The sequence below is a fragment of the Rhinoraja longicauda genome, chromosome 21 (genome assembly GCF_053455715.1).
Source record: "Rhinoraja longicauda isolate Sanriku21f chromosome 21, sRhiLon1.1, whole genome shotgun sequence".
Lineage (NCBI taxonomy): Eukaryota > Metazoa > Chordata > Chondrichthyes > Rajiformes > Arhynchobatidae > Rhinoraja > Rhinoraja longicauda.
The window spans coordinates 205,206-781,921 of record NC_135973.1 but is presented as its reverse complement, the minus strand read 5'-3'; the positions used below and the strand labels follow the sequence as shown (position 1 = coordinate 781,921).

The window sequence follows — 576,716 nt, the reverse complement described above, 5'->3', positions numbered from 1 at the left end:
ACTCTGCGTTTGTCTTTAGTATAAACCAGCATCTGCAGTTCTTTGTTTCTACATCACACAAACCAACCTCCCTCCCACCCACTCCATCTACACCTCGCGCTGCCTCGGCAAGGCCAGCAGCATAATCAAGGACCAGTCTCACCCCGGCCACTCCCTCTTCTCCCATCTCCCATCGGGCAAGAGGTACAGAAGTGTGAAAACGCACACCTCCTGATTCAGGGACAGTTTCTTTCCAGCTGTCATCAGGCAACTGACCCATTCTACCACACCCAGAGAGCAGTCCTGACCTCCCATCTACCTCATTGGGGCCCACTGGTCTATCTTTAAGCAGACATTATCTTGCACTAAATATTGCATTGTGGGCAGCTAGTATACAGTTTGGTAGACAGTTGTCTTTCTACGGACTGGTTAACACACAAAAGCTTTTCACTGCACCTCGGTACACGTGACAATAACAAACCAAACTCCAGAACATATCTATGGGGATATGGGCATCCTGGACAATACAGCTCACCCCCTCCATGACACACTGGTCCACCTGAGGAGTACCTTCAGCAACAGACTGGTCCCACCAAGATGCAGCACACAACCCCACAGGAGATCCTTCTGCCCTGTGGCTATCAAAGTGTACCACTCCTCCCCTTCTGTCCTGGGCAGCACTGGGAGAATGTGGCTGCCATTGCGATTTTACATTCACTCACAGCTGTGTGGAAGATGCAGTTTTGTCTGGGCCATTATTCAGCATCACAAATACCTGCCAACATTGTAAACTCATACCGTCCATGTACTCTGGTACTAAAGTGTCCCACAAAGACTTGGACATCAACCTCAGCACTTGGGAGTCTCTTGCTCTGGACCGTCCAACCTGGCGTAGCAAGCTCACCACAGGAGCCCGTGCAGAGAACAGACGCACTGCAGAGGCCCAGAGGAAATGCACCACGCTCAAGGCCCGGGCTACCTCCACTCCCACTGCAGCACCCATCCACTTGTGTCCTACGTGTGGGCGTGCCTTCCAGGCCCGGATTGGCCTCATCAGTCACTTCCGGACCCACAGTCACCAATCCTCCAACTGAAAGTGAAGTCATGGTCATCTTCCAACCCAAAGGACCAACAACAACTCTGGGACGATGCACATCACTGAAGCATTGGGTCTCGGGGAAAATTGCTGATGTACCTTTCTCACTGAGATTAACGAGACCATGGAATTCTGCAGGGAGAGGGTTTCTGAACATTGAGGCAAAGTCGTGAGGAGTGCGTAGGAAGGAACTGCAGATGCTGGTTTAAACCAATAAAGACACAAAGTGCTGGAGTAACTCTGAAGAAGAGTCTCGATCCAAAACGTCACCTATCCATGTTCTCCAGAGATGCTGCCTGACCCGCTGAGTTACTCCAGCACTCTGTGAAACGTCACCTATCCACGTTCTCCACAGATGCTGCCTGACCCGCTGAGTTACACCAGCACTCTGTGAAACGTCACCTATCCATGTTCTCCAGAGATGCTGCCTGACCCGCTGAGTTACTCCAGCACTCTGTCTTTTCTTGTCGACCAACATTCAGTTCCTGATATCTAATATTTTCCTCTTGCATTCTCCGCCTTTGCCATTACAGTCAGTATATTCCCCTCACACAGTTACCTTTGCTGCTACATTTAGATATTCACAGACAAATGTCTATGTCTCAGTATATCGACCTAAACATGGGTCTTCAGTAAAGCTTACGTGGAAATTCTGTGGAAAGATCGCAGTGCAAGATAACAACACCACTTGCTCTTCTGCTGTGAGTCTTGCTTATTTGGCAGTAAACCTCGCTTTACATTGCTATTCATTAGCATGAGTTCTCACACGTAGGAATTCAAAAACAATTTTGTCAGAGCCTCAGGCATCTTCTTTGAATGGTGTGCATCACACAGCCTAAAGCAGCCTTGGGGCCTAACACAAAACATCACCTATCCATGTTCTCCACAGATGCTGCCTGAAAAGATGAGGTACGAGGGTAAACTAGCCAATAATATAAAGGAGGATAGCAAAAGTTTTTTTAGGTACGTGAAGAGAAAAAAAACAGTCAAGGCAAATGTGGGTCCCTTGAAGACAGAAACAGGGGAATTTATTATGGGGAACAACGAAATGGCAGACGAGTTAAACCGTTACTTTGGATCTGTCTTCACTGAGGAGGATACACACAATCTCCCAAATGTTCTAGGGGCCGGAGAACCTAGGGTGATGGAGGAACTGAAGGAAATCCACATTAGGCAGGAAATGGTTTTGGGTAGACTGATGGGACTGAAGGCTGATAAATCCCCAGGGCCTGATGGTCTGCATCCCAGGGTACTTAAGGAGGTGGCTCTAGAAATAGTGGAAGCATTGGAGATCATTTTTCAATGTTCTATAGATTCAGGATCAGTTCCTGTGGATTGGAGGATAGCAAATGTTATCCCACTTTTTAAGAAAGGAGGGAGAGAGAAAACGGGTAATTATAGACCAGTTAGTCTGACATCAGTGGTGGGGAAGATGCTGGAGTCAATTATAAAAGACGAAATTGCTGAGCATTTGGATAGCAGTAACGGGATCATTCCGAGTCAGCATGGATTTACGAAGGGGAAATCATGCTTGACAAATCTACTGGAATTTTTTGAGGATGTAACTAGGAAAATTGACAGGGGAGAGTCAGTGGATGTGGTGTACCTCGACTTTCAGAAAGCCTTCGACAAGGTCCCACATAGGAGATTAGTGGGCAAAATTAGGGCACATGGTATTGGGGGAAGGGTACTGACATGGATAGAAAATTGGTTGACAGACAGAAAGCAAAGAGTGGGGATAAATGGGTCCCTTTCGGAATGGGAGGCAGTGACCAGTGGGGTACCGCAAGGTTCGGTGCTGGGACCCCAGCTATTTACGATATACATTAATGACTTAGACGAAGGGATTAAAAGTACCATTAGCAAATTTGCAGATGATACTAAGCTGGGGGGTAGTGTGAATTGTGAGGAAGATGCAATAAGGCTGCAGGGTGACTTGGACAGGTTGTGTGAGTGGGCGGATACATGGCAGATGCAGTTTAATGTAGATAAGTGTGAGGTTATTCACTTTGGAAGTAAGAATAGAAAGGCAGATTATTATCTGAATGGTGTCAAGTTAGGAGGAGGGGGAGTTCAACGAGATCTGGGTGTCCTAGTGCATCAGTCAATGAAAGGAAGCATGCAGGTACAGCAGGCAGTGAAGAAAGCCAATGGAATGTTGGCCTTCGTAACAAGAGGAGTTGAGTATAGGAGCAAAGAGGTCCTTCTACAGTTGTACCGGGCCCTGGTGAGACCGCACCTGGAGTACTGTGTGCAGTTTTGGTCTCCAAATTTGAGGAAGGATATTCTTGCTATGGAGGGCGTGCAGCGTAGGTTCACTAGGTTAATTCCCGGAATGGCGGGACTGTCGTATGTTGAAAGGCTGGAGCGATTGGGCTTGTATACACTGGAATTTAGAAGGATGAGGGGGGATCTTATTGAAACATATAAGATAATTAGGGGATTGGACACATTAGAGGCAGGAAACATGTTCCCAATGTTGGGGGAGTCCAGAACAAGGGGCCACAGTTTAAGAATAAGGGGTAGGCCATTTAGAACGGAGATGAGGAAGAACTTTTTCAGTCAGAGAGTGGTGAAGGTGTGGAATTCTCTGCCTCAGAAGGCAGTGGAGGCCAGTTCGTTGGATGCTTTCAAGAGAGAGCTGGATAGAGCTCTTAAGGATAGCGGAGTGAGAGGGTATGGGGAGAAGGCAGGAACGGGGTACTGATTGAGAGTGATCAGCCATGATCGCATTGAATGGCGGTGCTGGCTCGAAGGGCTGAATGGCCTCCTCCTGCACCTATTGTCTATTGAAGTGTGCAAGAGAGCCTCCTCATTCACCAATAACTGGCAGAATGTCACTGTAAAGTGTTGCATGAGGCGGTGTACCCACAACGCTGCCCATCATGTCTGGGTCTGGTCGTGACTCTAGACGCTGTGCCCGGCCACCGATGACCAAAGACCAGACTTTACAGATTAAAAGATTAAAATGGATCAAGTGAACATGGTCGAAGATTATTACTGGATAAATGATGTTATCATGGAGAGCGATTAGACTGAGGCAGCAACACCTTGGCAACGCGTGGAGATTGGGTGGGGGGTGGGGGCAGTGTGGGGTGGGGGGGGTAGTGTGTGGGGGGTCAGTGTGTGGGGGGGTCAGTGTGGGGGGGGTCAGTGTGTGGGGGGGTCAGTGTGTGGGGGGGGCAGTGTGTGGGGGGGGGTTAGTGTGGGGATGAAGTGGGGTCAGTGTGGGGGGGTCAGTGTGTGGGGGGGGTCAGTGTGGGGGGGTCAGTGTGTGGGGTGGGGGGGTCAGTGTGGGGGGTGGGGGGGGTCAGTGTGTAGGGGGGGTCAGTGTGTGGGGGGGTCAGTGTGTGGGGGGGGTCAGTGTGTAGGGGGGGCAGTGTGTGGGGGGGTCAATGTGTGGGGGGGGTCAATGTGTGGGGGGGTCAGTGTGTGGGGGGGGTCAGTGTGTGGGGGGGTCAGTGTGTGGGGGGGGTCAGTGTGTGGGGGGGGTCAGTGTGTGGGGTAGGGGGGGTCAGTGTGTGTGTGGGGGGGTCAGTGTGGGGGGGGTCAGTGTGTGGGGGGGGTCAGTGTGTGGGGGGGGTCAGTGTGTGGGGGGGTCAGTGTGTGGGGGGGGGTCAGTGTGTGGGGGGGGTCAGTGTGTGGGGGGGGTCAGTGTGTGGGGGGGTCAGTGTGTGGGGGGGTCAGTGTGTGGGGGGTCAGTGTGTGGGGGGGGTCAGTGTGTGGGGTGGGGGGGTCAGTGTGTGGGGGGGGTCAGTGTGTGTGGGGGGTCAGTGTGGGGGGGGTCAGTGTGTGGGGGGGGTCAGTGTGGGGGGGTCAGTGTGTGGGGGGGTCAGTGTGTGGGGGGGGTCAGTGTGTGGGGGGGGTCAGTATGTGGGGGGGTCAGTGTGTGGGTTGGGGGGGTCAGTGTGGGGGGTGGGGGGGTCAGTGTGGGGGGGTCAGTGTGGGGGGGGGGTCAGTGTGTGGGGGGGGTCAGTGTGTAGGGGGGTCAGTGTGTGGGGGGGTCAGTGTGTGGGGTGGGGGGGGTCAGTGCGTGGGGTGGGTCAGTGTGGGGGGGGGTCAGTGTGTGGGGTGGGGGGGGTCAGTGTGTGGGGGGGTCAGTGTGGGGGGGGTCAGTGTGGGGGGGGGGGTCAGTGTGTGGGGGGGGTCAGTGTGTGGGGGGGTCAGTGTGTGGGGGGGTGGTCAGTGTGTGGGGGGGGTCAGTGTGTGGGGGGGGGGTCAGTGTGTGGGGTGGGGGGGTCAGTGGGGGGGGGTCAGTGTGTGGGGGGGTCAGTGTGTGGGGTGGGGGAGGGTCAGTGTGTGGGGGGGGGGTCAGGTCCATACAGGAAGCGAGTGACTGCCATAACAGCCGGGCGTAGACAGTCGGGTGACCAGTTGGTGACAATCTGCGTTGTTTCATTACTGGCGATATCTTCCCTGCTGTGGAGAAGCTTTGATTAAATTGCCTTTTCATATTTTGTTAAAGATTGCCTTTGAAAGGAATTAAACCACAATAATCACAGTGATTTCTCCTTGCGTTTCGTCTCCTGGGTTGAGACTGCCCACACTCAGTGCTGAGCACTAAACTAACCTGAACTAAAGTGGACTAGACCTGTCTGCCCGCCATACATTGCTGCAACATCACACCACGGGGACTTGAGGCCAGACCGGGGATGTGAAGCCCGTGCTCCACGCAGCGATGCAGACTGACATCACAGAGAGACCTGGCTCATCACACACACGTGGACAGGTGCATCACACACACACGGACAGGTGCATCACACACATGTGGACAGGTGCATCACACACACACGGACAGGTGCATCACACACATGTGGACAGGTGCATCACACACACACGGACAGGTACATCACACAGCGGACAGGTGCATCACACACGTGGACAGGTGCATCACACACACGTGGACAGGTGCATCACACAGCGGACAGGTGCATCACACACGGACAGGTACATGTGAGTGTGTGCGTGCATGTGTGTGTGGCAGTTGTGTGTGTGTGTGAGTGTGTGTGTGGCAGTTGTGTGTGTGTGTGTTGGGGTGTGTGTATGTGTGTGGCAGGTGTGTGTGTGTGTGTGTGGCAGGTGAGTGTGTGTGTGTGTGTGTGGCAGGTGAGTGTGTGTGTGGCAGGTGTGTGTGTGTGTGTGGGGGGGGGTGTGTGGCAGGTGAGTGTGTGTGTGTGTGTGTGTGGCAGGTGTGTGTGTGTGTGTGTGTGTGGCAGGTGTGTGTGTATGTGTGTGTTGGGGTGTGTGTGTGTGGCAGGTGTGTGTGTGTGTGTGTGTGTGTGGCAGGTGTGTGTGTGTGTGTGTGTGTGTGTGTGTGTGTGCGGTACACATTCACAGCAGTGTGTGACTGTGAATGACTGGTGTCAGGATGCTGATTGTGGCAATGAATTCAGTGCGACATCGAGACAAATATCAGAAGCTCTCAAACAGGAAGCGGTGTCTGCTGCCGCAACATTATTCATTCATCACAAGTTCAACATGGCCCGATGTAAAACTGCTTTGGTGAATTTAAACTCAACGTGACATTTGTCACGGACTTTCCCTCCCTCTGCTTTGCCCGGTCACAGTCAGAATGACACCATTCACAACCGTCCCCAGTGGCTGACACAACATTGGGTCTCCACCTGGAATGTCTCCTATCCATGTTCTCCACAGATGCTGCCTGACCCGCTGAGTTACTGCAGCTTTTTGTGGCCCAGTTTACCATCTTAGTCCTACATGGCCTCCCCCCTTATTCTAAAACTGTCCCCCCCCCCCCCCCCCCTGGTTCTGGACGCCCCCAAACACGGTGATATAGTGTTTAACGGTTTACCGTTGAAGAATATTTGTTGGGTAATTGGGTGATTTTGTATCATGTGGAGGTGTGTTTGGTGTTTTGTATTGTATATATTATTGCAATAATCGATGACATTTATTTTTGTTAACCCCCCCATCCCCAATAAAGGGAGGCGTTCTACAGTGGGGAGTGGGGGGTGGGGAGTGGGAGAGTGGGGAGTGGGAGAGTGGGGAGTGGGGGGTGGGAGAGTGGGGAGTGGGAGAGTGGGGAGTGGGGGGTGGGAGAGTGGGGAGTGGGCATTGGGTTAGGGGCGTTGGGTGTTGGGCAGTGGGTGTGGTCAATGTAACCTGGCAGGGTGGGCAATGGGCAAAGTCTGGGCCAACACACCTCAGCACAACCCCACCAACTAATAACCCGTTTCCAAGAGTCAGCCTGATGATCACTGATAGTAAAGGACGGTGTTGCAGAGATCAGACGGCGGCTCAGCCCGGTATCATTGGCCCAGTCCACAAAGCGGGACCTTGTTACGTGTGGCCGTGGAGACCCCACTCAGTCTGAGGAAGGGTGTCGACACGAACCCCCAGAGATGCCGCCCGCCCGCCCGCCCGCCCGCCTGCCTGCCTGTCCCGCTGAGTTACTCCAGCTGTTTGTGTCTGTGGTCTGCAGATGTGTGAGAGATACCTGTCCGTGACAGCGCGTTGCCAACGCGGCAAGTCAGTATTTGTCTTTCAATTACGAATATTTTGATTCATTCAAACCGTCCGATTCACATTGACCCCGACATTAGATGTCTCTCAGGCCCAGAGTACTGTGGCTATGGATGGTTCTTCTATACGGCTGCTTATCCTATATGGACGAATGATTGTTCTATAGGTCCAGTTATTCTATATGAACGGCTGATTGTTCTATACGTCAGGCTATTCTATATGAACGTCTGTCTGTTCTATAGGTCTCGTTATTCTATATGAACGGCTGATTGTTCTATAGGTCCAGTTATTCTATCTACGTCTGTCTGTCCTGTGATCAGGCTCCATACAGGGGGGGGGGGGGGGGAGGTAGTTTCTCATCGTCTCCGCTCCGCGTCACCACAGTATTTCACGCTCACATTCTCCACACATTGATTGCATGGACAGGTAAGGCAGGGTAAGGGTAAGGGTAAGGGTAAGGGTAAGGGTAAGGGTAAGGGTAAGGGTAAGGGTAAGGGTAAGGGTAAGGCTGGGTAAGGCAGGGTAAGGCAGGGTAAGGCAGGGTAAGGGTAAGGGTAAGGGTAAGGGTAAGGGTAAGGGTAACGGTAAGGGTAAGGGTAAGGGTAAGGGTAAGGGTAAGGGTAAGGGTAAGGGTAAGGGTAAGGCAGGGTAAGGGTAGGGGTAAGGGTAAGGGTAAGGCAGGGTAAGGCAGGGTAAGGCAGGGCAGGGTAAGGGTAAGGCAGGGTAAGGGTAAGGCAGGGTAAGGCAGGGTAAGGCAGGGTAAGGCAGGGTAAGGCAGGGTAAGGCAGGGCAGGGTAAGGGTAAGGCAGGGTAAGGCAGGGCAGGGTAAGGCAGGGCAGGGTAAGGGTAAGGCAGGGTAAGGGTAAGGGTAAGGCAGGGCAGGGTAAGGCAGGGCAGGGTAAGGGTAAGGCAGGGTAAGGCAGGGCAGGGTAAGGCAGGGCAGGGCAGGGTAAGGCAGGGCAGGGTAAGGGTAAGGCAGGGTAAGGCAGGGCAGGGTAAGGCAGGGCAGGGTAAGGGTAAGGCAGGGTAAGGGTAAGGCAGGGTAAGGGTAAGGCAGGGCAGGGTAAGGCTGGGTAAGGGTAAGGCAGGGTAAGGCAGGGCAGGGTAAGGGTAAGGCAGGGTAAGGGTAAGGCAGGGTAAGGGTAAGGCAGGGTAAGGGTAAGGCAGGGTAAGGGTAAGGCAGGGTAAGGGTAAGGCAGGGTAAGGCAGGGTAAGGGTAAGGCAGGGTAAGGGTAAGGCAGGGTAAGGGTAAGGCAGGGTAAGGCAGGGTAAGGCAGTGTAAGGCTGGGTAAGGCAGTGTAAGGCTGGGTAAGGCTGGGCAAGGCACACACACAGTGACACTTGACAGAACTCCCTGCTGCTCTGGGCGACGTACCACAGCCCGACAATCTGCAAAAAGAGTTATTTTATTTCACTCCTTTTAAGTCAAACTGGTTCTTGTGTTATAGACATAGTGCCCACTCCACTGCCTGAAGGTAAGTGCTTCACATTACAGCGTTTGCAGCAACAAAGGGAATGAATGAGCAGCCTTTTCCTCTCGCTGTGCGGTGCAATGTTGTGAGCTGCCGGGCACTTAGTGTAAAGCTCAATCTCCACAGATGCACGCCCCAAGGTGGCTGCACAACATCAAATGTTAATGTATTAATTTACCTACTTTAATGATACTTCAGCGCGGTTCATGTAAGAACAAGGCAGCTTATTCATTGCTGATTATGCCATCCTTCAGCGAGCAGCAGGGGACAGGCAGGTGGGGAAGGAAGGAAGGAAGGAGAGAGAGAGAGGTGGTTGGTCACTGCATCAGCAAGAGATAGTGTTGGCATCCCTGTCCTCGCTCACCCCCAGCCTGCGCCAGACCTCCAGCCCACCAGACCACCAGCCCAGCACCAGCCCGCCAGACCACCAGACCTCCAGACCACCGGCCAGCACCAGACCATCAGCCAAGTCCATGGAGCACAATCACATATTTACCCTCAACAGCTCGATCCCGGCCCACAACGGGAACCAGCGCGGCTGCGGTTTGGAATATATCCGTCTGGTATACTACAGTTTGCTGCTCTGTCTGGGTTTGCCAGGTGAGTCCACATCTCCATCTGATTGGGGAGACAATCTCTGCTGAAGAAGCTTCCTCTGTAACGTGGTAACCCTGTGCTGACACTTCTGTGAATGATGGCAATTATGAATTCATTATTTTACAGTGGATATCAAGGTCTCGGTAGATGGTAGATGTCTAATGCACGGTTTGTCAATCTCTATTTATTTTCTAAAATGCAAAGGCGTTATTTAAATTGGAAATCATTCTGTGGGTAATGTTCGGAAAATAATTTGCCACGTTTTTAATTGAATGGGATGTGAATAATACAGAGGACCAGGGCAGGTCCAACTCAATGGCAGGAGGTTCCTGCAAAACCTCTCTACATCAAAAATCTCTGCTTGATTTAAATGTCCATTGATTGGTGAATATTTTTTGCTTCCAACATTAGAATGATTGTTCTGAAACAATGGAATGGGTGAGTGAGTGACTGAGAACGTGACATAACTAGCTGGGCAGTTGTTGGCTGACCACTCGACCATTCATTCTGTTGTAATAATCATTGATACTAAAATCATTAATACTTGCCACAATGCTGGGCATTTCTCGAGGGCCCGCTTACACACACAGGGGAAGCAACAAATGTAAAAGTGGTTTTATATTTGCTGAAGGTCTGTGCGTGGATGCAGAGGGTGGAAGTGTAAGTGTTGCTGACCACAGATCACCCCAGCAATACATCTACCCTTCCCCTCAGTGAAAACCAGAGTTGAGATGTCATGAACATCATTTTGTTGATAAGCTGGTGTTCCCATAACACTGGGTGATATGCGGGGAGTGTAAGGAAATAACTGCAGATGCTGGTACAAATCAAAGGTATTTATTCACAAAAAGCTAGAGTAACTCAGCAGGTCAGGCAGCGTCTCAGGATTCCTTCTCTCCGGAGATGCTGCCTGACCTGCTGCGTTACTCCAGCATTTTGTGAATAAATACCTTCGTGATGTGTGGGGAACACTTTTGGCTTTATTTAAGGTGAGACTTCACTGCAGAGGAAGGTCAGTGGACAATTAACGCTCGATTTGCATTTCCCTCCGTGGCAAGTCATTAATTCTACAGCGGGGAGCGATCCTGCTCTGTAGTGAAAGGCTATCCTTGGCAGGTGGGCACCCTGCAGTTCAGGGAAGTATATCTCAGTCTGACAGCAAGGCCGGCTAATCTAGTCAGTGGCAGGAGCTGGGAATTCCTCCTTGCACAAGTATTCTGGATTCAGAAGGGAATGGTGGGTGGGACAGAGAATGCAGATTGAGTGGGACCTTCCATGAGGTAGAGGTCAGCCAGTCCAAGGTGAACAGCAACTGCAGGGCGTGAGGAAGCAAGGCAGAGTAAATGGGAGCGGCCGCAGGGGCTAGTACGGAACTGATGGGCTGAATGGTGCCCTGCAATGCTGCGTTATCGAAGGTCATAAGGTCATAGGTGATACGAGCAGAATTAGGCCATTCGGCCCATCAAGTCTACTCCGCCATTCAATCACTGGTGACCTATCTCTCCCTCCTAACCCCATTCCCCATAACCCCTGACACCCGCACTAATCAACAATCTATCTCTCTCTGCCTTAAAAAATATCCACTGCCTTGGCCTCCACAGCCGTCTGTGGCAAAGAATCCCACAGATTCACCACATTGCATCAGCCAGCTCAGGCCACAGGGCACTTGGCTCAACACAAGAGCAATCCTGGTAACCACACGTACACAAGCATGTGCCACTCTCAGTGGGCAAGTGCAGGTCCCTCTAGAAGGGCAGTCACACTGGGACACCTTTGCACTGGGAGGGGGTGGGGGGAAGGGGGGCAGGAGAATTGTGTCAAGGGTTATGGGGAGAAGGCAGGAAAATGGAATTAGGAGGCAGAGATCAGCCATGATTGAATGGCGGAGTGGACTCGATGGGCCAAATGGCCTAATACTACCACGATAATGTGTGAACTTGGGAATTGCTGAAGCACCTTTGGACAGGGGAGGTGTGGGGGGAGGGGACAGGAATCGCTGGGTCACCTCTTCTATAACGTTGGATCTGAGAGATGTAGGGCCCACACTACTCCAGTACAGAGAATGGGCCATATATATCATTGTGTGTAGGGCCCACACTACTCCAGTACAGAGAATGGGCCATATATATCATTGTGTGTAGGGCCCACACTACTCCAGTACAGAGAATGGGCCATATATATCATTGTGTGTAGGGCCCACACTACTCCAGTACAGAGAATGGGCCATATATATCATTGTGTGTAGGGCCCACACTACTCCAGTACAGAGAATGGGCCATATATATCATTGTGTGTAGGGCCCACACTACTCCAGTACAGAGAATGGGCCATATATATCATTGTGTGTAGGGCCCACACTACAGTACATAGGCTGATCCATACTGTGGATGGATATACTGAGGTACACAATGATTAAATACTGTTTGAGAGCGCTGCAAATCCAATCCTGGTCTCCCTCGATTCCTCTGTCTTACTGCTAATTACAAACAAGTTGTAAGGAAAAGATTTCCTAACTTTGCTTGTCCAACATCTGCACAGATGATCCAGTTGGCATTAGTCTGTTCTAATCTACAGATGACATATGTACAATGTGTATCACAAAATGCAGGAGTAACTCAGCGGGTCAGGTACCATCTAGGACAGAGAGATGCTGCCTGACCCGCTGAGTTACTCCAGCATTTTGTGATACCTTCGATTTGTACCAGCATCTGCAGGTATTTTCCGATGTACAACGTGTAGTTGTTACAGGTTAATATTCTGGTGCAGCAGCCACCTAGGCACCAAGTGTGAGGTTGAAAATCATATTGTTTTCCCAGTGGTTTGACTGACATTCAGTCATGTATTAATGGGCGTGTGACTTGCCCCACGAGACAGGATATTTCTCAATGCTCCCACACAAATATGGATATGGTTTGCAAAGCTTTTCCAAGGTTGAGACAAGTATAATTTTGCTTGGTTGTTCAAAAGACTCTGAAATCTTTAGAGAATTGCATCCACTAATGTCTGGTAGGATTTTAATAATTTCTACCTGAACATTCTCTCAGTTTGTGAACCCTCCATTCACCTGTAACCTTGGGTTGAATCTCGACATTGAACATTCACTTGGAATAAACTGCTCCAGCACCAATATCTGAGCTCAGGGAATCTCCCATTGGAGCTGACGGGCAGGTGGACAGGCAGAGGCTTGGAACCACTGATGGACAGAGAGGTCCTGACTTCCCCCAACACTGGGCCTGGCCTGGACAGGGACGAAAGGTCACTGGATGGACAGGGGTGAAAGGTCACTGGATGGACAGGGGTGAAAGGTCACTGGATGGACAGGGGTGAAAGGTCACTGGATGGACAGAGGTGAAAAGTCAATAGATGGACAGGGGTAAAAGGTCACTGGATGGACAGAGGTTGAAGGTCACTGGATGGACAGAGGTGGAAGGTCAATGGATGGATGGACGGAGGTTAAAGGTCACTGGATGGTTGGATGGAGGTGAAAGGTCACGGGTTAGACAGAGGCGAAAGGTCACTGGATGGACAGGGGTGAAAGGACACTGGATGAATGGACAGAGGTGAAAGGTCACTGGATGTTGGACAGAGGTGAAAGGTGACAGGTTGGATGGAGGTGAGGCAGCATCTGTGGAGAACATGGATAGGTGACGTTTGACAGAGTGCTGGAGTAACTCAGCGGGTCGGGCGGCATCTGTGGAGCATGGGTGGGTGGGAGTGGAAGTGGGATGTGACTCCATGCCAGTATTCTACAGAGAATTCCTCAGCCGTAGTTGTCACGGTAACTTCACAGAAATAAAACCAATCTTTTCCCGAGTTGTGCACCAGATGGAGGGGTCATGATTCAGGTGCTTTTACGGAAATAATGATGTAAAATAACTTCACTGCCAACGTGCAATGACAAACACTAGATCCACCAGAAGCCACAGAGATAAATGATTGGATGTGTTCAGAGATAGCAGCGGAGGGCAGCAAGTGGAACAAAATGTCAGAGCATAGAGCCAGCAGCTGGGGGCTGTAAACACTGGGAGTGTGGAGAATGCAGGTGCAAGCAGACTACTCACATTAACCTTTGATCACAGCACGAGGAAGGTTGCATGCAAAACCGCCCGGCTTCAAAGGGCCAACAGGCAGAGGTGTGTGTGGTCAGAGAGTCGGGCAACTGGAGAACGCTGGAGGCACTACAGGTCGATCATCTTCAGAAGACCATGATGAATGTCAGATCCACACAGTGATTGAAGGTATCGACCTTTAGAAGGATGAGAGGGGATCTTATCGAAACGTATAAGATTATTAAGGGGTTGGACACGTTAGAGGCAGGAAACATGTTCCCAATGTTGGGGGAGTCCAGAACAAGGGGCCACAGTTTAAGAATAAGGGGTAGGCCATTTAGAACGGAGATGAGGAAAAACGTTTTCAGTCAGAGAGTTGTAAATCTGTGGAATTCTCTGCCTCAGAAGGCAGTGGAGGCCAATTCTCTGAATGCATTCAAGAGAGAGCTAGATAGAGCTCTTACAGATAGCGGAGTCAGGGGGTATGGGGAGAAGGCAGGAACGGGGTACTGATTGAGAATGATCAGCCATGATCACATTGAATGGCGGTGCTGGCTCAAAGGGCCAAATGGCCTCCACCTGCACCTATTGTCTATTGTCTATTGTATGACAAAATGCTGGAGTAACTCAGCAGGACAGGCAGCATCTAGGAGAGAGGGAATGGGTGACGTTTCGGGTCGAGACCCTTCTTCAGACTGAACACAGTGATTGAAGTCTATGAGAACAATATAATCGTATGCACACATATTGATTAGGTTTGGATCACCAGGGTTACATGCCTGTGAGGCGGCTGGGAGGTGTTCACCTGTAACACAGCCAGGTGCAGGTGAGGTGTTCACCTGTAACACAGCCAGGTGCAGGTGAGGTGTTCACCTGTAACACAGCCAGGTGCAGGTGAGGTGGATACCTGTAACACAACCAGGTGCAAGTGAGGTGGTCACCTATAACACAGCCAGGTGCAGGTGAGGTGGTCACCTGTAACTCAGCCAGGTGCAGGTGAGGTGGTCACCTGTAACATATCATTGTGTGTAGGGCCCACACTACAGTACATAGGCTGATCCATACTGTGGATGGATATACTGAGGTACACAATGATTAAAAACTGTTTGAGAGCGCTGCAAATCCAACCTTGGTCTGCCTCGATTCCTCTGTCTTACTGCTAATTACAAACAGGTTGTAAGGAAAAGATTTCCTAACTTTGCTTGTCCAACATCTGCACAGATGATCCAGTTGGCATTAGTCTGTTCTAATCTACAGATGACATATGTACAATGTGTATCACAAAATGCAGGAGTAACTCAGCGGGTCAGGTACCATCTAGGACAGAGAGATGCTGCCTGACCCGCTGAGTTACTCCAGCATTTTGTGATACCTTCGATTTGTACCAGCATCTGCAGGTATTTTCCGATGTACAACGTGTAGTTGTTACAGGTTAATATTCTGGTGCAGCAGCCACCCAGGCACCAAGTGTGAGGTTGAAAATCATATTGTTTTCCCAGTGGTTTGACTGACATTCAGTCATGTATTAATGGGCGTGTGACTTGCCCCACGAGACAGGATATTTCTCAATGCTCCCACACAAATATGGATATGGTTTGCAAAGCTTTTCCAAGGTTGAGACAAGTATAATTTTGCTTGGTTGTTCAAAAGACTCTGAAATCTTTAGAGAATTGCATCCACTAATGTCTGGTAGGATTTTAATAATTTCTACCTGAACATTCTCTCAGTTTGTGAACCCTCCATTCACCTGTAACCTTGGGTTGAATCTCGACATTGAACATTCACTTGGAATAAACTGCTCCAGCACCAATATCTGAGCTCAGGGAATCTCCCATTGGAGCTGACGGGCAGGTGGACAGGCAGAGGCTTGGAACCACTGATGGACAGAGAGGTCCTGACTTCCCCCAACACTGGGCCTGGCCTGGACAGGGACGAAAGGTCACTGGATGGACAGGGGTGAAAGGTCACTGGATGGACAGAGGTGGAAGGTCACTGGATGGACAGGGGTGAAAGGTCACTGGATGGACAGGGGTGGAAGGTCACTGGATGGACAGGGGTGAAAGGTCACTGGATGGACAGAGGTGAAAGGTCACTGGATGGACAGAGGTGGAAGGTCAATGGATGGTTGGACGGAGGTTAAAGGTCACTGGATGGTTGGACGGAGGTGAAAGGTCACGGGTTAGACAGAGGTGAAAGGTGACAGGTTGGATGGAGGTGAGGCAGCATCTGTGGAGAACATGGATAGGTGACGTTTGACAGAGTGCTGGAGTAACTCAGTGGGTCGGGCAGCATCTGTGGAGCATGGGTGGGTGGGAGTGGAAGTGGGATGTGACTCCATGCCAGTATTCTACAGAGAATTCCTCAGCCGTAGTTGTCACGGTAACTTCACAGAAATAAAACCAATCTTTTCCAGAGTTGTGCACCAGATGGAGGGGTCATGATTCAGGTGCTTTTACGGAAATAATGATGTAAAATAACTTCACTGCCAACGTGCAATGACAAACACTAGATCCACCAGAAGCCACAGAGATAGCAGCGGAGGGCAGCAAGTGGAACAAAATGTCAGAGCATAGAGCCAGCGGCTGGAGGCTGTAAACACTGGGAGTGTGGAGAATGCAGGTGCAAGCAGGCTACTCACATTAACCTTTGATCACAGCACGAGGAAGGTTGCATGCAAAACCGCCCGGCTTCAAAGGGCCAACAGGCAGAGGTGTGTGTGGTCAGAGAGTCGGGCAACTGGAGAACGCTGGAGGCACCACAGGTCGATCATCTTCAGAAGACCATGATGAATGTCAGATCCACACAGTGATTGACGTCTATTAGAACAATATAATCGTATGCACACATATTGATTAGGTTTGGATCACCAGGGTTACACACCTGTGAGGCAGCTGGGAGGTGGTCACCTGTAACACAGCCAGGTGCAGGTGAGGTGGTCACCTGTAGCCAGGTGCATGTTGATGCTGAAGGTGATGCTGTTGGAGAAAGTCAGATTTAAATTGTTTTCATTGTAGTTTTGTTAATGGATCTCAGGAAATAAAAAGCTTTCATTCAGAAGGGACCAGTCATCGAGCTGGTCCTGTTCAGCACCTCATCGTGCATCCTGCCCCAATGTGGTCAACGTGGTGTACACACACCACCACATCTCACCCCACCCCCACCACACTCCCTGACCCCCTCACACCACCCACTGACCCCTTCTCCATCTACCCCCCCACCCCCAACCCGCCCGCCAACCCTAACCCCATCTACATCACCACCTCTCCCCCCCTCTCCCCCCTCTCCCCGGTTGTCCCTTCCTCTCCCCTCCCTTCCCCTACTATCCCCTCCCCGCCTCTCCCCTCCTCCCCTACTGATGCTGCCCACATCCAAAACCAGCACCACCACATTGGCATGGTTACCCCTCTGCTGTAATATTGCCCCACTGACCATGAACGGCCCAGAGTATCGCCAGTGCTGCCATCGCTGTGGCCCCGCCCCCTCTAATGCCCCCTCTAATGCCCCCTCTAATGCCCCATCTAATGCCCCTTCTAATGCGCCCTCTAATGCCCCCTCTAATGCCCCCCTCCAATGCCCCCCTCTAATGCCCCTAATGCCCCCTCTAATGCGCCCCTCTAATGCACCCTCTAATGCCTCTAATTTCCACTTCCTGGAAGAGCCGACCTCTCTCCACAGCCCCCCCACCCTTCCCCCCACCCTTTCCCCCCACCCTTCCCCCCCACCCTTTCCCCCCACCCTTCCCCCCCACCCTTTCCCCCCACCCTTTCCCCCCACCCCTTCCCCCCACCCCTTCCCCCCACCCCTTCCCCCCACCCCTTCCCCCCACCCTTTCCCCCCACCCTTTCCCCCCACCCTTTCCCCCCACCCTTTCCCCCCACCCTTTCCCCCACCCTTTCCCCTTCCCCCCCCCACCCTGCCCCCCCCCACCCTGCCCCCCCACCCTGCCCCCCCCACCCTGCCCCCCCACCCTGCCCCCCCCACCCTGCCCCCCCACCCTGCCCCCCACACCCTGCCCCCCCACCCTGCCCCCCACACCCTGCCCCCCACCCTTTCCCCCCACCCTGCCCCCCCCCATCCTGCCCCCCAACCCTGCCCCCCCCCACCCTTTCCCCCCACCCTGCCCCCCCACCCTGCCCCCCACCCTGCCCCCCCACCCTTTCCCCCCACCCTTTCCCCCCCACCCTGCCCCCCCCACCCTGCCCCCCCCACCCTGCCCCCGCCACCCTGCCCCCCACCCTGCCCCCCACCCTTCCCCCCCACACTGCCCCCCAACCCTGCCCCCCCACCCTGCCCCCCAACCCTGCCCCCCCCAACCCTGCCCCCCCAACCCTGCCCCCCCACCGTCACCACAACACGTGTGGCCGTCCGTGGCTGGTGGCTGCTGCTGATCATCAGCATCTTAGAAACATAGACAATAGGTGCAGGAGGAGGCCATTCAGCCCTTCGAGCCAGCACCGCCATTCACTGTGATCATGGCTGATCATCCACAATCAGTAACCCGTGCCTGACTTCTCCCCATATACCTTGATTCCACTAGCCCCTAGAGCTCTATCTAACTCTCTCTTAAACCCATCCAGTGATTTGGCCTCCACTGCCCTCTGTGGCAGAGAATCCCACAAATTCACAACTCTCCGGGTGGGAAAGATTTTTCTCACCTCAGTTTTAAACGGCCTCCTCTTTATTCTTAGACTGTGGCCCCTGGTTCTGGACTCCCTCAACATTGTGAACATTTTTCCTGCATCTAGCTTGTCCAGTCCTTTTATAATTTTATTTGTTTCTATAAGATCCCCTCTCATCCTTCTAAACTCCCTTGAATACAAGCCTAGTCTTTTCAATCTTTCCTCATATGACAGTCCCGTCATCCCAGGGATTAACCTGGTGAACCTACGCTGCACTGCCTCAATAGCAAGGATGCCCTTCCTCAAATTAGGAGACCAAAACTGTACACAATACTCCAGAGGTGGTCTTACCAGGGCCCTGTACAACTGCAGAAGAACCTCTTTACTCCTATACTGAAATGTTCTTGTTATGAAGGCCAACATGCCATTAGCTTTCTTCACTGCCTGCTGTACCTGCACGCCAACTTTCAGTGACTGATGTACAAGGACCTGCACCTCCCCCTTACCTAACCTAACACCATTGAGATAATAATCTGTCTCCTTATTTCGGCCGCCTAACCTCACATTTATCTGCATTATACCGCATCTGCCCACTCACTCAGTAATGGACACAGGATGTGTGCCCTTGTACAGAGTCTACGTGGGAATGCACAGCTCAGGCAAGGACCTGACACACAACACTTTCTCTTGTCATATTGCTGACACAGGCAGGCTGGCAGGATGCCTGAGCTGTGCTAGATAAATGTGAGGTTATCCACTTTGGACGATCAGAGCAATAAGAATGGTTCCTCTTCCCCCTTCAAATGAGTGAATTATTCAGTCTGCAGAACGGTCTCGACACAACACGTCACCTATCCATGTTCACCACAGATGCTGCCTGACCCGCTGAGTTACTCCAGCACTCTGTGAAACGTCACCTATCCATGTTCTCCACAGATGCTGCCTGACCCGCTGAGTTACTCCAGCACTCTGTGAAACGTCACCTATCCATGTTCTCCACAGATGCTGCCTGACCCGCTGAGTTACTCCAGCACTCTGTGAAACGTCACCTATCCATGTTCTCCACAGATGCTGCCTGACCCGCTGAGTTACTCCAGCATATTATGTCTACCTTCGATTTCAACCAGCATCTGCAGTTCTTTTCCCACACAGGATATTTCACACACTGACTGATGGGCTCAAGATTTTAACCAGTTGTGGAACCAAGCCAGACGCAATCCAGAACAGATCAAGTTATTTAAAACGTGTGAAAGGAAGGAGGTGCAACATTGAAATCATGACTTTATTACTTATTCTCTGAAGATGAATCAACATTAAAAAGTTATTGAATGAATACTTTATTCTGAGATGAATTATAAACTATCAATGTGAGTGGATATCCTCTCCTGATGGGGAGGAGGCTGGATTAAATGTGCCAACATTCAATTGCCCAGTTGGATGCTTTGTCCTGGAGATATAGTTGCTCTGAGTCGGTCCTGCTGAGAGCCCCCCATCATCTGTCTCTGCCCCCAGGGTCATCTGGCATAACTGATCGTGCGTCAACCTTCTTTTGTTGCATTTTACCTTGTTCCCCTTTTTCATTTTCTTTCCCACCCACCCCCTTTTGTTGTTCTCGTTCACCATGATTTATTTATTTATATATTTGATTTGATAGCATCGATATGGAAACGACAATCAACATCTCGTTGTAGTTGTACAATGACCTGCTCTCCTCACAGTCCACTTGTGCAGGTTGCACTGGAATTAGCATGCAACGTCGCTGATAGATTAATCACCATGATAATCACTGTAGCTCTTTTACTACTTGTCCAGCAGGCGGCGCCCCCTCGGCCTTTTGGCTAAGATCAAGTGTAGTATCTGTTCTGGCACAATCTAATGTTCTTATAAGAACAGGGTAAGTATAAGAGCAGTATTTGCATTAGATCATCGACGAGGAGCGGAGGTCAGGAGCACGTGTCTGGTTTAGGGGTGGATCCATGCTGGTTGGGTAACCAACCTAACACCCTTATCCAGGTGGGATGGCAGTAGCAAGTGGAGCTGGAGGGCAGGGTATCCGGAATACCCTGCGAGTATCGGTGAAGGACCTCAAGGAGGGGAACCCTTTCTCAAGGGATCTCTTCATCAAGAAGGTGCTGCTGGAGGCTTGTGGATTCAAGGCCGGGGACATCTTCTGCCTCCAGGATTTCCCAGGTAACGGATACTTCGACGTTACCTTCCAGAACCCGTCGGGATGGCAGAAGTTGCTGCAGGACTTCCGGGAGAAGGGGAATGAAGCCCCGCTGTCGCTCCTGAAGGTGCAGCCGCTCTTCACCCTCCCCACCCAGAGGGAACGGATGATCACGGTGCACATGTTTAACCCACATGTGCCCGCCGTGGATGTCCTCACCTTCCTTGCGCGCTACGTCGAAGGGGCCGGAAACTGCGTGGACATAAAGGACTTGTTCGGGATCTGGACGAGCAAGAGGCAGGTAAAGGTGAAGCTGAGGGTGGACAGGAAGGGATTCATTGTCCACCCTCCCTCGGTGTTCGCTATCGGAGGGAACCGGGGCTACATGACGTACGTGGGGCAGCCCAGGGTGTGCAGGAAATGCAACAAACCTGGGCACGTGGCGGCAGAATGCAGGACAGTCGTCTGCAGAAACTGCAAGTTAGAAGGCCACGAGACAAGGGATTGTAAAGAGAGTAAGAGCTGCAACCTGTGTGGGGAGGCAGGCCACCTTTACAGGGCCTGCCCTAAAAGAGCAAGCACTTATGCACAGGCGATAAGAGGGGCCGCTGCCAGCACCCCCAGGGTGGACGAGACGCCTCCTACCACGGAAAAAGCCCAAAAAGGAAAGGAGAGCAGGGGCGAGGACAACGCGACCACCAGGAGCCCCCAACCGCAGGACAGAGCACCCCAGGCCCCTCCCCACGAGGGTGAGTCGATGGAAGAGGGGGAACAGGAAGAGGAGGAATGGAAGGTGGTACAGTCGAGGAAAACGTTGAAGGCTGTGCGCACGGAGAAAAAGGCGGAGGGGGCAAGCAAGTCCCAAAAAAGAGTCCTCTCCCAGGACGAGGCCAGCAGCCTCTCCGCATCGGAGGATGAGACGACCGGGAGGAGCCGACAACGGAGGCAGAGGCAGAGGAAGGAAACGGGGGAGGAGGAAGGTAAGAGAAAGAACATGTCTGTTGCCCCCCAGCCCCAGGAGACTGGGAGCAGTGCCAATGGGCCCCAGCCCCAGGAGACCGTGAGCGGCACAACGGCCAATGGGCCCCTGCTCCAGGAGACTGGGAGCAGTGCCAATGGGCCCCAGCTCCGGGAGACTGGGAGCAGTGCCAATGGGCCCCAGCCCCAGGAGACTGGGAGCAGTGCCAATGGGCCCCTGCCCCAGGAGACTGGGAGCAGTGCCAATGGGCCCCAGCCCCAGGAGACCGTGAGCGGCACAACGGCCAATGGGCCCCTGCTCCGGGAGACCGTGAGCGGCACAACGGCCAATGGGCCCCTGCTCCGGGAGACCGGGAGCGGCACAATGGCCAATGGGCCCCTGCTCCGGGAGACCGGGAGCGGCACAATGGCCAATGGGCCCCAGCTCCGGGAGACCGGGAGCAGTGCAGTGGCCAATGGGCCCCAGCTCCGGGAGACCGGGAGCGGCACAATGGCCAATAGGCCCCAGCTCCGGGAGACCGGGAGCAGTGCAGTGGCCAATGGGCCCCAGCTCCGGGAGACCGGGAGCAGTGCAGTGGCCAATGGGCCCCAGCTCCAGGACACTGGGAGCAGCGCAGTGGCTTCGCCAGAAAATACACCCTGTGCTGAGGAAGCCACCAACCTGTACCACTACCTGTGCGACAAAAATGTGCAGGAACTGAGCCAGATGATTGGCATGCGGGAGGATCGCCTGGGACAATAAAGGACAATGGAGCTGAAACTGGCATCCTTAAACGTGCGCAGTGTGAAGAGCACTGTGCGATGTGTATCCGCCTTGCAGTACCTGGCCAAGGTAAAGGCGGATGTGACTTTTTTACAGGAGTGCGGGCTGCCACACCTTCGCTGCTATCGGAGGTGGTCGCGATGGTGGCCCCACGGACTGTCGGTATGGTCGGGGGGAAATGATTGTCGTGCGTCCGGTCTGGGGATCTTGCTGCGGGGAGGGGGCTTCACCATCACTGAGGTAAGGGAAGTGGTGGGGGGTCGTCTCTTGGTGGTGGATGTAATGTACCGTGGTTCTCCGCTCCGGCTGATAAATGTGTATGCCTCACCCAGGTGGAGCGAGCGGGTGGCCGTCCTCCAGCAGCTCCCACCGCTGCTGGCCACGTCTAGACCGCTCGTTCTGGCCGGTGACTTCAACTGCATCATCGATGCGGCTGGACGATCCGGCAGTGCCAACCACAGACTGGACGGCACCTCCAAACTCCTGGTGGAAACGGTCAAAGATGCAAAGCTGCGCGACGCCTTCAGTGACCCTGCAGGCGGAGTCCAGCCACGGTTCACCTGGTCAGGACCAAACGGTTCAGCCCAGTCCCGGATAGACTTCCTCTTCACATCGAGGGCCGTCACGGTCAGACACACCGACCTCGCCCCGGTGTTCTTCTCTGACCACTGCCTCCTTCAGGCCACCTGTCACCTACAGGAGGACCGGAAGGCGGGCAGAGGGACGTGGAAGCTAAACGTGGAGCTGTTGACCCCGGAGAACGTTAAGGAGCTAAAGAGGGACTACGCATGTTGGAGAACTGTGAGGCCCCTCTTTGACTCCCAGACACTCTGGTGGGAGGCAACAAAGGAGAACATCAAGAAGTTCTTCGTCTCAAAAGGTGTTCAGAGAGCAAGACAGGGTAAGAGGGAACTGTGTCAACTCCAGACAGATTTGCAGCAGCTACTCCTTCTGCAGAGGAGAGGGGTGGATGTGAGGGAGGAACTGAGAGAGTTGAAGGGCCGGCAAGCTCGGCTCTTTACCTCTGAATCCTCCAAGATCATCTTCCGGTCCAGGGTCCGCCATGTTGAGCAGGATGAGACGTGCTCACGTTACTTCTTCCATAAGGTTCACAGGGGGAGCTCTGTGATCAAAAGCCTTAGGGAGGAGGACGGCTCGGTAACATCCTCGCAGACAGACATGCTCAAGATCTGCAGATCCTTTTATAAGGATCTGTACGATGTAAAGACCACAGACAGCACCGCCTCCCAGAACTTCCTGTCCTCCATCACGGTAGTCTTGGACGACAGCAAGCGGGAGAGTCTGGACCAACCACTGACCCTGGAGGAGCTGACTGGCTCCATCCGTTCCTTTGACTCGAGTAAAACTCCCGGAGGCGATGGCTTACCGGCAGAGTTGTACTCGGCTCTGTGGGACTGGGTGGGCCCGGACCTGCTGGAAGTGTACAACGATATACTCCTAGCAGGCAGCATGTCAGACTCTATGAGGAAGGGCAACATCACCCTGATCTACAAGCAGAAGGGGGAGATGAATGACTTAAGGAATTGGAGACCCATCACATTGTTGAATGTAGACTACAAGATCCTGTCTAAGGCCATCGCCAACCGGGTCAAGTCTGCTCTGGGACAGGTGATCCACCCGGACCAAACCTGTGCTGTACCTGGCAGGAAAATCTCAGACAGCCTGGTGCTGCTGAGAGATACCATTGCCTACGTGCAGGACAGACGGGTGGATGCCTGCCTGGTCAGCTTGGACCAGGAGAAGGCCTTCGACAGGATATCGCACACGTACATGAGGGACGTGCTCTCCAAAATGGGCTTTGGGGAGGGAATCAGGAAGTGGATACAACTGCTCTACTCCGATATCTGTAGTGCAGTCCAAATTAATGGGTGGGAATCAGACAGCTTCCCCGTCAGGTCTGGAGTCAGGCAGGGTTGCCCTCTTTCCCCTGTCTTGTTCGTCTGTTGCATTGAACCCTTTGCCGAATCCATCAGGAAGGATGCGAGCATAAGAGGAGTGACATTGCCAGGCAGTGGGGGCACTCAGGTCAAGGCCTCCCTGTACATGAACGATGTCGCCGTCTTCTGCTCGGATCCAGGGTCGGTCCGCAGACTGATCAGCGTCTGCGACCAGTTTGAGTCGGCCACGGGGGCCAGGGTAAACCGCAGGAAGAGCGAGGCCATGCTCTTTGGCAACTGGCCCGACCGATCTTCCATCCCCTTCACCATCAAGCCTGACTTCCTGAAGGTGCTGGGGATCTGGTTCGGGAAGGCTGAGGCGTGTAACAAAAATTGGCTGGAGTGGATAGCCAAGGTGGGGAAGAAGCTGGAGCTGTGGAAGCAGCGTTCCCTCTCCATCACGGGGAAAAACCTGGTCATCAGGTGTGAGGTGCTCTCGGGGCTGCTGTACTTGGCGCAAGTGTGGCCCGTCCCTCCCTCCTACGCCAAGGGGATCACCCGGGCCGTCTTCCGTTTCATCTGGGGGTCGGCGATGGACCGGGTGCGACGGGCCACAATGCACAAGTCGGCAGACAACGGGGGTAAAGACGTGCCCAACGTCGCCCTCATTCTGATGGCCACCTTCGTGTGTGGCTGCATCAGGCGGAGCATAGAGCCAAGGCACGTGGGCACCAAATGCCACTACCTGCTGAGGTTCTACCTGTCCCCGGTGTTGCGAAGGATGGGCCTGGCGCAGATGCCACGCAATGTGCCAGTCAGCTGGACATTGCCGAACCATCTGTCGTTTGTGGACAGGTTCTTCCGGACCAACACCTTTGACCACAAGTCCATCGGGCAGTGGTCAGCACGGAACGTCCTGCAGGCACTGCAGGGGAATGACTCCATGGATCCTGTGGCGTGGTTCCCAGAACAGACTGCCCAGCTTGTCTGGCAAAATGCCTCATCGCCAGAACTCACCAACAAGCACCAAGACCTGGCTTGGCTGGCGGTGAGGGGAGCCCTCCCAGTCAGATCCTTCCTGCACCGCCGGAACCTCACTACCAGCGCACGCTGCCCTCGGGACGGCTGCTACGGTGAGGAGACGGTGGCCCACCTCTTCAAAGAGTGTGGATTTGCCAGGAGAGTCTGGAGAGGTCTGCAGGGGTCCCTGTCACGATTCATTCCGAGCAGCTCCGTCACAGAGGACTCTGTGCTCTACGGACTGTTCCCAGGGACGCATTCCGAGACTGACATCGAGTGTTGCTGGAAGGTCATCAACTCGGTGAAAGACGCTCTTTGGTCTGCCCGATCCTTGTTGACCTCCCAGCGGAGCGAGCTGTCCGTCAAGGAATGTTGCCGACTGGCTCACTGCAGACTGCAGGAGTACGTGCTGAGGGACGCTCTGAAGCTCGGTGCAGCCAACGCCAAGGCCCTGTGGGGGAGGACCACAGTCTAGGGCCCTTCCGCTGCTGGACATGGGGGGCAGGGTGTGGTGGAGAGAGACGCCCCTCCAAATAAGGGATATGTATGTAAATGTATGTAAGTGTCTAAGTAAATGCCTGTATTGAATATGTAACCTCCGGAAATGTCGGATGGGTTTGTTTAAAAATGATGTTTTGTAAATGATATTTATTACTTGAATAAAGTATTTTTTGATATAAAAAAATAATCACTGAAATATTTCAAATGACCACTTAATGCAAGGAGGTCTTGTTGACCTTTCCAGCATCAGCCAGCTTGCTCTGTTCCAATCTGTATTCTGACTGGCTGCCATTACCATTAGCCAAGGTCCAGTTGACACCCCCCCCCTCACCCCCATCGGGAAGTCTAAGTCCCTGTACACACTAAGTCCCTGTACACACTAAGTCCCTGTACACACTAAGTCCCTGTACACACTAAGTCCGGGTACACACACTAAGTCCCTGTACACACTAAGTCCCTGTACACACTAAGTCCCTGTACACACTAAGTCCCTGTACACACTAAGTCCCTGTACACACTAAGTCCGTGTACACACACTAAGTCCCTGTACACACTAAGTCCCTGTACACACTAAGTCCCTGTACACACTAAGTCCGTGTACACACACTAAGTCCCTGTACACACACTAAGTCCCTGTACACACTAAGTCCGTGTACACACACTAAGTCCTTGTACACACACTAAGTCCCTGTACACACACTAAGTCCCTGTACACACACTAAGTCCCTGTACACACACTAAGTCCCTGTACACACACTAAGACCTTGTACACACACTAAGTCCCTGTACACACTAAGTCCGTGTACACACACTAAGTCCCTGTACACACACTAAGTCCCTGTACACACCAAGTCCGTGTACACACACTAAGTCCTTGTACACACACTAAGTCCCTGTACACACACTAAGTCCCTGTACACACACTAAGTCCCTGTACACACACTGTCCCTGTACACACACTAAGTCCCTGTACACACACTAAGTCCCTGTACACACACTAAGTCCCTGTACACACACTAAGTCCCTGTGCACACTAAGTCCATGTACACACGAAGTCCATGTACACACTAAGTCCCTGTACACACTAAGTCTGTAATGGCAGTTTCTTAGTGTCCGTGTACACACAAAGTCCCTGTACACACTAAGTCCGTGTACACACTCCGTCCCTGTACACACTAAGTCCCTGTACAAACTAAGTCCCTGTACACACTAAGTCCATCTACACACTAAGTCCATGTACACACTCCGTCCCTGTACACACTAAGTCCCTGTACAAACTAAGTCCCTGTACACACTAAGTCCATCTACACACTAAGTCCATGTACACACTCCGTCCCTGTACACACTAAGTCCCTGTACTCACTAAGTCCGTGTACACCCACTTTGGAATCCTTTGGTTCTCTGTGCGTGGATGTGGGTGTGTTGTGTGGTGGAGATGTTTCGTTTGATGTGTATTAAACTGAGATCATGACCACTGCACAAGGACATGTAATGTCCCAATACACTCGACCTCATCGCCAGCATTTAGTCACAGAGTCACTGAGAGTCACAGAGACCCACAGAGATACAGAGACACAGAGACACAGAGACACAGAGACACAGAGACACAGAGACACAGAGTCACAGAGACACAGAGACACAGAGACACAGAGTCACAGAGACACAGAGGCACAGAGACACAGAGACACAGAGTCACAGAGACACAGAGACACAGACACAGAGTCACAGAGACACAGAGACACAGAGACACAGAGTCACAGAGACACAGAGAGACACAGAGACACAGAGACACAGAGTCACAGAGACACAGTCACAGAGACACAGAGAGACACAGAGTCACAGAGACACAGAGACACAGAGTCACAGAGTCAGAGACACAGAGAGACACAGAGACACAGAGACACAGAGTCACAGAGACACAGAGACACAGAGTCACAGACACAGAGACACAGAGACACAGACACACAGAGTCACAGAGACACAGAGACACAGAGAGACAGAGACACAGAGACACAGAGACACAGAGACACAGAGACAGAGACACAGAGACACAGAGACCCACAGAGACACAGAGACACAGAGACACAGAGACACAGAGTCACAGAGACCCACAGAGACACAGAGACACAGAGACACAGAGTCACAGAGTCACAGAGACACAGAGACACAGAGAGACAGAGACACAGAGACACAGAGACACAGAGACACAGAGACAGAGACACAGAGACACAGAGACCCACAGAGACACAGAGACACAGAGACACAGAGACACAGAGTCACAGAGACCCACAGAGACACAGAGACACAGAGACACAGAGTCACAGAGACCCACAGAGACACAGAGACAGAGACACAGAGACACAGAGACCCACAGAGACACAGAGAGTCACAGAGACCCACAGAGACACAGAGACACAGAGACACAGAGTCACAGAGACCCACAGAGACACAGAGACACAGAGACACAGAGTCACAGAGACCCACAGAGACACAGAGACACAGAGACACAGAGACCCACAGAGACACAGAGACACAGAGACACAGAGTCACAGAGACCCACAGAGACATAGTGAGTCACAGAGACACACAGAGTCACAGAGTCACAGAGAGACACAGTCACAGAGACATAGTGAGACACAGAGTCACAGAGTCACAGAGAGACACAGAGTCACAGAGACATAGTGAGACACAGAGACACAGAGACACAGAGACACAGAGTCACAGAGAGACATAGAGACATAGAGTCACAGAGACACAGAGACATAGTGAGACACAGTCACAGTCACAGAGACACACAGAGACACAGAGACACAGAGTCACAGAGACATAGTGAGACACAGAGTCACAGAGTCACAGAGAGACACAGAGTCACAGAGAGTCACAGAGTCACAGAGTCACAGAGTCACAGAGTCACAGAGAGACATAGAGTCGCAGAGAGACACAGAGAGACACAGAGTCACAGAGAGACACAGAGAGACACAGAGTCACAGAGAGTCACAGAGTCACAGAGACACAGAGACACAGAGACATAGTGAGACACAGAGTCACAGAGTCACAGAGAGACACAGAGAGACACAGAGTCACAGAGTCACAGAGAGACACAGAGTCACAGAGTCACAGAGAGACATAGAGTCGCAGAGAGACACAGAGTCACAGAGTCACAGAGAGACATAGAGTCGCAGAGAGACACAGAGTCACAGAGTCACAGAGAGACACAGAGTCACAGAGAGACACAGAGTCACAGAGAGACACAGAGTCACAGAGAGACACAGAGTCACAGAGTCACAGAGAGACATAGAGTCGCAGAGAGACACAGAGTCACATAGAGACATAGAGTCACAGAGACACACAGAGACATAGAGTCGCAGAGAGACACAGAGTCACAGAGTCACAGAGAGACACAGAGTCACAGAGAGACACAGAGTCACAGAGAGACACAGAGTCACAGAGTCACAGAGAGACATAGAGTCGCAGAGTGATACAGCAGGGAAACAGGCCCTTCAGCTTAACATGCCCACACCGGCCAACATGTCCCAGCTACACTAGTCCCACTTGCCTACGTTTGGTCCATGCCCCTCCAAACCTGTCCTATCCATGTACCTGTCTAGCTGTTTCTTAAGCGTTGTGATAGTCCGTGTGACCATGTGGGTTCCTCTCCATATATACGTGTGGGAAAGATATACAGGCAAATGGAGGCAGCACAATATGCCAACTTGGTCAGCATGGACAAGGCCGGCCGAAGGGCCTGTTTCCCTGCTGTACAGCTCTATGACTATGAATATTTAACTAACTGAATAGAATATAACATTCCCTGTGCTCCATTTATCCTTCAGAACAACTTGTTCTGAAATAAAAAACAGAAGAAAGCAAAAATGTCAACATTTGAAATGGAAAATATTATACCGATGCAATGGGATTAGCATGTTAATTAATCCGGTTTCATCCCACACTCCAAAGACGCGCAGGTTTGTAGATGAATTGGCTTCGGTAAAGTTGTAAATTGCCCCTAGTGTGTGTAGGATAGTGTTAGTGTGTGGGGATCGCTGGTCGGTGTGGACTCGGTGGGCCGAAGGGCCTGCTTCCGCGCTGTATCTCTAAACTAAACTAATGGAGTCTGAAGAAGGGTCTCGGCCCGAAACACCACCCACTCCATCTCTCTGTGAAACGTCACCTATCCATGTTCCCCACAGATGCTACCTGACCTGCTGAGTTACTCCAGCACTCTGTGAAACGTCACCTATCCATGTTCTCCACAGATGCTACCTGACCTGCTGAGTTACTCCAGCTTTTTGTGTCCATCTAATGGAGGTGATTGGATCGCTTGGTTGGCGGTGGAGTTGGGAGATTGAGCAGTCTGATTATTGATCCGGGCCGCAGCACACAAGGGCTGGCAGTGAGAGGCATGTGTGAGGGACTGGTGCATGGGCTAGCGTACAGAGCACACACACGCTGCACGCTGCACGCTGCACGCTGCACGCTGCACGCTGCCCATCAGTCTGTCCGTGTCCTGCTGGGGGGGGGCAGCATTGTGTTCCCGGCCCATGGGCTAGCGTACAGAGCACACACACGCTGCACGCTGCACGCTGCACGCTGCACGCTGCACGCTGCACGCTGCACGCTGCCCATCAGTCTGTCCGTGTCCTGCTGGGGGGGGGCAGCATTGTGTTCCCGGCCTGTGTTTACCCAGTCCAGTTGTGGAGAGTTCCTGGCCCATGTTTACCCAATCCATCTGATGGACTTCCGGAGGTCATACCTGGCTGCCTTGTAGGCCTTGAGGTCGCCTGAGTTAAAGGCAGTCGTCCGTGCTTTAAGTTTAGCACGGATTTCCCGTCCGACCCAGGGTTCCTGATTTGGGTAAGTGCAGATGGTGGCTTTTGGAACCACATCATCGATGCACTTACTTATGTAGCCGAAGACAGAGTCTGTGTATCGTTGATATTGCCTTCTGCTGCGTCTTTAAACATCTGCCAGTCAGTTGTGTCAAAGCAGTCCTGTAAGGCCTCATCAACCTTATTGTTCCATTCATATATCACCCTGGACACCGGCTTTTCCTGTTTTAGTTTCTGCCTGTATGCAGGCAGCAGTAGAATGGGCCCGTGGCTAGATCGCCTCTCCCTGTGTGTACACATGCAGCTCTGCATGGGCCCGTGGCTAGATCGCCTCTCCCTGTGTGTACACATGCAGCAGCTCTGCATGGGCCCGTGGCTAGATCGCCTCTCCCTGTGTGTACACATGCAGCTCTGCATGGGCCCGTGGCTAGATCGCCTCTCCCTGTATGTACACATGCAGCAGCTCTGCATGGGCCCGTGGCTAGATCGCCTCTCCCATCAGCAGCTCTGCAGAAGCTGCATGGACCCGTGGCTGGATCTTGTCTAGTTTCTCCTGTGTCCTATTCCCCACCAATGTGCTCAGAGCGATGGCCATGTTACCAGCATTTCCTCAGGGTCACACCAAGCCCACAGTGACTGCAGCAGGGGCAGGTATATGGACAGCACACCTGGGACGTGAACCGTGCAGAGCCCTGCTGCAGGTGAATGTCTCAGCGCCGTGATTTATGAGCCTTGGGGAACAGCTCATTCAAGCTGCTGCCTATAGATCCATCACCCTCCCTGCCTGGCTGCAAATCATCGCAAGCACTTTGTTCCACACTGCCTTGACGTTTTTATGGAACCGTTTTGCAGCAGTTGGCAATTAGGTTCAGCTGGCAGCTTATCTGTCCGTGTCTGCATTCTCCACCCACATCCATTCAACATAATCCCAGTACAAAAGCAGAAAACGCTGGAAGCTGCAGGTCAGGCCGCATCTGTGGAAGAGAAACAGGTCCAACACTCGTCAGTTGGGAAGGAGAGAATAGAAAGGAGAGGATATTCTGGCTTGATGCAGTGTTACAGGCCCAATAAACAATTGTGCAATCACCTCCAGTGACCACAACAGCACCACAACCATTCCAACAGATGGTCCTAAACCAGTACTAAACTAGTACCAAACCAGTACCAAACCAGTACTAAACCAGTACCAAACCAGTACCAAACCAGTACCAAACCAGTACCAAACCAGTACCAAACCAGTACCAAACCAGTACCAAACCAGTACCAAACCAGTACCAAACCAGTACTAAACCAGTATTAAACCAGCACCTTCATTGAGCATGGACTACACGGAACTGCCTGCCACTGTTGACATAACATGGCAGAGAGGGTGGAGGATGGGGGATGACCTTAGCATCCTCTGTGATGGAGGGTGACCAATAATCCCTCTGGAGAGTAACGAGTTCACATTACGAGCTTGCTCTACACTAAACCGGCAAACATATCTCCACTTCTGAAATGGACTTTACAGAAGCAAAGTTAAGTGTGTTACGTGACAACACCCTGGGTTTAATGCCCATGTTAAACTCTCCTACCCCTATCATTCCTCCTCAGTTAGAGTTACTCAGCATGAAACAGGCCCTTCAGCCCAACCGGTCCATGCTAACCCATCTATGCTTGTCCCATTTGCTGTGAAGAGTAATCAGGGTGGGGGAACCTGTTGAGATAATGCTTTGTGTTGCAGCATGTCAACGTCTAAATGACCTTGTGTTTGTGTCACCAGCTAACATCCTGACGGTCATCATCCTGTCCCGCCTGGTAGCCCGGAGGCAGAAGTCCTCATACAACTATCTCCTAGCCCTGGCTGCTGCCGACATCTTCATCCTTGTCTTCATTGTCTTTCTGGATTTCCTGCTGGAAGACTTCGTCCTGGGCCGGCAGATGCCCCAGGTTCTGGATAAGATTATTGGAGTGCTGGAGTTCTCATCCAATCACACATCCATCTGGATCACAGTCCCATTAACCATAGACAGGTACATCGCAGTATGCCACCCCCTGAAATACCACACTGTGTCCTACCCCACACGCACACGCAGGGTAATCATGAGTGTGTACGTCACCTGCCTGGTCACCAGCATCCCGTACTACTGGTGGCCAAACATATGGACTGAGAACTACTCAAGTACTTCCATGCATCAGCTTCTGATCTGGGTTCACTGTTTCACCGTCTACCTGGTGCCATGTTCAATATTCTTTGTTTTGAATTCAATCATTATCCACAAACTGAAGAGGAAAAGCAGCTTCTGTATGCGCGGCTACTCCAGGGGGAAAACCACAGCCATCCTTCTCACCATCACCACCATCTTTGCAATCCTCTGGGCTCCCAGGATGGTGATGATTCTCTACCACCTGTACGGTTTGCCCGTCAACAACGGCCAGCTGGTGCACGTGGTCTCAGACGTGGCCAACATGCTCGCCTTCCTCAACACCGCCATCAACTTCTTCCTGTACTGCTTCATCAGCAAGCGTTTCCGCACAATGGCAGTGGCAACACTGAAAGCCTTCGTCAAATGCCAGAAGCAACCCGTGCAGTTTTCCACCAACCACAACTTCTCCATCACCAGCAGCCCCTGGATCTCACCGGCCAACTCACACTGCATCAAGATGCTGGTGTATCAATACGACAAGGATGGAAAGCCTCTGAAGATATCCCCCTGAACTGGAGGGTCCATGAAGATATCTCCCTGGGATGGAGGTGAAGATATCTCCCTGGGATGGAGGGTGAAGATATCTCCCTAGGATGGAAGGTGAAGATATCTCCCTAGGATGGAAGGTGAAGATTTCTCCCTGTGGAAAGCCTCTGCCAAAGTGGAAAGGCTACTCCACTGTGTCATCTGAAGGTGATCTTGCCAATCATTTAGCATCCAAATGATTGCACATTTTAATGTCTACCTCTTCCACCATTTGCACATGGCTCTGTGCATTTTTGAGCTGTACATCACTTCTACACATAGGGCATTAATAAGGCCTTTTCCAAGAGCCAGTTGGCATTGACAGCCAGCCACTGTGAGACCTTTGCATGCGTGAAAGGGCAGAACAGAGATGAGTGGAAGAGGTGGCGTAAACACTTGGAAAAACCATAATAGACTGCATCTAATAAAGTTACTTAGATCTGAGCTTATAAACATATACCAAAAGATTCTATGCTATGTATTCTCTAGGTTTTATAGTACGGTTTAAAACTGATCCAAGTTGTCGAGATCTTACAGTGCAGATTTAAGAGAATGCTCTGCAGTCTTACTCTAGAGTTACTTTATTATGTTTTGTGAATCACTTAGAGATGCGCTCAGGTGAAATATTTGAGTACATTTAAATGTGTTGCGTTTGGAATGTTTGAAGGTGTATGTTCTGCAGATTGAGGGGGATTTGCTGCAAGCACTGATGATATAAAGGCAGGTTGCACAGCTAGCTTTACAATTTGTGTTGGGAAAGGTTGAACTCATTAGTAACAGTTGACAGCTTGCCCTGGAGTTGCAAACAGCAATTTATTCAACCCCACCACACAAAGAGAACAGACTCAGGCCTGGAGAATGCATTTCACACCTCGTGAGCACTTTGTAGGCAGAAGCAGTGAGGTTGTCTTTGATTGTTTATCCTGAATATGGGAGTTTATTGAACGTTTTGTGACAATCAATGAGGAAGAGTTTGTGGGCAGAAGGATCGCATGCTGAAGTCTTTAGGCGTGACTGTTCTGTTAGCATCACCTGAGGGATGACTGAGCACACGCATTGTAAGTGTGTGTCAGTAACACAACTGTGACGTGGAATTGCTGGTTTAACGATGAGCCAACAAGAGAGCAGAACATTGATTTCCGTTTGCTGCAAGCAACACCCTCCTCTGTTCTCCATTCAAACCACAAGTCACATCTTATCTTTAAGGTTGAAGTTGTGCAGAATGAATATTGAAAAGATCATATTTTATCCCTTACATCGTGCAGACAATGCGAATAAGATTTTAAACACTTGCTTGTAACAAAGTACATAATGGTTGTGTTGTGAATGCATTGTGATTGGTGAACACTATTTTTCCTGCTCGTGAGAATTTGCACAATCATTTTGAGATGATGCCAGCTGAAAGATTTTATACATTCACTGAATGTCCAAGTTTTACCCAGAGGCTAATATTAGTCAATTGAATGCTTTTATTGCCTTCATTATAAACTATTTTCATCTGGAAATGTCATGATATCTCATGATCTCGTGAGTTACTGGTTGCAGCTCCACAGAGCACGCCCAGTCAGAATTCACCACCTCTAGATTTCACCCACGTTTATATCTAATCCAAAGTAAATCTCTTCACTTTGTGTTTGGAGTTCTATCATTCTATTCCAGCTGGCATCCAAACTTGTTCACAGTTGAACACGTGCCTGTACTCTGACCTGGCTATTAAGTTTATCCGGGTGGGTGGTTTTTCAGGATTAGTGTGGAGTTTTAAAGATCTGTCATTTGGGTCTCTCCATGCCGCGGGTCACCAAATGATAGCACAGGTGGCATTCGTCTCTGACTGACTAAAATGCTTTGTTTAAAATTCCATTTCTTCATGGGATGCAATGCAGTATCAAGCCTTCTCTCCTGAGATGCTGCCTGACCTGCTGAGTTACTCCAGCATTTTGTGAATAATCACGCCTTGGTCTAATGGTTTGCCATATTTGATACAATGGAACCAATGTGGATACCCCTAGCATTTTACTGCGGAATTTCTAAGCACTAAAACGATGAACAAAGGTCTTTCCAGTTGTTGTCAAAAGAGTTTATTAAAAAATAAAATATTGCAAAAATATGATTGTGAACATCTTCAGCAGAAATTCAGCTGCAGAGAGGATCTGAGTAATAACACTAGTGCTTACACCAGCTGATGCCTGTACATATTCTAGTAGATGAAGAAAATGCCGACACACAGAGCAATTAAACATTATTCCCTTTATCCTGTGTCTGACACTGTGGACGGCTCGATTGTAATCATGTATTGTCTTTCCACTGACAGGTTAGCGCGCAACAAAAGCTTTTCACTGTACCTCAGTACATGTGACAACAAACTAGACTCAACAGTTATCAACAATTTTTCCATCAATATGCTCCCCAATTCTGTTCTGATTTTGTGCTCAATCAACTAATTGAATAAAGCAATCACTATAAAGTAAATTGAAAGAGTGAAGGTTTGAGCCTGGCGGTTTGACCAATGTACAGGTGCCTCAGCCCAAGCTGGCACTGAAGCAGTGAGCTCCAGCCAGACACAACAATGATATCCACACATACAAACATTCGCCATGCTCCACACCTCAGTGATGGGGCGTGAAGAGGAAGGGCCACAACAAGGCAATGGAATGGCCACCTCTGCTTCACCTGCATTATAGAAACACAGGAAAGAATAGGTGCGGGAGGAGGCCATTCGGCCCTTCGAGGCAGCACCGCCATTCAATGTGATCATGGCTGATCATCCACAATCAGTACCCCATCCCTGCCTTCCCCCCATATCCCTTGATTCCCTTGGCCCTAAAAGCTAAATCTAACTCTCTCTTCTGTGGCAGAGAATTCCACAGATTCACAACTCTCTGGGTGAAGAAGTTTCTCCTCATCTCAGTCCTAAATGGCCTACCCCTTATTCTTAAACTGTGTGACCGCTGGTTCTGGACTCACCCAACATCGGGAACATTTTTCCTGCATCTAGCCTGTCCAATCCTTTAAGAATGTTATATGTTTCTGTAAATTCCACTCTGTGGGCCAGACCGGCATTTTACAAACATTAGTCTTTCAATCAGATTACCATGACATCGTTACCACATAATGTTCTGAACAAAACCACACAAAACTGCATCAAGTGAAATTCTGTCAGGTGACTATCTAAGATATGGGGCTTCTGCATTAAACAGAATGTATCAACATTTAATATTGAATTGATCTAAATTATGAATAATATATTTGACGGCTGCATATGTCATTAATCTTCTGTATTTTACAGTGTAGAATATATGGATATTGTTTTTATAAAAAATAAAGTGTTGGAAAGGAAGAATGGACTTGGCTCTTTGTGGACTTACTGTTTCAGGAATGAGTGGGTTTACCTACGATGAGCGTTTGTTGGCACTGGGCCTGTACTCACTGGAGTTTAGAAGGATGAGGGGGGGGACGGACCTCATTGAAACGTACAGAATAGTGAGCGGCCTGGACAGAGTGGATGTGGAGAGGATGTTTCCACTGGTGGGAGAGTCTAGGACCAGAGGGCACAGCCTCAGAATTAAAGGGCGCTCTTTTAGAAAGGAGGTGAGGAGGAACTTCTTTAGTCAGAGGGTGGTGAATCTGTGGAACTCATTGCCACAGACAGCTGTGGAGGCCAAGTCAGTGGATATTCTTAAGGCAGAGAATATTCTTAAGACAAATTCTTAATTAGATCGGGTTATGGGGAGAAGGCAGGAAAATGGGGTTAGGAGGCAGAGATCAGCCTTGATTGAATGGCAGAGTGACTCGATGGGCTGAATGGCCTAATTAGAAACATAGAAACAGAAAATAGGTGCAGGATGAGGCCATTTGGCCCTTCGAGCCAGCACCGCCATTCATTGTGATCATGGCTGATCATCCACAATCAGTAACCCGTGCCTGCCTTCTCCCCATACCCCCTGATTCCACTAGCCCCTAGAGCTCTATCTAACTCTCTTGTTTGAACACATCCAGTGAATCGGCCTCCACTGCCCTCTGTGGCAGAGAATCCCACACATTCTACTCCTGTCACTTGTGAACTAGTTACCGTCTCAGGGCACCCGGAGCAGGTGACCACTGAGCTGGGGTTTAGTGGCCAGGGTAATGTGAACTGTGAGTGTGAACACACCAGGCCGTTGTGGGCCTGCGAGTGTGAACACACCAGGCCGTGGTGGGCCTGTGAGTGTGAACACACCGGGCCGTGGGGGAACTGTGAGTGTGAACACACCAGGCTGTGGTGGGCCTGTGAGTGTGAACACACAAGGCTGTGGTGGGCCTGTGAGTGTGAACACCAGGTCCATGTTGGAACTGTGAGTGTGAACACACCAGGCCGTGGTGGGCCTGTGAGTGTGAACACACCAGGCCGTGGTGGGCCTGTGAGTGTGAACACACTGGGCCATGGTGGAACTGTGAGTGTGAACACACTGGGCCATGGTGGAACTGTGAGTGTGAACACACCAGGTCCATGTTGGAACTGTGAGTGTGAACACACCGGGCTGTGGTGGGCCTGTGAGCGTGAACACACCAGGTCTGTGGTGGGCCTGTGAGTGTGAACACACCGGGCCGTGGGGGAACTGTGAGTGTAAACACACCAGGTCTGTGGTAGGCCTGTGAGTGTGAACACCAGGTCCATGGTGGGCCTGTGAGTGTGAACACACCTGGTCCGTGATGGGCCTGTGAGTGTGAACACACCAGGTCTTAGGTGGGCCTGTGAGTGTGAACACACCTGGTCCGTGATGGGCCTGTGAGTGTGAACACACCAGGCTGTGGTGGGCCTGTGAGTGTGAACACCAGGTCCATGGTGGGCCTATGAGTGTGAACACACCAGGCCGTGGTGAGCCGTTGTCCGGCACGCCGTCTCCTTCAGGACGAAGGACCATGCTCAGTGGGCAGCTACAACCCAATTGTGTTCTTGCCCCCCGACCTCCCACGACTGGGGATGTTTGTCACACTTGTCGTGACGTTGTGAATGGGCAATCATCGGCCAGACCCTGTACAGACTCAGTGACCGTTTCACCAAACACTTGCTCTGTCTGCCAGGGCCCACTGCACCTCCCGGCTGCTGACCGCTAAATCCCTTCCCATCCCCACACTGACCTCTCCGGCCTGGGCCTCCTCCATTGCCGGAGTGAGACCACACACAGACTGGAGGAACAGCACCTCGTGTTCTGCATGGGCAGCTTACACCCCAGCAGTATCAACATTGACCCCTCCAACTCCAGGTACCTACACTACTGAAAACCTTCATCTTTCTACAACCCCCCCCGTGCTCCCCCCCCACCCCCCCCGTGCTCCCCCCCCCGTGCTCCCCCCCCGTGCTCCCCCACCCCCGTGCCCCCCCACCCCTCCCCACTCCGGTGCCCTGCATGGATCGACACTCATCTCCTCTGGCTTCACAAGCACAGCCTCTTCTGTCTCACACTTTCACTTTCCACATCTGGCCTTTGTCCACCCATCTGCCAATCAAAACTCCTCTCACCTGCATCCACCTATCACTCACCAGGCGTGCCCCTCCTCCCCTCCAGCATCCCCCCCCACAATCAGTCTGAAGAAGGGTCCCGACCCAAAACACCACCTGTCCACGTTCTCCACAGATGCTGCCTGACCCGCTGAGTTACTCCAGCACTCTGGGTCTTTTACTATCCACAGTGTTGTGCTGAGGATTGACACAGTGATGTCCAGCTTTGACCCAGGCGCTGGGATCACATGATCAGGAGGTGCCACTGCGTGTATCGTGTGATGTGGAGAGGCAGAGTGGAGATTCCACATTGGTGACTGTGACAACTGTATTGACAGCCAGGTACAGGCCAGGAGACTCAATGTGGACGATTGTAGAACTGAAATACATTATTGGAAATCACCTTTTGAAATGAAAATGAGATTGTGACTCCACGTTAGTGATTCATGGTGCCTCCATTCACAAGACATTCCAGGTCAGTGTGGTTATATTGAACATTCATCATCCTGACACTCTGATTCAGCTGTCTGAGAGATTAACCCATTCTCACCTGCAGACATGCATCTTAACGCATGAGTCCAACGTGGTTGCTATTGAGGCAGTGCAGCTTAGGTTCACCAGGTTCATCCCCGGGATGGTGGGACTGACATACGATGAAAGAATGGGTCGACTGGGCTTGTATTCACTGGAATTTAGAAGGGATCTTTAGAAACATATAAAATTCTTAAGGGAAGGGACACGTTAGAGGCAGGAAACATGTTCCCGGTGTTGGGGGAGTCCAGAACCAGGGGTCACAGTTTAAGAATAAAGGGTAGGCCATTTAGGACTGAGATGCGAAAAACCTTTTCACCCACAGATTGCTGCAACATTTGGAATGACTCAGGGAATTAGGCAGCATCCGTGATGGGAATGAACAGACAATGTTTCAGGACAGGACCCTCTTCAGACTGGACATACAAAGCTTCGGCAATGGGGCCCTTCTTCACACTGACTGTCCATCCCCTCCAGAGATGTTGCCTGACCCGCTGAGTTACTCCAGCACTCTGTGAAACGTCACCTATCCATGTTGTCCACAGATGCTGCCTGACCCGCTGAGTTACTCTAGTATTTCGGGTTTGTATCGGGTCCTCCAGCAACTGCGACGTTGCTGTTTTGGAAGAGTCGGGGGTTATGGATCATCGTGGTTGTGGTCACGTCAGGGATGGATTTGCACTGCTGCACCTGGATGGCCAGAAACACAGTGTCGTCACTTGTCAATTAGACCGGTGATGTAGTATGGCGCAGTACAGCATGGGAACAGGCCCTTCAGCATTTGCCCATTTGCAGCTTTGCTGCATTGGCCTGCATGCGGAGAATCAACCTGAAACGGTATTTGATTATCTGCCAAGCACTCTGCAATATCCTGGCCCTGTGTGAGTGAGGTTGACGATGCAGGCATACTCCATCTGCTACTCCCACTCATAATGGCAGTGTCTGATTACAGAACAAGCAGAGTTTATATGTGCACGACCAATAACCTGCCTCCTGATCCCATCGATTCTCAATATTAAAGGAAATGAAACGGGAAACGGTCTGGTTATTTGAATCACATATCAATCTTCACCAGTGGCAAGACTCAACTCCCCTTCCTAACTTACCGCTACATTCCCACTGCCGACACACAAACTCTATCCCACTGGTGAATCTACACTCCAACATCAGGTGTAGTTTAGAGATGCAGTGCGGAAACAGGCCCTTCGGCCCACCGAGTCCGTGCCGACCAGCGATCCTCCTGTTCACACCAGTGTGGTCAAACACACTATTGACAATTTACAGAAGCCAATTAACCGACAAACCTGCACGTCTTTGGGATGTGGGAGGAAACCGGTGCACCTGGAGAAAACCCACACAGTCGCAGGGAGAACGTGCAAACTCCATACAGACAGCACCCGTAGTCAGGACCAAACCCAATCCTGGGATCTCAAGCAAAACACAGCGGGGAGGAAGGAGCTGCAGATGCCGCCTTACACGCAAGATAGATACAGAGTGCTGGAGTAACTCAGCGGGTCAGGCAGCATCTGTGGAGAACATGGATAGGTGACGTTTCACAGAGTGCTGGAGTAACTCAGCGGGTCAGGCAGCATCTGTGGAGAGAAGGAATGGGTGACGTTTCAGGTCGAGACCCTTCTTCAGACTGAGAGTCAGGGGAGGGGTGAACGAGAGATATAGACGGTGATGTGGGGAAATAAAGATCAATGAATGAAAGATATGCAATAAAGTAACGATGATAAAGGAAACAGACCATTGTTAGCTGTTTGTCGGGTGAGAACGAGAAGCTGGTGCGACTTGGGTGGGTGGGGGAGGGATGGAGAGAGAGGGAATGCCGGGGCTACCTGGTCACCTGTTCCAGCAATGATTGAGTTACTGTGTGCAGTGCGTTATTTATTTACACTTCTTGCCCAGTGTTGGGTCAATGTGGCCACTCCACTTGACCATGACGGCACTGGACATACTAACTGCAGACGCTGCCAGGCACTGGGCCAGGTATCTCAGCTCTTCATCAGCTCTTCAATTCCAATTTCCTCTGCGCTGCACTGCTGGGCATAATAACTGTGTCAATGACTACCTGCGTGGTCCGGTCCACACATCTATCTGTGTGCAGGCTCACGGCTCCTTCAGCTCTTTAATCAGGATCTCTTAGAGTCATCTCTAACAGGCCTATCGCAGAATCTCTCTCACTCATCTTCTCCCCAGAGAGTACTTCCCTGGATTCATGTTTTAAATGGGCAGGTTATTCGAGGTAGAATTGCTGCATAATGATTTTACATCCAACTTCAATTAAAGACTGCTGCCATTTTATTCACAGGGAAATTAATGGCTTTGCTCATTTTTGATGTTTCCAGTTTTTTTTTTTTTAAAAGGGGTTCTCACGCAAGAGACTAATTTTTAAATCACAGCCTCGTAAAATGTCGGCACGATCCCATCGATTTTCATTTCTGCAGAAGTAGCTTTCTGAGTCTGCAGAAAAAACCCCTTGATTCAGTTCATCTTGTGAAGAAATGAGAAGCAGTGTTGGGCCAGCTGCCAGCTGCCAGCTCTCTGGAGTGATGATCAGCAGAGGTTCATTGGTCTGATGTTCACCTGCAATGAGAGATGCTGACCAAGGATTATGATGGAGTTGAGTGAAGAGTTGCTCTCTGTCCGTGTTGGAGGCTTCCTGAGGGATGAGGGATGTAGACATATTGTGTAGCCAATCGGTCATGTAGTATGGCGCGGTACAGCATGGGAACAGGCCCTTCGGCCCATTGAGTCCAGGCTGACCAGCGATCATCCGCTCACACTAGTTTCACGTTATCCCACTTTCCCATCCACTGCCGACACACACTAGGGGCAAGTTTACAGCGGGCCGATTATCCTGCAAATCCGCAAGTCTTTGGGACGTGGGAGGAAACCGGAGCGCCCGGAGAAAACCCACACAAACTACAGGGAGAACGTGCAAACTCCACACAGATAGCACACAAGATCAGGATGGAACCCTGTCTCTGACGCTGTGAGGCAGCAGCTCTACCTGGTAAGAATAGGAAGGCAGATTATTATCTGAATGGTGTCAAGTTAGGAAAAGGGGACGTACAACGAGATCTGGGTGTCCTAGTGCATCAGTCACTGAAAGGAAGCATGCAGGTACAGCAGGCAGTGAAGAAAGCCAATGGAATGTTGGCCTTCATAACAAGAGGAGTTGAGTATAGGAGCAAAGAGGTCCTTCTGCAGTTGTACAGGGCCCTAGTGAGACCGCACCTGGAGTACTGTGTGCAGTTTTGGTCTCCAAATTTGAGGAAGGATATTCTTGCTATTGAGGGCGTGCAGCGTAGGTTTACTAGGTTAATTCCTGGAATGGCGGGACTGTCGTACGTTAAAAGACTGGAGCGACTAGGCTTGTATACACTGGAATTTAGAAGGATGAGAGGGGATCTTATTGAAACATATAAGATCATTAAGCGATTGGACACGCTAGAGGCAGTAAACATGTTCCCAATGTTGGGGGAGTCCAGAACAAGGGGTCACAGTTTAAGAATAAGGGGTCGGCCATTTAGAACGGAGATGAGGAAAAACATTTTCACTCAGAGAGTTGTGAATCTGTGGAATTCTCTGCCTCAGAAGGTAGTGGAGGCCAATTCTCCAGATCCTTTCAAGAGAGAGTTAGATAGAGCTCTTAATGATAGCGGAGTCAAGGGGTATGGGGAGAAGGCAGGAACAGGGTACTGATTGTGGATGATCAGCCATGATCACATTGAATGGTGGTGCTGGCTCGAAGGGCCGAATGGCCTCCTCCTGCACCTATTGTCTATTGTCTACCCGCTGCAACACCATGCTGCCCTAACACTGATTTTATCCTTGATCCTTAACTCGAGAACGTACAAACTCCGTACAGACAGCACCTGTAGTCGGGATCGAAACCGGGTCTCCAACGCTGCAAGCGCTGTAAGACAGCAACACTACCGCTGTGTCACCCTGCAGCAACTCTATCACTGCACCACCCTGCAGCAACACTACCGCTGTGTCACCCTGCAGCAACACTATCACTGTGTCACCCTGCAGCAACACTGTCACTGCACCACCCTGCAGCAACACTACCGCTGCACCACCCTGCAGCAACACTACCGCTGCACCACCCTGCAGCAACTCTATCACTGCACCACCCTGCAACACCACTACCGCTGCACCACCCTGCAGCAACACTACCGCTGTGTCACCGTGCAGCAACACTACCGCTGTGTCACCCTGCAGCAACACTACCGCTGTGCCACCCTGCAGCAACACTACCGCTGTGTCACCGTGCAGCAACACTACCGCTGTGTCACCGTGCAGCAACACTACCGCTGTGCCACCCTGCAGCAACACTACCGCTGTGTCACCGTGCAGCAACACTACCGCTGTGTCACCGTGCAGCAACACTACCGCTGTGTCACCGTGCAGCAACACTACCGCTGTGTCACCCTGCAGCAACACTAACGCTGTGTCACCCTGCAGCAACACTATCACTGCACCACCCTGCAGCAACACTATCACTGCACCAACCTGCAGCAACACTATCACTGTGTCACCCTGCAGCAACACTACCGCTGTGTCACCCATAGTTAGTTCTCCCCTAAATCTCTTTTCCATTCTATGATAAGAACCAATTAATTTAAAACTAAAGCATCCCAGTTTCTTGAATGCGAGGTTTGTGCTGCATTTTCCTGGGTTTGTGGCCTTGCGTCGTTGAAGAGCCCGTACTGAGATGGGGACAGCCATGAGCTGTAAGTGTGGCCGCTTATTTCACAGGGGACACCATGTGGTCTGGGCCTACTGGCTTGGGCTGAGTTGGGCCTACCGGGTGGGCCGGGCCTAGTGGGTGGGTTGTGCCTAACGGACAGTCTGGGCATACTGGGTCGGGCCTACTGTGTGGTCTGGACCTACTGGACATGCCCTGGTCAGTAGCGCAGGTTCACTGCCGCGGCAGGTGAGGCCCCGGTCACCGGCAGGCGAGCTGGACCTTCCACGCCACACGGGACATCATACGTGTCTCTGGCCAGAGAGTGGGGGTCAACCACAGTGGAACACGTATGTAACAGACGCACGCGCCATGCTTATTATTCGCTTATGTCATCAATAATTCCAAACTCTGTGTGGGTGTTTTCCAGAAAACAAGCACCAGGACTGGGGATGTAAATGATGTGTTTGACAGGTTGTTGCCAAGCTGCAGTGTGAAAGGCAACTACAAAGCAGGCCGGTTAATTCTCAGCCTGGACCATGCTCTTTGTTACTGAATCACAGGCTCATCTTGTTTCAATTTAGCAAACCTATCATGTGGAAAATAGTCACGCTAGGCAAGACTTTCAAATGCAGACGAGAGGTATCGACTTCAACTGAGAATAATCTGCCTAATGAGTGTCCCTGGGGAATCATTGGCTGGTGATTCCTGCAGCAATCTGCAGTGAGACACAACAGGGATTGTGTGTGGGGGTCCCACTGTACGATGTGCAAATGACGGCTTTGTAAAGAATCCCGTCTAATTACCAGTGATGCACACACAATCTCCCAGGAATGCCAAATCAATGGCAACACATCTATTATATAAATAATGGCTGTCGGCCTTTCAAGAGGCAACAGAGTAAAAGTATCGAAGATAGACACAAAATGCTGGACTAGATCAGTGGGACAGGCAGCATCACTGGACAGAAGGAATGGCTGACGCTTTGGGCCGAGACCCTTCTTCACACTGGGTAGGGATAAGGGAAACCAATAATCAATAACACAATAATTTGATCATCAGTACTGAGGTAACTAGAATAGTGCAAAGCCAGTTGCTGGTGCCATTGCCATGGGTACTCTAGACTGGGATATAAACTGTGACCACAGCATCTAGACTGTGATCACAGCACCTACAGTGTGGACCACAGCATCTAGACTGTGACCACAGCATCTAGTGTGGACCACAGCATCTAGTGTGGACCACAGCATCTAGACTGTGACCACAGCACCTACAGTGTGGATCACAGCATCTAGACTGTGACCACAGCATCTACAGTGTGGACCACAGCACCTACAATGTGGATCACAGCATCTACAGTGTGGATCACAGCATCTAGTGTGGACCACAGCATCTAGTGTGGACCACAGCATCTACAGTGTGGACCACAGCATCTAGTGTGGACCACAGCACCTACAATGTGGATCACAGCATCTACAGTGTGGATCACAGCATCTAGTGTGGACCACAGCATCTAGTGTGGACCACAGCATCTACAGTGTGGATCACAGCATCTAGACAGTGACCACAGCATCTAGACAGTGACCACAGCATCTACAGTGTGGACCACAGCATCTACAGTGTGGATCACAGCATGTGGATTGGAGGTTAGCTAATGTTATCCCACTTTTTAAGAAAGGAGGGAGAGAGAAAACGGGAAATTATAGACCATTTAGTCTGACATCAGTGGTGGGGAAGATGCTGGAGTCAATTATAAAAGACGAAATTGCGGAGCATTTGGATAGCAGTAACAGGATCATTCCGAGTCAGCATGGGTTTACGAAGGGGAAATCATGCTTGACAAATCTTCTGGAATTTTTTGAGGATGTAAATTGACAGGAGAGAGCCGGTGGATGTGGTGTACCTCGACTTTCAGAAAGCCTTCGACAAGGTCCCACATAGGAGATTAGTGGGCAAAATTAGAGCGCATGGTATTAGGGGTAGGGTACTGACATGGATAGAAAATTGGTTGACAGATAGAAAGCAACGAGTGGGGATAAATGGGTCCCTTTCAGAATGGCAGGCAGTGACTAGTGGGGTACCGCAAGGCTCAGTGCTGGGACCGCAGCTATTTACAATGTACATTAATGACTTGGATGAAGGGATTAAAAGTACCATTATGAGTATAGGAGCAAAGAGGTCCTTCTGCAGTTGTACAGGGGCCTAGTGAGACCGCACCTGGAGTACTGTGTGCAGTTTTGGTCTCAAAATTTGAGGAAGGATATTCTTGTTAGTGAGGGCGTGCAGCGTAGGTTTACTAGGTTAATTCCCGGAATGGCGGGACTGTCGTATGTTGAAAGGCTGGAGTGACTAGGCTTGTATACACTGGAATTTAGAAGGATGAGAGGGGATCTTATCGAAACGTATAAGATTATTAAGGGGTTGGACATGTTAGAGGCAGGAAACATGTTCCCAATGTTGGGGGAGTCCAGAACCAGGGGCCACAGTTTAAGAATAAGGGGTAGGCCATTTAGAACTGAGATGAGGAAAAACTTTTTCAGTCAGAGAGTTGTGAATCTGTGGAATTCTCTGATTCAGAAGGCAGTGGAGGCCAATTCTCTGAATGGATTCAAGAGAGAGCTAGATAGAGCCCTTAAGGATAGCGGAGTCAGGGGGTATGGGGAGAAGGCAGGAACGGAGTACTGATTGAGAATGATCAGCCATGATCACATTGAATGGCGGTGCTGGCTCGAAGGGCCGAATGGCCTCCTCCTGCATCTATTGTCTATTGTCTATTAAAGATAGCGGAGTCAGGGGGTATGGGGAGAAGGCAGGAACGGGGTACTGATCAGCCATGATCACATTGAATAGCGATGCTGGCTCAAGGGGCCGAATAGCCTGCTCCTGCACCTATTGTCTATTGTCTATTATGTAGACTGATCCACAGCATCTACAGTGTGGACCACAGCATCTAGACTGTGATCCACAGCAGCTAGACTGGAGACCACACCATCCAACCTCCTGTGGCTTCTTTAACTCGAAGCCATCGAGTAAATCCATCACTGAAAGCTTCAGGCTTCAGAAAGTAAATTAATATTAACAACATTTTAATTCTGAATAGAAAAATGATAATCAGAAAAATTTCCGCCGGGCTGGCTGCTGCATATTTTACATCTCACCACCTTTCCAACATCTATCAAGTCACAAAATCTGACGTGAAGATTACAACAAATATTAATATTTAAAACCAGCTGAACATTCCCTGGCTGCCGATTCGTTGCCCACAGCCGTGAACTATACTGCAGACTAAACTAACACTTGGCACAGGGTGCTTGCTTCCAATCACATTCTAATCCGTCTTCAAAACTGGTTTTCAGACTGCAATGGAAATGAGTTCATGTTTGTAAAATAAAAAGGCACTGATTCAGAGTGGAACTGCAAACCAGGGTAAGACATTCAGAAAACCAGATTGTATTACAAAATTAAAATTTTAAATCATGCTTTGAATGCAAAGATTTCTCCCGAAAAGACAGGAATTGGTTGCTCATAACAACATAATAAGGTGCTTTATGATGTAAAATGTATGGACTCTTTCACAATGCAGCTCCACAATTTACACCTTCATTCTCTGGATCTCTGCACTGCTGAAGGTCGCACAATGTCACCCAGTGAACAACGAGACTCACTCAGTATCTCCTCAAACAGAAGATGCATAGAGAGATGAGATTATTATTGTCGTGTGTACAGAGGTACATGAGCAGCTTGTTCTGCGTGCTGCCCCGTCCCGTCCCACCCCACCCCGTCCCACCCCACCCCGTCCCACCCCACCCCGACCCACCCCACCCCGTCCCACCCCACCCCGTCCCACCCCACCCCGTCCCACCCCACCCCGACCCACCCCACGCCGTCCCACCCCATCCCACCCCACCCCGTCCCACCCCACCCCGTCCCACCCCACCCCGTCCCGTCCCACCCCATCCCACCCCACCCCGTCCCACCCCACCCCGTCCCGTCCCACCCCATCCCACCCCACCCCGTCCCACCCCACCCCATGCTGTCCCATCCCACCCCGTCCCGTCCCACCCCGTCCCGCCCCATCCCACCCCACCCCGTCCCGTCCCACCCCGTTCCACCCCACCCCATCCCACCCCACTCCATCCCACCCCGTCCCACCCCGTCCCATCCCGTCCCGTGCTGTCCCGTCCCACCCCACCCCACCCCACCCCACCCCGTCCCACCCCGTCCCACCCCACCCCGTACCACCCCACCCCATGCTGTCCCATCCCACTTTACGTGAGGACAATAGATCCTCTTCTGGGCCGGCACACAGAGACGCGCCACATCCCAGCGCCACCTTACAACGTCCACGTCTCTGAAACGTCTGATCTTGGCCCAAGGAGATGAGCGCTCCCTTATCCCCGCACGTTAAGGCCGGGTGTGGTGGCGGCACGGGGTGGGGGGAGCAGGGGTGGCCCGTGCCTGACCTCGGCTCCTTCCACCGCCGCCCCGCGCAACTGCTGCAGGTCGCGCTCCACCCGCCCACTCGCTCACCCACCTGCCCACTCGCTCACCCACCCACCCACCCACTCACCCACCAGCCCACCCACCCAACCACCCACCCACTCACCCACTCGCCCACCCACTCACCCACACACCCATTCACTGACCCACCCGCCCGCTCACTCACCCACTCACCCACTCACCCACTCACCCACCCACTCACCCACCCACCCATCCACCCACCCACTCACCCACTCACCCACTCACCCACTCACTCACCCACCCACCCGTCTGCAGCATCAAATGCCATTACAACGACAGCTGGGCAGGGCCAGGCATTCCACACACTGTTCATCCACTGGGCAGTGCCAGCCATGCCACACAGTGTTCATCCTCCCCCACTTTGTAATCCTTCCGTACAACAGTGCCCAGCTTGGATCAATAACGCACAGCAAGAGTGTTGGCAAATTCAGGTGAACTCTGAACGTCTGCCACACCTGTACCGTCGGCACCACTATGAAGATGGTACACGTCTCAGTCTGAAGAAAGATCTCGACCCAAAACGCCACCCATTCCTTTTCTCTAGAGATGCTGCCTGACCTGCTGAGTTACTCCAGCACTATGTGAAATGTCAATAGACAATAGACAATAGGTGCAGGAGGAGGCCATTCGGCCCTTTGAGTCAGCACCACCATTCAATGTGATCATGGCTGATCATTCTCAATCAGTACCCCATGTTCCTGCCTTCTCCCCATACCCCCTGACTCCACTATCCTTAAGAGCTCTATCTAGCTCTCTCTTGAATGCATTCAGAGAATTGGCCTCCACTGCCTTCTGAGGCAGAGAATTCCACAGATTCACAACTCTCTGACTGAAAAAGTTTTTTCTCATCTCAGTTCTAAATGGCCTACCCCTTATTCTTAAACTGTGGCCCCTTGTTCTGGACTCCCCCAACATTGGGAACATGTTTCCTGCCTCTAACGTGTCCAACCCCTTAATAATCTTATACGTTTCGATAAGATCCCCTCTCATCCTTCTAAATTCCAGTGTATAGTCACCTATCTATGTTCTCCACAGATGCTGCCTGACCCGCTGAGTTACTCCAGCACTCTGTGAAACGTCACCTATCCATGTTCTCCACAGATGCTGCCTGACCCGCTGAGTTACTCCAGCACTCTGTGAAACGTCACCTATCCATGTTCTCCACAGATGCTGCCTGACCCGCTGAGTTACTCCAGCACTCTGTGAAACGTCACCTATCCATGTTCTCCACAGATGCTGCCTGACCCACTGAGTTACTCCAGCACTCTGTGTCTATCTTGCGTATAAGGCGGCATCTGCAGCTCCTTCCTCCCCGCTGTGGTACAATGTTCACACCCAGTCATGTTGTGTTCTGACGGTAAAGAATAGTTTCATTATCATGTTAGTTCAAGCATTCCTGTGGGAAATAAACCCAGCTCTTTCATCAATGGCCATTTTTAAGTTCTGGTAGCACAAAATCAATTTGCTAAAAAACCTTTCATATCTTTTCATTATTTTGCTGTCGAGCAGAAAATATAAGAAGGCGTTTGAACGATGTGGGTGTAATTAAGCAGATCAGAATGGGGAATTATTCATTCCATCCCATCTGCAAAGTCAGCTGTGATCAATATTTATTTACGTTTCCACATTGCGTTGTGTGGCACATTCTCCCTGCTCTCAGTCACCCTGCAGCTTAGTGACTACACGCCAATATTAAAATGCACTAACATGTCACAGTCATGATGGACTGAACACATTTCTTGCAGCACTGGAAACATTACTAGATACTGTCTGATAACAAGTCACCCCCAGCCCCAGGCTCTCAGTGAGGCAGCCCTCAGGAACCAATGGAGATAGATTCTTATCCACACATTCTCACCACCCTCACTATTCTCCAGGAGGCTCGGCTATCCCACCAGCTCCTCACGACAGGGAGAGACGAGCTTCCCTGGGCCAAACGCAGACAAATGGAACTGGCCCATTGGGCCAACGTGGTCAGGGCAGCTAGATATTCACAGGAGAGAGTTAGATTTAGCTCGCAGAGCTAACGGGATCAAGGGATACGGGGAGAAAGCAAGAACGGGGTACTGATTCTGGATGATCAGCCATGATCATATTGAATGGCGGTGCTGGCTCGAAGGGCTGAATGGCCTCCTCCTGCACCTATTTTCTATGTTTCTATGGGCCTGTTTCCTAGCTGTACAACTCTGTGACCAATTACTGGGTGAACAAGCCACGTTACAAAACTGAGCCTCAGCAGAAACACACTGCAAAATGAGCAAAATATCATTCCCGATGATCCATTTCTTTCATCAGCCACTGGAAACCCATGTGGGACCACACATCAGCACGAGCCCTGCTCTAACTGAGGTGGAACGAGTTGTGTTTAACATGTTGTGGTGAGCAGTCACATAAACCCTTGTGGTTTACGCTGGGCCTGGTGTTTAAAGAGACGGTCACATCTTCCCACAGGTGCCCCGAGCCCAGCGATCAAGGAGCAGCAGCTTCATTCCCAGCACCGGCTTCACACACACATTAAACCAAGCACCGGAGGGAGACCACCATGGGGGCTTCACTGTGGAATGGAGAACATGCACACGCACACGCACATGCACACGCACAATCGGGCACATGCATGCGGACACGCACATGCACACGCACACACAAACGGGCACATGCATGCGGACACGCACACATGCACAGGCACACATGCACACGCACACAGACACATGCATGTACACATGCACACACGCACATACATGCGCACACACACACAGGTACATGCATGCACACATGCACACACAGGTACATGCATGCACACACGCACATGCACGCAAGGCCACATGCATACATACATGCACACGCTCCTCTGGTCCATGCAAGGAATAGCTGGTGCATTAGTTAAACACGCATCTTTGCCACTTTGACTGAGAGACTGGTTGTGGCACGTTGTAATCTGTTGGGGTATGTCAACACCATCTGTACTACCTTTAAACTGCTGGTTTAAAATAACAGTTTCAATGACAGTAGCTTAAATAGAGTCTTACAGCATGGAAACAGGCCCTTCAGCCCAACTTGCCCACGCCGCCCATGATATCCCATCGACACTAGTCCCACCTGCCTGCGTTTGGCCCAGAACCCTCTAAAACTTTCCCATCCATGTACCTGTCCAAATGGCATAATAGTCCCTGCCTCAACTACCTCCTCTGGCAGCTTGGTCCATACACCCAACACCCTGTGTGGAAAATGGTGCCCCTCAGGTTCCTGTTCAATCTTTCCCCTCTCACCTTAAACCTGTCCTCTGGTTCTTGATCCCACTACCTTGGGTAGAAAGGTCTGTGCGTTATGCTGCCTGTCCCGCTGAGTTACTCCAGCATTCTGTGTCTAAACCTGCATCTGCAGTTCCGCCCTACTTATGTATTCCCCTCATGATTTTACACAGCTCTGTGATTTTACACAGCTCTGTGATTTTACACAGCTCTGTGATTTTACACAGCTCTGTGCAATCACTCATCAGCCTCCTTCTTTCCAAGGAGTAGAGCCCCAGCCTGCCCAGCCTTTTTAGATTTTAAATGCAAAAGGCTACAACGAAAAGCAATCTAGCATCAGCTGCCCTTAAAGTCACCGCTCAGACGATAGGTTTGTAAACTCAAGGTGAACATCTACTGCCACTGGAAGAGGCCACAGCCAGTTTGTTTCAGGAAAGTGACCGACGTTCTCAGGTATAAACCAGGGAGGTGATTTATTTTGACTCAGGATTGTTATCAATTCATTTGCATAACTCTCAATAATATTGTTGCAAGTCACAGGTAATGTCAGGATATCAAAAAAAATCCAATTATTATTATAATCCTAAAAACAGAAGAGCATTCAACATATAAATATAGAAGAGTATGTGGGCCTTGTGTTCAACCATCGCTGACGGCCGTTCACACGTCCAAGGCTGTGAATCCGCTCACAGCAACTGTTCTGTGTTGATCCTCGTACTCTAGAATACAACAAAACTCTGGAGTTTGTAATTATCACAAAGGCCTGTGGTTTGTAGAGTGGGGTACAATATTGTAGAGGGCCGGACACTTCACCATTCCAGCCTGTGTTCACAAGTGTAAAGCCCAGGTCTCCATCTCACTCCTGCCCAGAGGATCAGGCCAAAGGAAAGGTTACCATCACACACACACACCTAGCCAGGTGTCAGTGCCCACCTGTCCAGACAGAGCACACACACACCTAGCCAGGTGTCAGTGCCCACCTGTCCAGACAGAGCACACACACACCTAGCCAGGTGTCAGTGCCCACCTGTCCAGACAGAGCACACACACACCTAGCCAGGTGTCAGTGCCCACCTGTCCAGACAGAGCACACACACACCTAGCCAGGTGTCAGTGTCCACCTGTCCAGACGGAGGAACAAAGGAAGGTTCCCATCACACACACACCCAGTATTGTATTGTCCAGTGTTGGTGCAGGATTGCAGAAGCCCAGACACTTTACCGTTCCAGGCCGTGTTCACAAGTGTAAAGTCCTTGTGGGGAAATCCAATCAGTGAAGCCCGGCCGAGTCTCTATCCAATTTGCACCGTCTAATAGCTGTGGACAGCACGTCTGTAGTGAAGGATCTGCTTGTACAGGTCCTGTACCTGGGCAGCACAGGGTGCTAATCAATTCAACATCCAAACTGTCACAGCTCAATTACACTAATCACAATTCGTTCCTCCAGAGCCGCGCACAAAGGACACGGGGTTTGGACGGAATTAATCACGAGCAGCGGGCAGGGAACATTCAACCAAAGGATATTGGAACCAGTCCCATCCTCAGCTGCAGAGGGGCAGCTTTGGGTCAGTGGGAGCCAGGGTTCACTGGCACATTCCCATCACTCACTCCGACCAGGTGCCAGTGGCCAGCAACCCAGAGAGAGGACCAGGGCAAAGAGACATCCATCGCTGGGACCTTGTCCACACTAACCCCCCACACACACACACTAACCCCCCACACACACACACTAACCCCCCCCACACACACCAACCCCCCCCCCCACACACACACTACCCCCACACCCACGCACACACACACTAACCCCCCCCACACACACTAACCCCCCCCACACACACACTAACCCCCCACACACACACACTAACCCCCCCCCACACACACACTAACCCCCCACACACACACTAACCCCCCACACCCACGCTAACCCCCCCACACACACACACTAACCCCCCCCCCCCACACACACTAACCCCCCCACACACACACACTAACCCCCCCCCCACACACACTAACCCCCCCACACACACACACTAACCCCCCCCACACACACTAACCCCCCCCCACACACACACTAACCCCCCCCACACACACACACACACTAACCCCCCCCACACACACTAACCCCCCCCACACACACACACTAACCCCCCCACACACACACACTAACCCCCCCACACACACACACTAACCCCCCCCACACACACTAACCCCCCCCACACACACACTAACCCCCCCCACACACACACACACTAACCCCCCCCACACACACTAACCCCCCCCACACACACACTACCCCCCCCACACACACACTAACCCCCCACACCCACGCTAACCCCCCCACACACACACTAACCCCACACACACACACACTAACCCCCCCCACACACACACTAACCCCCCCCCACACACACACTAACCCCCCCACACACACACTAACCCCCCCACACACACTAACCCCCCACACACACACACACACTACCCCCCCCCACACACACTACCCCCCCCCACACACACACACTACCCCCCCCCACACACACACACACTACCCCCCACACACACACACACACTACCCCCCACACACACACACTACCCCCCACACACACACACTACCCCCACACACACACACTACCCCCACACACACACACACACACACACACAACCCCCCACACACACACACACACACACACATACTACCCCCCCGCACACACACACACACTACCCCACACACACACACACTACCCCCACACACACACACACACTACCCCCACACACACACACACACACACTACCCCCCCCCACACACACACACACACACACACACACCCCCCACACACACACACACACTACCCCCCACACACACACACACACTACCCCCCCACACACACACACACACACTACCCCCCACACACACACACACCCCCCCACACACACACACACTACCCCCCCACACACACACACACACACTACCCCCCACACACACACACACACACTACCACCCCACACACACTACACACCCCACACACACACACACTACACAACCCCCTCACACCACACTACCCCCCACACACACACACTACCCCCCACACACACACACACTACCCCCCCAACTACCCCCCCCACACACACACACACACTAACCCCCCCCCCCACACACACACACACACACACTAACCCCCCCCACACACACTAACCCCCCCATACACACACACACTAACCCCCCCCCACACACACTAACCCCCCCCCACACACACTAACCCCCCCACACACACTACCCCCCCCACACACACACACACACTACCCCCCCCCACACACACACACACTAACCCCCCCCACACACACACACACTAACCCCCCCCCACACACACACACTAACCCCCCCGCACACACTACCCCCCCCACACACACACACACACACTACCCCCCACACACACTAACCCCCCCCCCCACACACACACACAATAACCCCCCCCCACACACCAACCCCCCCCACACACACACACACACTAACCCCCCCCCCCACACTAACCCCCCCCACACACACACTAACCCCCCCCCACACACACACTAACCCCCCCCCACACACACACTAACCCCCCCCACACACACACTAACCCCCCCACACACACTAACCCCCCCCCACACACACACACACACTAACCCCCCCCACACACACTAACCCCCCCCCACACACACACACTAACCCCCCCACACACACTAACCCCCCCCCACACACACACACTAACCCCCCCCACACACCACTAACCCCCCCCACACACACTAACCCCCCCCCCACACACACACACACTAACCCCCCCCACACACACTAACCCCCCCCACACACACACACTTACCCCCCCCACACACACACTAACCCCCCCCCCACACACTAACCCCCCCCCCCCCACACACACACACTAACCCCCCCCCCACACACACTAACCCCCCCCCACACACACTAACCCCCCCCCACACACACTAACCCCCCCCCACACACACACACACTAACCCCCCCCACACACACACTAACCCCCCCCCACACACACTAACCCCCCCCCCCACACACTAACCCCCCCCCCCACACACACACACACTAACCCCCCCCCCCCACACACACACACACTAACCCCCCCCCACACACACTAACCCCCCCCCACACACACACACACTAACCCCCCCCCACACACACACACACACTAACCCCCCCCCCCCACACACACACTAACCCCCCCCCCACACACACACACACTACCCCCCCCACACACACTAACCCCCCCCCACACTAACCCCCCCCCACACACACTAACCCCCCCCACACACACACACACACTAACCCCCCCCACACACACTAACCCCCCCAACACACACACACACTAACCCCCCCCCACACACACTAACCCCCCCCCCCACACACACACTAACCCCCCCACACACACTAACCCCCCCCCCACACACACTAACCCCCCCCACACACACTAACCCCCCCCCCCACACACACACACTAACCCCCCCCACACACACTAACCCCCCCCACACACACACACACACACTAACCCCCCCCCACACACACACACACACACTAACCCCCCCCCCACACACACACACACGAACCCCCCCCCCACACACACTAACCCCCCCCACACACACTAACCCCCCACACACACACTAACCCCCCCCACACACACACTAACCCCCACACACACACTAACCCCCCACACACACACTACCCCCCCCCCCACACACACACACTAACCCCCCCACACACACTAACCCCCCCCCCACACACACACACACACACTAAACACCCCCACACACACTAACCCCCCCCACACACACACACACACTAACCCCCCCCCCCCACACACACACACACTAACCCCCCCCACACACACTAACCCCCCCCCACACACACTAACCCCCCCCCCACACACACACACACACTAACCCCCCCCACACACACACACACACACTAACCCCCCCCACACACACTAACCCCCCACACACACACTAACCCCCCCCCACACACACACACACACTAACCCCCCCCACACACACTAACCCTCCCACACACACACACACACACACTAACCCCCCCACACACACTAACCCCCCCCCCCACACACACACACACACACTAACCCCCCCCCACACACACACTAACCCCCCCCCACACACACGCACACACTAACCCCCCCCACACACACTAACCCCCCCCACACACACTAACCCCCCCCCACACACACTAACCCCCCCCCCCCACACACACACTAACCCCCCCCCACACACACTAACCCCCCCCACACACACTAACCCCCCCCCCACACACACACACACTAACCCCCCCCACACACACTAACCCCCCCCACACACACTAACCCCCCCCCACACACACTAACCCCCCCCCCACACACACACACACTAACCCCCCCACACACACACTAACCCCCCCCACACACACACTAACCCCCCCCACACACACTAACCCCCCCCCCACACACACTAACCCCCCCCCACACACACACACACTAACCCCCCCCCCCCACACACACACACACTAACCCCCCCCCACACACACTAACCCCCCCCCCACACACACACACACTAACCCCCCCCACACACACACACACACACTAACCCCCCCACACACACACACACACTAACCCCCCCCCCCACACACACACACACACTAACCCCCCCCACACACACTAACCCCCCCCACACACACACACACTAACCCCCCCACACACACACTAACCCCCCCCCACACACACAATCACTAACCCCCCCACACACACACACTAACCCCCCCACACACACACACTAACCCCCCCCCCCCACACACACTAACCCCCCCACACACACACACTAACCCCCACACACACACACACACACTAACCCCCCCCCCCACACATTAACCCCACCCTGAACACAGACCCCCCTGTACAGGTAACAAAGGCCTCTCCGAATGTACAGGTACAAAGCCTTTTCACTGTACCTCGGTACACGTGACAAGAAACTACTCCACTCATACTGCCCCCCCGCCCACAAAGACAGGTGGGGAGGGGGGGGGGGGGTATAAAAGCATCAGCACCTCTTATCTTTGGGAACCACAGCTGGGGCGTGGGTTTCCGGGTTCCCCGACAGTCATCCTGTGACTCCATCTGTTTTCAATTCAACATCCCAACGTGGACCAAATGCCCAGAGTATTCAAGACAAGGTATTCAAGATAAAGTATTCAAGATAAAGTATTCAAGATAAAGTATTCAAGATAAAAGCATCTTGTTCATCTACCAAAGAAACAAACTATTTAACTGAAAGTTGACACCAGTAAACGTGGCAAATGGAGACTATTATTTTCTATGAATACATAATAATCATGAGTGTAAACAGCAAACAACGGGTAATGTGTGAACAGAGAGTGGGGTTCTGGAATGTCTAACCTCAGCATTCACTGCACGCTGTCTGTCTCTCTCTCACGGCAGAGTTCCCCCACACAAGGCATCCAATGGGATTAAAATCACCTAGATAAATTATGCAACTCCAATGGGAAGTGTCTTCCTATGGGGACAGGCAAGCCTTGGTGTGGAGCCCAATACCACAAATATTATACAGATTCAGCAGCTTGAAAACATGCTCCTCCAGATTCAGGAACATCCTCCAGAAACTTGCTCCTCCAGATTCAGGAACATCCTCCAGAAACTTGCTCCTCCAGAAACTTGCTCCTCCAGATTCAGGAACGTCCTCCAGAAACTTGCTCCTCCAGAAACTTGCTCCTCCAGATTCAGGAACGTCCTCCAGAAACTTGCTCCTCCAGGTTCAGGAACGTCCTCCAGAAACTTGCTCCTCCAGGTTCAGGAACGTCCTCCAGAACCTTGCTCCTCCAGGTTCAGGAACGTCCTCCAGAAACTTGCTCCTCCAGGTTCAGGAACGTCCTCCAGAAACTTGCTCCTCCAGGTTCAGGAACGTCCTCCAGAAACTTGCTCCTCCAGGTTCAGGAACGTCCTCCAGAAACTTGCTCCTCCAGGTTCAGGAACGTCCTCCAGAAACTTGCTCCTCCAGGTTCAGGAACGTCCTCCAGAAACTTGCTCCTCCAGGTTCAGGAACGTCCTCCAGAAACTTGCTCCTCCAGGTTCAGGAACGTCCTCCAGAAACTTGCTCCTCCAGGTTCAGGAACGTCCTCCAGAAACTTGCTCCTCCAGGTTCAGGAACGTCCTCCAGAAACTTGCTCCTCCAGGTTCAGGAACGTCCTCCAGAAACTTGCTCCTCCAGGTTCAGGAACGTCCTCCAGAAACTTGCTCCTCCAGGTTCAGGAACGTCCTCCAGAACCTTGCTCCTCCAGGTTCAGGAACGTCCTCCAGAAACTTGCTCCTCCAGGTTCAGGAACGTCCTCCAGAAACTTGCTCCTCCAGGTTCAGGAACGTCCTCCAGAAACTTGCTCCTCCAGGTTCAGGAACGTCCTCCAGAAACTTGCTCCTCCAGGTTCAGGAACGTCCTCCAGAAACTTGCTCCTCCAGGTTCAGGAACGTCCTCCAGAAACTTGCTCCTCCAGGTTCAGGAACGTCCTCCAGAAACTTGCTCCTCCAGGTTCAGGAACGTCCTCCAGAAACTTGCTCCTCCAGGTTCAGGAACGTCCTCCAGAAACTTGCTCCTCCAGGTTCAGGAACGTCCTCCAGAAACTTGCTCCTCCAGGTTCAGGAACGCCCTCCAGAAACTTGCTCCTCCAGGTTCAGGAACGCCCTCCAGAAACTTGCTCCTCCAGGTTCAGGAACGCCCTCCAGTAACTTGCTCCTCCAGGTTCAGGAACGTCCTCCAGAAACTTGCTCCTCCAGGTTCAGGAACGTCCTCCAGAAACTTGCTCCTCCAGGTTCAGGAACGTCCTCCAGAAACTTGCTCCTCCAGGTTCAGGAACGTCCTCCAGAAACTTGCTCCTCCAGATTCAGGAACGTCCTCCAGAAACTTGCTCCTCCAGATTCAGGAACGTCCTCCAGAAACTTGCTCCTCCAGATTCAGGAACGTCCTCCAGAAACTTGCTCCTCCAGATTCAGGAACGTCCTCCAGAAACTTGCTCCTCCAGATTCAGGAACGTCCTCCAGAAACTTGCTCCTCCAGATTCAGGAACGTCCTCCAGTAACTTGCTCCTCCAGATTCAGGAACGTCCTCCAGAAACTTGCTCCTCCAGATTCAGGAACGTCCTCCAGAAACTTGCTCCTCCAGATTCAGGAACGTCCTCCAGAAACTTGCTCCTCCAGATTCAGGAACGTCCTCCAGAAACTTGCTCCTCCAGATTCAGGAACATAATCCAGAAACTTGCTCCTCCAGATTCAGGAACATAATCCAGAAACTTGCTCCTCCAGATTCAGGAACGTCCTCCAGAAACTTGCTCCTCCAGATTCAGGAACGTCCTCCAGAAACTTGCTCCTCCAGATTCAGGAACGTCCTCCAGAAACTTGCTCCTCCAGATTCAGGAACGTCCTCCAGAAACTTGCTCCTCCAGATTCAGGAACGTCCTCCAGAAACTTGCTCCTCCAGATTCAGGAACGTCCTCCAGAAACTTGCTCCTCCAGATTCAGGAACGTCCTCCAGAAACTTGCTCCTCCAGATTCAGGAACGTCCTCCAGAAACTTGCTCCTCCAGATTCAGGAACGTCCTCCAGAAACTTGCTCCTCCAGATTCAGGAACGTCCTCCAGAAACTTGCTCCTCCAGATTCAGGAACGTCCTCCAGAAACTTGCTCCTCCAGATTCAGGAACGTCCTCCAGAAACTTGCTCCTCCAGATTCAGGAACGTCCTCCAGAAACTTGCTTCGCCAGATTCAGGAACGTCCTCCAGAAACTTGCTCCTCCAGATTCAGGAACATCCTCCAGAAACTTGCTCCTCCAGATTCAGGAACGGCTTCTTCCCTGCGGTTATCAGGCAACTGAAACAGACATCCCATAAACAAGGAGTGTAGTCCCGATCTTCCAACCCACCCCATTGCGGACACTGGATCTTGTCTCTGGAACTGCAACCCTCTGCTCTGCACGCGGGCACTGTTGTACATGTGCACGGCTTGGTTGTATTCATGTACAGTACGGTGTGATTTGACAGGATCGCACACACACAAACATCTCACTGACATAGTACACAAGGCCCATTCAATACCCATCAATACCCATTCGGTAAATCAAACTAGAAACCATAATGCAAGGTGTAAAACAAATAACTCAAAGCCAGAAAATAATCTTTCTTTCTTCCACAATTTGATTTTATTAATTGATCTTTAAAGTTAAAATCTGTGACATGACAATTGCAAACATCTTTGGTGTGGGCTTGGCAACGTAACTCGGGCACATCTGGTTTCACGGGACATTGTACACCAGGCACAACTGTTGTTGCAGTTTAACAAATCCAGTTTATGATTATTCAGGAGAATGACAAAGACCAACTGTTGCCTAAACGCATCCAATGAGAAGTTCACGTCATCAGAACCTTCTCTCTGTTCACGAGGCTTCGTCTTGGGAGAAGCAGGGAAGTCTTTGATGAAACAGCCATGGCAACAAATCAAGGAGTGTGTCTGCACCAACACCATCACCCACAAGATCACGTTCAGGAGGAAGCACTCAGGGGCGAACAGCTGGTTTAAAAAAGGACATGTTTAAAACAATGGAAACATGCTTGTTGCATGTGAGGGGCAGTTATTACAGGTAACACAGGTGGCATGAAATGGTTACACAATTCTGCAACGTGTCATTCAACATTGCTCTTGCAATATTTCTTGGGATTGTTCTGTAGGAAAATAACTGGAGATGCTGGTTCAAATCGAAGGTGCCACAAAATACTGGAGTAACTCAGCAGGTCAGGCAGCATCTCAGGAGAGAAGGAATGGGGTTCAGTCTGAAGAAGGGTCTCGACCCGAAACGTCACCCATTTCTTCTCTCCTGAGATGCTGCCTGACCTGCTGAGTTACTCCAGCATTTTGTGACTACCTTTCTTGGGATTGTTAATCTCTTTCAGTGTGTTGTCAATGAGTCAAGTTGCAGTTTAGTAGACCTGACATTTCCATGTGCTTGCAACACGTGCAGAAACACGTAGTACACGTGACATTTCCATGTGCTTGCAACACGTGCAGAAACACATAGTGCACGTGACATTTCCATGTGCTTGCAACACGTGCAGAAACACGTAGTTGACGTGACATTTCCATGTGCTTGCAACAGCTCCTGAGATGAAACACGGGCAGGAACATGGAGTGAAGGCGATGGACATGATTGAAATGTCAGCGTTCACAGCATCAAAGGGAATCTGATTTTGGATTAAATGAGAGTAAATAGACAGCAGGGAGGGCAAGTTCGATTTGCTAAAAGCTAGCTCATTAAAAGATATTTGCAGTGAGTTACAGCTGGAAAATGTCACCTTTGAAACTGCTTCAGCATTAATTTCCCTTAAAATAACTATTGTGCTGTTTGATGAATCATCTGGCATTATCAGGGGCATCTCCAATGGCGTGGAGAGAATCGACGATGGTTCTCTCTCCCACTCTGCACAAGATGAGTGACCCGTCAAATGGTAAACATGCCTCGCTTTCCAAATCACTCTAGAACATTGTCTGGGAGCTCTGTGGGTGGTAGCTCAGCTCCAAACCCACAGATCCTGGGCACCACCTTCTCCTCTCCTATTCTCTAGAAGTGGCCGTGTAAGTAGCCCTGCCCTTTCTATCATCAGTCACCCAGCACGGAAACAGGCCCTTCAGCCTAAAGCCCATGCTGATCACCATCTACACTAGTCCCACCTGCCCGCGTTTGGCCCATATCTCTGTTACAGTCCCAGCCTCAACTACCTCCTCTGGCAGCTTGTTCCATACACCCACCACCCTCAGTGTGGAAAAGTTGCCCCTCAGGTTCCTATTAAATCTTTCCCCTCTCATGTTAAACCCATGTCCCCTGGTTCTTGATTCCCCTGCTCACAGATCGCAGAGACATGGCTACAAGAGGACCAGGGCTGGGAACTGAATATTCAGGGGTACACAATGTATAGAAAAGACAGACAGGTGGGCAGAGGGGGTGGGGTCGCTCTGTTGGTGAGGAATAATATTTAGTCCCTTGCAAGGGGTGACATAGAATCAGGAGATGTAGAATCAGTAAGGATAGAAATGAGGAATTGTAAGGGTAAAAAGACCCTAATGGGAGTTATCTATAGGCCCCCAAACAGTAGCCTCGACATAGGGGGCAAGTTGAATCAAGAGCTAAAATTAGCATGTCACAAATGTAATGCTACGGTGGTTATGGGAGATTTCAACATGCAGGTAGACTGGGAAAATCAGGTTGGTAATGGACCCCAGGAAAGAGAGTTTGTGGAGTGTCTCCGAGATGGATTCTTAGAACAGCTTGTACTGGAGCCTACCAGGGAGAAGGCAATTCTGGATTTAGTGTTGTGTAATGAACCTAATCTGATAAGGGGACTCGAGGTAAAAGAGCCATTAGGAGGCAGTGACCACAATATGATAAGTTTTACTCTACAAATTGAGAGGGAGAAGGGAAAATTGGAAGTGTCAGTATTACAGTATAGCAAAGGGGATTACAGAGGCATGAGGCAGGAGCTGGCCAGATTTGACTGGAAGGAGGCCCTAGCAGGGAAGACGGTGGAACAGCAATGGCAGGTATTCCTGGGAACAATGCAGAAGTTGCAGGATCAATTTATCCCAAAGAGGTGGAAAGACTCTAAGGGGAGTAAGAGACACCTGTGGCTGACGAGGGAAGTCAGGGACAGCATAAAAATAAAAGAGAAGTATAACATAGCAAAGAAGAGTGGGAAGCCAGAGGATTGGGACTCTTTTAAAGAGCAACAGAAGATAACTAAAAAGGCAATAATATAAAGGAGGATAGTAAAAGCTTTTTTAGGTACGTGAAGAAGAAAAAAATAGTCAAGGCAAATGTGGGTCCCTTGAAGACAGAAGCAGGGGAATTTATTATGGGGAACAAGGAAATGACAGACGAGTTGAACCGGTACTTTGGATCTGTCTTCATTAAGGAAGATACAAACAATCTCCCAGGTGTTCTAGTGGCCAGAGATCCTAGGGTGACGGAGGAACTGAAGGAAATCCACATTAGGCAGGAAATGGTGTTGGGTAGACTGATGGAACTGAAGACTGATAAATCCCCAGGGCATGATGGTCTGCATCCCAGAGTACTTAAGGAGGTGGCTCTAGAAATTGTGGACGCATTGGTGATAATTTTCCAATGTTCTATAGATTCAGGATCAGTACCTGTGGATTGGAGGGTAGCTAATGTTATCCCACTTTTTAAGAAAGGAGGGAGAGAGAAAACAGGAAATTATAGACCATTTAGTCTGACATCAGTGGTGGGGAAGATGCTGGAGTCAATTATAAAAGACGAAATTGCGGAGCATTTGGATAGTAGTAACAGGATTGTTCCGAGTCAGCATGGATTTACGAAGGGGAAATCATGCTTGACTAATCTTCTAGAATTCTTTGAGGAAGTAACTAGGAAAATTGACAAGGGAGAGTCAGTGGATGTGGTGTACCTTGACTTTCAGAAAGCCTTCGACAAGGTCCCACATAGGAGATTAGTGGGCAAAATTAGAGCACATGGTATTGGGGGTAGGGTACTGACATGGATAGAAAATTGGTTGACAGACAGAAAGCAAAGAGTGGGGATAAATGGGTCCCTTTCAGAATGGCAGGCAGTGACTAGTGGGGTACCGCAAGGCTCGGTGCTGGGACCGCAGCTATTTACAATATACATTAATGACTTGGATGAAGGGATTAAAAGTACCATTAGCAAATTTGCAGATGATACAAAGCTGGGTGGTAGTGTGAGCTGTGAGGAAGATGCTATGAGGTTGCAGGGTGACTTGGACAGGTTGTGTGAGTGGGCGGATGCATGGCAGATGCAGTTTAATGTGGATAAGTGTGAGGTTATCCACTTTGGTGGTAAGAATAAGAAGGCAGATTATTATCTGAATGGTGTCAAGTTAGGAAAAGGGGACGTACAACGAGATCTGGGTGTCCTAGTGCATCAGTCACCGAAAGGAAGCATGCAGGTACAGCAGGCAGTGAAGAAAGCCAATGGAATGTTGGCCTTCATAACAAGAGGAGTTGAGTATAGGAGTAAAGAGGTCCTTGTGCAGTTGTTCAGGGGCCTAGTGAGACCGCACCTGGAGTACTGTGTGCAGTTTTGGTCTCCAAATTTGAGAAAGGATATTCTTGCTATTGAGGGCGTGCAGCGTAGGTTTACTAGGTTAATTCCCGGAATGGCGGTACGTTGAAAGACTGGAGCGACTAGGCTTGTATACACTAGAATTTAGAAGGATGAGAGGGAATCTTATTGAAACATATAAGATTATTAAGGGGTTGGACACGTTTGAGGCAGGAAACATGTTCCCAATGTTGGGGGAGTCCAGAACCAGGGGCCACAGTTTAAGAATAAGGGGTAGGCCATTTAAAACATAGATGAGGAAAAACTTCTTCAGTCAGAGAGTTGTGAATCTGTGGAATTCTCTGCCTCAGAAGGCAGTGGAGGCCAATTCTCTGAATGCATTCAAGAGAGAGCTGGATAGAGCTCTTAAGGATAGCGGAGTCAGGGGGTATGGGGAGAAGGCAGGAACGGGGTACTGATTGAGAATGATCAGCCATGATCACATTGAATGGCGGTGCTGGCTCGAAGGGCCGAATGGCCTCCTCTGCACCAATTGTCTATTGTCTATTGTCTATTGTCTATTGTCTATTGCTCTGGGTAAAAGACTGTGCATTCACCCTATCTGCCCCCTTCATGATTTTATACACCTCAACATGATCTCCTCATCCTCCTGTGCTCCAGGGAATGAAGTCCTAGCCTGCCCAAGCGCTCCCTGTAGCCCAGATACCCGCGCACCCTGGTAACCTCATATATAGTCTCGGCTCTTCCCGCTTAAAGACACCCTTCCTCCAGCAGAGTGCCCACAATTGTACCCAATCCTCCGAAAAACGGCCTCGCCAACATCTTGTACAACTGTCACATAACATCACAACTTCCATACTGAAAAACCTATACTGACCGATGAAATCCAATGTACCAAAATCCTTCTTGACCACGCTATCTACCTGTGACACCACCTTCAAGGAACGATGTACCTGGACTCCTGGACCCTCTGCTCTACAACACTCCCCAGAGCCCTGCCGTTCACTCTGAAGGTCCTGCCCTGGTTTGACCTCACACCTGTGGCTGAAGAAGGGGCAGATATCTCCCTGTCCTGACCCTGGCATCTGATGAATGGCCTCTCGTGCTTTCCCCTTTAAATGGCCACAAAGCCAGCAGTCCCACTACAGTCTGATCCTCGCATTGTGTGCAGAGACTGCCCTCTGCTGGACACACAAAGCATGAAACACCAACCCGAGTCAAACAAGGACACCAGACATGAACCTCACGGACACATCTCCCCACAGAGGCTGGAGACAGAACGAGTCGGGGCAGGCGGGCAACACTAGCAGTCTGCTAATGGACCCCCCCCCCCCCCACTGACACCCCCCCCCCCCACTGACACCCCCCATTGACCCACCCCACCCCCCCCATTGACCCCCCACCACCACCCACCCTGATGAGCTCAATGCTTTCTCCAGCCACAATCAACAGGAGGTCAGTGGAGAAATGTCCCCGCCTCAGTCAGTCTCAGGTCCGCCTGGACCAACGCCCACGGAGGCAAGACCAGCCCTAGTCTGCAGTGAATCCGCACAGGGTCCCAGCACAGGGTCCCAGCACAGGGTCCCAGCACAGAGTCCCAGCACAGGAACCCAGCACGGAGACCCAGCACAGGGTCCCAGCACAGGGACCCAGCACAGGGTCCCAGCACAGTGACCCAGCACAGGGTCCCAGCACAGGGTCCCAGCACAGGGTCCCAGCACAGGGTCCCAGCACAGGAACCCAGCACGGAGACCCAGCACAGGGTCCCAGCACAGGGTCCCAGCACAGGGTCCCAGCACAGGGTCCCAGCACAGGGGCCCAGCACAGGGTCCCAGCACAGGAACCCAGCACAGAGACCCAGCACAGGAACCCAGCACGGAGACCCAGCACAGGGTCCCAGCACAGGGACCCAGCACAGTGACCCAGCACAGTGTCCTCAGGACCTGCACGATCAGCGGCGGGTGATCACGGACACCAGTCCAGTCCAAGGGCCCCATCCACTTCACACAGACTACATCATCCTGGTGTCAAAGATAAGCAAGATAGCCTGTCTTAGTGACCACCGTGCCCCACTAACCTGCCCCCCACAGACCCACCCACTGACCCCTCTCCCACTGACCCCTCTCCCACTGACCCCTCTCCCACTGACCCCTCTCCCACTGACCCCTCTCCCACTGACCCCTCTCCCACTGACCCCTCTCCCACTGACCCCTCTCCCACTGACCCCTCTCCCACTGACTCTTCTCCCACTGACCCCTCTCCCACTGACCCCTCTCCCACTGACCCCTCTCCCACTGACCCCTCTCCCACTGACCCCTCTCCCACTGACCCCTCTCCCACTGACCCCTCTCCCACTGACCCCCCCCTGCTGACCACCCCCCACTGACCACCCCCACACCACCATCCGCAACTGGCCGCCCCCCCCCCCAGACCAGCCCCTCCCCCCCCCCCAGACCAGACCCCCCAGTGGAGAATGCGTCTGAGTGCTGTGCATTTATTTATTATCTGTTTCGGCTGCGTGGATCTTATCAAATCACGACCTGTACGCATGCCCATTACACACCGGACAGGTTACAATGCAAAAGAACACGGCGCAAGTATATTGAAGTGATTTATACAATCACAAGATGATAACTGGACATTACAATGTCAAATACTGATCACAATTATCCAATCAGCAAGACATGATTAGCCAGGAGACTCGTGACTACGTGGTGTTCGACAACTTTACTGACACACGTACATGCAGAACTCATTCACAGGTCAACAAACCTGCACACAGCCCCATGGACTGGTGTAGTAACAGGTGAAAACCCACAAATACTTTCCATATTATCTACTGATAGTGATACAAATCATACATTTCATTTCATTCTCCCCCCAAAACAAAAACAATAAAAGATGGTTGTTATAAATCGTCACGATCTCGCTCACTCACCAAAGAGGGCCAAGCAAGTCACCAACCAAAATCATCGTAGTTTTGTACAAATTGACCATAAATACACCCCATTAATAGTTTTGAAAACAGTATTTTCTTACCTCGAAGCAAAACTGGGAAATACAATAGACAATAGGTGCAGGAGGAGGCCATTCGTCCCTTCGAGCCAGCACCACCATTCAATGTGATTATGGCTGATCATTCTCAATCAGTACCCCCGTTCCTGCCTTCTCCCCATACCCCCTGACTCCGCTATCCTTAAGAGCTCTATCTAACTCTTTCTTGAATGCATTCAGAGAATTGGCCTCCACTGCCTTCTGAGGCAGAGAATTCCACAGATTCACAACTCTCTGACTGAAAATGTTTTTCCTCATCTCCCTTCTAAATGGCCTACCCCTTATTCTTAAACAGTGGCCCATGGTTCTGAACTCCCCCAACATTGGGAACATGTTTCCTGCCTCTAACGTGTCCAACCGCTTAATAATCTTATACCTTAGAAGCGGTCCATCAGTGACTGTAGTTCCTGCTGGGTGTGGAACACAACTGCTGTTTCATCGGTGAACAACATGTCTCTGATGAGAGCTTCAGGTACTTTTGTCTTGGCTCGGAGGCGGGTGAGGTTGAAGAGCCTGCCGTCTGATCTAGTACGCAGGTAGATCGCCTCTGTTGCGGTGCTGAAGGCATGTTTCAGGAACAGAGCGAAGAAAATCCCAAAGTGTGTGGGAGCGAGGATACAGCCTTGTGTGACGCCACTGCAGATGTCAAAGGGCTCCAAGAAACTGCCATTGAACTGCATTGTCCCCTTCGTGTTGATGTGGAAGGATTCTATCATGCTCTGCAGTTTTGGTGGGCAGCCAATCTTTGGGAGAGCCTTGAATAGGCCATCTCTGCTGACAAAGTCAAACGCCTTGGTGAGGTCAATGAAAGCAATATACAGGGGCATCCGCTGTTCTCTGCACTTCTCCTGGAGCTGGCGAAGGGAGAAGACCATGTCTACTGTTGACCTTCCAGCTCGGAAACCGTACTGTGACTCTGGGTAGACACGTTCTGCCAGCTTCTGCAGGCGGATCAAGATGACCCGAGCAAAGACGTTGCCAACGATGTTGAGGAGGGAGATGCCTCTGTAGTTGTTGCAGTCGCTTCTCTCGCCCTTGTTCTTGTCGAGGGTAATGATCGTGGCATCCCTCATCTCCTGTGGTACAGCTCCTTCTTGCCAGCACTGGCAGATGACTTCATGTAAAGGAAGCAGTAAGTTAGTCTTGCAGTGCTTGATCAGGTCAGGGGGAATCCCATCACTGCCTGGGGCCTTGCCTGAGGCCAGGCTGTCAATGGCCTTGCTGAGCTCTTCTACCGTCAGCTCTCCATCTAACTCATCCATGGTCGGCAGGCACTCGATGGCGTCAAGGACTGAGGAGCACACAGTGTTCTCTCTCGAGTAGAGGTCGGAGTAGTGTTCCACCCATCTCTCCATCTGCTGGCATTTGTCTGTGGTTACTTCCCCAGTGGAGGGTTTGAGGGGGGCTGTCTTACTCTGGACTGGTCCTACCTAGTGCCTTCTTAATGCCATTGTACATTCCCCTGATGTTCCCTGTTATGGCGGCCGTCTGGATGTCCTCACCTTTTGTGATATGACAGCGCTGCCCCAGCAGCTACGGCTCGCCTGCAGTCCGTTTGTCTTTGTGTTTTTTGTCTTGATTGTAGTGTGTAGATGTGATGTAGTGTTTTTTGTGGTTGTGCACTATGTGGGGGGGAGGGGAAACTAAAATTGTCTCTTCTGTACGAAGACGCGACCTTTGTTTTCTGGGTCGTGTCTCCGTTCCCGCTGTGGCCTACCATCGGCCAAACACCTGGAGCTGGCGGCCTCCAGCTGGGACCACCTGGGGCTCTGGTTCGCAGAGCCCGCGGCCCGAACTGTACTCACCACCTGCGGAGCTGTGGTGGCGCCGCGGGAGCGGCTACGACTCGCCTCCGGGGGCTTTGGCTGGATATCGGAAGCCCGCAGGCCCTGCTCTGGGTGGGGGTCGACATCAGGAGCTCCAGCAGCAGCAGTAGCGTCTTTGCCCGCCCCGGATCGCGGGGCTTGGGTCGGCCCGCTGCGGACCTTTCACCGTCCGGCGCGGCCTGGAACGTGGCAACGGCACCAGCCTGACCGCGGGAGAAGACGGCAGGGGAAGAGAGAAGACATTCTGGCCTTCCATCACAGTGAGGAGGGGACTGGAGGAGACTCACTGTGATGGATGGTTCTTTGTTTTGTGTTTTGTGTTGGTTTGCGATTGTGTGTGTTATTGCTTATTTTTATTGCTCTTATTGTTGGACTGTGGGTGACGAAATCTCGTCCAAAACACTTGTTTTCTTTTATGACAATAAAGGTTATTCTGATTCTGATTCTAAGCTGTGTCCAGTACTCATTGGCACAACGCCTGACAGTCTGCTGACCCTTGCTCCTGGCAGCTCTGAGGATCTGCAGGTTCTTCTCGTTGGCTGACCGCTTGTACTCGGCTAGGGCGGGCGTTTGGCTTCGATGACGGGAGTCATCTCGGTCGACTTGGCCTCAAACCAGTCGTATGTCTTCGAGATCTTCTTCCCAAAGCTGGCCAATGCTGTGTGGTGCATGGTGTCCCACAGAGTTTCCCACTTCTCTGTTGCAGAGTCTCCAGGACGCGAGGTGCCAAGTTCTCTCTCAAAAGCCTCTGCAAACTGTGGCACGAGGTGTGGATGGGGCATCTTGCTGACACCGATCCGGGGTTTCTCCTGCTTCTTGGTATGGTAGAACCTCTTTGGTTGCAGCCTGATCTTGCAACACACTAAGGAGTGGTCTGTGTGGCAGTCCGCACTGTGGTGGGAGTGTGTGGTCTGTGTGGCAGTGCGCACTGTGGTAGGAGCGTGTGTGGTCTGTGTGGCAGTGCGCACTGTGGTAGGAGCGTGTGTGGTCTGTGTGGCAGTCCGCACTGTGGTAGGAGTGTGTGTGGTCTGTGTGGCAGTGCGCACTGTGGTGGGAGCGTGTGTGGAGAACGTTCTTGAGGGCAGCACGTCTGACTAGGATCAGATCCAGTTGATGCCAGTGCTTTGAGCGTGGGTGCCTCCAGGAAACCTTGTGCTGGGGCTGTGTCTGGAAGTACGAGTTGGCGATGCACAGGTCATGGTAAGTGCACAGCTCGAGCAGTCGCTGTCCGTTCTCATTCATTTTGCCCACACCAAACTGCCCAAGGCAGGAAGACCATTTTTGGACTGACCATCAGCCTGAAGAAGATGAACGTCCTGGGACAGGATACAGAGGCACCGCCAGTCATCATCAACGACGACTACGAACTCGATGCCGTCCATCAGTTCACGTAGCTCGGCTCCACCATCACCGACAACCTCTCCTTGGACACAGAGATTGACAAGAGGATCGGGAAGGCAGCTACAACTCTCGCTCGCCTCATAACTCGAGTGTGGACCAATCCAAAGCTGACAGTGAAGACAAAGATATCAGTCTACAACGCCTGTGTCAACAGCACACTGCTGTACGGCAGTGAGACATGGACTACATATGCCAGACTGGAGAGAAGACTCAACACCTTCCACCTTAGAAGCATCTGCCGTATCCTGGGTATATCCTGGCAAGACAGAGTCCAACGCCAAGATTCTGTCTGGCGCTGGCCTTCCGAGTATGTACACTCTACTCAGGCAGCGCAGGCTGCAGTGGCTGGGCCATGTCCACCGCATGGAGGATGGCCGTATTCCAAAAGACATCCTCTATGGAGAGCTGACATCTGGGAGGTGAACCATCGGCCGCCCCCAGCTGCGTTACAAGGATGGCTGCAAGAGAGATTTGAAGGTGCTCGACATCGATGTGGAGTCCTGGGAGAGCCTTGCAGCTGACCGTATGAGGTGGAGAGGTATCCTGAACCAACATCTCAAAACGGGGGAAGAGAAACTGATGAATGCAGCGGCAGACAAGCGGGCATGCAGAAAGGAGCGCAGCAACTTCAACAGACCAGAGACCACACACAAATGTGACCTTTGCGACAGAAACTGTCACTCCCGCATTGGTCTCTTCAGCCACAAGCGACGCTGCTCTAGCCGAGGTGTGGAGCAAGCAGCCAACTAGGATGCATCACCCATGGTCAGCCATGACCCAGGGGGCCAAAGAAGAAGAAGAAGTCAAGCATGATTTCCCCTTCGTAAATCCATGCTGACTCGGAACGATCCTGTTACTGCTATCCAAATGCTCCGACATTAATCTTTAATAATTGACTCCAGCATCTTCCCCACCACTGATGTCAGACGAACTGGTCTATAATTCCCTGCTTTCCCTCTCCCTCCTTTCTTAAAACATTAGCTACCCTCCAATCCACAGGAACTGATCCTGAATCTATAGAACATTGGAAAATTATCACCAATGCGTCCACAATTTCTAGAGCCACCTCCTTAAGTACCCTGGGATGCAGACCATCAGGCCCTGGGGATTTATCAGCCTTGAGTCCCATCAGTCCATCCAAAACACCATTTCCTACCTAATGTGAATCTCCTTCAGTTCCTCGTCACACTAGGATCTCTGGCCACTAGAACATCTGGGAGATTGTTTGTATCCTCCTTAGTGAAGACAGATCCAAAGTACCGGCTCAACTCGTCTGCCAGTTCCTTGTTCCCCATAATAAATTCCCCTGTTTCCGTCAGGGGGGTGGTGGGGAGCGGGGCAGCCGGGGGGGGGGGGGGGGGCGCGGCGGGGGGGGGGGGCAGCTTTGGCCGAGATTTTATATCAAATCATGAAAACCTCAGTCCCGTGAATATTCTCAGCGACGGTCACTATTGGCGACAATACTCCGTTGCTTGATTTGCACGTGTGTGTTGAACGCGGGGCGCGGGGGGGGGTCGGTGGGGTTGTGTGGAGGGGGGGAGGGGAGGGAGTGGGGGGGGGAGTGGGGAGTGGGGGGGGAGCGGGGAGTGGGGGGGGGGGAGCGGGGGGTGGGGAGCGGGGGGGTGGGGGAGCGGGGGGGGGAGTGGAGCGGGGGGGTCGGTGGGGTTGAGGGGGGTGGGGAGCGAGGGGGGAGGGGTGGGGAGCAGAGGGGAGTGGAGCGGGGGGGGGGAGCGTGGGGGGGTGGGGAGCGGGGGGGAGGGGGTGTGTCGGTGGGGAGCGGGGGGGGGGGGGAAGCGGGGGGGGGGAAGCGGGGGGGGGGGGAGCGGGGGGTGTCGGTGGGGAGCGGGGGGGGGGGAGCGGGGGGTGTCGGTGGGGAGCGGGGGGGGGGGAGCGGGGGGGGGGGGAGCGGGGGGTGTCGGTGGGGAGCGGGGGGGGAGCGGGGGGGGGGAGCGGGGGGTGTCGGTGGGGAGCGGGGGGGGGGGAGCGGGGGGGTGGGGGGAGCGGGGGGGGAGCGGGGGGGGGGGGGAGCGGGGGGGTGGGGGGAGCGGGGGGGGGGAGCGGGGGGGGGGAGCGGGGGGGGGGGAGCGGGGGGGGGGGAGCGGGGGGGGGGGAGCGGGGGGGGGGGAGCGGGGGGTGTCGGTGGGGAGCGGGGGGGAAGCGGGGGGGGGGAGCGGGGGTGTCGGTGGGGAGCGGGGGGGGGGGGGGGGGGGTCGCTGTGTGCGAGGCGTCGGTTCAGTCGCGGGACAAAAGGAATGAACTTCTCGCTGTCCGCGGGCGCCGGGAACCTGCCCGGGGTTTGCAGCGGATGCGGGAGGTTGGCGCGGCGAGTGTGTGTGAGTGTGAGTGTGAGTGTGAGGGTGAGTGTGAGTGTGAGTGTGAGGGTGAGTGTGAGTGTGAGTGTGAGCAAGCAGGGGAGCGAGGCCGCGGCTGTCAGCGCCGGAGCGAATCTCAGTCCGGTCCCACAGCCAAGCGTCGCCCAGCGGGTGCGAACCGCGCCAGGTCAGCACCGCACACAGGGGGGGGAGGGAGAGGGGGAGAGGGAGGGGAGGGAGATGGGGAGGGAGAGGGGGGAGGGAGAGGGGGGAGGGAGAGGGGGAGGGGGGAGGGAGAGGGGGAGAGGGAGGGGAGGGAGAGGGGGAGAGGGAGGGGAGGAGGAGGGGGAGGGGAGGGAGAGGGGGAGAGGGAGGGGAGGGGAGGGAGAGGGGGAGGGGAGGGAGAGGGGGAGAGGGAGGGGAGGGAGAGGGGGGAGGGAGAGGGGGAGGGAGGGGGGGAGGGAGAGGGGGGGGAGGGGGGAGGGAGAGAGGGAGGGGGGGGAGGGGGGAGGGAGGGGGGAGGGAGAGGGGGGGAGGGGGAGGGGGGGAGGGAGAGGGGGGGGAGAGGGGGGGGAGGGGGGAGGGAGGGAGAGGGAGAGGGGGGGAGAGGGGGGAGGGGGGAGGGAGGGGGGAGGGAGAGGGGGAGGGAGAGGGGGGGGGAGAGGGGGAGGGGGGAGGGGGAAGGGGAGGGGAGAGGGGGGGAGGAGGAGAGGGGCGGGGCGTGGAGGGGGATAAGGGGGGAGTGGAGAGGGGGAGGGGAGGGGGGAGAGGGGGAGGGAGGGGGGAGGGGGGAGGAGAGAGGAGGAGGGGAGAGGAGGAGAGGGGGAGAGGGGGGGAGGAGGAGAGGGCGGGGCGTGAGTGGGATAGGGGGGGAGTGGAGAGGGGGAGGGAGGGAGGGGGGGGGAGGAGACGGAGACGGAGACGGGTCCCGCAATCTGGCGCCGCAGTCGGAGCGGGTTCTCGGGATCTCGGAGTCGCGACGTCGCTGCTGGTTTGGTTTTTGTTTTGTTTTCGGGGCAGTTTGTAAAGCGGCGACAATGTGCTGTTTGTGAACCGGGAGCGTTGGATCAAGGTAACGGCGCCCGGTCCCCGGTAACACGGCGACAGGACAGGACAGACTGAGCCCAGTGAGTGGCGGAGACCCCACGTCTCCGCTCTGGGCCCGGCACCGGTTACTGTGTCAGACCACGGGGCAAGAGGGGGGGGGGGGGTGTGGGTGTGTGTGTGTGTGTGGGTGTGTGTGTGTGTGTGTGGGGGGGTGTGTGTGTGGGGGGGGGGGTTGTGTGTGGGGGGGGGTTGTGTGTGGGGTGTGTGTGTGTGGGGGTGTGTGTGTGTGGGGGTGTGTGTGTGTGGGGGTGTGTGTGTGTGGGGTGTGTGTGTGTGTGTGTGGGGGGGTGTGTGTGTGTGGGGGGTGTGTGTGGGGGGTGTGTGTGTGGGGGGGGGGTGGGGTGTGTGGGGGGGGGGGGTGTGTGGGGTGTGTGGGGGGGGGGTGTGTGTGTGGGGGTGTGTGTGTGTGGGGGGGTGTGTGTGTGTGTGTGTGGGGTGTGTGTGTGTGTGTGTGTGGGGTGTGTGTGTGTGTGTGTGGGTGTGTGTGTGTGATGGGGTGTGTGTGTGGGGGTGGGGTGTGGTGTGTGTGTGGGTGTGGGGGTGGGGTGTGTGGGTGTGTGTGTGTGGTGTGTGTGTGGGGTGTGTGTGGGGGTGTGGGGTGGGTGTGTGTGGTGTGTGGGGGGGGTTGTGGGGTGTGTGTGTGTGGGGGTGTGTGTGTGGGGGGTGTGTGTGTGTGGGGGGGGTGTGTGTGGGGGGGGTATGTGTGGGGGGGTGTGTGTGTGTGGGGGGGGTGTGTGTGGGGGGGGTGGTATGTGTGGGGTATGTGTGGGTGTGTGTGTGTGTGGGGGGGGGGGGTGTGTGTGGGGGGGGGGGGGGTGAGCGGCCGCTTTAATCCGCTGCCGGTGCCGGGGTGAGACTGTCCAGTGTGAGCTCGGGTTATCACAGGGTGCGATGTGTTTGGACCCCTGTCCCCGTGTCCGGCTCGCTGGCCCGCTGGTTCACTCTGGCCCGCTGGTTCACTCTGGCCCGCTGGTTCACTCTGGCCCGCTGGTTCACTCTGGCCCGCTGGTTCACTCTGGCCCGCTGGTTCACTCTGGCCCGCTGGTTCACTCTGGCCCGCTGGTTCACACCGTTCACAGCCGTGTGTGTCTCGCCGTCCACTCGCCAAACCCAATGTTGGGATCACAGATGTGATGCCTCTCACTCACACAACGCGGTTACCGTTTCTTCGTCCCGGCTCCAATGGACCTGTTTGTGTTTGTAACAGTTTGTGATGCACTTTCCGTCCAAACCCCTCCAATATTCCCGCTCCTGAAACCAAAACCGGGGCAATTGTGAAGTAACTCGGCAGCTGGGAGAGAGATTGGGGGTCGCCTATCTTCATCTTGTTCTAGGGTGGGGGGAGGAGGAGGGGGGGGAGGGGGGAGAGAAGGGGGGGAGGACGAGGGGGGGGAGGGGGGGGGAGGAGGGGGGAGAGAGGGGGAGAGGAGGGGGGGAGAGGAGGAGGGGGGGGAGGAGGGGGAGAGGAGGGGGCGGGGGGGGCACTGGCTCTGACACACATGTCCCAATATTCCCACATCCCTTCTGTCCAAGTCTCTCTCCTCAACCCCCCTGTCCGTGTTGTTGTAACTCATTTAAACTCCACCACCCATATCTGCTGCCGAACCAAACAAAGGTGCTGGAGGAACTCAGCGGGTCGGGCAGCGTCTGTGGAGGGGATGGACAGGCAACCTTTCCGACCGGACCTTGTCTTTTTCAACCTTCAGCAAAATCCCAAGCAGTTGTTTATTTGACATTTCTTGTCTTGTTTGTGAAGAGAGACGATGTGCAACGTAGGTTTGAATGCAGCTTCCCGAGACCCTACCCGAGACCCCCACCCGAGACCCACCCGAGACCATACCCGAGACCCCCACCCGAGACCCCCACCCGAGACCCTGTCGGCCACAGACAGACCCTCTACCTTAGAGTCGATTTGAGTTTAGGAGCAAGGAGGTCCTACTGCAGTTGTACAGGGCCCTGGTGAGACCGCACCTGGAGTATTGTGTGCAGTTTTGGTCTCCTAGTTTGAGGAAGGACATTATTACTATTGAGGGAGTGCAGCGTAGGTTCACCAGGTTAATTCCCCGGATGGCGGGACTGTCATATGATGAAACAATGGATCGACTGGGCTTGTGTTCACTGGAATTTAGAAGCATGAGACGGAATCTTAGAGAAACATATAAGATTCTTAAGGGATTGGACAGGCTAGATGCAGGAAACATGTTCCCAATGTTGGGGGAGTCCAGAACCAGGGGCTACAGTTTAAGAATAAGGGGTAGGCCATTTAGGACTGAGATGAGGAAAAACATTTTCACCCAAAGAGTTGTGAATCCGTGGAATTCTCTGCCGCAGAGGGCAGTGGAGGCCGATTCACTGGATATTTTCAAGAGAGTTAGATTTAGCTCTTCGGGTTAAAGGAATCAAGGGATACGGGGAGAAGGCAGGAACGGGGCACTGATTGAGAATGATCAGCCATGATCACATTGAATGGCGGTGCTGGCTCGAAGGGCTGAATGGCCTCCTCCTGCACCTACTTTCTATGTTTACCTAAACACGGACTGGTGCTGGCAACAGCAAGCCACGAGCAGATAATGACCCCCTGGGCAAATGGCTGTCCGTCTGAACAGAGGTGGCATTGATAGTAGCTTCTGTTCTGCCCTAAATCCCCCCTCGTGACATTAGGGAGGGAATATTGGGGCAGTTCGCCGGCCTCACTGGGATGGACAAACATAGCATAGGACAGAGGGAGATGGTGGGGGGAGATCAGGGTGTATCTGGTCGTGGTGGTTGTGGTTGGGCTTCCCTCGCTGTGGTGGACGGACACTCGTATCCAGCAACATCCACGGCATCTCGGCCCAGGCCCCATCACCAGACTGTGGGGGAATGGGCCAGGTGTACATGTGTGCTGGCCAGTATAGGCACGGTGGGCCGAAGGCCCTGTTACTGTGCTACATCTACGGTTGAACTGCCCTGTGATGTTTAGCCGCAGATCCATAACATAATTCACATAATAAATGGGTAGATTCTGTGCACCGTGAGATGTGGGATGTTTGTAACGTTGGATGTATGACGCTCGGTGACACGGGGCTCACAGTCTCTGCCACCTTCTCTTTATCTTGTTCTCCTACCACCGTCTGAAAAACAAGTTGCACGCCAGCTAAACAAACCTTGGTCCCAGAACTGCCTCCAAGTTAATCTTCAAACAATGTAGGCAATTCGAAACCTCTCTCTGAGACACCAGCGTTTCAGACAGACAGACAGTCAGGGATTAGCACACTTGCACACATTTACACTCACTTGTGCAATATCGTCATTCATGTGGTCATGCCAATGTCATGGGTCACATGCCTGGATGATCACATGTAGTGCATGTTGTTCACCTGTCTCCGTTCTCCCTTTCCCTGCCTGTGCTCGGGGTTGTGTGAGGTGCATGTTGTTCACCTGTCTCTGTTGTTCTCCCTCTCTTTGCCTGTGCACGGGGTTAGTACCCATCGTGGTGTCAGGTCGACTGCCACTGAACCCTATCTTTATATTCCTGTCTAATTGTGATATGAACAATGTCCATTCAAATATTTAGAGATGAAAATTCGTCCTCGCAGCAACAAAGGAAGTCTGAATATTTAGCAGCCAATTAGTTTGTTAGTATTTGACAAAGTAATTGCACTAATTAAAGTGTTTGTTGAAATTGCAACTGTGTCTCCTTCCTATCGGCTAATTTTTGCGGAATGATAGTGATTGAACAGGCAGATTATTCCCTCTGCAAACGCCAAGATTCTTCATTCCTGGAACATGGACTGTTGGAAATCACAGGCAGGTGTCAGGGGTTATGGGGAGAAGGCAGGAGAATGAGGTTAGGAGGGAGAGATAGAACAGTCATCATTGAATAACCATTATTGATGGGCCGAATGGCCTAATTCTGCTGCTATCACTCATGAACATGATCTCATGATAAAAATCACCAGTCTCAAAGATCTGATGATTTGCTTGGCAGGGTTTACTGAAGGAGGTGGTATTTCAGCCAGTGCATGTTTACACTATTATTTACCAGAGTTCTGGACTTGCTGCTGTGTTGATTATGGGTGATGTACGTTGGGAATTGGGGATTAGACAGAGAGCAAAGAGTGGGGCTAGCCGGATAGTTCTTGCTTGGGCGGGTTACAATGAGCGGCTGTTGCAGGAGTCCATGTGAGTGAGGCCTGGGGAAATCAAGTGTTTTTGTGCAAAACCAATCTTTGGATTTCTGGATATTCAGGGACTTGAGCGACAGAGGTGGAAGATTAGACCTGATCGTGGTGGATCTCTGTAACCATCTCTTGTTACTGGGTTAGAGAGAAACAGAGAGAGAGAAACAGAGCTAACAATCCAGTGAATGGCCTTTCCCTCAGTCTGAAGAAAGGTCCCAACCTGAAACGTCATTTTTCCATTCCCTCCACAGATGCTGCCTGACCCACTGAGCAGCCCCAGCACTTTGATTCCAGCATCTGTAGTTTCTCGGGTCTCACTGTTCTATTACATGGTCGTTATAAAGCTAAAGAAAATAATCTCATTGTGTATTGTGCAGACGTTACTAACTAATTACAACCCAGTTAAAACACAGAATTGTTCATGAGGAACATTCCATGATTATGTTCCAGAAAGTCTTGTCTCATTCTAACGTTTGTCTCTTCGTGATGCATGCCATTCCAATCAGCAAAACCTTACATTTTGTCGTTTTCACCATTTAGAAACATAAATATCTTTGTGGGTTATCACCTGAAACTGACAGTGTTTCTCCCTCCACTCCCCATGTCTAATCCAGCGGGCACAATGAGGACACTTCCAGCCGCCTCCTTCATTCTACTCTCGTCCATCAATTATGGATTTTCACAGAACTCCAGCAACCCTGTTGCAGACAGAGGGTGTGGACTGAACCTCCTCCCCCACTACCTCAACCTGTGCAGCCTGGATGTGATCTGGGGGATCGTTGTGGAGGCCGTGGCCGGGGCTGGCGTGCTGACGGCATTCTTACTGATGCTGATTCTCCTGGTGAAGTTGCCGTTCATTAAAGACAAGGAAAAGAAGAGTCCCCTGGGAATCCAGTTCCTGTTCCTGTTTGGCACCCTTGGCCTGTTCGGACTGTCCTTTGCCTTCATCATCCCTGAAGATGAGAGAACGTGTCCCACGAGAAGGTTCCTCTGGGGAGTTCTGTTTGCGCTCTGCTTCTCCTGCCTGTTGGTCCAGTCCTGGAGGCTGCGGCAGTTAGTGCAGCAAGGCAAGGGGCCGAATGGACTCCTGCTGGCAGGGGCCGTGGCTGGCCTAGTGCTGGTGCAGGTCATCATCGCTGTGGAGTGGCTGATCCTCACCATTGTCAGGGAGCAGAAACCTGCCTGCAAGTACGAACAGATGGACTTCGTCATGGCCTCCATTTACGTTATGTTCCTGATGGCGATAACCTTCTCTCTTTCCTTCTTCACCCTGTGCGGAAAGTTCAAGAAGTGGAAGAAGAACGGCAGGTGGATTATTCTCACCATGCTCTTCTCCACCCTGATTTGGGTGGCGTGGATCGCAATGTACCTCCACGGCAACAGGGAACTGAACAAGCAGCCTTCCTGGGATGACCCTGCCCTCTCCATCGCTCTCGTCTCCAATGGATGGATATTCCTCATCTTCCATGCCATCCCTGAGGTCCACTGCTCAATTATTCCATCAAAGCAAAACACGCCCGATTACTTCGATGCCGTTCAGCCGAGAACCCGCGAGACTAACTTTGAGGAGGAATTGCAACTTCCACGCACTTACATGGAAAACAAGGCATTCTCCCTGGATGAATCTGGAGCAGGTAGGCACCACCTGTGGGTGAATCTGGAGCAGGTAGGCACCACCTGTGGGTGAATCTGGAGCAGGTAGGCACCACCTGTGGGGAATCTGGACCAGGTAGGCACCACCTGTGGGTGAATCTGGACCAGGTAGGCACCACCTGCGGGTGAACCTGGACCAGGTAGGCACCACCTGTGGGGAATCTGGAGCAGGTAGGCACCACCTGTGAGGAATCTGGACCAGGTAGGCACCACCTGTGGGGAATCTGGAGCTGGTAGGCACTAGTGGTTGAATCTGGAGCAGGTAGGCACCACCTGTGGGGAATTTGGAGCAGGTAGGCACCAGTTATGGGACCTTGTAACAATGTCTGAGTTGCTGATTATCATTTCGTTTTGTTCTTGAAAATTTATTTTCCTATTCTTTACTCGTGCCCTTTGTCCATTGCAGAAACAATTAGACCTAAATGGTGTGGCACACGTGGGTAACAATTTGTACAAGACATTGATGAGGCTGGACTTGGAGTATCGTGTTCAGTTTTGGTCACCCTGCTGTAAGGAAGATTAAGCTGGAAAGAGTGCAGAGGAGATTTATGAGGATGTTGCCAGGACTCAAGAGGCTGAGCTCAAGGGAAAGGTTGGGCAGGCTAGGACTTTATTCCTTGGAGTGCAAGAGCCTAAGGGGTGGTCTTGGGGATATAAAATCATTAGGGAAATCGGTGGGGTAAATGTGCAGAGTCCTTTACCAGGGATTGGAGAATCACCAATTAGAGTGCATTGGTTGAAGGTGGGAGGGGAAATTATTTAACAGGAGCAACCTTTTCACACAGATGGTGGCTAAATGCAACGAGTGGCCAGAGGAGGTACAACAACAACATAAAAGGATTGGACAAGCTGGATGCAGGAAAAATGTTTCCAATGTTGGGGGAGTCCAGAACCAGGGGCCACAGTCTTAGAATAAAGGGGAGGCCATTTAAAACTGAGGTGAGAAAAAACTTTTTCACCCAGAGAGTTGTGAATTTGTGGAATTCTCTGCCACAGAGGGCAGCGGAGGCCAAATCACTGAATGGATTTAAGAGAGAGTTAGATAGAGCTCTAGGGGCTAGTGGAATCAAGGGATATGGGGAGAAGGCAGGCACAGGTTATTGATTAGGGACGATCAGCCAAGATCACAATGAATGGCGGTGCTGGCTCGAAGGGCTAAATGGCCTCGTCCTGCACCTATTATCTATGTTTCTATGTAACATTTAAAAGACATTTGGACAGTGACATGGATAGGAATGGCTTAGAGGAATATTGGCAAAACACAGTCAAATGGGATTATCTTAGGTGGAGCATCTTGGTTGGCTTGTACAAGTTGGGCTGAAGGGCATGTTTCCACACTCTGTGACTCTATCAACTTAATTTAGTTTATTTTTATAGGAAAAACTGTTAAATACTTGACTGTTGTTAAAGTTTTTTAAACACTGGCTGGGCACATTGGCCTCCTGTGCCATTAATATTCCATGACTATTCTTTATAGAAAATGTTTTCCAAATGCTAAGCTGTTAACAGAGGCCAACATAGCTGGCTCGTTCAGTCGGAGTTGTGCAACAAAAGGTTTTCCGCATTACGTTTAAATGTGTGACAGATGTTCAGGGTTGAAGATAGGTTGTATTCTTCTTGCCTTGGTTTTGAGTCTGGGCAAACGGTATTTTCTCTCCTGCCTTCCCTGTGCAGCCTTTAAGTCTGGGTTTCGCAATGGGAGCCTGGGGCACAGGCCCAACATTCAGCTGCGCAGTAATGTTTACCAACCCACCGAGATGGCAGTGGTGCTCAATGGCGGAAATGTAAGTCGTTGATTCTTCTGCATTTTGCAGGCATTCAGTATTCCGAATTCTAATTGAAAATGTCTATTTTTATATAAAATAAGGTCATACGTTTTTCAAGAGAGAGTTAGAATGAGCTCTTAGGGCTAAAAGAATCAAGGGTAATGGGGAATAATATAATAATATAATATATTCCTTTATTCGTCCCACCCCGGGGAAATTTACAGTGTTACAGCAGCAAAGTGGATAGCAAGACATCATTCATTATAAATAAAAGATACATAAATTGTCATCAGTTTTCTGTGTGAAAAAGCAGGAACGGGGTACTGATTTTGGATGATCAGCCATGATCATATTGAATGGCGGTGCTGGCTCGAAGGGCCGAATGGCCTACTCCTGCTCCTATTTTCTATGTTTCCATAAAGTCATAAGGTCATAAGTGATAGGTGTGTAATGAGGACATTCGGCCCATCAAGTCCACTCCGCCATTCAATCACGGCTGATCTATCTCTCCCTCCTAACCCCATTCTCCTGCCTTCTCCCCATAACCCCTGACACCCGTACTAATCAAGAATCTATCTAACTCTGCCTTAAATATATCCACTGACTTGTGGCCTCCACAGCCGTCTGTGGCAATGAATTCCACAGATTCACCGCCCTCTGACTAAAGAAATTCCTCCTCATCTCCTTCATAATGGAATGTTTGAGTTTATTCAAAGTATGAATAAATAAGTTGACCAGACATTCCCTTGAGCCTGTTTGAAATTCAGTAAGATCATGACTAATCTTCTAACCCATCCACTTTCTTGCCAAAAGATAACTGAAAACATTCCCACTACTGTGAGGGATGGGCCAGCCTGTCTAATTTATGTGGAATACACGAACAACAATGCGACTCATCTTTTAAAATAGTCTTCCAATAAGAATACTTGTAATTCCAAAAGTTGAGTGGAAGCAAAAACTTTAAAGATAACTTTGAAATGGTCTGGATTTTATCGATAAATCAGGCAGTTTTAATCACCCAGCTTTTTTAAGGCTGCTACGCTCAATTTTACAAATAGTTTTAGCTTTGAGAAATCTTGATGTCCTTCAAAACAAGATTCAATTAAGCCACCATCAAAGAGCGTTTAAAATGAACAACTATTTTAGAGGCAGGCAGTTTCAATGTCGTGGAGGCACAAGAGACGGCAGATGCTAGAATCTGTAGCAATAAGGGGAAGCAGTGGGTCAGGCAGCATTGTGTGTGAAATGGGCAGTGAAGTGTGTAGTAGGAATCTAGATGAAGGGCCTCAACCTGAAACGTCATCTGTCCACTCCTTCTACAGATGTTGCCTGACCCGTTGACTTCCTCCACTTACTCTCGTAGTGCCGCAGTAGGGTTCTTTCCCCCTGGCTTTCAAATTGAACCAATGTGTGCATTCTCTCGTCCCCTGCATGTAATCTGCACCACAAGGCAGCAGCTCCACATCGGTGGATGCAGGTGAAGCGAATGGCAACGTGCCATGTCCACTGGATTAGCAGCAGAGTCAGGCAACTTCAGGGGAATGGTATTACTCCACCAACTACCCCTTGGCATGCTGCCACGTCATCATGCCTATAAATAATGTCAGCAGTAAGCTCGCTGTGACTTTGAAATACAAAATGCCATCTTGTGTTTCACTATTTTGCAAATTTACCTTTTAACTGTGCAGTTCTACAGAAATATTTCCTCTATTGCTACAATAATCTTGATTTAATTTTTGTGCTCAGTTTGATTAGTAATGTAAAAAGTCCTGGATAGAGTAGATGTGGAGAGGATGTTTCCACTAGTGGGAGAGTCTAGAACCAGAGAGAACAGCCTCAGAATTAAAGTACGTACTTTTAGAAAGGAGATGAGGAATTTCTTTAGCCAGAGGGCGGTGAATCTGTGGAATTCATTGCCACAGACGGCTGTGGAGGCCAAGTCATGGGGTATTTTTAAAGCGGAGATTGACAGGTTCTTGGTTAAGCATTGGTTAAGGGCGTCCAGCATTACGATGTCAAGGCAGGAGGATGGGGTAGAGCGATCAGCCATGATTGAATGGCAGAGTGGACATGATGGGGCCGATTGGTCCAATTCTGCTCCTGTGACATGAGCTGTGAACATTTGCCCCACGGTTGCATGTTGGCACAGCAGTTAGTACTGGAGCCGCACTCCAAAAACTCACCTCCTGACCACAGGTGTCATGGAATAGTTCCCCAGGCCAAGGATTCCTCCCACATCCCAAAGACAAGCTGGGAAGAGAACAGAGTTTTATGAGGATGTTGCCAGAAATCAGAAGCCTGAGCTGTCAGAAGAAGTTGGGCAGGCTAGAGAGGCTATGACTTTATTCCTGGGCTGTGCAGAAGGCTGTGGAGTGATCTTATAGATGTGTATAAAATAAAGAGGGAAATAGCTGGAGTGAATGTACAGAATAGGAGAAGCAAGAACTAGAGGGAACAGGTGAGAGGGGAAAGAATTAATAGGAACCTGAGAGGCACCGTTTTCCACGCAGAGGGCGGGAGATATATGGAACGAGCCGCTAGAGGAGGTAGTTGAGGCAGGTATAATAATATTTAGAAGACAAAAAAAAAGATACAAAGTGCTGAAGTAACTCTGGGTCAGGCAGTGTAGGAAAATAACTGCAGATGCTGGTACAAATCAAAGGTATCAAAAAATGCTGGAGTAACTCAGCAGGTCAGGCAGCATCTCAGGAGAGAAGGAATGGGTGACGTTTCGGGTCGAGACCCTTCTTCAGACTGAAGAAGGGTCTTGAACCGAAACGTCACCCATTCCTTCCCTCCTGTGATGCTGCCTGACTTGCTGAGTTACTCCAGCATTTTGTGATACCTTCTGGGTCAGGCAACATCTCTGGAGAACATGGATAGGAGACTGTTCTAAAGACTGTGGAAAGCTGGAAAAGGGGAGAGGCAGGACAAAGCTTGGCATGAAGAACATGGATAGGTGATGTTTCAGGTCAAGATCCTTCTTCAGAAGCTCTGAGTCTGAAGATGGGTCCTGACCTAAAACATTACTTATCCATAGCCACTGAGTTACTCCAGCATTTTGTCTTTTTTGGTAAACCAGAATCTGTAGTTCCTTGTGTCAATATTGAAGAGACACTTGGACTATAACATGGATGGAGTGGTGGTTAGAGTGATATGGGCCAAACACAGGCAGGTGTGACTAGCGTAGATGGGGTATCTTGGTTAGCATGAAAGTGTTTGGCCAAAGACCCTGTTTCCACACTGTATGACTCTAGACCAGGAGGTTAATTGGTGATTAAATGACCCTCAATGCAACTTCACCAGGAGAATCAGCACATTAATGTCCAGCAGAATCAATGAGGAGTTGATGGGCATGCGAGAGGGGAGGAAGACGAGGCTGAGTGGGATCCCACCGTGAGATGGTGTGTGTGGACCAAAGATACTAGAGGAACAAGATGGACCACTCCGTTGAAATCGCCTATACTGAAGTGTAGTACGCAAAGGAGCATAACGTCCGCCATTTTAGTAGGCAAAACCCGCCGTTCGCAGTGTAATCAGTGTTTTGGGGGAACAGTGTGTGTGATGATACCATTAAAATGCAGAATATATCTCATCTATTAATCCACAGATTTTTGTTATTTTTCTTTTAAAATGTTTCTGCAAGTTTCTGCCGACTAAAATGGTGCCGTGACACACTACGGTTATTGGGGTCGAGTGGTCTATCTTGCTTCTCTAGTATCTTTGGTGTGGACCCAGTGGACCGGGTGCTTGGGTGTCATTATCCGTCGTCCAACTGTGTATTGTATAACTCGCGTTATGTACAACTACCAATTGCCAAACTTAGCTTCAGAGTGGCGCTCCGCTGGTCATGACTCTAATGTTCATCGTGTTCTGCAGAGTGGCGCTACCCTGGTCATGCCCATGTTCATCGTGTCCTGCAGAGTGGCGCTACCCTGTTCATGGCTGTTCATCGTGTCCTGCAGAGTGGCGCTACCCTGTTCATGACTCTAATGTTCATCGTGTCCTGCAGAGTGGCGCTACCCTGTTCATGGCTGTTCATCGTGTCCTGCAGAGTGGCGCTACCCTGTTCATGGCTGTTCATCGTGTCCTGCAGAGTGGCGCTCCCCTGTACATCGTGTCCTGCAGAGTGGCGCTCCCCTGTTCATGACTCTAATGTTCATCGTGTCCTGCAGAGTGGCGCTCCCCTGTTCATGACTCTAATGTTCATCGTGTCCTGCAGAGTGGCGCTCCCCTGTTCATCGTGTCCTGCAGAGTAGCGCTCCCCTGTACATCGTGTCCTGCAGAGTGGCGCTCCCCTGTTCATCGTGTTCTGCAGAGTGGCGCTACCATGTTCATGACTCTAATGTTCATCGTGTTCTGCAGATTCCATCTGCTCCTCCCAACTATACAGGAAGACACCTCTGGTGAAGGCACGGCTGATGATGCTGTGAGCAAACTGCAGCTGGGCGATGGACAGGCTGCAGTCCGAGTGGAAGCTGGTGGTGTGAAACCACTACAGGCTGCTTGAAGCCCAGCCACATGGAAGTTTATTCACAACTGACCTTTTTAAATAGGGGTGTACAGTGAAGCTAGTAGGCTGTACACGCCAAGTACTCTTTCCTTTAAAGCTGCGAGCCTTTAAATGAAAACCACCAGAATGATGCTGAAGGAATCATTTGTGTTGATGTAAATAAATATAGAGTGCTTTACATTTAATAAATTATGGCAGTGTGTAACTTTCAACATTGCTTCTTTTCTGCAAAACCAATATCCAACAGTTAAACTCCCTGGAGGAGATGAGGGTAACTTGTTTATCTTTGATATGAATTAACTGCAGCAGCAGTAATGTGTGTGGTAGTGGGGACGAGCTCATTGCAAAAGAACATAACTTCAGTATTTCTATATGTTTTGGCATTTCACATTATCCAACAGAAAAGCCACAATATAAATAAAAATATATCAATTTACTGTTTCAAGTGTAGCTTTTTCTATAAATGAGTAAACAGTAATATTTTTCCTTGGCATTGAAGATTCAGTGTGTGGTGCATGTGTGCTGTATACTGGAAGAAAGTCAGACAGGGATGTTTTAATAATTAAAACACCGGTAGGCTTTGTATGCAAGCAGTTTTGTTAATCCCATACCTCTGGTCACAAGGTGGGAGAAAAGATTACGATCGTGTAAATGTTATAAGTTTGTGTAAATGTCTTCCTCAATTATCACATGAATCCACTTGGGTAAAATGTCACCACCCAAAACCCACAGGTGATTCATCAGATTACTAGATCACGTATATAATGTACATTTAAGTTTAGTATATTATGACTTTAAACTCCTTGGTGAAAAATACACTTCATTGCTACACAGCTTTACAGATAATGTTCACAAAATGTCAGCATTTTGTGTCTATCTTTTTTAAAAATAGTTGTTTGCTCTTTTGCAATAATGATGCAAAGCCTATATTTAATTTTGTGCCTGTCTCTGGTACAACTGCAGATTTTATTTAAAACTCAGATGACCGGCCAATGTGTTGACATGTCTGTTCCAAACTGTTTTCTAAACTGGATATAATGCAAACATAGTGCATGCATGCCAGAATATCTCTGACAATCACTCTGTGCCAGTACTCTGTTTAGTGTGTATGTGTGAAATGGGCAAGTTATACATTGACCATATTTAAGGCATGTACAAAAGTTTTATTTTCAAAATGGTATTAAAATGCAATTACTGTGAGGTCAGATCTCCACTGTCTGATTTGAAATGTAAAGTACCTCACCAAGAAAGGAAGAGTGTTGGCCCTTTAAGTACAGTCCTTTCTGATTTTCAGGAGTATCTCATACGGGGTGAGCTTTCTAATGGGCTCCTCGGCAGGGCTGGGTGGTGGAACCTCCCCCACCTCTTCCTCCATTGATTGCCCCACTGTAAAGTCAAACAAAAGCAAGTTGTAACCATACATTAATTTCTGAAATATTGACCGTAATGTTTTCTGTATTGCTGGGCAATGAGTAAAAATAGAATTTATGTCTTAAAACATGAATGAGTGCAGGAACATCCACAATGTGCTGAACATGATGTCAAGATAAAGGAATCTCTTCTGCCTGCGCATGCTCCATATCTCTCCATTCCCAGCATATCCATGTACCTTACCTCTAATGTACCTGCTACCATCAACAGTGCATTTACAGCTCCATGTAAACAAAACTGCCCCACACATTCCCTTCAATCTATCTCTCTCATCTTAAACTTCTGTCTTAAGAAGTTTAAGATGGTGACCAGAGAGAGGTGAGCAGAGAGAGAGGTGAGCAGAGAGAGAGGTGAGCAGAGATAGAGAGCAGAGACAGGCGTGCAGAGAGAGAGGTGAGCAGAGATAGAGAGCAGACAGGCGTGCAGAGAGAGGCGTGCAGAGAGAGGTGAGCAGAGAGAGAGGTGAGCAGAGATAGAGAGCAGAGACAGGCATGCAGAGAGAGGCATGCAGAGAGAGGCATGCAGAGAGAGGCATGCAGAGAGAGAGGTGAGCAGAGAGAGAGGTGAGCAGAGAGGCGTGCAGAGAGAGGCGTGCAGAGAGAGAGGCGTGCAGAGCGGTGAGCGGGCGTGCTCAGTGGTGAAGTGTGGTGAGCAGGCGTGCTCAGTGGTGAACAGTGCGGTGAGCAGGCGTGCTCAGTGGTGAACAGTGGGGTGAGCAGGTGTGCACAGTGGTGAGGGTGACAACAGATCTGGACAGCAGTCACCCTCCATCTAAAGGACAACTGGGGTGACCAATAAATAGTCGCGTTACTCTAGGATCACAGCAGTGAGGAATTTAAAAAATCTTGTCAAAGTATTCAGATCTCTAAAAGCGAAATGAACACAGCCATGCAAGCACGTAACCGTACCCTGTCCTTGAAGAATCGCTAATACATGGATTTAGAACAGGGTCTGACTCAGTGAAACCTGAACTCTGACTTTCACCAGATATTTAATACAACAGCTGAAAATAGCAGCTGACACGAGTTCTCAGTGAGACTGCTGTGCGCTTTATGCAGAAAGGCCACACACACCAACAGCACAGAGGACATGAAGGCAGGTTGCACTGATAGTATTTAACTGGAATAGGTTATTATAAAAACTGAAAATCATAGCTTCTCTCCCAGGTTAAACATACACAGAAATCTCTGGTACAATCCCAAAACCAGGCAATAATGAACAAATGGTCATGTTGGAAGAACTTTATGAAGGCATACAAGCCTGGAAACTAGATTGGAGGGAAACCTAGTTTCCATTCAATAACATGAAAGAGGCAATGTTGGGCAAGTTTAAGTGATTCTGGTCTTTTCCTGATGGGGTTTGTTTTGTGATGGGCTTCGTTACTTCTGATGGGGTTTGTTTTGTGATGGGCTTCGTTACTCCTGATGGGGTTTGTTTTGTGATGGGCTTCGTTACTCCTGATGGGGTTTGTTTTGTGATGGGCTTCGTTACTCCTGATGGGGTTTGTTTTGTGATGGGCTTCGTTACTCCTGATGGGGTTTGTTTTGTGATGGGCTTCGTTACTTCTGTCAGTTTGGCTTGTGGAGGGCTCCAGATGGCATCACATGCTTCTCGGCCTCGCCATTAGCAGCAGCGTCCTCTGTGTACAACTACCTCACCCGCAGCTCACTGTTCCATCAGGACTACACTGCTTTGGTTTGTTGGTGACCCAGGGACTTGAAAGGACACTCAGGGCAGGTGTCATGTGTCGGAACTGCAGATGCTGGTTTACACTGAAGATAGACAAAAAATGCTGGAGTGACTCAACAGGACAGGCAGTACCTCTGGAGAGAAGGAATGTGTGGCTTTTTGGGTCGAGACCCTTCTTCAGACAGGCGACATGATGTCTGCAGACTGTCTACACGGTATTCAGTCACCTCCCTCAGCCCAGACTGCTACAACATTCAGCAAGTGTTTTACAATCCAGCAGTGCCCACATTCTACAACCAATTCATATTGAAGGCAGCGCAATGGCGAGTCCTGATGCAGAGTTGTGATCCAAAACGTCAACCATTCCTCTGCCTCTACAGATGCTGCCTGACAAACTGAACCATTCCGCTGCCTCCACAGATGCTGCCTGACCAACTGAGTTTCTCCTCCAGCTTGTTTTCTGCTCCAGATCGCAGCATCTGCAATCCCGTGTCTCCATTGACTGGCTGTGCCAGGAGGTCAGGAAACATTGGCCATCCTTTCCTGGGCCTCTCTGAAGAATAAACAAATGTAGAAGAGGGGTGGAGTGGGCTTGGTGCAGCCGCCTTGGCACCATTTCAATTTTCTTTGGGTCCTTGGTGTTTACAAAAACGCTCAAATAAATATTCAGCAGCCACTAAGCCTGTTAAATAGATGTACTTGAATTGACCTGTGCACTGAAGTATATTGATCCTGTGCCACACTAAAATTCCAATATCAGAAGCTGAGTGATCAAGCCAATCACAAACTCGTGGCAACATTCTCTGTGACCACCGCTTTCAGGGAACCATGAAGAGCTCGTGTAATTTTCAGTCCCATTGGAGAAACCTCCAATTCTTACTCCTTTAGCTTGAGGATCTGGGAGAAGTCCACACGGAGCTACAATGACATTGCATCAATGACAAGCCGCCAGGTTTGACTGGGATTCTTTATTGCTAATGAATGCTAATGTACATTTGTGTTTGGATTTTTATCTTCTGTAAATCTCAGAAGGTTGCCTTAAAGAATGGACCACTGTGTGCTTTTCCCACTCGGAAGTCCAGGGCAATCATATTTCCCATATATTGTGTCCAGGATGTACCATCACTTGGTATCTGATGAGCCCATCGTGTTGAACGATACACTCGCATTTGAATGTGTGGCTTTTCATGATACTCATTAGAAAAAGATACAAACTCATCTTACCTTTCGATTCCTGATCAGCCCAAAATTTCATGATCTTTCTCATGTATCCTCGTTTCCCTTCTCTCAGCTGTCTCTGCCACTGGCGTAGTTCTTGTATCTCAGCGTCACAGCGAACCTGGAATCATAAAACCCACATTACAATGTCAAACCTAGCAGTGCACGGCTTATTTCAGGCTTATTTGAAAGCAAGCTCTGATCTACTCTGACGCGTCTCCATTACTGCCTTAATTTATAGCACATACCCAGAAACTGGAAATCAGGAACTGCAGGTGCTGCAAATCTAGAATAAAGCAAAAAATGCTGGAAATATTCAGCAGGGCAGGCAGCATCATTGAAAAGGAAAAGAGTTAAATTTGAAGTCCTAGACCATTTGTCAGAACTGGATAGGGAGCAAGCAGAATAGTTTTCATTGCAGAGATGATGGGGCAGGGATGAGCAGAACAAAGGGAACATCTCTGACAGTTAGACCAAATGACATAACATGGTGGCTGCAAGCTGGTTTGTTTGTTTGGGCTTTGTAACAGCAAGCCTGTGGGACGCAGCAAGCCTCCGTCCCTCCCTGTGACCACCTATCACTCACCAAGCTTCGTCCTGCCTCTCCTCTCTTCCAGCTTTCTCCCTTCCTCCCTCCCTCCCCACCACCACAATCATCTGGTCTCGACCCAAAACGTCACCTATCTATGTTCTCCACAGATGCTGTCTGACCTGCTGAGATACTTCTGCACTTTGTGTCTTTTTTTCTATGAAAGTAATTGCTGAATTTGAGTTTAGTTTATTGTCACGTGTATCAAGGTATTAATATTGTGTATTAAACAAAATGTTGATATTCTGCTGCACCAATTAACCAGAAACAATGAATAAATTGTCCACTGCAGGTAAAACCTATTATGAAAAGCAGTTTAAAAAAAAATCAATCTGTTATTTAAAAACGCAATGATGGACACTCCAACCATGATAACGGATGCTGACAGTATGAAGACTGCAGTAAAACTTCAAACAGAAATCTGAATGCAGCGAGCGCAGGTACACTGCAGTTACTTCAATGTCACAGCTGACTTACATAATGCTCAATGGGACATTGGAAGCTGCACCAGCCCCAGCCTGTGTGGTGCATCAGACTGCACTGATAGCTGGGGCCACTGTTCCAGACCCAGCCTGCGTGGTGCATCAGACTGCACTGATAGCTGGGGCCACTGTTCCAGACCCAGCCTGTGTGGTGCATCAGACTGCACTGATAGCTGGGGCCACTGCTCCAGCCTGCGTTGTGCATCAGACTGCACTGATAGCTGGGGCCACTGCTCCAGCCTGCGTTGTGCATCAGACTGCACTGATACCGAGCCACTGTTCCAGACCCAGCCTGTGTTCTGCATCAGACTGCACTGATAGCTGGGGCCACTGTTCCAGACCCAGCCTGTGTGGTGCATCAGACTGCACTGATAGCTGGGGCCACTGTTCCAGACCCAGCCTGTGTGGTGCATCAGACTGCACTGATAGCTGGGGCCACTGCTCCAGCCTGCGCTGTGCATCAGACTGCACTGATACCGAGCCACTGTTCCAGACCCAGCCTGTGTTCTGCATCAGACTGCACTGATAGCTGGGGCCACTGCTCCAGCCTGCGTTGTGCATCAGACTGCACTGATAGCTGGGGCCACACCACCCACAGCCCAGGAGTCTACTTTCTCACGATTGACTCACAATATTGTTTTATTTCACTTTTGTTTACATTATTTGTGCTTTCTCACTTAATCTGTGTACATTTTACCTTGAACTATTCTAAAATAACTTTCATCTTTCTGCCTTTCCCAATACAGATGGGCTGGCGTTAAGGGGACAGTGTGTTTGAGAAAAGTCTGCATCACGGTTTTCTCTGTGCACGCGTCAAGAAATGAGAGTTGAAAAAGAGTAAAGTTTGTAGTTATTTAGATTTTTTCATATCAATTCTATCAGAGTGAATTTTATTCCAAAATACAAATGTTTGGGTACTGATTTGTGAATTCTGCAAGGGTGAATTTCTGTTTTACCAACAGCTTCAAGCAAGACTTTCACTATACTTCACCATACTAATGCACATGACAGGTTTCAGAGGTAAAGCATACAGAAAATTGGAAATAAACGCCTATTAATGAGCGTTAAACTAGTTTAACATATGGATATAAGGGAGCACCTGGTGGTTTGAGCAAGATCTCCAGCCAGTGATATTCTGTTAAATGTGCTCCACGACACGGTGCACTGTGGGCCAGCTAAAAAAAAGGTGCAAAGTGCTGGAGTAACTCAGCGGGTCAGGCAGCATCTGTGGGGAACATGGATAGGTGACGTTTCACAGAGTGCTGGAGTAACTCAGCGGGTCAGGCATCATCTGTGGAGAACATGGATAGGTGACGTTTCATACCTCTGCAGTTCCTTGTGACCCGATCTGAAACAACACCTCTCCATGTTCTCCAGAGTTGCTGCCTCAGTAACTGAGTTACTATGGAACTTTGTGTCTTTTTTTGTAAACAAGCATCTGTAATTCCTCGTGGGGCAGCTCAAATAGTTTCAGTTATTCTGGTGAAACTAGTTTATAAACCAGGGCACAAAGGATGAGAGAGAAAGTAAGAGTTGAGAGTCGAGATAGCTCGGTGCTTCTTGAGTCGTTGGTGATTTTAGTTTTTACATTCAGCTGAGAGGGGAGAAATAGTTTTAGTTTAAATTCACAGCCTAAATAATCTCTGAATATTCAACTCCATCCTACTGTTTAATTGGTGTTCATTAAGAAACCATTCCTTGAATGAGGACTGGAACTGCCTACTGGCTGAGAGCAGACGGTAAATGTACACACAATCCGTCTTTGCAAAATGGTAAATATTACATGACCTAAAAGTATATGACAGTAACTTTACAGTCTATGGGAATTGAGGAAAGCAAAGCCCCCTCACGGAGATCCAAAAGAAAGCATGAGGCGAAGGACATTACCCGATATCCTCTCCAGAAAGACTGAATGATCAGGGCTGCTTCCTCTTCTGACAATGTAAGAGACAGAGGGATTGGCGGCCTAGGGCTGAAGCAAAATGAAACAAACTTATTAAAGGCATAGATCATACAACATGGAAACGGGCCCTTCACGCCCACCGCTACAGCACAGGAACGCATGTCTATGCCAAACATGATCTCCTCTGCCTGCACGTGATTCACGTCCCTCCACTTCCCACACTTCCCAGTGCCTCTTAAACGCCATTATTGTATCTGCCTCCACCACCACCACCCCTATCAGCACGTTCCAGGCACCCACCACCCTCTGTGTAAAAAAACCTGCCCTACATAACTTTATACTATGTCCCTCTAAACACTGTGAACGGCTCGATTGTAATCATGTATTGTCTTTCCGCAGACCAGTTAGCACGCAACAAAAGCTTTTCACTGTACCTCGGTACATGTAGCAATAAACTAAACTGTAACTGTAACTCTTACCTGAAAGCAATGCCCTCTAGTCTTATTTCCACCCCTGGGAGAAAGGTTCTGACTGTTTGCCCTATCTATGCCTCATCATTTTATAGCCTTTCCTTCATTCTGTTGTGGTTTTGATATTCTGTCCGCTCTCTGAGCTGTCATCTCTCTTTGTAGAATGATATGTTTCTCTTTCAGTTGGTATCAGTTTTAACGATATTAACTTGTCAGACAGTGGGTCCTCCCGGTGGAATCTGTCTTTCTTGCAGCAAGCATTGCTGACAATGTCATCTCCAGCCACCACTGTGACTTCAATGTCAGTGATGGAGGCCCAACATCAGCGAGTCCTGATGCCGGGTTTGAACCAAAACCTCACCCTGTACCTCTATAAACAATAGATAATAGGTGCAGGAGGAGGCCATTCGGCTCTTCGAGCCAGCACCGCCATTCAATGTGATCATGGCTGATCATTCTCAATCAGTACCCCGTTCCTGCCTTCTCCCCATACCCCCTGACTCCGCTATCCTTAAGAGCTCTATCTAGCTCTCTCTTGAATGCATTCAGAGAATTGGCCTCCACTGCCTTCTGAGGCAGAGAATTCCACAGATTCACAACTCTCTGACTGAAAAAGTTTTTCCTCATCTCAGTTCTAAATGGCCTACCCCTTATTCTTAAACTGTGGCCCTTTGTCCTGGACTCCCCCAACATTGGGAATATGTTTCCTGCCTCTAACGTGTCCAACCCCTTAATAATCTGCCTCACTGAAGCTCTTCACCTGTTCAGTCCTTCCAGCATTCTGCAGACTCTTGATTGCAGTCTTCACACTGTTCAGTTATGTACATAATATCATTGCACCAAAGAGCAATGTAGAATTGCCAATCCACCTTTAATTACGTTACTTCCACATGATGCTTCTATGGATGTGATCTGGTTACACTGCAAGGGTTTCAGGCCAGTACCTGGATCCAGCATGCCATCAGGTGGTGCCCATCAATACTTTATAATTAGACTACTTATGCCAGCATGCCTTGGATGTAAAGAATGTCACGCCAAGTGCAAGGTGAGGTAGTAACCTTATACTGGCAATCAATTTGCTGCCTCTAAACTTGGATCTTATACAAGGACCAAAGTGTAACACTAAACTTCCAAGAGGCTGCCTGGGACAAGGACATTCTCTCCTCAGGCTGACAAATGGATTATTTTCTGTGAATGTTGTTGGAAAGATACATTACGGCTAAAAGTAAAGTTGAGAAAGAAGGAGGAAAGAAGAGAAATACTGGATTTAGGGAGGAAGATAAAAGAGGCAAATAGGAAAAAGTTTTCTTTTAAAGTTTGCAGCAGTTTTTAAAATCTGAAAGGAAGAGACTCCATTTTTGTGAAAGCTTCTTATCGACCATTAGACACACTGAAATAGCAACCATCCTATTACGTGTATCAGTAAGTACAGTGGCCTCATGAACCATCAATGTACACGCTCTGCTCTGCTCTGCTCCACATGCACGATCCATGGGACATCCATTAATAAAGGTGAGCACTGTCGGCCTTGCCATTATTTATCCTTTAACAGTTAACAGAAAAACTGTCCAATTACTGAATGAAAGGGATATATTTATCAATGTAACTAAGAACACAAGGAAGAATGTTTTTTTCCCCCTTATTTAATTGATACAGTATGGAAACAGGCCATTCAACCCACAGAGTCCACGCCGACCATCGATCACCCATTCACACTATTTCTATGTTATCCCACTTTCCCATCCACTCCCTACACACCAGGGGCAATTTACAGAGGGACGATTAACCTACAAACCCGCACGTGTTTGAAATACGGGAGGAGACTGGAGCACCCGGAGGAGATTCAAGCAGTCACAGGGAGAACATGCAAACTCCACACAGACAGCACGAGATCATGATCAAACCGGGGTCTCCAGCACTTTGAAGCAGTGGCTCTACTGTTTAATTAGTGAAACAATTATTTTTAAACTAAAATATTTCCTAATTATATTTCACCATCTTTATCATTTATTAAACACTACTTATTTCAATTTATAGTGATTTGGCAGAATTTGCATGTTACAAGTAGATAATACTATGGGATATATATTAAGTATATTCTGTAAAGTCACTTAGATGTATGTGCATCACACAACATAATATCAACTAATTAACCAAATTCCAAGTTGGAATGTTGCAGATCTCATTTAGTTAATAACTGGTAGAAACATCACTGAAGTCTTCTTATTACATGTCTTCTTCTGTAAGCTACACATGCCTCATATTAAATATATAAGTATAATTGCTTGTAAGAGGAATTCTGTAACTAGTCTTTAAATTTACATTTGAAGATGAATGAAAGATCAGTGTAAATGGTGAAGAAGCACTGAAAATCGTACACAGAAAATGCCATCTCCCAAGGCAAAACAAAGCCTCTGCCTTGAGAGACGGTCAAAGCCATCAATCATTTTGAAAAGACACTATTACGGATGGAAAATTGATCTTCTTCAATATGTGAATATCTAGCTTTTTATAAATAGAACATTGATGGATCGATGTCATTGACAAGGAGCAAGGTCTTCACATTCCTGGACCTTTACTGATAGAGTATTTGGGAAAAGTATTTACATATTTCAGCACAACAGTCTGAAGAAACATTGGATATTCCACAATCCTTTCTATCCTGAGTGATTTTCACATAAATCTACTTCACTGGCAGGTTGCAGAACACTAGCGGTGAGTCACGTTGTATACACATGGAATTTCCACAATCCCGCGTGCAAGATTACTGGCTTATGCTGGAGCCCGGTTCTTACCTCCCACTTCGCCAGGACTACAGCACCATGCAGCCTCTGCTAAATGCACTCGACAACAGGCTCCCCAGGAGCTTTGCAATTTAAGCTAGTCCTATTGAATGCAAGGACACTAATAGATATATTTTAAATCCATCAGAATTTTAATTAAAAATTGTCTTTCTTCTTTCTATCTTCTTACTGCACTCTCAACTGTCCAGAGCCAAGCAAGTTTAATTATTCCCCAGCAACAGATTCACTAAATTCTTACTTGCTGCATCTTTACGGGCCAATTAATAACAGGAACATAAATAAATATACAATTTCCTCTATATAATTCTTATTGCTGCAAGTAAGTATTTCATCGTTCCATATAACAATAAAACATGTTTGACTCTCTCTTGACTCAATTATAATCAATAATACTAGGGAATTGGATCATAATGTGCAAAAATAACAAAGTCCTTGGTGCGACCAAAACAAGGTCCATAGTTGATTATAGTTGTTGAGGTCGGGTTGTAATCATGTTGTGCAGTGTTCCAGAGCCTGATTATTGCTGGGAAGATGCTGGCCCTGAACCTGAGGGTCATGTTGCAGGCTCCTTCCTATACCTTCTTCTCCATGGAGATGGCATGGCAAGAGTGTGCCATCCATCATGGTGGGGTCTTTGGTAATGTTTACTGCCTTTTGGAGGCAGTACTCCTGTAGATCCTTATGATATTGGGGCGGTTAATATCGGGGTTATTGGGGCAATGTCTACTGCTTTCTGCAGCATGCTTTGATCCTGGGCATTCAAGTTACTGAACCAACCAGTCAGTATGTTCTCTATCTGTTGAAGTTCGATAGAGTATTCAGATATAGTGTCGGTGACACACCAACTCTTCTGAGGAAGTAGAGGCATTGATGAGTTTTCTTTCTGATTGCACAAATGCGCTGGGCCAGGGCAGATATTCAGCCATATGTATACCCAGGAACATGAAGCAGTTCCCGTCGATGAACACAGGCTCATGGATCCTTCAGTCTGAAGAAGTGGATCCCAGAAGTTAACTCTTTCACTGCTGTCCCATCAATGAAGATAGGTTCATGGACCCCTGGCTCTCCCCTCCTGATTCCAAATTCCAATTAATCACAAGTTTTGCTGAATTCAACCTGCTTACAGCGGGATGCATCTGAACAAGATTCATGTCGTCACCAAGCACACTGAACTTTTCTGACCAAGTCTTCATGCTTTAATGCAGCTGGTGGTAACTGAACGTAAGCCACCCCATCGCTGCTCTTCAACTCAAACTCCCTCAACCATCTCGTCAAACAATCTTTAGTTGAATTGAAACAAAAAATGTTATTGCTTCTAATCTTTCCCTCCCAAATCAGTACCTGTTTCCTTTCACATATTTGTAATGTGCCTTCAAACATTCCTTAATTACATGCAATACATTAAGGCAAATTGTTTTGATTATGCCCTGGGCAGCTGGCCAATTTTGGACTTCGAGGAGTATCCATTGTATAGTACAGCATTTTATTGCATGATGAATACATAAAACTGTCAGTCGCACAATATTTATTTAAGCAATTTGTATTGAAAGGCACTTGCAATTATTGTAGTTGCAGTTTCTTTAGACCAAAATATTTAAAAGCCGATAGGCAGTGATGAGAAACACAAAGTGTGTGTTCATTTTGCAGATGGTGAATTAGCCGACGGTCAACAAGACACACAGAAACAGATATTTGGCAGCCATTAGAGAGAAGCAATAAGGACAGGATAATTGTACTGGGAGATTTTAATTCCCCAAATATTAGCTGGGATTTCCGTAGTGTTAAAGGCCCAGAGGAGGCAGAATGTTTTAGAAGAGTCAAGAAAGATTTTTGACACAGTTTGTAGATAGATCCATGAGGAAGGGGCACTAGCTTTTTGACACAGTTTGTAGATAGATCCATGAGGAAGGGGCACTAGCTTTTTGACACAGTTTGTAGATAGATCCATGAGGAAGGGGCACTAGCTTTTTGACACAGTTTGTAGATAGATCCATGAGGAAGGGGCACTAGATTTTTGACACAGTTTGTAGATAGATCCATGAGGAAGGGGCACTAGCTTTTTGACACAGTTTGTAGATAGATCCATGAGGAAGGGGCACTAGCTTTTTGACACAGTCTAGATAGATCCATGAGGAAGGGGCACTAGCTTTTTGACACAGTTTGTAGATAGATCCATGAGGAAGGAGCACTAGCTTTTTGACACAGTCTAGATAGATCCATGAGGAAGGGGCACTAGCTTTTTGACACAGTTTGTAGATAGATCCATGAGGAAGGAGCACTAGCTTTTTGACACAGTCTAGATAGATCCATGAGGAAGGGGCACTAGCTTGGGGAATGAAGCCGGTCAAACTCGGAGGGAGTGTCAGTGGAGGAGTATTTTGGGAATAGTGACCATATATTCTAAAGTGGTTCTGGCAAATAATAAATCTCCAGTAATAAAGGTGTAAAATTGGTGGAAGGCCGATTTTATTACATTAGGACCTATCTAATGTTTTCTGAGGTAGTTCTGCTATAACGGTTATTTTTGCTTCAGTAATAAAGGCTGTGTGTTGCGTGGTTTCACAGAGTATGCTTGCACAAATATCGACAGAGTGAGTGAATGTCTATCTCAATGTCCTCCTGGGGTGAACATAGCTGTGTTCTTCACAGACAACCATGTCTGATTACTGCGGGGAACGGAAACATGCAAACAGCTTGGTTTTTATCCCATATTGCTTAAATCCAAGACAGTTTTATGTTCTGATGATCTATTTCCAAAATAACCTTTAAATAACCTGAAATTGGTTATAACCCTCGTTCAGACTGAAGAAGAGTCTCGACCCGAAATGTCACCCATTCCTTCTCTCCAGAAATGCTGCCTGTCTCGTTGAGTTACTCCAGCATTTTGTGTCTACCTTCGATTTAAACCAGCATCTGCAGTTCTTTCCTACACATTATAACCATTTTGACTTGCTTAATGCACGGAGGTTCCTGAATTCATCACTGGCATTGTATAAATGAGTGTCATGCAAACATGCATTTTAGCAACGCTACCTGTACTTGCATGAAAGCCCATATCTGCACAGTGGGAAACACTTCAAGGAGAAATAGTAAGAAAAAGTCTGAAGAAGGGTCTCAACCCTAAACGTCACCCATTCCTTCTCTCCAGAGATGCTGCCTGTCCCGCTGAGTTACTCCAGCTTTTTGTGTCTGTCTTTAGTAAGAAATAAGGGTTATCGTGTTCCTGCAAAGACAGGGAACCCTGGATGTCGAAGATCATTGAGAGTTGGATAAAGAGAGAAAAGGGAAACCTGTGGCAGGTAGAAGGAATTAAAGACAGGTGAGGCCTGGCAGGAGCAGAAGAGATGGAGAGCATGTGCTTAGAGTAGTCACGACAGATCACTGGCCATGTAGGAGGTCAGTACAACTGGATAAAACATCCAATGTTTAAAGGTTGCAAACAGATGGCATCAGCTCTGCAATATTCTGTAGTCATGATTCTCACAAGTCCAGTTCCACCGGATTTCCCAAAGCCCATGATTGTTAATCCACTTAGAGAGAGTGCATGATGAGTAGACTTGCCTCCATCCACGGAGCACACTGTATATAACTGCATAGGGAAGATATTAATACAACAGCTCATGAGAACTGGCAGTAGTATTGGAAATTAATTAATGCACATGGGCTGCAAGATCCCTAGTCAAGGTCGTGTGTGCTTTCAATGCAATGCAGAAAAATCATATACTGTGTGATTCAATTTCCAGGCTGAAATATTTTGAGATCTTTCTATTATCAACCAAAAATAATAAAGTTATTTTGGGGAAATCATTTTTGACTCTTGTTATTATCTACATATTACGAGGTAACTGTTGTGTCAATGCCTGCTGGCTTTAGAAGAGCCTGTCATATACAAATGGAAAGATGCCTCTCGTTAATCGGCTGAATAAGTACTTACTGATCCTTGAGCCAATATTTAACAAAGGGGATTTCATTGAAGGCAGTGAATTTCTTGTCAGCCCTCCTTTTATTCTTGCTATGAAATGAAAAGAATTAATTTAAATTATATTTTTTCCTTTCATCTTTAAATGGGCAATACTATACTTTACTAGAAACAGATGTACAATATGAGCAAGTAAAGGACACCACATGCTAAACTACTGTTTACATCTCTGGTGAACAGGATATGGCATGTATATCACTTTCAATTTAACATGAAACAGATTGAAAGGGAACAGCCGAAACACCAGCACTTACTTGTACAACCATTCTGCCAGGAAGTCACAGGCATTGAACTTGCTCCTTTTCCTCTGTAAACAAAAGTTAAAGTGAGACTTCAACATTAATTTACTGATGTGCAATTAATTAAGCATTGTTGAAATTTGAAAGATGGCCATTCGCACAAACATATTACGGATCGATAGAGTTTAAAACAGAGAAACAAGTTCCCCCTCTCTCCTCTCCTTACCAACAGTTGGGAGACACAGAGGTATTTAGAGCGGTGGTGGAGAATATAGCATTCTCTCCTGGAATGGTGAAGCCTTTATAGTACCCACGCTGCAGCATGTACCCCAGTTAAATATGACTTGGGCATGATTGTAGGTGAACGATTATCATCCAACACTGAATGATGCACCATCTTTCAGAAATATCCTGATTTTTCTGAGAGGAAGCATTCCTCTGCAGTTGTACAGCGAATTTTCATTCAAATTGATGCCAGGACTTCATATTAGCAGTTTACTTCAATGGAAATTTCAAGAGAGATATAAGATGTGGCCATAGCCCAGCCTCTGTAGGACACATGTTCTGGACATGTCCCTCTCTCAACAGCTACTGGGGGAAATATATTTGAGGTATTCTCCCATATCTGCAGACAGACTATAAATCCTGATTTGCACACAGCTATCTTTGGAATACCACCCCCAAACTGTAAGTTTACACATTTACAAACAAATGCTTCAGCACTCGCTCGCATCGTCGCTTGCTCGCAGGCTTATTCTTTTTAACTGGAAGTCAAAAAAAGCTCCATCCTTTTTGCAGCGGTTAAAGGAGGTGCTCTCCTTTTTACCCCTGGAAAAGATCAGGTATAAACGGTGCAAGGCCCGTGGAAACTTCGCTCTGACCTGGAACCCTTTCATAGATTTTATTAAAGATTTTTCCTTTAACTGAAAATATTGTCTACACAGTCATAATCATTTATTTATATTTGTATGCTGCTGCGGCTAACAGGTAACATTTGAACACAAAGACTTGCTTTTTTTTTAGCTTTGGGGGTGGGGAGGGGGGTATATATGTCTTGTACTGTCCTGTATTGTCTGTTGGTGTCCTGTGTAAATTTGTGTAAAATTAATTTTTTTTAAAGAAAAAAAAGAAATATCCTGATTTTTCTGAAAGGAAGCATTCCTCTGCAGTTGTACAGCGAATTTTCACTCAAATTGATGCAAGTACTTCATATTAGCAGTTTACTTCAATGGAAAATTCAAGAGATATAAATTGCTTTTCATTTGTTAGTGTCCATTTTCCCCAACGATAAGTTAAAATTATCTAAAATTTAAAAGGAATAAGGAAAATTGGGCTATTCCTGTGACAAGCATAGGAATCGTGCTTGGATAAATGGCGCCTGTGTATCTGAATACCTCATCTCAGTCGGAAATAAAAACTGGCAATGAGGCAAAAATTAAAGGAAATATCTGCAGTGTATAGACATTGTTGTTTCCAGATTGCTAACTCAGATTAAATGAAAGGGAAACAGTTGCGTAAGCATTCAAGGTTTGAAAAACTGACACAAAGGAAGCACTACAAATACTCAGTGTGGAGGAAGGAACTGCAGGTGCTGGATTAAATCAAAGGTAGACACAAAATGCTGGAGTAACTCAGCGGGACAGGCAGCATCTCTGGACAGAAGGAATGGCTGACGTTTTGGGTCGAGACCCTTTCATCAGTCTGAAGAAGGGTCTCAACCCAAAACGTCACCCATTCCTACTCTCCAGAGATGCTGCCTGTCCCGCTGAGTTACTCCAGCACTCTGTGAAACGTCACCCATTCCTTCTCTCCAGAGATGCTGCCTGACCCACTGAGTTACTCCAGCACTCTGTGAAACATCACCCATTCCTTCTCTCCAGAGATGCTGCCTGTCCCGCTGAGTTACTCCAGCACTCTGTGAAATGTCACCCATTCCTTCTCTCCAGAGATGGTGCCTGACCCGCTTAGTTACTCCAGCACTGTGTGTCCACCTCTACAAATACTCTGGCTATTACTTTTTAAATAAAAGCCCAAGGGTTTGGATATGGGAATTGCTGGTCAGACATTTTAAATATTGCTGTCATTGGAAAGTTAATTTATAAAGATTGACAACTTATCAATTTCTTTCATGTGGAGACTACGTTTAATTAGAAATGCCAACCGGTAGACGACAGTTGTTGAGTGCGAGCCAAAAATATAGTAAATCACTGAGGCAAGGCTCCAAGCAACTCAATTAATTTCCATTAAGAAGGGAATTCCATCAGTAATTTAGACCAGTAGTGGAATATGCAAGTGAAATTGTAACATTTCCTTCATAGGAGAGTGGAAACAGTGGAATTTGACTTCTCCCTCTGTGCTGAAACTGTACTTCCTATTGGCATGAACCATGCAGAAGGCAAGCTGCAAGCTGAATCACACAATGAGAGGCCTGGAAGGGTAGAGTGAGAATACTAACTCCAGTGCGCTGTAGCCATAGAGAAGGAAGGCACATGGATGGAAAGCTGGAAAGCTGCTGAGGTAAAGTTGCTGGGTTTTAAACAGGCAATGGTTACAGGGCTTGTTTTATTCCTCTATCTGACGAGTCTACATTAAATAAAAATAGAAACAGTGAACTACAAAACTGGACTGTAACCATTCAACTAAAAAGTGAATCCATAGAATTTGCAACCCAACATAGAGGTATGAAATTATCTTGCATTTATGTGCAAAAGTTTTATATAAGGATAAAACTAACATATGTAAATTAGTGGGAGAATGGACCGCTGACTCCTGACCAGGGACACAAGCTCAGCAAAAGCAACATGTTTTGAGCAAGGATGACAACAATGTCAGGGGTTATGGGGAGAAGGCAGGAACATGGGTTAAGAGGGAAAGATAGATCAGCTATGATTGAATGGCGGAGGAGACTTGATGGGCCGAATGGGTGAATTCTGCACTGATCACTTATGAATGGAAACACTGAATGGCATCACTTATGTGCATTCATGTTGCAGAGCAGTGTTCAAAGTTCAGCGTTCACTGGCCCCTGGTTGAGGAACTAAGACAGGAAATGTATCTTGGGAAAGATGGCATTAACTTCCAAATTCACTCACCAAAAATATCAAACGTTTAAGCAGCACTGACCTCGAAACATTTCTCATGTTTAGCGTGGGCAAGGGTCTCAAATAATCCTGGCAGAAGCACGGGGAATATGTAGTGTTCCAGATATTGACTCGGAGAACCTTCACAAATTATAAAAAAGGAACAGAGAAGGTGATATAAATCAGAATAGTTTAATACAATGAGCTGTTTAAAAAGGATCTAAACATTGGATGTAATTAAACATTTAATTAGCTACTTTTGATGAAACGATCACAGGGTATGCTCTGGCTTTAGTGATAATAAAACTTAGCAGGTCACTGCAGGTTAGTCAAGGAAATTGATTCAAACAATAACGCTAATCAATATTTTATTCCAGTCCAATTGTTGAGCATTAAGACAGGAAGTATAGGAGTGAGGGCACTGCATGGTGAGGGAAAGAGAAACTAGATTTTTTTTCTCTCAGAAGTGTTTTGAAACCAAGGCAAGAACTTGTACTTGACTGGGCATGAACGGTGGCATGAACGGTGGGGAGGGGGTTTAATTCAGACTTCCTCGTACACTGTCACCCAGGCATCTGCCAGTAGAGTCATAGACATGGGCTCTCAGCATGTGGGCAGCCTCACAACTCAAACTGATGACTACTTCTTTGCCTCCACAGATGCTGCTGCTTGACTCACAGACTTTCTCCAGTAGTTTGTTTCTTTTGCTCCAGATTCCATTTTCTGCAGTCACTTGCACCTCTAACATTTATTCTGACCATTGGAAAGGTTTGGGGGGGGGGGGGGGTGGTGTTACAGCGACAGGAAGTATTAAAGAGGAAATGTTTACCTATTTTGAAGCTCTTACAATCGTGCAACATGCCTACACCATCACATTACAAATAGTTCAGGCTATTTTAACTCTTCTGTTAACATATAGTCAGGGTGGCAGGAGTTGTACTGAATAGAAAGTGCAATTATCTGCTTGGCTCAGTGGAAACATTCTTATTTCTAAACCTGATTTTTGTTGATCTAAAACTCAATTCAATTGCTTTAATGTGGAAAGAAAAAAGCATTAGGAAACAATAATCGATTCCAACCACAGGACGAATTGGGGCAGATAATCAAAAGCTTGATTGGAAAGGTGGACTTTACAGGAAAGGTTGGAAGAGAATGGAAGATGCGGAGGGGAAGGAAGAAGGAAGGAGGAAAAGAAAGAAGATAAAAGGGGGAAAGGGAAGAAATAGGGGGAGTTTAAAGAGGGTAATTCCTGAGATGGGGTTCTCGGCAGCCGAAGGCAGTTGGTGATGGTGGAATTGTTAAATTTGGACACAATCAAGATGTGAGAATTAGAAGGCTAGTTCTGTATCGTAGAGCTGATTCTGCTGGAATATCAATGACATCCAGGGATTGTGGCCAAGAATGCTTTAAATCAAAGCACTGCTTAACTTAGTACCAATGTAAGTCAGTAGGCAGAGGTGACGGTGAGTGGGATTTGGTGCAAGTTAGGACATGAAAAACTGGCATTTGCATAACAAATTTCTACATAATTCAGTAATGAATGCAGCCAAAGGCACAATAGCATAACCAAATTTAGATGAAACAAACGGTTTCAGCGGAAGATGTGGCAAGACTGATGTGGACTGATGTGAGGGAAGTGGAAATAGGTAGTCACGCTGGTATCATTGTTATTTAAAGCTTATCTTGGCCAAATGTAATACCAGGTTACAAACTGTCTGGTTCGGTTATCCATCTGACAAGCATTTGCACTGCCACGGTCTCGTAGTGTAGACACAGTACTGGTAAATGGGACTGGTATAGACACATGATGCGTAGGAAAAAAAACTCCAGAACGGTCTCGACCCGAAACGTCACCCATTCCTTCTCTCCCGAGATGCTGCCTGACCTGCTGTATTACTCCAGCATTTTGTGTCTACCTATAGATGTATGATGGTGGGGAGTCTGATATGGTGCTGTATGACCTTGTAAGTTAAAGTTGGGCATCGTTCCAGGAACGATGGCAGCCTTCATTTAGGCTTTAAACGGAAAGAGGGCGAATATCAGCAAGCTGTTCATTATGAGAACACCGTGTTTAAGGTAGATGTTAGAAAGTGTTTAAATGTTTAATTGCCTGGAATGGATACAGTATCAAGGAGCTTGCTCTATCCTGGACAAGACCATGTGGTCTTTCAATTTGATTAATGGTTGAGGTATCCCAGATACGAGGAGGAGAGAAAGGAAGCATTTGAATAAACATGGATTGCTGGACAAACTGGATATGTTAAATCAGTTCCATAATAGGTGGAGGTTGCAATGAGTATTCCATTTTGGAGATACTTTGATGGGTCAATTTAAGTGTGACATTCTGAAATTGGTCATATTTTCAAATCGTCTCTTTGGGTCTGAATCTTTATTTTTGGGCAAGAGAAATGAAACTACACTTTGTGTTTCAATAATAAATCAGTGCATGAAGAATTAAGCTTTGCATGTCCCAAAGCTGGGACATATTTTGATCATCGTTTCCCATTGTTAATGATATGTGGAGGCATTGATGTGAGACAGCAAAGAAAGCAATGGGCAAGAACTACATTTCATGTGAGATAATGTGAAAATATAAATCTGTTGCCGATCCAAACGTCAAAAACACAATCTCAGTATCCAGGTCATGAAAGGGAAGATTTATAGCAAATGGGCTCTGCTCAAAATCTTCAGGAAAAAATGTTTTAATACATCCGAGGACAGAAAAAACAAACTAAACTATATTAAATTGGAAACCTGCCCAAGCATAAACAAAGTGCTGGTTCCTCATCCTTTGTTCACAATTAAGTGCAATGATTGCAGGTTCAGAATATCCATCATGTACTGTACAAACTATACCACGTAGGAATTTTAAGGTTAGGTCAAAAAGGAAATCAGTATAATCTCAGAACAATAACTGCTCTAAAATAAGCACAGGCTTATATTATCTAAATGAGAAACCTATAAATAGCTTGAACTATTAAATCATTTCCCCCATGCTTAACAGAAGGAGGAGCTGTACACTCGATGCAGATAGAGACCTGATTCACTTACAATTCTTTGGTAGAGGTGGTGGAGAAGGTGGAGGAGGGCTTGGAATCACAGATGGAGGAGGTTTCTGAACAAGTGCATGACCTAACAATGCAGGATGTGAATATTCTGCATTGAAGTGCTCCAACAATGAAGTATCCACTGAAACCTAGAGGGAGAGAGAATAAAGTTTATTTCTTGCTAATCATTATTTAATGAATAAAAGGCAAAGTAAAAGAACGACAGGTAGAAAGAGACAAGGTGTATGAAAGATAATTCAAGTTTAAAAAACTCCAGATGCTGGAAATCTGACTTTTCAAGATGAGAGAGGATTTTCTCTGGAAGTTCAGATGTTGTGGGGAGGCCTGATAGAAGTATATAAAATTATGAGAGGCATAGATAGGGTAGACAGTCAGTTTTTCCCAGGGTGGAAATGTCCAACACTAGAGGGCGTACTAGAAGGTGAGAGGGGAGAGCGGAGGGTGCCTGGAACGCATTGCCAGGGGCAGTGGTGGAGGCAGATACGATCATGGTGTTTAAGAGGCTGTTAGATAGGCACATGGAAGTGCAGGAATGCAGGCATATGGATCACGTGCAAGCAGATGACATTAGTTTAACTGTTCAGCAAAGACACTGCGGCCGACGGGCCTGTTCCTGTGCAGTGCTGTTCTATGTTTCTATGTTCTGCTGACTGGAACAAGCAAATTAACATGAGAAACACTTTAAGAATATAAAGAATATCTGGCTTCAAAAATATTGAGTCTAAAAGCAGGAAGTTGTGTTAAATGTTTATAAATCATTGGTTATTATTGACAGTGGGGCATTTTGGGGGTAGGTGAAGATTCAGCAATCTCTTGCATTGACACCACTGTGTCAAGGAGATTCAGCAGATGGTTATAGACAGAGGAACTGTGCAAATACAGCAAGGAAACTGGCACTTTGGTCCAACTCATCCTTGTCTAACCAAGCTGGTCCCACTTGCTGGTGCTGGCCAGTATCTCCCCAACGCTGGTGGTCCAATGGTCTTTAGTCCTCAACCCCTTTTAAATCATTGCCCCCTCACCTTACCCTGTGCCCTCTCATTTTATGTGCCTCTGCCACAGGGAAAAGACTGTGACTGTTCATGTTATTTATGCTCAGTGTAGTTCTCAATAGGACAGTGAAATTAATGAAATAACTTTCACAGGGTGAACACAAGAATGCCTCAAATGGGTGCAATAACTCTTTCACGGGGTGAACACAAGAATGCTTCAAACGGGTGCAATAACTCTTTCACGGGGTGAACACAAGAATGCCTCAAATGAGTGCAATCCCCAATTTCTACCCATGCAGATGTAGAGATCTCCACCACTAGGAACTGTGGGTGGAACTGCCAACACCGTTTGTTCCACATTCCCGCAAACCTGCCATTACTCTACCTTTATTTCCTCCTTTAAGATATTTCTGTCATCTGGCCTAATATCACGGTGGCATCTAATGCAGGACTTCAGGCTTTTGTTTTGTTTGCACTGATGTTTTTTTAAAATGTATTTAACTTTTTGTTTGTTTTTGTTATATTATCTATTGTGTACTGTGCTTACAGACCGGTTATGTTACTGTAAGAAATAATTTCATTGTTCCATTGCAATACACTTGACAATTCAACACTCTTGACTCTTGCCTCATTAACTGAAGGCTTTTGCAAGTGCAGCTTTCAGCCCAAATGACCTCTGGTCAGCTAAATGCGAAAGCTTCCAACAATGTTTATTTACGCTTTGCAAAGAAAATGGAACAGTGGATATGTTCATGAGATACTGCGCCAGTATTTGCACTTCACAAAATCTAAAGAATGATGTTGCATGCAGGCACCTGCAGGATGAACATCAACCACACTGAGAATCCTAACTTCTTCAATCTGAAGAAGGGTCTCGACCTGAAACGTCACCCATACCTTCTCTCCTAGATGCTGCCTGACCTGCTGAGTTACTCCAGCATTTTGTGATACCTTCCATTTGTACCAGCATATGGAGTTATTGTCCGACACTGAGAATCCTAACTGTCATTTCACAATTCCAAAAGATCTGAAAATGAAAGTAAAAGTGGTTGTGCTTGACTGGCCAGGACCAGCCGGGCTTCCTCACATCGATCAATGGTAATTGTGATTGATCTGATCATTCTACAGCTGACTGACACAGCAATAAACTAATGCGCTGAGGTTACATCAAGCAGAACCATATTGAAGACACTGCTCATTGGTCACCGGTCATGTAATAATTTCCACAGCTACTCATTGGTTCAAGTGATAAATGTCACAGCAAAATGTAATTTCAGGGCCGCATGAAGAAATGGCAACATGGCGACAAGTGGCATCAGGACAGCTTCAGCTAAGTCATCTTGGTTATAAAATATAAAAGGACTGACTAATGATAAAGTCTCTGGCCTGCATCATCAATTAACTTAACACTATCGATGAGACTGCATTGTGGCACTTGATTTAATTCCAGTGGTTAGTGACATAATCATACTTGATTTAATTCTAGTGGTTAGTGACATAAACTCTTTTATAGTTTTAACAAGCACGAGTAAGTCATTGTTGAAAATGCCACATAAATCCACATAAATCCAAATAAGACCAAAGAAAGGTTCAGTGGTTTCATCCCTATTAGTAGAAAACTACGTGAACAGACACCACTGACATTTGGCATTCACATTAAGGTATACCCGGGACTTCCACACATGAGCTGTGGACTTGCCCCGATTCCTCAACAAGACCAAGGCTGAATTTGCTGCAGATTTCACCATTCCAGTCTCTGATCTCAGTACCAGGAGGTCTGTTTTCAGATTTAAAAATATGTAATGCCTGTTTGCCTGCACTAAAGGCCTGCTTTCAGCGGCCTGCTGAGATTTGAGTTATAAGAAGCTGGATGGGTTGGGTCTTTTCTCCCTGAAGAGTAGGAAGCCTATGGGGGTGACCTTATAGTTATATAAAATAATGGGGGCCCTAGATACCGTGAAGAGCCATAGTCTTTTCCCAAGGATAGGGGAGTCTAATATTGGAGGATATAGATAAACATGAGAGAGAAGAAATTTAAAAGGGACCCGAGGGGCAACTTTTTCATACAGAAGGTGGTGCATGTATGAAACAAGGTGCTATAGGATGTGGTAGAAACAAGTACAATTACAGCATTTAAAAGACAGTTGGACAGGTACATGGATAGGCAGGATTTGTGGGGATATGGTCTATGCACAGAGAAGTGGGACGAGTTCAGTTAGACAACTTGGTTAGCATGCAAGTGTCTGTTTCCATGCTGTATAACTCTATGACTGAAAGAGTTGTTGGTTTTTCCTGCATATCTAATTGTGGGGTACAGGTGCTCCCCAGCTTACGATGCTTCTACCTGTGATATTTCAACTTTGCGATGGTGCAAACGGCAGTGACCCGTAGCGAGCCACGTGATTGCGTGTATTAAATGCATTTCGACTTATAATATTTTCAGTTTCCGATGGGTTTCTCGGAACATAACCCCATGGTAAGCTGAGGAGCGCCTGTATGTAATAGTGTATATAACGGTAACTGCAACTTTAAGAACTGAGTACCAGAATATTTGTGTCATGTGATATATTCAATATCTTATCAGTCTTGTGAATATGTGTGAGTACGCGCAGTGTACTTTTGTAAAATAGAGAAGACCCACACTGGCACCAGCGTGTACTGAAAACCTGTGCTTTGTTTCTATCTACATGCTAAAGCCATAATATCTTACAATGGCGACGAGGATCAGATAGAGTTTGTGAATTCAACCTTTAAATTCAGTGCAGGACTGTTTTGCAATATACCGTACTTTTAACATTTTAAACAGCAAATACAGAGTTGTTGTGTCTACATCCTTGGGATACATCGGCCAACTGGGGACTTTCAACAAGAACCCTGAAAGCTTTACCTCATACTGTGAGCAAATAGAAATTTTAAAAATGCAAATTACATTATTGAAGCTGAAGAAACAGAGGATGGTGAACAATGCAGATGAGCACTAAAAAAGGCCACATGGGAACGCAAAACACCCATTCTACTAACAGAAATTGGTCCTGAGGTTTATGAAACTTTCACCAACATCCTAACCCTAGAGAAAGCAAGGAATTTTTCATTTTGTTCTCAAGTTTCAAGTTTTCAAGTTGTTTCAAAACTTGATGCTCGTTTAACGCTAAGCCCATGGAGATTGCAGAGTTATAAATTTCACACAAGAAACCAGAAGTCTGGTGAGACTGTGAGTGAGTACATTATCTCATTGAAGACGTTATATCTGCACTACAATTTTCGGACATTACTGAATCAAGCTTTTCCTGGTAGATTTGTATGTGGATTGCTGGATGAGCAAATAAAATCTAAATTACTGAACACATCAGCCCTTACCTTTGATTTGGCATGCAAAGCTGCCTTGGCCATGGAGGTGGCATCTCAAAGTATGCTGAACTTGCAGGTTCCAATGTATTTTCTAAGCTAGATCTATCGCATGCATATGCTCAGCTAAATGTTGATCGTAAGAACCAGCAGAACCTCACGATAAACACACACATGGGGCTGTACTCATACACAAAACTGCCCTCTGGCACCAAAAGTCTTTCAGGCTACAATGGACAAGATTCTGCAAGGAACATGACATTGTTTGAGCGATCAAGATGACTTGCTGATTGCGACTGTTACTGAGGAGGGGAATCTGGAGATACTCGGTAAAGCGTTGAAACGGCGTGATGATCACAATGTAAAGTTGAAAAGAAGCAAATGTGCATTCTTACAGTCCGAAGTAGTGTATCTTGGTTTAAAAGTGGATCAATGTGGACTACAGGCAGTGAAGGTAAAGATTGAAGCTGTAGCAAAGGCAATACGAGGAGAAAAGATAAAATACGAAGGTAAGCTGGTCAATTATGTAAAAGAGGACAGCAAGAATTTCTTCAGTTATATAAAGAGTAGTAAGAAAGAGGAAAGAGTGGACATTGGACAGCTGGAGAATGATGCAGGAGATGTGATAATGGGGAATAAAGAAATGGCAGAGGAATTGAATCACTTTTTTGCATCAGTCTTTACAGTGGAAGACACAAGCAACGTGCCTGAAATTCAAGAGAGTCGGGGGTTGTATGTTATTGGATGGCTATTACTAAGGTGCTTGGGAAGCTGAAAGGGCTGAAGGTGGATAAGTCACCTGGGTCGGATGGACTGCACCCTCGAGTTCTGAAAGAGGTGGCTTTGGATATTGTGGAGGCATTAATAATAACATTTCAAGAATCACTAGAGTCAGGAGTGGTTCCAGTAGATTGGAAAATTGACAATATTATCCCGCTGCACGAGAAGGGAGCAAAGCTGAATCGTGAAAACTATAGGCCGATTAGTCTGACTTCAGTGGTTGGTAAGATTTTAGAGTTGTTATAAAGGATGAGGTTACGGGGTACTTAGAAGTTCATGATAAAACAGGCCAAAGTCAGCATGGTTTTGTGAAGGGGAGATCTTGCCTGACGAATCTGTTAGAATGCTTTGAAGAAGTAAATAGCAGGACAGACAGAGAGTCAGTGATGTTGGTTACCTAGATTTTCAGAAAGCCTTTGATAAGGTGCCACACGTGAGGCTGCTAAGGAAGATGAGATCCCATGGTATCAAAGGGCAGATTGGCAGTGGAGGTCAAGGCAGTGGAGGCCAATTCTCTGAATGCATTCAAGAGAGAGCTAGATAGAGCTCTTAAGGATAGCGGAGTCAGGGGGTATGGGGAGAAGGCAGAAACAGGGTGCTGATTGAGAATGATCAGCCATGACCGCATTGAATGGTGGTGCTGGCTCGAAGGGCCGAATGGCCTACTCCTGCACCTATTGTCTATTGTCAGATACTAGCATGGATAGAAATAAAGGGAGCTTTTTCTGGTTGGCTACCAGTGAGCCAAACAGAACCGTTGACTCTCGGGCCTAATATTCTACACTAATGAGTGTTCTATAATTTCTGGACATATTTCTAGATTTCCACATAAAGAATATTAGAAGATTAATCTAATCACATTCAGTTCACTAGAAGTACTATACTGTTCATCTAGCAACTCAGTGAATAAAAGTGAAATGATCTTAACAGTTTTATACATTTTAATGAAAGCTTTAAATAAATATAGTCCATTTTTTATTGTACAGTGAAGAAAAATTCTAAAAAAAATGGCAATCATGAAGAAAGTTTTAATTTGTTTCAATGAAACAGAAGTTTACACGATTTTATGAACTGCATACTGCATATTGCAATTTCTGCTAGTATTTCTGATATCTAGCTAAACACATATAAAATGTATGAATGCCTTCTGCAATAAATACCTGAGCTACCATATGACCATAAAAGACTGGAGAATGTTTGGTGGCATCGTACTGAGAAATCTCTGTAGATACAGAAGCTGCATCGAGTTTGGAGTCCTCTAAAATGCGAGAGCTGGTTGCTTCAAACTCTGTAAAATGTGGAGATAAAGGATATCTCTAAACATAACACATTACCTGAAGGATATAAAAGTTTATACGCACAAATAATCCCAAAAGACTTTCCAGTATTTTAATCAATGCTCTTTGCACAAGTTTTATATTCTCACATACTTTTTTTTTTGTTTTTGCCTATCCTAAATCATTCCCCAAACTGGTAAACATGGAGCTTCTCCAATGGCCACAATCACTGCAATGACATTTCTCCCACAATGCTATTCCAGGATTTTGAGCCAGCGAACGACAAAAGATCAGCTGCAAATCTCTAAAACACCACATAGAACCAAAGTGTGCAAGCACCCAGTGTCACTACGTGTAAAGGTTTTACCTCTCCCCGATGTTGTGCAGAATGGTCTGGCCTCCACTCACCAACACTTTTAACCACGTCCACTGGGCAGTGGTCAGCATAGGACATCCTGCAGACACTGGACATCACAGAATGGGCCCCTATGGAACTGTCAAACCATTTGGCAGAATGCCTCATTGCTGGAACCCAGCTATAAGCCCAGAGACTGCACTTAGCTGGCATTGAGAAGAGCCAGGGAGATTGAAAGATCAATACAATGGCAAGTTAAACAGGTGACATTGTAGGACGAGAAAAGAAAATAGGATTGGGAATGTACACATAATGAAAATTTAAAAATCTGGTTAGGGGTGGAGATGATAATAGAAAACTACCAATTAAATCTGGAACATTTGAAACAAAGCATTAATTTGGAGCAGTAAACAATCTCTAGATGCAGGAAATCTTAACATTAAAACAGAAGATGCTTGGAATATGCAACAGACTGGGCAATGTCTGCGAAGGGAATGGACGGGAGATGTGCGGGGCCGGGTCTGTTCTTCAAACTGAAGATCGGGAGTCTTGAAATGATTCAGTCTGAAGAAGCGTCGCCTGAAACGGCGCCTGTCCTCCCTCCCCCCCCCCCCCCTTCCCCCCCCCTCCCCCCCCCCCCCCCCCCCTTCCCCCCCCCTCCCCCCCCCCCCTTCCCCCCCCCCCTTCCCCCCCCCCTTCCCCCCCCCCCCCTCCCCCCCCCTTCCCCCCCCCCCCCTCCCCCCCCCCTCCCCCCCCCCTCCCCCCCCCCCTCCCCCCCCCCCCTCCCCCTCCCCCCCCCTCCCCCCCCTCCCCCCCCCTCCTCCTCCCCCCCCCCTCCTCCTCCCCCCCCCTCCCCCTCCCCGGACACTGCCCGGCCGCTGGACAGTTACTCCAGCGCTGTGTTTCTGTCCCCTTCCCACAGCGAACAGGGCAGGGAGTGTCGGGACCCCCGCGGCCCGCTCTCCCCCCCCCCCCCGGTACCGGCGCAGATGTCCCCACCCCCCCCCCCCCCCCCCCCCCCTGGTACCGGCGCAGATGTCCCCGCCCCCACCCCGCCCCCGGCGCAGATGTCCCCACCCCCGCCCCCCGGTACCGGCGCAGATGTCCTCCCACAGGTTCCTCTCGGTCGGTTTCCCCCCCACCACCGCCGCCATCTTTGCCCCGTTGCCAGGAGACGCCGCGCCGACCCAGAGGGCAACGCGCGTCCAGTTCCGGTTCCGGTGTCCGGCTGCGGGAGCGCGTGGGGCCGCGTCGGCCCGCTCCCGCCTCAGGTCAGGCCTCACCCGCTCACCCCCCCCCCCCCCCTCACACCCGCACCCCACCCGCTCACCCCCCCCCCCCCTCACACCCCAACCCCACCCACCACCCCACCCGCTCACCCCCCCCCTCACACCCCCACCCCACCCGCTCACCCCCCCCCCCTCACACCCCCACCCCACCCGCTCACCCCCCCCCCTCACACCCCCACCCCACCCGCTCACCCCCCCCCTCACACCCCCCACCCCACCCCCCCTTCACCCCCACCCACCCCTCACCCTCCCCCGCTCACCCCCCATCTCCACCCCCGCCCCCCCCCCCCCACCTTCCCCCACCCCTCACCTCCACCCCCCATCATCACCCCCTCACCCTCCCCCCCCCTCACACCCCCACCCCACCCGCCACCCCACCCGCTCACCCCCCCCCTCACACCCCCACCCCACCCGCTCACCCCCCCCCCTCACACCCCCACCCCACCCCCCCCTTCACCACCACCACCCTTCACCCTCCCCCCGCTCACCCCCCATCTCCACCCGCGCCCCCTCACCCCACCTTCCCCCACCCACCCCTCACCTCCACCCCCCATCATCACCCCCTCACCCCCCCCCCCACCCCATGAACGTGATGCGCCTGAATAATCAAATTATTTAAAATTAAGTTCTTTCATCTTATTTATGGATTATGTTAATAAAACTAATTGTGGCCTTAATATATATTTCATATTTTTAGAATGTTCAAAAATGACATTGCAGCTACTCCATCAAAATCAGGAAAGAGGAAAAAACACATTGAAGTGAGTGCCTCAAACATCCAGTGCACAGAATTCAGCAAGAAACACAAACCTGAGGAGAAGAAAAGGAAAAAGCGTAAAGTGAAAACTATTCTAAACCAACCAAATGAATCTGAGCTTTCGTCACACCCTGAAGTGCCCAGGGATCTACAGACAGTTAAGAAAAAGAAAAGCAAATCTAAAAGCTCAAGCATTCTTGTAGAGGATCAAAGATCCAAGACTGAGGAACATGTGGCAAAGAAAGAGAACCCACCAGAAAGAGAAATTGGGAAGAGTGTATGTGGCGGTTTAAAAAAGAAAAAGAAAAAAAAATGCAAACAGGAGGATGATTGCAGCTCTCAAACCATTAGTGAGGATGAAGCAACCAGGGTTGGGACTGAAACCAAATGTAATGTTAAGAGAATGAGAAAAGCTGGTGTCAAACACGAGGATGTGGAAGAAGGCCAAGCTGAAAGCACTGAGACTTCAGAAGGGTCTGCGATCGCAATGATTGATGTATCATGTGTCGTTGAGACCAAAAGTGCAAAGAGAAAGAAGAAGCGGCCACACAAAGAGAATATGGAAACACATGAAGGTGAAAAATCAGCAAAGAAGCACAAGGGAGACAAGCACTCTGGCGAAGTTCACTCTGGGAATGCCAAATTCACCCAAACATGTACATGGAAACTAAAAGAGGAAATCATGGAGAGTCAGATTAGTGAAACTGACAGAAAATTTACAAAAAAGAAAAAGAGCGAGAAGCTCCATTCCAAAAAGCAGAGGTCAGGAAAAGAAGCGAAGCAGAGAGAGGGGGAGCGGAAAGGATTGTGGCAAAGGGAAAGTGCCACTGAATGCATTACAAAGCCGAAAAAGAAGAAAAGGAAAAGATCGGCGAGGGCTGAAGGAGAAGAGACGGAGAAATTGGACACGGAGAGAATTAAAGTTGTCGACACGAGTAACGTTTGTAAATTCCAGAGTTCCCCATCCAAGGTGGCTGCAAACGAGAAAAAGCCACTGCATGTCCCTGAAGAAAGTGTGAAAAAGAAAAAGAAAACTAAAAGGAAAAGAAAAGACCTCTCGTCTGAGACCCCAGTTTTTCAAGTAAAGCAAAAATAATTTTCCTACTGTTTAAACTAAAGTATTTTAAAGGAATTAGCTCTGCAACCTTTTGTTGCTGAACCATGAAGCCATGGCCTCTTCAAGCAGCATTTCTGTCTCAAAGCAGCCGAACAGTAATTTGTTTTTTAACATCAAACCTTTATTTGTCTTTTTGTGTTCAGATGTGCGATAAAGTGAAATGTTACCGAATTTTGTTATTTCAGGTAAAAACAGAGCAGTGCGACAGTGATGATTTGCAGTTTGTATCTGAAAAAAAAGGAAATGTATTTGAAGTGACAATAGACAAGGTACAGACATGCATTGAACATGTGTTCATTGTAAGAGATAGGCACAGGTCAGCATTGAGGACAGGCTGCATAAGTGGGCTACACAGGCAACAGCAGTAGAGGGCTAGCATTCATTCCCACCCCACTGCCGAGTAACCCCAATAACTGATCGTGAAACAAGGAGAATTTGTGTCCTTTTCACGGGAAAATATGCAGAGAAGACGGATTTCTGATTGACATTTTGTCAGAACTCTGAATTAGATAAAATGCCAGACACAAAATGGTGGAGTAACTCAGCGAGACAGGCAGCATCTCTGGAGAGAAGGAATGGGTGACGTTTCGGGTCAAGACCCTTCTTCAGATCTTCAGTCACTTGTAGAAGCAGGAGCACTAGTCTTGGTGGTAAAATGAAGAGGAAATTGCATTTGTACAATGTCTTGCATATTCGTAAGGGAGTTTTTTTGAAGTAAATAGTTTTGTTTATAAGTAAATAGAACCAGTTTCTGTGCACTGTTTCTTCAAAAGGTAACTGAGATAATTACCATGGTATCTGTTCGTTTGAGGGACAAAAGTTGCTGAGAAAACAGAACTTTCCATAACTTTTAACAAAACCATTGTGTCTTTTCGATTCACTTAATTGTACAGAAGGTATTGACCTGGATTAGACTTGAATCTGTGACTGTGAGGCAAAATGCTACCCAAAAGGGTGTACGGCGGCTCTGCATGAATGCAATATTTGTAAATCACTTCAAGTTCATTGTCAAAACATGGTCGTAGAGTAGGAGGGCAGGAGGAATCGGAGGGGGAGCAGCGAGAGAGCATGTTTCTAAACTCCTTTCGAAGAGAGGAGGAGAACTTCTTCAAAGTAGACATACCTTGAGGAGAAATCGCAGTGGAGCGACGTGTAGGAAAATAACTGCAGATGCTGGTACAAATCGAAGGTATCACAAAATGCTGGAGTAACGCAGCGGGTCAGGCAGCATCTCTGGAGAGAAGGAATGGGTGACGTTTCGGGTCGAGACCCTTCGTCAAGTTCATTGTCCTCTTCGGTCAGTCTACAACTAAACACTGGCAAAATATTTTGCTGTATCGTTTACAACCTGGATAGGTGTAGAGATAGATGCGCGGCAGAAGAATGGAAAGTCATTTTATGCAGATTGCCGCTGAACATAATCATGTTTGAACGTTACTCCTTGCTCATATCCACTCACCAATCGTAAATCATCAATTCAAACTCTGCATTAATGGGCAGAAATGTAACATCTTGCAGGCACTGGGCCGTAATCGGTTAAATTACCTCAACATTTACTGCTTGTCGTGTCTCACTGTTTTTTAACTAATATTTTTTAACACAACAATATGGTTGAAATCTAATAATGTAACAAAAGTGGGATTCCTGTCCAATGGGCATATTTTGCAGAAGTTACCAGATGCAATATTGATGGGAACACCGTACAAGAACTTTGATTGTACTCTGATTAATCAGTTAAAGATTTATAAAGAATGTCACTCTAAATTGAAGTCTGAAAAAGGGTCCCGACCGGACGCATTGTCTGTTCATTCCTGCCACAGACGCTGCCTGACCCACTGAGTTCCTTCTGCACTGTGTGTTTTGCCCAGGTTTCACAGACGCTGCCTGACCCACTGAGTTCCTCCAGCACTGTGTGTTTTGCCCAGGTTTCACAGACGCTGCCTGACCCACTGAGTTCCTCCAGCACTGTGTGTTTTGCCCAGGTTTCCAGCATCTGCAGTGTTTTAGGGCTCCATTCTTTATTTGTTGTTTTTGGATTGTAAGTGTGCATCATGGGGATCCTCGCCTCCCAGGAAGATTACTGCCAGAGAAGATATTTTTAGCCACCGACAGGCAGAGCCACCATGGGGTTCGTAAGCCAAGAGTTAGTTTCATGGATGTTTCTCGACGCCACAACTACTTATGCATTTATTCACAAAATGCTGGAGTAACTCAGCAGGTCAGGCAGCATCTCGGGAGAGAAGGAATGGGTGAAGTTTCGGGTCGAGACCCTTCTTCAGACTGATACTACTTATACTACTTATGCATTCCTCTGTTCGATCTATTTCTGCGTGCATTCTGTAAGATATTGTGTGATTGGATTGTGCCCTTGGTCACAGACACTTAACACAGGATGTAATAGCAAGTGTGGATTGTCCTCCCGTTTCCAAAACTGATTCCAGCGACTCGTGTCTGAAGCACATTCACTGCTGATGCATTTACAAAATGCCACCCAGGTCAGAATTCTTCCCCTGCCACCGTGTTCTTCCCCTTCATGGTAACGTGGCCGCATCTGTTAATGGGTCATGGATTTCCAGTGAAATACATGAGATGAAAGATTTCAAACCCCTGAGGTTTGCATTCTTCCACATGGTTAATTGAAAGAAAAGGTTAAATTGAAATACAGAGCAAAAAACAAAGTGCTGGAGGAACTCTGGGTCAGGTAGCATCCGTGTAGGGAATGGAGAGAATACGTTTCGGATCAGTACTCTTCAGACTGAGTTTCCGCGTTACTTCTTTTGCTCCAGATTCCAGCATCTGCAGTCTGGGATCTCAAAATGTATCACTCCCTTGTCACCATTTCTATAATCATGTTTACTTATTTATTTGTATAAATCACGAGTATTGAATGGAAAAATCCATGAACGTTGTGTTGATATTTTATTTCAGGCCAGACGGCAGGCTTTACAAGAGGAAGTGGACAGAGAATCTCGTAAAACAGACACCCCAGAGGCAAGAGCTTGTTCTCAAATCAGGCCTGTGGTGAGTAAGTGCGGATTATTTGGTGGCAAAAAGCACCAGGCAAACCATCAGCCTGGGCATCAGTGCAAGTTTGCTGTGAAATACAACTTCAGGTTCACATGGGGAAGCCTTCAGATTCCACTTGGGTTCCTCAGCTGCAGTTTAAAGCTTTTAGTAAATCATTCAAGTAGCCACGAGAAACCTCATAGCTACATCAGGAGCCGGTACCAGTTTCAGGTTTGAACCATTCTTACAAGCAGCCCAAAACTGCAGGTGTTGGACAGCCACCAAGCAGGTCTGGGTGTTTGGGGAGCGGGGAGGTAGAAGGGCCAGGCGGTTCTTCCCTGGTCACGTAACAGTGAGGAGATACCAGGGGCATGGAGGACTGCCATTTGGACTGTACACCGAGCGTATTAATGGTTATAATGTTTTGTGCTTTACAGAGAAGAGAGTAGTTAAATCAGTACAAACAGTGGTAGACACAAAATGCTGGAGTAACTCCGGGTCAGGCAGCATCTCTGGAGAGAAGGAATGGGTGACGTTTCGGGTTGAGACCCTTCTTCAGACTGATGTCAGGGGAGGGGGCGGGACAAAGATAAGATATAGTCGGAGACAGGAAGACTAATGGGAGAAGGGGGAGGGGATAGAGAGGGGAAGCAGGGACTACCTGAAGTTAGAGAAGTCAATGTTCATACCGCTGGGGTGTAAACTGCCCAAGCGAAATATGAGTGTAAGAAAATAACTGCAGATGCTGGTACAAATCGAAGATATTTATTTCACAAAATGCTGCAGTAACTCAGCAGGTCAGGCAGCATCTCAGGAGAGAAGCGAAATATAAGGTGCTGTTCCTCCAATTTGCGCTGGGCCTCACTCTGACAATGGAGGAGGCCCAGGACAGGAAGGTCAAACAGTGGGACTAGTTTAGGCGAGGCATTTTTGTTCAGCGTGGAGATGTTGAGCCAAAAGGCCAGTTTCCATGCTGGATGACTTAAATACAAAATGCCTACTGTGATAGATGATATACTGGGCAAGTTGCAGGCTTGTAACTTTGGAACCTTTTCCTTCCCCCTGCAGTGCACAGGTACGCAGTGGGACTCCGCCACGTTTGGCAGTGTGGATCAGAAAAACAAATTCTTAAGACTTATGGGTGGATTGAAATCATCAAATCAACCCCAATCAACTGGACATACTTCTGGGAAGCCAAACATGGCACTCAACAAGAAAGAAGAACAAAACTTTAACAGTATTCTGCAAAAGGAGTTTGATAAAGCATTGAATCTTCGCCAGAATCGAGGCATCGGCCTGGGGTTCCAACCCCCTTCAGATCGGCCAGCCCCTGGAATGTTTTTTATAGATAAGCACGCCTCAAAATCAATGAAGTTTGACAATGACTAAAAACAATTTCAAAATGCTGGAGTAACTCAGCAGGTCAGGCAGCATCTTAGGAGAGAGGGAATGGGTGACGTTTCGGGTCGAGACCCTTCTTCAGACTGATGTCAGGGGGGCGGGACAAAGGAAGGGTATAGGTGGAGACAGGAAGATAGAGGGAGATCTTAGGAGGTGGAGGGGAAGAGAGGGACAGAGGAACTATCTAAAGTTGGAGAAGTCAATGTTCATAACACTGGACTGCAAGCTGCCCAGGGGAAATATGAGGCGCTGTTCCTCCAATTTCCGGCGGGCCTCACTATGGCAATGGAGGTAGCCCATGACAGAAAGGTAAGACATCGGCGAAACCAAACGCAGGCTCGGCGATCGTTTCGCTTAACACCTTCGCTCAGTCCGCCTTAACCAACCTGATCTCCCGGTGGCTGAGCACTTCAACTCCCACTCCCAGTCTGACCTTTCTGTCATGGGCCTCCTCCAGTGCCATAATGAGGCCCACCGGAAATTGGAGGAACAGCACCTCAAATTTCGCTTGGGCAGCTTGCAGCCCAGCGGTATGAACATTGACTTCTCCAACTTTAGATAGTTCCTCTGTCCCTCTCTTCCCCCCCTCCCCCTTCCCAGTTCTCCCACTGTCTTCCTGTCTCCACCTATATCCTTCCTTTGTCCCGCCCCCGACATCAGTCTGAAGAAGGGTCTCGACCCGAAACGTCACCCATTCCCTCTCTCCTGAGATGCTGCCTGACCTGCTGAGTTACTCCAGCATTTTGTGAATAAATACCTTCTATTTGTGCCAGCATCTGCAGTTATTTTCCTACAAAAACAGTTTCACTGCAGGTTAGTTTCAAGACGTGACGTACTGTAGCTAATTCCAAAGCATTTGATGCTGTCCTTTACTAATTCTCCAACGAGTTACATGTTGATGTCACAATGAGTTCAGCTCCTTGCTTCTCACACATGCCTGTTAAGTTGTACTAACGTGAAACACAACAATTACATTCATGGTTTACAGTGCAGCTGGAAGCTCAAGCCAGCCACTTCCGTTAAGTATTGGAGTCCGTCTTGATGGTAGATTTGGAACTGTCCTGAGGTGCCTGGATCCAGGTTGGCAGCCCTTCAATTTCTAGCTGGAAGTAGGTCACTTCATTCTCTCCTCATTAATTTTTTTATCTGGTCAATAAACTCCAAAGCTTAAAAACAGTGTGGTGTAGTTCAGTGTATGATTTATTTGTAGTCTGTAAAGAAAATGTTAGTATTTCAATACAATGAATATCAGTAATGGAATTAATTAGTATTTTGTAATGGATAAATACTTTGTTCCAACGGATGACGGAAGCTATTTGAGCATCGAAATGTCAGCTCTTTATATAAATTATTTTAATTATTTTAGTTCCCAATCTAGTCTTTCTTTTCTGATCAATTGTTCAAAAAAGTATCTGTGAAAGATTGAGCCCTGTTTCATCCACCTGCGTGATAATAAATGGGTGCTTCATGTAACTTGCAGTGTTCAGTGGTGTGGACAAAGGGAGACTGAATCACACGTCGCACAAGTGTGGTTTGGGCAACGTTTATGAAGGCTGGGTTTCAGAATTCCTGTCCGAGCTGCTTTATTAAATGTAGTTCCCTCAATATGCTTCCTGCTCTGACATGCAAAGAACCAAGAGCAATGTGCAGCAACTCAGCAGCAGTGCAGCAGCAATGCAACAGGAATGTGGAGCAACTCAGCAGCAGTGTGCAGCAACTCAGCAGCAACTCAGCAGCAGTGTGCAGCAGCAATGCAACGAGTGTGGAGCAGCTCGGCAGCAGCACAAGTGCAGTGTGGAGCAACTCAGCAGGTCAGGCAGCATCTTGAGGTGGGAAATGAACAGTTGATGTTTGAGATTGGGGTCTTTCATCTGCACTGAAAGAGTCGAGGGAAGATAGACAATGTAGAGGTGGAGGAGAGGAATGGGGCAAGAGTTAGCAAGTGGCAGGTGGATACAGGTGAGGGGGATGTTTGATCAGGTGGGGAGAGGTTGACGATGATGAGTGGGGAAAAACAAAGCGACAGGTTCTGGAAGCGAATGGAAAAGGAATGTGTGAGGGGTGGTGGTGGATGGGAGTAGACGGACGGGGGGGGGTGGGGTTTGGTGTTCAGGGTACAAGACCTGGACAACTTCGGGCATGGGTGGGTGGGAGCAGACCCCAACCCTTCCCAATTTAGTGGAAAATTTCCGTTTTCTTATTTCATTTCTGCCTTTCCGATTTCGCCACACGTTTCCGCAAAACGCATTCCTCGCCGGGCCTGGCCTCCTCGCACCTCGCCTCGCTCAGCCGCTCGCCGGGCCTGGCCTCCTCGCACCTCGCCCCTCGTTCCATTAAGCACCATATTATGAATTTTGACGTAAAATTCTGAATTTTGACATCAAAATTATGAATTAGTAAAATCAAATGTTGGGAGGTCTGGAAATGTTGGGAGGTAAACCCAATCGTATGAATATTCTACTTTTGTGGGCAAGTAGACATTTGGTATCCTTTAGCAAATGATCCAAACCTCTCAGGAACGTGGTTATGATTGCAAAAACACTGAGGCAGTTTGCCAGCACCGAGAACAATCTGATTACTGTATTGCTGCACACTGTTGGCACATTGTGTTTCTCACCCACAAAATGCAGTCCAACAACTCTGGTCTTCAACATTACCTCCACATCTTCATTCTCAACCTTTCAGGAAGACAAAGGCAGGAGGTGCTGAAATCTGCCAGCTTCAAGCCCTTCTCCAAGGTACAACCATCCTCACTCGAAGGAACGGTCCTGACCTGAAGTGTTGTCTGTCCACTCTGTCCACTCCCTCCACAGATGCTGCCTGACCTGCTAAGTTCCTCCCGAAGGTATCACAAAATGCTGGAGTAACTCAGCGGATCAGGCAGCATCTCAGGAGAGTGGGAATGGGTCGAGACCCGTTCTTCAGTGCTGAGTTCCTCCAGCACTTTGTGTTTTGCTCAAGGTTCTGGCATCTGCAGTTCCTTGCGTCTCGGTCTCACCTGGAAGTGTGCTGCCTGCCTTCACTGCTGGAACTCCCTGTACCAGTTTGGTGGGAATCGCTTCACTTCTGCAGCAGGCGTACAATGTTTGACTGCTGACATGCCACGGGTGGGGAATAAATCCTGGACCTGACGCCAGCAGTCCTTGGCTTCCATTCTTCTTCAGTTTGTACAGATGCACACTGTTGTAATCGCAATACCATCTGAGTGCCATTTCCCAGATTTATAGACTTAGTAAAACCTGCCTTTGGTACCCATCACAAACTCCATATTTTGGCAACTGATTCTATCTTGCTTTATTACTGGAGCTAAGCATTTGAAAAGACGTTGACAGATGATTGAATTACGTGGGAGGTGAGGGATGTGGAGAGGGGATGTGGTGTTGAGGCCAAGGTTAGGTTAATAATGATCTCTGAATTGCAGAGCAGACTCCAGCAATCTATCCTGGTTTTAATGTTCTACACTATCCTCTTCACTTTTAATATACCATTTGACTTCAAGTTGTGATATAATTTCTACTGCATACAGCAACGATCAAAACATTTAATTTTAGTATAATATTAGTCAGTCATCTCTCTAGTACGAGTATCACATACAATTGAACATCACAACAATCTTAAAATAACTTTTGGTTTTAATTCTAATGATGGGTTGGATAAAAGATCCACTTCTAAAAAGTTTTCAGGAAATTACACACTATCGTGAAATTTAATACCAGGACTTAGTCTGCTAATTCAGTACAGTTCAAAAATCTATGCTAATATGTCCAAGTTGTTTCCTCTCTTTTTCACAAGCCCGCTTCCTGAGCGGCAGTTTGTCTTGACTGTTGAGACATTTTACCAAGAGCAATTTCAGTCAAGTCCATTACTGTCACTCTCTAATCACTTTCAATCTAGGTTATGTGGCTGTCAAAATCATTCTCTCCAATGGTGACATTGACCTGTTTCTCCTCGATCTTTGACACTCGATTCTTTCTGACGATGGCTTTTATTGCATGGTGACAGCCTCCTTCGTCTGACTCACTGCTGGTTTATTGTGCCTCAAGTGCGATCTAATGGACTGCACTGACACATCTACGAGTTGTGGATTGTGGGCTTAAAATTACACATTTCCCTTCCAATTCTGCTGCTGCCAAACCATAATTCAGGACCCTGTTAATAATATATATTTTACTTCGTCCTTGCAACATCTTAAAGTTAAAAATATCAATCTATTATGTTGTATTAAATTGTTCTCCACACTGTTTTGAACCGGATAAACATTCGTTACTGATCATAAGAGGTAAAAAAAGGGTTAGCATGCAACTCATTAACCAATAGTCCTTCTCAGATCTACACTGTGATTTAACACTGGAGGTACATTCTTAGACCTTGTATAATTCGTGCCTTCCATTTCCAAGCTCAATTCTAAGTGTTGCCGTTCCATTTTCATCTGCAGTGAATTATTTAGCATGTCAAGTATTAGAGTTGAGAGTCCCATTCCTGGGGGGTAATTCCTCAGCTGAGAACTGCATTTAGAGAACCATCATCAGTTGCACAAAACTACAGAAATAACTGGGGATAAATATTTACAAGCAGATCTTATTTAACTTTTTTAAATTTTGGGGAAATGCCATTTCTAAACGGGGGAACTTCCAGTCACGGTACAATCTGCAACATGTCAGTACTTGGATTGCTCCATATCTTTGCCTCCTCCCTCCGCCTGTTACTGGTTCAAACCCAGGTATTGGTTTCACTGGAACAGTCCAGGCTGGATGGAGAATGGGTCACTTATGAGCCGATAGGTCTTTCAAGATTTCAGATATTTCACTAATTGTGCCTAAGTACATAGAAGCTCTAAATTATATTCACAATTGTCAACTGGCATCAGAACTCAGATGAAAGAATCGCAGATTAATCCAGTGTAACGTTGATATATATGTGAATTTCCTTCAAGATTCGTGTTGAAGACTTGTTTCATTTCATGTTTTTCACAATTAAACGACAGGCCCAAAGAAATTGTAACTTCAAACCGGTTGGATTGCATCCAGTGTGATATGTTTTGTATGTAAAGTTAAAGAAAAGTTGGGTCTAATTTTTAATTTGTCAAACTCCACATATACTTGACTCTTTCTTCGTTCAGCCTCTCTGACTTCAGATCAAACCGCACTCCCAGTTCCCTGATCCCAACTGAAGGAACATAGTTCAAACCAGGCATCATCTCCCCACCCACCGCACAGATGATTGAGATGCACCCAGACCAACAAAGCTGCTTGCGGCAATATTTCCAGCTGACATTCTTGGCCGCTGCCCAGTTGCTCTAACCTCCTCCAGCTATTCCTTCACAGATTGATCTCTGTCTAAAATCTTCTCAGCAGCTCCAACAACTTGCTCCAATAATCTGTATAAAGTGCTTTCTCATCAATCTAAATCTGTGACCTTGCAACACCCATAAGAAATAGTTTATCCATGGAGCCACAAGACTGGAGATGCTGGAATCTGGAGCAAAAAAAACCCAAGTGCTGGAGGAACTCAGCGGGTCTGGCAGCATCTGTGGAGAATATGGACAAGCAATGATTTCAGGTTGGGATAGAGTAGAGGGGAGGATAGCAGTAATAAAGAGGTGAAGGGGGGGGGGGGGGGAAGGAAGAGGTGACCAGGGATGGGTGAGTTTATTGCTTGCTAGCTCTTGTCCAAGCTCTCCCTCCTTCACCTTTCCTGACCAACTCCCCTTTCCTTAGTCCAGATGAATGGTCTCAAACTGAAATGTCCTGTCCGTTTCCCTCCACAGATGCTGACTGATCCATCAAGTTCCTCCAACAGTTTTTTGCAATAGATTTTCCACATTCATTCTTTCAAATCCCCTAATGATTTTAGGAATTCTTATTACGTTTTGCCATCTGTCCGGTTGAAACCACTTCACCATCTCAACTCATACAATAGTTTCCTGGCATTCTGATGAATCTATGTTCTTGACTTCAACAACGATTTAATAATAGAGGATTCAGACTATTCACAGGGTAACTTGACCTCATTTTGCTTTGTATAAATTCATCATTAATTCGCTTTGTAGTGTGCCTTATTTATGAAACATCAAGATTGATTTAGAAAGTAAAGTGCCTATATTTTTAAAAACCCACATTGACTAATTAGGAACAGGGATTATAAAATGAGAAAACATCAAAGTGATCCAGTTTCCCTTTGCCAGTCACGCCTTTACAAATGGCATTTCATCAAAGATATCAGAGAGGAAATTGAATATCACAGTCCCAGAGAGCAGGCAACGAGTGAGAGCATTGTGAGGATAAAGTCCTGAAGATAAGTCAAGTCAAGTCAAGTCAATTTTATTTGTATAGCACATTTAAAAACAACCCACGTTGACCAAAGTGCTGCACATCTGATTAGGGAAAAAAAAAAAGAAACATATAGTGGCAGGCAGCCAGACACAACGGCGCGGCCATCTTGAACAAAATGTAAGGAAGGTAGACACAAAATGCTGGAGTAACTCAGCGGGACAGGCAGCATCTATGGAGTCAAGGAATGGGTGACGTTTAGGATCTAGACCCTTCTTCAGAAAGGATATTAGTGCAAATTTGTTAAGTACTAATTTATTGGTGCTTTATAAATGAAGCACCAATTATAAATTTAAAAGAGTTAGATGGAGCTCTTGGGGCTAGTGGAATCAAGGGATATGGGGAGAAGGCAGGCACAGGTTACTGATTGTGGATGATCAGCCATGATCACAATGAATGGCGGTGCTGGCTCAAAGGGCCAAATGGCCTCCTCCTGCACCTATTTTCTATGTTTCACCAATTGATGGTCATGGTGGGCTGACCCAGAACCTTAAGATGCATGGCACCCACAGTGACGGACGTTTGGACTCAGAGCTGGCTTACCCATAGACCATGGTGGAAGTGTACCATCCTGGCTGGAAGCTTGTGACCAGCGGAGATCAGCAGGAGTCTCTGCCGAGACTTCTGTTTGTGATATACAGGTGGGTTTGCAGACAACACCAACATTGGTGAAGTTGCAAACAATGAAGAAGGCTGTCAAAGGAAATAGTTCACTTACAGATATGGGCAGAGAAATGGCAGATGGAGTTAAGTCCAAATAAATCAGAGATGTTGCACTTTGAGAGCTCAAATGAAAGGGGAAAGTATTCAGTCAAAAGCAGGAGCCTTAGCGGCATTGAGTTACAGAGGGATGTTGGGTTCTAAGTCCGTGGCTCCCTGAGAATGGCAACACTCAGTGTTAAAGGCAGCATATTGTATCCTTGCTTTCAGAGGTCAGGGCACTGAGTATAAGAGTTAGGGTATCATGTTGCAACTTTATAAAACCTTGTTCAGGCTGCATTTAGAAATATCGTCTGCAGTTCCAGTTGCCCGATTACAGGAAGGAAGTGGTGACTTTGGATAAGGTGCAGAAGAGGTTGGACAAACATAGATTGTTTTCTCTGGAACGTCAGAGGTTGTGAAGCAACTTGTTATAAGTGTATAAAATTACCACAGCCATAGATAGTTATACCATCTTCCCCAGGGTGGAAATGTCAAAGACTAGAGGATATACGTTTCGGGTCGAGACCCTTCTTCAGACTGAAGTATGGAAGTACCTGTACCACAAAATCTACATCCGGTGTCACGCACCTGACTTTCAAGGTGACGTCCTTCATCCATCCGACTCTGGGTTGTGATTGTGGTACGTCTGCTGATCTCCCACCTGCTGATTACTCAGTTGTACGTCTGGTGCTTAAGGCTTCCTGCACTCCTGCTGTTTTGCAACTCATGATTTGGATTTATTTTGGATTTTCCATCATTTAATAGGCAATACAGTTCTTTTTCATTATCTAATATAATATCTTTGAGTAACGACGAAAAACACACTAAGATTTATAATAGTAGCCCAGGCAAATGTAGCTATAACACCATTGGGTGGATCAACTGCAGTTGTGGACAATTCTGTTCAACCTTACTCATAACTTCAGAGATTGAGATGAGACCTGCTGCAGTAATTGCCCCATCGCAAACTCTTGTAAAGTTGGACATAGCTTAAGAACAGAAAAGATCTCAAGAGATGAGGCTGAGCAAATTAAAATTAGTATCAATAAAGAAATAATACCAGAGAAATTAATGGGATTCAACACTGACTAATCCCTTGGAGCCAGTGACCTACATACACTTTTAACACAGCCACCACAAGAGTGGCTCGTCAATTTTAATCTTGCGTCTGCTAGATTTTGAAAGGATTCTCTCAGGTTGCAAAGTAAGTGCATTGCTGGTGTTCAGGAAAGGCAAGAAACTGTCTGGTAACTAGTAACTAGTGAAGTTGTGTGGGGTCAGTACTCAGCTGTTTACCATCTACACTAATCTCTGAGGAAAGGGATGTCACAAAGTCTCCCACCTGCTGATTACACAACGCTGGTGACAAATAAAGGCATGGGAGTGACCAGGTTCAGATGTGATGCAGACGGGAAACGAGAATGGGTCAGGTGGGAGATGGAGTCATGGGATGCCAGGTTCAGCCATGATTACATTGAATGGCGGTGCTGGCTCGAAGGGCTGAATGGCCTACTCCTGCACCTATTGTCTATTGTCTTTTGCTACACTGACCTGCTACAGTCCGAGTTGTTTGTATACATTAGTTAGTTAAGTGATTCTGGATCCAGACAATTTGTGACACTATTCAAAAAGAACCCTGGCCATTCATGTGTGTGTGCACATTGTGTCAAAGTGAGCTGGCCTTGATGTGACAAGGAGTGACAGTCCCTCCTCCAGGGAGTCTCCGGCCTAGCTACTGTGTCACCTCACATTTGTGTAGAGCTCCTAACCAAGACAAACATCCCAAGGCAGTTCACAAAAGCACAGACACTGATCGAGAGGAGGTATCAGCCTGGATGCCCACAGGCTTGGACAACGAGGTCATTATTAAGGACAAGCTTAAAGGAGAAGATACAAGGAGGAGGAAGAATGACAAAGTACCAGTCTCTGGACAGCGGGTTCAGAGGAAGGGGTGTCAGGGTAGGTGGAATGCATCCTTAATAAGGATGGAGAAATACTTATTTAAGAATATTTGTTTTACTTGTACTATGGTGGTGGGTTTTGTTTTGAATTATTTAGTATTGCAAATTCTTGAATAAATCTATTTTTGGTTTAAACAAAATGGTGAGACGGTAAAATAGGGAGATGGCCATTGAGGAAATTAAATAAGAATGATCATTTGCACAAGTAGGTCGAAGATACCATTGCCTGTCAGCGTTTCTAGCTGGGGCAGTGAAGCCACACATCCACTCTCGAGCACTGGAGGTTGGTTTGCTGGAAGGGTCGTAATTATGACCTGTCCTCCTTTACATTAACGAACTCTGACCACCTCACCCACAGCACCCTCCCATCGAGCACTGGGAGGTCCCATTATTCTACAAGCCAGACAACCTGATAACATACACTCCAATGCCTACAACTCCCCCAACTGTGGAGTCAATAGACAATAGGTGCAGGAGGAGGCCATTCGGCCCTTCGAGCCAGCACCACCATTCAATGTGATCATGGCTGATCATTCTCAATCAGTACCCCGTTCCTGCCTTTTCCCCATACCCCCTGACTCCGCTATCCTTAAGAGCTCTATCTAGCTCTCTCTTGAATGCATTCAGAGAATTGGCTCCACTGCCTTCTGAGGCAGAGAATTCCACAGATTCACAACTCTCTAACTCCACAGATTCCTCATGTCCGTTCTAAATGGCCTACCCCTTATTCTTAAACTGTGGCCCCTGGTTCTGGACTCCGCCAACATTGGGAACATGTTTCCTGCCTCTAACGTGTCCAACCCCTTAATAATCTTATATGTTTCGATAAGATCCCCTCTCATCCTTCTAAACTCCAGTGTATACAAGCCTAGTCGCTCCAGTCTTTCAACATACGACGGTCCCGCCATTCCGGGAATTAACCTAGTAAACCTATGCTGCAAGCCCTCAATAGCAAGAATATCCTTCCTCAAATTTGGAGACCAAACCTGCACACAGTACTCCAGGTGCGGTCTCACTAGGGCCCTGTACAACTGCAGAAGGACCTCTTTGCTCCTATACTCAACTCCTCTTGTTATGAAGGCTAACATTCCATTGGCTTTCTTCACTGCCTGCTGTACCTGCATGCTTCCTTTGTGACTGATGCACTAGGACACCCAGATCTCGTTGTACATCCCCTTTTCCTAACTTGACACCATTCAGATAATAATCTGCCTTCCTATTCTTAACATCACACTTATCCACATTAAACTGCATCTGCCATGCATCCTTCCACTCACACAACCTGTCCAAGTCATCCTGCAACCTCATAGCATCTTCCTCACAGTTCACACTACCACCCAGCTTTGTATCATCTGCAAATTTGCTAATGGTACTTTTAATCCCTTCACCCAAGTCATTAATGTATATTGTAAATAGCTGCAGTCCCAGCACCGAGCCTTGCGGTACCCCACTAGTCACTGCCTGCCATTCTGAAAGGGACCCATTTATCCCCACTCTTTGCTTTCTGTCTGTCAACCAATTTTCTCTCCATGTCAGTACCCTACCTCCAATACCATATGCTCTAATTTTGCCCACTAATATCCTATGTGGGATCTTGTCGAAGGCTTTCTGAAAGTCGAGGTACACCACATCCACCGGCTTTCCCCTGTCTATTTTCCTAGTTACATTCTCAAAAAATTCCAGAAGATTAGTCAAGCATGATTTCCCCTTTATAAATCCATGCTGACTCGGAACGATCCTGTTACTGCTATCCAAATGCTCCGCAATTTCGTCTTTTATAATTAACTCCAGCATCTTCCCCACCACTGATGTCAGACTAACTGGTCTATAATTTCCCATTTTCTCTCTCCCTCCTTTCTTAAAAAGTGGGATAACATTAGCTATCCTCCAATCCACAGGAACTGATCCTGAATCTATAGAACATTGGAAAATGATCAATGTTTAAAATAAAAGCAGGGATACAACAGATTAGGTTGACATAAAATTATAACTCATTTAGATTGTTCTCTGTTGTATTTATTTACCAAGTTAAACAAAGAATGCATGTCGAGTGTAATAGTCTCCCAGTCTGTACATAACTGGTGGTTACTTCACAGATCAGATGGACATCCTACCTTCCTTTGACCAGTCTGACACATCTGCATTAAACCATTCATTTCCACTGCCACAAAGATACAAGACATGGTTTGTATTTGCTTTAGATCAGTCTAAAATGCAAATTCAGGGGTTTGGCTGGGGTGAATTTAGCAGTTTTAGTTGGTAATGTAGGCATTAAGCAACAATTCCTGGAGTTAGGGCAAGAAAATAAACAAAAATATTTGCTACATTGAAGACTGCTAAATATGTTTCCGAAAATATACTTTACAGATATCTGCAATTACAAATGTATTTTCAAACTCTTGCATTTATCTGTGAAAATGTTCTCATATCTGCCCCTTAATGAGTTCTGAACATTTCCTGTTCCCAATTTGTCATGAAATTGTGGGCTGGTAATTTAAAAAAATCAAAACCTCAAAGTAAATGTACTCAGAATGTTTCCAATTAATTATAGCCCAAAGAAAATGTGGTCCAGTAACTGGTCATTATAATCGTGCATAGGCACCATAAATGCACATCCCTCTGCTGCTCATAATTCAGACGTATCAGTGAATGTTTCTTAGCTGAGGCACGAGTTGGGATACTGAGGGCAACCATGGGCCAAGCATCCACTGGTTTCAAAGGGAAATACAACAACGTGCAATCTCCATCTCTCTGAAAAGATCCCCCTCTATCTCCCCTCACCTGGAACAAAGCAGTAAACGTCACCACCTACTGCAGAGCCTGAGTTCCAGACCAAACTCTGACCCACACACTGAATGTCTCGGAGGGGAAACTTCCAGTGAGTGTTCTGAATGGTTAGATGGTAGCACTGTACAATGGAATCGCATGGTTGTGCCATTCCAACCTTAAATAAATGTGCCTCGGTCTGAATGATATTCAGGCCCCAGGTGGTGAGAGCTTCCAATGTTACATATCATCATGGACTCTCCAAGTCCATCCATTCTTCTCATTTTCTTGGGTCATTGGACTGCTGGAGCAACAGAAACATAGCAGATGTCTTGTGCAGATCTGATATAGATCATTGGAAACACAAACAGGGAGACAGGTTAGTTCCCCGACTGTACTGATCCAGCAAGTCTTCAGCTTATCCAGCTGTCACATCTTCATTGTGAGCATTGCTGTCTTCCTTCTACCTCTAAATATATGCTCTCAGCAGAAGCAGACACGCCAGTCATTTACAGAGCATGAAGTTAGTTAGGACCATAGTTTGAAGAGCCGTCTCTCATTGGCAGCTGCACGTTTGCACTGCAGTGTTATGTTCGTGACTGCAGGGGAAGTCTCAGTGACAGATCTGCTAAATGACTCATGTTCGGCTGTTGGCTCTGCCGTTTGATATGTTCCAATGTCCTCACCTTAAAAAAATGCACAAAACATGTATCAGAAGTGCAGAGAGATCACAGTAAAAATAAGTGAAGGTGATTAAAAATTGTCCTTTGCAAATATCTACAAAATGTACTGCATTGGAACAAAATGTGTTTATCCACGACTCATTTTTAAATCAAGAATCCTGTGGTGAAGGCAACACCTATCCCTGATATTTAGCACAGCTCTGCTCTTAATACCAACGACAAAACAAAGTCCAATACAAACATAAAGCGCTGTAAATACTCAGCGGAACAGGCAGCATCTGTGGAGGGAGACGGGTCAATATTTCAGGCCAGACAACCTTTATCAGAACTGATTGAACTGACTACACGTCTTTGGCTCAAACATTAATTCTGCTTCCCTTTCCACAGATGCTGCCCGAACTGCTGAGTATTATAAACCAAGAGCTGGGACTTAGCTGATATCATGAAAGGTGCTGGCAATGGGATTCCCTCAAGCACTCACCCCTAGGTTGTGTCCCACTAATAGTGGGCCTTTAACCCAATGTACAATGCCCAATCCCACAGAACTAGGCCGTAAAATGGAAGAATCTTTGCATTTTTCTCTTCCAAACATAACATTGAAATATTCTTGGAAAAATGTTAGAATGATATCCCATCCTAGTTCGTTACTCATCTTGTTGTGTGAGGTTTTTGCGTCATTGCAACAACAAAGCAATGACTGTGTCGGAAGGAACTGCAGATGCCGTTTAAATCCGAAAATAGATACAAAACGCTGGAGTAACTCAGCGGGACAGGCAGCATCTCTGAAGAGAAGGAATGGGTGACGTCTCGGGTTGGGTCGAAATGAGTCTGAAGAAGGGTCTCGATCCGAGACGTCACCCATTCCTTCTCTCCAGAGATGCTGCCTGTCCAACAAAGACAATGATGTGCCTTATTTCTCAATAAATATTCTATTGATCTGGTATCGAGTTCTGGTCACCATTTTACAGGAAGGATTTGAAGGTACTGGAGATCTCTAGAATGACTCTTTGGACCAGGGATCAGGGTTAGATAGAAAGGTCGAAGAGGCTGGGTGACTCCCTTGAAGTGGAGCCTCAGGATTAGACACTCGTGTGTCAAATGTAGAGGGACCGGGGAGAGGGTGGATGTTGGGAGTCTGTCCCCAGAGGCGGAGGGATCAAGGACTGGTCTAAAGTAAATTAATAGTGACATGAGGAAGATGAACATTTACAAAACACATGGCTGAAATCTGGAATACTAGGCCTGATCCGTCAACCGTGACGGTGGCAGGTTGCATTCCGATCGTCAGCCATGAACTCGATAAACAAGAGATTAAACTGCAAGGCCGCAGAGAATAAACTGCAAGACCGCAGAGATTAAACTGCACGACAGCAGAGATTAAACTGCACGACAGCAGAGATTGAACTGCACGACTGCAGAGATTAAACTGCATGACTGCAGAGAAAGGGCTAATGGTTGGAGCCAGCTGCTTGCCCCAGTAGAGAGCCAGTGTGAACACGATGGGCTGAATGGCAGCAACATGCACACTAACTGATTTATGACTATATCTTCAAACAAACTATTTTGTGCCGCTATAAATATTCTCTTCATTTACATTCAAATTAAGTAAGTTTGCCAAAGGAAAATCATTAAAAATCACTTTAAATAATTCAAGTAGAATAGTAACCTGGGATACAATAATCTGTTCAGCCCATTGTAAAACACAATACGACTCACTGAAAAAGTCAATTATACAGAACAAGGTTATAAATAGAACCGTTGGGACATTTTTAGTCCAAATAAATAAATCTGTCAAAAACCTTTGCTATAATTTAGTTTAGTTTAGTCAAGAGAGACAGCGCAGAAACAGGCCCTTCGGCCCACCGGGTCCGCGCCGACCAGCGATCCCCGCACACTAACACCATCCTACACCCACTAGGGACAATTTCCTTATTTTACCAAGTCTGTTAGCCGACAAACCTGCACGTCTTTGGAGCATGGGAGGAAAATGGAATACATGGAGAAAACCCACGCAGGTCACGGGGAGAACGTGCAAACTCCGTACAGACAGCACCCGTAGTCAGGATCAAACCCAGGTCTTTGGCGCTGTGAGGCAGCAGCTTTACTGCTGCACCACCGTGCCACCCTAATTCTAGACCAAATTTCACTCCACCTCTCACGTTCCCCTACTTCCTCCCAACAATGATTACGTTTTGCAGCCCCCATACAAATTCACCAGCAATTGTACACAAAATATCTAACAATGCGTATATTCTCTTCTCTTCTATCTTTGTCTCACATTTGTCTTTTTATTTCTGGCCTTTGTCCAACCATCGGCCCATCAGGAACCCTCCTCACCTGTATCCATCGATCCCTCACCAGGCTTTGTCCTGCCCTTCCTCTCTTCCTCCTCTGCTACCACAATTAGTCTGAAGAAGGGTCATCTACCCATGTTCCCTGAGCCACTGAGTTACTCCGACACTCTGTGAAACGTCACCTATCCATGTTCTCCACAGATGCTGCCTGACCCGCTGAGTTACTCCAGCACTTTGTGTCCATTTTGTAAACCAGTATTTGTGTCTTGTGTCTAACAATTGGAGGATTGTTGCATTTATATCCTCTGCTGCTGCATGAGGTACAGTTGGTGTAAAGGTGCAGTGAGGATTCACAGCTGTGGCACTGTCTTCTTACCATGGTTTTAGTATCAGCATACCCATGCTTTTGAGCAAGATTGTACAGATTTATTGTCAGCTGGTGAAGTTTGTTGTTCCTCAGGTCTCCATGGATGAGGATGCTGTTAAATAAGGACAAACTCAAGGTACTCTGTCGCTTCAATGTCTGTAAAATAAACACCATTTTTCATGGCACGTAATGCACATAAATATTATTTATACCAGACATGGATCAGAAATAAATGATTATTAAACCAGGGCTACCATAGACAGGAGATAAAACGCTGCCACGCACTGTTTCAAAGTGCAATGGTCTTCTTGGCACTTGGACAGTTCCTAACTCAATGAGACCAAACAGATTTCCTGGGGGGTAAGTGAAGATAACATCTTGAATGAGGTTAGGGAGGGGTTTGGGGAAGTGGTAGACACAGTTAATGCAAGCACACGGACAGGGCTGAAGATGTTTCACAGGAATGGAGAAAAATGAGAGCAAACGGCAAATGCAAAGTGTGACAGCTGATTAGATGTAAGCAAAATGTCTTTCACTTCAGTGCCCTGAGTAAATTATATATATATATATTTATTATGTAGATAAATTTAAGAAACACCCTTCAAGGTTCATTTAATTTCTAGAACATCGCTAATAATTGTGGCGTCAACCCCCATCGTTCTTCCAAGGCTAGACCTTAAGATCAAAAGGTCATGAGGAGCAGAATTAGGCCATTCAGCCCATCGAGTCTACTCTGCCATTCAATCATAGGTGATCTCTCTCTCCCTCCTAACCCCATTCTCCTGCCTTCACCCCATAACCTCTGACACCTGTACTAATCAAGAATCTATAAAATATAATATAATTGTGAAAGTCAAGTAACAGGGAATGGCCATCAAGTTTGAAAGTGCTCGATGCAACCAAAATATATTGACACATTCATCTTTTCAGGATACTTTAAAAGAAAAATATTTAGAGTAGAAGCCTAAAACGAAGACATGTGTTCTTTCCCAGCCCAATGAGCAGTGGCAATTCTGGTCCATATCCCAAGGTAGTGGTAGCGCAACGGTAGAGTTGCTGCTTTACAGCGAATGCAGCGGCGGAGACTCAGGTTCGATCCTGACTACGGGTGCTGCACTGTAAGGAGTTTGTACGTTCTCCCCGTGACCTGCGTGGGTTTTCTCCGAGATCTTCGGTTTCCTCCCACACTCCAAAGACGTACAGGTATGTAGGTTAATTGGCTGGGTAAATGTAAAAATTGTCCCTAGTGGGTGTAGGATAGTGTTAATGTACGGGGATCGCTGGGCGGCACGGACTTGGAGGGCCGAAAAGGCCTGTTTCCGGCTGTATATATATATGATATGAAGGACAAGTGTTTTCCATGGAAGGTTACCACTGAAAGAAACATTCGATAAACATCCTGCTCCATGGAGCTGTTGATAATAGCTGATCTTTAGTGGTGATCATCCACTAAGTGTACAGCATTACTACAAAGCCTGGCTCCATGGAATGTAGTAAACACAGAAAAGATCAGATATTTTCCTCGATTGGACATCTCTCAGGAGTATACACAAGTCCAATTTCCCTGGTTCTCTGATCTATGTCATACATAGTCTGAGCATGGATTGAAAAATATGAAAAATATGAAAAGATTTAATCTTGTACATCATTCATCTCTAACTAAATATATTCCAACCAAATTCTGAAATATTCCATGTTTTATATAAACTCCTTGGCCTCTACAATGAAACATTAATGTCAGCTACTTTTCTGACAGACTGGAGATAACATATCAAAACCGGAGTGTTAACATTAGACAATTAATGCCATACCTCCTCTTTCCCAAGAGTCTTGAGATGGTCCAGGATTTGTCCAATGAGGGTTTCAGCAAGTTTATTGATTTCAGACAAGAATTTAGGGTCACTCCCGTACAGATTATCGTTGGAATCCACTGCAAGATAAGCATTTACGGATGAGGATTATAACGTGATGTTGATCGTTATTTGATGGTCATGTCTACTGTTGGCACTGAGCTATGAACAAGGCAGCAACATTTTACAGGGAGTGCAGTCAGAGAGGCAATGGACGGCTCACAAAACATCCCCAGCTTCATTCAGTGCCATTCATCATTCTCACACAGTTAGAGCCCGTCTTTACTCCTAGTGCCCGGTCGGTGCCCACTGTGTGACAACACAGCCCACACAGTTAGAGCCCGTCTTTACTCCTAGTGCCCGGTCGGTGCCCACTGTGTGACAACACAGCCCACACAGTTAGAGCCCGTCTTTACTCCTAGTGCCCGGTCGGTGCCCACTGTGTGACAACACAGCCCACACAGTTAGAGCCCGTCTTTACTCCTAGTGCCCGGTCGGTGCCCACTGTGTGACAACACAGCCCACACAGTTAGAGCCCGTCTTTACTCCTAGTGCCCGGTCGGTGCCCACTGTGTGACAACACAGCCCACACAGTTAGAGCCCGTCTTTACTCCTAGTGCCCGGTCGGTGCCCACTGTGTGACAACACAACCTGCTGATGTGACAGTAAATTGCAGTGACTGGAGTCTGTGCCTTTCACAAGTAAATCTTTTCAATTTCTCCAAAGTGAAATAGGTTAATGAACACTCTGATGAAATTTGATTCAAATGATAATGTATTTTGCTGTACGGTGGAATGGAATGTGCAGCAACTGATGTGGTCGGAGTTGATTCCAACAATTGAAATAACTTGGCTTTGAGCAGAGTTATAATAGAATGAATGCACACAACTAGAGTGGAGCCGGCCGGCTAAATCACATTGAAAAGGAGTGGCCTCAGCACCCGGCAACGGCCCAGAGCAAAACCACTCACCCTGCTTGGACCCCTTCCCCGGGACCTTCCACACATACAGCTGTGCTGGAACATGTAAACACGTAACACGCTTCGCACGTACAGCTGTGCTGGAACATGTGAACACGTAACACGCTTCACACGTACAGCTCTGCTGTAACATGTAAACACGTAACATGCTTCACACGTACAGCTGTGCTGGAACATGTGAACACGTAACACGCTTCACACGTACAGCTCTGCTGTAACATGTAAACATGTAACATGCTTCACACGTACAGCTCTGCTGGAACATGTAACATGCTTCACATGTACAGCTGTGCTGTAACACTACGATTGCACAGTTTGGGGGGTGATCACATGTACTTCGTGTTGTGTGATACAGCACAGAAACAGGCCCTTCGGCCCAGGTTCTCCGGGCTGACCAGCCATCCCCAGCAGGTTAAGTGCTGGTGTAATCACCCCATTCCTGCCTGGTTTCTGCTCTTCCATTTCTTTCCCAAAGTCGTCACTGCGGAGACATGGGATTGGTCAGCAGACTGTGTCTGCATTTTGAAGGTGACTTGCAGCATTCTGAAAGCAAAGTGATTTTGTACATTGTCTCTTATCTGTAGCACAGATCTTTCTTCAGGATAATAACTTATTCTCTTCTTCAGTTTTGAATGGTTAAAATCAAAAATTCATCCCATTACAAACACCACCGTTCATTGTTGACATCCGCTGGCAGCGTGGAAGAGAAATCTCACCATCTCTGGAGGAACAGTCGCATTTCTGAATGATCCCCCACATTGACACCTCACGCTGCCTCGGCAAGACCAGCAGCATAATCAAGGACCAGTCTCACCCCGGCCACTCTCTCTTCTCCCCTCTCCCATCAGGCAATAGCTATAGAAGTGTGAAAACGCACACCTCCAGATTCAGGGACAGTTTCTTCACAGCTGTTACCAGGCAACTGAACCATCCTACCACAACCAGAGAGCAATGCTGAACTACTATCTACCTCATTGGTGACCCTCAGACTATCCTTGATCGGACTTTGCTGGCTTTACCTTGCACTAAACATTATTTCTTTATCATGTATCCGTACACTGTGGATGGCTCGATTGTAATCATGTATTGTCTTTCCGCTGACTGGTTAGCACGCAACAAAAGCTTTTCACTGTACCTCGGTACACGTGACAATAAACTAGACTGAACTGCCATTTCAGAATGCCCCACACACACGGGTGATTTCTTTACCGCCGTCACAGCACTTAGCGTCTGACTATGGGATGGATGTACAGCAATCGTTCTGTTGCAAAGCAAGCTGCTACCACCCCTATCGGCAGTACACCCTTACCTTTATCCACGTGGTAGAGGTAAGTTTCCTGACTAGCCGCAGCCAGTAAATGCAAAACGTTTATGTAGATCCGTACTTTAGTATCGGCATGGTCTTCCCAAATGTAATCCTGGATGACGTTTAAAAGGCCTCGCACTAAGTAAAGAACACCTTGATCTGGATGATCCTATTGAAACGGTGTAGAGGAGGAGAGCAGGTTAATACTCAGTGAGCTGAGCACTGACAAAGCTATTTCACCTGGAGGAGACTTGTACTGTACCAAAGGACCCATGTCATTGCAAGCTGTTTGTGTAACAGGATCATATTAATTGAAAGGTTTAAAAAGAACAGGATTGTAAGCTATGACTTTAAAGCTTGAATTGCAAAGATCAATGTTGGTGCAGCTATCCATACTCTCCAATACAACCTCACATCGACATCGCACCTGATTGTGGCCATCCGGCACAAAGGTACAAGGACAAGGATGCCGTTCCATCGTTTGATGGGACAACAACTTCATTTATATAGCAACTTGAACAAAGCTAAGTTTCAATAGACAATAGACAATAGGTGCAGGAGTAGGCCATTTAGCCCTTCGAGCCAGCACCGCCATTCAATGCGATCATGGCTGATCACTCTCAATCAGTACCCCGTTCCTGCCTTCTCCCCATACCCTCTCACTCCGCTATCCTTAAGAGCTCTATCCAGTTCTCTCTTGAAAGCATCCAACGAACTGGCCTCCACTGCCTTCTGAGGCAGAGAATTCCACACCTTCACCACTCTCTGACTGAAAAAGTTCTTCCTCATCTCCGTTCTAAATGGCCTACCCCTTATTCTTAAACTGTGGCCCCTTGTTCTGGACTCCCCCAACATTGGGAACATGTTATCTGCCTCTAATGTGTCCAATCCCCTAATTATCTTATATGTTTCAATAAGATCCCCCCTCATCCTTCTAAATTCCAGTGTATACAAGCCCAATCGCTCCAGCCTTTCAACATACGACAATCCCGACATTCCGGGAATTAACCTAGTGAACCTACGCTGCACGCCCTCCATAGCAAGAATATCCTTCCTCAAATTTGGTGACCAAAACTGCACACAGTACTCCAGGTGCGGTCTCACCAGGGCCCGGTACAACTGTAGAAGGACCTCTTTGCTCCTATACTCAACTCCTCTTGTTACGAAGGCCAACATTCCATTGGCTTTCTTCACTGCCTGCTGTACCTGCATGCTTCCTTTCATTGACTGATGCACTAGGACACCCAGATCTCGTTGAACTCCCCCTCCTCCTAACTTGACACCATTCAGATAATAATCTGTCTTTCTATTCTTACTTCCCAAGTGAATAACCTCACACTTATCTACATTAAACTGCATCTGCCATGTATCCGCCCACTCACACAACCTGTCCAAGTCACCCTGCAGCCTTATTGCATCTTCCTCACAATTCACACTACCCCCCAACATAGTATCATCTGCAAATTTGCTAATGGTACTTTTAATCCCCTCGTCTAAGTCATTAATGTATATCGTAAATAGCTGGGGTCCCAGCACCGAACCTTGCGGTACCCCACTGGTCACTGCCTGCCATTCCGAAAGGGACCCATTTATCCCCACTCTTTGCTTTCTGTCTGTCAACCAATTTTCTATCCATGTCAGTACCCTACCTCCAATACCATGTGCCCTAATTTTGCCCACTAATCTCCTATGTGGGACCTTGTCGAAGGCTTTCTGAAAGTCGAGGTACACCACATCCACTGACTCTCCCTTGTCAATTTTCCTAGTTACATCCTCAAACGTCTTTTCAAAGAAACAATATCCATCCAATGTGAGACCAAGGCACTTGAGGCAGGCTCGCTGAAGAGGAACCTCTAAAGGGCCTGTCCCAGTTAGGCGATGTTTAAGGCGACTGCCGGCAACTAGGGGTGTCGTGGGCATGATCGTGAGCAGTCCCCGATGAGTCGTAGCAGATCTCGGCTCATCGCAGAAAAATCAAACTGTTCGGAATTTTCGGCGATCTGTTACGACTTTGACAGTTGCCGGCAGTCGCCTTAAAAACCGCGTAACTGGGACAGGCCGTTTAGTGAGGGCGAGGAAAGATTCAATGAGGGATCCTGGAGCTCAAGGTCCAGGCAGAAAACCGCTGCGGTCGGGGAAGAAGTTAAACTTTAGAGATCCACAGGACTGGATACTCGACGTGTTGGACATGGCAGATATGGGGTTAGAGCACATAGAAGTATTTGAGATCAGTGTGGGGCAGCACAGTGACCACACACACTTTCTTGTTGCCAGACTTTATTGAAAGCATTCAGAAGGTGCAAATACACCACCATTCCCTCCCCCTCCCCCACCTCATCTGCTGGCCCCTCCTCCCACACCTCCCCTCTCTCCTTCACCCCTCCTGCCCCTCCCCACCCCTCTCCTACGCCCCACCCGCCGCCCCCCCCTCTCACACCCCCCTCCTACACCCATCCTTCCCCTTCCACACCCCTCTCCTACGCCCCCCCTCTCACACCCCTCTCCTACACCCCTCCTTCCCCTCCCCCCCGCCTCCCCTCCACATCCCCCCCTCCCCTTCCCTCCACACCCCCCCCTTCCCTCCACACCCCCCCCTTCCTTCCACACCCCCCACCTCCCCGCCTCCCCTTCCCTCCACACCCCCCCCCTTCCCTCCACACCCCCCCTTCCTTCCACACCCCCCCGCCTCCCCTTCCCTCCACATCCCCCCCGCCTCCCCCTTCCCTCCACATCCTCCACCTCACCCCTGTCCCCCTCTCCTCCTTCCACTCCCTCCCCCCCTCCTATGCCCACCCCCCCCTCCCCGCCACCCCCTTCCCTCCACATCCCCGCCTCCCCCTCTCCTCATTAGCGATCCCCTAACTGAATGGGACAGTTCTGCAGTCTGAGGAACCCATGCAGCCACTGTTTCTGGGCCCCTGTGGACCATCGTATCCTGAGGGTTCCTCACGCTTTGCATCCTTCACCCCACTGCTCACCTTATGGCAGCTGCTGGTCTCTGACACACAGCCAGCTCTGCCAGAGGGGTCTACATCAAGTGAAGTGGGCTACGTGACTAAAGATACTTACAGGCACAATCAACAGTGTGGAAAAGAAGTTATTGAGGAACTCAAGGAGATATCCTTCTGAACTTCTCATCTTCCCATCAATGTTTATCATCTTTGGAACTTCTGCTACAAGGCTGATTGCGGCTTTAAAGAAGGCGTCAGCTGGTAAAGAAAAAGGGCAATCAATGAATTAATACATTCCCTACAAAGTAAATGATTACCTCTCCCTCTATGATTCCTTTCACTGATCATTGATATGCTACAACACGCTGGTACATTAATAGCTCTGCCAAAGTTGCAGTTATGCCGTGGTCTGTTCATTCTGTATGTTCTCACCACCGTTAAAAATGACCATTTGTCACAAACACTTTTCATCACAAGAACTGTGGACATCAGTCTGAAGAAGGGTCTCGACCCGAAACATCACCCATTCCTTCTCTCCTGAGATGCTGCCTGACCTGCTGAGTTACTCCAGCATTTTGTGAAACAAGAACTGTGGAGGTCTTTAATCATCATCATTGTTGCAAACACACCACACCATCGTCCCTGCAGCATCCTGTAACTCCCCCGTGGTGGGGAAGGCCAAGCAGAGCCATGCAGTTACATGGTTTGGCTCACCCTTCCATTCTCTTCCCATTCATCTCCGGTTTTAATGCAACTTGTGTCTCGTTAACGACTGGCATTGCAACTTGTTCCATTTGTCACCTGGATCTCCAGCAACCATTTCTGCAATAATGCGGATTCCAAGGACATATTACTCTGCAGAAATGACAGGATTCAGCACGTTTTCACAAATAAAGAAAATTCCTTATTTGACCCTGGAGAGGAGAGTGTTTGGCCAGGCTCACCACTGCCCCAGGCTCGCTCACAGTGACCTGCCCTGGATCAGTCAGAACTGCCAGCACGCACTAAAATCCTCAGACACTGAGATCCACAGTGGCACTCTGTAGCACGGAGCCACCCACCGGGATACAGCCTGAGCTGCTTGTCTGAAAAGACCAACATCTGGATGTCTGCAACCACAAATGCCCTGGATAAAAAATAACCGTTTGCTGATCATTATTTTAGACCTACAATGGCATCAACATTACAAATGCTAATTATTTAATTCAATCAATTTACTTTAGAATAGGTGGTGGACAGGCAGGTGGGACTAGCTAGGACATGTTGGCCGGTGTGGGCAAGTTGGGCCGAAGGGCCTGTTTCCACATTGTATCACTCTGTGACTCTATGAAGGGCCTGTTTCCACACTGTATCACTCTGTGACTCTATGACAGTTTGAATAAACAAATGTTTTGCCAACACATACTCCTCTCTTGGTGAAACGATGATGGACAACAGATAGATTATTGGAGAACTCTTGAACATGCCCAGTAGAGACTGGATGAGTCAGAAGCAAGTTGACGCAACCCACCAGGGTTATCCAAAACATAAATCGATACGCTCCAACAAAACAATTTTCTACAATTAATCAAAAAAACAAATGTTGGACAACAATTAAGAGATGTTGGTGCAGTGAATATTAATGTTGACATAAGATAATAATTTGAATGCTTTATCCGTACAAACAATGGTGCTTGTATTTGCAGCTGTGTACCTTTAGACATGATGAGCCAGAAATGCAAACATCACCGTAGCAACAACTCACGTCAGAGGCGATCACGAACCAGTGCTTTACTGATTTTGCGATGGACCCTACTACAGTACAACATTTCTGGCTCTTGTTAATCCTGTGAGCATTCAGCATTTGGCTAATCCATAACATCCTTTTGTAACTCTGCCACTATTTGCTTAATCAGTGAAATGTTTAATCCTTGTTCAGTCAACAGTGTGTGGCTGTCACTGGCAGCATTCCCTGTCCCAGAGCAGATAGGTAGAGCGCGCCAGGACAATGACACAACAGTGTATACCCCATCCCAGCGCACAATGACACAACAGTGTATACCCCACCCCAGCACACCAGGACAATGACACAACAGTGTATACCCCATCCCAGCGCACAATGACACAACAGTGTATACCCCACCCCAGCACACAATGATACAACAGTGTATACCCCACCCCAGCACACAATGATACAACAGTGTATACCCCACCCCAGCACACCAGGACAATGATACAACAGTGTATACCCCACCCCAGCGCGCCAGGACAATGATACAACAGTGTATACCCCACCCCAGCACACCAGGACAATGACACAACAGTGTATACCCCACCCCAGCACACCAGGACAATGACACAACAAACAACAGTGGTGCATTCCCCGTCCCAGTGCTGATAGGTAGAGTGCGTCAGGACAATGACACAACAAACAACAGTGCTACATACCCCATCCCGGCGCCCCAGCACAATGACACAACAGTGTATACCCCACCCCAGTGCCGCCTGGACAATGAAACAACAAACAACAGTGCTACATTCCCCGTCCCAGCGCACTAGCACAATGACACAACAGTTGGTGCATTTCCAAACTGATGCACCAGCTGAAGGGAAGCTGCGGTTTGGCCCAGGGGCCATTGTCCTTGCTCTTGGCAGTCGAGGATGTGGACTGGACATGCTGTTGAGAAACTCTACACCTTCCTGCAGTTCTTTGTGTACACTGTATGGCATGCTGGGTGTGGGGCTAAACAGTGTACCTTACAATGCTGGGTGTGGGGCTAAACAGTGTACACTATGGCATGCTGTGGTGTGGGGCTAAACAGTGTACACTGTATGGCATGCTGTGGTGTGGGGCTAAACAGTGTACACTGTATGGCATGCTGGGTGTGGGGCTAAACAGTGTACACTGTATGGCATGCTGGGTGTGGGGCTACAGTGTACACTGTATGGCATGCTGGGTGTGGGGCTAAACAGTGTACACTGTATGGCATGCTGTGGTGTGGGGCTACAGTGTACACTGTATGGCATGCTGGGTGTGGGGCTAAACAGTGTACACTGTCTGGCAGGCTGTGGTGTGGGGCTAAACAGTGTACACTGTATGGCATGCTGGGTGTGGGGCTACAGTGTACACTGTATGGCATGCTGGGTGTGGGGCTAAACAGTGTACACTGTATGGCATGCTGGGTGTGGGGCTACAGTGTACACTGTATGGCATGCTGGGTGTGGGGCTAAACAGTGTACACTGTATGGCATGCTGGGTGTGGGGCTAAACAGTGTACACTGTATGGCATGCTGTGGTGTGGGGCTACAGTGTACACTGTATGGCATGCTGGGTGTGGGGCTAAACAGTGTACACTGTATGGCATGCTGGGTGTGGGGCTACAGTGTACACTGTATGGCATGCTGGGTGTGGGGCTAAACAGTGTACACTGTATGGCATGCTGGGTGTGGGGCTAAACAGTGCACACTGTATGGCATGCTGGGTGTGGGGCTACACAGTGTACATTGTCTGGCAGGCTGTGGTGTGGGGCTAAACAGTGTACACTGTATGGCATGCTGGGCGTGGGGCTAAACAGTGTACCTTACAATGCTGGGTGTGGAGCAAAAGACATGAGATGGTGGGTGGTGTCTTCACAACGGATGGATGGTTTTACCAAGTGTAGGTGTCACCTCACCAAGCTGAGTGGGAGGTATATCATTACTGCCTGACTGATGGCTTGTAGAAGGTGGAAAGGCTTTGGATGTCAGGGAGGGGGTCAGCTACACGGAGCCCCAATCTCTCAGGTGTTGCTGCAGCCCGTGATAAGATGATGGTGTTGGTTTTTACATTGATTTATTCACAACCTGCCTGTCGGCCAGCCTAAGACTGTTCGGGACCGGGCCATTCCAGCTCGGTACAATCTCTTCACTTTCGGTGATGGGTTTGGAAGTGTCCTTACCACCCTGTGTGGAAGGGCCAAGCCGCGTTCAATGTTGAGGAATCCTGACTCAGCGCAGTGGGGGCCCGAAGCATTTTCCATGAGCCTAGATCTGATGCTTCAGAGCTCAAGCTGAAAATTCCCAGCACCTTTCCTTCCTGACCATTCATTTGGTGGCAGGCACTGGGGAATGAAGGAGCAGAAATCTCGCCTGATGCACTGAAATACTGAGGATGAAGAAGGGTCTTGACCCGAAACGTCACCCATTCCTACTCTCCAGAAATGCTGCCTGACCCGCTGAGTTACTCCAGCACTATGTGAAACGTCACCTATCCATGTTCTCCAGATGCTGCCTGACCCGCTGAGTTACTCCAGCACTATGTGAAACGTCACCTATCCATGTTCTCCACAGATGCTGCCTGACCCGCTGAGTTACTCCAGCACTATGTGAAACGTCACCTATCCATGTCCTCCACAGATGCTGCCTGACTTGCTGAGTTACTCCAGCACTTTGTGAAACGTCACCTATCCATGTTCTCCACAGATGCTGCCTGACCCGCTGAGTTACTCCAGCACTCTGTGAAACATCACCTATCCATGTTCTCCACAGATGCTGCCTGACCCGCTGAGTTACTCCAGCATTTTGTGTCTACCTATGAGGATGACTTGTCCAGTTGCTGAATGAACAGAAAATCAACATTGGAATATCCTCAGGTGATGTTAGGAAGTACCTTGCAGGGTTCACTGGTGAGATCAGAGATTAATAGTGTGTATGAATCCAATGGTTTGTATCCTGTGGGGCCACTAGAGACGGCAGATGCTGGAATCTCGAACACAAACCAAACTGCTGATGTGATCCAGCAGGTCAGGCAGCATCTGTGGGGGAAAGGGATACTCGACATTTTGGGTCAAGACCCTGGACCAGGCCCGAGAGTGTAGAGGGAAGATAACTAGTAGAAAGATGAGGGAGAGGTGATGCTGGGGCAGGCAAGGGATAGGTGGAAGCAGGTGGGGAGGGGGCAGGTGGAAGCAGGTGGGGAAGGGGAGGGGTACTGACTGGTGGTGATGGGTAGGGACAGATAAGAAAATAGGGGGAAAAAATAATTAAAAAGTGGGCCATTGTGCCAGGTTGGGGGGGTGAGAGGAGCAGAAGATGGGCAGAGGAATTAGGTGGGAGGACTGAACATGAGTGATGGAACGAGGGTGGAGCAAGGAGCACAGGGAATAAGGGTTACCTGGTCAGAATACTCAATGTTCATGCACTGGTTGCACACTACCCAAGTGGAATAAGAGGACCTGTTCTTCTAGTTTGCTTCTGCCATCACCTGAGGTGTGGAGAGGCCGAGGACTGATGGAGCAGTGTGTTGGTGACAATCTGCTCGTTTCACGGCCACCTTAACTAATAATAGATGCTGTGTGAACTGATTTTACATTCCTCAGCTAATTGGATTGAAATTAATCTCCATATCATTACTTCACACCTCTGGATTATGAGCCCAGCGTTGACCTCTGTGCCACGCATTCTGAGATCATTACCGGCAACATTAAAAACGAACGTTACATAAAATGAATATTCTTCATGGAGAAATACAGGTCTTTCAATAACAATACATTCAAAGGGCATCATCACCTATCCATGTTCTCCACAGATGCTGCCTGACCCGCTGAGTTACTCCAGCACTCTGTGAAACATCACCTACCCATGTTCTCCACAGGTGCTGCCTGACCCACTGAGTTACTCCAGCACTCTGTGAAACGTCACCTATCCATGTTCTCCAGAGAACCGTAAACACTGATGCAACAGGACTACATAGAAAGTATAAAAGTTACAGGATGCAACTCCTCAAGCAGAGGGAGGTAGAAGGCTGCTTCGGGAAGCAGATAATCGTGCTTCATGTCCACAACCTCTGGTCAGAACAGAAACAGGAATTACAGATGCTGGGAAGGAGGGGCAGAACTGGGAACAGTTTGTGATAAGAGGTAGAAGGTGCAAGATAAAGGGATCAGGCGGACAGGTAGAGGGGACAGGAGAAGGTGCAGAGGGCAGTGGTAGACTATTCCTAGCACTTCTATCAGGAAATAAGGAAGTGCTGTTTACGTTATGGGATGACTGAACACATTGTCGGAGTTGCAGCTGTGTACAGCTTCAGTCAAGCACAGTGCTGCTTCCCAAGCTGCCGCCATTCATCACAGCTTTCCCACAGCCCTTCAGCAGGGAGTACCACCTTCCTCATCTCCCGAGTCCCATCGTCCATCCCGACTCTGCCGGCCCTTCAGCAGGGAGTACCACCTTCCTCATCTCCCGAGTCCCATCGTCCATCCCGACTCTGCCGGCCCTTCAGCAGGGAGTTTACCTTCCTCTTCTCCCGAATCCCATCATCCATCCCGACTCTGCCAGCCTTCAGCAGGTCGTGTATGAACTCGATGACCCGATGTCGCTGGTGCCAGCTTCCCTTCATACACAGTACCGGAGAGGTGCAGAAGATACAAGATACACTTTGTTTCTTCCCAAGCCACTCTAAAGTCCCAGAAACACACCCTCAGAGGCTGTATGGACAGAGTAGGCTTTGCATTTCATCTTTCTATTTCAGATTTCCAGTATTTGGAATGTGTTGCTTACATTGATACAAGTTGGAGCCTATCCCAAGATTAGGCTTGGAAACAAAATAAATAAGGATAGTGATGGGGGAAGGAAACCAAACGGAGATGTTTTGGTCTGAATGTTTTCTGTAGATGAAGGAGAAAAGCTTTTAACTTCCAGGAAAGTGTTAGAATTACTTGCAAAGCCAATCGTCCAACATTAAACCAAGAACTGTCTTAGTTTGTGAAGATGGTGAGATTGTTGCCACAGTATGTTTTCTGCAGTGGAACTCCTGGGGGGAAATGTAGCGTGTAATTATTTTCACACCTATTCCAATTTACAAACAATTAAATATCTAAGGTGAGGGTGAGATGCTGTGGAAACCAGCAATTCACAACCTCATCTTTATGGGCCACAGAATCTGTACTCTGGGGAAAGAACGCAAACTGTGGCTGACAGTGGGAGTGTGATGTGTTGGGAGGGGAAGAGTAGAATAATCATCTAAATCTGGTCTGGTTGAAAATGGGGCCATTGCTGGGGCAATGGGGATGGGCCATTGCTGGGACAATCCTCATCGTGGAGATGTACAGTAACATCTTGTTTTCACATAACTATCTTGCAAAAAAAAATCATGGTTTAAACTATTTTTTTGTAACTGTCTAACTTTTCTATGACCAGCTGAACTTTGGCTTCAGAGCAAGGCCCACTATGAACATCTTGTGAATAGAATGGGGAATTAATGTGCTGAAAGCTAAATGGCACACACTTTCCCCACCCGCCCTCTCCAACACACACACACACACACTTTCCCCGCCCTCTCCAACACACACACACACACTTTCCCCGCCCTCTCCAACACACACACACACACTTTCCCCCCCCTCTCCAACACACACACACACACTTTCCATTCCCTCTCCAACACGCACACACTTTCCCCTCCCTCTCCAACACACACAAATGGGAAACGGTTCACAAATCCCCGTTCCCATGCCTAAAATAACTCTTTGCCAATGAGTGCAGGGGAAGGCTTGGTTTAGATTTTGAGGAAGAGAATCAATGAGGATATTGTGTGGTCAGGTTAATGGGGTTGAGGTGAAGGTCGGGCATTGCCTGATTAAATGGAGCAGGAGCCCAAGGGGTGAATAAGTTCCTCTTCTTTCCATCTCCCTACAACTGAACAAACGAGGCTGGAGAATCTCGTATGTGTTTGTGCTGGAAACGGGGCGTGGGCAGAACACACATTGCAGCCTGGCCATGATGTCCTGTCCCACCAGAATCACCCGGTAACACTCACACAGATGAGGAAGGGTAGTTGTCCTTGTGTGAGAGTGACTTCACAACCCTTGGGGTCTCAGCAAGGTCCACCTCCTGCTTCCATGGCACCAGAACAACATCTCCAACACCAAAAGTGTGAGAAGGCTTTGCAGTACTGTTCATTCAGTGCAGTTTGTACCCATCGTTCATTCATGCTGGCTCAAGCTCACAATGTTAACAATAGACAATAGACAATAGGTGCAGGAGGAGGCCATTCGGCCCTTCGAGCCAGCACCGCCATTCAATGTGATCATGGCTGATCATTCTCAATCAGTACCCCGTTCCTGCCTTCTCCCCATACACCCTGACTCCGCTATCCTTAAGAGCTCTATCCAGCTCTCTCTTGAATGCATTCAGAGAATTGGCCTCCACTGCCTTCTGAGGCAGAGAATTCCACAGATTCACAACTCTCTGACTGAAAAAGTTTTTCCTCATCTCAGTTCTAAATGGCCTACCCCTTATTCTTAAACTGTGGCCCCTGGTTCTGGACTCCCCCAACATTGGGAACATGTTTCCTGCCTCTAACGTGTCCAACCCCTTAATAATCTTATAAGTTTCGATAAGATCTCCTCTCATCCTTCTACATTCTAGTGTACACAAGCCTAATCGCTCCAGTCTTTCAACATATGATAGTCCCGCCATTCCGGGAATTAACCTAGTAAACCTACGCTGCACGCCCTCAATAGCAAGAATATCCTTCCTCAAATTTGGAGACCAAAACTGCACACAGTACTCCAGGTGCGGTTTCACTAGGGCCCTGTACAACTGCAGAAGGACCTCTTTGCTCCTATACTCAACTCCTCTTGTTATGAAGGCCAACATTCCATTGGCTTTCTTCACTGCCTGCTGTACCTGCATGCTTCCTTTCAGTGACTGATGCACTAGGACACCCAGATCTCGTTGTACGTCCCCTGTTCCTAACTTCTAATCCTAATCCTTTAACGTCTGTGTAACTTTTAAATGAATACACAAAGGGAAAGTAAGGACAAGAGGGGAGATGGCAAGAGGACTTGGGGACTTGGGCTTGCTTTACTTTGAAAGTTCTTCAAGGACTTACAAGGCTAAGTGTGGGGATGATGTTTATCCTGCTAAAGACCAGGGGACTAGGGCACACTTTCAGAACAAGGGAAGATCATTTCGACTGAGGTGAAGAGAAATGTCTTCCCTCAGGGGATAGTTGTCATAAGTATTCCCTCTGTTGTAAGGGTGTCAGGGTTCCCTGTGTTGTCAGGGTTTCCTGTGTTGTCAGGGTTCCCTGTGGTGTCAGGGTGTAGGGGTTTCCTGTGTTGTCAGGGTTTCCTGTGTTGTCAGGGTGCAGGGGTTTCCTGTGTTAATAGACAATAGACAATAGGTGCAGGAGGGGGCCATTCAGCCCTTCGAGCCAGCACCGCCATTCAATGCGATCATGGTTGATCACTCTCAATCAGTACCCTGTTCCTGCCTTCTCCCCATACCCCCTCACTCCGCTATCCTTAAGAGCTCTATCCAGCTCTCTCCTGAAAGCATCCAACGAACTGGCCTCCACTGCCTTCTGAGGCAGAGAATTCCACACCTTCACCACTCTCTGACTGAAAAAGTTCTTCCTCACCTCCGTTCTAAATGGCCTACCCCTTATTCTTAAACTGTGGCCCCTTGTTCTGGACTCCCCCAACATTGGGAACATGTTTCCTGCCTCTAATGTGTCCAATCCCCTAATTATCTTATATGTTTCAATAAGATCCCCCCTCATCCTTCTAAATTCCAGTGTATACAAGCCTAATTGCTCCAGCCTTTCAACATACGACAGTCCCGCCATTCCGGGAATTAACCTAGTGAACCTACGCTGCACGCCCTCAATAGCAAGAATATCCTTCCTCAAATTTGGAGACCAAAACTGCACACAGTACTCCAGGTGCGGTCTCACCAGGGCCCGGTACAACTGTAGAAGGACCTCTTTGCTCCTATACTCAACTCCTCTTGTTATGAAGGCCAACATTCCATTGGCTTTCTTCACTGCCTGCTGTACCTGCATGCTTCCTTTCAGTGACTGATGCACTAGGACACCCAGATCTCGTTGAACATCCCCTCTTCCTAACTTGACACCATTCAGATAATAATCTGCCTTTCTATTCTTACTTCCAAAGTGAATAACCTCACACTTATCTACATTAAACTGCATCTGCCATGTATCCGCCCACTCACACAACCTGTCCAAGTCACCCTGCAGCCTTATTGCATCTTCCTCACAATTCACACTACCCCCCAGCTTAGTATCATCTGCAAATTTGCTAATGGTACTTTTAATCCCTTCATCTAAGTCATTAATGTATATCGTAAATAGCTGGGGTCCCAGCACCGAACCTTGCGGTACCCCACTGGTCACTGCCTGCCATTCCGAAAGTGTTGTCGGGGTTCCCTGTGGTGTCAGGGTGTCGGGGTTCCTGTGTTGTCAGGGTTTCCTGTGTTGTCAGGGTGTAGGGGTTTCCTGTGTTGTCAAGGTGTAGGGGTTTCTTGTGTTGTCAGGGTGTAGGGGTTTCCTGTGTTGTCAGGGTGTAGGGGTTTCCTGTGTTGTCAGGGTGTAGGGGTTTCCTGTGTTGTCAGGGTGTCGGGGTTCCTGTGGTGTCAGGGTTTCCTGTGTTGTCAGGGTGTAGGGGTTTCCTGTGTTGTCAAGGTGTAGGGGTTTCCTGTGTTGTCAAGGTGTAGGGGTTTCTTGTGTTGTCAGGGTGTAGGGGTTTCCTGTGTTGTCAGGGTGTAGGGGTTTCCTGTGTTGTCAAGGTGTAGGGGTTTCCTGTGTTGTCAAGGTGTAGGGGTTTCCTGTGTTGTCAGGGTGTAGGGGTTTCCTGTGTTGTCAGGGTGTAGGGGTTTCCTGTGTTGTCAGGGTGTCAACGTTTCCTCTATTGCCAGGGTGGTTGTGGACAAATGGTCGCATGGAGGGGTAAGGTCCAAGCATTACCACTGCAATGATGAGTAAGATGACAGCACTCTAAAACATACGTTGCACAATCCGTCATTTCTGGCTGACATAGATATGCACAATTACAGCTGACTGAAGCAGCATTTAGGTTGTTACAAAGTAGGACTGTTAATTTCCCACATGGCTTGTTCTGAATTTTAGCTGAACTATTAAAAGGATAAAAAAATAAAACTTCAAGGCAAAGGGTCAATCCTTGCCATTTTCCAACGTCTTTTAATAGATTAATTTTAGTAAATAAACGCCTCAAATTAAACTTAATTTTCAAGGTGAAAGAGAGTCTCTGTTTGGATTTATTTCACAATTGAACTGCGATGCTGCACTACCGACTGATAATCACTGCTAAATGATGGTGATTCAACTGGAAACAATGTCTGCCTCCACTGGGAAGAGTATGACAGGGAAGAAGACTATTGCCAACACAAACAAACCTCCCTTCAACATTGCTGATCGTTTCTGCTGCTTGATTTTTGAAAACCAGAAGAGAAACTGAACCAAATTTCTGATTGTGGTATTGACTATTTGTCAACTTGTGCCCATCTCCGGTTCCATGTTCCCCTTCGGGATATCTCCCAATGTATCTGCACAACCCACAATCTCTCTCGCATCTTCAATTGCAATGTTTATTCTTCCCTTTAGTTTGAAGCCTCAGCTGTCAACGACCTCATGCCATTTCTGCCATTTCTGCCATATCACTGAAGTAATCTTGTGAGGTCACAAATGACTTCTGCCGACTCCGTTAGTGGTGTTCCTCACCTTTAACACCATTAACTTTGCCACCCTCCATCAAAGCCCTTGTTTTGATTGGCCATCCTAAACTACGCTGCCTGTACCTTATACCAAGACTTATTTTTCCATCGCCCTTGCCTTTACAGTCCTACATTTGACTCAAACATCACAGAAACAGGCCTTTAGCCCATCCCATCCACTTAGGTCTACCTTCTCTGGCAGCTCGTTCTATATATCCACCACCCTCTGTGTGAAAAAAACGCCCCTCAGGATCCTGTTAAATCTTGCCTCTCCCACCTCTAATGTCTCTAATTCTTGATTCCTCTACCCACGCAAAGAAAATGTCTGCAATGGCCCCATCTATTCCCTTCATGATTTTATACACCTCTTTAAGATCCTCCTAACCGGTTCCTTTTTTAAAATCCATATTTTTGACCAAGCCCCCAACTTCTAGCCATATATCCTCCAATAGATTTGTGCAGCTCAGAGCTTTGCATTACTAAAGAAACAAAATAAATGTAGAATCTTATTATTGTTAAACAGAAAGGACATCAAAATAGTGCAGTCTTAGGGCACAACAGGGAAGTTAGTTATTACACCAGATTTCAGGAATAAAATCATGGAGAGATTGGACTGCCAGACACAAACAAATCGTGCAACATAAGCAGGTTGTTCTAGCTCAAAATGACACCGACACCTTTAGTGTTGACAACCCACTTTGTGTTGAATCCAAATTAATCTAGTTCATGCAAGGACTCTATAGATGACAAAAAAAAGTATTCAAAGGTTTTGAATCACAAATTAATGGTCCAATAAATCTCCAAGTTGTCAAGTACTGAATTACACCATAATCAACCTGCAGGCTTTGTAAAGCAGTGTTGAAACTCCAAATATTCTCACGATAGTAACAAGTGAATACAGGTGCATGTACACAAAAGAATAGACGGATCAGATTATATATTTTAAAATGCATTGGTGAATATGTAGAAACTAGGTACAATAGTACTTAGTTCACTGCTTGGTCAATGTCGTATCATTTCACCAGAAGTCATAGGATTAGAATTAGACCATTCAGCCCATTGAGTCTAATCCACCGTTCAATCATGACTGATCCATTTTTCCCTCTCAACCCCATTCTCCTGCTTTCTCCTTGTAACTTTTGATGCCCTTCCTAATCAAGAGCCTATCAATCTCCACTTGAAAAATATCCAAGGCCTTGGCCTCCACAGCCGCCTGTGGCAATGAATTCCAGATTCACCACCTTCTGAATCTGAAATTCCTCATCTCCTTTAATTCCTCATCTACGTCCTTTAATTCTGAGGCTGTGCCCTCTTTATCTGTAATGCTTTCATGCTCCTCACATTTCTATTTGCTGTTTTCAATCTGACAGAACCCTAAGATACTACCAAAGAACACCTACAATAAATTAGATCAGAGAAAGATAAGAAAATTGAACATATGTGCCGAATCTTCGAGAGTTAAATGAATGATTATTTAATCGTTCATAAGAGTCAACATGTATGATATCTGATAACCCTTGACATACTGGTACAGATTCAGCTGGCTTTATGATATGGAGCGAAGGCAGAGAGAAGGTTCTACTCCCCACTGATAAAATATACTTTACATTTAGATTTACCGTGGCATAATGTTTTATAGCCACCTACAAAACTCCGCTGCCCGTCTACTCACCTACTCCCCGATCCGTGACCATATCACCCCCGTCCTTTACAAACCACTGGCTCCCCATCCCCCAGAGAATCCAATACAAAATCCTCCTCATGACCTACAAAGCCCTCCATAACCTGGCCCCATCCTACCTGACCGACCTCCTCCACAGGCACACTCCCACCTGCACCCTCCGCTCTGCTGCTGCCAATCTCCTGTCCCCCCCCATCCGGACCAAACTCAGATCCTGGGGGGACAGGGCTTTCTCCATCGCTGCTCCCACCCTCTGGAACTCACTACCCCAAACCGTCAGAGACTCCTCCTCACTCACCACATTCAAAACATCACTGAAGTCTCACCTCTTCAGCACTGCCTTCAACCACTGAAGGTCACCTCATCTTTTGTCTCCTTTCTCTGTTCGTTTACTTATTTATCTATTTATTCACTTCTCTATGTTCTAGAAATCCCTGTAAAGCGTCTTTGAGTGTTTGAAAAGCGCTATATAAATGTAATGCATTATTATTTGTTATTATTACTGTAACAGGAGAGGATTTCATCCCATCAGACTGGATTTATATTCAGCTGGTCATCACAAGATACCAGCAACCATGCCCTGAGTTATCTTCAATTGCTTTGAATACAGATGCACATGATCAGTCTGCTTCCACCAGATTATTTTGTACATATATTTCAGCAGAAGATAAGCTATTCAGATATGATGGACTAAATGGCTTTATGCTTATTTAACTAACTGATGTTAAGGTCAGGAGAACTACAATGTAGAAGGAAAATAATATTTCAGTCAATTTTACATACATAAAGGGGAGCTTTAAAATTATGTTCATTTATTTAGATCTCATTGACTTCTGAAAAATGGCGATGTCACAGTTTAAGAACATTAAGATTTTGAAAAAGGTAAAATTAAATAAAATGGTAGAAAGGAAATTAACTAATATGGTATCAGGGATGTGGGACTTTCAATTTGTGCAGAGAACACAGAATTTGAGACTATTCTTCTCAAAGAGAAGATTTCAAACATAAATTTTTAAACTACGTCCCGAGAATGGGTATCAGGGGTTATGGGGAGAAGGCATGAGAATGGGGTTGAGAGGGAAAGATAGATCAACCGTGATTGAATGCTGCAGTAGACCTGATGGGCCGAATGGCCTTATTCTGCTCCTAGAAGTTATGAACTTGGGAAATGATTTTAATTTACAGGAAAGTCAGTGACCAGGAAGGACAGGTGGAATGTTATCAGCAACAGAATCTTGTGATTTGTGTATCACAGCCATTTCTGATGGTTAAGGATTCACTGACCAAAGAAGTGATGATATCTGAGAAAAGGGAAATCAGTGCAGGCTTATGAAGAGCAGGAGGAGAGTGGCACATTGAGATAGCACAGGTGGGACGGACTGAAAAGCCATTGGGTTTTCAGTGATATCTTGGATGCGCAATTTCCAAATTAAGGCAAAGCAATACGTTTTCTGTAAAGCAGAAAGCAAATGAGGCAAATGTTGCAGAGGCTCGTCTGCTTGGCAGCATCTATACAAACACGGAAGAAACATTGGAACGAGGTCGTTTGTGGTCTCGAGATGGTTGGATTGAGATGCTCAGATGTTTAATAACATAAAGGATATTCCTGTCACCTTCAAATGTAAAATCTAAACTGCAGTCAGAGAAAGTATCCAACAACTCTCACTGGACTAAATTTAACTTTACTGGAAAAACATCTCATAGTGTTCCACAGATACAAAATAATCTTTCTTCAAATCTAACTATTTCAATTCATGAACCAAATCCTAATATATTCTTAAATTGAATTTCCCTTTTGAATTCTTGTTCTTTGTGACAAAAGTGTAATTGGCAAGGTGTTATGAAAATCTGAAATCAACCTTTCACAACTCTACCTTGAAAGCATAAAAGACTTTAAAGTGTACTTTATAGTGTTCTGTATTAAATTATTCTATTGTTGTGCAACCATACTTTTATAATATCACGAATCTACAAAAAATGTAGGAGGCAACTTTACGAATTCAACTTCTTTGCTGCAGAATGTAACCAGTCATGGCACAGTAGGTCCATGTGGGTAAATATGAGTAACTACTCCACTCATTGTCCAAAGACCGACTTTGCCGTCGATTATCTCAACACTGACGTGATATACAATAGAACAATAGAACAAAACAAAGCTACTCAGATGCACACAAATAATCCCGACCCCATGGAGTGCATTTTGGACAGTGTTGTGAACAAAAGAGTTGAACAATGAGCTCCGGGGCTCACTCCTACATCAGCATTTCCACATTCAGCTGTAAATGAGCTGACATCTACACAGCACCAGAAGCTGGGCAGAAAGCACAAACATGACTCACATTTTAACCCACATAACACGCCAGTCAAGTCAGTTTAACATCTGAATTTTCAGTCGGTGGAATGTGATCTACGTTAAAATTTACTTTAAAGATTCGGCTGTGTGTGTTAAGGCTTCAACCTGCCATTACAACCACAAAGCCAGCCTGCAAACACAGACGGAAATGGGTCGTGTAGACACTGCACGTACGTATAAAAGATCCACCAGATACAGTTAAAGACTTCCTGACTGCTATCTGTAGCAGAGTTAAACAACGTTCTTCATACACCAACTCTAAGAGTGACATTTTTGCATAAGGACAGATATATCCACGGTACAACACAAGGCACCTTGATGCTGTGGGTCATTTACTAGAGTGCTCTGCTGGAGGCCCAGACAATGCATGTGGAGATACACATCTGAATCCGTTGCACTCAGACAGATTTACGCTCAAATAATTAAATAAATCTGGAATTCAAAAGGTATGATCAGCAGTGGTGATCACAAAACTGTCAGATTTTTGTAAATACTCTTCTGGTTTAGTCTGGAAAGAGGCTCTTCGGCCTAAATGGTCCATGCGGTCCAAGATACCCCATCAACAATAGTCCCACCTGCCCACATTTGGCCAATATCCCTCTAAATCTTTCCTGCCCATATACCTGACCGACCAAGTATCTTTTAAATGCTGTTATTGTGCCAGCCTCAACTACCTCCTCTGGCAGCTCGTACCATACGCCCACCACACTCTGTGTGAAAAAAAAGTTGCCCCTCAGGTTCTTATTCAATCTTTCCCCTCTCACTTATAACCAATGTCCTGTGGTTCTTGATTCCCCTACTCTGGGAAAAAGACTGTGCATTCACTGTCACTTTCCCTTTAGATAGTTGTATATCGCAGACCCTCGAGTCCTGGCAACATCCTCAAACCTCTACACACGTTCCAGCTTAATAACACCCTTGCTGTAGCAGAGTGACCAAAACCACAAATGAGGCCTCACCAACACCTTGTACAACTACAACATAATGTCCCTGCTCCTATACCCAACGCCCAACATAACCCAACATAATGTCCCTGCTCCTATACCCAACGCCCTGACTGCTAAAGTGAGGCCTCACCAACACCTTGTACAACTACAACATAATGTCCCTGCTCCTATACCCAACGCCCTGACTGCTAAAGTGAGGCCTCACCAACACCTTGTACAACTACAACATAATGTCCCTGCTCCTATACCCAACGCCCTGACTGCTGAAGTGCAGATGCTCAACACGCACATATACTAAAGACTAATGACCAGAAACAGTGACTGTAACTGGCATGGATACTGGGGATGACTCGAGCTGATTCCAAGCCACAATCTGTGATTTCATTTATAAAACCATGTATTTGGTTGGAAACTGTAAACTTAAGAACGCGACGTTAGATAAATGAGATACGTAGTGTTGTAAGATGACAAAGAGTGCAGATGGGAACAGCTGAGAACAAGAATTCACCACTTGGAGACAGAGACATGAAGGCAGCTTTGCCTACTTGGGTCACACCCCTGTAATCAGAGGAGCGAGAGACTGGAATGAGTTCAGAATGAGCTTACTTGGCAGGAGATTTCTATTAGAAGGGCCCCAAAGAGCTTTCTTACTCATACGTGCTTTCATCTTTGTTTTGGCAGGGCTATGATTTTTCCATGTCTGGGTCACTTCATAATGTCCAAATCAAACAGACCCATCAGAGATATTAGGTACAAAAAAAGTACATCATGTCTACTTCCCTTTCTGAGAAATCCTTTAGCAGACAGTTATATTAGTGAAGTCTGTAAACTGTAAAGAGTAATTCATAGGATAGTTGTGAATTCTAATGTGATACACAGAAACGTTTTAATCCAACATTCTTGAGAACATAGTTGAGCACAGCACTGAACAGATTCACAGCTGCATCAACCTTCATGTGCTCAACACAGAATTCATTCAATTTTACTCTCCTGGCCAATACAATAAATTGCACATCGAACAAATAGCCAAAAAAGATACAAAGGCACTGAAGAACTCAGCTGCTCAAACAGTTTCAGTGGAGGCAAGTGGAATCAGTCGACATTTGGATTCAGACCCTGCTTCAAGGTAGCAGCTTAAACTTCTTTTGCCTTTTCAATGGTTTTGCTAATATTTTATAGACCCAAGAATTACAAATAAATCAATTCAAGAACTTAAGAATTACAAATAAATAAATTCATATTAGTATTACTTCAGAAATGTTAAACATCTGTGTTTGCACAGTTACTATTTGGCTTGAGATGATATAATCAAATATATTAATCCAACAAAAAAAAACGCTGAAGATTTTTCATACAACTAATGAGGCCCATATACTGTGTAAAATTGCCAGACAGGTGTCAGGGGTTATGGGGAGCAGGCAGGAAAATGGAATTAAGAGGCAGAGATCACCCATGATTGAATGGCGGAGTGGACTCGATGGGCCGAATGGCCACATTCTTGTGAATTGCAAAGATGGTCCACAATAACATTTTCATGTAAATCTATTTTTCTATTCGTTTGAACTCTGTGTTTGAATAAACTTATTTGGTGTTGACTTGTCTGATTGGTTTAACACTTATTGTAACAGATTGATTGTTAAACAATGGACAATATCCTTGTACTGTGACTAGATGATAAAATTCAATTAAAATACTAGTTCACTTGGAATCCAGTTTTACATCAGCCATTCCCTGCAGGGAAAATTATATTGAAATAAATAACATCCCTGAACAGCACACTCAGCACCTAAATGTGCACAATTAGCACACGTTAAATCAATTTCATTATCAATTAATATGGTTACTTCCCTGCTGATAATCATGAACCCGAGTTACAATCTCCCATCGATGAAGAAGTAACACAATGAAGGTTTCCCAGCAGTGGAATAACTTCAGTGGCATTAAGATGCAGGATTACAGGCATTCCACTTTAAAAAATAGAAGTTTTAAATGCAGTTTATAAAGCTGCAAGTATAGCTCGTGTCTGACCCACATATGCTGAGTACATCAAAAGTAGTTTTTGGCTCAGGAATCACATGTCATGGTGAAGCAGCAATCCCAGGGCTCAGATATTCACCCTGCAGTCCCCACACTCCACACTGAAAGGAATTCATAGTTACAATGTCATCCTAAAGATTCCCTCCCACTGACGAAACTTTACTTGCCCACCTGAAATCACCTCACTTTGTGTGAAGTTCTTCAAAACCACAGTAAGGTAAAACAACAATCCCAGAAATGCGTAAGAAGGGATTGCTGATGCTGGTTTAAACCGAAGATACATACAAAAAGCTGGAGTAACTCATCGGGACAGGCAGCATCTCCGGAGAGGAGGAATGGGTGGCGTTCGGGGTCGAGACCCTTCTTTAGACTGGTTTTAGACTATGTCCCAGAACTACGCGGGATTTATCGTTACACTGTGCTGGAGAACTCGCCAGGGCCCAGAGATAATGACGCATTACTGCACTCACACACACACACACCTGTGGCCACACCTGTTATTTCTCCCATCTCACCTTGTGACAGGCACTGGTTTGCCAGAGCAATTTGTCCAGAATGCAGGTACAGATTGAGTCGTGCAAAGATGTTGGTCAGGGAGGGGATGGTAATGAAACTATATGCAGCACAAGCCTGTGGGTCAACGAAATAAAACTATTATTACACAGCGCAATTGAGCAGTAACATGATCATTAGCACTTTCACAATTTTCACTCATTTCCATGTATAAAATTCCTAAAAAAGACAGTGCTGGAGTAACTCAGCTGGTCAGTCTGCATCTGTGGAGAACATGGATAGGTGACGTTTCACAGAGTGCTGGAGTAACTCAGCGGGTCAGGCAGCATCTGTGGAGAACATGGATTGGTGAAGTTTCACAGAGTGCTGGAGTAACTCAGCAGGTCAGGCAGCATCTCTGAAGAACATGGATAAGCAATGTTTCAGCTCAATTGTAGTAGGGAGAAAGCTGGAAAAGAGGTGAGGGGCAGGACAAAGCCTGGCAAGTGATAGGTGGATACAGGTGAGGGGAGTTTCGATTGGCAGATGGGTGGACAAAGGCCAGAGATGAAGAGAGGATACACGGATGTAAGATAAGGAGAAGAGGGGTGAAATGTGAAGCCAGAGGAAGGGATATGGGTGGAAGAGGACAGAGGGGAAGGGAAAGAGGAGGTGGGTTTGTGAGAGAAATGGGCCACACGGAAGAGAGGGGGGTTAAAAAGGAAGTGGGGGGGAGGGGAGGGATGGGGAGGGGATTGAGAGGGGAGGGATGGGAAGGGGAGGGATGGGGAGGGGAGGGATGGGGAGGGGAGGGAGGTGGAGGGGAAGGAGGGAGGGGAGGTATTGACTAGATATTACCTATTCAACGTGGTGCTATATTACAATTGAATGTTGATACCACTGCATTGTAGCTACCAATGTAGAATATGCTGGTCCTCCAGTCTGTGTGTGGCCTCATTCTGGCAATGGAGGAGCCCCAGGACAGAAAAGTCAGTGTGGGATTGGGAAGGGGAGTTAAAGTGGTTAGCATAGACAGATTTGGAATTAATGCAGCCAAATGGGATTAGTAACTGTGGACATGATGGTCAGCATAGACACAATGGGCGGAAGGGCCTGTTTCAATGCAGAATAACTATTGTTCAAATAACAATTCCAAATTCTTGAGAGATGTTAGGTTTCTTTAAAATTAGCAAAAGATACTTTTTCTATAGATCAAAAGCAAATGGAAGACGGTGTGTAAATCACAACCTTAGATAGAGCAATTACAATTCAAAACACATTAAATGCATGTAAACAACATTAAAGTGAAGATGAATGCTTTCTCAGTGCTACTAACTCCTACCTCCCCCAGCTTCACTCTAGCACTGCACCTGAGGTGCGTTTATAGGACCTCAAGGTCACCCTATTACTTTGCCAGAGATGGCAACAAGATTATTAATTTACTACTGCATCGTGAAATAGCTTGAGGCTGCAAAGAGGGGGAGATGGGGGCTGGAGAGACGGGACTGCACAGCTGCTTGAACGATACCAAGGCAGGTGCCGCAGCGTCTCTGCCATCGGTTTGGAATACTCCTCGAGGAAGGAAGGAAGGAAGGAAGGAAGGAAGGAAGGAAGGAAAGCAATCTCTTGCCCTCAGTAATCCACCAGGTTTGATGCCGAGCATGTAACAAGCTTATATCTCTCAGGAAAGCAAAATGGCTGCAAGAAATGAACTCAGAACCACTGTTGTTCTTCTTCCTGCACCCCAGAATCATTCAGTGGAGACTGTGATTCTGCCGATCCCTCGGGGAATGTGGCTGCCAGGCAGATGGACAGATCTCAGCTGTGACTGTGTGCACCTTTGACAGAGAGATGTGGACAAGAACCAGGCAAATAAATGAAGATTATATACAAAGAAATAACTAAAACATGTAAATCGCTGAATGCGAGATTTGTATAGACAAAGGGATGTGCTCCAGTTAATACAACAGCCCACAGCTCGTGTTTCCGAGCAACATTTAAACCATCAATATTCCTGCAAGCAGTAATTATATTTGACACTGACCCTGACAAACGCAGCGGTTTTTCTGGAGTGATTGCCGCGCACCACTTTCTTTGTTTCCATCGCAAGTCGGTTCACCCTCTGCACAGACAAGATAGACAAGCGTTATGTTACAACACACCTCTATTCTTTACTAGTGGTTATCTCAGTAACATCCAGTATTTAAAATCTACCAATTCACAATACAGTTTCTCCACACTTATAGAATTATAAAATTACAATAGGAGTCCTTCTGTTTAATTTATCTGTCATACAATTAAGGTTTTTCATTTGGTTCAAATATGAATACATTTAGACATAGACAATAGGTGCAGGAGTAGGCCATTCGGCCCTTCGAATTCAGCACCACCATTCAATGTGATCATGGCTGATCATTCTCAATCAGTACCCCGTTCCTGCCTTCTCCCCATACCCCCTGACTCCGCTATCCTTAAGAGCTCTATCTAGCTCTCTCTTGAATGCATTCAGAGAACTGGCCTCCACTTCCTTCTGAGGCAGAAAATTCCACAGATTTACAACTCTCTGACTGAAAAAGTTTTTCCTCATCTCCGTTCTAAATGGCCTACCCCTTATTCTTAAACTGTGGCCTCTGGTTCTGGACTCCCCCAACATTGGGAACATGTTTCCTGCCTCTAACGTGTCCAACCCCTTAATAATCTTTCGATACATGTTTCGATAAGATCCCCTCTCATCCTTCTAAATTCTAGTGTATACAAGCCTAGTCGCTCCAGTCTTTCAACATATGACAGTCCCGCCATTCCGGGAATTAACTTAGTAAACCTACGCTGCATGCCCACAATAGCAAGAATATCCTTCCTCAAATTTGGAGACCAAAACTGCACACAGTACTCCAGGTGCGGTCTCACTAGGGCCCTGTACAACTGCAGAAGGACCTCTTTGCTCCTATACTCAACTCCTCTTCTTATGACATTCCATTGGCTTTCTTCACTGCCTGTTGTACCTGCATGCTTCCTTTCAGTGACTGATGCACTAGGACACCCAGATCTCGTTGTACGTCCCCCCTTCCTAACTTGACATAGTTCTATTTGAAATAGAAATTGTTAATTGAATTGAATTTATAATTGGCAACATTTCTGCAGCATTCGGCACGGTAGCGCAGCGGTAGAGTTGCTGCTTTACAGCGAATGCAGCGCCGGAGACTCAGGTTCGATCCTGACTACGGGTGCTGCACTGTAAGGAGTTTGTGCATTCTCCCCGTGACCTGCGTGGGTTTTCTCCGAGATCTTCGGTTTCCTCCCACACTCCAAAGATGTCCCTAGTGGGTGTAGGATAGTGTTAATGTATGGGGATCACTGGGTGGCGCGGACTTGGTGGGCCGAAAAGGCCTGTTTCCGGCTGTATATATATGATATGATATGATATGATTTAGAGGCATTGATTTTCAGTGAATGAAGCTGTTTTTGGTCGATATGAATCGGAATAGCTGACCAACAGCACCCCCTGCTGCAGCACATTGAGTGGTGCAAGCACCATGCAAACTTGCAGCTATAATACATCAGCTTCTATCCTGTAACCTGAGCTGACATTGGGGTCAGTGCGAACCCAAGCACAAGTTTTGAAATGTAATGGTGGTCACACCGGCTCAGCTAGATCACAGATGTTGTCCACTTACATGGATCAGTTGGATCAGAACCGGCTCCAAGTTGCAGAAAGTTGCTCTGGCTTCCACGTAAAAACTTAGCTGCTGCTCAAAGTCCCGGCCGAAGGAAACCTGCAAGGGAAAGTATGCTCAGTTGTGTCTGTTTAAACGTGCCTGTCTGTGGAATGCTGCGGTCCTTGAGAATGGGTACTTCAGAGGTAGATGTCATTCACAATTAATTATTTGGTAGAATTAATCTGACTAATACATTTCCTCGGTTATAAATTCCTGTGAATAGGAACAACAGTAGCAATTTAATAATAATATATTCCTTTATTTGTCCCACAACGGGGAAATTTACAATTTGCAAGGAAGTGTGGCAAAAGAGTTTTATGGAACATTTGAGACAAACATTGCATGAGACAGTCTAAATACATCTTCAAAATTCAAATGATGCATATTCTTAAACTGTTACAGATGTCACTCTACATGTGGATTGCAACAATAATAAAGGTTTTTGTCTGCATCTTTCTGCACCCAGACCAACAGCAGACGAACACCTTTCGCGTGTAGAGTGAGTGGGGCGGCAATGACCCATGGTGACTAACAAACATCTTCAACGTTGGTCTGGCCAGCAGCACCCACAGCCAGCACATTAACATCAACCACTCACCATTCTGATGAATCCATTTATTAACACAGCAAGGCTCCTTTTCTCATCTTCCAGTGTTAAAGCGCTGTGAAAAATATTGTACACAACACTTAGTCCTAGTAACTATCACCACTGATTCACAACGTACTAGCTGGATAAAATAAGCAATATAAATAGCATCACAAAAGATTCTCCCTTAAACCAAGATGCCGATTAAAACAAAATAAAATATTCCCGTGACACCTGATCATAAAATTTAGAAAACATTTAATTACTAATAAGCCCTTTAATTGAAAAAGTAATTCAATATTGTAGTTCAGAAATGAAAAGCAAATAGCTAAACTGTGAATGTGCTACACGTGACCATCATCAAGCAATTCACAGTGAATGACAATTAGAATATCTGCTGGGTCCTTCAATGCATCGTGGCATCATTATAATGCTGCATCTGCCCAGCACAATCTAGTACCAACATTATTGCCATCTATAATAATGGTATAGATTAATTATTAATCCAAGATTAAACACTTGTTTACCAACTTGCAGGAAGATTAATTACTACCTGTGCAACAATATTACATTCTGCTTATGATTAAACATTTTATAAATGACGATAGTTTAAGGAGGGAATTCCCTTTCCAGCATTGTACACAGAACTGCATCTTACTTGACAGAGTCATGCATTGTCTTGCAAATATGCATCAGAGCGTTAAGTATGACAGGGTCACGTGTTAGCTCTTGTTGTTGCCTGGAATACAAAAAAACCCAATTACAAATGTGCTTTACAAGCTGCACTGAAGAGCAGCTTGTTGGAATACTAATTCACCAATGCTGGAGATTATTTAGCAAGCCAAAGTGCTTCTCTGGAGGGAACATTAGCATTTCAGGTCACTGAGCCACAACAGGCAAATACTAGGAAGTGTGAAGGGAAGATCTTTGTGAAGGCTTTTGACACCAGTATGATTGATTGAAGGTCGTGCTCCATAGTTAGAAACATAGAAACATAGAAAATAGGTGCAGGAGTAGGCCATTTGGCCCTTCAAGCCTGCACCGCCATTCAATATGATCATGGCTGATCATCCAACTCAGTATCCCGTACCTGCCTTCTCTCCATACCCCCTGATCCCTTTAGCCACAAGGGCCACATCTAACTCTTAAATATAGCCAATGAACTGGCCTCAACTACCTTCTGTGGCAGAGAATTCCACAGATTCACCACTCTGTGTGAAAAAAAACGTTCTCATCTCGGTCCTAAAAAACTTCCCCCTTATCCTTAAACTGTGACCCCCTGTTCTGGACTTCCCCAACATCGGGAACAATCTTCCTGCATCTAGCCTGCCCAACCCCTTAAGAATTTTGTAAGTTTCTATAAGATCCCCCCTCAATCTGTTCCTGTCCAACTGAGCAATATGATCTGAATATTTTCTTTAAATACCTTAGAGGTTAGAATTTAGAAAGATGGAGCAATGTTCACAAATTCACAAGCTATAGGAATAGAATTAGGCCATTTGGCCCATCGAGTCTACTCCGCCATTCAATCATGGCTGATCTCTGCCTCCTAACCCCATTTTCCTGCCTTCTCCCCATAACCCTTAACACCCGTTCTAATCTAGAATTTATCTTTCTTTGCCTTAAAAATATCCACTGACTTGAGCTCCACAGCCCTCTGAGGCAATGAGTTCCACAGATTAACTACCCCCTGACTCAACATAGTTCTTCATGTTTCTATTACTCTTTATTGGCAGATCTTCAGCAAAGTGCAATCTGCAACTGGTCTTCCCAATGTAGAGATCGATGCCTATAACACAAATAACAAACACATCAAACTGAATGACTGTTTCATCTGGAAACATCATGTACAATGTAGGAAGGGTGGTGGAGAAAGTTCAGCCACCACATTGCCTGCACTTGTACAAAGTTGACAGAAGGCACACCATCGCCTCTACTTCCTGAGGAGACAAAGGAAAGGCAGTCTCTCTCCAATGACACTTCAAAACGTCTACAGATTCACCAAAGCATTCCATTGGGTTGCATCACAGATTGGTTTGGCAACAGCTCTGCCCAAGACCGCAAGACATTGCAGAGATTTGTAGATGTAACCCAGTCCATCACAGACCGCACTTCCTATCATTGACTCTATCTTCACTTCATTCTGCCTCAGAAAAGTAGCCAACATCATTACAGAATGACCCCACCCCGGTTATTCCTCCTTCTCCTCGCTCCTGTTGGGCAAAAGGGATGGAAGCCTGAAAGCATGCACTGCCAGACTCAGGAAAAGCTTCATCCCCTTCTGAAGGGTCCTTCCATAACCTATGTTACTAACCGATTCACCTCTACCCCATTGACGACTTTGGACTGTGTCTATGGAACTGAAGCACTACAATGCTGAGAACAATATTCCCTGTACCTTGGTACACGTGACAATAATAAACCTAAACCTTTGTTTGCGTGCATTGCAGCACGTTATACATCTGATCTAAATAGTTTGGGCAACTTGACTGGGCTGCAGCAAGTAGCATTAAACACCTAGTTCTTTCATAGTCACGCTGTTGATCTCTCAAACATCATTCTGAAATACACGTAGGATGTTGGCATCTAAAATGCACTTGTATTTCTACATTCTCAAATGAATAGTTTAAAACTAGGCACTTTGATTTAAAATATTAAATATAAATGGGTTGTATTATTCCTTTTCCTTAAAGTAGCCAAGGAAGATGAAGGATGGAGTACTACATTAAAGCACATTCAGACTGCCGACTTGTCATATTTTTCGTGTGTACCTGATAAAGGTTTCCATAATGGATCTGCAGACCCCCACTCTGACACTCTCCTTTTGGAACATGTCCAGAAAAGGTAGGAACTTATCCTGAGAACAGAGCACACGGGACGGGATATCAACAAAGTGTTTGTGATGCACAGCATGTTATAGACAATGTTTATTTACATTGTGCCATTTCTTCCTCACAATTTTTCAATGTACAATTAAAAAAATAGCTGTATTATTATGAATTATAGCTTTGTTTTAACAAACATCTTATAACATAGAAACATAGAAAATAGGTGCAGGAGTCGGCCATTCGGCCCTTCGAGCCAGCACCGCCATTCAATGTGATCATGGCTGATCATCCAGAATCAGTACCCCGTTCCGGCTTTTTCCCCATATCCCTTGATTCCCTTACCCAAAGAGCTAAATCTAACACTCTCTTGAAAACACTGCAAACCTGCAGCTAGTTCAAAACAATAACACTGAGTACAAACTTAAATGATTCTGTCACAGCAGAATATAATGAGCGATGCCAGGGGTCCTGGGAACTCCAGCTTATACCTCACATGCATGTACAGAGTACACCTGAGTCCCAGAAACTCCAGCTTATACCTCACATGCATGTACAGAGTACATCTGAGTCCTGGGAACTCCAGCTTATACCTCACATGCATGTAGAGTACACCTGAGTCCTGGGAACTCCAGCTTATACCTTACATGCAGGTACAGAGTACACCTGAGTCCCAGAAACTCCAGCTTATACCTCACATGCATGTACAGAGTACACCTGTCCTGGGAACTCCAGCTTATACCTTACATGCAGGTACAGAGTACACGTGACAGGGTGGAGCAAGCTGAGGTAGAGCACAGACGTGTGTCAGCATCACAGCAACCACACCAGCAACATGGCACAATGTATCCCAACAAAATGAAAGCCACATTGTTGGCACATTCATGATCAGAGTATCCCTGCAGCTTTACAGAGAAGCATACCTTGCAGAGTCATTCCGACCCCATGTCAACCTCGTGGTTGCCCGAGACCTCAGAGCTGGGCTCAGGACCATGGTCAGAGACAGCTAGTGGCATCGAAAACACCTCCCCCTAGCATCCACACTGGGCAGCTAGCAAGAAACCACAAATGGATCCGTGCATATTGGTCTGCCAATGATTCTCTAATCACTGTTGACATCAGCGCTGAAGCACATATGGCCAGTCGGCAAGTAATCGAGAGTGGCAAAGAGACAGAAAGCACCAAAAAAAGAAACAACTTCACGATAAGTTGAGGAGAAGGTAATGCAAATGTTAATGCAAACGCAGAAGGACTGTATTCTATTTAAATTATCAATCACTAATACCCAGTTTACAAGATTTTCCCAACAATACACCATGATTTAATCACTCAAATAAGCATAGTGTTCATATAAACAAGATGGGTGATAAAAGGCACATGCAGTCCAGTACTTTGTTCAGCTGTTGAGTTTTCCAATCTACACAGCATGACATATTTTAGTAGGGCACCCAAAAACATCTACCTTTCTATATTTAACTGACCTAATAATTCTTGTCTAATGCCCTATTTTGAAGTTTTCTATCACACAGAAAAATGAAACAGTGTATGAAAACATAACACTTGTTCCATTGTCCAAGCACAGTGAGTGCATTTGAATAGTTTAATTTCTTAAAACAAAGTTTGTGCTTTGGATAAATACTCTTGATCAAAAGGACTTTCAAATGAGGTAGTAGTTCAAATTTCCAATTACACCCATTCGCAGTGACAAATCTAAAGGCCAGGGATTTGAAAGAACACAAAGGCAATGTGTGAGTGTAAGGCTAACATGACCCTCACCCTTACCTGACCCAACATGACCCCTTGCCCTTACCTGAGCCAACATTACCCTCACCCTTACCTGACCCAACATTACCCTCACTGATGTCCATCAATGGTGTGGATGTGCAGTTTACCAGGGAGTACAATACCTGGGAGTGTACCTGAACAGTAAACTGGACAGGTCCAGGAACGCTGAGGCTCTGTACAAGGGACAGAGCCGGCTGTACTTTTTGAGAAGGCTCCGCTCCTTCAACATCTGCAGTAAGATGCTGCAGATGTTCTACCAATCAGTGATAGCCAGTGCCATCTTCTTCGCTGCCATGTGCTGGGGCAACAGGGCGAAGGCTGCGGACGCCAATAGGATCAACAAACTCATCAGGAAGTTTGGCTCCGTCCTGGGGGCGGTGTTGGAGTTGGGTTCACGGGAGGTAGTCTTGGAGGTGGTCCAGGATGCTCCTCAAACTGCGGAGTTCACCCCCTCCGTGACACACTGGTCAACCTGAGTACCTTCAGCAACAGACTGGTCCCACCAAGATGCAGCACAGAACGCCATAGGAGATCCTTCTTCTCTGTGGCTATCAAACTGTACAACTCCTCCCCCTTCTGTCATGGGGTAGACTGAGACTGAGACCCCCCCACCCCCCTCCCCCCTCCCCCCCACCTCCTCAGTCAATCTTTGCACATCCTCAAAGCCTTACCACTCATCACTTTATTTTCATGCTTCATGTTTCATGTATTTTGTGTTTTTTATGACTGTTGGCAAATTAATTTCTCTCCTGGGATCAACAAAGTTCTATCGTATTGTGCCATATCGTACAATATCAGCGTGTCATCTCCATGCATGCAAAGTCAAACGATTGGTCACTGGGAAGTAGGTTGAGTTCAACCTCAGAGATCCATTTAGGACCAGCAACTTGGGCCAAGTGTCTCACATTTGCATTGTAGATTCACTGGAGAACTCTGCCCTAGATCCAAGGAGATGCACGGTGAATCCTCGTTTTGATTGTCGTAGTCATTCAGCATGGAAACACGCCTATGGCCCTATCCGTGCATGCTGATCAAGATGCTTTATCTGGACTGTTCCAATTTGCCTGCGTTTAGTCCACACCATTCTAAACCCTTCCTTTCCATGGAATGGAATGATGTGGAGTCTTCAGATTAAAGTTTGGGTAATTTTAAATACTATTAGCGAGGTTATTAGTTACAAAACATGGAGGCCAATGTACTGGATGTTTTCAAGAGAGAGTTAGATATAGCTCGTCGGGCTAACGGAATCAGGGGATATGGGGAGAAAGCAGGAACGGGGTACTGATTGTGGATGATCAGCCATGATCATATTGAATGGTGGTGCTGGCTCGAAGGGCAGAATAGCCTACTCCTGCACCTATTTTCTATGTTTCTATTTTTAAATCATCACAAGGATTTTTATTTCTCATGGATTGATAAATTGCAACATGTAAAAAAGGAATCCAAAGTGAATTAGGTTTTATAAAACTCAAGTTCTTCAGATTTGTTTCACCGATAAGTTCTTCAGATTTGTTTTTCCCGTTAAGTTTTCTATGACTTCAATCTCTGATAAATATTTATACAGTCTTTAAAAGGTTTAGGAATTTGACAATTCCATCATAGTCTGGCAGCCATTATTTAGCGGCCTGTCAAGTGTTGCCTTAATTATCCCCACGCTGCTCCCGATGATGCAGAAAGCCCTTCAACATGTAGGTCTTGTCCAGGGGGAGTTGCCCCAGCGGTTCCTGCAGCTTCCCTCTGGCACTGACAACGGCGACGCTGTCATGTGTTTTAAACCAGGACCATCACGTCACAGGTTTATTCCCTATCATAAACTGCACTTACGACAGCATTAAATCCCAATGTGGTTCTCATCCTTGCGTTCTAATACTTATTAATATTAGACCCCTTGGAACTTCATTAAAATGGATTCGGTACAAAATAAATTCAAAGCCATGTCCATCATGTGAACAAGTACATTTTAAGAAATAAGAGAAATAATTTAAAAAAATTAAAATAGTCTTGCATGAACTGTTGTCATGTAAATATATATTTTAAAATGGTACCATTTTTATAACTAGTTTGTTCAAGCATGTGAAAGGTGGTGATTGATCATAAGATTGTAGCTGTTGGTCCAGTCTGTGTCACTGCAACTGTTGTCTGCAGAACTGAAGTCCAAGATGACAGTTGATCACACCTACTCAACACAACTGGAGAAACTTGGTTGTGCCTCACTGAGATTACACTCAAGTTTCTGAGATCTGGGCTGTCGTATTTGCAGGAAAAGTGTTCAAACATTGATGCTGGTGCTCCAAAGCTTCCAGTTTGATAACTCATGGTGGCACAAGAATTGGAAGATGACAATTCTCTTCTGCCTTTGACAACACCCTTACATCTGGTGGTCCTGGTGTCTCTCCTTGAGCCGACGATTGAATGTTTGAGTAAAGCCTGGTGTCTGCCCTGAACCATCCAGCTGCCATCCAAGGCAAGATGAACAATTCTTCAGCTCTTATTTATAGCAAGAGCAACTAGCAAAATCATTTTAAAATGTTCTTAATATAAAATGTTCTGCAATGATTAAGGAAGTTTTGATAGGGTGCAGAAGTAGTGAGTAACCCCTGCTCAATCTCAGCAACACAACGGCAGTGAGTACCCCCTGCTCAACTTCAGCAAAACGGCAGTGCGTACCCCCTGCTCAACCTCAGCAACACAACGGCAGTGAGTACCCCCTGCTCAACTTCAGCAAAACGGCAGTGAGTACCCCCTGCTCAACCTCAGCAAAACGGCAGTGCGTACCCCCTGCTCAATCTCAGCAACACAACGGCAGTGCGTACCCCCTGCTCAATCTCAGCAACACAACGGCAGTGAGTACCCCCTGCTCAACCTCAGCAACACAACGGCAGTGAGTACCCCCTGCTCAACCTCAGCAAAACGGCAGTGAGTACCCCCTGCTCAACTACCCCATGCTCAACTACAGCAAAACGGCAGTGAGTACCCCCTGCTCAACTACAGCAAAACGGCAGTGAGTACCCCCTGCTCAACCTCAGCAAAACGGCAGTGAGTACCCCCTGCTCAACTACCCCCTGCTCAACTACAGCAAAACGGCAGTGAGTACCCCCTGCTCAACTACAGCAAAACGGCAGTGAGTACCCCCTGCTCAACCTCAGCAAAACGACAGTGAGTACCCCCAATGGCAGCGAGTACCCCCTGCTCAACTACAGCACAACGGCAGTGAGTACCCCCTGCTCAACTACCCCCTGCTCAACTACCCCCTGCTCAACTACCCCCTGCTCAACTACCCCCTGCTCAACTACCCCCTGCTCAACTACCCCCTGCTCAACTACCCCCTGCTCAACTACCCCCTGCTCAACTTTAGCAACACAACGGCAGTGTACCCCCTGCTCAACTTCAGCAACACAACGAGAGCCCTAAACAGGACACCCAGCAAACCTTAACCAGGTATTTCAGCTTTGCTTGTTTGATTCATTCATTTTAATAATGTGTATATTGGTAATAAGCACAATTATGATTCTTGATCCTGAGAGAAAGCAAACTGAAAGATTTCCATCAACTTACCATCGAAAACAAAACCGCAAAGTCATGGAATTGATCGAGTATTTTTGTTATAATTGATTGAAGCTGTAAACAAAACAAGAGTGTCAGCCGAAGACAGGCATACAAATAAGAATCATACATTTCTCAAAATGTTTATAATAGTTTCATCCTTTCTCATTACACATTTGGGTAAAGTTGATACCATAAAATGTATGTTATGTGGCGGTCGGTGGTGACGAGCCACGTGTGGTGCGAACCCTCGACTCAGGGGGTGGGGTCACAGAACTTGGAATGGGGAGGAGACACAGTTGGTAGTGGAGTTCCAGGAGGAGTTGAACTGGTTGGGGGTTTGGGGAACTGTATGGTGTTTGAGGAATAAAGAACACTTTGCTTGACACGTGTCCCGCTTCATTGGCTTTGCTTGACACTCGTGTCCCGCTTCACGTACTTAAAAAGTCCAGGCAAAGATATGCCAATTGATGCAATTGAGAGCAGGAAAGGATGGGCGTCATGGACTAAGATGGTACAACTTGGACACAGCAGACAGCAAGAAACTAGTTCCAAGAAGGGGGAGGTCAGCACACACACAACTCAGAAAATTGTCTAAACAACCAGTGGGGAGAAAACTAATTTTGTTGCAGAGTTAGAATCTGAATGCACTGCTAAATGGGCATTAATATTTGAAAAGATTAAACATTTGCAAAGTATTGTGGAGAAGCGAGAAACTTTAAAACTGTCACCAATCTCTATTTGTATTTGCCAATCTCTTACTATCATAGGGAGGGGATCAGACCGAACGAGACAGGTGATCAAGGTTGTTACATTGTGATATGGCATTAGATTTTATAATCTGATACCAAAATTAACAAGAAGCCTATCATTAAGGCATTATGTTCATCTGAACCCTGCAGACATAACAAATTGTACACTAAAAAAAATTTAAACTGCAGATGCTGGAAATATGCAATAACATCTAAAAATGCTGGAAACATTTAACAGGTCAGACAGCACCTGTGAAATGAGAAACACAAGATGCTTTGTTTCCAGTCTGAGGAAGGGTCACAACCCCAAATGTCAACTGTCCAATTCCATCTACAGATACTGCCTAACCTGCTGAGTACCTCCAGAAGTTCGATTTTTACTCAAGTTTCCAGCATCTGCAGTCTCTTGATTAATTAAATGATTTCAGTTAGGATAAAATTTAGAGGGACCACAATTAACTCCAGTTCGCACAAATTAACAACAAAAAAAGGAAAGAGTGAAAATAATAGAAAACAATAACTTGTATTATCTCAGCCATTTAACTCTAATCATCTTTACTACAATTTTACACAAATTTATAGTTTTTTTGGTGAAAAGTGTTTTGTAGGCACCTCTGGAATAAGTCTTCAAAGAAGGAATCCCAACCCTTAGAGAAGTAAAACTCAGATGGCTTAAATTTCAATAAATGAAAAGTTAACTGAAGTCCGGGAAAGAGGTTGGCCAGACTTCTGCAGACGTGTCAAGCGGTGCTGGCTCGAGGGGCCAAATGGCCTCCTCCTGCACCTATTTTCTATCCCGCCTTATACCAAATCACTCTTGTTATAGTGGGAAAAAAAGATGAAAATTGTTGGATAATTTAATAGAATGGTATAATGTAAATAAAGACAAGAAACTAAGTTTCCCTTTTCTGTTTTTCACCCCAGAATTGTTTGCCCATTACCTGTGGATAAGCATCTTCAAAAGCCCGGTCTGGAGTCAGATGTTTAATCACGTCTGCCAGCACAGTGTTGACATCGCGTTTCTGGCAAAGAAAGTTTTGCATTCGTGTTATTCCAGATAAACTGCTGACTTGAAAACTCCAAACAGTGTGGTGCACGAAGTGCTACTTACTGCAAAGTGCCTGCATATGTAATCTATCCAAACCTCAGCACTGTTAATGTAATCCTGAATAACAAAATAAAATAACATTAATTTCAAAAGAAACAATGGTGCAATGTTACCATGCATTTTCCAGCATTGGAAGGTTTACTCAAGTTTACAAACAAGAAAATTTACAGAGTTAGGATGAACATGGAACAGTACAGCACAAGAACAGGCGCTTCGGCCCATAGGATCTGTGCTGAACCTGATGACAAGGCCAACTCTTATCTACCTGCACACTACCAGATCCCTAGCTTATCCATGTGCCTATCCAAAAGTATATCATATTTAGGGAGATCCAGTTGATGTGAAAATTCACCTGTATCTGCAAATAATCAGGGCTCATACTTCCTTGGTGTGTGAATGATCGCAACACTGAGCTCTGGGTTTGGGGAAGAGGACACACTCACATACATTGCTGGGGAAATGTCTTTCCTTATCTGATGGACACCCTGAGTGGACAACTGACCTGGGGATTCTTCAGTTTGGTGATAACTTTCCACGCCACGTTAAGTATCTGCAGCTTGTCGTTCTCAGGGGGGTCAGCCCATGCCAAGTTCAACCCAAGGGATTGGAAAAGAAGATGCTAGAATATGAAACATTTCAAAAACAAGCTCTTTAAAACTCAAAACAAAACATTAAATTATCTTAACTTATTTTCATACTATCTTGACATACAAAGTTTAGAACTCCAAGTGCAATAACAAAAATGGATACAATTATATATTATATGTTATAATCTTGAAGTCCAAAAGTACTTTCCAGTTATTAACAAGTACTTGTAATACAAGTTACTGGTATCATGCAGGAAATGTCCACATCAAGATTCCACGACCATTAACTCCAAAATGTCCAGAAAGTTCACTTTTTGTCATGTCATGGCTCGAAGGGCCAAATGGCCTCCTCCCGCACCTATTTTCTATGTCATTGCACTGTTACAGACTACCCTACGATCACTGTTTGGCAAGTGTTGCATCTATCATTACTGTCAGTACACTGTTTACTCCGTGTGTCTCGGATGACCAAGAAGTGTCATTGGTGTAAATGGCAATAAACTAATGTGAAAGTGCCTGGTTTAATAGATGAAACAAAGCTCACAGCAGAAAGGAGTCGGTGTTGCTCATACTGCCCACTGTCCTACCTTGGGAAAACCAGACTCCTCACAGTCTTTGATCATGCCAATGAAATCCAGAGATCTTGTGGCAATAAATTCCGGTTTAAATGCTGACATTACAGAGTTCAACAGCAAAGCACTATAGAAATAACAGAATGAAAGTCAAAACACACAAGGAAAGGAAGCAGGCAGGTTTTATAATTCAGACAAGAGACAAACCAATAAATATTCCGGTTTGCTTACTTGTTTCCAAGTTTCTTGCACCTGTCCATCATTTCTGTAAGTAAAGCCTGTAAACAGCCACAATATTTTTAGTCTCGGAGTAGATATTTGCTGAAGAAGATACAACATTTCAGGGCGATATTTTAATGTTCCTTGTTCAAAATTACATCATCCACTATTGTGCACAACTTCATAAAACAACGTAACTGAGACTGAAGAAACATAAACATAGATGCACAAACATTACATTCCCATCACTCACTGACAGACAAGAGATTAGAATACATCGTAACATCATCCACTGAGCACAATTTGTACATGCTGTGAATTTTTTTAAAGTAGAAAAAGCCCTAGAAATTTTAGATGAATTAGCTGGTCAATTGTAGAAAATACAATGGAACCATTACTCAAAGGAGACACAAGAGACTGCAGATGCTGGCATCTTGAGCAAAGCACGGAGTGCTGGAGGAACGTGGCAGGTCAGGCAGCATCTGTCGAGAGAATGGGATGGACAATATTTCAGATCGGGACAGCATTTTTGGCAGAGGTTCTGGGCCAAAGAGCCTGTTCCTGTGCGTTTTATGTTCTAGGACTAGGAAAGGATGAGTAAGGATGGTGAAGATCTAGAAGTGCACGAGGGGAGGGGAGCAGGTAGGTGATAGGTGAAGCCAGATGATCAGGGAAATAATGAACGGATTAGGACAGATGGGCATCATTGGAGAACACGGATAGGTGATGTTTTGGGACTGACTGGGGGGGGGGGGCGGGGGGGTAGAGTGTTAAGCTGGAGGACGGGAGGTAATGCCAAAGTCTGGCAGGCAATGGGTGGATAAAGGGGAGGAAAGGCTTTGATATGCAGATCATTGGGCAAAGACAAGTTCACGTTATAGGAATTGAATTATGCCATTCGGCCCATCGAGTCCGCTCTGCCATTCAATCATGACTGATCTCTGCCTCCTAATCCCAATTTCTTGCCTTCTGCCCATAACCCTTGACACCCATTCTAATCAAGAATCTGTCTACCTCTGTCTTAAAAATATCCACTGACTTGGCCTCCACAGCCCTCTGTGGCAATGAGTTCCACAGATTCACCACCCTCTGACTAATGAAGTTCCTCCTCACCTCCTTTTAATTCTGAGGCTGTGACCTCTGGCCCTAGACTCTCCCACCAGTGGAAACATCCTCTCCACATCCACTCTATCTGTGCCTTTCATTATTCTGTAAGTTTCAATGAGGTCCCCCCTCAAGCTTCTAAACTCCAGCGAGTACAGGCCCAGTGCTGTCAAACGCTCATCATGGGCAAACCCACTCATTCCTGGGATCGTTCTTGTCCAAGGCCGGAGATGAAAAGACAGAAGGCGTGAGTGTCGTCTGATCTGCAACCAGAATCTTGTGGCCGTGAGAAGAGGGCAGAGTCCTTGGAAGGGAGAGGTGGGAAAATAAGGTCGTTTAACATAGTTAACATCCTAGTTATGTATTCAAAAATAGAAATTTAAGTGGTTGCATTTAATTATAAACCAGGCAAAAACTTCCCGTCATATTTGTCAGTTTGGGATCATGTTGCATAGCACAAGTCTGATCAGGAAAAATCATCTGTACAACTGCACACCATAGTACCGGTTTGAAACAGAATGCTGCAAAGATTGTTGACAGGCAATGGTTCACAGGCAGCAGTGAAGAGCGAGAATGGCAGCTGTGACATTTGAGCAATGTGAAGCACAACATGATTTTATTGCAAAAATTACAAGACTTGCAAGACAACCTGAAAACAGATATGCTATTATTATGTTGTTTTTAAAATGGTAATAATAAAATTAAAATGAACCTCAGGTGCTCTGTATGCAATGCACTGGAGAATCCAGTCAATGGCAGGAGAATACAAGGTGAGGTAAGTTGGAATCTCCACGCGCTGCACAGCAAGCTGGTTCTGCACGGTCTCTCCATGGATCTGCACGGAATAAAACAATGGTTCGCAATGAATTACATTACTATACCTAAACATCGTTGCTATCTTAAAGATTAAAGTTTATGGAAACGGTCCATTAACTCTGCGTAAGAAACTGCAGATGCTGGTTTAAATCAAATCATTAAGTCTCTAATTTTTTGATTAGTACAGGTATTAGAGGTTATGGGGAGAAGGCAGGAGAATGGGGTTAGGAGGGAGAGATAGATCAGCCATGATTGATTGGCGGAGTAGACTTGATGGGCCGAATGGCCTAAAACTACTCCTATTTCTTATAACCTTATCTGATTTTCCTTAGAGATACATGAACACCCAATTCATGCCAAAGTCACGTTTAATCAATCATTCATTCACTGTATTAACGTAAGATGGCCCTTCATCAGTTTCCATCAATCCCTGTGAACTGAAATGATTCTAGACTGGACAATCGTGGAGGCTGAAAACCTGAAGATATGCCCTGTAGCTTCCACACTACTTTACAGGAACAGCTGCAAAGGAATTGTTTCTGGATGGCTGATACAGAAGCCCACATACAGAAGCTGCAATCCCAGCAGAGTCATTGAGGAAAGCACAAGATGCAAAAGAAAGGAGTTGCTAGAGGAACTCAGCGGGTCAGGCAGCATCTGTGGAGAACATGGATAGGTGACGTTTCACAGAGTGCTGGAGTAACTCAGCGGGTCAGGCTGTATCTGTGGAGAACATGGATAGGTGACGTTTCACAGAGTGCTGGAGTAACAGCGACTCAGGCAGCATCTCCGGAGAACATGGATCAGTGACGTCACCTACCCATGTTCTCCAGAGATGCAGCCTGCCCTGCTGAATTACTCCAGCACTCTGTGCCTTTTTTTCTATTCTAGCAATAGACATCCTAAATTATGAGTGTATGCCGGCAAGAGAGTTTTAATGTATTGATGAGAAAGTTTCCAGGTCTCTGCTCCTGGGAAGATGTGAAATGGGAAAAGGTTGGTGTACAGTTTTACATTCTCCCAACACATGCATTGCCAGACTGTGGAACAGTTCACTCTGATACATCAGGAGTTGTTATACTGAGAAGCTCAGAGGTCCGTGGCCACCTTTCAACATGCTGGGGGCTGAGGGGTGAATAATGCTCTATATATAATGCAACAATTACTTCCTAAACTACTTTCATACCTGTTTAAACGTGGAGAGGAAATCAAAAAAATTCTTGTTCAAGTTGTCTTTCAGGTGGGGGGCCACTTCCATTCCAACCTGTTGGGGAAAGCGGAAGCAAACGATGAACACAGAGTTGGGAGGAGGGTATCAATTCTCCAAAACACTGGGTTGCAAGTTACTGAACAAAGTTTAAGGACATAGTGCCTTACCCTGCAAAGATAGGCTCTGGCATAAACAGCAACCAACGGATCACCAATGCCTCTGATCATCAACGTCAGGCGTGGGAGAGTCTCAGAGATACCACTGCAACAAGTAACATTATGCCACTTGACAAGGATGTACTCAGCATGTAACGAAAACCAAAGCAAATTATTGACAAGCTTCAAGTAAATAATTTCACCACAATATTTTGATTAAGGTTTTTGCACAAGTTAGAAACAGATTTCACCAGGAGGGACTAAAATCGGAAAATGTGGAGAATAAAATTCCAGCACACTTACGTTTTGGAAAGGAATGTATTACATTTTAATATGGCCACCTCCACGTAACTAAGATGATTTTAAGGAAAATAGATTTTCCACCACATGAAAAGCAGTAACAGGTTAACTTGATATATAACCACAAGATGATATTTAAATGTTGCCCATTCTTTTATCCATTTTCTCTCTGGTTTGATTCAATGAAACTTTCTCCTGCCCGTCTCGGCACTGCCACCCTGGTGCAGCCTTGCCTCTGATCCTACAACTGCAAGTTGCCTCTCTCTCCGGCCCCACTCTCCCTCAACTCCTCGCGTCTCTCCTTTGAGCTTCCACTCCCAATCATCCTTCCCCAATTTTTTTTCTATGTCCACCTCTGCTTTCCGCCACCTCTCCTCTAAACAATAATTCTCTGCTCACTGAAACCTCGTGTAAGCCCATCCAAAGCCCAATTACGTGTCAGTTTCCTACCGCCCTCACCACCCCCCCCCCCAAGACTTCAGTCCCTCTCCCAGCAGGACTGCCCACTCCCATCCTGATCCCTGCCCATCTCTGTCAAAGCCCCATCTCCTCCATCAGGCGACCTTATTTCCCATTTTCCAGTGCTTACGCCAACCCCTGGTTCTGTGTAGTTAGAGCCAGCACGCCCCCCCCCCCCCTTCAGGCCCCATTCACCGGTATTCCCTCTCTGCCAAAGCCCCCATTACTCACTCTCCCTCTCACCCACCTGTGGCCCAATCTCTGCCAATACACATCCCGAATGCCAGTTCCCACTTTCCTTCCTCTGCTACAGCATTTTGCAAAATATTCATTCCTCAGTCTCTAAGCACCCAATTCCAGATTCCCCTCGCCCTCTGCCACCCTCCGTCCCACTTTCCTCCACTTCCTACTCTTGCACTATCTCCCACGCTGCCATTCCCCAATCCTCTTCCCTACCCCAGCCCCTCTTCTGAACTCCTGCCCACCCCCAGGCAGGTCCTCTCGAACAATGAAATGGAGATAAACAGAAGAATTGCCTGGGTAATCCACAGTAACTGGCAATTTTAATTCTGTTGACTGGAACATTATATAATTTACTGACACATATTCAAACAGACTTAGGAAGTTAAGGAACATTTTTTGTTTCCATTTTGTTATAAATAAAGAGGCTGCAAGAGGTTTTCTGCCATCACCTCTGGTGGGCTCGACACTGCATTTCCCCAAGCACGCCGTTATTACTCTACTGGTTGCGTGCACAGCCCAATATGTGCAAGGATACAATCTGGAAATGAGCTCTCTAATCGAGGCAATCTTGAAGAACCAGTTCAGGCAGGTTTCTTTTGCAGTTTCATTCACTTCATCCTGACCAAAGTTATCTGCATCACAAATATAATATTTACCACCGAAAATATAAAAATATTGAACTGTAATCCACATGTTTCTATTTCCAACAAATAAGTTACATTTTATTTTTGTTCAAATCACTCTTACAATTTCCTGTGGAAGAATCTTTGCCACAGGAATATCATCACAAAAACCAGAACTAGAATGTCTATTTTACTAATGCATTAACTGAAGGAGGTCAAACATCCCCACAACATCGAATGCCTTTGCGTAAATGACCTGACATGGCGTTGGCAGCAAGGGGAATCCGACTCCTGGTGCACATAGACAAAATGCGCTCGTGCACTAGTTTACCTGAAATAAAATAAAGAGAGAAACAATCATTCATTTAACATTTTTCCCCACAAATGTCGTGACAAATGCAGACTGATCACTGTGATCAGAATTGTTCAAAAGGCAATATTTACTTGGAATGCATATGGCAAGAAGTTAGGGTTAGAGATTGGTAATTGGTTGAGATTGGAGGCATCCCGGGATAGGCAGACAAGGAACAAACTCCAATTTGCACAGTGTGAGGCACGGCGGCAGCATTTCTCAGGGATCTCAATTTACCACAATATCTTAAAGAGACGTACAGTTCTGGGTGCCATTAACTTAAATAGCACACTAAATTGTGTGGATACATAGCTACAAAGATAGTGAGCATGACTGTGTTTGATTCACTGCACAAAATGCCCACAGAGCCAACCCCAAGTTCAGCCCACTCTGCTTTACACTGAGTAGGAACAAAAACTTCAGATGCTGTTTTAAATCCAAGGTAGACACAAAATGCTGGAGTAACTCAGCGGGAATGCGTGATGTTTCGGGTCGAGACCCTTCTTCAGAGTGATGTCTGAAGAAGGGTCTCGACCCGATACGTCACCCATTCCTTCTCTCCTGAGATGCTGCCTGACCCAACATTTTGTGTCTACCTGCTGAGTTACTCCAACATTTTGTGTCTACCTGCTTTACACTGTGACAGCTGGTTTATATTCAAGACTAGTACTAATATGGAGCAAAATCCTGCTGCACAATGCTGAATGTGCTTAAATGCAAAAGGTATCACTGTTTAATTATTCGTCCTGAAAGATAACCACTCTAGGAATGCTGACCACAGTAGTAGACACAACATAACTGTTCAAATGCATAACTTTTAAAAGTGATAATGTTAAATATTGAATCTGAAACATTCCCCAGTAACTGGGGACGGTGAAGTGATTACACGTTTGGAATGTTAGATTGCAAAGTCACTTCAAGGCACAGCAACAACATTGAGCTGGTTCATCATAATGAATAAATATCCTGATTCAAATAATGTTTGAAAAAGGTACAGTTTTGTAAACACAAGGGCATTTAATTCCATATTAATCAATGTCCTGGTGAGAGTGATTACTGAAGTAACATCAGTGTCCAACCAGTTCCCACCAACTCAGTCGGCATCAAAATGCAGTGCCTTTCACGAGGTGCAGAGGCTTAAGGGTAGATTTCACAGAAGCTTTTTCTAATAAATAAAACTGCCATTTACTGATCAAGGCCATCAACTTCAATTCTTTACATGTAGTCTTCAGGGAATGATTTTCCCTGCATTTTACCCTTGTTTTTGTCCCCATAACACATCAACTGTGAAGAACACTCATATCCAGGGAGCACATTTTGCATGATATTTTTGTACAGTACTTTCTGCTTTTTATTTAAAAACTCTAAAGAGGTTTGTCAGCATTAAAAACAATGTGATGGACGTTTCTCAATTGCCATCTTACCAAAAGTATCCAAAATATCAGTGATCAAGACAAACTTGCTTGGATAAAACTGGATCACGCTGGTGTCAGAGAGCAGCTTGGAACACTATAAACAGAACAAAGTCTAATGTTAAAACTCTAAAGGGTAACAGAATACAATTAGAAGATCATCTCCCAAGAAAAAAATAAATACTGAAGTAGTTAATATTTGGACTGAAAAAGTTGATACATTTTTTAGACATTAATTTCCAAGATCTGGCACCACTGACAAGGCTGGATATGTTGCCATCTCTACCCACCCTTGCTGGAGGGGAACTGCCCTGTGGAACATCGTGGGTGGGAGTATGGAGCGAGCTGCCACACAAAGCTGTACAGGCGATGCAATTACAATCTTTAAGAGACATTCCGTAGGTTCATAGATGGGAAAGTTTTAGATGCACAGGGGCAACAAAAACTCAGGCAAATGTGACCAACTCTGGCAGATAACTCCGTCAATGTGGACAGGTTGAGCCAAAGAGCTTGTTTCCATGTTGTCTAAATCTGGAATAAATATACTGACTCAAACCATAATACCAACCACATTTTTGGATCACAAGTATTCAACAAAATAGTACATCAGAGCTGTACCACATGGTAAAACTTAGTGCCAAGTATTTGAATTGCTTTTGAATATTTACATTATTGTGTTATACAAGTGACCCAATGCTGCCTTGAACAAATGAAAAGTAGTTATTTGCTGCATTACCACCCAACAGGGAGAACAATAAGAACATGCTTAGTTTTAACATAATACAAATAAAAGTTCCTTGCTTGTTTGAAGCTGACCTGAATAACTATTTTCAGTGCTTTGACTTTCTGATCTGTGGCCCATGAGTCCTTCAGTGACTGGTTTAGCTCTTCAATCCGGTTTATATAATCCTGCTGGGTCAAGTTTAGAAGCTCTTTTTGTGAACCCTTGCACAAAATAAAAAGAATACCAATTAACAAAAATGAAATGTATAAATTTACAAAAAAAAATCACTAATAATTATATTCAAAACCTATAATAATAAATTTCAGATTATATAGTTCCTGCAAAACATTGACACAAGAAAACAGATTTACATTTGCAGATGTGCAAACGAGAAGAATAATTGCATAAAATAATTGCTGGGCTCCCCCTGTGATATCACAATAGTCATTTATAGCACACACAGTGCCCTCCATAATGTTCGGGACAAAGACCCATCATTTATTTAGTTGCCTCTATACTCCACAATTTGAGATTTGCAATAGAAAAAAATCACATGTGGTTAAAGTTCACATTGTCAGATTTTAATAAAAACCATTTTTGTACATTTTGGTTTCACCACGTAGAAATGACAGCTGTGTTTATACATAGTCCCCCCATTTCAGGGCACCATAATGTTTGGGACACGTGGTTTCACAGGTGTCTGTAATTGCTCAGGTGTGTTTAATTGCCTCCTTAATGCAGGTCTAAGAGAGCTCTCAGCACCGAGTCTTTTCATCAACTTTGGAAACTTTTATTGCTGTTTATCAACACGAGGACCAAAGTTGTGCCAATGAAAGTCAATGAAGCCATTATGAGACTGAGAAACAAGAATAAAACTGTTGGACATCAGGCAAACCTTAGGCTTACCAAAATCAACTGTTTGGAACATCATTAAGAAGAAAGAGAGCACTGGTGAGCTTACTAATCTGACAGTGTGCACTTTAACCGCATGTGATTTATTTCTATTACAAATCTTAAAATTGTGGAGTACAGAGGCAAATAAATAAGTGAGGGGTCTTTGTCCCAAACATTATGGAGGGTACTGTATTGTGCACTTTGCCCCTCAAGCCATTTATACAGTGGACCACACAGTGTACACAATTAAAGGTGAATCTTTGACCTACATTTATACAGTGGACCACACAGTGTACACAATTAAAGGTGAATCTTTGACCTACATTTACTTCATTTTCAGACTGAACGTGAAGAATAGCTGCTTCATTTGAAGAACTCTATATACTGTGCTCTTTGGTACAAATTAGTTTTATTACCTGGTAAACTTGGTTAGACTCTTTAAAGTACTTTTTTTTCCCAGTGGAAATCACAAAACAATTAGCCAACGATAGTGCTGCAATCCAAGACAACCAATTCAATCAAGATTTTAATTATGATTTACGGTTGCATTTGTTGACTTAACGTTTACTTTTCCTTTAAATGAGGGAGCATATTCCTGTGAAATCAACTCCAGAGTAACAACAAACATTCCTCACTCAGAAACTTCCCAACGTCAGCCACGAGAGAGAAAGACCAGGATGATGAACACAGAAACCAAAGACAAGCAGTTCGATGTCCAGGTGCAGAATTAAATTCTGTGGCTGCCTCTCAGCAACTGTTAATGTGTTTTCTTTCAACTAAACGTAAGACAAATCTTTCTCTTTTCTTTCAATAGACTAAACTTCAATGCAATTAGAGATTTCCTTAAGATATTCAAAATAATCAGATTCCAAAGTTAAGTATCTCATGATTGCATTGGACAAGGGATACATAACTTTGAAATTATGTGCCCATATCTAATCGTTTCAGAAATGATGGCCCCTCCACTGAGCCAAATAACTTAAAAAAGTTAAAATTATTTAAAAGACCTATAAAATGCAAACAACAAGCATTTAAAATGTGCAGATTTCCATGGTCAAAATATAAATAAGCTCCCTTCAATCATTATTCTCACTGTCCAATTGCTTTTTGCTGATATTTACTAATTCGTGAAAAGAAAACCATAATTCTCTTCTTGAGAACAAGTCTTAATATTTTCCATTTGAAACAACTCTCAGTTACCTCCTCTAGGTCGTCTAACTCTTCTAAACGAGTCCTCACTTTTTCAGAAACAGCTGACCCAGGACCTGCGGCTTTACCTGTGAGAGAAGACAATATATATAGCAGAATTGTAGCAGAACTACTGTGTATTTAAAAAAAGTGAAATATTTGAATGCAGCTGGAAAAACTAAGCGTTTCAACAAACTGACTCCAGCCACTTACCTTTTTCAGAGCCCATGAATAAATTCTGTAAAGGAAAAACAGGCAAGATCAAAATTTATTGCAAAATATGACAAGACTATTGAACTGTAGAAAACAAAGCAAACGCAGTACTCAATGCTCATCGGCTCCTGGCAGTGTGAGCTTGAACACTGCAGGGATATTGAAAACTAAGAGTAAAGGTTACAGAGGCGACACAAACATTTGCTCTCCTCATGTTGCCCCATGTGGGAAAAAAATTATACTGTACAAGAAACTCACACATTGCAAGCCTCTACTGCAAATCCCAATCATTTAAAGCTTTCTTTTCTACAATGAAATTTTCTGCAAAGAGCTGTTGATAAAACCATAAACAAGACTTAAGATAAATTAGTACAAATTGATTTATGGACTGTATCTTTGGTTGGTCTGAAGAAGGGTCTCGACCCGAAACGTCACCCATTCCTTCTCTCCAGAGATGCTGCGTGACCCGCTGAGTTACTCCAGCACTCTGTGAAATGTCACCTATACATGTTCTCCACAGATGCTGCCTGACCCGCTGAGTTGCTCCAGCATTCTGGGAAACGTCACCTATCCATGTTCTCCACAGATGCTGCCTGCCCGTTGAGTTACTCCAGCCTTTTGTGTCTATCTTTGGTTGCAATATGGACTTAGGATTTTCTACACGTATTATGGTTATTTATTGATTTTTTAATTATTATATTTACGTGTGTATTACATATGTAGGACTGTCTAGCTGCTACGAGTGAGAATTTCATTGTTCTGTTCTCAATGGCAATTACACATTCTTCACTCTTGAAATATAACTCATTCCACCCACATCCTTCACCACTGAGCGCCTGGATCAATATGCTGTGACTACATTAGTTACTGTTTGTATCAACTATTGTTATAGACAATAGATAATAGGTGCAGGAGGCCATTCGGCCCTTCGAGCCAGCACCACCATTCATTGTGATCATGGCTGATCATTCTCAATCAGTACCCCGCAATGCATCCAAACATTATTACAGAAAATGGAGAGTTGTTTAGAATACGCTTACTATGGACAGCTTCTCTGTGGTTGTGTATCGTGTGAGTATATAACTCCGCTTCCCGGACCACAGATCAAAGTCGGCCCCGACTCCAGCATCCTCCTGCTTGTCTCGCTGCTTTATACCAGGAGCCCATGTAAAACAATGGGGAGAATGAGAATCAAACAAGGACAAGCATTTCACTTACATGCAAGTTCTGAAAAGGCTGGTCTTTGAGAAAAGAGATTAATATGAACACAATGAAAACAAATGTACAACTGGGTCAGTAACACAAACAAGTTTTCCAGCATAAGTCTGTTTTAAAAATAAACTCGCATTTCTGGCAATACCTTAAAGCACATTATAGATACGTAAAGCAAAAAAACTAGATGCTGGAAATTTGAAATGAAAAAACAATGGTGGAAACACTCAGCAGATCAGACAGCATCTATGGAAAGAGGTAATATTGCAGGTCCAAAACCCTATGTCAGAACTGGGAAAGATAAACTAAATTAGTTTTCAGAGTAAGAGGTGGTGTTGGGAGGGATGGGTAGAACAAAGGGTAGATTCTCATCGGTGTGGGCTGGTGAGGTAAAATGACAGTGAGAGCGAGAGTGGGAGTTAGAAGCACAACACACTTGCCTGCCTGTGTAACGTATTACATGTGGCAATGACAGAGAGTGGAAGCACAACACGCTTGCCTATCTGTGTAATGTGTTACACATGGCAATGACAGTGAGAGTTAGAAGCATAACAAGCTTGTCTATCAGTGTAACGTTACATGTGGCAATGACAGTGAGAGTGGATGCGCAACACGCGTGTCTGTCTGGATAACGTGTTACGTGTGGCAATGACAGTGAGAGTGGAAGCACAACATACTTGTCTGTCTGTGTAACGTGTTACACATGGCAATGACAGTGAGAGTTAGAAGCATAACACGCTTGTCTATCAGTGTAACATGTTACAAGTGGCAATGACAGTGAGAGTGGAAGCGCAACACGCTTGTCTATCAGTGTAACATGTTACATGTGGCAATGACAGTGAGAGTGGAAGCACAACATACTTGTCTGTCTGTGTAACGTGTTGCACATGGCAACGACTAAGAGAGGAGCTAGAAGCACAACACGCTTGCCTGTTCGTGTAACACATGGTAAAGTTGTGTACATGTGCAGACCTAGCGGGAAACGAACTGAACCAAAAACAACACATGCTGAAATGGCTTGCTCTGATAGAGAAACAAATGGCAAGTTACCCAAAGTGGGAGTTTTGTGGCCTACAGATTTATCTAACTGCTACATTAGTTCGTTTGATTTCCCCAATCAGAGATATTCCCTTTGTTCTCTTCATCCCTCCTCCATCAACTGAAAACTGAACTTGTTTTCAGTAGATGTTGCCAGAGGTTGACCAGGCTGGGTCCCTATTCCTTGGAGCACAGGAGGATGAGGGGTGATCTTATTGAGATGTATAAAATCATACAAGGAATAGATCGGGTAGATGCACAGTGTCTCTTGCCCAGAGTAGGAGAATCGAGGACCAGAGGACATAGGTTTAAGGTGAAGGGGAAAAGATTTCATAGTGATCTGAAGGGAAACTTTTTCACACAAAGGGTGGTGGGTAATGGAACAAGCTGCCAGAAGTAGTTAAGGCTGGGACTAGCCCAACATTTAAGAAACAGTTAAGACAGGAAAGAACTGCAGATGCTGGTTTAAATTGAAGGTAGACACAAAATGCTGGAGTAACTCAGCGGGACAGGCAGCATCTCTGGAGAGAAGGAATGGATGACGTTTCGGGGCGAGAGGACAGGTTTGGAGGGATATGGACCAAACGCGGGCTGGTGGGACTAGTGTAGCTGGGACATGTTGGCCGGTGTGAGCAAGTTGGGCCGAAGGACCTGTTTCCACACTGTATCACTCTACGACTTTATAACAATTTTACCATTGATCCCAAGGTAGTCAGCCTTGACTGGCTCACAAATAACTACTTAAAGTAGCATTAGCTAGAGCAAACTGTACAGTAGACAACAATGTCCATACAGTAAAACGCCATTGTATGTTAAAGATATCACAGTACAAACGCATTCGCAGGGCGCCATGCTGAAAATGCCATGTATGTTAAAGATACCGCGGTACAAACACGTTCTAAGAACACGGTGCTGACATTGCTTTTCCCAGCGGGCCCGGCCACAGCTGAGAGAGGATCTGTGGTTGCAGCAAACAGTGACAAAGGGTCGTTGCCGTCCAGCATGCTGCTCAGAGGGTCCACAACCGAGCTGCTCGAGGACGATGAGGTGGATGAAGTGCTTCCTTTACGAGCAACTTTCTTTGCCTTTGATTCAGTGACCTGCAGAGAATCACCAAATACATACGTTACTTTTTTATGTGAATTATCAACAGATATTTTGAACTTCCTCATTAGTATTGGCATGTAGGTTTAAGGGGTACATTATAATAAGGAAAACTTGAGACATTTACTAATTATTTCATAAGCATTGAAACTAAAAGGGGTGTGCACATTTAGCTTGCTTTGCCCAAACAGGTATATTAGCTTTCACACTTATTGTATTTTCTTAAACGTAGTTAACTTCCAAATAGTTTTAAACTTTGGATATACCTTTCTTACATTTTCATGCATAAAGTGGCAACACGAATTTATGCCAAGATTATATTAAATGAAAGAATCTGTGGCATGTAGGCTAATGTCATAAAACTAATTTGCTGCTTATATGGTTCATGTTTGGTTCTGCCATTCATTAATAAATGCAGGTGATTAGTAGATGACAGTGATGAACGTACAGTAATCAGCTTCAGTGGATGGAAGTCTCCAAATTCCAACGGTCCTGCCTCCAGACGACATGCTTCCAATTCAGCTTTGTAATTCCTCTCTCTGGAATGCCTGAAGGCAAAATATTTAAAAAAACAAAGAGTGCAATGTTCAGCTTTCACTTAATTCTTGCTTTGATGCTTCTTTTACCCAATCCAAGCAGAACCATTCCTCTCACCCAAACCAAACTTCTCTTTTTAAACAGGGACTTCTTTTTCTCCTCAGTCTTCAAACAAACTAGAGACAATTTGCCTTGTGTCCAACTACTAGAAATTGTTTGTCATTATCTGGATAATAGGATATTTTAAGTGCAAGTTTTCTTTTAAAAAGACATTTACATATCTCAGATTAAGAAAAGCACAACTGCTGTATTTGCAAAAAATAGAATCTAACTGAGGCGCTAGACCAGGGCATGAAACTTGGGCGTTAGTGACGGTGCTGAGGGCCTTGGAAAGGATGCCGGTTTGTTTACACTTCCTGTGAATGTGGGGCATTTTGCAGAGACACCATTGGTGGGGTTTGTCCAGTGTCTTGAGATACCTGTTGTATTTACTCCAGGACACGGAGGCATAGAGGAGGCCAGGTACCACTACTGCACAGTAGATCAGGAGCTTTAAGCCAGGCCTGAAGTCTTGATCTTTAGAGGGATCTGGGCCAAATGCAGGCAGGTGGGACTAGTGTAGATGGGGCATGTTGATTGGCATGGGCAAGTTGAGCCAAAGAGCCTGTTTCCATGCTGTATGACTCTATATCCTTTTCCTCAATTTATCTAAAGGTTGTGCTGGGCATTCACACAGCAATGAATTTCACCCGAGAGGCTTGCCTTTACAGAGGTGTATGGCAAGATAGGGGATGTGGTGCACATTCTCTTGGGTCTCACCATCAACCTTTATTTTCAGAAAGTAAGGTGATGTATTGGGAGCAAGCTGCTAGAGGTATGTGGCATTGATTATTGTGTATACAGCATGTGTAAACACACATGCTCTCTACACAACAGCAGTGACATCAGTTCCCATCAGTTCTGAAGGACATTAATTTCACTTCTGCAGGACGTTCATTGGAGTGAGGTGCAACAATGGGTCGAGAGAGATGAAGCAGCAATTGGGGCAAAGACAGAGCCTTGTTTGACACTGATCTTCAGTGAGACCGGAATGCTGTTCTGTTGTAATAGTTGGATCGTTTGCTGTCAATATTTCTGCACCAAATGAGACATGGTTTATAGGATGTGGCTAGTTTACAGAACAAAGCCGTGGATGCAACTTCTGCTGGAAGGGCAAACAGAAGAACAAAGCTAAGCTATCTTCATGGAGTGAGCTCGTCTGGTGTCTCTTCTCCCCCTGAAGCTTGACCATGTGCAGGCACCAACACTGAACTGAAAGACCATGGACATCTGTGCAGATACACCTCATGCTGGAAGGAACAACCCAAAGTCCTCCTCAACTACACCTCATTGTGATCTGAACACCGTTGACTCTATTCCAAAGCAACCTATTGGCCAGCCTTGCCACTACCGCTGGAAAGAAAACGAAATGAAAGCCAATTCCAATGAAAAAACAACATTGTCTCAGGAGTGGACTATACACACCCCAGGCCGCGGGCACCCCGGGGTGCGGGCACCCCCCGGGAATCTTATCGAAACGTATAAGATTATTAAGGGGTTGGACACGTTAGAGGCAGGAAACATGTTCCCAATGTTGGGGGAGTCCAGAACCAGGGGCCACAGTTTAAGAATAAGGGGTCGGCCATTTAGAACGGAGATGAGGAAAAACTTTTTCAGTCAGAGAGTTGTGAATCTGTGGAATTCTCTGCCTCAGAAGGCAGTGGAGGCCAATTCTCTGAATGCATTCAAGAGAGAGCTAGATAGAGCTCTTAAGGATAGAGGAGTCAGGGGGTATGGGGAGAAGGCAGGAACGGGGTACCGATTGAGAATGATCAGCCATGATCACATTGAATGGCGGTGCGTACAGGCTCGAAGGGCCGAATGGCCTCCTCCTGCACCTATTGTCTGTTGTCGGTTGACCCCCCCCCCCCCCCCCCCGGGTAGAGGCGAGCAGTAGACTGGATCACTTCAGGTAGGAAGTCAACGCCGGGGGGGGGGGGGGGGGGGCAGTTACTCCAAGGAGAGGAGCCCAGCTCCCGGGGGGGGGGGGGGGGGTTGCACTAGACCCGCCGCTTGGTGTCCGTGTCCGTGTCGCACGGGGTCGGTGCTGCGCGGCTCCTTACCACTGCACGGCCGCCATCTTCCTGCGCCAGCTCACGTGACACACCGCACGTCACCTGTCAACGCGTCACGTCCACGACAGCCGCCATGTTTGTGCGGGGCAGAGACCCCGCGGCGGCTCCACACTGCCCCCCAATGGCTCCACACTGCCCCGCAGCGGCGGCGGCTCCACACTGCCCCGCAGCTGCGGCGGCTCCACACTGCCCCGCAGCGGCGGCGGCGGCTCCACACTGCCCCCCAATGGCTCTACACTGCCCCGCAGCGGCGGCTCCTCCGCACTGCCCCGCAGTGGTGCCCCTCGCATACTACCTCAACAATGTATGGGTCTCCTTTCTCACCTAGTCCTTTCAAATGTAAGTCTCATTAGATCGTTCCCTCAGCCTTTTCTTCTCTGTGATTTTGACAGCTAAAATTAGATCCGAAACAAGCAGAAACAATGTTTGCACTCTGCCTCAATTTTTCTTCAGAACTACACACGTGTTAAACATAATAATATTCATTTATTGTCATTGCAACGAGTACAACGAAATTAAAAAATAGCCAATCCTGACGGTGCGTACAAACATATATGCAATAAATGCAAAAACAAATAAATACAATTATATTAAGTACAAAGATTTTTTTTAACAGTGTTGCGTAGTGCAGAAGGTAGTGTTCAGTTCTCGTGTGGCCCTGGGGTAAAAACTGTTCTTAAGTCTGTTCGGGATTTGATCGACCTGAAACGTCGACCAGAGGGCAGATGAACAAACAGACGGTGGCCGGGGTGGGATGGATCTTTTATTATTTTGCCTGCTCTACTGAGGCAGCGCAGGCTGAACAGGTGCTCCAGGGAGGGCAGTGAGCAGCCGATGATCTTCTGGGCCGTCGTGATGACCCTCTGAAGGGCCTTCCTGTCCTTTTCTGAGCAGCTGGCATACCATGTGGTTATACAGTATGCCAGCACACTCTCGATGGAGCAGCGATAGAAGGACATCATGAGCTTCTCCTGCAGGTTGGTTTTCCTGAGGATCCTCATGAAGTGGAGTCTCTGCTGTGCCTTCTTTACTGTGGTGATGGTGTTGGTAGACCAGGTAAGATCCTCTGCGATGTGCGTACCCAGGAACCTGAAAGCGGGTACCCTTTCCACACAGACCCCATTGATGTAGAGTGGGTCGTAAACAATGTATCACCTAAACAAAGTAATTTTATTCATATCATGTGGGCTAAGCTTATCAGACCCCTTATTATAAATGCAACACACCTTCGATTTACAACAGTCATAATGGGCTGGCAAAGGCAAGTCATGGTCAAAGTCATGCTATTGACCAATATAGATAGTCAGTATTTGAATGAAGTCGTCAAGTCAATTTTATTTGTATAGCACATTTAAAAACAACCCACGTTGACCAAAGTGCTGTACATCAGTTCAGGTACTAAGAAACGAACATACAATGGCACACAAACATAACAGCACATACATAAATAGTTCACAGCACCCCCTCAGAGGGCCTCAAACGCTAGGGAGCAGAAATAGGTTTTGAACCTGGACTTAAAGGAGTCGATGGAGGGGGCAGTTCTGATGGGGAGAGGGATGCTGTTCCAGTCTCGGAGCTGCAACCACAAAAGCCCTGTGGAACCCCGCAGGAGAGGCTAGCTGGGGAAGAGGAATAATTGCCTATGTTGATGGAGAAACACCTATTTGTGAGGTAGGAAACAAACCAGCTCAGGGCAGTGCCATCAACGCCAACCCCGTACCGAAGACGGTCAATAAGGATGGTGTGGTCCACTGTATCGAACGCTGCGCTGAGGTCGAGAAGGAGCAAGATTGCACAGTCGCCGGTGTCGATGGCGAGAAGCAGGTCATTGTGTACCTTCAACAAGGCAGACTCTGTGCTGTGGTGGGCCCTGAAACCTGACTGGAAACTTTCCAGGATGGTATTTTGGTGTAGGTAAGGCAGTATTTAACAAACCATTCATGCCCAAAAGTAAATACGGAAGCAAAATGAAAAGCTTAATACCTAGGATGATATCTAATGTCAGATTTTGAACACTGCTAAAGGCAATAGAATTGCAGAGAAGAGAAAGAAAACGTTCAAAGTGGACAGCTGAGTCACATTTCAGTTGAAATGCTTTTGTAGGTGAAGAATCATCTCATCAGATCCACAATAGTATCAGGATTAATTAACTAGAATTTAACTTGTTTCAGTCGGTTAATGAAAAATATGTTGTCTAGATGGATTACAATTAAAAGTTAGTAGACTAAACAATGTGATGTTCGCCCATTAATTGATGCTGTTGCATGATAGTTGCAGGTATCCAGGTTTGTTCCTGAGCTCAGATGCTGTCTGTATGGAGTTCGCAAGTGCTGTGAATGTGGTTTCATCCAATCTTCCCCCACCTCCTCCCCAAACCCTCCATCAAGTTATGTGCAGGTAGGTTATATAAATGGAACACAAAAAGCTGGAGTACCTCAGTAGGACAGGCAGCATCTCTGGAGAAGAAATGGGTGACGTTTCGGGTTGAAACGTCTCGACCTGAAACGTCACCCATTCCTTCTCCCCAGAGATGCTGCCTGCCCCACTGAGTTACTCCAGCTTTTTGTGGATATCTTCAATTTAAACCAGCATCTGCAGTTCCTTCCTACACATTATGTAAATGGAATTGGTTAATGGCAAAAGAATCAAAGAGAATAATTAGCAGTAGCACAGGGAACTAACGAGGGGTATTGGAACTAATGAGGGGTATTGCTGCCGAGCAGCTAGCATGGACCAGACCCTCACGCAAAAGTCTTCAAGGAGGAGGTTCAGGCCCAGATTAAACAATCCCATGACAAAGAAAGGAAAGCCATTGAAAGCATCAAACATAGAGATTAAAATGAAACTTAAAAAGTAGGTTAATGATAAATGTAACAAAGGACTTGAGGAAATTCACATGAAGCCAAGAGTGCAGAACAGGAAAAAGAATGAGGGGTAAAATTTGCAGTCTATGCAAGATGAGTAAATTTATGCGAAAGATTAGAGGCACATTTGTACCCAATGCAGGAAAACCAGGGTTTCAAATTCCAACCAAAAACAGCCATAGCTGGAAATATTCAGGTCAGGCTGCATCTGCCAGGAGGGAAACAGCTGGCATTTCAGGTTGTAGACCCTCCATAAGAACTGGAAAGGAGCCAAAAGCAGCTTGTAAAGTTGCATGGAAAGGGGATGGGGGATGTCTCTGATCAGGTCAAAGCAGGGATAAGCGATAACCAAGGTTATCTGGTCTCACAAAATGCTGGAGTAACTCAGCCGGTCAGGCAGCATTACAGGAGAGAAGGAATGGGTGACGTTTCAGGTCAAGACCCTTCTTCAGACTGATGTCAGGGGAGGGGGCGGGACAAAGATAGGATGTAGTGGGAGACAGGAAGACAGTGGGAGAACTGGAAGGGGGAGGGGAAAGGGAGGGACAGAGGAACTATCTGAAGTTGGAAAAATCTATGTTCATACTGCTGGGGTGTAAGCTGCCCAAACAAAATATGAGATGCTGTTTCTCCAATGTGGGCTATGACAATGGAGAAGGCCCATGACAGAAAGGTCGGAGTGCGAGGGGGAGTTGAAGTGCTGAGCCACCAGGAGATCAGGTTGGTCAAGGCGGACTGAGTGAAGGGGTTAAGGCGGACTGAGCAAAGGATTTTCCTACACAAGGTTATCTGGTCAGTCAGTGAATCGGAGCAGTTAGAGGTCGAGAACACAGACAAAAAGAGTGAAAAAACTGCCAATGCTGGAAGAGTGGAATGATACGAGGAATTTAACGTAGCAGGCACCAGGAACCTCCACCAACGTGAAGCCAACACTCAATCTGCATGATTTTCTGAATCAGATTTGCCACATCATCTTGGTTCATAACAGCCATCCATTTGATACCCATCAAATGGAAATACTTGTGTCAGTAAAAGCCACGAGCTGAACATTCACAAGTCTTACATTCCACATGTATTCTCCAGAAAGATTCACTGTTGGGTTTACAGAATGAGAAACCCTCACTGGTTGTGGCCATCTTGACACAGGCATCGGTCAGCTCGCTATTTTCCAATCACTGCCAACAGGTACAGACCAAATGCAAGATCTTCTTTTCTGTACAGTACTCTATTAAAATATAACTTATTTTTACTGCCATCAAATGCAAGTCTAACAATTAACTACCAAAATTACACCATCATAAAACCATCAAGTCTATATTCAAACATGTCCTTGCAAAAGTTGGGAGCTTTTGGCTGAAGCTTTGTTTCTTTAAATGTTACCTGTGGACACCTGTGAATGGTGATTATAGAAACAAATTAAATCAGCTGAATCTGAAGACTTAAAAAGATTCAAATATCTCAGTATTTTATTGCAAAGTAAAAGATATCAATAATGCAAATAATATTCAAACAGTTTATTTTGCAACATGCACAACATAAATACTTAATTGAAACATTATAAAAATAAAATTATTGGCACAAACAATGTGATTTAAACATAAATAATAGGCTGTTTATATAAGCAAGAAAAATTCATTGGCATTGACTGGAAATGGCATCTGTTGAACTCAAGGCCTTTCAGTTATCAAGGGGACAATTCAGCACATTGCTTCAGAAAACAATTACAGGATTTTCTAAAATGCATGCTTTGATAAAGGTAAAGTTAGTAAGTTACAATAGAACATTTTGCAGAGTTTGGCTGAAAGTTAATACTTAAATGCAGCAATGCATTTCACAAGTCAATTCTTCTTGTAATAGCTGCATTGTAAAACCAAAGAAAGATTCTACATTTAGTTTACAGACAGTACAGAAAACTCAATATTTTAGATATATTTCCTGCAGTCCCTTTTCACACAAATATATAAAATCAGTGCAAGAAACAACTAGAGCAATCAGCTGTTAACAGATGCACTTTGAAGTCCTTGGAGTGCATGCTATTTTCAGTTTGAGGTACGGAATTGTTAATATTTATGCAAAGAGAATTTAGAAAGTTTGACACTTGCAAAGTTTCTTTCAATAGACTCTCGATGTTTCATTTCGGTATTTTTTATTGAAAGGCTGATCTTTGAATGTCAGGCATCTCTGCGGCATCTTTCATCCAATGGAGTGTTGCTTCCTCAGTGTGTCGTAACGCTTCACTTTGTTTTCAGCGCTCTTCCTGGACATACTCCTTTACAAAATCAGAATCACAAAAACGATTTTGAATTAGCAAGCCAAATCCTGAATTTTTGAAGTTAAAATGCAGAGAAACATTAAGGTTTAAGACCAGCTGGATCCTGCAATAATGAGTGATAACCAGCAGATGGCAGTATTAAAGGATCTAAGAGAGATCAATTACATATAATTAACAAGAGCATGGAAATGTAAAACTACCAATGCATCAGAACAAAATGTCTTTGTGTCAGAGACAATCCATAAGTTGTTTTGTTCTTAAGTTCATAAGTCATAGGAGTATTAGGTCATTCAGTCCACCGCCATTCAAGCATGGCTGATCTATCTTCCCCACTCAAACCCATTCTCCTGCCTTCTCCCCAAAATCATTGACGTGCTTTCTAATCAAGAACTCTGCAACTGTTTAATCAATCAAAAATAATTGCAATAATCTAGCAAAGGCTAAAGTAATATTTTTACTGATGTTGATTACTGATCTACAGGAGAGAGAAAATAAGTTAATTAAAAGTAGCAGACAGGGGGGGATAAAGAGCTGGCTGTAGAGATGGTGTTGGTTGGGGGGGGGGGGGGGGGTGAGGGAGGGGGCAATGGCCAGGATCAATGGTGAGCCCAGAGGTGGTGAGGGAGGGAGTGTTTTGCAATAGGTTAATGGGGGCAGTGAGAGAGACAGGAAATGAATAAACTGAGAGAACCGAGAGGGAGGATACAAAAGGATCATGCAGACAATTTGATCACCCCACTGATCGAGACAAACCTGATGCAGATGCTTCGAATGGTAGGGTTAGTAAAGCATGCGTAGACTTATGTAGGATTCACAGGTTGCCCGACAGTAACATACTCTCACTAACAGTTCCAATCTTTCTCTCGCCTACACTCCCTTCACAACTATCCTATTTCATCCTATTTTATTGACATAAGTATTTCATCTTTTCCACAATCATTCTTAATTTCTAAGCTTTCAACACAAAACGTTCTTTACTAATCCCACAAGATCAATGACAAAACATACAGGGAAAGAGCAACATGTTCTGATAAATAACTTCAATTTTAAAAGCCTACCTGTGGAGAGCACAACTCAATTGTAAAGGTACAAGTTCTCCATAAATATTCAAAACTGGGGAACATCTTTCTACTCTCGTCTCTCCAATTACAATTAGAATGCATGCCTTGGTTTCTTTCCGAATGTGGCAAAAATAAAGTACAATTTTACTTTTATTAAATACATTTTTATCATGATTGGATATTAGTTAACAAGGTTCTGCAGAATCTATATTAGGAATGCTATACCTGATGTGGGGAAAGGTTCAGAGAACTGGCTTGCTGATCCCCAGTAAACAATTTGACAATTCATAACTGCAGCCACATGGTAATTCTATTTGCAATTATGCCCTTAGTATTTTTGGTTAAACATCAAAATATTCATGCAGAAAATCCAAAAATGCAGTTAAAATTTTTTTGTCATATACAACGGAAATGTTAAGCAGATTGACATGCAAATTCCTGAAGTAATTATTTCAAGGTGGAACTATTTTCACATCGCCATTTGTAATTCCTTAGAGCCAGACGTGGAATGAAAAAAGATTTAAGAAAAAAACAAAAGTGATAAACTTGTGCTATGGATAGTTGCAATAAAAAAACAGGCAAGTTCCCACTTAAAGGCATCCTAGACAATCTAGTTGCAGCATTCCACAAAATATATTTTTTAATGAAATTCAAATTTAAGGCAGACAAATGACAAAGTATAGGAAACGTGCAAACAGCAAAATGTTTTAAGAAATACAAGAAAGTCAACTTGAATGTAGTAATGACTGCACTGCACTGCACGCACACGGGTGATACAAACAAATTGGCTGGAATGTAGTAATGACTGCACACACACGGGTGATACAAACAAATCGGCTGGAATGTAGTAATGACTGCACACACGCACACACACGGGTGATACAAGCAAATTGGCTGGAATGTAGTAATGACTGCACACACACACACGGGTGATACAAGCAAATTGGCTGGAATGTGGTCACATGCATGCATGCACAACACACCTGGGACAGTCGTCCTAGGATATCTGCTCTCTATTATATTCAACCCCCTTTTCAGAAGTGTGGACTCTGATCAAATAAAGAAAATATATGAGCAGATACGATAAATACACCTCAATCTTTACAAAGAGCTAGAATGGTTGTCAATGAAGTTATCACTCCATTGTACCATTACATAATATTCTTGGGAGTAATAATCAACTTGGAGCAGATAGAAACATACAAACATAGAAAATAGATGCAGGAATAGGCCATTTGGCCCTTCAATATGATCATGGCTGATCATCAAAAATCAGTACCTCGTTCCTATTTTCTCCCCATATCCCTCGATTCCATTAGCCCTCGGAGCTCTATCTACCTCTCTCTTGAAAACATCCAGTGAATCGGCCTCCACTGCCATCTGTGGCAGAGAATTCCACAGATTCACAACTCTCTGGATGATCTAGAAATTCTGGCAGTTAATAGCAACTTTTTCACAACATGGCACTGCAGTTTTATTAAAATTTACTGACCTTTCAATAATTGCTATTGAGTGTAAACCTTAGTGACAACATGCAAAGTAGAGAACGGAGAGTGCTGGCACATTATGTTCCTCGTTTTAGACCGGGCCACCAATGATGAATAATGTGTGATCCAAGAGATGTTTACATTGCTATCTGAAAGGTGCAATGAGCCCCCTGTACTGGAGGAGTTGTGACAAATGAGCAAAGTTTGTATTTTTTCCCAATTATCGAGATCTACAGATATTTGGAAATTAAGTTAATTTATATTTATATGTAGGTTGCAATTTGTCCTCGATTCCCATTGTACTCATACTTTTGCAACCTTACTTAAAACTGAACTTCGAGGGGCTGGGTAATAATAATAATAATAATACATTACATTTATATAGCGCTTTTCATATACTCAAAGACGCTTTACAGGGATTTAGAGAACATAGGGAAGTGAATAAATAGATAAATAAGTAAACGAACAGAGTAAGGAGACAGAAAGAGTAATCAGAGTGCAAGGGAAACAGACACATGATCCGCACACACCAGACTCAAAATGGCCAGCAAAAGATACTCCAGCATCGTACCCTTTTTTTTCGATTGACACCATTCCACTTCTAAACTCCGAATAGATCTAGAAACCACACATGCAGCTGTATTTTAAAGTAAAGAAAGTAGCTAAGGCATGACTTAAAGTAATGATAAAGAAATTCAATGTTTTTGCACAAGTAAGAATGTCCACCAATTAACATTTAAATCCATTAATCATCAAGTTCATGTACTAACTAGCTAACCATCTTGAACAGATGGGTAGATGATCAGAGATGCTACCTGTCCCACTGAGTTACTCCAGCATTTTGTGTCTATCAGCGGTTTAAACCAGCATCTGCAGTTCCTTCCTACACATCTAGAACACGTGGTATTTTAATAAACTTTATTTCAGTGATGAAGAATAAAATAGCTGTAATGCAGTCTGTCTCTTACCCTTGTCTGTGGAGTAGTCTTAGAATAAAATAGCTGTAATGTTACCCGTGTCTGTGGAGTAGTCTTAGAATAAAATAGCTGTGATGCAGTCTGTCTTACCCTTGTCTGTGGAGTAGTCTTTGTGCTGGTGCGTTCTGCCCCTGACTTGGTTGAAGAATCCTGTAAATAGGCAGCAAGACAAATGTGTGCTTTTGTTTTACACAGCAAATAGATTTTCTAGTTATCTATTTTTCCTCTTACCTGGTTTCACATGGAGTCTTTTGTTTTGCTTGTGACTTTTGTTTACTGGTTATTCCTATTTCAGCAGCCCTTGAAAATATAAAAACAAAACAGATAAAATTCTGTCAGTCTCCAAATTAACTCCTTGGTCTTTATCTTCAAGTGGGGCGCTGTAGGCAAAAATGACAGCATATTTTTCCATCAATGCTCACGAATCTAAATGTTTCACCCATTTAGAATTATTTATATAATTACTGGTTCTGCAATGCTGCCACTTACTTAATTTGCCTTTTCCTGTCTAAAGATTTCTGAGTTGCTACCGAAAGGGATATTCTTTCTTTAGGACTCTTCCATTTCTCCTACAGATTAATGGGAAAACAAATCAATGAATGACGAAGACAAAAAGTAAAGTAAAGAGTACATATAAACCTTATTAATCATGTACATGCGATTCATTGTCATGGCAGAGACCCATACATGCACAGTGCCAAACTCCACTGCTGTTGCAACTCGGCTTCTACTGAAACCGTGGTCCAAGAGCCTCCAAATACAAACATCCCTTATTCTACTTCAATTCTTTTTCCCATTTCCCAATTTACATTACCCCATTCACACATTGGCTCTTCATTCAACAAGCCTATGGATAAACTTCAACAATCTGCAGGAGAAACTCAGCGGGTTGAGCAGCATCTGTGGATGGGTGACTGTCAACGCTTCAGGTTGAAATCCTGTGTCAGGAAATGCTGCTCGACTCAGAGTTCCTCCACTGGATTGTCTTGCTCCAGACTAGAGTATCTGTGATCACTTGTCTCCATTAAAAATACTCACTTATTTTCAAATCCTCTATTATCTCATCCTTCCCACCACCACCCCCAACCTCCTTCATCCTTAATGTACTTTGGAATATCTGCATTGATCCAATTCTGGCCTTTGAGCCCCTTTAGTAAACTACTGAATTTGGTCATTTCAGTACTTGCGGCTGCACCTTCAGGTTCCAGTGTTAATCACTGGAATTCCCCGTCAGCCGAGCAGTCCCATCACTCCCGTTCCCCTCGCCTTGTTCCCTCTGAAACAGCAATTTATTTTCTCTCATGCCCACCAAATTCCCCTGACAAAGACTCATTAAAAGTAATTAAAGATTTTAATGACCTGCTAGGGTAATTTTAACATCTTCCTTGCTTTTCCATCTCTAGTTTTAATCTATGTTTTAATTTGTTTAAAAGGGCAAATGGATATCATGAAAACGATATGCTTGAAATGTTTTAATACGTTAACATACAAAAAAAATAATGTTGATAAATGGATGCTTCACTGACTCAGAGAAAGTTACCATTTCTCTCAGCTGTTTTTCTTTGCGAATTTCACGATCTTGAGATAGGATCTGCATTCTCTCATTCGGAGTTAATACAAAGAAGATGTCATGTATCTCGTAAAGTGCAGCTCGCAACTGAAAAAAAATTTATAAGTTAAACAATCTGTTCTTTACACAAGTTTATTCCTCTCACGTGTTACCAATACTGTTAAATACCTGAGCAACAACTCTTTCCTGCAGTGAAATATCTTGTGACGATACAGCACCTCTTTTCAAGGGTGCTTCTGGCTGGAAGCTATTGATGAACTCCATGGTATCCTTCAACAAATAAACATATACAAAGCTTTTAAATAATCAGTACAGTCACAAAGGTTGATATTTGAGAAATTGTTCTTAAAGTTTAATTCCAACTGCATTTGACAATTTCAAAAGGGATCTAAAGGGATCTAAATGTTACAGTAATGGGAGAGAGCTGGGAAAGGGGACAAATTGGACATTCATTTCAAGGGCAGGGACACACATTTTAAATCAACCAATAATTTATTTGAATATGATTTCTTATTTGCAATCCAAAGATTGTGCACATTTTAACTGCTTACTTTTACAGTTTGCTGAAACTGTTTTAGTTTCACTGTCTTCATCAGTCTGCGAGTTAAAAATCCTTTTGCCAGAGCCGTAATCTTATGAAATTTTTGTTGGATTTCTGGTGTATTCATCTGCAAGACAGTTATTTCATATCGATGGTATTACATTTCTACTCTGCTAAATTTCTCAAATTTATCCTTTTAATTTACTCAAAATGATAGCCACATACAAGCTCTTCCTCACACACACGCCTGTAGCCACAGCCAGCAATGAGAAATACTGAAAATTAGATAGTCATGTCCAGTAGTACTAATTGTACATACAAATTTCCTTTAGTGAATCAAGTTCCATAAAATATAAAGTATACATTCTGGACTGGTGCACAGAGCCCAACATATTTTAAGGCATTGACAAATTGATAAAAGTTGAAACTTAGCACCAAGCTCAGGTCATAGCCTCAGAATTAAAGGATGTTCTTTTAGGAAGGAGATGAGAACTTTCTTTCATCAGAGGGTGGTGAATCTGTGCAATTCTTTGCCACAGAAGACTGTGGAGGCCAAGTCAGTGGATATTTTTACGGCCGAGATAGATTTGTGATGAGTATAGGTGTCAGAGGTTACGGGGAGAAGGCAGGAGAATGGGATTAGGAGGGAGAGATAGATCAGCCATGATTGAATGGTGGAGTAGATTTTTTAGATTTCGATTTTTTTAGATTTAGAGATACAGCGCAGAAACAGTCCCTTCGGCCCACCAAGTCCGCGCCGCCCGGCGATCCCCGCACACTAACACTATCCTACACACACTAGGGACAATTTTTACATTTACCCAGTCAATTAACCTACATACCTGCACGTCTTTGGAGTGTGGGAGGAAACCGAAGATCTCGGAGAAAACCTACGCAGGTCACGGGGAGAACGTACAAACTCCGTGCAGACGGCGCCCGTAGTCAGGATCGAATCCGAGTCTCCGGCGCTGCATTCGCTGTAAGGTAGCAACTCTACCGTTGCGCCACCGTACCGCCCCTAACTTAATGACTTGATGGGCCGATTGGCCTAATTCTACACCTATCACATGACCAAGCTGCTCAAAACACGGCAGATTTGGATATTTTGGAATGATCACAGTGGAGAAATGAGGTCCAAAGTTATAATTTGAATCTCACTCCAGTTTTGGAATAATTTAAATTTAAAGCGTGCACACTTGGTTTTCCAAGGCTAGTAGAGGCAGGAGTTGGAAAATCCACCAAGCTTTTCCCGAGAGTCAGGAGCAAGGATTCTGTCCCCTTCCCCCAAAGCACCAGCTCTTGTGTGTCATGCATTTCAGTCTCATTGTAAGCCCTTTCACCTTCAAAGGAGATTTACTGCTAAATAAATTAGGCACAACATTTAATATCTGCAAATGAAAACCTACACATTGCTCACTTAATTCATATACTGATTTTCATGGATAGGAAAGGTTTTGCGTATATCAAAACTGCTTTAATTGAGATTTGACCCAATTATAAACTAAAGGTGCTCCAATACGAGGGAAAACCTGAATGTGATTTGCTCACTGCCCCTCCCACTACATTGCCAAACTTCTAGCAATCTGAGTGGGCAGCAGTGAACTCGTCCTTGCCTTCTTACCTGCGACCGTCTCGTCCTCAGCCTGCTGATGAAACCGGGTGACTGCACTTCCTGGAGTCCATCATCCTTAACTGCCCATCGACTGAACGAACACTCGGGGCTGATTGATTTGCTGGTGAGCACTGGAAAAAAGGTTAGATATCATGCAATGCAAAATATCAGGGAAAGGAAACAGTTTTCACATTTTATCAATTTGTACTCCAGCGTAATTAAGTATTTATAGAAGCAACTAATCAACTCTTCCTAAATTAACAGGGAAGTTTGACAAAAATAGCACTTTTCATCTATTTGTACATTCAAGGAAAAAATGCAGCAAATTTCACATTTCTGAGAGCCCTGCTGTTTATGAATTATTTAAATACTACACCCCACCATTTAGAGTGGTTATGTGTCCTGCAAAACCACCTGTATCGCAATTGTCCATTATGCAAACCCTTAAACATTGGAAAAATTGTGTTTCTTTTGCATATTGTTATTCAGTTATTTTCTCTTCACGTATTCTGCAAGAACAAATTTTTATTCTGTATCTCAAATTGTTTGGTGTGACTTGCAAATTCCATAAGTGCCATTTCTGTTAGCTGAACTGCAGCAATACAGCGGTGCACTATGCTATTTATTTTGTAGGTAGACACACAAAACATTCAGCGCACAAGAGGCTCCACAGAGTGAAAGTGTGACAATGTAATTTTTTAATATACAGAAAATAGAATGGGCAGAGGTGGATAGCTGTATGTCCGTAGGAGACCGAGTCCTTGTTATCCACCAACTCTATCTACAGATCAGCATGCTCACAACTCTACCTACAGATCAACATGCTCACAACTATCTACAGATCAGCATGCTCACAACTATCTACAGATCAGCATGCTCACAACTATCTACAGATCAGCATGCTCACAACTATCTACAGATCAGCATGCTCACAACTATCTACAGGTCAGCATGCTCACAAGGCCAGTGTATCATTGGGAGGGTTGGTAACTGTACTGCATTCTTCCTGAGCCTTTTCCTGTGGGTGTCTAGCAAATTTTATTGGATGGTATTTAATGTCTTTTGTTGAAAGCAGTGAATATCAATGGTCAATGTGTGAGTGGACCAGAGGTTGGAAACAGAGGGGCAGGAGCATGGACAAGTTTGTGGCCAAAGCCTCGGTCCAGAGTACATGGTGAAAGTGACATGGTGGTTATGTCCATGGAGAGCCAAGCACAATGTCATTACTGTTTCAGTGTCCCTGCCAGTAGCCTTGGTAATTCCCACAATATTGTGTTATCCATGAGAAACCCACGAGCCTATCCCTTGCGAATAATAGTTCATAGATTAGACTTGTTAGCAGAGAAGGGTAGAGGTCACAGAGGGAACTGAAGTGGATACACAGATGATAATTTCAAAATCAGGACATTGCTTTAAAGTGTGCCTGATACATCAATAAACACTAATGATAGGGGAACAAGATTTGGTAGAAGGGATGAGCGAGGGGTGTTTGTATGTCCTGTGATTTGTAGGTAGAAGGAATTGATCAGCCAAGTACAAATTTGAATAGACTATTTAGTACATGGTTGAGAAGAGGCAGAGTTGGGCAATAGTAAGAGTGGACACATGGAGGAAAGGAAATGGTTGACAAGAACAGTTGATGTAGAGACCAGGAAGAATTGTTGAATGCACAGATTTGAGAGACCAGGACTAAAAGGAACAGGAAAAAACAAAATCCTGAAGTAACTCAGAGTGTCAGGCAGCAAATCTGGAGAAAATGGATAGGTAAGTTATCAGGTCTGAAGCCTTCTTCGGACACGTCACCTACCCATTTTCCAGACTTGAAAAGAAACATTTGCAGTTCCTTTTTATTTCTAGGAACAGCAGTCTGGTTTCAAGGGCAAGATAGTCATGAAGAAAGCAGGGGATTCAAAGGGTATTTTATTGTCACGTGTACCAATTAAGGTACAGTGAAACTCGATTTACCATACAGCCATACTAAAAAAAGCAAGGTACACAACTACATAAAAGTTAACGTAAACATCCACCACAGTGGATTCCCCACATTCCTCACTGTGATCGAAGGCAATAAAGTCTAATCTTCTTTCCTCTTTATTCTTCCGATTCAAAAGTGAAATTAGGAAAAGATATCTGTTCTGGTCAAGAAAAGGTGGTAAGTATGGTCGATTGTCCCAAGGACAGTGTGGGGCAGCGGAGGTTGCCGATTAGACAGTGTGGGGCAGCGGAGGTAGATTGTCCCAAGGACAGTGTGGGGCAGCGGAGGTAGATTGTCCCAAGGACAGTGTGGGGCAGCGGAGGTAGTGGGGCAGCGGAGGTAGTGGGGCAGCGGAGGTAGTGGGGCAGCGGAGGTAGTGGGGCAGCGTAGGTAGTGGGGCAGCGGAGGTAGTGGGGCAGCGGAGGTAGTGGGGCAGCGGAGGTAGTGGGGCAGCGGAGGTAGTGGGGCAGGGGAGGTAGTGGGGCAGCGGAGGTAGTGGGGCAGCGGAGGTAGTGGGGCAGCGGAGGTAGTGGGGCAGCGGAGGTAGTGGGGCAGCGGAGGTAGTGGGGCAGCGGAGGTAGTGGGGCAGCGGAGGTAGTGGGGCAGCGGAGGTAGTGGGGCAGCGGAGGTAGTGGGGCAGCGGAGGTAGTGGGGCAGCGGAGGTAGTGGGGCAGCGGAGGTAGTGGGGCAGCGGAGGTAGTGGGGCAGCGGAGGTAGCCGATTAGATGGTTTTAATCTTGATGACAACTCCTTGCACTTCTTGATTGAGACGAGGGAATGTAGGCCTCTTGACTTACTATCTTATTCAAACGATCCAACTTTCTCCCATTATTAAAGTGTAGGATCAATTGCACCACACAAGATATTCAAGTGCTTGTGACTCGTGGACTCAATGTTAGCAACCAAGTCAAGCTGAAATTTTAAAGAAACTGCAATACTTACAATACAAATATATAATCAACAATTTGACATAATTTTTGCTTTAATGCAAGATTGATCAATAGTTTAAACTTAGGCAAGATACATAGTCATTTTTGCTTAAAAATGTATCAGATATTTTGGTTGAAATTCACAAGACCCTTTAAAGTATTAAAGAATTACACAACTGCTAGTCAATATCCATGCAACATGGGAAACTAATGTGTGATTAAATTTCCTGCAATGTACTTTTCTATGTCTCTTGAAAATTACTTACAAGAGTGACTGCCATCCACTCGATTGGTCAGGGAAGGCACAACATAGCTTCCATTTATTCTCTTCCAATCTAAAGAGGTTTCTTTACTTGAACAACTTTCAGACGAAACCCTCACAGAATTGGTTTGCTCTCTCAGTCGCCTTTCTTGTTCTTCTATTTCCTAAAGATGAAGAGATTAAATCAACAATACAAAATATCCTCTCTTTCTAAAACCCAAAATGAAGCAACTCTGAAGGTCTTCAGAAAGTAAGGCCTGCTTTGTGAAAAGGCAGGCAGATAGGAGACCACACCTAAACAGACACAGCCAAGAAACATTTCCAATGCTTCCTTGTCTTTCATTTGTGAACTGAAGTTAAATTAGTGCACTCATGGGATACCCACAAGACTCTATTGACATGCCAATTATCGTCAGCTGGTCAAGATTCTGTTACACATCTTGCCAAATGGAAGTCGGGAATTCCACAGGCTCACTGAAGATCACGTACAGCAGTATGTCATCAGGAAGAACAGGCCAATGTAGCTAACTTTATTCAGCATGTTTCTGCAGCTTGTTTATGGAAAGAAAAGCACCTGGTTATCAGATGAGAGTCAAAAAGGTGTACTCCAAATCATGGGACTTTGGGCAGAAACAGAACACCAACAGAACACCACAAGTCAAGCAGTATCTATGGAGATGAAATGTGTAAGTCACCGTTTGTAACCTCAAACAGAACCCTTGCTTCCACAGATCTGCTTGACCCACTAAGATCTTCCAGCATTTTTTGTTCTAGATTCCAGCATCTGCAATTTATTTTGTCTTCATAGATTTTAGGCAGCTTATTAAAAGGAAAAATTGATAATGCTGAACCAAAGACATGATACCAAAGACATAATACCAAAACCAAAGATATGAAAATTTGGTTCAGGGGGAAACAGCATGAATCACAAAGTGACAGTTACACAAAGAAGAACAAAAGTTAAAGTAGGGCGTGATGAAAGTCGGCCATGTATCATATAAACTATTTTCCACTGTCATGTTCTCTGTAATATAGATTTCAGTTTTAGACATAGATCTAAACATAACAGAATGCAAACTGCAATTGCCAACATTTAATGATTGTTTTTGTAAAAATAATGTTTTATGAATAAAACTGAAGGATAAATCTCAGTGAAATGGCTGAGGTGCTATCCCTACCTTCCGCAGTTTCTCTTGTTCTTTCTCTTGTTCAGCTATGAGCAGAGAGAGTTGCAAGGTATGTTGTTCCTCCAGCTGCCTCCGCATTTCTACCAATGCCAACATCTGTTTTGTGATAAGCTCTTCATCTGTAAGATTAATAATATGTATCAAGGAAAAAAAAATCAAAGAGCCCGTCTCCGTTTTCAATTTAATAAAAAGATTGCACGTAAAGGGAAACTTCAGCCAGGCATAGTGGACATGTTTAGGCTGTCCTCCTGCCCATTGTGTGTTGATCTTGCTCCATGACAAACTCATTTTACGCGCAGAATTTGCCTGAGGATCAGGTCCACTCCAGAACCAAGAGCATCTCAACTCCATTCAGAGCTAGGCGTTCACACAAACCGATCAGATCCAATTTGTGCACACTACCATATCTAGTTGTGAATGCTTTCACATTGATCTGAAAATTGAACATAACACAAGCTTCATTGACTAATTACATGCAGAACTATAACTAGAATTTTGCACATCGTGCATTTAAAAGGACATCTAAATCCCTCTGCACTTGTGTTCTGCATTCTCTCCCCATTTAGATAACTGTTTTCTTTCTTTCCGCCAAAACGGGAAGTCCAATCTTCTCACGTTATAAACCATTTGCCAGATCTATGTTCATTCGATCTATAATTGCTGCATCGCTAACATTCTCTTTACAACTGGTCCATGTTTTCCCTTTGACCAACCCTCGTTGTCTTTGTCTAATTATCCAGAAGATTTCCAAGTGCCCTGCTTCAAATTGCCAACTTTGTCTCTCTCTTTTTCAAATGGAACTCTTGCTTAATGTATATCACATAATTACATTATGTAATGTATTAACTATTTTGTCTGTCATTTTTAGGACCCTAGGATAAATGTAACAGGACTCATGGTCTGGACAGTTCACAACTCTACCAGTTACAGCTCAGCAGCACAATCCCTGGCAACCATTACACAACCCCCCCACCCGAAGCAATCCTTCCAGTTCCTCTCACTCTCTCTTCAGCATCCTCATGAAACATGCAGACCACAAATTAATTACATTTTAATCATTGTACAGAACCAAAATATTTACTCTGAATTAAAGGCAGAATTAGAACTTTTTTTTAAAGTAACATTTCATTGTTGGAAAAATCCTTATAAAATTAAAAGTTTGAAGTCTAAAGTTGTTCAGCAGAAATCTTCACTGAATAAACGATTACACATGTGCCTGAATTACCTTAACTATCAGATAGAACCAGTGGCTACAACATCCCCATTACTTTATAGAAAATTATCAAATGGCAAACTAAATGAGGAGCTATTATGCAAATAGTACTCCTCTGCTGGACTTCAGAGCACCCTTACACTGAGAAACAGCATCAGGTATCCAGTATTGTTTTACAGAGGATGATTTAATATTACTTATCGTCATGGATACGAGGAAGAAATGTCCTTACCTACTGGCTTAGTATGGCTATTTAAGAGCACTTCATTTTCACTCCTGATTATAGGAACTCTTTGATGCCTTTCTTGAATCCACCTGCTCATCTCCTGGACAGATGAAGCTGGAGTTTTAACAGTCGACTGTTTGTTTTCTTTGGTATTTAGAATACCCAGATCTAACTTACGTTTGGCTTTAATTTCCATGTTGCTTTGTGGACTCTTTTCACTTTCAGAAGGTGTCACCAAGAAATCAGTTTGTTGCCTTGTACTTTGAGCTTGCAACAGCACTGGAGATGGATGAATGACATCATAGGATTTGTTCAGCACAACAGGTGAGCCTTGTTTAGTCTTTTCAATCAGGCTGCTGGTCTTCCAGTCACCGAGCTCAAGTTCAATTGGGGTTTCTAATAGCTGGCAGATGTTTTGTTTACTTGTAACCAGTGGAGAAGTTCGTTCCAAATCACATGACTCTTTGTGAATTAAGCTCCTTATTGGCATCTGAACTTCAGTATCAACTGTGGTTCCAATCAAGTTTATTTTAGGCTTTCCAGAAAGTTCAGAGATGGTAAATTGTGAATTATTTTTTGACATAATGTCACTCATCTTTCCCAAGGACGATGAAAGATCTTGCAGTTTCCCAGCAGGTTTTTCAATTTCTTCTTGATTGATAATTACTGAAAGCTCATTTGGAATGGCTCTCCTTACATCAAGACTATCAATGTTTATTTGACATGTGCTGGGCCCATCTAGGCCACTAAATCTATCTTTTGGGCTCAGCTCATATGCATTCACTGGGTTATTAATAACAATATTGGTTGTTGTTCTGGGGCGTCTTTGGTGTATTTTGGGACTTCGACTTGGTTCAGGATTGGGCAGTTTAGCATAGGATCCAGTTAGACTTTTAAGCAAATTACTTTCATATTCAGTTGCCGAGCTGTTTATCCAATCGTCATCTGACTCAGATTCTTTAGATGAGCCGTTTATTGACTTTTCTGCAAAGTCTAAATTTGGAGTACATAAAACTGAAGTGGACATGTTAAGTGCTATTTTATCATGCAATTCAAAACTTTCATTGATCACAGAAGCAACTTGTGATTGCAAAGATGACCTTGAACTGCATGATTTATCAACTATCACAGGACTAGAACTTTGACTTCTGTTAGAAACTTTGTTTCGTTCGTTTTGCCAGTCATCAACTTTAACACCTTCATTTTCTTTATCTGAATGGCTTTCATATGCCCCTTCCTTGGAAACAGTTTTCCCATTACGTCGGTTTTGTTCTTTCTCTATGTATTCCCTTGACTTTTTAAGCAAATTCTGGAGACTCATTGTGTAAGGATCAGAATATTCCTTTGCAGGTGGCAGTACATCAGTTTTTGAATCTCTTTTAGGGTTCACAAATACTGAACTAGTATTAGTTTGGATGTTACCAGTAGATTTGGGCAGCTCGCTCATTTGAGAAGAAAAGCCACATCTTTCATCAGAGTTTTCATTGGAAATCTTTTCCTTCAATTTCAACAGCGGTCTAGATAACAGAATAAGGTCCTCGGAGTTTTCAGTACATGTTGGCGAAAGCGAAGAATGGTTAGAATGTTGTATTGTTGTGAACTCATTTGCTGGAAGTTGCGTAACAGGATCTTTTGCACATTTAGTACTTGGCACTTTACATACCTTGAAAAGAAAATGGTTTTTTTTAAACATCAAGCTTGCCTTGTAGTTACTGCACAGTTTACCCCTCTTCACTATTGAAAACATTTTCAGTTGTACCAATACATTGAACATTTTATAATGTTCAATGTATATATTATGATGAATAGGAATTGAAAACATGCCTTTTAAAGTAAAATCAAAGTCCTAGCCTTTTCAAAAATTCCACTATCTTAATATATATTAAAAGCATCAACTCCATGAGATATTCAGAAACTGCAGGAGGTCCATTGGAAGTGAAGCATAACACTTAAATGTTTGTTGGTAACCAAATAGTGTTGTAACCTGACAAAATCCCATTATGTTGTGTTTGCTTTTGGTATCCATGTGCACAGTTGTAAACAAGACAAAGCATCTACCAAGGCTGCAATATGCATGTCTTTCTGCAAGCTTCCATCATTACAGTTTGAGTCACTATCTTGGCTACAAGTTATGTTAAAATTAATTACACATTTGTGATAAAAATAAAATCTCTGGTAATATGTCTGTTGTCAAGGCTACAGAATATTTGATTTCCTGAACCTACTAGCTGCTGCACCTGTGATTTTAGACACAAAAAGTTGGAATAACTCATCAGACTGAAGGGTCTTGACCCGAAAAGTCACCCATTGCTTCTCTCCAGAGATGCTGCCTGTCTCGCTGAGTTACTCCAGCTTTTTGTGTCTATCTTCGATTTAAACCAGCATCTGTAATTGCTTCTTACGCACTTGTGATTTTTTTATTTTTTTTATTGAATTCTCTTAAGAATGTTGTAACACTCTAGTTATGAAATTCTCCAATACAAAGATGCAAAATAAATATTAGCTAGAATGCAATTGGATTGGGTCTCCACAGCCCTTTTCACCATTGCCGAAGTTTAGGGTTCAACTCATGTATTTTCTTTTCATGGAGATGTTAAATGAAGTGGGAGTGGCAGGAAGACTTTCTCCATTTTAGACAGGGTACATTGTTGTAATAATGAACACAATTACAAGTTCCTCTGCAGCAGTTTGAGAATGTGGAAATCAATCGGAGATTTAAAAAATGGTAACAGCAGGACAAAATATTATTAAAGATCAATTGCTGCATTAATTCCACAGGAAGCAAACCATGAATTGACTTATACATTTGATTCTACCACTTTTTTTTTCAATTGTGTACATTGGTTCCTTCAGTTTAATATCATCCTTCACTTTTTGTTAGTTGATTTGGGATTGTCCAATTACAACAACAGGACAGAGCAAAGAGATGATATTGGGGGAAATGGGGAGGGAAATCAGCAAGACAACAACAACTCATTGGTACAGTGGTTTCCTGCTTATCAACTCCCACCACCCTCCCTCAGCTGATGAATCAGAATCCTTCATAATGTACAGCTCACCAAAACACTGCTGACTTCCATCTTCATGCAGAATTTATTCTAGGTGGAGAATTTTGAATGTTATCATGAATTGCTTAAGTACCAGCACTGCCGACTGAACTCGTCTCGATGGATGTAGCTTTATTAAAGATGAATCATGTGATGAAAGATCCAATGTAACGATAAATCACCGTTATTACATTTTTTTAAGCTACTTGTTAAAAATCTATCTGCCCATGACAGTATTTATTGGAATAACCACTGCATGTTTCTTGTGTAGACTAAGTGCCAATTTTAGCTCTTAGGATATCTTCAATTTTGTCATATTACACAACTCATAAGTTCATAAATGATAGGGGCAGAATTAGGCCATTCGGCCCATCATGTCTACTCTGCCATTCAATCATGGCTGATCTATCTCTCCCTCTTAACCCCGTTCTGCCTTCTCCCCTTAACCCCTGGCACCCGTACAAATCAAGAATCTATCTCTGTCTTAAAAATATCCATAGACTTGGCCTCCACAGCCTTCTGTGTTCACAACTCGGGTTAAATGAAAGATTTGGAACAGCTTTAGCAGCTCAAAAGCTGGGCATCCATGAGCTTTTGTTTAAATTCAGTTTTGGATACGGGCACTGCTGGCAAAGCCTTGCGTATGCTCCCCCCTCTCATTGCCATTCAGAAGGTGGTGGTAAAAGCCGCCACACTCAGTGCTGGTGGGTGCGAGGTTCCAGGGTTGGGCCTTGCTGACAATGAACGACTGGCAAGTCCAAGCCGAATTGAACATCGCCTTAATAGGAACCGCAAGAGATGTCTTTTTGCCCATCTACATTAATCACGTTTGCCTGCATTAGTTCCACATCCTGGAACCGGTAGTGGAAATTACCTGCACTGTACTCAGGTAACACGAACGCTATTTTCAGTTTCCAACACAATATAAATCTAATTGCAGCCTTTATTTCAAGTGTGAACACAAGCCCAATTCCAAAAGCAAAGTGACAATGAGTACTATTGAAATCAATATTTGAGTGAATGAAGTAGTAAAATGTGCAAAATAAAAGTGGAGCACATGGAGATCAAAGGAAAATACTCCATTGACCAGTGACATATTTGGCATGAAGAAACCGCTGATGAATGACCATTATGCACAGAGTGATGCTGTGCACATTGACCAGCTTCACTAACAATTCCTCAGAAACTGATTTACTAATAATTGTCCGTGGGATAAAAACTGGACAAAGAGCTGGGATTGATTAAATGCAAGTATCCTTTAAGCCATGCAAGTACTTCTCAGTCAACACCCACAACAAAGCAATCTATACAATGAACTGCCATAATCAACACCACAACTTTGGTTCTTATTTCCCAGCATCTCACTAGGAAGGACACTATTACATGACTGAAAACTTTCCAACGTCCGGACGTGTTACCCCAAAACACAAGCTTCTTGATACGATCCAGAATAAGGAATCAAGGGATATAGGGGAAAAGCAGGAAAGGGGTACTGATTTTAGATGATCAGCCATGATCATATTGAATGGCGGTGCTGGCTCGAAGGGCCTACTCCTGCACCATTTTTCTATATTTCTAGAATAAATAATCCCCTTGATTAGCACTTCATCCACAGATCTAAGGATTCACCTCTTCCATCATGGCCTGTAGAGTTACATGATTCTAATTCAACAATGTTTCTCCAATAGTAAGTTCGCAATCTGTACTACTTTCAGATGTTGCGAGTGAGCATGACGATGGAAGGTGTCTTTGCACAAGTCTGGGGCCTCAGCTTTGCTGCATAACAGGGAACTTGCACAAGACTCGCAAAAGGCCTCTACACTTTGCTAATTTGATGCACTTCTTCCTCCAATGTCAAGAAATTTGTAGGGTCATTTGTTAGTAGGCGATATACCATTTGCAGGTTGTTCAGGAATAGTTGAGATCTGAAGGCACATTTGTTTATTGTTGAATTACCTACTAATTACCGACTGAGTCAATGAATCCTGCCCATTGTCCCCACAGAAAGCTAAATTCTGGTCTTCATTTTGACATTGATAACAACGGTGTCATTTATAAAATGCCTCCAATGGCACCTCACAGAATCAGACAACACTTAGAGCCTCAGGGGGCAGGAGGACACGTCAAAGATCTATGTTTCAAGCAGCACTGTTATGTTGTAACACCGTTGAGATTTTATAACCTGCATTTTATTCTGGTTTAATATCCAATTGCCGTATCAATATTTCATATTCTTCAAGTAAAACTTAGAAATTTTAAAACTGCAGAAAATTTCAACCTTCCAAAAACACACAGATATAGTGCGATAAGATTCCAACAATCTGAGTTGCAGATTTTTAAAAAGTAATGTTGACAATAAAATGCATAATGCTCAATTAATATATTCACTGGTGCAAGTTATTGTCCTCAGCACCATCGTAGTCTGCTATCCTGTGCTCCCCACATCTTGTAATTACACACAACTTATTATTGCACTGAAAGAACATGTTCAATACCAAGCATAAAGCAACTATTTAAAAACAAATCAACAAAATCAGTCAAATTATGTGCCACTATGAAATAAATGATCAGATAATCTACATTGCTTCAGAGTTAAAAGAAAAGGATAAGACACCAGAACTAAAAAAAACACACCATCTTTTGAATCCAAAAGAATTGAGACCAACACCTTATTCAAAGAGCCAGCAAGTCTCCTCAGCACCACATTGCATTGAAGTTTACATGACACAAACAAGAGTGAACTCACGACTTTCACCAGTTATTTCCACCATGCAACATTATTCACAAATGCTGCAAAACATTTACTTGTGGAGAAAATGCTAGCAATGTCAGAATTCCCACAGCCAATTAGTTTGAAATTAAATGTGTCGGAAAGAACTGCAGATGCTGGTTTAAATCAAAGTTAGACACAAAATGCTGGAGTAACTCAGCGGGACAGGCAGTATCTCTGGAGAGAAGGAATGGGCCTTGACCCGAAACATTACCCATTCCTTCTCTCCAGAGATGCTGCCTGTCCCGCTGAGTTACTCCAGCATTTTGTGTCTACCTTAGTTTGAAATGAAATCTACACAACCTCCTGATTTTGAGCTGGCATTTTAAATTCAATTTAAAATTCATTGCCAGAAACAGAAGCAAAATAACCAACCTGTACGTTTTCAATAATTTCTTCCACACGGGTAAGCAAGGCACTTTTTCTTGCTTTGTACCGATCAACCTCCAATTCCACAGCTTTCTGTCTGTATTGCTGCATCTCCAGTTTTCTTTCAGTATTCATCTAGAAAAACAACACTAGCTTAATTCAACTGGGCATTTTACAAGCAGTTTACAGCAGAGCGAAACCTCACTAGAATAATGCACTTACCAATACAGGCAGCTTGTATTGTGATAACAACGTATTCAGTCCGTTTGTTGGGTGATGAGTAACTTGAAGCTGAGGCAAGGTGATCAAATAACCAGCCTAACCTCAACAGCCAATGAGTCCCTCAAAAGCTTATGATTAACTATTGTGCAGAAGGCGTTTAATGCTTAAAGACGCCATGCTCACAAAGCGCTCGGACAAATAAATACAACACATTAGACATCATGTGATCTTTAGGATTTGTAAGCATTTTATCCACTAGTAAACAAACGCAGTGGCGCTTATGTTTGGTCAAAATGCATTGGGTTGGATCATCCTGGATCTATTGTCAGGCCTTTGGTGCCCAGCCTCACCAACCTGACCTGGAAGCAGAGGGGCAGACGAGCCTTTCCGCTAAATATCATATCATATATCATATATATACAGCGCGGAAACAGGCCTTTTCGGCCCACCAAGTCCGTGCCGCCCAGCGATCCCCGTACATTAACACTATCCTACACCCACTAGGGACAATTTTTACATTTACCCAGCCAATTAACCTACATATCTGTACGTCTTTGGAGTGTGGGAGGAAACCGAAGATCTCGGAGAAAACCCACGCAGGTCACGGGGAGAACGTACAAACTCCTTACAGTGCAGCACCCGTAGTCAGGATCGAACCTGAGTCTCCGGCGCTGCATTCGCTGTAAAGCAGCAACTCTACTGCTGCGCTACCGTGCCGCCCTACACAGAGCTACAACAGCATCCTTGCACTCCTTCAATGTCTATGTTAGGTATTCTTTAGCCATCACCAAACATGCATTCCAAAAGACCATTCCTTCTTAAACACTTTGGTCCACTCTTCAATCACCCGTGATCAGCTGCCATAATAGTCACTATGCAAGTACACCTACCTTTCCCCCCCTTCCTTCCCTTGAACAGAGTCTTGGTACAGGAGAAACAGTAATTTATTGCTTTCAGTGTCGTCTCTGCCACCCTGGGCAATCCAAATCTTCATTGCCTTTTAACCTTCATCTTCCTTCCTACACAAACCTCTGTCCTTAGCTTTCAATGGTTTTCTAAAAAAGCTCCATGACAAGATGGTCAGATGCATAATGCACAGAAACAAGACCTGTGGCACCTCAGCTTTCAACCAAACAATTTACAGTCATCCAGACTCAACATCTAACCCATAGAATAATTCTTAATCACTCTCCCCCTTTAAAGATTTTAAAGTCACAAGAAAGTCAAAGATAAATTAATTTTTCCAAGATATTTTTTGACAATAGAAGTGTTCATTGCTTTAATAATAAAATCACCTATAAAAAGGTTGTGAATACTATTTTGGGCAGAAAGTGTTTTAAGATCATTCAGCGCTAACATTGTGCTCATAGCCCCACTGCCAAAGGTTTCCTAAGCTGCCCTGGAAAATTAATAACACAAGTGGCGATTCAGCTACCATGTCCATGACAAAGGGCGACTTTGCCCAATCCCACCTTCTTGCGCTAGTCCTGGAGGCCAAGGACTTTGTGATGAGGACTTCACTTTTCACTCATCCAGCAGTAAAAAATTCCAGTTGCTTGGTATCAACTCATGTCCAAAGCCACACTCAATTAAAATATTTGATGCATTTAAACACCACAAAACAATTAGTAACAAACTAATATTGTGAACAGGTAAAAGCTTAGATTGAGCAATTAACGCCCTAGAGAACTCAAAATATAATGAACACATTATTTGTTTTATATAACCCATGATATCTAATCTATTTAGTGTCTCTTGCCCCACCTCCCCGTCTCCAGGGTATAAAAAGCTGACTTACCAGAGGAGAGAGTACAGCTACCCCATGGAAGCAGATGACAGAGATGCTTTCTTGGCAAACAGATGGTGGAACCTCATTTTTTACTATCTTAGACTGAATCCTGACTAAATGCTTCTTACAGAACTCTTCATAATCTTCCATTGTTACCCACTAATTGTTTGTGCAACAGCTGTGAAGAGAAATAAATTACAGGTTACAAAGATTCTAACCATCATCCAAATAAACCAGCAATACAGCACTAATAGACCGTAGCTAGAATTAACGAGACCTTATGCTAAAGGATAATTTACAAAAAGCAACAGCTTGAAAATAAAGGCATACCGTTACTATGAAAGTTGAAAATATGAAGTTTATTTTTGAAAAAACTTTGCAAACAGAATAATTTATAAATATCCGAATTCTACTTTTGCAAGATGGATTCACAGTTTATTGCTTTTGAATAATGTTTTAAAACTGAGGTTGCTATCAGGCCAACAACCAAGTGACACTAAGTAAAACTTCAATTTTATATTTAAATATAAATACTTACTATGTTACAAATTCTAAGCTTTGTTTAGTTTGTGCCTTGTCCGGCAGGTTTACATTTGCTACATCCCAATCTATTGGAACTATGATAAGTTCTAATTCTGTGAATTCAAAACCAATGCATCTAACATCTCTCAAAGCCAAGACATATGTCATCAAATTTCAAGGGATCAGCCAGCCACCTTTCAGTCCTGTAAACTTCATCTCCATTTGTTTTCATTAATATTAATATCATTCTCCACACTTTCCTATTAATAATAACTTGTATAATGGAGACAATATACAGCATTTCTTCAAAGTACTAATATTTTTTATTCTCCCTTAAAATTTCTCCTGTCACCGCTTCTAAAAGCATTCATATTTATTGCCATTACTATAAGTAACTGTGAGCCACAGCACAGATATTCAAAAGAAAGCAAGAGAAAAATAGGAAAGAAATTAATGGAGCCTGAAGTAGCAGTGCAGGGATGTGTAAGAATACGACACAAGACACAGCCAGTCAACCAAACACACTTCACTCCAGTTTCCTGTACTTGACCCATGGCACAGCAGATTACAACTCTTTAAATGATTGACATTCTTAGTACATTTAAAAAATATCTCTTCCACCACCACTCTTTTATTCAGCGAGTACTAGAAAACTGACCACACAGTTTAAATAAATATATCAGCTCCTATCAAATTCTACTTCCAATCAACTTCAATTAACGCATCTTATTATTTCAATTAGCTGAGAGTTTAGGTTCTTCCTTTTAATTTGTCCAGTCCTCTTAACTGACCAAATTCAATCCTCAACCCTTTTATTCCACAGAAAACCCACCGAGACTCTCCACATATGTTTTATTCTCCGTCTTTCCAGCTTCTTCTGCATCCTCTCCAGCACTGGTACATAGTTCCTGCTATACATTAACGTGCAGTGAATTGGAACATGTTGTTGCCAAGATGCTTTGAGTGCAGATGGTTCCTAATAACTCTGTTTTAAAAAGATGGTACATTAACCACAAACAGGAGACAAGATTCACCAGATATTAAATAGAATGTTTTAAGAACATAGGACAGGACAGCACAGGAACAGGCCCTTCAGTGCACAATGCCTGCACTGAACATGGTGTCAAGTTAATCTCCCCTGCCTTTTGATAATGCATATCCATCCCTACATTTCCTGCATTTCCAAAAGCCTCTTAAACGCCACTATTGTACCTCCTCCTCCTGGTAGCACATTCCTGGCACCTGCCGCTGTGTAAAAAAACCCTTTTCAAACACATTTCTCCTTTAAACTTTGCCCCTCCCACCTTAAACCTATGCCATAAAGTTTTTGATTTATGGTGAAGGTTCTTACTGTCTATCCCTCTCAATGTTATATACTTCATCTGGTTCCACTCAACCTCCAACTCTCCAGAGAAAACAATCTAGGTTTATCCACCTTTTCTTTTTAGTTAATACCCTCTAATTCAGGCAGCATTCTGGTAACCTCTTCTGCATCCCCTCCAAATCCTCCACACCCTTCCTGTAATGGGGCGACCAGAACTGCTCAAAATGCTCCAAATGCAGTCTAACCAAAGTCTTATCAGCATTGCACAACTCCCTGACTCTTATACACTACGTCCCAACTGATGAAGCCAACCTACACAAAGGACCTTTCAGTCCTGGGGCTCTTCCATTGCCAGCGAGGCTCCGTACAAACTGGAGGAACCGCACCTCATGTTCCACTTGGGTAGCTTACAACCCAGCAGTACCAACCTATACCATAATGCCTTCTTTAGCACTATCTACATGGGTTGCCATTTTCAGGGAGCAACGTACTTGTTTTGAGATCCCTCCATTAGCATGCTGAGAATCATAAGATGAGAGGTTAGAGCAGAAAAATAGCTTTCAGATTAAAGAAATAATAATGAACGGAAATACAGACACAAACAACTGAATGACATACACCTGTGCTGTACAAAATAAATGTACATAACATCACAAATATAAAATGACACGTTTAGCAAACTAGTGAGGAATGACATCTACTGCTTTATTTACAGGCAGACATGTTTACCCCATCTGTAAATCTCACACGGAGCAAAGAACAACTGGCAATCTTCATCAACTAAACCTTTCTTAAAATAAAGAGGAAACTTTTCCTAAAATAGAGACAATGGATTGACTGGGATCCAAGGGGAGGCAGCTGAATGGATAGAAATTGGCTTCATGGAAAGAAACAAAGGGTAACGGTGAAAGGTTGTTTTTCAGTCTGACGATCTGTGACCATTCAGTGCTGGGGCCATTACTGTTGGTCATCTATATCAAAGAGAATTGGTTGATAAGAGTTTAATACAAAATATGTGAGGTGTTGCAATTGGGAAGTCTAACATGGACAGAACCTACACAGTGAATGGTAGGGCTCTGGGAATTGTTGTGGAGCAGAGGGATCTAGGAGTGCAGGTACATAGTTCCTTGAAATGGCATCACAGGTAGATAGGGTGGTTTTTGGCACATTGTCTGCATCAGTCAGAGTACTGAGAACGGAATTTGGGAGGTCATGTTGCAGTTGTACATGACGTTGGTGAGGCCGCATTTAGAGTTTTTTTGTGTTCAGTTTTGGGCACCATGTTATAGGAAAGATGTTGGTTGTCAAGCTAGCAAGGGTGCAGAGAAGATTTACGAGATGTTGCCAGGGCTCAAGGCCCTGAGTTATAGGGAGAGGTTGAGCAGGCGAGGACTTTATTCCTTGGAGTGTAGGAGGATGAGGGGTGATCTTTACAGCAGGCAGTGAAGAAAGCTAATGGCATGTTGGCCTTCATTGCGAGAGGATTTAAGTTTAGGAGCAAGGAGGTCCTACTGCAGATGTACAGGGCTCTAGTGAAACCGCACCTGGAGTATTGTGTGCAATTTTGGTCTCCTAATTTGAGGAAGGACATTATTGCTATTGTGGGAGTGCAGTGTAGGTTCACCAGGTTAATTCCCGGTATTTATTTCACAAAATGCTGGAGTAACTCAGCGGGTCAGGCAGCATCGCAGGAAAGAAGGAATGGGTGACGTTTCGGGTCGAAACACTTCTTCAGACTGATGTCGGGGGTGGGACAAAGGAAGGATATAGGTGGAGACAGGAAGATAGAGGGAGAACTGGGAAGGGGGAGGGGAAGAGAGGGACAGAGGAACTATTTAAAGTTGGAGACGTCAATGTTCATACCGCTGGGCTGCAAGCGACTCCAATTTCCGGTGGGCCTCACTATGGCACTGGAGGAGGCCCATGACAGAAAGGTCAAACTGGGAGTGGAAGGGAGAGTTGAAATGCTCAGCCACCGGGAGATCAGGTTGGTTAAGGCGAACTGAGCGCAGGTGTTGAGCGAATCGATCGCTGAGCCTGCGTTTGGTTTCGCCGATGTAAAGAAGTTGACATCTAGAGCAGCGGATGCAATAGATGAGGTTGGAGGTTAATTCCTGGGATATCGGGACTGACAATGGGCCGACTGGGCTTGTATTCACTGGAATTTAGAAGAATAAGAGGGGATCTTATAGAAACATAAAATTCTTAAAGGATTGGACAGGCTAGATGTAGAAAAAAAATTCCCGATGTTGAGGGAGTCCAGCGTCACAGTTTAAGAATACGGGTTAGGACTGAGATGAGGAAAAACTTTTTCACCCAGAGAGTTGTGAATCTGTGGAATTCTCTGCCACAGAAGGCAGTTGAGGCCAATTCACTGGATGTTTTCAATTGAGAGTAAGATTAGCTCTTAGGGCTAAAGGAATCAAGGGATATGGGGGGAAAAAAACAGGGACGGAGTACTGATTTTAGATGATCAGCCATGATTATATTGAATGGCGGTGCTGGCTCGGAGGGCCGAATGGCCCACTCCTGCACCTGTTTTTCTATCTTATAGAGGTGCACAAAATCATGAGAGGAATACATCGAGTAAACACACTTAGTCTTTTGCACAGAGTTGGGGAAATCAAGAACCAAAGGATATAGGTTTAAGGGGGGAGGGGGGAGGGGGGGGAGATATGATAGGAACATGTGGGGTAACTTTTTTTTCCATTCAAAGCCTGGTGGGTGCATGGAACAGGCTGTCAGAGGAGCTAGTTGAGGCAGGTATTATCGCAACCTCTAAGCAGCATTTGGACAGCTACATTGATAGGACAGGTTTAGAGGGATGTGGGCCAAACGCGGGCAGGTGGGACTAGTACAGGTGGGACATTGTTGGTCGGTGTGGGCCCAAAGGCCAGTGTCCACGCTGTGTGACTCTGAGGAGCGGCCTGACACACACACACAGAGGAGCTGCGCTGCGGGTGTAGGCCCGGGGTCAGCGTGAAGAGAGCACCGCAGACTTAAGGAGGCTGAGGCCGGCAGCGGGCCCGTGAGTGGACTCACCGATCTCGGCTATCGTGTGGCGCTCGCAGCCGGGCCCGACCGCCTGCCAGCCGTGCCGGGTCCGGGCCTCGATTAGCCTCCCCTCAGGCGCGGGCCCCGGTCAGTGCCGCTCAGCCCCGGCCCCGCTCCCTCAGTCCAAGTCAGCCCCGGCCCCGGCCCCGGCCCCGCTCAGTGTCCCGCAGACTGTCCCGGCCGCGCTCTCACCTCAGGTCCCTCCCCTCAGTCCCGGTCCGTCTCCTCTCGGCCCCGCTCCCCTCTCCCAGCCCCAGGCTCGGGCCCCGCTCTGTCCCGCACTAGGGCCCCGCTCTGTCCCCGCTCTGTCCCACACTAGGGCCCCGCACTATGTCCCCGCTCTGTCCCCGCTCTGTCCCACACTAGGGCCCCGCTCTGTCCCCGCTCTGTCCCACACTAGGGCCCCGCTCTGTCCCCGCTCTGTCCCACACTAGGGCCCCGCTCTGTCCCACACTAGGGCCCCGCTCTGTCCCCGCTCTGTCCCACACTAGGGCCCCGCTCTGTCCCACACTAGGGCCCCGCTCTGTCCCCGCTCTGTCCCGCACTAGGGCCCCGCTCTGTCCCACACTAGGGCCCCGCTCTGTCCCACACTAGGGCCCCGCTCTGTCCCACACTAGGGCCCCGCTCTGTCCCACACTAGGGCCCCGCTCTGTCCCACACTAGGGCCCCGCTCTGTCCCACACTAGGGCCCCGCTCTGTCCCCGCTCTGTCCCGCACTAGGGCCCCGCTCTGTCCCCGCTCTGTCCCGCACTATGTCCCCGCTCTGTCCCCGCTCTGTCCCCGCTCTGTCCCGCACTAGGGCCCCGCTCTGTCCCCGCTCTGTCCCGCACTATGTCCCCGCTCTGTCCCGCACTAGGGCCCCGCTCTCTCCCCCAGTCCCGCCATCGCCGCCGCTCAAGCCGCCCCACGTCACCTGGCAACCAGCGCCGCCTCCCATTGGCTGTCGCTCACGAACACACTTCCGGGGTCGCGGGCGGGACGGGGCCTGGCGGCCGTTACCCTGGAAACCCCCAGCCCGACCCGGCTCGTTACTCTGGCAACCACCGAACCCGGCCTGGCCAGGGACCCGCCTCCCACTGGTCACAAGTCCGGCCCCGGGGATGACCCACGGCCCCAGGCCCACCGCCGCCTCCACCACCCGCGGCCAGGCAGAGCCAACACGTCAGGCTCTGAGGGACAGGCCCATCGGCCCGGTACACCCTGCACAGTCCTGGCTGCCATGAAGACCTAACCTGTGAGACAAGGACAAGGGCGGCGCCCAGAGCTGCAGCATTGCCCGCTCCCCATTCACTGAGCATGTCCCCTTGCCATGATGGTGGTCGTGTTTCCCAGCCGGGGTGGAGACCGAGCCAAGCATGAGGCATCGAGCGCCTGCCGTGAGTAACCAACACTGCGCTTCCAGGTGATTTATGTCAATGGCCAACGCACAAAGCATCACAAGTGTGAACTGTTGTACAAGTTTGCAGAGACCACCGCGTTTTTAAAATACAATGATTGTATCTCAATGAAAATCAATTTGATGGGGTTAATAACCACACGTTGGACCAGTAAGGCAATGTTTCAAGGCACCCTGCGATGCTGTCATTAAACTGAACAGGAGCTGACTGAATGTACACTGAACAACTAAGGTCTCGACCCTGAAACGTCACCCATTCCTTCTCTCCAAAGATGCTGCCTGTCCCACTGAGTGACTCCAGCACTTTGTGTCTGTCTTCTGTTTCTGGGCAACTTGATCTCCCAGTAGAAAGAACAGATGGACCTAGAATACAAGTACACTTTGAGAGTAGTGCGGTAGGTAGGTAGGATGTTCAAGAAGGCTTTTGGCACACTGTCCTTCATCAGAAAGTGAATTGGTACATTATGTTACAGTTGTACCAGTCGTTGGTGAGGCCACACTTGGACTATTGTGTCAGTTTTGGTCACCCTGCTCTTGGAAAGATGCCATTCAGTTGGAAAGAGTGCAAAGAGTTGTACAAGGATGTTGCCAAGACTTGAGGGCATGAGCTACAGGAAAACTGGGCAAGCTAGGACTTTATTCCTCAGAGTGCAGGAGAATGAGGGGTGATATTAGAGAGGTGGTTTACAGGAGGATTGGGTAAATATGCACATTGTCTTTCACCCAGGATATGAGAATGAAGAACCAAGGGACAATATTACACAGCGCTTGGTTTGTACCTTGGGGTGAAGACTAGTTAAATGTACCAGAAATCATCACATGCAGAAGAAATATGGAGGTTATTATAAGGCAAGAGAGAGATTAACGGGATCATTTCATGCTCATTATCATGGACATTGTGGATGACAGGTGCAAAAATTATCTGGAAATGGAAATCTGAGAAAAACATTTCAAATGTGGGGATATTTCAGCATTTACGGGAGAACTTGATTAGAACGGGTGCCAAGGGTTATGGGGAGAAGGCAGGAAAATGGGATTAGGAGGCAGAGATCAGCCATGATTGAATGGCAGAGTGGACTTAATGGGCCGAATGGCCTAATTCTACTCCTGTAACTTGTGAACTATAATGAAAAAAGGCACAGGCAGGTTAAAGAGATTAAATTTGAATAGTGAATATGCACATAATGTGGTTGTGGACATGATAATGTATGGGAAGGGGAAGTGGTAGAATAGTTATTAACTACAGTACATTAGACAGGAGAAGCAGCTAATTACTTTAGAATTGTTTGTTGTAATCACAAAGACAATGTAATGGATCGCCATATCTGGGGAAATAAATGTTCCTCCATAATCTACCAAAAAGCTGTAGAAACACCAAAAATTGATGTGATTATCATTGTGCCATTTGTCTGGAGTTTCACTGACATTATGGCAGAGAACAGGACATCAAGTTTCATCACTTGGCGAAAGTTAAGTTAGGAGATCCTGAGATTGATGGTCCTCAGGAGGTTCCACGGCTGGGCAAAGTTTAGGGAACAATAGACAATAGGTGTTGGAGGAGGCCATTCGGCCCTTCGAGCCAGCACCGCCATTCAATGTGATCATGGCTGATCATTCTCAATCAGTACCCCATTCCTGCCTTCTCCCCATACCCCCTGACTCCGCTATCCTTAAGAGCTCTATCTAGCTCTCTTTTGAATGCATTCATTCAGAGAACTGGCCTCCACTGCCTTCTGAGGCAGAGAATTCCACAGATTCACAACTCTCTGACTGAAAAAGTTTTTCCTCATCTCAGTTCTAAATGGCCTACCCCTTATTCTTAAACTGTGGCACCTTGTTCTGGACTCCCCCAACATTGGGGACATTGGGCAGTTCTGGTTATTGTACCTTGGGGGATGTGCTGGCTTTGGAAAGGACAAAGAGTAAGATTGCCAGATTCCTGTATAACCAGTGACACACCATGTTTAAATGGAGAATAGGGAGCCCCATACTAACCAATGGCACAGTCGGATCTCTGCATATTTGTCCCAGATCAAACCCTGTTAAGTCCTGAAAGTTGCAAGAAATACCCTTGCCATGAACATGTAACCACTGTTCATTACTATTGTCAACAAAATGGGACTGGGTTAGTTTGGCCTGCTGAGAAAGACGTCTTTTATTTTTGAAACAGTGATGACAATTTAGATTTCCTTGACGTTATTGCAAAGTACTGAGTCACACTTTGGTAAGGATGCCAAGACCTTGGAGCGGAGGCAGAGGGCATTCGGAACAATGGTACCAATGATTAAATTATCCAGTTAAACAGGGAAATAAAAACCTGGAATTGTTCTCCTCGGCTCATGAGGCCGTCGATCAACTGAACAGAAAAGCTTTTTATCATCAGATCCAGCTGCAATAGGTCGTGATTACCACAGCGTAGGAGTGGAGCTCCGGGCAATCGCAACACTGCAGGCGGTGAAAATCTGAAATAAAAGAAACAGATTGTGCAGGTTGGACAGACAGCACTAGTTGGAAAAGGGGCAGGTACGGTCTCACTGCAGAGTAGAAACCAAAGCGTTGGTGGAACTCTGCGGACCAGGCAACATCTGTGGAGGGGATGGACTGCGGATGGTCAGGACTTTAATTCAGTCCCATCCCAACCTGAAACTTTTGAAATTAATTAAGATTTGCGCTCGAACCGCTGTGCTGGGAGTCCAAGTGCTGATAAATGGGATTCGCGTGGATGATTAGCGTGGATGTTCGGTGCCATAGTCACAGAGCTGTCCAGCACGAAAACAGGCCTTGCCAGTTTGGTTCCATTTTGGCCCATTTCCCTCTAAACCCTTCCTATCCATATATCTGTCCGGAGAGAGGAGCAGGACTTCTTCAAAGTAGACATACCATGAGGAGATTTCGCAGTGGAGCGGACAAAATGTGAAGGAAAGAACTGCAGGTGCTGGTTTAAATCGAAGGTAGACACAAAATGCTGGAGTAACTCAGAGGGACCAGCAGCATCTGTGGAGAGAAGGGTTGGGTTCGAGACGCTTCTTCAGACTATCCAGATATCTGTCCAGATGTCTTTTAAAGTATTTATTGTATCCGCGACTACACACACCTTCCTCGAGCAGATCGACACGGACTACCCTCCGAATGAAAAAGTTACCTCTGGGGTTCTTTTGAAACCCCCCCCTCTCACCTTAAACCGGTGCCTTCTAGTTTTAGAATCCCCTGTCCTGGGTACAAGACTAAGCGTTCACTTTATCCGTGCCCCACATGACATTGTCCACCTCAACAAGGTCACCCCTCAGCCTCCGACACTACAAGGGAAGAGGTCCCAGCCTCTCCAACATCTCGCTGTACATCCTGGTACATGAGCCTAGTACATCTCTCCGACTGAATACCAGTCTGGTGTAGCAGGGTACCGGGCGCTGTGAGCGGGCTCTAACACCGAGCACAACGCTACCTGTCCCGCTGGTCGCTGCAGCGAGTGGAGTCTGGAGTGTGAAGTCTGCAGTGAGTGTGGAGTGGATCCGCTCCGACACCCCCCGGGACCCGCATTGTTTGCGTTGCCGCCCTTTGTTGCGGCGAGTGACGTGAGGCTCATCCCGGGCACCCGGACCCACCCCGACCCCAGCGGCACCCAGCACCTCGACCCCCGCACCTCGACCCCAGCACCCAACACCCAGCACCTCGACCCCAACACCCAACACCCAGCACCTCGACCCCAGCACCCCCGGCACTCAGCACCCACCCTGTCCCCACCCAAGTGCCACTGGCACCCGGCACCCAGCGGCACTAGCACCCCAGCCCCCGGCACTCAGCACCCCAGCCCCTGGCACCCAGCACCCCACTCCCACCCCCACCCCAGTGCCACTCGCACCCGCCCGCCCCCCAGGCCGGATCCCGCCCCTCCCCGCCCGGCTCCGCTCGGCTCCGCTGCTCCGTTACCCAGACACAGGAGCGCCACTCCCCGCGGGGCCGGGCCGGGCCGGGCCAGGCCAGGCCGGGCTGTGGGCGCCATGGAGCTGGCCGTGCTGTACGGCCTGTCTGCGGTGTTGATGCTGCTGGGGGCCGCTGCCTGTAGCCTGGGCCGCCCTCTGTCCGGGCCGGCCACAGCCCTGGCGCTGCTCGCCGCCCTACACCTGCTCCGCTACCCGCCCGTCCCTCCAGAGCTCGCCCATAGGGTGCTCAGGCCCTGCGGCCGCGTCTCCGTCATCGCCCACCGCGGCGGCGGCTTCGATGCCCCCGAGAACACACTGGCCGCCTTCATACAGGTCAGTGCCCGGCCCGACACACACACACACCCCCCACACACACACACCCCACACACGCACGCACACACACCCCACACACACACACACACCCCACACACACCCCACACACACCCCACACACACACACCCCACACACACACACACCCCACACACACACACCCCACACACACACACACCCCACACACACACACACCCCACACACACACACCCCACACACATACACACACACACCCCACACACACACACCGCCCACTCACACCCCACACACACACACACCCCACACACACACCGCCCACACACACCCCACACACACACACACACCCCACACACACACCACACACACCCCCCCCCCACACACACACACCCCACACACACACACACCCCACACACACACACACACACCCCACACACACACACCCCACACACACACACACACACACACCCCACACACACACACACCCCACACACACTCACATCCCACACACACACCGCCCACACACACATCCCACACACACACACACACACACACACACTGGCCGCCTTGAAACGTCACCCATTCCTTCTCTCCTGAGATGCTGCCTGACCTGCTGAGTTACTCCAGCATTTTGTGAATAAATACCTTCGATTTGTACCAGCATTTGCAGTTATTTTCTTACACTGCCTTGAAACAGGTCAGTGCCTGGCACGAAGATAGATACAGAGTGCAGGAGTAACTCAGCGGGACAGGCAGCATCTCTGGAGAGAAGGAATGGGCGACCTTTTGGGTCGAGACCCTTCTTCAGACCCGAAACGCCACCCATTCCTTCTCTCCAGCGATGCTGCCTGTCCCGCTGAGTTACTCCAGCACTCTGTGTCTATATTCGGTTTAAACCACCACCTGCAGTTCCTTCCTACACAGTGCCCGGCCCGGCTCTCCACAGCTCAGTGCCTGGCACGGCATGGCCCGGCTCTCCACAGCTCGGCTCGGGTCTCCCGACCTCTGACTCAGCCTGTGTCAATTGTAACTTTAAATGGAAGGCTCCTGGACCTGGTCCCGACCTCCTGCCCTGCGCCAGCGGCACTGACTGGTGTGTGAATGTGGCCGGGCGGTAGGGCATTGTAGCAGCATCTTCCAAGTGCAAAATCATCAGTCTCTGACTTGCAATTGTTCCTTCATGTTGACGTTAATGAGAAGCAAATGGCCCCACGGTTTACGCGGAGTGGCTGCTGTGCCCTCCCCTCCCCTGCCCTGTAGTACCCTACCCTCCCCTCCCCTACCCTCTCCTCCCCTGCCCTCCCCTCCCCTGCCCTGTAGTACCCTACCCTCCCCTCCCCTACCCTCCCCTCCCCTCCCCTACCCTCCCCTCCCCTACCCTCCCCTACCCTGCCCTCCCCTACCCTGCCCTGTCCTACCCTGCCCTGTCCTACCCTGCCCTCTCCTCCCCTGCCCTCCCCTACCCTGCCCTCCCCTACCCTGCCCTCCCCTACCCTGCCCTCTCCTCCCCTGCCCTCTCCTCCCCTGCCCTCCCCTACCCTGCCCTCCCCTGCCCTGTCCTGCCCTCCCCTGCCCTATCCTACCCTGCCCTCCCCTGCCCTCCCCTACCCTCCCCTACCCTGCCCTCCCCTACCCTCCCCTACCCTGCCCTCCCCTACCCTGCCCTCCCCTGCCCTGTCCTGCCCTCCCCTACCCTGTCCTACCCTCCCCTGCCCTGCCCTATCCTACCCTGCCCTGTCCTACCCTGCCCTGTCCTACCCTGCCCTCCCCTGCCCTGTCCTGCCCTCCCCTACCCTCCCCTACCCTGCCCTCCCCTACCCTGCCCTGTCCTACCCTCCCCTGCCCTGCCCTCCCCTACCCTGCCCTCCCCTACCCTGCCCTGTCCTACCCTGCCCTGTCCTACCCTGCCCTGTCCTACCCTGCCCTCTCCTCCCCTGCCCTCCCCTACCCTGCCCTCCCCTACCCTGCCCTCCCCTACCCTGCCCTGTCCTACCCTCCCCTGCCCTGCCCTATCCTACCCTGCCCTATCCTACCCTGCCCTCCCCTGCCCTGTCCTACCCTCCCCTGCCCTGCCCTATCCTACCCTGCTGTGCCCTGCCCGTCCCTGCTCTACCCTCCCCTCCCCTGCCCTATCCTGCCCTGCCCTATCCTACCCTACCCTGCCCTGCCCTATCCTACCCTACCCTGCCCTGCCCTGCCCTATCCTACCCTGCTGTGCCCTATCCTACCCTGCTGTGCCCTGCCCTGCCCTATCTTACCCTGCCCTCCCCTGGCTGTGCCCTGCCCTGCATTGCCCTGCCCGTCCCTTCCCTGCCCTGCCCTACCCTGCCCTCCCCTGGCTGTGCCCTGCCCTGCATTGCCCTGCCCTGCTGTGCCCTGCCCGTCCCTGCTCTGCCCTGCCCGTCCCTGCTCTGCCCTGCCCTGCCCTATCCTACCCTGCTGTGCCCTGCCCTGCCCGTCCCTGCTGTGCCCTGCGCTGCCCTATCCTACCCTGCCCTATCCTACCCTGCCCTGCCCTATCCTACCCTGCCCTGCCCGTCCCTGCCCTGCCCTCCCCTGGCTGTGCCCTGCCCTGCATTGCCCTGCCCTGCCCTTTCCTACCCTGCTGTGCCCTGCCCGTCCCTGCTCTGCCCTGCCCTATCCTACCCTGCTGTGCCCTGCCCTGCCCGTCCCTGCTGTGCCCTGCGCTGCCCTATCCTACCCTGCCCTATCCTACCCTGCCCTGCCCGTCCCTGCCCTGCCCTCCCCTGGCTGTGCCCTGCCCGTCCCTGCCCTACCCTGCCCTGCCCTCCCCTGGCTGTGCCCTGCCCTGCCTTGCCCTGCCCTGCATTGCCCTGCCCTCCCCTGGCTGTGCCCTGCCCGTCCCTGCCCTCCCCTCCCCTGCCCTGGCCTGCCCTGCCCTCCCCTGGCCTGCCTTGCCCTGCATTGCCCTGCCCGTCCCTGCCCTACCCTGCCCTCCCCTCCCCTGCTGTGGGCTGGGACCTTGAACACACGAGTCGGCACTGTGCTGTCCTGAAGTGGGTGAGGCAGTGACCGACCTTCATATTCACAACAAATGTCCTCTCTCTGGGCCGGTGGGCAAATGCAACGCTGTGTTTACATTTGTTAACCTTCCCCAGATACCTCAGAATTTATTTTAGGATTAAAATAAACATTAACGTCAAGTTGTTTATGAAAAACAGTTGTTTGTAAGACAGCTTTAAGGGGAAAGGTGGAGAGTGCGATTGTCATGTACCGACGGAGCGATGAAATGCTAACTTGCAGCTTTCCGGGCCCATAAACGTAATTACAGAGATAGTAAATAATAATCAATGCAATAAATCGACAATCAGAACACTGGGTAAGCAAGCAGAAGAGTGCAAAACCAAAGTCCAACAAATGACCACAGTTGCTCAGGTTAGTGTTGTGTTCGAGGCTGGTGGTTGCAGGGCGATGAAGGGAACCGTGGGTGTGGTGGTGATGTGGGTTGGAATGCGAGCTAGTTCAGCAGCAGCAAGGAGTTTCTTTCTGAGGTACTCCATCAAGGTAGCTGCCACCCCCATTCTGTGACTTCTCAGGTGGTTAATGAGGCCAGTGTGGGCCCACAGTGGGTGCCACGGGTTAACTGAGACGTGGTGGTGAAGGGAGGTGGTGCACTGTGTTTGCATCTGCAGCCGGACCTACGAGGGTCTCGGGGTCCTCCGCATTGAGCAGACACGGGCCAGAGATACCCACAAGCCAGTCGGGATGGCACACTATTTTAAGGAAAAGTAGAGAAAATCCTGGTGTGGGTCTCTCAGCTGGTGATCTGTTGGCGTGACGGGGCGGAGAGAAGGGTCTCTGCTTCGGGTGTCTGGTGTGTCTGTGAGTGAGGTGACCTGCCCATTGGGGCGAGTGAGGTCAGAAGGGATAGGAGTAGAATTAGGCCATTCGGCCCATCAAGTCTCCGCCATTCAATCATGGCTGATCTATCTCTCCCTCCTAACCCCATTCTCCTGGCTTCTCCCCATAACCTCTGACATCCGCACTAATCAAAAATCTATCTATCTCCGCCTTAAAAATATCCACTGACTTGGCCTCCACAGCCTTCTGTGGCAATGAATTCCACAGATTCACCATCCTCTGACTAAAGAAATTTCTCCTCATCTCTTTCCTAAAAGAATGTCCTTTAATTCTGAGACTATGACCTGTAGTCCTAGACTCTCCCACCAGTGGAAACATCCTCTCCACATCCACTTTATCCAAGCCTTTCATTATTCTGTATGTTTCAATGAAGTTCCCCCCTCCCTGTGACCAGCGCCTTGTACAGCCTCAGCATTACACCCCTGTGACCGGCGCCTTGTACAGCCTCAGCATTATATCCCTGTGACCAGCGCCTTGTACAGCCTCAGTATTATATCCCTGTGACCAGCGCCTTGTACAGCCTCAGCATTACCCCCCTGTGACCAGCGCCTTGTACAGCCTCAGCATTACACACACCCCTGTGACCAGCGCCTTGTACAGCCTCAGCATTACACACACCCCTGTGACCAGCGCCTTGTAGGCCTCAGCATTATATCCCTGTGACCAGCGCCTTGTACAGCCTCAGCATTGCACACACCCCTGTGACCAGCGCCTTGTACAGCCTCAGCATTACACACACCCCTGTGACCAGCGCCTTGTAGGCCTCAGCATTATATCCCTGTGACCAGCGCCTTCTACAGCCTCAGCATTACACACACCCCTGTGACCAGCGCCTTGTACAGCCTCAGCATTACACACACCCCTGTGACCAGCGCCTTGTACAGCCTCAGCATTACACACACCCCTGTGTCCAGCGCCTTGTAGGCCTCAGCATTATATCCCTGTGACCAGCGCCTTGTACAGCCTCAGCATTACACACACCCCTGTGACCAGCGCCTTGTACAGCCTCAGCATTACACACACCCCTGTGACCAGCGCCTTGTACAGCCTCAGCATTACACACACCCCTGTGTCCAGCGCCTTGTAGGCCTCAGCATTATATCCCTGTGACCAGCGCCTTGTACAGCCTCAGCATTACACACACCCCTGTGACCAGCGCCTTGTACAGCCTCAGCATTACACACACCCCTGTGACCAGCGCCTTGTACAGCCTCAGCATTACACACACCCCTGTGACCAGCGCCTTGTACAGCCTCAGCATTACACACAGCCCTGTGACCAGCGCCTTGTAGGCCTCAGCATTACCCCCCTGTGACCAGCGCCTTGTACAGCCTCAGCATTACACACACCCCTGTGACCAGCGCCTTGTAGGCCTCAGCATTATATCCCTGTTTTTGTATACAAGCCCCTTTGAAATAAATAAGTGAGTTTGCTTTCTGACCATTGACTTGACTTGCAGATTAACATTTTGGGAATCCTGCACCAGCACTCCCAAGTCCCTTTGCACCTGCCCCCTGGGGTGAGTGAAGTGGCCTGCCCACTGGGGGCCACGTTGGAGCCTCTATGCTGGGGATTTAGCCCAGGAGTGAATGCAGGCGTTCTAGTGCTGGGTGTGGGGGATGTTACAGGGACCGCACCTCTCCAGTGTGCTGAGGATGCCCAGTAGACAATGAGGCATTGGATTGGATTTGAAGTCCTGATCTTCAAAGATCCTTTTCATAAGTGATAGGAGCAGAATTAGGCCATTCCGCCCATCATCTACTCCGCCATTCAGTCATGGCTGATCTATCTTTCCCTCTTAATCCCATTCTCCTGCCTTCTCCCCATGAGCCCTGACACCAGTACTATAAAAATATCCACTGACTTGGCATGGACAGCCTTCTGTGTCAATGAATTCCAGATTCACCATCTTCTGACCAAAGAAATTCTTCCTCATCTCCTTCTTGAAGGCACGTTCTTTAATTCGGAGGCTGTGCCCTCTGGTCCTAGACTCTCCCACTAGTAGAAACATCCTCTCCACATCCATTCTATCCAGGCCTTTCACTATTCGGTAAGTATCAATGAAGTCCCAAGAAACCAAAGGTGGTGATGAATCTTCATGTGTTTGTTGTGATGAGGCAGTGTTGTTTGGTGCAGATTGGCACTGGTGCAGATTGGTCTGGCTGCAAAGCCTGTTCTCAACAGGGATGTGGACCTGGCCTCTGAATTAGTGCATTCCAAGCACCTTCTGCCTTCTGCAGCTTAACAATGGAGGCTGGAATGGACGGTTCTGGAGTGAGCCTAACATAATGGTCCTGTAGAGGTGGAGAGGAATGTCGGCTGATGGTGATCTGTACCTATAAATTAGACGGGCTGATGGAGAAGGGGGTCATACAATGCACTGACAGACTGCAATCCTTTTCAGGCACAAAATCCTCAATTTCTCAACCAAATTAACTGGGACAATTGGTTTCTGGTTGCTTGGCTTTGTTTTATTTCCAATAAGTTGCTCTTTAAATTTAAGGAACATTTTGATCAGGAAGATAGACACACAGGGAGTGCTGGAGTAACTCAGCTGGTCAGGCAGCATCTCTGGAGAAAAAGGATAGGTGACGTTTCAGGTAGGGGCCCTTCTTTAGTCAAAAGAAGGGTCCCAACCTGAAACATAACCCATTCCTTCTCTCCAGAGATGCTGCCAGACCCGCTGAGTTACTCCAGCACTTTGTGTCGAACTTTGGTATATACCAGCATCTGCAGTTCCTTTATACATATTTCGATCAGGAGTCCAATTAAAATAAATGCATTGAAAGTCTTAAATTAGTTTTGAAATTACCATTCAAAGTTTCCAGTGAAAGGTGTTACAATGTCCAGTTAAGTATTAAATTATTTTATCGAAATTATTTAGTTAAAACTGTATCTCCACTTAAGAAACAATGGAATTTACAAGGTAAAATTTACATTCTTGGCAGTTTCAATATTACAATACTTCCTCATTGATCGCAGCGCTGCATGTATGACCTAATGAATACCCTGAGACGTACTGTTCTTACTCCTTATCTAGGCTGCTGAAAATAACGCTACTGGTGTGGAGTTCGATGTGGAGTTCACTGCAGATGGGGTTCCTATTCTGATGCACGATCACACTGTGGACCGCACAACGGATGGTACCGGCTCTCTGGATCACTTGACCTTCGAAGATATCCGGAAACTGGACCCAGCAGCCAAGCACAGACTACAGTACGTAATCACACAGACTGCAGTCTGTAATCAGAATGTAATCACACAGAGTACAGTCTGTAATCAGAATGTAACCACACAGCCTACAGTCTGTAATCAGAGTGTAATCACACAGAGTACAGTCTGTAATCAGATTGTAATCACAGCCTACAGTCTGTAATCAGAGTGTAATCACAGACTACAGTACATAATCAGTGTACTCACACACCACAGTACGTAGTAAGTGTAATCACACAGACTACAATCTGTAATACAATACAATATATCTTTATTGTCATTGTACAGGGGTACAACGAGATTGGGAATGTGCCTCCCATATGATGCACATCAGAGTGTAATCACACAAACTACAGTCTGTAATCACTGCCGTCACAGATACCACTTTACATTCAGGGGCCAAAATCAGTGACAACAACATTACATTCTTTTATTCGAATGCAATATTATTTTAATAATAATATTGTTATTATCGACAATATTAATGATTTAAATTATTTTAAAATACTTAACTGGATTGCAGGCACTTAAAAGAAGCCTTAAGATTTTTAAAAAAATCCTATTCCATGCCATGCAACATCTTAGAAGAGTTACAGTGAATGATGTGGGTTGTGTAACTGTAATCAGGAGGTTGTGTGGTTATAGTCTGGTGTTGGCTCACATGAGGCATCTTGCAGACATGAGTTTGTCTGGAAGAGTCTGGAACTCTGCTGCACAGCTCCTGCCACTCTGGTGCACTGCCCCTGCCACTCTGCTGCACAGCTCCTGCCACTCTACTCTGCTGCACAGCTCCTGCCACTCTACTCTGGTGCACAGCTCCTGCCACTCTGCTGCACAGCTCCTGCCACTCTACTCTGCTGCACAGCTCCTGCCACTCTACTCTGCTGCACAGCTCCTGCCACTCTGGTGCACAGCTCCTGCCACTCTACTCTGGTGCACAGCTCCTGCCGCTCTGCTGCACAGCTCCTGCCACTCTGCTGCACAGCTCCTGCCACTCTGGTGCACAGCTCCTGCCACTGGTGACATTTATATTGCCAAACAGCTCCAATCTTGATTCCAAATGCCATCACCAACTTTTGCAGACCAACCGTAGAAAGCATTTTATCGGGATGCATCACAGCTTGGTTTGGGAACAGCTCCATCCAAGATCGTACGAAATTGCAGAGAAATGTGGACGCAGCCCAGGCCATCACACAAACCAACCTCCCATTGACTCCATCTACACCTCACGCTGCCTCGGCAAGGCCAGCAGCCCAGACCATCACACACACCAACCTCCCATCCATTGACTCCATTTATACCTCGCGCTGCCTCAGCAAGACCAGCAGCATAATCAAGGACAGATTGTACCCCGGCCACTCCCTCTTCTCCCCTCTCCCATCAGGCAAAAGGTATAGAAGTGTGAAAACGCACACCTCCAGATTTAGGGACAGTTTCTTTCCAGCTGTTATCAGGCAACTGAATCATCCCACCACAACCAGAGAGCAGTCCTGAACTACTATCTACCTCAATGGTGACCCTCGGACTATTTTTGATTGGACTTTACTGGCTTTATCTTGCACTAAACATTATTCCCTTATCAAGTACTCTACAGTGAAAATGGTTTGATTGTAATCATGTGTTGTCTTTCCACTGACTGGTTAGCGCACAACAAAAGCTTTTCACTGTACCTCAGTACATGTGACAATAAACTAAACTGAACTGTATGAGTGGACTTCAGGGCACCTCCCTGGCACCTCCCTGGCACCTCCCTGGCACCTCCCTGGCACCTCCCTGGCACCTCCGGGCTTTGGGAGCAGACAACGCACACGACCACAGTCTAGATTTCTTTCAAAGGATCCAATGCCTTTGGGATCCTTTGAATACTTAGTAGACCTGTTCCAAACCTGTTCAATAGTGTGAAGATTGCCGGTAAGCTAGCAATACATTAAAAAATAAGAGTTGTGTAGGCCACAACTCAATGTTGTGACTCAATCCAATGTGACTCAATCCAATCACTGTTGTACAGATGTAGGCAAAGATCTCAGATTGGCACCCCCATCCCCATCCCAACACGTATCACAAGTCATTTATGTTTATATTGCATAAGGTGAATCATGAAAACTGAAAATAAGAAATTATTTTTCATATAATAATTATTGCACAATTTGATATTATAATTATATTCTCAATGCCCAGATGATTTTTGTTCTAAACAAATCTCTGAGTAGAAGAAACATTGTATTTAAAGCCGCTTAAACAAGATTTTTCTAATTATTTTCCATTCTGTCATTGTTGACATGCCTATTGGACATATTGAAAATATTGTAATATTGTTAACTCTCTTTATAAGATAATTAAACTGATAGCATGCCTTGGTTTTGGCAATGAGTTTGCCAAATTCAGAATAAAGTCACGCAATTCAGTGTTTATTTCCTGTTAATTATTCAGGTGTTTATTTGGACCTTTGTTTTGCAGCAAGAAGTTTCTAGGTGAGAAGGTCCCAACTCTGAGAGAAGCTCTCATAGAAATTCTCAAAACCAACATGACAATTTACTTTGATGTCAAAGGTCACCCAGCTCAGGTATAATGTCTTTTTATGTTTGATTTTAGAGAGATAAACAGTACCGAAAAAACTCCTTCAATCCCTTTCTCTATGCCAATCTTTATGCCTTTCTATACTTATCCCATTCGCCTGTTTTCTTGGTTCTCAATTCCATATTCTTCCACATACTATTCATTTAGGTACTATCCAGCTGTCTCTTAAATGTTGTTATTGTTCCCATCTCGATCACCTTCTGCGGCAGTTCATTCAAAAGAGGACCAGCCACAGGATACTGTGTAAATCTGTTGGTCCCCTTTATGTGGTGACTCTTTGCATAACTTGGGTATGCAAGCAAAGAATATCACTGTGACTTGCACATGTGACAAAGTATTCATTCATTCATTCATTCAAATGGAGTTTATTGTCATGTGTACAAGTCCATTAAGGTATAGGTACAATGAGAATCTCTTGCAGCAACATTAGAGACTCACAGACTCAGACAACACACAAATACATGAATTAGTAATAAATTATAAATTCTACAAGATAGTGAAAAAGATACAGTGCAAAAATACACGTTAAAGAAAGTCCAAAGATGCTATCAATAGGCATGTGGATGTGCAAGGAAAAAAGGGGTATGAATTATGTTCAGGCAGATGACATTCATTTATTTTGGCATCACGTTTGGCATACACGTTGTGGGCTTCGGCCATCTGTGCTGCGCTGTTCTATGTTCTGTAGTGGTGCTAGAAGTGGGCTGCAGAGATTGCTTTTTGAAATAAGATTAGGGCTGTGTAGGACTGTTCAAGATCCTAACAATTGTAGGAAATAGCTGTTCCTTAACCTGCGGAACGTTAGGCTTCCGCACCTCCTGCCCGATGATTGCAGTGAGAAGAGGCATGGCCCAGATGAAACATAGAAACATAGAAAATAGGTGCAGAAGTAGGCCGTTCAGTCCTTCGAGCCAGCACTGCCATTCAATATGATCATGGCTGATCATCCTAAATCAGTACCCCGTTGTTGCTTTCTCCCCATATCCCTTGATTCCGTTAGCCCTAGGAGCTATATCTAACTCTCTCTTGAAAACATCCAGTGAATTGGCCTCCACTGCCTTCTGTGGCAGAGAAATCCACAGATTCACAATTCTCTGGGTGAAGAAGTTTTTCCTCATCTCAGTCCTAAATGGCCCACCCCTTATTCTTAAATTGTGACCCCTGATTCTGCACTCCCCCAACATCGGGAACATTTTTCCTGCATCTAGCCTGTCTAATCCTTTAAGAATTTTATATGTTTCTATGAGATCCCCTCCCATCCTTCTAAATTTCAGTGAATACAAGCCCAGTTGACGCATTCTTTCATCATTTGTCAGTACCGCCATCCCGGGAATTAACCTGGTGAACCTACGCTGCACTCCCTCAATACCAATAATGTCGTTCCTCAAAATTGGAAACCAAAACTGCACACAATACTCCAGGTGCGGTCTCACCAGAACCCTGTACAACTGCCGTAGGACCTCCTTGCTCCAAAACTCAAATCCTCTCGCAATGAAGGCCAACATGCCATTAGATTTCTTCACTGCCTGCTGTACCTGCATGCTTACTTTCAGTGACTGATGTACAAGCACACCTAGGTCTCGTTGCACCTCCCCTTTTCCTAATCTGACACCATTCAGATAATAATCTGCCTTCCTGTTCTTGCCACCAAAATGCGTAACCTCATATTTATCCACATTATACTGCATCTGCCATGCTTCTGCCCACTCACCCAACCTATCCAAGTCACCATGCAGCCTCATAGCATCCTCCTTGCAGCTCCCACTCCCACCCAGCTTTGTGTCATCCGCAAACATGGAGATGTTACATTTAATTCCCTCGTCTAAATCGTTAATATATATTGCAAATAACTGGTGACCCAGCACCGAGCCTTGTGACACCCCACTAGTCACTGCCTGCCATTCTGAAAAGGACCCGTTAATTCCTACTCTGTGCTTCTGTCTGCCAACCAGTTCTCAATCAATGTCAATACCCCCAAAACCTTGTGCTTTAATTTTGCACATTAATCTCTTGTGTGGGACCTTGTCATGGTGGGGATAATAGATGCCAGATATTAACTGGATGGTGTGAAAAATGTACTCTTCTCACTTTAAACCTATGCCCTCTAGTTTTAGATATCCCAATGATACAAAAGAGACAGGAGCTCTCCACTCTATCTTTTCCTCTCATATTATATACACCTCTCAGTCTCATTCACTCCAGGGAAAACGGATACAGCCTATCAAATCTCTCCTGATAACATAAACACTCCAGTCCAGACACCCTTGTGAATCTTGTCTGCATCCACACTAACATAATCACATCCTTTCTGCCGGGTGGTGACCAGAACTGCACACAATACTCCGTGCCACCTAATCAGCCTTCGATACAACGGAAATATGATGTCCCAACTCTTGCACTTAGTCAATGAAGGCAAGCTTCCGTATGCTTCTTCACCACCCAATCTAATCACCACCCCGAGGTTCCTCTGTTCATCAACACTCCCAGGCACTGCGCTGGTTTAATGTCCCAAAATGCATCCCTTTTCTTTGAGTTAAATTCTGCCTGCCATTCCCTTGCCCACATTCTCAGTTGAACAATATAATCTCATATTTTACAACCTGCTTCGCGGTCCACGATAACAACATGTGCAAATGCACTCCCCATGCCACCTGCACACTTAGCCAAATCATTAGCATGGCTGCAGATCAAGTGGGGGCCGAACACGGATCCCTACAGCACATCAGTGATCAAAGGCCCCCAGTCTGAGAAACAACCCTCCCTCCTGCCAGGTGCAGTTCCACAGGTCAGGCGGGTGGGAGAGAGGTATTTATTCACAAAATGCTGGAGTAACTCAGCAGGTCAGGCAGCATCTCGGGAGAGAAGGAATGGGTGACATGGGAGAGAGGTGTTCTGTAGATTTTTTTTTAGATTTAGAGATACAGCGCAGAAACAGGCCCTTCGGCCCACCGGGTCCGCGCCGCCCAGCGATCCCCGCACACTAACACTATCCTACACCCACTAGGGACAATTTTTACATTTGCCCAGCCAATTAACCTACAAACCTGTATGTCTTTGGAGTGTGGGAGGAAACGGAAGATTTTGGAGAAAACCCACGCATGTCACGGGGAGAACGTACAAACTCCATACAGACTAGCACAATATGTCTATCAACATGAATGAGTAGTGTACCCCTGCCTCCCAGGCACTTTCTACTTCTGCTGCCCCACTTTTCTTTCTCTCGTTACCTAAATCCATCCATCCTGCTCTATTTCCTCTAGGTTTGTCACTTCTTTTCCTCTCTTTAAAATCATTGTCACACAAATACCTCAGTGCATTTCCCTGGGTCACTGTTGCTACTGATCTCTGCCTGTCCTAGTACGGCAATCCCCAATCACTTCCTTTGTGGCTGAGTAAATGTCAGAATTGAAATAATGTTTCAATCATAGATATGACATGACTGCAGAATTGTAAGCGAGTGTCTGATTTGTTTGTTTTTCAGGCTTCTACTGCCTTGAAAGAGATGTACAAAGAGTTTCCTGAACTGTACAACAGGAGTGTTGTGTGCTCCTTTGAAATAATGGTCATTTTCAAGGTATTAAAATGTTTAATCTCCATCATAGCAACTTATTGTTAGTTCTGTAATAGCACTTGGAAGTTGTGGAGGATTAAACAAAGCTGTCACGGATATTTTTACATGCAAATTGGTTGATTTTGCATTTGAAATCATGCACAAATGAATTGATGCGTACGAAAAATAACTAGATGCTGGGGTTTAAATCGAAGGTAGTCACAAAACACTGGACTAATTCAGTCTGAAGAAGGCTTGACCCGAAACGTCACCCATTCCTTCTCTCCTGAGATGTTGCCTGACCCGCTGAGTTACTCCAGCATTTTGTGTCTACAAATGAATTGATGATATATTTGTTTCTTTCACGCACAATTGCAGATGAGGCAGGCTGACCGGAATGTGATCACAGCCCTGACCCATCGACCCTGGACTCTGAGTTACTATGGGACCGGGAAACCCAAATATGATGGCTACAAGCAATACGTGTACATGTTTCTGGATGTGGTTCTGGACTGGTCCATCCACGCCTTCTTGTGGAAACTGCTTGGTGTTTCTGCATTTTTAATGCAGAAGAATTTCATATCATTGTAAGTATCAGAACATTTTTACTGTTTCTTTAAAAACATATTTAGTTGCTCATGGAGTTTTAATAGTACCCTCTGAATCATTTAATTAAAATTACCCCGTGAGAAATGTAAAAAAGCCTGATAGCACATTTTGATTTGAGTCTGTTTGTGATGAGGTAATGAGATTATTAAAATCAATCCTTTGCGTTGATGGGGATAAAAGTTGTACCCAAATATGGGCACCGTGTTATGGGAAACATGATGTCAAGTTTGAAAGGGCACAGAGAAGATTTACCAGGATGCTGCCAGAATATGAGAGCCTGAGCTACAGGGAGAGGTTGGGCTCTATTCCTTGGAGCACAGGAGGATGAGGGGTGATCTCATAGAGGTGTACAAAATCACATGAGGAATAGATTGGGTAAATGCACAGTCTTTTGCCCAGAGTAGGGGAATCGAGAACCATAGGACATAGGTTTAAAGTGGGGGGGAGGGGAGGGGGGGGGGATATTTAATAGGAACCTGAGAGAAAATAGGTGGAGGAGCAGGTATTGTCAAGAAAGCAGGGACCCTGCAAAAGAACGTGGACAGGTTGGGAGAGTGGGCAGAGAAGTGGCAGATGGAATACAGTGTAGAAAGTGTGGCGTCATGCATTGTGGTAGTAGGAATAAAAGCATAGGCTATTCTCCAAATGGGGAGAGAATCCATAAGCAAACACCCATAGTCTCTCTCAGGTGGAGGATTCTATAAGTAGAGGCCATAGACCTGAGGTGAGAGATTTAAAAGAGAAACTTCTTCATCACAGGATAGTCTATATGTGGAATGAGTAGCCAGAGGAACCTATAGAAGCAGATATAATTATGACTTTTAAAATACATTTTAAAAGACAGGTGCATGAGTAGGGAATGAACAGATAATGTTTCCGGTTGGGACCATTTTTTCAAACAGATAGAGTTGGGGCTAGGATAAAGCCAGGTAAGTGATGGGTGGATACAGGTGAAAGGAATGATTGATAGATGGGTGCAGTAAGTGACAAAAGCTGGAGGTGAACAGGACAAAAGGGGGGTGCCAGATACTGCCAGAGGGAGGGATATGGGCAGAAGGGGACGGAGAGGTGAAGGAGTGGAATGAAAGGGAAAAGGAGGGTGGGAAATAAGTGAAAGGTGGTGAAACGGCAACAGAGTGGGAGGGGTGGTGGACTCCATCCAATGTGTTGATCCTTTACATGGATAAGTCAGCTAGCTTATTACACTTCCACAATAGTTGTAAAATATCAGTTATCAAAGACTTATTACATTTAATTCTGTTGGAGAAAAGAAGTTCTTCCAAACATTTTGTGACTAGTTTAAAGGCCAGCTCAACAGAGCCTCCATTTGCACTTATCCAAATGTCTTTTAAATGTGTTATGGCATCACATCACCTGACAAATCATTAGGTCAGATGGAAGTGACAAGAGTTTCACACCAGTAACGTTACATGTGGATACACCTAAACATTTTGTGGGGGGTCATTAGATCTTTGCAACCTAGTATTGTACATATTTCCTCCAAATATCTGACAATGGGCAATTTTGGACCATTATATATATCCAAGTCAACATCTGGCATGTTATTGTACAGTACTCTTAGTATGTTTAACTACCATTGGACACACTGTTAATTGAAAATACGATACAATATGATAGAATTTGTTTTATCCCAGAGGGAAATTGATCTGCCAACAGTCATAGAACACAAACACAAAATACATGGAACGTGAAATTAAAGTGATGAGTGGAAAGGATTGGGATATGTGCAAAGATTGGGGAGGGGGAGGGGGGGTTCAGTCTCAGTCTCAGTCTCAGTCGACCCCACGACAGAAGGGGGAGGAGTTGTACAGTTTGATAGCCACAGGGAAGAAGGATCTCCTGTGGCGTTCTGTGCTGCATCTTGGTGGAACCAGGCTGTTGCTGAAGGTCCTCAGGTTGACCAGTGTGTCACAGAGGGGGTGAGCTGTATTGTCCAAGATGCTCCGCAGTTTGAGGAACATCCTCCCCTCTAAGACAACCTCCCATGAATCCAACTCCACCCCAGGACAGATCCAGCCTTCCTGATGAGTCTGTTAATAAGTATGCAATTTTTATTCCCCAAATATTCCTGCCCTTTTCCGCAACTATTGATATCTAAAATATTTGGATAAATTCCTCCAATTTTCTTAATGTATAGAAAATTAAAACACTTACCTCAGGGAGTCCAACTGCTATTTGCATATCCTGTTCCAAACTGTTGACAGCATGTCCTCATAAATTCAATTGTGAAACTGGCGTAGACCGATCAAACAAGATCTTCACAGGTCATGGCTTTGTTTAGGTCTGAAGAAGGGTCCCGACCTGAAACCTCACCTATCCATGTTCTCCAGAGATGTTGCCTGACCCACTGAGTTACTCCAGCACTCTGTGAAACGTCACCTATCCATGTTCCCCACAGATGCTGCCTGACCCACTGACTCCAGCACTCTGTGAAACGTCACCTATCCATGTTCTCCACAGATGCTGCCTGACCCACTGAGTTACTCCAGCACTCTGTGAAACGTCACCTATCCATGTTCTCCACAGATGCTGCCTGACCCGCTGTTACTCTAGCATTTTGCGTTATTTTGTGTAAACCAGCATCTGCAGTTCCTTGTGTCTGAGATTTTTTTTAAAATCTACTCAAATCTTTGTCAACTGGGGTGCAACAATTGAGCCAGATTTCATCAGGCCTTTTAAAAAATACAATCACTTAAAAATAACTTGTTTTAAAGTGAGGTTGCCAATTATTGTTCTTCCAGTGTTGGGACTTGCACTTAGATCTGGCCTTGTGCCAGTTGACAAATTCTGATGGGATGTTCGTCGCATTCGTAGAAAGTTATGTCACATGGCTAGTTTCTGAAATGACTTGTGAACTATATTACTTGTGGATGATCAGCCGTGATCACAATGAATGGCGGTGCTGGCTCGAATGGCCGAATGGCCTCCTCCTGCACCTATTGTCTATTGTCTATAAAACACTGTGCAGCATGTTGAGAAACCTGGGTCTTTGATATTCCATTCCATCTTGATCTGCTGCAAGATGTTTGATTCAGCAAGTTACCCAACTAGAGCCAAAAGGATTGAGCTCCAGAGATGGTCTTCGTTGTATGTAGTGAGGAAAGTTGAATGCAGGAGATTGTGGGCGATCTGATGGAGGTATTGAAGATTGAAGTTGAAAGGACCAGTCTCACTCCCTCAGGCAAGAGGTACAGAAGTTTGAAAACACGTACCTCCAGATTCGGGGATAGTTTCTTCCCAGCAATTATCAGGCAACTGAATGATCCTCTCATCGGTTAGAGAGCAGTCCTGACCTCCCATCTACCTCATTGGAGACCTTTGAACTATTTTCAATCAAACTTTATTGGACTTCAATGTTATATCTTGCACTAAATATTGTACCCTTTACCTGTATACTGTGAACAGCTTGCTTGTTTTCATGTACAGTCTTTTCTTTGACTGGATAGCATGCAAGCAAAAGCTTTTACTGTACTTCAGTAAACATGACAATAATAAACTAAACTATAGTGAAGGAATAGATAATTCCGTCACCTGAGAAAATAATATTAAAAAACGGGATGTGAACTTAAAGCTGAATAATTTGGGTACGATCTCAGAAAGTGCTTTCCTGTAAAAAAGGTTCTGGAAGCCTGAAAAGCTGTGCTTTCTATTAAATGATTGAACAGATTTTTTTTACAGATATTCCTGCTCCAGATTTTTAACGTTACATTTAATTTGGGGGTGATGGGGCGGGAACCTAACAATGTGCTCAGAACAAGTTCTTAATAATCTGTCTATAATTGCACCTATTATGAGGTCATGGTCGAAATAAATACGTTTGTACCTATAACAACCACAAATCAGATATGTCTCCATTCCATTTCATAAGACAGGACTTATCGGGTTCCTTACAAAATACACTTGGCAGCCTTCCCTGCTCACTAACTGAACGTGAATTGAGTGGCACTGACATCAGGAGGAGTGCAGAAAGTGATTAGTAGAGGAATATATGGAGGCATAACCTCCAGTTATGGAAAGGTGGAAAAGAATTAAAGGTTGCAATAGAATGGAGAAAAAAAAATATTGTTTTGAAATAGCAGTTTATTCTAAACATTGCGTGTTCACTTTCCACAGAGACTATGCTCGGTTTTGGGCTGACAGAGGGGTCGATTTGATTGCCTGGACAGTAAATTATGCAGATGAAAAACGATACTATGAAAATATCCTCCAGTGTCATTACATTACAGACACCCTTATTGAAAATTGTTCACCTCCCTGAAATTGGTATACATTTAATGGCCTAATTGTACTAGGGTTTAAACAGGTTATTAGTCTCTTTATTTGTATTTTGATCATGAGAAAGCTGACGAGTTTTGAGTTTGATAAAAATTCTTCAATAATGTGTTAATGATGCAGTCCATTGAACACAATGTCAGCGTTAAATAATGGCAGCAAGAACTAAACTTCTATTTCTTTCAACTTTTGTTTATCATTCCATCAGGGGATTAAATGGGCATTTGATGTAAATTGCACGGTTAAAGGGATTTTGATTCAGTGCACATGAATTTTATGGAGAATTCCTTCTCAGATCTCCTCTCACTAGATGCCATTTGGGTAATCAGTTTTGGATAGGCAGATGGTTGGTAGTGTGCAGATGAGAATGTGGAGTTAAAGGACCCTCTGCATTCTCTCTCACCAAACCGAGGTCAGCAATTACATTTTATATAGCTGCCCAGCATCCAAGAGATTAAAATCCACCGTTTATTTGTTCTGTTTGTCATCATTTCACACACTATTGATATTCAATATTACTTTAAAACAATTGTTTTAGGATGCTTAAAATAGTTAAATGATCAAAGGAGGCAAAAAAATACTTGCACTATTTCCAAATGAATGGGCAGTTTTAAAAGTTATGTAACTTGCTCAATTATACCCTTGATTGTGCGTGAAATTCTCCCATAACTTTTCATGTCAACACACTCCTGTACCTTTTTTTGCAATGAGCCTTCAATGGACGGGCAACAGACGGGCACAATTATTTACTCCCCTAATTCTGGAAATATTCCAAGCCGTTATCACGGATCGTGTAACTATATTTGTTGACCTTGATCAAACTGCACCAACGGTTATTCCTGAAGCTTTAAGCTTTGTGGGTTGGTTGTTTTACTGAGTTACCTATTCCGTTCGGCAGTGAAGGGAACTGCTAATGCACTATTTGCTCATCCGTACACTTTCTACCTCCGGAAAAATGGCAGACGTTCATCTTGCAGCTGTGGGCTGTACGTTTGTATTTCCTTTGATAGCAAACTCGGTGCATTAGATTGGCAACCATTATCTGCAAACTTTGCGGATGATAAAGCTCTTCTCAGGGTTGTATTTTAAATTATTTTTTAGGTGCTCATTTAAAAAATATCACTGCTTACTGTATGAATAAATATCTATGGTATCCAAACAGTTTGTGTTTCTTCAAAATTAAACAAGAAAAGCAATGTGTTTTAAGTTGTCAGGTTAATCTGCAGTGCCATGGTATGCCTGAATCTGGGAACTGAGGAATAGTGTATGTCTAACAACATGCTGAGGGTTAAGTACTGAAACATAAACGGGAGAATGTACTGAACCAATGTTCTAGTTCTAACATATTTGCTACAAACAAGATCGTGCAGAAACGTCATTAACTTGATAATTGGCTTCCACTAAAATTCCTAGTTTTAACAAGAAAATAATTAAAATACAGTTTTGCACTTTGTTCTACAAAATGACTGTAACATATGCACACAACTGGCTCAAAATGTTACTTGTATTATTTCACTGTCATTGGCAATTGTTGGACAGATTGGCTTGCTGTATGCTGATTACGTAACATGGGTAGATTTGATCATTTAGTGCTTTGTCCTATGAAAGAAGTCAATTTATCAGGAATTGATTTGGAAATAAAGGCTGATATGTTTAATTAAGCCTTATTTTTGCATTACTCAAAGTGCAGCAAAATATTGTTCATATTTGAACACTTCATGTATCCAGCAGTGGTTAAACGATTTGATCAATTCCTGGAGGGACCTCTCTTGAGATAATCACATTCCCTCTACATGGGCAGGCAACAAGCGTAGAAATCTGGATGTGCTTGTAATATTACTTGACAATGCGTACATCAGGTGTCAAGGTGAAATCACAATGATGGAGTTCTACTAGGAAGGCAAAGTAAAGAAAAATGATTCTTGCCTGTTCTCTCCCACAACACCCTTCCATTGATACAACAGGATGACATGGACAAGATAATCTTTAACTTATTATATGTTTAGGTTCTCTGACCAGACAATAATGGCTAAAACATTTCAGTGTTTTCAATGAGTAACTATTCTGCTACTTTAGAGAATTGTACTGAAGAATTTTACTTTTTTTTAATCCTTTATTACCTGGGAAATGTTCACATAATTGAGAAAACTGGTGAGAATATTAGACCACAGGAAGCAAACATGTAGATGCCTCCAGAAATAAAGGTTAATAACAGTAACTCATAAAAAAATACCAAGATAACATCTTAGAAACAGAGAAAAATAGATGGAATATGCCATTCGGCCTTTCGAGCCAGCACCGCCATTCAATATGATCATGGCTGATCATCTAAAATCAGTACCCCGTTCCTACTTTCTCCCCATATCCCTTGAAAACTTTAGCCCCAAGAGCTAAATCTACCTCTCTCTTGAAAAAGTCCAGTGAACTGGCCTCCACTGCCTTCTGTGGCAGAGAATTCCACAGATTCACAACTCTCTGGGTGAATTAATTTTTCCTTATCTCAGTCCTAAATGGCCTACCCCTTATTCTTAAACTGTGACCCCTGGTTCTGGACTCCCCCAACATAGGAAACATTTTTCCTGCATCTAGCTTGTCCAATCCTTTTAAGAATTTTATATGTTTCTATAAGATCCTCTTTCATTCTTCTAAATTCCAATGAATAAAAGCCCAGTCGACCCATTCTTTCATCATATGTTAGTCCCGCCTTCCTGGGAATTAACTGAGGAATCTACGCTCCAGTCCCTCAATAGCAATAATGTCCTTCCTCAAATTAGGAGACCAAAATTGCATACAATGCTCCAGGTCCGGTCTCACCAGGGCCTTGTAAAACTGCAGTAGGACCCCCTTGCTCCTAAACTCAAATCCTCTTGTAAAAGTTTAATGTATAGAGAAAAAAGGGGCTTAGTCATAAACTGCAGGAGCATCATTTTTTTACCCAGACGTATCTTCATTTCATTTTCAATGCACGTTGAGGATTGGGAAGTCGGGCCGTTAACAAGAAGCTTGCAGGCCTGGTGGAATGGGGTGTGTTGCAAGGACAGTGGATGAAGTCACATGTGAACTAGATGAGGCAAGACTAGTTTCCGTGCCAAAAAACACTGTTGGAATGGTTTGGGTTTTCACATGAGCTGCTACTTGCTTTATTTCCTAATTCAATTTCTCACACAATCATATACTCTGTGCCACTGATCTTATAAAAGGAATTGATGATGAAATGAACAAACAAATACTGTACACATTGAGGCCTGTTTCTTGAACACTCCACAGCCGCAGGTCCAGACAGTACACTGCGTATATGTTTTCTGGGTCAGGCTCAGCTGTGGTTTTGCCTGACCCTGATAAACAAAACTAAAGACAGCACCAGAGCTACAGAGCTGAGATTATCCTCTCCCCGCATCACGTGATCAGCCTCAGAGGAATCCCCCGTGACAATGGCCTTGCAACACTACCTGCACGAGGCTGATGTTCATCCTGAGGATGGAAGCCATGTGGATGGGATTAAAATTACACAAGTCTCATTAAATCAGTGACAGACGGCTGTTCACGTCAATGGTTTTAATTTGCTTAAGCATTTGTATCGAACCATTGAATACCCAACATTTTGATCGTGTCCTTAAAGGTCACACTGCTTTGCGAGAATAGTGTAAATTACTCCTGTAATACTGGTAGCAAGGTACCATGGATTAAATACCACTCGGAGTTCAATGTGTGCACAGCAGTGGTTTCAGAAGTATAAAATATGGAAACAACACATGATTATAAACATTGCCACAATATTTATTGCACAGATGAGATCGATCATCTTGCCTCATTATGTGATCAGTTCTATCAATCCAACCTGTCTCCATATTTTTTTACATGGAACAAACAATGGTAAATCAACATATTTAAATTCACTAACACTGTAAATCAAATGTGTGTGAAACATACCACTGGTCGTAAGTACGGCCTTGCCTTTTGCCTGTTAGCTGTGATCAGCATATCAATGACAAGCATCTAATAGTTTGGTCTCATCAACACTTTTTTAAAATCAGAAATGGCCTCTGATAATTGTAAGTTGTTTTTGCTCCATGTATTTTAGACCAAGAAAATTATACAAAAAAAAGAATCTCGCTGTGTAGACACAGCAATTATTTTCACCACTTTTCCATTTAAACATTGTTGCATGAATCTTTATACACATGAGGTCAGGGAGCATGTAACGAGTCAAACATTGATCCTGTTAGGAAACGCCACAGCATAGCTTCGCTGAAGGGACAGATGCACCATACCTGGCCCCTCACCAACACCACTCACAGCTGGAGTACTGGGTACATTCAAGTGGAGTTACTGACCTTCACTGTAGAAGTGTGAAACGATTGCTTCAATCTTAACTAGTATTACTGTTTACAGTTCACTTGCATAATTTGAATAATTTAAAATAAAATGTATTTTCTCAAAAGCTTCTACATTTCCAATCATTTGTATTTCCAAAGTCTCTGATCACGGGAATGGATGATGGTGTGTACAGGGCCCATGTTTGCCCAGTCTGAGGCCAGGGATGGGTGGGAGCCAGCAGCCCCAAAAGGCCTATCAGGGGAGTAGTGCCTCAGGTGATAACATTAACTGAGCTGAAACCTTTCACCACAGGTGCTGCCTGACCTACTGAACATTTCCAGCATCTTGCTCTTTTCAGATTTCCAGCATCTACTTTTCATAACTGAAACGTCATTCTCACCATAACTTTGAGCAGGAAAGCTTGACCTAAGCCAGAAGATATTGTGCAGAAGAAAACCAGAAGTGTTTGTGATTTAATTCGTTGATCATTTTCAAGGGGACTCAGCTTAAATCCAGCTCAGATCGAGTAATGAAAGTCCCACACTCGTGCTTATGAGAGGTATGTGCAAAATGCTTTTGGTAGCATGAGAACAAAACCAACAACAATTTGGCACAATTTCATCGTCAGATTACAAAACAAATGCAGCAGAATGAGGTGAAGGTGCAGCGTATGGCAGCGTATGGCAGCGTATGGCGCTGCCTGATGTACCCAGTGGGATGGACAACATCTGCAGGAGCTCTCCCCCACTCTGCTGCAGCCTCAGTGGCAGAATAGCAGCTTGGAGGAAAGGCACAACTTGCCCAGTTCTCCCCAAAGTTACAGCAGGACAACAGCTTCCAACAAAACATCAGCATTCAGGTGCCAAATCAGCAGGAATGTCGAAATGATCCACTTTAGAACAAGGCACAAACATTGACCACAATGTGAACGGACAAAGGTTGTGTGATTGACGGAGGTAAACCAGAAGCACAGAGAAATGTATTGGATTTTATAAATTAATTGTTAACCATTATTGAATTGCCAATTTAAATAGGAATAATCTGTAGTTTACTAAAACAAATGTCGATGTTACTTTTGAGTCATTTCCCAATATAATATTCTTAAAGTATTGATTATGTTACTTTATAATATTTTTCCTTTGTAAGTGGAGGTAGCCTAGAAATGTGTGTACTTTAAAGGATGCATTGGGAATATACAAACAAGCTGGAGCAGGGACAGTTTTAGTGAATCCCAGTGTTTCAAACCATTGCAGAGGCCTCAACGTGAAGTCACTGGGCCTCATGTATTCTTGACCGTAAACTGTGTTGCCCAACATTCTTCTCCCTTGGCCAAACTTTGTGGGTTGACCAAAGGGCCAGTTGGGCATGGGATGGAAGGAGAGTGGCTGGGAGAGGCCGGCATCAGGGTGGTGGAGAGTTGTCAGAAGTGGCATTGAGGGGGGTCTCCTGCTTTCTGCAGTTCACCTAAGCTGTAAGACCTGTAATGTGCCATGCTGGTGTCCCAAAGCAACAAGGTCCAAAATCTCTGCTTTAAACAAACAATGGTTTTGACACAGAAACTGCATTGGTGTGTACTAGGGTGACATAGGTGTACATTGGTGTGTACTAGGGTGACATAGGTGTACATTGGTGTGTTCTAGGTTGACATAGGTGTGTACTAGGGTGACTTACGAACAGTTTCTCCTCCCTAGTCAAATTCTCCATTGATATAATACGACTTAGAAATGGTTGTAAATGTGATTAATCCCTGGTAGAATTGATTTTAATCCCACAGCACCAAACAACAGGTTAGGTGATCCAGATTTCATATAACGTCATTGGGTTAGCTTATGTAATTTACATTTTTAGTGATGCATCGTGAAACATGGAGTCATATTTATTAGCATGGACAACCATTGAAAATGCTCCTGAGCCAATGGACCAGCAAAGTCTGCAAAGGACATGTGTTAACGTTGCAAAGTTGGCAGTGATCCGGTGGATGTATGAAAGTACCTGGGCAGTGCCATCAAGAGCTCAGCTGTCGTCAGTGACTGAGTGAGTGGCAAGCATGCCTGCAATCTGTGAGAGTCTTTCATCGGTTAAGGGGATGGTAAGTCCTCTTGTGGGGAATCCTGGGGTGACACAGCGCGCTGGGAACTGCCTTGGGAATAGTTATTGCGGGCGCTTCTGCTCTGCCTGATGCTTGGCAGCTAACGCCAGTGCCAGAGGGGAGCCTGACTCTATTCTTGAGCCACGATCCTGGTCTTCTGCAAGAGAGAAAATATTTCCATCAGCCTGCCGGACCGAAAGGTTCACGGACACCACACAACACTAACCTTAGCAATCATGATCTTCCATGGACTATGTCTTTGGTCTGCACTATAGTTATTAGTGCAACTGTTATTCATATATTTTTTATTGATTATTGTATATTTATCTGTGTGGTATTGTGTTTATGGGCCTGTTAAGCTGCAGCAAGCATTCTTCTGTTGCAGGTACACATGAGAGTTATACACTCTTGACTTGAAGTTTTATGTGAGTCATCACATAAATGAAAGGCTGGAGCAATTAGGCTTGTATACACTGGAATTTAGAAGGATGAGGGGGGAATCTTATTGAAACATATAAGATAATTAGGGGATTGGACACATTAGAGGCAGGAAACATGTTCCCAATGTTGGGGGAGTCCAGAACAAGGGGCCACAGTTTAAGAATAAGGGGTAGGCCATTTAGAACGGAGATGAGGAAGAACTTTTTCAGTCAGAGAGTGGTGAAGGTGTGGAATTCTCTGCCTCAGAAGGCAGTGGAGGCCAGTTCGTTGGATGCTTTCAAGAGAGAGCTGGATAGAGCTCTTAAGGATAGCGGAGTGAGGGGGTATGGGGAGAAGGCAGGAACGGGGTACTGATTGAGAGTGATCAGCCATGATCGCATTGAATGGCGGTGCTGGCTCGAAGGGCTGATTGGCCTACTCCTGCACCTATTGTCTATTGTCTATTGTCTATTATCACGACTAACGAACCTAATGCATAAAGCAAACACTTGTAAGATATCTAGACAGCGGATAGTAACTCAGCATGATTGTACAGATATTTGCTGTAGATGCAAAGGGTGTACTCAGTTAATCATGTTTTCCTTCTCCCCATGAGATGCCACTAACGCTTCCTAATTCTTGGATAAGCTTGGTCATAATTTGCTATACAGTTCCAGTAACCCGGATTCCGCACAGACCTGAGGAGCTGCCTTTGCGAAGTTGCTTGTTCTCGCCATGACCACATGGGTTTCCCCTGGGTGCTCTGGTTTGCTTCCACATCCTAAAGATGCGTTAGTTGGTGGATTTATTGTGTGGTGTAAACTCCCCTTAAACAGGTTTGGCAAGAAAATCAGAGGGGTGGGGGGGAGGGGGGGGAGGGTGTATTAATGGTCACTGGAGAGAGACTAGATTACAGAGAAAAATATCTGGGGAAATGGTGTAGAGAGGAACTGCAGATGCTGGTTTTAAACTGAAGGCAGACACAAAAAGCAGGAGTAACTCAGCGGGTCAAGCAACATCTCTGAAGAAAAGTAATAGGTGATGTTTCGGGTTGAGATCCTTCTTCAGACTGAGAGCCAGGGGAAAGGGGAACAAGAGATATACCGTAAATGGTACTTAGGATAAATGAATGAAAGTTATGCAGAAAGGAACAATAATCAAGGAAATGTGTTGCCCACAATGGTCCATTGTTGGCTGTGGGATAGGTGTAAACGAGTTAATACAGACAGTGAAACGCAACAGGATGCCAGTAAACTAGTACAATGACTAGGGTGGGAAAGGGACGGAGAGAGAGGGGATGCAAAGGTTTCTTGAAGATAGAGAAATCAATATACTGCTAAGTTGTAAGCTGCCTAAGTGAAATATGAGGTGCTGTTCCTCCAATTTACGTTTGGCCTCACTCTGACAATGGAGGAGGCCCAGGACAGAGATGTCAGTGTGGGAATGGGAAGGGGAGTTAATGTGTTTGGCAACCGGGAAATGGAACTGATGAGATTGGTCTCCTGTGTGGTGAGCAATCTGAGAATGTCCACAGATAATGTGAGCCTTAGACCCCAGCAGCGGCATAGATAAGGACGGGCTCCCTTTGACCAATGCCAAAGCAGGACGATGCATACTCTGTAAGACTGTGCACCTGGCAGTCTCTGAACATGCGTGACATTCCTGTGCAATGCCCCAAGAATGCTGAATTTTACCAAAATTGGGGTTTTAACAAAATTCAGTCATCTCGCACACAATTCTCTAATTCATAAGTTCTATGAGCAGAATTAGGCCATTCGGCCCATCAAGCCAACTCTGCCATTCAATCATGGCTGATCTATCTTTCCCTCTCAACCCCATTCTCCTACCTTCTCCCCAGCACCCTTACTAATCAAGAATCTGTCAATCTCTGCCTTAAACATATGCATTAACTTGGCCTCCACAGCCACAACTCATGGCTGAATAAGACTTTAATATCAGCTCTGAATATTAAATACCACTTTCACGTTCACTGATCACAGTGTAAGCTTCCATGTTGCTGGTTGATAGAGCATCTTCAGCAGATCCTGAAAGAGTAAAGTCAATAATAAGTTTACATTATACACATTTAACTCATTCTCAGCCTCCAAACAAGTCTGAACATCTCAGTTCATGACCATCAAGTAGTTGGTTTGACGTAACCCTTCAAATCTTGCAGATGATTATTGCATCATCAAATTCCCATTTCAAATTGTGAAATACCAATTAATACTAAATTTTTGTTTATTTCCAAACGTCAGTATTGCTTGACACCTCCTGGATTGGGATAGAAACATAGAAAAATAGGTGCAGGAGGAGGCCATTCAGCCCTTCGAGCCATCACCGCCATTCAATATGATCATGGCTGATCATCTAAAATCAGTACCCCATTCCTGCTTTTTCCCCATATCTCTTGATTCCTTTACCCCCAAGAGCTAAATTTAACTCTCTCTTGAAAAAAATCCAGTATATTGGCCTCCACTGCCTTCTGTGGCAGAGAATTCCACAGATTCACAACTCTCTGGGTGAAGAGGTTTTTCCTCATCTCGGTCCTAAATGGCCTCCCCCTCATTCTAAAACTGTGACCCCAGGTTCTGGACTCACCCAACATCGGGAACATTTTTCCTGAATCTAGCCTGTCCAATCCTTTAAGAATTTTATATGTTTCTATAAGATCCCCTCTCATCCTTCTAAATTCCAGTGAATATAAGCCCAGTCGACCCATTCTTTCACTATATGTCAGTCCCGCCATCCCGGGAATTAACCTGGTAAACCTACGCTGCACTCCCTCAATAGCAATAATGTCCTTCCTCAAATTAGGAAACCAAAATTGCACACAATACTCCAGGTGCGATCTCACCAAGGCCCTGTACAACTGCAGGAGGCCCTCCTTGCTCCTAAACTCAAATTCTCTCGCCATGAAGGCCAACATGCCATTAGCTTTCTTCACTACCTGCTGTACCTGCATGCTTACTTTCAGTGACTGGTGTACAAGCACACACAGGTCTCGTTGCACCTCCCCTTTCCTTAATCTGACACCATTGAGAAAAAAAGCTGTCTTCCTGTTCTTGCCATCAAAGTGGATAACCTCACATTTATCCACATTAAATGAATTCCAGAACAATTATTGGAACAGAAACGCAGAAGTTGAGAGTTCAGTTCTGACCAAGCTGGCCAGTAACAATGTCAGGGTGACGTATAGACCTGGATGATTCTTCGGGACAGTAACATAACCTGCTCTGGATCTGCTGTGGGATCAGTATTATGCTATTCAAGGGAGAAACTAATATTGGGTTTGGAAAACCCCATCTTTATATTTAACCAATAGGTCGTGTTTACTTTGGTCCCCAGAAGACAAAAACATGGAAGTACGGAACATTTGAAAGAAATGAAGAAGGAAAGTTAAATCAATATTGAAAAAAATCATAAGCTCCAATTGAATGACAAATATCATTCTGACAAATGTAATATTTTCATGAACTCTTTCCTGCTTTGACACACTTTAACATTATTAACATGGATGACATACCTGCCAACAGGTGGGTATAGATTTCGAGACAAGGGCTTGCTGAATACTGTGCATTAGACAACCATCTAAATGTCATCCAGAAAATGCAAGGTTCTTAACAGTTACAGGCATCTCCCCAATACACACAATCATGTTCAGCTCATTAACCTTCCAGGAACTGGAAGCCGAGAGATTTTAAAACGTGCACATTGTTATTTCTATAGCAACTTATCAAATGTTAGTTTCTCCTAACTTCCAGAATTTAGAAGACTGAGCGGGGATCTTATAGAAACATATAAAATTCTTAAGGGGTTGGAGAGGCTAGATGCGGGAAGATTGTTCCCGATGTTGGGGAAGTCCAGAACCAGGGGTCACAGCTTAAGGATAAGGGGGAAGTCTTTTAGGACCGAGATGAGGAAACATTTCTTCACACAGAGAGTGGTGAGTCTGTGGAATTCTCTGCCACAGAAGGTAGTTGAGGCCAGTTCATTGGCTATATTTAAGAGGGAGTTAGATATGGCCCTTGTGGCTAAAGGGATCAGGGGGTATGGAGTGAAGGCAGGTACAGGTTACTGAGCTGGATGATCAGCCATGATCATATTGAATGGCGGTGCAGGCTCGAAGGGCCGAATGGCCTGCTCCTGCACCTATTTTCTATGTTTCCAATGATAAACATTAAATAAAATGCAGGGAATATGTAATATTGTAATAATTTTTTTTGCCATCTCCTATTTTCTCAGACCTGTCCCAGTGCTGAGTTGGAGCTCGGTTGCAGTTCCCAGAAGGTTAAGTCACCCTCTTCTAGTTGCGATTCCCAACAGATGAGGCAAGGCACCATTATTGACCAATGCACCATTCATTTTAGTTCAGTTTAGTTTAGAGATACAGCGCGGAAACAGGCCCTTCGGCCCACCGGGTCCGCGCCAACCAGTGATCCCCGCACATTAACACTATCCTACACACACTAGGGACAATGTTTACATTTACCAAGCCAATTAACCTACAAACGTGCATGTCGTTGGACTGTGGGAGGAAACCGGAGCACCCGGAGAAAACCCACACGGTCACGGGGAGACCGTGCAAACTCCATAAAGACAGCACCCATGGTCAGGATCGAACCCAGGACTCCGGCGCTGCATTCACTATAAGGCAGCACCTCTACTGCTGCACCACCGTGACCGCCTTATTCCACTAAACACCAGACAAAATCACCGCTTGTTCAGTACGTTCAAAGATTAGACACAAGCTGGAGACTGCAAGTAATTTCATGGCACAGACAGCGCCTGGACTGTGAATACCTGGATACACTTTGTTACTCTTCCATCCGGACCTAACGCCAGACTAGTCTCTAATGCCTAAAGAAATAAAGCTTTCAGGTTAGAAGGTGAAGAGCTGTTATGAATGGTTATTACCAGGGACACCTCTGTGTAGATGAGATACACAGTTTCTTCGTAGGTGGTCACAGCAGCTCGTCCAGTTTTGTGGCGGAGTTCTATTCTATACCCTCCCTGGTTTACGCAGGAGAGCTGTGTGCCATGGTACTTTGTCAGCTGAATGGCTCAACGCTCAGCCCCTTCTTCAGCGGTCAAGCCGTTGCCATCTACTCCCCTATCACAGCAAAGGCACTAAACCAGGCTACCACTTTGATCACACACACACTAATGCTGAATACCCCTGCACTGCATGTATCAGTGATGAGGCCACAACTAGTGGCCTTGATTCTGTTCACAATGGTAGAAGAATGGAGACTTATTAAATCACACTGAAAGTGACAGGTCAGTATGTTATTTTTTCTTTCCACAGGCACCACTTATCTGATCAGTATTGGGGAATCGTAACATCAACATGACTATTGCGCAGAAACATTTCTCCTTTTCAGAGTACATAGTTTAACTGGCAAGTTTGACACTAAACAAGAGACAGCTCACAGCCAGCTGTGTTAATCAGGAATCAATACATCAGCAAAATGGCATTCAGTCGACATTAGACTTACTTTGTTTGAGGTATTTAGTTTGCCTTCCTCCCCCAATCTGCTGATTAGACTAAATATAATTAGAAAAATAAATGTTAAAATGCTTGCACTTTGATTTTGTTTGGCACTGTAAGAAAGGTTAAAAAAAAAAAGTTTAATTTGGTCATCTTTCCTGTTGGTGTAACGCAATATAATTGGATAATAGATTTACACATAATGATGCCTCAATGACCTGATTTCAGAAGCAAGCAATAACACAAAGGCTGCTCACTGCCATGTTTTATTAATGTAGTCTGTAGAGAGATTTTGTTTGGGATTGCCGGGAGATGGTCACAGACTGCCCTGTCAGTGCTCTCACAGTTTAACAAAATGATTTTTATGTCCATTGCATGACACCCCAAGGGGTTTTAGAGCTCTCAATGGAAACGTCGCTGCCAATTCTGTCACAGGAAACATGTATGTGCAAGCTGCACTAGTAACACTGATTGGGAAAGGTTTCTGGTCCAGGAGGTGAGGAAAACTCCCCACCTTTTCTTTGATGCATTGCCACAGTACGTTTTATTTCCACTCTACAGTATATCTCCAGGTTCATTTTCAGGCTCCAGCTCTGGGTTCTACCCAAGTCTTACACCTAGAATTTTTTGCTCAAGATTCTGAAATGGGATTTGAAGCCAGAACCTTCTGACAGAAGCCAAAGTTCGACCAAATAAATGTGTCACAACAACAAATTGGAACTCAAAAATAGACACAAAGTGCTGGAGTACCTCAGTAGATTAGGCAGCATCTCTGGAGAACATGAATAGGTGACGTTTTGAGTTGAGGTATGACCAAACTGGAACTCATCTAAATTACTCAAGAGAATAGTGTCGTAACCATTTCAACTGTGCAGAATCAGTTCCTGAGCTGCCCACTCATTGTGCTTTTACACGATATGATACGATACGAAATGATATCACTTTATTTATCCCAGGAGGGAAATTCAAACACCTCCTAACCATTCCATACCTCCAAATAATTTTCCCTGTTCAATGATCAGATTATTCTTCTGCACAGCCTGGAAGTGAGCTCTTGTAACTTTAAATCGTTATTGTTTGTTTAAAAAAAGAATCTTGCCTTTAAAACCTCGTGCACAATTTTCCTTAGACAGAGCTACAGTTTCTCAACCTGATAACATCTCTTGCAGTTTTAAAATAATTCAGGAACGTATGGGTGATTATTGGTGACTACCGGAGAATTGGATTCAGTGGCCCATGCTCATCTGCCACCCACATCCTCAACAATCTTTTGATTCTTTTGCCTCTTACCTGCACTAAAGTAATTTACAGAAACTGCATAACTGCCAGCAAGTCTGTTGGTCACTAAACAGGTGCTTGAGCTTCTGATAAAATAGACAAGTGCATATTCCAAACAAGCTCAAATTTACCATGTGCTGAACAGGTATTGTTCTTGATTTACCTAGAACACAAAGTGTGGAGGTACTCAGTGGGTCAGGCAACATGTATGGAGGACATCCAGCTGAGTTACCCCAGCACTTTGTGTTCCACGCAAGATCCCAGCACGTGCAGTTGCTTGCATCTCCACTTGTTGCTTTTCAGGAAGCAAATGTTCCAAAGTGCTTCACAGAAACACTACCAAGGGGAATTTGGCACAGCCATAGGAAGGGGTGAGAGCGCACCATCCATAGTCAATGCAGGCAGAGAATGTCAGGGAGAGTGCCCGAACCAAGACAGTTAAAGCAAGGCAGTGACTGGGGAGTGATTGAATACAATGATGAGCAGACAACAGAATTGGAAGCACTAAGATTTCTTGGAGAGATTAGGAGTGGAAGTAATTGGATAGATCATGGGGAGATTTGTAAACAAGGAAGGAGAATTTTAATACTGAAGGAAACATGGGGCTGAGGGGTGGAACATTGATGTGAGACAGGGCAATATAGAGGGAATCATAGAAAGGATTAAATAACATATGAATCAGCAGTGTTTGCCTGTTGTCTCAAGATAGTCAAGGATTTGAAATAGCTAAACAAGCAGTGCAGTGGGAAAGAAATAACAAGGTCTGCTCCCTAGGCAGGAGGTCCCAGAAGGAATGTGAGAGAGAGGCAATAGGTTTGCTGTAAAGGTAATAGAGCATGATGTCTCCAAGGTGCCCAACGATGGATGACACAGGGAGCATGATATCAGACGTGGCTGAACATGCACCTTCCTGTGTGAGTGGTTGAGGTGACGACTGAACCCTCTATTGCTACACCTCATTTTCAAAAGGTGTACAAAGATGACAAACTTCATACAATTAAGCCAAGTTTGTGGACTACACATACAAGGCAATTGGCTTCTTAAATTTTCACCATACCCATACCTCATCATACTCATGCATGTAACAATAAACTTGAAAACACACATTTGATTGATTTGACCCGCTGAGTTACTCCAGCATTTTGTGTCTACATTTGATTGGAAAAATGTATTGAAGATGTTGATCATATTTTCAAATGTTGCATTTGATTTTGGATTCTTAAAACAGACTTTTGACTTCTTAAAAATGCACACAATATAACACTATGGATTTATTGCATTGTTGGACTTGCTTAAATCACAACCGTTGTGAATAGGTGTGCATGGATGTGAACTGGTGGGTGTGCACAGATGTGAGCAGTTAGATGGGTGTCCACAGATGTGAGCAGATGGGTGTGCACAGATGTGAGCAGATGGGTGTGCACAGATGTGAGCAGATGGGTGTGCACAGATGTGAACTGGTGCATCACCTCTACTTAGCCTGCCTTGGGGAAGAGCGTGTGAACATGAGGGGGGGATAAACGGGAGAAGGGTTGACAGACAACTGCCACGACAGTTGAAAACTGCAGAGTTCCCAGTAATTTCTATGAGTAATGACCTGGTGGAGGAAGGTGGGAGTCTGCCAGATAGGATGTATCACGGGGCCCAGATTACCCCCAAGAATGGGGGCAAAGTGGGCTAATGGGGCAGAGTTATACATCCAATTGTACCGGTGATTCTGAAGCTAACGCTGCCAGCACATTGTACTGCAGGTTTTATTGCTGTCCTCCAGGGGGCAGTGGCCACCACAGTTATCAATGCACAGAATGATTTGTGACTTCTGATCAAAGCAAATGTCGGAACATCTCAAGTTAAAAGAAGAATGGGAGGGATGGAGAGAGGGGGGATGCAAGGGGGGTTAACCCTAACCCTAACTTCAAGTAACCCTTGCACCCCTCCTCTCTTCATCCCTCCCACACCCAAGTCGTAGCGGCTTCAAAGTGGTCTTGTTGAGACCAGGCCAACCCTCCTTCATCCATCCACTGCCACCAGGACATCCAGCCTCACTGTGAGGAAATAAGAGACTCTGTGATCTATGGACTGTTCCCAGGGATGCATTAAGAGGCTGACATCGAGCAGGAAGGTCATCAACTTGGTGAAAGACGCTCTTTGGTCTTCCTGAGCTTTGTTGACCTCCCAGCGGAGCGAGCTGTCCGTCGGGGAATGTTGCCAACTGGCCCGCTGCAGACTGCAGGAGTACGTGCTGAGGGATGCAATGAAGCTCGGTGCAGCCACCGCCAAGGCTCTGTGGGGGAGGACCACAGTCTAGAGTCCTTCCGCTGCTGGACATGGGGGGCAGGGTGTGGTGGAGACGCCCCTCCTAATAAGGGATTCTATGTAAATTTGGAAATTAATATCTGCATTGAATGTGTAACGTCTGCAAATGTCGGATGGGGTTTTTGAAAAGAAGATGTTTTGTAAATATTTATTACTTGAATAAAGTATTTTTTTATATTAAAAAAACCATCTCCTTGGGCCAAGATCAGACTTTTCAGCGTTGTGGAAATTGCAAGATAGCGCTGGAGTTTGCTGTTCCAGAAGAGGATCTATTGTCCTCATGTACAGTGGGATTGGACTGGATAGCACATATAACAAGCTGCTCTCTGAACAGGGTGCAGGCAGATTAGGCAAGTGTCAATCTGCCTGCACCACCTATGTGTGGCTTCATCTGGCCCAGGATGTGTGGTGGGGATCTGCTGCTCAGTCCATGGGTGGCATGGAGAAGACCGTTCACCTCTAGCGCGCTCACAACTTTACTGGTGCTAGACCAGCATATTCACAGTTATATTGTTAATATCCCATCAATTTTTAATTCACCTTTTTGAAACTACGTTGCACCATAACGCCTAAGTGAACCTGGAAAGTTTCAGGGAAGTATAGGAACCGGAGCCCTGGTGAGGGGACAGGGAGAGCAGGAAGCACAAGAATCCCGACTGGCCCCATACCATCTACCAGAGATATATTTGTCTATCCATGGTGGATGCCTTCAGATAATTTTATATTTCATTTGTGCTCCTACAATCTGAGTTTTGATCAGTCAACCAAATTCCCAAAAGTTAAAAGATTATGGCTCACCTCCTTAACAGATGAAATTTTCTTCATCCTCCCTTCATTATCTTCCTTTATTCTCAAGGCAGTGAGTTTTTGAAGTAAATATGTTTTGTCTTTTCCTTCCTAAAATGAAAAATACCTTTAGCCAACCAACAAATTGCATCTCACCAGCGCACAGTCTCTGGTTGAAGAAAACCAGTCCACTGAAGATGCTACAAACCAACAGAAAGGCAGAAACTCCTGGAACCATTGGGGAGCTCAATCTACAGTTGTACAAGCTGTTGGTGAGACCACATTTGGAGTTTTGTGATCAGTTTTAGTAAACCCTACCATATGAAGGAAGTCAATAAGCTGGAAAGAGTGCAGGGAAGATTTACTCTGATGTTGCCAGGACTCAGGGGCTTGAGGTAAAGGGAGAGGTTGGGCAAACTAGAAATCTATTCCTTGGAGCACAGGAGAAGGAGGGATGATCTTATATAGATATATGAAATCATGAAGACAATAGATAAGGTGAATGTACAGCATCCTTTCCCCAGATTAGGGGAATTAAGAAGCAGAAGACATTGGTTTCAGGTGAGAGGGGAAAGATTTAATAGGATTCAGAAGGGTACATTTTCACTCAAAGGATTATGATTACATGGGGAGCAGCTAGAGGAAATAACAGGTCCAATAGCAGCATTTAAGAGGCACATGGAAAGGTACTTGGATAGGAAAGGTTAAGGGGGAAATGGGCCTAATGTAGGCAAACAGGATGCCTTAGATAGTCAGCATGGACGAGTTAGGCTGACGGGCCTGTTTTTGTGCTGGATGACTCCATGACTAAGGTCAAGCAGCATCAGATCCATTCCAAATCCATACAATAATTTCAAATACACATCTTTTTTTTCCCTAGGCATTGAGATTTTGAATTAAAAAGTTTCACATCTGCTGGCGAATAGTCATCCCATTACAATTTTCAAGTATCGACTTTTCATTTCTCTGCAGCATTGGTTATCCTCTAAGATACCAAACAAGCAAGAAAGGTCTAAAAGGGAATAAGCAACAAAACATTGATCTCTGAATACTTCTCCACTGATCACATGTAGTATTTTCAATGTAAGGCAAACTAAAAAGGTAGTAACCTAAGTATTTGAGACTTGTTGTTTGCCATATCAGTGTAGAGTTGTATTGTGGTGGTTTTATAGTCCTTAACTGATCAGCATTCTCAATAATTTTACTTAATTCAATTGTGGATTTTTAATGTAGATTTTGAATCACCAATGAAAATGACCCCAAATAAAAATGAACGAGTTAATATGAACCCCAGCAGCAGTCAATAGGGAGAAAATAGAATATTAAAAACATGGTTAGATTGGTAATTTTTGCAGAAAATTATTGTAACTGGAAGGACGCAGGGTTTGATTTGCAGTCAGCATTGAAGTAAATAAAAATAGTTTAACAATGCAATATTGGATCTGCTCTGGGCCTTGTGATATGTGGAACATTTCTGCCAGGCAACTACTCTGAACCAAGCTGATGACCATGGCTGGACCTCACATCTGCTATTTTTGGAACAGGGCTCATCTTTCTACCTCCCAATGTTGCATAGCCACTAATATTCATTATCAAACCTTATATGTGAATAATGACCAATTGGGCAGTGTACTGGGGAAAACTGACCCCACTGGAATCCAGCACCTTTAGGAGAGTAGAGAACAGAGTTTAAATCACAGCTCAGAGTCCATCTGACGCTGAGATTCCATGCATGGCTTCCTGATGTGTTTGGCGTCTATTTCTCTTGCATATCAAGAAAACATACTGACATTACTTCAATACTGCCTAATATAAAGATACTTAACTGGTAATGAAAACAGTGGAACATTTTAATTATAAATGATGGCTTAGAAAGCAAAAGTACAGAAATGAATGCAATAAAGTCTCATACTTACACTGATAATGTGCTCTTGCAAGAGTTTTACCATCAATTTACGCCCATCTATAATTTGCCAATACAGGTAGATAAAAACACTTGAGAAAAAGAAAAATATATATTAGCAGTGTTACTTAAATGTAATTTTTTTATGTTACATATATAGTTGTTTTATGTCTGGGTGATGCCTTGGTGTAGTATAAAAGTCACCATTGGTTGCAAGTGGTGTGTAATGGGGCACCATATTAGAGATGCTTTGACAGAGAGAGGTATGTTGTTGATTCAGCCATGCAAACATGAAACTGCACTTTAGAAGTCAGGAAGTAATCAGAATACTGTGCACACTGCAAACAAACATGAATCGTGTGGTAATGCACCAGAAAGGACCAGCAAATACTTTTGAAACTATTACACAGTGTTTCAGGAAAAATAAATTGACAACAATCCAGTGGGCTTCTCTCGGTATTAAATCTGGCCACAAAAGCAGTGTTATTTACTTGTGCAGGTACAAAGCAGATGGTCGTTGTTCCAGTGTGTGCACGAGTCATTTGTATTGCACTCTACTGGCCTGAGACCAATATCTCAAAATGAAATGCAGAATAACAGCGTGTTCCATAACACGGAACGGTATGCAAATTATATGACTATAATCTAATAATTATTGTTCCTGGTTAGGTTGGGTGAAATTTGTTGCTGTGGTGTACACAAGCAAAAACCGGTCAATACACGACTAATTTGTAAACCAAAGATGGACACAAAAAGCTGGAGTAACTCAACGGGTCAGGCAGCACTCTGACCCACTGAGTTACTCCTGCTTTTTGTGTCTTTCTTCGGTTTGAACCAGCATCGGCAGTTCCTTCCTACACAAAATTTGTATCCCATCTACACTGAGTCGCACAGAGAAACAAATCCTTTATCGAGTCTGAAAGCAGAGAATCTGATCAAAGGCTTATTTTTTCATCACTTTGGATGAAAGTGGCAAGTTGCATCCACATTAGTTCCAAACTGCCTCGTGCTCATCCTTTTCGTGCTCGGCCCCCATCCCACCCAATCACCGATGCTATAGCTGCCTCCTGGCCTCCTCCGATATGCTGCTCTTCACAGCATCCTTGGAACAATCTTGTCTGCTTCATACCTTGATCATAATCCAGGACTCTGCACATTGAGCAGTTAATTTGCCTCTAATCTAACAACACACCATTTGATGGCTTTACAATAGCATTTAAGGTTCTGCATATCTTTTCAATTTAATGTCAGCAGGAATAAAATAAGACTTTTGTTGCAGTATCTGTGCCAACTATCTCCTCTGGTGGCAAGGTCATATACCCACCACCCTTCATGTGAAAAAATTGCCCCTCAGCTTCCTATTAAATCTTTCCCCACTGATCATAAATCACATTTTGCATTGGAATTACTCAATGCAGGTCGGGGGGGGGGGGGGGGGGGGGGGGGTTGATAGGCAGATGGTAGACAGAGATGAAAATTCCAGAAGTGTGAGACAAAGGGATTGAAGAGTTGCAAATTGTGAAGTTAGAGGAAGGAATGTCAGTGGAAAGGAAGGGGGAGGGGAGAAATAGTTGCAAGTACAGGTGGGGCACAGTCCATTAAAAGACCCTTGGACGTGTAAATTAATATGAAAGGTTTGGAGGGATATGGGCCAAATGCGGGCAGGTAAGACTATCTTAGATGGAGCAAATTGGTCAGCGTGGGAGAGATGGGCCGAATGACCTATTTCCATGTTGTACGACTCTTAGAACTTTACAACAGTACCCTTAACATAGAAAAGCAGCCCCAAGACAAGATTTAGACATAACCAGACAAAAACAAACACTGAATCAAGACATCCAAATGAAGAGAGTTTAGGACTTTTGTTTCCAGTTTCAACATGTTGTGACAATCCAAGAAGTTTAAGAATAAGGGGGAGGCCATTTTGGACTGAGATGAGGAAAACCCTTTTCACCCAGAGAGTTGTGAAGTTGTGGAATTCTCTGCCACAGAAGGCAGTGGAGGCCAATCCACTGGATGTTTTCAAGAGAGAGTTAGATATAGCTCTTATGGCTAATGGAATCAAGGGATATGGGGAGAAAGCAGAAACGGGGTACAGATTTTGGATGATCAGCCATGATCATATTGAATGGCGGTGCTGGCTTGAGGGGCTGAAGGGCCTACTCCTGCACCTATTTTCTATGTTTCTATGTAATAACCTTGGTTAAAATATTAAAATATTTTCAAATTAAAACATTAACTTTGTTTCACTTCCCACAAGGGCTTCCTAACCCGCTGAATGTTTCCAGCAAATGCAATTTCTTTCTATTTCAGATTTTCAGTACCTGTAACTGTTTGATTTTTAATCCAATAATTTGCTTTGATGATTTGATATCAATTAACAATATCAAATCTACCTTTTCACACCTGAAGGAAGTCTTATGAGATTCAAGAGAAAATTTATCACTGAATTATTTTATTGTAGGATGTATACTTACAACACAATGATCGATAGGATAAAGTAGAATAGTGGGCTCAGAAGCATGTTTTCGTAGATCCATAACAGCCACTCCATTCCGGTCATCTTCCCATGAATGAAATGAGAGATTGAACCATAGGCAACAGTTAATCCTCTGAACGGCCCACAGGATTCAGAGGGTCTCAGTCTGAAGAAAATATTTCAAGATGTACAATTAGCAGCACAGCAAACATAGCAATGATAACACGCTGTGGGAGAGAGCAAAGCAATGAGAACACACTGGTAGAGAGCACAGTAATGATAACACACTGGTAGAGAGCACAGTAATGATAACACACTGGTAGAGAGCACAGCAATGATAACACACTGGTAGAGAGCACAGTAATGATAACACTGTGGGAGAGAGCCCATTTGGGCACAATACACATTCGAGATAGTGTCATTATACTAATGTATATTTGAACAAATCCCAAAGTACAATATAATAATATAATTATGTTTGTTACGTAGGATGTTAATTCTAAATTATTTTGAACCCTTTAATGTCAGTCTTCAGAACATGCATAATGTATCAGAAGAGAAACCTCATCCAACTGATCACAGTATGCGATAATAAGATGCATCAATTGGGCCATAATTTGCCCGCAAAATATGGAGGCCAATGTGCTTGCCAGTGCTTGTGTGTGGACAGTTCAACTCAATATCCAGAGGTGGCTGTTGGAGTTGGTGACACCATCGGCAGTGCCCAAGAGCACCTTGCTGCCTGGTTCACAGCTGCTGCATTGTACAAGAGACATAACACAGACACAGGCAGTTTTCACTCCCGATAAATGTGATTTTCATATCTTTATTAACTGCATTGAAATTAACACCACTGACACCTTATTCTCAGATCCATGGTAATAAATAGTAAGATCGTTGGTACCATCAGGACTGTAACTGTAGCTGGATTTACACTAATGGTGCTTACTATACATTGAGAGGAGGTGTAGTGATTATGGATTCAATAAATGCAACATTTATACAAAGTAAATTAAAAGCAGGGTATTCCTTACGCCTTGAACATATCAACTTATTATTGACGGAACTAGAATTATGTGGCAGCGGCCTGGACCAGACTTGAAAATGTTTTGTCAGGACTAAAATAGTTTCTTTTTAAGCCAAATGTATGTATGTTGCTCGACAAATGTTACAAAATATTATATCCCTTCTAGACCTTTAAATGCAATCTATTCATTGTGCACAACAAACCTCCACAAGTATATCGATAGTGGTAATCTTGCGACATTATGCAAAAAAGATGCAACTTACTTCCACACAGTCACACCTATCAGGCAAAGAACCCCAATGAAGGCAGGGAAGAACAGGAGGGAAATGAAGATTGTTGTCATCTGGCTAGCCTGCCAAGCCATGCGTGGTGGCTGACAATTCATCATCAGGCTCACCTGAACACAACGTCACATCCATTAATCAGCAATGCCTCTCAACACCATAGTAAACACATTCACTACAAACACACCTATGTTATTTCTGATAAACATGCACATGTTACATTTAATAATTGTTGCAGATATCACCACAGGCAATAAAATATAACATTAACCAATTACTTATTCCACACTTAAAATCCAATTAGCAATAATTTAGCATTTTTATAATATCTCAAATGAGAAGATGTAAACCTATTCACAATTTCAAGATAACATGTATAGTTGGGAATAATTACGTGTCCAACTGGATTATACAAAATTACTGAATATGCAAATATCCAGAGTCACACAATGCAGTAGACGTTCACCTTAGTCTCATGTTAAAAGTAACACTTGTACAATGTTTGCTGTTTCTGAAACTTGGTCACTTGAAGTCAATGGAGACAAATTTCAGAAGAGAAGTACAGCACAAAGCCATGCAATCTCTCCAATGTGCAGCACAAAGCCATGCAATCTCTCCAACGTACAGCACAAAGTGCAGCACAAAGCCATGCAATCTCTCCAACGTGCAGCACAAAGTGCAGCACAAAGCCATGCAATCTCTCCAAAGTGCAGCACAAAGCCATGCAATCTCTCCAACGTGCAGCACAAAGTGCAGCACAAGAACACACAGCACAAAGCCATGCAATCTCTCCAACGCACAGCACAAAGCACAGCACAAAGCCATGCAATCTCTCGAACGTGCTCTGCCATTTAATCAGGAAAGCACAGCACAAAGTCATGCAATCTCTCGAACGCACAGCACAAAGTGCAGCACAAAGCCATGCAATCTCTCCAACGTGCAGCACAAAGTGCAGCACAAGAACACACAGCACAAAGCCATGCAATCTCTCGAACGCACAGCACAAAGTGCAGCACAAAGCCATGCAATCTCTCGAACGTGCAGCACAAAGTGCAGCACAAGAACGCACAGCACAAAGCCATGCAATCTCTCGAATGTGCTCTGCCATTTAATCAGGAAAGCACAGCACAAAGTCATGCAATCTCTCGAACGCACAGCACAAAGTGCAGCACAAATCCATGCAATCTCTCCAACGTGCAGCACAAAGTGCAGCACAAGAGCACACAGCACAAAGCCATGCAATCTCTCCAATGTGCAGCACAAAGTCATGCAATCTCTCGAACGCAACACAAAGTCATTTAATCAGAAAATAGTTGATCTCACTGTAAAAGAGGTCCCTCATTTGGTTTATCTGCCTCAAACTGGCATACTTTTTTTATTTAAACAGTTACTGCATAAGTCTAGAAATCAATTAGAACAATGGAACTATTTACCATACCTTCTTAACATGAAACGTAATGAAAAACTTGATAATTTGTATTGCTGGTAAAAGAGGTGCAAAGAATAGTCCAATCCTAAACAAAACAAAAATGAGGAGCATTGGTAAGTGTAGGACAATGTAAGCATCTAATCTTTGCATTTTTTACGGGTTAAATCCACTCACCACCCAAGTGTTTGTGCATAGATTATCGCTAATACATTCCTTGCAATGTCAAATTCTGGCATTCCGAGTTTTGGGCAACAATGTGTTCCTATGACGCTGAAACCAATTTAAAATCAAGAGTTAAATTGCTGGTATTCCATGAGAAACATTGACTGTTAGATAATTCTATATTATTTAAAACATTACCAGTAAAATATTGAATATGTGCCTACTATATTATAAACATGGATGAATTTTCTTAATGAAGTAAGAAAAAGGATTAAAAAAGTAATTCAGGGAGCCTTGAAATAGCGTTGGTCCGAACCCGTAAATATCTGAGAATAGACACTAAAAGCTGGAGTAACTCAGTGGGACAGACAGGCAGTACAGAGATGCTGCCTGTCCCGCTTTTTGTGTCTATCTGGTTTAAACCAGCATCTGCAGTTCCTTCCTACACTAAATATCTGAGAAGAAAGTTCTAAAGTTGGCCACAATATTACAATGTGGAATGCTAACGATTCTGCTGCGAGGACAGTTCAAAGTAAAAGTCTGCCTAATGGAACAACTTGTGAAACAGGTGGCAGCAGCAGCACACAGAGATCACTACAGCAAAGTGGTCACTGAATGCTGGCAACTTGGAAATCATGCAACGTTAATGTAGTTCATATAGAATAATATGTTTATCCTTCTAATTTGTAAATATTTTGCCTCAACAGTGTTTTATAAATCTATTAAATCTTCTCTATTCAGCAAATGAATAATCCCAACTCTCATTTGACTGATTCAGTAAAGGTGGAACCAGAGCAGTAATTAACTGTGGTAAAACCTGCATTCTGAATAAATAAAAAATACAGGAAACAAGCTCATGATAAGGGCAAAGTAATGAAGCGTATGGTGTGGATGCTTTCAATGCTAGATCAGGTCAACTAGGAAGTCACTGGGAACAAAATAATGGCAGGAGCTGCTTGGACCAGGGAACATTACACACAAAGCAGAGCTTCCATCGTACCGAGAGGCTGGCAAAACCAAAAGCAGCCTCTCCACATGTAGCGGAATGACATCCCTTGGCATTTACTCCAATAATTTCCCAACCACCACGGTTACCTGGTTTATCCCAACTGTCCTTCTTCAATAACACGAAAATATTGGTTCTCATCAGGCACAACACCTGCAGACAACATCAATGCAATAATCTCCATAAGGGCCCCAGCCATCTCCTCCCTTCCTTCCTTCCTTCCCACAGCAACCTGGAAAAGATCTCAACCAGTCGTGTGGATTTATCAACCTTTATGTATTGGAGAGGGTGGGCAGGTGGGGGGGGGCAGTTGGGGTAGGTGGGGGGGGGGGGCAGGTGGGGGCAGTTGGGGCAGGTGGGGGGGCAGTTGGGGCAGGTGGGGGGGGCAGTTGGGGCAGGTGGAGGGGGCAGTTGGGGCAGGTGGGGGGGGCAGTTGGGGCAGGTGGGGGGGCAGTTGGGGCAGGTGGGGGGGCAGTTGGAGCAGGTGGGGGGAGGCATTTGGGGCAGGTGGGGGGGCAGTTGGGGCAGGTGGGGGGGGCAGTTGGGGCAGGTGGGGGGCAGTTGGGGCAGGTGGGGGGGCAGTTGGGGCAGGTGGGGGGCAGTTGGGGCAGGTGGGGGGGGCAGGTGGGGCAGGTGGGGAAGGGTGTTGGATAAATCCTCATCAAGTTCTTGACCAGCACTGGGCCTTGTCCATCTTTCAAATAACAATCAAATTGTTTGAAATAATTCCTATTTGAAGCCTAACACTGTTCCCAAACCTTAGGACATACCTTCGGATGAATTCCCCAAAGAAGGAACTGAACAAGGAGAAGATGAAATCCGTCACGACAAGTCGGTAGAGGTCTTGACCCACAAATGTCTCCCAACACTGAGGAATAAACAAAACATCACACTCATAATACATTTTTCACAGGCATCAGGTGAGACCGCACCTGGAGTATTGTGTGCAGTTTTGGTCTCCTAACCTGAGGAAAGACGTTCTTGCCTTAGAGGGAGTACAGAGAAGGTTCACCAGATTGATCCCTGGGATGGCGGGACTTACATATGAGGAAAGACTAGATAGACTGGGCTTGTACTCGCTGGAATTTAGAAGACTGAGGGGGGATCTTATAGAAACATATAAAATTCTTAAGGGGTTGGAGAGGCTAGATGCGGGAAGATTGTTCCCGATGTTGGGGGAGTCCAGAACCAGGGGTCACAGCTTAAGGATAAGGGGGAAGTCTTTTAGGACCGAGATGAGAAAACATTTCTTCACACAGAGAGTGGTGAGTCTGTGGAATTCTCTGCCACAGAAGGTAGTTGAGGCCAGTTCATTGGCTATATTTAAGAGGGAGTTAGATGTGGCCCTTTTTGCTAAAGGGATCAGGGGATATGGAGAGAAGGCAGGTACAGGTTACTGAGCTGGATGATCAGCCATGATCATATTGAATGGCGGTGCAGGCTCGAAGGGCCGAATGGCCTACTCCTGCACCTATTTTCTATGTTTCTATGTTTCTATGTCTGCAAGTCCAAATATTAAATATTTAATCAACAGAATAATCGTTGGATTTGAATTGGAATGGTTAATGTGGAACACACCTCCATATTTTTCGCTATTGTCACCAGCCAGTAGTAACACAGAACTCCAATCATTGACATCTTCAGCAACACATTTCTGTTTGGGAAGAGGTTAGTAATTACAATTAGACAAGTTTACTTTCACAATAAACAAAGTGCTGCAGGAACTCAGCAGGTCAGGCAGCATTTTTAGAGGGGATGGACAGACAATGTTTCAGACCGAGACTCTCCATCCTCACTTCACACAATAGTACCTCAACCTCTGATTCAAATTCTTCTGTTCAGTAGAAAGTGTGGAGTGACCACTGCCATCCTGTATGTCTGCAAGTGCTGACACACCTCAGCTTCTGGTGCCAGTGACACAAGCAGAATTGCTCCCATAAAGTATCTGTACAACAATGCAGTAACATACTGGCAGTCCCCAGATTACAACAGGGTCCTGTGCCTGAGAACTGTTTGTAAGTCAGCAATGTACAACAATGTGTGGGAGAGGAGAGGATCACAGGAATGCTGTGACAGAAGAGGGAGCAGTGAGGGGGAGAGCTGGCCTCATTGACTGAGGAATGAGTCTGCTCAGTGCTCCCAACTCTGTTTGGCTCCACCCTGCCCCCCATGTCGAGCACCATGGGCTGGGGGGGGGGGGAAGCATGAGGGAATGCCCCATTTCCACCCGGCAGAAGATGCCTGTGTCATCATCCCACCAGTCTCCCACACACTCGCTCCTATGTATGAGATGTCAGTAAGTCAAGGAGAGGAGCTGAAACTGCTGAACTCAATGTTGAGTCCCTTAAGTTGCAAAATGACCGGGAAGATTTGGTGCTGTTCCTCAAGCTTGCATTGAACATCTTTCCTCAAGCTTGCATTGAACATCTTTGGAACAGCATGGGAGGCCAAAGAGTGAGGAATCAGTTTGGGAATGGGATGGAGAACTAAAGCGATAAGGAATTAGCATTACAGTGCCCATTGTAAACTGTGTGGAGCAGTTCTGCAAAGATGTCACCAATCTGGGCATGGCTCTACCCGCACAAGGAATCCACCTAGTGTGCACTGAAGACGTACAGTCCTCCACTCACTCTGCAACAACCCCGACTTAGTCATCAAACCCGCTGAGTCACCCACTCCTTCTCTCCTGAGATGCTGCCTGACCCGCTGAGTTACTGCAGCTTTTTGTGATACCTAGTGTGCATTGAACACTTGGATTTGGTTGCTCGATGGAGGAAAGGCAGGAAAAGGGCTGGTGTGGCATCTCCTGACATTACGTAGAAAAGTGGTGAGAAGTGGAATGATTGGAGGAGACACATTCTTCTGCTTCTGTTCTTTGACCAACATCCAGCTCCAAAAGTAATGTTGCCCAAGAAAATGTAACTTCTATCCGATAACAGACCTTAATTTGTTGTCAACGTCCTTCTCTCTGCAACTTAAAATATAATTATTTCCAGATCTTATTAACCCGTCATTTAGTTTAATTTAGTTTGGTTAGAGATACAGCGAGGAAACAGGGCCTTTGGACCACCGAGTCTGCTCTGACCAGTGATCCATGCACACTAACACTATCCTCCACACACACTGGGAACAATTTACAATTTTACCAAAGCCAATTAACCTACAAATTTGTTCGTCTTTGCAGTATGAGGAAACTGGAGTACCTGGGGAAAACCCACGCAGGTCACGGGGAGAAAGTACAAACTCCGTACAGACAGCACCCATTGTCAGGCTCGAACATGGATCACTGGTGTTGTATAGCAGCAACTCTACTGCTGCGCCACCATGCCACCCTGTGTTGACTGTGCCTTTCTTCATAGCTGCTGTCTGATCCACAGAGTATTTCTAACATTTTCAACTTTTGTTTCAGTCATTTTAATGTACAAATTTGATTGCTTTAAAGCATTTACAAAATTTCACAAGAAGCCCAATATTTTTGTGTTTATTTCCCAAGTTTGAATTGAAGTAAAAGTACCTTATAATAAGAACATAGATCTCATGCCACGGATATTTGAATCTTTCCATCAGACCAAGGAAAGAGAAGAATAAGGGTACGAATAGATTGATGCTCGCAACCAGAAAAGGCAAGAACAATGTTGCTGCTTGTCTCTGCAAGGCTTCCCCAATTGGATTTTTTTCAATAACCTGTCAAATATATAAATAAAATCATTTTATTCTGTATTTTTTACATTTTTAGACTAATACATTATGTATTGTTGTTTCCAGAAGCCATGATCTGAACACCTCGGGGGTTTTCTGCTTCACAGTCAACCTTCTCATTCTTAGTGCAGATTAAACTGCAATGGAAAACATTTCCATCCAGCACACAACAAAAGTCCGCTCAGTTCCTTTTTCCTTTCCTACAGCAGACACTAAACCAAGATGATGTTTGCTATTTTTATATCTTTTCAATGGGGTTCAGGCATTTTGGAATTTATAGGTTTGCTCAGCAGTTGATCGGCCAAAGTGTGAAGCTCCAGCAATCTGGACATCATCTTCCCACCAGCTGATATCACGGCTAATCCAACGCAGTCAGAGTGTTTTATAGGCTCCCACACGTGTAGGAGGCAGAGAGTCAGAAATGACCCAGTGAAGGGAATGGAACAAGAATGTTGAGAGCTCTTTCTTGTCTTGCTAGCATCCAAGTTAAATAATTCCCATTCGCTCTGCTTCTGATAATGGCTGAGGATATCTGCCTTTTATTCCGTACCAAAACCTAAGTTCCCAGAACAATCTGACTTATTGACTGGCTCAGCTGAATTTCCCATTAGCCCAGTATTAAATCTTTGCAACTTTGTATTTTTTTACATCCTAAGATCCATTCTTTAGCATTTAATCTTACATAGAAGGACTAAATTTCTAGCTGGTTCTCACAGCATCTCCAGCTTATTTTGCAGTTTAGTTGGAGGATGCACCTTCTGTGGTTTAGTCAGATGATGCAGGAAACAATGGCAATAACACCTCAGGCACCACACACCCATGGCCCGGAAAGTCTCTGTGATAGCAATGTCCTCTCTGCAAACCATCAACAAGTTCGGACTTAATGACAACTCACAACTCTTCATGTGAATTATCTTCGGGCCCGTCCCAAAATAATCACATTTATCTAATATGATTTTAATATTTCAGAATTAACTTCAGTTAAAGATATAGAAGATATTTATTATAAAATATTTTATTCTGCTAGACAGAGCATATCTTGTTGTTTAAAACCATAACAATAAGGTTTTGATCCAGAATATTTTTAAACCTTTTAAAACCTATTGAATTTGCTTTTGGAAAATTGTCTGTTGCAAATCACTTATATTACTGCAAATAATAATTACACAAATTGTAGCAAAGAAAATGCTGCTCAATTTCAAATTTTATAATAAAAGTCCACCTCATAAATAAAATCTTCTCTGCACATGTACATAGTCACACACCACCGAAATGGGCCCTTCGACCACATGTCCATGCTGACCATTTTCACCATCCACACTGCATTATACCACATCCTTCTCTGCCTTGGCCTCTAAATGCCTCTTAAACATAGTAAATGTATTTGATTCCACCACCTCCCCAGGTAGCATGTTCCTGATATCAAACAATGTGGAACGGCATTCATCTCAGCTCCCCTTTAAAATGCCTTCCTCTCACCATAAGCTATAAAGTTTAATCTCGCCACATCACATGGCATTCCTATCAGTTAGTGAATCATAAAATTGCACAAGACTTTTAAGATTATATCTTGGGATTTAAAACCCACATCTCAAATCTTCAAAATGGATTAAATAAAATGATCATTGTGATCATTCACTGGTGCTATATCGAAGGAACATCAAATATTTGAAAGAATTTGCCATTAGCTCTCTAAGAACAAAATAGAAACATATAAAATTCTTAAGGGGTTGGAGAGGCTAGATGCGGGAAGATTGTTCCCGATGTTGGGGGAGTCCAGAACCAGGGGTCACAGCTTAAGGATAAGGGGGAAGTCTTTTAGGACCGAGATGAGAAAACATTTCTTCACACAGAGAGTGGTGAGTCTGTGGAATTCTCTGCCACAGAAGGTAGTTGAGGCCAGTTCATTTGCTATATTTAAGAGGGAGTTAGATGTGGCCCTTTTTGCTAAAGAGATCAGGGGATATGGAGAGAAGGCAGGTACAGGTTACTGAGCTGGATGATCAGCCATGATCATATTGAATGGCGGTGCAGGCTCGAACGGCCGAATGGCCTACTCCTGCACCTATTTTCTATGTTTCTATGTTTCTATGTTTCTATGTTTCTAAAATAACTCTAGTTATACGTTTTTGAACATACTCACTTTCCATAATCCTGGTAGATGATGCTGCTTTCCTGTTCTACCTGTCAATGAAACCTCTGGTTGCAAGGGAAATTCTGCAGCTTTTTGCTCGGTTGAAAGAACATCTTCCCCAGAATCCATTTTTTCGATTAACCAATTTAGCCAGAATTGAAACTGTACATGATCTCCTAAATACTCTAAGCAGACGGTACTACTAGCTCTGTACAGGTAAAACCAGAGATTCTAAGGCAAAAAAAAAGTGAGGATTATCAGTCATATATCTCCAGAATGGGTCTGGTCATTTTCTTCTGCAAATCGCCTATTCCACTTGCCGATATAATACTGTACAGAAACAGGATAATGGGAATAACGTTTAGTGCAAGAGATGATTATTCAGAGGAATTCCATGGATTAAATTACATTGTACCTTAATAATTGGAAGTTTTGTTTGGTGGATGAATTAAATTATCACTGTAGTCCAATGAATTGTCTTTATATTATTAAAGAAACCTTTGAAAGCTGAAGATGGACACAAAAAATGCTGGAGTAACTCAGCGTGACAGGCAGCATCTCTGGAGAGAAGGAATGGGTGACGTTTCAGGTCGAAACCCTTCTTCAGACTTATCTTCGATTTAAACCAGCATCTGCAGTTCTTTCCTACACATTTTTAAAGTTGAATGGAGCTTTGTGATAACTCTGGCAATAGACTAACTTTCAGCTACCTTCTACCGTGAAACAACCAGACGTGGAATGGTGACAAGAACTGAAATAAAAAGATCTTTATACAGTAGAGATCACATCACAGTAAGTGACCTTTGTACTATAGAGGCCTCTGTACTTGGTAATGAGTGTTGCAGGGAACAAAGTGAAACTTGTAAGTACATACCTGAAAATCAGAAACAGAGTAGGAATAAACTCCAAAACAGCAGGCGTATGTTGTACCTAACGAAATAATCCAAGTCATCAGATGAATGAAAAATCTTACAATCCTCTGGTTTCTCGTTAGTTGTCTCTTGTAATGCATCTTGTGTGATAGCATTTCCTACAGAAGATAATTCAGTCTTTTAACTCCAAGAATGGTGCAGAGGTACTCATATATACCTTAAAATTCCATAATATTTACGAACAATTGGTCAACTTCCCTAAAGACATTCTAGTCGTATACATATTAATGCATCAATATGTAGGGAAGAGGCCACGAAAGGATTGGGTAAATGCCAACATTTCATCTTCCATATTTTGTTTGATCATGGACTTCATCATTAATTATGCAGCCAATGAAATCATCATTCTGAAGATAGATACAAAATGCTAGAGTACTCAGGCAGCATCTCTGGAGAGAAGGAATGGGTGATGTTTCAGGTCGGGACCCTTCTTCAGACTGAGTCAGGGGAGAGGGAGAAATGGAGGTAAGGAAGGGTAAGGTGTGAAAATGAGACATCAAAAGAGATGGGGGTGAACCATTGCCAGACACTTTAACTCCCCCTCCCATTCCCACACTGACCTTTCTGACCTGGGCCTCCTCCATTGTCTGAGTGAAGCCCAGCGTAAATTGGAGGAATAGCATCTCATATTTTGCTTGGGCAGCTTACACCCCAGCAATACGAATATTGACTTCTCCAACTTCAAGTATCCCTTTCTTTCCCTCTCTCTCCATCCCTCCCCCACCCTAGATCTCCGACCAGTCTGACTGTCCCCAATTACATTTTATCTCTGTTTGGTATGTTGTCACCTACTCCTAGTTAACAATAATCTATTCTACATTTCCCTTTAACTGCATCTCTTTTGATGTCTCATTTTCACACTTTACCTTTCCTTATCTCTGTGTCTCCCTTTCCCCTGACTCTCAGTGTGAAGAAGGGTCTCGACCAGAAACGGCACCCATTCCTTCTCTCCAGAGGTGTTGCCTATCCCGCTGAGTTACTTCAGCATTTTGTGTCTATCTTCAGTTTAAAACAGCATCTGCAGTTCCTTCCTACAGAAATCATAATTCTTCCGTTTTGACAAACCTGGATCAGGTATTCCCACAAATGGGGTGTTCCATTCACCTTTCTGTCAATGGGGATCAAACGTATGATGTTGTTGGATGGCACAACCAAATCGATGCTGAAGAGGGAATAACCAACAGGCAGGCCAAATCCAGGGGAAATGGTTTGTTTCTGGAAAACCTTTGGAGCTAAAAGCTCATAATTCTTTGTTTATTTTCTTTCTTTTAAATCCTCCTTGGCCTTACTGCCTTGCAGTGGACCATTTTGCCACTAACATTAACCCATCCATGTTGTTTGGTACTGTAGAGACTTAAGGAAAACAATCTGAACTAATTAATCAGGGCACCTGAAATTGAGGAGTGCCTTTAGACCAGTATAAACAGTGAGCTGAATCCAGTATACATGTAATGGTTTGGACACTAATCCATGCTGCTGTTCCTCTCATATTCACCTATCATATTCAGAAGATGCATTATTAGCATCAAATTGCATCATCGAAAGATCATTGTGACATTTTTCATAATGCATTAATCGTTATTAAAATGACATAAAACGCCATTTTTTTCAGTAAAAACAGTAATTCACTTTCCAATGCATGGAATTTAATGACAATGGCTACTGAAGTTATTATTCCAGCTGTTACACACATTGGACTTGGTGGAGAACAAGCGCACCTTTAACTGTGTGCTGAGGCTCCTTTTCTTCAGCTGCACGGTTTTCTCATTTGTTATGTTGTAATCCCATGAACACAGAAGCTTGGCTGCCTCACCAGAGAAAGTGCCGATTGCTATGAAGTTTTCATTGAATGACTTTGCCATGCTGCAAAAGAAAAATGAATAAGTACACAGACCCAAACAAGCTTTTACTCTGTTTTTTATGTAATATTCCCACTATTTCATATACTATTTTAGGTAGTATAGATCATGGTGCATAGCCAAAATAATGAGATGAAGCAAACATAAATAAATCTGTTTTTACAAAGAAAAATATCAGATATGTCCCTGTGTTTCCTTGCCTTTTTTTGTGACATTTTTCAAGTGGGATTTCATCAAATCCTTAGACTAATTTATACCAGGTAGATTACATTAATTTTGCAATTAAATAACTCTATTTAAGCCAAATTCTGATTATGCTTAAGATTTGTATCATTTATCACCGGATTAGTTGGTTTTCTGATGCCCCAGGTTTGTGCAGCACAACGAGAAGTGGCAGTGTCCATTTGGTCACGTGTGAAATGTGTGAATTAAAAGCAGAGAAACCGTTTTTATATTAATTGTTTCCTTTTTTATTGTTTATTTTGTTTGTTTAAAAATATTGTTTATTTTTATTGTTTATAGCCAACGAGAAGAAGCTGCAGACCCCAGGGCTGCCAGGAGCAAGGCTCAGCAGACTGCCAGGCGTTGTGCCAATGAGTACTGGACACAGCTTAGTGAGGACATCCAGATGGCCGCCATAACAGGGAACATCAGGGGAATGTACAATGGCATTAAGAAGGCACTAGGACCAGTCCAGAGTAAGACAGCCCCCCTCAAACCCTCCACTGGGGAAGTAATCACAGACAAATGCCAGCAGATGGAGAGATGGGTGGAACAGTACTCCGATCTCTACTCGAGAAAGAACACTGTGTGCTCCTCAGTCCTTGACGCCATCGAGTGCCTGCCGACCATGGATGAGTTAGATGGAGAGCCGACGGTAGAAGAGCTCAGCAAGGCCATTGACAGCCTGGCCTCAGGCAAGGCCCCAGGCAGTGATGGGATTCCCCCTGACCTGATCAAGCACTGCAAGACTAACTTACTGCTTCCTTTGCATGAAGTCATCTGCCAGTGCTGGCAAGAAGGAGCTGTACCACAGGAGATGAGGGATGCCACGATCATTACCCTCGACAAGAACAAGGGCGAGAGAAGCGACTGCAACAACTACAGAGGCATCTCCCTCCTCAACATCGTTGGCAACGTCTTTGCTCGGGTCATCTTGATCCGCCTGCAGAAGCTGGCAGAACGTGTCTACCCAGAGTCACAGTACGGTTTCCGAGCTGGAAGGTCAACAGTAGACATGGTCTTCTCCCTTCGCCAGCTCCAGGAGAAGTGCAGAGAACAGCGGATGCCCCTGTATATTGCTTTCATTGACCTCACCAAGGCGTTTGACTGTCAGCAGAGATGGCCTATTCAAGGCTCTCCCAAAGATTGGCTGCCCACCAAAACTACAGAGCATGATAGAATCCTTCCACATCAACACGAAGGGGACAATGCAGTTCAATGGCAGTTTCTTGGAGCACTTCGACATCTGCAGTGGCGTCACACAAGGCTGTATCCTCGCTCCCACACACTTTGGGATTTTCTTAGCTCTGTTCCTGAAACATGCCTTCGGCACCGCAACAGAGGGGATCTACCTGCGTACTAGATCAGACGGCAGCCTCTTCAACCTCACCCGCCTCCTGAAGCTCTCATCAGAGACGTGTTGTTCGCCGATGACACAGCAGTTGTGTCCCACACCCAGCAGGAACTACAGTCACTGATGGACTGCTTCTATCGGGCTCGCAAGGACTTTGGGCTAACCATCAGCCTGAAGAAGACGAACGTCCTGGGACAGGATACAGAGGCACCGCCTGTCATCACCATCGACGAGTACGAACTCGATGCCGTCCATCAGTTCACGTAGCTCGGCTCCACCATCACCGACAACCTCTCCTTGGACACAGAGATTGACAAGAGGATCGGGAAGGCAGCTACAACTCTCGTTCGCCTCATAACTCGAGTGTGGACCAATCCAAAGCTGACAGTGAAGACAAAGATAGCAGTCTACAACGCCTGTGCCAACAGCACACTGCTGTACGGCAGTGAGACATGGACTACATATGCCAGACTGGAGAGAAGACTCAACACCTTCCACCTTAGAAGCATCCGCCGGATCCTGGGTATATCCTGGCAAGACAGAGTGTCCAACGCCGAGATTCTGTTTCGCGCTGGCCTTCCGAGTATGTACACTCTACTCAGGCAGCGCAGGCTGCAGTGGCTGGGCCATGTCCACCGCATGGAGGATGGCCGTATTCCACAAGACATCCTCTATGGAGAGCTGACATCTGGGAGGTGAACCATCGGCCGCCCCCAGCTACATTACAAGGATGGCTGCAAGAGAGATTTGAAGGTGCTCAACATCGATGTGGAGTCCTGGGAGAGCCTTGCAGCTGAACGTACGGGGTGGAGAGGTACCCTGAACCAACATCTCAAAACGGGGGAAGAGAAACTGATGAATGCAGCGGCAGACAAGCGGGCACGCAGAAAGGAGCGCAGCAACTTCAACAGACCAGAGACCACACACAAATGTGACCTTTGCCACAGAGACTGTCACTCCCGCATTGGTCTCTTCAGCCACAAGCGACGCTGCTCTAGCCGAGCTGTGGAGCAAGCAGCCAACTAGGATGTATCGCCCATGGTCAGCCATGACTGAGGGGGCCGAAGAAGGCTCTGCAATGATTTTGTGTTTAAGCTTTCCATTGAAATATTTAATAATGAATAGAACTTAAAATTATGAAACAAAAATCTAGTTTGCTCACCTGTTTTAGCGATGTCTCATTCTGTAGTCCCTCCCATTTTTTGACGTTGTCAATGCTATAACGTTTTTTTTTTGCACTCATCGCAATTGAAAAAAAATTCAAACAACATGGTTGTAATGACCCTGACCTGAACTACGGGCCTCACGGTGGGTTAAGTGCCGACATTTTGTAAGGGAGCTTAGAAATCAATATAAGAGACAGTGTCCCAGTGATCACGTTTGGGGCACACTGTGCTCTAAACAATACCGTGTTCACTTCTTTTTGGTACTTTTTTGTTCTTTTCTGGTAAATGTTGAGTCTTGTTTACTATGAAAATGTTTAAATTCCATTAAACTTTCATTGCTTGTTGCTATGTTGTAAAGTGTGTGCACTGTAGCAAAAGGCAGTCGGACGTGATCTGGTCCCAGTTAACGACATTTCTCGTTGAAAGTATCCTCATGTCCACACAAATGGTTTTAGTTTCAGGCAAATTTTGAGTAAATTAACATCGGTTTTGATGAAAGGTTACTATATTCTTTCTCATTTATATTTGTATATTTTTTTAAAAATCACAATTTTTTTTCCAAATTTTGAAAGTATAAAAATGTGGTCAAATTTTGGCCAATTTCAATCACAAATTAGCTCAAAAGGATCATAGGCAGGCCTATTTTTTATGCTGTGGTCTTTCGTTATTATTTAATAACTTTCAAATTTGGCCACCATAACACAAGTTGGTACCCTTAGTTACGGAAACACACACATATGTATATATGAATATTGATTTCTCAAACTTCAGGCAGCCCCGGCATTCCCTCTCTCTCTCTCTATCCCTCCCCCACCCAAGTCGCATTAACTTCTCGTTTTCACCTTTCAAACAGCAAATAATGGCCTTTTTCCTTGATGATGGTTACTTTTTTGCGTATCTTTCAATCATTGCTCTTTATCTCTCTACATCATCGCCTATATCTCTCATTTCTCTTTTCCCTAACCTGTCTGAAGAAGGGTCTCGACCCGAAATGTCACCCGTTCCTTTTCTCCAGAGATGCTGCCTGTCCCCCTGAGTTACTCCAGCTTTTTGTGTCTATCTTCTATATATACAGTATACCAACTGTAGTATTATAATATTATATATATAATTTTTACTTCATGCTTATTTTGTTAACATGAGCAAACTTAGGCCAATAAAGTGCTTTACACATAATTGCAATGAACTGAAAGGAATAGATCAGGTTACCTGAATACTAGAGACAGAAAGCAAATCAGCATGTAGAACCCAAAGGTGAGGAAATAAGCAAGTTGCATGTTGTACATCCCTGCCCTAGGGCTTACACGAATACTGGCATTGGTGTAAACCCCGTAATAAAAAACTGTCTGTGTAAAATAACCCTGCAAGTAAAATGAGTTGTCAACATTGGCAAAATCAAAATCAAATTGGAACCAAACAACAGTCCATACAACACCCCCCCCTGCTGCCCACAATGCCTCGGCTCATGAGACCAGTGCAGGCATTTAAATGCTGCTGCACTACACAACAGCAATGAGGAAGATTCTTGTTCAAAACAGCTGAAAATAACACCAACATTACTACTACGATTTTTAAACAGATTCAATATTACATTGTAAAAAAACAGAATTTCAATCTTTTTCTCACATAATTGATCTATGTTTCATCAGGCTAATGCTGGCTACTTTGTCAACTATTCCATTACTTGCTCTCTTCCAGTCTTATGATCTACCTTTTCCACATATGTTCAATTTACTTTTGAACCGCATTAAAGCACCTGGCTTGGTGTCATACACCTGGCTCAGTATCCCTTTTATTCAAAAATTTAATCTCCCTGCAGAAACAATAATTTGAACAATTTGTGCATCAAAGTTTCTCATAAGTGTCAGAACTGCTCTTTAATTCCTACTTAACCTAAGCAATACAATTGGCAAGAGATTCCCCTTTTCAATATCTAAAACAACATCCTGTCCAGTAACTGGCAGAGCAGCCAATCACAAAGAGTAAACACAGAACGGTACAGCACCGCACCGAAACAGGCCATTCGGCCCACAATCTCTGTGCCCAACATGATGCCAAGTTTCATCCCAGCTGTTATCAGGCAACTGAATCATCCCACCACAACCAGAGAGCAGTGCTGAACTACTATCTACCTCATTGGAGACCCTCGGACTATCCTTGAACAGACTTTGCTGGCTTTACCTTGCACTAAATGTTATTCCCTTATCCTGTATCTATACACTGTAAATGGATCAGTTGTAATCATGTATTGTCTTACTGCTGACTGGATAGCACGCAACAAAAGGTTTTCACTGTACCTCGGTACACATGACAATAAACTAAATGGAACTGAAGACCAACTCTTATCAGCCTGCACATAATCCATATCTCTCCAAATATCAAAAGTCTCCTACTATCATATCTGCCTCATCCACCACCCTTGGCAACGTCTACCAGCCAGTCGCCACCCTCTGTGTAAAAAACCTGCCCTGCACATCTCCTTTAAACCTTCCCCCTCTCTCACCTTAAAGTGATGCTCGTGAGTATTTGATTTTTCCTCCTCGGAAATTGATTCTGACTACCTACTCTATCTATGCCTCCCATAATTTTATATCCCTCTATCAGGTCTCCCCACAACCTCTGGTATTCCAGTGAAAATAATCAAAGTCTGTCCAACATCTCCCTATTGCTAATATCCCCTAAACCAGTCATCATTCCGGTAAACCTCCTCTGCGCCCTTTCCAAAGCTTCCACATCTTCCTATAATGGGGCAAGCAGAACTGAATGCAATACTCTAAATGTGCTCTAACCAAAGTCCTATAAAGCTGCATTGTGACTTCCTGACTCTTATACTCAATGCCTCGACCTATGAAAGCAAGCACACCGTATGCCTTTTATCGAGCTGATCTCCAACGGCGATGAATCAGCCTACAGAGCGGAGGTGCAGAACCTGGCGAGCTGGTGCTCAGAGAACAACCTGTCCCTAAACACAACTGAGACCAAGGAGCTAATTATCAACTTTAGAAGGTCACAGAATGCGGAATAAGCTCCAGTCTTCATCAACGGGGACAGAGTGGTGAGAGTGTCCAGCTTCAGGTTTCTGGGCACACATATTTCAGAGGATCTCACATGGTCCACTAACACCACTGCGCTAGTCAAGAAAGCACAGCAACGGCTGTTTTTTCTGAGAACGCTGAAAAAGGCCGGTCTGCCCCAACAGTTACTGATGACCTTCTACCGCTGCACCACAGAGAGCACACTGACATACGGCATCGATGTGTGGTATCTCAGCTGCATGGCAGTGGAAAGGAGAGCTCTTCAGCGGGTCATCTGCAGAACGCAGAGGATCATTAGGATACAGCTACCAGCCCTGGAAGACATCTACAACACACGCTGCCTCAGGAAAGCCACCAGCATCTACAAGGCCTCCACACACCCATGCCACCATCTGTTTGGACTACTTCCATCTGGCAGACGTTACAAGGCCCTCTATGCCCACACCTCCAGACTAAGAAACAGCTTTATTCCTAGACTATAGTTGCTCTGAATTGGACCTCCTGAGAGCCCCCCATGATCTATCTCTGCCCCCATGGTCACCTGGCACAACTGACCCTGCACGAACCTTTTTTGCACTTTACCTTGTTTCCTTCCCCCCCCCCTTTGTTGTTTATTTATTTTATAGCATTGATATGGAAGTGGCATTCTTAATCACGTAATTGTACAATGACAATAAAGATATTGTATTGTGTTAACCACTCAAAGACGAGCAGCATTTAATTGACTTCATGCACAAAACAGCGTGCTGAACATAGATTAATCATACAAGTGCTTTAAACAGCTTTAATCATACAAGTATAAAAGTCAAGTCAAGTTCATTGTCCTATGCAAAGGCACAATAAAAGCTTCATAGCAGCATCAAAGGCACAGACTTATGCATAAAAAACATCTCAATCACAAATAAAATTCTGCAAGACAGTAAAAAGGAAATAGGATGTGCCAAAAAAAACAAGACATTAATGCAAAACACAATTAGAGAACAAAGACAAGTCCAAGGTAGTGCAAGACATGTCCATAGTGTTCCATTTTCACAGCTGAAACATCAAATTAACTTTGCTCATGTACATTTTAAAGTTTCCTTATATTTTGAGTTATTCACACAAGGAAATTACAAAATGCATAATTAAATAGTCTTCTCAGGTCAAATAGATTACCAAGCAGTAAGGACGTTTTAGTCTTCTGCTTAAGACTAACAAATTAATTGCACAGAGTTGCAGGGGAAGGTTTTATGATCTTCTGCTGTGGGTATGGGAATAATGAAGCTTAAGTTCACATCAGTTCAACTGGTCTCAACATGACAGCTGTGGAGAAACCTGTATACAATATGGCCCCTGTGGTATTACAAAAGATACATATGGGATGTCTTCACTTACTTGTATATGTAAACATCCTAAAGTTATGATCTGTTGCATGGAACGCAAATAGTTTGCCATAATTTCATCAAAGGCCAGGTCACTATTTGCAATTCATTTTACATCATTGTCTTCTATTTCCAAGACCTATTTAACTTTATGTTTTGTTGCTTTTAAAAGTGAATAAACATTATAAATATTCCATTGGGTTGCTATTGTCAAATGAAGTAATGAAGGTGACTTATTCAGTTTGCTTACTATCCTGACTCTTATACTTAATGCCTCGTCCATATCTTAATTCTATTATATTCTCCCTCCACTATCAGTATAAATAGTTGAAGGATACTCACTGCACCACTGAGAAGCTCAAAGCCCGTGAAAGAGTGGTTGTTGGCAACCAAAGCAAAGAACTGAGGAATGGTGATGAAGCTGATGTTAATGAGGAAGGAAAAGACGTTGAACATAAGGAGCCACTTGAGGAAGGTGAAGTAAGAGAGAACTCCTGTTCCGAACTTGCCCCCAATAACTTTCAAGGATCTATGCCAGGGATGAATTGAATGGAAAATTTCAATCATGTTTTCACGGAAGCGTCGAAGATTCTGTAAAAGAATGAGTATAAAGAGGAAACATTAACATCACACCGAGTTGGTTGGTGTGGAATCTTCGTATTTTTGTGGAAAATATATATTTTTCTTGGTCTAGCATTGAAAAATATCCAAAAATATTCACACTTTCCTCACATTTAACATTTCCCTGTTCAATTCCAAGTCTTTGAACCATTTGAATTAATTGTTTATAATTCAATGAGATACAATGACAAAATTCTTTATAATAGATCAATTTTTTCTACTTTCCCCTCTAAAAAGTTCTAAATGGTATTTGCATTCCCTACAGAACAAGCTGGTTCATTGCATTTCTTTAGCCTTTTCCCTACTGCAGTGCACATGAAGAGAAGCCAGTGGGTTTTCTAAAGTTGATGTAATTTTACATGCAATCAGTGAGGACAGTTTGCAAAACAAAGCTTTTACTGTACCTGTACCTTTGTTCATGTGGCATTAATAAACCTCAACCTAAACCTAAAAATAATTCTCAGCAGAGGCTGATGGCAGCTATTCTGGTGCAATTAAACACTAGATGACATGCTGTATCTGTGCAGTTCATAGTGGGAGACAAATGTTTTCAATTAAAATAAATTGGCCTGTGTCCTCCAGTTAGATAAACCCTTATATTCCCTAAAACACTGAGCGATAGGACTGCTGAGTATAGTGCGGAATTAGGATTGAGCATGAAACAACACTAAAGCTTCATCTTTGTTCACTGGCATGGAAAGGTTGGATAGGAAAGGCTCAGATGACACTATTGAAATTGTCGGCACAGAGACTGCAGATGCTGGAATCTTAAGCTAAACAGAGACTGCTCTGTCAGACAATATCTGTGGAGGGAAATGGACAGACAACATTTCAGGTTGGGTCCCTTCTTCAAGGCTGGTGTAGAGGTCAGACAATTTCAAGGCTGGTGTAGAGGTCAGTCAAACACCATTCTCTGCCCCAGCCCATCCAAATTAAAAATAACAATCTAAAGAGCCCAACTCCTGCACATCCATTCCTTCTCTCCCGAGATGCTGCCTGACCCGCTTAGCTACTCCAGCATTTTGTGTCTACCTTCAATATCTAGAGTCCTTGATTCAATGATGCCTTTATACCTGCTCCTGTTCATACTTACGGATAATATTTTAGCCAGAAGCTGGGTGCAGCTATTTATCTGATAATCTCTTTCCATTGACTTTGGCCCAATCTCCATATTTACCCGTTCCCTGGTAAGAAACAGTGGAAATGAACAATTTCAACATTGCATATATTACAAAAGTATGAGTATATTATATAAAATCCACACTTGGAATATGTGTATGGATAGAAACCCAGTTTAGTGCATTCATCCACAAAGGAGCATTTACAGATTTTAATATCACCATGGGCTCTGTGAATTCTTGGAAGAGAAAGTTTATTTGAAACATAGGGGAAAAAAATGGGTGCAGGAGTAGGCCATTCGGCCCTTCGTGCCAGCACTGCCATTCAATATGATCATGGCTGATCATCTAAAATCAGTACCCCGTTCTTGCTATTTCCCCATATCCTTTGATTCCTTTAGCCCTAAGAGCTAAATCTAACTCTCTCTTGAAAACATCCAGTGAATTAGCCACCACTGCCTTCTGTGCAGAGAATTCCACAGATTCACAACTCTGTGGGTGAAAAAGTTTTTCCTCTTCTCAGTCCTAAATGGCCGACCCCTTATTCTTAAACTGTGACCCCTGGTTTGGACTCCCCCAACATTGGGAACATTTTTCCTGCATCTAGCCTGTCCAACCCTTTAATAATATTATATGTTTCTATAAGATCCCCTCTCATCTACCGGGTGGTGCTGTACAATGGCAGTCTCGCCAACAGTCTGTCTTGTCCATTTTCTTCTTTTGTTGCTTTTAGTCTGTTGCTAAATGTATGTTATAGTGTATCTTTAGTTTTGTATTATGTGTGTGTGGGGGGGGGGGGGGGGGGGGGAATGGGGGAAACTTTTTTAATTCTCTTTCCTGGACGGAGATGTGACTTTTTCCGTACCGTATCTCTGTCCACACTGCGGTCTAACATCGTGGAGCTGGCGGTCTCGTGCTGGGGATAAACATTGGGAGCTCCATCCATGCGAGCCTGCAGACTTAACAACCTGCAGCTCGGTTAGGGATCGAGCTGCAGGAGCTCCCAGCCGCAGGAGCTTTGAACACCCCGATCGCGGGAGCTTCGATCGCTGGTTGCAGGAGCTTCAATCGCCTTGACTGCAGATGGTTCGACTGCCCCGTCCGCGGGAGAATAAGGAAGAAAGAAGACCAGACTATTGCCTTCCATCACAGTGAGGAATGTGGGGGAGCAGCTGTTTATGTTAACTTTTATGTAGTTGTGTGTCTTGTTGCTTTTTTGATATGACTGTATGGCAAATCAAATTCCTTGTTTGCTTTTACATACTTGGCTAATAAATAAATTACAATTACAAATTATTCTAAATTCCAGTGAATACAAGCCCAGTCGACTCATTCTTTCATCAGATGTCAGTCCCGCCATCCCAGCAATTAACCTGGTGAACCTACGCTGCACTCCCTCAATAGCGAATAATGTCCTTCCTCAAATTAGGAGACCAAAATTGCACACAATACTCCAGGTGCGATCGTACCAAGGCCCTGCACAACTGCAGTAGGACCTCCTTGCTCCCAAACTCAATTCCTCTCAAAATGAAGGCCAACATGCCATTAGCTTTCTTCACTGCCTGCTGTATCTGCTTCCTTACTTTCAGTGACTGATGTACAAGCACACCCACGTCTCGTTGCACCTCCCCTTTTCCTAATCTGACACCATTCAGATAATAATCTGCCTTCCTGTTCTTGCCACCAAAGTGGATAACCTCACATTTATCCACATTATGCTGCATCTGACATGCTTCTACCCACTCACCCAACCTATCCAAGTCACCCTGCAGCCTCATGGCATCCTCCTCGCAACTCACACTGCCACCCAGCTTTGTGTCATAGGCAAACTTGGAGATGTCACATTTAATTCCCTCATCTAAATCGTTAATATACATTGTAAATAACTGGGGTCCCAGCACCAAGACTTGCGGCACCCCACTAGTCACTGCCTGCCATTCTGAAAAGGACTCGTTAATTCCTACTCTTTGCTTCCTGCCTGCCAACCAGTTCTCTATCCATGTCAATACCCTGCCCCCAATACCATGTGCTCAAATTTTGCACATTAATCTCTTGTGTGGGACCTTGTCAAAGGCTTTTTGAAAGTTCGGATACACCACATCCACTGGCTCTCCCTTATCCATTCCACTTGTTACGTCCTCAAAAAATTCCAGAAAACTAGTCAAGCATGATTTCCTCTTCATAAATCCATGGTGACTTTGACCAATCCTGTCACTGCTTTCCAAATGCGCTGCTATAACATCTTTAACAATCGATTCAAGCATCTTCCCCACTACCAATGTAAGGCTAACTGGTCTATAATTCCCCATTTTCTCTCTCCCTCCTTTCTTAAAAACTGGGGATACATTGGCTACCCTCCAGTCCAACTGATGCAGAGTCGAGAAAACATTGGAAAATGAAGATCAATGCATCCACGATTTCCAGGGCTTCCTCCTTGAGTACTCTTGGATGCAGACCATCAGGCCCTGCTTCAGTCCCAACAGTTTACCTAATACCATTTCCTGACTAATAAGGATTCCCATACCCAGTCTAGGATGGCCTGTCCTCTTGTAAGTTCTTCTATATATTGGTTTAAAAAACCATCCCGTATACATTCCAGGAAATCCTCCTCCTCAGCACTGCTACCAATTTGGTTGGCCCAATCTATATGTAGATTAAAGTGACCCATGATAACCACTGTATATTTGCCACACATCTCTAATTTACTGCTTGATGCAATCCCTACTGCTGCTTGATGGTCTGTATACAACTCCAACAAGCGTTTTCTGCCCTTGGGTATTTTGCAGTTCTACCCATACTGATTCTACAGCATCCAAGCTATTGTCTCTCCTTGCTATTGCATTAATTTCCTTTTTAACCAGCAATGCCACCCCACCTCCTCTTCCTTTCTGTCTAGCCTTCCTGAATATTGAATACCACTGCATGTTTAGCTCTCAGCCTTGGTCACCCTGGAGCCATGTCTCCGTAATTCCAACTATATCATATTCATTAACTACTAACTGTACATTCAATTGCTCGTGTGTGACAGGTTACGTTCTTCCTGAAACCAGTTTTAGTCTTCACTCTGCATCTATGCATCCTTTTCCTGCTACTTCATTTTCATGAAGTAATTCTGAAAGTTCACATGTTCTGTATTATCTATATTTTATTTGTTCATAAGGTGCCTCTTGTCAACTGAAAATTGAAAACCGGGGCAATGGTCCTAGCACAAAGCCAAAGCTTCACAAGTTGTTGAGGAAATGGTCCTCTCCTGAACCTTGGCAAGGAATAGTCAAGGCAAATGTGGGTCCCTTGAAGACAGAAGCGGGGGAATTAATTATGGGGAACAAGGAAATGGCAGACGAGTTGAACCAGTACTTTGGATCTGTCTTCACTAAGGAAGATGCAAACAATCTCCCAGATGTTCTAGTGGCCAGAGATCCTAGGGCGACGGAGGAACTGAAGGAAATCTACATTAGGTAGGAAATGGTGTTGGATGGACTGATGGGACTGAAGACTGATAAATCCCCAGGGCCTGATGGTCTGCATCCCAGGGTACTTAAGGAGGTGGCTCTAGAAATTGTGGACGCATTGGTGATCATTTTCCAATGTTCTATAGATTCTGGATCAGTTCCTGTGGATTGGAGGTTAGCTAATGTTATCCCACTTTTTAAGAAAGGAGGGAGAGAGAAAACAGGAAATTATAGACCAGTTAGTCTGACATCAGTGGTGAGGAAGATGCTGGAGTCAATTATAAAAGACGAAATTGCTGAGCATTTGGATAGCAGTAACAGGATCATTCCGAGTCAGCATGGATTTACGAAGGGGAAATAATGCTTGACAAATCTACTGGAATTTTTTGAGGATGTAACTAGGAAAATTGACAGGGGAGAGGCAGTAGATGTGGTGTACGTCGACTTTCAGAAAGCCTTCGACAAGGTCCCACATAGGAGATTAGTGGGCAAAATTAGAGCACATGGTATTGGAGGTAGGGTACTGACATGGATAGAAAATTGGTTGACAGAAAGAAAGCAAAGAGTGGGGATAAATGGGTCCCTTTCAGAATGGCAGGCAGTGACTAGTGAGGTACCGCAAGGCTCGGTGCTGGGACCGCAGCTATTTACGATATACATTAATGACTTGGATGAAGGGATTAAAAGTACCATTAGCAAATTTGCAGATGATACAAAGCTGGGTGGTAGTGTGAATTGTGAGGAAGATGCTAGAGGTTGCAGGGTCACTTGGACAGGTTGTGCGAGTAGGCGGATGCATGGCAGATGCAGTTTAATGTAGATAAGTGCGAGGTTATCAACTTTGGTGGTAAGAATAGGAAGGCAGATTATTATCTGAATGGTGTCAAGTTAGGAAGAGGGGATGTTCAACGAGATCTGGGTGTCCTAGTGCATCAGTCACTGAAAGGAAGCATGCAGGTACTGCAGGCAGTGATGAAAGCCAATGGAATGTTAGCCTTCATAACAAGAGGAGTTGAGTATAGGAGTAAAGAGGTCCTTCTGCAGTTGTACAGGGCCATTGTGAGACCGCACCTGGAGTACTGTGTGCAGTTTCGGTCTCCAAATTTGAGGATGGATATTCTTGCTATTGAGAGCGTGCAGCGTAGGTTTACTAGGTTAATTCCCGGAATGGCGGGACTGTCATATGTTGAAAGACTGGAGCGACTAGGCTTGCGTACACTGGAATTTAGAAGGATGAGAAGGGATCTTATCGAAACATATAAGATTATGAAGGGGTTGGACACGTTAGAGGCAGGAAACATGTTCCCAATGTTGGGGGAGTCCAGAACCAGGGGCTGCAGTTTAAGAATAAGGGGTAGGCCATTTAGAACGGAAATGAGGAAAAACTTTTTCAGTCAGAGAGTTGTGAATCTGTGCAATTCTCTGCCTCAGAAGGCAGTGGAGGTATTCTCTGAATGCATTCAAGAGAGAGCTAGATAGAGCTCTTAAGGATAGCAGAGTCAGGGTCATAGAGTCATAGAGTCCTACAGCACAGAAAGAGGCCCTTCGGCCCAATCTTGTCCGTGCCGCCCGTTACCAAACACAGTCTAATTTTAATCCCATTTTCCCGCATTTGGACCGTAGCCCTGAATGTTGTAGCATTTCAAGTGCCCATCCAAATGCCTCTTAAACGTTGTGAGTGTTCCCGCCTCCACCACCACCCCAGGCAGTGAGTTCCAGACTCCAACCACCCTCTGGGTGAAAAAGTTATTTCTCACATCCCCCCGAAACCTCCCTCTCCTGACCCTGTATCTATGTCCCCTCATTGTTCAACCTTCCACCAGTGGAAGAAGTTCCCCGCCATCTACCTTATCTATGCCCCTCATGATCATGTACACCTCGATCATGTCCCCTGTCAGCCTTCTCTGCTCCAGGGAAAACCCCAGTCTGCCCAGTCTCTCCTCATAGCCGAGGCCCTTCATCCCTGGCAGCATCCTGGTGAATCTCCTCTGCACCCTCTCCAAAGCTATCACATCCTTTCTATAATGTGGTGACCAGAACTGTACACAATACTCCAGCTGTGGCCTCACCAGTGTTCTGTACAATTCCATCATTACCCCCCTACTTTTATATTCGATGCCCCGGCTAATGAACGCCAGTAACCAATATGCCTTTTTAACCACCCTGTCCACCTGTCCTGCTGCTTTCAAGGACTTGTGTACCTGTACTCCAAGGTCCCTCTGTACCCCTGTCTTCCCTAGGGTCCTTCCATTCATGGTGTACTCCCTCTCCAAGTTATTTCTGCCAAAGTGCATCACCTCGCACTTTTCAGGATTAAATTCCATCTGCCACTGCTCCGCCCATCTGACCATCTCATCTATATCTTCCTGCAGCTTGCAGATCCCTTCCTCGCTATTCACCACCCCCCCTACCTTTGTGTCATCTGCAAACTTGCTGATCATGCCCTGTACGTTGACATCCAGATCATTTATGTAGATTACAAACAGTAAGGGACCCAACACCGATCCCTGCGGCACCCCACTCGACACCGGCCTCCAGTCACAGAAGCAACCTTCTACCATCACCCTCTGCCTTCTGTCACTAAGCCAGTTTTTTTAATCCATTTTGCCAAGGTGCCCTGGATCCCATGGGCTCTTACCTTCTTGACTAGTCTCCTGTGTGGGACCTTGTCAAAAGCCTTACTGAAATCCATGTATACCACATCCACTGCACTACCCCCATCTACCTCCTTGGTCACCCCTTCAAAAAATTCAATCAAGTTAGTCAGACACGACCTTCCCTTAACAAAGCCATGTTGACTATCCTTAATTAACCCTCGATCCTCCAGGTGAAGACTGATTCTGTCCCTCAGAATCTTTTCTAGCAGCTTCCCCACCACCGATGTCAGACTCACCGGCCTGTAGTTCCCAGGTTTATCCCTACTGCCCTTTTTAAATAATGGCACCACATTAGCTATCCTCCAGTCCTCCGGTACATCCCCTGTTGCAAGAGAGGCTCTGAAAATTTGTGCCAGAGCCCCCGCAATCTCCTCCCTTGCCTCTCTCAGCATCCTGGGATACATCTCGTCAGGGCCCGGAGACTTATCCACTTTTAAGCCTGCCAGAACCTCCAGCACCGCCTCCCTGTCAATAGCAATATGCTCAAGAACATCACAACCCTCCTGCTCCATTTCTAAGTCCGCATCGCCCTCCTCCCTCGTAAAAACAGATGCAAAAAATTCATTTAAAACATCTCCTACATCCTCTGGCTCCACACACAGCTTTCCACTATGGTCCCTGATGGGCCCCACTCTTTCCCTCGTTATCCTCTTACCCTTGATATACTTATAGAACACTTTGGGATTTTCTTTTATTTTGCCCGCTAGTGCTATCTCATGGCCCCTTTTTGCTCTCCTAATTTCTTTTTTAAGAACCGCCCTACACCTTCTGTATTCCTCTAATGATGCCTGTGCCTTAAGTTCTTTATGCCTTCCAAAAGCCCCCCTTTTTTTTCGAATCAATCATACTATATCGTTCGACATCCAAGGTTCTTTGGACTTGTTTGTCCCACCCTTGAACTTTAGGGGAACATGCTTCCTCTGTACTTTTTCAATTATTCCTTTGAATGACTCCCACTGTTCTGATGCGGTCCTCCCCACGAGAAGCTGATCCCAGTCCACCAGGGCCAACTTCTGCCTTATCAGATTAAAATCGGCCTTGCCCCAATTTAGAAATTTTCCTCTTTCCCCTGGTCCCTCTTTATCCTTTTCCATTACCACCTTAAATATCACTGAATTGTGATCACTGTCACCAAAATGCTCTGCCACTGACACTTCAGCCACCTGTCCGGCCTCATTTCCCAAGATTAAGTCCAATACCGCCCCCTCCCTTGTTGGACTTTCAACATATTGGCTCAAAAAGCCCTCCTGGATGACCCTTAGGAACTCTGCACCCTCAGGGCCCTTGACACTTTGGCTATCCCAATCAATATTCGGGAAGTTGAAATCCCCTACTATTACTACCCTGTTGTTTTCACACCCCCCCGAGATTTGCCTACAAATATGTTCTTCTATTTCCCTCTGACTGTTTGGGGGTCTGTAGTATACACCCAGTAAGGTGCATGCCCCTTTTCTATTTCTCAATTCCACCCAAATAGCCTCATTTGAGGAACCCGCTAATATGTCATCCCTTCTTACAGCAGAAATAAATTCTTTGATTAATACTGCAACACCCCCTCCCCTTTTTCCCTGCTCTCTGTCTCTCCTGAAGATTCTATATCCTGGAATATTGAGCTGCCAGTCCTGCCCTTCCTTCAACCATGTTTCCGTAATGGCAACAATGTCGTACTCCCATGTGTTCAGTAACACCTTCAATTCATCCCCCTTGCTTCCAATACTCCTTGCATTAAAATAAATGCCGTTCAGACTTGCCCTACCCCATTGTGCTGGGGCATTCTTGTTCTGCCTCCCAATCTGACCAGTTGTTTCCTCTATATTTTCCTTCTCCTCACCCCCTATATTAGCTCCATGCTGTATCCCAACCCCCTGCCAAATTAGTTTAAACCCTCCCCAACAGTGTTAGCAAACCTCCCCACCAGGATATTGGTCCCCCTCTGGTTAAGGTGGAGACCGTCCGGCCTATACAGTTCCCACCTTTCCCAGAAACAGGCCCAATTATCCAGAAAAACGAATCCTCCCCCCTGCTCCAACTCCTGAGCCACACATTAAACTGCTCTATCCTCCTATTTCTATACTCACTAGCTCGTGGCACAGGGAGTAACCCAGAGATTACAACCTTAGATGTCCTACACTTCAATCCTCTACCTAGTCCTTTTTTTAACTCTCTTCCTAGCCCCCTAAATTCTCCTTTCAGGACCTCTTCCCTTATCCTACCTATATTGTTGGTACCTATATGTACCACGACCTCTGGCTCCTCTCCCTCCCCTTTCAGGATATCCTGGACATGCTCAGACACATCCCGGACACCGGCACCAGGGAGGCAAACCACCATCCGGGTCTCCCGACTGCGTCCACAGAATCGCCTATCTGACCCCCTCACTATAGAGTCCCCTATCACTATCGCTCTCCTCTTCCTTTCCCTACCCTTCTGAGCAACAGGGCCGGACTCCGTGCCAGAGGCCCGGGCACCGTCGCTGCCCCCAGGTAGGCTATAATCCCCAACAACAACCTAAACAGAAGTATTTATTGCCAAGGGGTACAAGGGGTACATCCACTGGGGTACTCTCTCGTCCCTGCCTCTGCTCCTTGCCCCTCCTAACCGTGACCCACTTGTCTACCTCCCGTGGTCTTGGAGTGACCACCTCTTTATAACTCCTCTCTATATGGGGATGGGGAGAAGGCAGGAACGGGGTACTGATTGAGAATGATCAGCCATTTTCACATTAAATGGTGGTGCTGGCTCGAAGGGCCGAATGGCCTACTCCTGCACCTATTGTCTATTGTCTATTGGAATGATACATACATTTCAGTAAGGCTGTCCTCACTGCCATGTGCCATCTGTTCCAGCCACCACATATCGGTCGCATCCGAACCAGGATAAGGACAACTCTGCCACTGGATATCAGGCGACTCTAGCCTTGGGAACTAAGCTGAGCACTAATTAAGAATGATGTTGCACAACTCGGTCATCATAGACAATAGACAATAGACAATAGGTGCAGGAGTAGGCCATTCGGCCCTTCGAGCCAGCACCACCCTGTTCTAAGTTCAGCCCCCTGGTGGAAATGACACTTTGTTTTTGTGTCTGGTCACCTTGGAGCTAAAGCAATGCTTAATGCTGGTGGAGCGTTTATTACATACTGATTTAAGGCAGGTCCTTGTATTCATACATCAGATACAATTTTTAATTAAAGTTTTTTTTCTCTTCAGGTAAGGCCAAGGCGTATAGTTGAGCATCGTCATTTGTTTAACACGGCATTATTTTTACGATCCAGAAATCTAAGCTGTCCAAGAGCTTTTCTTTCAAAGGCCACTACTCTGGCTGAGATGTGCTATTTTAGTTTGAGGAGTACACAGTTCTCTTGGAATTGTATTAACCTCCACAGACGACAACAATCTCTCCTTTCAAGAATAGAAAAGTCCTTCACTATCAATTACATGTTAAAAAATCTGCAGTTGCAGTTCCAATACCCAGATAGGTAACCCTGTGGATTGACTTAACATTATCCCTTCAATCAGCATCCGTGTGTGTTTAAGGTCACTGGTAATGCTCCTGCATTGTCAAAACTAATATGTGTAAGAAGGAACTGTAGATGCTGGTTTAAATCGAAGATAGACACAAAAAGCTGGAGTAATTCAACGGCTAACTAACTAACCCGCTGAGTTACTCCAGCTTTTTGTGTCTATCTTTGTCAAAACTAATCCCCGAGAGAGGATGAAGCCAATCTAGCATTGCAGGAGAAAAAAAAGCAAATGCTACATACTCTTCAAGGAATGATTGAGGTCATTATGTCCCGAAACATTTTGAAACTGTAATGGTATGACCAGTGACATTTCTTTTGTTGAATGACAAGGTGTTCTCCATTCTACTCCAGTCTTAAATGTAAAAAATATGAATAACTGAGGCAGTAGCATTGTGTGCTCACTGGACATTTACTGGTATTCACACACCAGAACACGGTCATATTGAAAACCCAACCTTGAAGGACTTGTACCTGATCTCTCGTTTCTCCTGCAAGCACACTGTCAATTCCAGGATGGCCCTTGCCCGTTCACTGGGAGATAAGATCACCAGCTCAGCAACAAGCTCCTTCTTTTCTGCATAAATCAAAGAAAAAATATTTATTTCCTTTCACAAAGTCAGGTTTTCACATCACATTCTTTCCTCAAATCGTGTAATTGACGATATTTACCCAGCACATCTGAGTTTTTGAACAAATGTTACCTGAATTCATTCTACACACCTTCTCTTTCTTCATCGCTCAGCTCATGTTCCAGTGTTAGATCCTGTGCACTCACACCAGCCAAGTTAGCCATCCGCTTTGCAACACCAATACTTCTGCGCCTCTTCCCTGATAAAAACACACTGCATCAGAAATTATTCTATCGATTCAATTTATTTATTTCAAACTATCTGAATAACATTCTCCTGATGTATTGGAATGGTTTACCAGTGATCTGGAGAAACTTGGTCTGTAATCTGAGGTCACAGAACCTCAAATAAACATCAAAATACCCTTTAAATATGATGCGTATGTGGCTTCTATCACCATTCTTGATAGTGAATTCCAGATCCCTATGGCCCTCTGAAATAAGTTTCCTTGTCTACTGTCTAATCCTTTCCTCCTGATTTTTGCTTCTTAGCAATGGAACCTTTTTCTTCCTATTTATCCTATCTAAGCTGCTGATAATGCAATACATGTCTCCCTCCAGCAATCTCATATTTCAGGGTAGCTTCCCTTTCAGTGTTTATGACCATATCACACAATGAATGTAACATGAGGCAAGCCCACTTTTGGTTGATCGGTTGATCACTTTTGGTTGAGTTCTCCCTAACTCAAATGATGTCTTAAACGTTAACAATATAACGAGAAAAATAACTACCATCACTCAGAAATCTATCATTAATTACCTCTCCACTGTGATTCATCAAATTCAGACAAATTTGAGAAACTGATTTCATCGATATTTATCGTTTGGTGACTCTTTGGCCTTAAATCTGATCTGGGGGTCTTTCTCAATGCATCTTCCTCTACTTTGCCTGGTGTCTGAGGAACATCTTGTGGAGGTGCAAACGCTTCAATGGATTTGTAATCTGGATATGTTTCTGTAAAATAGTGGTAGAAAAACCTCACCACTGCAACACAAAGTTGCCAGAATTGACGGAAACATTGGCAAAAGGTCGTTTTTTCTCCTGATGTATTCCATCCCTCAACTTTGTCTTCCAATGGCAATCTCTCTTCCGCCACCACAGTCTCAGCCATTTTTTCTACCTGTACTCTAATTCCACGGTTGGCTTGGCTCATTTTCCTCACTTTCTCTTTCTTATATTTATTTATTCGTTATCTCTCCACGTAGACGCCAGATTCAAAGAAGAAACATCCACTGAAACCTACCCTACCATTTTTACTTTTGTCTCGAATGGCTTAAGGATACTTTCTTCCATGTTGCATAATCTCTGCGATAATAATTTGCAAAGCCTATTGTAATTAACAAAATTGGAGAGAAATGTCCAATTATTCCAAGAAAAAGTTGAGTTCTATAAAAAATGTTATAAGAAAACCTAAAAGAAAATCTCAATTTGTCAGCAGATTTCTAACATAATAACATAAAGTAGCTAGTTAATTGTCATGGTACTTCCTCAAAATGTCTTCCTGCATTCTAAAGAAAGATCAGTTAATAAATCATTTTAAAAGTACACATTACAAACGTTCTAGAATCACGAAGGCATAATATTCAGATTTGAAACAGTCCCCAAACTAATGAAGTAATAATGTTCAAAATCATGGACGCATTCTAGCAGACAAGTCTTTGGAACACGTGTATTCTCTGTGCATTCTAATTAATTTCACATGAATTCCCACCCATCAAATACAGCATTCCAATTTTCTGCTTAAGTATAATTATTTATTTTATCAAAAAGGTGATCACAAGTATCAATCTATTTGGAGTAGGCAGACATCTCTGGTTCAAATTGGCTATGACCTTACAATGAATGCTTGTCAGGGCGACATAGAATCCCAGATGCTAAACTGAGTAACTCCCAAACACTGGTGCAGGAAGAAAGGACACAATTTAGTGTCCTTAGCAGTTCTGACTTTGGTCAGGATTGATCCAGGGGTTTACTTTATAATTCTGCCTTTTCGTCATATTTCATAATATTTTGATTGTCAAAAATCTATTCCTCAGATTTGAAATTAACATTTGCATTCATCATGTGTGAGAAAATTCCAAGCCTATGACCATCACATCATTATTTAAGATATCTATCCATGCTGTTTACAATATTCCCGAACTTTGGATTCATGAATCTAAAAATGTTCTTGCTCGTCTTTTGGAGTGATAAAAAAGCGTTCCGCATTGCACTGCCAGCATTTTAAAATACTGCAAGAAGGTCTGGATATTTTATAACAGTGCAGACTTTTTTGTTGAGAACTTTGCCTTTATGTCACTGAAAATGCAGAAATAAGGAACTTCCAAAGAATGTTGTTCAGCAGGTGGCACCTAGTTATGCATTTGTGAAAGTGTTTCATTTGTCAGAGAGACCGATATGGGAGCCGTGGGTTCTGGAAAAGGATCACCAATCTTTCAATGTGCAGTTAGCCTACAAATTGTAGGTGTGGAGTCACGTGTGGCTGCGCCTAACGGCTGCGGCTCTCTGGCAGTCTGTTTGTCTTTTTTCCTTTTTTTTTTGTTTGTGCGTCGGTGTTGGGATGGTTTTTGTTTTTGTTTTTGGCTGTGTATGTGTGGGGTGGGGCGGGGGGCGGTGGGGTGGGGTGGGGGAAACCTTTCTTTTTTTAGGTCTCTTCCCCGGGGCACGGCTCAGCCGCGGGACCTTCCATCGCCTGCGGGGCCTTCCATCGCCCGGCGCGGCTCGGCCGCTGGACTTAACATCGCCGGCGTGGCTCGGCCGCTGGACCTAACAGTGCCCGGCGTGGCTCGGCCGCGGGGCCTTCCATCGCCCGGTACGGCCGCGGGACGTTTCAGCGCTCGGTGCGGCTCGGCCGCGGGGCCTTCCATCGCCCGGCGCGGCTCGGCCGCGGAACGGTTTAGCGCCGGCGCGGCCGCGGGGCCTTCCATCGCTTGGTGCGGCTCGGCCGCGGGACGGTTCAGCACTCGGTGCCGCTCAGCCGCGGGGCCTTCCATCGCCCGCGGGGCCTTCCATCGCCCGGCGTGGCTCGGCCGCTGGACTTAACATCGCCGGCTCGGCTCGGCCGCGGGACTTAGCAGCGCCCGGTGCGCCTCGGCCGCGTGGCCTTCCATCGCCTGGCGCGGCTCGGCCGCTGGACTTAACATCGCTGGTGCGGCTCGGCCGCGGGGCCTTCCATCCCCTTGCGGGGGCTGTGCGTGTCGGTCGCCTCGGTAGGGGTCGAGCTGCCTGTCCGTGGGCGTGGGGGGGAAGAGAGTGGAAGTTTTGTTGCCTTCCATCACAGTGAGGGGGTGTTTGGAGTCACTGTGATGGATGTTTGTGCTGGGGTCGTGTGTCCTGTGTTCTTTTCTTTTTTGTTGTGTTCTGTGACTGCTGTAATTTCGGTACCGAATGACAATAAAGTTCTGTACTGTAAATGTACGTTACGTGAATCTGTGTAAAGTGCTTGTCTGTGTGCATGCATGGATGTTATCACATGACTATTGGCAATGTCATTCACTGCTGGGTGATCATAATGGAATAGGGAGCCATGTTGTGAATAGAACCAGCTGCAAATCTTTGTAGAAGCAAGGTTTCAAAGTTAAATGAATGTTAGTTTCACATAAAACGCAAGTGCTAAAGTATCCTCTGATACCAAAGTTATATTTGGACAGCATTGTTTATCCAAAACTGCCAACTGATACAGTGTGGGAAATTCTGCCACAGGTATGACCATATATTTATTAAACTTTGGGAAATTAAAATTAATAATACTTACTTGGCTCCAGGTTTGAAATTTGAATATTTCTTTCGAGGCTGGGAATGGATGAAGAATCTTGGAGATTACTTCCAGAGTACGTTGATGAAATAGAGCCATAGGAATCATCTGCAATGGGCTCAAACCCTGCATTAACTATCCAATGGAAACAGCAAACACCACAATTGTAATTAATTGCAGAACATAAGCTCTAATGGTTACAGTAATCAAATAATCGGCAGGGCTCTTCAGCAGAATACAGAAACTTTTCCATTGTTACTTTTATTCTGCAGTTCACTTAGACTCGACCCAGCGATTGAAACTGGTGTACAGCTTTCAATGATGAGGATGCTGTAAATGCCTTCATTAATTAACAGCATGAAACTAAATATATCAAAATCTTTTCAGAATAAGGATTTTTGTTTGACAGTCTCTGTTCATGGGACCTTCTCAAAAGGATTTATTTTCTAAAATCCAAACCCATCGAGTCCATGCCAAGAGCGAGCTGCTCACTTCCTTATCATTCAGATCGGTTTATTTCACTAACAAACTGAGATTTTCTGTCTAAAGGAGCTAATTGTGAAGTTCTTGAAAACAATTATTTTACGTTATTTTGTAAGAAAGGACAAAGATGTAATAGTTTTAAACTATTCAAAGGCATTTTTGTATTGAAATGCCTATCATCAATGAAGCATTTTGAAAGTCCTACCAGTGAAGAATGTTTCCTGTTACTGTGGCCATGAGGAGAATTAGCAGGTAATCTCTGCACAAAGGTGTCTTACAAACAGTAATGATCTGATCGATAATGGGAAGGCTTAAATGCTACCCTCAGTAAATCAAAATCTTACTTTAAATGTGTAGGAAGGAACTACAGATGCTGGTTTACACTGTTTACACTGAAGATAGACATAAAATGCTGGAGTAACTCAATGGGATAGGCAGCATCTCTGGAGAGAAGGAGTGGGTGATGTTTTGGGTCAAGACCCTTTTTCACCAATCCTTCTTATGTTAAATGTGTTGATTAACTTCAATATTCAATGACATTCAACATTAATGTTCAGAAAATTGCATAATGACCGATGAGATCAGGAACAGTGAGAAAGTGACAATTTTCATGGGAAACCTTTTGAACGTGAAAACATTCCACTCCTCGAAGAGGGCAGCGCTCTAGTTACGGATCCTTTTGAAAGTAAGTGAAGCCTTGACGGCTCAAATGGTCTCGACTGCTACAAACCTTAAAAGGTTCTGCAAATTAATTTGCCATTTAGATATTTAAGCCGTTTTAATTGAAATCCTTTCATTTTAACTATTATTTAAAATATGTGCACAGTGCAAAACATTTGCTATGTTTTCCAGTTTATTCTATCTCACCCTGAATGACCATTTAATGGCTTATTTAATTTGGCAAAGCTCTCTCTTTTTGACAAAAAAAAGGTCAATCATGTCATGCAAGACACTGAAGATCATTCAATGAAGAACCTGTTACTCATTGAGCTAGCAGTGCAGCAAAGATCAAATTCAGGTATTCAGTAATCGTTCTTAGATAATACACAAATTGGTGCCGGTGACTGATACCATTCAGAAGGTAGACACAAAATGCTGGAGTAGCTCAAGGGGACAGGCAGCATCTCTGGAGAGAAGTAATGGGAGACGTTTTGGGTCAAGACCCTTCTTCAGACTGACGTCAGGGGGGATGGAGATACATAGATAAGGAAGTGCGAAGGTGTGAAAACAGGGCAAAGGCAATGGAGATCAAGGAAAATGTTGAATAGATCATTGTTAGCTGGGAGAAGGTAATGACAAAGCACACAGAGATAACGTAGTCGGAGACAGAAAAACTGGTCGGAGAACTGGGAAGAGGGAGGGATGGAGAGAGAGAGAAAGCAAGGGTTACTTGAAGTTAGAGAAGTCAATGTACATACCGTTGGGGTGTACGCTGCCCATTCAGAAGGCTTTGGTTGAAAATTCTCACACTTTCCCTAGTCCAGATGTCATTAAACAATAAAATGCAATTTTCAATGCACAATCATTGCCTTAAGCATTCACTGATATTTAGTAATTGGCCAAATGACACAGAATTATGACTATGTTGTTCCAATGAGTGATGCATAAAAATACAAAGTAAATGCCTGTAATGCACATCAATATTTAAAGATAAATTCCCATTCCAAAGAATAGGTCCAGGTAATACAACAAACATACCATATCCAGTGTTATTCTCATTTGCATTCATATGATTGAATGGAGGTGTTGATTCACTGTGTTCTCTACCAATTGTTGTCATTTGTATAATCTCTGGCTGTCCATTATTTCTCCAAACAACTGATGACTGAAACACATCCCGCTGGTAGGAAGATGGCAGTGGAGTTGTGCGGACTGTAGATCGCCCCTGTGTACTGAGGTAGCAGGAAACAAAAACTGTCAGAATGCTGTACTGCTAGAGGATTCATAATGGAGTTTGCTTTATATTAGGTTACATGAACAGGAAGGATTTAGAGGGCTATGCAGGCAAATGGGACAAGTCCAGTATGGCAACTTGGTCGGCTTGAACAAGGTGGGCTGAAGGGCCTGTTTCCGTGTTGTATAGTTCCATCATTCTATGACCTTCTGACGTTCTTTGCCGATGTGTGCAGGTCCCAATTTAAAAGCAAGATGAGAGACCTCATTAATGAACCCAAACTGCTAGTTATTAAACATGTTTTGAAAACAAATTATTTATAGATTAGTTATGGCAAAAGATTACAAAAGATCTTTCTTGCATCTTAGCCTTTTACAAGATGTTTCTGCCTGTACAAAGTTAATTTAAAATAATCCATTTACTTGTTGTTAAAATATACTCAAATATATCCACATCTTTGGGAAGTAAGGTGAAGTAGATATTAAAGAAAATTATGCTACTTCTATACAGCATTGTATTTTGGACAATAAGCAAACTGAGACATGAGAGACGACAACTCTCAAACACCTCTTCCTACCTATCCCTGGACCATGACACCTCACACTCTCTCCATCTCCTCGATAACTTCCGGTTCCCAGGCCCCCACTCCCTCATCTTTACCATGGATGTCCAGTCACTCTACACTTCCATCCCCCACAAGGATGGTCTCGAAGCCCTCCGTTTCTTCCTCGACCGTAGAACCAGCCAATCCCCATCTACCAACACTCTCCTCCGCCTAGCAGAGCTGGTTCTTACCCTCAACAACTTCTCCTTTGACTCCTCCCACTTCCTCCAAACCAGAGGCGTAGCTATGGGCACTCGCATGGGCCCTAGCTACGCCTGCCTCTTTGTCGGGTACGTCGAACAATCACTGTCCCGGGCGTACACCGGCCCCATCCCTGAACTCTACCTCCGCTACATCGACGACTGCATTGGTGCTACCTCTTGTACCCATGCAGAACTCACTGACTTCATACACTTCACCTCCAATTTCCATCCTGCCCTTAAATATACCTGGACTATCTCCGACATCTCCCTCCCGTTTCTGGACCTCACCATCTCCATCACAGGAGACAGACTAGTGACGGACATTTACTATAAACCCACTGACTCGCACAGCTATCTGGACTACACTTCTTCCCACCCGGTCCCCTGCAAAAAGTCTATCCCCTACTCCCAATTCCTCCGTTTTCGTCGCATCTGCGCACGGGATGAGGTGTTTCACACTAGGGCTTCAGAGATGTCCTCGTTCTTCAGGAAACGGGGCTTCCCCTCCATTATAGATGAGGCTCCCACTAGGGTCCCTTCTACATCCCACAGCTCTTGCTCCCCCTCCCCCAACTCGTAACAAGGACAGAATCCCCCTCATTCTCACCTTCCACCCCACCAGCCAGCGGATCCAACAAATCATCCGCCGACATTTCCGTCACCTACAACGGGACCCCACCACTGGCCATATCTTCCCATCCCCTCCCCTCTCTGCGTTCCGCAGAGACGGTTCCCTCCGTAACTCCCTGGTCCACTCGTCCCTTCCTACCCAAACCACCCCAACCCCGGCACTTTCCCCTGCAACCGCAGGAGATGCAACACCTGTCCCTTTACCTCCCCCCTCAACTCCATCCAAGGACTCAAACAGTCTTTCCAGATGAGACAAAGGTTCACCTGCACCTCCTCCAACCTCATCTGTTGCATCTGCTGCTCTAGATGTCAACTTATTTACATCAGCGAAACCAAGCGCAGGCTCGGCGATTGCTTCGCTGAACACCTGCGCTCGGTCCGCATTGACCAAACTGATCTCCCGGTGGCCGAGCATTTCAACTCCCCCTCCCATTCCCAGTCTGACCTTTCTGTCATGGGCCTCCTCCAGTGCCATAGTGAGGCCCACCGGAAATTGGAGGGACAGCATCTCATATTTCGCCTGGGCAGTTTGCAGCCCAGTGGTATGAACATCGACTTCTCCAACTTTAGATAGTTCCTCTGTCCCTCTCTTCCCCTCCTCCTTCCCAGATCTCCCTCTATCTTCCTGTCTCCACCTATATCCTACCTTTGTCCCGCCCCCCTGACATCAGTCTGAAGAAGGGTCTCGACCCGAAACGTCACCCATTCCTTCTCTCCCGAGATGCTGCCTGACCTGCTGAGTTACTCCAGCATTTTGTGAATAAATACCTTCGATTTGTAGCAGCATCTGCAGTTATTTTCTTATACCATATATGAGAAATCAGAGACTCCAGATGCTGGAATCTGGAGCAAAGACAGTGCTGGTGGAACTCAGTGGGTCAGGCAGCATCAGTGGGGGGAATGGACAGATGGCATTTTAGGTTGGAATCCTTCTTCAGACATTATTTCTTGATTAGAAATAAACATCATTTCTGGATTTCCCTCAAGATCACAGTAATTATAAAACAAACACCTGAGAACTGGTGTAAACGTCACACTGCAAGGCTAACCACCAGAATTTAAAACACTCGCCTGATAAACAACCGCACCATCATTTCAGTGTTAATACGGTTTCTGTCAATCTGTATTTGGTAGCTATCAAGTACAAGTGACATACATTACGTTTCTTAAGCAGGAAAGCCTATGTTTAACAATCTCTACTTTAAAATCCAATTGCCATTGTGAAACATGTCTACAGCTTTCCACTGCACACAAGACTGATAAAACAAACAATTACATATAGAATACAACTCACACTCATTTTAAATAATTAGAGTCAAGGAGGAAGTTGAGGCTATAATTTAATTGATGTTCAGGCCAATTCGGGATTCTTGTAATACAGTGTGCAATGTGAACTTCCCTATTAGGTTTCAGTGTGACAATATACACAGTTCATGTTTTAATTATTTGAGTTTTGTTTATTGATTTTAAGTCCCTTTAAAATGTTTTTTGTTTTATTTTCAATAGTTTTTGATTGCTACTGAATCGTGAAGAATAGTCTGAAGCATTCCGAATGACAAACACAATTCTAGGCCTTGGCGGTACCATCCCACCGAGCAGTGACTTTCTCAGTTTAATGAGTGTTCAGTTTTGGTTTGGCCCTAATTCCATTTGACAAGGTCCTCTCTGATCTGGTCAAAGCCAGTCTTCCACATTATGGATCCAAATCAGGTAAAGGTGGGGGCAATCCAGGTGTTAAATGTACGTAACAAGTCTCATTTGGAGAACTTGACTGCATGCAATCTAATAAATTATAATGAAATGTGTTTTGAATCCAGAAGCCATCTCTTGTGAAGATGTAAACATTTGTGATATAATTTGTCTGAAATGTTCCCTTCAAACTTGCTTAAAACGAGAAAACTCTACGTGTTGTTGTCACGGATCTAATTTGCAGATTTTTAATTACACTTGCACATCAAAGTTGATTAAGATAAAAATAAAAATGGTATGTTGCCACACATCATGACCAAAGACTTAATATTTCCTCAAATTGAAGGCAGCTGACTTGGCTCAGTGATGGTCTCTGTGGCAGGAGATTGTGCACTCAAGTCCCATTCCAGAAATTTGAGTACATGGTCTAAACAAGGACTTTAGTGATGAGGGAAAGTTGGTAGAGAGCAAAGGATAACATGTAGGGTACAGGAAAGAAAGAAAGAGACAGAAAGAAAGTGATGGAGGGTTCAGGAGATTAAACTAATAGTAAATACTGTTGGCTACTTGAATGTATCAGTGTGGCTTCTAAAGTTACCATTTCTTACACAGCTTCTTCCACTTATCTCACTCTATGATCTCTTGACCTATTGCATCTGAATTCCCTGATCCAGTTACGCCCCCTCTTCCCTCGCCTGTGGTTTCTTCTTCCTGCCTGCTATCAAAAGATCACCTGGAATTTGCCACAGATCTGTTGTACTTCGTGGTCCGGTACTTGTTGTACCTTTGTTGTGACTCTGGAAGGACCACGAGTACACATGTTTAAGATGTTATCATGGTGGAGCTTAACTCCAGGCTGTTTATTCCAAGGCCGCCTGGATCCAGAGTGACCGCCTAATCACACCCATCACTTATATACACAGGCATATAAAGTGGTTCTTGGATACACAAAGTAGTCCCAGCAATATCACAACATCCCCCTTGTCTTATATATTACAACATCCCCCTTGTCTTTTATAAAATTGTTTTCTTTACCATTCGAGGGCTAAAATATATTTAACAAACAAAACCAAAACACCATTGCTATTTGCAAACAAACCAATAACACAACTAAACACAATTAAACACAATTGCTTTTTTCGCCATCATAGTGGTCACTCCTCTGCGGAATTTCACTCATCGCCGGGTGGTCACTCATCTCCGTGTGGTCACTCCACAGATATATACATTTATACAAAAGCATAAAATATAATACATTAAGCTTTCATTACACAGATCACTACACAGGTCATTAAACACAAAATATTCATTTTGTTCCATATCTTCCCCTCAAGAAGACGTGCTGTGTAGATCAAACGTAGTGTAGGCTCTAGATGCTCCAACACCATGATTTGCCTGCCACTGCTGGCCTCCCACTGCTGGGCTGGCACTGCTGGGCTCCCACTGCTGGGTTGGCACTGCTGGACTCCCACTGCTGGGCTGGCACTGCTGGGCTCCCACTGCTGGGCTGGCACTGCTGGGCTCCCACTGCTGGGCTGGCACTGCTGGGCTCCCACTGCTGGGCTCCCACTACTGGGTTGGCACTGCTGGGCTCCCACTGCTGGGCTGGCACTGCTGGGCTCCCACTGCTGGGCTGGCACTGCTGGGCTCCCACTGTTGGGCTGGCACTGCTGGGCTGGCACTGTTGTAATCGCGGTGCGATCGCGCCTCCGCTGCAGTGCGCTCTGGCCCCGCCCACAGGTGCTCCCCGGCAGCTGTCGCTCAACTTTTCGAACGCGCTGCCGCTGGCCCCGCCCACAGGTGCTCCCGGCAGCTGCCGCGCAATTCCAACGCGCTGCCGCTGCCTCGGGCCCAGGGCCATCCCGACTCTACGGTCGACGCGCCTGGGTGAGTATTTAGTGCCTCGGCCTTACCGGCAGCCGCACCTCCGCGGGTGGTCGGTCCCTCCGGTCGCCGACCCCCTCCGGTCGCCGCACACCTCTGTGGGTGTCGGTCTCCTCCGGGGCTCTCCCGGTTGCCGCACACCTCCATGGGTGTCGGTCTTCCCCGGTCACCGCACATCTCCGTGGGTGTCGGGTCTCCCGGTCTTTCCGGTCACCGCACACCTCCGTGGGGTCGGGTCTCCCGGTCGCCGCACACCTCCATGGGTGTCAGCCTTCCCCGGGGCTCTCCCGGTCGCCGCACACCTCCGTGGGTGTCGGTCTCCTCCGGTCACCGCACATCTCCGTGTGTGTCGGGTCTCCCGGTCTCCTCCGGTTGCCGCACACCTCCATGGGTGTCGGTCTTCCCCGGTCACCGCACATCTCCGTGTGTGTCGGGTCTCCCGGTCTTCCCCGGTCACCGCACATCTCCGTGTGTCGGCTCTCCCGGTCTCTCCCCCGCGAAGCAGTCACAGGCTTCTAATCTCGGGCCTACACAGGTGCTGGGGCGCGACGTTGGCCTACACGCACCTCCCCCAGCAGCTTACAGCGTCACATCGGCAACTCGGCGCCGACTACTGAGCAGGTAACTATACCAACTCACACTGGCCCTGTCGGGATGCACTCCAAACGTCCCGTACCGAGCTGGAAACTTTTCTTTTGTTTTGTTTCCCTTCAGGGCTTTTTTTTTTTTTTTTCTTCTTTTTTTTTCTTCTTTTTAACCTTTTCTGCTTGGGCATGCTTCATTCCCTCCCTAGGCGAAACACCAAGCCGCTGCCACCATGTTGTACTTCGTGGTCCGGTACTTGTTGTACCTTTGTTGTACCTTTGTTGTGACTCTGGAAGGACCACGAGTACACATGTTTAAGATGTTATCATGGTGGAGCTTAACTCCAGGCTGTTTATTCCAAGGCCGCCTGGATCCAGAGTGACCGCCTAATCACACCCATCACTTATATACACAGGCATATAAAGTAGTTCTTGGATACACAAAGTAGTCCCAGCAATATCACAACAAGATCACCAGCTGTCTCACAAACTTGCACAACAATACTTAACCAAGGATGACCCCAGCTTTCCAAGAAAACGTAGTAACATTTGTAGAGGTCTGTTATCTAAGTATCACATGATTAAACATCACGTCTCTGATCAGAGTTAGCAGTAAAGTTGAAAATCCAAAATTTCAGCAAAAAAAAGGTAGTGATGACATCAAGTTGAACCTTGACAATGAGTATCAAAAGATAAGCAATAAAATAAGGGTGAAAAGAGTATGGCAATTTGCACTTTGGAAATGGATTGTGCAATCTGTCAGCCCCATAATCATGGTAACATCACCTGTTTTTTTCAACAAAAGAAAGTTCATTTCCTAATGTTTCTGCTTCCTGCTGATGTACTCCACTAACAGATGATATGACAGAGTGTGGGGACAAATATTTTTTTTTGCCAGAAACACTTGACAGAGACTTCGCAGTTAACGTTCCAAACAGTATAACTGTGAAATGATTCTTGCATTTGATCACATCGAAGAAAACACCTTAGACAGAAATTGTGAACTGCCACATTTTTGTTTAAAAATTACATTATTTATCGTTATATACAGTCAATACAGTCAAGATACGCATTGTGACATCAAATCTATACGTTTTCTTACTATATGTCATCACCATTAGTGTTTCTTCCTTAAACACTGCAATCAGGAGTTGTTTGAGAGGATGTTACAAAGGGCCAAACCCCGTACTGTCCGTTAACAGCGGACATTGGACTATGAATCTTCTTTACGCGGCCTTTTCGGTGGCTGCATCAAGCTTCGGGGTGTCTCTAAACATGTGACCTACACCTTGGAATGAATCCGTGAACAACATTCGCTTGCTGACATCTTCTTCCGGTGGAAAACCAATGTTTCAGTGGACTGAAGCGAGTCTTCCAGCACATGATGACATTTGTTTCGATATGCTTCTCTGGGAGTGACCCATGGAGCTTATTCTATGTCATGTAGCTGCTCGTCTCAGTAAGGGCCCGCAAAAACACAGCCCTTAAGGATGTAGACAATCATCTCATCCACACCGCAGCTATCTTGAGAGCAGATTGAGGTATGAATGGTCTTATAGAGAGGGCTCCCCCACAATTAGCCAAATGCTGTCTTGGTGTTTGTTTGAGAATTCTGGCAATGAGGCTTTCTGTAAAGTGCCATTGGTAGTCTACTTAGGAATCATTCCATGGGATCTACCACCTCCTTCTCCCACAAGGTCTTCAGAGTGTTCCACATTGACCACTGTCAGGTGGACTTGTTCTTGGTGTTTTTCTGCAGGGTCAGGAACATAAGCTGAACCATCTCTTGGTCCACAAGTCATCCAGATAATTAACCATTCTTTATGCCACGATCACACGAGTTTCTATCCTGGTGTAAATGGCCACATTACTGAGATGGCAGCTTTCAGCCTTATTAATCTGTGGTTTGCATACTAGCAGGCAGTCTTAGGATATCTGCTGCCAGGTCACTCAGCAATTTCCAACTATCTTTGAAAAATTTCCCTTGCCTCAGATTTTGTGTGCTGAACACTGCCTTTGTCCAAAACAGAATGCAGGATGCTGGGCCCAGTGCTAAATCTGATCAAAAGGTGAAATACATATAATAAGTAATTCCATTAGGAAAAAACATATCTGACCTTAATCAATGATAAGTAATTTATAAATTACTTATCATATTAATCTAGGCCAACACGCTATTTATTAAATTTTGACCTTCACCCTTTCAAAAAAAGTGATCATTGTTTTACTTTTGAAGGTATTAACATATATAACATATAACAACTACAGCATGGAAACAGGCCTGTCCGGCCCTACCAGTCCACGCCGACCATTCTCCCTGACCTAGTCTCATCTACCTGCACTCAGACCATAACCCTCCAATCCCCTCCTATCCATATACCTATCCAATTTACTCTTAAATAATAAAATCGAGCCAGCCTCCACCACTTCCACCGGAAGCCCATTCCATACAGCCACAACCCTCTGAGTAAAGAAGTTCCCCCTCATGTTACCCCTAAACCTTTGTCCCTCAATTCTGAAGCTATGTCCCCTTGTTGGAATCTTCCCCACTCTCAAAGGGAAAAGCCTACCCACGTCAACTCTGTCCGTCCCTCTCATAATTTTAAAAACCTCTATCAAGTCCCCCCTCAACCTTCTACGCTCCAAAGAATAAAGACCCAACCTGTTCAACCTCTCTCTGATTGAATTTACAAACTCAAGTTAAATATGACACTAGTATTTTCTCCAAATCATGCTAATTTCTTTCAGACTTTAAAGAAAGAACACTTACTTGCAAGTTTATTTGTTTTAATTGAAGTGAAACAAAAAAGCGTATATTGCTATTTTCTCGTTGAAGTGCAAAGTCTTTTAGATCTGAAACTAACCAAAATTATCATTATATGATTATTCAATTCGTTTTTCGAATAGTCCTAGATTATACGAGTGTCATGTTAATTACGTAATAATTGGATGTCCCAATGGTCTTGGTCAAGAAAAGTTGGATATCTTTTCGTTTGTAGGTTGATGGGTATGTTGCAACCTCCAAGAAGAACTTAGTTTAATATAGTTTAGTTTAGAGATACATCTATTGTAACTCTGGCAGAACATTGATTAAGGTCAGAGTAAAAACACAAGTAGCCATTTACATTGTTTCTAGGAGGTTTAGAAAGAAAATGGAAATTTTACTGAAGTATTTTCTTCTTTGTTCGGAAGTTTGAAAATAAGCGTTAAATATCATTGAAAGATCTCTTCAGATTTTCTGTGCCAGCATGAGTGGGAACACAGAGATATGTTTTTTCCTAATAGAATTACCATAGTGGAGATCCTGCCAACTCTCCAAATATTACTGATTTTCTTCAAGGACCAGGAAATCCTTGGTATATTTCAAGGTTGCACAATTCCTCCTCTAGCTCACATTGCCATTCCTCTCAATGACATGGACTGTCTTTCACGTCTATGTGGATGGAGGATCCGGCCCCATGCAAACTTCATGGTCCCAACCTACATCTTGACGTTTTCTCTTTCTTCAGAGGTTTCTACCAATCCTACAGATTTGATGGAAGTTAGGGAAAAATTATGGATCTCTGAATTTAGTGGAAGATCCGCCACATTAAAGTTTTCAGATTTTAAAGAAATAAAAGAATATGGGAACCAGCCGTTATCTGACTGAATGAGAGAGCAGAGACAAGGACCGAATGGCCACACTTGCCTCTTTTATGGTCTGGCATTCTTCTTTTGTGGACAATGCTAGTTTTGGCTGATCCATTATCGCTTACTGCAAGTCTGCCAATATTTAGTTTGGAGGTACAGCAAGGAAACAGGTTGTTCAGCCCACTGAGTACACCCGATCACACTAGTTCTATGTTATCCCACTTCTTCCAATATTGGCTAAGTAAAATGCATTACTTGCATTTTGTTCTCTTAACACCCGCATCATCCGTAAAATTTCCTCCAAATTAAACCGGCCCATACTTTCAAAATCCTCCTAATTAGAGCTCAAAGTCTACCCTGTGGGGTCAACTAACAAAACTTGACTTAACCAAAATATAAACTATCTCATTTCTGATCACAAACACAGTTCATACCAGTGGCAGGTTTTAAAGGAATGTTGACAGCAACCTGCACAATGTTTTTGAGGGTCCTTCCACATTAATAACCTGATTATCTAGTACATAAATCCAGGATATAAATTCTTAGAATTTTAGTACCCTTGTTCAACTTTTTCTAAAAAGAATCCCAAGTCTGCACTGTGTTGTATGCTATGAAAATACTGGAACAAAAATATATTGAATTCCCCTCACCCTTCGAGTGACTACGTTTTAAATTAGATGATATTTATAAAAGATAGACAATACAATAGACAGTAGACAAAAGGTGCAGGAGTAGGCCATTCGGCCCTTCGAGCCAGCACCGACATTCAATGTGATCATGGCTGATCATTCACAATCAGTACCCCGTTCCTGCCCTCTCCCCATACCCCCTAACTCCGTTATCATTAAGAGCTCTATCTAATCCTCTCTTGAAAGCATCCGGAGAATTGGCCTCCACTGCCTTCTGAGGCAGAGAATTCCACAGATTTACAACTCTCTGACTGAAAAAGTTTTTCCTCATCTCCGTTCTAAATGGCCTACCCCTTATTCTTAAACTGTGGTTACTGGTTCTGGACTCCCCCAACATTGGGAACATGTTTCCTGCCTCTAGCGTGTCCAATCCCTTAATAATCTTATATGTTTCAATAAGATCCCCTGTCATCCTTCTAAATTCCAGTGTATACAAGCCTAGTCGCTCCAGTCTTTCAACATACGACAGTCCCGCCATTCCGGGAATTAACCTAGTAAACCTACGCCGCACTCCCTCAATAGCAAGAATGTCCTTCCTCAAATTTGGAGACCAAAACTGCACACAAGTACTCCAGGTGCGGTCTCACTAGGGGCCTGTACAACTGCAGAAGGACCTCTTTGCTCCTATACTCAACTCCTCTTGTCATGAAGGCCAACATGCCATTAGCTTTCTTCACTGCCTGCTGTACCTGCATGCTTACTTTCAGTGACTGATGAACAAGGGCACCCAGATCTCTTTGTACTTCCCCTGTTCCTAACTTGACACCATTCAGATAATAATCTGCCTTCCTAGGTTAATTCCCGGAATGGCGGGACTGTCGTATGTTGAAAGGCTGGAGCGATTGAGCTTGTATACACTGGAATTTAGAAGGATGAGGGGGGATCTTATTAAAACATATAAGATAATTAGGGGATTGGACACATTAGACGCAGGAAACATGTTCCCAATGTTGGGGAGTCCAGAACAAGGGGCCACAGTTTAAGAATAAGGGGTAGGCCATTTAGAACGGAGATGAGGAAGAACTTTTTCAGTCAGAGAGTGGTGAAGGTGTGGAATTCTCTGCCTCAGAAGGCAGTGGAGGCCAGTTCGTTGGATGCTTTCAAGAGAGAGCTGGATAGAGCTCTTAAGGATAGCGGAGTGAGAGGGTATGGAGAGAAGGCAGGAGCGGGGTACTGATTGAGAGTGATCAGCCATGATCGCATTGAATGGCGGTGCTGGCTCGAAGGGCTGAATGGCCTACTCCTGCACCTATTGTCTATTGTCTATTGTCTATTCCTGTTCTTACCACCAAAATGGATAACCTCACATTTATCCACATTAAACAGCATCTGCCATGCATCTGCCCACTCACACAACCTGTCCAAGTCACCCTGCATCCTCATAGCATCCTCCTCACAGTTCACACTGCCACCCAGCTTTGTGTCTTCTGCAAATTTGCTAATGTTACTTTTAATCCCTTCATCTAAGTCATTAATGTATATTGTAAATAGCTGCGGTCCCAGCACCAAGCCTTGCGTGACCCCACTAGTCACTGCCTATATATATATATATCAAATATGCTTTTCCTTATTATAAATTTGACCCTTGCTAATCTTATTCAAATCGAAATTAAATGAATTAAATTGTCACTGAAAGGTTCCCAAAATGTCGTCTGTCCATTACCTCCACAGATGCTGCCTGACCTTCTGAATTCTTTCTTTTTTGGGGTTTTTTTTGTTGAGGATTTCAACATCTATAACTGATAGTTCCAGCTAATCATTTGTTTGCAGTATTACATAACTGTGTGGAAATGAATTTACTGGAGGCACTATCATGTAAATTCTGGAGTTGAAGTTTCCAGAACATTGCAGTCATTTCCTGCTGCTTATGATGCATATTTATTTGAAGTGGTATTAATATTATTAGTCAGAACTGGTCAGGAACACCCTAGAACTGCCCTTTAAAGAAAATATTTTACTTTCATCTCACTGTACCTTCAAGTCCATGAACTCTTTAGTCTTCTTTAAAGTCCATGAACCTCCATGTTATGATTCCTAAAACCACCAATGTGAATCACTCTGCCTGTTCCCTGTTGTATTTTCTGTTCATGAGTACCTGGCTGTTCCAGTTCATGTAAAAGCTTGGTTAATGAATACTTCCAGAGAGCAGAGGTAACTAATACATTCCATACAGTGACTGAGAAGCAGAATAATGTTGTAGCATGTTGCAAAGCTTACATAATGAAATTAATTTAACAGCTCAGAATCAAAAATGATTGCAAATTTGGCTGTTGACATTCTGGCAAAGGCTCAATGTACCAATTTCTACACAGATTAAAAAATGTACAGAATGTGCAAAGTATTGATTGAGCTGTTAATTAGTGATTGACCATTGGAAAATCTACAGTGAAGCTTAAGGTTTTGAGGGGAGAATAGATTATGGTCAGCATCGTGGAGATGTATACTATGGAGATGTATAACAGATTGTTGCCACTCTGGCGCTGTGACAGTTGTTCAACTCTGAATAAGAGTGTAGAATGCATTAGTTACCTCTGCTCTCTGGAAGTATTCATAAAACAAGCTTTTACATGAACTAAGACAGCCAGGTAATCATGAACAGAAAATACAACAGGAAACAGGCAGAATTGAAAATCACCCAATGCACTGTGTTCTCCAACTTTAAGTTTCCAGACTCAGTCCTTGTTATGTATATAGTACAGTTCAATTCAGATACAATGAATACATAAGAAGGGTTAGCTGTGGTAGATTTCCTGGAAACTGTTGGTAGTCTAAGGGTTAATAGTTTTTGTTTTCACACAAATGTGGCTGATATGGAAATGAAATGACAAACCTACTTACCTGCTCAAATAACACCAGACTATGTAACAGAATGCATTTAACATTTTGAGTGCAAAATAGAGATGTTTTGGGTACGATACACAGCTACAATAGTAGACAGTTAACACATATTACTGCACTCTTGTTGTTCTTTGTTTAATTCATACCCTCTGTCCATTTCCAGTGTTTCGGAGTGGTGATATGCATAGTTTTCAAAGCACCCATTCTCTTCCTGCTGGCTCATTGTGCAAAAAAATGTTTCTTGAAGGTTGGGGTTTTCTAGTCCAAAGGCAAAAGTGTTTGCTCCTGTTGAGGCATCTAACCTTAAAAATGAAACAACATAATTTAAGCACCAAAACAACACAAGAATCCATATTTCAATTCAAACAGATTATTTTTTAAGATATTCGCCTGCTAAAGATGATTTTGAGTTCTTAAAAGAGCTTTTGTTTCAAATAGAGACGTTTAAAGATCAGAATGACAGCCATGTTGTGTTTTAATCAGTAATATATTCAACCTATTATAATTAACTGAAATTACCTACACACAAAATTGCACAACATAAAGAATCAAATTTGGATCCTAAATTATTTTTATGAACATTTTTTAATTACAGATAACAGCTAGTTGCCAGAGCAAATTCAGATCCTTACAGTGATATTACTTTGTTTAAGATAAATTACATGCTGTTCTTCAATATGTCACAGACCCAAATTTATGATTACAATCAGGGTGCATTTATCATCAGTCTTTTTTACTGAACATAAATTTTTATGATGCCCCAAATGTTCAGTTAAATCTGTACATCAGAAAGTTAGTGACAGCCTACGTCTACGCAAATTGCACTGTTACAGCCTTCACAAGTATAATCACAACTTCAGTGATATGACTTGAACTGCAATCTTACAAATTATTATACTTGTATAATAACCATTGAAATTGCTCATTCATCCTCTAAGGAGCAAAACTGTGTTTTCAATTATAATTACATGATCATTGTTACAAAAGGCTTTAAGAGTTAAAAATGCTATATTTAAAAGAAACTAGATGACCCATGGACCCATTGGGTTCCCGTTGTGGCACAAGATCCACGTTTAAAAAAATACACAATTTTTTTTTGACATGGTGGAGAGAGAGGAAACTATTTCTGCTGCTCATGGGAATGAATGTTTGCCTGTTCTGTGGACTTTTGAATTTTATAATGTTAAGAGTTAGTTTGTTTGTAGGGCTGTCCATAAGTCGAGTATCCGTAACCCAGGGACGGCCCTTATATTCACATATTATTCACGTTACTTCTGCACAAAAGCTAAAGGTATTGAATTTATGAAGCAGTTTTCTATTTAGAAGGATCCTACTAAGGTTGCACTCCAATCGTATTAGAGCACATTAACATCTCCTCAACAGTTCAATAAGGTCTTGAATATAAGTGACTTGGGCTATCAGCTTCCAGTAGAACAGAGCCAAAAATAAATAATGAGTTCTACCAGAGTGAATTAGAATGCAACATTATATCACTGACATGGGATGCCTTTGTGAACAAATAGGTCAGATCTCTTTCGTTACAACAAAAGAACATTAGGGATAAAAGCACGAGTAGGCCATTCAGTCCTCACAGTCTGTGCCACCCTTCAGCAAGATCACAGCACCATTTCCCTGTCCTATCTCTGTATAGCTTGGCTCTGAAGAGGTATCCACCTCAGTTCTGAATGCAACCGATGACTGTGCATCCACAACCTGGGGGGATTGAGAATTCCGCAGATTCCACCACTCTGTCGGTGAAGTAACTTCTTTACATTTCAGTCCTAAATGACCAATCCATTATTTTGAAGCTCTGGTCTCTATTTCTGGACTCTCGTCAGTGGAAATATCATCCCCTTAATTATCCTGCTCATTTTCATCAAAGATATTCAATGTCAGGCCTTGCACAAGCAAGACTGTTCATGTTTCACTGAATGCAGTATGATTTTAAATATTGATTGATCACTGCATTGGTATGTGCAGTTATATTCATGCTGCTACAAAATATCTGTGCCTTTGAAAGAATAAAGTAAGAACCAAACAATGTAAAGTACCTGATCTAGGAGAACATTTTAGAAAGTGCAAGGTTCAAATTCTAATACGACTATTGTTGAGGGAAGCTTGTTTAATAATAAATTACAAACCTAGTAACATGCAAAGCAGAAGTCACACAGTTCAAGATGCCTGTTCTGTCATTCAGTAAATCCATGATTGAATTTCTGTCTAAACCAATTTGATTTCCTCGCTATCCAAATATCTATATAACAGTATTTCAATATTGGATATACTCAATGTAAGTTTTCACATCTTTGGGTAATATTAAAGATTTGCATCCATCCAAGTAATGAAATGTATGTTTATCTGACATCAAATGAATAGGCTGCTCATCCCCCAGTAATAGAATCTACCACCTACAGAAACATGCTCTCAGCATTTATCCTCTCAAACCATTTCAGACAATCTTGTATCATTTCTCATGTCTTCAAAATACTTTTGCCTTCATGGGAAGTAAGTCCTTCCTTTTGGAGATGAAAACCAAAAAGCACTCTGTGTGAGTTCCCACCACAGTGTTGCACAAATGTTGTAAGCTTCAATCATATACCCATGTCACGCACTTCCCTCTGAAAGCCAAGATTTCTCAGAGTTTTTTAACAAATTAAAATATATTCTGCTTTAATTTTCCTGGTAAAGTGAATGTTCTCATATTTTGCACATATTAAACTTCTTCTGTCACTTTGCTCATCTTTAAACCACCTCCACCCTTTCTCAGATTCTTTGCATCCTTTCCACTTTCCAATAGAATTATAGTTCACAACTGTGCCTGATGTAAGAATAACATTTAGTGACTGTATCCCTCAACTACCACCAGTATACAACCAGAGAGAACAGATGTCATGGCATTTCCCATACATCCTTGTGACATGGAATTTTCCCTGTGACCTCCTCTCTGGTATGTGTTCCTTAATACCACCCTGGGTCTCCTACTACCCACATACGCAAGGACAATTTATCTTACCCAAATCACCTAACAACCATCCATCAATGGGGTATGGGAGGAAATCAGAACACCTAGGGGAAGCCTGCAACCTAGCCCACACTTAGGGGAAGCCTGACCTGCTGAATCCCTTTGAGAAATCTTCCCTAATATCTGCTCATTAGCTTGGTGCCACATTTTTGGTTGATAGCACTCTTCTTTAGCGTCTTAGAACTTTTTTCATAAAAGGAAAATTGTTGTTTTTTTTCTATACTCAAAATAGGTGCCCATTTACTCTTGATATTCAAGAAACACAGAATGCTGGAAATATGAGCAGGTCAGGTGGTATCTGTGGAGCGAGAACGGAAGCTAACATTTCAGATGAATGACCTTTCATCTTGGATTTCATTGCCAGAACATAAGGGAGAGTTTTTTAAATGTTTGCAAACTTGGGTAAAAGGTTGTTTTCTTTATAAATTGGTGACCCTCTCAGAAGTAGACAGATAGTTAGGATTATCATTGGCCAAGATCAATAAGCAAAATTACAATTATTTTTCCAGAGGGTTATTAGAACATGGGATGTTTCATCATAACATTCAGAGAGACAGCTACCAGACCTTATTTAAAGAGAATCAAATAATTTAAAGTACGATTAAATACTTCAACTGACAAATTAAAAATGTTTTCAAAAATTTCCAAGGTTCTTTACGACCAATTAAATCCGATTAAAGTCTAATCATCCTTGCAAAATATAAAAGGTTGCACATTATGCAAATGATAATGTCATAATGTGTCTCAATTGCATTAGTGGAGGGGAAAAGGTTTTCCAGGGTGCTGAAAATAATTCCTGTGTTTTCTTTGAAATGGTGCCAGGGAATCTTTGACATCAATGGTAGAAGGTTTTCAGTTTACCATCTCACCAGAAAAGCAGTCCCTCTGGTTCTGCTGCCTTCCTCCAGATTGTATTTGTGTAGAGAGACGTAAAGACAGCTTTCTGACTCCCTTAATAATTGCAACACTGACGTCAGCTAATGTTATAACGGTATTACTTTCATAATTAAGGAACCTTGTTAAAGCAGAACAAAGTCTGAAGAAGGGTCCCGACCTGAAACGTCACCTATCCCTTTCCTCCAGAGATGCTGCCTGACCCGCTGAGTTACTCCAGCACTCTGGGAAACGTCACCTATCCATGTTCTCCACAGATGCTGCCTGACCCGCTGAATTACTCCAGCACATTAAGTCTATCTAAAGCATAATAAACATCTGTATTACTAATAAGAAACAGTTTTATTTATTAGCAATGTTTTCTATTTTGCTGCACATGTTGATTTGAAGGATCTTGGCTCTCTCCCTTTCCACAAATGCTACCTTATTTTCTGAGTGTTCCCAACTTTTGTGTTTGTTTTGCAACGTCGTTGTTTCAGAGACACTCGCTTTCAAAGCTATAAAATGTAAACATTTTAAATCAATACGGCATAATATCGTAATTTTTAGCCTGCGATTTGATTTTTTTTAATGATTACCAGAGGGAAATTGACTCAGATTAAAAGTTACCTTTCCTTCGAAGCCCCAAGAGGAAAACCTCTAATGATGTTACATTGCCACAGTACAGGTTCTCACTGCGCCTGTGAATGAAGGTCAGAAGTCTTCCCAACTGGAACCGAAATGGAGAAATCAATCAACTACCTGCTTTGTTCATTTCTCAATGCGAGTTTTTAGGCGACAGATTTAAAACCATAAATATGGATTTACATCAGGGTAAACATAATAAAAATAATAAATGATTAATTGTAACTATGTACAATAATTCAAATAAATTAAGCAATGGTATGAAGGTGAATGCAAATCAACCTACCAGTAAATCATCAAACGACTGCACATGAATTATTCCCGCTGCTGGAAAAGAGAAATAGAACACAGGCTTATTTTATCGGCAATTCTCCATACTTGCGGTTATGGTCAATTCTGCGTTCCCTCTGAAGTATTTACGTGGCGATGTTGGCTCCATGGAAACAAATGGTGATGAAATCCCCTCCTCCCGGAACTCGCTGTCCATCCCACTCACCTGCCACGGTTAATCGCCCGAATGTGTACACGGACTGAGGCGGAAAACGATGTCCCAGGAATAGAATAATGAATTACAGGTCGCTGAGGTAGAACAGTGGTTCGAAATATTAAACAAATTGCACATTCCGGCAAAAATAACTTCACTAAGAAAGGTATTCAAAGTTCAGAAAACACAGCCAGCATATCCACACAGCAAAATTTATGTTGCCAACTTTAATAAAGAAGATAATTTCAGTTAAATTGTTGCTTATTTTGTTGTGTAACTGCATATTATAAATTAATACTTAAATGTATTTTCAAACACAATTTCTATTTTTATTTGTTAACATTTAGCGTTTAATTATGTATGTAGATTGCCCCTTTAGTTTTGCTTAGTTAGAGCTACATAATGGGACAGGCCCAGCAAGTCCATATTGACCACCTCTCACCTGTTCACACTAGTTCTAAGTTATCCTGCTTTCTCATCCACTTCCTACACACCAGGGGCAATTTACAGAGGCCAATTAATCTACAACCCCGCCCACCTTTGGGATGCGGGCAGAAACCTGAGCATCCGGAGAAAACCCACATGGTCACAGGGAGGACGTGCAAACTCCACACAGATAGCATCGGAAGTCAGGATCAAATTTGCACTTTATCAGAAACATTTACAAGCATTAAAAGGGGATGGCGCGGTGGCACAGCAGTAGATTTACTGCCTTACAGGGCCAGAGACCCGGGTTTGATCATGCCTTCGGGTGCTGCCTGTATGGAGTTTGTGCGTTCTCCCTGTAGGTTTTCTCCAGGAGCTCCGGTTTTATTCCACACTCCAAAGACGTACAGGTTTGTAGGTTAATTGGCTTTGGTAAAAAGTGTAAATTGTCCCTAGTGTGTGTAGGATAGTGTTAGTGTGCGGGGATCACTGGTTGGCGCAGACTTGGTAGGCTGAAGGGCCTGTTTCTGCGCTGCATCTCTAAACAAATCTAAATTAAACAGCGAAATAGGCTGACAGAGGGCACCAAGGTGGTGCTGGTTGGTCTCAGGAAGTGTCATCCAGACTCTGGTCATTAGCCCTAGATGGTTCTACCTCAAGGAGAGTGATGGAATGGAGGCCATGAGGTGGCCATGAGGTGGCCACGATGCACATGGCCACAGAGTACATGGGAGGTGAGCACAAGAGCAGGTCAAAGGTAGCACAAAATGCTGGAGTAACAGCAGGTCAGGCAGCATCTTGGAGAGAAGGAATGGGTGACGTTTCGGGTCGAGACCCTTTTTCAGACTGGAAGGACTTCAGACTTCAACTGCATCTGCAGTTAGTTTCCTACACAAGAGCAGGTCACCTCAGCTCAAATCCAAATGATAACACTTGATATATTGAAATGGATCATGTAGTCACTAGACAGTTTTAAATTTAACTGAGATCAATGTTTTAAAGCACGAGATACATACTGACCTCAGGAATCATTTTCAATTGTTAACGAATAAGCCTACGCATAAACACTGCAAAGCATTCAAGTATTTTATAGAATACAAAATGAGTCCTCATATCTCTGAATGTCAACCATTTGGTTAGCTATTATGATCATTAGATTAGCCAATGGGGAACATCAAGTTAAAAGAAAACACACAACTGCAAGTAAAAATAACCTGGTTGAGTACTGATGCAGAGAAGGGCAGATTTATAATCCAAGTCTCTTCTTATAGGCTGTTCACATGATGTAGTTTAGTTTATTGTCATGTGTGCCAATGTATAACATATTTGTTTAACCTGATATAACTATATATATACTTATATTCAAGCACATGAAGGTACAAATTCTGATGTTATGATTAACGTTTATGTTCCAATTCAGGCCAAAAATATCAAAAAATATGCATTCCTTACTTAAAATACAGAACATGGATAGGAAAGGTTTCATGGGCCATGAACCGAATACAAGCAAATAGGACTAGCCCCATATGCCAACCAAGTTAGCATAGTAGTTAAGGTGAGCCAAAGGACCTGTTTCCATGCTGTACAGCTCCATGACTTGACACTGTACCTATAGTTTCTTTGTTTCAGTAACTTATATCTTTGTTTTTCATTTACTAAGTAATCATCTAGTTTGTCATTTGAATAGAATTGACTTCTCAGGTGGAAAATTTCCCAATTTATATTTCCAATTATGAGCCACAGAAAAACCTCTTTATTTTCTCTTCATAAACTACCTATCTCACTAGTAAATTTACTATTCATACCTTTGCCTTAATTCAAGTCAATGATAAAAAATTGTAGAAAGCTGAGGCCTCAGTATCAGTCCCTGTGGGACACCACACATTAAATCCTGCCAACAAGTCTTTTTCTATCTTATAGAGACGTATAAAATCATAAAAGGATTAGACAAGCTAGATGCAGGAAAAATGTTCCCAATGCTGGGGGAGTCCAGAACCAGGGGACACAGTCTAAGAATAAAGGGGAGGTCATTTAAAACTGAAGGTATCACAAAATGCTGGAGTAACTCAGCAGGTCAGGCAGCATCTAGGAGAGAGGGAATGGGTGACGTTTCGGGTCGAGACCCTTCTTCAGACTGAAGAAGGGTCTCGACCCGAAACGTCACCCATTTCCACTCTCCTAGATGCTGCCTGACCTGCTGAGTTACTCCAGCATTTTGTGATACCTTCGATTTGTACCAGCATCTGCAGTTATTTTCCTACACATCATTTAAAACTGAGGTGAGAATAAACTTTTTCACCCAGAGTTGTGAATTTGTGGAATTCACTGCCTCAGAAGGCAGTGGAGGCAAATTCACTGGATGAATTTAAAAGAGAGTTATATAGAGCTCTAGGAACTAATGAAATCATGGGATATGGGGAGAAGGCAGTTACAGGTTACTGATTGTAGATGATCAGCCATGATCACAATGAATGGCAGTGCTGGCTGAAAGGGCCAAATGGCCTCCTCCTGCACCTATTTTCTATGTTTCTATGTTTCTTTCGTGTCCATCATCTAGGTTTCAAATGTTACATCACTGTCATCGTCCCTCCTGAAAAGGGCACAATCAGTGGGAGCCATCACTTGCACAATAGATGATGGTGGTAGCAGAATTAGCTCAGGACACACTTCCAGTTTCCAGCCCCGCGACATGGACGCTTCAGCTATGGGGCCCTGCCAACAAGTAAAAGACCCATTTATGCCAACCCTCTGTTTCTTGTTGGTTAACCGACCATCTGCCCACAATTACCTCTTACAACATTAGCTTTTATTTTCTGCAATAACCTATGGCGCAAGACTTTATCAAGAGTCTAGTGGAAATTTAAATGTAATAATCCGCTGGTTCCCTGTAATCCACAGAACTCTAATAAATTGGTCAAGCACTACATCCGTATCATTAAAGCACATTCACAGTATTTGATCATAATGGAATTTTCAAAGTGCTCTATTATAATATCTTTGACAATTACTACTAATACTGGCTTATAGTTTCATTATTTTTGTCTCCATTCCTTTTTGATAATAGGAGTTATATATACAATTTTCTAATCTGATAGACCCTTCCACAAACCCTATGAATTTTGTAAAATTAAAATCAATGCATCAACTCTCACGTCAGGCATTTCCTTTGAGACCAAGGATAACTTGTAGTTCCAACAATTTGTTCACATTCCAGAATCACATACCTGGTCATTGCAGACACAAGGAACTGCAGATGCCGGTTTACAAAAAAAAGACACAATGTGTTGAAGTAACTCGGCAGGTCAGGCAACATCTCTGGAGAACGTGGATAGGCAACATTTTGGGTCTGGACCTTTTTTCAGACAGGTTGTCTGAATCATAAAACATCACGCATCGACATTCTCCAGAAATGTTGCTTGACTTGCTGAGTTACACCTTATAGCACTTTGTCTCTTTCTTTCTTGATGATTGACATTTCACTGGGTTCCTCCCTGTGTTCAAATCCCCTACTTTGTTCTAGGTTTGGGGTGTTATTTATATCCTCCAGTGAGGACTAATGCTAAACACCTGTTAATTCATCTGCCATGTACTTGCTTCCATTATTAATGTCTGGTGCAATGTCAGAGCTGCCTGGCCAGGAAACGATAAGGAGCTGAGAGGAGTCCATCTCAATTCTCTCACAGGAAGACATGCAAACTGAGGAATGTGGAGGCATGGTGCACAATTCTTTGCAATGACTTGGCAGCAATTCAGCCAGACATATTGGTTGGAGTGACACTGCATCTCCATGCATAACTGGAGCTCAGGCCACTGCTTTCTGCTTCTTTGTAGTTTCATCCTAATCCACTGAGCGATCAGTCTATGATACATGGGCTCCTCGGCCATAATATGAAGCCACCAGGGAGCAGCTAGATGCAATGAGCAGTGAGACCCACTCATGGGCATGTCAGACAGAGGGATGTAATCCATGATCAGTTCATAATTCTCCTGCAGGAAAAAAATCTTGTACGTCAGTCAGCCATTCACTCAGATGAGGAGACAGATGCCCCTGGGCCTTGTACTTGAGTGAAGACACAGAACCTGATCTCATGCCTCACTCAGCTCTGCGCCAGGAGCAGAGCTTACATTGGGCAGAACACTGACTGAGAAGAGCAGTCAAGAGAGCAGAGGTGAGGTGCCTGTGCTTCAGAACCAATCCATTTGGTAAGTACTGGAGCTGGAGGATGGAATAATGTTAATGCAGTCTGGTTTTCTGTAGATTATGACCCCATTTCCGACCCAGTCCCCCATAAACACCACTTCATGTCCCACAGCTTATTCAGGGAGCACACCCACCCATGTCATGGCCACACACCCAGTTACTAGATGCTGTACAGTGGAATCTCATTGATGCCGCACAATATGTGGAAACTGTCCTCGCCAATGTGGCAGCAACTGGCATTGATGCCTGCCTTCTGGTGTGTCACCTGGCCAGGTAGCTCCTGGCATCCATTTCAAGTCAACCTGCTGGGGGACACAGCTGGTCGGCAGTGAAGGAAGCTGTCCTGAAAAGCAACGATGATGTCCCTGCAGCAGAGCCCTGATTGTGCAGTGATGTAAGTCTGACCCAGCTGATGATGGCAATGGTTGAGCATCGCCTCCAACGTGAGGCTCATTCCCTCTCCATGTCCCCCTTCACTTGGTTGATAGCATGACAACCTGTGAGGGAGGGAGGGACTTGGGGAGCCTGAGTGAGGGCGGGGCCTCAGGCCGGGCGGGCGGGCGGCGGTGGAGCGGAAGCCTCGGAGCCGCGGGCGGGAAGGAGGGTCTGGGAGCGCGCGCCGTGTGACGGGAGAGCGCGCCTTGGGGCGGAAGCGCGCAGCGTGTGACGGCGGCGGGAGAGCGCGCCTTGGGGCGGGAGCGCGCGCCGTGTGACGGGAGAGCGCGCCGTGGGGCGGGAGCGCGCGCCGTGTGACGGGAGAGCGCGCCGTGGGGCGGGAGAGCGCGCCGTGGGGCGGGAGAGCGCGCCGTGGGGCGGGAGAGCGCGCCGTGGGGCGGGAGAGCGCGCCGTGGGGCGGGAGCGGTGGCGACATGAATGAGGAGCGGTTGCCGAGGGTCGCCAAGGGAGGTGAGTAAAGGCCGGTGTCGGGCGGCGGCGCCATCGTCCCGGGGCCGCCGAAAGTTCTCGATCACCGGGCGCGGCCGGGGCCCGGGGTTGGGTGAGGGTCGCCCCGGGGTGGGGTGAGGGTGGCTGTGGGTTGAGGGTGGCCCCGGTGTGGGGTGGTTGTGGGGTGGGGTGAGGGTGGGCCCGGTGTGGGGTGAGGGTGGGCCCGGTGTGGGGTGAGGGTGGGCCCGGTGTGGGGTGAGGGTGGCCCCGGTGTGGGGTGAGGGTGGCCCCGGGGTGGGGTGAGGGTGGTTGTGGGGTGGGGTGAGGGTGGGCCCGGTGTGGGGTGAGGGTGGTTGTGGGGTGAGGGTGGCCCCGGGGTGGGGTGAGGGTGGCCCCGGTGTGGGGTGAGGGTGGCCCCGGTGTGGGGTGAGGGTGGCTGTGGGATGGGGTGTGGGTGGCCCCGGGTGAGGGTGGTTGTGGGGTGGGGTGAGGGTGGGCCCGGTGTGGGGTGAGGGTGGCCCCGGTGTGGGGCGAGGGTGGCCCCGGGGTGGGGCGAGGGTGGCCCCGGTGTGGGGTGAGGGTGGCCCCGGTGTGGGGTGAGGGTGGCCCCGGTGTGGGGTGAGGGTGGCCCCGGGTGAGGGTGGCTGTGGGATGGGGTGAGGGTGGGCCCGGGGACAGTACAGCCTCCGCCCGCCTTACGGTAAAACGTTCACTTGTTTCACTTCACCCGCGGTGTCAACTTCACAACTTTGCCCAACAAAGTGGGGTAGGTTCAATGTATTCTATTGAACCACGACACGGAGGGAACCAACGTTTATTTATAAATCGTAATAATTTCGCTCTGTCGGAGATGAGAGTTTTTTCTGACTGCCGTGTGCGTCAATACTGGGGCGGGAGACAATTAGTGAGAACAAGCCCGATCCTGCACCACCCAAACTAACCAGATAGTCCAGTCACTTTCCCTTGAAAATCAACTGTACTATCATCATCAAATCCCTCGCCATCAACATCACAGTGATCAGAGTGAAAAAAAGACCAATTCCATAAATACTGTGACTACCAATCATGGCATGAGCTGTTTTATTTTACAAGCTACACATGGCTTTTGACAAAGTATCATTGACCAAAATCTTCTCCTTCCATTGGTGCAGATTGCCTGTTTACAGCACATTTAATTTTAGATTTCTGGTATCTTTTGTTCTTCATTTTCTGTGACTGCACAACAGGTTGGAGATCTTGCATTGGCTGATTCTATCAGGGTTTATGCACAAGGCAGGAGTCAAGGAATGTGATGGGTTATTCTCCACTTGTGTGAATGGGTGTAACTCCATGTATTAATTATCTTACTAGATTCTTTTAAACCTTGATTTGTAGGTGGTTATTTGTCCATCAATCCATTTTTGCATGAATTGCCTAGCTATCAGACGTTGGTGAGAAGGCCATCCTTGGGCAGACGGAAAAGCAGCATTCCATCCAAGACTTCACTAAAGAGAGGAGAATCAGAGGGAGATGAAAATGAACAAGTCAACAGACCATTGCGAGAATTGCCCATTAGTATTCAAGAGAAGAAGGAAATCAGGTTAGTCAGTAGGCTACTATTGGATAACACAATCAATAGACAATAGGTGCAGGAGGAGGCCATTTGGCCCTTCGAGCAAGCACCGCCATTCAATGTGATCATGGCTGATCATTCTCAATCAGTACCCTGTTCCTGCCTTCTCCCCATACCCCCAGACTCCGCTATTCTTAAGAGCTCTATCTAGCTCTCTCTTGAATGCATTCAGAGAATTGGCCTCCACTGCCTTCTGAGGCAGAGAATTCCACAGATTCACAACTCTCTGACTGAAAAAGATTTTCCACATCTCAGTTCTAAATGGCCTACCCCTTATTCTTAAACTGTGGCCCCTTGTTCTGGACTCCCCCAACATTGGGAACATGTTTCCTGCCTCTAACGTGTCCAACCTCTTATTAATCTTATACGTATCATAATGAATATTAATAAAGCACAAATTTAGCATGCTGCAATTCAGCATATTAATCAGAAACATAATGTACAATTTATTCTTCCATCTTTTTTTGTATGATCATAGATCTGGTATATCAATTTTAAACTGCTGTAGCTAATCTGTGAACATATAAACATAAGAAATAGGTTAAATATAGAAAAAAAGAAAGAACAGCTGAGATAAACGATCATAAATTTGTTAGGATAATTTAAGCTTCTTGCAAGATAGAGGTAAAACTCCAAACTTTATTTTGGAAAATGTCAGTGATCAGTGGAACAGACATTGTGAAATGACTTTAATGAAGTTAATATTCAGGATTAAAGAGTCAAGAGTGTTTTGTCGAATGTACCTGAAGCTCTCATCAGAGACATGTTGTTCGCCGATGACACAGCAGTTGTGTCCCACATCCAGCAGGAACTACAGTCACTCATGGACCGCTTCTATCGGGCTTGCAAGGACTTTGGACTGACCAACAACCTGAAGAAGACAAACGTCCTGGGACAGGATACAGAGGCACCGCCAGTCATCGCCATCGACGACTACGAACTCGATGCCGTCCATCAGTTCACGTACTTCGGCTCCGCCATCATCGACAACCTCTCCTTGGACACAAGTATTGACAAGAGGATCGGGAAGGCAGCTACAACTCTCGCTCGCCTCACAACTCGAGTGTGGACCAATCCTAAGCTGACAGTGAAGACAAAGATAGCAGTCTACAACGCCTGTGTCAACAGCACACTGCTGTACGGCAGTGAGACATGGACTACATATGCCAGACTGGAGAGAAAACTCAACACCTGCCACCTTAGAAGCATCCGCAATATCCTGGGTATATCCTGGCAAGACAGAGTGTCCAACGCCAAGATTTTGTCTCGAGCTGGCCTTCCGAGTATGTACACTCTACTCAGGCAGCGCAAGCTGCAGTGGCTGGGCCATGTCCACCGCATGGAGGATGGCCGTATTCCAAATGAAACATCCTCAATGGAGAGCTGACATCTGGGAGGAGAACCATCGGTCGTCCCCAGCTACATTACAAAGATGTCTGCAAACGAGATTTGAAGGCGCTCGACATCGATGTGGAGTCCTAGGAGAGCCTTGCAGCTGACCGTATGAGGTGGAGAGGTACCCTGAACCAACATCTCAAAACGGGGGAAGAGAAACTGATGAATGCAGCGGCAGAAAAGCGGGCATGCAGAAAGGAGCGCAGCAACTTCAACAGACCAGAGACCACACACAAATGTGACCTTTGCGACAGAAACTGTCACTCCCGCATTGGTCTCTTCGGTCACAAGTGACGCTGCTCTAGCCGAGGTGTGGAGCAAGCAGCCAACTAGGATGCATCACCCATGGTCAGCCATGACCGAGGGGGCCTAAGAAGACCAAAACAGAAAAGTTAGATTTTTACATACAGCAGCATACCAAGTTTGCAAACAGAGTTCTCAAAAGATAATATAATAAACATAAAAACTAAAGTTAAATAGATAAATAAATAATTCAATATAGTACAAAAAACAAAATAAAGAATCAGAATTATTGTATTATTAAGACCACATTGAAGTTCCATTTGTGGGATAGAATAATAAATATCTGTAGGCACTTCAAAAGTATAAGATAGGTAAACGATGAAATCATGAATAAAATGCAGAAATTAATTTATGTGATTACTCTGAGACCCAAGAGGAAACAACTGTAATAGGGAGAGATTCTTGCTGATTAAGAATGGTAAATAATATGACTTTACATACGTACATAAATAATATTTTTCAACTATTTTAATTGTGTAAGTATGAATTTAATCAATGAAGTATGTTTGCCTACCAACTAGAATTCTGTTGTTGCACAATAAATTTAATTGATACTGTTTTTATTTTAGTTCGATAGAATTACCACATGCAAAAGATTTATGAAAATCTTATAATTCCAGTTTATTCCTCACTACACTTTATCCTTCATTGGGTCTCATTCTCTTTATTTATTTCATATTTCTAACAATTACTCTTCTAAGAATTTTATTCAGTCAAATGTAGAGACTTGCATGTTAGAGTATCGCGCCGGGGCTTCATCTCCTGCCGCTCTTGTGCTTCTCCCACATTAAATGGAAGATACATTGTATTTAAATAAAATACTTTGACCTTATTACAATTTCCACATAAATTACACATAAAATTCTGAAAGAAAGACAGTGACGGAAGAGGATTCATCAATGCAGAAAGATCATTGTTCCGATTTTCCACAACGTGAAGCTACATCAGGTGCACATGTATCAAGGAATACGAGTTGAAAAAATATTTATTTTAACTTCTTTTCCATATAAATTCCATGAGAGTAAATTTAATTCCATATCTCAAATTTTTGAGTTGTGATTTGCATGTTCTGTGAGGACTAATTTATGTTACCTGAACAGATCTCCAGTGCAATGATTTTCGATCTGCGTGATACCTGATCAATAATCAATACAGTTCATCAATGCAAATAAGTGAATACATAAAATATAGTATAGGTAATTTATGTGGAGCCACGCTTGTATTTCCACTCTAATTTCAATGGAAGCTAATTGATTCGGTTAATCGAGTTTCTGCAATGTCTTCAGTGAAATTACCACAGTGTAGAATGCATTTCTGAGAACATTCTCAGCGTAGGTGTCAAGGCAAAGACAATGCTCAAACTAAACCAATCGTGTAACTCACAATTAGAACATTCTCTCTGGTTTTGTGCATATGAACATATTTATTCTTTTAACTTTACTGTTTGTTTACATTAACTGTTTATTAGAGCGAAACAAGATATTCAAATTTACTCGTCCACAACTCAGAACATTATATTTAAAACATTGAAATGGAGACGACTTGCTCAAGGAGCCAAGGAGAATGTAGATAGACTATATCCGTGGAAAAAAGATATTCATGATATAGAAGGTGAGGAAATTAAAGTTCCCAAATAAAATTGAGCACAAACCATTTGTTATTAAAATGTTTGTTTGCTTCAGTGTATTTTGGTAAGACAGTTATCTTATGGTATTATGTTGTGAATTTGACATTTTTCTAAAAATTCCTTTGTTGACCATTGGGTCTTTTTTAGCAGTACAAATGTACACATGCAAATGAGTTAGTTTGTGTAGGAAAAAACTGCAGATGTTGGTTTAAATCGAAGATAGACACAATGCTGGAGTAACTCAGAGGAACAGGCAGCATCTCTGGAGAGAAGGAATGATGTTTCGGGTCGAGACCTGAATTGGGTCGGGTCGAGGTCAGTCTGAAGAAGGGTCTCAACCCCAAATGTCACCCATGCCTTCTCCAGAGATGTTGCCTGTCCTGCTGAGTTACTCCAGCATTTTGTGTCTATCTCAAATTAGTTTGTTGTTGGACCAGAATGTTGTTGGACCACAGATGGAAAGATGCCTTTCACAGTGGAATGTTTCTATGGAACATTACCTGAGGAATTACGTCACATTGTTTTGAGGTGTACCTGCTGTTGGTCACCATCAGAATCACCATAAAGAGCTGAAGTTTAGATAAGAATAATGCATGTTAATATTTTGAAGAAAACCACATTGCAAAAATATCACTAACAGGCCTCGTCTAATAGTTGTCTATTCACCCAATTTCTTGAATGAGATTATCCTCTTTGGGAGCAAAGAACTCTGGATAGCCCCATGTTCTTAGTTGTTGGAAACTGGGAACTGTTCATGAGCAGGGAAGTGTGTGCATACGTCACTAAGAGCTAGTAGACAGGGTCACTGTGTGCATACGTCACTAAGAGCTAGTAGACAGCTTCATAAGACAATAAAAAAGTATAATGTGGAAATTGAAGGAATAGAAGTTATACTTGTACAAAGCTCCAGTGTGATTGCATCAGGAGACCCATGCTCAGACCAGGGCATTACAGCACAAGAAAGATATATAGGTCTCAGTTATGATGTCATACAGATTGACTGAATGTTATTGCAGCTCAAAGGGTTTAGTTATAAGATGGGGCTTGTATTCTACTGAGAGTTTGAAAGTTCATTCAAAATGCTAGTCATGCTTGATAAATTTAAATAAATGAAAATCTGGAATTAGTAGACTTTTGTCAGTTTGGGATATTAAACAACAAGGATCATGTTAGGTAAATGGCGTTCAGGTGCAATTGAAAAGTAGAAGAGGCTTGTGTTCACCTATTCTTATTCCAAATGGTGTTAACTGGTTTTAAAGCTTTATTTTTCATTTTATCTTTCAGGCAAATTTGGCACTGGAATCCAATCTTATTTCTCCTTCCTCAGCTTTCTGGTTTTGCTGAATTTTGTGATTTTCTTATTAATGTTTACTTTTATTACACTTCCAATGATCATTTCAGAGCATGGAGATTTTAACACCACAAGCTCCCAAGTTTCCTCTTATGCCATAGGTAATTAATGTACAGTAAAGTTAAGGAATGCAAATTGTATTTAATCATTGTTTCCATGACTCCTCAAGTAATCTCAACTAATGATATCCATTGTTGAATGACTTCCTGCAATCTATTATAAAGGAAATAGCGACCATGCACTTAGAACATAGTAATAGGATGACAGAGTCAACATGGAGGAGAAAGGAATGTTATGTGTGACAAATCTGATCAAATAGATTTCTTAAAGTTTGTAATTAGCAGGATAGGTAAGGGCTAACCTGTTGACCTTATTAGTTAGAATTTCAGAAGGCCTATAATAAGACACCAAAACAAAAGATTGTCAAACAGAATTAGAACACATGGCATTGGGATTAATACGATGGTTTGGATTAGGGGTCAGTTAACAGACAAAAAAAGTTAGAAAAATCCACACAATCACAATAATACTTTATTAACCAAGTATGTTTTGCAACATACGAGGAACTTCATTTGCCATACAGTCATAACAATAAAAAGCAACAGGACACAAAATACATTTTAACATAAACATCCACCACAGTGACTCCTCCACATTCCTAACTGTGATGGAAGGCAAAATAAAGTTCAATCTCTCCCTCCTGTCATCCAGCAGTCGGGGCCTCTAACCTTCCATTGACGGGACGATCTTGACTCCCGTTGAAGGCGGCGAGCCTTCGTCGTCGGGGCGATCAAGCTCCTGCATCCGGGGGGGGGGGGGGGGGGATCTCAGCGCCCCGCGCCGGCCGATCAACCCATGTCGGGGCTTGTCGAACGTTAGGCAGCTTGTAGCTCCCGACCGGTCTCAACCCGAGACTGCGAGCTCCTTGATGTTAAAGTCCGCCTGCCGCGGTTGGAGCGTTGATCTAGGCAAGGAATCGCATGCTCAGATGATAAATTCACGCCCCACAGGGGCTCAAAGTCAGTCCCAGGCAAGACCTCCAGCTCCACAATGTTAGACCACAGAGCGACCGGAGATATGATCCGGAAAACAATCGCATCTCTGGCAAGGTACAAGATTGAAAAAAAGGTTTCCCCCGACCCACTCTCCCACTTAAAACAAACCAGAGAACATTTACATAAACTTTTAAAACTTGCCAAAAAAAATTTTAAAGTTTGAAATTGTGATCATTTTCACATTGGGAGGGTGTGGCATTGGTGCTGGTGCCCAGCTGTTCAAGGTGTATATCAGTGATTTAGGTAATGAATGTTGTGTAATGTTTCCAAATGTGCTGCTGATTCAAAGTTAAGTGGCATTGTGGGCTGTGAGGAGACTCGAGGGGATGCGGACAGGCTAAGCCTATGTGTGAGAACATAGCATTTTTATTTGTAAAGTCATCTATTTTGGCATGAATACAAAAAGCTGAGTATATTTGAAATGATGTGAGATTGAAATATATTGATGTTCAGGGTGAACTGGCTGTCCTGGAAACAAATCGTTGTAAGTTAACTTACAGGTAGAGTCATAGTCATACAGCACGGAAACAGGCCCTTCGTCTCAACTTGTCCATGTCGACCAATCTATGCAAGTCCCACTCTGCCCACATACGAACACATACCTCTAACCTTTTCCTATCCACGTAAGGGTATGTGTTTGGCATATGGACAAACACAGTCTTAGAAAGAAGCAAATAAATTAAGGGCCATTGTGATCTTAGGGCAGGCAGTCTAGGGTCAAGTCTGTAACTGCAGATCCTAGAGTTAATGCACTTCACTTTCCATACAGTTTGTTTCCCAGAAGGTTGCAAATAGGATCTGTGCTTCTGGAATTTTCATGCAGCATTGGTATCTTAGCTAGAGACTATCAAACCTCTTCCTTGTACTGTTTGGGTCAAATCAATCTATAACAAAACTAATGTGGCTAGCTGTTCCCTCTGCATGTTTCTGTTGTATGTGCACCATGCCCTAACTTGCAATTAGCAAACGGAAAAATTGTAATTGTGATTTTCAATCAAAATTGAAAGTAGATTGGCATCCACAGTAGTGAAGAATCGAACGTTATGGTCAATGTCCAGACCTTCCTCTAATGGTGGACAGCAATATCTTGTGTTGATGCATAACATGCTCGAATAGATCTTCCCAACAAACCTCCAAAATTTGTTCATTTCTTTGAAGAATAATTACTGTCCATGGAACCTTAGATTTGAATATCAGGTAGACATGTTAAAAATATTGCATCATCACTACCTGAATTGCAAATCATTCTTGTTACTGTTCTCATTCCAGAATTCCGGGGGGGGGGGGGGGGGACGCTAAAAATGTGACGTGGAATAATGAAATAATTATATATATATATATATATATAGCTTGAATTCATTAATTCATTGAGTTTGTTAAATTTATCAAACTCCTTCCATGAGAAAGAACTCTGTATGGTCTGACTTAAACTGGCAGCTTATTTATAGTGGGGAAAATAGGGAAGAATTTCCAGAAGGCATCTTCCTCAACAAATGCAATTTTGTTTGATGCTATTTATTGTGTCTTCTGTAAATTTTGTCCTTCAATTAAAGATCTTGTCAATTGTATTTTTTTTCCACTTTATAGCTGAAGAATGTAAAGTGTATGAAGAGTTCCATCCTGGGCTGGTCTTCTTCTATAGTTACATGATCAATCTTCTCTCAGGAACAGTAAGTATATTTGGGAATTGATTACAATTATGAATCAGCCTACCACAATAACATGCTAAGGTTGGCCAACAACATTTTCTTTGACCCCGACCATGTCTTGAACAGTGAATATGAATTGTTACCATCAAATCGGAGGTACAGGGTGCCAAGATATAATAAGGTTAGACTGAAGCACTCTTTTGTGCACCAGTCAATCCTGAAACTAAACATAGAAATTAATCCCAGATCAAATGTACGTTGAAGGGTCTTGAATGTGTCGTCATTTGTGATTGTAATGTTATAGTGAATATATGTATCCTCGTTTCTTGTCTTACATTCTTTGTCTTTGTTGATGTTGCAAGTGGAGCGTCCGAGATGCAAGAAAAATTTTAGACTTGATCTGACAATAAAGTATTATTGTATCGTATCGTAATTTGCAAATCCATAATTCCTATGAAAAGACATCAAGAAAAGGTGTTATAAGAAAGATGTTGTTAAGCGGGAAAGGGTGCAGAGATTTATCAGGAGTTGCCAGGACTCATGGGCCTGAACTATTGGGAGAAGTTGAGCAGGCTAGAACTTTATCCCCTGGAGCGCAGGAGGATGAGGGGTGATCTTATAGAGGTGTATAGATCATGAAAGGAATAGATATGGTAAATGCAAAAGTCTTTTACCCAGAGTAGGGGAATCAAGAACAAGAGGACATAGGTTTAAGGTGAGGGGGGGTAGATTTAATAGGAACTTGAGGGGCAATTGTTTTTACACGAAGGGTGCTAGGTATATGGAACGAGCTGCCAGAGGAGGTAATTGAGACAGCATTATCACAACATTTAAAAAAGACATTTGGACAGGTACATGGAAAGGATAGGTTTAGAAGAATATGGATCAAAGGCAGGCAGGTGGAACTAATGTAGATTGGGCCATTGTGGTCTGCATGGGCAGGTTGGGCCGAAGGGCCTGTTTCCATGCTGTATGACTCAATGATTAGGGCAGGTATATGGATAGGGAAGGTTTAGAAGTATATGGGCCAAACTAGTGCAGAAGGGCAAGTTTCCATGCTCTATGACTCACCATGATTTTAAAACATTTAATTTCATTCTTCACTGCTTCCTTTGTGAACAAGATTTACAACCTGTTCTGGACCCAGAACATAGATGTAATCATTTTTTGCACTGCCTTGAACTTAAGTGTGATTTATGTGTTTGTGTATCGTGTAAGTCTCTGTACTTGTGCATATGACAATAAACTCTACTGGGCCTGACTTAGAGTCATGCAGCACAGAAGCAAGCCCTTCTGCCCAACTGACCCATGCCAACCAAGATGGCTCATTCGCCTGTATTTGGCCTAAATCCCTCTCCATGTACCCACCAAAATGTATTTTAAATGTTGGTATTGCACCTGGCTCAAATATTTCCTCTGGCACTGGTCCATGTACCTGGCATTCTGCCTGGGCAAGATAATTGTCAGTCAGGCTCCTATTATCCCCTCCCACCTCTGGTACATAATAAAAATTGTCAGTATAATGTAATAATTGTCAATATAACATATAATATAATAATTGTCAGTCAGGCTCCTATTATCCCCTCCCACCTTAAATCTATGCCCTATGGTATATTTGCATTTTTGGGGGAAACTAACAAGGAATTATACTGACTTCACAGGAACTTGAGGCCAAGATCCGGCAACTGACCTGCCAAGAATTTGACCTGTTCCCATGTTAGTTATGTAGAAACAGGGAACTGCAGATACTGGTTTACAGAACAACACACAAAGTGCTGCAGTAATTCAACAGGTCAGGCAGCATCCCTGGAGAACACAGTTAGGTGACGTTTCGTTTTGGGACCCTTCTTCAGACCATGTCAGTTATGGTCAGGTGTCATTTCAAAGACATATTGACACTTAGCGACACTGATACCAAGCAGACATTCACACGGAAGAATTCCCATAGACAGAATTTTAACATAGTTTCTAAAAATGTTGCAAGAGTAAAATGATTGCAACTGTATACATGAGTGATAAAGATATAAGGTTAAAAATGGTAAACAAACTTTTGAAACAAAAGATGATTCATTTTATGAGAAATGGAAATCTGAAATACTTCTAAGGAAATACAACCTTCACACAATATTAGGCTTTCAATGCCAGGCCAATGCTAATTGTTGCTTTGAATGTTATAAAAAGTAAGTTTTGTACATAGTGAAACAATAATTAATGTTTCGGGTACTTTTTTAAGTCTGATTGGTTTATAAAGTCTTGAAAAATCTCCTAAATGTATTGATATTGTCGCTTCCCTGGAGGTGACAACAAAAAGCACACCCTCTGGCCACTAGGAATCTCCTGGTCATTTTCACATAATTATGCACGTTCACATGCCAGAAGTTGTGGCTGCATTTTATCTCTTCAACTAGTATGTGACACCTACTGTGAATCTAGATAAAGGTTGCTCCAACCTCAGTTGTGGCAAAGTCTTCCATGCCCCAATCCCTTTGTGGTGGGGAATGGTGCGCAGTGGCAGAGAAATAACGAACTTTTCCAGCTGGCTGCCAGAGATTTCAAATAAATTAAAAGATTTGGAATGTTTAAAAGCATTAAAAATGTAATGTTTTTTTTAGTTTAAAAACATGAAAATGTTAAGGGAATTGTAAATGAACGATCATAGAGCCTCAGAACCATTCAACTCCATTAGACATTGTTCTTTTGCCAAGTTTTAGCCGAGTCACCCAACGGCAGTACAAAGCAGGAACTTATCTGGGAAAAATCTACTGTGAAACTTGGAAATTCTCAGTTCATGTGTGCAGGTGGTGAAATCTCAAACTTTCTGCCATTTGTCAGCTTGTTGCTGCAAAATCCAGGTCATTTACTTTTCGCTGTATATTCTCGGCCTAACCCTAACCCAATAAAAAATTATGATTTTTTAAAATAACAATTTGTTAAGAGGGAGCATATATAAAAAATCTTCCTGCCTTTAAATACCACTTTCCCTCACCCCCACCTTTTCATTCCCCGTAAGAATAATACCATGTTATCTGTACGCACACTTGGGAGAGACTGGAATCAAGCACAGCCCGCTGCTCACTTTGTTTTAAAAGCACTGTTAAATTATCCGTTTATCATCTCCTAATAAGATTTTGTTTTGTTTTCAGGGATTCCTGGAGCAGACATATCTTTTTTATGGATATTACCGAAAGGATGACATGCAAACTTGGAATCTTAACTACAATTTACCACTTGCATACTTTATTACAACGTTTGCATACATCCTACTGAGTCTTTTCTGGATAGTAAAAAGGTAATTGCTTCAGTTAATCTTGATTTACTACAATTCAGTTAAATGTATAAAGGAATCCAGTTTACCTAATGAAAGAAATATTGGAACCATCAGAGTATTTTGGGTGGGGGTTGTTGAACACAGTCTGAGAGCTGTTTCTTGAACCAGCGCTTGGCTTAAATGGAACAAGGAAAAGGAATGAAGAGTAAATGGATGATATAGAATGCATGAGATGAATTTTGAGAACGTGACTGAATGAAAAGAATGATAATGGGGCAAATAAGGGAATAATAGAGGGAAGCACCAGAATCTTACGTGAAATTGTTAAACTCGTTGTTAAAGCAGGAAATCAGTTTTAAATGTTTGAAAGATGGAAATTCTGACCCTAAAGTTTTCATTGAATTTCTTTGGCACAATGTAGAAAGCCAAAGACAGAGATGGCCAAGTGGGAATAGAATGGATAATTAAAGTGAAGCTTGGGATCATGATAGTAGATTGAATAGAGTTAGTCCACAAAATACTCTTTTGATCCTTATCCCAATGGTTGGGGTAGGGGAATAAATCAGTTTCATCTCTTGGAAAATTGCAATAGAATTTGTGCCTCAAACTAGATAACTAGATTACATTTACAATGTTATCGTAGTCCCGTATAGTTGATGTGTATTGATGATACAAAGCTAGGTGTCAGTGAAGATTGTGAGGAGGATGCAGAAAGCGTCTGGGACATAAAGACCAGTTACATCTTTACCATGGACAACCAGTCCCATTACACTTCCATCCTACCCACGAAGGTCTCAAATCCCTCCTGTTCTTCCTTGAACAGAAACCCAATCAATTTCCCTCTACTAACTCTCCTCCACCTGGTGGAACTTGCCCTCGCCCTCAACACTTCTCTTTTGACTCCTTTCACTTTCTCCAGGTTAAAGGTGTAGCCATAGGCACTCGCCTCATCTGTGCCTGTCATTTTGTAAGTGTCATCGAATGGTCCAAGGTCCAAATGTACACTGGCACCATCCTCCAACTTTTTCTTTGCGAACTCGACAACTGCATCGGGGCTGTCCTCTGCACTCATGCAGAACTCCTTAATTTCATTAACTTTACCACTACCACCCTGCCCTCAAATTTACTTGGACTCTCTCTAATACCCATCTCCCCTTTCTCGATCTTCCTGTCTTCATCTCAAGGGACAGACTATCGACTAACATCCACTACAAAACTACTGAGGTACAGCAGGCAGTGAAGAAAGCCAATGGAATGTTGGCCTACATAACAAGAGGAGTTGAGTATATGAGCAAAGAGGTCCTTCTGCAGTTGTACAGGGCCCTAGTGAGACCGCACCTGGCGTACTGTGTGCAGTTTTGGTCTCCAAATTTGAGGAAGGATATTCTTGCTATTGAGGGCATGCAGCGTAGGTTTACTAGGTTAATTCCCGGAATGGCGGGACTGTCGTATGTTGAAAGACTGGAGCGACTAGGCTTATATACACTGGAATTTAGAAGGATGAGAGGGGATCTTATTGAAACATATAAGATTATTAAGGGGTTGGACACGTTAGAGGCAGGAAACATGTTCCCAATGTTGGGGGAGTCCAGAACCAGGTGCCACAGTTTAAGAATAAGGGGTAAGCCATTTAGAACAGATGAGGAAAAACTTTTTCAGTCATAGAGTTGTAAATTTGTGGAATTCTCTGCCTCAGAAGCAGTGAAGGCCAGTTCTCTGAATGCTTTCAAGAGAGAACTAGATAGAGCTCTTAAGGATAGCGGAGTCAGGGGATATGGGGGGATATGGGGAGAAGGCAGGAACGGGGTACTTATTGAGAATGATCAGCCATGATCAATTGAAAGGTGGTGCTGGCTCGAAGGGCCGAATGGCCTACTCCTGCACCTATTGTCTGTTATCTGTTGTCTACTTTCACAGTTGTCTGGACTAGACGTCCACCCACGCTGGATAGTGTAGGCATCAGGGGAGCAGGTGATGTAAAAAAGGTGAGACAAAAGGGTATTTATAATGTCATTGAATAGTGGAACAGGCAAGAGGGCAAATTATTCCTTATTTTATCTCTTATTCAATCTGTTCATGAGAGTACCATCACTGATTTCATCTTGTGTTAATCCTTCAGGGCAGTGGAAGGTTTCAAGCAAAGCTTTATCAGATCAGAAGACCGATTTCAGAGTTTTTGTAATAAGATTTTTGCAGGTTGGGACTTTTGTATCAGAGATGAACGTGCTGCAGAGTTGAAACATCGCAGTCTTCAGTATGAGCTGAAGGTAAGTTTTTTGCAAACTATTGTGGAACAGGAAAAGTTCAGATTCCAATGTTGCAGTATTCACAAATAGTGCAGGATCTGGCATTGTGCAGTACAAAGTTGCAAAACTTTACCTTAGACTGGTTAACTGGTGTGAGTTGGGATACTCTATTCAATCTTCAGCAGAACGAGGGTGCAAGATATGCAGTTCTGGCAATTAGAATGACATGTGACCACAGTGAATGTTGTGATAAAAGAATGTGCTTCTTTCTCGTTTTTATTAGATTACAGGTATAATTCAGTTAGATTGTTGACAACGCAGAATTTTTTTACTTTAAAATTCCCCTCTTTTAATTACTGACCTTTAAAAAAAAAAAGTCTAACATGGGCAGGACCTCCACATTGAATGGTAGGGCTCTGGGGAGTGTTGTAAAGCAGAGGGATCTAGGAGTGCAGGTACATGGTTCCTTGAAGGTGGAGTTGTAGGTAGATCAGGTGGTCAAAAAGGTCCTTCATCAGTCAGAGTATTGAGTATACAGCCATGTGAATTTTCCGCATTTCTGTGGATTTCCATGTGTTTAACATTCATTTTCCGCGTTTTGCATGATTTCCGCGCTTTTCACTTTGCTAAATAAACGGAGCAATCGGTTCGGAAAAAAAGAAAGAAAAAAAAACCATGTACAGACTTGTAATGAACACTAGGGCTTCGCTAGAGGTTCCGTGAGAAATCCCCCGCGCGCCCTGGAAGACTCCCTGATAATGTGGCACCTAGGCTGGGCAAGGCAGCCAATCTCGACCTCATCGGGACTTCCATGGCCAATTTGTCAATTCAGCCGCTAGAGGTCACTAGGGGTTCCACGAGAAATCCCTCGGCGCCCCGGAAGTCTCCCTGATAATGTGGCACCTAGGCTGGGCAAGGCAGCCAATCTCGACCTCATCGGGACTTCGGCCGATCGGTGGGTTGCGGTTGTATAAGACATTGGTGAAGCTGCATTTAGAGTATTGTGTTCAGTTCTGGGCCCCATGTTATATGAAAGATGTTGTCAAGCTGGAAAGGGTACAGAGAAGATCTACGAGGATGTTGCCAGGACTAGAGGGTGAGAGCTATAGGGAGAGGTTGAGTAGGCTGGGACTCTATTCCTTGGAGCGCAGGAGGATGAGGGGTGATGTTATAGAAGTGTGTAAAATTATGAGAGGAATAGATCAGGAAGATGCAGAGTCTCTTGTCCAGAGTAGGTGAATTGAGGCCCAGAGGACATAGGTTCAAGGTGAGAGGGAAAAGATTTAATAGGAATCCGAGGGGTAACTTTATCCACACAAAAGGTGGTGGGTGTATGGAACAAGCTGCCAGCGGAGGAAGTTAAGGCTGGGACTATCCTAACATTTAAGAAACAGTCAGACAGGTACTTGGACAGGACAGGTTTGGATGAGGGCCAAACACGGCCAAGTGGGACTAGTGTGGCTGGAACATGTTGGCCGGTGTGGGCAAGTTGGGCCGAAGGGCCTGTTTTCTCACTATATCACTCGGTAACTCTAAAAGGAAACCTTTGACAGTATTTGTAATAGAAAGAGCTTTTCTTGCAAGAGACAGATAAATAAACTCTTTATTTTTCTGGTGATAGACTGATTTGGATGAAGAAAGAATTAAGCAGAAGGTTGCTGATAGGACGAAGAAGGAAAAGCTCAAGATCTACCTCCTAAGAGCTCTCTTGAACTTGCTTGTTGTATTGATACTGACAGTTTGTTTCTACTGCATTTATGAAGCCACTGTCTACTCACAGCAGTTTAATAACAAAGTGAGTATTCAGTTTGTTACTTGATATAAAGCAATGAGGTTACAAATGACATGATTACTCTCCTCTTATTTGCATGTTAAAACATCAATTATGGGATGAGTTACTGCTCTAATTTGTAGATTATGTTACATTGTACTCCAATAATAAAATAATCTTCTGGCTGGGGTATATTTGTAGAACTTTTTAAGGACTGTGCATATTCTTTAAAAGTTGCAACAAAAAGATTGTATTGGTATTGGCCATAGTCTTGCACTTTGCCTCTCAATTTCAAACTTTCCATTGCAAAATCACATCAATAGGACATCTATATACTAATACATTCGTTTGTTTGTTCCTGAACTACAGCCAAAACAGTACACGATAGTGTGACAATTTTAGGCCCACCTTACTCACCGTCGTCCCTTTGGTGCTAATGGAAGAAGTTTCATTGAAATCGGTGTTATATTTTTAAAGTTATTCACATTTTAAAGTTTAAATCTATCTCCATGGGGGGGAGGGAGGGGGGGAGGGGATGAGGGATGGAGGGGGATGAAGGAGGGACGGGGAGGAGAGAATGCTGCACCAATACAGGAGAGGTTTGGGCCCAACGGGTCCACTTGGTCTAGTGGATATTAAAATCTTTGGCATGAGAAGCACATGGCCTTTAGAATGCTTTTGTTTGGGTCAAAAGGTTGTTGTGTTTTGCTGATAATTCCAGCACCTGCGGTTGTTTGTAGCTCTATTTTACAGCTCTACTGCAAAATTTACTTTGATGTTCTTTGTGTCGGCCATCATTCCCTCGAGAAATACTGCCTGACACTGAGTACTCGAGCACTTTGTGTCGGCCATCATTCCCTCGAGAAATACTGCCTGACACACTGAGTACTCGAGCACTTTGTGTCGGCCATCATTCCCTCGAGAAATACTGCCTGACACACTGAGTACTCGAGCACTTTGTGTCGGCCATCATTCCCTCGAGAAATACTGCCTGACCACTGAGTACTCGAGCACTTTGTGTCGGCCATCATTCCCTCGAGAAATACTGCCTGACCACTGAGTACTCGAGCACTTTGTGTCGGCCATCATTCCCTTGAGAAATACTGCCTGACACACTGAATACTCAAGCACTTTGTGTCGGCCATCATTCCCTTGAGAAATACTGCCTGACACACTGAGTACTTGAGCACTTTGTGTCGGCCATCATTCCCTCGAGAAATACTGCCTGACCACTGAGTACTCGAGTACTTTGTGTTTTGTTCTAACCAATTTGATTCAATAACTGCCTTTTCTTGTTGATCTTCCTTGGCTTTTGTTTAAGGCACAATTCAATTTCAAAACCCTCCGTGGCACTGCCGCTCTTCATAAAGGCCTCCAGGCCTGAGATGCCAGTGCTCTTTGATTAGTACGGAAGTCAGTGGTTATGGAGGAGGCAGGAGAATGGAGTTAGGAGGGAGAGATAGATCAGCCATGATTGAATGGTGGAGTAGACTTGATGGGCTGTAGTAAAAGCTTCTTTAGATATGTGAAGAGGAAAAAAATAGTTAAGACAAATGTAGGTCCATTGAAGACAGAAGCAGGTGCATTTATTATGGGGAGCAAGGAAATGGCAGACGAGTTGAACAGGTACTTTGGATCTGTCTTCACTAAGGAAGACACCAACAATCTCCCAGATGTACTAGTGGACAGAGGTTCTAGGGTGAAGGAGGAACTGAAGGAAATTCACATAAGGCTGGAAATGGTGTTGGGTAGACTGATGGGACTGAAGGCTGATAAATCACCAGGGCCTGATGGTCTGCATCCCAGGGTACTTAAGGAAGTGGCTCTAGAAATCGTGGACATATTGGTGATCATTTTCCAATATTCTATAGATTCAGGATCAGTTTCTGTGGATTGGAGGGTAGCTAATGTTATCCCACTTTTTAAGAAAGGAGGGAGAGAGTAAATGGGAAATTATAGACCAGTTAGCCTGACATCAGTCTATAGATGAGGTTGGAGGAGGTGCAGGTGAACCTCTGTCTCACCTGGAAAGAATGTTTGGGTCCTTTGATGGAGTTGAGGGGGGAGGTAAAGGGACAGGTGACGGACATTTATTACAAGCCCACCGACTCGCACAGCTATCTGGACTACACTTCTTCCCACCCGGTCCCCTGCAAAAAGTCTATCCCCTACTCCCAATTCCTCCGTCTACGCCGCATCTGTGCCCGGGATGAGGTGTTTCAGACTAGGGCTTCCGAGATGTCCTCGTTTTTCAGAAAACGGGGCTTCCCCTCCTCCATTATAGATGAGGCTCTCACTAGGGTCTCTTCTACATCCCGCAGCTCCGCTCTTGCTCCCCATCCCCCCACTCGCAACAAGGACAGGATCCCCCTCGTTCTCACCTTCCACCCCACCAGCCAGCGGATCCAACATATCATCCACCAACATTTCCGTCACCTACAACAGGACCCCACCACTGGCCATATCTTCCCATCCCCTCCCCTCTCTGCATTCCGCAGAGACCGTTCCCTCCGCAACTCCCTGGTCCACTCGTCCCTTCCTACCCAAACCACCCTAACCCCGGGCACTTTCCCTTGCAACCGCACGAGATGCAACACCTGTCCCTTTACCTCCCCCCTCAACTCCATCAAAGGACCCAAACATTCTTTCCAGGTGAGACAGAGGTTCACCTGCACCTCCTCCAACCTCATCTATTGCATCCGCTGCTCTAGATGTCAACTCATCTATATCGGCGAAACCAAGCGCAGGCTCGGCGATCGCTTCGCTGAACACCTGCGCTCGGTCCGCATTAACGCCACTGATCTCCCGGTGGCCCAGCACTTCAACTCCCCCTCCCATTCCCAGTCTGACCTCTCTGTCATGGGCCTCCTCCAGTGCCATAGTGAGGCCCGCCGGAAATTGGAGGAGCAGCACCTCATATTTCGCCTGGGCAGTTTGCGGCCCGGTGGTATGAACGTCGACTTCTCCAACTTCAGATAGCTCCTCTGTCCCTCCCTTCCACTCCTCCTTCCCAGATCTCCCTCTATCTTCCTGTCTCCACCTATATCCTTCCTTTGTCCCACCCCCGACATCAGTCTGAAGAAGGGTCTCGACCCGAAACGTCACCCATTCCTTCTCTCCCGAGATGCTGCCTGACCTGCTGAGTTACTCCAGCATTTTGTGAATAAATAGCCTGACATCAGTGTTGGGGAAGATGCTGGAGTCAATTATAAAAGAAGAAATTGAGGAACATTTGGATAGCAGTAACAGGATCGTTCGGAGTCAGCATGGATTTACGAAGGGGAAATCATGCTTGACTCATCTTCTGGAATTTTTTGAGGATGTAACTAGTAAAATGGACTAGGGCGAGCCAGTGGATGTAGTGTACCTGGACTTTCAGAAAGCCTTTGATAAGGTCCCACATCAGAGATTAGTGGGCAAGATTAGAGCACATGGTGTTACATATGCTACATATTCATTGTAGCAGTCCCAACCTCCTGCACTACTTTGTATCAGGCACACTCACCACACACACACACACACTGTGATTAGGTATGTAAGCACTTTTCAGTATCACTACGCCACACAGGCAAGGAGCTGAATAAAGGAGTAAATTAAGGCAACTGAAACAACCTGAATTGTGTCGTTATTATCAGGACATCAAACCCGAAGACACAACATGGTGGCAGCGGTGACTTTCGAGTAAAAACCCGCGCTATTGTGAATCGCTATTGTGAATTAGGAACAGCGGCTGCAGAGAAATTGATTTTTTTTGTGCACCCGCCTAACAACACAAGATGGCGGCCTCCACAGCAGCAATGAGCCTCCACCCTACGATGAACTGGGACGCCGATGATGTGGTGGAGGCGTTCAAGAAATTCAAACAAAAGAGCCAGCTGGCATTTAAAAGCTTCCTGAAAGGAACTGCAGATGAAGAGAAGGTCAGTTATATTTTACTATGGCTCGGGGAGAAGGGTCTAGACATTTTTAACAGTTGGAGCTTAACAGAGCCTGACTGCAATAATCCGGGAATAGTCCTTGAAAGGTTTGCGAACCATATGGAGCCCAAATCAAACCACAGAATCCATCGGTATGAGTTCCAAGGGCTAAGACAAGACCCACAAGAAACAACCGACACTTTCCTTTCGAGACTAAGGAACGTGGCCAAGAAATGCAGATTTGGTGATGAAGATGACAGAATTGTCGACCAGCTAATATGGGGGTGCGCCCACCAAGAGGTCCAAAAGTCCCTAATAGGGAAAGACACCCTCAACCTAAAAGACGCCGTAGATGCTGCCAGAGCTTTCGAAGCCACAAGGAAACAAATGTCCTCCCTCTGCCTTCAAGTTGGCTCATCTCAGAGCAGCACCAGAGTGAATATAGACGCTCTCTCAAAACGTGACCCTGGCTCCACCTTAAAGGCTCCAAAGCAGACATTTTCTAGGCATGCAAACAAACAAGCAAGCCAAAGAAGCTGCTGGAACTGCGGTACAGAGCATGCATTTGATGATCGCAGGGCGTGCCCAGCATACGGGACTACCTGCAACTCATGTGGGAGGCCTAACCACTGGAAGAAAATGTGTAGGTCAACAAAATCATACAGCACCAAGCCAAAGCAGCAATGGTCAAAGAACGATAGAAATACGAGAAGGAAACAAATACACGCACACGTCCAACAGGAAGAGGAGATAACCTCAGATACCTCTGAGGAAGAATTCCTTTCCGTTGGGACCATTGACGTCCACGAAATGGGAAACAGCAAAACACATAGCAACAGAGAGGAAGCATATACTATAATACAACTACAGAAAAAAGTGGGAAAGAAAAGAACAACGATTAATCTAAGGCTCAAAATTGATACTGGAGCCCAGAGCAATATCTTACCAGTCAATCTTTACGGAAAGATATTCCCTGAACACATGACAAAAGATGGCAGCGTCAGGAAAGGAATCCTTGGAAGTAGCGATGTAGTCCTAGCTGCATACGGAGGTTCCATAATCCCACAGCTAGGCAAAATAATCATAGCAGGAACATACAAAGGGAAAGAAGTGAAATGCCCCTTCTTCATCACTAAATCGAAAGGACCTGCTATTCTCGGCCTGAACACGTGCCAAAGACTGAAGATTGTGTCAATCAACTATGAAATCAAGACAAACTCCTGCAGAATTGACAGAAACATACCCATCAAAAACCGGCCGCCCATCAGGAACAAAGAAGAATTGATGGACATGTACCCAGAGTGTTTTGACGATACCGTTGGTTGTTTTGAGGAATACGAATACCATATCACAGTAGACCCCAGTGTGAAGCCAGTGATCCACCCACCCCGCCGTGTTCCCCTTGAACTGAAAGAGAGGCTAAGGGAACAACTAAACGAAATGGAAGAAAAGGGCATCATCACAGCAATAACTAAACCAACTGATTGGGTAAATTCAATTGTTATCAAAGAAAAGCCAAACGGAAAACTAAGGATATGCCTTGATCCCAGGGATCTGAACAATGCATTGAAGCGCGACCATTATCCAACTCCAACCCTTGAAGAGATCACACCCGCACTAGCCGGTTCCAAGGTGTTCAGCAAGCTGGATGCTAGCAATGGATATTGGAACGTCAAAATAGACCGGAAGTCATCAATGCTCACCACTTTCAACACGCCATTTGGCAGATTCAGATTCAACAGGCTCCCATTCGGGCTGAAGGTGAGTCAAGATGTCTTCCAGCGGAAAATAGATGAAACATACAAAGGCTGTAAAGGGGCAATCGGGATAGCAGATGATATCCAAGTATACGGCAGAGATGAAAACACGCATGATTACAACCTCCATGAGGCTATGGAAAAAACTCGAAGAGCCGGCATAAAGCTCAATGCAGACAAATGCATAATCAAAGAAAGGGAGTGCAAATTCTTTGGACTGATTTACTCTGCAGAAGGAGTGAAACCGGACCCTACAAAAGTGGATGCTATCAACCACATGGAGGAACCCAAAGACAAGAAACAGTTAAGAAGTTTCCTAGGGCTCATACAATACATGGGAGTCTTCATACCTAAGCTTGCTAATCATACAGCAAATCTCCGTGAATTGATGAAAGACGACGCTGAATTTGATTGGTGTGCTTCACATAGCCAAGATTTTGGGAAATTAAAACAACTCATCAGCAAAGAAACGATCCTGCAGTACTATGACAGACAGAAACCTGTAACACTCCAAGTTGATGCCTCCATGAGAGGAGTTGGAGCAGTACTGATACAAAATGGCCGACCTATTGCGTATGCATCCAAAGCACTCACTCCTACAGAATCAAGGTACGCAAACATAGAGAGAGAACTCTTAGCAGTAGTCTATGGCTGCGAGAAATTTCACACTTACCTATATGGAAGGTATTTCGACATCGAAACAGACCACCGCCCTCTAGAACAAATCGGGAAAAAAAACCTCACCAAAGCACCAGCCAGACTACAGAGACTATTACTGAGGCTACAGAGCTACGACTACAACATCAGATACAAGCCAGGAAAAGACCTGCTGCTAGCTGACGCCCTATCCAGACTATCAACACATGACAAACAAGAGATGGAAGGGCTGAGCATAAAGATCCACCACATTGTGAGTGTGACAAGCGTGAAGCTGGAACAGATTAAAGAGGAAACAGCCAGAGATGAAGAACTCCAGCTCCTCACCCAAATGGTAATACAGGGGTGGCCAGAAAAGAGACAACAAGTTCAGCCTATCCTCCGCGAATACTGGACCATCCGTGATGATATTTCGGTAGAGAATGGAGTCCTGCTGGCCGGATCACGAATCATCATACCCAAGTCCATGAAAAAAGAAATCCTCGAAAAGATCCACCAAGGACACTTAGGAATGGAAAAGTGCAGACTCCGTGCTAAATCCGCTGTGTACTGGATAGGCATGTACAAGGACATAGAAAAGCTGGTATCTACATGCCACATATGCCAAAAATACAGGAATTCACAACAGAAGGAGGAAATGACACCCAGTGATATCCCAAGCCGGCCATGGCAAACCATCGGAGCAGACCTGTTCACAGAGAACCAGCAATGGTATTTGATTATGGCCTGCTACTACTCCAAATTCCCATTTGTGAGAAACATAAAGGACTTGAAAGCTAAAACAATTGTGTCAATTGTTAGAGGGTTGTTTGCAGAGCAAGGAATACCTGAGCAGATCGTATGTGACAATGGAACCCAATTCACATCTCGGGAATTCAGAGAGCTGGCCACCGAATACGGGTTCAAAATCACAACATCTTCACCACATTACCCAAAGGGCCATGGGTTTATTGAAAGGCAAGTACAGACAGCCAAGAAAATACTAATAAAATGCCGAGAGGCAAAGGAGGATCCAAACCTGGCACTATTATCCTTACGGGCAACTCCACTAAAGGCTGACATGAAGTCTCCTGCAGAAATGCTAAATGGCAGGAAATACAAAACCACCCTGCCAAGCAAAATCCAACCCCCTATCGACCAAGAAGAAACAAGGGCAAAATTGGCAGCTGCCCAGGAGGAGGGGCTGAAACAATACAACAAAAATGCACAGTACTTGCCTGAACTATTTCAAGGCCAAAACGTACATGCTCAGGATCCAATAACAAAGAAATGGACCCCAGCACAAATCACCAGTAGGGCTGGAACCCCAAAATCATATATCATAGAGACAGAACCGGGCAGGCAGTTGAGACGAAACAGAATTCACATCCGCCCGACACCTGAAATGTCAACACCTGCAACTTCAAAGACAACACCAGCAACTCCTAGGACACCACCCACAGCAACAGCAACACCTGCCATTGATGACAACACATTCTCACAAACTGCTACCAGTGAGTTATATAGTCAACCAGCACCAACCAATGGCCAGGAAACGACTCAACAAGTCACCAATACATCGAGTGCAACACTGCAGGCAACAACCAGATCTACTAGATCCAGGAGCAACATCTTACCCCCAGCGCGTTATCGCTAGCACTGGAAGGGACAAGTCACAAGTCACGCCAAGACATGACTCTTGACTGGCTACGCACTACCTGAAAGAAAACAAGCTGCCATTATATATTTTGTTGTGTAGTATAGTAGAAAGCAGAATGCCATGAATGTGGGCAGAATAATCCCACGGTATCTGCTACAGGATTGCCACCCTCGCTCTGGAAATCCTCTAGTGTCACTAACTTTTATTCTTTTCTTTTGAGAAGGGGGGATGTTACATATGCTACATATTCATTGTAGCAGTCCCAACCTCCTGCACTACTTTGTATCAGGCACACTCACCACACACACACACACACTGTGATTAGGTATGTAAGCACTTTTCAGTATCACTACGCCACACAGGCAAGGAGCTGAATAAAGGAGTAAATTAAGGCAACTGAAACAACCTGAATTGTGTCGTTATTATCAGGACATCAAACCCGAAGACACAACACATGGTATTGGGGGTAGGGTGCTGACATGGATAGAAAATTGGTTGGCAGACAGGAAACAAAGAGTATGGATTAACGGGTCCCTTTCAGAATGGCAGGCAGTGACTAGTGGGGTGCCGCAAGGCTCGGTACTGGGACCGCAGCTATTTACAATATACATTAATGACTTAGATGAAGGGATTAAAAGTAACAATAGCAAATTTGCAGATGACAGAAAGCTGGGTGGTAGTGTGAACTGTGAGGAAGATCCTTTGAGGATGCTGGGTAACTTGAACAGGTTGTGTGAGTGGGCAGATGCATGGCAGATGCAGTTTAATGTGGATAAATGTGAGGTTATCCACTTTGGTGGTAAGAATAGGAAGACAAATTATCTGAATGGTGCCAATCCAAAGTTGACTGAGGACAAAGATAGCAGTATACAAGGCCTTTTAGACAGGCCATTTAGAACGGAGATGAGGAGAAAACTTTTTCAGTCAGGGAGTTGCAAATCTGTGGAATTCTGTGCCTCAGAAGACGGTGGAGGCCAATTCTCTGGATGCTTTCAAGAGAGAGCTAGATAGAGCTCTTAAAGATAGCGGAGTCTGGGGGTATGGGGAGAAGGCAGGAACGGGGTACTGATTGTGGATGATCAGCCATGATCACATTGAATGGCGGTGCTGGCTTGAAGGGCCGAATGGCCTACTCCTGCACCTATTGGTCTAATTCTACTCCTATTCCTTATGACCTTTTCATTCTTGCCTCTTTGCCATTCCGTAAGTTAATTTATCCTCCATTTGCAGCCATGCATTTCTCTGTCAGTCCCTTATCCAAGCCTCTTTCTCTCTTTTAACATTTTGGGGCTCTTCTTTAAAACCACCTCTTTGACCAAACCTTTGCACTGTGTCTAATTTTGTTACAGAGTGCCGATATCAGTAAATAATACAAAATGCCAGAAATATTCAGCGGGTCGTTGTTATCTGGGAAGCAAAAAACATAAGAAATAGCATTGACCTTAAACGTAAAATTGTTTCTCTCTCCACTGATACAACTTGAGCTGCTAAGTATTCCCAACATCTTCTTCTGTTTTCCATAGTTTCATTACTGTCACATTTTATCAAAGTTTCTGTGAGGCGACAGGATATGTTCCCATATGTAAAGGTGTCATATACTTACAAATTATTGTTGTTTGTTGTTTCAAAAGGCCAAATAGACTGTTTATCATCTCATATTTTCTGTTCCTTCATTTAAATTTTATTTTGAGACTATAGATGTGCTGAATTTAATGATGTTTCTATTTTTATCAGCGTAAAAATTCCGGAGGCTTCACAATTGACCTAATGATTCAATACTTGCCCTCTATTGTGATCACTGCAGCTAACTTTATCACTCCGCTGCTATTTGAACGTATCATCAGATTTGAAGACTATTCACCAGCCTTTGAGATAAAATTCATGCTGATCAGGTGTGTATGGAGCAGGCGGGTGTGGCGAAGCATAATCCCCATGATCAGACCAAGTTGTAACTAAAACATAGTTGCTGTAACAGATGCTCTTTCCACCTCCCCAGCAGCTCCATAAAGCGTGGAGTCCACACTGATTCTGCACTGAGTGCTAAGCACGATGTAAATAGCTGGTTGAATGCAATGCTCACATTACTGGTGGAAGCAGAGTTCATGGTAATGTTTAGAAATAATTTATGAATGCTAATTGTAGGAAAGCAAAATACAAGAGCAGTGGAAACAAATATAAATTGATTATTTTGAATAACGATTTAGTGTATTATTTTTTTCATCCATGGAATTATTTTGAAGTTATCTTTTATTATTTCCAGAATGCTGGTTCAAATATACCATCTAGTTAATAACTGTGAACTTTGCTGGACTTTGAATTTACCTCTGTGTAGAAAGCTTTAACTTAACCACATTTTTATATATCATGTTGTTTCCATAGCAAATAAGTCATAAAAAGACCAGCCTGACTCTGCTGCTATTTATGAAGTAACAGTAAAATAAACACATAGAACCAGATTTGTATGGCTTTCTAAGGATATGGAAGTATTATTTAAAAGTTAATTTAGAAAGGCTGAATCTTGATGCTTAAATCTGCAAGTGAAAAAAAGGTTAGGAATCTTGTATAAGTTGAGAGGATAAATGCATTGTGTATAAAGTAAAAGTTAAGCAGAGTAACAAGGCCTGCATCTTCTGCAAGCAGAAATGTTCAGTTGGTGGATATTTTAGAACCGAGGTTCGTTCCATGTTTTTTCCGGTTCTCCTCGTACTCTTTGTACAGAAACAACAAACTGAGACTTATTAATTGTAAATTTCTGCAGGTCCGTCTTTGTACGATTGGCTAATATTATTGTCCTCTTGGTGAGCTTATGGTCACAAATTACAACATGCGATGATGAAGGATGCAAGACTTGTGGATACAACCATAAATTGTACCCAGTGAGTAAATTGTTGTAATTTGAAGAAAAAAAAAAATGTATATTGTTTTAGAGGTATTAAGAAGTTTAATTGGAAGAGCAATTGAAGTGTGGGCATGTGCGGGACTCTCGGGCGGGCCAGGCCTGCAGAATCAGCGATAATTTCCAGACGCTTTGAAGATGTGTATTACGGAAATGAGTTGCTTAAAGCTTAAATAAAGTTTAAGTAAATTGGAATTTTCATTTGCCTCACAACAATTTAAGCAACTCAATCTCAGAAGTTAAGCAGTGTGATGTCATGATGGAGAAACTATTGAAATCACAATGCTTGGATCTGGATCCCAACTCACCTACTGCAGTAAAGGAATGGAAGCACTGGCTTCGTACACTAAATAACTTCTTTGATGAGTGTGGCGACAATGCACCAGACAAATTCAGGACATTAATAAGCTCTGTCTCTTATGATGCATATGATTACATAGAGGAATGTACAACTTATGATTCTGCTATTGATGTACTAAGCAGACTCTTCGTTAAGACACCCAATGTAATATTTGCTCGACACCTCCTTGCTACTCGTAAACAAAAACCTGGTGAGTCACTTGATGAGTTTTTACAAGAACTTCAAAGACTTAGTAAAGACTGTGCCTTCAAAGCAGTTACAGCTGATCAATATCGACAGGAACTTATTCGAGACTCGTTTATCAATGGTTTGGCATCGCCTTTAATATGACAGAGACTATTAGAAAACAAAACCTTGGATTTACAGTCAGCTTACAATCAAGCTTACTCATTAGACTTGGCTCAGAGAAATTCAGATGCTTATGGCTCATCTAATGTGTATTCTGCTGCAACTACTACAAAAGAATCTCACCCAAGTACTAACATGAAGCAAGCTGAAACAATTTCTACTGATAAATATGCCCTTGCTGCAGCATATACTTATCCAAAAAGGAAGAGTTACTTTTGCGGGGGTAATATTCATAATAGAGAGATATGTCCTCCTCAAGAGGCAACTTGTAATAGTTATGGCAAGAAGGGACATTATTCTAGAGTATGCAGGTCCAAAGCAACTACTAAAAGTGTGACTGCTGCCATGTATATGCCTTCTCTATGTGCAATTACAGCTGCATTTCCTCAGAGCTTGTCTCACACAGCTACAACGGTATCCATCAATGGCCATACACTTAATGTACTACTTGATTCTGGCAGTTCAGAAAGTTTTATAAATGAACAAGTTGTGTCTCGACTAAATCTAACTATAATTCCTTCAAATAGAGAAATCTCGATGGCTCTGACATCTCTCAATGCTCAAATTATTGGATCTTGTATTGTAGACTTTATTCTGAACAAAACTAGTTATAAATCCGTATGTCTTGGTATTATGGAAAATTTGTGTAGCGATGTAATTCTAGGTCAGGATTTTCAGAAACAGCACAGATCACTTCAAATAATGTATGAAGGAACTATGCCTGATCTTGTATTGTCAAAGCCACCAGTATTGTGTGTTTTTTCTGCTGCATCTGTTGAATGTCCTTCATTATTCACTAATTTATTCTCTAAGTGCAAGCCAATTGCTACAAAATCAAGACATTTTAGTAAGGATGACAAAAACTTTATCAGCACAGAAGTAACTAATCTTTTACGAGAAGGGATCATAGAGCCCAGCTCTTCCCCTTGGAGGGCACAAGTTGTCGTGGTTAAGGACCCCTTGGAGAGACATAGAAAGAGACTCTGCATTGATTACTCTCAAACTATAAACCAGTTCACGGAGCTTGATGCATATCCATTACCTCGTATAGAAGATATTATCAATACATTAGCTAAGTATAAGGTATTCTCTACTTTTGACCTAAAGAGTGCTTACTACCAAATTCCTTTGAAAGAATCAGAAAAGAAATACACCGCGTTTGAAGCAAATGGAAAATTATACCACTACTGCAGAGTTCCTATTGGTGTAACTAATGGTGTGGCAGTTTTTCAGAGAGAGATGGACAAACTTGTTGAACAGGAAAACCTTAAAGATACTTTCCCTTATCTTGATAATATAACTATTGCAGGAAAAGACCAAGCTGAACATGACAAAAATGTACAACGGTTTTTGGAAGTTGTACATTCTAAAAATCTAACATTAAATGAGGCTAAGTCAATAATATCAGTGTCATCAATTAATATTCTTGGTTATTGGGTTGGAAATGATATGATCAAGCCTGATCCAGAAAGACTCCGCCCACTCCAAGAGATACTTGTTCCAGCTATATTAAACTCTCTACGAAGGGTTCTTGGCATGTTTGCATATTATGCTAAATGGATACCAAATTTCTCTGACAAAAATTCAACCTTTGATTAGAGCAAAATCTTTCCCCCTTGACTCTACAGCAATTGGTGCCTTTTACTTCTTTAAAGAAACAATTGGAATCTGTGACATTACACGCCATCGATGAGGATCTCCACTTTGTTGTTGAATGTGATGCCTCTGATTTAGCAGTATCAGCAACATTAAGTCAAGGAGGACGACCAGTGGCTTTCATGTCTCGTACTCTCCAAGGTAGTGAATTGCATTACCCACCCGTCGAAAAGGAAGCTACAGCAATTATTGAAGCAGTGAGAAAATTGAGTCATTTCCTTGCTCGCCAGCACTTCACTTTGATAACAGATCAGCGTTCAGTAGCTTTTATGCTAGATAATCGGAAGCGACCGAAGATTAAAAACAGTAAAATTCATGAATGGAGGATTGAATTATCTGCATATAGTTATTCAATTGAGTACCGCCCTGGTAAGGATAATGTTGCTCCGGATGCATTAACTCGAGCATTTTGTGCCTCTGTTCATTCTTCTGCACTCACTGATCTTCACAATGGGCTGTGTCATCCTGGAGTCACTCGTATATTACACTATGTTCGTTCCAAAAACTTGCCTTTCTCTACAGAAGATGTGAAGATGACGTGTGCTTCATGTCGAATCTGTGCTGAATTAAAACCAAGGTTTTTCCGTCCTGAAGAAGGAAGATTGATCAAAGCTACTCAACCTATGGAACGTTTGAGTATTGACTTCAAAGGGCCTTTACCCTCCTCCTCTCAAAATGTTTATATACTTACCATAGTTGATGAATATTCAAGGTTTCCATTTGCCTTTCCTTGTCCAAATATGTCAGCTGCTATGGTTATCAAATGTTTAGATCAACTGTTTTCATTCTGTGGATTTCCAAGTTACATACATTCTGATAGGGGCACCTCATTCGTGTCAAAAGATTTAAAGGACTACCTTTCTAATAGAGGAATTGCAACAAGTAAAACAACACCACATCATCCTATTGGAAATGGTCAGGTTGAGAGGTATAACGGAATCATTTGGAAAGCAGTGAAACTGGCTTTAAAGTCAAACGACATACCAGATCGGCAGTGGGAATGTGTTCTACCAGATGCATTACACTCCATCAGTTCTCTACTGTCAACTGCTACCAATACTACTCCACATGAGCAGTTCTTTAACTTCAAATGGCGTTCTTCTAGTGGTACTTCTCTGCCATCATGGTTGACTAGCCCTGGGCCTGTGTTGCTTCGTCGATATGTCCGATCAAATAAAAATGAGCCCTTTGTTGATGAAGTTGAACTGACTGATGTCAACCCTTCTTATGCAACTATCAAGTATCAGGATGGATGTCAGTCAACTGTCTCACTTCGTGACCTTGCACCATGTCCATGTTCTCCATCAGCTCCATCACTCCTTGATAATATTAATTGAGAACTTCCTTCAGCACTCCCATCATCCCCTATGAAAACTTCCATAAGTAATTCTAAAATTGAAAATGTAAATAATATGAGAAGTTGATGACCAAGCAATATATGTCCTACCAGCTATTGAAACACCATTATCTCCTGATGCTCCAGTGCTGCGACGGTCATCAAGACATACTAAACCCCCTGACCGTCTCAACTTATAAATAGGAGGGGAGAATGAAGTGTGCGCATGTGCGGGACTCTTGGGCGGGCGAGGCCTGCGGAATCAGCGATAATTTCCAGACGCTTTGAAGATATATATTACAGAAATGAGTTGCTTAAATAAAGTTTGAGTAAATTGGAATTTTCATTTGCCTCACAACAGCAATCAAAAGGGTAAATGATGCCGTCATCACAAGCATAGTCATAGAGCATGGAAACTAACCCAACGGCTAGTCCCGTTTGTCTACGTTTGGCACATATCCCTCTAAATCAGGATTTAGCTCAATAAAGCAAGGGAAAGGAACCTATTCAAGAATAAATCTGACATAGAAAATGAACATAATTTCCAAAAGGAGTGTAGAATGTGCTATTTACCATTACATTTGTTGCTGAGGTCATATCGTAAGATTTCAACTCCATATAATGAATGATTTATTATCATTAAATATAAAATGACATATCCGGCATTTGCTTTACAGACTTTCATGAAATCTTCCAGTATTACTACATAATTACTATATTGGTTGTACAGCATGTTTTACAGAGCAACGCAGGATAATTCCTGCAAAATTAACTAAGTTGCTTATTGATTCCAGTGCTGGGAAACTCGAATAGGACAAGAGATGTACAAGTTAATGATATTTGACCTGATTATAATTGCTTCCGTTACGTTGTTTGTGGAATTTCCCAGAAAGTAAGCAATATTTATTTTTCTCTTCTCCCCTGATAGTTTTCAAAGTAAACAAAATTAGTCGATTAGTTTTATTTTCTTCCATAACTGTCATTGTAAGATTTTTAGTTAAAAAATGTTAACCATTATGAAATCATGTCATTGTTTAAAACTGCTAATTAACATACATTTTCTATTTATGGAATAATTTCTAAACCTGATGAAAGTAATAGAAGAGCATCCTTCTGATTATACATATGACTAATTAATTAGATGTTGAACTTTTATAAAGTGTGCCTTCATACAGAATGTAATCTTTTGTTGTTCAGATTGCTCGTGACGTTTTGCCCTTTTCCACCTTTCTCATGGTGGGGGCAGCAACAGTTCAGTGTTCCGCAAAACGTGCTGGAAATTGTGTATGGGCAGACCATCTGCTGGATAGGAACATTTTACTCACCACTGCTTCCTGGAATAGCAACCATTAAGTATTTCACTATATTTTATATCAAAAAGGTAAATTATTTTACAAAATGTACGAATGTAAACTATTCAGATAATAAATGTTTACAATTCTAGATGGAATGCTTTCATTTGCACTAATTCCTGCCACATTAATGTTGTATGTAATCATAAATACAATCATTCGTTTGGGTTCTGGAGTGAAGGTCAATCAATGGACTTCCTGACATTTACTTTGGATTTCTAATGAAGGGTCACACTGGTGCAACATGTAGTTGCCAATGAGTAATTTGTGACAGTTTTAACAAAAACAAGTTTCAGTAAATAGCTCCTGGCATAAATAATGTTTTATGGCATTTTACAGTTTGTGAAGGAAAACAAATAAAATGGATAAAAGGAATAGATGGGGAAGATCCCAAGTTTAAGTTACTGCTGAATGTGAAGTGGATAATCTTGACTGGCACTCGAAGACCACTTGACTGGCTAGAATGTAGAGGGCTAAAGACCAAATGGGAATGATATAGGTGGGTATAGGATGGATAGCATGGACATGGTGAGCTCAAGGGTCTATGCTGTGTGACTGGTCCTGTGCTAGGTGGTGGCATGGGCCAAATTACCTACTTATGTGAAAACCTATAAATAAATATCACCATGAAAGGAATAAACTGTTGTGAATATTTCAGATTTCTTTGATGAGCAACTGCCGGCCATCCACCAGACCTTTTCGAGCATCGAGTTCTAACTTTTTCTTCTTAGCAGTTCTATTAATTGGACTTGCATTGGCCTGCGTTCCGATAATCTTCAGTATTGCTGGGTAAGTTTCTAATGCCTTTTCAACATTACTGTAGCACATTTACCAGTAAAGTTGTGTGACAACTTTGGTCTAAATCATGGTGTCAGATGTAGGGGATAACCTGCATCACTAGTTCTCTTTGTTATTTGACCAAATATTAAATCCAAAATAAATCTATTGTGGTTTTTTTTTTTTTAAAGTAAATTTGGTATCGAAATTCATCAAGAAAATCTGTATAACATTTGTATGTTTTTTTTAAATTCAGAAACTTCCTTCAATATCATTTCCGCTTTGATAAAAACGTATTTAACATTTCTCCTTTGCAATATCCGATGCAAAATAAACTTTTCACACAAGCACAACCAAGCCAGATGATTATTAGTCAGTCCCTCGCTTCTCAGCAGTGGGGCAAAGTCAGGGTACTTGAGAGGATAATAGACCTGGATAACAAGCCCACAGTGAGATTTGAGCACAGTTGATAATTTTAAATTAAATGAAAGCAATGTATTTTAATTAAAGAGAAATGCTGGTATATGTTGATTGTTTAATACAGGGATTAGAATTGGCATTAACTCAATTTAGTTTTATTTGTGAAATTAATCATGCTTTAGCCAAGGTTTGGAGCAAGCAGCTAACAACCAGGATGCATCACCCATGGTCAGCCATGACCGAGGGGGCCTTAGAATGTACAGCACTTTGGTCAACGTGGGTTGTTTTTAAATGTGCTATACAAATAAAATTGACTTGACTTAGAATCATGCTTACATTTTTCTTGAGAACTTGGCATAATGATGGAGCTTGATATAGTCTTGATAATGTCTACAAGATATCTCCTGTAAGGAAGCTTCAGGTTTCAACGAGGCACTTGTTGCAGTTCTCTGAGCTCGTTCATAGAACTCAGTTATTGGCCATTGTCCAATTTCCAAAATGTAAAAGGAAATCATCTGGGTTCTGAGTTTAGTTCTTAAGTCATGTGTACCAAGGTACAGTGAAAATGATACAGCACCCGAATTAAATGCATTTACGTTGCTATTGGAACTTTGAACTAATTATTTTAAAAGAAAACACCGGGGAAAACAGAACAGTTGAATTCTCTCTGAAACAAGAGAACATACTTGTCCAGAGTGGACATGTTTATAGGGAAATGGGGAAAGTTTTCTCAAGGGCTATAATGTTCAGCATTTATATTTATTTCAATGGAAAGGCATATTTTAAGATGGATATTGGTCCTTTTTATGTGAGGCAAAATGAATATAGATTTTTCTTTCCTCTGTCAAACAGAATTCGTTCATCAAAATCTTGTGGGCCATTTGTTAAATACAATACCACTTGGGAAATTATACCAAACATTATTAACGGCTTTCCAGAAGGTCTCCGGAGGCTTCTGTATGGATTGGGGTCTGAAATCTTTGCTGTGCCATTCTTCATCTTAGTGTGGTAAGTATTTTATTTGTTTCCTTTTCCTGTTGGGGCCACAAAATATTCTTCTGTTTAATAAATGTCCGTCTCCTCGGGTTGTCCTTTGGGGTCAGTGGTGACTTGCTTCTGTTCTCATTCTGTGGATGGGTTCTGTAGGTCTTCGGTGTGAGACCCTCCACTGGCAGAAAGGGAGTGGAGTGTTTGTTTCAGGAATCTGTTGATGGGTATGCGAGCAATGAACCCTGTGCATCAGGACTTGGTGTATTTCACATAGTGCATGGATGTAGGTCTCAGAGAATGCTGACTGGTTCTCGTGCTGTCTCTGAATTTGGAAGATTTTGGTGGTACCTCGTTCGTGCTTTGACATGGCAGCTCAGGTGGGCTGCATCTCTGAAATGCTCAGCAGTCCAGGGATCACTGCCTGATAAACTAGGAGATTTGTCGCTGGGTTTGTGGTCTTGATGTGTAAATACTTCTTTCCTCACAGAGAGTAGTCAGAAGGTAGTTGATCTGTGGAACTCATTGCCATAAAGGGCTGTGGAGGCCAAGTTGGTGGATATTTTTAAGGCAGATAGACAAATTCTTGATTAGAATGTGTGTCGGGTTATGGGGAAAGGCAGGAAAATGGGATTAGGAGACAGAGATTGGCCACGATTGAATAGCGGAATGGGCTTGATGAGCCGAATGGACTATTTCTACTCCTACAACTTGTGAACTTTATATTACCGATTAATTAAATTTGGGTCACAAAAAAGTATAAATTTGCATGTTACACAAAGGATGGTAAACTCCAATAATGAGGCACATTGGAGGCTTATTGGGTGTTAATTCTACCGATAGCCCAACTACACGTGAGTGAAAGATTTTTGGATGTTTAGATGTCAGCATGGTTTAGTTGTCTTGTTTGTTTACTATCCAAATCAATCTTAAATATTTGATCATATTGCACACCCTCAAATACGCTTTAATTATTACAAACCTACAGTGAAACTCAATTTTGGTTCTAATGTTGGTGCCTGTTTGGGTGCAGAAGGTGATAACTGGTATTTGTTGCAACATAAAGAAGGGGATCATTCCGACTTTGTTCCTCTTCTCTCCAGCCTCATCCTGTTTTATCTCGTGGCTCTGGCTGCAGCACACAAACGCGTCGTCATGCAACTACGGGACCAACTCGCTATGGTGAGTGAGTGACCCCATCAGCTTCCTCATGAGGTGTAGAGTAGCAGCAGCATTCATCTGCTGTGATGCAAGTTCTTCCATTGTCATATAACTCAGTCTGATATATTTGCCCTGTCAACATAAAGGTGAATATAATGGGCTCACTATTACGTGAGGGGAAAGTAATATGTAATAAAAAAATAAGAAAATAATTTTAAAATGGCAACAGACAGGAAGCAAATGCAGAGGTGTATTGGTTCAGTGGATACTAACAACTCAGATTGAAATGTGGAGTTCTGAAGTTTCTGGGATGTGTCCTTTTTTAATGTTGTGGCCACTTAATTATTGTCAATCAACTCTGGGATTGAAAAATATAACTTATCCTAATTGTCAATGAGATTGTTATTTTTGCTGTTTCCTCTCTCTGTTTTGACATTTAATTTATTCACCCATTGAATTGAATACTTTATTGTCACATGTGACAAGTCACAGTGCAATTCTTCATTCTGCATACCCAAGTCATGTAAATCGTCACCCATAAAGGGCGCTTACAAAGTCACAAATCCCCCCCCCCCCCCCCCGTTCTTATTGTTCTTCCCCCACCCCATGCCGGGTCCCCCAGCAGCGGCGTCCTCACATCCTTGTCCATCGGTCGGCGCCATCATTGACCGCCACGCTGACCTCTCCACTATCGTGGCCGGGTCCCCTCCGCACACCTCCGTAGGGCCGACCCAGGCCCCATCCGCGGGCTCCACAGACCCAGGCCCCAGCCGCGGGCTCCGTCGACCTGCGAGGCTCCATCTCCGGCCCGTGGGACTCCGGCCTCGGCTTCTCAGCGGCACGTCTGGAAGGCATATAAACCTGTGTGTTTATATTTACCTCGTATTGTTAATTTTCTGACGGTGTAATTTTTAAAGAAATGGCAAAACATCAATATACCACTGATTTATTTCTGCAGCAAGGTCGTGACAAGCAGTATTTGATCAGAAAACTGACAAGGGAATCATTCATTGCAAAGAAGAGACTTGCCATGTCTAATGCTGAGAAACACTGAAAGAGGTTTTAATCTCATTTCAAATGCACACGGGTGACCAGGAAGCTGCTGTGAGACATAACTAACATTTGGAAATTGGTCTGGAATAGATGATTTTTCTGAAACTCTTTCTTGACAATTTTGTTGCTGATAAAGTTATTACTTTCTATCATAAATGTTCTTGGGGCAATTTTTTTCCTAATACTTAAAATTGTACCTTTGCCACATTAAAATCCATGTTCGCTGAAAATTTCTGGGTAACTATGTATTGATTTATTGCAAACCAATTGTGTACTAATTTTTAAACCATAGCATTTGTCTATCATTTATTTCCCTCTGTACTTCCTATAAAGGCTTGCATAGACTACTAGAAAAGTATCTATTTGTGTGCATTTTATTTAACAATTCAACACTGAAGCAATCAGTACTGCTCAAATATGTGCACTACTGAATGCCACCCATACACTCTTCATAACCTTGTTTCAAAAATATTTCTGATGGATCAATTGGTAAGGAAAAGGAGATAATTTTTGTTTTCATGATTTTACAATTTCTGAAATACAGCTTGATACTGCTGCACAAGTAAAATCTAGTTTCCTCAGTAACAAAAGACATGTGGACTACAGTGACCAGCTCTGATTGTCGGTAGCTTCTATCATGTACTGATTTGTGTCTCCATTCCTTTATATAATCACCATCTAAAGCTGCTGTTTAAATAAATTAGTGAGGACGATGTTATTTGGTCAACAGTTGTGTCCAAAACACTGACTGGAAAGCTTCACTCAAACAGCTTTAGATTTCTACAATTCCAATTCAAGGTTTTAATTTCTATGGTGGTTTACCCAATTATCTGCTAGAACTTAACACATAAAGCCTGTTTTGCAAATTAGATCTTTTGTTGATGTACCATGGCTATAAAATGTAGAATATCAATGTAATTGCAAAAGATTCATTCTTTGCCTGTGTATGATTGTGACCTGCAGTTCCTGCAAAGGGTTAAACGTAGCATATCCCCTCATCTGCTGGTTTAAAGACGTCTATTATTAAATTATTTGTTCTCTATCTCTCAGAAATCACTACCATGGGAGATTTGATGGTGAAACTTTGGGATGGATCTTGCTATAAAGATTGGTAATAAACACCAACCACCATCAGTAGTATCGTACTGTACGCTACAGTGCAGATCGGCAAATCCAGGGAGACATGGTGAATTGCAAAACGGAGGAGCTGTTGGTAAATTTGCTCCTCTCCACCATTAGCTTTGGATAATTGGCAGTTCACTCTCGCTTTTCCCATTATGTGTTAAATCTGCCACAGGTCTGACAGCGCTTGTTCGATATGTGCCAATAATCCTCTCTAATTCATAAAACCATCAGATTAAAGGCTTCATGCTCTTCTTAAATGTCACGAAATACAGACATAACTTGTTAAAATACTTAAAATCCTTGTCTAGTAATTGGATTATGTACTGTCATGAAAATGAAAAGTAGTTGAAAACTGGGGAGCCTGCGAGTTGTGGAAAGTTTGCTATTTCCATTCCATAGTTGGGGTGTTGATCTCACTATTCCAAATCCCAGCTGTCCTCTTGTGCTCACCACGCTGGTATAAGCTGTACCAATTGAGGTAGGGGGCAGAAATGCAAAGTCCTACCTGTTGACATAAGCTGTAAGAATCCTCCTGATAAAAATCAACCTCATTTCAAAAAAACACTTCCTTCAGACTTCAAGAAAAATCGAGAGAAAGGAAAACACTTGTTATAGACAATAGGTGCAGGAGGAGGCCATTCGGCCCTTCGAGCCAGCACCACCATTCAATGTGATCATGGCTGATCATTCTCAATCAGTACCCCGTTCCTGCCTTCTCCCCATAACCCCTGACTCCGCTACCCTTAAGAGCTCTATCTAGCTCTCTGTTGAATGCAATTGTTATTGTGATATTGTGGAGCAGATCAAGACCACCACTGTCCAAGCAGCAGAGTTCCTATCCACTGCAATAAGTAAAACTGGAAGTGATACAAGTCCACATTCACAAAACAATTGTACTTCGTTGCCTTAAAAGAACAGTACTAACATAATAGCACTGTCAACAAAATACTTGTAACAATTATGGTCACGACTTTACGGTGAACATCTGATTATTTTGATGTGGCCCAAGGAATACTATCATATAAACTGAGGCTGTTCTGTAAATCTGCATTGAATGTGTTGTGATTCTGCCATCCCCAGAGGATTGCAATTAAACGACTGCACATAATAATCAGAGGCTTTTCTGCAGGAATTCTCTAACAGTATCCAGCTGCTCTATTGGCTAAATTAGGTGTGTGTGAGAACAAATTGCAATAGAATGGATAACTTGGCTCACACAGTTATTGTTGTAATCACTACATTTTTTTACTAAATCTTGAGTAAACATTTTAATTAATACAGTATATTTCTTTAAAGATTAAAGTACATACATGTTTCTTTGTGGGGTTATTTAAATGAAAACCATGTATTGAATATTATTTACTTACAATATTAGATTTGCTCCAGAAAACTGAAGTTATGTTTTCTTTAATAAACTATCATTCTTATTTTTAATGTCTGATGTCTTTTTTTTTACAGTTCATTTAGATTTGCAGAAGTAAACTTGCCTTTAACATTGGATTTCTACAACAAGTGATTGCATAAACGGTCCATGAAAGCATTTGTAGGTCAATTCTCGGTCAATGATTGTATGCAAGAGGCAAATTAGCTAATTTCTGACTTTTAAGCACAAAAATCTTTAAAGAATTTACTTAATGTTTTGATAATCCAACACCACAAAATATCATAAACAGGTCTGATGGTTATCATCCTTCAATTTGATGTCAATTGAACAACATTTGTAAGACATAATTGGTAGTCAAAATTGTTGCAACCCTTTAGTGCTGGTGATGAAGAATTAAGATTTTCAGAAGTCAGTGCAGGATTAACCAATGATGGAAATGCTGTTTTTTATATAATTGTCAATAATATAATTATAATTAGAATCAGAGTTCTACAGCATGGAAACATGCCCTTTGGCCCACCATGTTACTGAACTGCAAAAAAAAAGTCACTGTACCTGGGTGCATGTGGCAATAAATTACCAATGAACTGTTAAATTCACAATCACTAAAAAAACCTCTTGAAAAACACTTTTCCACAGCCTTGTATCATCTGCTTTCAACTGTGGATCATTTGGCTAATCATGACCAACATGACAAAGAATCTATAGTGGCACAGACAACATAAGGACAAAGCTTAAGGTTTGTGCATGGATATTACTGCAGGAAAGCATGCAGTATCACAAGAAGAAAGTTCCAACTGGTATTGGAGAACTTGATCAGAGTAACTGAATGAGGATTTCATTGTTGCAATGAGGAGCTAACTCTTGGAAAAGTGGCTGTTTGTGGAGACTGAAGAGCTCTGCTGCCAAAATCAAACACTGCCAATTTCTCCTGCATTAATCATGTTCAGAGTCAGATCCTGAGCAGTTTCTGAGTAATTGTCAGGAATATCAGGCAGGGGGCTCCATTGCATAGAAGCAGTCGCTTCATCCTCCTGTTGTGGACAATTCCATAATGTAATGCTGTTTGTCCTCTGTCCTGGCTGTTTAACAGTTTCTGCACTTCAGAATTTTGTAATAAGACCTACAAAAAAAGTTATGTTAGTTCTAATGTTCACAATATATTTTAATATGATCAGTACAACACTAGCAGGTAATTATCAACATTTTAAAATGTGAAACTAAATTATAAATTATTTTTCCCCAAAATTGCCTCTTGTTGTTTTATATACTAGTAAGACACCCTTACATTTCTATAACATACTGTGCCAATCCTACTGGAGATGTGCTTACAATTCGCAATGAAATTGATGCCACTGGCTTTAAAATTCAGAAGCATGTCAGTAAGTATCGCAGAAAGTTACAGAATAGGGGGCGATATCTGAAACCATGAAATGAAAACCAATGCTGGCCAGGAAGTATCTTTGGAGCGACTGACCACAGATAGCAGACCTACGATAGACCTCCAAACGTGGCCTGACTATCCTTGGGCTTTTTTAAAATTCCAATAAAAAACATTAATTGGATTAAAAATCTACCTATCATATTCAGTAAGTATACACACAAATGCATATGTACCTGACAGATTTCAGCATTCCCATAGATGGCAGCAATGTGCAAGAGAGATCTCTCAGCATCATCAGTGTGGCTGATAAAAAGATTAAGATGTTATTCCAGTACAGAATTATGATTCACAAGGAAAATGTTCCTTTAGCAGAGATGTCTGAAACTACAGGTATAGGTTTAAGGTATGGAGCTGGCGATCCAGAGGAAATCCAAATAAATGTTTCACCCAGAGGGAGGTTGTAATCTGGAACATGCTGTGAGAGGCGATGGAGTCAGTGAATGAAACAGCATTTAAATTCCTAGTCAAGCACTTGATTTGCCCAGTCATAGAATGCAATAAGTAAATGGAATTAGCTTGGATGGAGGCTTGATGGTTGGCATGGATGTGGTGCTTGAAGGGCCTGTTTTGTGTTGTACGACTGATATTAGCATTGGACATTGTACATCTCCAATGTGCCTTTGGGTGATCTCACTGTGACTGGGTGTTTGGGAGTGAGGGTGATTGTGGAGAGAGGAAGAGCAGGATGAGAGGGGATCTTATCGAAACGTATAAGATTCTCAAGGGGAGGCAGGAAACATGTTCCTAATGTTGGGGGAGTCCAGAACAAGGGGCCACAGTTTAAGAATAAGGGGTAGGTCATTTAGAACTGAGATGAGGAAAAACTTTTTCAGTCAGAGAGTTGTGAATCTGTGGAATTCTCTACCTCAGAAGGCAGTGGAGGCCAATTCTCTGAGTGCATTCAAGAGAGAGCTAGATAGAGCACCATCTTGCCTCATTCCTTTCAATTTTTTGTAATCAATGGAGTTGTAAAAATAATTATATTCTTATCTTAGCCTTCACAAACAGCCTAATTTAACCTTGGCGTTTAGGAACCTGTTGTCCATGTAACATGTGGTCTTATTATGCTGAGCCTGCAGAAGGGTCTCGACCCGAAACGTCACCCATTCCTTCTCTCCTGAGATGCTGCCTGACCTGCTGAGTTACTCCAGCATTTTGTGAATAAATCGATTTGTACCAGCATCTGCAGTTATTTTCTTATACTAATTATTTTTCAGTCTGGCTCAGGGCGACTTCTCAGCTGGAGGTAATGAGGTGAGGTTATCATGTTTCCAAATACACAGGACAAGATGTTAGAAATCCAAAGTGCCAAATGTCAATTTGCTCCCGGTGGTAATGGGAGGCCTATGCACTCACCTATTCTCCTCCGATGTTGAGAAAGGCTAGGCAGACACGTCATTGGGGTTATCAAGTGGGCACCTACTTTCATCGACGTTTCGCTGATTGGACCCACGACGTCTCCAGTAGGCTCAGCAGTGCATTCTGGCGTCCCAGAACCACCCCCCTCTACATCTGCCTAGCCGGCTTATTTGGGAGACCAGATTGGGTCTTTCCTCTTCAGCCAGAGCCACTGGCTACTCCGTTCTGCCACCTGTGATGTTTCCTTGATAGCCTGGCGTAGGGATTGTCCGCTGATCCCCAGGTCCTTCATCTGATGTTGCCACAAATCCTCGTATTTATGATGGAAAGTATCATTTAGAAACGGGAATATTGTGTAAGTGAAACTGACTTACAAGTGTTGGGCGACAGCATGAATTGACGGTTGGGGGAGGCGGCCATGGCCGGGTCGGTCCCGGGGAATCGCAGCGGCGGCGAGCGGGCAGCCGGTGGTCGCCACGGCAACGCGGGGCGGGACCAGTGTCGGCGGGGCGAGGGAGTGGGGCCAGTGGTCGCCACGGCAACGCGGGGCGGGACCAGTGGTCGCCTCGGCAACGCGGGGGCGGGACCAGCGATGGTGGGGCTGATAGGGCGGGGCCAGTGGGGCGAGGAATGGGCGGGGCCAGTGGTCGCCTCGGCAACGCGGGGGCAGGACGAGCGGGGCCGCTGTGAGTGACGGTCACCGTGGCCAATCACTGGGTGTTTCAGTGGGATTGAAGGACGTTGGGATTTATATTCTAAACAGAAATAAACTGTTGTCACTGAACGGAGCGATCTCCCACCGACTGCATTGCCGACTGACACTGTGACAGGGCTGCGGGCGCCGGGCGCCGGGCGCCGGCGGGTGGACGCTCGGCGGTGCAGGCAGCTGCCCGGCCACCACAGACTGCAGGACCCGGTGACCTCTGAGCGCGCGGCCGTGAGCTAGCAGGGACGTCATGGAGCGAGTGGCCGCCCGCTCTGGCCCGCTGCTAGCACGGGGCGCCGCGCTCGGCTGGCAGCTGCTACAGCGGCGGGCCCTCGGCAGCCGGGCCGAGCGGCGGCTGCTAGGCCGCATCCTCCGGGTGGACCAGGCGGGCGAGTACGGCGCCATCCGCATCTACGCGGGCCAGATGGCCGTGCTGGGCGGCTCGGCGGCCGGGCCGCTCATACAGGTGGGTGCGGGTACAGGTGGGTGCAGGTGGGTACGGGTACAGGTACAGGTAGGTGCAGGTGTGTGTACAGGTGGGTGCGGGTACAGGTGGGTGCAGGTGGGTACGGGTACAGGTACAGGTAGGTGCAGGTGTGTGTACAGGTGGGTGCGGAGCCGTTCACACAGGTGGGTGCGGGTACAGGTGGGTGCGGGTACAGGTGGGTGCGGGTGGGTGCGGGTACAGGTACAGATAGGTGCAGGGGTGGGTACAGGTGGGTGCGGAGCCGTTCATACAGGTGGGTGCGGGTACAAGTGGGTGCGGGGCTGCTCATACAGGTGGGTGCGGGTACAGGTGGGTGCGGGTACAGGTGGGTGCAGGACCGCTCACACAGCTGGGTGTGGGTGCGGGTACAGGTGGGTGCGGGGCCGTTCACACAGGTGGGTACGGGTTCTGGTGGGTGCAGGTACAGGTGGGTGTGGGTGCAGGTGGGTACGGGTACAGGTGGGTGCGGCCCACTTCCGCCGCCTCGGGGAGAAGTCTCCCCAGTTTGTAGTGAGGATTCAGAGCCACCAACTGTACCCTTGCACCAAGGTGTCCTTGATTATATTCACATGAAACTGAGTATCCCGAATTTACCCCATGGATTCAGCTTCTTTCATCAGATGAGACCACCCTGGCAAAACACCAGTTGTAAATTGGTGTCAATACATATGCAAAATCACAAAAACAAATTGCTGGAGGAACTCAGTGGGTCAGGCAGCATCTGTGGTGCGAATAGCCAGATAGCATTTGAGGTCACGACCCCTTCCTAGACTAATGCTATTTCTTTTCTCTGACGTGCTGAGTTACTCCAGCACTTTGTTTTTTTTCTTATTCAAGATTACAACATCTGCAGTCTCTTGTATTTTCCAGAAATAGAAGTAAACTCCGTACACCTATTCAGCGAGTTAGAACATCATAATCTTTTAACTTGGTGCCACATTCCTACATTACCCCATCCAAACAACTGTCGATCTCTGATTAAACTTTACATTTGGGCCATCACACTTCTCTGAAATAGAGATTTTCAAAGATTCACCAGCCAGTGGGTAAAGGAATTTCTTCACAGAACTTCAGTCCTGAATTTAACATAAAAACATAGAAAATAGGTGCAGTAGTAGGCCATTCGGCCCTTTGAGCCAGCACTACCATTCAATATGATCATGGCTGATCATCCAAAATCCTTTGATTCTGTTAGCCCTTAGATCTATGTGATCAGTCTGAAGAAGGGTCACCCATTCCTTCTCTCCAGAGATGCTGCCTGTTCCGCTGAGTTACTCCAGCATTTTGTGTTTACCTTAGCCCAAGTGCTATATCCAACTCTCTCTTGAATACATCCAGTGAATTGGCCTCCACTGCCTTCTGTGCAGAGAATTCCACAGATTCACAACTCTCTGGGTGAAAAAGTTTTTCCTCATGTCAGTCCTAAATGGCCGACCCCTTATTCTTAAACTGTGACCCCTGGTTCTGGACTCCCCCAACATGGGGAACATTTTTCCTGCATCTAGCCTGTCAAATCCCTTAAGAATTGTATATGTTTCTAAAGATCCCCTCTCATCCTTCTAAATTCCAGTGAATACAAGCCCAGTCGACCCATTCTTTTCTCATGTGTCAGTCCTGCCATCCCGGGAATTAATCTGGTGAACCTACGCTGCACTCCCTCAATAGCAAGAATACCCTTCCTCAAATTAGGAGACCAAAATTGCACACTGCACACAATACTCCATGTGCGGTCTCACCGGGCTCTCTGCAACTGCAGTAGGACCTCCTTTCTCCTAAACTCAAATCCTCTCGCTTTGAAGGCCAACATGCCATTTGCTTTCTTCACTGCCTGCTCTACCTGCATGCTTACTTTCAGTGACTGATGTACAGGGCACTCAGATCTCGTTGCACCTCCCCTTTTCCTCATCTGACACCATTCAGATAATAATCTGCCTTCTTATTCGTGCCACAAAAGTGGATAACCTCACATTTATCCCCATTTTACTGCATCTGCCCACTCGCCCAACCTATCCAAGTCTCCCTACAGCCTCATAGCATCCTCCACGCAGCTCACACTGCCACCCAGCTTTATGTCTTCCGCAAACTTGGAGGTGTTACATTTAATTTCTTTGACTAAATTGTTAATATATATTGTAAATGACTGGAATCCCAGCACTGAGCCCTGTGGCACCCCACTAGTCACTGCCTGCCATTCTGAAAAGGACCCACCATTAATTCCTACCCTTTGCTTCCTCTCTGCCAACCAGTTCTCTATCCATATCAACACCCTACCCCCAATCCCATGTGCTCTAATTTTGCACACTGATTCCTTTAGTTTATGAAATGTCTATAATACCATTTAATTAATGCTGCATTCTAATTGAATTGTACTCTGCAGAACAACAGATTTGGCAATGTTGGTGATTGCTAACATTAAAATGTGTTCATAATGTCCGATGTGTTCACTAACTTTCCATACTCTATTACTTAGTTGTTTTAAATGTAATATCTTATTAGTAAAATAAAAGTCCATTGTTCACCAAAAATTAGAACTAAATTGATAAAAAAGAAAAGATGAATTTTGACTGCATTTTAATCTTATTTATCATTGGAATATTACTGCTGAGGTGACCCGTTATCTTGTCAAATACATTTCATTGTATCGATGACTCTATGCCGACCTACATATAAGAAATAAAATTATTATTATTATTAAATGGAAATTAATGTCTTTTTTCAAAGGTAAATAATGTGCATAAACTACAGCATGTGTAGATTTAAGGGAGCCTGTATCTATTGTTCAGAAAGATGACAGAAATCAACATTTTACAGCAAATGTGGGATCAAGAAAAGGAGCATCTGAAGAAATTCAATGAACTGGTTGTTGATCACAGAGTTCGACCAACGCTGCTAATGCCGATCTGGAATGTTGTAGGGTTCATGTTGGGTAAATACTCCGATTTATTCCAATTCACTTACACACACAATCTATTTACGTTAAGAGTTGCAGTGAAATTGCACAAGTACCTGCAGGATCCTAATTTCAATAGGTCTTTCAGTGCTGTCACTGTGTTTGAAGTATTACAGTAGCTGCATTTTTCAGATAGATAATATGATCGTGCAATTTGGCTTCCTGATTCCTCCAGTTTCTCAGGTGGCTTTCTGAATGTTTTTTAACTCCTGCTGACTTTTCTCAGTCAAACTCTGATAATTCACCAGCCCATTGTTCCGAAATGGTTCAGCATCTGCCTCATCTGATGCGTTACCTACACTGCTTTTTACCATATTGGGACCCATTGATACACTCCCTTCAAATGCATTAAGACCGTGTTACAATGCTCGCTTTAATGTTACTGGGGCCCAGTTTCCAACGCATGGGTTATACTAAACCTAAACTGGAAAAGCTATTGTACTATACCGTATGACATTAAAAGAGTAAATGTACAATGGTCCAGAGAATCTGCCAGTCTGACACCAAGGATGCTGGATTACTGGCATTTTATGCAACCAAAAATGGAAATGGCCAAAGTAAGATTCAATTAACGTCTGAAGAAGGGACCCAATCTGAAACGTAACCTATCCATGTTCTCCAGAGGTGCTGCCTGACCCGCTGAGTTACTCCAGCACTCTGTGAAATGTCACCTATCCATGTTCTCCAGAGATGCTGCCTGACCCGCTGAGTTACTCCACCCTGTGAAACGTCACCTATCCATGTTCTCCAGAGATGCTGCTTGACCCGCTGAGTTACTCCAGCACTCTGTGAAACGTCACCTATCCATGTTCTCCACAGATGCTGCCTCACCCGCTAAATTATTCCAGCATTTTGTCTTTCTTCATCCAACACGGAGTAACACCGATGCTGATTTACAAAGCCCAGGTGCATGTTTTGCATAAGTAATTTTCACATTGAATTCTCCTTTGTAACTTTTCATTTCCTTCTTAAGCTCTTACTTTAAAATCTTCAATTGTTTGAAAAGATTGAACTATTTTTGATCAATCTATGCTTCTGAGCGGCAATGGGATTGTGTTATCTCGGCTCGCAATGTGCCGATTGTGTGCCCAAAATATTCAAGGAATATTCTGCTCTTTTCCTCAAATTTAACAGAGATATTTGAACTCTCCAAGTTTGTGTGTGGTTGGTTGTGTGTGTACATGAGAGAGAGCACGTGTGTGTGTGTTTCGCAGAGCAGAGATGAAAATCGAACACTTGTTACAAATATTATTATTGCAATTGCCAGAAATGGCATTATATTCAGGTTTAGAATGCATTATATTTTTGGGAAAAAATGTAATATGGTTTATTCAATGTAAATAGGTTTCCTAATATAATGGCATAGACACCTTTTACAGAACAGTAAATCCTCTGACACACCAATGTATGTATTTTGTTGGTGTTTGTTGAAATGATACAGGATTGCTGGGCTGGTGATAAATGGGTATTTTCTGTCATCTTTTTACAGGAGCTGGGACAGCTCTTTTAGGAAAAGAGAGTGCCATGGCCTGTACTGTAGCAGTGGAGGAAACTATATCACAGCATTATAACAATCAGATCAGGGTGTTAATGGAAGATGATCCAGAAAGACACAAAGATTTACTTGAAGTAAGCATTTTTTTCATTTATGCAAGATAATTAAATCTATGCCATAGTGCAGAAATATTTAAATATATTTAAAATATATATTAAGAAGGGTCTCGACCCGAAACGTCACCCATTCCTTCTCTCCTGAGATGCTGCCTGACCTGCTGAGTTACTCCAGCATTTTGTGAAATAAATACCTTTGATTTGTACCAGCATCTGCAGTTATTTTCTTACACTACTTTAAATATATTAACATAGTATAATAACTCCATGATCTAAGCCATCTTTGAAACACATCATTGTAAGTTTTAATCCTTCTCTCAATGTTCGCCGTGAATTTTGGCTGGATTTTCTGCAACATTTCCTGTGTTGTGTGCAAGATAAAAGTGCTATTCGATAGTTTTTGACAAGCTGTATTGAGTAGTGTGGGTAAACCTCAAGTTCATGAACAAGAAGTATTATCGCTTCACAGAGTTTCCATTGGATAAATCGGAGGATGCCTGCCATTCCTTGGCTTATTGCAAGTTAAAATAAAAGTCACAGTGAATAAAATTAACTGGAGTAAACCATATGATGAGCACCATCAACGCAAATCCCCATTCTTGGTTGAGTATTGCACATGGGTTGAAAGGGTGTAAGTCTTGGTAATAATTGAAGTGGGGATTGCAGGTGCAACATAACCCGTCTGTACCTGAGTGGAGGGAAGATAAGTTTGCAGCTATGTGAATATCTGGCTGTATCTGTGATTGCTTCCTCGTGAAGTGGAATAACATATGCAGTACTTACCCATTTTCTTAGCACTTGAATCCTTTATCTTGATCAGGTATATGTATCCTTTTTATTCATTTTTATAAAATAATTGGTATTGTGCAGGTACAGTAAAATGTCAGGGGTTTGGTGTGCTCTTGGAGTTTAATTGACACTGTATCCAACCAGCACTTATTCAATGTTAAGATTTTTAAAAATACACTTAAAATGCATTACAATACATTTAACATCCAAAATGACTCCTTTCATGATTATTTGCACTGTAATTAAGGTTGTCAAAATAAAAGAATCAAAGTGCAGGTTAAACTTAGATGTAGCTAATAATGGGCTCGGTGGCAAAGTAGTTTTGAGGATGTTTCTGCAGGATTATTCAATATGAATAACTCATTGTTACCATGACAGAGTCAAGGCATTTCTATTCACAAACTGAAATGCCCTTGAGCCTCAATAATGTTTCTTTCTATTGAAGTTGTCCAAGAACTAGACAAAGGCAAAGTAATGGAGTATTTTCTGTTTGTAGACAATCTCCGGTGACTTCACTGTACTCAGTGACACTGAGATGTAATGAAACGATACTTTTATATTAGCAAATGTAATGTTATAAATGGTGCTATTATTTTACTTAAGCATTATATAATCTATCTATACAATATGCAATGAAGTTAAGTGTATTGCTATGTAATTATTTTATGAATTGAACATGTTTAGAATGCATAAAATTAGTTTGAGTGCATGCTTTGATCTTTCCGTAAACTCTGCAAAACGAGGCAGAGTTGTCCATCGTGGAGATTTGGGAAGATATAGGATATGTATTGCAACCAAATTCAGACATTCTTGTTCAGGGCTTAAGCTGACTGCTGCAACGGCGGTGAGTCCTGAACTCACTAGAATATTGGTAGAGTTGTCCTAGGAAGAGTATTTGATTTTATGCATTTAGAGTCTTGAGTTATTAAAATGTAGTTTAGTCTCAAAATATATTACCTTTTTATCGGGATGTAAAGGATTAAGCATATAGTGGGTATTTCTAAGGCAGAGACTGACAGATTCTTGATTGGTAACGGTGTCAGGGTTATGGGAAGAAGGGAGGAGAATGGGGTTGACAGGGAAAGATAGATCAGCCATGATTGAATGGTGGAGTAGACTCGATGGGCTGAATGGCCAAATTCTGCTCCTAGAACTTAAAACTGTACCTTTCTTTCAGGTGTTGAAGAAATTCCGAGATGAAGAAATGGAACATCATGACACGGGACTAGCTCACGGGGCGGAAATGGTAGGCTCCTGGCTCAGAAAGTTACTGGTTGACCATGGGATTGTGACATATAGTGGTGAAGTGATGATAATTAGACTTTGGATGGGCAATATCAAAGGACAAAAATTTCCCCACAGTGATTCAGAAAAATAGGATAACTTAACTTTATCCTATTCAACGTTGTTGAAAAGTTGCATTTCCACCTTTGGTGCATCTAAAATCTCAATTTTCTGTGCAAATTGATTTGGTTATAAAATATTGTTTGTTCTATCTTTTTTTTCCTGGGTCAGTCCTCTTGAAAACTTATTCACCTATTTTCTCCAGAAATAAAATCTTAAGAAATAGATGCAGGAGAAGTCATTCTAGATCTCTGCTTTGTGATTAAAAACCAACGTTTTTGAAGGATGATATAGATAGATAGATAGATAGATAGATAGATAGATAGATAGATAGATAGATAGATAGATAGATAGATAGATAGATAGCTTTATTTGTCATCCAATATTGGACGAAATTCGGTCACCCACAGTCCAACAATAAAAGCATTAAATATGCATTCAAATTACACAACCCCAAAACCCCCAAAACACAGTCCAACAATAAAAGCATTAAATAGGCATTAAAATTACCCAACCCCAAAAACACACAAAAAAAGAAACATCCATCAAAGAAACATCCATCACATTGAGTCTCCTCCAGTCCTCTCTCTCCTCACTGTGATGGAAGGCCACAATGTCTTTCCCTTCTCCTGCCGTCCTCGCCCGCAGTCAGGTTGTTGTGGTTGCAGGCCGCACCGGACGGTCCACAGCGGGCCAAGCCTAAGGCACGTCGCGTCGCAGCCGCTCCCGCAGCCTCCGAAAACGGCCGGCTCCGCCGATGATAAGTCCGATCCGGGGCGGGCGAACACGCTGCTGCTGCCGCTGTTGTTGCACGTCGGGGCGGTCGTGGCTCCCGACATTGAAGCCCCCGCCCAGCAGAGAAATATCCCGCGGCCTATCTTAGGCCGCGCCGGACGGTGAAATGTCCTCGACCCAAGCCCCGTGATCCGGGGCGGGCGAACACGCTGCCGCTGCCGGAGCTCCCGATGTCGGCATCCACGCGGCCCGAGCCTAAGGCGAGTCGCAGCCGCACCCGCAGCCTCCGAAGACGGCCGGCTCCGGTGGTGGTAAGTCCGATCCGCGGGCTCTGCGAACCAGAGCCCTGGAGGCCGACAGCTCCAGGAGTTGGGCCGATGGTAGGCCGCAGCAGGAACGGAGACACGGCCCAGAAAACAAAGGTCGGGTCCCCGTTCGGAAGGGATACATATTTACAATGTTACAGTTCCCCCCCTCCCCCCCACATACACACATAGTACACAAACACAAAAACACCACATCACAACTACAATTAAGACAAACAAAACCAACAAAAACACAAGACAAATGGACCGCAGGTGTAGCCGCAGCTGCTAGGGCAGCGCCGCCATTTGCTGGTTTAGAGCAAATATGAAGTTTAGAGCTGAAATACATGTCCCAATTAAAATATTGGATTAAAATATTTCCTCGAATCCTGTATGGATTTAGTGATGAATAATCTCGAGGCAATCTATGAAAGCAGTCTAATAGATTTCCAGAAGTCTCGCAACATTTTGTAATCTTCAATCAAATTAGAATCTCTCTAGTTTTCTCTAAACCAGAGTCCATTCACTCCCATTCTAGCTGGTTGAGCATTTGGAAGAACCAGACAATGAAATTTCTCGGTGCTTTTTGGAATTAAGATCCCCCAGATTTAGAAGAAGGTACCAACTCCTTGAGAGATGAGTCGACTTTAGCACAGTATTCTACAAAAGCGAGATACTGGAGATGAAATGGAAGTATTGTGATGGGCGGCATATACACAGTAGGCCAAAGGATCTGTTTCCATCATGTATTTCTAAACTCCAAACTCAAAGTGATTAGCTCCTGTAAGGACAGGTGCTGTTTTACATTGGATCCGGGCTCAGACTATGTGAAATACTAAGCAGTTTGCCTGCCTACATGGCAAGAGCAATACATCGACTGGAACTTGTGACAAAGGGGTTACCTCTGAAAGCCTTTCGGATCACAGAATTACATTGGCTAGGAACTTTGTATTCACACATCACCCATGGTAGTGCACTATATTTTTTATTGAGGATGGGTTCTCTCCTTTGGTTAGCTTAATGCCTGAACACCAATTGGTCTCCACTTTGCAGGTTTATTCAATGGAGCCAGCAATGCAGCTGGGAAAGCCACACAGCAACGGATCCTCATTCTTCTCCGTTCACCCTCAAAGCGATTTGTGCTCGGTGGGACTAATTTATAAACACCTGGCTTGAGCAAATCTCAATCATTTACAAAGTGTCTTCAGTTCTAGTCATTAAAGCAGAATGGTATAGTTTACCAGACCAAGTGGACCCATTGAGCCCAAACCTCTCCTGCATTGGTGCAGCCCCCTCCCCCACCCCCAGCTCCCTCCCCCTCCCCCCCACTCCATCCCCCTCAACCCCCCCTATCCTCCTCCTCCCCCCTTCCCTTTCCCCCTCCCCCCATTCCATCCCCCTCAACCCCCCCTTATCCTCTCCCTCCCTCCCTAGGAGATAGATTTGAACTTTAAAATGTGAATAACTTAAAAAATATAACACCGATTTCAATGAAACTTCTTCCATTAGCACCAAAGAGACGACGGTGCGTAGGGTGGGCCTAAAATTGTTGTGCTATCGTGTACTGTTTTGGCTGTAGTTCAGGAACAAACAAACAAACGAGAGTTTTAGTATATAGATAATTGCAGCAGTAGCTGACCTAAACTAGTATTACTTCAGTGTTATCCTGTTACGTGTTTGCATGGTGTGGTACGATGAAGCAAAGTTACATTGACCCCCTCCTGATGGAGCTCTTGCTGCTTTGAAGCTGATGGCTCCTGTCATAACAATGTCATACGTTATCATAGATAATTCTGGGCTATAATAACAATGTGGTGTTGAATTGTTTATTAATCTCAGTCTTTAGGCTTTAGAGATACAGGGTGGAAACAGGCCCTCTGGCCCACCGAGTGCATGCCGAACAGTGATCATCCTGTACACTAACAATATCCTACACTCTAAGGACAGTTTAGATTTCTTTACCGAAGCCAATTAACCTACAAACCTGTATGTCTTTGGAGTGTGGGAGGAAACCGGAGCACCTGGAGAAAAAACATGCGGTCACAGAGACAATGTACAAGCTCCGTTCAGACAGCACCTGTAGTCAGGATTGAACCCTAGTCTTTGGCGCTGTAAGGCAGCAACTCTACCGCTGTGCTGCCCCTCATCACAAAGTAAAACAAACTGGGGACATCCACAAGATGTTCGGTTAAAAATTTGAACAGAAAGAGTCTGCAATACCCCCTGGACATTTATACATGCATGCTCATTACATGGTGTACCAGCGGTTACTAAGGCAAGGCTGTACTGTAGAATATAAAGAAATCCATTGAAGAATGAAGACTGACAAAGTACTTAAACTGATACAATAACGTGTCGGTAGATTTGTGAAATTTGTATATATTCATCCAATTGGAAACATTTTGCAAATTTTGACTAATCTTTTAAATTATTTTTTTAGGCACCTGCGTATTCGTTATTGAAGAATGTAATACAAGCTGGATGCAAGGCTGCCATCTACATATCTGAACGCATTTAACACTTCCCACACAGGATCAATGCATCTCTGTACAGTCTAATGTAGATTATCATACATAATAAAACAGTTTAATGCCAACTGACTTTGACATTAATCCTGCAGTTTATTTCAATCATGGAAGTGAATGTGTCTATATGTGAATGTGTCTATATGTGAATGTGTCTATATGTGAATGTGTCTATATGTGAACGTGTCTATGTGTGAATGTGTCTATATGTGAATGTGTCTATATGTGAATGTGTCTATATGTGAATGTGTCTATGTGTGAACGTGTCTATATGTGAACGTGTCCATATGTGAATGTGTCTATATGTGCAGGCTTTTTTCTTGGTGGTTACTGTCGTCTGATGATTAATTGCATCTGCATAAATGCGCCCCTTGCTGCTCAAATATTGAGGACATATCCATTTGGTCAATTCACCGGAGCTCCAGAAATGGTAGACTGAATGTTCTGATGAGATGTGTATGTATTCTCACAGAATCAGCTGTAGATTTCCCCCATGTTTGGCCATTAATAATTCAGAGGTCCTGCTCAGTAAGTTAATCCAAGCTGGGCAGTGGGGCTTCTTCTTTCGTGTCCATCTTCTATGTTTCAAATGTTACATCGCTGTCATCGTCCATCCTGAAAAGGGCGCAAGCTTCCGGCGACAATCAGTGGGAGCCATCACTTGTACAATAGGCGATGGTGGTAGTAGAATTAACTCAATAGATGATGGTGGTAGCAGAATTGGCTCAGGACACTTCCAGTTTCCAGCCCCGCAACGTGGACGCTTCTGCTATGGGGCCAGGCAGCGGGTCAAAGAAGGAAAAACTGATCAAGAGTTTTTAACCACTACTTTAATCTCTGGTCATGATTTCAGCGATGGCTATCTGAGTGCTAGGATTTAAGTGAACAATAGTTATGCGCGAGGAAAATCTAGAAGCCATACCTGAATCGATTCTGTATCTTTCAGACAGCAGTGGAGTTTTCTTGCAGGTGATCATGGCTAATTTTAATTTAAACTAGACCAAGTGGACCCGTTGGGACCAAACCTCTCCTGCATTGGTCAGCACCCTCTCCTCCCCCCTCCCAACTCCCCTCCCTCCACCCCCCTCCCTCCCCCCTCCTCCATTCCCCCTTATTCTCCCTCCTCCCCCTCTCTTCCTTCCCCCCCTCCCTCGGAGATAGATTTAAACTCGAAAATGTGAATGACTAAAAATATAACACCGATTTCAATGAAACTTCCATTAGCACCAAAGGGATGACGGTGAGTAAGGTGGGCCTAAAATTGTTGCGCTATCGTTTACCGTTTTGGCTGTAGTTCAGGAACAAATAAACAAATGAGTATTGTAGTATATAGATTTCAAAGGATGATCAACAATTAACAATGAACAATTGCAACAAAATAATATTTTTTTGTGTATGGCCAAGAGTTAAATTTTGAATCCTTAACTAATTATTTAATATGTTATCGTGTCTTTTGCAAAATGCACAGTTATTAAAATATTAAAATACACCTCCAAGTAGTTTAAAATTTGTCCATGCAATTCCGAGCTGTAACTGTCGGGGTCAGTATACAGCAAATTGAACAGAGGTTCGTTCTCTGCCCTGTGTTTAATATTGTAGGTTTAACAATATCTTCATTCAGCAACAGGCTACAGCAGTTTATTTCTTTCTGTTCTCATTGGCATGTATTTTTAACAAAAGCCTAAATAATATGTAAATTATTTAAGCATTTATTTGTATGACTGAGTTTCAGTTGTATGTAAGATTTCCCATATTTACGAGATGATACAAACTGTCCAGCAAAGGCAGGACAGTTTAATCAGGTCTTCTGTTAATCCGGCACACTCGATGCCAGACTAGGAGCTTTCAGATGTTGTTTGTATAAAGCATGTTAATTAATTGTATCCAAATGTTACAGTGTAGAATTATAAGTTTTCCAGAGACCCTCGCAAGTTAAAAGGGGGCTGAGGAAACAAGGTGCCAGGAAGTGAGAGTGGGAACCGAGCCAGGTAAGTTTAAAGGGAGCACAACAGTGGATAATCAGTGATTCACTGTGGCCAGACCGAGTGGGTGGGTGGGTGGGTGGGTGGGTGAAGATCTGACAATGAAGTGAAAACAATAAAAATAACACTTCACAAACAAATCCATGTGAGGATGACCTTATGAGGAAGATCATTGATGGACCAATGATTCCTGATTGGGTCAAATGCACTGCCATTGTCCATTGTGAGTATAACTCTGCCAAGAGGGAGCTTCAATCGGTAATATATCGGCGAGAACAAGCACAGGCTCGGCGATAGTTTTGCTGAACACCTCTGCTCAGTATATCCGCGAGACCAAGCGCAGGCTCAACGATCATTTCGCTGAACACCTCTGCTCAGCCTGCCTAAACCTACTAGATCCCTCTGTTGCTGAACCCCCCTTCTCATTCCCACATTGATCTTTCTGTCCTGGGTCTCCTCTATTGTCAGTGAGGCCCAGCGCAAATTGAAGGAACAGCACCTTATATTTCGCTTGGGCAGCTTACACCCCAGCGGTATGAATATTGACTCTCTAACTTTAAGTAACCCTTGCTTTCCCTCTCTCTCCATTCCTCGCCCTTCCAAGTTCTCCAACCAGTCTGAGGTCCCCTTGATTAAATGTTATCTTGGTATGCTTCGATGTCACCTTCTAATAGCTAACAATGATCTCTTCTACATTTTCCTTGAACCGCATCCCCTTTGATGTCTCCACCCTATCTCTGTGTCTCCCTCTCCCCTGACTCTCATCTGAGTAATAGATTTGTGAACTTAATAACATTCTCTAGTGTCTGTAGATTTAGATTTCGCCGATATATTACCGATTGAAACTCCCTCTTGGCAGAGTTATACTCACAATGGACAATGGTAATGCAAGGCAGTGCATTTGACCCAATCATGGATCATTGGTCCATCAATGATCTTTCTCATAAGGTCATCCTCGCATGGATTTGTTTGTGAAGTGTTATTTTTATTGTTTTCACTCTGGGTCTCGATCCAAAACGTCACCCGTTCGTTCTATCTAGAGATGCTGCCTGTTCTGCTGAGTTACTCCAGAATTTTGTGTCGAGGGAGTTTTAATCTTGCAGTTTTACATGGAGTCTGGCTTACCACACTTGGTCAAGTTTTGCTTTCATGCCAAAAGGTCTCACTGCAAACAGATTAAAGTATACCTCATTCTTTACAAAACTCACTTTTTTAGTGCACTAAATAAGTCATTGTTTGACACTACAGGGCGGCGCGGTGGCGCAGCGGTAGAGTTGCTGCCTTACAGCGAATGCAGCGCCGGAGACTCAGGTTCGATCCTGGCTACGGGCGCCGTCTGTACGGAGTTTGTATGTTCTCCCCGTGACCTGCGTGGGTTTTCTCCAAGATCTTCAGTTTCCTCCCACACTCCAAAGATATACAGGTATGTAGGTTAATTGGCTGGGCAAATGTAAAAATTGTCCCTAGTGTGTGTAGGATAGTGTTAGTGTGCGGGGATCGCTGGGCGACGCGGACCCGGTGGGCCGAAGGGCCTGTTTCTGTGCTGTATCTCTAAATCTAAATCTACAGACAATAGAGAATGTTATTAAGTTCACAAATCTATTTTTTATAGAGTAAAACTAATTTGCTTGGCATTTCTGAGAAGCATTGCATTCCATGTGGGCTGAAAACATATGTGGAATAAATTAGGCTTGAAACTATAAATCATTAATTCTATTGAGAGTTGAATTCTATTGAGAATTCTATCCTGCAGTTTAAAATTGCACAAAACATTCTGCAACAAAGAAACCAATCGGCTAGTTAGTTTGATTTGTTCAATGAATGGTTTTTAAAATTATCTATATTTTTGTTTAAAAAATCTCAGGAAACTATTCTTTGGTTATTCTACTGCTGCTGTGAAAATAGTTCAATAAACATGTGCCCTATTAAAAAGACTTTCAGCAATGTGAGATGTTGTTTTGAAACAGAACCCATGGTGCCTATGTGTTGCTATTCAGTTATAAATGGAATATTTCCACATTTTAATAAAAACATTTTAATGTACCATAAAACAGCAACATACAACAAACAGTGCCCTCCATAATGTTTGGGACAAAGACCCATTGTTTATTTATTTGCCTCTGTACACCACAGTTTGAGATTTGTAATAGAAAAAATCACATGTGGTTAAAGTGCACATTGTCAGATTTTAACAAAGGCTGTGTTTATACATAGTCCCCCCATTTCAGGGCACCATAATGTTTGGGACACATGGTTTCACAGGTGTCTGTAATTGCTCAGGTGTGTTTAATTGCCTTCTTAATGCAGGTACAAGAGAGCTCTCAGCACCGAGTCTTTCCTCCAGTCTTTCCATCACCTTTGGAAACTTTTATTGCTGTTTATCAACATGAGGACCAAAGTTTTGCCAATGAAAGTAAAAGAAGCCATTATGAGACTGAGAAACAAGAATAAAACTGTTTGAGACATCAGCCAAACCTTAGACTTACCAAAATCAACTGTTTGGAACATCGTTAAGAAGAAAGAAAGCACTGGTGAGCTTACCAATCGCAAAGGGACTGGCAGGCCAAGGAAGACCTCCACCGCTGATGACAGAAGAATTCTCTCTATAATAAAGAAAAATCCCCAAACACCTGTCCGACAGATCAGAAACACTCTTCAGGAATCAGGTGTGGATTTGTCAATGACCACTGTCCGCAGAAAACTTCCTGAACAGAAATACAGAGGCTACACTGCAAGATGCAAACCACTGGTTAGCCGCAAAAATAGGATGGCCAGGTTACAGTTTGCCAAGAAGTACTTAAAAGAGCAACCACAGTTCTGGAAAAAGGTCTTGTGGACAGATGAGACGAAAATTAACTTATATCAGAGTGATGGCAAGAGCGAAGTATGGAGGAGAGGAGGAACTAACCAAGATCCAAAGCATACCACCTCATCTGTGAAACATGGTGGTGGGGATGTTATGGCCTGGGCATGTATGGCTGCTGAAGGTACTGGCTCACTTATCTTCATTGATGATACAACTGCTGATGGTAGTAGCATAATGAATTCTGAAGTGTATAGACACATCCTATCTGCTCAAGTTCAAACAAATGCAAAACTGATTGGCCGGCGGTTCATTCTGCAGCAAGACAATGATCCCAAACACACTGCTAAAGCAACAAAGGGGTTTTTCAAAGCTAAAAAATGGTCAATTCTTGAGTGGCCAAGTTAATCACCCGATCTGAACCCAATTGTGCATGCCTTTTATATGCTGAAGAGACAACTGAAGGGGACTAGCCCCCAAAACTAGGTTAAGCTAAAGATGGCTGCAATACAGGCCTGGCAGAGCATCACCAGAGAAGACACCCAGCAACTGGTGATGTCCATGAATTGCAGACTTCAAGCAGTCATTACATGCAAAGGACATGCAACAAAATATTAAACATGACTACTTTCAATTACATGACATTGCTGTGTCTCAAACATTATGGTGCCCTGAAATGGGGGGAACTATGTATAAACACGGCTGTAATTTCTACATGGTGAAACCAAAATGTATAAAAATTACCTTTATTAAAATCTGACAATGTGCACTTTAACCGCATGAGATTTTTTTCATTTTGCATATTATCATATCATCATATCATATATATACAGCCGGAAACAGGCCTTTTCGGCCCACCAAGTCCGTGCCGCCCAACGATCCCCGTACATTAACACTATCCTACACCCACTAGGGACAATTTTTACATTTACCCAGCCAATTAACCTACATACCTGTACGTCTTTGGAGTGTGGGAGGAAACCGAAGATCTCGGAGAAAACCCACGCAGGTCACGGGGAGAACGTACAAACTCCTTACAGTCAAGTTTCACACGCAGAACTTTATCGTAGCCTAAATATTGGAAGGAGTAAACCGAATCTTACTCTTTCATGTTGACCATCTGTGTACCATGGGCAAGACAATATAATTTCTCACAAGCTCTTGTAGTATAACATTTTATATCCAAGCATCTTATGTTCAAGGTAAAGGGCAACTTAGTTGGAGACGACTTTGGAGACAGACTATGCTATAAATATTCAGTAGTAACTTCGTTCCAGATCTATTGGTACAGTATTTGGTTTTCCATAGTTTCATTATCAATACTCTAATTATTATCTTGATCTGGATTTATTACTTGTTACTGTAATATTCTTTCAATCCATATTTGCGAGCTGACTCATGTTCTTATTGTATTTAACTGTAAATACATGTCAGCTGGACTATAAATCACAAAACATTTTGCAGAGTATGCAACGATCATTCTTACCAAGAGAAAGACAGAGCTTTTCAATGAGCCACATTGTTCCAGCCTGATATCAGACTCTGGCTTCTGCCCAGCTTGTCGCTGGCAATGTCTTCAGGGAGATGTACCAAACAACTTGTATAAATGAGTTTATCTTATTTATTTCCACTGAAGAATTGTAGGTTTATAGAGTGAATTTGCAAAAAGATAAACAAATGTTTTTTGTAAATGTTAAGAAAATCCCAGTAAGCCATACCTAAAAAGTATTCAATAACCCAATTTACAATTGTTATCATTACCAATGAGGTACAATGGAGAATTATTAATGTCAAAATTAAGCAGCATTCCATATACTAAAATGGTTAATGATTACATTGTGGATCTCCTACCACAAGGGTTCACAGTTGTGGATGTAGTCCAGTCCATCACACACACACCAGCAGCTTTTATGAACTGTTGTAAGTTAATGGTGCGGGGAGAGGTCTTGCTCTGGATCATTTAGCAAGATCCATTGCAATCACCTCATGCCCAAAACGGCTTACTCTACAGGATGCACTGCATATGTTCCTCGAATCCAGCCCCAGGACCTGTATTGGCCCTGGATGTCATTATCATGAAGCTGATGCACTGATGGCAGCCTGACTATAACATCATTTCACATGTGGACCCTGAGCAAGGGAGGGATTGCTCAACTGTGCTTGCTCGTGTGTAGGACGTTGGCGATGATCTATCTTGAACAGTTCCAGTCCTTGCCGTGTGAGTGGTAAGGAGTTCAACATTTAAAGCAATGACTGTCTGAAGAAGGGTCTCGACCTGAAACGTCACTCATTCCTTTTATCCGGAGATGCTGCCTGTCCCGCTGAGTTACTTCCAGCAGTAATTAAGTCTAGTTTCGTTTAGAGATACAGTGTGGAAACAAGTTCTCAAGGCAATGTGTTGTAGGAGATGAACAGAAAGATGGTGCATGCTCGTGTGTCTTCTGTTCCTGGCCCTTGAGGATGGCACATGTAACCTGAGGGAGCTGGTGTGGTACAGCTTGTGAATGCCACTCTGCTGCCATTGTGTGGCAATACTGTGTGGTATGAATGTTCAAGGAGGTGGATGAAGAATCGGTCCTGCAGGCTGCTTTGAAGAGAATAGCATAGGAAGGAACAGCAAATACTGGTTTACGCCGAAGACAGACACAAAATGCTGGAGTAACTCAGCGGGACAGGCAGCATCTCTGGAGAAAAGGAATGGGTGATGTTTCAAGGAAGGGTCTCGACTTGAAATGTCACCCATTCCTCTCCAGAGATGCTGCCTGTCCCGCTGAGTTACTCCAGCATTTTGTGTCTATCTTGAACAGAATAGTATTCAGTCTGAAGAAGGGTCTTGACCCGAAACGTCATCCATTCAAACGTCATACTCCAGCATTTTGTGAATAAATACCTTCGATTTGTACCAGCATCTGCAGTTATTTTCTTACACTTTTTAGCTCAGGCTGCACCATCCTTCAAGCACTGGGCCCCTTAGTTATTATCACTAAATTGTTAGCTGCACAAAATGAGAACACTTGGTCATGCAAGTCCATTGAAGGAGCCAACGCTATTGGTCTTATTTCCACAACTTGGTCTTATCTGAGACACGCGGCTATTTGGCCATTTGTTGCCATTCCTTTGATTCTTTTTGCCATTGGCCTGTAGCAAGGGGCAAGCTACAGTTGTCATTTAACCTACCAACATAGTAAGGTCGTGGGTCGGAGCCCGTGCCTCGTGGGTCAATGGAGCCCGCGGCTGTGGCCTGGGTCTGTGGACCCCATGGCTGGGGCCCAGGTCAATGGACCCCATGGCTGGGGCCTAGGTCTGTAGATCCCATGACTGGGGCCCGGGTCTGTGGACCCCATGGCTGGGGCCTGGGTCTGTGGACCCCATGGCTGGGGCCTGGGTCTGTGGACCCCATGGCTGGGGCCTGGGTCTGTGGACCCCATGGCTGGGGCCTGGGTCTGTGGACCCCATGGCTGGGGCCTGGGTCTGTGGACCCCATGGCTGGGGCCTGGGTCTGTGGATCCCATGGCTGGGGCCCGGGTCAGTGGACCCCATGGCTGGGGCCTGGGTCTGTGGACTCCATGGCTGGGGCCTAGGTCTGTAGATCCCATGGCTGGGGCCTGGGTCTGTGGACCCCATGGCTGGGGCCCGGGTCTGTGGACCCCATGGCTGGGGCCCGGGTCTGTGGACCCCATGGCTGGGGCCCGGGTCAATGGGACCCCATGGCTGTGGCCTGGGTCTGTGGACCCCATGGCTGGGGCCCGGGTCAATGGGACCCCATGGCTGTGGCCTGGGTCTGTGGACCCCATGGCTGGGGCCCGGGTCAATGGGACCCCATGGCTGGGGCCTGGGTCTGTGGACCCCATGGCTGGGGCCCGGGTCAATGGGACCCCATGGCTGTGGCCTGGGTCTGTGGACCCCATGGCTGGGGCCCGGGTCAATGGGACCCCATGGCTGTGGCCTGGGTCAATGGGACCCCATGGCTGGGGCCTAGGTCTGTAGATCCCATGGCTGGGGCCTGGGTCAATGGGACCCCATGGCTGTGGCCTGGGTCAATGGGACCCCATGGCTGTGGCCCGGGTCAATGGGACCCCATGGCTGGGGCCTGGGTCAATGGACCCCATGGCTGTGGCCTAGGTCTGTAGATCCCATGGCTGGGGCCTGGGTCAATGGGACCCCATGGCTGGGGCCTGGGTCAATGGACCCCATGGCTGGGGCCCAGGTGTGTGGACCCCATGGCTGGGGCCCAGGTCTGTGGACCCCATAGCTGGGGCCCGGGTCAGTGCCACGGAGGCATCCAGAGAGGACCCGGCGGCGAAGGTGGAGAGGTCGGTGCAGCGGTCAATGATGGCACCGACCAACGGATCAGGATGGAGACATGGAAGTGTGGACACCACTGCTGGGGGAAGAACAAAGGAGGACCTGGCATGGGGGGGACCGCCGTTGGGGGGGAACAAATGGGGACCCGACATGGGGGGATCGCCGTGGGGGTGGGGGGACCGCCCGGGGGGACGGGGACAAATGGGGACTGGCGCGGATACTTTGTAACTTTGTCAGTGCCCTCTATGGGTGACTATTTGCATACCTTGGGTATGTAAGTGAAGAATTTCCATCATCCAGATCATTAATGTAAATGACAAACAACAGTGGACCCAACACAGATCCTTGGGGTACTCCACTAGACACTGGCCTCCAACCTTTGTTATCATTTAGCAGAGCTGGCTGCTTTAACAGGTTCTCAACAGTCTGCTTCCAAGTTTAAAATCCTTTGCATTCCAAGCAGTTTTATCGTGACCAGTTCAAACAGCCCTCTGCCGTTAATCTCCGAATGGCTGCCAAGATCCTTGATTCATGTAGACAGTTTGCTCTGGCTCATTTTCAACTGGCAAATAACACACCTGCACCGTTCAGATCTGAGCCCACACTTATAATGCTAATATGTTGAGCTGAAACAACAAGTCATGACACATCCAGTCACTTTTCTCCACTAATTTCAAATTTTATATGATGTCTTTTTGGCTTTTACCATTCAATCAATCAGCTATCTCTAAAGCCATTTATCAGATATAATTATAATTGGATGCTTTCACATTATAGTTTCTGGAAATAAAATTAAGAATTCCATTTAAAAAAATTTATAAGTTAACATTGAATGGTACGTTTAATATTTCTGTGTTGCTCCCAGTTTGAGCTATTTGGCGTTGCAGAGTTTGATAATAAATTACATTATATTGTATTGTACATATATTAGTTTGGTGTTATGGCAAAACAATTTAAATTCTACGTAGGGTTTTGGTGGTTTAATTTAACCTAATAACCACCCTGCTCTCTCACAGATAACCAGTCAACAATTCCAGCAGCAAAACACAGCTAATATGATGTGTTCTTACCAGAAACAATATTGGTGAAAGGAATCGGAAAAAAACTGATGGGGTAAAATGAAAGTCTAGTTTAGTTTAGATGACACTATGGAAACAGGCCCTTTGGCCCACTGAGTACACGTTGATCATCAATCACCTGTTCACACTTGTTCTACATTATCCCACTTTCTCATCCATTCTGCACATTACAGAGGCCAATTAACCCACAAACCCACATGTCTTTGTGATGTGGGAAGAAACCGGAGCACCCGGAGTAAACCCATGCGGTCACAGGGAAAATGTGCAAACTCCACACAGAAAGCACCCAAGGTCAGGATCGAACCCGAATCTTTGGTACAGTGAGGTAGTGACTCTACCAGCTACGTCAATCGGATTAAGGTTAAATGGAAGGTATCACAAAATGCTGGAGTAACTCAGCAGGTCAGGCAGCATCTCAGGAGAGAAGGAATGGGTGAAGGTTAAATGGATGTTAGTAAAGGAAAAGCAGCATTGAGGCCGTTTTTTCTGTGATGCCTCTTTCCCACAATCACCCAATCACAAAGTTATCCAGAAGTATTAAAATGTTAAACAGAATACAAACATCATTTAAATCCCATAAACTCCCAATGCTCGTTTGATTATACTTCCACCTGATGGTCAAAGTCATTTTGGAGCATTCATTTTTATATTAGGTTTGGTAACAAGCTAGTTTAAAGACAAAGTTTTATCAGATATCCTGCTTCTGTTGTGCATAGAAAATTACAAGTAAAATCTTCAAACATCTGTAATGAGTAAATTTGAGTACATGAAATTAATATAGCTATGCAAGGCTATATATTTTATAACATTCTGTTCTACTGAAGATTAGTGGTCTACTTGTCACTTGGTGGTGCTAAGGGACAATCATTACTCAGTACTCAGGGACAATCATTAGTAGGTGGGTGCCTTGGTGCCAGTTTATCTGAGTTTGTTTGCATGGTGAATCTGACAAACCAAACTCCAAACTATAACTGAGAGTTAGTATTAATGGTTCACATCAGCATTCAGCTGAAAATGTGCAGTACATCTCAACAATCTGACAATGACAATTATTTAATTTTACATCAGTTGAATGATGTGACACGTTGACAGTTTCATTAACGTTTTAATCATCGATAAGATTTCAGAAAATTGTTAGTCATGGAGCTCCATTATAATTTTCTAAGTCAGGAAAATAGATGGTGTTCATCTGTTTACCCCTCACATCTGTGCTTTCTGACTACTGAGGGTCTTAGCTTTATGATTAGTCCGAGAAGTAACCAGATGCAATAATATAAAATAGAAATTTAAAATGCATGGAGTTGACTTTTAACGTTGTGTGATTTTTGACGACATGGAGAATGGCCAGTTTCTCCTGACTGATGTTTCCTGATATCAGAGATAGGAGGCCAGGTCGCTGGAAGTTTTCCCACCTGCCTTTCGCCTGATGCAACAACTGTGCAGCAGAAGGAGGCCGAGACCATGCAAGCTTGTTTGATCACACTTCAGACATTCCTCTTTTAAACAGTGCCAGCTCAGTCTGGCAGATTGTTTGTAGTTCCCCTCAAAAATTTGTCTGATTATTCTAATGTACGATATATTTCAGTTGTAGCCCCATTAATTACAAGCAAACTTACGACAAGGTGATAGATTGCAGGTGGTAGAAGCAAAACAGAACACAGACCACAAAAAAATTATTCCCAGAGTTGACCTCTGGTTTGAAAAGAGTCAGATAGAGAAAAGAGAACACAAAGCAGTACTCTTATTAAACATTTCCTTCAATTGAAAACAGCCCCTTTAACGGAAGGGACAAAGCTGCAAAGACTGGAAGGCAAACATGTCCAGTCAACCTATTTATAAAATTAGAATTTATTTTTTAAAGGATAAACCCGATGCAAGTTTTCAAAAACAATAATGATGAAAAATTCTCTGTATAATTGCTTTTGGTGTTACCAAATCCTTTGAGTAAAGATTTGAGATTTATCTGCACAGTGCGCTCATTTCACCTCAATGACCTTTTTGAAATAAATAGAACTAGCCCTGATCTGTGAAACAACCTTCAATAGCGTAAGGCTACACAGCCATGCTTTGCTCACACATTACCATGAAAAGCAAGAAAAATAAAGGAAATAGGACAGAATAAATTCATTATATTGCATGTATAATTTTTAACAAACCAAAATGCTAAACTTAAATTGAAAAATTGTATCAAAATGATTAAAGTTATGAGTATGCATTAATAATGAAGAGAGCATATTTCAGCAATACATTCATGAAGGAAAGGCTTTATTTAATAACTATCCTTCTGGTCAGATTCCTTTTGCTAATTGATTGCTGGTTCCAGCATGAAGTCATCTCATGGAATTACCAGTATCACCTCTCAGTAAAGGTCAGATCTCTGTGTATATATAGAATGCATGATTCATACCAGCTTCATTGTGGAGAGGATATATTCATCCTTTTACAAGTTTCACTGCTTTTCAAGAATTCTTATATTTCTACACACTCTTAATAACCATCTTATCACTGTTTCTTTAATAACTGATTTAACCATGTAAGCGGAATGTTAGTAAAACATAAAGCAGTGTTTTATTAAAACTTTATATAGGGCTCATATTTCATGAAATACGTGTACATAAATCCTCACAAGAGCTCAAATGTGAACCACATACACAGTTGCTCCATGTTTTTTAAATCTTTTCTTACATCAGAGAATGAAACTGCTCAGTCTATCGAGGCTACATTAAACATTCCCATCAGTCCTCCATCAATTATTCCCCTGGAACTCATTCTCACGCGCCCACCAATTGTCACCCATCTACACCACAGATAATTCACACCGTCCAATTGATCCTCCAGCTTTGGGATCCAGGACAAGATGGGAGTGTGATATCTTGAGCTCAGACACAGAATAACAAGTTAACTCACTGCTGACCAGAACATAACTGCACAGCTGTACTGTGGTTTATTCAATCATTTACAATCCTCCAACCAAAGGTGGCGCTATTACAGGGAGCACCTGAAGGAAACCTATGCAATAATAGTTTTACAGCATTGAAACAGGCCCTTTGGCCCAACATGTCCATGCTGACCAAGATGCCCCATCTATGCTGGTCCCACCTGCCCACATTTGACCCATGTGCTACCAAACCTATCCTATCCATGTACCTGCCCAAATGTCTTTTAAATGTTGTTATTGTTCCTACCTCAATTATTTCTTCTGGCAGCTTGTTCCATTTACCCACCACTCTTTCCATGAAAAGCCTCTGGGCATTCTTCCTATCTATTCCCTTTATGATTTATACACCTCGATAAGATCACCCCTCAGCCTCCTACACTCCATGAATAAAGTCCTAGCCTGTCCAACCTCTTCCTGTAGCTCAGGCCCTCGAGTCCTGGCAATATCCTCGTATATCTTCTCAGCACTCTTTCCAGCTGAAAGTTAGTCACAGAGGGAACATGCAGACTCCAAACAGACAGCACCCGAGATCAGGATTGAAGCTGGAATCTGAGCAATGCAACAGCCATGACTTTTTTTCTTGCGAAGCTTCCAAATTTTGAATCTCAAGTTGAGAAATTTCTGTATGGAATGTAAAGTGAATTACACAGTTAAAATATACATTTAGAAGATGCATTGATATTTAGTCTCGACCTGCAATTATATTTGCCTGGTAAGTAATTATGAGTTTCTAATGAAACCTCATGACTAATAAATAAGCTGCAGAGTGGCATGATTTAGAAACTCACGAACGCTAATTTGTTGAAATGAGAGACAGCGATATTACTCACCACAATAATAAGGCACTTTACATGGTTCTCGTGTAGTTAATGAGCCATCTATCTGAAATAAAGGTTGAAAAGTTGGCTAATGTAACCGTGTAGTAAACAATGTTTTATAAGAATTCCTCAGTAACAATTAGAAATAACTTAATAGTGAACAGGCCTTGGATAAACCTCAACACACTACATTAGTGTAACAAGCAAAATGTATAGATCAACATTGTGTTCTCCAGTTTTAGGTAACTAACCTACAAAAAAACCCTCCTCCTCCCCACCTTTTTCCCCCACTTCTTCCCAGTGCCCCACCTGGACTTGCACCCATTTTTCCCTTCTCTTTCCCCTATATTTTCTCCTCTGGCTTCACAATTAGCACATCTTCTACCCCTACCCCACACCTTTTGCCTTTCCATCTCTGCTCTTTGTCCAACCATCTGCCTATCAATAATGCTACTCGCCATTATCCACCTATCACTTGCCAGACTGATCCTGCTCCTTCTCTCTTCCAGCTTTCTTCCTCTTACATCCCCACACTCTGTCTGACGAAGAGTCCTGACCAGCAGCACCACCTATTCATATTCTCCAGAGATGCTGCCTGACCCGCTGAGTTACTCCAGCACTCTGTGAAACGTCATCTATCCATGTTCTCCACAGATGCTGCCTGACCCGCTGAGTTACTCCAGCACTCTGTGAAACGTCATCTATCCATGTTCTCCACAGATGCTGCCTGACCCGCTGAGTTACTCCAGCACTCTGTGAAACGTCACCTATCCATGTTCTCCACAGATGCTGCCTGACCCGCTGAGTTACTCCAGCACTCTGTGAAACGTCACCTATCCATGTTCTCCACAGATGCTGCCTGACCCGCTGAGTTACTCCAGCATTCTGTGAAACGTCACCTATCCATGTTCTCCACAGATGCTGCCTGACCCGCTGAGTTACTCCAGCACTCTGAAACGTCACCTATCCATGTTCTCCACAGATGCTGCCTGACCCGCTGAGTTACTCCAGCACTCTGTGAAACGTCACCTATCCATGTTCTCCACAGATGCTGCCTGACCCGCTGAGTTACTCCAGCACATTGTGTCTTTTCAATAGACAATAGACAATAGGTGCAGGAGTAGGCCATTCAGCCCTTCAAGCCAGCACCGCCATTCAATGCGATCATGGCTGATCACTCTCAATCAGTACCCCGTTCCTGCCTTCTCCCCATACCCCCTCACTCCGCTATCCTTAAGAGCTCTATCCAGCTCTCTCTTGAAAGCATCCAACGAACTGGCCTCCACTGCCTTCTGAGGCAGAGAATTCCACACCTTCACCACTCTCTGACTGAAAAAGTTCTTCCTCATCTCCGTTCTAAATGGCCTACCCCTTATTCTTAAACTGTGGCCCCTTGTTCTGGACTCCCCCAACATTGGGAACATGTTTCCTGCCTCTAATGTGTCCAATCCCCTAATTATCTTATATGTTTCAATAAGATCCCCCCTCATCCTTTGTGTTCAAAGTGTGCTCTTTCTTTCTCATTCTGCAGTGAGGTGAGATAAGCGGGGAATCTACGTAGCTATGTTCATTAAAAGTACCATTAGCAAATTTGCAGATGATACTAAGCTGGGGGGGTAGTGTGAATTGTGAGGAAGATGCAATAAGGCTGCAGGGTGACTTGGACAGGTTGTGTGAGTGGGCGGATACATGGCAGATGCAGTTTAATGTAGATAAGTGTGAGGTTATTCACTTTGGAAGTAAGAATAGAAAGGCAGATTATTATCTGAATGGTGTCAAGTTAGGAGGAGGGGGAGTTCAATGAGATCTGGGTGTCCTAGTGCATCAGTCAATGAAAGGAAGCATGCAGGTACAGCAGGCAGTGAAGAAAGCCAATGGAATGTTGGCCTTCATAACAAGAGGAGTTGAGTATAGGAGCAAAGAGGTCCTTCTACAGTTGTACCGGGCCCTGGTGAGACCGCACCTGGAGTACTGTGTGCAGTTTTGGTTTCCAAATTTGAGGAAGGATATTCTTGCTATGGAGGGCGTGCAGCGTAGGTTCACTAGGTTAATTCCCGGAATGGCAGGACTGTCGTATGTTGAAAGGCTGGAGCGATTGGGCTTGTATACACTGGAATTTAGAAGGAAGAGGGGGGATCTTATTGAAACATATAAGATAATTAGGGGATTGGACACATTAGTGGCAGGAAACATGTTCCCAATGTTGGGGGAGTCCAGAACAAGGGGCCACAGTTTAAGAATAATGGGTAGGCCATTTAGAACGGAGATGAGGAAGAACTTTTTCAGTCAGAGAGTGGTGAAGGTGTGGAATTCTCTGCCTCAGAAGGCAGTGGAGGCCAGTTCGTTGGATGCTTTCAAGAGAGAGCTGGATAGAGCTCTTAAGGATAGCGGAGTGAGGGGGTATGGGGAGAAGGCAGGAACGGGGTACTGATTGAGAGTGATCAGCCATGATCGCATTGAATGGCGGTGCTGGCTCGAAGGGCTGAATGGCCTACTCCTGCACCTATTGTCTATTGTCTATTGTCTATTGTCTATTATTACTTTGACTTAATCCTCTCTGTCCACATTACTAACTGTTGTGGAGGAAATATTCCTGTGGTGTTTACTGCTCCAGCAAAGTAATTCCTGTGATATTTTGGCTGTAATCTTGTTGATGTGTTGTTTTCTTCTGAAATCGGGGCGGAAGAATCCACAGAGACATGAACCTCTGGGTCAAGTCATTATCTGAGATTTTTATTAAACGACAACAATTGTATTATTCGGCATGAAATATGGCCCATAAAATGCACCCTGTGGTGAGATTGTGGAGAGTTTCTAAGTGTGTCATATTCTTATTTTTACCAAGTGACAAAGTTTGCTCTTCAATGCGGTTATTGTCATACAACTGTCATCACTCAGTTAAAGTTATTCTATTCTTTACACTAACAGTAATAAATATCTCAACTTAAATAGACTTGACATAAATATACTGCTTTCCCTTCACTTACTGCAAGTTGCCTTGATGCTTCATGTCTGAGAATAACAATGTTTGTTCTGTTTTAAGAACCGTGTAAGATTGCAAAGCATATTAGGAATGTGTAAAGGGACATTTTATTGCAGTATCCATTTGTTTTCCCCAAGCATTGGATACAAGTGCATTACTTTTCTTGATTGGCCTAATTAAATTCTGTTTGAGAGATTTTGTAAATTTAATTGACAAGAAATAGACCTTAAAAAATCATATTGAAAGATTTGGAAGTACAAATCTACCCAGGGTTTATGCCCAGGGGAGTTCTTGCAGGGGCAGAGCTGAGTCCACAGTGGTTTGTGATCTCTATTAATGATTTGGATGATAATGTAGTTAACGTTAATAGTAAATTTGCAGGTGACCCCAAAATGGGTGGTTCAGTGGGCAGTGAGGAAGAATAACAGTTTACAACAGGATCTGGATTAGTTGGGAAGGTGGGCCATGCGTGTTTACTGGGCAGTGTGTATTTACTGGAGGGTATGTGTTTACTGGAGGGTACGTGTTTACTGGGCAGTACATGATTACTGGGCAGTGCGTGTTTACTGGGCAGTGCGTGTTTACTGGGCAGTACTTGATTACTGGAGGGTACGTGTTTACTGGAGGGTACGTGTTTACTGGGCAGTGCGTGATTACTGGGCAGTGCGTGTTTATACTGGAGAGTGTTACAGAACAGAGAGACATGGGCAATACAAGTGTTTGGTTACTTGAAAGTGGCAAGTCAGGTGGACAGGGAGGTGAAGAAGGAACATGGCACCCTGGCCTTCATTGTGGAGGGTATTGACCACAATAGTTGCGACATAATGATGCAGCTGTACAAGTTGTCGGTGAGACAACACTGGGAGTTTTGTGTGCAGTTCTAGTCTCCTGGTAATGGGAAGGATGTCATTAAGTTGCAACGGGTGCAGAAGAGATTCACCAGGATGTTACCTGGGCTTGTGAGCTTGAACTGTCGGGAGAGGTTGGAGAGGACTTTATTCTTTGGAGTGTAAGAGGCTGAGGGGTGACTCCATTGAAGTCTACTAGATCATGAGACATGGATAAAGTCTTTTTTTCCAGGGTAGAGGATGCTTACAGTGAAAAGCATCGGCGTGAGGTGAGAGATATGAGAGAGACCTCAGGGGCCATGTTTTCACTCAGATGTTGGCCATCTCTGGATTGAGCTGCCAGCGGGAGATATGAACCAGATACAATTATGAATGTTGACAGACATTTGGACAGATATATGGATAGGAAAGGCCAAATACAGGCAAGTGAGGCCAGCCCAGTACCAACCTGTTTAGCATGGACAAGGTGGGCCGAAGGGCCTGTTTCCATGAGGTTGGTCTATGATTCTTCGACTCTCTAAAACTCAAAATTAAATCTAGATATTTGTGTCAGCATTTCCAAAGAAAGTGCTGCAGATGTTTATGATTGTAGTGAAGTCTCCAATAAGTTTAAAGTAATGACAATTTAAGAAATTGAATTAGTGAATATGCTCCTATAAATTAATGTAACAATAACCCATTTTCTACTTTTAAACCTATTGAGATGTGCTTTACATGACTCTGAAAATGAGATATTTGTTCAACTATTTCTGAAAATGAGAGACCCAAACACTGACGATAGCAAACAGTTTGTGTCGACACAGGGAAGTGTGTGGAGTTGGGGACATGCAGGGTCGGTGGATGGGTAGAGAAGTTCCTGTGAAGATGATGGAGGCGCTGATCAGTCTGAAGAAGGGTCCCGACCCGAAGCATCACCCATTCCTTCTATCCAGAGATACTGCCTGTCCCGCTGAGTTACTCCAGCTTTTTGTCTCTATCTCATTTTTTGAGAATATAACTAGGAAAATGGACAAGGGAGAGCCAGTGGATGTAGTGTACCTGGACTTTGAGAAAGCTTTTGATAAGGTCCCAAATAGGAGATTAGTGGGCAAAATTAGAGCACATGATATTGGGGGTAGGGTACTGACATGGATAGAAAATTGGTTGGCAGACAGGAAACAAAGAGTAGGGATTAACAGGTCCCTTTCAGAATGGCGGGCAGTGACTAGTGGGGTACCGCAAGGCTCGGTGCTGGGGCCGCAGCTATTTACAATATACATTAATGACTTAGATGAAGGGATTAAAAGTAACATTAGCAAATTTGCAAATGACACAAAGCTGGGTGGCAGTGTGAACTGTGAGGAGGATGCTATGAGGTTGCAGGGTGACTTGGACAGGTTGTGTGAGTGGGCGGATGCATGGCAGATGCAGTTTAATGTGGATAAATGTGAGGTTATCCACTTTGGTGCCAAGAACAGGAAGGCAGATTATTATCTGAATGGTGTCAAGTTAGGAAAAGGGGACGTACAACGAGACCGGGGTGTCCTAGTGCATCAGTCACTGAAAGTAAGCATGCAGGTACAGCAGGCAGTGAAGAAAGCTAATGGCATGTTGGCCTTCATAACAAGGAGTTGAGTATAGGAGTAAAGAGGTCCTTCTGCAGTTGTACAGGGCCATTGTGAGACCACACCTGGAGTATTGTGTGCAGTTTTGGTCTCCAAATTTGAGAAAGACATTCTTGCTATTGAGGGAGTGCAGCGTAGGTTCACAAGGTTAATTCCCGGAATGGCGGGACTGTCGTATGTTGAAAGAATGGAGCGACTGGACTTGTATACACTGGAATTTAGAAGGGTGAGAGGGGATCTTATTGAAACATATAAGATTATTAAGGGATTGGACACGCTAGAGGCAGGAAACATGTTCCCGAAGTTGGGGGAGTCCAGAACCAGGGGCCACAGTTTAAGAATAAGGGGTAGGCCATTTAGAACGGAGATGAGGAAGAACCTTTTCACTCAGAGAGTTGTGAATCTGTGGAATTCTCTGCGGCTGAAAATGTACGTAGAACTCTGCCAATACATGACAGAGAGGCTGATCATAGTTGCGAATGTAAAGGTTCCACTTGGGAGACTGGTCCAGTAGTTCATGGCTCAGGCGATCCAGGGCAAGTCGGCAAGTTGGAGCCAAAAGTGGCTTGGACTAAAAGACAGAGGGTGAAGGTAGGTTTGTTTTAGTGATTGGATGCCTGAGCTGAGTGCTCCACAGGGATTAGTGTTGGACCTTGTTGTTTGCTGTGTATGTGAGTAAGTTGCCGTGGATGTAGTCATTGGGGCAAGAGCAGGGAGGTTGTGCACCATCTTTATAAAACATTGCTCAGACCTCAGCCAGAGTTCTACGTACAGTTCTGGTCAACGCAGTACAGGAAGGATGCGATAGTGATGGAGAAGGTGCAGAGGAGATTCACCAGGATGTTGCCCGAATGGATTGTTTCAGAGCTGAGAAGAAGCTGGAGAGGCTTGGTCTGTTGCCCCTGGAGAAGAGGGGATTAAGACATCTAGGAGAACTCCCCATTTAAAAGTGTTTTGTTTATAGCCTGAGACATATTCTACACTAATGGTGTGATTTAAGTGTAAATTGTTGTCCACTTGAGAAGGTGGACAATATGTCAATGCCTCTCCCAAAGTAGGGCAGACCCATCATGGCAATTGTTCTACAGTTATGGGATAATGCAGCCTCCATCATCCATCAAGGTGCCAACAATATCTCACTTTGTCAATTAACAGACCTGTTATGGTGACTCATTTGGTTGTCGGTGAAACCTGATTTGGGAGAGTGTGTCCTAGAGAGTGAAGGAAACAGTTGGGACTAACAAACAATATAATTGCAACTGATAAACAAAATGAAATCGATGTTAGATTGTTTTCAATGTGTAATCAAGCTGAATACGGGGGACAATTTCATCAAACGTACTGTGTGTTTATATAAATTAAAAGTTTGAATTTATTAGATAATATATTCTAATAAATATAGATTCAGTCTGAAGAAGGGTCTCGACCCGAAACGTCATCCATTCCTTCTCTCCTGAGATGCTGCCTGACCTGCTGAGTTACTCCAGCATTTTGTGAATAAATACCTTCGATTTGTACCAGCATCTGCAGTTATTTTCTTATACCAGATAATATATTATACTTATTTTAAAATAATAATTATTATAAATACCTGAAACAAATAAGCAGCTTTTCTGATCCATGCATGAAGATAAATCAGGCTCCTGCCTTGCTGAGTTGCATGGCATATCTGAGTCGGGCACTGAGCATTTGATCGGCATCTCTGGACTTATTTCTGAAGTCTGCCAAACTCCAACTTGATCTTCACAAGTTCCAGTAAGCAACTACCCAATTACCTGACCAGAACCAAATCAAATAAGCACATACCATTGTGTAGCTTGGACTCTCAAAATATTTAACATTGGTATTGCAATAAATTAGCTTTTCATTTTTCTTAACCATGAATTGTGATTTCAGACAAACATCCCATCCATCCTCCAGCAAGATTGGCCTGCAATGTGCTTAACAGATTCAAATATCTAAGAAATGAACAAATTGTTGTAAATCGTTTTTGATACTTTTCAAATGTAGACGTTGCCAATAATTCACTAGATTTGTGGCTGAAGTAAAACAAAATAGGAAGGCATAGGATCATACTGAAAAGAGGGACCACATGGAAATGATCAAAATGAAACTGCTTCAAAATGTGGACAGTGTCTCTGAAACCATGAAGTGGTTAAACTCTAGGCTCAAATGAGAGCAAACTTAACTTAAAATTACATATATTGTATCTTAAAATAATTTGGAATGTGCATTAACAAGTCAGATATGTTGTTACATTTTTGCACCAAATTTGAGAAGATGCATCCAGACATGAAGGATCCAAGTAGAGAATCTACACCTTCTCCTTACAGGGTTTTCCTCGGTCACTCCTTGAGAGAGGTCATGTAGACCAGAGCATTGTGACAGGAACACTTGGAGATAAGATGGGTCCCACTCACCAGTTCCAAACCCAGCTCTCTGGATGACATATTCAACCCTCTGGTTGCAGGCTGTAGTCCAGGGTGGTTACGTGGTGAGTGCGGTTAAGATTTTGGCCAATGTAGTATCACCTCCAATGGACAACCACCAGCTGGAACTAAACCCTGGTTGTGTTTCTGAGCTGACACTCGTGGCACAGGTTCAAACTGCAATCAGAGCCAAATAACATTTGTTCAATATTGAAGAAACATCTCCCCCTTGGTCCTTGATGTCAGCATGGTAAAAAAATCAATAAAAAGTACAAAGCACAGAATAAAACAAAAACAGCTCTCCAACAATTTATGCAAGAGCAGTTGTTCATTCTGAAAGAGTTGTCGTTGCAACAATGCAGTGTTGCTGGGCTCCATGTGAGAATGCGAGGTGCAGTGTTGCTGAGCTCCATTCGAGAATGCGAGGTGCAGTGTTGCTGGGGTCCATGGGAGGTGCAGTGTTGCTGGGGTCCATGCGAGAATGCGAGGTGCAGTGTTGCTGGGGTCCATGGGAGGTGCTGTGTTGCTGGGGTCCATGCGAGAATGCGAGGTGCAGTGTTGCTGGGGTCCATGGGAGGTGCTGTGTTGCTGGGGTCCATGCGAGAATGCGAGGTGCAGTGTTGCTGGGGTCCATGCGAGAATGCGAGGTGCAGTGTTGCTGGGGTCCATGCGAGAATGCAAGGTGCAGTGTTGCTGGGGTCCATGGGAGGTGCAGTGTTACTGGGGTCCATGCGAGAATGCGAGGTGCAGTGTTGCTGGGGTCCATGCGAGAATGCGAGGTGCAGTGTTGCTGGGGTCCATGCGAGAATGCGAGGTGCAGTGTTGCTGGGGTCCATGCGAGAATGCAAGGTGCAGTGTTGCTGGGGTCCATGGGAGGTGCAATGTTGCTGGGGTCCATGCGAGAATGCGAGGTGCAGTGTTGCTGAGCTCCATTCGAGAATGCGAGGTGCAGTGTTGCTGGGGTCCATGCGAGAATGCAAGGTGCAGTGTTGCTGGGGTCCATGCGAGAATGCGAGGTGCAGTGTTGCTGGAGTCCATGCGAGAATGCGAGGTGCAGTGTTGCTGGGGTCCATGCGAGAATGCAAGGTACAACTCTGCTCTGGCATTGCAATAAATGAATGATCTGAACCTGAGCCCGATTCTTCCATTAATTTGTCCGTTGATTGTTGATTTTGCAGTTGGAATACAGCATAGTAAAGTGTGTAGTCATGCATTTTGCTAGTAGGAATAAAGACAGAGACTATTTTCTAAATGGGGAGAGAATTCAAAGGGACTTGGGAGTGCTGATGCAGGATTCCCAAAATATTAATTTGCAAGTCAAATCGGCAGTAAGGAAGGCAAATGCAATGCTAACATTTATTTCAAGAGGACTGGAACGCAGGGATGTAATGTTGAGGCTTTATAAGACACTGGTCAGACCACATTTGAAGTAAAATTAGTAATTTAGGGCCCCATATCTGAGGAAGGATGTGCAGGCTTTGGAGAGAGTTCAGAGGAGGTTTACGAGAATGATTCCAGGAATGATTGGGTTAACATATGATAAGCGTTTGACGGCACTGGAGTCTATAAGGATGAGGGGGGACCTCATTGAAACTTATGGAATAGTGAAAGACCTGGACAGGGTGGATGTGGAGGATGTTTCCACCAGTGGGAGTCTAAGACCAGAGGTCACAGCCTCAGAATAAAAGGATGCTTCTTTTAGAAAGGAGATGAGGAGGAATTTCTTTAGTCAGAGGGTGGTGAATCTGTCAAATTCGTTGCCACCGATGGCTGTGGTGGCAGGCAATGGATATTTGTAAGTGGGAGATTGGCTGATTCTTGATTAGTAAGGGTGTCTTGGGTTATGGGAAGAAGGCAGGAGAATGGGGTTGAGAGGGAAAGATAGATCAGCCATGATTGAATGATGGAGTAGGCTTGATGGGCCAAATGGCCTAATTCTGCTCCTCTAACTTATGATTTTAAACTTTAATCGCTCAAAGATATTTTAGGGAAACCAGTAAATACGTCAGAATCCACAGTAGTTAATTGTTTAGGCATTAATTGCATTCTACAGTTAGACTATAGCTGAATCCCAGGCATAGGTTCCCAGTGTCAAAAATACTTTAAAATGATTTACTACCACTGCAAAGTAGGTAATTAAGGAGAATAAATAATGAGGTTGCAATTCCACAGATGAGTCCTTCAAAGCTTGTCTGAGCGAACTGTTAAATATAGACTTGACTACAGCTCACACAAGGGTCACTGTCAAAATCAGTCTTAAAACAATCCATGTGCTGGTGCTATAGCATGTGGAATCTGTCATGGGTGCAGATTGATGCTTTGGTGGATCACTCTTAGATTAAAAATGTCGCTCCAAGCCTCTGGTAGCTCATGTAGAATAAAAGCCTGCTATTATTAGCCATAATTTCAGAAAGACCTCAAATGCATCAGTATGGTTGTTGTCTAACTGGTGATTTTGTTAACCAGAAAATGGGGTGCTAAGCCCCCTGTTTTCCAAATGCTTCAAAAGCCCCTCGAGCTCCATCCTTGCACCTGCTGTGCATGCAGGTCCATGGTGGATCTTCTGGATGCCATTGTTGTGAGGGCATTTGGTTCAATGTTTTCATGGTGAGCTGATGCCAACACTGGCAACATCACCCATTCCTTCTCTCCAGAGATGCTGCCTGACCCGCTGAGTTACTCCAGGACTCTGTGAAACGTCACCTATCCATGTTCTCCACAGATGCTGTCTGACCCGCTGAGTTACTCCAGCACTTTGTGTCTATCTTTGGTTTAAACCAGCATCTGCAGTTCCTTCCAACACAAAGCTTATTACATTAGTTATCTTATATAAATGTTAATATTTCCTAGCATGTAGACTCTACGATACGATACTTTATTCATCCCCGGAGGAAAATTGGTCTGCCGGGGATGAATAAAGTTTTATCGTAACGTATGGTAAAACTATTGAAATAATAACAGGCTGCGTATCTAGGCAGCAGAGGTGCCCTAATCTATAGTGTACATATTTGCATGTTTGTATTTCAGTGTGTTGAGAGAAGACGTTATAACGGTCATAAGGAAAACATCAGACTCAGTATGGTGTTACAGCGCTGGGCACAAGGACACCTTAATGGAGACAGTCTGCTCAGACCCACTGTGGTGTGCTGGAACAGCGCTGGGCACAATGACACCTTAATGGAGACGGGCTGCTTGTTGACCCTGTGTTTAAGCACAAAGCTGCCTGAACCCACACTGCTGATGTGTGCCCTACTGTGGTGAGGCTGGATGGTACTGTTTAAAAACTATTCAATCATTTCTATCAGCAGGACACTGCAATTGCTGCAGTATCGTAACATTTGGCTGAAGTTCCTCTTTCAGCTAAAGGCTAATAAATGTACAAAGTGCTTCCCTTTCTTACTGCTGAGTAAATAATCTGCACCTTCCAAAATGTCGCCCAATTATGCCTGGATATGTCTCGCTTTACATGACAACGTGTGAGCAAACCTGACATTACTCCTGTAAAGTATTTCATGATTTTAGAGGTTTGTAAAATCAGTATTTTTTTTTAAACTGCACTTGCCGACTGACAATGTCTGTTTTGGGCACAAACTGTGCTCAACACTACCCCAGTTCCCAGAAATTATTTCTTGTATTTTCCACACAAGCTCATTTGTAAATTCCTGAAGACGAGTATCTCATGAACCAGTACAATTGTTTTTGAATATGTTTAAAGACATTTATTTTTTGTAGTTAAATGAAATAACTTGGGAGCAATTGCAACTGACAATGGGCTGAGAGTATTTGCAATCAGGGTGGCTAATTCACTGTGAAGGAAAGCTGATGCTAAATACCCAGGAATGGTTTTAGTGACTACGCAACACCTTTTATTAGTTCCTGGCATAGAATACTTGGTACCTGAGTAAAGTAATCAAACAAATTTAAATAATGTCTTTATAAGATGCGATTTAATATCATTGTCCCTATTTGAACACCCACAAAGATGCAATCAATAGACAGGCACCTTGGTAAAAGTTACACTGGCAGGCCTGATTCCTTGAGCAATGTGTACTAAGCCGACAAAAAGGATAATGGAGTGGTGATTTGTGGCTGAGTGTACTCAATCCTTTACTCTGGCTTTGGAGATTCCAGCTTGATTGAGCTGAAAGACAAGGATTTTACAATAACATAAATGAAACAAAATGACTAATTATTTTTCTGTATTCACTCCAAACCTTTTCAACTCGCTGCAGATAGACAAAAATGCCAGTGCAGATCTACTGACCAAGTCTGAATTAGTCTTCGATGTTTCATCAACAATCCTTTCACTGGAAAATGTTTTGATGACTTCTGTAATTACTGGCTGATTTGCAAACCTCATGTTAATTCCCCAGCAGCTAGTTGGAAATCCAGTTTCCTTAAAACCAAACGCATTTAAAAATGAGGTGACAATGATGTTAGCATCAATTTTGCAAAGCATCCATGGAATATTCTGAACCGGAATACAACAAGGTATTGTTTCAGCATTGACATCTAACACACAAATACCAAACTTAGACATGCAGTTTTGTAGGTTCATTGGTTTCAGTAAAGTTGTAAATTGTCCCTAGTGTGTAGGGTACGGGGTAATCGCTGGTTGGTGCGGACGCAGTGGGCTGAAGGGCCTGTTTCCGTGCTGGATCTTTAAAGTCTAAATTCTAACACTTAACTGAGATTAGATGAAACCAAATTATGTGTTTTTGCAGATGGACGGTGAGAAGGTCACACAATAGCCTGGTGTCACCCTGGAGCAGGATCCTGGCCTGAAACATCTGTCCATTCCCCCCACAGATGCTGCTCCACCGGCTACGTCCCCCAGCAATTGTTCCTTGCTCCAGATTCCAGCTTCTGCAGTCTCTCCTGTCTCCACAAAATAACCTCTGGTGGTCTCTTCAAGTGTGCTTTACCAGTGACGGTTTTTGTAACCAATAATCTTTATTCATAAAATGGGTAGTTATCCAATATGACACCTTGTTTTGTCATCATTCACGGTGATGAACATTCCATTATATTGCTTAGAATGTTAAATCATCAACATGGCATCAGTGTTTCATTCCCAAACATTCTCTCCGCAGTAAGTTGGAGGTTAGGACACAGGTCCCAGGAGGACTCCATGCAGTGGTCTTTCCCTTACAGCCTGAGCAATAGGCACACCGTGCTTCAGTGCATCAGCTGGCATCAGGGCGCAGCGGTAGAGTTGCTGCCTTATAGCGAATGCAGCGCCGGAGACCCAGGTTCGATCCCGGCTACAGGAGCTGTCTGTATGGAGTTTACACGTTCTCAATAGACAATAGATGCAGGAGGAGGCCATTCGGCCCTTCGAGCCAGCACCGCCATTCAATGTGATCATGGCTGATCATTCTCAATCAGTACCCCGTTCCCGCCTTCTCCCCATACCCCCTGACTCCGCTATCCTTGAGAGCTCTATCCAGCCCTCTCTTGAATGCATTCAGAGAATTGGCCTCCACTGCCTTCTGAGGCAGAAAATTCCACAGATTCACAACTCTCTGACTGAAAAAGTTTTTCCTCATCTCAGTTCTAAATGGCCTACCTCTTATTCTTAAACTGTGGCCCCTTGTTCTGGACTCCCCCAACATTGGGAACATGTTTCCTGCCTCTAACGTGTCCAACCCCTTAATAATCTTATACGTTTCGATAAGATCTCCTCTCATCCTTCTAAATTCCAGTGTATACAAGCCTAGTCGCTCCAGTCTTTCAACATATGACAGTCCCGCCATTCCGGGAATTAACCTAGTAAATCTACGCTGCACGCCCTCAATAGCAAGAATATCCTTCCTCAAATTTGGAGACCAAAACTGCACGCAGTACTCCAGGTGCTGTCCCCGTGACCTGCGTGGGTTTTCTCCGAGATCTTCGGTTTCCTCCCACACTCCAAAGACGTGCAGGTTTGTAGGTTAATTGGCTTGGTATAAATGTAAAAATTGTCCCTAGTGGAGTGTAGGATAGTGTTAATGTTTGGGGATCGCTGGTCGGCGCGGACCCGGTGGGCTGAAAGGGCCTGTATCTCTAAACAAAAGCTCAGCCCCACACCTTGGAATGTGCCGTCTGCAATATTTACTGGTACAGATAATCCACTTCAAGATTTTATCAAACTTGCAGCTTTAAATCGCCACCTCCTGCCCTGGTGTTTGTGCCCCTCGAGGTGATGCTGACGTTTTCCAGCCATGTGGCAAACGTGGGCTAGCTGAGATAAATTACAGAACACATTCACTAAAGACCATTTGATGCAGGATTGTTAATGAGGGAAAATAAAACCTCTTGCAATATGAAACACAAGATGAGATGTTGTGGGCCCAAGGGGCTGTTTTTAAGTTGTCTCTGAAACTTCAACAGCATATATCAGATCATAATTCTATGATTTAGCTGTGGTACAGTAATCATAAATTAAATGTTTTGATATGTAGATTTATTTCACGCATGGGTGAGTAATCCTCTGATGGGGACTAACTGTAGCATAACAATAAACTAACAGTAGTCCCTTTATTGAGAACTAATTCAAACCTATGTTCAATGACATCATTGTTGCTATTGTTGTACCATTGATCCTCAACATACTTTTGCATATTAATGTAACATTACAGTTTCCTCCTCTCCAGAAAACCTAATGCACTCAGCCCATTCATTGAGGCATGACCACTCTGATTGTTGGAACTGCAAATTTACGTTGAATTTTAAGAGTGAGCTATTTGCAGCCATTCACAAACTCAGAAGCACCTGACAAGGGATACCCTTTAATGACTGAAAATATGAGTACACAATTGTCACCTTGTAATGACCTGCCATTCACACTGAGATCTCAGTAACTTTAAAAGGATGCAAATTTCAAAGTCGTTAGTGACTGCTTAACACTCCATGAGAAATTGTGCTATATGTTGGCATAAAAATAACTCTGTCAACATTGAATAATTGCTTGAAAGATATGGGACAATGGTATGCAGTTACCACCACAATCACCGAAAAGACCCTGCTTTCTTGCAATGACAGGCCCTGTCAATCTTTGATGTAACAAGAGACCGGTTCTCATGATGGATCTTAGCTCAGGCTCAATTAGTATGGTTGATCAATGTGGATGTCCTGCATGTCATTGATGGGCGTTGAGTTAGAGCACAGCCCTCGTGGGCCCCGTTAATGACCAGACGTCACCCTCCAGCTATCCCGGAGTATCTGCAAGGCAGCTTCAAATAGCCAGTGCTTCCTTTCAAAGTGTTCAATTGAAACTTGGTGATGACTATTTACTGTGGTCTCTCTGGAGAGACAAACTGGAACTGAATCCAAAAGGTAAAGTTATGTAGTCTGCTTAAATGCTGAGCCGAGACAGAGTGTATCGGACAATCAGGGGTCCATCCCCTTATGGTGCTAAATGTGATTTTAGAACTATAGATGTGCAAGTTTAATGTAATGTTTTTTCTTATCTATTGTTAATGATCATCACATAATGACACCTGATTACTTATCTGCTTGTTGCAAGAAGTTTGCTGTGAACAATTAATTGTATTATATATCTCCTTTAGTTTATATCATATACTGTCATTTGCTATATTATGTCATATGTTATACACTGTTAAATGAAGTTTGTTTTAATTGATTGCCTTAATTTTATTCAGCACTGAGAAATAAATAAAATCTTGTGCAGATGATGAGAAGCTGTGGCAGAGGTAGATTTAGAGAGAAAAAAAACATAAGAATTTTACAGTTAGCCTTTCTCTTTACTAATTTGTTTTTGTTGAATTTGCTAAGCTAATTCTTTACAATATTACATCTTAACAAAAATGATTCAAAAATTGAGCACCCCCAGAAAGGTAAAGCAATGAAGTTAAAACTAACACTACCTCCAGGTGCCAAGTCTAAGCCAAGATTTATATTTTTCACAGGAGGGGCTCAATGTGTTATCTTTCCCGTCCAATCAATGCCATCTTCACTCCATGGCATCAATTCAAAGCAAATTGAAAATCGAGTAATTTGATCCATATGCGGAAAATATAAAGTCAACTTCGCATCCGAGATTTGAGTAGATCCAATATTTCTTTGCAGTAGGTTGGGTCCAGGACGTATCTGTTCAGAGCACGAATGGTGTTAGGATCAAAACGCTTCTGCATCGAGCTGAAAATCACCACAGAAGCTTCCTTCAACATATTTACAAAGGTAAGCATCATTTGAAACTTTTATTCTCAAATTGTCATAATTGATTTAACAATTGTTGACTTTTTGCAGATCCCACTTTGTGATGAAGCTCGCCCTCACTCTCGCTTTCTGCACCATGTTGGGGGCCGCTGTGGCCCTTACCAAGCCACATTCTAAGGTGGCATCCAGGAACTCTGGCCCCAACAAAAGGACGCCCAGCCCCTCGAGTGGGGAATCTGTTCCACCCTCCGCTCACCCGGAACCAACCCACGGCAACCTCACGGCCACAGAAGACAATGACAACCTGGTGTCTCATGTCAGGACTTTGGCACAGACCCTGTACCAATGTTCAAAATCAACTAGTGCAGAGGAGATGAAACTCAACTTCTTGAAAAGCACCACAGTGACCTGCAACGATGGAACTCCAGCTGGGTAACACAAACCTTTTCAAATTTATTAACCAGAGAAAAACTCATTGGTTACTTTTTGTGCCTCCTCAAAGATAAAAATAGTATTTCTATGACATTCAGTTTAGAATCTAATTACCAGCACATCTGCTGCAATGGTTGTGTGTTTATTGATTTCTGTCGCCTCGTGACTTGTTACTTTGCAGATATTATCTCCGGGCTTCGAAGGGAAGCCGGCGGTGGCTAGTATTTCTCGAAGGTAAGGGACATTCAGAAATCGTGCAGCAAACTTCCAATTCAAAGTGCTTTTATTAATCCATTACAGTGAAATATTTGCATTATTGAAGGAATTATTGAAAAATAACCTCATTAAATAGAAATAAGTTTCATTTTCTGTCCATAATCAATGCCAGCTTTGGAATTTGAGACTTTTTTACATTTTAAATTATTGCACAACTGTCTGAATAAATAACCTGAGTAAGGTTAGTGTGTAATTTCAAATTGGTATGTTGCATAGAAAAATGCACAGGCCATATTGTTAAATCCAGAATAGATATAATATGAAGAGGAATGAAGCACGTTACATTTGTAAGCAAAGTTTACAACCAGGATTCCTGCTGTTCAGTTGCTCAGTGCATGTGTGGTGGAGTCTGTGGAATTTCATTCTCATTTGAGCACAACTCTGTTATAAACCCTGCTTTGGACTAATTTCAGAGTAGACTTGCAAGAGTCACCAACAAAGATGATTGGAAACATAAAAGGGCAGAGGTTGTTTTGTTCTTGCAGTAATTGCAGCCACTATTCTCAGTGGCTTGGGAATGTTGCCAGGGTAACATCAGGCTGGACAGTGTTTGACAAGTTGGCCGTTTCTGCCCTTGCTCAGTGAGTGAACAGTTCACCTCTGGGGCAGGAGGTCATGTGCCACTGCACATAATCCCTGCTGACATTTCAATTCATCTCCAGAACGACTTGGATAAGTTGTTAAAGGAAGGTCTGGTGTGCCTCTTTAGGATGATATAAAAGATCTCCAGACAGTTCCGAGAACTGCAGGAGAGTACTCAATCTGTTGAACCCAATATTTACTCCTCAGTATGATCATTAAAAGATTGAGTGGCTGATACCCGAGGCAAGCCCCGGCAAAGTCCAATGACCACATGTGTAGGAAGGAACTGCAGATGCTGGTGCAAACCACAGACAGACACAAAAAGCTGCAGTAACTCAACGGGTCAGACAGTATCTCTGGAGAAAAGACCACACAGTGATTGAAGCATTAAGGGCATTTGTATCTTTATGTTTCCCTGCCCAACAGAGCAAAATTGTCACACCACCAATCTGAAACAAATGTTAGTTAAAATGGAACATAATTGTTAACTTTAAGCTGTTTATATACTCGTGTTTGTTCACTGGGTTTGCAGTAATTAACTGCTTTAAAAGAAAAAAATATTAAATTAGTACTTTTTAATCATTATCAATAATAAAATCAAAACTTACTCAACTTATTAATTAGTTTAATGAGATGACACTTGTATAAATATATTTTGTTTTGGATAAGTTGTCCTAGACTAATGGCAAAGCAAGTGAGATGAATCTTTTTCTTTTGTGAATGAACAAAGGTGGCTGGTGTTGTCACAACAAGGAAAGCTGTGATGCGAGATACAGATCAACCCCACGGCTCATGAGTTCTACCGATTGGCCACTGACACAGAAAGGTGATTATCAAGCATTGGGTCTGCGTGTATTGTTGACCGAGGGAGTGGTGCCCATCACTGGTGTTGTCAAGTCAGAGGGTACAAGAAATAGTTAGCACATCAGGTAGTGGTGCCCATCACTGGTGTTGTCACGTCAGGAGGTACAAGAAATAGTTAGCACATCAGGCAGCATCTGGGGGATGAAGCAGAGGTAACATTTCACGGCAATGCCAAAACCTCAGGGTCTTGCCTGAACTTTCTGTACAATTTCTGTGCTTCCTCTGTTGAGAACAGTTTATTCAAGTTTTACAAACCGGCTCACTATCTCGTGAGATCCTGTTTCCTCCAAAACAACCAACCCAGTTGTGTGTGGTTTATTTTTGCAGATAATACAGGATTGTCTCACCTTGTTTGTTTGTTCAATGTACCAGGTTTTGGAATTCTCTCTTCGGATCCTGAAGAAAACCCGCAGTGGTGGAACGCTAACATTGTGTGAGTTTGTGCCTCATTTCTGTACGTTAGATGCACAGGGCAGCGTGTTTAACAATCACCAAGACATAATTGCATGAAGATAAAGGGGCAATGTTTCTGTTCAATGTTTTCATGTTCATAAATCAAAGGAGCAGAATTATGCCATTCAGCCCATCGAGTCTACTCGTGTGTAGGAAGGAACTGCAGATGCTAGTTTAAATCGAAGATAAACACAAATGTAACTCAGCTGGAGCTGGAGTAACTCAGCGGGTCAGACAGTATCTCTGGAGAAAAGGAATAGGTGACGTTTTGGTCAAGACTGAAGATGGGTCTCGACCAGAAACGTCACCTATTCCTTTTCTCCAAAGATGCTGTCTGACCCTTTGAGTTACTCCAGAGTTTTGTGTCTATCTTGAGTCTACTCTGCTATTCAATCATAGCTGATCTCTCTTTCCCTCCTAACCCTTTTCCCCTGCCTTCTGCTATAACCTTTGACATCTTTACTAATCAAGAAACCTGTCAATCTCTGCTTTAACAATACCCATTGCCTAGGCCTCCACATCCGTTTGTGGGAATGAATTCCATAGATTCATTATGTTCTTGTACGTTTAATCATCCTGACATTTATCTTCACTTCCTCTACCTGCACCTCACTCCTGACATGCAGAATACCCAGTCCGAGAGTCAATGAACATCCTCCTCCTGAGCACTCATTGTTACCCGGATCACCTGCTGGCAGTTCACCTCAACTCCACCTCTGACCTACCCAGCCCCACAACCCCCATTCATTGGGTGAAGGCTCTGAACTTTGGCTCAATTAAGCCTAAAAACAGCAGTGCAAGGCACATTTCCATCTGCCCCATCACAGCCTCCACCCCCATGTTTCCAACACATGGGGAGATGAGGGACTGGGACCTCATCTCTGTACTTGCCCCTGGTCACACGTCTGGGTAGAGACTGCACAAAGAGAAGCAGAATAACATGTGCTGCAGAAAGTGAATGAAGGGTGAATATATCTTAAAACGCTTGCTGATAATGCAAAATCTTGGTTCATAAATTGAGCAGAGTACCATTTGTATTAATAACGTGAGGAGATTAATGTTCCTGAATTATATTTTGAACTCTAACCAAGAGACTGTGCAACAGGAAATGCCAAATGTTGTCCCTGATGGCTGTGTACGTGGAAGTAATTATAAGGGAGAATAAAGCACTGCCCCATGGTTACTAGACCGGGGCAAACATGGACCGGGGCAAACATGGTTACTGGACCGGGGCAAACATGGACCGGGGCAAACATGGACCAGGGCAAACATGGACCGGGGCAAACATGGACCGGGGCAAACATGGTTACTGGACCCGGGCAAACATGGACCAGGGCAAACATGGTTACTGGACTGGGGCAAACATGGACCGGGGCAAACATGGTTACTGGACCCGGGCAAATATGGTTACTGGACCCGGGCAAACATGGTTACTGGACCGGGGCAAACATGGACCGGGGCAAACATGGTTACTGGACCTGGGCAAACATGGACCGGGGCAAACATGGTTACTGGACCTGGGCAAACATGGACCCGGGCAAACATGGACCCGGGCAAACGTGGACCTGGGCAAACATGGTTACTGGACCAGGGCAAATTCATAATGACGAAAGTTGACAACTTGCAGATTTTCAGGCTGTGATTTTTTTTCCTCTTGGACTTAGTCACAGGGTGATACAGTGTGGAAACAGGCCCTTCATAGAGTCACAGAGTGATACAGTGTGGAAACAGGCCCTTCATAGAGTCACAGAGTCACACTGTGTGGAAACAGGCCCTTCATAGAGTCACAGAGTGATACAGTGTGGAAACAGGCCCTTTGGCCCAACTTGCCCACACGAGCCAACATGTCCCAGCTACACTAGTCCCACCTGCCCGCGCTTGGTCCATATCCCTCCAAACATGCTCCATCCATGTACCTGTCTAACTGTTTCTTAAATGTTTGGATAGTTCCAACCTCAACTCCCTGCTCCGGCAGCTCGTTCCATACACCCACCACCCTTTATGGGAAAACGTTATCCCTCAGACTTACTATGTTAAATGTCTTCATGATAGGCACTCAGTTTAAAACAATTGCTCTGTCCGATATGGGATTGTTTGGTTTGTTTCTTGCAGCACATTCACAACTCCAATCGTTTCCATGTGACTATCGATCTCTCTGTAAATGGTTCACATCCTGAATCATTATGTCGACATTTCTGAAAAACAGATGCTTTTTCATTTAGCACATTTGTGAGACAATGAGCAATGGAAACGACAGCTCAGAGTTTGAATCCGATGACTCTCCTATTGATGAATTTACACTAAATGTGTTCAAGTAGCAAATACCTCGATGCACTTTCCTTTTGTAAGTGGGGATGGGTTGCTGAAATACTCAGTGAAGATTGGTTATCTGTAAAGATCAGGGGAAGTCAGTGGGAAAATACATCCTGGTTATTTGAATTTAAAAAATGGCAAAAGTAAAGAAACTTAGAGATGAGTTTATCCATACTTTCTCTCCTATGAAGGAATAAAAATCTAATGAAGGTTAGAATGAAAGTTCTGGCTACTGCCCATGTGTGTGGACAATTCCAGTGTAGTTCTGATATTCCCCTCTCACTTGATCCAACATAAACACAAGCCCATCCAAAACTCTGCACCGCTCGTAATCTGCATCACGTTTCATTCATTTACTGACCTACATTAGCTCCTGATTAAGAGATGGGTCTCAGCTATGACTTCAACTCTCGAGTTCTCTCTCCTCCCTGTGTCTGCATCTTGCTCCTGTATGGACTCATCCCCAAGCTAATCGCATTACCATCAGTGACTGGGCTTTCAGTGGCAAGTCTGGGAATAGTGTCTGAAGGAGGGCCCTGACCTGAAACATCACCTATCCATGTTCTCCACAGATGCTGCCTGACCCACTGAGTTACTCCAGCACTCTGTGAAATATCACCTATCCATGTTCCCCACAGATGCTGCCTAACCCACTGAGTTACTCCAGCACTCTGTGAAATATCACCTATCCATGTTCCCCACAGATGCTGCCTGACCCGCTGAGTTACTCCAGCACATTGTCTTTTTTCAGTAGCCAAGCCTCTGATCTCTGTACTTCCCTCCCTGAACCTCTCCCCTCCACCCTTTCTTTAAAATTCCCATTTAATTCTACATCTTTGTTATTTTTTTGTTTTGTTTTGTGTTGTTGACTTTTCTCTGATGCTTTGTAATGTTTTAGCTGCAATATAATTGCAAGTTATTGTTAGTCCAGTTGGTTTGCCACCAGTCAACTTGAGATTGGTCTTAGCATGCGTGATTTATACACATCCAGGAACATGAAATCGTGACCTGCACGTGGGGATCTTTTGTATATGATGTGGACAGAATGAATCTCAATCATACTTCTTAACACACTCTCTTATCGCTGTCTTTCATGAAATAGCACTGTACCTTACTGTTCAAGTGATGTATGGAGTGGAACAGCACCAAAGACCCGTCAAGGTACATCTCAATGCCTCCTTTAACAGATTGGTAAGAGAATCAAACACAAGTGATTATTTCTGTGCATTAACTGGAGCATTTCCTCTCCAGCAGACTATGCGTTCATGGGCTCGATGATTCTGAGGGAAGTGATTAAAGATTTAGTTCCCAAGGGCATTAAGTTGGCAAAGATTGTCATGCTTGCTGGAACCAGGTCAGTAGGATAGATTCATCGTTTAGAAGTCATTTTTAATAAAAAAAGTAAATTAAAGGAAGATATTTGAATTTATTTCCTGAAGGTGCTGTAGTAACTCAGCAGGTCAGGCAGCATCTCAGGAGAGAAGGAATGGGTGACGTTTCGGGTCGAGACCCCTCTGAAGAAGGGTCTCGACCCGAAACATCACCCATTCCTTCTCTCCTGAGATGCTGCCTGACCTGCTGAGTTACTCCAGCATTTTGTGAATAAATACCTTCGATTTGTACCAGCATCTGCAGTTATTTTCTTATATTTCCTGAAGGTGGTGTTTATTTAACCAACAGAAATGATTCAATTGATCAGTTTTCATCACTGCTCTTGAATTACATGAGGGGAAGCTGCAATTAACAAGTTACGGTGTTTTATTATCAAAGTTGATGATGTTGCTACTGGATGCCAGAGTTTGGTTCTCAGTACGTCTCCTCTATCTGCTCAACAGTGTCTGAGTCTCTCCATGTGAGGGAGCAAAACTCCAGCTGACATCTTGTTGCATAAAGTGAGGAGAGAGGGCAATGTAGTTCGAAGGAGGTGACATCTCACAGTGGCCAGCAACACTGTTGTGGACAGTGGGAGCTCCCGGGCACAAACCTTGCCTTGTCATGCACTCAAAAGCCACCAGATTTTCACATTGAAAGTACCCAAATATGGCAATTTCTATTTTATTAATGGTCTTTTAATTTCATTGTAACTTGACAGACAATATTACTTTAATCTTCTGACATAATTTTCCATGCTTTTCTAAAATAATTGGCCCTGTGTTTAAGGGTAGGAAGCAGGGTGTGTCTGAGCTGGAAGACTCCTGTACATTCTGACTCTATGACTTGGTGATCTCGGCACCATGGAAAAAAACTGCAGATGCTGGTTTAAATCGAAGATAGACACAAAATGCTGGAGTAACACAATGGAAGCTCAGACAAGTTGACTTCATTTGGATTGTTTCTGCTCAGCGGCCATCCAGGTCGGAGAGGAGCCGTTAGCTGGGTTGGCAGATTGCACAACAGAGCCGCTGCCCGTAGACTGAACAATGCCCACAGTATCTGAGGAGGTGCAGAGGAGGGGGACCTGTAGTGTGGTGGTAGGGTGGTTGGCATCTGGTGATGGGAGAGGTGGGCATCTGGTGGTAGGGTGGTGGGCCTCTAGTGGTAGGGTAGTAGGCATCTGGTGGTAGGGTGGGGGGCATCTGGTGGTAGGGTGGGGTGCATCTGGTGGTAGGGTGGGGGGAATCTGGTGGTAGAGTAGTGGGTATCTGGTGGTAGAGTGGTGGGTAGCTGGTGATGGGAGAGGTGGGTCTCTGGTGGTAGAGTGATGGGTATCTGGTAGTAGAGTGGTGGGTATCTGGTGGTAGAGTGGTGGGTCTGGTGGTCGGCATCTGGTGGTAGAGTGGTGGGTAGCTGGTGATGGGAGAGGTGAGTCATTGATCATGTGCAAGTTTGGTTGATGAATGTAGAGAGATTCAGCATTGTAGAAAAGTGCAGCACAACTGAAGGTGGAGACCACAGCTCGCTGGACCTGTCAGGAGCTGGCTCTTTCACTTGTTGAGGTTTTGTGCACTGAGCTGTTGTCCAAAGATCCCAAACCCACCCTGGGCAAACCTTTAGTGAACGTATCCACAGTGATTTGCATGTGGGGAGGGGAGTTAACACATTTTAGAATGGCAGGCAGTGACTAGTGGGGTACGGCAAGGCTCGGTGCTGGGACCGCAGCTATTTACAATATACATTAATGACTTGGATGAAGGGATTAAAAGTACCATTAGCAAATTTGCAGATGATACAAAGCTGGGTGGTAGTGTGAACTGTGAGGAAGATGCAATGAGGTTGCAGGGTGACTTGGACAGTTTGTGTGAGTGGGCGGATGCATGGCAGATGCAGTTTAATGTGGATAAGTGTGAGGTTATCCACTTTGGTGGTAAGAATAGGAAGGCAGATTATTATCTAAATGATGTCAAGTTAGGAAAAGGGGACGTACAACGAGATCTGGGTGTCCTAGTGCATCAGTCACTGAAAGAAAGCATGCAGGTACAGCAGGCAGTGAAGAAAGCCAATGGAATGTTGGCCTTCATAACAAGAGGAGTTGAGTATAGGAGCAAAGAGGTCCTTCTGCAATTGTACAGAGCCCTGGTGAGACTGCACCTGGAGTATTGTGTGCAGTTTTGGTCGCCAAATTTGAGGAAGGATATTCTTGCTATTGAGGGCATGCAGCGTAGGTTTACTAGGTTAATTCCCGGAATGGCGGGACTGTCGTATGTTGAAAGACTGGAGCGACTAGGCTTGTATACACTGGAATTTAGAAGGATGAGAGGGGATCTTATTAAAACATATAAGATTATTAAGGGGTTGGACATGTTAGAGGCAGGAAACATGTTCCCAATGTTGGGGGAGTCCAGAATCAGGGGCCACAGTTTAAGAATAAGGAGTAGGCCATTTAGAACGGAGATGAAGAAAAACTTTTTCAGTCAGAGAGTTGTAAATCTGTGGAATTCTGTGCCTCAGAAGGCAGTGGAGACCAATTCTCTGAATGCATTCAGGAGAGAGCTAGATAGAGCTCTTAAGGATAGCGGAGTCAGGCGGTATGGGGAGAAGGCACGAACGGGGTACTGATTAAGAATGATCAGCCATGATCACATTGAATGGCGGTTCAAAGGGCCGAATGGCCTCCTCCTGCACCTATTGTCTATTTAAACCTCACCTGACTGTCTCTACCCACCCTGGGGAACTCTGAAATTAATGGTGATCTAAACATGAATCTAGAAATGCTTTGAAAATGTTTACAGCAAGATTCTATTTTCAATATTCCCATATGGATGGCACATTGGTGCAGCGGGTAGAGCTGCTGCCTCACAGCACCAGAGACCCAAGTTCGATCCTGACCTTGGGTGCTGTCTGTGTGGAGTATGTACGTTCTCCCTGTGACCGCATGGGTTTCTTCTGGATGCTCCTGTTACCACCCACATCCCAAAGACGTGCAGGTTTGTAGGTTAATTGTCCTCTGTAAAATTGCCCCTAGCCAGCTGTCAGGAGCTGGCTCTTTCACTGGGAGTGGATGAGAAAGTGGGATAATGCATTACCAGTGTGAACGAGTGGTCATTGGTCAGCATGAATTCAGCGGGCCGAAGAGCCTGCTTCTTGCTCTTCCATCACAGTGGGGAATGTGGAGTCCACTGTGAAGGATGTTTATGTTAACCTTTATGTGGTTGTGTGTCTTGTTGCTTTACACTTAGTATGGCTGTATGGTCACTCAAATTTCACTGTACAAATTTATTTGGTACCTTGATCTTTACACTAAACTAAACTAAACTGGACTAAACTCTAAATTAATCACAGCTGGGTATATTTTTAGTAAGCATAATCAATGTGGAATATTTTGAATGCCAAGTGCATTGAAAATGAAAGGGCAGTATTTCATTATAATGATGGTGATATAATGTAAATTTATCATTTACTAAGTTCAAGCATTAAATGCATCAAATATGCCATGAACAAGTTCCGAGAAGTCCCTTATATTCACTGCAGGCTAGTATATTTCTCTTTCTCTGCCATCTAATGAGAAAATACAAAAGTGATGTAAAGACCAATTCTCCTCGAAAACTGTCAACGTTGCTTCATAATTGGTCAGTGAGCCTTGTGGAGTGACCCCTCCTGCCCGAGTACTCCCCATGCTTCTGTCTCTCCAGGACGGCCACGCTGAATCAAAGACTCTCCGCGGAGACACTCAGATGCGGAACATGTCCATCACTTTGCTGTCCAACATGTCCATCACTTTGCTGTCCAACATGTCCATCACTTTGCTGTCCAACACTCTAATGTGTTGCTCTGCTTGTAGACTGAGGAAAGAATTTAGTTCTAACCTGTAGGTAGGAACTGCAGATGCTGGTTTATACCTGTCCCGCTGAGTTACTCCAACTTTTTGTGTCTATCCTTTGTTCTAACCTGCTGTGTGACCTGATCCTCCACATTCCTCATTTAATCTACTTCCACACAGCGATCTGAACAATGTTGTCGGAAAAATATGAGCAGGGGCTGTTCAATGAAACATGCAATTAATTGCTGGGGTAAAATCAAGCTTCAGCAATTGACATTTTAATTGTTGGGCCTATTGCCCGTTTTGGATATTTGCCGTACAACGCTGTAGTCACTGTCACAAACTGTGCAGTCTGGGGATCTGTGTCTAGCCACAGATTCAATTTTATCAGATGTATAACAAGTGAACACTCTTTAAGTCTGGACTGGACATCCTCAGGGAAATAAATGAACTTTGACAGAGAACAAAGCGGACAGTGGAAGATCAATCACTTGTTACAAGGATAAACAAAATGATGGGCCTTGTAGCAGTGAAGTCATCCGCCCTGTCTATGTTGTACCGTGACTATCCACCCTGTCTATGTTGTACCGTGACTATCTGCCCTGTCTATGTTGTACCGTGACTATCCGCTCTGTCTATGTTGTACCGTGACTGACCCTACATGTCTATGTTGTACCGTGACTATCCGCTCTGTCTATGTTGTACCGTGACTATCTGCCGTGTCTATGTTGTACCGTGACTATCCGCTCTGTCTATGTTGTACCGTGACTATCTGCCGTGTCTATGTTGTACCGTGACTGACCCTACATGTCTATGTTGTACCGTGACTATCCGCTCTTTCTATGTTGTACCGTGACTGTCCACCCTGTCTATGTTGTACCGTGACTGACCCTACATGTCTATGTTGTACCGTGACTATCTGCCGTGTCTATGTTGTACCGTGACTGACCCTACATGTCTATGTTGTACCGTGACTATCTGCCGTGTCTATGTTGTACCGTGACTATCCGTTCTGTCTATGTTGTACCGTGACTATCCGTTCTGTCTATGTTGTACCGTGACTGTCCACCCTGTCTATGTTGTACCGTGACTATCTGCCGTGTCTATGTTGTACCGTGACTATCTGCCGTGTCTATGTTGTACCGTGACTATCTGCCGTGTCTATGTTGTACCGTGACTATCCACCGTGTCTATGTTGTACCGTGACTGACCCTACATGAACCTTCATACCTGCACTCCCAATCCTTTCAGCAGATGCCACCTTTAGTCAGATTCAGTGAATCATAAATGCTAAATATGCTTTAATTTGTAATTAAATACAAATTCATTGCATAATTAAATATAAATTAATGCGTAGAGGAACATTTTGGAAGTACAGTAAACCTTGCAGTAACTCAATTTAACTTCCCTTCTTGAAAAATGAGAAAAAGTAGTAATCCAAGTTCTCAGATCTATTTATGACTTGGTTAATTAATTTAATTTTTTCCCCATATTCCCTGCTATTTCAGACAACTCTTGATGAAAACACAAAATGTGTTATTTTTGCATCCAAATTTCCAGTTTTAGTTCTGGGCAAGCATCTTGGAATTTACTGGGTTTTGCTCCTTTTGAATTTGTGTTTCCTGTGAAGACAAAATTCCCTCGATCTGTTCCCACTCCTGCCTCTGTCAATGCAAGAAAATCCTTCATCCAGCCTCGGTTCTCAGGAGATGATGTCTTGCTATTCTCGTGCAATGGGTCTTGACTCATCCATTCTCCTGTTGCTCAGTGTGAAGGAGGTTGCAAGCATCTGTCCAAAGTCTCGCTGTGTGGAAGTAGATTAAACGAGGCATGTGGAGGATCAGGTCACACAGCAGGTTAGAACAAAGGATAGACACAAAAAGCTGGAGTAACTCAGCGGGACAGGTATAAACCAGCATCTGCAGTTCCTACCTACAGGTTAGAACTAAATTCTTTCCTCAGTCTACAAGCAGAGCAACACATTAGAGTGTTGGACAGCAAAGTGATGGACATGTTGGACAGCAAAGTGATGGACATGTTGGACAGCAAAGTGATGGACATGTTGGACAGCAAAGGCCCAACTTTGATGATGCCTGATTCATTAACACACACACAAGACTCTTTGATTCCATGGCTGCAGCTTGTAGCTTTTTAAACAATTATAAACTCTCTTTGTGGATTTGAAGATGAAATAACCAGAAGATTTTCCTGAATTGGACACAGGTTAACAGTTTGAAGTTCTTTTGGAACCAGTGTGAAATTTGGTAGATGCCAGGATTGGATGCAGGATTCCACTCAGTTCACTTGATGTAATTATTAACTGATGGGTTGCTGAGCAATGTTAATGGAAAGAAGATTTACAAAAATAGAGAACCAGACCTTGCATTGTTAGTGCAGAACCCATTAGCAGTGACATATAAAGTTGTTTAAGGTCTGCCTGCCTTAACAGTGTGATTGTGTTTCAGTGCTGGTGGGACAGGTGTGTTGCTGAACATTGAGCGGATCGCCAACCTTCTCACACAGCTGGGTGCAGATGTTCAGGTCCGGGGGCTGGTGGACTCCGGCTGGTTTCTGGACAGTAAACAGCCTCGGCAGAATGAATGCACAGATGTGATCTCCTGCAGCCCCAACCACGTAATCAAAAAAGGACTCCGGTAAAGCAACAAACTGCAGCAACATGTGTTGTCTTCCAATATTCCCCATTGGTATTAGTGAAACTGGGTGCTGAGGAGGAGAATTATAACGATATCATTAGCAATATGTGTGTTATTTAAATTTAATAATTAAGCAAGTACAAGTAACAATAATTCCAGAAAGTATATGGTTAATTACCTGTTGAAAATGGTGAGGAGACTATCTCTGGAACACAGGGAAGACTTCTCAGGTCAAATTTTGTGCATAAAAGCAAGCAGGTTGAAAACGAAGGTGGCAACATAGGTACTTGTGTCATAGGTACATAGGTACACCGGGCACTTTCACTTCTCCTTCGTTAAATTTGCCCAGAAGGAAGCAACATTCTCACAAAAATCCCAGGTCCTTGCTGGGTTTTCCAGCAAATCTCCACCCTCTGTCCCAGCCAGCGTCAATGAGAATGAAAGGAAATTTGAAAGACAGAGCTCGCAATAGCAAGAAGAAAGTACGTGAGAGAAACAAACGTGTAGTGGAGACACAAGAGACTGCAGATGCTGGAAACTTGAGCAAAATATAAACTTCTTAGGGATATCAGAGGTTCAGGCAGCATCTGTGGAGGAAATGGACAGGCAATGTTCAAACAGTTAGTTAAGAGTATGAATGAAATTTACCATAGGAGAAAGAGATCTTGATTGGATGGGGGTATACCCACTGCCAAGTGTTCTCAGACATCCAGAATAATCCAGAATGAGATGTTATTCAGTAGAATGTGGATACAGTAGAATAGTCCATTTTAACTTTGGAAGGGTCTGGAAATTGTTTTACGTCAGGGACCAAGTCTTGCAGGCAAAAGCACGTGCTCATTCCTCACTAGGGTACGCAGCAGAAACACATTTTAATCCACCGTCTGGGGTAGACATGAGCTTCCCAGCTGCTTGTGGTTGCTCACCAAAACTGATGGCTGGTCCATGCGGGACAGCAAGGCAACAAGTCCAGCCACCAGACTCAGTTACATCCTTGTGCACCTATTCCAGTAACATGACGGGGAGATCAGACCATCCCCTGATGGTACACAGCAATGGGGCCTGGATCCTCCACAGCAATGGGCCCTGGATACTCCACAGCAATGGGCCCTGGATACTCCACAGCAATGGGCCCTGGATACTCCACAGCAATGGGCCCTGGATACTCCACAGCAATGGGCCCTGGATACTCCACAGCAATGGGGCCTGGATACTCCACAGCAATGGGCCCTGGATACTCCACAGCAATGGGCCCTGGATACTCCACAGCAATGGGCCCTGGATACTCCACAGCAATGGGCCCTGGATACTCCACAGCAATGGGCCCTGGATACTCCACAGCAATGGGCCCTGGATACTCCACAGCAATGGGCCCTGGATACTCCACAGCAATGGGCCCTGGATACTCCACAGCAATGGGCCCTGGATACTCCACAGCAATGGGCCCTGGATACTCCACAGCAATGGGCCCTGGATACTCCACAGCAATGGGCCCTGGATACTCCACAGCAATGGGGCCTGGATACTCCACAGCAATGGGCCCTGGAGTGGTCCTGCCTTCCCCAGTGTTCAGTGCCGGAGGAACAGCATCACTGAGGGACATCACACTCCGATGACTTTCTACTTTGTTGGTCGAGATTTTAACAGAAATGTTGAGGGATTTCAATTTTATGTCTAAAATTTATAAGACATTTGAATAACAATTATATAGGAAAATGTTATTTTTGAAAAAAGTTAAAAATAGTTGAAATAAATAAATACTGCTTAATTTGTTTGGTTCAAAATCTGAAGTAAGATTCTGAGGTCATGTACGTGAGCTAACGAGAGTTTCTGTGCAGGTTGTGGAACGGTGTTATTCCTGAACGATGCAGACAACAGTTCAGACGAGGCGATGAGTGGCAGTGTTTCTTTGGCTACCGGATTTATCCAACCCTAAAATGTAAACAAAACTGTCAACATAATGCATCCACGAATACTTGTACGGTTGGGTCAGGCACCTTAACTTGTGATGTTCCCTTTCAGCCCCAGTGTTTGTGGTGCAGTGGCTCTTTGACGAGGAACAGCTGAAAATGGAGAATATTCAACTGGGAAGCCATTCACTGACAGAGACCCAGTGGAACTACATCCAGAATTTGGGCAGAGACCTCAGAAATTCTCTGCGAGATGTATCGTAAGTGAATTATGATTTAAAAATACTGTCTCTGTACATGATGGAATAAGAGCTAGAGGAAATATTTTATTACTGGGACAAATCCTTCAACCCTCTCCACCTAATCAAGTCAACGTTTTGTTTTAGGAGGAGCTACTGTTTAAATTTGCACTCCCCTCCACAAGACCAAATGTGATCTACAGCAGAGTTTCACTCAGATGGGATTCAAATCACTGCTGAATGTTAATAGGACCATTTGTTATAGAAGTTCCTGACCCTTATATACTTTAATTTTGGAAAATTAATATTGCTAAATTTCACTTGGAACAATGACCTGCATTTTGTTGATGGTCCTCTGCGTGGCATGAACTCGATATCCCGAGAATAGGTCAGCACATTTATACAGCACCACATGCAGTATGATTGACATCAGAGTCATCAACAATGAATGCATTCAAGAGAGAGCTAGATAGAGCTCTTAAGGATAGCGGGGTCAGGGGTTATGGGGAGAAGGCAGGAACGGGGTACTGATTGAGAATGATCAGCCATGATCACATTGAATGGTGGTGCTGGCTCGAAGGGCCGAATGGCCTACTCCTGCACCTATTGTCTATTGTCTATAACACACTGAATAAGCAGGAACACAGATGACATATCGTGACAATTCTTTTGCTGAGAATGTTCATGTACCACTTCTGGCATTTCTTTGGAAATTTGCAACTGAAATTCTCTTTGAGAAACAAACAGCAATAAGCTTTTGCAGTGAGAAATGAAAGGCCGTCAAATCTCCTGCAATTGGAAGTCTGAGACTATTGGAACCAAAGCTGGAAAATCATGCATCTGTTTGAGATTAAGGCAGCATTGATATTGCCAAACTCAACGTAGGCAGACAGGGTTGGTAATGGTGTCAATTAATATTATTTTATTAGAGAAACCAACCCAACAGAACTTTGGACCAAAATGCCATGTTATAATGGCAGTATGTCCTAAAATGGATTGAGAATACACAGTTATCAGCATCAACAGATGATTTGGTGTTCAATGTTAACAAATAATTATGTGGGGGGGGGGGGGGGGGGGGGGTCAGTGGGGCCATATTACTCAACATCATTCTCAAAGTACACAAAAAGGGCAGAATTTAATATTTGGAGTTTTTTAAAATAAACACATTTGTCCTTGTACAGATATAATTGTGTCTGGTATAACTTTCACAAGTTGATAAGTGGCAGGCATAGCACAAAAACCCCCACAAATAAAACCAACGATTCTACAAAATGGTGCAGTGGTTTATAATGTTCAGATATTCACAATGCCTTATGGCTCTCCTAGTTAGTTGAAGAATCTATTTATTTAAAAGAAAACGGAGAAATGTCATAAATGTAGTAAACATTTCAAGAGTAGTGGTGAGTAACAGATTTATACCGACTGGATATAATAATGAAGAACGTTAACAAAAGGTAACATGTCAAAAAGCAATCTGTTACATTTCCATGCTTTACTTCAGTCAGAATATCAGCCATCAAGAAGCAGCAGAATCTGGAAACTATTTCACCATCATTAAAATCTAAAATACCACTGTAGTCTTCCCAACCCCCCATGGTAAACAGCATGAAACATTCACAGTCCCATTACATTTACATTCACGTTGTGCTTTCACAGTGTGAATTCTCAAAGCATTTCATATTCTGGAGTACAATGATTGCTGTTATTTTGTCATTGATTGGTGATCGTTGTGTGCCAGCAGCGACATAGAAATCATCAACCAATCTGTTTTTTAAACATATTTTAAAAAGGGAGAGGTTATCCAGGAAACTGGAAGAAGCTGCTGACCTTTAGTGTGGTGGCGTGGGACCTGTTACATCCACTTAAACCAAGAGAATAGGAAGGTCAGGGCTGTTTAACATTCCCATCTGAAGAATGTCTCCTTCAACAATGAACCAATGATGAATTGTCAGCTTGGATTATACGTTCAAAGCTGATCGCGTCCTTGTTGCAACTCAGTCAAACAGCAATGAACAAGTACAAAGTATTCGATAGAACATTTAACAAACACCTTTTAAATTGTTATTTGCTGTTGCTGGGATTTGAAAGAAAAAGCTCCCAAGCTAAAATATAGTAAAAGGATAAGTTAACGTTAAAATATGAAGATATAATACACAATATTAATTTCACTGCAAATGACTTAAGGTGGCTCAGAAATCAGTATTAGTGCTTAGTAAATGTGGGTATTACGCCAGAGTTTATTGCTTAATGTCGTTGATAATTCAATTAATTTCCATTTCAGAGCTGTGTTTGCCCCAGCATGTCTATCACACACCTTGATCTCCAAGAGGTAAAGTATTAACATGTTAAACCTGAAAGCTATTTTATAAAGTGTTATTGTTTGGTATTCTTCATTTGAGTATTAGCTCATTAAACCATGCATCAAGTGTTTATTCATTTCATCTGTGCGTTCTGCCCACATCCACATCTTCCCACATCTGCACACATCTGCCCACATCCACCACATCTGCCCACATCTGCACACATCCATCACATCTGCACACATCTGCCCACATCCACCACATCTGCACACATCTGCCCACATCCACATCTGCCACATCCACCACATCTGCCACATCCACCACATCTGCCCACATCCACCTCATCTGCCCACATCCAACACATCTGCCCACATCCAACACATCTGCCGTGCTTCCAGTGAAGCTGCTAGACAGAGGGAGCAGTCGTGCGGCTATTTTAAAATCTTTTATATAAGGATCATTTAAAAATTCCATGAATAATTGTATCATTAAACTTAGATAAGCAATGATCTTATGAAGCATAAACTAATCTACATTACATAACATTACGATGGAATATTCTTCCTTCACAGTCCTCAGAGAACAATCCCACTGCCAGGTATTTACTGCACTTTTATTGGTTTGCACCCTTCTGATTTATAGGCTTGAATATTCGGTCAATCTGACAGGTTCGGTGCTCTTTCATACTGAAAATGCATTTTAGGAAATTAGTTCTGTTAAAGTAATGGTCTGATTGCACTGACAGCTAACCACTGCTCTGTGACAACTGCATCATACCGACAGAGAGCTGGCTACATCTGCAAAGAGCAGCAGTGCACTAACATCCAGCTGCAGTTTCTCCAGAGTTGCCAGCTAACTGCAGTATGCAGCGGTACGGGTTGCACTGGAGATTAGATCTGGGGGAATATGGCACCTTTACTCCATCCGACTAACCATCCCAGCTCGCTCTCATCCCGGCTCTCTCTCACTAACCCTGATGCTCTCATTAATCCTCGCTCTCTAACACTGGCACTCTCTAATCCCTGCATTCTCCAGGCTAGGATGGTAATGGACGCAGACTGCTAGACTGTCTGTACTGTTCTAGTCACAGACGATGCTTCATGGAGTGAAGGTGACATGCCTCGTAGAATCAGGGACAGGGGACAGTCACACACCTATTTACACTAATCCTACGTTAATCCTATTTTTACCCTCCCAATATTCTCATCAACTGCTCCCAAAATCTACAACTCACCTCCATATGAGGTGTAATTTACAGCGGTCAGCTAACCTACCAATCCCCACAGCTCTGTGAGGAAGTTAGAACACATGAGGATTGAACCTGGGACTCTGGTGTGGTGATGCAACGACTCCACCAGCCACCACTGCCCCTCTGTTTGAGTTTCAGGCTCTTTACCCACAGGGTGAGGTGCTCCCTGTGAAGCTTGACAAGAATGGGACGTGCAGGCAAGGGACTTTCTGGGCAATGTTTAGTTTCTGCGGGTTTGTCAGCCTAAAGGAAGCTCACTCTGGGAACGATAACATGAGTTAGTAGAAGTAACGGAGTGGGCTGCAGTTTGAGGGGTGGAGAAAACTATTCTTGTAATACAGACAAGACATTCCAAGATGGAAAAAGAAAACCGGTTTAGGGTCAAGCGGTAGGCCACTGTCTTGGACCTGAGCGCTGGGTTTGGACTCATAGTCAATAGACAATAGGTGCAGGAGGAGGCCATTCGGCCCTTCGAGCCAGCACCACCATTCAATGTGATCATGGCTGATAATTCTCAATCAGTACCCCGTTCCTGCATTTCTCCCCATACCCCCTGACTCCGCTATCATTAAGAGTTCCATCTAGCTCTCTCTTGAATGCATTCAGAGAATTGGCCTCCACTGTCTTCTGAGGCAGAGAATTCCACTCGTAGTCAGAGGAGTTTGTGGAGCCCGGGGCTGTGTTACGTTCCACTTGAATAGAAATTTCACCTGATCAAATATTTGTGTTTCTTCTACAAAGGCTGAATACTTGCACTGTGCACATCTGTTTCATTTTCACCAGTTGACTGGATTGGAACAAATAATTCTAGCGAATAATATTGATTTTAGCCAAAATTGACAGTTAACATTCAGAAAACATTTAGTCCTTTTTAATCTTAATTATCAATTTAAGGCATCCTTATTCTTTGACCATGGTTCAACCCTTACAATTACTGAAATATGCATTTTAATATTGTCCTTTCTCTTCTTTGATGTCACAACATATCGAATTTTAGCTACCGATAAATTGTTTCGTAAGTTTTAAACAAGGTGATGGAGATTTCAGATGCACAATTGACATTAGATAGACTTCAGAGCCCAGCCTGGCAATAAGCTTCACCGAAGTTGATGCAGGTTCCCCAGTATTTCTTACCCTGTAACATGACATTCACACACTGATTGTAGTCAGAATGCTGGAGTAACTCAGCGGGTCAGGCAGCATCTGTGGAGAACATGGATAGGTGATGTTTTGGGGTCAAGACTCCATTTCAGGGTTGACATCTGACGATGGGTTCCAAGCTGAAACATCGCGTATCCATGTTCTCCAGAGACGTTGCCTGACCCGCTGAGTTACTCCAGCACTCTGTGTCTTTTTTAATCTGAGTTTAACTCTGCAATTACACTGCAATGGTGACAGTTTTCATCCAGTTCAGGCCTTTGCGTTTGCAATGACAGCCTAGCTCAGCCAGGGGCAGACGCTGTGAAGTGACCAGGGCGGCTGTATTTGCTTGCTCATTAAAGCCGATTGTTGAATATTACAGATATGCTGCAAAGTGATTTCAGAATTCTGTCAATACAAAGGATGTCTTATTGCCTGGGATTTGTGCAATGCGAAGTCTAAGCGTGATATGAATTTAGTCTGTTGGGTAAGCGGATTTGGAAAAGGCACAGACGGCTCTTTATTTCTCTGAGCGCCTTAATTAGTTTATGTAAATGTAAAGTAAAATGCTCCCTCCCACGACTCATCAGTCCCAACGTCCAATCCACACGTTACAATTAGAAAGGGAAGAGCAACACAGCTTGTGACAGAAAGCACGTGTACACACAGCTTGTATGAAGCATGTATGTGTACACAGATCATGTATGACATGTGTACACACAGCTTGTATGAAGCATGTATACATGCATACTTCATACAACCTATGTACACACGCTTCACACAAGATGTACACATATGTCAAATATGAACTGTGTACACATAGCTTGTATGATGCGTGCACACAGAGCGTATGACGTATGTGTACACAGACATGATACAGCCAGCTTGATCAACAGATATGTTGCTTATTTCCATGACACTTTGAACTGTACAGCACAGGAATGGGCCCCTCATGTGTAACCATCACCCCTCATGTATAACCATCACCCCTCATGTATAACCATCACCCCTCATGTATAACCATCACCCCTCATGTATAACCATCACCCCTCATGTATAACCATCACCCCTCATGTGTAACCATCACCCCTCATGTATAACCATCACCCCTCATGTATAACCATCACCCCTCATGTATAACCATCACCCCTCATGTATAACCATCACCCCTCATGTATAACCATCACCCCTCATGTGTAACCATCACCCCTCATGTGTAACCATCACCCCTCATGTGTAACCATCACCCCTCATCTATAACCATCACCCCTCATGTGTAACCATCACCCCTCATGTGTAACCATCACCCCTCATGTGTAACCATCACCCCTCATGTGTAACCATCACCCCTCATGTGTAACCATCACCCCTCATGTGTAACCATCACCCCTCATGTGTAACCATCACCCCTCATCTATAACCATCCACACCCCTCAGGGAACATTTTAGCAAAGCTCGCCATTTTAGCAGTGATGGAAGGGGCATGAAATGACCCAATCATGCCCATTCTGTTGGATGGCACAGTGCCACAGCTAGTAAAGCTGCTACCCTCAGCTCCCAAGTTCAATCCTGACCTCCAGTACTGCCCGTGTGGAGTTTACATATCCCACCTGTTTTCATTACTATGTGGTTTCTTCTCATTTCCCAAAAGTTTGTAGTTTGCTTGGCCTCTGTAAATTGCCCTGATATGTAGTGAGCGGTAGATTCTGTGTGGGAGTTGGTGGGACTATGGGGAGAATAAAATTTGTATCAGTGTAAATGGGAGTTTAATGGTCGAATAGTTGGTGGTAGAAACTGTTTCTTTGCTGCGGGACTCTCTGGTTTCCAACACCTGCATTGGAATTGTGTTCTTACCGTACTCGGCCATCATAGATTTAATCAGAGGTAGATTTAGCTCTTTGGGCTAAAGAAATCAGGGATATGAGGAAAAATCAGGAACGGGGTACTGATTTTAGATGATCAGCCATGATCATATTGAATGGCGGTGCTGGCTTGAAGGGCCGAATGGCCTCCTCCTGCACCTATTTGTCTATGATCCTATTCTAACATAGCACAAAAAGTAAGGAAATTTGTGTTTGGTAGATTATTTCTTTGTTGTAACAATGCTTCTTGGCAATAAATCTTATACCGTTGGAAAGCCTGTTTATTTCCCTTTTAAATGGTGCCACATTTGTAAGGAACATGCATTTGTGGGATGGGCAGCAGAGCTGAGTATATGGGTTGTGCCCATGAAAAATTTGCCAAATCTGCTCTGCCAATGCCAAACAGCTTATTCTGCTGTTGCTATTGACTCTTGTTTTGAGCTTCTGGTACCCCCAGGTGCTGACAATCAGGTGCCTGATTGGCACCTGATTGGCAGCATCTGTGAGCATGGGCCCTGCTACAGTGGTCAGTAGGTGTCTGCTCCAAGAATCGGCATGCCACGTTTGACTGATCTGGATAGGGCCCGTGCGATAGGGCAACTTCAAGCTGGTGTTCCGCAAAACCAAGTTGCGGCATTATTTGGAGTGAGCCCTAGTACCATCTCCAAAGTGAAGGCCAAGTTCCATATAACGGGGGATGTCAGAGACAGGCCGCGAAGTGGGCGTCCCAAGAAGACGACACCCGAAGAAGACCGTTTCCTCACCCTGTCAGCACTTAGGAACCGTAGGCTGTCTTCTACAGATTTGCAGTCAAGGTTTGCAGGACGATATGGCCGACGGCTCTCTGCCCAGACAATTCGGAACAGACTGCACGCAGCCGATCTCCGGTCTCATAGGGCTGCCAGGAGGCCTGCCATGACTGCCCTTCACCGTCAGGCCCGTTTGCGCTGGTGTCGGCAACACGTGCACTGGAACCTGAACATGTGGAGGAACGTTATGTTCAGCGATGAGTCCAGATTCTGCCTACGGCAGTTGGATCATAGGGTCAAAGTGTGGAGAAGACGCGGAGGACGCTATGCTAATTGCTGCGCCGATAGAGTAACATCTTTTGGTGGAGGCAGTGTGATGGTGTGGGGCGGCATCTCCCTCACTGGAAAAACGAGGCTTGTCATCATTGGAGGCAATCTCAATGCAGAGAGATATCGAGATGAGATTCTGCAACCAGTGGCAATCCCATATCTCCATAGTCTGGGACCGAACTCTATCCTCCAAGATGACAATGCTCGCCCCCACAGAGCAGGGTTTCTCAGAGACTACCTCCAGAATTTGGGAGTGGAGAGGATGGAATGGCCTGCGAGCAGTCCTGACCTCAACCCCGTTGAACACTTGTGGGATCAGCTGGGGCGTGCTGTTCGTGCCAGAGTGACCAACACAACCACGTTGGCTGACTTGCAACAAATGCTGGTTGAAGAATGGGATGCCATCCCACAACAGTGTGTGACCAGGCTGGTGACCAGCATGAGGAGGAGGTGCCAGGCTGTTGTGGCTGTGTATGGTTCTTCCACACGCTACTGAGGCTCCTGTTTATTAAATGAATAAATTGTTAAATTGCCAATATGTCTTGTTTCTTCAGACTTCAATCATCCAATCCACCAAACAACACCGAACGAGAGTCAATGGCAGAATAAGCTGTTTGGCATTGGCAGAGAAGATTTGGCAGATTTTTCATGGGCGCAACCCACATACTCAGCTCTGCTGCTCATCCCACAAATGCATGTTCCTTACAAATGTGGCACCATTTAAAAGGGAAATAAACAGGCTTTCCAACGGTATAAGATTTATTGCCAAGAAGCATTGTTACAACCAAGAAATAATCTACCAAACACAAATTTCCTTACTTTTTGTGCTATGTTTATGTGTAACCATCACCCCTCATCCACCGCCCTAACTTCATCAATCTACCAATAAGAAGACATTTTAGTTTGTAAACAGAAATGTTGATTTCTGTTTAGTTCATGATGGTAATGGTTAGTTTGTGATAGTAATGATTACTTCATTAATTTACATTGCTTTGGGAGTTGTCGATGTCAGTCACTCAGAGTGAATAAGGCCCAGTTACATTTCTAACTGTTTTGTTGCCAAACTGTTTCCAAATCACACTGTTGATTCCAACTGAAACATGCAGACTGCCTGATGTTTTTGTTCTTGCATTTATTATCAAGCGCAGGTCAATGGGGAAATACCCAGAGAGCTGGTGTTGTTTTAATTTGCAATTGGGGCTTCTTGGTCTAGAAGCCTCCGAAGAAATCACTGATTTGCATCTCTCCCGACAGTGGTGAAATGACCATCGCTGTTCTTTAATGTGGTGTTTGGTGCCGGGAGTCACCCCTGGCTAATCTCTAGCAGTGGTGCTGATAGAGTTTGCAGGGCAGGTCACTTCATTGCCAAGTTAATATTGGGCACAGATATCTTGAAGAAAACTTTAAGTGTTTGAGTAACTCAGCAGGTGAAACCACTGAATCCTCCAGCACTTGTGTTTTGCTCAGAATTCCAACAAATACAGTTCCTTGTTTCTCTCTTGAAGAAAACGTTGTCCACCAGCCTTATGTAGAGAGAACCACAGCAGGAACTTGCCTGGGGTGGAGTGAGGTGGATGGGGAAGTGACAGGTTAGGGAATGGGTTGTGCTCTTTAGCTGCTGCTCAACACACAGGAACTTGATTCATACAGTTACACTGATGTAGCAAAAGCAGAGTATTGAAGGAAAGGACTGGCCTTTAGAGGATGACCGGAAGGTAGAAGAGGCAGGTGTACCTCTCTGATATAAACCCGTGGTGACTACACTCCAGAATCGAGGCCACCGTTTGCAGTTAACGCTTGTGTTAGTGAATGCTCCAAGCAAGAGAATGATCGTTACACTCAATATCCACAAGACAAGTTCTTTTATCAAACTGCCCCACGGCTCCACGCCACAGAACAATGTTCATGACGAGATACTGGAAAGGTCTTGCCGAAAACAGAGCTACAATTCACAACTTCCTTCAATGTGACACAATGTGCCTTTGGTCAATCCAAGACCAGGCCTGACACAAACCCCACAGACAGGTGCAATTCCTGTCTGCTCATACCCTTCTGAGATGTGGATCACGTACAGTAGTCACTGGGAAAACACTGCCAGCGTTGTCTGCAAAACATCCCCCAATGTACTAGGAGGATTAATCGGTGGCCTCTCCGTCAGCCCTGACTCTGCATGAGTAGTGGTTCCAGAGTCAGTGAAGGGCTAACTCATGGTTCATCTTCCTGACACCATTTACCATGCGTTATCAGAAGGAATTATACTTACCCAGCCAGGAATACACTGAGCCATGTGTAATCACTGTTATAATTCAGGAGACATTGCAGCCAATTTGTGCGATTTTTATGATAATTACTGAGAATCTGTCAGAGACATTACTGAGGGACTAACGTTTGTGGGGACAACGGGAACAAAATTATTCAGAATAACACCACAGAAACGTTTAGCATCACCTGAGAAAAGAGGTAGGTTCTTACTAATGTCTCACCTGGAAGGCGTTCACCTGTAATCGCTGCGTCGCCACGTATTTCTGACTCAGACAATGAGCTACCCACTGAGTCTTGGCGGACACATTGAGCTGGCCAAAGCTCAAAGTGCAGAATCATTGTTGTTTTGGAGTTAATGGTTTATTAGAAGCTTTCAAAATTGTGTCATATTTCCAAATTAATGAAACTATTAAGATGTGAAGACGACGGGATTCTGTGTCAATTTCTAACAACTTTCTTCACTCATATTAACTGTTGTACAATGTTTTTTAGCAACTGGCTGGACTTCCAAGTGCGAGGGACCTCCTTGAACCGAGCGCTACAATGTTGGGACCGGAGTCTTCAGGAAAACAAGAACTCGCGGCCCGCAGCCAGGAACTGTTCCTTCCACCTTCTCGACCAGTGCCGTCTGCCGCACTGTAACCCCACCTGCCCAGCCCTGCGTGACCAGGTGACAGGGCAGGAGGTGAACCTGGTCCAGCTGCTAATGAATATGGGCTTCGATGTGCAGAGAATATCCCAGCAGTTGGGAGTGGCACCCCGGCAACTGCTGGGGATGCTCAGTAACGGTGGCTAGTCTAGCCCTGGCCACTCCTCCCTCTCAGTAACGGTGGCTAGTCTAGCCCTGGCCACTCCTCCCTCTCAGTAACGGTGGCTAGTCTAGCCCCGGCCACTCCTCTCAGTAACGGTGGCTAGTCTAGCCCTGGCCACTCCTCCCTCTCCGTAACGGTGGCTAGTCTAGCCCTGGCCACTCCTCCCTCTCCGTAACGGTGGCTAGTCTAGCCCCGGCCACTCCTCCCTCTCCGTAACGGTGACTAGTCTAGCCCTGGCCACTCCTCTCAGTAACGGTGGCTAGTCTAGCCCTGGCCACTCCTCCCTCTCCGTAACGGTGGCTAGTCTAGCCCCGGCCACTCCTCCCTCTCAGTAACGGTGGCTAGTCTATGGATTTGAATAATGATACTATAATTATGACTTGTGCAAACATCAAACGTAAAAATCAAACCAATTATTTCAAATATTATATACTAATTATTCATACTAATAACTTATATTTCCATTAACATGCATTTATCTGTGTAATGTACACTATTATCACTCTTATGTTACTTGTATGTGTGATTGAGTAACTTTCTGACTTGTTTCAGATGAAGTACATGTAAGGAGATAGTTTCACTGAACTTGCTGTGATTATCTGAATTGTTACTTGTAATATCATTCAAATAAAGCTACTACAGCTGGTGAAGCAATGACTGTCTGTGCAGACACCCGTGAACCACACTGGCTACCAGAGCCATCGTCCCTGCTTGCAGGCTGATGGGTGGGGGTGGGGATGGGGCGTGAGGTGGGGGAGAGGGAGGGGGTCGGGGTTTCGGGAGACGGAGGGGGGACAGGTGGGGCACCGGTGGCTGGCGGTGAGTGTAGGTGAGTCGTTTATTTGAGGGTGTTTTATTAACATATAACATATAACATATAACAACTACAGCATGGAAACAGGCCTGTCCGGCCCTACCAGTCCACGCCGACCATTCTCCCTGACCTAGTCTCATCTACCTGCACTCAGACCATAACCCTCTAATCCCCTCCTATCCATATACCTATCCAATTTACTCTTAAATAATAAAATCGAGTCAGCCTCCACCACCTCCACCGGAAGCCCATTCCATACAGCCACCACCCTCTGAGTAAAGAAGTTCCCCCTCATGTTACCCCTAAACCTTTGTCCCTCAATTCTGAAGCTATGTCCCCTTGTTGGAATCTTCCCCACTCTCAAAGGGAAAAGCCTACCCACGTCAACTCTGTCCGTCCCTCTCAAAATTTTAAAAACCTCTATCAAGTCCCCCCTCAACCTTCTACGCTCCAAAGAATAAAGACCCAACCTGTTCAACCTCTCTCTCTGTAGCCTAAGTGCTGAAACCCAGGCAACATTCTAGTAAATCTCCGCTGTACCCTCTCCATTTTGTCGACATCCTTCCTATAATTTGGCGACCAGAACTGCACACCATACTCCAGATTTGGCCTCACCAATGCCCTGTACAATTTTAACATTACATCCCAACTTCTATACTCGATGCTCTGATTTATAAAGGCAAGCATACCAAACGCCTTCTTCACCACCCTATCCACATGAGATTCCACCTTCAGGGAACAATGCACAGTTATTCCCAGATCCCTCTATTCCACTGCATTCCTCAATTCCCTACCATTTACCCTGTACGTCCTATTTTGATTTGTCCTACCAAAATGCAGCACCTCACACTTATCAGCATTAAACTCCATCTGCCATCTTTCAGCCCACCCTTCCAAAAGGCCCAAGTCTCTCTGTAGACTTTGAAAATCTACCTCACTATCAACTACTCCACCTATCTTAGTATCATCTGCATATTTACTAATCCAATTTGCCACACCATCATCCAGATCATTAATGTAAATGACAAACAACAGTGGACCCAACACAGATCCTTGGGGTACTCCACTAGACACTGGCCTCCAACCTGACATACAATTGTCAACCGTTACCCTCTGGTATCTCCCATTCAGCCATTGTTGAATCCATCTTGCAACCTCACTATTAATACCCAACGATTTAACCTTCTTAATCAACCTTCCATGTGGAACCTTGTCAAATGCCTTACTGAAGTCCATATAGACAACATCCACAGCCTTGCCCTTATCAATTTCCCTGGTAACCTCTTCAAAAAATTCAAGAAGATTAGTCAAACATGACCTTCCAGGCACAAATCCATGTTGACTGTTTCTAATCAGGCCTTGATTATCCAAATAATTATATATATACAGACGTCAAACTAATAGGTCTATAATTGCTAGGTTATTAGAGCAGAGTGTACCAGCTCAGGCAGCATCTGTGGAGAACATGGATAGGTGACGTTCCGGGTCGGAGCCTTCTTCAGCCTGATGAAGACTGTGCTACTGTGCGTAAAGGACATTGTGTCTGGCCACGGATAGTTGGCAACCTTGTGTCTCGTGAAAGCTGGGTGGTGCATATGGTTGTAGCAGGAAACGGCGGAGGTTTCAGAACAAAGATGTTTGGTCTAACACAGGCCTCCAGCAGGTTACACTGGTGAAAGGTGAGGCATCGTGTATGTAGAGGGACTGAGATGGATGAGTGCAGGCAGTGAATGCCCAGTGATTAGGGCCAAATGTGGGGAGTTGGGAAGTGTAATTTGTCAAAAACAGCTCTTCTGTGCACAAAACATTTAGAAACATGCCGATACAGAGTCACAACTATCCCTCTGTCTCCAGATTACTGCCTGACCTGCTGCGTTCTCTGTTTCTATGTTTCTTCCAGCAGTTTGTTGTTGCTCCTGATAACATAATCTGTAGTCTCTTGTATCTCAATCTTCAGAAAGATGTCAAGGTTTCTGAGGAGAAACTGAAGAACTGTTGTGGTGGGTGAACTTCCGGCGTCATAAAGAACTATTTAGGATTTGCTGCCTCTTGTAGTAAACTCTCGTGTGCAGTCTCCTTGGTAATTAAATAGTTAAAGACACAAAAAAGAGGAACATGTATTTATTTACAAATATTAAAGTTAAGCACTAAAAGAAAACGTTGCCATTCTAGCTCGATTGATGAAACAGAAGTTACTAGTTGCGCTCCGTAATCTGACATGATCCAGGTCCAGGTGTTTCTCAGCCCAGCGCATAGACTTGCAAAAGTCCCCCAATGACCCCTGATGTAATCACCCAACGATGTAAAAATGACAGCAAGTTAAACGCAGTTTGACGGAGCCGGGCTTGAGATTAATCTTAAATATTAAAGAAAGAGAGAAGAGAGAGGAATAGAGAGAGGAGAGGAAGTTCAGAGTATCTACGAGTTCAGATAATCACGCGTCGTGTACTTTTGTCCAGCCAGGGGAACATTGGGAATACTGAGGGTCCCGAGGGATCTGTCATCAACAACGTTTTGCTCCCTCACTGCGGCTTGGGATAACCTTTCCCATGACCCAGACTAAGCCTGTCCCACATTTGTTCTCAGCTGCCTCTGAGCTCTGACCAAATTCTCAGTGAGATTCCTTTAGAGCAACGTGAACTGTTCCCAAATAAAGAACATCTTTACTTACATAAAAACATAGAAAATAGGTGCAGGAGTAGGCCATTCGGCCCTTCGAGCCTGCACCACCATTTAATGTGATCATGGCTAATCATCCAGCTCAGTATCCCGTGCCTGCCTTCTCTCCATACCCCCTGATCCCTTTAGCCTCAAGGGCCAGGTGTTTCTCAGCCCAGACTTGCACTACATTAAAGACCAATTTGGACAATCGGTGAGACACAATAGCGTTTGCTCATAAATGTAAGACGTGTCAGATGGACACAAAATGCTGGAGTAACTGAGGTCTTAAGGGATAGAAGTAAAATTAGGCCATTCGGCCCATCAAGTCTACTCTGCCATTCAGTCATGGCTGATCTATCTCTCCCTCCTACCCCCATTCTCCTGCCTTCTCCCCATAACCTCTGACACATGTATAAATCAAGAATCTATCTATCTCTGCCTTAAATATATCCACTGACTTGGCCCCCACAGCCTTCTGTGACAAAGAATTCCACAGATTCACCACCCTCTGACATTCCTGGGATCATTCTTGTAAACCTCCTCTGGACCATCTCCAGAGCCAGCACATCCATCCTCGGATATGGTGCCCAAAATTACTCACAATATTCCAAATGCAGCCTGACCAGCACCTTATAGAGCCTCAGCATTACATCCCTGGTTTTGTAGACAAGCGCTCTCTAAATAAATGCTAGCATTGCGTTTGCTTTCTTTACTACCGATTTGACTTGCAGATTAACTTTTTGGGAATCCTGCACCAGCACTCCCAAGTCCCTTTGCACCTCCGGTTTCTGGATTATCTCCCCATTTAGAAAATAATCTATGCCTTTATTCCTACTACCAAAATGCATGACTCCACACTTTGCTCCACTATATTCCATCTACCACTTCTCTGCCCACTCTCCCGACCTGTCCACATCCTTCTGCAGAGTCCTTGCTTTCTCTACACAACCTGCCCCTCCACCTATTTTCGTATCATCCACAAACTTGGCCACAAAGCCTTCAATCCTTTCAATGGATCTTATTGAAACATATAAAATTCTTAAGGGGTTGGAGAGGCTAGATGCGGGAAGATTGTTCCCGATGTTGGGGAAGTCCAGAACCAGGGGTCACAGATTAAGGATAAGGGGGAAGTCTTTTAGGACCGAGATGAGAAAACATTTCTTCACACAGAGAGTGGTGAGTCTGTGGAATTCTCTGCCACAGAAGGTAGTTGAGGCCAGTTCATTGGCTATATTTAAGAGGGAGTTAGATGTGGCCCTTTTTGCTAAAGGGATCAGGGGATATGGAGAGAAGGCAGGTACAGGTTACTGAGCTGGATGATCAGCCATGATCATATTGAATGGCGGTGCAGGCTCGAAGGGCCGAATGGCCTACTCCTGCACCTATTTTCTATGTTTCTATCCTCCTCATCCAAATTATTAATATACAACGTGAAGCATAGCAGCCCCAGCACCGATCCTTGCGGAACTCCACTAGTCACTGGCACCAACCAGAAACAGCCCCCTTCACTGCCACTCTTTGCCTTCTGCCATCCAGCCAACCTGCTGTCCAGACTAGTATCTGCCCTTTGATACCATGGTCTCTCATCTTCCTTAGCAGCCTCCCGTGTGGCACCTTATTAAAGGCTTTCCGAAAATCTAGGTTATTCCAGCACTTTGTGTCTGTGATATAAACCAGCAAGTTCTTTGTTTCTCCTCCTGGTCACTATTTATAGGCCTCTTGGGAGGCAGCAAGCTTTGGGAAGAAAGAACTGCAAATGCTGGTTTGCTCCAAAGATAGACACAGAGTGCTGGAGTAACTCAGCGGGTCAGGCAGCATCTCTGTGAAAAGGAATAGGTGACGTTTCGGGTTCAGACCACTTGCTCAGAGGTAGCGAGGTTGACTGGACCCAGGCTGCAGGAACAATAAATGGTTTCCTTATTTTAAATATAAATAAAAATAGATGCAATTAAGTATGGATTTTGCAAAAGGTTTTGAGGAGCCTCTTGTAAAATTCATCAGGTTGAGTGATGGGATTCAGAGTGTCTTTAAAGAATGGTTTAAAATGCCAGAGGTGATGCTGGAAACTGTTAGAAGCTGAAGGATTTGGTCGGGGAATTGTGAGGAAGTTTGGGAATACTGGAGAAGGTCTGGATCAGTTTGTGTACGTAAACACTTAATTGCTGTGTTGCCGAGGGTTGTAACCATGTAGAGCATTTAATGATCCTAAAATGTACAAACAGTCCCCAGTGCAAACTGAGCAGTCCTGGTCCTCCGAGAGGAAGTCGTGAACATGCATCAGCAACAATTACAGCGAGCAAGGAAATACTTGAATAACAGCTGTTCATTTAATTCTTACAATCATGCACAGTGGGATGACATTAAACTGAGATGATTATTCTGCATCTCCTCCTCTCTATAAAACAGAATGCAAACATACCTTGTGCATAGGTAGGAAAGGGTTAGGATATGGGCCAAATGGGACTCGCTTAGTTGGGACATCTTGATCGGTATGGACATGTTGGGCCAAAGGGACTGTTTGTGCGAATTGACTCTGTGGTGTAAACTTTACCTCTGTTATTACACAGCACCATTTTAATAAAATGGAATGACAATTCCCATTCTGCATATATTATGTTATTCTTCTCTTCAGTTTGAAAAGCAGCAATATATGAAGACACAATCCCTAGGCAGCAATGTTCCATTCTTTGGTTCCATGCCAAGTTTGCAATCACACTTCAGATGTCACATTATTCAACCTTCCGCTTTGCAAGAAAACCGACTCCCTGACTTTGTTTCACCAGTTTCACAACTTTTGTTTCCGCACTATGTGAGTAAGATGGGCATCAGATGTGGGAATGAGAGCATTGTGGTATTGACGAGTAATCAAGAGAAACGTCCCATCATCGTTCAATTAATTTAGTTAATTAAAAGCATTTGAAATGAAAAGAATTGGTGTCAGTAAACAATGATCACGGTTTGCTTCAGTCGGCCTCCAGACCCCAGACAATTCCAAAGCATTCGGTCAAATTTGTGAAGACATCAAGATGATTCCCATCGGCATCAACAGAATAAACTCAGTCTTGTCCACAGTGTAAATTCCTGAACGAAACACAGTTAAAACTGGGAAAGTCAAACGACTCCCTCATAGCGGAGAGCTCTCAGCTAAAGCCTGTCGCTCAGACATCAGGATCTCTGTGGAGGTGCTGCTCTGCTGACAGGGATGGTGCCACATGGTCATGTAGAACTCTCCAACATTGACTCTGGAGTTTGTAAAACCCGTGACATCAGGTCAGACTCGGATCAGGTCAGGATTCCATCCGTTACTGCAGGAATCTCAGTAGTTGACCCGCAAACAGTTCCACGCGAGGGAAGCATTGCAGGTCAAAGGGTCAAAGTATACTCAGTGGTAAAAAGTTCAATCTTCCTGATAAAGACAGACAGGGCCTATAGCAGCCAGCACCAAGTAGGAAAAGAATTAACAGGGTAAAATTGGCCTAATATTTCCCAATCCACCACCCACCAATAAATTGATTTGCTCAGAACAGTATTGGTTGAATTGACCATTCCATGGACATTTTGGAGATAAGATCTCATCCTCACATGGAGACACCATCACTGTGTAACATGGCACTGTCTCATTGGGGCAGATGAAATAACTCAGAGCTGTGCATTGATGGGGCACTGTTGATCATGATCAGCAGAATTGTTCCTTTATTGTCCACCACATCCCTCACTCTTTCATTTCAGCTACAGGAGCACCTCTGATACAATGAGGAGCATTGAAGGACAGAGATACCACAAATAGCTGAAACTGAGAAATAACATCCTGCACGACAAACCACAGAGACAATAGACAATAGGTGCAGGAGGAGGCCAATCGGCCCTTCGAGCCAGCACCACCATTCAATGTGATCATGGCTGATCATTCTCAATCAGTACCCTGTTCCTGCCCTCTCCCCATTCAGTTTGCGGGAGACAGAGTCGGACAATTCCACAATAGAAAATCTCCAGAAATGCCAACATTGTTAATAGTCATGTACAATTGGACGCTAGCTTCATTAACAGTCTATCTCCAGATCTTCATGAGCTCTTCACCATCACAGTGACTAGGCAGCTCTAGCTCTGCATGGTGTTAGATGGCTGAGAATAACATTTGTAACACATTTGTAGGGCCTACAACACGTCCATCACAGTGCTGAATGCTTTGCTCCAGAACTCATCTTTGCACTGGGCAATGAACAGTTCTGCTGTTGATGATCTGAAAGGCAGCTGCATGATGAGCTGTAGATATCCTCACACCATCAGCTATCACAGATAATGGTTGACTGGAAACTTAGCTGGATATACACATGCAAAAATACTTCAGAGGCCATGTGTAGGAAGGAACTGCAGATAGACAATAGACAATAGACAATAGGTGCAGGAGTAGGCCATTCAGCCCTTCGAGCCAGCACCGCCATTCAATGCGATCATGGCTGATCACTCTCAATCAGTACCCCGTTCCTGCCTTCTCCCCATACCCCCTCACTCCGCTATCCTTAAGAGCTCTATCCAGCTCTCTCTTGAAAGCATCCAACGAACTGGCCTCCACTGCCTTCTGAGGCAGAGAATTCCACACCTTCACCACTCTCTGACTGAAAAAGTTCTTCCTCATCTCCGTTCTAAATGGCCTACCCATTATTCTTAAACTGTGGCCCCTTGTTCTGGACTCCCCCAACATTGGGAACATGTTTCCTGCCTCTAATGTGTCCAATCCCCTAATTATCTTATATGTTTCAATAAGATCCCCCCTCATCCTTCTAAATTCCAGTGTATACAAGCCTAATTGCTCCAGCCTTTCAACATACGACAGTCCCGCCATTCCGGGAATCAACCTAGTGAACCTACGTTGCACGCCCTCAATAGCAAGAATATCCTTCCTCAAATTTGGAGACCAAAACTGCACACAGTACTCCAGGTGCGGTCTCACCAGGGCCCGGTACAACTGTAGAAGGACCTCTTTGCTCTTATACTCAACTCCTCTTGTTACGAAGGCCAACATTCCATTGGCTTTCTTCACTGCCTGCTGTACCTGCATGCTTCCTTTCAGTGACTGATGCACTAGGATACCCAGATCTCGTTGAACATCCCCTCTTCCTAACTTGACACCATTCAGATAATAATCTGCCTTTCTATTCTTACTTCCAAAGTGAATAACCTCACACTTATCTACATTAAACTGCATCTGCCATGTATCCGCCCACTCACACAACCTGTCCAAGTCACCCTGCAACCTCATTGCATCTTCCTCACAATTCACACTACCCCCCAGCTTAGTATCATCTGCAAATTTGATAATGGTACTTTTAATCCCTTCATCTAAGTCATTAATGTATATCGTAAATAGCTGGGGTCCCAGCACCGAACCTTGCGGTACCCCACTGGTCACTGCCTGCCATTCCGAAAGGGACCCATTTATCCCCACTCTTTGCTTTCTATCTGTCAACCAATTTTCTATCCATGTCAGTACCCTACCCCCAATACCATATGCTCTAATTTTGCCCACTAATCTCCTATGTGGGACCTTGTCGAAGGCTTTCTGAAAGTCGAGGTACACCACATCCACTGACTCTCCCCTGTCAATTTTCCTAGTTACATCCTCAAAAAATTCCAGTAGATTTGTCAAGCATGATTTCCCCTTCGTAAATCCATGCTGACTCGGAATGATCCTGTTACCGCTATCCAAATGCTCAGCAATTTCGTCTTTTATAATTGACTCCAGCATCTTCCCCACCACTGATGTCAGACTAACTGGTCTATAATTACCCGTTTTCTCTCTCCCTCCTTTCTTAAAAAGTGGGATAACATTTGCTATCCTCCAATCCACAGGAACTGATCCTGAATCTATAGAACATTGAAAAATGATCTCCAATGCTTCCACTATTTCTAGAGCCACCTCCTTAAGTACCCTGGGATGCAGACCATCAGGCCCTGGGGATTTATCAGCCTTCAGTCCCATCAGTCTACCCAAAACCATTTCCTGCCTAATGTGGATTTCCTTCAGTTCCTCCATCACCCTAGGTTCTCCGGCCCCTAGAACATTTGGGAGATTGTATGTATCCTCCTCAGTAAACACAGATCCAAAGTAATGGTTTAACTCGTCTGCCATTTCTTTGTTCCCCATAATAAATTCCCCTGCTTCTGTCTTCAAGGGACCCACATTTGCCTTGACTATTTTTTTCCTCTTCACGTACCTAAAAAAACTTTTGCTATCCTCCTTTATATTATTGGCTAGTTTACCCTCGTACCTCATCTTTTCTCCCCGTATTGCCTTTTTAGTTAACGTTTGTTGCTCTTTAAAAGAGTCCCAATCCTCTGTCTTCCCACTCTTCTTTGCTATGTTATACTTCTTAATTTTTATGCTGTCCTTGACTTCCCTCATCAGCCACAGGTGTCTCTTACTCCCCTTAGAGTCTTTCCGCCTCTTTGGGATAAATTGATCCTGCAACCTCTGCATTATTCCCAGGAATACCTGCCATTGCTGTTCTACCGTCTTCCCTGCTAGGGCCTCCTTCCAGTCAATTTTGGCCAGCTCCTGCCTCATGCCTCTGTAATCCCCTTTGCTATACTGTAATACCAACACTTCCGATTTTCCCTTCTGCCTTTCCATTTGCAGAGTAAAACTTATCATGTTGTGATCACTGCCTCCTAATGGCTCTTTTACCTCTATTCCCCTTATCAGATCAGGATCATTACACAACACTAAATCCAGAATTGCCTTCTCCCTGGTAGGCTCCAGTACAAGCTGTTCTAAGAATCCATCTCGAAGGCACTCTACAAACTCTCTTTCCTGGGGTCCATTTCCAACCTGATTTTCCCAGTCTACCTGCATGTTGAAATCTCCCATAACCACCGTAGCATTACATTTGTGACACGCCAATTTTATCTCCTGATTCAACTTGCACCCTATGTCGAGGCTACTGTTTGGGGGCCTATAGATAACTCCCATTAGGGTCTTTTTACCCTTACAATTCCTCATTTCTATCCATACTGATTCAACATCTCCTGATTCTATGTCACCCCTTGCAAGGGAATGGATGCTGGGCTCCAACCCAAAATAGACAATAGACAATAGGTGCAGGAGGAGGCCATTCGGCCCTTCGAGCCAGCACCGCCATTCAATGTAATCATGGCTGATCATTCTCAATCAGTACCCCGTTCCTGCCTTCTCCCCATACCTATTCCTTTTCTCCAAAGATGCTGCCTGACCCGCTGCAGAAGTAACTTCACGAGTCGTGCAAGAAGGTCCCCTACCTTCAATTGATACATAGATAATTAAGAATAAGCAATAAAAGCCAACATTGCCACCAAAAGCCACATTCACAAACTAAAACAAATGCTTTCCACATTTACTGAGGTGAATATAATAATGGGGCCTTATTCAGGGTGATTTATTTAGGGGGTGGCACTAAGAGTGTGGCATGACCATGAATGAAATGGTCTCACTGAGATTATTTGGGAGCAAAGGGAACATGACAGACAAGTCATGTGTCTCTGTGTCTCTGTGTCTCCAATACAAAATCCTCCTCATGACCTACAAAGCCCTCCATAACCTGGCCCCATCCTACCTGACTGACCTCCTCCACAGGCACACTCCCATCTGCACCCTCCGCTCTGCTGCTGCCAACCTCCTGTCCCCCCCCATCCGGACCAAACTCAGATCCTGGGGGGACAGGGCTTTCTCCATCGCTGCTCCCACCCTATGGAACTCACTACCCCAAACCGTCAGAGACTCCTCCTCACTCACCACATTCAAAACATCACTGAAGTCTCACCTGTTCAGCACTGCCTTCAACCACTGACCGTCACCTCACCTTCTGTCTCCTTTTTCTGTTCGTTTACTTATTTATCTATTTATTCACTTCTCTATGTTCTAGTAATCCCTGTAAAGCGTCTTTGAGGGTTTGAAAAGCGCTATATAAATGTAATGCATTATTATTATTATTAAGTCTAGAGATTGCTAAAGGGGCAGCATGGATCGAGAGGGTGGTGGAGCACGGAGATCTGGGTACAACGTAATAAAACATGCCAGATCTGTTCGCCATGCGACAAGAAGGTTGTGAATGCACTGGAGTGGGTGAGAGGAGACCGGGACAGAGGTCACAAGCAGATAGATGCTGGATGGGCGGAGGATGGGCAGGTTTACAGTTGCTCCAGGCATTTGGAGGGAAGGTAGTAAGAAACCTTTCCTTTGGCAGAGGAGCTTCCGACCAGAGGCCACAGGTTTGAATGGAGCAGTAAGAGGTGTCTGAGCAAGAATGTTTTCACCTCAAGAATGACCGGAGACTGAGAGATAGTGGAGACGGCATCTGAAAGCGAACTGGAATCCAAGCCATTGGAGGCAAAGGCCGGACGCTGGGAAACGGGACCCGGCACGGACATGATGGGCCGAAGGGCGCTGGGAAACGGGACCAGGCACGGACATGATGGGCCGAAGGGCGCTGGCAAACGGGACCCGGCACGGACATGATAGGCCGAAGGGCCTACTTCTGCAGACACAAAGAATTGTCCATACTGTTGAATGCACAAAGTGCTGGAGTGTGGCCAGAAGACCCTTCACAGTCTAAAGAAGAGTCCTGACCCCACACGTCACCCACCCATGTTCTCCACAGATGCTGCCCGACCCGCTGAGTTACTCCAGCACTTCCTGCTTTGCTCCAGTTTCCAGGGACTGTTGTACTGGGCTCGGGCCGGGGTTGTGCGGCCGCACAGGGGCTGCTGTGGTCCTGGCGGGGGTTCCGGGCTGATGTTTTACAGGAGCCGCAGCTGGAGCGGAGTCTCGCCGCCAGATGTGACGCGGATCCATTTCCCTCGGAAGAGGAAGTTTGAAACCAAGTAACGGTCTGAGCGGAGAGGAGGAGAGAGAGGGGGAGAGAGAGAGAGGGGAGAGAGAGAGAGAGGGGAGAGAGAGAGAGGGGAGAGAGAGAGAGAGGGGAGAGAGAGAGGAGAGAGAGGAGAGAGAGGAGAGAGAGGAGAGAGAGGAGAGAGAGGAGAGAGAGGAGAGAGAGGAGAGAGAGGAGAGAGAGGAGAGAGAGGAGAGAGAGGAGAGAGAGGAGAGAGAGGAGAGAGAGGAGAGAGAGGAGAGAGAGGAGAGAGAGGAGAGAGAGTGGGGAGAGGGGAGAGGGGAGAGGGGCCGGGCCGGTGTGCGGGAGTTTAGCGGATCACAGCACTGGAGCTGGGAGCGAAAAGTAAGTGGAAAGTTGGCGGTTAGTTATTGTAAAGTTAGCGGACAGTTAGTTAGTTGGCGGAGTCGGGTGTCTGTCCCTGTGTGTCCCTGTGTGTCCCTGTGTGTCTGTGTCCCTGTGTCTCCCTGTGTGTCCCTGTGTCTCCCTGTGTGTCCCTGTGTCTCCCTGTGTGTCTGTGTCCCTGTGTCTCCCTGTGTGTCTGTGTCCCCCTGTGTGTCTGTGTCCCCCTGTGTGTCCCTGTGTGTCTGTGTCCCTGTGTCTCCCTGTGTGTCCCTGTCTCCCTGTGTGTCCCTGTGTGTCTGTGTCCCCCTGTGTGTCCCTGTGTCTCCCTGTGTGTCCCTGTGTGTCCCTGTGTGTCCCTGTGTGTCCGTGTCTCCCTGTGTGTCCCTGTGTCTCCCTGTGTGTCTGTGTCCCCCTGTGTGTCCCTGTGTGTCCGTGTCTCCCTGTGTGTCCCTGTGTCTCCCTGTGTGTCTGTGTCCCCCTGTGTGTCCCTGTGTCTCCCTGTGTGTCCCTGTGTGTCTGTGTCCCCCTGTGTGTCCCTGTGTCTCCCTGTGTCTCCCTGTGTGTCCCTGTGTGTCCCTGTGTGTCTGTGTCCCTGTGTCTCCCTGTGTGTCCCTGTGTCTCCCTGTGTGTCCCTGTGTGTCTGTGTCCCCCTGTGTGTCCCTGTGTGTCCCTGTGTCTCCCTGTGTGTCCCTGTGTGTCTCTGCTGCGGCCGCTGATCCCCGGCGTTGCCGATGGGTTGATGCGGGCGGAGACGATGCGGGCGGCGGGTCCCAGTGGGCGGGTTTCCGCGCTCCTGATCTCCGCTGTCGGCACCGCCGTTCTCCTCCTGCTTCACGCCCTGAGCGGCGAGCGGCGGCCGGAGCCGGGGGGCCCGGGGGGTCTGGAGGGGGCGGGGGGGACGGAGGGTCTGGGGGTAGCGGGGGGCCCGGGGCCGGAGGGGGCGGTGGGGGGCCCGGTAGATGCTGGGGGTCCGGGGCTGGAGGGGGCGGGGGGGACGGAGGGTCTGGGGGTCCCGGAGGGTCTGGGGGTAGCGGGGGGCCCGGTAGATGCCGGGGGTCCTGGTGACGGCGCCTGCCCGCTGCTCGGTCTGTGCCTGGCCGTGTTGTTGTGTCTGTGTGTGACTCTGGGCGGTGTCCGGTCGCGGTCGCTGTCGCTGTCGCCGCCCCGGGTCGCCGCTCGCCGGGCCGCGGTGCTGAGCTACTACGAGGCGCGGCTGAAGGTATCGCCGCATGTCGTGGGCCACAGCCGCGCACATGTCAGCCACGTGGTGGCGGAGCTGCTGCGGGCGGGACGCTCGACGCCCGACGGCGACTCGCTGCGTCTCCGCGGCGACTCGCTGCCCGTGGGCGGCAGCCGCGAACAACACGGGATCCGCCGGCCCGACTGCTTCGACCTGCTGATCCCGGTGAAGCTGCCGCCGCCGCTGCGGTTCGACGCCGTGCTGGAGCCGGGCTGCCCCTTCCCGGGGACCGCCGTCTGTCGCCTCCTCTCCGCCGGCGCCAACACGACCCCCTCCCGCCGCTTCAGCGCCGCCTTCTGTGTGCGGCTCCGGGGCCACTCGGCCCTGTCCTGGTCGCTGCTCCGCCGCTGGTTCCACCGCGAGGTCTCCCGCTGTTTGGCCGTCGTCCGCTTCCAGTGTGAGCGGCGCTGCCACCTGTCTCTCTCCGCCACCCGGGACCGTCTCGTCCTCCGTCTGCGGCCGCGCTCCGACTACATGTGCTGCCACCTGTCCATGTCTGTCCGCCTCATCCCCGCCCTGTGTGTGGGAGACGCCGTGTATCTGGTGCCCCCGCAGGGGCCCGGCAACAGCACCCAGTCTGCAACCAGCACCCAGTCTGCAACCAGCACCCAACACGGTCCCAGCAACAGCATCCAGTCTACAAACAGCACCCAGTCTGCAACCAGCATCCAGTCTGCAACCAGCACCCAGTCCGGCAACAGCACCCAACACGGGCCCAGCAACAGCACCCAGTCTGCAACCAGCACCCAGTCTGCAACCAGCACCCAGTCTGCAACCAGCACCCAACACGGGCCCAGCAACAGCACCCAGTCTACAACCAGCACCCAGTCCGGCAACAGCACCCAGTCTGCAACCAGCACCCAGTCTACAAGCAGCACCCAACACGGGCCCAGCACCCGGGACAGACCCGGCACCCAGTCTGGGAGCCTCACCCACCCTTGGACCGTGAGGCAAAACAGGACCAGCACCCAGACGCGACTCAGCACCCAGTGTGGGACCAGCACCCAACACCGGCCGGGCACCCAGGACAGTAGAGGCACCAAGTCCCGGCCCAGCTCCCAGTGCTGTCCCAACTCCCAACATCAAAACAGCACCCAGTGTGGGACCAGCACCCAGTCTGTGACCAGCACCCAGTGTGGGACCAGCACCCAGTGTGGGACCAGCACCCAGTCTGTGACCAGCACCCAGTCTGTGACCAGCACCCAGTGTGGGACCAGCACCCAGTCCACACCCAGCACCCAGGACAGGGCCGACACGCAGCCCATTCTCAGGGCCCTGCAACCAGAGGCCTTCTGGTGTATCTACCTCTCCAAACATGAGCAGAAGTTTCTGAGCTGGCTGAAGGTGCAAACTCCAGCCAACTCCTGCCACCTGAAGTGCCTGCAGATTTTGAAAGCTTTGCGGGATTTGGGCTGCAGGGATTGCAGCCGGGAATTCTCTGATCAATGGAACATAATCCTGAGCTCTTACAACATGAAAACAGCACTTTTCCACTTGCTGCTGAAAGGCCCCCTGGAAGCCTGGGATGAGAAGTTCCTGATGGAACGACTGGAGGACTTAGTTATGTTCTGGAGGGAGCAGTTGCAGAAACAGGAACTGATGCACTTTTTCCTGGGGAATAAAAATGTGCCAGATTTTCTGACGGTGCCGAGGAAAATCAAGGAAGCGGATCCAGTAAACCTCCTGGCTGGGTTTGACACAGTGCTCTTGGACATGGTCTCTTTCCAGCTCTTGAATACTTGGGACACGGCACATGTAATAATGAAGTTAAATCCTCAAAAACACTGGCTCAGGAAACACTAGTGTGGCAAAGTCCTGTGTCTGAACTTGTCTCCATGTCAGAGGGATATCAGATCCATATCTGTCAAACTGTAGACTGGACGTTTTAATTTATTGCATTTCAACCCCAGTGACTCAACCTTCAGAAATTCTTGCTTTTGCCACGACTGTGTCACGGAATATTATTGAGTTGCTCTCATTCCATGCGGCAGTCTAAGATGCAAATTAATATTGAAAGTCAGCTTTTATTCAGATGTGTACATTTTTAATTTCTAGCTAATTTATTATTTTGTTAATAAATACTTATTTAAAGGAATTGCTTTTTACTTAATAATGTAAAATTTCTAATTTTGAGGACATCCCTCAGCTTATTGCAAGGATTGTTTGACTGGCTCAGTATTCAGTGAGGTTCTGGCACCTGTGGTTTAAAATGGTGCGAGGGAGAAGAACATTGAATCCACAAAATCACAGGACATTGCAAGATGGTTCATGTTACAGAACACTAGACTAGCCAAGGTGGCCCCGATGTCCTGTAACCTGTGTACGTTCCTCTCCTGTAGAAGGGTCTCGACCTGAAACGTCACGTATTCCTTTTCTCCAGAGATACTGCCTGTCCCGCTGTGTCTATCTCTGATTTCTCCCCTTTCCTAGTGCTCAATGTGTGGCAGTTTATCCCAATCCTGGTCCTCTCCTGTAACTCTCCAAATGTAATGAGGGCTTCCAGGCCAGGGCTCCAAACTATTGCTTTAAATTCCCTTTTAATTCTTCCAACGATTACATTCTTGTCTTCCACTTTTACCCTTTTGACAGTTTCTATAAATTGAGAACATTTCACAGCCAGATGATCTACTTTATTCTTCATGCCTCTGCTTTTCTATCTTGTACCAGGTGTGGAACCAGTTGAATTTCTGCAGTGTCCATATTTATTTCAGCTTTTCTCTACTCCTATTCCTTATGACAATAGACAATAGGTGCAGGAGGAAGCCATTCGGCCTTTCGAGCCAGCACCGCCATTCAATGTGATCATGGCTGATCATTAAAATGACTGTGTAATAGTGGGCAGGGATGTGATGATTAGTTAACTTCTGTAAATGCGACCATGCTTTCAAATTAAACCATAGATACATAGTTTGAACTATACAGGTATAAATTTAAAGCCAATATTATGGGGAGTGTTGAGCAGGTCGGGCAGTATCTCCATCTTAAAGTTTCATTCGGCCATGGATGAGGGAAAGTTATCACCAGGTGGATCCCAAACCTTACAGGGCAACGGGAGCAAGAATTAAATATTATGAATGATTTAATTGATTGAGGATGAAAAAACGTTTTAAAAGACCTCGGGGGAAGTGGGTGTAGAGGAGGATTGTAGAAGGAATGAAGTAAGGCAGAGTAGTGACCATGTTACAGTTCTGGCATTGCATCGTTTACACAGTTTGAAACGGCTTCAGGTGAATTACTAAAGAGACTTTTATTTATATTGTACATTTCATCACCGTAGGATATTTGAAACACTTTGCAGCCAGACTTAAGCACTTGGATAACTTCCATGCACTTTTCCACCTTGTGGTCTTTTACAGTCACCTCGAGAACAGATGGTTCTCAGTGTAAAATCTCATCTAATAATGGATTGCGACATTATCTCTTTCAGGCAGAATAAAGTTTGTGTACATGTCGAAATTAGGTATAATTCTGAAACTAATAACTGGCTGGCTTTGATCATGGTGATACAAAAAGTAGAAAGCTTGGGTTGATCCTGGACAAGTGACCATTGTGGACACTGGTGGTGATAAAGGGGAGGGCCGCAGTGAAGGACAGATGCTGGGAACAAATGAAAGCAAACCCCGAGTTGTGACCGTTCACACTGAAAGCCTTTGTATATTAGTGAGGCCAAAACGGGAATTATGGGCTTCTATAAATCTATCAACAACTTCATGTTTATCTGTTAAATTAAAGGAACTTCAGAAACCTAAAACCGATTAAAGAGAAGTGGGATTTTATCTTTCAGCTGAAAACAGGAAATCCTCTTAGCATTATGTTGCAACCACTCTGTCTGAAGTCTGGTGCTGCTAAACTGTATGAAACAGCGTTAACCAAAGCGTTCCAAGTGCATGAGCAGTGATCGTCAGCGTCATGTGTGTGTGTGTGAGTGTGTGTGTGTGAGAGAGAGAGAGAGAGAGAGTGTGTGTGTGTGAGTGTGTGAGAGAGAAAGTGTGTGTGGGTGAGTGTGTGTGTGTGTGTGTGTATGTGTATGTGTGAGAGTGAGTGTGTGTGTGTGGGGGGGTGTGTGTGTGTATGTGTGAGAGTGAGAGTGTGGGGGGGTGTGGGTGTGTGTATGTGTGTGGTGGGGGTGTGTGTGTGGGGGGGTGGTGTGTGTGTGGGTGTATGTGTGTGTGGGGTGTGTGTGTGTGTGGGGGGGGGGTGGTGGTGTGGGTGTGAGAGTGTGTGTGGGTATGTGTGTGGGTATGTGTGTGGGGGGGGGGGGTGTGGGTGTGAGAGTGTGGGTGTGTGTGTGGGGGGGGGGGGTGTGTGTGGGTGTGTGTGGGTGTGTGTGTGTGTGTGCGAGAGAGAGAGAGAGAAAGTGCACTGTGTCTGTGCAATTTAAGACTCCCTCCTGCGGGGATAATGGTTATTTATGTTGTAAGTAGATGATATATAATGTTAATTAGAAGCCACCAGTTGTGTTCTCAGTGTGCGGCTCCACGTTAGTTCCCTTTTTATAAAAGGATTGTACATGAGGAACCACGACATGACACATCAGCGGAACATAGTTGGCTGACTGCTCACGGAAAGGCCAACACACAAATATATCCTCTTTAACATTTCCCCAAATCATCCTATTTTGCAAGGTTGGACAGGGCAGCCATAAATGAGAAGTTATAGCAAATGGTCAAACTACATCAGCCTCAACAATAAACTATGCTTCAATAATTAACGTATGTTTGTCCAATTAATAACTGCCAAATCGTAATGTGAAACTACAAAAACGGGGCAGTCATTAAACAAAGCTCTCTCCAGCCGGACAAGGCTTGTGGTGAGTTTATAACTCGTGTTTGATGTCTGTAGAGATGTCCAGTGTGTGTTTTCACTTATTCCCGCCTACATCCCAGTCGCCTCGTGTGAAGACGCTCGATGTGAAATGGACACAAAACGCTGGAGAAACTCAGCGGGAACTTTTGTAAGACATTGTCCCGCTGGCTCTGTGTCTCCATATGTCACCTTCATCTCCCGAGCAGCCGCCGTTTGCTGGACAGATGAACCACTCACTCCCCACCCGGGTTCTGCAGGTCCCAAGGTGGTCATCTTGACCAGGATTCACTGAAGGGCGGTGGAAGTGGAACCCGGGGGCGGAGATACAATTCAGATACATTAACCCACGGTACAGTACAAGCAGGACTTTAACAAAACCAACGGTGGGGCACATCCTCGCTTAAAGTCTCCGCACAGGTAGAGTAACAGAGTGATGATCAGTGTGGAAAGAGGCCCTTCAGCCCAACTTACCCACACCGGCCAACAATGTCCCAGCTACACTAGCCCCACCTGCCTGCGCTTGGTCCATGTCCCTCCAAACCTGTGCTATCCATGTACCTGTCTAACTGTTGTGTTTCTTAAACGATGGGATAGTCCCTGCCTCAACTACCTCCCCCGGCAGCTCGTTCCATACACCCACCACCCTCTGTGTTCAACATGGAACTGGAGCCGGCAGTTCCCGAGCGCGGATGTAAACGTGGGGTCTCTGTACCCGGGGTGGGGGTCTCTCTGTACCCGGGGTGGGGTCTCTGTACCCGGGTGGGGGTCTCTCTGTACCCGGGGTGGGGGTCTCTCTGTACCCGGGTGGGGGTCTCTCTGTACCCGGGGTGGGGGTCTCTCTGTACCCGGGGTGGGGGTCTCTCTCTGTACCCGGGGTGGGGGTCTCTCTCTGTACCCAGGGTGGGGGTCTCTCTGTACCCAGGGTGGGGTCTCTCTGTACCCGGGGTGAGGGTCTCTCTGTACCCGGGGTGGGGGTCTCTCTCTGTACCCGGGGTGGGGGTCTCTCTCTGTACCCAGGGTGGGGGTCTCTCTGTACCCAGGGTGGGGTCTCTCTGTACCCGGGGTGGGGGTCTCTCTGTACCCGGGGTGGGGGTCTCTCTCTGTACCCGGGGTGGGGGTCTCTCTCTGTACCCAGGGTGAGGGTCTCTCTGTACCCTGGGTGGGGGTCTCTCTCTACCCGGGGTGGGGGTCTCTCTGTACCCGGGGTGGGGGTCTCTCTCTGTACCCGGGGTGGGGGTCTCTCTCTGTACCCAGGGTGGGGGTCTCTCTGTACCCAGGGTGGGGTCTCTCTCTGTACCCGGGGTGGGGGTCTCTCTCTGTACCCGGGGTGGGGTCTCTCTGTACCCAGGGTGGGGGTCTCTCTGTAACCGGGGTGTGGGTCTCTCTCTGTACCCGGGGTGGGGTCTCTCTGTACCCAGGGTGGGGGTCTCTCTGTACCCAGGGTGGGGTCTCTCTCTGTACCCAGGGTGGGGTCTCCCTCTGTACCCGGGGTGTGGTCTCTACCTTTTCCGGCGGGGCGTGTGGGCGTGAAAGATACTGAATGGAATGTTGGCCTTCATAACAAGAGGAGTTGAGTATAGGAGCAAAGAGGTCCTTCTGCAGTTGTACAGGGCCCTAGTGAGACCGCACCTGGAGTACTGTGTGCAGTTTTGGTCTCCAAATTTGAGGAAGGATATTCTTGCTATTGAGGGCGTGCAGCGTAGGTTTACTAGGTTAATTCCCGGAATGGCGGGACTGTCATATGTTGAAAGACTGGAGCGACTAGGTTTTGTATACACTGGAATTTAGAAGGATGAGAGGGGATCTTATCGAAACGTATAAGATTATTAAGGGGTTGGACATGTTAGAGGCAGGAAACACAGGGGGTATGGGGAGAAAGCAGGAACGGGGTACCGATTGAGAATGATCAGCCATGATCACATTGAATGGCGGTGCTGGCTCGAAGGGCCGAATGGCCTACTCCTGCACCTATTGTCTATTGTCTCCCACCTCCAGACCCCACCCCCACTGTCACCCCACTCCCACCTCATCTCCCATCCCGGAGTCAACCCCACCCCATCTCCCATCCTGGACCTCAGCCCTACCCCTGATCCCACACTCACCCCACCTCCAGACCCCATCCCCACCCCCACCTCATCTCCCATCCTGGACCCCAGTCCTTCCCCTGACCCCAGCCCTACCCCGAACCCATCTGGACTGGACATTGCTCCTTCGTACAATGATCCATGCATCGTACGCCCTCTGATAACATATTAAATGTTGATATTGTTGTATCTATGAGTTGGAATTCACCAATGAACATTTTTATAAAAGTAAATTGTGAGATTAACGAGTTATGCTTGGAAGTGAAGCTATCAAGAGAGAGACAAGAAGCAATCAGGAGAGGTGGGGAAAAGTTTGTGGAGAGGAAAGAGGTGAGAGGTAAAAACAAGTCATCAAACAACAATTGAGAAATAACAATAAAAAAGTCAGAACATATTTGAAAATACAATTCTCAGAGCAGGGAAGATTAAAAGAGAGGTGCAGAGTCCAATGGGCAACATGGACCAAACACGGGCAGGTGGGACTAGTGCAGCTGGGACGTCTTGGGCAGGTTGGGCCGAAGGGCCTGTTTCCACACTGAATCACTCTATGACTATGGTGCAATACAATCTATGCTTCTTACATTAGTCACTGTGGTTGTCTGCTGAGTTGTGTTGCATTTTGTTTGACATCTTGTTATTTCTAATCCATACGCTGAACGAGAATGACTCACTGTAAGCATATACCACAATTGTTTAGTTTAGATGTCAGATATTTCCCCTGGTTCAGCTTTGTGTTCTGTATATATCAGTCCCAGTGATCGACACTGTGTGTTTACTGCCTAATATCAAATTAAACAATGCCATGGCTCCAGAAACCTGAAACAGAAAACCTTTCCCTGCAGATCACAGATTGCAGATGGATTGTAAACTGTGTTGTTTTCCCTTGGTGACACAAATGGATGGTGAGCAGCTTTCACAGAGTACTGTGTCTTCCTATGCTTAGTTTGGCAGGAGTAATGGGGCAGATTTTACTGTGTTTACCTATCTTGTCCCACTGTCCATCCCACTGGGGAGGTGCAGGCCATGCTAACGTCCTGAAGATGGACAGGGTTTCAAGGACCAGATACCATCTGCTTCAACTTGAAGTCAATGAAACACTTCCCATTTAATGGAATGGTAGGTGTTTACTTATTTTTACTTAATTTTAATTAATTTCTAGTATTTTAAGATTTCATTTTTTATAATTGTTTTGATATTTTTCCCTTTCTAAATGATTTATGTCTATTTGAATAATTTATAAATGGCTCTGACTATCAGAAATTATAAATCAGAGATAGATAGATTCTTGATTAGTGCGGGTGTCAGGGGTTATGGGGAGAAGGCAGGAGAATAGGTTCAAGAGGGAGAGATAGATCAGCCATGATTGAGTGGCAGAGTAGACTTGATGGGCCGAGTGGCCTAATTCTACTCCTATTCCTATGAACTTTTGAGTTCAAAGACCGTTGACAAGGCGGTGGGGGGTGGGGGGGGGGGCAGGATCATCTCCCTGTTGTGGGGGCAACATAGCAAATCACTAAACACAGGCACTGTAGTAAAACTTCACATCTTTAGCTTGGCTCAACGAAGCTGGATGGTTCTTTCAAACACAGACATCTGTTTCCTGTTGGTTACTAAACCACAGACTGTGACTGGAACTGGGAGAGAAGTATTGTGCAAGCTGCAGTTACTGTGACTGTGGTCCTTGTGAGATGGTATTTGGTGACTCTGATCATTGATCTATCTGTAACAAAGGACCCCAGACTGGTGCTTATTGTTACAAGTACTGACAGATAACACGAATCAGGATTTAATTAACTTGGAGTGGATATTCATTACCATTATAGTGGCCACCAGAGGTCACATCAGAGGGTTAGTGTCCTGCAGAGAGAGAGTCAACTCCTAACTTCCACCGTTCCACCATCTATAAAGGCTACATGTTGGAATATGTCCACTGTTCTGAACAAGTGCAGTGCCAACATCTCTTGAGATACTCAACACCATTCAGGAAAAGCAACCTGCTAGACGGGCTAAATATTATTTTCACACTGGTGTACATGGGCTGTGAAGTGTAACATCCATTAAATGCTTCACCATTACTTGTCCAAGGTCCTCTGGCAGCATCGACCAAACCTAACACTTCCACCTACAAAATGGTCCACAAAGGCATGGGAACTTCATGCCTCTCCTCTCTGTTCTGACCTGGGAATACCCCACTGCTTCCTCACTGAGGCTAAATCCTGCAATTCCCTGTCCATCAGCACAGAGAGCTTTATCATGCTGATTTCTGCACTCGGATGCAGTGGTGAATAGTCCATGCAGACTATTTTGATTTTTCAGACTGAATATTAGGCCACATGCCCAGCATGGCAACAGGCAGGTCTAACCTCCACTGCAACCTCTGGATCCAATGCAGTCTCTGTGGTAGGTCTAAGCTCCAATGCAGTGTCCAGGACCAGTCCAACTGCAGTCCCTGGGATCAGACTAAGCTCCAATGCAGTGTCCAGGACCAGTCCAACTGCAGTCCCTGGGATCAGTCTAAGCTCCAATGCAGTGTCCAGGACCAGTCCAACTGCAGTCCCTGGGATCAGTCTAAGCTCCAATGCACCCCCCCCCGTCATTGGTTGGCTTGCTGTTCTGCAGCACTGGAAGCTGAGCCGTCACCAAACGGTTCCACAGTGATTGTGTCTACGTGTGTGAAATGGTTCGACATGAACATAGAACATAGAACATGGGACGGGCTACGACTAACACATCTTCACAGATGCCAATTTAAACCCATCCGCTCTGCGGGCACGAGGTCTGGAAGCTTGTAATCCATCTTTTCTTAAGTCTGTCTGTCTGAATTAAGGACTATTAATATGCAGTTTAATGAGGTTATTATTTGCAATAAACTTATTCATGTAAATAAAATGTAATGATATTGAAAGGAACAGGAAAGATCCAATTGATTTACTTTCAGTATCTGGATCCGTGACTGAGAGAGTTTAAAGTGGAGGACAACTCAGACAGGCAGGCAAGCAGATTGCATTTGCTGTTGAAAATTCATGAATGAATATATCCCCAGATTGACTTATTGGAGATTCATGACTTCTAACTGCTGTGGTAATATGGAGGCCAACTTACTGGAGATAGATCAATGCATGTGGTTATCATGCAAACTCACTGAGCGTGCTCCAATGATATATCTTAAAACATTGCTCCATTTGTGTACAAAAAGATCTAGCTGACCAGACAGTCCCCAAGAAGTTAGAATGAAAAGCAGGTTTGCTTTATTCATGTTATTCATTTTATTTTGTTAACTCTTTTCTGGAAGTTGTTGCCACTGAGGGCAGTAGTTAAACCTGAGGTGAGAAGAAACTTTTTCACCCAGAGAGTTGTAAATTTGTGGAATTCTCTGCCACAGAGGGCAGTGGAGGCCAATTCACAGGATGAATTTAAAAGAGAGTTAGATAGAGCTCTAGGGCTAGTGGAATCATGGGATATGGGGAGAAGGCAGACAGGGGTTACTGATTGTGGATGATCAGCCATGATCACAATGAATGGCGGTGCTGGCTCAAAGGGCCAAATGGCCTCCTCCTGCACCTATTTTCTATGTTTCTATATTTCGCCATTCCCCTGAAATAGTCCTGTTGAGCAGCTTTGATCGGCCACAGTCTCTCTGGAGAAAGCACTCGCACAGTGTCGGACATCATCAATTTAAATATAATTTGTGCTGCTTTTCCTGACAGACTGTGTTTCAATTGGCAGTGTATTCACATGATACTCGGATGTCATTGATGCCCTGTTAGGTGAAATAGGTTGCATTAAGAATGTAACAACACCTATACATTTTTGGCCACATTTCCCTTCCACATATTCTAATTTGGACTGTGCTGGTCACACACTTTCCAGGAAGTAACCAGGTGTGACACTACTGTACCAGGTGAGCAACAAACAACATCAGGCATCGTAAGAGAGACATTGAGTGTAAGGAGATCTGAAGAAGGGTCCTGATCTGAAACATGGTCTGTCCACTCCCTCTAAAGATGCTGCCTGACCCTTTGAGTCCCTTCAGTACAGTTTGTATCGCTCATGATCCCAGCATCTGCAGTCTCATGTGTCTTTATAAGGAGATCTAATTGTCTATTTCATCTATACCAATATCAAAGTAAACATAAATGACAAAATATATGACAATGGCCTGTACTTTAAGAGATCAGTCCAGTTTTGTTTATTGTCCCATGTACCGAGGTACAGTGAAAAGCCTTTGTTGCGTGCTAACCAGTCAGCGGAAAGACAATACATGATTACAATCGGTCCATTTACAGTGTACAGATACATGATAAGGGAATAACATTTAGTGCAAGGTAAAGCCAGCAAAGTCCGATCAAGGATAGTCTGAGGGTCATCAGAGGTAGATAGTAGTTCAGCACTGCTCTCTGGCTGTGAGAGTGATGCTGAACTACTCTCTACCTCTTTGTAAATAACTTTATTTAAATGATAAATCCAAGAACAGGAGAGTTCATATGATACTTGGATGTCATTGGTGCCCTGTTATTGTGTTATATTAACTCATCTTAAAATGCCTTCTCAGATGCCTGAAGTGTTCTGAACAGGTTCTGTTGCCCCAGCGTTCTGCCCCAGCCCCAGTTAGAAGTCGGCCTCAACAACTTGCTCAGCATTGGTGCACAATCCCCTGATACATGCAAAAGAAAATAAGACCTTGTGATAGCTTAAACTGGACTAACTCTAAGAGTAAAACAAATATTCTGGGCATTTCCTCTCTTGAAGTCAGCCAAGCCTTAAAAGATGGCAATACAAGATTTCTGTGACTACAGCCAATCTTAAGGAAATGGAGCTATCTTCTTGCAAGAATGTAATTCCCTTGTTGGAGCGGCAGTTAGCTTGTGCTCATAGTCTGGTGATCTGTTCCAAAGTTCAAACATGTTCAATAATAAGAAATGCTTCCTGGATGTTCACCACGTTTTAGCTGAAATATGATTGGGGCTTTGCTCTTTCAAGTTTTCTGCTTCATATCTTTTTCCAGTATCTCCCCACAATTGTCTTCACCAGTTTTCTTTCCTGGGGTTTCACCCCCTTCAACTGCTTTGCTGCTGACGGGATTATTTTGTAAAAGTAGTTTGGCAGCACCGACCCTGATGCCAGAAGCTCTTTTCTTTCAGAATAATGGTTTTACCTGAAGTGCTCTCAACGTTTTATTTACTGAGGTACTTAGAAAGGATTTAGCTGCTATCCAGAGATGTCCAATGCCTCCTTCTCTATGCACTTCCACCTTTTTCCTTATATTGTGGTATTCAGATAATCATTGGCAAAATAATACCAAGTCCACAAACATATTCCTCGCTTACAAGGAATTTCCAAGTGGGTTTGAGCATGCATGATGTATAGATGGCAGGACAGCTGATACCCACTGCACTGAAATAGACCTGTTACTGGGAAATAGATTACAGACGTCAGAGCGGCCAACAAACCTGATGCTTCATTCTGATCGTGAAGGGAGTGTGGATACAACACACGAGAAGCACTCTCCGACTGGCAAAGTATTGAACGTGAGGTTCACACCCCAGAGCACGAGGGGCAAGCCAGCCTCACCATAGGGGAACGTTGTCTCCACTGGGATTTGTCTGCCTCTGCCCTTCAAACTTTCTAACCCTGTGCCTCGTTGGTCCAGACTGTTCACTTGTGCTCACTGTGAATGTTGCAAACACACAATGCACAGCTCCCAGTCGCAGCTAGGCTGTCAACAATGCCTCATGGCAGATCATTATTATCCGCACATATGCTTAATTGTGGCATGAGTAATGTGGTGGGTGGTTCACCTCATTAGCAATGTGTTGCAAATGACATTTAAGATTAATTATTGCAGCAGAACTCGTCTTTCATGGGTTTTTAGTTCAGCGCAGAGAGATTGGGGAATTATTGTAATTACTAATTCAATAATCAACATATTCATCACTAGTTAATGTAACTTATTAATGTATTATTCCCATTATTGGTTGCTGGCATTTACTGATTAATGCATAACTGATTAATAACATGCAAGACAACCTAACTTAACCCAAGTCTTGATTTTTAAATTAATGTATTTTTTAATTCTTGGAAAATGCAAACAATCCATATATTCATTATTCAAATTATGCAGCTGGATTTCAAACAGAGCTTCCCGACACCAGAACTACTCTGGATTTGCTCGCAAACTGATCTAATAACTGGTGCTAGAAAAATGTGGGCAGATGAGACTTAGAGCTAAACAGGAGATGGCTAAAGTTACTGTGAATATTACCTGTACGTTTACTGCCACCGCTCCACATAACCTGTAGTTTAATGCAACAAATAAAGAGTCCAGTTAGACTGCTAAACCTGCTCGTACCTGTAGTATAACCATTCAAAAATAAAGTGAAAGATTGAAGTTATAAAGGTAAAACAAGCAGCTCTTTCCACCTGTCTCCTGTACAACTGTTACATGATCCAGGAATGAGGCAGTTAGTTCCAATTAAAATTCAGAGGAAGAATCAGGCTGGTATTTTAACAGAGAGGAATTAACTGGAGAGAGGAGTGGTGAGCCGGGCTTTTGGGGCGGTGGTGCTGAGGGATATTTGGTTTTCCATGTCTGTTGCACTGGTAGATCCTTGTACAGACAATGACTGATTGAGAAGCTTCATCCCATTGATACAAAGCCTAAGGGTTGTGATTGAATGAGCCAACTGTTTCGGGCTCAGGGAGTTTTGCTGTGAGTTGCCTTGATGTCCTGTGGGTGAGATACTAGAGGTATCTCAGAGGAGAAATCAAACATGGGTACAAGAGGTGGCACCAATGTAGTCGTCGATGTAGCGGAGGTAGAGTTCGGGGATGGGGCCGGTGTACATCCGGAACAGGGATTGTTCGACGTACCCGACAAAGAGGCAGGCATAGCTAGGGCCCATGCGAGTGTCAGTCTGAAGAAGGGTCTCGACCCGAAACGTCACCCATTCCTTCTCTCCTGAGATGCTGCCTGACCTGCTGAGTTACTCCAGCATTTTGTGAATAAATACCTTAGAGCTGTCTCAGAGATCAGCCACGGCTCTGAAAGAGCAGTGTTCCGCTCGGCCTGAACACGGTCCCATTACAGTCAGCGTCCTATGCCTGCTGTGTGCTTATCTTTCCCCTTTCAGCTCTGCCAAAGAAAGACTGGCTTCCAATGAAAGTACCTGAATGTGTCCAAATGCCGTTTGTTCCACTTGCATTTGCTGAATTTATCCTGAGCTTTCTCATCTCTATCTCAAATCAAAGACTTACTTTGTGGTCAGATAGTATCAGCAGAAATAAACAGTTTCCCTCTCCCCCATCGCTCTATTGCACAGAGTGCCGACTCCGATTCCTTCTCCACAGCTGCTGCCTGACGTGCTGACTATTCTGTTAATATTATTTATGCTGCTGATGTGGAATTGTCTTATTTTTGAAATGTATACTGACTCAACCTGCAGAAATAACCTTCAAATCATGTGGATGGATTATTATATGATTTTCATATTTTTATTATTTAAAAAATAAATGCTGCAGGGCCTCCAGCCATCGCCTCTGTCCGGATCGTCCAGCGAACCGTGGGCAAGAAGCTGCTTCTGATTCTGGTGGTACGTACTTTCAAGCTTCTTTATCTGGCGGGAGAGGGGAGGAGAGGGAATGACCTGGGTGTAAGTGGCCGTAGAACACGGAAACAGGTCCTTCGGTCCAATTGGCTGATGTCATCCATATCCCTCTAAACTTTTCCTATCCATGTACATGTCCAAATGTCTTTAAAATGGTCTGAAAGTACTTGTCTCAACTACCTCCTCCTGCAGTGTGATTATATTGATCATGTTGGCCTCTTTCCCAAGGCATCATGGTGTAAATGGTGGGGAGGTCGGTGTCTATGATGGACTGGGCTGTACCCACAACTGTGCAATTTCTTGCAGTCTTGGTCAGAGCTGTTTCCAAACCAAGTCGTGTTACATCCCAATCTGCTGCTTTAATCCTAATCATACTTTATTAGCCAAGTATGTTTTGCAACATACGAGGAATTTGATTTGTCATACAGTCATACCAATAAAAAGCAACAAAACATACAAAATACATTTGAACATAAACATCCCCCACAGTGACTCCTCCACATTCCTCACTGTGATGGAAGGCAAAAGAAAGTTCAATCTTTTTCCCCTCTTTGTTCTCCCGCGGTCGGGGGCCTCGAGCTTTCCGATCTTGTCTCCCGTAGCCGGCAGTCGGGCTCTCTACAGCGGGGCGATCAAGCTCCCGCATCGGGGGGGGGGGGGGGGGGGGGATTTCAGCTCCCCCGCGCCGGTGATCGGACTCCGGGTCGGGGCTGGTCAAACCTCTTGTGACTTTGGAGCTTCCCAACATCGGTCTCTACCCGAGACTGCGAGCTCCTCGATGTTGCAGGCTGTGGTTGGAGCGTGCCCAGGTAAGGGATCGCAGGCTCAGGTGGTAAGTGATTTATAAGGTGTATTTGTGGGAATTGCCAAGAGTTATTGGAAATAAGCTGAATTTCCTTAATATTCTGAGGAAGTACAGGTATAATGTGCTTTATTGGCCATGGTGTCAATGTGGTTGGACCAGGATCAATTATTGGTGACACCTCCGCCCAGGAATTAGAAGTCCACTATTCATTAATGGTCACAAGTCTGATTGAGTGCATGATTTTCATGATTTCATGCTGTTCATGATTATCTCATAGGTCGGGACAATATCGCAGTTACCTATTCCATTCTAATACCATTGGACAGAGTAAGACTCTCCACCAACCTGGTTAATATTTGATTGGTATTTGAGTTGGTTGATAGTTTTAGCCTCTGAAGCTGACCACTGAAAATTGTACATGTCCTTCTGTCAGTTTACAGATTTGATGTTCATTCAAGTCTACCACTGAATGTTTCATGGGATTATAGTCTAAGGATGAGCAGTCTAGAAAGAGGCCTCTTCTCACGTCCTATTAGCTTTGATTTCCCTCCATCCCTTTTGTCCACTCAAGGTCAGTGATGAGGGCCCAGTTTCTGCCCTTTGTTCCTTCTACCTTCATCAAACTGAGTGATCTCCAGCGGAGGAGTTTCACTGCTTCACGACAGTGATAGACATCATAGACACCGACCTCCCCACCAGACTCAATGAAAGGAACTGTTTACTCAGGTCGGACTCCCTCTGCTGTTGTAATGGTTTCAGCAACTTGCAATAATCCTTCTTGGAGCTAATCACTGACCTGGTCTGATCTCAGGGTCATATATCACAGAAACAGGCCTTTCAGCCCAACTTGCCCATGCAGACCAAGATGCCCCATCTACATCTATATCAGTCCCACCTGGCTGCATTTGGCCCATATGCTTCTAAATCGTTTCCATACATGTCCCTGTCCAAATATTGTTATAACATATTGTGATCTGTTCCATTTCATTTTTAAAAGACAGTTTTGTTAACAGTGCATTTCTCTCCAACTGAAGTGGGAACTTGGTTCTGATGCTGGAGCAGAGGAATATGTAGAATGGAAATACAGATGCTGGTTTAAACCGAAGATAAACCAAAAAGCTGGAGTAACTCAGTGGGACAGGCAGCATCTCTGGAGAGAAGGCTTGGGTGATGTTTTGGGTCAAATCAAATAACGTGGACGTAGGAAAATAGCTCAGGACCAATGAAAACCTCAGTATCCTTCTCTTTCAAGACCTTGTTTGACATGTAACTGGGAAACAGCCCCTTTGGCCCACCCTGTCCTTACCAACCAAGTTAGCATTCTGGGCTGGATTTGCCCCGTATCCCTCTAAACCCTTCCTATACATATATCTGTTCAAATGTCTATTAAAATGTGTAATCGTATCCACTGCTATACCTTCATTGTTCCAGATATGGACTACCCTCTGAGGGGAACAAAGTTCCTCTTGATGTATCTCTTAAATCTCCTTCCTCTCGCCTTAAGCCTGTGCCCTCTAGTTTTAGAATCCTCCACCCGGGGAAAAAGTCTGAGTGTTCACTTTATCCGTGCCCCTCATGATCTTGTACACCTCAACAGGTCACTCTTCAACCTCCTACACAAAAGAAGGTCCCAGCCTATCCAACCTCCCTACAACTCACGCCCGCAAGCCCCGGTAACCTTTCCTGCTACAACTTGGAAAACAGAGTTTGTGAAAACACTGTGGTATTTAAAGACTTTATTAATTCCAAAGCGGCATCTGTAGTTCTAATGAAAATAGTGCTCACAGATTCAGTCTGCCTCAGGCTCTGAAGTGTCATCTCCATCAACATATGTTTGTATAATCTCTCCACCACCGTTCAAACAATGCTAAACACTATTGGACAAAAGCCGCTGTTCGTACACGGACGTGTGCTATATGAGAGGTTGTTGGGCATTCAGAGATTCAGAGTGAGGGGCCAGTAGACAGGGCTATTCGTTAATCCTTTCCTAGTTTGTTTAAACTTCATATCATATCATCATATCATATATATACAGCCGGAAACAGGCCTTTTCGGCCCACCAAGTCCGTGCCGCCCAGTGATCCCCGTACATTAACACTATCCTACACCCACTAGGACAATTTTTTAATTTTTTTTTTAACATTTTACCCAGCCAATTAACCTACATACCTGTACGTCTTTGGAGTGTGGGAGGAAACCGAAGATCTCGGAGAAAACCCACGCAGGTCACGGGGAGAACGTACAAACTCCTTACAGTGCAGCACCCGTAGTGAAGTGGGAATCTTAACCGCAACTGCACTAGACATTGGACATCTCACACGTTGATGTACAGGGTCTTGCATCAATCAGACTAAATTCTGTAAACATTGGAAACTCAGACCAACAACGTTCACATATTTGGTCCGGACCTGCGGACGGCGCAGCGTGGAGTTGCCATCACGCTGAGCCCTGGACCCGAGAGTCAGTCTCCCCCGGTCACGCCGTGTCTACCCGCCCCCACCCCCTCCCGCCCACCCCACCCCACCCCCACCTCCACCCCCACACCCCACCCCACCCCCAACCTCCCCAATCCACCCCCCACCCCACCCGAGAGTCAGTCTCCCCCGGTCACGCCGTGTCTACCCGCCCCCGCCTTCAGCTGGAGACGCGGCTGCTGGACTTCGCTTGGTCTCAGATGCGGACGGAGAGTGAGGGGCGTGGAGCGCTGCCCGGATAGACAGGGGTGGACAGGGGAGCGGTCCGGGTAGACAGGGGGAGAGGGGGAGCGGTCCGGGTAGACGGGGGGGAGAGGGGGGGGGGAGACAGGGGGAGGGGGAGCGGTCCGTGTAGACGGGGGGAGAGGGGGGGGGGGAGACAGGGAGAGGGGGGGGGGGGAGACAGGGGGAGGGGGGAGACAGGGGGAGGGGGGGAGACAGGGGGAGAGGGGGGGAGACAGGGGGAGAGGGGGAGCGGTCCGTGTAGACGGGGGGAGAGGGAGGGGGAGACAGGGGGAGAGGGGGGAGCGGCGCAGAGAGGCGGCAGCTCTAGGCGGTATCGGGAAGGCGGCTGAAGAATAAAGTGAGTTGGGAATGGCCGCTACTATCACTCACACAAGTCACGTCTTCCCGAGAGCAGGGCGGGCGGGCGGCGCGATGCGCAGGACCAGGGGCCAAATGGTGAGACGCTGAGGAAGATGGCGTATGTACAGGTAGGTCTGGAAAACGCTACGAACGGAGCGGAGCGGCGGGGCTGGGAACCCAGTGAACGGCGGGACTGGGGCTGGGGCTGGGACTGGGACTGGGGCTGGGGCTGGGACTGGGACTGGGACTGGGACTGGGGCTGGGACTGGGGCTGGGGCTGGGGCTGGGACTGGGACTGGGGCTGGGGCTGGGACTGGGACTGGGGCTGGGACTGGGACTGGGGCTGGGACTGGGGGCTGGGGCTGGGGGTGGGGGTGGGGCTGGGGGTGGGGCTGGGGTGGGGGTAGGACACACACAGTGCTGGACCAACATGTGGCGGATTGGATCCACGGGGGGGGGGGGGGGTAGAGGGGGAGTATTGTCTCTGACACCTGTCCAGGTGTGCGGGGTGGGGGGGGGTAGAGAGGGGGGGGGTCACTGACACCTGTCCAGGTGTGCGGGGGGAAGCCGCATCTTCGCAACCGCGTTCATTCCGACCCCCGGCGTTAACGCAGCGCGCCCGGCCACAGTTTAACGCTGAAGCTTTTGCTCTCGGTGCAGACAACTGTTGCTCTCTCTCTCTCTCTCGCTCTCTCTCTCGCTCTCTCTCTCTCTCTCTGTCTCTCTCTCTCTCTCTCTCTCTCTCTCTCTCTCTCTCTCTCTCTCTCTCTCTCTCTCTCTCTCTCTCTCACGGCAGCAGCTTTGACAATTGTTGGTGTCTCGCTTTCCGCGGTCAATATCTGAGCAGCGGGGCTGGCGGGATGCGTCAGAGATGGCCGTAGTTTCCATGGTGACAACTCCAGCTAAATCTGAGGAGAGGCCACTGGCCCAGAGACCAGAGGCGGCAGCAGTTTGTTTGTCAGCTCACCATCACATGCACCGCTCTGAAGAAGACCCTCGACCCGAAACGTCACCCGTTCCTTCTCCAGAGATGCTGCCTGTCCCGCGGAGTTACTCCAGCTTGTTGTGTCTATCTGCCGCTCTCAGATTGCCTGATATTGTCACAAAACTGGGAGAATGTTTGTTGTCAACGATAAACTGATTCATTTCTGTTTCTTCCCTCCCCTCCTGTAAAAGGGCAGTTGGAACCAATAAACCAGGTGAGCATTCCCGACCTCCACACTCACACACACACACACACACACACATATACACACACACACACACTCACATATGCACACACATACACACACACTCACACACACACATATACACACATATACACATGCATATAGTGTGGGTGGGGGGGGGTGGAGGGTGGGTGGAGGGTGGGTGGAGGGTGGATGGGGGGGTGGAGGGTGGGTGGGGGGGAGGGGGTGGGGGGGTGGAGGATGGGGTTGGGGGGAGGGGGTGTGGGGAGGGTGGGTGGGGGAGGGTGGGGGTGTGTGTGTGTGTGGGGGGGTGGGGGGGGGAGGATGGGGTGGGGGGTGTGTGGGGGTGGGGGAGGGTGGTGGGTGTGTGTGTGGGGGGGGTGGGGGGTGTGTGGGAGGGGTGGGGGGTGTGGGGAGGGGGGGTGGGGGGTGTGGGGAGGGTGGGGGGGTGGGGAGGGGGAGGGTGGGTGGAGGGTGGTGGGGGGGGTGGAGGACGGTGGGGGGGGTGGAGGGGGGTGTGGGGGTGGGGAGGGGTGGGGGTGTGTGGGGGTGGGGGTGTGTGGGGGGAGGGTGGGGGGTGGGGGGTGTGATGGGGTGGGGTGTGTGTGGGGGATGGGTAGGGGAGGTGGGGTGGAGGGTGGGGTGTGTGTTGGGGTGGGGTGTGTGTTGGGGTGGGGTGTGTGTGTGTGGGGGATGGGTAGGGGGGGGATGGGTAGGGGGGGGGGTGGGGGGGGTGTAGTCGCTGTTGCAGCGGTGACGGCAAAGCCCGAAGCCGAGAAGCAATAATCGGAGCGGCCGCACTCTGACACGGAGCGATTCCATTTGTTTTCTGCATCAAACAGGGCTTTCTGTCCAGAATATCCGACTTTCTGCTGTTCCGCTGGAGCTGGAAGTGCTGCCAGGACAGTTGTTGTCAACCCAGCGAGGATGAGGTGGAAATTCTGGGTCCCTTCCCCGCGCAAACCCCTCCATGGCTGTAAGTCCCAATTAAACTGGACCATCTTAGAGCGCAGACTCGCTTCATGTTCCTGTGTTTCACAGAGTGCTGGAGTAACTCAGCGGGTCAGGAAGCATCTGTGGAGACTGAAGTCTGATGAAGGTCCCGACCCGAACCGTCACCTATTCCTTTCGCCAGAGATGCTGCCTGACCCGCTCCGGCACTCGTGTTTCTACATGTTGTGTGTTGGATGGAACTTGTCCGGCGGCGGCGGCGTCCAATTCCGTGAGACTTGTCTCAGGATGTCGCCAGTTCCCCGCTGTTAGATTCCGCCATTTCCTTCCAAACACAAGCCCGTGTCGAGCCTCCGACCCCAGCCCCGGGAAGGCGGTTCATTAACCCGGTCTGGGCTGATTCTCCCCCCGAGGCGGTGAATGTTTGGGGCGGCATCACTGGATGTGATCAACTCGCGATTGGCCGCTCGCTGCACATGTAAAGTGTCCAGCGAGATCATGGAATGTATTTCAGCAAATTGTTACTGTTTGGTGCACATTGAATTAGTCAAGTAAGCTGAAACTACTCGGAGTGCATCGAGTGACACGGTCAAATGCGTGAAGAATAGATATTCATTCCCTCGTCACCCAAAGACCATGTCAGAACAGCTACACTGAGCCTTGCGATTTGAAATGCATTTTAGTGACGCATGTCAGTGTCAAAGCCGTTGCTGGCTGACGATGTGACATGTTTGCCCACACCGGCACAGAGTGAGACTACAATCAGTCATGTTCAAACAATAACCCGGTCACCACTGACGTAAGGTTTTACAGCAGCAAGTTTAAAAATCCAGCACAACTTCATCAATTCATGTTGTTGAGAAATACGATGTGCTTGACTGGATAGACAACATACAACAGGTGCAGGAGGAGGCCATTCAGCCCTTCGAGCCTGTACGCACCGCCATTCAATGTGATCATGGTTGATCATTCTCAATCAGTACCCCGTTCCTGCCTTCTCCCCATACCCCCTGATGTGTCCTTTACGGGTCTGCAAGGGTCACATACAACGAGGTAGAAGTTAGTCTGGGCTTAATATTATGTCCAATTTTATTCACAAGCGATAATAATATTTTATTGAAAGCGACAAGTTTCACTTTTAAAATAATTATGGAGCCTTTCATACATGAAATAATTTTGCAAGTATGGAAACTTAGATGATCAAAGCAAATGAGAAACGGATGGTTCGGTGAGATCAGTGGAGGTCAGGTTTAGGGCCATTCTGTCAGGGTGAGAGGAAGGGCAGTACTCACTCAGTAACAGGGTGAACCAAACCCTAGCAACTGCATCACAGTGTTTGTGGTTGTCGGAGTGCTGGGGGGCAGGAGGATTGCAACTGGGATTGGCTCAGATGGGGCATTTTGGCCAGCACTGTGAAGGTTTTCTGTGTTGCATGACTCCATGACTCTAAGTAGGAAGAGGAGCAAGAAATTTGGTCCCTTGCGCCTGCTCCACCATTCGATTACATCGTGACAATTCTTCAAATGAGAGACACCTTTACACCTTGGGTCTGATTAGGGATTGGCCACTACTTTGGCAGGTGTGGAAATCTGATCGCAGAATGTGAAAAAGTTGGTGATGTACTTCAGGGGAAGTATCATCTTCAGAGAGGAAAGGAAAGATGCAGATGGGTAGAAATTTGCAACAAAAAGGGCCAAGGAGGGTTTTCTGGGAAGAGATGAGAGATTTGAAGGGAGGATGAGTGTCTGAAAAGAGGGGACGGTTTATAATGAAGATAGGGACAAAATGCTGGAGTAACTCAGTGGGACTGGTTTATAACATCAGGTGTTATGGAGGAAGGGAAGTTAAATCATCAACAGTTTAATAGAAACACGGTGAGAGTCTCGGGCAGGATTGGGCCTGTTTCCACACTGTATCACTCTATTGCAAAGAGGACACTGAGACTGGAGGAGATCAGCTGGAGAAAGGTGTGTGCTTTCAATGCTGTCCATCTGCTGCCTATCTGCTGTGCACTGGTACTCCAGCAGCCATTTAAAGCAAGTTTACAAAGAGTTCAAGTTGTGCCCTAATTATAGTAAATCTCCAATGACCAGTGAGGGGGCGGATGGAGGCTTGAGTGAGGATGAGGTGGGGTGCTGTGCCGACACAGAGCTGATGTCTACAGCATTCAGAGTCAGTATCGTGGGTAGGTTTGCACCCGGTGCCTTAAGTGCTTTATATCTCCCACTCTCAATCTCGCTGAGTTCACTCGACAGTGTTACATATTGCTGCATAATATGTCAACAAGGTGAAATAAAGCTGAGTTTCGGATATTAATAAGTTCATAAGTTCTAGGAGCAGAATTAGGCCATTCAGCCCATCAAGCCTACTCTGCCATTCAATCACGGCTGATCTCCTTCCCTCTGAACCCCATTCTCCTGCCTTTGCCCCATAACCCCTGACACCTGTAAAATAACCAAGAATCATCTGATAGTCCCGAACGTCTGCTGTTTCAGCACCGTTTCATTCGGCTGGATTGCCAGAGTTTTACTGCATAAAGTCTAAACAAGGCTATCATTTTGTATGTAATTGTTGTAGTTATAAACATGTTGCATTAGGTCAGAATGAGTTAGCAGTCAAAGAAAATATTGGTGACAAAGCGACTTTGATGGAAAATGTTGAGAGATGTGTTCAGAATGACACAAATGTACTTCAGGAATATAAAGTGTTCTTCTTTTACTGAAACAGAGTAAGTGATCCTCCACCACCAGATGTGGAGAACATGAACAGTGATCCTCCACCACCACCACCCAACAGAAACATGTCCTCATCCACATCACGGTCCACCTACAGCCTCGCCAGGCGCATCTCAAGTAAGACTGAGGAATATTTAGTGCATTACTGGTGCAGATGTTGGTCAGTCAGCTTCTATAACCCTTTACACCAGGCACATGATGCCACTGCACAACCCTACCCCAGCAACGTTCTACTGACCATGTACTTTGGTTTGCACTACTATGGTCTGGTTACCTATTATTACTGATAATTTATTGTATTATTGATTATTTATTTGTGATATCACATTAATGGGTTTGTTAAGCTGCAGCAAGTAAGAATTTCATTGTTCTGTGGTCGGTACAGATGCCAATTAAACACATGTTACACTTCAGTGACGCACCTCACAAGTGACACGCACACCACACGTGACATACACCCCACATGTGACACACACCACACAAGGTGACACACACTTCACACGTGACACACACACACCACGCATGACACACACACCACACCACACATGACACACAACCCACACGTGACAAGCACGTCACACGTGACACACACCTCATGTGTGACACATACCCCACACGTGACACACACCTCACACGTGACACATACCTCCGCACCAGGGCATACATATCACACATGACACACACCACACCACACGTGACACACGATCCACACGTGACACACACCACATGTAACACACCACCCACACGTGACACATACGTTCACACCAGGGACACACCTCATACATGACACACCCCACTCCTCTCTCTCTGCTCACCAGCCTGACCAAGAGTAATTCTCTCCCCATCCATAGGCTGCTTTACATCTTTGTCCCGACGTGAGCAGGCTGGTGGACAGAAAGAGTCCACTCCTCAGCTCCCTGTTATCCCTTCCTCTGGCCATGCTGTTTCATGCAATGGTCAGTCACCTCAGCACTGATCTTTGATGTAATTTCACTGAATTTCAGATGTTTTGTGCCTTATTACATTATCAAAATCTTATACACATTCTAACTGGGCAATGTCACACTGCCGCCTTGTCTCCATGCCTGGGACTATGCACTTGTGGACCCTGCTTTTGCAGTCACATGCACTTGTATGAAGAGACTCACATCTGTATCCAGTCTCACTGAAAATACAAAAAAACTACTCATTTTCTGTTCAGGAATTGATGTAATGTCATAGAGTAAAATAGTCATAGGATCATAGCATGATACAACCTTGAAACAGGCCCTTCAGCCCAACTTTCCCACACCAGCCAACATGCCCCAGCTACACTAGTCCCACCTGCCCATGTTTAGTCCATATCCCTCCAAACCTGTCCTATCCATGTTCCTGTCTAACTGTTTCTTAAACATTAGGATAGTCCCAGCCTCAACTACCAACTCTGGCAGCTTGTTCCATGCACCCACCACCCTTTGTGTGAAAACGTTACCCCTCAGATTCCTATTAAATCTTTTCCCCTTCCCCTTAAACCTAGGGCCTCTGGTCCTCGATTCCTCTACTCTGGGCAAGAGACTCTGTGCATCTACCCGATCTATTCCTCACATGACCTTATACACCTCTATAAGATCTCCCCTCATCCTCCTGCGCTCCAGGAAATAGAGTCCCAGCCTACTCAACCTCTCCCTGTAGCTCACAGCCTCGAGTCCTGACAACATCCTCATAAATCTTCTCTGTACCCTTTCCAGCTTGATAACATCTTTCCTATAACATGGTGCCTAGAACTGTATACAATACTCCTAATGCAGCCTCACCAACATCTTATACAACTGCAACATGACCACCCAACCTCTATACTCTGACTGATAAGGTCAATGTGCCAAAAGCTACCTGCGACTTCAAGGAATCATGCACCTGCACTCCTTGATCCCTCTGCTCTACAACACTCCCCAGAGGCCTACCATTCACTGCGAGGCCCATGTTAGGCTTCCCAAAATGCAACACCTCACATTTCTCCTTATTACATTCCATCAACCATTCCTCCGCCCACCTGGCCAATCGAGCAAGATCCTGCTGCAATTTTTCACAACTATCTTCACTATCTGCAAAACCACCCAAATTTGTATAATTAGTAAACTTGCTAATCTTGCCATGTATGTTCTCATCCAAATCATTGATGTAGATGACAAACAGTAACAGGCCCAGCACCGAACCCTGAGGCACACCACTAATCACATGCCTTCAGTCCGAGAAGCAACCTTCCACCATTACCCTCTGCTTCCTTCTGAAGCCAATTTTTTAATCCATTCAGCTATCTCTCCTTGGATCCAACGCAACCTAGACTCCCAGAGCAGCCTACCATATAGAACCTTGTCAAATGCTTTGCTAAAGTCCATGTATACTACATCTACAGCTCTGCCCTCATCGAGCTTTATGGTAATGTCTTCTAAAAAAACAATCAGGTTTGTGAGACACAACCTCCCACGTACAAACCCATGCTGACTACCCCTAATTAGCCCTTGCCCATCCAAATGCCTGTGTATCCTGTCCCTCAGAATACTCTCTAGTAACTTTCCAACTACAGATGTTAAGCTCACCGGCCTATAGTTCCCAGCATTTTCCCTGCAGCCCTTCTTGAATAAAGGCACAACATTTGCCACCCTCCAGCCTTCTGGCACCTCTCCTGTAACTAAAGACGCCTCGTAAATTTCAACCAGGATTCCCGCAATTTCCTCTCTGGTTTCCCACAATGTCCTCGAATATATCTGATCCGGCCCTGGAGATTTGTCTTCCTTCATACACCATGGTGTATTCCTTCAACCGTAACACTGACTGCTCTCAAGACACTTCCAAGTCATTGAGGGAGCAAATATAACGACCATGCAGTTATGTTCAGTGAGGTGTAACAATGGGAAGGGTGTCTAGCAGTCATGATTAAGCTGTTGTGTTCCAGAGGTCTCAGGCGTTTATGGTGAGATCTAAGGGCCACAGGTGCGTGATGTTTGGAAACCTCTGAGGTTATAATTGTGTGCATTGTTATAGCGCCGTGCTCCTCCAGTCTGAGCCAGTCAGTGTTGCCTCAGTTACAATAATTTGCTTTTCTTTCACATTACCTGTTTTGCTTGTTTGGGTTTCCGATTTTCCAGATCTCGAGCCCATCAGGCGGCCAAGCTCTCCTCTGCTTGACATCAAGCCGATTGAGTTTTGGGCAATTGGATCTAAGAAGGAAATAGTGCAACCAAAGATATTCAGGAAACCTGTGTCCGAGGACTATTTAAAAAAATTTGAGCCCAGGCTCTATTCTGTCGATTCCAGCAGTGATGACATGGACTCTCTGACTGATGAAGAAATCCTGTTCAAGTATCAGCTGGGCATGCTCCATTTCAGCACTCAGTACGACCTCCTGCACAACCACCTGATCGTGAGAATGATTGAAGCCAAGGATCTTGCTCCCCCGATCACATATGATGGTTCAAGGCAAGATATGGCCCATTCAAATCCTTACGTTAAGATTTGTCTCTTGCCAGATCAGAAGAACTCAAGACAGACTGGCGTTAAACGTAAAACACAGAACCCAGTTTTCGAAGAGCGATATACGTATGAAATCCCATTCTTAGAAGCTCAGAGGAGAACTCTTCTTTTAACGGTTGTGGACTTTGATAAGTTTTCACGCCATTGCGTCATTGGAAAAGTGGCGATGCCCTTAAATGAAGTGGACCTTGTGAAGGGAGGACATTGGTGGAAAGCACTAATTCCAAGCTCTCAGGTAATTTCCGAATGAATATCTACGCTTTACATTTCCATTGACAGTCCTTGTACATAAGGGACATTTGTATACTTTTGGCAAATGAAAATTAAAAATAAATGCAGATGCTGAGAATCTGAAATAGACCAGAAAATGCTGGAAACACTCAAGAGGTTAGTTGCATTTGTGGAAAGAGAAACAGAGGTAATGTTTCAATGGCTGGTGTAGGAGTGAACTCCTCATCATCACACTGAACAATGGCTGAACAGACACCTCTGGATTACATCTGGTTATTTAGTATAAAATGTTCTCTCAGAGTGGAAAGATTCTTTAACTCCTTTTGAGAGGGCAGGGTTAATTACAGTGAAATGGCAATGCTCATCATTCATTACATTCATTTCTTACAAGAGTTTATTAGATCTGTTAAACTTGTCATTAGTCTTCAAACATGTTTTGATTACACAGGAGAGCACAATTATACATTCATATCCAGAGACACGAGAATCAGGAAATGAAGCTGTGTCATAACTGTGCTTGTACACAAAGGTATCACAAAATGCTGGAGTAACTCAGCAGGTCAGGCAGCTTCTAGGAGAGAGGGAATGGGTGACGTTTCAGGTCAAGACCCTTCTTCAGACTGTGATACCTTCGATTTATACCAGCATCTGCAGTTATTTTCCTACATGTACACAAAGGTATATCCGAGGAAAAAATGACACATAAGGAACTCCAGTCTTAGCATGGCAAAATGCGAAGATATTTTGTAAATATTATCCTAGTCATACAGCATGCAAACAGGCCCTTCGGCCCAACTTGCCCATACTACAGTATGCAAATAGGCCCTTCGGCCCAACTTGCCCATACTGACCATCATGCCCCACCACTCACAGACGAGCAGCTTGATGTTAAAACCACTGTCATATCACATACATTCACTGAGTTCGTAACTCTGCCCAAGGCAACATTCTTTTCCTGCCTTAACCGACTGGTTGTGTTGTTCCTCAACATGGGGTTAGGTCTTCATTCTAAAGCTAAGGCTGCATCCTAGAAGTGAAACCAAACAAGGAAAATGCAACTGCATGTGCTGGCAGGATGAGATGAATCGGAATAGGAGTCGGCAGCCGTGGAAGTTCTGCTCCAACGTGGGCCTGTTGGCCAAAATGGTCTAAATTAAGCAATCTTGCGTCCTCTGTTCTTGCAAACTTTTGTTCCCTCTCCAATCTTTCTTTCCATGTCAAAGTCCTCAAACTAGTTATTGCATTGCTGTACATTAATGGTCAGGATGCAAGTGTTGGAAGTTTGAGTAATAAGGTCACAGATGACATGAAAGTTAATAGTGTTCTTAATGGTGAGAGGACATTCACCAATGTAGAATAGTGTTGATGAGTTCATTAGATGGCCAGAGAAATGGCAGAAGAAGTTTCATCCTAGGACATTGGAGGTGATGCTTATTGGGGGCAACAATAAAGCTGGGACATGGACAATGAATGGTATCACCCTGGACTCTTGCACCTTGGGCTCATTCCGAGAATCTCCGAAGGCAGCAGCGCAAACCACAAGCCATTCCCACTTTTCATCCGTTTGCGTTACGGTAATTTACCCTGAAAGAATCACGTCACTGCCCAAAGCTGATAGTTTCACAGAAATTATGTGAAAAAACCTCCCAAAATGTATTTTCTTTCCACTCGTGTTTCTTGACACAAACACAGATGGTGCAGCTTCACGTTATAGAAACTCACAATGGGACACCACTCTCTCTTAATACAGGGTCCCCCTGTGCAGGAAATTCACCTTCATTAACTGGGCAGGTCGTAGAGTCATAGAATCAAGCAGCATTAGAAACGCACTTCGGCTTAACTCATCCACGCTGACCAAGGTGCCCCATCTACAAGGTTCTCCATCGCTGCTCCCACCCTATGGAACTCACTACCCCAAACCGTTAGAGACTCCTCCACACTCACCACATTCAAAACATCGCTGAAGTCTCACCTGTTCAGTACTGCCTTCAACCACTGAAGGTCACCTCACCTTCTGTCTCCTTTCTCTGTTCGTTTATTTATTTACTTATTTATCTATTTATTCATTTCCCTATGTTCTCTAAATCTCTGTAAAGCGTCTTTGAGTATATGAAAAGCGCTATATAAATAAAATACATTATTATTATTATTATTACACTCATCCCATCTGCCTGTTTTCCTTCTAAACCTTTCATTTCCAAGCATCCTTTAAATGTTGTGGTAGTACCTGCCTCAACTACCTGCTCGGGCAGTTCATTCCATACACCCACTACTTTATGTGTGAAAATATTGCCCCTCGGGTTCCTTCCCCTCTCACTTCAAACCTATATCCTCTGGTTAAAGAAAGGTTGTATTTTGACCATGTAAATAATTAATTAGGTCACAGCTAGATGCTCTGTGCCAGAGGAAGAAGATGCCCTCTGTGCAATCACTGGACCAGAGGAAGGAAGATGGTGTAGTTACCTGGGATGGATAGAACAGTTTCGATCTGAGGAGGGACTGCAGACGCACTTACCCTGGAACAAGACACGTTTTCCTTGGAAGGAGAAGCCTAAGGAGGTGCCGATGACCAGAGGGCACAGGTTTGATGAAAGGGTTAAAGGGTGTAGAAGGCATCTGAGGAAGATTGTATTCACCCAAAGGGTGGTTGACATCTGGAGCACACTGCTGATGGTAGTGGGGGTAGAGACTATCAGAACACTAAAGACATGCTCAAATCATCATGGTGTAGGAGGCTACAGACCAAGTACTGGAAGAAGAGCGCAGTGTGGATGGGTACGATGGTTAGTATGGCTGTGATGACCGAAGGGCCTGCTTGCATGCTGTACAAACTCTTAAACAATCCAATAGTCATTGATCCATGAGGTTAACTTCCTGGAATCTGTATCTGGAATTCACATCTCTTCCTTCGCTCCTTTGGAAAGTTTCTTCAAACTCTTTGGTCAAATGTTCGCTAACCAATCTTCATCAAGAGGGACAATTTCTGTTTAACGTGCCTGCATTAAAGGCGCTATTAAACAAGTTCTTGTTGTTGAATTTGTGAACAGTAATTGTGGAAAAGGTCACCACCAGCCTGTCAGTGAGACCACAGATAATAAACACATCATCACCCATCTGCTGAGAACAAAGTGATGTACGAGCATGGACTAACCCTCGCCACGCCCTGTGGCAGCAGCTGCACAATATATAACATTGTATGTGGTTCAGGGGGAACCTGTACTCGAGGAAAGAAAGACACAGAGTGCTGGAGTAACTCAGCGGGTCAGGCAGCATCTCTGGAGAACATGGATAGGTGATGATTTGGGTCAGGACCCTTCTTCAGACTGATTGTGGTTGTGGAGGAACAAGCTGGAAGGATGTCTGCTCATCAACAACAGATTGTGTGTATGACATTGAGACCACAAAGATCAACTCCAAAAAGGATGTTCAAAATATACCAAAAATTGTCAAATCTTGAAATATGTTTGTTTAAAAAATTGCATTTAAAGAAAATTTAGCTCATTGGAAACTCCAGATGTTTACTCGACCAGCTGTTTGGTTCCATTCTAAATTCATAATTCTAATCTTGCAGAAATTTTGAATCAGCTGAGCCTCATTTAGTAACACTTTTCATCTTCAAGTCTTGCTCCAGCTGCAAGAGCAGAACATTGAGCTGCCGTACACTGCCAGGGTACCTGTCTCTTGGCTGAGGTGTTAAAATTCCCATTGCTCTCCATTTGGGGAAGAGTAGGAAGACTTCCCCCGGTAGCTGCGATGATATGTCCCCTCAATCTGCTTCACTGACACATGCTCGTTTGTAGGTCTTGTGTAGGTACGACTTGGTTGCTGCTGCCAGAGTTGTAACGTCCCTGGCCAGACAGTGTACGGGAAAATGTCAGGAAATATCAACACTTTATTATTTTTCCATTAGTACGAATGTACATTTATTTTCTTTCGCACAAATCTCCGTATTCTAATTCAACCCCTTTCTTTTTTAGCGTGAAGTTGAACTTGGGGAACTATTGATCTCTCTTAATTATTTGCCAAGTGCGGGAAGACTAAATGTGGAGATTATTAGAGCAAAACAACTCCTCCAGACAGACATGAGCCAAGGATCAGGTAAAGAAGAATTTCATCAATAAGTATTAATAACTGTAACATTATAATCTGCTGAGGCTTTGATTTTTAAACATATTTTATTCCAGTCAGTATGGAAAAATCATAAATCAAAAAATTAACTATAGCAAATTATATTTTACTGTGTGAAATTCTGACTGTTGTTAAACTTTGATAGATCCATTTGTTAAGGTCCAACTGGTTCATGGACTGAAACTGGTGAAAACAAAAAGGACATCATGCATGAAGGGAACCATTGATCCATTCTACAACGAATCTTTCAGCTTCAAGGTTCAATCAGAAGAACTGGAAGATATCAGCTTAGTTTTTACAGGTAGGTGCGCACAGAGTTCATCCCTGATTCTCACCAATCGAGTTAAAATAACAATCCATTTGTCAGTTCTGACTACGGAAGTTGGTTAGTTTGGGATAATAATGTAAATATAATGTTTTCCCAAAACTAAACTTTTAACATAATACATTTCTACAGATGGCACCAGGCTCCAGACATTTGTTCCAAGTTAAAAAGACATGGTAGGTATCTATGGTAGATTATTCTACCAGAATGTGGAAAAGGTCCTCACCAGCCTGTCAGTGAGACCACAGATAATAAACACATCATCACCCATCTGCTGAGAACAAAGTGATGTACGAGCATGGACTAACCCTTGCCACGCCCTGTGGCAGCAGCTGCACAATATATAACATTGTATGTGGTTCAGGGGGAACCTGTACTCGAGGAAAGAAAGACACAGAGTGCTGGAGTAACTCAGTGGGTCAGGCAGCATCTGTGGAGAACATGAATAGGTGATGTTTTACAGAGTGCTGGAGTAACTCAGCAGGTCAGGCAGCAATCTGTGGAGAACATGGACAGGTGACATTTCACAGAGAGCTGGAGTAACCCAGAGGGTCAGGCAGCATCTGTGGAGAACATGGATAGGTGACGTTTCACAGAGTGCTGGAGAAACTCAGCGGGTCAGGCAGCATCTGTGGAGAACATGAATAGGTGACGTTTCACAGAGTGCTGGAGTAACCATGCAGAATGACCATGCAGTATTGTTGGGACATTTGGAGTTCCCAGCAGGTTATCCTGAGGTGCAAGAACTGCACATCATTCCTCTCTGAAACAATGGCCAGTTGTTGCCCAGCTGAGATAATGGTGTGTATCCAGCTAGGACTACGAAATTGTCGTCATCTTATCCACATGGATTAGCATTATATTGGGTAAGAATAAAATAATTATTATGTTTTTTAAAGGAATACAGTGACATAAGGATTGTTGTTCCACTAGCCTGCCCCTGCCGTGTAATAACACCCTTTCACAATAAAGCAACATTGCAGGATCAGTAAAACGTTAACACTGACCCATAAACCAGGAGCTACCTTTGGGCAAAGGCAGACATTGCCGCTGAGATTCAACGTCACCTTCAAAACACCAGCACAGCCTTTGGTCAATCGAGGAAAAGGGTATTTGTAGATCAAGAGCTCAGGCTTATCTCTAAATACATTGTCTCCTGAAACCTGGGCTACCAACAGTACACACCTCAGGCCACTGAGATATCACCAACATCGTCTCCACCAAATCCTCCAAATTCACTGGAAGTATAAGCAAACGAATGTCAGGGTATTGTGCTAACATCAGGTCCTAATTACAGTCAGCGTGCAACATTGGGTTAAATGCAACTCTCTAGATTTCCAGAATAGAAACTCTGTTCCAAGTTCTAACACGGGAAAAGATTTCCATGTCAACAGAGGAAAAGCTTCAAGGGATTTCCTTGAAGAAACTTCTTCTGTGACAGCTGGAAATCTTTGCGATGACGTGAAGTGGGGACAAGGCATTGGAGATGGTATTGAGATGGTATAGGAGTGCCCCACCTCACAACCCTCCACCCAACCCCTTCTGCCCTTCCCTCTTTCCCACATTGACCTCAGCCGTCAAAGCCACAACAGATGCAAGTCAGCCACAACCCAGAGAATTACTGAAGCAGAAGATATAATCTATATACTACACCTCTCGGTTGTTTGTTCCTGAACTACAGTCAAAACGGTACATGATAGCGAGACAATTTTAGGCCGATGTCCCTTTGATGCTAATGGAAGAAGTTTCATTGAAATCGGTGTTATATTTTTAAAGTTATTCACATTTTAAAGTTTAAATCTATCTCCTAGGGAGGGAGGGGGAGGGAGGGAGTGGGTGGAGGGAGGGTGGGAGAGGGAGGGGGAGAGAGGGAGGGGAGGAGGGAGGATAAGGGGGGTTGAGGGGGAGGGAGGGAGGGGGTGGAGGGAGGAGGGGGGGGGAGGGAGGAGGGAGGGGGAAGAGGGGAGGGGGAAAGAGGGGAGGAGGGGAAGAGAGGGTGCTGCACCAATGCAGGAGAGGTTTGGGCCCAATAGGTCCATGGTCTAGTTATATCATAAATGTGATGTATCTCCTGCAGTAGAAGACAGCCGACACTGTTAACATTTGGTAATAGGACAAGAGATGGTTAATGTCAATCTGGGAGTATTAATGTTTATATTGAATTGGATTTGTAAATTTCATTTTCTGTATTATCTAAGTGGCAAACACTTTTATTTAATTATATTTGACATTTTACATCTTGCCCAGCTCGGTGTAAATGGAGAACTGTGATTGATTATTCTTTTATTTCTGAGCTGCTGAATGAGGCTTCGAAGAACTAACTGTATTATGAAAATTAAATTAGCCTCAACAAACTGATATGGAAACCAGTTTTTAGTGCCTGAGGTATTCCTTCTGCAGCCACTTTCACCAAGGGCAGATTTCAAATTTGGTTTTATAAGATGTGCATTATTTCAAAGGGCAGATGAAAATATCAATAGCACTTACTTGTGTAACTATCATTTCAGCCAGGCAGTGTCGCTGGTGTCTGAGATTCTGCTGAGTTCAAAGTCTTAGTTGTGGAGTCACCTGTCCCCGACTCCAGAACCCAGAGTATGCAAACCAAACCCACGATGGTGCTTTGCCTTACACACGGCTAAAAGCCACTTTGTTTCTGCTGAGGTGGGGTTTAATTTCCAGTCATTGGGTGATTTGCATTGATTGTTGACCTGGATCATTAACACTGGCCAGTGCAGTGATTTCACCAGGTGTGGCCATTCACAGGTGTGGCCGTTCACCAGGTGTGGCCGTTCACCAGGTGTGGCCGTTCACCAGGTGTGGCCGTTCACCAGGTGTGGCCGTTCACCAGGTGTGGCCGTTCACCAGGTGTGGCCGTTCACCAGGTGTGGCCGTTCACAGGTTATTCTCCAGGTGGTCTGGCTGCTTTTGGACAGGTGTGAGTAATGTCCAGGTGAGCAGTGGGCAGCAGAACCAGGGGCCACAGTTTAAGAATAAGGGGGAGGCCATTTAGAACGGAGATGAGAAAGAACTTTTTCACCCAGAGAGATGTGAATCTGTGGAATTCTCTGCCTCAGAAGGCAGTGGAGGCCAATTCTCTGGATGCTTTCAAGAGAGAGCTAGATAGAGCTCTTAAGGATAGTGGAGTCAGGGGGTATGGGGAGAAGGCAGGAACGGGTACTGATTGAGAATGATCAGCCACGATCACATTGAATGGCGGTGCTGGCTCGAAGGGCCGAATGACCTCCTCCTGCACCTATTGTCTATCATCTATCGTCTATCGTCTGTTGTCTATTAAACCATCATTCTCCCGCTTTACTTGATTGAACAAGTTTCCTGCCATCACAGTGCAAGTACTTCAACAGGCTCCCTCTAGAGGACGCTGCTGCATGCTGCAATCCTTGAACTAAAATGCCAGATCCAGTTTCCAACCCATCTTGGTTCTCCACCTTCTCTTGTATTCTCTCTATAATGATCACTCTACTCTGACTGGCCTGAACTAATTTCTGGACCAATGTATTTACAATACTGTGTATGCATTATAACTGTATTACAAATACATCCACTGCAAGTCTGTCAGTCTGGAGATGGGTCGCAAGCAGATACGAGCGTGGACAGCAGATACTAGCGTGGACAGCAGATACTAGCGTGGACAGCAGATACTAGCGTGGACAGCAGATACTAGCGTGGACAGCAGATACTAGCGTGGACAGCAGATACGAGCGTGGACAGCAGATACTAGCGTGGACAGCAGATACCAGCGTGGACAGCAGATACCAGCGTGGACTGCAGATACTAGCATGGACAGCAGATACTAGCTTGGACAGCAGATACTAGCGTGGACAGTAGATACTAGCGTGGACAGCAGATACTAGCGTGGACAGCAGATACGAGCGTGGGCAGCAGATACTAGCGTGGACAGCAGATACCAGCGTGGACAGCAGATACCAGCGTGGACAGCAGATACCAGCGTGGACAGCAGATACTAGCGTGGACAGCAGATACTAGCGTGGACAGCAGATACGAGCGTGGACAGCAGATACTAGCGTGGACAGCAGATACCAGCGTGGACAGCAGATACCAGCGTGGACAGCAGATACCAGCGTGGACAGCAGATACTAGCTTGGACAGCAGATACTAGCGTGGACAGCAGATACTAGCTTGGACAGCAGATACTAGCGTGGACAGCAGATACTAGCGTGGACAGCAGATACGAGCGTGGGCAGCAGATACTAGCGTGGACAGCAGATACCAGCGTGGACAGCAGATACCAGCATGGACAGCAGATACTAGCGTGGACAGCAGATACTAGCGTGGACAGCAGATACTAGCGTGGACAGCAGATACTAGCTTGGACAGCAGATACTAGCGTGGACAGCAGATACTAGCGTGGACAGCAGATACTAGCGTGGACAGCAGGGTGGCTGGATGGCAGGATGGCTGGAAGGCAGATGACAGAAAATGGCAGTAAAGGGGGCTTTTTCTGGTTGGCTGCCAGTGATTAGTGGGGTTCCACAGGGGTTGGTGCTGGGGCCGCTACTCTTCACATTGTATATTAATGATTTGGACGAGGGGATTGAAGGCTTTGTGGCAAAGTTTGCGGATGATACAAAAATAAGTGGAGGGGCAGGTGGTGTAGAGAAAGCAGGGACTCTGCAGAAGGACTTGGACAGGTTGGGAGAGTGGGCAGAGAAGTGGCAGATGGTGCATAGTGTGGCAAAGTGTGGAGTCATGCATTTTGCTTGGAGGAATAAAGGTGTAGACTATTTTCTAAATGTGGTGAAAATCCAGAAATTGGAGGTGCAAAGGGACTTGGGAGTACTGGTGCAGGATTCCCATAGAAACATAGAAAATAGGTGCAGGAGGAGGCCATTCGGCCCTTCCCAAAAGGTTAATCTGCAGGTTGAGTCGGTAGTAAAAAAAAGCAAACTTAATGCTAACGTTTATTTCAAAAGGGCTTGTATACAAAAACAGGGATGCAATGTTGAGGCTCTACAAGGCGCTGGTAAGGCCGCATTTGGAATATTGTAAGCAATTTTGGGCACCATATCTGAGGAAGGATGTGCTGGCTCTGATCAGGATCCAGAGGAGGTTTACAAGAATGATCCCAGGAATGAGTAGGTTAACCTATGATGAGCGTTTGTCGGCACTGGGGCTGTACTCACTGGTGTTTAGGAGATTGAAGGCAGGGCCGTTTTTACAGCATTATGGGCCCCCGGGCAAAGCAGTGTACTGGGGCCCCTACCGTTACTCTCCCCCACCCCCCTTTCCCTACCAGCCCCCCTCTGTTGTGCCGGCGAAAAGCACTTACCGAAAAGCACTTAGCGATGGACTTAGGGTGCTACATTGTTGCGAAAAGCACTTACAGATCGCTGTGAGAAGCACTTAGGGACCGAAAATGTTGCGAAAAAAGCACTTATTGAACCTACATTTTTAAAGTAGTATTTATTTATTGCAAGTCACTTAACATACACAGATCAGCATGGGGCCCCTATGCTCGTGGGCCCCCGGGCAAGTGCCCATCAGGCCCAAGCGTTAAGACGGCCCTGATTGAAGGAGAACCTTATTGAAACGTACAGAATAGTGAAAGGCTTGGATAGTGGATGGGGAGATGATGTTTCCACTGGTGGGAGAGTCTAGGACTGGAGGTCATAGCCTCAGAATTAAAGGACGTTCTTTTAGGAAGGAGTTGAGGAGAAATTTCTTTGGTCAGAGGGTGGTGAATCTGTGGAATTCTTTGCTGCAGGAAGCTGTGAGGCCATCAGTGATATTTTAAAGGCAGAGATAGATAGATTTTTGATTAGAACAGGTGTCAGAGGTTATGGGTAGAAGGCAGGAGAATAAGGTTAGAAGGGCGAGATAGATCAGCCATGATAGAATGGCGGAGTAGACTTGATCGGCCGAATGGCCTAATTCTACTCCTACTCCTTATGTCCTTATGACAGGCCCCGACCCAAAATGTCACCTATCCATGTTCTCCAGAGATGCTGCCTAACGCGCTGAGTTACTCCAGCACTCTGTGAAACGTCACCTATCCATGTTCTCCACAGCTGCTGCCTGACCCGCTGAGTTACTCCAGCATTCTGTGAAACGTCACCTATCCATGTTCTCCAGAGATGCTGCCTGACCAGTTGAGTTGCTCCTGCACATTGTGTCATTCTTTGTAAATCAGCATCAGCAGTTCTTTATTTCTACATTTTAAAATCCCTGCTATTCTTATCCTTCGTCTCTCAATTTCTCCTCTGCTTCTGCCAGCCATTTAATCCGTATCCAGCATTTATAAACCACAATTTCTTCCAGATAAATCTTGCCACGATTGAACCATCAGCCTCAGAATCCATCTCCTGTTCATCACAGTCTTGAACTACATCAGATTTATTCATTTTGAACACACATTGAGTCTTCATCTCCCACTATCCTGATCCATATACACACATATACACACACATATTCTCCTCTACAGACAATCAGATTCTCATATATTCTCTTGTGAAATAGGAGACTATTTGGCCCATAAGATTTATGCCAATTCACAGACCCATCCCATCAAAAACTTTCTCCCACCAGTGGGAGTTGAGGATTGAAGATCGCTTGACAATAGACAATAGGTGCAGAGGTAGGCCATTCAGAGTCACCGCCACTCAATGTGATCATGGCTGATCATTCACAAACAGCACCCCATTCCTGCCTTCTCCCCATACCCCCTGAGTCTTTAAGAGCTCTATCTAGCTCTCTCATGAAAGCATCCAGAGAATTGGCCTCTACTGCCTTCTGAGGAAGAGAATTCCAGATTCACAACTCTCTGACTGAAAAGGTTTTTCCTCATCTCCGTTCTAAATGGCCTACCCCTTATTCTTAAACTGTGGCCCCTGGTTCTGGACTCCCCCAACATTGGGAACATGTTTCCTGCCTCTAACATGTCCAATCCCTTAATAATCTTATATGTTTCAATAAGATCCCCTCTCATCCTTCTAAATTCCAGTGTATATAAGCCTAGTCACTCCAGTCTCTCAACATACAACAGTCCTGCCATTCCGGGAATCAACCTAGTAAACCTACGCTGCATGCCCTCAATAGCAAGAATGCCCTTCCTCAAATTTGGAGACCAAAACTGCACACAGTACTCCAGGTGCGGTCTCACTAGGGCCCTGTACAACTGCAGAAGGACCTCTTTGCTCCTATACTCAACTCCTCTTGCCATAAAGGCCAAGGTGCGATTAGCTTTCTTCACTGCCTGCTGTACCTGCATGATAACTTTAAGTGACTTTAAGTGCTTGCATGGTGGTTCTGTAAGTTCTGAAGTGACTGATAGACCACAGGGAATCTGCAGATGGTGCAGAGGTGAGTTGGATGGAAGGGCGTTTGGACTGTTGCTTCTGTTGCATGTGCTTCCATCAGGTAGATCAGCAATGCTGGATGCTTTTCGGACACGTGCAGTCTTGGACGAGGAATTGCTATGGCACCGTGAGGATGCTACACATTTGCAGAGAAATTTCAAGGACATTTTCCATGGGAATTGTCTGCTATGCTGAAGCTCAGAGCAGCCTGTATATTTTGGAAATCCCACTTATGCCGCATCATATATTGGCCCACATTGCCCTCACGTCCATCAGCATGTGAGATGGAAGATGTAACTCTTGGTACAGACGTCACTCTGATTAAATCAATCCTGAAAATCCACCCTTGACCAAACTTTTAATCACCCAATTCTTTGGCTCGTTATCAACTTCTGACTATAACTTTTCAATGTGCCAAGGGATGTTTCTTGTGTTAATAATGTACGTTTTGGTGATAGTTACAGGAATCAATGAAACAGCTGCTTCAGGGAGGATTCCCCGGGCAATGTTGAAGCTGAGGAGTCGGTAACTGGGAAAATGCAGCTGGCTATTCTGGGCCTGTATTCTTTATTCCAAACACGCTCAGAGAAATCACCTTGAGCATGCATTCCTTTGCTGGTGAAAACGTTATTGAAGGCAATTGAAACGGTGGTGCTGAGAAGATGGGAGCAGGGGATCAGAGCACCGTCTCTGCTTGGCTGAAGATGCAGCAGATTGCTGGCAACCATACTGTTATCTTTGACCCAAGATGACGTTTGCATCTCATATCAGTGCTGACATAAAAACGACTTCCATCTCCAGAGCACAATCCCGTTTCCCCTTGGCCACAGCTCATTGTCCTCCGTGATGTTGCTGGCAGCAAGAACATTTCTCCTGATGGATCCACTCTTCCAGCTATGAGTCAGAGCTCCTCCAGATCTTTGCTGCCACGTTTAGACTTGTGGCAGGCCCCACTCACCACCTGTTTATGATCTACATCAACTCCAGTTTCAGTCCATGCTCTGATTTAAATATTCTTATTTTTAAATCCCCCCCCCCGGGTGACCCCATCACACCACTACCACTATGTTCTCTGCATCTTCTTTAGCTCTGTAACACTCTAAGATCTCTGCACTGCTCTAATTAAGGTTCTAAATCATCTCAATGGTCTTTAGTAGTGCCTGCAGCCACATAGCTGAAGACACTCGACACACTTTAATGCCATCTATTCTACTTTAGGACATTTATATAAATCTACATCTGTGACCAAGTTGTTTGTCTCGTGCCTGACCACATGCAGGTGTAAGGTGCATCGATGCTTTGTTAGATATACAGTGTTATGTAAAATGAGTTGTATGAGTGTTCTGAAATGCCGAGGAGGCTACAGTGTGTGGCTTTGGAGCTCACAGGTGATCATCGGAAAAGGTTACATCTCTACATTGGACGCATGGAGATCAGTTCACAGGAGTTTAGCAGCTGATCTCAACTTAACACCACCATCTTAGTTTCCATTTCAAGAGAGTCAAGAGTATTTTATTGTCAAATGTTTCAGATAGAATAATGAAATTCTTAGTTACTGCAGCACAACAGAGTTTGTAAACATAGTTCCATCACCAAAGGAACAAATGGCAGCTTTGCTGGAACCGGCAGCTGTGGTTGATTCAGAAAACAGGCTCAGAAATGGAAACTGAATTGGCAAAGGGTTTTCTTCTTGTTGCTAGATGCTATCAGAATAAACTAAAAGCTGTTCAAATAGAAACAATGAAATAAAGAAAAACGGTGCAGGAGGAGGCCATTCGGCCCTTTGAGCCAGCACCACCATTCAATATGTTCATGGCTGATCATCCAAAATCAGTACCACGTTCTGGCTTTTTCCCCATGTTCCTTGATTTCCTTAGCCCTAAGTGCAAAATCTAACTCTCTCTTGAAAGTAGATAGATAAAGGTTTAATTGTAAAATGATCTTCTTTGGAAATCAAATAGTCAGAGGACTAAGTGGAAGAGAGGTTTCTTAATGCAACTCACCCGCCCTGATTCTCGTTTGTATGACTCGGATCAGAAGGAAATTCATGCTTGGCGGCATGTTTAGTGAGTGGTGGACATTCTCCTTTGCTCCAAGTTGGCTGCCAAACTCAGTTGAGTCATTTTCTATATAATGTTAGTGACCACACATAGCAATGAGTTTATTGGCTATGTAGCAAACTGGAATATTAGTATAAAAGTCAATAAATACAAAGTTGAGATGAATGGGTTTCAGTCGGGCTGTTTCACTGAACAGCTGCATCCTGCTGATGTTCTTGGGTGGATTTATCTCTCGTCTGTAATATTTTTCCACTGAGTAATGTTCATGCTGGGTTTGGTTCAGCGTTATTCTCATCTCAGTCGAACTGAATCTTACAATTGAATTTACAATTTAATTTTACAATTGAATCTTTCAAATTAATCTTATAAATGAATAAACGGTGTACTTCAAAACTGAACCTGCTGAGGGCAGCAAAGGTTTTTAATGTTGTTACTTTCATTTATCTATAATTATCATCTTTCATAGTGGTCACTACATGATTATATTCAACATCCATATTGGGTTCAATTAACAGTCCATACATAACTTTAAATTTAAGACCGATTACCCCTAGACCAGTCTGAAGAAGGGTCTCGAGCCGAAACGTCCCCATTTCATTCTCTCCAGAGATGCTGCCTGTCCCGCTGAGTTACTCCAGCATTTTGTGTTTAACTTATGTACCATTTATTAATCGCAGTTTCTACATTTTGGTGAAAACTAATTAATAAATGGCAGACATTTTTACAAATCGATTGAATTACATTTCACCTTTAATTTTTACATACTTTTCAAACTTAATATTTTATTTTTTATTTTCCTCATGACTGAACAAAGTATTTATGATTAAAATTGAGGATAATAATGAACTGAGGCCGCTGAAATATCAGCTCATTGTGTTTGAAGTGAATGGGTTTCAGGTGAATGGGGTTGATGGGAATCATCTTCTTCTTAGGCCCCCTCGGTCATGGCTGACCATGGGTGATGCATCCTAGTTGGCTGCTTGCTCCACACCTCGGCTAGAGCAGCGTCGCTTGTGGCTGAAGAGACCAATGCGGGAGTGACAGTCTCTGTGGCAAAGGTCACATTTGTGTGTGGTCTCTGGTCTGTTGAAGTTGCTGCGCTCCTTTCTGCATGCCCGCTTGTCTGCCGCTGCATTCATCAGTTTCTCTTCCCCCGTTTTGAGATGTTGGTTCAGGGTACCTCTCCACCCCGTACGGTCAGCTGCAAGGCTCTCCTAGGACTCCACATCGATGTCGAGCGCCTTCAAATCTCTCTTGCAGACATCCTTGTAACGTAGCTGGGGGCGGCCGATGGTTCTCCTCCCAGATGTCAGCTCTCCATAGAGGATGTCTTTTGGAATACGGCCATCCTCCATGCGGTGGACATGGCCCAGCCACCGCAGCCTGTGCTGCCTGAGTAGAGTGTACATACTCGGAAGGCCAGCGCGAGACAGAATCTTGGCGTTGGACACTCTGTCTTGCCAGGATATACCCAGGATATTGCGGATGCTTCTAAGGTGGCAGGTGTTGAGTTTTCTCTCCAGTCTGGCATATGTAGTCCATGTCTCACTGCCGTACAGCAGCGTGCTGTTGGCACAGGCGTTGTAGACTGCTATCTTTGTCTTCACTGTCAGCTTTGGATTGGTCCACACTCGAGTTATGAGGCGAACGAGAGTTGTAGCTGCCTTCCCGATCCTCTTGTCAATCTCTGTGTCCAAGGAGAGGTTGTCGGTGATGGTGGAGCCGAGGTACGTGAAGTGATGGACGGCATCGAGTTCGTAGTCGTCCATGGTGATGACAGGCGGTGCCTCTGTATCCTGTCCCAGGACGTTCGTCTTCTTCAGGCTGATGGTTAGCCCTTGCAAGCCCGATAGAAGCAGTCCATCAGTGACTGTAGTTCTTGCTGGGTGTGGAACACAACTGCTGTGTCATCGGTGAACAACATGTCTCTGATGAGAGCTTCAGGTACTTTTGTCTTGGCTCGGAGGCGGGTGAGGTTGAAGAGGCTGCCGTCTGATCTAGTACGCAGGTAGATCCCCTCTTTTGCAGTGCCGAAGGCATGTTTCAGGAACAGAGCGAAGAAAATCCCAAAGAGTGTGGGAGCGAGGATGCAGCCTTGTTTGACGCCACTGCAGATGTCGAAGGGCTCCAAGAAACTGCCATTGAACTGCACTGTCCCCTTCGTGTTGATGTGGAAGGATTCTATCATGCTCTGCAGTTTTGGTGGGCAGCCGATCTTTGGGAGAGCCTTGAATAGGCCATCTCTGCTGACAAAGTCGAACGCCTTGGTGAGGTCAATGAAAGCAATATACATGGGCATCCGCTGTTCTCTGCGCTTCTCCTGGAGCTGGCGAAGGGAGAAGACCATGTCTACTGTTGACCTTCCAGCTCGGAAACTGTACTGTGACTCTGGGTAGACACGTTCTGCCAGCTTCTGCAGGCGGATCAAGATGACCCGAGCAAAGACGTTGCCAACGATGTTGAGGAGGGAGATGCCTCTGTAGTTGTTGCAGTCGCTTCTCTCGCCCTTGTTCTTGTAGAGGGTAATGATCGTGGCATCCCTCATCTCCTGTGGTACAGCTCCTTCTTGCCAGCACTGGCAGATGACTTCATGCAGAGGAATATCACACGTTATATTTACTATGATGAAATACAATCCTTTGTGCATTTGGTCTGTTAAACATAGATATCACTTTGCTAAAATGATTTTGTTTACATTTTTAAATGTGTTGATAGATTAAAGTAAATCAAATAATAATTCTAACAATTTAAATTTACCAATATATTGCTTAATATTTATATGAGGAGATTTAGTGTATGATCGATACATTGCAGCTCAGATTAGTTGTGGTTTGCAGTCTTTAAGATTATAGTTTTATAAAGTGCTGCATCTCAGCCTGTGTGACCGTCAGACTGCCGAACCTGTGACATCTCTCTACTAACGAGTTGTAATGATAAAGTAATTGTATTATTGGAACATTGATTAATCAGTGGCAAATACTTCCATGAGTGTTGCCAGTGGCGTTCACGGCAATGGAGTCTTGCTCTTCATTGCAACATCTACTGCAATCATGAATGGAGTTTGGTTTTCAAGGCCATTCATACTTTATGCCTAGTGTCTTACAGTTTTGAAGTTCTAACCGTTTTATTTCATTTTTTTTAGTCTACGGTCACAACATGAAAAGCAGCAATGATTTTGTTGGGCGGATTGTCATCGGCCAGTATTCTACAGGTGCCCCCGAGTCTAATCATTGGCGCCGCCTGCTCAATCTTCACCGTACCTCGTCCGAGCAATGGCACAGCCTCCGCTCCAGAGCCGACTGTGATCGTGTCTCCTCAGCCTCGCTGGAAGTAACGTGATGGAAGCCACACTGGCGGCAGCTTGCTGATGTTCCTACGGACGGATAAAGACCAGGCAATATGAGCTCATGTACCTTGGCAAAGAGGAAAAAAAGCTTCTTTGATTTGTTATCTTAAAAGTTAAAACTATGCGACAAATGTATTAGTAAATTAATTTTTGAAGTGCTAACAAATGATTTGTAATGGCCCATTTTGTTAACATGCTGTCACAAGCCAGTAGTGCAAGAAATAACTGATTTAAGGTGAACTTGGATGTCCCTCTTGTATGTTTAAACAGATCAGTGTGCGCTTTCTTGGTGTCAGTGGTGAAATAGCTTAGATTTGAATTGTCTTGAAAGGGCTGCCTTTGTGGAAGCCATTGCCATCTGAGGGATTATTGTTACATGGATATGACTATATAATCTTTGTGCTATGTTCCACCCTGCTTATCAATAATCAGAACCTGCCATCGATAGATTATTGATATGTTAGATAGATGTTTGAGCACATTATTGTTGTATCATGAGCTGAGATTTCATAGAACAGTTGCATTAATAGTGCAGAACACATGTGAACACTTGCATTCCAACTGTCAGGACCTGCTGCTGTTAATCCTTTGGTAGAATAATGTATGGATGTAACATATTTACAGAGTCCAATGTGTTTGGTGTATGATATTTGGATCATTAATTGGAAGGTGTATGGATTTAAATCTAATTCTGCAGTCAGCAGGTTGTTAGTAATACACTGTTGACATCTGTTTCAATCGATGCTTCATTGCAAATTTAGAGCATATTTAGGTTCAGAATATATATTCCAAATAAAACAATTGTAGGGATGTTATACATTCACCATCTTGTACATTTCTGCAGATTAAGTACTACCGATAATGATATTGACCAAAATTAGAAATGATGGTGTTGGGAAGTTAAAGGTACCTTCACATAATACAGTTAAATGAAGAAATGGTGCCATACAGATGGATATCCCAGGTTTAAGTAACTCAGTGGGTCAGGCAGCATCTGACTTCTGCAGACTGAGAGTTGGGGGGGAAAGGGAAATAAGAGATATAGATGGTGATATAGAACAAATGAATGAAAGATGTGTAAAAAAAAAAAGTAACAATGATAACGGAAACAGGCCATTATCGCCTCCTCTCTCCGTCTCTTCACCACCCAAGTCGTACCAGCTTCAAAGTCCTCTTGTTGAGTCTCATTGTCTGTAACTCGTTTTCACCTAGTTCCCAGCAGACAAAAGCAGGATATGCACGTCCGTATTAGAATGAAGGGCAAGGCAGGCAAACGTAAGGAAGTGAGGCATTGGTCAAAAATAAGAAGGATGTATGGGACAAGTATAGGCAGCTGAGATCAAGTGTATCCCTGGAGGAGTTATGGGAACTAAGGAGCAAAGTAAAAAAGGAAATCAGAAGGACAGAAAAGAACCAGGAGATAGGTCTGGCGGGTAGCATTAAGGGCAAGCCCAAGAGATTTTATAAACACAAAAAGGGTAATTAGAGAGAGAGAGAGAGAGAGTGGGACCCCTCAGGAATCAAAGTGGTCAACTCTGTGTGGAGCCACAGGAGATGGGCAAGGTCCTCAATGAATATTTCTCCTCCGAATTTACCAAGGAGAAAGACTAGAGGAACTTGGGGCAGTCAATGGAAGTGTCTTGAGAGCAGTTAGTGTGGTTGAAGAGGTGCTGAAGGTACTGTTGTGTATGAAGGTAGACAAATCTCCAGGGCCTGATCAGATATATCCGAGGACATTGTGGGACCCCTGGTTGATGGAGTTTAATACAGAGAAATATGAGGTGTTGCATTTTGGGAAGTCTAACATGAAGGTGGAATCGCAGGGTGGTCAAAAAGGCATTTGGCACATTGGCCTTCATCAGTCAGAGTATTGAGTATAGAAGTTGGGAAGTCATGTTGCAGTTGTATAAGACGTTGGTGAAGCCGCATTTAGAGTATTGTGTTCAGTTGTGGGCACTATGATATAGGAAAGATGTTGTCAAGGTGGAAAAGGTAGAGAGAAGATTTATGAAGATGTTGTCTGGGCTAGACGTTGAGTAGACTGGGACTCTATTCCTTGGAGCACAGGAGAATGAGGGGTAATCTTATTGAGGTGTATAAAATCACGATAGGAATAGATTGGGTAGATGCACAGTCTCTTGCCCAAAGTAGATGAATCGAGGACCAGAGGACACAAGTTTAAGGTGAAGGGGAAAATATTTAATAGAAATCTGATGGGTAACTTTTTCACACAAAGGGTGGAGTGGTGTATGGAACAAGCTGCCAGAGGAGGTAATTGAGGCTGGGACTATCCCAACATTTAAGAAACAGTTAGACAAGTACATGGATAGGACAGGTTTGGAGGGATATGGACCAAATGTGGGCAGCTGGGACATGTTGGCTGGTGTGGGCAAGTTGGGCTGAAGGGCCTGTTTCCACACTGTATCACTCTATGGCTCTATAACAATGGCCTGCTTCCTTTATCATCATTACTTTTCTGCAGATCTTTCATTCATTTCTTCTATATCTCTCTCGTTTATATATCTAATTTCCCTTTCCTCTTGCTCTCTGACTGAGGAAGGGTCTCAACCCGAAACGTCACCTATTCCTTCTCTCCAGAGATGCTGTCTGACCTGCTGATTTACTCCAGCTTTTTGTTGTATTTTCCGTTCAAACCAGCATCTGCAGTTCTTTCCTACACACATCCCAGGTTTAATATAATTGCTCATTGTACTTTACAAAATAGATGTACTGTGTTTGTAAATGATGGGCTGTGACTGAGAATTAATCACAAATCAATCTTTTGATTTGTAAAATATTATAAATTGAAAGACCATGTTATTTGTTCATCACTTAAATATTTAATCTGAATTAAAATAGTCGATGTTTAAAAAATAAATCCAAAAGTAATTTAAACTAAAACATTTTGGATTGAACATATCGCGCCCATCTTTATTTGTGGAGATGTTTATGCATATGTATGTGATGTAACAAATATATTAATTCACTAAATTAAATGTAAATCCAAATTAAATGAATAAAGATAAAAGTGTCATTTAAGACTATCGGACTATATCTGGGGTTATTGATATTGAGAAAGGTAGTTTTGGCTCCAGAATGATGTTGATGATATCAGAGCAGCATCACAGATGGAATGTGGGCTGAGCAGGACATGCATGTTGAATGGTAAGACCAAGGAAGTATTGAGCAGAATGACAATGACAGCACAGGTGGACAAGGTGATTGAGAAGGCACGTGAGATACTTGCCTTTTATAACAGGACCCAGAGTATAAGAGCAGAAAATTGTGGTAGAACTCTGTCAAACCCTGGCTCAGCCTGAGCTGGCCGATTGTCACCAAGTTACAGGACACTTCACTGGAGAAGATGCCGGTAATGTTGGTGGGTTGGAGCGTTTTGTTTGGATGAGTTGGGTTGGTTTTCTTTGTGACGAGGAAGGCTGGGAGATCACCACGTTGAGTATATAAAGTTATATACACGGGGCATGGGTAGGGTGGATAGTGAGAAACCTTACCCATGCAAAGGTGACTAAAAGCTGAGGGGATGGTTTAAGAACATGGAACAGGCAATAGTACAGCAGAACAGGCTGTGTGGCCCATGATGCCTGTGCCAAATATGATGGTAAATTAAACTAATCTCTGCTTACACATGATCCATATCCTTCCATTCTCTGCATATGTATATGCCTATCCCAAATGGCACTGTTTTATCTGCCTCCACCACCACACCTGGCAGTGAGTTCCAGGCACCTACCACTCTCTGTGTAAAAGAAAATGGGCCCTGCACATCTCCTCTAAACTCTCACCTTAAAGCTTTGTCCTCTAGTATTTGACATTTCCACCTTGGGAAAATGATTCAACTGTCTACTGTATCTATTCCTCTCATAATTTTATATACTTCTACCAGGTCTCCCCTCAGCTGGTGATGTCCCAGACAAAACAATCCAAGTGCATCCAACCCTCCTTGTAACTAATACCCTCTAACCCAGACTGCATCTGGGTAAAACCTTCTCCAAAGCCGTCCAGTAATGGGGTGTGACTGAACTGCACACAATACTCTAAATGTGACCTCACCAAAGTTTAGTAAAGTAGTGACATAACTTCCTGAATCTTATACTCAAAGCCCTGATTAATATCGCCAAGCATATTGTCCGCCTTCTTTACCACTATCTACTTGTGTTACTACTTTCAGGAAACGATAGATTTGGACCCTCTCTAACTTGATGCCATTACCTTTGCACCTTCCCCTTGCATTTCCCTACCAAAGTGCGATACCTCTCACTTTCCCTGGATTAAATTCCATCTGTTAAAGTTAAACATCAGAATTTCAAGAACTGTACAAAGGTTAGTGTCTTGCTGTTGCCCCCCAGATTGTTGCCCTCTAATCCTCAGTGAATGGATTGGACCTAAGGTGGGATTGGGGAGGCAATGCCTCTGGGTAATGCTAGCAGATCCCAAGGTTGGGCATTTGGGAGAACGCCCAGACTTTCTCGACTTGGCCTTCCATACGTCCCAGGCAAGGCACATGGGCAGAATCCCACCACACTCCCGCCTGGCCGTTCCACATGGAGCCCGGGATTCCCTGCCTGAGATCTCCGGATTCCGTTTTTTTCCAGCTCCACGAACCTTGGATAATTTGTGTGAACCAGGAATCTCAGGACAGAGATGTCTTTCTACTGATTACATCAAGCAGCTGTGATGCTGGCTCGAAGGGCCGAATGGCCTACTCCCGCACACATTGTCTCACATATCAACGTTAATTTACTAATTAAAACACTGTGGTCATGTCGCTATGTTATCAGAAGAACTACATAAAATTTCGATGGAATTCATGGCACAAAGCAAGTCCTCAGAAGCAGCTTGTTGGCATTATTGAAGGGTCTGGAATTAAAAGTATTGAGATGAACTGCTCCCGTTGGCAGCGATTCCTCAGCTGAATCACTGCCTCTCGTGGTGAGGATAAAGAGTTTACTGCTGTTAAAAAGGTCAAATCCAAGTGGGCTTCCGATTTCCCTGAAGATTAGGATGATGAAGGACGAAAGAGGCCAAGTGATGATGTCAGCAATATGCTGCCCAGGAGGTGGGTTAGACACAGATCTCTGTGTTGCTTTAAGGCCCACGCAGAAACGATGAAATCACCAAAACTACAGTTTGAAACGGCCACGGTGAGCATGGGAATGGAATCTGCAGGAACTTGCCCCTTTTCCATTTTATAGAGTCAGAATCCTACAGCGCGGAACTGGCCATTCAGCCCATCATGTCCACACTGGCATTGTCCGTTAATCACACCTCCAGCACCTGGTTCATAGACATCTATGCCCAACTGGTTCAGATGCCCAACTCTTCCCAAACTCTGGCACCGATCTAATCCCAATGCTCCCCCCACCACTCTCTCTCCCCCACCACTCTCTCCCCCCCACCACTCTCTCTCCCCCCACCACTCTCTCCCCCCACCACTCTCTCCCCCCACCACTCTCTCTCCCCCCACCACTCTCTCCCCCACCACTCTCTCTCTCCCCCACCACTCTCTCTCCCCCCCACCACTCTCTCTCCCCCCCACCACTCTCTCTCCCCCCCACCACTCTCTCTCCCCCCCACCACTCTCTCTCCCCCCCACCACTCTCTCTCCCCCCCACCACTCTCTCTCCCCCCCACCACTCTCTCTCCCCCCCGCCACTCTCTCTCCCCCCCGCCACTCTCTCTCCCCCCCGCCACTCTCTCTACCCCCCGCCACTCTCTCTACCCCCCGCCACTCTCTCTCCCCCCCACCACTCTCTCTCCCCACCACTCTCTCTCCCCCCACCACTCTCTCTCCCCCCACCACTCTCTCTCCCCCCACCACTCTCTCTCCCCCCACCACTCTCTCTCCCCCCCGCCACTCTCTCTCCCCCCCGCCACTCTCTCCCCCCCGCCACTCTCTCCACCCGCCACTCTTTCCCCCACCACTCTCTCCCCCCCGCCACTCTCCCCCCCGCCACTCTTTCCCCCGCCACTCTTTCCCCCACCACTCTCTCCCCCCCGCCACTCTCCCCCCCGCCACTCTCCCCCCCACCACTCTCTCTCCCCCCCACCACTCTCTCTCCCCCCCACCACTCTCTCTCCCCCCCACCACTCTCTCTCCCCCCCACCACTCTCTCTCCCCCCCACCACTCTCTCTCCCCCCCACCACTCTCTCCCCCCCACCACTCTCTCTCCCCCCCACCACTCTCTCTCCCCCCCACCACTCTCTCTCCCCCCCACCACTCTCTCTCCCCCCCACCACTCTCTCTCCCCCCCACCACTCTCTCTCCCCCCCACCACTCTCTCTCCCCCCCACCACTCTCTCCTCCCCACCACTCTCTCCTCCCCGCCACTCTCTCCTCCCCGCCACTCTCTCCCCCCCGCCACTCTCTCTCCCCCTGCCACTCTGCCCCCCGCCACTCTCTCCCCCCCCACCACTCTCTCCCCCCCACCACTCTCTCCCCCCCCGCCACTCTCCCCTCCCCCCACCACTCACCCCCCCGCCACTCTCTCCCCCCCACCACTCTCTCCCCCCCCACCACTCTCTCCCCCCCCACCACTCTCTCCCCCCCCACCACTCTCTCCCCCCCCCACCACTCTCTCCCCCCCACCACTCTCTCCCCCCCACCACTCTCTCCCCCCCCCACCACTCTCTCCCCCCCCCCGCCACTCTCCCTCCCCACGCCACACTCCCCCCCCCACCACTCTCTCCCCCCCACCACTCTCTCCCCCCCACCACTCTCTCTCTCCCACCACTCTGCCAGTTCCAAGTCACAGTCCTGTCACATCCCTGAACTGGACCTGATGCATTAACATGGAGCACTGTCTGCAGATGTGGATGTACACGCGCTTCATTTAACAGATGCACGTTCTCCTTACATTTGTATCCCATTCCTCTGGAAATTAAAAGTAACATTCTGTTAGCTTTCTTAATTACTTTTTGTACTCGTTTATCTGCCGTCAACAAATCCTGCAGCAAGTTAATAGATCTTGCTGCACCTCAAATCTATTGCTAAGTTGGTATGTTTGTTCTGGAACTAAATGGTGCTTTGTTTGAGTTGCTCTATGGTGGAAGTGTTGAATCTTGGAACAGATTGCTAATTGCTGAGGTCCCAGGATAATTCATTAACATTACTCCGAGAGAATGTCATCGAGTGTCTGTGTGTGTGAGATCATATGGAAACTTAGAATGGAGTAAAAACAGGAGATCCTTAATTCTGAGGGACTGTTATGAAATATGAGTAAGAGCGGTGGAGTTTGTCTCAATATCTATGTGAATGAATGGTTGTGCAAGGATAGTGAACGGCTGTGTACACACCTGTGTGTGTGAGCAAGAGAGAGAGAGAGGGAGAAAAAAGAAGGCGACTGTGTATTGCCTAGGTGGGTCTGCTGTTTGATTTTACTGGAATGTTTGCAAAACAATGAATGTTGCTGCACCCAGCCATATCTGACAATGAAGTATCATTGAATCATTGAGTCCATTGTTCCGATTTCGGTACATATGACAATTAAACACTCTTAACTCTTGGATATATGTTCAGATGGCATACATGTATGATAGACGATGTGTCTGTATTCATATGTGCTAGAATGTAATTCGTGTGCATATATGCATGTAAACATGTGTATGTGTGTGTGTGTCTGTGCGTGAGTGTGTCTGTGAGAGTGCGTGTCCGTGTGTGTGTGTGTGCATGTGTGTCTGCACACACGTGTCTGTGCATGATTGTGCGTCTGTGCGTGATTGTGCGTCTGTGTGTGCGTCTATCAGTGTGCGTGCGTGAGTGTCAAGTCAAGTCAAGTTTATTTGTCACATACACATACACGATGTGCAGCGAAATGAAAGTGGCAATGCCTGCGGATTGTGCACAAAAAAGAATTACAGTTACAGCATATAAATAAAGTTAATGTTATTATAGTGTAGACAAAAATGTAGTCTCTGGAGTTATAAAAGTTGACAGTCCTGATGGCCTGTGGGAAGAAACTCCGTCTCATCCTCTCCGTTTTCACAGCGTGACAGCGGAGGCGTTTGCCTGATCGTAGCATCTGGAACAGTCCGTTACTGGGGTGGCAGGGGTCCCCCATAATCTTACTTGCTCTCGATCTACACCTCCTGATGTATAGGTCCTGCAGGGGGGCGAGTGTAGTTCCCATGGTGCGTTCTGCCGAACGCACTACTCTCTGCAGGGCCATCCTGTCCTGGGCAGAGCTGTTCCCAAACCAGACTGTGATGTTGCCGGACAGGATGCTCTCTACAGCCCCAAAGTGGAAGCAATGAACGATCCTCAGAGACACTCTGAATTTCCTCAGCTGTCTAAGGTGGTAAAGGCGCTGCTTTGCCTTACCCACCAGTGCGGCAATGTGCGTTGCCCATGTCAGATCCTCTGTGATGCGGACTCCCAAGTATTTAAAACTGCTCACCCTATCCACAGTAGACCCATTTATCTCCAGTGGCGTGTACGTCCTTGGATGTTTAGCCCTTCTAAAGTCCACAATCAGCTCCTTAGTTTCAGTGACATTCAAGAGGATGCTATTTTCCTGACACCAGAGTGCCAAATCAGCCACCTCCTCCCGGTAGGCCTTCTCATCGTTGTTGGAGATCCGGCCCACCACCACAGTGTCATCAGCAAACTTGATGATGGAGTTTGAGCTGAACCTGGCCCCACTGTCATGTGTGTACAGGGAGTACAGTAGGGGGCTAAGGACGCAGCCCTGGGGGGATCCTATGTTCAGGGTGAGGGAGCTAGATTTGTGTTCCCCCATCCTGACCACTTGGGGTCTGGCAGTGAGAAAGTCCAGGACCCAGGCACACAGAGGGGTGCTAAGCCTGTGTCTGAGTCTGTATTCTTACATATCTGAGCAAGAGTTAGAGGTACACACTCACAGCACAAGTATATTTATAAATGTACGTGTGCATGAGTGACAATTAGAACATGTGTATGATTAAAAAAACTGCTTGTGGTTGTGATAAAATGTGAGGACAGATCTTATTGTAACCAAGTATTAATTGCTGAATCTCTGCGTGTTCGACTGGGATAATAACTGCAAAATTATTGACTTTCAACACATTCTGCTTTTTGAATCAAGCAAGAAAGTGAAAATTTTGCACATATCAAAAAAGATAAGTGCTTCAAGCCAAATAAAGTAACCCAGCCTTCAGCCGTGTTTTAACAAATGTGGACAAACCAGAAAGCTAATCAGTATAACAAGGTTTTGTTTGTTTGTTTAAACTCGTAGATTTAAGTTGGTGTCAGCCGACAACTCACCAGGGCACTTCAAGCCTCCAGTGCTGTTTATATGACTAACCTGCTCAACAAATTGCTTTAGATCAGTTTTCCTTTAGAGGGTCTCCAATCACAAGCTAATTTAAATACTAAAAATAACCTGGTCTAATGGTGTGATTGGATTATTTGATGTGGCTCCTCGCTTTTCATGTGTGTCTGTAATTAACTCACCCATAAATCAAACTTTAAAAAGTTAAATGCTAGGAAGTTGCAATAAAATTAAATGTCTGGAGATCCCTCTCTGTGCTCGACTCAGGCATTAAACCCAGTAATCTTCTGGTTCTGCCTGGTTCATAACTAATCTCGTCAAAACATGCGCAGTCATGGGTATGACACCAAGACACATGGGTAAGTCTACATTAGCAATCGGATCCAAAGGAGCCACTGGACAAATAGTCTCATTCCTGCACAACATGAATCAGGAAAAGAATCAAATGTGAACAAGGTATACAAATGCCTGAGTTTAGAAGAATGAGGGGAGACCTCATTGAAACATGCAGAATAATGAAAGGCTTGGATAGAGTGGATGTGAAGAGGATGTTTCCACTGGTGGGAGAGTCTAGGACTAGAGGTCATAGCCTCAGAATTAAAGGATGTTCTTTTAGGAAGATAAGGAGAAATTTCTTTAGTCAGAGAGTGGTAAATCTGTGGAATTCTTTGCTACAGAAGGTTGTGGAGGACGTTTGTGGATATTTTTAAGGCAGAGATAGATTCTTGATTACTATGGGTGTCAGAGGTTATTGGGAGAAGGCAGGAGAATGGGGTTAGGAGGGAGAGATAGATCAGCCATGATTGAATGGCAGAGTAGACTTGATGGGTCAAATGGCCTAATTCTGCTCCTGTTAAACAAGTCCAGTTTGGGGATACTTACATTTGCAAGTCAGCCAGTGTTGTGGGTTTGATGATAGCCCAGACTCAGAATATCACACTGGGTCCAATTTAGTGAAGCTTTTAATTCACTTAATTGGGAAGTGTTCACTCTCCTGAACACATCAGATCAACGATCTGGATTCCACAGTTAATGCTGACCGACCGGTACTTGCCTCTGACCTCAAATAGAGTGGACCTCAACCCTAACCCTAACCCGGCTGCAGGAGCTTCGACCGCCCCGACGGATGGTTCGATCGCCCCGACAGATGGTTTGACTGCCCCGACAGATGGTTTGACTGCCCCGACAGATGGTTTGACTGCCCCGACAGATGGTTTGACCGCCCCGACAGATGGTTTGACCGCCCCGACAGATGGTTTGACTGCCCCGACAAATGGTTTGACTGCCCCGACAGATGGTTTGACCGCCCCGACAGATGGTTTAACCGCCCCGACAGATGGTTCCACCGCCCCGACAGATGGTTCCACCGCCCCGACAGATGGTTCCACCGCCCCGACAGATGGTTCGACTGCCCCGACAGATGGTTTGACTGCCCCGACAGATGGTTTGACTGCCCCGACAGATGGTTTGACCGCCCCGACAGATGGTTTAACCGCCCCGACAGATGGTTCCACCGCCCCGACAGATGGTTCCACCGCCCCGACAGATGGTTCCACCGCCCCGACAGATGGTTCGACTGCCCCGACAGATGGTTCGACTGCCCCGACTGTGGGAGAATAAAGCGGAAGAAGATTGGTCTTTTTTGGCTTCCATCACAGTGAGGAATGTGGGGAATCCGCTGTGGTGGATAATTATGTTAACTTTTATGTAGTTGTGTGTCTTGTTGCTTTTTTTTGTATAACTGTATGGTAATTCGCATATCACTGTACCTTAACAGGTGCATGTGACAATGAAAGACCTTTGAAACCTTTGAAGATCCAATGATCTCTGACTCTGCTGCCATCTGTGGCTGCAAGAGTCCAACAGACCATCAACCATGATGTTTTATTTATTCATCATCACACAACTGTTTGCCAATAGCGAGCAAATGTTAGTGCCAGGTCGTTGGCCTCTGCAAGATCCTTTACAATGCATGTGTCATGCAGCAGGTCACAGCTCAGGAGATGTTCCATAGTCTGGAGGCCCCGTCCACACTCACAGTCTGCCGCATCTTCAGTGTATCCCCACTACAGCATGTATCCATGGCTACCAACCATGATGTTACTGAGATGACTGAGTTGATCTCTCTCCACTGACTTACACCGTTGCCTTGGGCCTGGACACTGGGCACAGATCCCAACCACACCGAAACATTCTTGTGGATAGCAAAACAGGAAGGAAACTGCAAATGTTAACCATGAGTTTTAGCAACTCACAACGCGCTAAGTAACAATGTAATTGCATATGAGATTAATGTAGAAGGTGGAATGTCATAAACTGACGCAAAATAATTTAACACATCCATTAAGATATTTTCATGGGAATTACAATCTGCATAATATTGGATATTTTAGATTGCTAAGTATGGCTTAATAAGCAACCAACAGCTTGTGCAGAGTACCTGTAACACAGCTCGACAGTCTTCGTCATCCCAAAATGCTCAGCTTCTATTCAGACCATGGATTTGTGTTGATTAATTTGTGAAGATTTCAGAAGTGCAGCATTTGGAGCGGAATTACCTGCAACTCTGCATTTAACTCTGCAGACTGCGTCAGTGTCTAATAGTACTAAACACGTCGGTGAAATCATTGCCGCCATCTTGCTGTGCACATATTGGGTAAAACCATAGGTTGGTGTCTAAAGACATCAGGAGCTCCTTAATTAGTGATTTCCAAGTGATTCACTCTTACTACAATTCCACAGAACCCCCGTGAGACCAGATCTGGTGCATTGGAAGCAGTTGGGTCTCTTTTACCAATGAAAGGATAGGCTTGCTGTAGAGGGAGTGCAGTGAAGGTTGACAAGACTGATTCCTGGTATAGCAGGATGCTGTGCAAGTGGAGACTGCGAAGACCAGACCTGTATTCACCAGAGTCAAGAAGAATGAGGGTCTGCATGACTGTGCAGATCAAGGGTGACCAGAGCCACTCGGGGTCAGGGAGAGCAGCATAAACATCTTCATTTTGAGAGGAGTGGATGTAAGGAATCTGCTTCACAGAAAGTTCCAGAGATCAAGTCATCAGAGACATTAGGAAGGAGATAGTTAGATTTCTGAACTGAAAAGGCATCAAGGGCTAAGATAAAAGTGATGACCTTTGATGTGAAGATGATGCTGCTGTGATGAACATTGGGGCAGGTTTAGACAATAGGTGCAGGAGGAGGCCATTCGGCCCTTCGAGCCAGCACCGCCATTCAATGTGATCATGGCTGATCATTCTCAATCAGTACTCCTTCCTGCCTTCTCCCCATACCCCCTGACTCCGCTATCATTAAGGTTTGGAGGGCCACCTGCTCCGATTTTACCTGTTTCAATCAAGAAGGTTTGTATTAGTGTCAGGATAGTCTGCTTATTATATTATATTATATATTGTATTTTATTATATTATATTCTGCTGCTCATTGCTTTGGAGTATTCCAGTAGAGTCAGTGACCCATTTTGCCCAATGACAAATTAAAACAGAAAGTTCTGGAAACACTCAGCAGTTGGGGCAAGATCTGGGAAGAGAGAAGAGGTTAAGTTCTCAAGTCCAAATGTAAGGCAGAGACGGTGGGCATTGGGCATCCTGGCTGCAGGTTACCGCGGGAGAGATCAGAAGCCACAGTGTTTCTGTGTTATAGTCTCTTCTCTCTTGTGGCTTGTGCTGTTTCTGGTGGGAGGCCAACTAAAGTTCTCTGCTTCGTCACTGTGAATAAAATGAATATAAAGCGCATTCTCTTGTCCAAATTTCTCTGAAACCAAACGCACCTTTTTAGGATGTAAACGGTGCCTCGTGACCCGAGTGTGTAATCTCCATAAAGGCGAGACTGATAGTCGCATCGGATCGCGGCGTTGCTGGAGAGGAGAGGCGAGGAGAGGCGAGCGCTGGGAGACGGGCCAATTGCTCACAATGATCAGATGGAGCGTGTGGGGCGTCCTGGTCCTTGTGGTGGTTTCACGGGCGGCGATCCTCCCGACACAGATTCAGATTAGCCAAGGTAAGGAACACTTTACGGAAACGTCCCGAAATGCGAACTTTTAGCGGGAATACGTTCCTGTCTTGTCCAAATGCAAGATTTGTCGACCTCCCTCTGGGTAAAAGTCATGGTGATGTTTGTATCCTATATTGCTTTGGTAACTCTGCATCAAAGTACATCTCGAAACTGGACAGACACTCGCATTTCTTAACTCGTAATTGGTTAACATTTTCCTAAATTTACAAGCGATATAAAACAGTGAAGAAAGATTGCTGCAGAGTTTTTATTGGCAACGACGCCAATAAATCAGTAACATTTCTCCAAGAATTGATCACAGCGCTCAGTCACAGTGTCCGTGGGGGCAGCGGGTTAACGACCCAACAAAGTAAGACATCTTATGATATTAACAATAAATAAACCACCGGTTGATTCGGATCGCCGTCATGCCCTTTGTCCAGTAACAATTTCTGGGCATTGTAGAGGATGTATCTTTTTGTAATGTTTGCTTCGTTTGATAAGGAGTAAGAAAAATGTTCAAATTTTCCAGAATTCAAAGTCCAACAAGGATCAGGGAGTGAGAAATAATTTGGCCTATGTAATGGAGGATGCCGTGTAGGGTGCCGTGTAGGGTGCCGTGTTGGGTGCCGTGTTGGGTGCCGTGTTGGGTGCGTGCACATACGAAGTTAGTTTGGTACAAAACCATCATAGAGCTAAAATCCTTTGAGGTTATAAATATGAAATATTTACTATGACGTTTTAAAGTGCTAGTAGAGAGAATAAGGGACTTGTGTCTGACTAATGCCCAGCATAGGATGTCTTTATATACTCTATAATGTAATGTGATATATAATGTAATATATACTATAATGTGAGGTTATCCACTTTGGCGGCAAGAACAGGAAAGCAGAGTATTACCTGAATGGTGACCGATTGGGAGAAGGGGAGATGCAACGTGACCTGGGTGTCATGGTGCACCAGTCATTGAAAGCAAGCATGCAGGTGCAGCAGGCAGTGAAGAAAGCGAATGGTATGTTGGCATTCATAGCAAGAGGATTTGAGTTTAGGAGCAGGGAGGTTCTACTGCATTTATTCACAAAATGCTGGAGTAACTCAGCAGGTCAGGCAGCATCTCGGGAGAGAAGGAATGGGTGACGTTTCGGGTCGAGACCATTCTTCAGACTGCAGGTTCTACTGCAGTTGTACAGGGCCTTGGTGAGACCGCACCTGGAGTATTGTGTGCAGTTTTGGGCTCCTAATCTGAGGAAAGACGTTCTTGCCTTAGAGGGAGTACAGAGAAGGTTCACTAGATTGATCCCTGGGATGGCGGGACTTTCATATGAAGAAAGACTGGATAGACTAGGCTTGTACTCGCTGGAATTTAGAAGACTGAGGGGGAACTTATAGAAACATATAAAATTCTTAAGGGGTTGGAGAGGCTAGATGCGGGAAGATTGTTCCCGATGTTGGGGGAGTCCAGAACCAGGGGTCACAGCTTAAGGATAAGGGGGAAGTCTTTTAGGACCGAGATGAGAAAACATTTCTTCACACAGAGAGTGGTGAGTCTGTGGAATTCTCTGCCACAGAAGGTAGTTGAGGCCAGTTCATTAGCTATATTTAAGAGGGAGTTAGATGTGGCCCTTTTTGCTAAAGGGATCAGGGGGTATGGAGAGAAGGCAGGTACAGGTTACTGACCTGGATGATCAGCCATGATCATATTGAATGGCGGTGCAGGCTCGAAAGGCCGAATGGCCTACTCCTGCACCTATTTTCTATGTTTCTATGTTTCTATACCAGTGTTAAACTAAATAGTAAAAAAGCAAATGAATTCTAAGTTGTATCGGAGTTGCAAACGTGGCTGTGCTACTTGGCAAGAGATTGCTGGGTGAGCCAGATAATCTCTGGTCTGTCAGTTAGGGTTAGGGTTAGAAGTACATTATTGGAATGTGTTTTCAGAGACTGAACGACTGAACACGTGGGTAACTACAATCTGATCAAAGAACGCCAGCACGGGGAGGTGGAAGAGAAGTACCGCTGACTAATCGTTGATGCTTCAGAAAGTCACCAGAAGAGACTCAATGAAAGTTATCTTTCTAGACTCTCAGAAATGTTTTGATAAAGTTTACCCTGGAGATTATTGACTTAATTGAAAACTCACAGAATCCAAGATAACCTTTTGACATGGGTTGCTAATTGGTTGCAAGTCAGTGCAGGAACATAAAAGAAATATTTTCTTATCAACAAGAACTGATAAATGGTTTACCTCAGGTCTACCCTACAGGACCAGAAAGGTCATCGTTGGAAGAACTCAGTGGGTCAAGCAGCATCTATTGACGCAAAAGATGTGTGTCGATATTTCAAGTCAAGATCTTGCTTCAGGACTGAGCGAGGAGGGACATTTTCCTTTTGTGAGGGGGAGAGAGCAGATGGAGCCAGGAGATGATTCGTGTGTCCAGAGGGGAGCAGAAACTGCATTGACCAGTCTGGAAAAAGTGCAGGTGAATAGACAATAGACGTTAGGTGCAGGAGTAGGCCATTCGGCCCTTCGAGTCAATACCACCATTCAATGTGATCGTGGCTGATCATTCTCAATCAGTATCCCGTTCCTGCCTTCTCCCCATACCCCCTGACTCCGCTATCCTTAAGAGCGCAATCTAGGTCTCTCTTGAATGCATTCAGAGAATTGGCCTCCACTGCCCTCTGAGGCAGAGAATTCCACAGATTTAAAACTCCCTGACTGAAAAAGTTTTTCCTCATCTCAGTTCTAAATGGCCTACCCCTTATTCTTAAACTGTGGCCCCTTGTTCTGGACTCCCCCAACATTGGGAACATGTTTACTGCCTCTAACGTGTCCAAGCCTCTAATAACCATATATGTTTCGATAAGATCCCCTCCCATCCTTCCAAATTCTGCCTCCGCTGATGATGGAGTGCGAGCAGATGAAGGGATGGGTGTTAAACCTCCTATAGTTGAAGGGGAAAGTGCCATGGGCGAGCAATGGGCGGGACTAATGAACGGATCAGGGAGTTACGAGGCAAGTGGTTCCTGCGGAAAAGGGAGGGGGGGGGAAGAGGTGAAGGTGTGACTAGCGACAGGAGTAAGAGCAGGAGCAGTGGCTGAGGATAATACATTGGATATGCAGTCAAAGGCAGAACACAAGGCAGGGGCAGGGCCGTCTTAACGCATGGGCCTGATGGGCACTTGCCCGGGGCCCCACGAGCATAGGGGCCCCATTTTATCGACCATTTACATTTTTATTCCTGTGAGTAGTTGTCGTAGGGGCCCCAGTACACTGCTTTACCCTGGGCCCATAATGCTGTAAAGACGGCCCTGGGCAGGGGTCCTGTTAGCATCCATTCTCCTCCCCGTTTCTCTGCCTCTGTTGCATTTGTTCTCAGGATTTGGCCTTCGACAGTCGGGCTTCCAAAATGTGGTCTTTCCACTAACGTGGCTTCCTCACTGTTCTCAACCCCCTTTCCCCAGAGAGAATAGCAACGGAGTTTGCTTGGTCCTCTCCTTTCACCTCAAGAACCTATAACTACAATACAGGATAAAGTCATCGAGTGAGATGCAGCCTGCTAATTCAATTTGTCTGCATTTTGCCCATATCCCTCTGAACGTTTCTCACCCATGAACCTGTCCAAATGTCCTTAAAATGTTGTTATAGTACCTGCCTCAACTATTTCCCCTGACACCTTGTTTCATGTACCCATCACTCACTGTGTACAAAGGGTGCCCCTCACACTCTCTCACCTTAAACCTGTGCTCTCTAGATCTTGATTCCTCTATCCTGGGAGTGAACTCTGTGCATTCAACCTATCTATTCATCACATGATCTTATACACCTCTATAAGATCACCCCACAGCTCCAAGGAATAAAGTCCAAGCCTGCCAATCCTCTCCAAATAGCTCAGACCCTCAACTCCTGGCAACATCCTCATAATCTTCTTTGTACCTTATCCAACTTAATGACATCTTTCCTATAACAGGGTGACCAAATCTGAACACAATTCTCCAATTGTGGGCCTCATCAGCATCTTGTACAACTGTAACATAACTTTCCAACTTCTATACTCAATTCGTTGACTGATGAAGGCCAGCATGCTAAAAACTTTCTTCACCATCCTATCAACCTATGACACCACTTTCATGGAACTGTATACCTGTACTCCTAGATCACTCTGCTTTACAATACTCCCCAGAGCCCTCTAATTCACTTTGTAGGTCTTGCTTTAGTTTGACTTCCCAAAATGTAACACCTCACATTTATCTGAATCAAATTCCATTTGTCCATTAGTGGGATCTTGCCCTGCTGATCAAGATCCCTCTGTAGTTCGTGATGACCATCTTCGACATACCACCTATTTAACTGTCATCTGCAAACTTGGTGCAATTACCCTCCAGTGTGTCTGCCATGCCAAAATGACCACATCACAGTCACATCTTCCTCACTCCTCACCTATCTGCTCTCCACAGTAACCTCTCTCTTTGTGACTTGCTGGTCCTAAGTCTCCACATAATTCCTGTAATGGGGCAACCCGACCTATACTGAAGAAGGGTCTCGACTCTAAATGTCACCCATTCATTCTCTCCCGAGATGCTGCCTGACCCGCTGAGTTACTCCAGCATTTTGTGTCTACCCCAGACCTACACACATATATTTTCAAAGTTTGAGAATCTTTTTGTTAATTAGTTGGTTAGTTTTAGATGTTAAGTGCCCTCAGGTGGGCCTGCTGATTATTGGTGATTGGCAATGAATTCACATTTGTTCCTCTACACAGCACGGCATGAAATCAATGGACCATGCGTGTAGGACGGTGGGATTTTAACCCGAGGTTATAAACCACAATTTTCTCCATGTTTTCTATGTTAATTATTTGAATACAGAGACGTTTGGGCTTGTTCCCAGTGTGTCGGCAATTAATTTCTGGAATTCTGGCCATTTTTCAATGACAGAATCTCCTTGCCTCTAATTTGAAATGATAATTTTAGCTCCATTGGAGAGAAGGAATGGATGATGTTTTGGGTCTAGTCCCTTCATCTGTCTGAAGAAGGTTCTTCTGTCTGAAGAAGGGTCTTGATCCGAAACGTCATCCATTTATTTTCTCCAGAGATGCTGCCTATCCCACTAAATTACACCAGCATTTTGTGTCTATCTTCAGTTTAAACCAGCATCTGCAGTTCCTTCCTTCCTACGTATTTTAGCTCCTTTATTAACTGGCCATATGTAAGTCCGTGACTACCACCATATCTCACAATTCTTCCCAAAAAGCTTTACTATCTGAGAAAAGACAGGTCTCTTGTCAACAAGGACAATGAAAACTCCTTATCAAACCGAGTGAATGCCTCCTTACATTCCAGTGTTAACGATGTGAACAAATATGGTAACAAGCTACAACCACCGTGATGGGCAAATCTCCATTTGTACACAACCATCCTCATTGGGTCACTTTAATGCAGCTGGCTCAGTTTGAAATCCTCTCCCAGAAAATAACTATTTTCCTGCCTGGACCGTAATTAGGTTCCAGTTTAAATAGACTATGATTTGGAAACTGGAAAAATATGAAACCTTTTCGCAAGAGTTTGAACTTTTTTCCACAAATTTCTTTCTTTCTCAGTAAAAGCTTACTTTGTATAAGATTATCCTGTCATAAACTACTAACAGAAATATAAAATGTAGGAAGGAACTGCAGATGCTGTTTAAACCGAAGATTGACACAAAATGCTGGAGTTACTCAGCGGGACAGGGGCATCTCTGGAGAGAAGGAATGGGTGACATTTTGGGTCGAGACCCTTCTTCAGACGGAAATAAAAGCATTTGGTGACATCGCAAGGACCATTTAGCCCTGTTAATCAAATTTCAGAAATGGCCATTCAAAGTAGTATTATGTAGTAAGCACGTAATTCAATAATGATACATGTTACTCTCATTTCACAAATATTGTTTGAGATCTATATTTGTGGCTTGCCTCTCCAGGATCTCAAGCACCACTGTGCAATCAGCTTTGGTGTTTTGTTTCATTGGATTCTAGTGATTCACACGATTCTAGATTACAACCATAAGAACAGCTCATGCAACATTCCAGCCTTTGGCCTGCTCTTTGTGGCATTTCTTCATTTTCTATAGAGACGGATAACAATAATTGGTGACCAGACAAAGCTTGATGTGTTAATAACATGCCAAATTCACTCTGACTTGAAATTACAGAACATTAATCATCAGCAAATGCACTGACCTTTGTCCAGTGACACAGAATAATCAGCTTGCTCTCCTGCTCCACACTGGTTGACTTGGTAACTTGAAACAGCTTCTGTAACTGCTGTTCTCCCACCTCTCACCTTGCATTATCATCCTTCTTTATCATCAAACCACACTATCTCAAACCTTCCTTTTTGTTCTTTCTCCCTCCTCCCTTTTCTCTGCATCTCAAACATGTTCATCACTAACAGAAACATGGATGGGACAGGTTTAGAGGCTTATGAGCCAGACACAGGCAGGCGGGACTAGTGTAGATGGGGCATGTTGGCCGGTGTGGGCAGGTGGGACTAGTGTAGATGGGGCATGTTGGCCGGTGTGGGCAGGTGGGACTAGTGTAGATGGGGCATGTTGGCCGGTGTGGGCAGGTGGGACTAGTGTAGATGGGGCATGTTGGCCGGTGTGGGCAGGTGGGACTAGTGTAGATGGGGCATGTTGGCCGGTGTGGGCAGGTGGGACTAGTGTAGATGGGGTATGTTGGCCGGTGTGGGCAGGTGGGACTAGTGTAGATGGGGCATGTTGGCCGGTGTGGGCAGGTGGGACTAGTGTAGATGGGGCATGTTGGCCGGTGTGGGCAGGTGGGACTAGTGTAGATGGGGCATGTTGGCCGGTGTGGGCAGGTGGGACTAGTGTAGATGGGGCATGTTGGCCGGTGTGGGCAGGTGGGACTAGTGTAGATGGGGCATGTTGGCCGGTGTGGGCAGGTGGGACTAGTGTAGATGGGGCATGTTGGCTGGTGTGGGCAGGTGGGACTAGTGTAGACGGGGCATGTTGGCCAAAGTGGGCAAATTGGGCTGAAGGACCTGTGTCCACACTATGTGACTGACTCCACCACTAACATTTCCAATTCTGTGATAAGCTCCTTGACCTGAACCGTTCACTCATTTTACTCGAGTTTACTGGTCACTTCCAGTGACTCTTGCTTCTATTTAAAGTTGCAATTAACTCTTCCCCATCAGCTGGAATTGTTTAGCCTTGGTGAAAGTTCTTCCATTTTGCTGTTCATGCCTCCCTCTGTAATGCATCCTCTGTGCAACCTGCATCGTCTGTGATGGCCTGCCTTTCATCCAGTAAAGAATCAATAAGCCTCCAATCCAGTGTAAGGTAGTGCAGCAAAGACTGACTGACTTCCCACTGGGAGAAACATCTGAGATCGCACATTAACATCGAACTCACTGATCATTGTCTCTGCTGCCATCTTAAATCATAGCTTATCAATATGCTCATTGTAAAAAAATCCACATCTCTAACCTAATAGTTTATTTGTTCATTTTATTCTCCATGGGATCCAGTTGGCTTGTCTTTGAAATATATATTGAGCAAAAAAAAGGTTTCGGAACTCAGTGGGTTGAGCAGCAACTGTGTGTGGAGAGGAGGTGTCACAGTTCCCGTTCACAACGCTGCATGAGGACTGAGAGTACGGGGGGGGGGGGGGGCAGTACAGAGAGGGGGGGGGGATGGGGGGGCAGTACAGAGAGGGGGGGGCAGTACAGAGAGGGGGGGGGGGGATGGGGGGGCAGTACAGAGAGGGGGGGCAGTACAGAGAGGGGGGGGGGATGGGGGGCAGTACAGAGAGGGGGGGCAGTACAGAGAGGGGGGGGGATGGGGGGGCAGTACAGAGAGGGGGGGGATGGGGGGGCAGTACAGAGAGGGGGGGGGGGCAGTACAGAGAGGGGGGGGCAGTACAGAGAGGGGGGGGATGGGGGGGCAGTACAGAGAGGGGGGGGCAGTACAGAGAGGGGGGGGGGCAGTACAGAGAGGGGGGGCAGTAAAGAGAGGGGGGGGCAGTACAGAGAGGGGGGGGGGCAGTACAGAGAGGGGGGGGCAGTACAGAGAGGGGGGGCAGTACAGAGAGGGGGGGGCAGTACAGAGAGGGGGGGGCAGTACAGAGAGGGGGGGGGGGATGGGGGGGCAGTACAGAGAGGGGGGGCAGTACAGAGAGGGGGGGGGGGATGGGGGGCAGTACAGAGAGGGGGGGCAGTACAGAGAGGGGGGGGGATGGGGGGGCAGTACAGAGAGGGGGGGGATGGGGGGGCAGTACAGAGAGGGGGGGGCAGTACAGAGAGGGGGGGGGCAGTACAGAGAGGGGGGGGATGGGGGGGCAGTACAGAGAGGGGGGGGCAGTACAGAGAGGGGGGGGGGCAGTACAGAGAGGGGGGGCAGTAAAGAGAGGGGGGGGCAGTACAGAGAGGGGGGGGCAGTACAGAGAGGGGGGGGCAGTACAGAGAGGGGGGGCAGTACAGAGAGGGGGGGGCAGTACAGAGAGGGGGGGGCAGTACAGAGAGGGGGGGGATGGGGGGGGGCAGTACAGAGAGGGGGGGCAGTACAGAGAGGGGGGCAGTACAGAGAGTGGGGGGGGTGGCCAGTACAAGTGGGGGGGGGATGGGGGGGGCAGTACAGACAGAGGGGGGAGTACAGAGAGGGGGGGCAGTACAGAGAGGGGGGGGTGGCCAGTACAGGGGGGGGCAGTACAGAGAGGGGGGGCAGTACAGAGAGGGGGGGGGGTGGCCAGTACAGAGAGGGGGGGGCAGTACAGAGAGGGGGGGGGGGCAGTACAGAGAGGGGGGGGCAGTACAGAGAGAGGGGGGTGGCCAGTACAGGGGGGGGCAGTACAGAGGGGGGAGCAGTACAGAGAGGGGGGGGCAGTACAGAGAGGGGGGGGTGGCCAGTACAGGGGGGGGGGGGATGGGGGGGGCAGTACAGAGAGGGGGGGGGCAGTACAGAGAGGGGGGGGCATTACAGAGAGGGGGGAGTGGCCAGTACAGGGGGGGGCAGTACAGAGAGAGGGGGGGGTGGCCAGTACAGGGGGGGGGGGGCAGTACAGAGAGGGGGGGTGGCCAGTACAGGGGGGGGGGGCAGTACAGAGAGGGGGGAGTAGTACAGAGAGGGGGGGGCAGTACAGAGAGGGGGGGTGGCCAGTACAGGGGGGGCAGTACAGAGAGGGGGGAGCAGTACAGAGAGGGGGGGGGCAGTACAGAGAGGGGGGGGTGGCCAGTACAGAGAGGGGGGGGCAGTACAGAGAGGGGGGGGTGGCCAGTACAGGGGGGGGATGGGGGGGGCAGTACAGACAGAGGGGCGAGGCAGGGGTTGGGAGGTGAATGGTTGAGTGAGGAGATGTGAGAGCTGATGGCCAGGTGGAAGACGGGCGGCCACCCCAGTCCACCCTCACCAACCTCAAGCCAGCGAGCTCGGTGATTTCCTGCCATTCCAGTCACATACTCAGCACTGATGGAGCACGTCACAAAGGGTCTCACCATGTGTGAAGGCAGTTTGGGGCATGGATGAAGGCTTGACTACCCCAGGCACGGTGCCAGCTGCCTTTGCAGGAAGACAACTGATTCTTGCCCTAAAACCTTTCTAATTGATCAGGGGAAACCTCAGAATTGACCTGACTGCTGGAGCAAGCCCAGACTGAGTGCAGGTCACGAGGAACGAACAGTCAACTCCCCTTCGTGGTGTTTCTTGGGGTGGGTGGGCTGAATGTCAGGAGAGTGTGTGCTGTGGAATTCGTGTTTCTCTAATTCATGGAATCAGAAGTTTAAGTGTCATTCATGTCATGGGGATTAGTATTTTCTTTCTGGAGTAACTAATCAGTCGAGAACAACCGGTGACTTGCACCGTGTGCATTGATTTGTTGATTGTGACCTGCTTACGGTCCGTGTTTCTGCAGAACTACCTCTCCGTCTGGCTGGAGCCATTCCCACCTATTCCTGCCCACTCTTCTGGACAGAATTCAATGGATATTGTTTCCGCTTCTTCCCCGAGACCAAGACCTGGGCAGAAGCCGACCTGTACTGTGCTGAGTTTTCAAATGGACTTAGATCTGCAAAGTTAGCCTCAGTCCACAGGTAAAAGCACACAAGTACCTGGATAACCACACATTGTACGTAACATACAAATCCAGAATGGAATCCAAATATTCCTGACCAGGAACTGAAATATGCTCACATTACTATTCTGCCAGGCAAAAAACAAAGATATTAATTAATTTGTGGTGACATAAGGTTGTGCAGAAATACAATTCAAATAAGCTAGGAGTTACTTGAAACATCAACTTGCAAGTATTTTTAATTTAACTTGAAGGGTTTTCACAAAGTTGATAGTGACATTGATCATTGGAATCTGAATCTCTTCAGTGAAAGGGTTTACAGGTGATGACAGAGCTGGTGATCGACCCCACAGCGATGGTCACAGTTTATACTTTGTGCTCAATCACATATGTGGCACAGAGTCCAATCCTACAGATCTGACTCTGAAGCAAGAATGTTACATTGTGTTTTACTTAGAAGTTTTATCCCAAAATTATTCAATTGTAAAATTGAGCCATAGACCACAGAATATTGGTGTACACATTTAGACGTGTGTATATTTGACTATGAAAGTTTGTGATATGTATATTAAAAATGTTGATGGACTGGTTAGTAAGTTTTCAGATACCACAAAAATTAGAGTTGCAGACTGTGAAGAAGGCTGTCAAACGATGCAGCGGGATATAGACCAGTTGTGGACATAGGTGGAGAAATGGAGGATGGAGTTTAATCAAAGCAAGGGTGAGGTCTTGCAGCTCGGGCGGCATTTGGTGGTTGAACATTGAGAATCAGTGGCATCTTCCTGGTGGGCCAGAGGAGCACCTGCACCCACTGCTGCCCTCTTCCCCCCCCTCTCCCATCCCCCTCCCCCCTCTCCCTCCCTGGGTCAGTGAGGCCGGCTGCTCCACCCTCCCTCCCCCTTGCTCCTCTCTCTCTCCCCCTTGCTCCTCTCTCTCTCCCCCTTGCTCCTCTCTCTCTCCCCCTTGCTCCTCTCTCTCTCCCCCTTGCTCCTCTCTCTCTCCCCCTTGCTCCTCTCTCTCTCCCCCTTGCTCCTCTCTCTCTCTCCCCCTTGCTCCTCTCTCCCCCTTGCTCCTCTCTCTCTCCCCCTTGCTCCTCTCTCTCTCCCCCTTGCTCCTCTCTCTCTCCCCCTTGCTCCTCTCTCTCTCCCCCTTGCTCTCTCTCTCCCCCTTGCTCTCTCTCCCTCCCCCATCACTGCTCTTCCCATAACTCTCTCCCACACACAGTTTTTGTTCATTTCCGACTCTCAGACAGTTTGATTTATGAACAATTCTGAGGAATGGACACCTGTTGTAACTTGGCGACTTACTGTGTATTCTAGTTCATGATTTCCAGCTGTGGGGACACACATGCAGGGCAGAAAAAGCTCCTCTCTCTTCACATGTGATGTTGCATATCCAGTCTTGGTTTCACACATCGAAGCATTGCAGTAAAGGGCAGCACAGGAAAGGAAGAGGATGATGAAAAGGAACAGAAGCAGTTACATGTGTACGTACACTAACATTACTTCTCTCTTATTTCTGCTTTATCTTAGCTGGGAAGAGAATGTATTTGTCTATGACTTGGTTAACAGTCGCATTCCTGGAATACCTACAGATATTTGGATAGGACTCCATGATAGAAGGGTGGTAAGTTGATTTTCACAAACAAATGGCAATTAAAGAAATTGTTTTAATGATTCAGCTGAATAGTATCATAGAATCAAAGTCTCAATAGTTTACTTTCTTGACTTCTCCCGACCAAAAAGTTACAATGGAAGTAAAGACACAGCAGGGGTTAGTTTTCAATCCCCTTGCTCCTCCAATACTTGATTTTAGGTATTTTGCCTGTTACAGAAAATTGCAAATATTTTAAAGAAAGGACATGGGTAAGGGTGTGGTGATACAGGAGTGTGATACTCACCTCTGATTTTAACACTCCTGATACTGGAGTATCAGCCAGCCACCTTCATTGGGAACGACCTGTTGCCATGTGTTCCAGTTTGGACCAAAGGTGAATTGCTCTCTCCAGGATAAGCAGGAATTTTTTTTGTTGTGAAAAAAGATACAACAGACAAGGATGGAGAAAACAAACAAGGATAAAATATAACTGAGCAACTAATTGCAGGAGTTTTGGAAGCAAACAATGCACCATCAGTTATTTAGCCCCTGGAGAAATTATTGGGCGGATCCATGACAAAACGTCCAGTAACTGCGATGGCCAAGTCCCCGAACAAAACTCTTACAATTTGGTTTGAAATTTTCAATTGAATCGGCAATGTCTTTTGTGGAAGAGCCTTCAGAATTACCACAACGTTTTAAATCACTTCCTGATTTAACTCGTGAATGGACCCACACTGTTTAAGGTTGTGTCACCTTATTCCAAGTTGATTGATGTCCTTTTTTTATTCGTCTCATCACACAACTGTTTGCCAATAGCGAGCAAATGTTAGTGCCACGTCGTTGGGCTCTGCAAGATCCTTTACAGTGCATGTGTCATGCAGCAGGTCACAGCTCAGGAGATGTTCCATAGTCTGGAGGTCCCGTCCACACTCGCAGTCTGCCGCAGGAGCGGTCTCGTCATGGTCCCTGTCAGATTCTACAAGTATCTGCGAATCCACACGCTGATTGATGCCCTGGAAATGAAAAACACACATTGGCTGAAGTTCACAGCAGCCAGGAGTGATCCTGGAGCTAAGACACAGCAGTAACTATCCCCCTGATCACCACATGTTCAAGAGGCCAGGTGGGTGTGAGCTCATATTGCAGGTTGCAGCATGCAAATCTAATGATGATAAGAATGTGGTTGTATTTTTGTCCTCTTAAACAACATAATTCAGGGAAAATAAGGTTTGTAAAAGCTGATTGTTCTGTGAATAAATGTGAATGTTTTAGAGCAGGGATTAAGGATCCCTTAACTTATTTATCTATTTATTCACTTCCCTATGTTCTCTAAATCCCTGTAAAGCGTCTTTGAGTATATGAAAAGCACTATATAAATGTAATGCATTATTATTATTATTATTATAAAGTATTCCACGCAGCCCCTGAGAATGGTGACTTCCTCAAAGGCTCATGGACGCAGAGGATCGGATCATTTTTAGGGCAATGCAGAGGTGAAATGGGTCTGTGGAGTTGAGGTTTTATTTAGATCAGACGGAAAGTCTTGGGGGGGGAGGGGGGTATATGATTTCCAACATGAAGTGAGAGCATACCAAATTTTTGGACTATTACTTTTAAAAGAAATAACTAATATTTTAGATTAATTAATGAATGTAAGTTCTTGAATTGTTCAAAAATTCATTCAGGAAGGTAACTTTGAGTGGACTGATGGGACAACGTACGACTACAATTACTGGGATGGCAACCAGCCTGATGATGAGAGACAACTCATCCATGAAGAGGAGGACTGTGTGCAGATGTGGTTCCGACAGAACAGCGGTACAATCCTCTCAAATAAGCACATTTACATGTATTTACATGCATATAATTATATAAATAATTCTGTGCAGGCTCAAAACCTTGGGTATAGGATTTACAAAAAATGACCTTTTTATTAACATCAGTCTCAAATGTTATTGGAGTGAAAGTCTGCACAAGTAGCAAGTGTGTTTAATGAACAAGACTTGGAGCAGATTGGAATGTAGAGGCACAAGGGTTTTATATGAGCATCAGGCAGTGAGTGGGAATCTACCCAGGACGTATGGATAAGCATTAGAGCTGAGACTGGGCAAGATGTTGAAAAAGAATTGGACTTTGGCTGCCCGGAGAGGTGGGGCAGATATGTCGATCAAGCCCAGCTCTGTGTCATAAACAATCTGATGGTTGCAACCCTCTGGCTGAGCTCCAGACAATCTCCTGGGCGCGGAAGAGGTGTCTGTGACTGCACAATCTCTGGCTGGGTAGGCAGCAGGTCACAGACAGCACCCAAGTGCTCCATTGCTAGTTGTGCTGCTGCACTAAAGGAGGGCAGGTACTGCCCACGGGTGGATGGGATTAGTCGGGACACCTGTGCACAGAGGCCCTCATGGTGAGTTACGGATGTAGAGAGAGATAGGGCAGCCGTGGTAATAATTAAGGTGGTAGCCGGGGAAATCTCATGGGCAAAGTATCAAAGAAAAATCTAAAAGTACAAGACTAAAGTTAAAATGGAAAATCTGGAAACACTCTACAGGTCTGAGTGCATCTGTAGGCAGAAAGGCAAAGGTAATATTTCAGGTCAAACACCTATGTGTTTCCAGCATTTTCCATGTTTATAAAAGCATTAAATGATGTTGGAGAATTGGAGGAAACATTGATGTGTAGTTAATATGCAATTTGTTGGTGTTTGTGTAAAGGAGGTCTGAATATCAATTTCTCAGAGCAGCGTGGGGTGCTTCATAATGAGCTGGTTGTATTGGGCTGTAGTGATGGATCACTGGTAGGACTGCTTGCTGCCAGAAGCATTGATGAGCTAGTATTTTCAGATCAGGTAAATGGCAGCAAAGCCATGGGTGCCGGATGCCCTTGTGAAATGTCATCTGTTGTTTGTGTTGCTTTGCCGGGGAGCAGCGGGGAGCAGTTGTCTGCATGCACTGTTGGGTACAGTGAGATGTTGCCCACAACATTACACGCGTGTGATAAATTATCCCCACAGGGGTCTCTCACCTTCTGTGGCGACTGACAATTTGCAATATGGCTGCCAGAGAATAAAGAGAGTGCAAGTGCCTCGAGCTGAGCCACAACCATTCTGTTTCCAGAGCAACATGAGCTGCAACTGATGCCGAAGATTTGTCCCAGCATCCGAATTTTAAATGTTTAAACTCGGGGTATTTGATCATAGCAGAGTTGACTGCATAGGTCAGCATGATATCTTTGCACTACAGTGAACTTAATATTGGATTTAACCAGAAGATCTGGCACTGACAGCAATGTAATGAAGAACCACATCTATCCCAGTCTGATTCTGTAAGTGCAGGAAAATAGCAAATAGAAATAGTCCCTTTGGCTCTTCAAGCCTGGTCAACTACATACAGCTTTCCTCAGATCCATTTTCTGCCTTACTCCATAATCTTTGATGGCTTTAAGAAGATTAAATATCTGTCTCGGCATTGAATATATTCAGATATTCCACCTCTACAGCTTTCTTGGGCAAGAATGCCAAAGACTCACAGCCTTCTTCCTTAACTCTGTAAATGGGGAGTGTATCGATCTGAGACATTGCCCTGGCATGTGGTCTCTCCCAGGAAGGCTCTCTTCCCACCCCCCAGTTGGAGGATGAATGGGCATGATGAATGTAGCGACTCCCCTTCAAGCCTGAAACATGACCAGCCTTCATCCAGTGTGAAGAAGGGTCTCGACCCAACGTTACCCATTCCCTCTCTCCTAGATGCTGCCTGACCTGCTGAGTTACTCCAGCATTTTGTGAAGCCTTCATCCAGATGCACTCTGTTTCAACCAAAGCAGTAAATAGGCCTCACAAAATGCTGGAGTAACTCAGCAAGTCAGGCCGCATCTAGGAGAGAGGGAATGGGTGACGTTTCAGGTCGAGATCCTTCAGACTGATGTAGTAAATAGGCCTGGTGTGTCCCTCAGCAGTGCTGATGTAATTGGCAGATGACGTCTCTGAAGTTTCAACAGTAACAATTAGTTGCACATAATAATGTTCCATATTTGATTAGGTTCGATCTGTGGTGTTCACTTGTAAGTCAGAAAACTAGGGGTGGCACCGTCCCCCCATCTTTTGATGGTGTTTACAACTTGTAAATATTGATTTACATGGGCCTGTTCCTCACATGCACAATTATGCCTGATTAGGACATCACCCTTTCATCTCTGGCACCCAGCTTCAAAGCTTGCCTCAGTTAAACAATGAAAATATTCTATTCTCAACATGTCCAGCTTCGCACCATGACATGGTTTGAGAGTTTCAATCTTGTTTGGAATAGAACAAATGCGCGGCACTGTCCTTGTGATCTGACATTAAATTGGCAATTGCTCACATGAGTTTAATTTATAGATGCTGCTGAAAATTGAGGTGTCACATGGCCCTCTGGTCTCTTAAGACTCATTTTAAAATACAGAAAACTTTCCTCTTCATACAAACAATGAAACACTTGACCTGCATTTTATCAGATTCTGATATTGTATACAATAACTGACAATAATTCTTCCAATAAACCGTTCCTTGACTAATCCTCTTTTCTCAAATTAAGTCAAATTCTATTACAATAACAAGTTATTTATTATTTAAAACCAACCCCCTTTATTTCTCATTTTTATTCCTAGCTCTTAGATCCTGGAACGATAATCGTTGCAACCGGGAATTTCCTTTTGTTTGTAAAATTCCCTCCCTGGAGAACATCTAAGCAGCACGAATGATGGCTGTGTGGAACTCCTCAACTACCTCCTCTGACGTCACCCTGGAATCAGCAGCAACTGGGATAAACAATGTCAAGGTTCTGGTCAAAGTGCTCTCCATTATAACATTATTCTGAATAAGGGTCTGAAGAAGGGTCTCAACCCGAAAATCGTCACCCATTCCTTCTCTCCAGAGATGCTGCCTATCCTGCTGCCCTGACTCCAGCATTTTGTGTCTCCCTTCGATTTAAACCAGCATCTACAGTTCCTACACATATCATCATTATTGTCTGCTGCATGCAGGAAAACAGCTTGCTCTAATTTCTGGCTTCTTGTTTTATTTTCTGGCTTCAATACATCCCGACCCTTTTCACATGGAATAGATGTGCATATGGCTAATCACCAAATATTAATCTTCTTAGAATGACTTTCTTTGAATTTTGATTAATAAGTCTATGTTGGCTTCCACAAATATATTATTTAGATATTTATCATTATCTTATGTTAGATCATTTAGCTACAAACCTACTAAAATATGTATTTGATAAAATTTAGCAAAAATAACTCGCAGGCATTCAATTTCACGTAATTAAGTTGCAGCAAACCAAACAAATCTGATATTGCTTTTCATATCATATCATATATATACAGCCGGAAACAGGCCTTTTCGGCCCTCCAAGTCCGTGCCGCCCAGTGATCCCCGTACATTAACACTATCCTACACCCACTAGGGACAATTTTTACATTTACCCAGCCAATTAACCTACATACCTGTACGTCTTTGGAGTGTGGGAGGAAACCGAAGATCTCGGAGAAAACCCACGCAGGTCACGGGGAGAACGTACAAACTCCTTACAGTGCAGCACCCGTAGTCAGGATCGAACCTGAGTGTCCGAATTGTAGTTTCAGTTTTATGATCCAGTTGTCAAATATATATATATAAAACTATATAATCTCTTTGAATCTTTCAGACATATTAAAAAAGAACATTGGGTACAAAGAGATATATATATATATATATATATTTCACTTGCCCAGTTACCCTTTGAACACTTGGTAAATGGGAAAAGAGCTGTATGGATATCATCCCTGGGTCCTAATTAAAAAGCTGGCAGGGCCTGTCCATGATAATGGCTGCCAGACTTTAACAAACTTAAAAATCCCCAAATGTAAAGATTTCAGTCTGTTCCAAAAGGCAATTCCACTTTTAGAGTCATAGAGTGATACAGTGTGGAAACAGGCCCTTTGGCCCAACTTGCCCACACCGGCCAACAATATCCCAGCTACACTAGTCCCACTTGCCTGCGCTTGGTCCATATCCCTCCAAACCTGTCCTATCCATGTACCTGTCCAACTGTTTCTTAAACGATGGGATAGTCGCAGCTTCAACTACCTCCTCTGGCAGCTTGATCCATACTCACCTCCCTTCTAGCTTGTTAAAACAGAAAACGTTATTCTGTGTAGCTAGCAAACAAACATGTGTTTGGGGGTATAGTCGTCAAAATGTGTATCCGAACACAACAGAATAAACCACCCCCTTCCTGACTCTCACACTCACTCACACACGCACAGACACATACACACACAGACACACACATTATAAACGCACAGGCACACATGCACAAACACACACGCACAGCCACACATGCACAAACACACAGACACACATGCACAAACACACAGCCATACATGGACAAACACACAGGCACATGCACAAACACACACATACATGCAGACACATGCACAAACACACAGGCACAGACACATACACGCAGACACACATGCACAAACACACATGCAGACACAGACACACATACACGCACAGACACGCGCACCCAGAAAACACTTATTGCTAAGCAGTATTATAAAAGCTGTAACCACTGAATATGCAAATCAACCAGTTTGTAGGAATATTGTTATAGTAATGTTTTTATTTATTTTCTATGACAAAGGAGTTAGATCTGTGAACATGATATTCTTGTTTAACTCATTGCTCAGTTTTTGTGGCTCAGTGCCACACAATGCGACGCGGGTCCTAGACATTGTTTTGCAGTAAATGAGATGCAGTGTTTTGTTTAAAAGACTTATGTAGTTGTATGGGTAAAATGAAAACCTCCATATTTTGTAATTATAGCTAATATAAAATAAAAAAAGCTTTTCCTTCTGTCACATTTCAATTCACTAGGTCAATAATCTTCACATTTCCCAGTTTTGAGTCTATGCTGTTTAATTACAGGTATTTAGTAGATTGAGTTTCAGTTTTTAGATTTTTAATGGGGTATAAATTGCAATTATATTGAAAATCAAAATTATAGTTACAAAAAAAGTGATAGAAGCATTTAGTGACTGTTGGCTTCTTCTGTTGTACTTACTGTTGTCCAACATTAACATAACATTATGAGTTAGGAGACAGCTGTTCTTTGTTGGGAACATGGCCCTGACTTTCCTCTCCAGGAGGATTCCAGGAATGTTCACTGGAAGGAGGGAGAAGCTATGCAGTTCTCCTTGTACTCAACACTGATACCAGGAAGGTAGCACTAGTGAAGAAATTAAATGCTGGGCATGAGAAAGCGTTAGGAAACTAGGGGACACGTAACTCCTTTTTTTAATCTTTCCTGTGGTTGCTGAGAAAACCTAATGGCCTTTATTCCCCTTTTGAGGAGATTCTAACATAGTTCCCTTGAGGCTTTTATTTATTGATGTCAGATACCGTGTTCTCTCGTGTCCATATCTGTTATTTCACATAATATAGAAAGTGGTTTCATTGACTTCTGCAGTGCTTAGGTAAAATGTATATCACTATACAATAAAGTGATATCAAATAAGATAGTGCAGACATTTGGTGAGGTGAGGACATGCTGAAATTGAAGGTTGAGCTAGAGCATGTACTCACAGGAGGTTGGATGTGTCAGCTTTTAGTCTTCTGTTCTTTTCAAACTCTCACAATTAGTTGAGCAGGCATGGACATTTGAAATGACTGACATCTGACAGTCAGCAGCTTCTTCGACCTCAGACTTCCACCAGGTAGCAATGAAGATTCCCACCATTGGATCCCAGGTTGTACCTGGTCAGCCAGGCTGGGCAGGCCAACGAGGTAAGCACCAGACTTCTTTCAAGCTCTGCCATGGAATAAATCACCTGATGACCAGAAGAAGCAATTAGTGGATATCCTCAAATCTTGCTTGAAAAATAACTGATTTCCTAGGACTCCAGAAAATCTGCAGCTCATGTTTGCTCATGATGGCAAAGGAGCATTTGGCCATGAGTCCATGCTTCAGGACCACACCAGACCCCCAGGTAAGCCCACTTGCTCATGACTCACCCTCCCTGTGGAAGAATCTGCAGCTCCCACATTGGCTTCCTCAGAACACAACAATCTGAGTGGACATAAGCCATCCTCGCTCATCGGAGAGGAAACCACAGGCTGTCAGTCAACTTCATATCAAGCATCTTCTTACCACATCTCCATTCCATTAGCATTGAGCCATCTATTAATTTAACTGTTTTAAATAACTCTGCACAGATCAAAAAATTTTACTATTATTATTCACATTATTTACCTAAAATGAAGGAGAATATAAGTGAAAGTCATAATTTCATTGGAACCCGACATTATAATGTGTGATGTTAGTGGTTGAATATCCAATGCCTTCATATCATGTTGCACTGGGTCCTCTTTTCATGTAGGTAACCAAAATACCTAAAAACGCAGGGAAATATCTGTTTTGAATTACATAATGTTATGTTAATGTTGTTTGTGAATATTTCCAGGTTTCCAATCATTTTATATTTTTTATAAATATCAAGGGAGGTTAAGATTGATTTCAGATCAGGCTAAATATCTATATAAAGAATTCTCTCTGGTTGCTATGAGATGTTGATGCTCCAGCTGAAGTAAATCCTATGTTTTGTCAAGCAGAAATCCATCTGTTATTCTGAAAAGGTTTTGCTGATTCCATGGCCCTAGATTCCAGGGGAAATTCTCCCATCATGCATTCTGCACTTTGTGTTTGGCCAAGCTTCCATTGGTTGTGAATTTCAGTAAAAAGTGGGAAGATGTGAAATCCAAACTGCATGTTTTTGTGTTTGCCAACTAGAGTCAAGACAAAAGAGCGGGAGCACAGTAGAATTTCACTTGCATACCCCAGGATATCTTAAACCTTATTTTGTTCAATACAGTACATTTGAAACATTGATTTAGTAACAGGTAAACATGACAGCCAATTGGCAAGCAGCAAGTTGACAATAAAACCAATGTGACAGTGACCAATCTGGGAAGCCTGTGTTGTGAGAGATGAGCATTGGTCAGGGTGGCAGGAGACACCTTTCCCATTCTTCAGAATAGCTTTGAGATTGCACTTTGCTCCAACACTTCATTCCAAAGAGCAGACTGACTAGCAGTGAGTCTGCCCTGTTGTACGTATTTTTGCAGACTTCCCATGAATGTCTATCAATGCATTACAGATCAGCTTTGATATTGCCTGTTGATCCGTCTCACTAACAAATGAGCAGTAGAGGTTATCTTGAAAAGGGGTACCTTTTAAAAGGATATATGTGGGTTTATAATTTAATTTCAAATCTGAGTCTGCCAGTGACACATCAGTTACAATTTTATTAGTTCTGCAGCCATTCTGAATCTCTCACTCTTAGATTTCAGACATCTTATCTTTGTGGGAGGTGGGTCATACTCTTCTATCCCCACCTTCGAGATGAGATAAGATGTCAGGTAACAACGGTATCCCCTTGTGACTTGAACTGGACACTAGCCCTGTGCACACGTATTTATTTAATTTATCCCAAGGCATACCGACTAAGCTGAGGTTTGTTCTGATTCATCGAGGCACTGAGTCATAGAGTGGCGATTGTAATCGAAGCACACAACTTCTCTTCATTGCCACATATAAATACAATAATTAAATTATAGTATTCTGTACTGGTGGATTGTCATATACAGTACATGCTTTAGCATTGTTCTAATTTTTGAGCAAGTACAGCCAATATAAAACTGAACTTGTGCGTTCTGGCGTGAAGCCTCCGTACACTTTCCTTCCCTGTGGTTTTATGTGGTGTCAGCTCGGCTTCATTTCTATCTGACTAACTAGCCCTCCATCCAAGACCTGCTTAACTTGCAAAAGAATCTGAAATTTTGAAATAGTACAATTACAACAGCGATAAGTGCAAATGATCATTAGAATATTAAACTATCTCTCTGCAGCAGGAGTTCAGACTTTCCATTTGAATTCTAATCAACCCAACTGAGCTTTGCGATCCCATGAATCTCGAGGCCATGAATTTAACCTCAAGAGGCTGATGTGATATTTTGGCAACATGAATAGCAGTGAGCAACTACGTAACACGAACAGATGAAACATTTAATATTTATGCTGTTCTATTAAATGTTGGCAAGCAGCAAATATAAAATAGATTTCAAGAGTACGTTGACATTTATTTTCCAAAATCTCTACAACAGTCTTGGAAATCACGATATGAGATGGTGACATGTGAATGATTAATATATTTGCATGAAACCACTCCATCTGTTACCTAAACGGATGAATTTCCACATGGAGATTAGAATTAGTTCTTGCTGCTGGTTCTGAATAAATATAATCTGTAGAAGCTGGCGTACGTCTAAACGCTGGGTATCTGTTAAAAGATCGAATGGGGGAGAACGGTGGGAGTGCGATACCTTCACACCATTTGCCATCCAGCCTTTCACAATATCTTTATTTTAATAGAATTAATTTTGGTAGATTTCAGGTTACTTTTGAACACATTTCATGACAGCTTGTGTTTATATATTTATTCATATTTTACAAAGCATTACCATTAGTAATTAAAAAGTAAAATATCATTAAGTGTTAATAGAAGGGATAAGGTTTTAAAACATGAATTATTTTATTTAATTATTGACCAATGCTTCTAGAGAGAAAACTTTATGCATTTTAAATCAACTACTTAAACTGATTTCCCCAAAAGGGATGTGACTTATACACTTGCGCAACTTATACAAAAGCTTTTATGGTAATTGACCCAAACGCAGTATTCTGACAAGCTATTCCTACCATATCCAGCTGCAAAAAGCCCTACACTAAAGAAATATGCTACACAAACCAACAACTTGATTGTACAGGTGTCAGAGGTTATGGGAAGAAGGCAGGAGAATGGAATTAGGAGGGAGGGATAGATCAGCCATGATTGAATGGCAGAGTAGATGATGGGCCGAATGGCTGAATTCTACTCCTATCACGTATGACATTATGACCTTATAATCTCATACGTTTTTAATTCACAGCAGGCAAAGCTCGGGGGTAAGAATTAACACATGAGATTGCAGATGCTGAAATCTTGAGCAAAAAGCAAAGTGCTGGAGGAACTCAGCAGGTCAGGCAGCATCTGTGGAAGAAAATGAACAGACGACATTTCGGGTCAAGACCCTTCTCCCTGCTGATGGAGAAGGGGAGAGAAAGCTGGAGAAGAGATTTGGAGAAGGGGCGGGGCAAAGGCTAGTGATAGTTGGATCCAGGTGAGCAGATTGGCAGATGAGTCAAGGTGGGGAGAGAAGGGGGGAGGCAGTAACCGAGGCTGGAGGTGGAGAGGACAGAATGGTCCAAATTCTACCATTTGCATGCTTTTGTCTTCTCCATCTTCATCTAGCCCACCCACTGACCCTCGTAACAGTACTTACCAACTCCCCATACTTAGTGTTGTCACTCCCAGCCAGTTGGAAGTGGACAGACTCTTCTCAGCCTAGGTAATTATTTATTAATTGCTGGAAAATCCAACAAATTCCTGGATGATTAACACTCTATAACTAACTGGGTTTTATTAACCTAACAACATTTCATTAACTGTAATCCAGCCCAGCAATCATAATCCAGCCAAATGAACCAATTTCCTACTTCACCCACTGTAATTCCACCTCATTAACCCTAATCAGCCTCACCATTACTAGGTTTGCCTTCTCAACTCTCGCCCTACCCTATCAATGTTCATCCAGTTACCATTCAGGACTGAGATGAGAAATTTCTTCACCTGGAGATAAACCTTCAGAATTCTCTCCCTATCAGTGGGCTTCTGAGATTCAGCTTCTGAGTGTACGTGACTGAGATGGCTGGATTGTTAAATCTCCGTGAGGTATCAGCTGTGACTTCACTCAGTGCCTGGGGCCGAGGCCAAAGTGGCCTCAGCTTCCATTGTTCTTATGGATTTGACAGGGATTGCAAAGGTTCTGAGTGTCAGGTGGGTTACAGGGAGTATGGTCAGTGAGGGATGAAAATCTGAAATAAGAGATTGCTAGAAATACCCATTGGATCAGGCAGCATGTGCGAGTGACCTTATCGCAGTTAATGTTACAAATGGATGGATGACATTATTTAGCTTCTCTCTACAGATTCTGCCTGACCAACATTCTCTTTTAATTCAGATTTCCAGCTTTTTTGTGTTCTGCATTTCACAATTTATTTCCTTGAACTTAGATGGTGATGATGGTTGTCAAAACTTGCAGCAGGATCAGAGAGATCAGCCGTGACTCAATAGATGGCACCTTGGTCTCCACATTAACACAGACATTGCCATTCTTCTCTACACCCTTTGCCTTCTCTGCAACTTGAAACATGACTGTTCCCCACATTTCCAATTCTGACGCAGAACTGTTGACCTGAAACATTAACTCTGCTCCTCTCCACAGATGCTTTTTCACTTTTGACCAGCATTTTCTGATTTTAATTCAGTTGAACACTGGGTGCAATAATCCACGGAGCAGTAGTCCTTACATTTATATCGCACGTTTATCAGCGTAAAGACCCAATTTAACATTGAACTGTTTGTAGATATTGGGGCAATGACCAAAAAGGCTTAGTCACGAGTTGATTTTTAGATACATCTTCAAGAATTATGGTGGGCGGCACGGTGGCGCAGCGGTAGAGTTGCTGCCTCACAGCGCCAGAGACCTGGGTTCCATCCTAACCATAGGTGCTGTCTGTATGGAGTTTGTATGTTCTCCCCATGACCTGCTTGGGTTTTTTCCAGGATCTCCGGTTTCCTCCCAAACTCCAAAGACGTACAGGTTGGTAGGTTAATTGGCTTGTTATAATTGTAAATTGTTCCTAGTGTTTGCGGGATGGTGTTTATGCGTTGGGATCGCTGGTTGGCGCGGACTTGGTGGGCCGAAGGGTCTGATTCCGTGCTGTATCACTAAACTAAGACTAAACTAAGGAAAGAGAAATAAAGAGTCAGAGAAATATAGAGTAACTTTAAGGTTTGAGGAATTTTTATGCTTTAGAAGGTTGACAAGATTATGGAGATGGGAGAGAAAAGGCCACGAGGGTTTGAAAACAAGTATAAATTTTATTTTTATATGAAATAAAATTTCATATAAAAGATTGTGTCCTTGCAGTACATTTTCTCTTGCAGTTGATGATTCCTGTGTGTTACAACCTTCTCCATTCATTATCTGATATTAAAAAGTTAGTTAGCATGTTGTAGGATTGCAGAGATTATGATTTTTCAAATGTCAAGAAAACTTTCAATGAAAGTTACAAGACAATTACTGCACTGCATAGATATTTGTATTCTATTTGTCAAATGATGTAATAAAGGGTGTTATGGACTTTAAAAAAAAAGATAAGTCCAATGCTTCATTTGTGTCTGATTTTCCCTCAATGCAACTCAATTTGAAATCAGCAAATATTCAGGATTCTGCATTTGTTAATCATAGATTGACAAGAAATAATCAAAGAGAATCTGCAGTCTGGGATAGAAATATTTTTGTAAAAATAACTCCCTGTTCTCTAATTACCATCGAAGGAACAAATTGGAACAACGGATGTTGATGCTGGGTGGAATAATCCCTTTGGAGCTGTTTCTTGATGAATTCCACATTGTTGCCACTATGATCATGTCATTTCAAGAGGTTCGAACAATGGAAGTGTGGCAGAAGCAGATACAGCACCATTGTGGCACCCTAATTGGCATTTCCTCCAGATAGATGTGTCTCAAGAGTATTACCATGGGGTCCTCTCCTTCTCCTCCCCTTTCTGTCCCTGTTTTACTGATCATTTCTTCCTGCTGTCCAGTAGTCTGCATGGTGTTAGGAAATTCTCAATCCTACCGAGTGATTGATGTGCTCGATTTTCCATAATATATATCAATGATGTGAGCCATGGGTCCACAAGCCCATTTTAGCTAAATCTTAATGAAGGTTGCACATTTAAATTGTCATAAAGCAACTAAATATTCAGAAAGTAAATGCCTTTTTGTCAGGTTCAGAGTATTTAATGCTGTTGATATTATCTTTTCCTTTTCACCCTTAATGTTCATACTCTCTTATTTCTTTTCTATGGAAATACCATGTGACACTCAGACGGCCAGCTTCTGGGCAGATGCTAGCTAGCTAGCCTGCAGTGTTGGCCCACTGTGGGAAATGTGAAGCCACATACAGTTTCAGATGTACTGTGCCTATTTGTAAAGAATTGTAAATGCAAGCCTATTATTGCCCCACAATTAACTGTGAAATTTCTGTGAGTTACACTTTATTTTCGGAAAGGTCATGACTACAGGGTGCAAAAGAATTTCGTACATTTTTTTCTGTGCTTGAAGCAGAGTGAATTTATAAAGTTCAACTTCAAAAGGAATGACATCCTTTCAGCCCCCTTGCTCACTAAGTAAGGTTCACTTCACATCGCTCATTTTGAAAATGAGAAAATTGTGGAAAATGTTCAAAAGCATATACTTTAGTTATTTTAATAAACATTGTGGTAAACTAATACTTTTTGGCACTTTTTAATAGGTTCTCCTGCCTTGATGGGCAGCTTCTTCAGCACAATCGTTGCACAATTCTCCTCCATTTATTGATCCTTTCAATAGTCAGTGTGGCTGAGCTAAGTGCTCCTACTTTAACTTAAGGTTGGAAATTGTAATGTGAGTGAAAATTACCCCTAGTTCTTCAACAAAGATTGCAGACTTCCGGATCACTTGAGAATTCACTTAATTATTAAGCATGTACAATTGCCGTGCAGAAGATGAATATCAAATTAATTTGGTTAGTGGGGCATTACTAATGTGGAAAGCAGAAATGTGAAAATGCAAAGTGACAAGTCTTCCTGAAGATCCGTTGATGGCATTAACTGGTCAGGTGCCAGCCTGCATCTTGTTAGCAGCAGTGTCGGGGACCGTTGATGGCATTAACTGGTCAGGTGCCAGCCTGCATCTTGTTTGCAGCAGTGTCGGGGAGAGCAAAATAATATTTCAGAGTAATTCTTTCAAAATCAAATTCACAAGAAGATATCCTGCCTTTGCAGTGCTAGTGTTACCACTGAGTACTGAAATGAACAGAAACGGGGTGTTTCACCTTTCCTGGGCTGTGGTGGTGGTGCAGGCTGATTGAAACTGACTACAGGCTCAGGGCTCCTCCAGCTGTAGTTTGTTAGGATAATTATTTTGGATAAAGAGCTTTGTTATTTTCAATATTTTTCCTTCTGATGAGTGAAACTTGATTGTAGATGAACAAGTAGCAAAGATTGGAGGTCAATGTGACCCGTTGAAAAAGACACAGCACAAACATGAACCGTGATTGGAATGAGAAACATCCCATCACAAAGGATCGTTAGATAACTACAGGAAAAATGGAAATTAAATCACATCAGGGCTTATACGATATAAGATTTTAACATTTAAATTATCAAGTGGAAAACACTCATCTTAGAAACATAGAAACATAGAAAATAGGTGCAGGAGTAGGCCATTCGGCCCTTCGAGCCTGCACCGCCATTCAATATGATCATGGCTGATCATTCAGCTCAGTAGCCTGTACCTGCCTTCTCTCCATACCCCCTGATCCCTTTAGCAAAAAGGGTCAAATCTAACTCCCTCTTAAATATAGCCAATGAACTGGCCTCAACTACCTTCTGTGGCAGAGAATTCCACAGACTCACCACTCTCTGTGTGAAGAAATGTTTTCTCATCTCGGTCCTAAAAGACTTCCCCCTTATCCTTAAGCTGTGACCCCTGTTTCTGGACTCCCCCAACATCGGGAACAATCTTCCCGCATCTAGCCTCTCCAACCCCTTAAGAATTTTATATGTTTCTATAAGATCCCCCCTCAGTCTTCTAAATTCCAGCGAGTACAAGCCCAGTCTATCTAGTCTTTCCTCGTATGTAAGTCCCGCCATCCCAGGGATCAATCTGGTGAACCTTCTCTGTACTCCCTCTAAGGCAAGAACGTCTTTCCTCAGGTTAGGAGACCAAAACTGCACACAATACTCCAGGTGCGGTCTCACCAAGGCCCTGTACAACTGCAGCAGAACCTCCCTGCTCCTAAACTCAAATCCTCTTGCTATGAATGCCAACATACCATTCGCTTTCTTCACTGCCTGCTGCACCTGCATGCTTGCTTTCAATGACTGGTGCACCATGACACCCAGGTCACGTTGCATCTCCCCTTCTCCCAATCGGTCACCATTCAGGTAATACTCTGCTTTCCTGTTCTTGCCGCCAAAGTGGATAACCTCACATTTATCCACATTATATTGCATCTGCCATGCATTTGCCCACTCGCCTAATCTATCCAAGTCACTCTGCAGCTTCCTAGCATCCTCCTCGCAGCTAACACTGCCACCCAGCTTCGTGTCATCCGCAAACTTAGAGATGTTGCATTCAATTCCCTCGTCCAAATCATTAATATACACTGTAAATAACTGGGGTCCCAGCACTGAGCCTTGCGGTACCCCACTAGTCACTGCCTGCCATTCCGAAAAGGACCCGTTTATTCCTACTCTTTCCTTCCTGTCCGCCAACCAATTTTCTATCCACCTCAACACTGAACCCTCAATACCGTGTGCTTTAAGTTTGTACACCAATCTCCTATGTGGGACCTTGTCGAAGGCCTTCTGAAAGTCCAGATATAACACATCGACTGGTTCTCCCTTATCCACTCTACTAGTTACATCCTCGAAAAATTCTATAAGATTTGTCAGACATGATTTGCCTTTGGTAAATCCATGCTGACTTTGTCCGATGATTTCACCACTTTCCAAATGTAATGCTATCACATCTTTAATAACTGACTCTAGCATTTTCCCCACTACCGATGTTAGGCTAACTAGTCTATAATTCCCCATTTTCTCTCTCCCTCCCTTTTTAAAAAGTGGGATTACATTAGCTACCCTCCAGTCCTCAGGAACTACTCCAGAATCTAAAGAGTTTTGAAAAATTATCACTAATGCATCCACTATTTCTGAGGCTACTTCCTTAAGCTACTCCTTAAGCTACTCTGGGATGCAGCCTATCTGGCCCTGGGGATTTATCTGCCTTTAATCCATTTAATTTACCTAACACCACTTCCCGACTAACCTGGATTTCCCTCAGTTCCACCATCTCTTTAGACCCCCGGTCCCCCGCTATTTCCGGCAGACGGTTTATGTCTTCCTTAGTGAAGCCAGAACCAAAGTATTTGTTCAATTGGTCTGCCATCTCCTTGTTCCCTATGACCAATTCACCTGTTTCCGACTGCAAGGGACCTACATTTGCCTTAACTAATCTTTTTCTCTTGACATATCTATAAAAGCTTTTGCAGTCTGTTTTTATGTTCCTTGCCAGTTTTCCCTCATAATCTATTTTCCCTTTCCTAATTAAGCCCTTTGTCCTCCTCTGCTGGACTCTGAATTTCTCCCAGTCCTCTGGTATGCTACTTTTTCTGGCTAATCTGTATGCTTCATCTTTTGTTTTAATACTATCCTTGATTTCCCTTGTTAGCCACGGATGCACTACCTTTCCTGGTTTGTTCTTTTGCCAAACTGGGATGAACACTTGTTGTAGTTCATCCATGCGACCTTTAAATGCCTTCCATTGCATGTCCACCGTCAACCCCTTCAGCATCAATCGCCAGTCTATCTTGGACAATTCACGCCTCATACCCTCAAAGTTACCTTTCTTTAAGTTCAGAACACTTGTTTCTGTATCGACTTTGTCACTCTCCATCCTAATGAAGAACTCTACCATATTATGATCACTCTTGCCCAAGGGGCCTCGCACAACAAGACTGCTAACTAACCCTTCCTCATTACTCAATACCCAGTCTAGAATGGCCTGTTCTCTCGTTGGTTCCTCGACATGTTGGTTTAGAAAACCATCTCTCAAACATTCCAAGAAATCCTCTTCCTCAGCACCCCTGCCAGTTTGGTTCACCCAATCTATATGTAGATTGAAGTCACCCATTATAACTGCTGCGCCTTTAGTGCATGCATTTCTAATTTCCTGCTTGATGCCATCCCCAACCTCCCTACTGCTGTTAGGTGGCCTGTACACAACTCCCACTAGCGTTTTCTGCCCCTTAGTGTTTCGTAGCTCTACCCATATCGATTCCACTTCCTCCAAGCTAATGTCCTTCCTTTCCACTGCTTTAATCTCCTCTCTAACCAGTAACGCTACCCCACCTCCTTTTCCTTTCTGTCTATCCCGCCCGAATATAGAATATCCCTGGATGTTGAGCTCCCAGCCTTGGTCACCCTGGAGCCATGTCTCCGTAATCCCAACTATATCATAATCATTAATAACTATCTCCACATTTAATTCATCCACCTTATTACGTATACTCCTTGCATTGAGACACAAAGCCTTCAGGCTTGTTTTTACAACTCTCTTACCCCTTGTACGATTATGTTGAAAAGTGGCCCTTTTTGATTTTTGCCCTGGATTTGTCTGCCTGCCACTTTTACTTTTCACCTTGCTACCTGTTGCTTCTACCCTCATTTTACACCCCTCTGTCTCTCTGCTCCAGCTCCCATCCCCCTGCCACATTAGTTTAAATCCTCCCCGACAGCACTAGCAAACACTCCCCCTAGGACATTGGTTCCATTCCAGCTCAGGTGCAGACCGTCCTGTTTGTACCGTCCTGTATCTTCTGCCTTCTGCCTAAATTGAGTAACAAAGGGTGTCCCCTAGTTAAACAAATCATTGTATATTGATGACTGTTAAAGAAAAGTGCAAAATGATGATCAAATTGTCTGACAGAATTTAATACATGTTAATTTCTGAACCGTTGAATGTGGTGGAAGCTGATCTGACAGATATTGAGGATACATTTAGAGAGACACAGACAGGGAATAGAGAGATGTGGGCCACCTGTGGGCAGATAGGATTAGTTTAGGTGGACATTTAGAAGGATGAGAGGAGATATTATCGAAATGTATAAGATTATTAAGGGGTTGGACACGTTAGAGGCAGGAAACATATTCTCAATGTTGGGGGAGTCCAGAACAAGGGGCCACAGTTTAAGAATAAGGGGTAGACCATTTAGAACTGAGATGAGGAAAAACTTTTTCAGTCAGAGAGTTGTGAATCTGTGGAATTCTCTGCCTCAGAAGGCAGTGGAGGCCAATTCTCTGAATGCATTCAAGAGAGAGCTGGATAGAGCTCTTAAGGATAGCAGAGTCAGGGGGTATGGGGAGAAGGCAGGAACGGGGTACTGATTGAGAATGATCAGCCATGATCACATTGAATGGCGGTGCTGGCTCGAAGGGCTGAATGGCCTCCTCCTGCACCTATTATCTATTGTCTATAGTAGTCTGTGCAGACAATATGGGCTGAACGGTCTATTCCTGTGCTGCACTTTTCTGTGTTCTATGCAACGCATTTATCTTTTTCCTTAAAATTCAGGTCACAGTTCATAATTCCCAGCAAGCCAGATTTTCTACACACTAGACTGGTAATGAAACACCAGTTAGGTGCACAAAACAAAGTGCTGGATGAACTCACGTGCACCTGCCAGGCTGCATCTGTGAAGGGAAATGGACTTTGGGTTGGGATACTTCTTCATATCAACAACGTAGGAAAAGCAAACAAAAAGCAAAGAGTGAACTGATGTTGGGAAATATGCTGGGGTAATATTTTAACTTTTGCCTCAGGTGAAAACTATGCGTATCTGCATTAAAGAACAACCAATGCAAAACCGAGAGTCCAGCTGGTCCATCAAATGTGTTGCCACAACTTACATCATAATACAGAATGTCTAGATGTCTGAAACCACAGTGTTTATTCATTAGGGTGAGGGTTATGCCTGTGACCTAATACACTGCATTCTGATCAATAACATCCAAAACAACTAAATGATGATGATATATAGTTATTTCAAATGGCTATTGATTACGTTAATTCAATAAAACTTCTCTTAATTATGTTGCAATCATTGATTTATCAAAGTGAACGTCAAAATCCATTGAATGCGTAACAGCACCCTGGCCACCTTACTTTCCATTACAGCTGTCAGCAAAAACTAAAGCAAAGGAGGCAAAATGTTCTTGGAATGTATTATTGTTATAATTAAGTGCGATTTTAAACCTGGCGTCTCAGTCACACTCCCAAAGTTTTCCAGTTGTTTAATGGATTACAATTTTACAGTTATCCCCATAGGGCTGTAATTTTCTTTGATATTAATTTCATTTTGATGAGTTAAATAAGGACAACACAGTGGCACAGCTGGTAGAGTTGCTGCCTCACAGCGCCAGAGACCCAGGTTCGATCCTGACCTCAGTGCTGTCTGTGTGGAGTTTGCATGGTCTTCCTTAACCACATGGATTTCCTCAGGTGCTCCGCTTTCCTCCCACATCCCAAAGACATGCGGGTTTGTAAGTTAATTGGCCTCTCTGTACATTGCTTCTAATGTGCAGGGCGTGGATGAGAAAACGGGATACCAAAGAGCTAGTGTGAATGGGTATTTGATGGTCAGCGTGGACTTTATAAGGTGAAGGGCCTGTTTTCATGCTGTTCTCTGAACTCAACAACAAATATTTTACCTTAAGCACCTGGGACTGATTCCAGACCATTGTCATGGACTCAAATCCTCAGGTCCAGCTGCCATCAACATTGTAATCAAAACTGGGTTGGGCATTCATGTGGTGGCAGGCACAATGTCACAGCACAGCTCTGAACTGTCATAAATTAATACTAGTTGCCATCAACTAATTAGTATCACAGAAAGACTTTGTTCATCATGTTTATGGCGATCAGCCTGGAGAAGCATCCCAAAATCTAGGACTGACTGATCGGAAATGCTAACTCTAAACTGTGAGTGTTTACAAATCTTAACATAGAACATACAACAGACAGCAGTGGAGCACAGGAACTGGCCCATGATGCCTGTGCCAATTACATTTGCACATCTGCCTGCAAATGGTCTACATCCCCTACACATCTCTGTCTAAATGCCTTTTGAATGTTGCTGTTTTCTGTTTTTATTTGTAATAGATATCAGTACTGATTGTAAAATACATATAGTAAAAAATATATCGTCAGGTACTGCAGAATTTTCAAACCAGCTATAGTCTCTCCTTATTTAATTTCTGGAATATATTTAAAATCATATCAAGGGGCCCCGCAGGGGACCATCCTCTCTCCCTTCCTGTTCACCATCTACAGCTCAGACTTCAGATGTAACCTGGACTCCTGCCACCTGCAGAGGTTTTCAGATGACTCTGCAATTGTGGGCTGCATCAGTGAGGGAAAGGAAGCTGAATACAGAGGTGTAGTCAATGACTTTGTTGAGTGGTGTGGGCTGAATCACCTGCAGTTCAACACCGACGAGACTAAGGAGTTAGTGGTGGACTTTAGGAGGAGAGGAACACCCCTGTCCCCTGTCTCCATCAATGGTGTGGATGCAGTTTACCAGGGGTGCAAATACCTTGGTGTGTACCTGGACAGTAAACTGGACTGGTGTAGAGAATGCTGAGGCCCTGTACAAGAAGGGACAGAGCCGGTTGTACATTTTGAGAAGGTTTGGCTCCTTCAACGTCTGCAGTAAGATGCTACAGATGTTCTACCAATCGGTGATAGCCAGTGCCATCTTCTTTGCTGCCATGTGCTGGGGCAACAGGGCGAAGGCCATGGACGCCAATAGGATCAACAAACTCATCAGGAAGGCTGGCTCCATCCTGGGGGTGGAGTTGGTTTCATGAGAGGTGGTCTTGGAGGGGAGGATGCTCCTCAAACTGCGGAGCATCCTGGACAATACCCCTGCATGACACACCGGTCAACCTGAGGAGCACCTTCAGTAACAGGCTGGTTCCACCAAGATACAGGACAGAACGCCACAGGAGATCCTTCTTCCCTGTGGCTATCAAACTGTACAACTCTTCCCCCTTCTGTCGTGGGGTAGACTGAGACTGAGACTGACCCCCCCCCTCCCCCTCCCCAATCTTTGGCCCAGCCCAATCTTTTCCACTCATCACTTTAATTCCATGTTTCATGTATTTTGTGTTTTTATGACTGTTGGCAAATCAATTTCCCTCTTGGATAAATAAAAGTCTATGTATCGTGTCGTATATCTTTTTATTTCTTCAGAAATATAGAGAAGATGCAATTATGATACAAAGAGCATCAGTTTATTTTTTCATACCTTAAGGCACTAACTTTGACATCTTCACTACAATCTATAATGGACACAAAGTTCAGCAACTTTCTTTAAAGGATTTAAAACAATGAGAACAATTTAATATTGAAAATGTCAATGTTTGTCATAGCAATAATTAAGGCAAATCAATCATTGAACGTGAAAGTGTAAAATAAAGTAAATCAGACATCATTAGCAAAAATTGCACTTGTATTTTGGCCTGAAATACACATTGATATCCATACAGATGAACTGCTGACTTAAACATGGAAAATGTTTAGATTTATTGTTTTTACAGATATTGTAATATTTTCCCAATGTGTTTTTGGTTACAGGCACTAGACTTATTTAATTATGACACTCCTTAGTTTAACATGATAATATTAGTCTTTTCAAATTAGAGACTGGAATATTTGGTCTAATAGGAATTTAGTTTCAGGAGTTAGCATTCAATGAGATTTATAAGGTATAAGGGTCATGTTGATGCTTTGGCACCGGCCGTACAAGAGCTGGCTGCTCTTGAAAAGGAGGCGCAGTCCTCTTTCTTACAGTTTGGCTTTCTGCCCAACCAATTGTTCAAGCGCTTTTGATTGCAACATGCGCCTTAATTTAGTTCAACAAAGAAACTGACAAGTTACTAAAGAAACTGCAATGATTGTTGTTTGATTCCTCAAAAATTCCTCAAATTGTCTTTTATTTTAAGGGAAAAATCGAATATTTTCAAGACATGACCATTTAAAATTTAATCCTGAGATCTTTTAATAGTGATGTTAACTTTATAGCTTGATTTTAAATACAGAATAGGTCCATTTATTAATTCCATCCTTGAAAGAAGGAATCCTTTATTTTCATTTAAGTATTTTCCCATGGTTCTAATTGTTAGAAATTAAACCGAGTAGTGAGGAATTTTGTCAGCTCATTTCTGCGTATTTGATATTCACTTTTCCCACATATTGTTAACATATACCAAGCTTTAATCAATTTTAGACATAATTATGTGATATGACAGCATTTTCACTCAGTGATTAAATTATATTAATGATCTATGCCTCTGTGGCTCCCAACAGACAAAGTAAACTGCAGCTGGAAACAAGGAACCTTTGGGTGAAGGAAGGGGTGAAGGAAGGGCCTTGGCTGAGGATGCCCAAACGGTCAGATCTTGCCCTGCTTTCACCATTGCTGTCACATCTAATTGTAAACACTCCATTGAATCTATAGGATTGTAGTTTCAATTGACTGAATGAATTGTCTTTAGAATGTTCTGGTTCCTTGATAAAATCAACCTTTTTTAACTATGTTATTGCCATGACAAGCTTGACATTTGCACAATATTAAATTGTTCTCATTGTTTTAAATCCTTTAAAGAAAGTTGCTGAATTTCGTGTCCATTATAGTGAAGGACTGTTTTGAAAATCCCCTGACTTTGCATGCAATTTAGAGTCATAGTCATACAGCACAGAAACAGGCCTTCCAGCCCAACACGCCCATGACATTCAACATGCCCTATAAAGCTAGCCCCATTTGCCCACATTTGATCCATATTCCTCTTTTCTAACCAAATGTCTTTTCAAAGTTGTTATTGTTCCAGCCTCAAACACTTTCTTTGGCAGTTCATTCCATATAACCATCACCCAATGTAAAACCATTACTTCTCAGGATTATATGAAATCTTTCCCCTCTCACCATAAACCTATGCCCTCATGATCTGGATTTCCCAACCCTGGGACAAAGAGCCTGTGTATTCACCCTATCTATTCCCCTCATGATTTTATACACCCCTATAAGATCATCAATCTGCCTTTTGTGCTCTAAGAATAAAGTTCTAGTCTGTCCAACTTCCCCCTTATCAGAGTGTAGGAAGAAACTGCAGATGCTGTTTAATCCAAAGATAGACACAAAATGCTGGAGTTACTTAGTGGGTCAGGCAGCATCTCTAGAGAGAAGGAATGGGTGACGTTTCGGGTCAAGACCCTTCTTCAAACTCCAGCATTTTGTGTCTATCTTCCCCCTATCAGAGTTCCTGAGCCTAAATCTTTTCTGCAACCATGAGAGCTTAACTTTCTTTGAATTTATTTGAATTTGTTTGCTCAGTAATTTTTAATTCCGAAACCTCTATGTCTTACCTAATCCCTATTGGTCTCTGCACAGGCAAGAGCTCGGACTGTCAGAATTTCTGGTTCATTAGAAACTGACTAAAGTGGGGCAATCTTCCCCTTGTCACTGAGTAATTTTTGGAGCACCACAGGAAATCAATTATAACCTTTATCTTCTGGTCCAGACAAGCCGACCTCCGACAGCAATCACTTACTGTAAACAACTCTAAATTGAGCTTCTGGCTTTTAATTAATGTAAGTACAATTTTGTTGAATTTTTGATTCTGGGGATCAGAATGTTATATAATTGCAAGTTTCTTGTCAACATATGTTCGCAGAAAGGAGAATTAATCTTGAATTGTTTTGATTCCTACGTACTTTTGATGACATAATAAGCCTTTTCTTTTGACATCATTTAATGTCTCTTGTATGAGATGACAAAACAATTTTCCATTGAGTTTTTATTTGCCCTTAAGGGATATTATATATTTGCAGTAAACTACGTACTGTAAATGTTAGCTGTAACTAATGCAGAACTGGAGGGGCAGTCTGTGAGGAAGATGGTGGCTATTTGGATTATTTATCTTCATTCTGTAAGTTTTGCTGGCTCATGTATTCCTGGTAACCGTTTGTGAAAACATCAGATTCGATAGTTCGAGGACATTGAGCACATTCACTTTCAGGTTTTTTTCTTGATTGTTGTTATATTCATGGAAACCATTAAACCAAACAGAGCAGCATTAATGTTTCTGGATAACTCTACCTCTGGGATATTTAGAGAGAGTGATTCTGTTCAGCAGCACTCTTGTCTCTGACTCAGATCTGTCTCGTAACCCAGCCTGAGAAACACAGAAATCTGTTGCCTAGAAATTAAACGTTGCCATTCACTGAATGGCACTAAATGTTTCATGGTATATTAGAAATCTAGAAAATAGGTGCAGGAGGAGACCATTTGGCCCTTCGAGCCAGCTCCGCCATTCATTGTGATCATGGCTGATCATCCACAATCAGTAACCCGTGCCTGCCTTCTCCCCATATCCCTTGATTCCGCTAGCCCCATGACCTCTATCTAACTCTCTTGTAAATTCATCCAGTGAATTAGCCTCCACAGACTTCTGTGGCAGAGAATTCCACAAATACACAACTCTCTGGGTGAAAACGTTTTTCCTCATCTCAGTTTTAAATGGCCTCCTGTACAATGATCCATACAAATCTGGTGAAATCGTTCATGTCCTGAATCAAGCAGCCAAACTTTATCGGCAAGGTTCCTGGCAGCTGGTAGTGGCAGAGATCGCAGATGCTGCTCCATTGCTGTGCAGGGAAGTGAGGGCTGGGGAATGGATCTAATGGTCTACCTCCTGATCTACTCACTGGCTCTGAGTGAGCCCGGACACTGGGCTATTAGTAGCCACAATATCCTGCACTGAGGAATGTAGACAATAGACAATAGAAAATAGACAATAGGTGTAGGAGTAGGTCTTTTGACCCTTCGTGCCAGCACCGCCATTCACTGTGATCATGGCTGATCATCCACAATCAGTACCCCGTTCCTGCGTTCTCCCCATATTCCTTGACTCCGCTATCTTTAAGAGCTCTATCTAACTCTCTCTTGAAAGCGTCCAGAGTATTGGCCTCCACTGCCTTCTGAGGCAGAGAATTCCACAGATTCACAACTCTGGGTGCAAACGCTCTTCCTCAACTCCGTTCTAAATGGCCTCTTGACTTTCAGAAAGCCTTCGACAAGGTTCCACATAGGAGATTAGTGGGCAAAATTAGAGCACATAGTATTGGAGGTAGGGTACTGACATGGATAGAAAATTGGTTGACAGACAGAAAGCAAAGAGTGGGGATAAATGGGTCCCTTTCAGAATGGCAGGCAGTAACTAGTGGGGTACTGTAAGACTCGGTGCTGGGACCGCAGCTATTTACAATATACGGTAATGACTTGGATGAAGGGATTAAAAGTAACTTTAGCAAATTTGCAGATGATACAAAGCTGGGTGGTAGTGTGAACTGTGAGGAAGATGCTATGAGGTTGCAGGGTGACTTGGACAGTTGTGTGAGTGGGCGGATGCATGGCAGAAGCAGTTTAATGTGGATAAGTGTGAGGTTATCCACTTTGGTGGTAAGAATAGGAAGGCAGAGTATTATATGAATGGTGTCAAGTTAGGAAAAGGGAACGTACAACGAGATCTCTGTGTCCTAGTGCATCAGTCACTGAAAGGAAGCATGCAGGTACAGCAGGCAGTGAAGAAAGCCAATGGAATGTTGGCCTTCATAACAAGGGGAGTTGAATATAAGAGCAAAGAGATCCTTCTGCAATTGTACAGGGCCCCTAGTGAGACTGCGCCTGGAGTACTGTGTGCAGTTTTGGTCTCCAAATTTGAGGAAGGATATTCTTGCTATTGAGGGCGTGCAGCGTAGGTTTACTAGGTTAATTCCCGGAATGGCGGGACTGTCATATGTTGGAAGACTGGAGCGACTAGGCTTGTATACACTGGAATTTTGAAGGATGAGAGGGGATCTTATCGAAGCATATAAGATTATTAAGTGGTTGGAGACGTTAGAGGCAGGAAACATGTTCCCAATGTTGGGGGAGTCCAGAACAAGGGGCCACAGTTTAAGAATAAGGGGTAGGCCATTTAGAACTGAGATGAGGAAAAACTTTTTCAGTCCGAGAGTTGTGAATCTGTGGAATTCTCTACCTCAGAAGGCAGTGGAGGCCAATTCTCTGATGCATTCAAGAGAGAGATAGATAGAGCTCTTAAGGATAGCGGAGTCAGGGGGTATGGGGAGAAGGGAGGAACGGGGTACTGATTGAGAATGATCAGCCATGATCACATTGAATGGGGGTGCTGGCTCGAAGGGCCAAATGGCCTCCTCCTACACCTATTGTCTATTCTTAAACGGTGGCCCCTGGTTCTGGACTCCTCCAACATCGGGAACATGTTTCCTGCCTCTAGCTTGTCCAATCCCTTAATAATATTTTATGTTTCAATAAGATCCCCTCTCATCCTTCTAAATTCCAGTGAATACAAGCCCAGTCGCCCCATTCTTTCAACATACGACAGTCCCGCCATCCCAGAAATTAACCTCGTGAACCTACGCTGCACTCCCTCAATAGCAAGAATGTCCTTCCTCAAATTTGGAGACCAAAACTGCACACAGTACTCCAGATGTGGTCTCACTTGGGCCCTGTACAACTGCAGAATGACCTCTTTGCACCTATACTCAACTCCTCTTGTCATGAAGGCCAACATGCCATTAGCTTTCTTCACTGCCTGCTGTACCTGCATGCTTACTTTCAGTGACTGATGAACAAAGACACCCAGATCTCGTTGTACTTCCCCTTTTCCTAACTTGACACCATTCAGATAATAATCTGCCTTCCTGTTCCTGCCACCAAAGTGGATAACCTCACATTTATCCACATTAAACTGCATCTGCCAGGCATCTGCCCACTCACCCAACCTGTCCAGGTCACCCTGCATCCTCACAGCATCCTCCACCCAGCTTTGTGTCATCTGCAAATTTGCTAATGTTACTTTTAATCCCTTCACCTAAGTCATTAATGTATATTGCAAATAGCTGCGGTCCCATCACCGAGCCTTGCGTTACCCCAGTAGTCACTGCCTGCCATTCTGAAACTGACCTGTTAATCTTTGTTTCCTGTCTGCCAACCAATTTTCGATCCATGTCAGTACCCTACCCCCAATACCATGTGCTCTAATTTTGCCCACTAATCTCCGATGTGGGACCTTATCAAAGGCTTTCTGAAAGTCCATGTACACCACATCCACTGGCTCTCCCCTGTCCATTTTCCTAGTTACATCCTCAAAAAATTCCAGAAGATGAGTCAAACATGAGTTCCCCTTCGTAAATCCATGCTGATTCGGAACGATCCTTTTACTGCTATCCAAATGCTCCGCAATTTCGTCTTTTATAATTGCCTCCAGCATCTTCCCCACCACTGATGTCAGACTAACTGGTCTATAATTTCCTGTTTTCTCCCTCCCTCCTTTCTTAAAAAGTGGGATAACATTAGCTACCCTCCAATCCACAGGAACTGATCCTGAATCTATAGAACATTGGAAAATGATCACCAATGCATCCACGATTTCTAGAGCCACTTCCTTAAGTACCCTGGGATGCAGACCATCAGGCCCTGGGGATTTATCAGCCTTCAGTCCCATCAGTCTACCCAACACGATTTCCTGCCTAATGTGGATTTCTTTCAGTTCCTCCGTCACCCTAGGATCTCTGGCCACTAGTACATCTGGGAGATTGTTTGTATGTTCCTTAGTGAAGACAGATCCAAAGTACCGGTTCAACTCGTCTGCCATTTCCTTGGTCCCCATAATAAATTCCGCTGCTTCTGTCTTCAAGGGACCCTCATTTGTCTTAATTATTTTTTCCCTCTTCACATACCTAAAGAAGCTTTTACTATGCTCCTTTATATTATTGGCTAGCTTCCCTTCGTACCTTATCTTTTCTCCTCTTATTGCCTTTTTAGTTATCTTCTGTTGCTCTTTAAAAGTTTCCCAATCCTTTGGCTTCCCACTCTTCTTTACTATGTTATACTTCTCTTTTATTTTTATAGTGTCCTTGACTTCCCTTATCAGCCATAGTCGCCTCTTACTCCCCTTAGAATCTTTCTTCCTCTTTGGAATTAGGAGGTAGAGATCCTGCACCTTCTGTATTATTCCCAGAAATACCTGCCATTGTTGTTCCACTGTCATCCCTGCTAGGGTCTCTTTCCAGTCAACTTTGGACAGCTCCTCTCTCATGCCTCCATGGTCTCCTTTGTTCAACTGTAATACTGACACTTCCGATTTTCCCTTCTCCCTCTCTAATTGTAGATTAAAACTTATCATATTATGATCACTACCTTCTCATTGTTCCTTGAGTTCTCCTATCAAATCCGGTTCATTACACAACACTAAATCCAGAATTGCCTTCCCCCAGTCTACCCCAGTCTACCTGCATGTTGAAATCTCCCATAACCACTGTCACATTGCCTTTGCGACATGCCAATTTTAACTCTTGATTCAACTTGCACGTTATATCCAGGGTACTGTTTGGGGGCCTGTAGATAACTCCCATTAGGGTCTTTTTACCCTTACAATACCTCAGTTCTATCCATACTGACTCTACATCTCCGGATTCTATGTCACCCCTCGCAAGAGACTGAATTTCATTCCTTACCAACAGGTGATGTAACTGGCAATCACAGTCTCTCCGCAGCACTGGTACCTTTGGTAATCACAGTCTCTCCACGGTAATTCCATCCGTTTCAGCTTCATTTCATCTTCTCTTTAAGAGATACAGACTGGCTTTAATTGGAATCTGAACGAGCCAGTCATAACAGAGGCCTCTGCTGAGGCAGCAGGGCAGAGATCGCTGGCTACTCCTGGGTCAATGCTGAAGACATCTCAACAGATACGCAGCAAGATCAGATGCACAGCACTGGGAATGTCCTGGCAACGTCATTTTGCCCCTTAGATCTCAGTGTCCTAAGATCAATTTACCTCCTGGGATAAATAAAGTTCTATTGTGTCGTATCGTATTGTATCGGCCTTACTTTAGGCAGATTTGCCATTTTTGATGGCAATATATAACAAACTAATTTTTCTGCAAGTTCAGATGGATGGGAATAATTCCCATTTTATAGTTAAAGGGATAAACATTTATCTGGTTCTTCAAACATTGCACTTATGTGGATTAACAAAGGAAATCTTAAGTAATTGTGAACAGGATGCCAAATATTCTCAGTGGAATTGTTTGGCTGATCGAAGGTACAGGACGGCTGCAACGTTTATTGGCCACAGTTGCCTAGCAACAGCAGTGAGGACATACGAATCCAATCGATAGTGTCATACTGCATGCATAAAGAGCAGGAATTAAGTGAGAATTATACCAGAAATATAGAATATTGGCCGTTTGTTGGAGAGATTATGCAAGGCACAGTTCTGTTCCAATTTAATGTTACCAATATGAATGCAGCAAATTAACTGGATAATAATTTTCAAATATATCATGTGAAAAAATCTTGTTTTTCTCTGATTTATTATTGTTTTCACATTGGGTCAACTTGCTAATATATTTCTGTAATTAAGTACTTATTTGACTTAAAACATCTTCAAATGACAGGGATTTATGGAATGATTTAGAGGCACATTAGTTTATGAATCACACTCTCACTAATTCCAGTTGAATGCCATTGACTGCTTGTCAATCAGTGCACAAGCATCAATGATGAGGTTGATGTCCGTCCCATCTGCACTTCAGGCAACAAAATCTAATTTCTTATCAATTAAATTCAAGAAAAATGTAATATTATCAAATAAGTGTGGCAGAATGCAACATGTGCATGACTTTGGCTGATTTTGCATAATTGCATTTGTGTTTTGAAAGTGTCCAGAATAGCACATCAGCGATTATGTTTTCCTCTGTTCTAAATGAGATGAGAAATAATAATATTTCCTCATAAATTGCACCCCATAATGTCATGGACAGACATGGTCTTGAAATATGTATAACTGCAGAAATATTCTCAAGGTTGAAATATAGAAAGCAGCAAACAATTGTGACACGTGTGTTAATATTCCAGTCACATTTCTCATGTGGCTGTCAGGCTACTTAAACAGAACCATATTAAGAATGCAGCTGCATAATTTGTGAAAAAATATACTTCCAAATATGAGAAAATCTCTGTTTTAGACCAGCCAGGATGGTCTCCTGATGGGTGGACAGGTGCAGGGGAGGTGGCAAATATAATCTGAGCATCTAGCTCAAGGAGCCGGATACACCCCACCCTCTGCCCACTGCTCTGAACACACTGGACTTCAGCTTTCAATCATCATTAGTTATTCACTGTGCATTCCTTATCAGATTCTCCCTGGACATATGGAGTATTTGCCAGAGGCTTCCAACAAAACACTGGGAAAGCTGCTGCAAAATCCAGAGAGGCCTGAAGGCCTAAAAGGCCATTCCTGCTCCGGTTCACTTGAGAACAAGAATTATATGAACATTGAAAAGACATTTGGACAAGTACATGAATAGGATAGGTTTAGAGGGATAATGGGGGATGGGGGATTTTGGTCGGTCTGGGCAAGTTAGGCCGAAGTGTCTGTTTCCATGCTGAATGACTCTCTGACTTTAAATAGATTATGACATGCAGGCAGTAAATTACAACAGGGATAAATATCACTTCATCACAAGAATAACTGTCTACGTAACCTTTTGAAAGAAGGGGTTATTTCCTTTTTGGATGTGTTTATCATTAAGTGGATTTATTACTGGAATTTACATAAAACAACATTTGCAATCTCCACAAAGGCTTTGGTCAGGAAACTTTATGCCCAAAGTATGTAGCTGATATTTTCCATTTTGTTTCTGTTTGCTTAGCATTAAACATATTAACCTGGCCCTACATGTACATCTGCGCATTTCCAAATTCATTTCTACTAAGAATACACTTCAGATTATGTTCAAGAGTCAAAGTGTTTTATTGTCATTTGCCCCAAAACAGAACAATGACATTCTTACTTGCAGCAGCACAACAGACAAGTAAACCTTCAGAGATGTACAATCTTTCTGAATTATGCCTGAATCAGCAATGGTTATCTACTCTTTATGTGCCATTGCAATATCCGTCATGAGCCATGATTCTGATAGTATTGCATCTGCATCCACAGTGAGAATAATTTACATTGTGCACTCATTCTTCTTGTCAACATTGTACATTCATTCTTGTCAACATTAATTAAAATATTACATAGAAACATAGAAAAAAGGTGCAGGAGTAGGCCATTCGGCCCTTCGAGCCTGCACTGCCATCCAATATGATCATGGCTGATCATCCAACTCAGTATCCCGTACCTGCCTTCTCTCTATACCCCCTGATCCCTTTAGCCACAAGAGCCACATCTAACTCTTAAATATAGCCAATGAACTGGCCTCAACTATCTTCTGTGGCAAAGAATTCCACAGATTCACCACTCTCTGTGTGAGAAAAAACGTTCTCATCTCAGTCCTAAAAGACTTCCCCCTTATCCTTAAATTGTGACCCCTTGTTCTGGACTTCCCCAACATCGGGAACAATCTTCCTGCATCTAGCCTGTCCAACCCCTTAAGAATTTTGTAAGTTTCTATAAGACCCCCCCTCAATCTTCTAAATTCCAGCGAGTACAAGCCGAGTCTATCCAGTCTTTCTTCATATGAAAGTCCTGCCATCCCAGGAATCAATCTGGTGAACCTTCTCTGTACTCCCTCTATGGCAAGAATGTCTTTCCTCAGATCAGGAGACCAAAACTGTACGCAATACTCCAGGTGTGGTCTCACCAATGCCCTGTACAACTGCAGCAGAACCTCCCTGCTCCTATACTCAAATCCCCTCGCTATGAATGCCAACATACCATTCGCTTTCTTCACTGCCTGCTGCACCTGCATGCCTACTTTCAATGACTGGTGTACCACGACACCCAGGTCTCGTTGCATCTCCCCTTCTCCTAATCGGCCACCATTCAGGTAATAGTCTGCTTTCCTGTTCTTGCCACCAAAGTGGATAACCTCACATTTATCCACATTATACTGCATCTGCCATGCATTTGCCCACTCACCTAACCTATCCAAGTCACGTTGCAGCCTCCTAGCATCCTCCTCACAGCTAACACTGCCCCCCAGCTTTGTGTCATCCGCAAACTTGGAGATGTTGCGTTCAATTCCCTCGTCCAAATCATTAATATATATTGTAAATAGCTGGGGTCCCAGCACTGAGCCTTGCGGTACCCCACTAGTCACTGCCTACCATTCTGAAAAGGACCCGTTTATTCCTACTCTTTGTTTCCTGTCTGCCAGCCATTCTCTATCCTATTGCCTGCATTATTGTGCTGAAGAATTCAGTGCAGCAGCTGTATTTTCACCAAGTAACGCTAATGATGGTATCTATTGGGATCTATTATTACATTTAGAACATCTCATTAAAGTACTTGGTTTTGGTCACGGGCACCCACAACAGCGGGGCACTGTTTATCATTTGCTCAGAATGAAACTACATCCAGGTAATAGTTGTGCTGTGCTCCACTGATGAGCTGTTGAAATTAGTCGGGGCAATAAAATCATAGAAACATAGGTGCAGGAAGAGGCCATTCGGCCCTTCGAGCCAGCACCACCATTCAATATGATCATGGCTGATCATCTAAAATCAGTACTCCGTTCCTGCTTTCTCCCAATATCCCTTGATTCCTTTAGCCCTCAGAGATAAATCTAACTCTCTCTTGAAAACATCCAACGAATGGGCCTCCACTGCCTGCTGTGGCAGCGAATTCCACAGATTCACAACTCTCTGGGTGAAGAAGTTTTTCCTCATCTCAGTCCTAAGTGGCCTACCCCTTATTCTTAAACTGTGACCCCTGGTTTTGGACTCCCCCAACATCGGGAACATTTTTCCTGCATTTCGCCTGTCCTATCCTTTAAGAATTTTATATGTTTCCATAAGATCCCTTCTCATGCTTTTAAATTCCAGTGAATACAAGCCCAGTTGAACCATTTTTTCATATGTCAGTCCCGCCATCCTGGGAATTAACCTGGTGAAACTACGCTGCACTCCATCAATAGCAATAATGTCCTTCCTCAAATTAGGAGACCAAAATTGCACACAATACTCCAGGTGTGGTCTCACCAGGGCCCTTACAACTGCAGGAGGATCTCCTTGCTCCTAAACTCAAATCCTCTCGCAATGAAGGCCAACATGCCATTCGCTTTCTTCACTGCCTGCTGTACCTGCATGTTTACTTACATCAGGTGGCAGGACAAAGTTCCCGACACAGAGGTCTTGGAACGGGCCGCAATCCGCAGCGTCCACACCCTCCTATGGAAAGCCCAAGCCAGATGGGCAGGCCATGTCGTCAGAATGTCCGTGAGTCGACTGCCAAAACAGCTTCTGAATGGAGAACTGTGTCAGGGCAAGCGCTCAGTAGGAGGACAGAAGAAACGGTTTAAGGACTGCCTCAAAGTGTCCCTCAAAGACATGGACATCAACCTCAGCACTTGGGAGTCTCTTGCTCTGGACCGTCCAACCTGGCGTAGCAAGCTCACCACAGGAGCCCGTGCAGAGAACAGATGCACTGCAGAGGCCCAGAGGAAACGCACCGCGCGCAAGGCCCGGGCTACCTCCACTTCCACTGCAGCACCCATCCACTTGTGTCCTACGTGTGGGCATGCCTTCCGGGCCCGGATTGGCCTCACCAGTCACTTCCGGACCCACAGTCACCAATCCTCCAACTGAAAGTGAAGTCATGGTCATCTTCGAACCCGAAGGACAAACAACAACAACTTTCAGTGACTGGTGTACAAGGACACCCAGGTCTTGTTGCACCTCCCCTTTTCCTAATCTGACACCATTCAGATAATAATCTGCCTTCCTGTTCTTGCCACCAAAGTGGATAACCTCACAATCCCTCTATTATTATCTGGGATTCAGTGTTCTTGATTTCATTCACATTAAGCTGTTCAAAATTTAGAATAAAAATCACATTTGTATTAACATTAAAAGGATGCACTTTAATAATTGGAGATGTTAGGGGTATATTTTCAGAGTTAATAAGGTGTCGGCTCTTTAGTCTTTGCACCAATCCTGTATTGAAGATGTTTCTTATAGAATTCCAGTGCTTTTTGATAGAAACATTTCTGAATTAAATTTGCATCATTTCATTTGCTTTGTGGAATATTCTCTGGAATGCAAGTTGATTTAATGACATACTTAAAACTCCATTAAGTTTGTCGATGGTAGCATTCTTTGGGAAAGAACATTTGGCAAATAGATTTTCAAACAATTCAAACTATTTTACCGAAGATAGACACAAAAAGTTGGAGTAACTCAGCGGGTCGGACAGCAGCTCTGGCGAAAAGAAATAAGTGACGTTTTGGGTCGAGACTCTTCAGACTGAGAGGCAGGGGAGGGAGAGGGAAACATTTTACAGTACTGGCTCACACAGATACACCTGAGATGACAAGTTTAATCGCAGTTTCATTTACTTCTAAGATCAAAGTTAAAAAAATTATTTTGATTACATTATATTTAATAGTTCAGTGCGTGGTAAATGTTATTGGAGTACTTTATACAGAGGTAACGTGATAATTTGTCTATTTAAATGTGATATCATTAGTGGTTTCATGTTTAATTTTCAATATTTTAGTCTTTCTTAGCTCTCTACCGCCACCTCGTGGTTTCCTCATTACATTGGGTTTAAGTCCCAATCTGCACAGACAAGTCTGAGGCAAGCTCACAACCCAAAGCGTCACCTCTCCATGTCCTCCAGAGATGCTGCTTTACCTGCTGAGTTACTCCAGCACTTGGTACTTTATTTTAGCAAAGCAATTCCATTGTCTCTACATAATGACCTTTAGAGTCCAACCCTGCACTATTGATGGAAAGGCATTTGAATAACACAGTGTGTTTGTTGGTGGCACACTGCATTGCATTGCAACTTCTTCCTATCTTGTCCTGTCATACATTTTTTTAAAGTGTGTGATGCCTGGGTTGTCATTTTTATTGACCTTTCTCTGTTGGTCAGCCAAAGTGACGATGGGAATTTGTCCGCTATTCTGGAGCTCAAAATCGTGTATATTTTGCTTGCACCCTCAAGAAATGACATTGTGATGGGATTGGTATTTCATATAGGCCAGACTAGATAAGGCTAGCATCTTATTGTTCCATACAATAATAAGCTTGTCTTGGATAACAGGCTTTTATTTCAAAAAAGTAACAAGGAACCAAATGTTCTTGTCCCATTCAATCACCATGAGTCAAGCTGAAGCATAAATTCTTTATTGCGTGAATACTCAGAGGATACAATACATCGTGCTGTCGTCTCCGCGCCTAGTTCCCTCTGAATCCCACCCTACCAACAGCTGGTTAGCATATAGATAAACCTGGACTGGATCAGGAACTGGATATACATCATAGAACACAGACACGATCAAGTCAATTAATATGACTGATCCACACTCAGTGAGCTCAACATCTGAGGTAGGAGGCAAGTTACTGGAGAGGATTCTGAGGGATAGGATATATATGCATTTGGATAGACATGTTTAGGGATAGTCAGCATGGTTTTGTATGTGGGAGAGCATGTCTTATGAATCTGTTTGCATTTTTTGAAGAAGTAACCTGATGAAGATGTTGTAGACATTATCTTAATGGACCAGCAAGACTTCGCATGGAAGGCTGCTCTGGAAGGTTAGATTGCATGAGATCCAGGGAGAACTAGCCCACTGGAGAGAGAATTGGCTTCATGGAAAGAAGCAGGGAGTGATGGAGTGAAGGTTGTTTTTCAAAATGGAGGCCTGTGACTAGTGGTGTGCCTCAGGGATCAGTACTGGACCCTTTGCTATTTGTGGTTTATCAACAATTTGGATGAGAATGTAGAAGGCATGATTTGTAAGTTTGCAGATGACACTAAAGTGGATGGTAGTGTAGACAGCAAAGAATGGAATAGGAATGGAATATTTTATTGTCACATGTGACAAGGCACAGTGAAATTCTTTGCTTGCATACCCAATGTGTACAAATAGCGGCTACCTACGGCCCTGACAAAGTTACAAAGTACGCCGGCTCCTCCTTTAGTTCTCCCCCCCCCCCCCCCACAGCGGTTCCCCCACGCCGGTCCCCATTGTTTTTTGTTCTCCCACCCCATTGTCCATTGTTCTTCCCCACCCCCCTCATGTCTTCCCATGCAGAGTCCTCTGTTGTTCTTCTCCCCCACACCGGGTCCTCCAATTCTCTGAATACATTCAAGAGAGAGCTAGATAGAGCTCTTAAGGATAGCGGAGTCAGGGGGTATGGGGAGAAAGCAGGAACGGGGGGTACTGATTGAGAATGATCAGCCATGATCACATTGAATGGTGGTGCTGGCTCGAAGGGCCGAATGGCCTACTCCTGCACCTATTGTCTATTGTCTATTGTCTATTGTCCATTGTTCTTCCCCTCCCTCCCTCATGGCAGTCCTCCACGCTCTCATCGACTGTCAACCGGGGGTCGACCCACGAGGCTTTGCCGACGTCGCGAGGCATCACAATCGCAGAGTCCCCACTGCCCTGAGGCTTCACCGCTGCCATGCTTCAATGCTTAATGGCAAAGATGGTTATCAAAAATTATTGCAGGATCTTGATCAGTGGGCAGAGAAATGGTTAAATGAGTTATATACAGAGTTGTTGCATTTTGGGAAGTCATCATACATTTTGCATAAGAAAAATAACTGCAGATGCTGGTTTAAGTCGAAGGTAGAGACAAAATGCTGGAGTAACTCAGCGGGTCAAGCAGCATCTCTGGAGAGAAGGAATGGGTGATGTTTCGGGTCAAAACCCTTGTTCAGACTTTTTGCAGAAGCTTGCTCTTGGTCTCTGATACCAGGCTTTTATTTCAAGAAAGTAATTGGGAACTATAGACCAGTGAGCTCGACATCTGAGGTAGGCAGGTTACTGGAGAGTATTTTGAAGGAAAAGATGTAGGGCACGTACTTCTCAGTGAACGACCTGGGAATTTTTGTGGACCAGAGGGATTTAGAAGTGCAGGTCAATAGTTCCTTGAAGGTGGCGTCACCGTTAGGCAGGGTAGTCAAGAAGGCTTTCGGTACATTGGACTTCATCAGTCACGGCATTGAGTATAGAAATTGGAAGGTTAGGTTACAATTGTACGAGATGTTAACAAGGTCGCATTTGGAGTTTTGCATTCAGTTTTGCTCACTCTGTTGGAGGGAGCATGTTGTTAAGCTGGAAAGAACACAAAGAAGATTTACCAGGATGCTGCCAGGACGAGAGAGTTGAAGTACAGTGCATTCAGAAAGTATTCAGACTCCTTCACTTTTTCCACATTTTGTTACATTACAGCCTTATTTTAAAATGGATTAAATTCATTTTTTTTATCATCAATCTACACACAACACAATACCCCATAATAAAAAAGCGAAAACAGGTGTTTAGAAATTTTTGCAAAGTAATTATTTGGACGAGGGAATTGATGGTTTGGACGAGGGAATTGAATGCAACATCTCTAAGTTTGCGGATGACACGAAGCTGGGTGGCAGTGTTAGCTGCGAGGAGGATGCTAGGAGGCTGCAGAGTGACTTGGATAGATTAGGCGAGTGGGCAAATGCATGGCAGATGCAATATAATGTGGATAAATGTGAGGTTATCCACTTTGGCGGCAAGAACAGGAAAGCAGAGTATTACCTGAATGGTGACCGATTGGGAGAAGGGGAGATGCAACGTGACCTGGGTGTCATGGTCCACCAGTCATTGAAAGCAAGCATGCAGGTGTAACAGGCAGTGAAGAAAGCGAATGGTATGTTGGCATTCATAACAAGAGGATTTGAGTTTAGGAGCAGGGAGGTTCTGCTGCAGTTGTACAGGGCCTTGGTGAGACCGCACCTGGAGTACTGTGTGCAGTTTTGGTCTCCTAACCTGAGGAAAGACGTTCTTGCCTTAGAGGGAGTACAGAGAAGGTTCACCAGATTGATCCCTGGGATGGCGGGACTTACATATGAGGAAAGACTAGATAGACTGGGCTTGTACTCGCTGGAATTTAGAAGACTGAGGGGGGATCTTATAGAAACATATAAAATTCTTAAGGGGTTGGAGAGGCTAGATGCGGGAAGATTGTTCCCGATGTTGGGGGAGTCCAGAACCAGGGGTCACAGCTTAAGGATAAGGGGGAAGTCTTTTAGGACCGAGATGAGAAAACATTTCTTCACACAGAGAGTGGTGAGTCTGTGGAATTCTCTGCCACAGAAGGTAGTTGAGGCCAGTTCATTGGCTATATTTAAGAGCGAGTTAGATGTGGCCCTTTTTGCTAAAGGGATCAGGGGGTATGGAGAGAAGGCAGGTACAGGCTACTGAGCTGAATGATCAGCCATGATCATATTGAATGGCGGTGCAGGCTCGAAGGGCCGAATGGCCTACTCCTGCACCTATTTTCTATGTTTCTATGTTTCTAATTAAAAAGAAATAACTGAAATATCACATTTACATAAGTATTCAGACCCTTTACTCAGTACTTTGTTGAGGCACCTTTGGCATCGATTACAGCCTTAAGTCTTCTGGGGTATGACGCTACAAGCTTGGCACACCTGTATTTGGGTCATTTCTCCCATCCTTCTCTGCAGATCCTCTCAAACTCCGTCAGGTTAGATGGGAATTGTCGATGCACAGCTATTTTCAGGTAGCTCCAGAGACGTTCGAGCGGGTTCAAATCCGGGCTCTGGCTGGGCCACTCAAGGACATTTACAGACTTGTCATGAAGCCACTGCTGCGTTGTCTTGGCGGTGTGCTTAGGGTCGTTGTCCTGTCGGAAGGTGAACCTCCGCCCCAGTCTGAGGTCCAGAATGCTCTGGAGCAGGTTTTCATCAAGGATCTCTCTGTACTTTGCTCCATATAACCATATAACAATTACAGCACGGAAACAGGCCCGTTCGGCCCTACCAGTCCACGCCGACCACTTTCTCTGACCTAGTCTCATCTACCTGCTCTCAGACCATAACCCTCCAATCCCCTCCCATCCATATATCTATCCAATTTACTCTTAAATAATAAAATCGAGCCTGCCTCCACCACTTCCACCGGAAGCTCATTCCACACAGCCACCACCCTCTGAGTAAAGAAGTTACCCCTCATGTTACCCCTAAACTTTTGTCCCTTAATTCTGAAGCTATGTCCCCTTGTTGGAATCTTCCCCACTCTCAAAGGGAAAAGCCTACCCACGTCAACTCTGTCCGTCCCTCTTAAAATTTTAAAAACCTCTATCAATTCCCCCTCAACCTTCTACGCTCCAAAGAATAAAGACCCAACCTGTTCAACCTCTCTCTGTAGCTTAAGTGCTGAAACCCAGGCAACATTCTAGTAAATCTCCTCTGTACCCTCTCCATTTTGTCGACATCCTTCCTATAATTTGCCGACCAGAACTGCACACCATACTCCAGATTCGGCCTCACCAATGCCCTGTACAATTTTAACATTACATCCCAACTTCTATACTCGATGCTCTGATTTATAAAGGCAAGCATACCAAACACCTTCTTCACCACCCTATCCACATGAGATTCCACCTTCAGGGAACAATGCACAGTTATTCCCTATTTTGTACGTCCTATTTTGATTTGTCCTACCAAAATGCAGCACCTCACACTTATCAGCATTAAACTCCATCTGCCATCTTTCAGCCCACCCTTCTAAAAGGCTCAAGTCTCTCTGTAGACTTTGAAAATCTACTTCATTATTAACTACACCACCTATCTTAGTATCATCTGCATACTTACTAATCCAATTTGCCACTCCATCATCCAGATCATTAATGTAAATGACAAACAACAGTGGACCCAACACAGATCCTTGGGGTACTCCACTAGACACTGGCCTCCAACCTGACATACAGTTGTCAACCATTACCCTCTGGTATCTCCCATTCAGCCATTGTTGAATCCATCTTGCAACATCACTATTATTACCCAACGATTTAACCTTCTTAATCAACCTTCCATGTGGAACCTTGTCAAATGCCTTACTGAAGTCCATATAGACAACATCCACAGCCTTGCCCTTATCAATTTCCCTGGTAACCTCTTCAAAAAATTCAAGAAGATTAGTCAAACATGACCTTCCAGGCACAAATCCATGTTGACTGTTTCTAATCAGGCCTTGTTTATCCAAATAATTATATATATTGTCCCCAAGTATCTTTTCCATTAATTTTCCCACCACAGACGTCAAACTAACAGGTCTATAATTGCTAGGTTTACTTTTAGAACCTTTTTTAAACAAAGGCACAACATGCGCAATGCGCCAATCTTCCGGCACCATCCCCGTTTCTAATGATGTTTGAAATATTTCCGTCATAGCCCCTGCTATTTCTGCACTAACTTCCCTCAATGTCCTAGGGAATATCCTATCAGGACCTGGAGACTTATCCACTTTTATATTTTTCAAAAGTGTCCGTACCTTCTCTTCTTTGATCCTCATAATTTCCATCACTACTCTACTTGTTTCGCTTACCTCACATAATTCAATATCCTTCTCCTCGGTGAATACCGAAGAAAAGAAATTGTTTAATATCTCCCCCATTTCTTCCGGCTCAGCACATAGCTGTCCACTCTGACTCTCTAATGGACCAATTTTATCCCTCGCTATCCTTTTGCTATTGACATATCTGTAGAACACCTTGGGGTTTACTTTTACATTACTTGCCAAAGCAACCTCATATCTTTTTTTCGCTTTTCTAATTTCCTTCTTAAGATTCCTTTTACATTCTTTATATTCCTCAAGAACCTAATTTACTCCCTGCCGCTTATATTTATTGTATATCTCCCTCTTTTTCCGAACCAAGTGTCCAATTTCCCTGGAAACCACGGCTCTTTCAAATTATTATTCTTTCCTTTCCACCGAACAGGGACATAAAGACTCTGTACTCTCAAAATTTCACCTTTAAATATCCTCCATTTCTCTATTATATCCTTTTCATAAAACAAAAATTTCCATTTCACTCCTTTTAAATCCTTTCTCATCTCCTCAAAATTAGCCTTTCTCCAATCCAAAATCTCAACCCTTGGTCCAGATTTGACCTTCTCCATAATGATATTGAAACTAATGGCATTGTGATCACTAGACCCAAAGTGCTCCTCAACACATACCTCTGTCACCTGACCCATCTCATTTCCTAACAGGAGGTCCAACACTGCCCCTTCTCTGGTAGGCACCTCTACGTATTGCTGCAAAAAACTATCCTGCACACATTTTACAAACTCCAAACCATCCAGCCCTTTAACAGAATGTGATTCCCAGTCTATATACGGAAAATTGAAATCACCCACAATCACCACTCTGTGCTTACTACTAATATCTGCTATCTCCTTACATATTTGCTCTTCCAATTCTCGTTCCCTATTTGGCGGTCTATAATACACCCCTATAAGTGTTGCTAAACCTTTCTCATTTCTGAGTTCCACCCAAACAGCCTCCCTAATCGAGCCTTCTAGTCTGTCCTGCCAAAGCACTGCTGTGATATCCTCCCTGACAAGCAATGCAACACCCCTACCTCTTGCCCCTCCGATTCTATCACATCTGAAACAATGAAATCCTGGAATATTTAATTGCCAATCGCAACCCTCCTGCAACCATGTTTCACTGATCGCCACAACATCATACTTCCAGATGTCAATCCAGGCTCTAAGCTCATCCACCTTTCTTACAATGCTCCTAGCATTAAAATATACACATTTAAGGGACCCATCATTTCTTATTCTCAGTTTATTTCTTTTCACTTCTTTCTTTATTGTATTGTGTCTGAGTGTTTCCCTTTTCTGCCTCCTGCCTCACACACTGCCTATTAGCTATCTGTGTTTGAGTCCCTCCCCCCAACCGTACTAGTTTAAAGTCTCCGTTCATCTTTCCCTCAATCCTGACTAGTCTCCCAGTTCCTGCCGCTGAAAAACATCCCACAGCATGATGCTGCCACCACCATGCTTCACCGTAGGTATGGTGCCAGGTTTCGTCCAGATGTGACGCTTGGCATTCTGACCAAAGAGTTCAACCTTGGTTTCATCAGACCAGAGAACCTTGTTTCTCATGGTCTGAGAGTCCTTTAGGTGCCTTTGGGGAAACTCCAAGTGGGCTGTCTTGTGCCTTTTACTGAGGAGTGGCTTCCATCTGACCACTCTACCATAAAGGCCTGATTGATGGAGTGCTACAGATATAGTTGTCCTTCTGGAAGGTTCTCCCATCTCCATAGAGGAACTCTGGAGCTCTGTCAGAGTGACCATCGGGATCTTGGTCATGTCCCTGACCAAGGCCCTTCTTCCCCGATTGCTCTGTTTGGCCGGGCGACCAGCTCTATGAAGAGTCCAGGTGGTTCCAAAGTTCTTCTATTTAAGAATGATGGAGGCCGCTGTGCTCTTTGAGACCGGCGATGCTGCAGAAATTGTTTTATACCCTTCCCCAGACCTGTGTCTCGACACAATCTTGTCTTGGAGGTCTACAGACAATTCCTTCGTCTTCATGGCTTGGTTTTTGCTCTGACATGCACTGTCAACTGTGGGACCTTATATAAACAGATGCGTGCCTTTACAAATCATGTCCAATCAATTTAATTTACCACAGGTGGACTCCAATCAAGTTCTAGAATCATCTCGAGGATAACCAATGGAAACAGGATGAACATAAGCTCAATTTTGAGTGTCATAGCAAAGGGTCTGAATACTTATATAAATGTGATATTTCAGTTATTTATTTTTAATTACTTTGCAAAAAATTTTAAACACCTGTTTTCACTTCTTCATTCTGGGGTATTGTGTGTAGATTGATGATAAACAAAACTGAATTTAATCCATTTTAAAATAAGGCTGTAACGTAACAAAATGTGGAAAAAGTGAAGGGGTCTGAATACTTTCTGAATGCACTGTATTGGCAGAGATTGGGCAAGCTAGGAGTTTATTCCTTGGAGCCCAGGGGTGATCCCAAGGAGGTGCACAGACCTGCGTGGGTTTTCTCCGAGATCTTCGGTTTCCTCCCACACTCCAAAGACGTACAGGTATGTAGGTTAATTGACTGGGTATATGTTAAAAAAAAAATTGTCCCTAGTGTGTGTAGGACAGTGTTAGTGTGCGGGGATCACTGGGCGGTGCGGACTTGGTGGGCCGAAAAGGCCTGTTTCCGCGCTGTATCTGAAATAATAAAGAATCATGAGGGAAATTGATAAGGTGCACAATCTTTTACCCAGGTTAGTGGACATAGACAATAGACAATAGACAATAGACAATAGGTGCAGGAGTAGGCCATTCAGCCCTTTGAGCCAGCACCGCCATTCAATGCGATCATGGCTGATCACTCTCAATCAGTAACCCGTTCCTGCCTTCTCCTCATACCCCCTCACTCCGCTATCCTTAAGAGCTCTATCCAGCTCTCTCTTGAAAGCATCCAACGAACTGGCCTCCACTGCCTTCTGAGGCAGAGAATTCCACACCTTCACCACCCTCTGACTGAAAAAGTTCTTCCTCATCTCCGTTCTAAATGGCCTACCCCTTATTCTCAAACTGTGGCCCCTTGTTCTGGACTCCCCCAACATTGGGAACATGTTATCTGCCTCTAATGTGTCCAATCCCCTAATTATCTTATATGTTTCAATAAGATCCCCCCTCATCCTTCTAAATTCCAGTGTATACAAGCCCAATCGCTCCAGCCTTTCAACATACGACAGTCCCGCCATTCCGGGAATTAACCTAGTGAACCTATGCTGCACGCCCTCCATAGCAAGAATATCCTTCCTCAAATTTGGAGACCAAAACTGCACACAGTACTCCAGGTGCGGTCTCACCAGGGCCCGGTATAACTGTAGAAGGACCTCTTTGCTCCTATACTCAACTCCTCTTGTTACGAAGGCCAACATAAGTTTAAGGTGAGAGGTGTAAGATAAAATAGAAACCTGAAGGGACAATTTTTGAAGGGAATGAGTTGCCAATGGAGGCAGTTGAGGCCGGTAGAATACCGGGCGGCACGGTAGCGCAGTGGTAGAGTTGCTGCTTTACAGCGAATGCAGCGCCAGAGACTCAGGTTCGATCCTGACTACGGGTGCTGCACTGTAAGGAGTTTGTACGTTCTCCCCGTGACCTGCGTGGGTTTTCTCTGAGATCTTCGGTTTCCTCCCACACTCCAAAGACGTACAGGTATGTAGGTTAATTGGCTGGGTAAAATGTAAAAATTGTCCCTAGTGGGTGTAGGATAGTGTTAATGTACGGGAATCGCTGGGCGGCACGGACTTGGAGGGCCGAAAAGGCCTGTTTCCGGCTGTATATATATGATATGATTATATGATAAGATACTTGAATAGGTACATGAATAGGAAAGGTTTAGAGGGACATAGACCACATGCGGGCAATGGGATTGGTTTAAATGGGGCATCTTGGTTGGCATTGTCGAGTTGGGCCACAGGGCCTATTTCCATTCTGTATGACTCTATATCCCACTCCAGGATTTTGAAGGCAAAAGTCTACATTACCTTAAACATTATCAGTTGCCCAATACTTCGAATGAGATATTAATCTGAGGTCCTCTACTTCTAAGATGAATTTAAAAGTTTCTATGTCACTGTTTTGAAGAAGAGTAGGCAAGCTCTTGCTCAGTATTTACCCCACCACCAATATCACACAAGATAATATTTTTCTCTTTTTGACATTGCTTTTGATATGATTTGCTGTTGGAGATTAGCTGCTGCATACCTTACATGACAACAGCAGCTGCACTGTAAGTTTGTTGAAAGGGAACTCTTTCTTGCTATTGAGGGATGGAACCTCTCATTCTCTGCTTCAATAATTCTGGTCAATATTAGTGGCATAATCGCTAAATAATGACCCAACTGGTTGTCCAATAATCTATTTCAGATCCGTAGTCAGCGTCTCCCTCCAATGGCCATGAAAATCCCGTAACTCTCAACACATCAGCCACAGGTGAGATTCAGGTGTGATTAGTGTCTGCAATAGTTGCCTCTATTTCGCTTTTGTTAAATTATTGAAGAATTATGAATGAATTTTACGAAGTTGTCAGGAAATGAGTTATATTAAAAATTTGCAAAAACATTACTTGCCAGCTGAAAAGTGCTGGTGTATATGCTTATTCTGATAAAGATAATCATAGAGTTGCTGCTAAGTAGCAATAGCTAACACTTTTAGTCTGCAAAAGACCAATGCTTTGCTGAGCCAGAGGATGAAAGCGAGCTTGAATACACTGCTGACCTCATAATCAGCTCGTTAAAGAGGGGACCAGCTGCCGCCAGTGGCGATGGATGTCCGTCTGACAGCTGGGAGACAAATTCATTTGGCCTAAATTCACAGATAAAAGAAGCAGAGTTACTTGCAAGCTTCAAATTCTCAAAGATCTGACTGCACTCACCAAACTCCTGCTGGTGCAAGTAAAATCCTGGCCTCCCACATATTCTATCCCTGAGATTTAAATCATATTGCTTGTTCTCCAATTACATCCATTGGAATCAATTATCAAGTATTCCTTACATCACATATTTCAATCACTTGTTATTTAAGGACCAACTACTTATTTGTTTCTGTCACCGTGCAGTAAAGAACTGCAGATGCTGGTTTAAATCAAAGGAGACACAAACTGCTGGAGTAACGTTTGGGGTCGAGACCCTTCTTCAGACTGCTGTCAGAGGAGGGGGCGGGACACAGATAGAATGTAGTCGGAGACAGTAAGACTAGTGGGGGAACTGGGAAGGGGGGAGGGGATAGAAAAGGAAAGCAAGGGCTATCTGAAGTTAGAGAAGTCAATGTTCATACAGCTGGGGTGTAAACTACCCAAGCGAAATATGAGGTACTGTTCCTCTAATTTGCGCTGGGCCTCACTCTGACAATGGAGGAGGCCCAGGACAGGAGATGCAACACCTGTCCCTTTACCTCCCCCCTCGATTCCATCCAAGGACCCAAACAGTCTTTCCAGGTGAGGCAGAGGTTCACCTGCACCTTCTCCAACCTCATCTACTGTATCCGCTATTCCAGGTGTCAACTTCTCTACATCGGCGAGACCAAGCGCAGGCTCGACGATCTTTTCGCTGAACATCTCCACTCAGTCCGTCTTAACCTACTTGATCTCCTGGTGGCTCAGCACTTCAACTCCCCCTCCCATTCCCAATCTGACCTTTCTGTCCTGGGCCTCCTCCATTCTCAGAGTGTGGCCCAGTGCAAATTGGAGGAACAGCACCTCATATTTCGCTTGGGTAGTTTACATAGTTTGGATATGAACATTGACCTCTAACTTCAGATAGCCCTTGCTTTCCCTCTCTACCCCTCCCCCTTCCCAGTTCTCCCACTAGTCTAACTGTCTCAGACTACATTCTATCTGTGTCCAGCACCCTCCCCTGACATCAGTCTGAAGAAGGTTCTTGACCCGAATCGTCACCCATTCTTTCTCTCCCGAGATGCTGCCTGACCCGCTGAGTTACGCCAACATTTTGAGTCTACCTTCGATTTAAACCAGCATCTTTTTTTCCTACACAAGTATTCTGAGTGATAGGTTATACAGGCATTTGAATGGGCAAGGGCTAATTGGGAATAATCAGTATGGGTTTGTGCGTGGGAGGTCGTGTCTCACAAACCTGATTGGTTTTTTTGAAGACGTGACCACAAAAAAAGGCCGATGAGGGCAGAGCTGTAGATGTTGTATACATGGACTTCAGTAAGACATTCAACAAGGTTCCGCATGGTTGGCTGCTCTGGAAGGTTAGATCGCATGCGATCCAAGGAGAGATGGATGAATTGATAGCAAATTGGCTTCATGGAAGGAAGCAGAGGGTGATGGTGGAAGGTTGCTTCTCAGACTGGAGGCCTGTGACTAGTGGTGTGCCTCAGGGTTCAGTGTTGGGCCCGTTACTGTTTGTCATCTACATCAATGATTTGGATGAGAACATACAGGGCAAGATTAGCAAGTTTGCTGGTGATACAAAAGTTAGTGGTTTTGCAGATAGTGAAGATGGTTGTGAAAGATTGCAGCAGGATCTGGATCGATTGGCCAGGTGGGCAGAGGAACGGTTGATGGAATTTAATACAGAAAAGTGTGAGGTGTTGCATTTTGGGATGTTGAACAAGGGCTGAACCTACACAGTAAATGGTAGGCCTCTGGGTAGTGTTGTAGAGCAGTGGGATCTAGGAGTGCAGATGCATGGTTCCTTGAAGGTCGAGTCGCAGGTAGATAAGGTGGTCAAAAAGGCTTTTGGTACTTTGGTCTTCATCAGTCAGAATATTAAGTATAGAAGTTGGGAGGTCATGTTGCAGTTGTATAAGATGTTGGTGAGACCGCGTTTAAAATATTGTGTTCAATTCTGGGCACCATATTATAGGAAAGATATTGTAAAGCTTGAAAGGGTTCAGAAAAGATTTACAAGGATGTTGCCAAGACTAGAGGGTGTGAGCTATTGGGAGAGGTTGAGTAGGCAGGGTCTCTATTCCTTAGAGTGCAAGGAGGATGAGGGGAGATCTTATAGAGGTGTATAAGATCATGAGAGGAATAGATTGGGTAGATACACAGAGTCTGTTGCCCAGAGTAGGGGAATCGAGGACCAGAGGACATAGGTTCAAGGTGAAGGGGTAAAGATTTAATAGGAATCCGAGGGGTAACTTTATCGCACAAAGGGTGGTGGGTGTATGGAACAAGCTGCCAGAGGAGGTAGTTGAGGCTGGGACTATCCCATCGTTTAAGAAACAGTTAGACAGGTACATGGATAGGACAGGTTTCGATATGGACCAAGAGCAGGCAAGTGGGACTAGTGTAGCTGGGACGTTGTTGGCCGTTGTGGGCAAGTTGGGCCGAAGGACCAGTTTCCACACTGTATCACTGTATGACTTTTATCTGATCTGATTGGATAGCTTTTTACTGGTCCTCGGTATATGTGATGATACTAAACCTAAACCTGAACCATAATAGTGTAAATCCAAAGTATAGTATGTAGTGCAACCAAAAGCAAAGTCAATAAAAGATTGTTGCTGAGGAGGGTTTGTGTTAGGGCTGTGCACTGTAGTTTAAATAATTGCCTGAGGATTACAGGGAAGAAGCTGTTCTTAAACCTGGAGGTTACAATTCTCAGGCTCCTGTACCTTATTTTCAATGGTAGCTGTGAGATGAGAATGTGGCCCAGATGGTGTGGGTCATTGATGATATAGACAATAGACAATAGGTGCAGGAGTAGGCCATTCGGCCCTTCGAGCTAGCACCGTCATTCAATGTGACCATGGCTGATCATTCTCAATCAGTACCCCGTTCCTGCCTTCTCCCCATATCCCCTGACTCCGCTATCCTTAAGAGCTCTATCTAGCTCTCTCTTGAATGCATTCAGCGAATTGCCCTCCACTGCCTTCTGAGGCAGAGAATTCCACAGATTCTCAACTCTCTGACTGAAAAAGTTTTTCCTCATATTAGCTAACGTTTCCTTGGTCTTGCTAACTTTGGGTGCAAGGTTGTTGTTCTGGAACCTTTTCAATGGACCTGGCGTTTGAAATTTAGGCTGAAAAATATTGTAGAGTCAGAGTTGTACAGCATGGATACTGGCCCTTCATTCTGGGCTAGTCCCATTTGCCTGCATTTTGCCCATTTCCCTCTCAACCCTTCCTATCCATATATTTGTCCAACTGTCTTTTAAGTTTGCAGATGACACTAAAGTATAGTAGATGGTATCATATATCGTATCCAGGACATGTTGTAGAACAGAGGAATCTATAAAGTACAGATACATTGTTCCTGTTAAACAAGAGTGGTAAAGAAGGTTTTGATATATTGACCTTCATTAGTCATGGTGATTGAGTATAGAAATTGGGACATTATTTTACAGTTGCTTGAGAGATTGGTGAGCCTGCATTTGGAGAGTTGTACTCAGTTTTGGTCATCCTGTAAGAGGAAGGTTGTCAGTAAGCTGGAAAAAGTACAGAGAAAATTTACAAGGATACTGCCAGGACACAAGGACCTGAGCTTTCGGGAAGTATTGGGCGAGCTAGGACTTTAATCCTTGGAGTTTAGCAACCTATGGTATGGTCTTTTAAACATGAATAAAATCATGAGGGAAACAGATAGGGTGAATGTGCAGAGTCTTTTACCCAAGGGAAACAAGAACCAGAGGACATAGCTTTAATGAGAGGGGAAAGAATAGGGACTGAGGAGCAAGTTTTTCACGCAGAGGATGGTGGGTATATTATATGTCACATTAGATCATTGAGGCAGGTACTTTGACAGCATTTAAAAGTAATTTGGACAGGTACATGGATAGTAAAGTTTCAGAGGGATATGGGTCAAATGCAGGCAAACAGGACTAGTGTAGAGATGGCATCTCGGAGAGCATGGACAAGTTGGGTTAAAGGCCGTGTTTCCATGTGGTATGACTATGGCTTTCAGAGTCGTAATTGTATCCATTTCTACAGAGTGTTGGAGTAACTCAGTGAGTCAGGCAGTATCTCTGATGAACATGGATAGGTGACGTTTTAGATCGCGACCCATCCTTGGACTCAGACAACTTTGAGGATGGGTCCAGACCAGAAATTTCACCTATCCATATTCTCCAGAGATGCTGCCTGACCCGCTGTTACTCCAGCACTCTGTGAAACGTCACCTCTCCAGGTTCTCCAGAGATGCTGCCTGACCTGCTGAGTTACTCCAGCACTCTGTGAAAAGTCACCTCTCCAGGTTCTCCAGAGATGCTGCCTGACCCGCTGAGTTACTCCAGCACTCTGTGTCACTGCAGTCATTGAGAGTAACAATGTGTGTTGGAGCATCAGCTCAGGCAAAGGCACAGGGAACACTGAAACTGGAAGATAGAAACTAGAAGAATTTAAAGACATTAAAAAAGATATGATTGTGGCGGTTAAGAAGCTTTTAGATAGGCACATGGATTTGCAGGGAATAGAGGGATATGGACCACTTGCAGGCAGCTGAGATCAGTTCAGCTAGGAATCATCTTCGGCACAAACATTGTGGGCCCAAGAGCTGTTCCAGCAATGTGCTGTTCTGTTTTAAGTGCTATAAACAATAGTGCTAGCTGAAGGGTACAGTCAATATGGACTGATTTCTTTTCAATGTTTGGTCTGAAGAATAGTTCCCTACACATCCTGAGCAGGTATGACCTTCCCCTGACAGGGCTTGTCCCCTGCTCCCTCTATCAACAGCTTGCCCTACAAGTCTCCTCCCAGCTGCATGGAGAATGTTTGGAATTCCTCCCACGTCTGGAAGCAACTGGTTTGTGTCAAAGACTGAAATCTCCTCACCCACCAATTCCTGCATTCTGCTGCTGCTTGATAGAGCTATAAAAAGCACCAAACATTTGGAGAAATGCAGCTGGAGCCATAAGAAACCAAAAGGTTAATGCATTATAAACAATAAATTATCCCTTTAAATAGCATTTGTGGGTGTCCTGAAAATTAAAAAAATCAATTTTAGAGATTTACAATAAAACAGAAGACACAGGAAAGATTTGCCAAGTCTGACAATGTCCATGGAAAGAAAAAACAAGGCTAACATTTCAATTCAAAAACCTAATTAGGTATCTTTAACCTAAAACATTAATTCTATTCCTTTCTCCACATATGGTGTAGAGCCACAAAGAGATATATTAGGGCAGATAAAACTAAAGCTTAAGCAGGGAGGCACATCTTTAAACAGAAGTTTTGAATAGGATTTTCATAGCATCAAGGCTTTGCAGCTGATGGCACAACTAAACGAATGAGAAAGCAACAATGAACAATTTAAAATTAAGGTATTTATTCACAAAATGCTGGAGTAACTCAGCAGGTCAGGCAGCATCTCGAGATTCTCGAGATTCTCTCCCGAGATGCTGCCTACTCCAGCATTTTGTGAATAAATACCTTCGATTTGTACCAGCATCTGCAGTTATTTTCTTATAATTTAAAATTAAGGCATTGATTAATTGGGATCCAGGCTACAGCAAGAACAGGGAATTAGTACAAGATAGGAAACAGACGACTGAGTTTTGAATTACCACAAATGTGAAGAGTGTACAATGAAAAAGGCTTGCTGAAGTTTCATGGAATAGCCAAGTTTTAAAATACCAAAGGATTGAATATGATTTTGGCAAATGCACTAAGGTAAGGTGGAGTTGAAAGGTGGTCTTCGTGACGGCAAAATCAGTGAAAAGTTGAACCTGGACTCAAGTTTACAAATGGTCAGATTTATATTCAGTGCTGCCAGGGAGTGGAAAGAGTGGATGACTAAAATTTATATAACAATCGATCTTTGGTTTCCTTGAGTTTAAATTATCAAACTATTATCTGACATCTGGTTGTGAAGCAAATTTCTGCTCATCCAACAATGAGACGTCAAAAAATGGTCTGATAATTTAAAGGCAGCGGAAGGTTCAAACAAAGTGGTGGTCAGATAAAGCTGGGTGTGCAGAGTGGAGATATGATCATTGGGCTGTTTTCTGATATGTTGCTGGCAGGCAGGATGCAGATGAAATGTGAGAGAGATCCAAGGCCTTCATTCTAAAATCAAATCAGTCTTGGCTTGTCTCAAGATTTCATGTTGCAGTCTGCAGAGGCAGCAATGATAGTTGTTGATTTGGCATCACTAAACGGAAAAGACCCTGTCATTTTCAGGTGCGACAAATGTTTAATTAGATAAAAGTCGGGAAAAATATTTCAAATACCTAATTAATGAGCAATGTGAAAATAGATGTAATTATCCTTAGGATTTTACACACTTGGCTTCTTTTCCTCAACACATTTTACTTAAACAGAGAAAATATGTGCAGGAGTAGGCCATTCGGCCCTTCGAGCCAGCACCGCCATTCAATATGATCATGGCTGATCATCCAAAACCAGTATCCCATTCCTGCCTTCCAGTATCCCCATATTCCTTGATTCCTTTAGCCCTAAGAGCTACAGTAATCTAACTATCTCTTGAAAACATCCAGTAAATTGGCCTCCACTGCCTTCTGTGGCAGAGAATTCCACAAATTCACAACTCTCTGGGTGAAAATGTATTTCCTCATCTCAGTCCTAAATGGCCCCTTATTTTTAAACTGTGACCCCTGTTCTGGACTCCCCCAACATGGGGAACATTTTTCCTGCAGCTAGCCTGTCCAATCGCTTAAGAATTTTATATGTTTCTATAAGATCATATCATATCATATCATATATATACAGCACGGAAACAGGCCTTTTCGGCCCACCAAGTCCGCGCCGCCCAGCGATCCCCGTACATTAACACTATCCTACACCCACTAGGGACAATTTTTACATTTACATTTTACATTTTACCCAGCCAATTAACCTACATACCTGTACGTCTTTGGAGTGTGGGAGGAAACCGAAGATCTCGGAGAAAAC

The 576,716-nt window shown here is 45.1% G+C and overlaps 14 protein-coding genes, 1 long non-coding RNA gene and 1 pseudogene across 35 annotated transcripts; 11 read left to right on the top strand and 5 right to left on the bottom strand.

The window, feature by feature from the left end:
• The first annotated feature begins 8,820 nt into the window (after positions 1-8,820).
• gpr139 (G protein-coupled receptor 139) lies at positions 8,821-36,456 on the top strand. Of its 2 annotated transcripts, none has more exons than XM_078417558.1 (3): positions 8,821-9,033; positions 9,285-9,630; positions 32,214-36,456. In XM_078417558.1, the coding sequence occupies exons 2-3, from the start codon at positions 9,504-9,506 to the stop codon at positions 33,146-33,148; spliced, it is 1,062 nt and encodes a 353-aa protein (XP_078273684.1). In that variant the 5' UTR covers positions 8,821-9,033; positions 9,285-9,503; the 3' UTR covers positions 33,149-36,456. The 2 variants fall into 2 exon arrangements, with proteins under 2 accessions (XP_078273684.1, XP_078273685.1); XM_078417559.1 differs by lacking the exon at positions 8,821-9,033 and adding an exon at positions 9,081-9,136.
• On the top strand, positions 20,114-20,210 carry LOC144604302 (U2 spliceosomal RNA; annotated as a pseudogene).
• Positions 36,457-73,346: 36,890 nt separating the features above from the next.
• gprc5ba (G protein-coupled receptor, class C, group 5, member Ba) lies at positions 73,347-87,784 on the top strand. Of its 2 annotated transcripts, none has more exons than XM_078417555.1 (4): positions 73,347-73,569; positions 79,267-80,286; positions 81,980-82,089; positions 86,437-87,784. In XM_078417555.1, the coding sequence occupies exons 2-4, from the start codon at positions 79,275-79,277 to the stop codon at positions 86,479-86,481; spliced, it is 1,167 nt and encodes a 388-aa protein (XP_078273681.1). In that variant the 5' UTR covers positions 73,347-73,569; positions 79,267-79,274; the 3' UTR covers positions 86,482-87,784. The 2 variants fall into 2 exon arrangements, with proteins under 2 accessions (XP_078273681.1, XP_078273679.1); XM_078417553.1 differs by lacking the exon at positions 73,347-73,569 and adding an exon at positions 74,299-74,454.
• Positions 87,698-115,442, bottom strand: iqck (IQ motif containing K). Of its 2 annotated transcripts, XM_078417556.1 has the most exons (9): positions 115,379-115,442; positions 113,814-113,941; positions 107,520-107,664; positions 104,512-104,609; positions 101,404-101,456; positions 101,105-101,182; positions 93,881-93,965; positions 90,929-91,043; positions 87,699-87,970 (listed from the first exon to the last, which is right to left on the bottom strand). In XM_078417556.1, the coding sequence occupies exons 1-9, from the start codon at positions 115,437-115,439 to the stop codon at positions 87,852-87,854; spliced, it is 882 nt and encodes a 293-aa protein (XP_078273682.1). In that variant the 5' UTR covers positions 115,440-115,442; the 3' UTR covers positions 87,699-87,851. The 2 variants fall into 2 exon arrangements, with proteins under 2 accessions (XP_078273683.1, XP_078273682.1); XM_078417557.1 differs by lacking the exon at positions 101,105-101,182 and having other exon boundaries at positions 87,698-87,970.
• Positions 115,440-121,902, top strand: LOC144603829 (uncharacterized). Its single transcript, XM_078417552.1, has 5 exons — positions 115,440-115,556; positions 116,272-117,412; positions 117,634-117,717; positions 120,377-120,469; positions 121,523-121,902. Exons 2-5 carry the CDS (start codon positions 116,273-116,275, stop codon positions 121,841-121,843), a joined length of 1,638 nt encoding a protein of 545 aa, XP_078273678.1. The 5' UTR covers positions 115,440-115,556; position 116,272; the 3' UTR covers positions 121,844-121,902.
• Positions 121,903-132,854: 10,952 nt separating this feature from the next.
• Positions 132,855-194,562, bottom strand: vps35l (VPS35 endosomal protein sorting factor like). 3 transcript variants are annotated; one of them, XM_078417549.1, is made up of 31 exons: positions 194,486-194,562; positions 192,235-192,334; positions 191,600-191,782; positions 189,473-189,580; positions 188,433-188,457; positions 188,232-188,308; positions 186,230-186,358; positions 185,426-185,510; positions 183,906-183,980; positions 183,562-183,658; positions 182,328-182,375; positions 182,037-182,130; positions 181,846-181,923; positions 180,556-180,678; positions 178,752-178,798; positions 178,536-178,647; positions 177,864-177,980; positions 177,365-177,418; positions 177,195-177,275; positions 175,514-175,576; positions 170,120-170,205; positions 168,007-168,087; positions 167,361-167,424; positions 166,721-166,819; positions 165,091-165,168; positions 163,070-163,184; positions 144,162-144,301; positions 141,096-141,261; positions 138,769-138,887; positions 136,967-137,113; positions 132,855-134,299 (listed from the first exon to the last, which is right to left on the bottom strand). In XM_078417549.1, the coding sequence occupies exons 1-31, from the start codon at positions 194,500-194,502 to the stop codon at positions 134,201-134,203; spliced, it is 2,907 nt and encodes a 968-aa protein (XP_078273675.1). In that variant the 5' UTR covers positions 194,503-194,562; the 3' UTR covers positions 132,855-134,200. The 3 variants fall into 3 exon arrangements, with proteins under 3 accessions (XP_078273675.1, XP_078273676.1, XP_078273677.1); XM_078417550.1 differs by having other exon boundaries at positions 189,473-189,577; XM_078417551.1 differs by lacking the exon at positions 168,007-168,087.
• Positions 194,563-198,860: 4,298 nt separating this feature from the next.
• ccp110 (centriolar coiled-coil protein 110) lies at positions 198,861-226,941 on the bottom strand. 5 transcript variants are annotated; one of them, XM_078417540.1, is made up of 15 exons: positions 225,759-226,014; positions 220,880-221,048; positions 218,866-218,994; positions 212,680-214,336; positions 211,226-211,353; positions 210,052-210,211; positions 206,891-207,012; positions 205,280-205,396; positions 204,897-204,998; positions 204,699-204,815; positions 203,648-203,727; positions 203,390-203,458; positions 203,249-203,308; positions 201,678-201,743; positions 198,861-199,630 (listed from the first exon to the last, which is right to left on the bottom strand). In XM_078417540.1, the coding sequence occupies exons 2-14, from the start codon at positions 221,018-221,020 to the stop codon at positions 201,692-201,694; spliced, it is 2,934 nt and encodes a 977-aa protein (XP_078273666.1). In that variant the 5' UTR covers positions 221,021-221,048; positions 225,759-226,014; the 3' UTR covers positions 198,861-199,630; positions 201,678-201,691. The 5 variants fall into 5 exon arrangements, with proteins under 5 accessions (XP_078273666.1, XP_078273665.1, XP_078273663.1 ...); XM_078417539.1 differs by lacking the exons at positions 201,678-201,743; positions 225,759-226,014 and adding an exon at positions 226,684-226,941; XM_078417537.1 differs by lacking the exon at positions 201,678-201,743 and having other exon boundaries at positions 225,759-226,013.
• gde1 (glycerophosphodiester phosphodiesterase 1) lies at positions 226,736-254,918 on the top strand. Of its 6 annotated transcripts, none has more exons than XM_078417546.1 (6): positions 226,736-227,146; positions 238,315-238,490; positions 240,945-241,050; positions 244,546-244,638; positions 244,993-245,201; positions 249,358-251,124. In XM_078417546.1, the coding sequence occupies exons 1-6, from the start codon at positions 227,126-227,128 to the stop codon at positions 249,500-249,502; spliced, it is 750 nt and encodes a 249-aa protein (XP_078273672.1). In that variant the 5' UTR covers positions 226,736-227,125; the 3' UTR covers positions 249,503-251,124. The 6 variants fall into 6 exon arrangements, with proteins under 6 accessions (XP_078273672.1, XP_078273673.1, XP_078273668.1 ...); XM_078417547.1 differs by having other exon boundaries at positions 226,736-227,172; XM_078417542.1 differs by lacking the exon at positions 226,736-227,146 and adding an exon at positions 230,675-231,419.
• Positions 254,919-258,255: 3,337 nt separating this feature from the next.
• On the bottom strand, positions 258,256-321,426 carry tmc5 (transmembrane channel like 5). Its single transcript, XM_078418396.1, has 22 exons — positions 321,294-321,426; positions 308,201-308,394; positions 306,020-306,154; positions 303,025-303,219; positions 302,357-302,464; positions 302,108-302,210; positions 291,980-292,070; positions 290,608-290,856; positions 287,079-287,230; positions 282,987-283,131; positions 281,211-281,366; positions 278,018-278,187; positions 276,082-276,157; positions 275,274-275,371; positions 273,510-273,605; positions 273,345-273,420; positions 271,886-272,019; positions 270,594-270,761; positions 268,130-268,208; positions 266,226-266,324; positions 261,841-261,889; positions 258,256-258,387 (listed from the first exon to the last, which is right to left on the bottom strand). The coding sequence occupies exons 1-22, from the start codon at positions 321,368-321,370 to the stop codon at positions 258,311-258,313; spliced, it is 2,727 nt and encodes a 908-aa protein (XP_078274522.1). The 5' UTR covers positions 321,371-321,426; the 3' UTR covers positions 258,256-258,310.
• A 10,130-nt stretch (positions 321,427-331,556) lies between these two features.
• Positions 331,557-370,831, top strand: tmc7 (transmembrane channel like 7). 3 transcript variants are annotated; one of them, XM_078417533.1, is made up of 16 exons: positions 331,557-331,704; positions 333,058-333,262; positions 336,462-336,604; positions 338,022-338,072; positions 340,614-340,696; positions 343,819-343,964; positions 346,063-346,210; positions 347,811-347,984; positions 357,665-357,822; positions 358,689-358,806; positions 363,322-363,419; positions 363,725-363,908; positions 364,538-364,668; positions 365,929-366,084; positions 367,167-367,245; positions 368,183-370,831. In XM_078417533.1, the coding sequence occupies exons 1-16, from the start codon at positions 331,668-331,670 to the stop codon at positions 368,276-368,278; spliced, it is 2,007 nt and encodes a 668-aa protein (XP_078273659.1). In that variant the 5' UTR covers positions 331,557-331,667; the 3' UTR covers positions 368,279-370,831. The 3 variants fall into 3 exon arrangements, with proteins under 3 accessions (XP_078273659.1, XP_078273658.1, XP_078273660.1); XM_078417532.1 differs by having other exon boundaries at positions 337,905-338,072; XM_078417534.1 differs by lacking the exon at positions 338,022-338,072.
• Positions 367,833-374,102, bottom strand: LOC144603825 (uncharacterized). 2 transcript variants are annotated; one of them, XR_013548666.1, is made up of 3 exons: positions 373,587-374,102; positions 372,404-372,473; positions 367,833-368,068 (listed from the first exon to the last, which is right to left on the bottom strand). It is a non-coding gene; the product is annotated as an uncharacterized LOC144603825 (long non-coding RNA). The 2 variants fall into 2 exon arrangements; XR_013548665.1 differs by lacking the exon at positions 367,833-368,068 and adding an exon at positions 370,650-371,909.
• Positions 374,103-374,326: 224 nt separating this feature from the next.
• On the top strand, positions 374,327-385,116 carry coq7 (coenzyme Q7 homolog, ubiquinone (yeast)). Its single transcript, XM_078417535.1, has 5 exons — positions 374,327-374,761; positions 377,594-377,708; positions 379,222-379,361; positions 381,310-381,378; positions 384,957-385,116. The coding sequence occupies exons 1-5, from the start codon at positions 374,546-374,548 to the stop codon at positions 385,032-385,034; spliced, it is 618 nt and encodes a 205-aa protein (XP_078273661.1). The 5' UTR covers positions 374,327-374,545; the 3' UTR covers positions 385,035-385,116.
• Positions 385,117-414,094: 28,978 nt separating this feature from the next.
• Positions 414,095-441,195, top strand: LOC144604189 (palmitoleoyl-protein carboxylesterase notum1a-like). Of its 2 annotated transcripts, none has more exons than XM_078418395.1 (13): positions 414,095-414,147; positions 414,901-415,011; positions 415,081-415,422; positions 415,604-415,656; positions 417,011-417,106; positions 417,517-417,577; positions 421,013-421,071; positions 421,165-421,264; positions 427,573-427,761; positions 429,600-429,700; positions 429,784-429,931; positions 432,195-432,242; positions 440,298-441,195. In XM_078418395.1, the coding sequence occupies exons 3-13, from the start codon at positions 415,094-415,096 to the stop codon at positions 440,599-440,601; spliced, it is 1,488 nt and encodes a 495-aa protein (XP_078274521.1). In that variant the 5' UTR covers positions 414,095-414,147; positions 414,901-415,011; positions 415,081-415,093; the 3' UTR covers positions 440,602-441,195. The 2 variants fall into 2 exon arrangements, with proteins under 2 accessions (XP_078274521.1, XP_078274520.1); XM_078418394.1 differs by having other exon boundaries at positions 421,162-421,264.
• Positions 441,196-454,055: 12,860 nt separating this feature from the next.
• Positions 454,056-456,590, top strand: itpripl2 (ITPRIP like 2). Its single transcript, XM_078417817.1, has one exon. It carries the CDS (start codon positions 454,056-454,058, stop codon positions 456,342-456,344), a length of 2,289 nt encoding a protein of 762 aa, XP_078273943.1. The 3' UTR covers positions 456,345-456,590.
• A 15,620-nt stretch (positions 456,591-472,210) lies between these two features.
• syt17 (synaptotagmin XVII) lies at positions 472,211-501,711 on the top strand. 3 transcript variants are annotated; one of them, XM_078417530.1, is made up of 9 exons: positions 472,211-472,300; positions 472,955-473,027; positions 474,081-474,098; positions 474,932-475,065; positions 477,768-477,892; positions 480,901-481,520; positions 485,494-485,614; positions 485,790-485,945; positions 498,506-501,711. In XM_078417530.1, exons 2-9 carry the CDS (start codon positions 473,013-473,015, stop codon positions 498,700-498,702), a joined length of 1,386 nt encoding a protein of 461 aa, XP_078273656.1. In that variant the 5' UTR covers positions 472,211-472,300; positions 472,955-473,012; the 3' UTR covers positions 498,703-501,711. The 3 variants fall into 3 exon arrangements, with proteins under 3 accessions (XP_078273656.1, XP_078273657.1, XP_078273655.1); XM_078417531.1 differs by lacking the exon at positions 472,211-472,300 and adding an exon at positions 472,448-472,527 and having other exon boundaries at positions 474,076-474,098; XM_078417529.1 differs by lacking the exon at positions 472,211-472,300 and adding an exon at positions 472,509-472,527.
• A 9,896-nt stretch (positions 501,712-511,607) lies between these two features.
• On the top strand, positions 511,608-530,524 carry clec19a (C-type lectin domain containing 19A). Its single transcript, XM_078417528.1, has 5 exons — positions 511,608-511,990; positions 521,893-522,070; positions 523,584-523,677; positions 525,336-525,468; positions 528,295-530,524. The coding sequence occupies exons 1-5, from the start codon at positions 511,903-511,905 to the stop codon at positions 528,372-528,374; spliced, it is 573 nt and encodes a 190-aa protein (XP_078273654.1). The 5' UTR covers positions 511,608-511,902; the 3' UTR covers positions 528,375-530,524.
• The last annotated feature ends 46,192 nt before the right edge of the window (positions 530,525-576,716 follow it).

What these genes read in the sequence shown, in the direction of transcription:
- tmc5 (XM_078418396.1), bottom strand. Translation starts at nt 321,370, where the DNA reads ATGAGCCAGCAGGAAGAGAATGGGTGCTTTGAAAACTATGCATATCAC. An exon ending in TTTGGGGAATTCATCCGAAG is followed by an intron (nt 273,606 to 275,273) that starts GTATGTCCTAAG and finishes AATTGGTTTCAG; the next exon opens with CGTCATAGGAACACATTGTT. An exon ending in TGCAAGAGCACATTATCAGT is followed by an intron (nt 266,325 to 268,129) that starts GTAAGTATGAGA and finishes TTTTCATTTTAG; the next exon opens with GAAGGAAAAGACAAAACATA.
- LOC144603829 (XM_078417552.1), top strand. Translation starts at nt 116,273, where the DNA reads ATGTTCAAAAATGACATTGCAGCTACTCCATCAAAATCAGGAAAGAGG. An exon ending in CTGAGACCCCAGTTTTTCAA is followed by an intron (nt 117,413 to 117,633) that starts GTAAAGCAAAAA and finishes TTGTTATTTCAG; the next exon opens with GTAAAAACAGAGCAGTGCGA. An exon ending in TTGAAGTGACAATAGACAAG is followed by an intron (nt 117,718 to 120,376) that starts GTACAGACATGC and finishes ATTTTATTTCAG; the next exon opens with GCCAGACGGCAGGCTTTACA.
- tmc7 (XM_078417532.1), top strand. Translation starts at nt 331,668, where the DNA reads ATGAATGAGGAGCGGTTGCCGAGGGTCGCCAAGGGAG. An exon ending in GTCTTCAGTATGAGCTGAAG is followed by an intron (nt 346,211 to 347,810) that starts GTAAGTTTTTTG and finishes TTCTGGTGATAG; the next exon opens with ACTGATTTGGATGAAGAAAG. An exon ending in CACAGCAGTTTAATAACAAA is followed by an intron (nt 347,985 to 357,664) that starts GTGAGTATTCAG and finishes TATTTTTATCAG; the next exon opens with CGTAAAAATTCCGGAGGCTT.
- iqck (XM_078417556.1), bottom strand. Translation starts at nt 115,439, where the DNA reads ATGGCGGCGGTGGTGGGGGGGAAACCGACCGAGAGGAACCTGTGGGAG. An exon ending in GTGGGAGGACATCTGCGCCG is followed by an intron (nt 113,942 to 115,378) that starts GTACCGGGGGGC and finishes CACATTTTACAG; the next exon opens with AGTTTGAAGCAACCAGCTCT. An exon ending in ACCACCTCTACCAAAGAATT is followed by an intron (nt 104,610 to 107,519) that starts GTAAGTGAATCA and finishes TAATTTGTGAAG; the next exon opens with GTTCTCCGAGTCAATATCTG.
- itpripl2 (XM_078417817.1), top strand. Translation starts at nt 454,056, where the DNA reads ATGCGGGCGGCGGGTCCCAGTGGGCGGGTTTCCGCGCTCCTGATCTCC.
- gprc5ba (XM_078417555.1), top strand. Translation starts at nt 79,275, where the DNA reads ATGAGGACACTTCCAGCCGCCTCCTTCATTCTACTCTCGTCCATCAAT. An exon ending in CCTGGATGAATCTGGAGCAG is followed by an intron (nt 80,287 to 81,979) that starts GTAGGCACCACC and finishes TTCCCTGTGCAG; the next exon opens with CCTTTAAGTCTGGGTTTCGC. An exon ending in TGGTGCTCAATGGCGGAAAT is followed by an intron (nt 82,090 to 86,436) that starts GTAAGTCGTTGA and finishes CGTGTTCTGCAG; the next exon opens with ATTCCATCTGCTCCTCCCAA.
- LOC144604189 (XM_078418394.1), top strand. Translation starts at nt 415,094, where the DNA reads ATGAAGCTCGCCCTCACTCTCGCTTTCTGCACCATGTTGGGGGCCGCT. An exon ending in GTAATCAAAAAAGGACTCCG is followed by an intron (nt 427,762 to 429,599) that starts GTAAAGCAACAA and finishes GTTTCTGTGCAG; the next exon opens with GTTGTGGAACGGTGTTATTC. An exon ending in AATTCTCTGCGAGATGTATC is followed by an intron (nt 429,932 to 432,194) that starts GTAAGTGAATTA and finishes TTTCCATTTCAG; the next exon opens with AGCTGTGTTTGCCCCAGCAT.
- gde1 (XM_078417542.1), top strand. Translation starts at nt 231,165, where the DNA reads ATGGAGCTGGCCGTGCTGTACGGCCTGTCTGCGGTGTTGATGCTGCTG. An exon ending in GCAGCCAAGCACAGACTACA is followed by an intron (nt 238,491 to 240,944) that starts GTACGTAATCAC and finishes TTTGTTTTGCAG; the next exon opens with CAAGAAGTTTCTAGGTGAGA. An exon ending in AAATAATGGTCATTTTCAAG is followed by an intron (nt 244,639 to 244,992) that starts GTATTAAAATGT and finishes GCACAATTGCAG; the next exon opens with ATGAGGCAGGCTGACCGGAA.
- syt17 (XM_078417530.1), top strand. An exon ending in CACTAATTCCAAGCTCTCAG is followed by an intron (nt 481,521 to 485,493) that starts GTAATTTCCGAA and finishes TTTCTTTTTTAG; the next exon opens with CGTGAAGTTGAACTTGGGGA. An exon ending in AGACATGAGCCAAGGATCAG is followed by an intron (nt 485,615 to 485,789) that starts GTAAAGAAGAAT and finishes AAACTTTGATAG; the next exon opens with ATCCATTTGTTAAGGTCCAA.
- coq7 (XM_078417535.1), top strand. Translation starts at nt 374,546, where the DNA reads ATGGAGCGAGTGGCCGCCCGCTCTGGCCCGCTGCTAGCACGGGGCGCC. An exon ending in GACACAAAGATTTACTTGAA is followed by an intron (nt 379,362 to 381,309) that starts GTAAGCATTTTT and finishes CCTTTCTTTCAG; the next exon opens with GTGTTGAAGAAATTCCGAGA. An exon ending in TAGCTCACGGGGCGGAAATG is followed by an intron (nt 381,379 to 384,956) that starts GTAGGCTCCTGG and finishes TTATTTTTTTAG; the next exon opens with GCACCTGCGTATTCGTTATT.
- gpr139 (XM_078417558.1), top strand. Translation starts at nt 9,504, where the DNA reads ATGGAGCACAATCACATATTTACCCTCAACAGCTCGATCCCGGCCCAC. An exon ending in GCTCTGTCTGGGTTTGCCAG is followed by an intron (nt 9,631 to 32,213) that starts GTGAGTCCACAT and finishes TTGTGTCACCAG; the next exon opens with CTAACATCCTGACGGTCATC.
- ccp110 (XM_078417539.1), bottom strand. Translation starts at nt 221,020, where the DNA reads ATGGAAGATTATGAAGAGTTCTGTAAGAAGCATTTAGTCAGGATTCAG. An exon ending in AAATTATTGAAAACGTACAG is followed by an intron (nt 214,337 to 218,865) that starts GTTGGTTATTTT and finishes TTTCTTTTCAAG; the next exon opens with GTATGTAAAGTGCCAAGTAC. An exon ending in GACAGGAAAAGGCAAATTAA is followed by an intron (nt 203,459 to 203,647) that starts GTAAGTGGCAGC and finishes TATATTTTCAAG; the next exon opens with GGCTGCTGAAATAGGAATAA.
- clec19a (XM_078417528.1), top strand. Translation starts at nt 511,903, where the DNA reads ATGATCAGATGGAGCGTGTGGGGCGTCCTGGTCCTTGTGGTGGTTTCA. An exon ending in ACAGATTCAGATTAGCCAAG is followed by an intron (nt 511,991 to 521,892) that starts GTAAGGAACACT and finishes GTGTTTCTGCAG; the next exon opens with AACTACCTCTCCGTCTGGCT. An exon ending in AAGTTAGCCTCAGTCCACAG is followed by an intron (nt 522,071 to 523,583) that starts GTAAAAGCACAC and finishes GCTTTATCTTAG; the next exon opens with CTGGGAAGAGAATGTATTTG.
- vps35l (XM_078417549.1), bottom strand. An exon ending in AGTTAGACGACCTAGAGGAG is followed by an intron (nt 186,359 to 188,231) that starts GTAACTGAGAGT and finishes ATTTTGTGCAAG; the next exon opens with GGTTCACAAAAAGAGCTTCT. An exon ending in TTGCATACAGAGCACCTGAG is followed by an intron (nt 178,799 to 180,555) that starts GTTCATTTTAAT and finishes GGCTGTTTACAG; the next exon opens with GCTTTACTTACAGAAATGAT.